Genomic DNA, 576716 nt, shown 5'->3' with positions numbered 1-576716 from the left:
ATTTTGGAGCAAGAAGGGGACAGACTGAAATTGCAGGGTTTTGAGAAATTAAAAGATAAAGTGTGAGACTGGCTTCATTATTATCAGATAATGGAGGCTTACAATTTGGATAAGATAGTTGGCTTCCAGGTGGAAAAATCCAAATTGGAAACAGAACTGTTAGAACCCAAAACTAAGACTTTGTCAAAAATGTATAATTTGCTGTTGAAATGGAATACTCAGGATGAGACGGTTAAATCTGCAATGATTAAATGGGCACAAGACGTTGGACATAATATTATGTTTGCTGAGTGGGAACAGTTATGGACCACAGGTATGAAGTTTACGGCATGTAATGCCTTAAGAGAGAATATTATGAAAATGATTTACAGGTGGTACATGACACCAGTCAAGCTTGCAAAAATCTATCATTTGCCCGATAATAAATGCTGGAAATGTAAAGAAACTGAAGGTACATTCTTTCACCTTTGGTGGACGTGCCCAAAGATTAAGGCTTTCTGGGAGATGATCTATAATGAAATGAAAAAGGTATTTAAATATACCTTCCCGAAGAAACGAGAGGCCTTTCTCTTGGGCATAGTCGGCCAATTGGTGCCAAAGAAGGACAGAACGTTTTTTATGTATGCTACAACAGCAGCAAGAATACTTATTGCAAAGTATTGGAAGACGCAGGATTTACCCACTCTGGAAGAATGGCAGATGAAGATGATTGACTGTATGGGATTGGCAGAAATGACCGGCAGAATCCGTGACCAGGGAGAAGAGTTGGCGGAAGAAGACTGGAAGAAATTTAAGGACTATTTACAGAAATATTGTAAAATTAAAGAATGTTGAATGATGTTGGATTGAAATTAAGGGGTTTCCAGCTGTAATGTTTTGAGATAAGGATTTGCTGAGTAAATAATTTGAATTGGAATACAAGAAGGGGAGGTATGAGGAGGTCAGGGAAAAATGTCATTGAAAATTAAGGATTGAGAACTGTATGTGTTTTTTTTCTTTTTTCTTTTTTCTTTTTGTTTGTATAAAATTGGAAACTTAATAAATATCTTTATAAAAAAACAAAAAAACAAAACAGAGTTCGAGTATCACACTTGGCTCATGACCAAGGGTGTCCAAAAATAGCAAAAGCCAAACTTTTGGCTCAGAGTTGATCTGTGTCCCTCCAGATTTTGCTGGTCTCCAATGCCCATCCCCATCATGACCAATGGTCTGGGGTTATAGGATCTGGAGTCCAGAAACACCTGGAGGGCCTGAGCTTGAAATTAGGAGTGTCAGTTTTTCACTCTGGGCCTGTGACCTTCTGAACAAAGGGACAGTCTCTGCAACAGCGCTCCAGTTCTGAAACGAAAAATATGGCATGTCAAACAATAGCTTGGGATCACACATCCGCTCTGGAAGTCCTTTTTTTTTTTTAATATAATTTTTTATTGAAGAATTTTTTATAACAACAAAAACATAACAATACAATACAATAGACACAACAAACAATCAAACAAAAACAAAAAACAAGTACAATTTCAAATCTTATTTTCTTATACCTTACTTCTCCGACTTCCTCATGCCTCCCTTTTCTGTATTCCAATTTCTAATCATTTATTCAGCAAATCTTCCCTTATTTTAATTTAGTTTAATCTTACTTATTCTCCTTATCTTATCCATTACTAATAGTAACCATTTATTTTCTAATCCAACATGATTTTAACTTTCATTAATTTTGTAATATTTCTTTAAATAGTCCTTAAATTTTTTCCATTCTTCTTCCGCTGCTTCTCTTCCCTGATTTCGGATTCTGCTCGTCATCTCTGCCAGGCCCATGTAGTCAATCACCTTCATCTGCCATTCTTCCAGTGTGGGTAGATCTTGTGTCTTCCAGTACTTTGCAATGAGTATTCTTGCTGCTGTTGTAGCATACATAAAAAAAGTTATATCCGTCTTTAACACCCCTTGGCCGACAATACCCAAGAGAAAGGCCTCTGGTTTCTTAGGGAAGGTATATTTAAATACCTTTTTCAGTTCATTATAGATCATTTCCCAGAATGCCTTAATCTTCGGGCACGTCCACCAGAGGTGAAAGAATGTGCCTTCCTTTTCCTTACATTTCCAACATTTATTGTCAGGTAAATGGTAAATCTTTGCAAGCTTGACCGGGGTTATGTACCACCTATAGATCATCTTCATAATATTTTCTCTTAAGGCATTACATGCCGTAAATTTCATCCCGGTGGTCCACAACTTCTCCCAGTCAGCAAACATAATGTTATGACCAATGTCCTGAGCCCATTTAATCATACTTGATTTAACCGTTTCATCCTGTGTATTCCATTTCAGCAGCAAATTATACATTTTTGACAAATTTCTAGTGCTGGATTCTAACAGGTCAGTCTCCAATTTTGATTTTTCCACCTGGAAGCCAATTTTACTGTCCATTTTAAACACTTCATTTATTTGATGATAGTGCAGCCAATCTCTCACTTTCCCTTTTAATTTCTCAAAACTCTGCAATCTCAGTCTGTCCCCTTCCTTTTCCAGAATTTCCCAATATCTTGGCCATTTAGACTCCATATTTAACTTTTTAACTGCCTTAGCTTCCATTGGCGACAACCACCTTGGGGTTTTGTTTTCCAACAGATCTTTATATCTAGTCCAGACATTTAGTAGTGCTTTTCTGACAATATGGTTTTTAAAACCTTTATGTGCTTTAACCTTGTCATACCACAAATATGCATGCCACCCAAAGATATTATTAAAACCTTCTAAATCCAAGATATCTGTATTTTCAAGAAGTAGCCAATCTCTTAGCCAGCAGAAAGCTGCCGCTTCATAATAAAGTTTAAAGTCTGGCAGGGCAAACCCCCCTCTTTCTTTTGCATCAGTTAATATCTTAAATTTTATTCTGGGCTTTTTGCCCTGCCAGACAAATCTAGATATATCTTTTTGCCACCTCTTGAAACAATCCGTCTTATCCATTATTTGCAATGCTTGGAACAGAAACAACATTCTTGGCAATACATTCATTTTTATAACCGCAATTCGACCTAACAAGGAAAGCTTCAAATTTGACCAAATCTCCAAATCTTTTTTCACTTCTATCCAAGTTTTTTCATAATTATCTTTAAATAAATTCACATTCTTAGCTGTCATATTTATCCCCAAATATTTCACTTTTTTAACCACAGTCAACCCTGTCACATTCTGAAACCTTTCTTTTTCAAACGGTGTTAGATTTTTCTCCAATACCTTAGTCTTTGACTTATTCAATTTAAATCCTGCCACTTGACCAAACTCTTGAATTATTTCCAAAACTCTTTTCGTGCTAGCTTCTGGCTCTTGCAATGTAAGTACCAGGTCATCTGCAAATGCTCTCAATTTATATTGTTTATCTCCGACCTGAACCCCTTTAACCAACTGGTCCTTCCTAATCATATTTAGCAAAACCTCCAGGACCGATATAAAAAGTAGTGGGGAGATAGGGCACCCCTGGCGTGTCCCTTTTTCAATCTTGAACTCTTCTGTAACCACATTATTTACAATTAATTTTGCTTTCTGTTCAGAGTATATTGCACCTATACCATTTTCAAACCCTTGACCTACCCCCATCCCCCGGAGGTTCTTCAGCATAAAACTCCAAGATATATTGTCAAAGGCTTTCTCGGCATCCACGAATATCAAAACTACCTTAGTGTTTATATTCACTTCCAACTTTTCCAAAATGTCAATTATATTCCTTACATTGTCCGACAAGTGCCTTTTCGGGAGAAAGCCCGCTTGGTCCCCATGAATCTCCTCCATCAAAACTCTTTTCAATCTCTTTGCTAAAATATCAGCAAAGATTTTATAATCCACATTTAGTAGCGAGATGGGTCGGTAGTTCTTAAGTTGGGTCTTTTCAGTCTCTGTCTTTGGTATAAGTGTGATATAGGCCTCCCTCCACGTATCTGGTGCCCTTCTCCCCTCCATAATTTCATTACAGACCTCCTTCAAAGGTTGTAATAACCCTTCCTTCAAAACTTTGTAGTATTTGGAAGTCAGTCCGTCCGGTCCGGGAGATTTGCCCAACGTCATACTTTGGATGGCACCTTCTATTTCTTGTTCTGATATTTCCTGATTCAAAATTCTCTTACTTTCCTGAGAAATCTTTTTCAGCCCATTTTTCTCGAGGAATTGTTCTATGTCCATTTCTTTCTGCGGCCCTTGTGTATACAGTTGTCTAAAGTAGCTCTGAAAACAATTCCTAATCTCCGCTGGGTTAAATATATTCTTTCCATCCACTTCTAAATTTGTTACCGTGTTGAGTTTTTGTCTCTTCTTAATTTGCCAAGCCAATAGCTTGCCACATTTATCTGCGGATTCAAAAGTCTTTTGTCTCATTTGTTTAATTTTCCATTCTATTTCTTGATTCATCAGTTCCATAAACTGTGTTTGGTATAATTTAATTTCTCTTAGAATCTCTTGCGATTTTGGTTTCAATCTTAATTTCCTTTCCCCTTCTTTTATCTTTTCCAAAATTTTCTCTTTCCTCTCATTTTGACTTCTTTTCTTTAGTGCATTTTGTTGTATCAAAAATCCTCTCATCACGGCTTTACTTGCGTCCCATATTATTCTTTTTTCTACTTTAGTCCTCAAGTTGATTTCAAAATAGTCTTTCAAAGTTTTTTGGGCCTTCTTACAAATCTCCTCATCTCCAAATAAGGTGTCATTCATTCTCCATCTGAAGGAGCCAGTTGTTGTTTGCTTCATCACCATCTTTACTGCGTTATGGTCGGAGAAGGTTTTTGGGCAGATTTCCACTTTCTTTATATTCGATGCCATTCCGCTAGTAACCCAAATTTGGTCAATCCGTGTCCATGTCATTTTGGCTTCAGAAAAGAAGGTTCCCTCTCTTTCTAATGGGTGTTTTGTTCTCCAAATGTCAATCAAGTCCATATTGTCAGTCATTTCAAAAAAGGTTTTTGGTAGTCTTCCGTCTTTTGTAACTACCTGTCTTTGTGATTTGTCCATATTTGTCGAAACTACTCCATTCATGTCTCCCATCATAATTAAATTGTAATCCATATGGTCCATCAAAGCCTCATGCAACTTCTTAAAAAACTCAGCTTTCCCCTCATTTGGTGCATAGATTCCCACTATCAAAAACTTTTCTCCTTGAGATTGAATTTCAATTGCCAAGTATCTTCCTTGATCATCTTTAAAAATTAGTTTCGGCTGCAATCTTTCCTTTGCATAGATCACCACTCCTCTCTTTTTTACTCTATCTGAAGATATAAATTCTTGTCCCAATCTTTTATTTATCAATAATTTTCTATGTGCTCTTGTCACGTGCGTCTCTTGTAAACAAATCAAGTCCAATTGGTCTTTTTTTAAGGCATAAAATATATTTTTTCTTTTTCTGGGGATATTTAGGCCATTACAATTCCAGGTTAGAAGTTGCAGAGCCATGATGGGGCTATTTACTCTTTCCTCCTACAGCTCCTGATTGTTGTTCCTCTTTTGTCGGTGATTCCGTATCCGTGTCTAATGGTCCCTTGCTTGAAGGAAGTAGCCCTTGTCCCGGAAACACCTCCTTCTGTAGGTCTTCTTCGTGTTCTCCTAAGAACTTGTCTTTATCACTCACTGTCTTTATTCTTCTTTTCTTCCCCTTATATTTGAAAGACAAGCCTTGAGGAAACTCCCACCTGAATGGTATGTAGTTCCTTTTCAGCAGTATCACCAAGTCCTTATAAGGGCCTCTTGCGTCTAGAATATTTTTGGGAATATCTTTAAAAATCTCAATATGAAAGTCTTCAATCTGAAGGGTTCTTTGGTAATGCAAGTTCAGTATTTTATCTCTCTCCTCCTTTGATCTCAAAGTTATTAAGCAATCTCTGGCTCTGTTCTTCCTCTGCCTTGTTCCCAGTCTGAATGCGCTCTCTATCTTAAATTCTTCCTTGTCCAGCTCCTGCTTCCAAAAGTCAGAAAATTCTTTTGTCAAGTAGTCCACCAAGTTATCTCCTTCCTTTTCTGGCACAAGTCTGATCCTTAAGTTCCTCTCCTTCCGTTGCATATCCAGCATAGACAGTGCCAAATCATGCTCATCTAGTTTCTTAAACACCGGTGGAAACTTTTCCTCAGCAGCAGTTGCAATTTCTTTAGCATCCTCAGCTATCTGTCGTGTAGTAGATGATTCCTCCAATATTTTCCCGATTGCTTCTGCATTAGAGTTCACTTTATTTCCAAGGTCAGTTATACTTTTTGTATTTAAGTCAATTTTCCCCGAGATTTCTTCAATTTTCTTATTTGTTTCAGCAACTTGTACTTTAGTTTCTGCTCCTTGCTTTTTTAGTTCCTCCAAAGAATCATTTATTTTCCCCAGTGCTTTAGCAAGTGCTTCTTCTGAAAGCATAGTTTTCACTTTTGTCTTTGGGACAGCTGCAGTTCCAGAAGCTCCTGATACAGAAGCCCTTCTTTGCATAGAAAGATCAATTTTGTATTGTCTGCCAGATCTCAAAGTTGTTTCCTGTGTATCCTCTTTCTCTTTACCATCTGCCATAACAAAATCTTTCAGTCAAGGTCATTCCCACACTCTTATGCTGTCAGGCAAAAGTTCTAAAATTTTAAAGTCCACTTGTTGCTGAAACTATTCACAAATCCTCTAGAGGGCGCAGAGCAGATTTTTGCCTTCAAATCAGTCCCACACTTTACAAAAAAAGAGAAACAAAAGCCCTCCGAGTCTTCAAAGTTCCTTTCAAATAGTTTTTAAAAGATCCAAAGCAATAAAATCCTGCATAAGACTTTACAGTGCAACAAAGTAAGATGTTTCTAAGTTGAGAGTAACCAAAGTCAATAACTCAGTTACTTTTTTACCTTCATGTAGCAACAGTCCTTAGCCGGTTTTCTTTTCTCCAGCAGTCCGATCCCAGGTTTAAGAGCAGCGGTAAACAGTCCAAATTCTTTTTTAAACAGGCAGGAAGATACTGTAAGGTTTTCTTCCCCCCCCTCCTGCCTTCGGGGAGGGAGCTCTTTTTTCTTTGGTGGTGGATTCCTTAATTCCCACCAGTCTCCTTTCAAAGGTTACAGCTTAAATGTCTTTTGCTTTAATCTTACTGCAGAACGGAAAGCAGACTTCCTTTTTAGTGCTTGTCCGTCTCGGTGCCCAATTTCTTTAATTTTAGCGTCCAATTAGTCTTTAAAGTTTAATCCTACTCACGGAAAGTTGTTTCTTATTAGTCCAATTCTCAGGAAGAAATCAGCGCTCTCCGCTAATGGCGACGCGGCTTCACTTCGTAGGCTGGGTGAAAGCGACTCTCAGCACCGCTCCATACACCCTCAGCTGTTCCGTAGCCTTTAAAAAGGCTCCTTCACAGCGTCGGGGGGGCGCAAAGGTGCCCGCCGAGTCTCCGGTTCACAGGCTTCGCGCCTGTGATTTTTGAGGGTCCCCGCTCCGCCGTAGCTGCAGGACCCGAACCCACGAAGCAGATCTCCCTCGGGAGCTCCGGGAGAAATCCGCCATTAAGCGCTGGCACTGACCGGAAGTTCCCGCTCTGGAAGTCCTAAGGCCAGATGTGTGGGAGCTGTTTGGGCTTACTCACTGATCAGAGAAAGGAGTTCTGGGCACATCATTTTTTTAAAAAAGCATTCCCTTCTTTTCCTTTTTTAATTTATGCAAGTGGGTACTGAAACAAAACGTTGCAACTTGGCGAGTACTTATGCCCAAGGCCAGCCTAAGACATTTTGCTGCCTGAGGGAAAGGACAAAATGCACTGAGGTCAGCTGGGTTGTTAGAAAGGTAGCGGGCAAGGCACATGACAGCTCTCTTCTCCCACAGAAGCCGCCTAGTCAGGAGGAGGAGCTGAGGGGAATACTTTGCTGATAAATCTCATGGTAGTAATGTGCCCAGATAATTAACATTTTCAGTACAAGTATGAAATTGGTATTGTTTATACAGTTGAACAAAAATATATATTTCCTAATAACATCAACTCTGATTTGGACCTATTTATAGTATATCCTGAGATTTTACCAAGACACCTATATTTTGCATTATTCTCCAGACATGCCTGGAGTTGTTCAGTGACTATCCGTTCAATCACCTTGCCCAGGAATGGAAAGTTTGAGACTGGACAATAATTGGACATAATGGCCAGGTCCAAATATGTCTTTTTAATAAGCAGTTTAACAATCACTTCTTCAGGTGGTAGGTTTCACTCGTTCAAGTCTGTTCACATCCTCAGAGGCAACAGGTTGTAATGGATCCCATCCAACTTGACTAGACCCAGTGGCGTAGTGGGCTGTGGGGGCACAGGGGCAGTTGCCCCAGGCACAAAATTGTTAGAGGTGCACAATTTCAGCACCTGGTGCTGCCTCAATACAGCTCAATACAGCTGCACGCTTCCATCACTGGGGTCCGATGGGGTCCGATGACAACAGCTTGTCCATGCGATCAGGTAAGTGACCTCTCCAGACAATGGGATGGCTCTTCTTTTCTTATCTCTGTGGCTGTGATCCCCTGGGTGATGTGGATGCCATTAGGCAGTCGAATGCGCATGCATACTCCGTCTGTTTCCCTCCCTCCTACCCCCTCCTCCATGTGGCCCCAGGAAATGGCAAGCCATCCTATGTCTCCGACTAGGCAGAGCTCTGGCACCCTCCTACCTTGGTGGAGTCTACCTCTTTCCAAACCTGAGCAATTTTATCTGCAAAAAAACTCATTACAAGGAGTCATTTCAGGAGATCTTGGACTCTGTATCAGACCCTGATGGCAAAGATGGTTCTGTTAGACTATGAACCACCTGAAAGAGTCTCCTGGTACTGTTTTCACCAACAGATCACAGTGCCAGGTTTAGACCACAGTGCCACCCGCATCCCTCCTGCACATCCATACCCTGGGCCAAGTCTGGGGATGGGCTCTTGGTTTCTTTGGCCAACTAACTGCTCAGTAAGTGTCACCTTTGGGCACTTCCCTGCCCTGGGTGGGGGGGGTACACGTGTCCTCACGCTTGAGGGATTATGGCGGGAGATAGAGGGGGGAAGAGTCCTTTCCTTAAGAGCAAGAATGGTGTTGGAATGGAGGAAATTGGTGCTCCAACACTCCTCCTTAAGTCAAAGGCTTGAGACCTAATAATTCTCTTAAGTCTCGAAATTTAGGAGCATCCAAACATTTTGTATACAAATCCGCCGCATTACATTTTGTGTTACAGTGCTGTACCTTTAACACATTTCTTTCCAAAGCATTTTTCACATTTCCGTATCTTATAGCAATATGTTTACTCTTGCTCTTAAAGTTCTGTTGGTTAGCAAGCTGTTGTGCAGCCATGTTGTCACTTAGCACAGTGATTGGCATTTTAGAAGGTATTCCAAGCAAACCACTCTATTTGTGACACACATTCGCTTATGGCTGAGTACTCTGCTTCACAAGTACTTGTGGCAACAAATGTTTGTTTCTGGGATTTCCACTGAACCAGGGCATTTCCAATATATATGGCATAGCCAGTGGTAGACTTTCCATTTTCTCTGTCCCCCCAGCTGGCATCAGCGTATGCATACACTTGCTGATCATATCCTGTATCCAGCATCAGTTTGTAATCTTTTGTGCCTTTCAGATACCTTAGGATTCTTTTAAGTGCTACCCAATCTCTCTGAGCCGGGTCTGCACTTCTTTGGCTTAACATGTGCACTGCCAATGTTATGTCGGGTCTTGTCCAACAACTTAAATATAACAGAGAACCTAACAGAGAATGAAATGCTGTTGCATTCTCACATTTTTGTCCTTCTGGTTCATTTTTGTACTGGGTAGTTATGGGAATGTCTTCAGTAACTTTTCGAGTTTTCCCTTCTGACTCAGAGAGTAGACGCCCTCTTCATTTCTCTGAACCTCTACTCCTAAGTAATTCTGAATCTCTCCCAAATACTTTGGTTTGTATTTGTTACCTAGGCTGTTTATAAACCAAGACACTTGCTTTTGTGCAGTTGTTATTAGACAGATATCATCAACATACAAAAGTAAATAACAAACACTTCCTTGCACCATTGCTGAATATAAACAGGAATCAGCCAGGCTTTGTGTGAAACCCATCTTTTTCAAAGTTGTGTCTATGCATTCATGCCATAGACGTGCACTTTGGTGTAAACCGTATAGTGCCCTTTGCAGCTTTAACACCATGCTGTCTTTTTCCAGCTCATAACCTGGTATTTGCTGTAAATACACCTCAACGTCAATAGGAGCATTTAAATATGCTGAGGCAACATCAAAATGATTAACTTTTAACCCTCTCAGACTTGCCATTGCTAAAACTGATTTTACTGTTTCAGCCTTTGCTGTTGGGGCAAACACTTCATCATAATGTATCATTTTTCTTTGTGTAAAGCCCCTTGCAACCAGCCTGGCTTTCCTCTGACAACTACCATCATCCAGTTTTTTCACTTTAAAAACCCACTTACAGCTTATGGGCTTTTTACCTTCAGGCAATTCTGCAGGTACAAACACATTGTTGTTTAGCAGAGAGTTCTACTCTGTCTGCATTGCCTTTAACCACGCCTCTTTCTCTAGAGTAGGTAACTCTTACACTTCTTCAAAGTTTTCTGGCTCAGTTACACAAACCTGGTTTATGGTGGCTGGGAACCCATAACGGTCTGGAGGTTGACCTTTATTACTTCTTGTAGACCTCCTTGGTTCATTAATCTCACCCCCTGAGCTACCTTCAGGACTGCTTTTGGGGTGGATTGACTCTGTAGATCTACCTCCTCCTGTCCCTGTTGCACTTTCTTCTCTCCCCTGCTCCATGCTAGCAGCTGGAGAAAAATGCTCAACCTTTACCTCCTCCCTTTCAATTTCTCTGGGAGAGCTGCCAATTCTTAGCTTTGTTTCAACTGCCTTATCAGGTACGCTCGGCAGTAAAACTTTTCTGGCAGCAGGTTTGCATGTATCTTGGGCCAATTTCTTTGCTCATTAAAGCTGGCTGACCGACTATAACTCAAAAGATTTTTATCATCTTCAAACCTGTAGGCTTTCGTACCACTTTCATACCCAAGAAATAGCAACTGCTGTGCCCTTTTCCCACCTTTTCTTCGGTTCTTTACAGGTATGTCAACCCATGCCTTTGTCCCAAAGATTCTCAAATGTTGCAAACTGGGACTTTTGTTATAGAGAATTTTATAGGGTATGTCATCTAGTACCCTTGACCACAAGCAATTCCCAATATCATTCGCGGTCTTAATACTCTCAGCCCAGTACTTAATTGGAAGATTTGCATCTGCTAACAATGCTTTCATTTGTGTCTGCAAGACACCTCCCCTACGCTCTGCTACTCCGTTCTCCTGAGGCGTTGCCACATTGGTAAGCCTATGTTTAATCCCTTGGGAACGCAACCAGTTTCTTAGGGAGCTTGCCATAAACTCTCCTCCCCTGTCTGTCTGAACAGAGCACACCTTTTCGCCAAGTTGCCTTTCTACCCTTCTTACCCAGAACTTCAAAGTTTGGGCAATGTCAGACTTTTGCTTTAATGGATAGACCCAGCCAAATCTAGAATAGTCATCCACTAGGATCAAACAGTACTTGTTATGGGAGACACTTGGTGGAAAAGGACCAGTTACATCAGCATGAATCAACTCCAGTGGTTTTTTGGTTTCTCTCTGGCTTGCTCTTGCTACTGGGCAAGCCCTGCTTTTAACCTCCTTGCAGATATTACAGTCTAAGTAATTATCACAACTTTTAATGTTTTTCATCCCCCCCCCCACAACTCCAATGTTTTGTTCAGCACCTTAAAGCTAGCATGAGCCAGACGCCTGTGCAGGAGATGAATACACATATCATGGGTTGGGACATTTTGCACATTCGCAACTTTAGACTCACACTGCAGTACATACATATTAGTTCTAAGGTTAGCATTTGCCAACACTGCCCCATTTTTCTTTATCTGGCACTGATCTCCCACAAAGTTTACTTCAAAGCCTGCTTTTGCCAAGTCTGGAATACTCAGGAGATTGTTTTGCAAACTAGGCACACACAACACATTCCTGAATGTGTGTCCCAGCTGTGGGAACACAACCTCCCCCTCACAAACCACATTAGCTTTCTGGCCCATAGTAAGACTTACATGTTTTTTGTTTGAAGCCCTAGCATCAGTTAGCAATCCTTTTCTTTTACAAAAGGTTTGAGAAGCTCCACTGTCCAGAACCCACAGCTCTTCATTTTCTTGACCATCTGCAGACACCCAAGCAGTAGACTCTCTCTGCTGCCTCCTGTGCTTCTGCTGTTTTTGTTGTTTTCTCGGGCAGTCCCGCAGCAGATGTCCACTGGACTTGCAGCAAAAGCACCTTTTTACTTTGTTGACCACCAGCTGGTCTGCAGCAGCTCCTCCTGGCTGTTTCTCCGGCTCCCGACACCTCTGCTCTTCCCGGCTCTTGTTCCCTCTGGCATGCTCCAACAGCTGGGCTGAGGTCATCTTTCGCTCTGCACGCCTGTCCTCCTCTGCATACAACCATCCAGTAACGTATTCCAGAGTCAGCTTATCAGTCTCTACAGACTCGAGGGAATTGACCAGCATATCATAGCTGTCATCAAGGGAACTCAGGACTATAAAGACTTTGTCCTCTTCCCCCACAGGCCTTCCTCTTAAGGCTAGCTCCTGGAAACAGCCTGTTAGGAATTTTAGGTGGTTCACCAGGGAGTCCCCCAGTTTCTTCCGACACCGGTACAGTCTCCTGGTCAGTGTTATCAGTGAGCCAGCTGTCTATCGCACATGGACAGCCTTGAGCGCATTCCACGCCTCACTTGCTGTCACCTTATCAGCTACGTAGACTAGCTGGCTGTCGTCCACTCCAAGAATGATCGTACCCAAAGCTTTCTCATCCTTTTCTAGCTGGGCCTCTGCTAGTGCCAGCTTTTCATCGTTGTCCTCATCCTCCTCAGGGGGCTGCGGTGGAGTTTCCACCACCTTCCACAGGCCCTCACGCTTGAGGAAGTGTTGCATGCGGACTGACCAGGTGCTGTAGTTCGTGGCCGTCAGCTTCTCCAGCAACACGCCAGTCCAGGGATGGACTGCTCCATCCCTGCAGCTCACCTCCAGCACCCACGGCTAGATAACTGCCACCTGTACTCTTGCGCAGCGGGAGCGTGCTGGGCCCATAACCCTGTCACAAATTCCTCGCAGCGCTTTTTAGCGAAACGCTCAGAGTCCCAGGTTTCTTTTCAGTGCAGTCTTTTTAATGTGAGCTATATACAAGTATTTACAAAAACAGTCCATACAGAGTACCTGCTCCTTAAGGCAAACAAATACTCTCCACCACAGCACCACCACACCACAGCACAACCACGACAGTTACTGTTGAACAGGCTTTCCTTTTTAAAACAGGTGATAGCCAATCACATTAATCACACTCCTGCTGAGTCACTCTGACCCAGCACTTCACAGAGTATTGCATCATCCTGTTGAAGCCTGCAGACTTACTCAGTATCCTGCGAATCCCAACACCCTCTCCCACTCATATTCCCAAGCAGGGCCGGATCTCTGATGAGCCAGAGTGAGGCAGCTGCCTCAGGCGGCCGATGTTGAGGTGAGGGGATTGAGCTGGGAGTGGCCTGTGGCCTGTCCTGTACCCCTACGTTAGCTGACTGCTCTCAAGTGCAGGGAAAGCTCCTGTCCTTTCCAAAGTACTTGGAAGAAGATTCAACAGTCAATCCAATTGGCTTCGGTACAGGAAAGATTTTGGGGTGTTTTACTGCATATAAATCTCAAGGTTGAATTTGTCTGATTTCCTTTCAGAGCCATTCAAGTTGGTACTTTTCAGCACCTAGGGGTGTAGTGGCATCTGGACCATGGACCTCTCAGCTGGTGACTTGTGGGAGTCAGTCTGCAGCTCACCACACCTCAGCCAGTGGGATGTATCACCAGAGATTACAGAACCCCAGCCGAGTCTTCAGAGATGTCCTGCTCTCAGTGGAACAGCTTCTTCCAGAGCAGTGGTGGAGCAAGGTGGGGGTCATCCTGGGGGGGGACACATTCACTGTAGGCTTGGGAAGCTGGGGGTCGTGGGTGGGCGCTCCCGGCTGGAGGAGGCAGGCAGGGGAGAGGATGGGAAGGAGGCAGGTGAGCAAAGAACGGAGGGGGGCAGGAAGGGGAGAGGAAGGAAGCGGGATCGGTGGGTGCGCCTTTCATTCTGCCTGGAAGACCAGCGCCTACAGCTGGACTATCAAGTGGATTGAAAGGGTCACTTTGGGGGCAGCGCTGCAAATGCAGAAGGGATCTTGGCCGGTTTCTAAAAAGGGAAAGTGAGTTTCCCTCTGACAAACACTTTCTGCCTCCCCTCTGCAAAGCTCCACATGTTTCCGCCCCACCCTGTCCTCAGCCAACCCCCCACTTAGAAGCCACTCTTGGGTTACTGACTTCTGTGTGCTTGTGTATCTGTGTCTCCCGTGTGGGGTTCCTCTCTGCGTAAAGTCTTCAAGCTGTGCCTGTGTGGCTGTGTGTGCCTAAGAAATCTGCCCCATTGCCTTTCCCTCATCAAAATTTATCTTTCCCCCCACCTCCAGTCTCCGTTGTTGTGTGTCCTGGCTGAGAGGAAAAACAGAAGACGGGGGCCATCGGTCAGGGATAGTCTACTTGAGATTCCTGCATTGCCCCAGGGGGTTGGCTTGATGACCCTCAGGGGTCCCTTCCAACTCCACTCTTCTCTGGTGCAGGCTTGTGCAGAGTTTTAGGTACAAGTTGGGTGCAAGGGGTGCAGCCCAACTTATGCACCGCCGGCTCGGGAAGAAGTCCCACTGATCATGATGAGACTCGCAGACGAGTAGATTGCTGCTGTGCAGGCCTGCTGTTGAAATCAATGTTTTCCTTTTCAGAGCATGGTGAAATCCCCATGACTAAAACCTCCCCTTCCGTAGTTTCTGTCAGGAGTTCAGCCTACACTCGAGTAGCACCCTGGCAGAGACACGTGCCCGACTGGCATGTTCCCTCCCTCCTGGTCGATCGTTTGGGAGCTTCATAAGCTTTCTTCAGCCCGAACATCACAGCGACCGATGCCAAGTGACACCGGCACACTTAGGGACCCGCAGAGTTTGTGGATCATGCGTGACAGACCTCAGCAACTCAGCATTTTGGCTAATCTACTTTATTTACATATCAACACACACAGAGAGCACTGCAACATGGCTCCCTCTCTCTCTAGCATCAGACAGCAAAGAGAAAAAGAACAAAGGACAATAGTCCCACTTCACGGAACACAGGAACACAAACATCCTGTCGCCGTCACTTCCCACTCTGTGGAGTCAAAACATAGACAACAATCCCATGACTGCAATCATGGAGCTGGAATTCTCACAGTTTCAAGCACTCCTACAGGTTCCGCAGAATATCTGTACTGCATTGTTTAGTGTGGCAGCACCTGCCCTTTGGAACTCCCCGTCTCTTGCAACAAAGCACGTGCCTTTGCTAGACACTTTTCAGGCACCTGCTAAAAGCATTCTTGTTGAGGCAAGCATACCTAGAAGCTTAGGAAGTTGAAGTAATTTTCATCTCTTTTAATATTTTAGCTTTTGTATGTTTTAAAGTAGGATTGTTAATTTTTCTTGATTTGACTGCTGTGGTGGTTTTTTGTTTTGGTAAACCACTTTGCAGGCATTTTAAAATAAATTTTATTAAATAAAGAAGCAATAGTAAAGGTAAAGGGACCGATGACCATTTGGTCCAGTCGTGACCGACTCTGGGGTTGCGGCGCTCATCTCGCTTTACTGGCCGAGGGACCCGGTGTACAGCTTCCAGGTTATGTTGCTAGCTTGTCAAAACCGCTTCTGGCGAACCAGAAGAGCAGCGCACGGAAACGCCGTTTACCTTCCTGCCGGAGCAGTACCTATTTATCTACTTGCACTTTGACGTGCTTTCGAACAAAGAAGCAATACATAGAACTACTAATAGAAATATATAGGAAAATATATAGTCCCCCCCCCATTTTCTTTATTTTTCCTTCTCCTCCTGCTGCTGCTCCTCCTCCTCCTCGTGTTCCTCACCTGAAGGAAAAGCCAAAGAACCACCATTAACATTGGTGCCTGGTATGTGCAACCATATGCTGTATTTTTATTCTTTTTGGCAAGAAAATGGGCACACAAGGAGGCAGCAAACCTTTGTGCCCTTCAGAGGCACATGCGCAGTCTGCTACTGGTCTCTGGTCTCCTGCGCATGGGGTGTGGGTGTGGGGGGGGAGGCCACCCCTTCCACGCAGCGAAGGCGACCCTGGCATGGCTACCAGCTGCCCACAAAGGCGCACTGAACTGGGCTCCAGACTGTGGTGGGACTCCCCTAAGCCCCAGCCAACATGGCCAGCGCTCATCAGGGATGATGGGACTTGAAACCCATTGGGATGATTGGGACATGAAACCCATGTGAAGACAGGATTCTCAAAAATACCTCTGGCTTGCGGCTCTTGGAGTGTTGCTGGCAACGCCTGGAGTTTCTCTTCAAGCTCCCGGAGCTTCACACGCAATGCTTGAGTTTTCTTAAGTACTGTTTCAGCTCCATGCCACACCTCAGCCAAAAGAGCTGCTTTAACTCAGAAAAAGAAGGGAGCATCTGTGCATGCCATTCCGGTCAAGTTGCACCAAAGTGGGACTTGTTCATCTGAGCTCCACAGGCTGGTTTTTTTAATTGTTTGACTGGGGTTGTTTGTTGGTTTTTCTTTAATTTGGGGCAAGGCCTTTTTATGTGCCCTTTCAATCCCCAAGAGCCAGCACTGTAAATCAGTTTTAAGGGAGTCTTACAACCACAGCTGCCGCCACCCCCCACCCCCCAACATCATCAGCCGTTACACATACAGGCTTTTAAAACTTATTTAATATCTTTTTAAAAAAGTTAACCTTGTAATTCCTAAATTATTTTAAACACTTTGAAATACCGTATTTTTTGCCCCATAGGGCGCACCAGCCCATAAGCCACACCTAGTTTTTTGGGGGGGAAATAAAGAAAAAAAAATATTTTCCCCCCAGGCGCGAGGCTGGGGCGGGGGAAGTCCGAGCTTCCTCCGACCCCAGCCCCTGGAACAGGCTGCTCTGCGCAAGCCAGGGGAGGGCTCCCGCGGCTTGCGCAGAGCTACCCGAAGCCCCGGTGCGACTGCTCAGTGCGCCCTGGCTTCGGGGTGCAGGCAGATCTGAGCAAGCCGGGGGAGCCCGGCGGGAACTCCCGCAGGCTCCCAAGGCTTGCGGATAGCTTCCTGAAGCCTGGAGAGCGAGAGGGGTCGGGACACTTCCGGTTAGCGCCAGCGCTTAATGGCGGATTTCTCCCGGAGCTCCGGGAGAGATTTGCTTCGTGGGTTCGGGTCCTGCAGCCACGGCGGAGCGAGGACCCCCAAAAATCACAGGCGCGTAGCCTGTGAACTGGAGACTCGGCGGGCACCTTTGCGCCCCCCCGACGTTGTGAAATAGCCTTTTTAAAGGCTACGGATCAGCGGAGGGTGTATGGAGCGGTGCTGAGAGTCGCTTTCACCCAGCCTGCGAAGCGAAGCCGCGTCGCCATTAGCGGAGAGCGCTGACTTCTTCCGGTGAATTTGGACTAAAAAGAGCAACTTTCCGTGAGTAGGATTGAGCTTTAAAACATAATTGGACGATAAAACTAAAGAAATTGGGCACCGAGACGGATAAGCATCAAAAAGGAAGTCTGCTTTCCGTTCTGTAGCAAGATCAAAGCGAAAGGCATTTAAGCTGTAACTTTTTGACAGGAGAGTTTTGCGAACTAAGAAATCCACCACCAAGCAAAGAACTCCCTCCCCCGAAGGCAGGAGGGGGGGGGAAGAAGACTTTAAAGTGATTTCCTGCCTGTTTTAAAAGAAATTGAATTGTTTACCGCTGCTCCTTTACCTGGGGGTCGGACTGCCGGAGAAAAGGAACCGGCTAAGGACTGTCGCTACAATAAGGTTAAAAAGTAACTGTAATATCGACTTTGGCTACTCTCAACTTGAAACATCTTATTTTGTTGCACAGTAAGTTATCTGCAGGATACTATTGATTTGGATCTTTTACAAAGAAAGGGACTAGGAGGGCTTTTGTTTTTTGGAAGGTGTGGGAACAATTTGAAGTTAAAGAACTGACTTTACGCCCTCTAGAGGACTTGTGAATAGTTTCAGCAACAAGTGGAGCTTAAAACCTGAGAAATTTTTTTTTTCTGACAGCTTAAGAGTGTGGGAATGACCTTGAGTGAAAGACTTTGTTATGGCAGATGGTAAACAGAAAGAGGACTCACAAGAAACAACTTTGAGATCTGGTAGACAATACAAAGTCGATCTTTCTATGCAAAGAAGGGCCTCTATATCAGGGGCTTCTGGAACTGCAGCTGTCACAAAGGCAAAAGTGAAAATAATGTCTTCAGAAGAAGCATTTGCAAAGGCATTGGGGAAAATAAATGACTCTTTGGAGGAACTAAAGAAGCAAGGTGCTGAAACAAATAAGAAAATTGAGGAAATCTCTGGGAAAATTGATTTAAATACTAAAAGTATAACTGACCTTGGGAACAAAGTGAACTCCAATGCAGAAGCAATTGGGAAATTACTGGAAGATTCATCCACAACACGAAAGATAGCTGAGGAAGCTAAGGAAATTGCAACTGCTGCCGAGGAAAAATTTCCACCGGTGTACAGGAAATTAGATGAGTATGAGCTGGCACTCTCTATGCAGGATATGCAACGCAAGGAGAAAAATTTAAGGATCAGACTTGTGCCGGAAAAGGAAGGAGACAACTTGGTGGATTACTTGACAAAAGAATTTTCTGACTTTTGGAAGCAGGAGCTGAATAAGGAAGAATTCAAGATAGAGAGTGCATTTAGGCTGGGAATAAGGCAGAGGAAGAACAGACCCAGAGACTGCTTGATAACTTTAAGATCAAAGGAGGAGAGAGACAAAATATTGAACCTGCACTATCAAACAACCCTTCGAATTGAAGATTTCCACATTGAGATTTTTAAAGACATTCCCAAAAGTATTTTGGATGCAAGAGGTCCTTACAAGGACTTGGTGACACTGCTGAAAAGGAACTACATACTATTCAGGTGGGAGTTTCCCCAAGGCTTGTCTTTTAAATACAAGGGGAAGAAAAGAAGAATAAAGACAGTGAGTGATAAAGACAAGTTCTTGGGAGAACACGAAGAAGACCTACAGAAAGAGACGTTTCCAGGACAAGGACACCCTTCAAGCAAGGGACCACTAGATACGGACACAGAACCACCGACAAAAGACGAACAACAACTGGGAGCTGTAGGAGGAAGCAAATAACCCCATCATGGCCTTGCAACTTTTAACCTGGAATTGTAACGGTTTGAATAATCCCAGAAAAAGAAAAAATATATTTCACGCTTTAAAGAAAGACCAATTGGACTTGATTTGTTTACAGGAGACTCATGTGACAAGAGCATATAGAAAATTATTAATAAATAAGAGATTGGGACAAGAATTTATATCTTCAGACAGAGTAAAAAAGAGAGGAGTGGTGATCTATGCAAAGGAAAATTTGCAACCGAAACAAATTTTTAAAGATGACCAAGGAAGATATTTGGCAATTGAAATTCAATTTCAAGGAGAAAAATTTTTGATTGTGGGAATATATGCACCAAATGAAGGGAAAGCAGAATTTTTTAAGAAGTTGCATGAGATTTTGATGGACTATATGGATTACAATTTAATCATGATGGGCGACATGAATGGAGTAGTTTCAACAAATATGGACAAAGCACAAAGACAGGTAGTCACAAAAGACGGAAGACTACCAAAAACTTTTTTTGAAATGACTGACAATATGGACTTGATTGACATTTGGAGAACAAAACACCCATTAGAAAGAGAGGGAACCTTCTTTTCTGAAGCCAAAATGACATGGACACGGATTGACCAAATTTGGGTGACTAGCAGTATGGCGTCGAATATAAGGAAAGTGGAAATCTGCCCAAAAACTTTCTCCGACCATAACGCAGTAAAGATGGTAATGAAGCAAACAACAACTGGTTCCTTCAGATGGAGAATGAATGACACCTTATTTAGAGACGAGGAGATTTGCAAGAAGGCCCAAAAAACTTTGAAAGATTATTTCGAAATCAACTTAAGGACTAAAGTAGAAAAAAGAATAGTATGGGACGCAAGTAAAGCCGTGATGAGAGGGTTTTTGATACAACAAAATTCATTAAAGAAAAGAAAGCAAAATGAGAGGAAAGAGAAAATCTTGGAAAAGATAAAAGAAGGGGAAAGGAAACTAAGACTGAAGCCAAAATCGCAAGAGATTTTAAGAGAAATTAAATTGTATCAAACACAATATATGGAACTGATGAATCAAGAAATAGAATGGAAAATTAAACAAATGAGACAAAAGACTTTTGAATCTGCAGATAAATGTGGCAAGTTATTGGCTTGGCAAATAAAGAAGAGACAAAAACTCAACACGGTAACAAACTTAGAAGTGGAAGGAAAGAACATATGTAACCCAGTGGAAATTAGGAACTGTTTTCAGAGCTACTTTAGACAACTGTACACACAAGAAAGAAATGGACATACAACAATGCCTCGAGAAAAATGGGCTGAAAAAGATTTCGCAGGAAAGTAAGACTATTTTGAACCAGGAGATATCAGCACAGGAAATAGAAGATGCCATTCAAAGTATGACGTTGGGCAAATCACCTGGACCGGATGGACTGACTTCCAAATATTACAAAGTTTTGAAGGAAGGGTTCATACAACCTTTGAAGGAAGTCTGCAACGAGATCATGGAGGGGAGGAAGGCACCCGATACGTGGAGGGAGGCCTACATTACACTTATACCAAAGACAGAGACTGAAAAGACCCAACTTAAGAACTACCGACCCATCTCGTTACTAAATGTGGATTACAAAATCTTTGCTGACATTTTAGCAAAGAGATTGAAAAGAGTTTTGATGGAGGAGATTCATGGGGACCAAGCGGGCTTTCTCCCGAAAAGGCATTTGTCGGATAACGTAAGGAATATAATTGACATTTTGGAGAAGTTGGAAGTGAATATAAACACTAAGGCTGTTTTGATATTTGTGGACGCTGAGAAAGCCTTTGACAATATATCTTGGAGTTTCATGTTGAAGAACCTCCGGGGGATGGGGGTAGGCCAAGGGTTTGAAAATGGTATAGGTGCAATATACTCTGAACAGAAGGCAAAACTAATTGTAAACAATGTGGTTACAGAAGAGTTCAAGATTGAAAAAGGGACACGTCAGGGGTGTCCTATCTCCCCACTACTTTTTATATCGGTCCTGGAGGTTTTGCTTAATATGATTAGGAGGGACCAGTTGGTTAAAGGGATCCAGGTCGGAGCTAAACAATACAAATTGAGAGCATTTGCAGATGACCTAGTACTTACATTACAAGAGCCAGAAGCTAGTACGAAAAGAGTTTTGGAAATAATTCAAGAGTTTGGTCAAATGGCAGGATTTAAATTGAATAAGTTAAAGACTAAGGTATTGGAGAAAAATTTAACACAGGTTGAAAAAGAAAGGTTTCAGAATGAGACGGGGTTGACTGTGGTTAAAAAAGTGAAATACTTGGGTATAAATATGACAGCTAAGAATGTGAACTTATTTAAAGATAATTATGAAAAAACTTGGACAGAAGTGAAAAAAGATTTGGAGATTTGGTCAAACTTGAAGCTTTCCTTGTTAGGCCGAATTGCAGTTATAAAAATGAATGTATTGCCAAGAATGCTGTTTTTGTTCCAAGCATTACAAATAATGGATAAAATGGACTGTTTCAAGAAGTGGCAGAAAGATATATCTAAATTTGTCTGGCAGGGCAAGAAGCCCAGAATTAAATTTAAGATATTAACGGATTCAAAGGAAAGAGGGGGGTTTGCCCTGCCAGACTTTAAACTGTACTATGAAGCGGCAGCTTTCTGCTGGCTAAAAGATTGGCTGCTTCTTGAAAACACAGACATTTTGGATTTGGAAGGTTTTAACAATATTTTTGGATGGCATGCATATTTGTGGTATGACAAGGTTAAAGCACATAAAAGTTTTAAAAACCATATTGTCAGAAAAGCACTATTAAATGTCTGGGTCAGATATAAAGATTTGCTGGAAAACAAAACCCCAAGGTGGTTGTCGCCAATGGAAGCTAAGACAGTTAAAAAGTTAAATATGGAGTCGAAGTGGCCAAGATATTGGGAAATTCTGGAAAAGGAAGGGGACAAACTGAGATTGCAGAGTTTTGAGAAATTAAAAGAGAAGGTGAGAGATTGGTTGCACTATCACCAAATAAATGAAGTGTTTAAATTGGACAGTAAAATTGGCTTCCAGGTGGAAAAATCAAAATTGGAGACTGAATTGCTAGAATCCAGTACTAAGAATCTGTCAAAAATGTACAATTTGCTGCTGAAATGGAATACACAAGATGAAACGGTTAAATCAACTATGATTAAATGGGCTCAGGACATTGGTCATAATATTTTGTTTGCTGACTGGGAAAAGTTGTGGACCACCGGGATGAAATTCACGGCATGTAATGCCTTAAGAGAAAACATTATGAAAATGATTTATAGGTGGTACATAACCCCAGTCAAGCTTGCAAAGATTTACCATTTGCCTGATAATAAATGTTGGAAATGTAAAGAAAAGGAAGGTACATTTTTTCACCTTTGGTGGACGTGCCCGAAGATTAAGGCATTCTGGGAAATGAAGCCACTCTCCTGGCTTCAGCGAAAGCCTGCATTCGCCCCATAGGACACACACACATTTCCCCTTCATTTTTGGAGGGGAAAAAGTGAGTCCTATAGGGCGAAAAATACGGTACTTTCTAAAATTCTGCTTTTTAACATTTATGTAAATGATGTAATAAAGGAACCCAAATGGCCAGATATTTCCCTGTTTCAGTTTTATCCCATAATGTATCCATTTTGCTACATGCCAACGATACGGTGTTGTTAGCACAAACGCAAGTGGCTATGAGGCGATTACTAAAGAACTTTGGGAGACTGTGTCGTAACAAAGATTTGAATACAAATTATTCCAAGACAAAAGCCGTAGTATTGGGGGCACAGCCCAGGAAGCAGAAATGGCTCCTAAATGGACAAGCCATTGAACAAGCCAGGCATTTCAACTACAGTGGTACCTCTGGTTGCGAACGGGATCCGTTCCGGAGCCCCGTTTGCATCATGAGCAGAACGCAACCCGCGTCTGCGCGTGCGCGGGTCGCGATTTGCCGCTTCTGCGCATGCGCGTGACGTCATTTTGAGCGTCTGCACATGCGCGAGCAGCGAAACCTGGAAGTAACCCGTTCCGTTACTTCCGGGTCGCCGCAGGACGCAACCTGAAAAGACATAACCTGAACTGAGCATAACAAGAGGTATGACTGTATTTGAGGATTTGCTTCTCTGATAGGAGTACTGGGTCTCATCAGATGACAGCCTCGGCCTTGAAGGCATCAAGATCTGCACAAGCAATTTTTAGCTTTACCAGAACTGAAGGCGGCAATGGGATTGCCCCTGCTCTAAGAAGATATACAGTGGTACCTCGGAAGTCAAACGGAATCCATGCCAGAAGTCCGTTTGACTTCCAAAACATTTGGAAACCAAGGCGTGGCTTCCGATTGGCTGCAGGAGCTTCCTGCACTCAATCCAAAGTCGCGGAAGCCCCGTTGGACATTTGGGCTCCAAAGAACATTCACAAACCGGAACACTCATGTCAGGGGCTCAGGAGCAGAAGCACAGGGGAGAGAGGAAATGGAGAGCGAAGGGGAAGAATCTGAGGGCAGCGTAGGGGAGTATGACAGTGACCCGAGAGATTCCATGAGCTTCTCCAGCGAATCAGAAGATTCCCAGAAGGGGGCGCCGATGGTCAGGGCAAGGGGGGTCCCAGGGGGGACGCACCAGAAACAAGGGACCAGCGGGGACTCCCAAAGCAGCAGCGGGGGATCAGGACCAGCTTCCCCACCAGAGCGTAGTGGGGGGGAAGAGTCACATGTGTCAGGACCAGCGTCTCCTCCAGCGGGGAGAGAAGATGAGTCAGGGCTGACCACGCCTCCATCGGAGAGTGGGGGAACGGAGGGGAGGTCAGTTACAGCTAGCCTCCCCGAAGGGGGAAGCAGTGACAGCAGCAGTGAAACGGTCAGGAGGAAGGTTGCCGGCTGGGCGCGCGCGCCAAGTTCAAATGTACAGGCGCGCGGGACAGCAGGAGACCCGGATTGGGAACCAGGTCCTAAAGCCCGCCGGAGGGAGGGGGAAGACTCAGGGGACTCAGCGTCAGAAGAGTCTAGGAAGGGCGAGACCCCGACGGACAGGCGGAACCAGAGGAGCAAAGAGCAAAGGAAGAGGTGGAGCAAGGCTAGAGTCTTAAACTGGTGTCTGGGGGGAGGAGATTCAGACGGAGCTTCAGCGGTCTAGAGTTTGAGACGTAGAGCTGCACGCTGCGGCTGTGAAAGTGAAACTGAACTTCAATAAAGACTTTCGTACTTAACAACGAAACGGCGTTGGTCCTTTGTGGGCTGGGACCTCGGGCAGCTCTGACAACTCACTTCTGGGTTTGTGGCATTCGGGAGCCAAAACATTCGAGTCGCAAGGCGTTTGGGATCCAAGGTACGACTGTATTGGTAAGGTGCCCCCACAGGTAACATGGGGGGGGGGGAGAATGATAGGAGGGGATCGGGAGAGACAGGGAAGCCCAGAGGGAACGCCCCACCTAGCCCAGCTCCGACCCCAAGCCAATATCACCAGCGGCTGGAGCAAAAGAGCAGAGGAACCGTGCACCGGGGACCAGCTGGGGGCTAGAAGAACGCGACGTGGACCCTCCCCTGCCAGTGCAGGGGGGCACAGCAAAAACCATGCTTTATGTTATTGAGTTTATTTTCAGTCCATTTATTATCAGTATTTTCAAACCCTATGAACCCAGGTAGGCGGCCTGAACCATTGGAGCCGCCTCAGCCCCGATCTAGGGACCCGACACCAAGCCCTGGGGGTCCCACAGGAGAATTAAAACTGCCCCTTTTTCTTGTCCCCCCCCCTCTCTCTCTCTCTCTTTCTCTCCCTCCTCCTTCTTCTTTAGTTATACACACAACCCTCCCTTTTTTATTAATACATTATTACTCATTATTCATCCATTTATATTCACTTCTTTTTTAAAAAAAGTTTTTTAATTTCTCATTAAAGAATTCTATATATATATCTACTTCTCCATCCCCACTCCCCACTTTTTCTATTTACTTATTACAATGGGTTCCCCCCCTTCTCTTTTCTGAACAAACAAACCAACCATTTTCAGTAGGATTTTTTGTGTTTTCTTTTTCTTTTTCTTTCTTTCTTCTTTTTTTCTCTATCTCTTTTCTCTTTTCCTTATCTTTTCTTTTCCATCTTGTCTTTTGTCTCACACTATAACTTGAATCACCACAGCGACTTTTGATTTTTAAATAGAATTCCATTAGCCTTTACATTTTTAACTTTGGACTCTTATCTGCAAACTCCCAACGCCACCTCCCCACCTTAACACTGGGAGGGCCATGTCCCTGGAATTTGAGAAGACAGGATTCTCAAAAATACCTCTTCCTTGCGGCTCCTGGAGTATTGCAGGCAATGGCTGGAGGTTTTCTACAAGCTCCTGGACCTTCATACGCAATGCTAGATCATCCTTAAGTACTGTTTCCGCCCCCGTCTTAGGGCTATTGGGCGCCTTCTTCAGTATTTCAACATCCTGGAGAGGACAGACACTTCCTGCTAGACATTTACTCCAGACATTTACAGAAAGCACAGAGGCACTGGTTGAAGAAGTTGGGAATGAGCAGACAGTGCTATTGCTGAGAAGGAGCTCCACCCCAGGGTGCTAAAGAGCTCTTTCCCTAGCCTGCAGGTGCCAGAAGGCCAAGCGCTGGTGTTGCAGTGGTGGTACTTCAGAGGCGTATGAGAAAAGGCTGCTCTGGATTCTGGCTATATAAATGGCCTTGCCTGAAGCTGTTATTATAGAAACCGGTGTTTCCATGCATGCTTGTTCAGGAACTCTGTGAACTAGACAGCCACTGTTTTAAACTGGCCCATTTTCTGGCAGGTTAAACAATTAAAGTTGACTTGATTAACTTCATCTGCCAACTACCCTTCTAAGCAACCAGAGCAATTACAAATAAAAGGCTCTCCAACCATGCACTATCCCTATCTGCAAGCAAGCTCTCCCACAAAGTGTTCTATGAGACACATGAGCCAAATAGCCGAGGAGACAGTTTTTTAGCTGCCTGTCATTCATACACTTTATACTGAAAGGATTTCAGGGGCAGATGCTCTTTTTCTGCATGGAGGGTGGGGGTTTCCAAAGGAGCACTATTCAGACCTGCATTCATGGCTTGTGAGTCGTAGCCGTGCGACAACTGCACCTCATGCTGATGTGTTGAAGGGCTGATGTTGCACTTCCAGGTAGAAGAGCTCGTTGGCATTATTTTAGGCTCTGTGACATGATGGGGGGGGGGGAGTTCTTATTTTTAGAGTATTTACCTGCAACCTGTTATGTGGGAATCTCAAGGTACTTGACAACTAGCTCCGAAAATAGGCAAACATTGAAATGCAGCAGAATAAACAGGCCTACAGTAAAAAAATATCCTTCAAAGCCCATATTGGCTGGCAGCAGCATCCCCCCAAGTCCATGATGGATCAAGACTTTCCCCACATGGAGCAGAATTGCACCCATGTTGGCAAAGGCCTCTTTCTAGAAGGGGGAGGAGAGGCTGCCCCCACCCACTGCTCTCTTCTCCCAGGCATCTGAAGAGACAAACGGCTCCCCTTCTCTACCTGTGTGCCACAAGCCTGAATTGCAAGGCGGTTCCCACTTTGGGGCAACAGGGAACAAACATGCAGAGGACGAGTTCTGAGGCTCCCCCAACAAAGCCATTTCCCTGGGCCCACCTGCCAGCCTGCTGCTGGCTGGCTGGCTGCCCACCCACAGGAAAACGGCACAATTCTCCCCACCAACAGGACATAACAAGAAGATGGGGACTATAACATAGGACTTCCTAACTTGTGAGTTCCCCAGTTGAAAGGATGGCGGCTCAGGTGAGCCATTAAGCTCGAAGGAGGAAAAGGACCGACCCCGGGATGGGCTGTCTGCCTTCCTTTTGCCTTCCACCTCACGACATCCTTCCCCAGCCTGGTGCACTCCAGGTGTTCTGGGGCTCCATCTCTCACCAGGCCCAGGCGGTATGGCCAGGGGTCAGGGATGGGGGCAGTTGTCCAAAGCAGCTGGAGAGACTCAAGGAGGGCATTGCAGCCTCAAAGCCCTTTCCCTACCTCTCAAGCTGGACTTACCTGGCCTTGCCCCTGGCCGCCTTTAGCCAGGTCAGCTGTGCTCGGAGCTGGGACAGACCCCTCTGGAGACTTAGAGGTAGAGGAAACAGCCCGGGTCTCCTGGAGAGCACTCTCAAAGGAGATGCCCGCAAAGCAGATCACACTTTTCCTACTCCCAGACTGCAGGCTAGAGAACGTCGCTGCACGCTGGTGACCCGTTCCCTGGGTGGTGCACTGGGAAGAAGAAACCTCATCCAGAGATGGGAGGGAAGCACTTTGGCCAGTGCCATGGGGCCTTTCTTCGGCAAGCTGCTCGGGGACCTGCAATGGAGCACTGCCCAAGGAGGAGGACATGTGGGAGGCCTGCTGGGAAGGCTGCTGGGACCCCGACTCTTCCTGGCTAAGGGAAGCAGCTCTTCCAGGGGTATCTCTGGGAACAGAGGGCATCGAAGTGAGCTGGCAATGAGAAGGCTCAGCCAGGTGGCAGCCAGAGGTCTCTGGGGTCGCACCCAGGGATTCGCTGGGCAAACTTTTCTTCTCCATTCTGTGGAAACGAAGGCAAGTCTTCTGACCACTGTACCAGCTGGTTTCAAAGGCTATTTTTTATGAAAGCTTGAAAAACAAAGAAAACACAATATACAGAAATCAGTGTCAGATATCAAGCATTTTGAAAACATAAAAATGAAAAGAAACAGAAGACGAAAAGCTTTCTTCTTTGTTGCAAAGTAATTCCCAAGAATAAGCCCAGAGTAGGTAGGCCTTTTTACTCCTGGGGAAATCACCGGCAATTTCATGCCAAATGCAGCAGAGGGAAGGGGCACAGGAGCTGCTATGAAACAGACGATCCTCAAATCACAGCTGTTTGATACAGGGATGGAATCAATCCTTTTGCTTCAGTAAAAACCTCAAGGGTCGTAGGTTGTGGTTAAATGAACTGGATGGTGTTACAAAGGGTCTCAAAATGAAACACCGTTTTTCGATTTGAAAACTGTTGAATGATCTTTACCTATCCTGGGAACAGTACACCGCAGTGGTGGGCAGTTCCACAGACCCTCCTCCTCTGCTCAAAATGCATACAGACCCATATTTGCGCGGGGAAGATCCAGACAAAAGGAGTCTGTTTTCAAAGTACCCGCGGAGGGGTTTAGACGGCTCCATCCTCTTGCCTCCCCTGCCCCCCGATCACTGTTTCACTCCGGAAGGCATCTCAGACCTGGGTGGAGCAGCCACAAATGACAGGCAAAGAGACAAGGTCCTGCCCAGATTCAGGCTTCCTCATGATCGTGTGGAATCTGTACACATTTCTGTTGGCGCTTCCACTAGTGATTTATCTGTACAGGATCTGACTTCATTTCAGCCAACCACATCCTTCCTCTTCCCCCGACAGCATACTAGAGTTCATATGGCTTTCAAAGCATGCTTTCAGAACTTGTATGCTTAGCTTTAAACTCCACAAAATTAGACTATGGCTAGGATGCTATTTATCAAAGTCTGTGTCCATTAAAATATGGTCAGATACAAGTATGCTTTGTTGGGATACTGCCAGGGAGACAAAGTCCATCTTAGCCCCCAAGCTGGCTGCCGGACGATCCATCAACCTCCCGTAGACAGGCAATATCAGCAATAGCGACACGAAGCCTTAAGAATATCGATTGCCACATTCTTAGGCTGGTGCACACTCTATCAGCAGAATTCACACAGCAAAAGATGCACAGCAGGAGAGCATATTTACAGTTTATTCAGCGTTGGTCAGAACAAAGGAAGACATGACCGCCTGCTCCGGCTGCTCAGGCAACAAAGAAAGAAATGAAAGCAACGACACAACATAAACATCCTGTGAGACAGGAAATACGCAGACTCTGTGACTCACAGCCTGCTCCCTTTTAAGGTGGAACGGAAATATCCTAACATCCTCCCCCTTTCCGTGTAACCTGTAGTACCTGTGGTTCAACCCAATTGCAACCTTTGTACGTAAACCTTAAGTTGTTCTCTGTTAACAACTTTAGACAACAGATCAGCAGGAATTTCATTTCCTGGCATGTAGGACACCTGAATGAGTCCTTTCTGAATACACTCTCTTGCACGATGTAGCTTAATCTGCAAGTACTTGGTTCTTTGCTTGCAACTCTCCGAGTTCAGCAAAGCCAAACAAGATCTATTGTCTTGATACACTTGTATAGGACATTTCACAGAAACCCCAATGTCCTTAAACAGTTGCATCAACCATTCACAATCCATGAGTGAAAATGACAGAGCATTGAGTTCTGCTTCACAGGAACTTAGGCTCACTGTCGTCTGCTTTTTGCACAACCAGTCAAACAGGCAGTGGTTGTACATGTAGCATACTCCAGAAGTGCTTGTACCATACGTGGTGTCACTTCCAAAACGAGCATCTGCAAAGATTTCAATACCTCCAGTCTTCTGACTGGTGAACCTCAGCCTGTAGTGCAAAGTCCCTTTCAAATAGCGGGCTATGCGCTTCAGAGCTTTCCAATCCTGAACAGTAGGATTGTTAGCATGTCTGCTAAGCAGGTTAGTGCTTACAGCTATGTCAGGTCTTGAACATCTAGCAATGAAATTCAACTTCCCTAGAATACATCTGTACAGCGTAGTGTCAGAAAACGCTTCAGCAGTACTATCTACCTGGTAACCTGTCACCATCGGTGTGTCTGCTGGGTTTGCATCAACCAAATTCAACCTGGTTAATACATCAGCAATTTTCTGTGTTTGGTGTACCAGAAAATTACCTGCTTGGTCCCTCTCCACCTGCAGAGAAAGATAGTTGGATACCTCACCAAGATCCTTCATGTCAAAGTGCTCTTTCAGTTGAGCTAGGGTGCTTTGGTAAAAAGCCTGATTCTTCCAAAACATCAGAAGATCATCAACAAAACATAAACAATACAGTTTGTTTTGCCCCTCCTCCTTGACAAACACACACGGATCAGCTTTGCCCTGGTGAAAACCTAGAGAAAGCAACGTCTCAGTGAGTTTTGTGTTCCAACACCTGGCACTCTGCTTGAGACCATACAAGGATTTCCGCAGTTTACAGACCATTCCCTTCTGTATCTGCATCCCGTCAGGTGGAAGCATGTACAGCTCCTCCCCCAAAATCCCGTACAAAAAAGCTGTATTAATGTCATGATGGGAAACATGCAGTTTCTCCTCCGCAGCGATCTTGAGCATCAGCTGAATGCTCTCATATTTGACCGTGGGCGAGAAGGTCTTGTGGTAATCCTGTCCTGGTACCTGTGAAAAACCTCTGGCAACCAATCTGGCTTTGTGTCTGACAACCTTGCCATTCTGGTCTGTCTTGGCCTTGAAGACCCATTTGCTGCCAACCAGTCTCATCCCTGGGACTACCGGTACCAATTCCCAAGTTTGGTTCCTGTTCAAGGAATCAACTTCAGCCTTCATGGCATTTAGCCAAGGCTCAGCATCTTTAGAGGTTAACTCCTGAACCTCTTTGAAGCTTGAAGGTTCCCACACCTTCTCTGAGCTACTAAGAACAGCAGTTGCCGTCTTAGCAAACTCATCAGCAAATCTCTTCGGAGGTTTGCCTTTGGTCCACCTTTCAGACCTGCGAACCTGACGTGAGTCTTCTGGACTCATCTCCTCTTTCTTAGGAGAAAAATGACCAATGGTGAACAGTGGTTCTTCCAGTTCATTGTCAGACGCATCAGATGGTCTGACTGAGGCCTTTGCGCTCTTGTAGTCTGCTGTGTCGTCACTGTCACTGACACCAGCAGCAGTGCCGCCCACTGAACTGGAATCCGAACTCTGATCATCATCATCATCATCATCATCATCATCATCCTCAGTTTCCTCAGCTTTCTCAGCATGATCTGTTTTCTTCACATCACCTTCATCCTCCTCTGGGTAACTCTGGAAAATTCCCACATTTCCCCCCCACTTAGGATTGTACTCAACACTCCTTGTGAACTTTATGGATTTAGAGTTAGTCATCCATACCCTGTATGCACCTTTTTCGTACCCCATGAACAAACCATGTGCCCCACGCTCCCCAAGCTTGTTGCTCTGTGGGGTGTGTACCCACATGTCAGAACCAAAGATTCTCATGTGCTTGACATTTGGTTTCTTACCAAACATCTTCTCATAGGGAGTGCAACCAATAGGTGATGACAAACTCCTGTTAAAAGTGTAAACAAAATTCGAGAGAGCCTCCCCCCAGAACTTCTCAGGGAGGTTGGCATCATGCAACAAGGTTTTTAGTCCTTGCAGCAACGTTTGATTTGCTCGCTCCGCAAGCCCATTCATCCATGGCGATCTAGGCGTTGACAAGTCATGTTGGATTCCCTTCTCAGTCAGGAAAGCTTCAAACTGCTGAGAAGTGAACTCCCCGCCTCGATCAGTAAACAGACAGCCGATACGTTTACCGTGAGCATTCTCCAACCAAGCACAGAATGCCTTGAACCTAGGAAATGCTTGCGATTTCTGCTTGAGCATAAACACATGAATGTACCTGGAAAAAGAATCAATTAGAACCATGAAGTACCTTGCTCCTCCCAAAGAGGGCGCAAGAGGACCAACCAGGTCTGCGTGCACTAGCTGGTAGGGTTTGGAAGCCTGCCTGCTAGACTCCTTGCCTTTTGGAGCAACCTTCACCTTGTTCTCTGCACTAGATACACATTTCATGTGAAATTTACAGGGTTTGATGTTCAAACCTTCAACCAACCCAGGCATTTTTGCCAGCGCTTGCCAAGACATGTGACAAAATCTTCGATGTGCATCGTGAATACATCCTGCATGAAGAACCTTGTTAGTTTGTGCAACACAACAAGAATCAGCATCAGATATAACAGCATTGTCATCAAAAGTTATACAGAATAAGCCATCCATACAGAATAAGCCATCCATGCAAAATGTCCTCTTTGCCTTTCCTGATGACACAGACGCTCCTCTTGAAGGAAATCTCAAAACCACGCCCAGTCAGCTGTGGGACACTAAGCAAATTGTCCGCAGCTCCTGGAACAAAAAGTACATCTCTGGTGGTAGTATGCAGACTTGCAAGTTTCACAGTCCCAACTCCTGCAGCTTGCAAAGTCCTTCCATCAGCCAGGTGGATCTCACCATCTTGAGGTGTGAAGGAGATAAACAGATGGCGGTCCTTCGCAAGATGGCGGGTGCACCCTGAATCCACAACAAACCTGGCCTTTGGAGCAGGTTTTCCAGCAAGCAAAACCTTGTTTCCCACCGGCGTGGGCTTTTGCAGCTTGCCTTTAGCCTTTGGTGAAGCTGTGCCAGCAAACAAAACCTTGTTTTCCACTGGCGTGGGCTCTTCACCCTCCCTCTGCCTCTGGCCATCTGCAAGCATCTTGCTGTGTTTACATCTGGCCTTCCGGCCTCTGCAAAGGCTTTGACCTTGGTTCTCACGAGAAACAGAGCTCTCAGCTGCCGACTCCTTGGCTCCCCCTGGAGGCTGGAATGCTGCCTGGGATGACGTGACAGTCTGCTCCCCCTGCAGCTTGCAACCGGTGCCCTCAGCATCCCTGCATTCACTCGCATTCTGGGAAACAGCCAGGACCTCCGATGCAGTCAAACTCTGGGCTGGGATGATTGGCAGATGGGCAGCTTTCAAAGCATTCCACATCTCACGTGCAGTTGTATTCCGAGCTAGCGTTTTTATTTCCTCCAGAGAGACGGACAAGACTATTACGTCTATAAATAAATAAATAAATAAATAAATAAATTTTATTTATATCCCGCCCTCCCCAGCCGAAGCTGGGCTCAGGGCGGCTAACAACAATAAAACAATACAAAAGTACAACACAAACAACACTCTAAAATCATTCATTATAAAATTAATTAAATTCAAGCCACTGGCCACCATTGGGCCAGAGCTCCGTGAAGATTGCCGAGGGAGGGAGTCAGGCTGTGCCCTGGCCAAAGGCCTGGCAGAACAGCTCTGTCTTGCAGGCCCTGCGGAAAGATGTCAAGTCCCGCAGGGCCCTAGTCTCTTGTGACAGAGTGTTCCACCAGGTCGGAGCCACAGCCGAAAAAGCCCTGGCTCTAGTTGAGGCCAGCCTAACTTCTCTGTGGCCTGGGACCTTCAAGATGTTTTTATTTGAAGACCGTAAGTTTCTCTGTGGGGCATACCAGGAGAGGCGGTCCCGTAGGTACGAGGGTCCTAGGCTGTATAGGGCTTTAAAGGTTAAAACCAGCACCTTAAACCTGATCCTGTACTCCACCGGGAGCCAGTGCAGATGATATAGCACCGGATGAATGTGATCTCGCAGCGAAGACCCCGTAAGGAGTCTCGCTGCAGCATTCTGCACCCGTTGGAGTTTCTGGGTCAGTCTTAAGGGCAGCCCCACGTAGAGCGAGTTACAATAATCCAGTCTGGAGGTGACCGTCGCATGGATCACAGTGGCTAGGTCAGGGCGAGAGAGGTAAGGAGCCAACTGCTTAGCTTGGCGGAGATGGAAAAATGCCGCCTTTGTTATAGCTGCAATCTGCGCCTCCATGGAAAGGGAGGTGTCGAAGATTACACCCAAACTCTTAACGGACGGTGCTGGCACTAACTGCGCCCCCGCAAGAGATGGGAGTTGCCCCCCCAATCCCATATCGTCCCGTCCCAGCCACAGGACCTCTGTCTTCGAAGGATTTAGCTTCAACCGGCTCCCACGTAACCATCCAGCCACAGCTTCCAGACATCTGGTCAGTGTGTCTGGGGCCGAGTCAGGATGGCCGTCCATCAACAGATAGAGTTGGGTGTCATCGGCATACTGATGGCAACCCAGCCCAAAACTCCGGACAAGCTGGGCGAGGGGGCGCATAAAGATGTTGAAAAGCATTGGGGAGAGTATTGCACCCTGAGGTACTCCACACACCAAGGAGTGGCGCGATGACAATTCCCCCCCAAGCGCCACCCTCTGTCCCCGACTATGGCCCTCGAATTCTGGGCTCTCCATTTCTCTGTCAGAGGAACTGGAGTGGCTTCAGACACAGTATGCCAGACTCCAAACTGACGCAGCAAACTCTCACACCATTTTGCCCAGGTCTGATAATTGTGCCGATTTAACTTTGGGCACTCAGTGGCCTCAGAAGCTTGGAAATACTCCATTCCAGCTTTTTACTTTGGCCGTGAGCCTTTATGCCTTCAAAGACTACTGTATTCTACTGTAAGCCAATCAGGTTGTGGATTCACTTCTATCTGGAGCATGATTGGGTAGTTCCTGCCAACCAATCATACTGCTGCATTGTTCTAGGACCAATCAGACTGCTGCATTCTGAATCCTATTGTTCTAGGACCAATCAGACTGCTGCCTTTTGGATCCTATTGTTCTAGGACCAATCAGACTGCTGCAGTTTGGATCCTATTCAACTCAGTACATAACAGTAGTCATAATTTGATTGCATTTTACAAAGCACTTCAGGGCGGTTCAGACGCTTCCTTGGAGAAAGCTCCCCTGCCCACGAAATCTTCCTAACAGCCTTGTGAGGTGGGCTCGTTCCCATCTTTGTAGCGACTGGCTTTGGAAGCAGCTGGCAGTTTACTAAGATGCTGACTTTTGTTTGAGAATTTGTATTTTGCTGCCTATAAACCTTACTTTCTCTGCGTTCATTTTCTTGCTCTTACCGGCAGCGGGGGTGGGCAGGGGATTTACCTATTTCTATGGGGAATAGAAGTGGGACGCGGGTGGCGCTGTGGGTTAAACGCTGTGGCGTTGCTCGGTCCCTGCTCCTGCCAACCTAGCAGTTCGAAAGAACGTCCAAGTGCAAGTAGATCAATAGGTACTGCTCTGGTGGGAAGGTAAACGGTGTTTCCGTGCGCTGCTCTGGTTCGCCAGTAACGGCTTAGTCATGTTGGCCACATGACCCGGAAGCTGTATGCCGGCTCCCTCGGCGGCCAAGAAAGCGAGATGAGCGCCGCAACCCCAGAGTCGGCCACGACTGGACCTAATGGTCAGGGGTCCCTTTACCTTTTCCTATGGGGAAAAGAGAAATGTCATAAATTCATTTAGTGACGATGACAAAGCAGGTGCCACTTGAAAATAAGTATTAGCTTGGCAGGTTCAAACTTTATAGCTTTGTTTACTAAATGCAAGAAAAACAAGCAGGCTAAATTGTAGAGCTCATTAGTCCTGGGATGGAGAATCTTTCCTCAGCTCCCACAGGCGTGGCAATGGCTAGGAATGGATGGAGTTGTATTGTAGTTCAGCAACATTGGGGAGGGGCACAGCGTTCCCCACCCCTGCTCTTGGTCATTAGGACATTTGCGCCCTTCAACATTTCCCCCCAAGTGGTTAGCACGCTGTCCACCAGCCCAAAGAGTGCTGGATTGTCTGTGTGCTGCTTGTTCGCTTATGGTAGTCTGTTGTAACATACACAGAGCTACTCTCTCAACCGGAAAGGAGAGTAGAACACTTCAAAATGAATAAATTAATCAGCCACAGGTTTGCTTGATCTATAAGTGATACGTTGTGGTCTTAATATTGATCCCTTAATTGGTCTAGGGGTTTTCAATTCAGCTATGCAGTTGTTCCTCACAATATTGACTTGATAAAATGCTTATGACCCTGAGAGGTAGTGACTGGCCCATGGTCACTCAGTGAGCTTCATGGCCTGCTGTGGATTTGGACCCTGGGTCCAACACCCTTACCACCACCGCACAGTGACTGTTGGAGGAATTGGCAAAAGCCCTCCCAATGCAGGCCTTCAATACATGAGGGAAAACTGTCGCGCAGCGGTCAATTAATCAACGCAGGGTCTTCTTCATATACAGAATAAAAGTTTACTGAAGAAAATAAACTTGTTCAGAAACAGCATAGTCAAAGAGCATACACCGAGTGCTCCTAGCAGCCTTCTTCGTCTTCCCAGAGGCACAGCTCTTAGTTACTGATTAACTGGAGTCCTGGAGCCGCTCCGTCTGCAACAACACAACATACTGGTTGAGACACACACACACTCTACACACAGACTGAGGCCCACAGAGATGGCTGGTTACATTTATAGGGAACCCAAGATGAGTCCCGAGTCACAGTGACCCAGCATTTGACTGCTAACACTTAGGCTTGACAGATTTGTGTAGCCCTCGTAGGCCACGCTGCCTAGGCCTGGCCTGCTTCTGCTCTCAAGAACCTTTGTCTCCTGACGAAACCTCAGCCCTGTCCTTAAGCGCTTAGCCATCTTCTGGGTTCTTGGGACAGGAGCATGCAGCTAAAGTGTCCCATCCTTGCTGCTCCTCACCAGTTCAGAGTCAGGCAGGTCTTTGGCCAATTTGTGGCGATGCATCGACTTTGATGTGACCGAGAGAAGTGAAGCTACTGTGGAACCATTGCTCTGCCAAGTCCTCAAGGGGCGGTACAGAGTTCTCCTCCCTCCCACTTAGTCCCACAGCCACGCTGAGAGGCAGGGACTGGGCATTCAGTGAGCTTCACGCCTAGTGTGGATTTGGACCCTGGTCTGCCCAGTCTTCGTTCAACACTCTTGCCACTACCTGTCAGAGGAACTGGCAAAAAGCCACAGGAAAAGATTTTGCAAGGATACAACAGTCTCTCAATCTGTGCACTTTTGCCCATGCTAGACCCCAGCAATGCTTATGCAGCTGCAGTAAAAGAGCCAGGATGCTTCCTTGGATGTTTGAGCATGGGCCATACTGGAGATCTAACTCCTTTTTGTGTCTCTCCTCCTGCTGTAGGTCCGAGGGCGGCTTCCAAAGAAGCTACTGGGTAAGTTTGTTTTACTTAAAGTCTTTGGAAAAGAGGTGGACAATATTGACGCTGCTTCTGTGCAGTCGCTTTGACTGTGAGCCCGATCGAGATGCACAACAGTGCACTGCCGCCTTGGGCAAACGAGAAACTATGGAGGGATCATGCTACTTTTTGTTCTTTTCAAAGTTTGCACTTCAAGACTTTTATTTTTTTTAAAAATCCCCTTTGCAAATTCGAGAAGTTTCCCTATGTTGTGCCTCAGCATTTGACGCTGCTTCTGTGCAGCCTCACCAGTGCACTGTGCTCACTAGAAAGACTCCCTTAAAAATCCATTCTTTGCCAAACTCATTTTGGCACCAATGCTCTCCCTGATAACAACAACAACAACAACAACAACAACAACAATTTATTACTTATACCCCGCCCATCTGGCTGGGCTACCCCAGCCACTCTGGGCGGCTTCCAACAAAATATGAAAATACAGTAATCAAACAAACATTAAAAGCTTCCCTAAACAGGGCTGCCTTCAGATGTCTTCTAAAAGTCTGGTAGTTGTTGTTCTCTTGGACATCTGGTGGGAGGGTGTTCCACAGGGCAGGTGCCACCACTGAGAAGGCCCTCTGCCTGGTTCCCTGTAACTTGGCTTCTCGCAGCGAGGGAACCTCCAGAAGGCCACTGGAGATGGACCCAGGTGTCCGGGCAGAACAATGGGGGTGGAGACGCTCCTTCAGGTATACTGGACCGAGAACGTTTAGGGCTTTAAAGGTCAGCATCAACACTTTGAATTGTGCTCAGAAACATACTGGGAGCCAATGTAGGTCTTTCAAGACCGGAGTTATGTGGTCTCGGCGGCCGCTCCCAGTCACCAGTCTAGCTGCCGCGTTCTGGATTCATTGCAGTTTCCGAGTCACCTTCAAAGGTAGCCCCATGTAGAGCACGTGGCAGTAGTCCAAGCAGGAGATAACTAGAGCATGCACCACTCTGGCCAGACAGTCTGCAGGCAGGGAGGGTCTCATCCTGCGTACCAGATGGAGCTGGTAAACAGCTGCCCTGGACACAGAATTGACCTGCGCCTCCGTGGACAGCTGAAGGAGAAAAATAATCATTTCCTTAATAACAATTTAAATAGTGTATTTAACTAAAACAATAAATTTATAGCATATGTATCCATGTTTGTTAACTGATGTGGTTAAACGTGGGGGATTTTTGTTAAAAACCCCCCAAAAAACCTTAGACTGAGTTTTAGCACACATGAAAGACTTAAAACAAATACTTCTTTCCTGATGAATAGCCTTTGGACTATAATGTAACTTAAATAGAAAACTATCTTGGGAAAGATCTTTCCTCCAAAAGCATTTTATTTTAAAAATCCAATTTAAATAAAAACCAGATTTTTAATTATTCTTTTTTAAATCATTGATTTTTATCCACCCTGTTGGGTGTACACACTGAATGTGTCATACCTGGAAAATACCTCTTGCAAGAGCAGCCATAGGAGGTGCGTTCTAGTAGAGGCAACTCCAATGAATTTCATTTGAGATTTCCCATCGTCCTCAGCTTGGCTATGTGCCCTGGTTCTTCTTGAAGAAGAGACATTCATCATGAGTTCTTCCCTTCTCCTTATCAGACTCTTGTATAAAGAGGACTGTCAAGGTAGGGAAAGATGCTCCACCTCGTAATAATCCTAATTCTTTTAGCTAATCTCTTGGCTGAAAGATAGAAAACTAATCGTTGTGTGCCTGCTTCTTAGCCTAATCCTGTTTCTTCCCACACGAATGCAGTTCTATAGAGTAACACGAAAGACACCCTAACTCAGGCTTCCTCAACCTCGGCCCGTCCGATGTTTTGAGACTACAATTCCCATCCTCCCTGACCACTGGTCCTGCTGGCTAGGGATCAAGAGAGTTGTAGGCCAAAAACATCTGGAGGGCCGAGGTTGAGGAAGCCTGCCCTAACTCCTCAAGATGTTGAACTTGCTCCAGCTTCGGAGTGCCTGCTATAAAAGAGAGAACTCTAAGAAAGTCACGGTGCTCCAAAGCGTCACCAGTTGCATCAAGTTGCTTTAGAGAGAGCATTCATGATCATCCTTATCACATTACAGAATTGCTTGGCGACTAAGCAGGGAGCAGCACACGGAGATAAGGGGGGAAGCAAGTACTCTGCAGCCTGTGCCTCTCCCATCCCTGTGCATCATGAGTTCAACAAGTACAGAATGTAATGCAACCCAGCACAGCAACAGCAAGAGGGGCAGCCGCAACACCTCCGCAAGACCTCCTCATACTCTGGACAAGATGATGGTGGGAACTGCTTCTGAACCCTGTATCCCCTCCGCCTCCGCCTCCGCCTCCCTGCCACACAGCCTTAATGATAGAAGTATGGATGTGGAAGTAGTTGACCTCACTTGCGAAACTTCAGAACCTCTAGTTGTTGATCTTACGCAAGACGATTCTCTTGTGCTTGTTGGAGAGAGTGGGCAGCAGCCCGATAGAGAGTTCAGACCTCAACCATTGTCTGACAGCCTCGTATTTAGTGGTGGTGGTGGTGATGATAGCAGACACACACAGAGTGGTGCTCTTGCCACTAGAAAGCTCCCCAGAGAAGTGGGAAGGAGGGAATTTGCAAGATCCTCAGGCACTTTGAGTTGTGGAATTTGCATAGACAGCTTTGCAGAGATTGTGCAAAGCGGATGGCTTATAGTGTCAACAACATGTGGCCACATCTTCTGTAGTCAGTGCCTCAGCAATTTTCTTAGGTATGCTAACTTTTGCCCAATTTGTAGGAGGCATCTCACTCCAAAGGAGTATCATCCAATTTATATGTGAAGACATGGGTGTTCCTGAACACAGTCTAATGTGGCCTTCATAAACATGAGTGAACTCCAAAGAACACACCAAGTACAGTATATATGACTTCAATATGACAGTTAGCAATTTCACTTTTTCCCAGTTGGCCTCCTTATAGTCCAGTTGTACTGTTTCAGCTTCGTTTTGCTTTAAGGTTTTTGCAGCTCACATTTTTTGAGGTTTGTAGACGTTTGAAGAACAGCTTGGAGGATATGTCTGCTGCTGCCACATTGCTTTGTGCCGATATCTCATTTCTGTTCTAGTTCTGTTGCTGCTTTGAGAAAAGACTGATGTTGAGTGAACTCATCTATTCAAGACTAGGCTATTCATAGTCATCTATGATAATACAACCTGCAGCTTCTTTTTGCAATTTGCCTTGTAAAAAACCAAAGCCAACCACTCACAGGTGGAAGACTGTTCCACATCTACTTGTTTTCTAGTGGCAAACCCCTCTTTCTGTTGATGTAGCCCTAATAAAGACCAAGGTTTATACAACACTGTGGCTCATTTCTAACGTTGCATGCATGAATGGTTTATTACAAAGAACTCCTGGTGGTCCAAGTCTTCTCTTGAAGAGAATACAGCCATCATGTTAGATCTGAGCAGCTTTCCCTGTCCAGGCATATGCTTAAGGAGCAATTCATAGTGGAGTCCGTACCAAGGTTGCCACGTGGGGCAGAATCCAATGGAGATGAGCTAAGCCATTTATGTGAAACACTCCTCAAATGGCTGGAAGACGATAAAGTAATTCTCTGCTTTTCAGAAACGCTTTGCTGTGGGGAAGCTGCATCCATAGGGCCATGTTTCAAGCAGCAAGCATGTAAGACTTGAACCTCGCATGATGAAGTCAACTTGAGTTGCGGTGACTCCCTTTCTCAGCCCTGTCACGTAGTCATAGTGGAACTATGAATGGCTTGACCTGTTGAACTTTGGGATGCTGCTGTACTAATAGGTCTAATTGCTTTAAAACGTTTTATGTTGATAACTCTTAAATGAAAGACTTTCTCTTCAATGTATAAAAAATGCCTTCCAGTAGCACCTTAGAGACCAACTAAGTTTGTTCTTGGTATGAGCTCTTGTGTGCATGCACACTTCTTCAGATACATGAGCACACGAAAGCTCATACCAATAACTAACTTTGTTGGTCTCTAAGGTGCTACTGGAAGGCATTTTTTTATTTTGTTTCGACTACGGCAGACCAACACGGCGACCTACCTGTATCTTAAATGTATGCCAGCCAATCTTCCGTTGGTAGAAAACATGGGCTATCCAGCTAATCAGCAGCATCTCACCAGGCCTTAATCGGCAAGGTATATGGGCTGTGGTGAGTCTCATAATATTTTCCCCCATGTTTCTTTGTTATTCGATTTTAAGGAGTCTCGTAACATAGTGAAACCTCACCCGTGACAGCTTGGAGGGCCAGTGTTACGCTTCCAGTTCAGCACTGGATTGAACACCTTTTTCAAAAGGGAGGCTTCCTTAGTCTCCCCGCAGCCTGCTGCAGGGGCCTAGCTGCACACACCCCATATTAGACTTGCACATAGCCTGGCAATCATGTGGCATGGTTAGGACATCCACAGATGGCATTGTCTCCGTGAACATGGGCTGTGGGGATCAAATACTCTGTGCAAATGCGTCTGGTCTTACCAGAACCTATATGCATCCCCCAGCTTTCGAGGGGAGCTTAAGACAGAGTGCTCAACGGAAGGTCATTTCCATTCATCCCTACCATCAGACGCACAGACGCTCTTACTGAAGAACAAATGACACTTTGCCCAGGGAGGGACCTTGGTAATATGGTGCCCTCCTGGTGCCTTCCCAAAGCCAGGCAGGGGAGGGGTCAGGCTTGGGGAAGGATGCACAAGGCTCTGGTGGGGTCCTAGAGCCCTCTCATCTCATTCCCAAAGCTGGGAGAGCGCTAACTAGGCTTGGGGAAGGAGGCAGGAAGGCTCCCTTTTGGCCCCCACATCCTGTGCAGGGGAAGAGCTTCACTGCCCTAAATCCACCTCTGCTTTGCCTCGTGTTTCAGTCACCATGAAGGCATTTTACCCATTGGAGAAAGTTGCACAATGTATTTTGGAGGTCACTTCTTTGAGTCGTGATGGGAAAAACTGAATTCCTGTGCAGAATCCTTAATGCGCACCAAACTGGAGGGGTACTGCAAGCACTACTGTTGGACGATGCTGTATGGAACCTAACACTTCACCAATCTAGCCATTGCATAAAAGTTCTAGCAAAACTATGTGTTCGGGTGCCTCGACCCTTACACAGTTTCCTGAATCCTTGCAGTGATAGGTTTTTTTTGGGGGGGTGGGGGTGAGTTGTCTGGTGGCAGATGAAAAACGGCACCCAAGTTAACAAAATGCAGTAACCAAAACTACATCTGCATAATGGACTGTTCTTGACGGTAGGCAGCAATTGCCATGTGATACCATGACAAGGATAGGAGAATATTTAGCAAGTGAGTCAGAGCTTACAGTTGCCATATTCAGATGGGTTATTACATGCTCTTGTTTGACTTGAGACTGGACACCTCCCCCACAGGACACTACACTATTACTTTTGTGGTACATAAATAAAGCCATAGGCTATGCAAATAACAGGTGGAATAATTGGCAGAATTCTCTGCTAAGTTTTGTGACCTCTGCCATTTCTCAAGGACAGGGTTACAGACATCTGAATACAATTTACCTGCATTTAATAAGAAACGAGTTCTTAAAGGACTGTCAGTGTTTATTTGTGGTTTTCCTTTGGTGATGTAGATATAATTCATGTTTGTGAGGTGCCCCCTCCCTTTTTACGTGCTCCTGGCTCCTAGTCAAGTAACCAGTTCATGTTCTGTAATTCACACAGAAATCTTCAGCACCACAGGGCAGGTGTATCTGGTACTGAACACTTTTTGCCTGAACAGATTTCAGAAAAACACAACAGCTCTTGGTATTCAACGTTACCTGTTGAGTTACTCTACTCTGAATGCCCTTGCTTAGTTAATCGAGTCCACTTTTCTGCATCAACAAAACACACTTTGCATCTTAAACAAAACTCCCATCAGGATTCCAGTAGGAACCAGTTTGGAAAGGAGGGACCCAACCCCAGTGGGTCTATTTTTGCTTGCGCCAGAAGATGTTGCTGAACTCCCTTAATCATGGTGAGTGCAAGGGTGTTGTAATCTATGTATTCACACATCACCATCGACTTTCTGCTTGTGACCATTGCTTCATTTCTCCCCCTTTGCTCCTGGCACAAGCAGGATAAACAAACCTGGAAGCTTTGTTTCCCCCATTACATCTGGTCATGGTTTGTTGCTTCCTAACAAGCCACAGTCAGCAGGCCAGCCATAAGCAGGGACTTCAGATTGGCTGGCAATTGTTGCTTATTATGATAAGGCCACAGTCCCGGGTTCAGACGTGATGTGGTGCCAAGGCCTTGTGCTTTGCTTCTCCTGCTTGCTCCAATAGAGAACAGCATGAGGAGCAATTGGGCAGCATGTGCTACATAATGCATTATAAAATGACTCCTGATGGCCGCTGTATGTTTACAGCGTCTAGGAAGCTGCTTTGTATACAATCAATCACAGTCTTCACTTAGACTAATCTGCATAATAACAAATCACCATTTCGCAGGGAATGCATGTTTTAATGCTCCCTAATGGCAAACTCCTTGCTTGTAGAAATATCTTTTTAAATCCTATCCAAATGGCATGTCCTTGTCTCAGCTCCTGAATTACCATTACCGAAATGTAGATCTAGGAAATTTCCACTTCCTGCCTACCTTGGGAAAGATTGTGCGCCTATTTATGACCTTTAGGTCATCAGTGTTAGGATATTTCCGTTCCACCTTAAAAGGGAGCAGGCTTTGTGAGTCACAGAGTCTGCGTATTTCCTGTCTCACAGGATGTTTCTGTTGTGTTGTTGCTTTCGTTTCCTTCTTCTTGCCTGAACATACCGATGCAGGCGGTCATGGTTTCTTTGTTCTGACCAACGCTGAATAAACTGTAAATATGCTGTCCTGCTGTGCACCTCTCGCTGTGTGAATTCTGCTGACAGAGTGTGCACCAGCCTAAGAATGTGGAATAATGTTTTCTGAGGCTTCGTGTCGCTATTTGCTGATACTGCGTGACTGCGGGAGATCGATGGAACGTCCGGCAGCCGGCTTGGGGGCCATGATGGACCTTGTCTCCCTGGCAGTATCCCAACAATCAGCCCTCCCATCTTGACTCATGGTGATAAAGGATACTCTATGGTGGTTCCACTCTCTCCGCCCAGTGAGGGTATTTAAGGACAAAACAAGGAGGCAATTTGTTCTTTGCATAGAGTCAAAGCTAATGCGGACAAGGGAAAGCAAGCTTAACACTAGAAATACTAACTGCCCGAAGGAAGAAAAGAATTCTGTAAGCCTAGATTTACAAGACCTGAAGAAGAGGCTCATGAGTATAAAGACTGAGATTTCTACCCAAAATATAAGGACAGTAGAGCCTAGAGCACAATATTTAAAGAGGTCCAACAGCTCCTTATCCCATAGAAAGACATCAGTGCAACTCCCTGTTTCCTTTTCAAGCGACACCGAAGTAGATGAGGAATTTGGCGCCTCCGACATTTCTATGGCAACAACACCTAAAGAACTCTACGTTGCTGACAATCTGGAGAAATCCAGTACCCAATCTACATCTGGACCTTTGCCTAATGTTCCAAAAATTTATCAGAATGATCAACCTTCTCTACTGTACTCCTGGCGAGACAGGATGGACAGATCTTCCAAACTCGAAGCTGGCTCTTTGTTGGCCAGTGACCCACATTTTATAGCACATGCCTCATTAATACTCCCACAGCCACAGATAGAACCAACAGTCCTCCAATCAATCCAGGAGGGAGAGGGGGATTGACAGTTAACGAAACACCGTGGGACCGCCCTCCCCGCTTGGGGTGCAGTTGGTTGGGTTTTATCTTCTAGGGATACTTACCCTATCAAACCTTCACCTCTTCCCCTTACCATTTTGACCCAGGAGTCCTGGCCCAGGGATGACTTGTCAGTGAGGGGATGTTACCCCTCTATTGGGGAGGCTAGTATGGGGTCTGGGCTTCCCACTATTGAAGGGCTAGGGAGGAAGGGCGGTGGGGCTAGATATCACTATCAGCGAAGGGTTTTGAGATGCAGTGATGCTCAAACCCCTTCCAATCTACGCCCCATCCCAAGGGACGAGGGTAGGGCGAGCAGGGATTACCCACCTCCGTCATTGGTGTTGTGCAATGCCAGGTCCATAGGCAACAAAACCGCCACCATGTGTGACTTTTTTGTCTCGCAGGGGATTGACCTGGCTTGCGTGACGGAGACCTGGGTATGGGAAGGCGAAGTAGTCTCCCTACATGAGATAACACCCCCAGGCTTCTCTGTCCTCCATCAATCGCGGACTGTGGGTCGGGGGGAGGAGTAGCATTGTTAATCCCGGAGGATTGCTCTTTCAGAACTCTGCCATCACCGGCAATCTCCGGCATTGAATGTGTTGGTCTCGTGTGGGGCACCAAGGAGAGCTTGGCTGTCTGGCTGGTGTACCGACCACCCAGCGCACCGGCAGCCACCCTGTCAGACCTGCCGGAGGTGGCGGCGGGCTGGGCCTTGGCGTTCCCAAGCCTATTGGTTTTGGGCGACTTCACTGTCCATGCCAATGCCGCCCCCTCCTCACAGGCTCTGGACCTAGTGACTTCCATGGCAACACTAGGGCTCTCCCAGTTTGCTTTGGGCCCCACTCATCAAGCAGGCCACAGTGGTCCTATGGCTGGGTTGGGATGGCATGGGGATGAGGGACCAACTCCCTTCTCTTGTGGGGGCCCAATTAGTGCCATTGCCTTCTTTTAAGAGTTTGGGTGTAATCCCTGACGCCTCCCTTTCCATGGAGGCGCAGGTTACAGCAACAGCCAAGGCGACATTTTTCCACCTTCGCCGCATCAAGCAGTTGGTCCCTTACCTTTCCTGCCCTGACCTGGCCACAGTGATCCATGCGACGGTCACCTCCAGGCTTGACTACTGTAATTCGCTCTATGCGGGGCTGCCCTTGAAGTTGTCCCAGAAACTCCAGCGGGTGCAGAATGCTGCAGCGAGGCTCCTCACGGGGTCTCTGCCATGGGAGCATATTCACCCAGTGCTTTTCTAGCTGCACTGGCTCCCGGTGGAGTACAGGGTCAGATTTAAGGTGCTGGTTTTGACCTTTAAAGCCCTTCACGGCTTAAGTCCTACAGGACCGCCTCTCCCGGTATGCTCCACGGAGGACCTTAAGGTCCATAAATAGGAACACCCTAGTGGTCCCGGGCCCTAAGGAAGTTAGATTAGCTTCAACCAGAGCCAGGGCCTTTTCAACACTGGCTCCGGCTTGGTGGAACGCTCTGTCTCATGAGACCAGGGCCCTGTGGGATCTGATTTCTTTCCGCAGGGCCTGTAAGACAGAGTTGTTCCGCCTGGCCTTTGGCTTGGAGCCAATTTGATTCCCTCCCCCTCTTTCTTTTTCCTTTCTCCTCCTGTGATAAGGCTGCATTTTAATGTTTCAGTATTTTAATGCTGTATTTTAATCTTGTTTTTAAGTTGTATTCATTCAACTTGTTTTAATTATTGCTTGTTAGCCGCCCTAAGCCTGACCTTGGCTTGGGAGGGCGGGGTATAAATAAAAAATTTATTATTATTATTATTATTATTATTATTATTATTATTATTATCTGGGCACAGATATCCTTGTAATCCTGGTTTCGGCGCTCAAAGTCTTCCACGTGGGCAGCAAGGTGGGAATTGACCATGCAGAAGCTGGTATTGTTGCAGACAAGCCTCACGGCCACACACCCCTTGTTACCCTGCAGGGGCGGAGCAAAGATGGCTGTTAGTGAGCAAGCAGGAAAGAGGGGGGAACTGGTTGGCAGATAGACAGACAGAAAGATCGACGTCGGGAATTCCGCTGTCAGGGTCTACTCCCCATCTTCCCCATGATGCCTGTGCCCACTGTCTCCCTCATCGCTTCCTTGATGCGGCTGAGCTGGTCCTTCCTGACAAAGATGAGCAACATCATTCCGACTAGACGCACCAGCTGCACCTAGAAGATGCAAGGTACTGGGATGTCTACCAGCTCTGTTCATTGCTTGCTGTCCTGGGCCGGCTGGATGCAGATAGGAGTGGCAGGGGGCCCCAACTGGGGATCCCCCAAGGGAAGAAGGCTCAGAGCCAGGGAACTGGTGGGGGGACGACGAGGCTGAGTCGTCCGAGGGGGAAAAGAGGGAGCAGACTGTGAGCAAGAGGAGGTGTTGGAAACTGAAGAGGCAGGAGGGCAGGGAGATTCTGTGGCAAACAGCAGCCCAGAATCCGAGGCAGAAGTGGAGGCTGGAGGCGGGGGTCAAGAGGCAGAGATCAGGCAGGCTGCTGAAGAAGCCAGGGGGTCTCCCCATCCTGCTGCGATCAGCTCCCCTCCCTGCTGGTCTCCCAGAAGACAGAGAAATTAAGAGGAGGGAGCAAAGACAGGCAAGGTGTCAGAGTCTCAGGTTGCTTGGGAAGGACCAGGGGGAGGAGGAGACTTCAGAGAGTGGTGGGAGGGTAGCAACCTTCAGCCTTCACAACTACCTCACTGGGGCAAGACCTGTTGGGAAAGGTTTCTGTCAGGGAACTGACATCAGAGATTAGCGGAGAGGGAAGCCGCTCCAATGATGCAGGGGAGGGAACTAGCAAGGAGAGAGAGAGAGCTTCCGCTGGGGAAGGAAACCATGGTGACACCAGGAAGAAAGGGGAGGCTGAAAGTACTTCGGAGGGAAGGCTCCGAGACTCTTCCAGTGAGATCAGTGGGGAGAGCGCAGGACCTCCGCTTGGCACGCCTACTCTGCGCAGAAGGCTTCCGCGCAGAGAAGCTAGGCGGAGACTGGCTGTCAAGGAATTTTTATGTTGGAAGAAGTTCAGGAAACGCCCACTGACGGATTCTGCCAGTGATTGAGACAGTCGCGTTGTAAGGGGCTGTCAAACTAGGGAAAGGTTTAGCTATACAACCCGCTTGGAGCAGTTTGGAGTTTTACGCATAAGCAACCCCAATTCCCACTACAGCAATCCGTCAGTCCCCTAAGTTGCTTGTGCGCAGAGAAGCAGGGGCAGCATCATGAGTCAAACTGGAGGAGCCGGCGCCGGAGAGGGGGGCAGAGGAGGACCAACTCTGGAGGAGAGAAACAGAGAGTTGGAGCAGCAACTGGCCCTACTAGCGGCGCGGCTGGATGAAAGGCGGACTCAGGATGCCCAGGGGAAGCCCACCCCCATCGCAAGGAAGGTACCGGGACTAGTGCAGAAGTTTGGGGGCAATCCCAGAGACTATAATGCATTTAAGACAGAAGTGCAGTATGCGCTGGACCTGCAGTACGAGGACTTTGTAGACGATGCAGGGAGGGTAGCTTTTGTGGTAGGGCATCTGGAAGGGCGCGCCGGAGATTGGATCCGACCCTTGATGGCGTCGGAGAATGCTGCCTTGAAGGATTTGAGATTTTTTTTTAGCGCCATGGACCATATGTTCTCGAGTGATGTGGAGCAGAGCGTGACCCGCAAAGAACTGATGGGGTGCAAACAAGGGAACCAATCAGTGAGAGAGTACTGGTCGCGATTTGCGATGCTGATCCATAGACTTGGGTGGGAACTGGGTTCTGCACCAGTGCAAATGTTATTTGAGGAAGGCTTATCCCCTTGGGTAAAAGATGAACTCTCCCGCGCGCCCCGTCCGGAATCGATGGACCAGCTGACCAAAATGGCGCTTGCTGTGGGAGTACGCCAAGAGGCGCACGCTCTAGAAAGGCGGGAAGGGAGAGCAGAGCGTTGGTATGACAACCGCATTCCGGACGTGCCTGAGCAATCCGCGCCACCCGCGGAACCAATGGAGATTGGAGGAGCGCGCACGCGGGGTTTCAAACTCCAGCGAGGTTCGCAAGAAGGAGGGGAAAACGGCTAAGAAGTGCTTTCTCTGCCAGCAGCCGGGACATTTTGCCAGAGTCTGTCCTCAGAAAAAGGCGTGGCAAGGAATGGTGGGGGCAGTTGGGGGGGAGGAGGAAAGAAATAAAGAGCAGGGAAACGGGAATGCTTGGCTGCCGGAGAGCGGGCACAGCAGCCAGGCGAGCAACCAGTAAAGGTGCCCAAACCAGACCCTCCCCGAGCGGCCATAGCCATAGAGGTGATACTAGAACTCCCTAACGGACACCCAATTAAGGTGAAGGCGTTGCTGGATTCAGGCAGCTCTTGCAACTTTTTTAGCAGGGATTTTGCACTAGAACACCAGCTCCAAGTAGTGCCTCTAGAACACCCCTTGCAAGTAACGACCATTGATGGGAGAGAACTCCTGGGGGGGGGGAGTGACCCACCAGACCCCCCCCCCTCATGAAAATAAGGGTCGCCAGACACACTGAGACAATTGCCTTTCACGTAGCCACACTAGCAGGACCACCAATCATACTGGGAATGAGTTGGCTGGCACTGCACGATCCAGTGGTGGGATGGCACCAGCGGACAGTCACCTTTGGGTCTGCTCACTGTGTAGAGCACTGCCATGGGGGGGAGACCCGGAGGATGGCAGTAGCAAGGGTGGCAGGGATGGCGGTAGGAGAAAAGGGGAGAATACCATCTCAGTACTCAGACCTGGAAGAAGTCTTCAGTGAGAAGGAGGCTGATAGACTACCCCCTCACAGGCCCTTTGACTGTCAGATCAACCTACTCCCAGGGGCTCAGCTGCCCGTGGGTAAGCTGTACGCCATGTCGGACAGGGAGATGCAGGAGTTGCGGAAGTTTATTGACAAGAACCTGAAGAGGGGTTTCATACGAGAATCAAGGGCGGTGGGGCGCAGTCCAGTGTTCTTTGTGGACAAGAAAGACTCTAAAGAGCCCAGATTGGTCGTAGATTACCGGACTTTGAACCTGGTGTCGGAACCAGTGACATTCCCAATGCCCAGAATTGACGACATTTTGGCCAGGGTAAGGAAAGGGAAGGTCTTTACCAAGTTGGACCTTCGGGGGGCGTACAATTTGATAAGGATGAGGGAGGGGGATGAATGGAAAACCACCATGTTCACCCCTCTGGGGGCCTTTGAGTACTTAGTTATGCCCTTCGGATTACAATCAGGCTCAAGCACATTTCAAGCTTTCATGCACCACGTGCTGGGGTCCCTGCTGTACAAGAATTGTGTGGCTTTCTTGGACGACGTGCTAATCTACTCAGAGAACAAAGAGCAGCATGTAAAGGACATCAGGGAAGTGCTGAAAAGGCTGCAGGAGCACCAGCTGTGGGTCAAACTGGAGAAATGCCAATTCCACGCCCGAGAGGTGGAGTTCCTGGGTTACAGGTTGTCGGACAAAGGCTTAGCCATGGACCCAGGCAAGGTGCAAGCGGTGCTAGAATGGGGGACTCCCAAGAACCGGAAGGACGTGCAGAGGTTCCTGGGGTTTGGAAACTTCTATAGGAAGTTCATCAAGAACTTCGCCCACTTAACGGCACCCATAACCGATTGCCTCAGCAGCAAGAAGAAGTTTGAATGGATGGAAGAGGCTCAGCAGTCCTTTGAAAAGCTAAAGAGGGCGTTCGCTTCGGAAGAGCAACTCTTACACGTGGATCTGCAGAAGCCGATGAGGCTGGAGACAGACGCGTCAGACAGAGCGGTGGGAGCCGTATTGCTCCAGCCGGGAAATCGGGGAGAGTGAAAGCCGTGCGCCTTTTTCTCAAGGAAGCTGAACAAGTCAGAACAGAACTACACGGTGTATGACAGGGAACTGCTGGCAATTCATGAGGCTTTTCGCCGCTGGAGACATTTTCTAATAGGTGCACAGCACAAAATCCAGGTGTGCACGGATCATAAGAACCTGGAATATTGGAGGACTGCGCGAGCCCTGAACCAAAGACAGGTGCGATGGGCACAGGAGTTTTCCAAGTTTTTTTTTGAGATTAGGTACGTGCCGGGGAAGGAAAACGTCAGAGCAGACGCTCTCTCTCGCAAACCGGAGTACTTGGAAGGAGAGGAAGTGTCGGAAGTACGTCATGTCATACCCGAGGACCGATGGGTGTGTGGGGGAGTGTTGGTAGGGAGGCAAGAACTAGCCGGTTTAACGAGGGATGACCAGTACGCCCAAACCAAAATCAGGGAGATTCGAGATGCCAAAAATCAGGGGGGTTTTGAGGTTAAGGAGAGGGCTTTGTACTATAAGGGTGCGTTGTACATACCGGAAGGGGACTTGAGGAGAAGAATACTCAAACAACTGCATGACAACCCCACGGCGGGACATTTCGGTCAACACAAGACCATGTTGCTTGTCACCAGGCAGTTCTGGTGGCCAAGGGTGAGGGAGGATGTGCGGGAATACGTACGGGGGTGCGAGTGCTGCCAGCGAGCTAAAGGGGAGAGGGCAGCACCCGCGGGGTTACTGGAACCCTTACCCACAATAGAAAGACCATGGGAAGGGGTATCAATTGATTTTATGACTGATTTACCCAAGTCCAGGGGGAAAACAGCAGTCATGGTGGTAGTTGACTTGATGACTAAAATGTGCCATTTTATTGCTTGCTCGCATGCAGTGACTGCAGAGGAAACAGCTAGGCTGTTTGTAGATCACGTCTTCAGGTTGCATGGCGCCCCCTTGAGGGTTTTGTCCGACAGAGGCCGGCAATTTACTTCCAGATTCTGGAGGAAGCTCATGAGACTGCTGGAAGTTGAGGTTAGCTTCTCGACGGCCAGACACCCAGAGACCAACGGACAAGCAGAAAGAGCTAATAGCATACTTCAACAGTATCTACGCTGCTACGTCAACGAAAGGGAGAACGATTGGGTGGACAAACTAGCGCTGGCTGAATTTGCATACAATAACGCGGAACATGTGTCCACGGGGATGAGTCCATTCATGGCCAATTACGGGTGTCATCCCAGGGCCTTCCCAGGGGAGGAGGGGGGAAGGTGGAGTGTACCGGCGGCCGAACAATTTGTGGAAGAAATGGAGGCTTTACACCAACAACTTAAGGTTAACCTGGAGAGGGCGAAGGAAGCGTACAAGAGGCAGGCAGACAAGCACCGCAGAGAAGGGGAAACTATAAGAGTGGGGGACCAGGTGTGGTTGTCTACCCAAGGTTACCGTTCAAAGGGGGGTGTAAGAAACTACGGCCAAGGCGATTGGGACCTTTCGAGGTAACACAACAGGTTAATCCTGTGACCTTTAGACTCCAATTGCCCACCAACATGAAACTGCACCCGGTGTTCCACCGGTCCTTACTCTCACCGTACAGGGAAGGGAGGGAATTTCTGGGACAAGAAAGAGAAACACCCAGGCATCCCCGGGTGGAGGAAAGGGAACTCAGTGGTCATGCAGCTGAAATTCTCGATTCAAGGTGGAGAGGGAGGAGGGTGGAATATTTGGTGGTGTGGGAGGGGGAGCCCGAATCGGAGAACACTTAGGTTCCTGCAGAAGAGATCAGGGATGAGTATCTGCAGGAGGAGTTTCATCGCAGGTTCCCAAGGAAGCCCAAGCCATTAGGGAGGTTCTGGGAGGAGCAATTTGGCAACACGGAGGATGAAGAAGAGTTTGTGGGATTTCCCGCCTCCGAAGAGGAGGAAGGGGAGAGATCCGAGGAAGAGGAATCCGACTGGGGAGATTGGGCAGAGGAAAGAGAGAGCAGCAGGTGGAGAGCGGTGTTGGAATCATCTGAGGAGGAGGATAGCTCCTTCTGGGGTTTTCCCGCTTCACCGTCCCCGGGATGGACGGGGGAGGGGGGGCCTGGGAGGGAGGTGGATGTCAGGGAACTGACATCAGAGATTAGCGGAGAGGGAAGTCGCTCCAATGATGCAGGGGAGGGAACTAGCAAGGAGAGAGGGAGAGCTTCCGCTGGGGAAGGAAACCAAGGTGACACCAGGAAGAAAGGGGAGGCTGAAAGTACTTCGGAGGGAAGGCTCCGAGACTCTTCCAGTGAGATCAGTGGGGAGAGCGCAGGACCTCCGCTTGGCACGCCTACTCTGCGCAGAAGGCTTCCGCGCAGAGAAGCTAGGCGGAGACTGGCTGTCAAGGAATTTTTATGTTGGAAGAAGTTCAGGAAACGCCCACTGACGGATTCTGCCAGTGATTGAGACAGTCGCGTTGTAAGGGGCTGTCAAACTAGGGAAAGGTTTAGCTATACAACCCGCTTGGAGCAGTTTGGAGTTTTACGCATAAGCAACCCCAATTCCCACTACAGTTTCTGTGATCACTAGGCCTGCACGGTTTGGGTTTCTTTGAATAAAGAATGTTGGCTTCTTTTGAATAAAACACCACTGACACCAGGTGTTTTTTCTTGCTGACCTCCTCCTCCTCCTCCTCCTCCTCCTCACTCCAGCTCCTGACAGCTGTCTGGCTGCTGAAGAAATGGGTGGGGTTGGACTTACTTTCTTGTACATGGATTTGGAACGCAAAGCCTTTTCCACAGCTGTCAGCCACTCTTGCTCCTTTGTCGAGGGCAAGTAGAAGAAAGCCTCTGCGCTCAGGTCCAGCTCCTGGAACCTAATGCCAAAGTGCCAAAGAGAAGGATGTGGAACTGCAGGAATAGGACTCCAATCGGAACAGACGTGCTGGTTAAATATGCAAAGACAACAGGAGTGTGCAAGGGCAGGCAAGATCAGGACCAAGAACAAACAAGTAATACCAGCCACTTCTTCCTCAGCTTAGCTATCCGGGGCCCCAAAGGAGCTTTGCTAATGAAAGAAAAAAAGCTTTTTCCTTGTATTTTTTAAGATGTGTCAGCCAGCCTGATATCTAAGCACTATCCCAGTAGCCACAGGCAACCAGAAATTCTTTGAAGGCAAGTGAGTTGGTTGATCTCTCCATTCTTCCTTCACCTGGCAACCTGGTTTCCAGGCTGGCTTTCCGGGAGCAGAAAACCACCTCTCAGATCTGCTGTGCCAAGCTTGTTTGCTAGAAGATTACCCCGTAACACCCTTGTCCTCTTTGCAAGCCTCCTAAATGGCTAGCCTTCTGTGTTTCCATGCTGGCCATGAAGGAATGGGCATTCCCCACTCTGAAAACAGCACAGAAATACAGCCTGTCTAGTAAAGGGGTAAAAAGAGCAAGCTAAACAGCCTCTGTAAAACAGTAGCATCTGAAGCTGCTAAAAACAAATGGCCACTGAGTACTACTAACGGTACGAGGAAATAACCAAAGCAAAAACTTTGTTTGAAGTAGTAAGCTTAACCTTAAAAGGATGACCCACACCAAGTGTTGGGGGGGGGGTCACACCTCCCTGTCCTCCAGCACAGCTTTTAGGAGGAGTTCCAAAGGTTTTGCTTCAGTTTTGGATTAACTGCATCTTGTCACAATGTCTGAAGCTGCACAAACCGCTTCATTTGAACCATGGCTCATTGAAACAAGCCAACTTCCAATCGTGGGTTTACAAAGCTGGTAAAATTAACCACCATAGGATCTGGACACACCAAACTGTGGTTAATTTAAAATCCAAGTAAAAGGTAAAGGTAAAGGTACCCCTGCCCGTACGGGCCAGTCTTGACAGACTCTGGGGTTGTGCGCTCATCTCACTCTATAGGCTGGGAGCCAGCGCTGTCCGCAGACACTTCCGGGTCACGTGGCCAGCGTGACAAGCTGCATCTGGCGAGCCAGCGCAGCACACGGAAACGCCGTTTACCTTCCCGCTAGTAAGCGGTCCCTATTTATCTACTTGCACCCGGGGGTGCTTTTGAACTGCTGGGTTGGCAGGTGCTGGGACCGAGCAGCGGGAGCGCACCCCACCGCGGGGATTCGAACCGCCGACCTGACGATCGGCAAGTCCTAGGCGCTGAGGTTTTACCCACAGCGCCACCCGCATCCCTAAAATCCAAGTGGAAGCTTCCCAATAGGCTTGGGGTGGGGGAGAGGTGTGCAAAGCTGGAGGAGAGGCTGCCGTCCTGCTCATAATATGAGGCCACGGTTCAGTATGTGGCACCAAGGAAAATTGCCCACCACAACTAATACTTTCAATTACCCACCCATGTGGCCTGAGTGAACAGGACAGACTTTGCCTGGCACCCAACAATAAAGCTGTCATGTAGATGTCGCTTTCTCCAGCCCCAACTCTGATACAGGTTCCACTGGTCTTTGCACTTTTGCATGATCTGACCTGAAATTCTGGGTGTTGACATATTCCTTCTCTCTCTTGGCGAAGACGTGCTGGATGAGTCCCTCTCTCTGTCCGGACTGCGTATGTGTGGAAGGCACAAAGAGCTTGCGCATAGTGTGGGTCATTGGGGTTGCTTCTTGCTCATGCTCTCCTTGTCACGGATACGCCTCAGGGAGATGTGAACAGAACTCAAGTAGTCCTTAAAAGCAAGGAGGTGGGAGGGCACAGTACACCTCTAAGGCAACTTACAGCCTGCTTGGTGGCAGCGGTGGGGGTGGAGGCTCCCGGCGGGCACTCATTTGCTGATTCTGCAGGTTTCTTTCCTTCTCCATGAAGTTATCCTCGAATCCCAGAATTCCGGAGAGAGGAAAAGACTTCTGAGGTTAGAGAGGCTTCAGAACCGTTTGGGGAAGTTTCGGGAAAGGAACTTAGAAAATACTTAACTGCAGGAAAATGTTCCTGCCTCCCCACAGCACCACATTTGCCGGACAATTGCCTCTCAGCTTATGCATGCTTAGGAAGGATTGTGGAGGCAACAGGTCCTCCCCTCAAGGCCTTTTCCTCTAAAGGAGGTAGACTGGTCTTCTCCAATCCTCTGGCCACTGCTGAGTTTTCCAAACTCGCTGGCATATTGCGTGTAGCACCTTAACAGCATCATCTTTAATAAAATTTAATAGCTCAGCTGGAATAACATCACTTCCACTGGCCTTGTTATTAGCAGTGCTTTCTAAGGCCCATTTGACTTCGCTCTCCAGGATGTCAGGCTCAAGGTCAGCAACCACACTACCTGGGGTGTATGAGACATCCATATCTTTCTGGTATACCATATTTTTCGCTCTATAAGACGCACCAGACCACAAGACGCACCTAGTTTTTGGAGGAGGAAAATAAGAAAAAAAATATTCTGAATCTCAGAAGCCAGAACAGCAAGAGGGATCACTGCGCAGTGAAAGCAGCAATCCCTCTTGCTGTTCTGGCTTCTGGGATAGCTGCGCAGCCTGCATTCGCTCCATAAGACGCACACACATTTCCCCTTACTTTTTAGGAGGGAAAAAGTGAGTCTTATAGAGCAAAAAATACGGTAATTCCTCTGTGTATTCTTGCCATCTCTTCTTGACGTCTTCTGCTTCTGTTAGGTCCTTTCCACCTTTGTCCTTTATTATGGTACTCTTTGTATGAAATGTTCCTTTCATAGCTCCAGTTTTCTTGAACAGATCTCTGGTTCTTCCCATTCTGTTGTTTTCCTCTATTTCTTTGCATTCTTCGTTTAAGAAGGCCCTCTTGTCTCTCCTTGCTATTTTTTGGAAATCTGCATTCAATTTCCTGTATCTTTCACTATCTCCCTCGCATTTTGCTTGCCTTCTCCAAGTCCACCTTTCCTTTTGAAGCAAAATGTCCTTGAAATGGGGGAGAAATGCCCTGCATGAAGTCTTGGGTTTGCAATTTGGGGAGAGGGAAGACTGTCTGCGGCACTGGGGAGCGGGCAGGCTGGTGAGGCCCCCTAGATCTAGAGGCCCTAGGCTTCTGCCTACTTAGCCTATACATAAATCCGGCCCTGCCTATGTCACAGTGAGCACAGGCCCATCGATCACGTGCAAGGCATTCTGCGTGTTGGGAAGGAGCCTCCTGTTCTGGGCCAGGGGGAAGAGTGACACCAGCAGAAGACTGGGTGGTGGGGTCGAAGCTGATCCCGGGGAGCACGTGAGGAGTCAAGGCTTCCCGCATGAAGGCCTCGCTTCCCCTAGAGGTCCCTGCCTCCTGGTCTGTGTTCGCTTTCTTCTTCAGGTACAGCGCCAGCATGTTCTGGATGGTGCACCTGCTTTCGGGGGAGAGCTTGTCGAACTGGTCCACACTAGAAGAATAGCCATGAGACGGGTGAGACTCCTGCAAGGCGTCCCCAAAGTCAGGGGAACATAAGCGCATTTGAAGAGCCTTGCTGGGTCAGGCCAAGGCCCATTCAGTCCGACATCCTGTTGGCATAGTGGTTCCTTCCAGATGCCCGTTTTTGTCGATTCATGATTGTTTCTATTCATGACAGTAGGAGGGCAGTTATATGCAAGACTGTATTCAGTACTGTTCGTGCCTGCAAAGCTTTCGGGACAGACATACTCCGACCCTTCCAACCAGTGCCCCCTAACTTCCAGCTGAAACCAGGTACCTTTTTCATACCACAAATGTTCTTCAGTGGTGAACCATGGCATCTCAAATTCCATGGGAGCCTTGTACGATGCCAAAATTCAGTGCCCCCACGCCTTTCAACGTCTATTCAACATCATAGTTGTGGTGTCCCCTGTGGGGCCCGCAAGGCTTCATGCCAGTGTGACCAAACCAGTTGCACTCCGCTAAATCCATCTAAGTGTAATTGTGGTGGGGATTTGTCCCACTTAAGTTGCACTTTATAGCTCAAGAGGGCACCTCTGGCTGATAATAATATAGTAGCACAGGGGACGCACCACAGAACAACTTGCAAAGCAAAATGACATGTAGTTGGTCCACCACAATTGCAAGATTATTGCATCCTTCAGGAATGGTGTGTCCAGCTCCATCTGAGTCATCATCCAGGCACGCTGTGGAGCTGCATGGATGAGAGATGGGCATCTTCGGCCAGTCAGGGGTGAAGAGCTGGCAAGATCCCCTGTACTGAGCAGAAAAGCAAACTCTTTGGCCTCCGAGATCTCTCCCAACTCTCAGCAGCCCTCACTGTGAGCCATACTAGAGGAATTTTGTCCTGCTTTTGCTGAGCTACAACACAGGAGCGCACCCCCAGCTGGCCATGATGTGGTAACCCTGGCGAAGCATTGCAGAGCAACTGAGAAAGCAGAATGATGTTTGCGTGGACAGTCCATTAGAAAGCTGCACTATTATTGCATCGATAGGACATTGCTGATGGGATACTGCCAGGGAGATAAAGTCCATCTGAGCCCCCAAGCTCCTTGCTGGACGATCCATCGACCTCCCGTAGTCATGCAGTATCAGCAATTTAGCGACACGAAGCCTCAAGAAAAGATAGCCACATTCTTGGACTTGTGCACACTCTATCAGCAGAATTCACACAGCAAAAGTTGCACAGCAGGACAGCATATTTACAGTTTATATTGCGTAGGTCAGAACAAAATAAGACATGACCGTCTGCTCCGACTGCTCAGGCAAAACAGCAGAAAACGAAAGGAACAGACAACATAAACATCCTGTGAGACAGGAAATCACGCAGGCTGTGACACAAACATCCTGCTCCCTTTTAAGGTGGAACGGAAATATCCTAACATCCTCCCCCTTTCCGTGTAACCTGTAGTACCTGTGGTTCAACCCAATTGCAACCTTTGTACATAAACCTTAAGTTGTTCTCTGTTAACAACCTTAGACAACAGATCAGCAGGAATTTCATTTCCTGGCATGTAGGACACCTGAATGAGTCCTTTCTGAATACACTCTCTTGCACGATGTAGCTTAATCTGCAAGTACTTGGTTCTTTGCTTGCAACTCTCCGAGTTCAGCAAAGCCAAACAAGATCTATTGTCTTGATACACTTGTATAGGACATTTCACAGAAACCCCAATGTCCTTAAACAGTTGCATCAACCATTCACAATCCATGAGTGAAAATGACAGAGCATTGAGTTCTGCTTCACAGGAACTTAGGCTAACTGTCGTCTGCTTTTTGCACAACCAAACAGGCAGTGGTTGTACATGTAGCATACTCCAGAAGTGCTTGTACCATCCGTGGTGTCACTTCCAAAACTTGCATCTGCAAAGATTTCAAGACCTCCAGTCTTCTGACTGGTGAACCTCAGCCTGTAGTGCATAGTCCCTTTCAAATAGCGGGCTATGCGCTTCAGAGCTTTCCAATCCTGAACAGTAGGATTGTTAGCATGTCTGCTAAGCAGGTTAGTGCTTACAGCAATGTCAGGTCTTGAACATCTAGCAATGAAATTCAACTTGCCTAGAATGCATCTGTATAGCGTTGTGTCAGAAAACGCTTCAGCAGTACTGTCTACCTGGTAACCTGTCACCATCGGTGTGTCTGCTGGGTTTGCATCAACCAAATTCAACCTGGTTAAGACATCAGCAATTTTCTGTGTTTGGTGTACCAGAAAATTACCTGCTTGGTCTCTCTCCACCTGCAGAGAAAGGTAGTTGGATACCTCACCAAGATCCTTCATGTCAAAGTGCTCCTTCAGCTGAGCTAGGGTGCTTTGGTAAAAAGCCTGATTCTTCCAAAACATCAGAAGATCATCAACAAAACATAAACAATACAGTTTGTTTTGCCCCTCCTCCTTGACAAACACACACGGATCAGCTTTGCCCTGGTGAAAACCTAGAGAAAGCAACGTTTCAGTGAGTTTTGTGTTCCAACACCTGGCACTCTGCTTGAGACCATACAAGGATTTCCGCAGTTTACAGACCATTCCCTTCTGTATCTGCATCCCGTCAGGTGGAAGCATGTACAGCTCCTCCCCCAAAATCCCGTACAAAAAAGCTGTATTTATGTCATGATGGGAAACATGCAGTTTCTCCTCTGCAGCGATCTTGAGCATCAGCCGAATGCTCTCATATTTGACCGTGGGTGAGTAGGTCTCGTGGTAATCCTGTCCTGGTACCTGTGAAAAACCTCTGGCAACCAATCTGGCTTTGTGTCTGAGAACCTTGCCATTCTGGTCTGTCTTGGCCTTGAAGACCCATTTGCTGCCAACCAGTCTCATTCCTGGGACTACCGGTACCAGCTCCCAAGTTTGGTTCCTGTTCAAGGAATCAACTTCAGCCTTCATGGCATTAAGCCAAGGCTCAGCATCTTTAGAGGTTAACTCCTGAACCTCTTTGAAGCTTGAAGGTTCCCACACCTTCTCTGAGCTACTAAGAACGGCAGTTGCTGTCTTAGCAAACTCATCAGGAAATCTCTTCAGAGGTTTGCCTTTGGTCGCCCTTTCAGACCTGCGAACCAGACACAAGTCTTCTGGACTCATCTCCTCCTTCTTAGGAGAATAGTGACCAATGGTGAACAGTGGTTCTTCCAGTTCATTGTCAGACTCATCAGACGGTCTGACTGAGGCCTTTGCGCTCTTGTAGTCTGCTGTGTCATCACTGTCACTTGCACCAGCAGCAGTGCCGCCCACTGAACTGGAATCCGAACTCTGATCATCATCATCATCATCATCCTCAGTTTCCTCAGCTTTCTCAGCATGATCTGTTTTCTTCACATCACCTTCATCCTCCTCTGGGTAACTCTGGAAAATTCCCACATTTTCCCCCCACTTTGGATTGTACTCAACACTCCTTGTGAACTTAATGGATTTAGAGTTAGTCATCCATACCCTGTATGCACCTTTTTCGTACCCCATGAACAAACCATGTGCCCCACGCTTCCCAAGCTTGTTGCTTTGTGGGGTGTGTACCCACATGTCAGAACCAAAGATTCTCAAGTGCTTGGTGTTAGGTTTCTTACCAAACATCTTCTCATAGGGAGTGCAGCCAATAGGTGATGACAGTCTGTGATTAAAAGTGTAAACAAAATTCGAGAGAGCCTCCCCCCAAAACTTCTCAGGGAGGTTGGCATCATGCAACAAGGTTTTTATCCCTTGCAGCAACGTTTGATTTGCTCTCTCCGCAAGCCCATTCATCCATGGCGATCTAGGCGTTGACAAGTCATGCTGGATTCCCTTCTCAGTCAGGAAAGCTTCAAACTGCTGAGAAGTGAACTCCCCGCCTCGATCAGTAAACAGACAACCAATACGTTTACCGTGAGCATTCTCCAACCAAGCACAGAATGCCTTAAACTTAGGAAATGCTTGCGATTTCTGCTTGAGCATAAACACATGAATGTACCTGGAAAAAGAATCAATTAGAACCATGAAGTACCTTGCTCCTCCCAAAGAGGGCGCAAGAGGACCTACCAGGTCTGCGTGCACTAGCTGGTAGGGTTTGGAAGCCTGCCTGCTAGACTCCTTGCCTTTTGGAGCAACCTTCACCTTGTTCTCTGCATAAGATACACATTTCATGTGAAATTTACAGGGTTTGATGTCCAAACCTTCAACCAACCCAGGCATCTTGGCTAGCGCTTGCCAAGACAAGTGACAAAATCTTCTATGTGCATCATGAATGCATCCTGCATGAAGAACCTTGTTAGTTTGTGCAACACAACAAGTATCAGCATTAGACATAGCAGCATTGTCATCATAAGTTAGACAGAACAAACCATCCATCAACTTTGCATGTCACATGTCCTCTTTGCCTTTTCTGATGACACAGACAGTCCTCTTGAAGGAAACCTCAAAACCACGCCCAGTCAGCTGTGGGACACTAATCAAATTGTCCGCAGCTCCTGGAACAAAAAGTACATTTCTGATGGTAGTGTGCAGACTTGCAAGTCCCAACTCCTGCAATTTGCAAAGTCCTTCCATCAGCCAGGTGGATCTCTCCATCTTGAGGTGTGAAGGAGATAAACAGATGGCGGTCTTTGGTGAGATGGCGCGTGCACCCTGAATCCACAACAAACCTGGCCTTTTCCTTCGAAGCAGATTTGCTGGCAAACAAAACCTTGTTTTCCACCAGCGTGGGCTTTTGCAGCTTGCCTTTAGCCTTTGGTGAAGCTATGCCAGCAAACATAGCCTTGTTTTCCTCTGGCGTGGGCTTTTGCAACTTGCCCCCCCGCTCCTGGCCATCTGCAGGCTTTATCCTTTGTTTACATCTGGCCTTCCGGCCTCTGCTTAGGCTCTGACCTTGGTTCTCACAAGAAACAGAGCTCTCAGCTGCAGACTCCTTGGCTCCCCCTGGAGGCTGGAATGCTGCCTGGGATGACGTGGCAGTCTGCTCCCCCTGCAGCTTGCAACCGGTGCCCTCAGCATCCCTGCATTCACTCGCATTCTGGGAAACAGCCAGGACCTCCGATGCATTCAAACACTGGGCTGGGATTATTGGCAGGTGGGCCTTTTTCAAAGCATCCCACATGTCACGTGCCGTGAGATTTCCAGCAAGCGTCTTTATTTCCTCCAGAGAGACGGATAAGACTATTAAATCAATGGCCTTCGAATTCTGGCCCTCCCATTTCTCTGTCCGAGGAACTGGAGTGGCTTCAGAGACAGTATGCCAGACTCGAAACTGACGCAGCAAACTCTCACACCATTCTGCCCAGGTCTGATAATTGTGCCGATTTAACTTTAGTGGACACGGAGCAGCTTCAGAGGATTGTAAGAGATCCATCTCAGCTATTTGCTTCAGCCGTGAGCCTTTATGCCTTCAAAAACGTCTTATCTCGGCAGCCCATAAATCACGATGCCCCTGGCTCGGCTCCCAGGCCAATTAGTTTTGCCGGACTTCAAAGACTTCTTCCGCGGCAAACAGAAAAGCCTCTGCTTTCGCTTTTCCAACATACCTTTCAGCAGTCTGTCGCTGTCTTACTCTCCTGCAAGTGCCATGAATCTGGGCCCGAAACCTGTTGTTGGGATACTGCCAGGGAGATAAAGTCCATCTGAGCCCCCAAGCTCCTTGCCGGACGATCCATTGACCTCCCGTAGTCATGCAGTATCAGCAATTTAGCGACACGAAGCCTCAAGAAAAGATAGCCACATTCTTGGACTTGTGCACACTCTATCAGCAGAATTCACACAGCAAAAGTTGCACAGCAGGACAGCATATTTACAGTTTATATTGCGTAGGTCAGAACAAAATAAGACATGACCGTCTGCTCCGACTGCTCAGGCAAAACAGCAGAAAACGAAAGGAACAGACAACATAAACATCCTGTGAGACAGGAAATCACGCAGGCTGTGACACAAACATCCTGCTCCCTTTTAAGGTGGAACGGAAATATCCTAACAATTGCAGAATACGGCCCCCCTCCAGACAAAAACATCCGTCTGGAGGCACAGTAGCTTTCATTTCGGAGGTTGTGGTTTTACAGCTTCTTATTTATTTATTTATTTATTCAAAATTATTTATTTATTTCATAAAACTTATACACTACCAGATGGTAAGAAACATCAAAGCCGTTTACAGAAAGATAAAACCATAAAATCAGGAAAAACCTACAGTACATTAAACGCTGAAGAAGTGAATACCAGAATAGATTGGAACTCAATCCCAAGGTAAGGGGAAGAGACATGGCTAAGATGGCAGGACAGCTTACTCTATGATGTTAACCCCTTCATGCACTAATTAGACTGAAGCATGTTGGTTATATGAGACTGGTTATCCCACACATGCTCTCACGCAACCCATGCCCTCCAACTGAAAACCCATTTCCTGGACAATATCAACATTGTGTTTTGTGCCTGTGAACTGCACAGTGAATATTTTTATTAGAAAAGAAAACAGCCCGGTGTTTCAGCTTCTCAGAGTTCTTTTATTCAGTGTGCTGCTACAGCTTGTCACACCCAAATCCTCCAAAGGAATCTGCCAAAGTGCTTTTCCAGGCAAAAGGGGGCAGAGGGAGAGAAACCAAGAACCTCAAATTCACTAGACCAGGGATGGGGAATTCGGTGGCCCTCTAGATGTTGTTGGATTCCATCACCCCTGACCGTCGGCCATGCTGGCTGAGGCAGAAGGCCATTGGATCTGGCAATATCTGGGAGCCCACAAGATTCCTAGCCTCCGCCCTACACAAACAACCAGGCACTCAGCTGTGCGGCACACCTCTTACCGGAGGGAGGGTCACTCCAGAGGCAGCTGTGGCATGAGGGTGCTGGATCATGCCTTTGTGGGCACATCTGAGGATTAAAGAGGAGCCCCTAGGAAGCGTGCTTGGAGATCTTCCTTACCAGGTGGCTCTCTGGCAAAAGCACAACAGTACTAACGGCCATATGGAACCACACCTCAAAGCTGGATCAGACTTCCCAGATCCTGTTTCCACAGTCATTCCACAGTCAGAGTTACTGTTGGGTTCCCACGGGAATGGGAGACTGGATGTGACGTACACTGGTTTCCTGTTTTTCAGTGTTCTCTCGGTTTCTTTGTGTCGAGAGGAGTTGCTTCTCTGCTCTCACAGAGGCAGGATGTATGTTTGTATGCTCTCAGCCTAGAGTGTAAATAAACTTTAGCATGTAGCACATTTACCTGCTTATCCTTTCGTTGCTGGACTACACTCTGCTTGGGCTCAAGATAAGAGGAGCCTTAAGCCTTACTTGCACTTAAGGGTGCTTCGAACTGCTAGGTGGGCAGGAGCTGGGACCGAAAGACGGGATCTCACCCCGCCGTGGGGATTCGAACTGCCAACCATGCGATCGGCAAGCCCTGGGCACTGAGGTGAGGAACAAAACATGGGAGCTAGTTCCAGTAGTTCCAGGAATGAAACTGCTTGGAAGCAAATGGGTCTTCAAAGTGAAGACAGATCAAAATGGCAAGATAGTCAGACACAAAGCCAGATTGGTAGCCAGAGGTTTTTCACAGGTACCAGGTGAAGACTATCACGAGACCTACTCACCCACCGTGAGGTATGAGAGCATTAGGCTTATGCTCAAGCTTGCTGCAGAGGAGAATCTTCACATTTCTCACCACGATGTGAATACAGCATTTTTGTACGGATCTCTAGGTGAATCACTTTTTATGCTTCCACCTGATGGCGTACAGGTAAAACAGGGATTTGTTTGTTCTCTCAAGAAATCCCTTTATGGTCTCAAACAGAGTGCATGGTGCTGGCACACAAAACTCACTGAAGTATTGTTTTCTCTAGGTTTTCAGCAAGGGAAAGCTGATCCATGTGTATTTGTCAAAAAGGAAGGGCAAAAGAAGCTGTATTGCTTGTTTTATGTTGATGGTATTTTTTTTTTTTTTTGGAAGGATGTCACAATGTACAATGACGCCCTAGCTCAACTGAAAGAGCACTTTGACATGAAAGATCTTGGTGAGGTAAACAACTACCTATCTCTGGAAATAGAGAGAGATCAAGATGGTAACATTCTAGTACACCAGTCACGGAAAATCGCTGATGTGTTAAGCAAACTAAACCTGATGGATGCTAACCCTGTAGACACACCGATGACAACAGGTTATCAGGTAGATGACACTGAAGAAGCATTTTCTGACACTACACTGTACAGAAGTGTTCTAGGCAAACTGAACTTCATTGCCAGATGTTCAAGACCTGACATTGCTGTTAGCTGTAATTTGCTAAGCAGACAAGTCAACAATCTTACTGTTAAGGATTGGAAAGCTCTGAAACGCATAGCACGCTATTTGAAAGGCACTATGCATTACAGACTGAGATTTAATAATCAGAAGTCTGGTGGTCTTGAGATATTTGCAGATGCAAGGTTTGGAAGTGACACTACAGACAGGAAAAGTACGTCTGGAGTTTGCTACATGTACAATCAGGGTCTTTTTGATTGGTCATGCAAGAAGCAAACAACAGTTAGCTTAAGTACCTGTGAAGCTGAACTGAATGCGCTGTCTTATTCACTTAAGGATTGTGAATGGTTGCTACAATTGTGCAAAGACATGAAAATTCCTGTCAAATGTCCAATCCAGGTTTATCAAGACAACAAAGCATGTTTGGCTTTGCTGAATTCTGAAGGTTGTAAGCAAAGCACGAAGCATTTGCAATTGAAACTGCAACATGCTAGGGAATGTGTTCAGAAGGGACTCGTAACAGTGTCCTATATGCCAGGTAATGAAATTCCTGCTGATGTATTGTCCAAGATTGTATCAAGGGATCAACACTGTACCTATGTGAAGAAGTTGGGTTTGTACTGATATTGTACAAACATGCTGCTCAGTGATGTTCACAGAAAGGGGAAGGATGTTGGTTTCTATTTCCCTCACTGAGCAGCAACTGCTTGTAACAGGACATTGTTTACATTCCACAGTCAGAGTTACTGTTGGGTTCCCACGGGAATGGGAGACTGGACGGGAAAGCAGACAGGGAGGTCAACAGGAGACCAAGCTGGGTGCCTGGGAGAGTTGCCAGTTTCTCCTGATAAAGGCTTGATTTCCGACATCTGGTAGCACGGAGCCGATGGCATCGATCCATGAAAGCAGCAAATGAGGTTGATGAATCGTAATTCATCCTCTGCAAGGAGATAAAGGAAGAATGTGGTAGCGTGCGGATGGAGGCTACAATGGACGGCTGAGCGGCCGCAGCCACGGGAAGGAGCGCGAGCCTGCCCTTTGGGGGAGTCTCGAGCAACACGGAGGTCTAGAGGGGTCACGAAGGCTCCGTGAACCTCGTAACCCCAGGAGGATTATCCTGAGGGTCAAGGTACCCAGCGACGCTGCTCAAGCTCCCCTGTATTGTCGGCGTTTAGCAGGGTTTGAGCTGCAGCACGAAGGGGATGTAACAGACTCCGTGTTGTGAAGCCTCAGGCTCCGTGTGAAAGCGGTGAACCTCCGACAACAGTCATAAAACTGGGAAAAAGCAAACCAACTAAGCTGATAGAAAGATTAACTAAAGAACCCAGCGTAAAAGGATTACAAGAGGTAAAAGGCGAAGGAATCCACTACCGGCGGTAAGAGAAAATGGAGTACAACGTAAGGCTGGGAGAGAGGGAAAAATAAAAAAAGCTGCCGCTAAGTGGTTGTAGAAGAGAGACCTCAGATACAAAGTATAAGGACTCTGAGGCAAAGTAACAAATGAAAATATCTTAAGGGACTAGAAAGAAGTGAAAGGAATTTTCTGTTCAACTTGGCGAGATAGCAGCGCTAACGAGCTAACGACCGGGAGGAGATTGCAGGGGTGGTTTCTTGGCAATTAACCCCTTTGCATGCCGTTTGTGAACATGGTCTGAGTCAAGCAGCATACGCTTAGAGATTTTTATTACTTACACCTCTTTATTACTTACACCTCTTTGTTATTCACACCTCTCATATTGGAACAAAGGATAGAAACTGCTATTTTACTCGGGCCAGTTAAAAGAGTGAAAAACAGATCGGCAGCAGGAGGAGGGAAGACGCGGAGAGGCAGCGCCCTTCCAGTGACGTTTGGGAGGAAAAAGAGATTTGTTTGTCTGGAGAAAGCAGCAAGCTTCCGTACCAACACCTCATTTCTTGTTCTTCTCCCCGACATAAAGAGTTATAACCTAATATTCTGGCTGGAGAAGAGGGGGTTTACTTTCTAGATTAATTCACTGCTACAGCGGAAAGAGACTGAGAACTTTTGGAAAGGTGGAAAGCGTAATCAGGACGGTGGGTCAGGTCTTTTTGCTATATATAAAAGTTTCTCCCCTCAGGAGACGTCTTAATTTGGTCCTGCCCCACACCCATATGCCTTCATATGGTCCTGCCCCACACCATATGCCTGCCCCACACCATATGCCTTCGGGACTTCCGGTCAGCGCCAGCGTTTAATGGCGGATTTCTCCCGGAGCTCCCGAGAGAGATCTGCTTCGTGGGTTCGGGTCCGGCTGCTACGGCGGAGCGGGGACCCTTAAAAATCACAGGCGCGTAGCCTGTGAACCGGAGACTCGGCGGGCACCTTTGCGCCCCCCCGACGCTGTGAAGGAGCCTTTTTAAAGGCTACGGAACAGCGGAGGGTGTGTGGAGCGGTGCTGAGAGTCGCTTTCACGCAGCCTGCGAAGTGAAGCCGCGTCGCCATTAGCGGAGAGCGCTGATTTCTTCCTGAGAATTGGACTAATAAGAGACAACTTTCCGTGAGTAGGACTAAACTTTAAAGATTAATTGGACGCTAAAATTAAAGAAATTGGGCACCGAGACGGACAAGCACTAAAAAGGAAGTCTGCTTTCCGTTCTGTAGCAAGATCAAAGCAAAAGGCATTCAAGCTGTAACTTTTGAAAGGAGATTCGTGAGAATTAAGGAATCCACCACCAAAGCAAAGAGAGCTCCCTCCCCGAAGGCAGGAGGGGGGGGAAGAAAAATTTTACAGTATCTTCCTGCCTGTTTAAAAAAGAATTTGGACTGTTTACCGCTGCTCTTAAACCTGGGATCGGACTGCCGGAGAAAAGAAAACCGGCTAAGGACTGTTGTTATATGAAGGTAAAAAAAAAGTAACTGAGATATTGACTTTGGTTACTCTCAACTTAGAAACATTTTACTTTGTTGCACTGTAAAGTTACACACAGGACACTATTGTTTTGGATCTTTTAAAAATACTTGAAAGGGACGTTGAAGACTTGGAGGGCTTTTGTTTTGTTTTCTCTCCTTATGGAAAGTGTGGGACTGTTTTGAAGGCAAAGAATTTGTTCTGCGCCCTCTAGAGGATTTGTGAATAGTTTCAGCAACAAGTGGACTTTAAAACTTGAGAACTTTTGCTTGACAGCTTAGGAGTGTGGGAATGACCTTGAGTGAAAGATTTTGTTATGGCAGATGGTAAAGAGAAAGAGGACTCACAAGAAACAACTTTGAGATCTGGCAGACAATACAAAGTTGATCTTTCTATGCAAAGAAGGGCTTCTGTATCAGGAGCGTCTGGAATTGCAGCTGTCCCAAAGACAAAAGTGAAAACTATGTCTTCAGAAGAAGCACTTGCTAAAGTATTGGGGAAAATAAATGACTCTTTGGAGGAACTAAAAAAGCAAGGAGCAGAAACTAAAGTACAAGTTGCTGAAACAAATAAGAAAATTGAAGAAATCTCTGGGAAAATTGATTTAAATACAAAAAGTATAACTGATCTTGGAAATAAAGTGAATTCCAATGCAGAAGCAATTGGGAAATTATTGGAGGAATCATCTACTACACGACAGATAGCTGAGGAAGCTAAAGAAATTGCAACGGCCGCTGAGGAAAAGTTTCCACCGGTGTTTAAGAAACTAGATGAGCATGATTTGGCACTTTCTATGCAGGATATGCAACGGAAGGAGAGGAACTTAAGGATCAGACTTGTGCCGGAAAAGGAAGGAGATAACTTGGTGGACTTTTTGACAAAAGAATTTTCTGACTTTTGGAAGCAGGAACTGGACAAGGAAGAATTTAAGATAGAGAGCGCATTCAGACTGGGAACAAGGCAGAGGAAGAACAGACCCAGAGACTGTTTAATAACTTTGAGATCAAAGGAGGAGAGAGACAAAATATTGAACCTGCACTACCAAACAACCCTTCAAATTGAAGACTTTCATATTGAGATTTTTAAAGATATTCCCAAAAATATTTTAGATGCAAGAGGCCTTTACAAGGACTTGGTGATACTGCTGAAAAGGAACTACATACCATTCAGGTGGGAGTTTCCTCAAGGCTTGTCTTTTAAATACAAGGGGAAGAAAAGAAGAATAAAGACAGTGAGTGATAAAGACAAGTTTTTAGGAGAACACGAAGAAGACCTACAGAAGGAGGTGTTTCCGGGACAAGGGCATCCTTCAAGCAAGGGACCACTAGACACGGATACGGAATCACCGACAAAAGAGGAACAACAATTAGGAGCTGTAGGAGGAAAGAGTAAATAGCCCCATCATGGCTCTGCAACTTCTAACTTGGAATTGTAATGGACTAAATATCCCCAGAAAAAGGAAAAATATATTTCATGCGTTAAGGAAAGACCAACTGGACTTGATTTGTTTACAAGAGACGCACGTGACAAGAGCACATAGAAAATTATTGATAAATAAAAGATTGGGACAAGAATTTATATCTTCAGATAGAGTAAAAAAGAGAGGAGTGGTGATCTATGCAAAGGAAAGATTGCAACCGAAACTAATTTTTAAAGATGACCAAGGAAGATACTTGGCAACTGAAATTCAATCTCAAGGAGAAAAGTTTTTGATAGTGGGAATCTATGCACCAAATGAGGGGAAAGCTGAGTTTTTTAAGAAGTTGCATGAGACTTTGATGTACTACATGGATTACAACTTAATTATGATGGGAGATATGAATGGAGTAGTTTCAACAAATATGGACAAATCACAAAGACAGGTAGTCACAAAAGACGGAAGACTACCAAAAACCTTTTTTGAAATGACTGACAATATGGACTTGATTGACATTTGGAGAACAAAACACCCATTAGAAAGAGAGGGAACCTTCTTTTCTGAAGCCAAAATGACATGGACAAGGATTGACCAAATCTGGGTGACTAGCGGTTTGGCATCGAATATAAGGAAAGTGGAAATCTGCCCAAAAACTTTCTCCGACCATAACGCAGTAAAGATGGTGATGAAGCAAACAACAACTGGTTCCTTCAGATGGAGAATGAATGACACCTTATTTGGAGATGAGGAGATTTGCAAGAAGGCCCAAAAAACTTTGAAAGACTATTTTGAATTCAACTTGAGGACTAAAGTAGAAAAAAGAATAATATGGGACGCAAGTAAAGCCGTGATGAGAGGATTTTTGATACAACAAAATACACTAAAGAAAAGAAGCCAAAATGAGAGGAAAGAGAAAATCTTGGAAAAGATAAAAGAAGGGGAAAGGAAACTAAGATCGAAACCAAAATCGCAAGAGATTTTAAGAGAAATTAAATTATACCAAACACAGTTTATGGAATTGATGAATCAAGAAGTAGAATGGAAAATTAAACAAATGAGACAAAAGACTTTTGAATCTGCAGACAAATGTGGCAAGTTACTGGCTTGGCAAATAAAGAAGAGACAAAAACTCAACACGGTAACAAACTTAGAAGTAGATGGAAAGAACATATTTAACCCAGTGGAGATTAGGAACTGTTTTCAGAGCTACTTTAGACAATTGTATACACAAGGGCCGCAGAAAGAAATGGATATACAACAATTCCTCGAGAAAAATGGGCTGAAAAAGATCTCTCAGGAAAGTAAGATAATTTTGAATCAGGAAATATCAGCACAAGAAATAGAAGGTGCCATTCAAAGTATGACGTTGGGCAAATCCCCCGGACCGGACGGGCTGACTTCCAAATATTACAAAGTTTTGAAGGAAGGGTTATTACAACCCCTGAAGGAAGTCTGCAATGAGATTATGGAGGGGAGAAGGGCACCCGACACGTGGAGGGAGGCTTACATCACACTTATACCAAAGACAGAGACTGAAAAGACCCAACTCAAGAACTACCGACCCATCTCGCTACTAAATGTGGATTATAAAATCTTTGCTGATATTTTAGCAAAGAGACTGAAAAGAGTTTTGATGGAGGAGATTCATGGGGACCAAGCGGGCTTTCTCCCGAAAAGGCACTTGTCGGACAACGTAAGGAATATAATTGACATTTTGGAAAAGTTGGAAGTGAATATGAACACTAAGGCAGTTTTGATATTTGTGGATGCCGAGAAAGCCTTTGACAATATATCTTGGAGTTTTATGATGAAGAACCTCCGGGGGATGGGGGTAGGCCAAGGGTTTGAAAATGGTATAGGTGCAATATATTCTGAACAGAAAGCAAAATTAATTGTAAATAATGTGGTTACAGAAGAGTTCAAGATTGAAAAAGGGACACGTCAGGGGTGCCCTATCTCCCCACTACTTTTTATATCGGTCCTGGAGGTTTTGCTAAATATGATTAGGAAGGACCAGTTGGTCAAAGGGGTTCAGGTCGGAGCTAAACAATATAAATTGAGAGCATTTGCAGATGACCTGGTACTTACATTACAAGAGCCAGAAGCTAGCACAAAAAGAGTTTTGGAAATAATTCAAGAGTTTGGTCAAGTGGCAGGATTTAAATTGAATAAGTTAAAGACTAAGGTATTGGAGAAAAATCTAACACAGTTTGAAAAAGAAAGGTTTCAGAATGTGACAGGGTTGACTGTGGTTAAAAAAGTGAAATATTTGGGGATAAATATGACAGCTAAGAATGTGAATTTATTTAAAGATAACTATGAAAAAACTTGGATAGAAGTGAAAAAAGATTTGGAGATTTGGTCAAATTTGAAGCTTTCCTTGTTAGGTCGAATTGCAGTTATAAAAATGAATGTATTGCCAAGGATGTTGTTTCTGTTCCAAGCATTGCAAATAATGGACAAGACGGATTGTTTCAAGAAGTGGCAAAAAGATATATCTAAATTTGTCTGGCAGGGCAAGAAGCCCAGAATAAAGTTTAAGATATTAACGGATGCAAAGGAAAGAGGGGGATTTGCCCTGCCAGACTTTAAACTGTACTATGAAGCGGCAGCTTTCTGCTGGCTAAGAGATTGGCTACTTCTTGAAAATACAGATATCTTGGACTTAGAAGGTTTTAATAATATCTTTGGGTGGCATGCATATTTGTGGTATGACAAGGTTAAAGCACATAAAGGTTTCAAAAACCATATTGTCAGAAAAGCATTACTAAATGTCTGGACTAGATATAAAGATTTGTTGGAAAACAAAACCCCAAGGTGGCTGTCGCCAATGGAAGCTAAGGCAGTTAAAAAGTTAAATATGGAGTCTAAATGGCCAAGATATTGGGAAATTTTGGAAAAGGAAGGGGACAGGCTGAGATTGCAGAGTTTTGAGAAACTAAAAGGGAAAGTGAGAGATTGGTTGCACTATCATCAAATAAATGAAGTGTATAAAATGGACAGTAAAATTGGCTTCCAGGTGGAAAAATCAAAATTGGAGACTGAACTGTTAGAATCCAGCACTAGAAATTTGTCAAAAATGTACAACTTGCTGCTGAAATGGAATACACAGGAGGAAACGGTTAAATCAAGTATGATTAAATGGGCTCAGGACATTGGTCATAACATTATGTTTGCTGACTGGGAGAAGTTGTGGACCACCGGGATGAAATTTACGGCATGTAATGCCTTAAGAGAAAATATTTTGAAAATGATCTATAGGTGGTACATAACCCCAGTCAAGCTTGCAAAGATTTACCATTTGCCTGACAATAAATGTTGGAAATGTAAGGAAAAGGAAGGTACATTCTTTCACCTCTGGTGGACGTGCCCGAAGATTAAGGCATTCTGGGAAATGATTTATAATGAACTGAAAAAGGTATTTAAATATACCTTCACTAAGAAACCAGAGGCCTTTCTCTTGGGTATTGTCGGCCAAGGGGTGTTAAAGACGGACATAACTTTTTTTATGTATGCTACAACAGCAGCAAGAATACTCATTGCGAAGTACTGGAAGACACAAGAGCTACCCACTCTGGAAGAATGGCAGATGAAGGTGATTGACTATATGGGTCTGGCAGAAATGACGAGCAGAATTCGAAACCAGGGAAGAGAAGCAGCGGAAGAAGAATGGAAAAAATTTAAGGACTATTTAAAGAAATATTATAAAATTAATGAAAGTTAGAATGATGTTGGACTAGAAAATAAATGGTTACTATTAGTAATGGTTAAGATAAGGAGAATAAGGAAGACTAAACTAAATTAAAATAAGGGAAGATTTGCTGAATAATTGATTAGAAACTGGAATACAGAAAAGGGAGGCACGAGGAAGTCGGAGAAGAAAGGTATAAGAAATTAAGATCTGAAATTGTACTTGTTTTTGTTTTTGTTTGTGTATTTGTTGTGTTTGTTGTACTGTATTGTTATGTTTTTGTGGCTATAAAAAATTCTTTAATAAAAATCATTTAAAAAAAAAAAGAGACTGAGAACTTTTGGAAAGGTGGAAAGCGTAATCAGGACGGTGGGTCAGGTCTTTTTGCTATATATAAAAGTTTCTCCCCTCAGGAGACGTCTTAATTTGGTCCTGCCCCACACCCATATGCCTGCTTTTGGATTAAGACTCACCCCACACTCTGCTTAAGTTCCAGGGGACTATTGGTCGCTGGGAATCAAGCCAATGGTCTCAGCAATTTTGGCGGTTACTTTTGTGTCTCTTATATAACCCTTCTATGAACTTTGCAAGTTCTTTTTTTTGCTCTGTGCCACTTGTTGATATTTTGGCCACCCTCTTCCTCTCCCCATTGTTTGATTACTTTCTTTATCTTGATCGCTTTTCCCTATCCTCCCAATAGGTTTCTTCTTTTTCTTTGGTACGGTACCTCCTTATTCTTAGCCCCCCCCCCCAAGGCGGATAATCAGTAACTTAGGAGAACAGTTGTCGTGTGGCGTGGGGAGAGAGACAACTGGCCGTGAGACCCTACGGAAGATAATAGATCTAGGACTTGGAAAGTCTACAAGGCGCCACCGTGTGAGAGCGGAGGGGACTACTTCGGAAGGAATCTACGGGAAGAACAGAGAAAGCCAGCAGGGGGTTTCAGTGACTGCCAGGGGAGGGAGAGTTTTCAATATGAAAAAGGGGGTGGGAACACCATCAGAAAGGAGGCCATCTAGACAAGAAGATGGGAAGGAGGGGAGGGAAATCAAGGACTATGACAGTTTAATGGTTGAGATAAGGAAAGAATTTAAGCATAATGAGCAATATATTGAAAGAAAACTACTGGAAGTACAAGATACATTGGACAAAAGATTGGAGGGGGTGGTGGGAGAATTAACAGGAAAAGTTAAAGATCTATCGGTAAGAGCCAAGGTGCTTGAGGACTCAATGAAAAGGGTGCAAAAAGACACGAAGGATAATAAGAGGGATTTGGACAGGATTAAAGTAGAAGTTAAGGAGATAGGTAAAGTACAGGAAGAATTGTTGGATAGTATGGCAATGACCCAGATGAGACAGAATCAAGCAAACCTGAAATTTAGAGGGTTCCCAGAGGAGACAAATGAGAACATAAGATTTAAAATGGTGAAAGAGCTGGCAAGCTGGTTAGATAGAAAGGAAGAAGAGATAAGCTGCTCGTTGGCAAATATTTTTCGGATAAAAACAAAATCAGCTAAAGCCAGGGGGAAAAGATTGCCAGGAGATGTATTAGTTATGTTCAATTCGATGGATATGAGAAACGAAATACTGAAACAGAATTATAACAAAAGGTTATATATTGGAGGAAATCCAATTATCATATACAAAGAGATTCCTTCAAGATTTCTTCGAAGGAGGGATGCCTACAAAAAATTAACTAACCAACTGAAGAAAAATGGGATCCTATATAGATGGGAATTTCCGGAAGGAATTTCATTCTATTTGAAGGAAAAAAGATTCAAACTGTCCAACCCTTCAGAATTAGAAAAATTTGCAAGAAGATATGAGAAAGAACTCGGAAAGATGGTGGGGGGGGGGAGGAGGAGGGTGAACGATCGGGGAGTGGGGACGGAGGCGGAGAGACTGGAGAAGGAGAGAGGGAGACAAATTCAGGACAAGAGAGGGAAGGAGAAGAGATAGACGATAAAAAACAGTAGATTTAATTTAGACTTGTTATCTTATTATTTGCATATAAGTGATGGCTCTAAAAGTTCTGACCTGGAACGTGAACGGACTCAACAATAAAAATAAAAGGAACCAGATTGCGCATATTTTACTAAAAAAGAACCTCGACTTAATCTGCCTACAAGAGACTCACGTAATAAGAAAGCATAAGAGAATTTTAAGCAATAAGAGATTAGGATTGGATTTTGTGGCTTCAGATAGAGTTAAGAAACGAGGAGTGGTTCTATATATAAAGGAAAAACTTGATCCAAAATTACTGTATAAAGATGAACAAGGGAGAATGATTGTAGTACAGATTATGTTTCAAGGAGTAAAGATTATTGTCGTCGGACTATACGCACCTAATGACAGAAAAGCAGTCTTTTTCTCTGAATTAGGTATTAAGTTAACAGAGTGGATGGATCAAAAAATGATAGTGATGGGTGACTTTAATGGGGTGGTGTCACCAAATCTGGATAGATCAACAAGAAAACAAGAGATTAAGGAAGGCAAGCTACCACGGACTTTTTTTGATTTGGTTGATAATATGGGACTAATTGACGCCTGGAGATTCAAAAACCCTACTGTAAAACAATATACTTTTTTCTCAAATCCTAACCAGAGTTGGGGGAGAATAGATGGTATTTGGATCACTAAGGAATTGATACAGAACTTAATCAAATCTGAAATTCTCCCACAGACTATATCTGATCATAACCCAGTATATTTAGAGTTAACGGGTAAAGAGGCTAGAGTACTTAGATGGAGAATGAACGAATCTCTATTTAATGATCAAAAGATAGTGATTAAGGCAAAAGAAACAATTGAAGAGTACTTCAAGTGGAATTTAAATAAAGGGACAGCTTTAGAAACGGTTTGGGACGCAGGGAAAGCCGTCATGAGGGGCTTTCTAATTCAGAAAAACAGCCATCAAAGAAAAGAAAAAGAGAAAAAGAAGGAGGAGATTTTAGTACAGTTAATGGAGAATGAAAGACAATTAACTATTAAGCCAGGTGATGAGACTATAAAACAAAATATAAAGTTATTACAAGCCCAATTTTCTATGATAGTAAACCAGGAGATTGAGTGGAAAGTTAAAATGTTGAAACAGAAGAGTTTTGAATCCGCTAATAAAATAGGGAAATATTTGGCCTGGCAACTAAGAGAAAGGAAAAAACAAAATATGATCTGTAGGATAAGGGATGGAGATAAGATAGTGGAAGACCCAAATGAAATAAAAAGGTTGTTTCAGAAATACTATAAGGATTTATATAAAAGAGGTAAGGAGACAGGCTATGATATAGAACGCTATCTGAAAGAACATCATTTACAACAGATATCAGCCGAAGAAAAAGAATTATTAAATCAGCTGATTACAGAGGAGGAGGTAAGGAAGGCAATATCAAAGATGAAAATCGGTAAAGCGCCGGGGCCAGATGGTCTGTCAGCCAAATATTATAAAGTATTAAGTGATCAAATAAGCCCAACCCTATGTGAAGTGATGAACAATACTTTAAAAGAAGGGAAGACCCCGAATACCTGGAAGGAAGCCTATATTACATTAATTCCTAAAAAAGATGTGGATGCCTTAGAGGTGAAAAACTATAGGCCGATTTCATTATTAAATAACGACTATAAACTGTTTGCGGATGTAATGGCAGAAAGATTTAAAAAAGTATTAAATAACAGAATCCATAAAGATCAAACGGGCTTCCTTCCAGGGAGACAATTGAAGGACAACGTAAGAAATGTGATAGATATCATTGAATATTTGGAAACTAGAATAGACAAACAAGCCGCTTTGATTTTCATTGATGCCGAAAAGGCCTTTGATAACGTTTCTTGGTGCTTCCTGACAGAAAATCTAAAAACGATGGGGCTGGGTGAAAGGTTTAGAAAAGGTATGGAAGCTATCTATAATGACCAAAAAGCTAAGCTAATAATAAATAACTCAACATCAGAATTTTTTGACATATCTAAAGGGACTAGACAAGGCTGTCGTAATTCAAGCGAGCAGAGCCTCCAGCTCTTAGGAATTTGGCCACCCTCCAGGTGCCCGGCTTGAATCCTTGTGACCTCCCCTGCCAGCGACTCCCGGCAAGATCAAAGGAGGTCTCTTCGGCGATCCTTTTCAAACGTGAAAAGAACACACCACTCCTCCCCCAGGGAGGGGGAATGAGACAGACAGAAATATATCTACATGTCTTTATTTCTGTCTTTCAGCAGTACAGAGAAAACATGTCTGTACACTCTGCTTCCCAACTGCAGAGAGAGAATAAACTCCACCCATGTACTTCCAGTACAGGGTCATGTGCTGCTCTGAGGTAACATCCGGCTCTCAGAGCACTTTACAGACTGTGCCTGGTTCCCACGGTACAATCCAATAACAGCCACATCCTGTTTACCATTCCAGCCACCTGGTGCTTGCTTCTGCATTGCTCCTTTTTCGTAACATCCTCCCCCAAAAGAATCAATGCGTGTTGCAGCAAGCAAGGCATGATCCAGAGAAGAAAACAAACAGTTGTTATACACATAACACTCCCCTGTTGTTTCAGTTCCACCCTTGGAACTCCCCGCCACTGGTTTCCCCAGTGTACCTCTCTGGTTGTCTGGTTTCCAAGGAATGAGTGCATCTGCATTACCTTGGCTAGCAACTCTCTGTTGTGTCTTTGTCTCTGACTTAGACACAGCTCCAACCTGTCCTCGGTTGTTTACAACAGCAACACATGCAACAGCTAAGTTAGCAAACTCTTTTGAGTACCTCTTGGGTGGTTGACCCTTTGTAACTCTCTCAGACCTACGTATGAGGTGCTGATCCTCTCTGCTCACTGGTCCAGTCTCAGGACTCTTTGGAGAACTAGTTCCAATGGTAAACAGTGGTTCATCCTTCAGTTGTGAAGGCCTATCTATTGTGTGAGACTTCCTCTCAATGACTGTGACAACTGAGCTCTCCGAGCTATCTGTGTCATCACTTTCAGTACAGCTGAAATCAGTGAAATCATCATCATCTGAATCGTCCTCAGTGGGAAATGTGTGTACTATCACTCTCTCTTGTTCAGGAGCACTCTCTAGAAATTTTGTGAGAATCACCTGACCAGATTCAGACAAAATTACTCTGTAGAGACCCTTTTCATACCCCACAAAAATGCCTCTGGCATTCTTTACTCCACCTGGAGCTTCTGTTCTCACATGAGACCCAAAAACCTTGAAATGGGCAACAGAAGGTTTTCTGTGGAACAGTTTCTCAAAAGGAGAACTTCCCAACTCTTTTGAAACCTCTCTCATCTTCGTATAACAATACGACATCAGAGACTCGGCCCAGAACTCATGTGGCAGATGTGAACTTAGCAATTGCGCTTCCATTCCCTTTTGCAATTCTCTGTTCACCCGTACACAGACACCCCTGTTCCACGCTTCCGCTGAAACAGAAATCTTGTGTCTGATCCCCTTCTTCTGCAGGAACCTTTGGAAATCCTGTAAAAGAAAAATCTGCTTCTCATCTGTGAATAGACAATCAATGTTAGCATCATGCATACTCTTAACTTTGTCACAAAACTCCTGAAACCTCTCCAAGGCTTCCTGTGGCTTTCTCAGCACATAAACCCAGACATAGTTAGAGAAATGATCCACACACACAAGATAATATCTTGCATTGCCTCTAGATGGTTCTAGAGGACCAATCACATCAGCATACACCCGCTGAAATGCTCTGTTGACTCCGGTCTTCTTCTTGCTCACACCTGCAAGAGAAACTAGGTTAGACACAGATGAATTACATTCCATGTAATCACTTTGTGCAAAAGTCAACAAATAAAGTCCATCCTTCTCCCTGGCTGAAAGAAATAACTCTCCATCTTTGTAGATCTCGCAGCTCTCAGCATCGTAGGACAGTTTCAGTCCTTTCTTTGCAATCTGCGAAACACTCAGCAGATTGAACTTCAATTCAGGAACCAAGTAAACATTGTTTATTGTCAAGTCCAGACTCTTAAGATAGACAGTCCCTACGCCGGCCGCTTCTAGCTCCTGACCATTGGCCTGTGTCACAGTGAAGCTTTGCTTCTTAAACATAGAAAAGAGTTCTCTGTGTGGGGACATATGAACCGTCGCTGCAGTGTCGATAATAAACGCGTTCCCAACATCTGGCGTGGTTCCTTTCGCCATCAAAGCCTTTGCAGGTTCCACCATAGGCTTGGTATGACCTTTGCCTGACGCCTCAGGCTTTGCTGAGCGGCCCTTCGCTCCTTTTGGCTGACGTGGCTTCTTGCAGTTCCGCTGAAGATGCCCAGCCTGTCCACAATTGTAACACTGGACAACGTTCAAAGCTACAGCCTCCTTTCCAGTAGCCTCATCGGTGGGGGAATTAGAACTCTGTTCCTCCCTCCCCTTGTCCTTTTCTTCCAGTGCAGCATGCCAGCTGTGTTCATCTAGAACCACGGCACTCAGGGGCACTCCCCCCTTCTTGGCATCCATGCTGAATCCAAGGGTCAGCTCTACACTCAATCTCAAGCCAGCTTTCGCTTTTCAAGCCAGTAAACTCCAAAAGTCTCTCATCTTGTTTACTGCTTTCACTGGCAGGCAAACTCTTTGGGCTGTTTTTTCAAAACCCTTGCACAGCTGCGCAGATACACTTTCGATTTCCCAGGCTCTTTTTAGGCCACTCAGTAACTGGCAGACGTTGCCTAGCAACCTGCTCAGGACGGAACTCCTTATCTCACCACAGGAATTCCTGGTATGCAAGCTTGCTCTTTCAGAGCTGTTTTTCTTAAAATGCAGCTCTTTTCATGTGAACCAGAAAATAAGCCTTTCTGCGTTCACTTTTCTCTCCCCCAAAATGCAGCATACCTTTTCTTGGGGCTCCGTTGCCTTGGAATACACTCCTCTCGGTGTCCAGCTGTCTGTTTCAGCTTCTGGCTGCAGGCAGACGCTTTTCTTTATCTCCTTAGGTGCAGAGGATGGCAACGATTCATCGACCTCTCACCTCTCATGCAGATTCTCATAGATCAGATAACCATCGTAATGCTACCAGTTGTCGTAATTCAAGCGAGCAGAGCCTCCAGCTCTTAGGAATTTGGCCACCCTCCAGGTGCCCGGCTTGAATCCTTGTGACCTCCCCTGCCAGCGACTCCCGGCAAGATCAAAGGAGGTCTCTTCGGCGATCCTTTTCAAACGTGAAAAGAACACACCACTCCTCCCCCAGGGAGGGGGAATGAGACAGACAGAAATATATCTACATGTCTTTATTTCTGTCTTTCAGCAGTACAGAGAAAACATGTCTGTACACTCTGCTTCCCAACTGCAGAGAGAGAATAAACTCCACCCATGTACTTCCAGTACAGGGTCATGTGCTGCTCTGAGGTAACATCCGGCTCTCAGAGCACTTTACAGACTGTGCCTGGTTCCCACGGTACAATCCAATAACAGCCACATCCTGTTTACCATTCCAGCCACCTGGTGCTTGCTTCTGCATTGCTCCTTTTTCGTAACAAAGGCTGCCCCCTGTCTCCTCTGTTATTTATAATAGTACTTGAAGTACTTACTAAGAGACTGAGAGAGGCAGTGGAAGTGAAAGGGATTAAGGTAGGGACTAAAGAACATAAGATAAAAGCTTTCGCGGATGATATTGTATTAACTCTAGAAGACCCAAAAAATAGTATGAAAGAAGCCTTGCAAAAATTTGAAGAGTTTGGAGCGGTGTCAGGCCTCAAGATTAATAAAAATAAGACTAAAATGTTGACTAAAAATCTAACTAAGGAAGATATTGTAGAACTAGAACAAAAGATGGGAATTATGACAGCAAAGAAAGTGAAATATCTTGGAGTGTGGATATCAGCGAAAAATATTAACCTATATAAGGATAATTATGAAGTCACTTGGAAGAATATTAAGAAAGATCTTGAAATCTGGGAGAGATTGAGGTTATCTTTTCTGGGGAGGATAGCAGTTATCAAAATGAACGTTCTCCCCAGAATGTTATTTTTGTTCCAAACCATTCCGGTACTAAAAGGTCTAAAGCAGTGTAAAGAGTGGCAAAGAGCCTTAGCGAGATACATCTGGCAAGGCAAAAGACCACGAATAAAAATGAAAATATTGGTGGACAAAAAAGAAAGAGGGGGATTCTCTCTACCGGATCTAAGTTTATATTATGAAGCGGCGTGTTTATTGTGGCTGAAGGATTGGATAAGATTGGAAAATAGGGACATCTTGGACTTGGAAGGTTTCGATAACAGGTACGGGTGGCACTCGTACCGGTGGTACGAAAAGGTGAAAGTTCATAGAGGCTTTCTAAATCATATTTTTAGGGGACCACTATTCCAAGTATGGGAAAGAAATAAAAATATATTGGAAAGGAAGACACCTTGGTGGATTTCACCAATAGAGGTGTTAACTATAAAAAAAATAAACATGGAAGGGAAGAATGCCACCTATGAAGAACTAACTTGGAAGACAGATCAAGGGATTAAACTTAGACCATATGAAGAGATCAAAAATTTATTTACAGGGTGGTTGCAATACCACCAAGTAAATGATCTGCTAAAAGAAGACAAAAAGAAAGTAGGATTTGAAGATAAAAAAATCTAAATTTAATGTAGAAGTTATAGAAGGTAAGAACAAAACACTGTCAAGGATGTATGATATTTTGCTGGAGTGGTATACAAAAGATGAGGAGGTGAAGGAGGCTATGACTAAGTGGGCGATAGATATTGGATATAACATCGACTTTGAGAGGTGGTTGGAACTATGGAACAAGAATATGAGATTTACGGCATGCACGGCACTAAAGGAAAACCTGTGGAAAATGATCTACAGGTGGTATCACACACCAGTGAAATTAGCGAAGATTTATAAGTTGAAGGATAAAAGATGCTGGAAATGTAGAGAGGTAGAAGGTGACCTCTACCATATGTGGTGGTCGTGTTGCAAAGTGAGAGGCTTTTGGGAATTGGTTTATAATGAACTTAAAAAAATCTTGAAATATACATTTCCCAAAAAGCCAGAAGCTTTTTTGTTAGGAATGGTCGGTAAAGAAATTAAAAAAGAAGACAAGATCTTGTTTCTATATGCTACGACAGCTGCAAGAATTATGTTAGCACAAAATTGGAAATTAGAAGTAATACCCAACATAAGTGATTGGCAGGTTAAAATGATAAATTATGCTGAGCTTGACAGAATATCAGGAAGAGTAAGGGACCAAGACGAACAGAAATTTCATGACAATTGGAAGAAATATTTAATGTATATGGAATCTAAATCTCAGGTGACACTGGCGGGGTTGAAATAACTCTAACAGCGGGAAAGGCCTATGTAAAAGAGTTAAAAAGTACGCGACTATATAATTTATTCGATACTTACCAAAGGAGTGGAGGGAAGTCCAAGGCTCAGTTGAGACTAACTCAGTTATGTATTTTATTTATGATTTGTGAAGTGGATATAATTTGTATAAGGTATGTGGTGGATTTTTTGTTTATGTTTTTCCTGGATATATGTGCAAATATGAATAAAAAATTTATAATTAAAAAAAACAATGGACGGCTGAGCACCGGAGGAGGCGTTTTTGCTGATAAAACGAGCAACGGATTCACTCAAGGTATGGTGATTTTATGGCTGTGAGAGTGAATGCGAATTGAAGCATTCTTCAGTTCACTGAGTGTCTGCTTTTGGATGAAAACAGCACGGAGAAACAGCCTGCATATTTCGCATTCCTGGGACTGATAAGGTTTGTTGCTCAAGCCTGGAATGTCCAGTTGCTAAGCAACGAAACGTCAGTGAAGTGGAAAGTTACTAGCCAACACGGAAGTGAGGCTGGCACTGTGAGAGGCTGGAAAAACACTGGGAAAACAGCGTTTGTTTTGTCTGCTATCTCACTGCTCTTGGAGGGACTTTCAAAACAGCCTGCGTTTAGCGGCCAAGTGCAAGGCAGTGAACAGCCAATAGACTTGGATTTTACAGGCTCGAGAGTGAGAGCTGAGGCTTGGATTCAAAATGGATACCAAGAAGGGGGAAGGCTTACCTTACCCACCTCCACTGACTAATGACAATTATTCCTCCTGGTCTGTAAAGATGAAAGCCCTGCTTCAGAATCAGAGGATTTTTGGGGTGATTGATAACCCCATCCCTGCTGCACCAGTGCCAGGTTGGAATTCACAGAATGTGAGAGCCAGGATGGCCATAATTCTGTGTATCTCAGATGATCACCTCTTGCATATTCAGGATTTGGAATATGCACGTGAGATTTGGCAAACACTGCGTAGAATACATCAAAGAGATGCTGGTTCTTCAGCGTTGCTGCATTTTGAAAAGCTGACCAATCTAAGACTAGCGCCTGATGGAGATGTACAAGCGCATCTGACAGAGATGAAATTTTTACACCAGCAGATGGCGCAACACAATTTCCCTCTTCAGGAAGAGATATTCTGCTTCATGATTATTAACAGCCTTAATCGGACTTATAAAACAGTTGCAAGTCAACTGGGTTCTGTACCTGCCAGAGATCTTATGGTGGAAAGAATTTGTTCAGTGGTTCTCAATGAGAGAGATCGCCTTCCTGCAATAGATGTAAAAGACAGGGGGAGAGAAGCTCGGAGTTCTGACACCCCCACTGCTACTGCAAGTGAAGAACAGGCTGTTGCTTTGAACGTTGTCCATTGTTTCAATTGGGGACAGACTGGGCATCTTCAGCGGAATTGTAAGAAGCCATGTCAACAGAAAGGAGCTAAGGGGAGCTCCACAAAGCCTGAGGTGTCAGGCAAAAGTCGTACCAAGTCCCAGATGAAACCTGCAAAAGCATTGCTGTCAACAAAAGCCGAATTTTCAACGGAGAACGCTTTTGTTCTTGACACGGGTTGCACACAACACATGACGTCGCGCCGAGGACTGTTTTCAACGTTTAAGAAGCAAAGCTTCATTGTGAAACAGGCCAATGGCCAGGAGCTGGAAGCGACCGGTTTGGAACTGTGTATCATGAGAGTCTGAACTTGACTATTAACAATGTGTATTTGGTTCCTGATTTAAAGTTCAATCTGCTGAGTGTTTCGCAGATCACAAAGAAAGGACTGATTTTGTCCTATGATAGAGAAAGCTGCAAAATCTTCAAAGATGGAGAGCTGTATCTTTCTGCCAGAGAGAAAGATGGACTGTATTTGTTGACTTTTGATCAAAGTGATTGCATAAATTGTAATGCATCTGAGTCTAACATGATTTCTCTTGCAGGCGTGACGAAGGACGTCCAGAAGGTGACGAGAGTAACTAGTGCTTTTCAGCGAGTGTATGCTGATGTGATTGGTCCTCTAGTACCATCTAGAGGCAATGCAAGATATTATCTTGTGTGTGCGGATTATTTCTCTCTTTATGTGTGGATATACATATTGCACAAACCACAAGAAGCCTTAGAAAGGTTTAAAGAGTTTTGTGACAAGGTTAAGAATATTCATGATGCTAACATTGATTGTCTTTTCACAGATGAAAAGCCAGTTTTTCTTTTACAGGATTTTCAGGATTTCCTGGATAAGCAAGGCATAAGGCACAAGACTGCTGTTTCTGCAGGAGCATGGAACAAAAGTGTCTGTGTGCAAGTGAACAAAGAATTGCAAAATGGGATGAAGGCGCAATTGCTGAGTTCACATTTGCCACATGAGTATTGGGCTGAATCTTTATTGTGTTTTTGTTACACTTGGATGAGAAAGGTTTCAAAAGATTTGGGAAGTTCTCCTTTTGAAAAGCTATTTCATAGAAAACCTTCTGTTGCCCATTTTAAGGTTTTTGGGTCTCATGTGAAATCTGATGCTCCAGGTGGAGTAAAGAATGCCAAAGGCATTTTTGTAGGTTATGAAAAGGGTCTCTACAAAGTAATTTTGTCTGAATCTGGTCAGGTGATTCTCACAAAATTTCTAGAGAGTGCTTCTGAACAGGAGAGAGTAATTGTTCACACATTTCCCACTGAGTACAATTCAGATGATGATGATGATTTTACTACTTACAGTGGTACTGAGAGTAACAGTGATAGCTCAAAGAGCTCAGTTGACACAGTCATTGAGAGGAAATCTCACACAATGGCTAGACCTTCACAGGTGAAGGATGAACCACTGTTTACTATTGGAATTGGTTCTCCAAAGAGTCCTGAGACTGAACCAGTGAGCAGAGAGGATCAGCACCTCATACGTAGGTCTGAGAGAGTTACAAAGGGCGTACCACCCAAGAGGTATTCAAAAGAGTTTGCTAACTCAGCTGTTGCATGTGTTACTATTGTTGACAACTCAAGACAGGTTGAAGCTGTGTCTAAGTCAGAGACAAAAACACAACAGGGAGTTGCTAAGCGTAACACTACATTTCCTAGCCAAGGTAATGCAGATGCACTCATTCCTTGGAAGTCAGACAACCAGAGAGGTACACTGGGGAAACCAGTGGCAGGTAGTTCCAAGGGTGGAACTGAAACAACAGGGGAGTGGAGACTTCCGGGTTAGCGCCAGCGATAATGGCGGATTCCCTCTGATCTCTGAGGGACCAGCTCCGTGGGATCGGGTCTGACCGCTGCGGCGAAGCGGGGACCCATTTTAAAATCACAGGCGGGTGAAGCCTGTGAGCGTGGGACTCAGCGGGCACCCTTAGCAACCCCCCCCCCCCAAATTGCGAAGGGACCCTGTTTATGGGCTCCGGAGCAAAGCGGGGAGAGTGGCGCGGTGCTGTGAGCGACGACTGCTTCTTCCGCGGAGCGAAGCCGCACAGCCGTTATCGGAGAGCGCTGACTTTTTCCTGGGCAATTTGGCTGCAAGAAACAACTACCTGTGAGTAGGATTAAATTGTATTATAAAGGAAAGGAAATTAGCAAATTCGGCACCGAAACGGGGGAAGTATAAACAGGAAGTCTGCTTCCCGTTTCTTGTATACAGAACAAAGCAAAGAGACTGTGAGCTAGAACTTTGAAAGTAACTTTTAAAAGGGTCAAAATCCGAACGTCAGACAGAAGATTTCCCCTCCGGATTGCAGGAAAGGAGGGGAAAAGATTTGAACTTTATTTTCCTGTAAAGAAAGCGGGGAAAGGAATTGGAAATCCACTGCTTAGATCCTGGGAATGGACTGCCTTGAAAATGAATGCCGCATTGTGAAAGGCACGCAATAAACTGCTTTTGACAGCTAACTCTGCAAAAAAAAAAAAAGATACAGTGTTTCTGGCTGACTTCTCCTGGTTTTAGAGTAACCTTAAAATAGTTGGAATTGATACAGTCGTCTTTTTTGATGAACTGGGGGACTTAAAAAAGTTATTTTTTAAAGTTACAAGTTTGGCTGCAACTGTGTCCCCCTAGAGGAAGTAGGACATTGTTACAAAAATAATTGAGCCAGGGAATTTTCCACTTCATAGCAAAGCCCAGCTGTGGGAGCGACCTTGGATTTATCTGGAGTGGTATGGCAGACGGGAAGGAAAAGTTAGATTCGACTCAAGAGAAAATATTGAGGTCTGGCAGAATTCGCACAGACATTGGGCCACAAAGAAGAGCATCAGCATCTGGGGCCTCTGGACCATCAGGGGCTGTACCAGCACAAGCGAAATCAAAAGGAATGTCGTCTGAAGAGGTTTTAGCTTTGGCATTAGGGGAAATTAATGAATCGTTGGAAAATTTAACCAGGCAAGTAGCTGAAACAAATATACAGGTGGCTGAAACAAATAAACAAGTAGCTGAGGCATTGGCAAAAATTGACCAGAATACTACAAGCATAAATAACTTGGGACAGTAGGTGAATACCAATACACAGGCTATTGAGAAATTGCTTCAAGAATCTACTCAGATTCGAAAGACTGCTGAGGAAGCAAAGGAGATAGCAACTGCCACTGAAGAGAAGATACCACCGATACACAGACGACTGGACGACTATGGCTTGATGCTTTCCATGGTTGAATTGAAGGAGAAACAAACCAATTTGAGGATCAGAGCTGTACCTGAACTTGAGAAGGAGAATTTGGCTGACTTTCTTACTAAGGAATTTATAGACTTTTGGCAACTAGATTCGGGAAAGGAAGAATTCAAGATAGTAAGCGCATATAGGCTTGGAAGAGGAGGAAAGAAGAATAAAGTGAGAGACTGCCTTATTACTTTTCGAACTAAAGAGGAGAGAGATAAAATTTTGAATTTGCACTACCAAAAGACCTTGGAAATTTATCAGTCAAGTGTTGAGATTTTTAAGGATATCCCAAAACATCTTTTGGACCTCAGGTCTAACTACGGAGAGCTGGTCGCTTTGTTGAGAAGTAACAGAATCCTTTTTAGGTGGGAGTTCCCTCAAGGCTTGTCCTTTAAATACAAAGGAAGGAAGATAAAAATAAGATCACTGGACGACAAAGATAGATTTCTGAGAGACCATGGAGAAGACTTGCAGAAAGAAGCGGAAATAGGGAAAGAGCCAAGAGCACGGGAAAGTGGAATATTAGACATAGCAAACTTATCTTTTGGATTACCTGGTTCAGAGAAAGTGACGCCACCGACAGATCAAGAACAGATACTTGGCGCTGTTGGAGGAAAATCAAGTAACTACACTATGGCTCTGCAACTATTAAGCTGGAATTGTAATGGTCTAAATTCCCCGCATAAAAGGAAAAATGTTTTTCATTTATTGAAAAAGGAACAATTGGACTTGATTTGCCTACAGGAAACACATGTGATTAGGTTACATAGAAAAGTACTGATTAATAAAAGATTGGGGAAAGAGTTTATTTCATCTGATAAAGTAAAAAAAAGAGGAGTAGTGATTTATGCAAAGGAGAGATTATCACCGAAATTTATTTTTAAAGACGACCAAGGAAGATATGTGGCAATTGAAATCCAAATTCAAGGAGAAAAATTCTTGATAGTGGGAATTTATGCACCAAATGAGGGGAAATCCGAATTCTTTAAAAAGTTGCATGAGACTTTAATGGACTACATGGACTATAATTTGATCCTGATGGGAAACATGAATGGAGTAGTATCAACAAACATGGACAAGGCACAAAGACAGGTGGTCACCAAGGATGGTAGACTACCGAATACCTTTTTTGAGATGACAGACAATTTGGATTTAGTTGATATTTGGAGAGTAAAGAATCCCCTGGCTAGAGAGGGAACTTTCTTCTCTGAAGCCAAAATGACATGGACCAGAATCGATCAAATATGGGTAACTAGTGGAATGGCTCCAAAGATAAAGAAGGCGGAAATCTGTCCAAGAACTTGCTCTGACCATAATCCCGTGAAGATGGAGATGAAACTGACTTCCACTGGTTCTTTTAGATGGAGGATGAATGACACCTTATTTAGAGATGAAAACGTGATTAAGAAGGCCCAAAAAACTATGAGAGACTATTTTGAGATAAATATGAACACTAATGTTGAAAAAAGAGTAATCTGGGACGCAAGCAAAGCCGTTATGAGAGGGTTCTTGATACAACAGAATGCAATTAAGAAGAGAAGTCAAAATGAGAAGAAAGACAAAATTTTGGAAAAAATAAAAGAAAGTGAGAAGAAATTGAGAACAAAACCAAAGTCGCAAGAGATCTTGAGAGAAATAAAGTTATACCAAGTACAATATATGAAAATGATGAATCAGGAAATAGAATGGAAGATAAAACAAATGAGACAAAAGACATTTGAATCAGCTAATAAATGTGGGAAGTTGCTAGCTTGGCAAATGAAAAAAAGACAAAAATTAAATATTATTACAAATTTAGAAGTGGAAGGAAGGAACATACAGAACCCAACTGAGATTAAAAAATGTTTCCAGAGGTACTTCAAACAATTATATACACAAGGGCCACAGAAAGAAGTTTATATAGATCGATTTTTGAAGACAAATGGATTACAAAAAATCTCTCAAGAAAGTAAATTAATGTTGAACTGTAAAATATCTGAACAGGAAATAGAAGATGCCATTCAGAACATGCAATTGGGCAAATCTCCAGGACCAGATGGTTTGACTTCAAGATATTACAGAACTTTAAAAGAATGATTAGTACAACCTTTAAAAGAAGTCTGTAATGAAATACTGGAAGGGGAAAAGGTACCAGAATCGTGGAAAGAAACATATATTACACTTATACCGAAAACAGAAACTGAAAAAACTCAGCTTAAGAACTACCGCCCCATATCACTACTCAATGTGGATTACAAAATTTTTGCAGATATTTTGGCCAAGAGATTAAAAAAAGTGTTGATGGAAGAGATTCATAAAGACCAAGCAGGCTTTCTTCCGAGTAGACATTTGTCTGATAATTTGAGGAATATAATTAACATTTTGGAAAAGTTAGAAGTGAATATTAACACTAAAGCAGTCTTAATATTTGTGGACGCGGAGAAAGCCTTTGACAACATTTCTTGGAGTTTTATGAAGAAAAATCTACAGGGGATGGGGGTGGGAGAAGGATTTGGAAACGGTATAAGTGCAATTTACTCTGAACAAAAGGCCAAGCTAATTGTTAACAATGAGGTGACAGAGGAATTTAAGATAGAGAAAGGGACACAACAAGGTTGCCCAATTTCCCCATTGCTTTTTATATCAGTCCTGGAGGTTTTGCTGAATATGATTAGAAGGGACCAGTTGGTTAAAGGTATACGAGTCGGAGCTAAACAGTATAAATTGAGAGCATTTGCAGACGATTTAGTACTGACATTACAGGAGCCAGAATCTAGTACTAAAAGAGTTTTGGTACTGATTCAAGATTTTGGTCAGGTTGCTGGATTTAAATTGAACAAACTAAAAACAAAGGTTTTGGGGAAAAATTTAACAGAGAATGAAAGAGAGAGGTTTCAGAATGAGACAAGTTTAACAGTGGTTAAGAAAGTGAAATACCTGGGGATTAATATGACTGCCAAAAATGTGAATTTATTTAAAGATAATTATGAAAAATGTTGGGTGGAAGTGAAAAAAGACTTGGAAATTTGGTCAAATTTGAAGCTTTCACTGCTAGGCCGTATTGCTGCGATAAAGATGAATGTATTGCCAAGAATGTTATTTTTGTTTCAAACATTGCAAATTTTGGACAAAATGGATTGTTTCAAGAAGTGGCAGAGAGATATTTCTAGATTTGTCTGGCAGGGCAAGAAGCCCAGAATAAAATTTAAAATTTTAACGGATGCAAAGGAAAGAGGTGGATTTGCCCTGCCAGACCTTAAACTGTATTATGAATCAGCAGCTTTTTGCTGGTTGAAAGAATGGCTACTCCTTGAGAACACAGACATTTTGGATTTGGAAGGCTTTAACAATGTATTTGGTTGGCATGCATATCTGTGGTATGATAAGGTCAAAGCACATAAAGCATTTAAAAATCATATTGTCAGGAAAGCACTATTTAATGTCTGGATAAGATATAAAGATTTACTTGAAAATAAAACCCCAAGGTGGCTGTCACCGATGGAAACGAAGGCTCAGAAAAAGCTCAATATGGAGGCCAAATGGCCGAAATATTGGGAAATTTTGGAACAAGCAGGAGACAAATTGAAATTGCAGAGTTATGAAAAACTAAAGAATAAAGTGCGAGATTGGCTTCATTATTATCAAATAATGGAGGCATATAAGCAGGACAAAAAAATTGGATTCCAGGTAGAAAAATCAAAATTAGAAACAGAACTGTTAGAACCCAAAACTAAGATTTTGTCAAGGATGTATAACTTGCTGTTGAAATGGAATACACAGGATGAAACGGTGAAATCTGCTATGATTAAGTGGGCACAAGATGTTGGACATAATATTATGTTTGCTAACTGGGAACAGTTATGGACCACAGGTATGAAGTTTACGGCATGCAATGGCCTAAGAGAGAATATTATGAAAATGATATACAGGTGGTACATGACCCCAGTCAAGCTGGCAAAAATTTATCATTTGCCCGATAACAAATGTTGGAAATGTAAAGAAACAGAAGGTACATTCTTTCACCTTTGGTGGACGTGCCCAAGGATTAAGGCTTTCTGGGAGATGATATATAATGAAATGAAAAAGGTATTTAAATATACCTTCCTGAAGAAACCAGAGGCCTTTCTCCTGGGCATTGTCGGCCAATTGGTGCCAAAGAAGGATAGAACTTTCTTTATGTATGCTACGACATTCCCCTCAAAAGAGGAAAAGTGTTTTTCATATTTTAAGAAAAGAACAATTGGACTTGATTTCTTTACAGGAAACACATGTAATGAGGTCACACAGGAAGTTGCTTATTAATAAGAGATTGGGACAAGAATTTATTTCATCTGACAAGGTTAAAAAAAGAGGAGTTGTGATATATGCAAAGGAGAAACTTTTCCCGAAACAAATTTTTAAAGATGAACAAGGAAGATATTTGGCTATTGAAATTCAACTTCAAGGAGAAAAATTTCTGATTGTAGGGGTGTATGCACCGAATGAGGGGAAATCTGAATTTTTTAAGAAGTTGCATGAGGTTCTCTTGGACTATATGGATTATAATATAATTTTAATGGGAGATATGAATGGAGTTGTTTCTACAAATATGGACAAGGCACAAAGACAAGTAATCACCAAAGACGGGAGATTACCAAAGGCTTTTTTTGAACTGACTGACAATATGGACCTGATTGACATTTGGAGAACTAAGAACCCCCTAGAGAGAGAGGGAACTTTTTTCTCTGAAGCAAAAATGACCTGGACTAGAATAGATCAAATTTGGATTACTAGAGGAATGGCACCAAAGATAAAGAAGGTAGAAATCTGCCCAAAAACCTGCTCCGACCACAACGCTGTAAAGATGGAGATGAAGCAAATAACACCCGGTTCCTTCAGATGGAGGATGAATGACACCTTATTTAGAGATGAAGAAGTACTCAAAAAGGCCCAAAAAACTTTGAGAGATTATTTTGAAGTAAATTTAACTACTAATGTTGAAAAAAGAGTAATTTGGGATGCCAGTAAAGCCGTGATGAGAGGGTTTCTGATTCAACAGAATGCAATAAAGAAGAGAAGTTGAAACGAGAAAAAGGACAAAATTCTGGAGAAAATAAAAGAAGGAGAGAAAAAACTGAGAGCAAAGCCAAAGTCACAGGAGATTCTGAAAGAAATAAAGCTACTTCAGGTACAATACATGGAATTGATGAACCAGGAAATAGAATGGAAAATTAAACAAATGAGACAGAAGACATTTGAATCAGCAAATAAATGTGGGAAACTATTAGCATGGCAACTGAAAAAAAGACAAAAACTAAATACAATTACAAATCTGGAAGTGGAAGGAAAAGATATACATAATCCAATTGAGATTAGAAACTGCTTCCAGAAGTATTTTAAACAACTATATGCACAAGGGCCACAGAACGAAATGGACATAGACCGACTTTTAAAGACAAATGGATTACAAAAAATTTCACAAGAAAGTAAACTTATGCTGAACTGTAAGATAACCGACCAGGAGATAGAAGGTGCCATTCTAAGTATGCAAGTGGGCAAGTCTCCAGGACCGGATGGGTTGTCTTCCTGCTACTACAGACTTTTGAAAGAGTGGCTATTGCAACCATTGAAGGAAGTTTGTAATGAAATTTTGGAGGGGAAAAGGGCACCTGAATCGTGGAAAGAGGCCTACATTACACTAATACCAAAAACAGAGACTGAAAAGACTCAACTTAGGAACTACCGTCCCATATCCCTATTAAATGTGGATTACAAAATCTTTGCTGACATTTTAGCTAAGAGATTGAAAAAAGTACTGATTGAGGAGATTCATAAGGACCAGGCGGGCTTTCTCCCGGGTAGACATCTGTCGGACAATCTAAGGAATATAATTGACATTTTGGAGAAGTTAGAAGTGAACATAAACACTAAGGCAGTTTTGATATTTGTGGACGCGGAGAAAGCCTTTGACAACATTTCTTGGAGCTTTATGAAAAAGAACCTACAGGGTATGGGGGTAGGCCATGGTTTTGAGAATGGTATTGGTGCAATATATTCAGAACAAACGGCTAAACTAATTGTAAATAATGTGGTTATAGAACAGTTCAAGATAGAAAAAGGGACACGACAGGGATGCCCAATTTCCCCCCTGCTTTTTATTTCGGTCCTGGAGGTTTTGCTGAACATGATTAGAAGGGACCGGATGGTTAAAGGTATACAGGTCGGAGCCAAACAGTTTAAATTAAGAGCGTTTGCAGATGATCTAGTTTTGACACTACAGGAGCCAGAATCTAGTACTAAAAGAGTTTTAGAATTAATTCAAGAATTTGGTCAGGTTGCAGGATTCAAATTGAATAAGTTAAAAACCAAAGTTCTTGAGAAAAACTTAACACCGATAGAGAGAGAAAAGTTCCAGAATGAAACAGGCCTGACTGTGGTTAAGAAAGTGAAATATTTGGGGATTAATATGACAGCTAAAAATGGGAATTTGTTTAAAGACAATTATGAAAAATGTTGGGCTGAAGTGAAAAAAGATTTAGAAATTTGGTCGAATTTGAAGCTTTCCTTGTTGGGTCGAATTGCAGCTATAAAGATGAATGTATTGCCTAAAATGTTGTTTTTGTTTCAAACTTTGCAAATTTTGGACAAAATGGATTGTTTCAAGAAGTGGCAGAAAGACATTTCTAAATTTGTCTGGCAGGGCAAGAAGCCTAGAATAAAATTTAAGATATTAACTGATGCAAAGGAAAGAGGTGGATTTGCCCTGCCAGACTTCAAACTCTACTATGAATCAGCAGCATTTTGCTGGTTGAAAGATTGGCTGCTTCTTGAGAACACAGACATTTTGGATCTTGAAGGTTTTAACAATGCTTTTGGGTGGCATGCATATTTGTGGTACGACAAGGTGAAAGCACACAAAGCTTTTAAAAATCATATTGTCAGGAGAGCACTGTTTAATGTTTGGACTAGATATAAAGATCTATTGGAAAATAAAACTCCAAGGTGGTTGTCACCAATGGAGGCTAAGGCTCAGAGAAAACTTAACATGGAGGCCAAATGGCCAAAATACTGGGAAATTTTGGAACAAGAAGGGGACAGACTGAAATTGCAGAGTTTTGAGAAATTGAAAGATAAAGTGCGGGATTGGCTTCATTATTATCAGATAATGGAGGTTTACAATTTGGATAAGAAAGTTGGTTTCCAGGTGGAAAAATCTAAATTGGAAACAGAATTGCTAGAATCCAAAACTAAGACTTTGTCAAAAATGTATAACTTGCTGCTGAAATGGGATACTCAGGATGAGACGGTGAAATCTGCTATGATTAAATGGGCACAAGACGTTGGACATAATATCATGTTTGCTGACTGGGAACAGTTGTGGACCACCGGGATTAAATTCACGGCATGTAATGCCTTTAGAGAGAATATTATGAAAATGATATACAGGTGGTACATGACCCCAGTCAAGCTTGCAAAAATCTATCATTTGCCCGACAACAAATGTTGGAAATGTAAGGAAAATGAAGGTACATTCTTTCACCTTTGGTGGACGTGTCCCAGGATTAAGGCTTTCTGGGAAATGATATATAACGAATTGAAAAAGGTATTTAAATATACCTTCTTGAAGAAACCAGAGGCCTTTCTCTTGGGCATGGCTGGCCAAGTGGTGCCAAAGAAGGACAGAACTTTCTTTATGTATGCTACAACAGCAGCAAGGATACTCATCGCAAAGTATTGGAAGACACAAGATCTACCCACCCGGGAAGAATGGCAGATGAAGGTGATGGACTACATGGAACTGGCAGAAATGACTGGCAGAATCCGAGACCAGGGAGAAGAGTCGGTGGAAGAAGATTGGAAGAAATTTAAAGACTATTTACAGAAATACTGCAAAATTAATGAAGGTTAGAATGATGTTGGATTGAAGTTAAGTGGTTTCTAGCTGTAATGATATAAAGGAACATAGATGGGGGGAAAAAAGGGTTTGAAAAATAAGGTAATGTTATAAGCTGTAATGCTTTAAATGAAGGATTTGCTGAACAAATAACCTTAATTGGGATACAAGGAGGAGAAGTATGAGGAGGTCTGAGAAATTTGTTATTTAAAAGTATGATTTATGAACTTTATGTCTTTTTTAATGTTTTTGTTTGTTCTGTTTTTGTTTGTTTGTTTAAAAAATTGGAAAATCTAATAAATATTCTTTATGTATGCTACGACAGCAGCAAGAATACTTATCGCAAAGTATTGGAAGACTCAAGATCTACCCACCCTGGAAGAATGGCAGATGAAGGTGATGGACTACATGGAATTTGGCAGAAATGACCGGCAGAATCCGAGACCAGGGAGAAGAGTCGGTGGAAGAAGATTGGAAGAAATTTAAAGACTATTTACAGAAATATTGCAAAATTAATGAATGTTAGAATGATGTTGGATGAAAAGTTATGTGGTTTTTAGCAATAATGCTATAAGGAGTATGAAAAAATTGGACTATTAATAGACAAAAATCTAATGTTACATTATTTTAAGATTAAAGATTAGGATAAGTAAAGAGGGGAAGGATTTGCTGAACTAACAAATTAAACTGGAATACAAAAAGGGAGGTTTGAGGAGGTCCGGGAATCAAGCAAATGAAAGAATGTGATGGAAAGATGGAATTGTTTTTTATTTGTATGTTTTCTTTTTTCTTTTTTCATTTTGTAAAACCCTAATAAATATCTTTTTTTAAAAAAAAGAAACAACAGGGGAGTGTTATATGTATAACAACTGTTTGTTTTCTTCCCTGGATCAAGCTATGTTCGCAGCGCACATTGAATCATATGGGGGAGTATGTTACGATATGGAAGCAATGCAGCTGCAAACTGCTAGCTTGAAAGCAAAACATAATGGGAATGTTGGGACTGTCCGTGGGAAATAGAGGGACAGTCAATTCACAGTGCGAAGCACCGGAATTAGCTCAGAGTGTAATATGAGCTCTTCCTTTTGCTCTTGTACAGGAAGTGTTTGCCTCTGTACTGCTGGAGTTTGAAGAGAGCAGTCATGTTTTTTGTAACGCTGCAAAGACAGAAATAAAGGCATGAAAATACGTTTTCTGTCTATCTCTTTCCCCTGCCGGGGGGGGGGGCAGGAAAGAGGGGTGTGTTCTTCTCACGCTGAGAAGGATCGCCTATCACGACCGCTGCCTGGATCTTGCCGGGGAAGCAGACAGGTAGGTCAACAGGAGACCAAGCCGGGTGCCTGGAGAGTTGCCAGTTTCTCCTGATAAAGGCTTGATTTCCGACAGTGAAGGCCGCTTCCTGCAAGGCCCTTTCCACCTGGCCTGGGGGGCAGGGCCCAGACACCAGCTCTACTAAAGAGGCTCCTGGTGAGACCAGAGGGACATTGCTCGGCCTGACAAGAAACCCAAACTATTGGATTCTTTTGCCCCATCTTTTTGTGCCTGCTAAACAGCCGTGTCATGCTTATGATCATATTTTATTCTCTTGGGAATTCTGCTGTTTTAACTGTGCATTTTATATTTGAATTTACTTAGCAATGTTGGTTTTTTTGGCGGGGGAATGCTTAAGTTTTTTACTTTGTTTTTGTTAACTTTGTGTTAAATATGTATTCTGTAGTTGACTTCCTTTGTAATGTTTTATTTTGAAATCTTTAATATTTCAGTTTTTTGTTAACTATGTTGTTTTAACTGTATACTCTATATTTGACATTCTTCAGATTGTTTTATTTATGTTTTAATATGCTGTAAACTGCTTTGAATTTTTTCTTGAAAATATAAAGCGCTATAGAAATGAAATTAATAACAACAACAACAACAACAACAACAACAACAACAATGTTCATTGAAATGTTGTGTCCAAAGACTGCAGCTGATGGAGAGATCACCCCTCCCTCAATTTTCTATCAGATTATTTAGATTTGGTAAATAATTCTTATTGCTATTCTTATTGTATTGATTATTATAATTGATTTATGTAGTTCTGACGGTTTAGCTGCCTTGAGCATGAAAATAGAAAGGCAGGATACAAACCTAATCTAATAAAGAGCCCTCCTCCTCCTCCTCCTGAGCCTGGGGCAGGACCGTAGCCTGAGAGAGATGGGGTTGCACAGTTCCCCGATTCTTTTGGAGGAATTCCACACCACACATTTAAAGCTCTTACACCACTTGAAAGAGTCCAGGCTTTCCCTCAAGAATCCTGGGAACTGTAGTTTGCCAAGGGTGCTGAGAGATGTTAGATCTGTAGCAAACAGAGGTTCCCAGGATGTGTTGGGTGAATCTGTGACTCTTAGTGCAATGCTTCTTGAAATGTGTGGTTGTGACCATTGTCCTCATAACAGCACTGGGGTTCGGATTGCAGTGTGTGTGTGTGTGTGTGTGTGTGTTGCAGAATGGTTTAATTAGCTCATTCTCCTCCTAGCACATCGTCTTCATTCAACTCTGGCTGTTGAATGAATGCTTTCTTATAACCATTCTTATGTTTAAGTGGGCTTTGGCCTCCTTCCAGACAGCAGCTTGAAAGGGAAGCAGAGGAAAGCTCAAATGATGACAGAAGGCAGGGGCATCCAACAACCCAGAGTTTTGGTTTGGATGTGACACTTTGAGACTTCCCCAAAGCCCCAATTTCACTCGGCCCCATTTCACTCTGGTCCATCTGAGTATCTCCTTTCCACCCATGCCTCCCCTCCCCCCCAAATATTCACAATTAAGAAATCAGAAAACAACCCCCACCTCTCTTTCGACAGAACTAGGTGGAATGATCAGGCATAGCAACTCCTGCAGAGAGGATAAAACCAAAATGTTTCCAAGGGACACATTTATCAAACAAGATATCTGCCCATAGCTCAGTCAGTAGAGTGTGAGACTCTGCATCTCAGGGTCGTGGGTTTGAGCCCCACGTTGGGCAAAATATTCCTGCATTGCAGGGGGTGGACTAGATGACTCTTGTGGTCCCTTCCAACTCTACAATTCCATGATATCCTGTGAGGAGTAGTCAACTGAGTTTAACTCAGAAGAGATGCGTCAAAATCAAGACAGCCACGTAATTTGTGCCCATCAATTTAAATAGGTCTGCTGTGGAAAGGACTTATGTTGACTACAACCCTGATGTTTTCTGATTATTTTATAGAGCGTTTCCCTCAATACCAAAAAATGGAGGCAGAGACAATTTACTGAATTTCAAAACCACCGAAGCTTTATTGAATGAACGAATCAATTTATTACAGTCACAAACCAGAATATGGACTTATACAGAGATAGAGAACATGTAGAAGAAGAAGAAGAAGAGTTTGGATTTGATATCCCGCTTTATCACTACCCTAAGGAGTCTCAAAGCGGCTAACATTCTCCTTTCCCTCCCTCCCCCAACAAACACTCTGTGAGGTGAGTGGGGCTGAGAGACTTCAGAGAAGTGTGACTGGCCCAAGGTCACCCAGCAGCTGCATGTGGAGGAGCGGAGACGCGAACCCGGTTCCCCAGATTACGAGACTACCGCTCTTAACCACTACACCACACTGGCTCTCATATATATGTAGGTTAAAATCAAAATCTATAAGCTAGAACGCAGTAAAGAATACAGGTGTGAAACTATTAAAATGTGTAGTTTAAGACCTTCCTGGCGTGGTGCACCCAGCGTCGGGTCAGGGAAAGCGCTCTGCTGCAGTAAGAGCACTCCCAATCACGGTTACGGGATAAAAAGACGGGGAAGCGAGGGTGGCGCAAACCCTGAAGAGGTCTGAGAGGAGGTTCCAGACTGAAGAAAACAGATCCAAGCAGCGCATAAAGGGGTTTTCTGCCGTCCCAGCACAAAAAGTGGAGGGAGGTGGAAGAACTTCAGCGCAGAAAGATCGCACACCCGACCGTGAGAAGCCCCTGAGACCCGAATGAGAAAGCACCAGGCTGCTCCAAACTAAAACTGTAAAAACAAGAGTACTCCTGAAGGAACAAGGTAATAACGCTGGCTTAAATTAAAATAAAAGGAGTACAGACTAACTTAATATTATAAAGGACAGTAAAGCTAATGGAGAGAGGAGCTTCAGCGTTCTGAGACTTATCAAGTTGTGGAAAATAAGCCTTGTAAAGAGGCAGAAAATAAAAACTGAGACATACTGAGTACCTGCTTCTACAGGGGGACGCTCTGTTGAGAGAGACAAGGAGCTGAAATAGCAAGCAGCAGCAGCGGTGACAACAAAGCAGCGGCCATTAAGAAGGAGATCAGCGTAAAACAAAGGGGTGAGTGAAAAAGGAAAAGGAGGGGGAGGAACGTGGAGGATACAGTGGAAAAAGAGAAGGAATAGAAAAGATTTGAAGACCAGGCAGCGGTGGGAAGATAAAGATTAAGATAAAGAAGTGAAAGGGAAGAGGAAGAGATTTACAAAGGGAGAGAAAGAAGGAGGAAAAGACTGGAATAGGGAAGAAAGCAGCTGGCGAAAATGGCGCTGGGGGGGGGGAAAGAGTGAGTCATCGCCCTCAGAAGGGAAAAAAGCCGGAAGAAGAATAGTGGCGGAAACAGTCACTGCAACAAAGAGAGGCTAGAGAAACAAAACAAGAAGGACCACCTCACAAGTAAATTGGAAAATTGCGCCACCTAGTGGCGGAAAATAAAATTACTCCCATAATTTAAAAAACGCTGCTAAGACACAGTCTTGAAGTACAACCATAAAGAAAATTAGCTATACACGAAAGGACATTTGAAATACCAAGTTCAGCTTCTAGAAAATAAGTTCTTAAGATGGATGTTAAGTACTGCGAAGGAATTTTTCTCTGATAATTGCCAAAGTAATTAAAAATATTTAACTAATTTTTTATTAAAACTTGGATTTTTTTTTTTACTTATATATATATATATATATATTAAACATTTGAGATGAACTGATAACAACATAGGGTAAAACCACCGGAATCTTAACTGACTTTCAATCCCAACAGGTAAAAGGACCAAATTATAGACTATAAACAGAGCATTTTCAAAGTTTAGGAATATATATATTCTTGGTTTGAAATAAAGATATCTAGATCAGAACCAAAAGGAAGAAGACAAATATGGGTTCTAAAAAATACCAAACTATACTGACATCTGGGTCAGGACTACAAGTGAGAAGACAATCAACAGCTGAAACAGACCCCAATGCTGACATAAAAGACCTTATAATGGGGATGGAAAAGAGCCTGAATGATACGCTGGACATACTAGCTGGCAACATCCAACAAAACTCAAAGCTAATAATAGACCTAACAACACAAATAAGTGACCTCTCACTTAAAAATAAAGAACTGGATAAATCTGTACAAGAACTTAAGAGTAAATCTACCAAACAAGAGGAAATGACGAAGAAATTGCAAATGGAAAATAAGGACATTAAAAAAATCACAAGACTCAGCGAAGGAAGAAATAAATGACCTAAAGAGAGCCCATGAAGTGCTGCTAGATGATATATCATTGATGGAGATGCGTCAGAAGGAGATGGTCCTCCGCTTCCGAGGCGTCCCACAAACTCATGATCAACAAATTCAAGAGAAACTATCACAGGAGATTGCAAACTGGTTGGGAGTAGAGGTAGAAGAGATGCTATTGGATATTGATAAAATTTTCACGATCAAATCAGAAACTCCCCAATAACCACAACAGAGCTTCATCAAGCGATAATTAAGATGAAACTGGGAAAATCCCCAGGCCCAGATGGTCTTACCACAATACATTACAAAAAATTAGAGGAACCACTATTATCACCTATGAAGACACTCTTAAATAGAATATTAGAAGACGGGAAGATTCCCAACACCTGGAAACAGGCGCACATAGTAGTAATCCCAAAACAAGGACGAAATAAAGAGTTTATAACCAATTATAGACCAATATCATTACTAAATAATGATTACAAGATATATGCACAAATATTGGCAACAAGATAAAAGACAGTTTTGCAGGATTGTATAAATAAAGAGCAGGCAGGGTTCTTGCCGGGCAGGAAAATGAGTGACAATATAAGAACAGTGATTGATATGATCGAGTATTTAGACATGAAACCAAGTAAGAAGGTAGCCTTTGTTTTTGTGGACGCGGAAAAGGCGTTTGACAAAGTATCATGGAAATTTCTAAAAATATTATTAGACCAGATGGACATGGGCGACCAAATTACAAGAGGGTTAAAAGCAATTTATGAACAACAAGAAGCAAATATAATAATAAATAATGACACGGCTGATTATTTTAAAATACAGAAGGGCACCAGACAAGGGTGCCCACTTTCACCTTTATTATTCATTTTGGTTTTGGAAATATTAAATCAAGAAATCAGATTGGATCAAGAAATAAATGGAATATCCCTAGGAGAGAAAATATACAAAATAAGGGCATTTGCAGATGATTTAGTTTTAATGGTGGAAAATCCAAAGGAAAGCATAGCAAAGGCTCTAGAAAAAATGGGAAACTTTGGAAGGGTATCAGGTTTTGCTTTGAATAAAGAAAAAATGAAACTAATGGTAAAAAACATGGGAGATCAAGAGAAAAAGGAACTGGTAGAAAAATTTGGATTACAAATTGTAAAAAAAGTGAAATATTTAGGTATACAAATAACAACGAAAAATATAAATTTGTTTGAAGATAATTATAAAAAATTTGGGAAGAAACAAAAAGAGAAATGGAAACTTGGACAAGATTGAAATTAACACTCTGGGGTAGAATTTCGGCTATTAAAATGAATATCTTACCAAAACTTCTGTTCCTTTTTCAAATGATTCCCATAATAGGTAAAGATGATTGTTTTAAAAAATGGAAAACAGACCTAACAAAGTTTATATGGCAAGGCAAAAAGCCACGGATCAAACATAAATTATTAACCGACATAAAAGAGTGGGGAGGTTTTGGACTCCCAGACCTGAGACTATATTACGATGCAGCATGCTTTACTTGGATCAAGGATTGGATCAAATTGGATAACAGTGACATTTTGGATTTGGAGGGATGGAACAACAGATATGGTTGGCATGTTACGAAAAAGGAGCAATGCAGCAGCGCGCTCCAGGTGGCTGGAAAGCCAAACAGGATGTTGATGTTTTGGGACTGTTCCGTGGGAACAAAGGAACAGTCTATTCACACCACTGAGCACCGGATGTTAGCTCAGAGTGTCATCTGACCTGTACTGGAAGTACATGGGAGGAGTCATTCTCTCTCTGCTGTTGGTGTTAAGAGAGTGCAGACACGTTTTCTCTGTACTGCTGGAAGGACAGAAATAAAGGCATGTAAATACATTTCTGTCTGTCTCTCTCCCCTCCCTGGGGTGGCAGGGGAGGAGTGGTGCGTTCTTCTCACGTAAGAGGAGGATCGCCGATTGAGATCTCGCCTGATCTTGCCGGGAGTCGCAGACGGGGAGGTCAACAAGGAACTCAAGCCGGGTGCCTGGAGAGTGGCATATTCCTCTGACTAAGGCTTGATTCCGACAACTGGTAGCAGTAGCCAATGGTTTTCAAGATCCATGGGAATCACCATGAGAGGTAGATGGATCGTTGCCATCCTCTGCACCAAAGAAGATAAGATAACGTCTGTGTGCAGCCAGAAGCTGAACAGACGGCTGGACACCGAGAGGGGGTGTTTTCCAGGCAACGGAGCCCCAAAAGGTATGCTGAATTTTGGGCTAAAAGTGTGAACGCAGATTGATTCATTTTCTGGTTCACGGGAGCTGCGTTTGGAAAAACAGCTCTGAAAGCAAAGGCTTGCATACCAGGAATTCTTGTGGTTGATAAGATTTCCTGCTCGAAGAATGGTATGCACAGTTGCTAGGCAACGACCGTCAGTAGGCTTGGAAAGTTACTGACAAATGGGGCTGGCTCAGTTAGAGCCTGGGAAAGCGAAAGTTGTTTTGGCTTTGAGACAGCTTGCAGTTTGCCTGCCAGAGTAGGCAGTAAACAGCCCAGAAGAGACCTTTGGATTTTACAGGCTCGAGAGTAAGAGCAGAGACTTGGATTCAGAATGGATGCCAAGAAGGGGGGAGGTTTACCTTATCCACCTCCCCTGAGTGCCGTGGTTCTGGATGAACACGACCGGCTTGCTGCACTGGAAGAAAAGGACAGGGGGAGGGAGGAACGGAGTTCTAATTCCCCCACCGATGTTGCTACTGGAGAGAATGCTGTAGCTTTGAACGTTGTCCGATGTTACAATTGTGGACAGGCTGGGCATCTTCAGCGGAACAGTAAGAAGCCACGCCAGCCAAAAGGAGCAAAGGGCCGCTCAGCAAAGCCTGAGGCATCAGGCATGAGTCATACCAGGTCTTCGGTGAAACCTGCAAAGGCTTTGATGGCGAAAGGAACCACGCCAGATGTTAGGAACTCGTTTGTAATTGACACGGGCTGTACCGTTCATATGTCCCCACACAGAGGACTCTTTTCAACGTTTAAGAAGCAAAGCTTCGCTGTGAAACAGGCCAACGGTCAGGAGCTGGAAGCGACCGGGATAGGGACTGTGTATCTTGAGAGTCTGAACTTGACTATAAACAATGTTTACTTGGTTCCTGAATTGAAGTTCAATCTGCTGAGTGTTTCGCAGATTGCAAAGAAAGGACTGAAACTGTCCTATGATGCTGAGAGCTGCAAGATCTTCAAAGATGGAGAGTTGTATCTTTCTGCCAGAGAGAAAGATGGACTGTATTTGTTAACTTATGACCAAAGCGATTACATGGAATGTAATTCATCTGAGTCTAACTTGATTTCTCTCGCAGGTGTGACCAAAAAGGACACCGAGAAGATGGCCAGGGTCGACAGAGCGTTTCAGCGGGTGTATGCTGATGTGATAGGTCCTCTAGCACCATCTAGAGGCGATGCAAGATTTTATCTTGTGTGTGTGGATCATTTCTCTAATTTTGTCTGGATTTATGTGTTAAAGAGGCCACAGGAAGCCTTAGAAAGGTTTCAGGAGTTTTGTGACAAGGTTACAAATATGCATGATGCTAACATTGGTTGTCTTTTCACAGATAGGAAGCAAATTTTTCTTTTACAGGATTTTCAGGAGTTCCTGCAGAAGAAAGGGATAAGACACAAGGTTGCTGTTTCAGCGGAAGCGTGGAACAGGGGTGTCTGTGTACGGGTGAACAAAGAATTGCAAAGGGGGATGAATGCGCAATTGCTTAGTTCACATCTGTCACATGAGTACTGGGCGGAGTCGCTAATGTCGTATTGTCATACGTGAATGAGAAAGGTTTCAAAAGAGTTGGGAAGTTCTCCTTTTGAGAAACTGTTCCATAGGAAACCTTCTGTTGCCCATTTCAAGGTTTTTGGGTCTCATGTGAGGACAGAAGCTCCAGGTGGAGTAAAGAATGCCAGAGGCATTTTTGTGGGATATGAAAAGGGTCTCTACAGAGTAATTTTGTCTGAATCTGGTCAGGTGATTCTCACAAAATTTCTAGAGAGTGCTCCTGAACAGGAGAGAGTGATAGTACACACATTTCCCACAGAGGACAATTCAGATGATGATGATGATTTTACAGATTACAGTGGTACTGAGAGTGACAGTGATAGCTCGAAGAGCTCAGTTGTCACAGTCATTGAGAGGAAATCTCACACAATGGATAGACCTTCACAGGTGAAGGATGAACCACTGTTTACTATTGGAACTGGTTCTCCAAAGAGTCCTGAGACTGAACCAGTGAGCAGAGAGGATCAGCACCTCATACGAAGGTCTGAGAGAGTTACAAAGGGTGAACCACCCAAGAGGTACTCAAAAGAGTTTGCTAACTTAGCTGTTGCATGTGTTGCTGTTGTACACAACCGAGGACAGGTTGGAGCTGTGTCTAAGTCAGAGACAAAGACACAACAGAGAGTTGCTAGCCAAGGTAATGCAGATGCACTCATTCCTTGGAAGCCAGACAACCAGAGAGGTACACTGGGAAAACCAGTGGCGAGGAGTTCCAAGGGTGGAACTGTAACAACAGGGGAGTGTTATGTGTATAACAACTGTTTGTTTTCTTCTCTGTATCACGCTTTGCTTGCCGCAACACGCATTGATTCTTTTGGGGGAGGATGTTACGAAAAAGGAGCAATGCAGCAGCGCGCTCCAGGTGGCTGGAAAGCCAAACAGGATGTTGATGTTTTGGGACTGTTCCGTGGGAACAAAGGAACAGTCTATTCACACCACTGAGCACCGGATGTTAGCTCAGAGTGTCATCTGACCTGTACTGGAAGTACATGGGAGGAGTCATTCTCTCTCTGCTGTTGGTGTTAAGAGAGTGCAGACACGTTTTCTCTGTACTGCTGGAAGGACAGAAATAAAGGCATGTAAATACATTTCTGTCTGTCTCTCTCCCCTCCCTGGGGTGGCAGGGGAGGAGTGGTGTGTTCTTCTCACGTAAGAGGAGGATCGCCGATTGAGATCTCGCCTGATCTTGCCGGGAGTCGCAGACGGGGAGGTCAACAAGGAACTCAAGCCGGGTGCCTGGAGAGTGGCATATTCCTCTGACTAAGGCTTGATTCCGACATGGCATGCCTATCTAATTTATAACAAAGTGGCAGTCCATAAAGAATTTCTAAGCCATGTAATTAGAAATGCATTATACAAGGTCTGGGTGAGACATAGAAGGTTGTTAGAACCAAAAACCCCATGGTGGGTCTCACCACTAGAAGTAATATCGGTTAAAAAGAAAAATACTATAGGAAGAATGGCAACATACCAGCAGCTCCTAAAGGAAGAACAGGGCCAATTAAAACTAAGACCATACGATGAGGTGACCCAATACTGTACCACATGGTTACAATATCACCAAATTGCACAAATATTCAACCAGGATAAAATAATAGGATTTGAAAAAGAAGAATCAAAATTACAAAAAGTATTATTACAAAACTCAAAAAAATATATATCCAAAATGTATAATTTATTATTAGAATGGGAATTAAAGGATGAAGAAGTAAAAGAAGTTACGATTAAATGGGCATGTGATATAGGATATGTAATTCGGCTGGACCAATGGGAGAAATTATGGAAATATGATATTAAATTCACGGCATGTTATACAATAAGAGAAAATGTTATGAAAATGGTGTACCAATGGTACTTAACTCCGGTAAAATTGGCTAAAATTTACAAATTAAAATCGAATACTTGTTGGAGATGTAAAAAAGAAATAGGAACAATGTTTCACATGTGGTGGGAATGCCGACCTATTAAACAATTCTGGAATGAAATCTATGAAGAACTTAAAAAGATGTTTAAAATATCTTTCAGAAAAAAACCAGAGGCATTCCTTTTAGGTTTAATTACAAATGATATCCCCGAAAATCAAAGGAAAGTATTCCTTTATGCAACAACAGCTGCCAGGATGCTTATAGCTAAAAACTGGAAAGGCAGAAAAATTCCATCAGTGAAAGATTGGCAAATTAAATTTTGTGAATACATAAATCTGGCAAGACTCACAGCTTACATAAGGGGACAATCGGACCAGAAATTATTAAAAGAATGGGGTTGTGCTAAATAGTATATGAAAAACATTGTTCTGGAGTTAGTATATTGGTATGTAATGAATGATGCTTTACAGGGTTAAAGAAAAAGAAAAATGGTGTAAAAAAAAAAAAAGTACCAAGGTGGAAGTAATCTAATTAGACACAACAATACAGTAAGAGTAAATTTTTTGAGGTCTTAGAACAAAGAAAGGAAGTCAATTTGTGTTTATGTACGTAATGATATGTTTTTTTTTCTGTAGATGTGTGCTTTTTCGTTTTTGTTTAGTTTTGTTTCCTTTGCTTTTTTTTTCCTTTTCTGTTTTTTTCCCTATATGTTCCGGGGATTTTTGTTTGTATAGTATTATTTTGGATTCAATGTTTATAATTTTTGTTATGATTCTGCATTGAAAATTAAAAAATTATAAAATTAAAAAAAAAATTAAAAGCAATAAAAAAGTAATATTGCATAGGAAAGAATTCTAAAACAACAGCAAGGATCACAATTAGCAACAACACACAATGAAACAGCAAGCAAAAATTGCCACTCCATCATCGCTGAGCCTTGAAACTTGTGTCTTATCCCCATAATCGAAACTGACATCAAGTCTTATGTCATCTGGAAGAGAATGAAGGAGAAGAGAGATGAATTTCTGCCACATTTACCGATTCACCAAATTGACCTGGCCCCCATTCCACCCTATTTACAAGGAGGCTTTATGGATCCTGTCTTTGGTGGCAACGACTCCTTCCAAGCCTGCAGTTTGGCCATCTTTGTGCTGTGACAGGATTTCACAGCCACATGACCCAGGAGGTCTGCATCAAGCAAGGATGCTGCAGCTACTGAGTGGGCTCTCCTTAGTCGCCTGAACCTAGAAGAGAAGGAGAGGGGCAGACCTTGTTGTTGTTGTCGTTGTTATACCGCCCTATACCCACAGGTCTCAGTTACAACCAGTGCTTTTTTTATGGGGGGATGCAGGGGTACGCACACCCCAAAACATTTTGTGAATCTTTGCACTTTTGTCCATTTACTGTACTGCATTTATTTCCCCCGATTTGAGCTATAAAATGGTGATTTTCTTGAGTCAAAATGAGAGTACCCCAAACATTTGTTTTAATAGAAAAAAGCACTGGTTACAACATAAAAATCGCAATATAAAAACACAAAATGCATAATAAAGGTGAAAAACAACCCAGTAAAGCCCCCTCCCCAACACATTTCAAAACCTGAGACAGAAGCCTACAACCAAAATGGGGTGTGTGTGTGTGTAAGAGAAGACAGGGAGTCTTTGCAGCATAGCCATAACACAAATACGGGTAGCCTAACAGTTGCAGGCAGAGCCGTGTCATTTCACACACTACTTCGGCTGCGGGACATCGTATCAACAAGGAGAGGAGCATTTGGTGTTGTTGCATCTCCTCGGGTATTTGTTGATTTGTCGCCACGAGGGGTTGTAGTTGTGGAGGTATAGTTTGAGGAGGTTTCTGGTTATTTGTACCCTAGGTGCCCACTCACACACAACAACAAATCTCCCTGCAGCCAACCAAAGACCACCAACCACACCCTAGGTCACCCCCCAACCTCTCTCACCACCAAGGAAATGCAACAAGGGAATAGTAAGTGAACCCACACAAGTGATGCTGACACAAAACCCCACACATACAGGGGAAACTCGGGAAATTAGAATATCATGGAAAAGTTCATTTATTTCAGTAATTCAACTTAAAAGGTGAAACGTCTACTTCTCAGAGGTCAGTCTCTATTCTCTATTTGCAATCCTTGTTTTGCTGATTTCATTTCATATTCTAATTTTCTGAGATTGTTAATTTGGGGTTTTCATCAGCTGTACGCCATAATATCACAATCATAACAAATAAAGGCTTGACATATCTCGCTTTGCATGTCATGAGTCTATCTCATATATTAGTTTCACCTTTTAAGTTGAATTACTTGAATAAATGAACTTTTCCACGATATTCTAATTTCCCGAGTTTCCCCTGTACACTAAGTAGAAGAGAAGCATTGCCACCCGACCCCACCCTCCCCCTCTTTCCCCCTCTGTTCTTCCTAACCCAACACTGCATGCAACACTAATGTCTCACAACAAATGAAACTGATCTGTAGAAAACACAACTTGACAAAAGAGACAAGGTTTTTTGTAGACTAAGAAATCTTTAATCGTTTGTGTCAGGGGCTCAGGAGCAGAAGCACAGGGGAGAGAGGAAATGGAGAGCGAAGGGGAAGAATCTGAGGGCAGCGTAGGGGAGTATGACAGTGACCTGAGAGATTCCATGAGCTTCTCCAGCGAATCAGAAGATTCCCAGAAGGGGGCGCCGATGGTCAGGGCAAGGGGGGTCCCAGGGGGGACGCACCAGAAACAAGGGGCCAGCGGGGACTCCCAAAGCAGCAGCGGGAGATCAGGACCAGCTTCCCCACCAGAGCGTAGTGGGGGGGAAGAGTCCCATGTGTCAGGACCAGCGTCTCCTCCAGCGGGGAGAGAAGATGAATCAGGGCTGACCACGCCTCTATCGGAGAGTGGGGGAATGGAGGGGAGGTCAGTTCCAGCTAGCCTCCCCGAAGGGGGAAGCAGTGACAGGAGCAGTGTAACGGTCAGGAGGAAGGTTGCCGGCTGGGCGCGCGCGCCAAGTTTGAATGTACAGGCGCGCGGGACAGCAGAAAACCCGGATTGGGAACCAGGTCCTAAAGCCCGCCGGAGGGAGGGGGAAGACTCAGGGGACTCAGCGTCAGAAGAGTCTAGGAAGGGCGAGACCTCGACGGACAGGCGGAACCAGAGGAGGAAAGAGCAAAGGAAGAGGTGGAGCAAGGCTAGAGTCTTAAACTGGTGTCTGGGGGGAGGAGATTCAGACGGAGCTTCAGCGGTCTAGAGTTTGAGACGTAGAGCTGCACGCTGCGGCTGTGAAAGCGAAACTGAACTTCAATAAAGACTTTCGTACATAACAACGAACCGGCGTTGGTCCTTTGTGAGCTGGGACCTCGGGCAGCTCTGACAGTTTGTTTGTTTGTTTGTTTGTTTGTTTGTTTGTTTGTTTGTTTATTTAAGCACCAACAAGGAAAGGAGCAGGAAGGAGTTATCCAAGATGATCGTGGCCTAGGAGAGAAAGCGGATGGAGGGAGAGCTTTGAATCAACTCATTTGAGAATGCTGGTGGGAACTTCTTCACATCATGTTTACTCCGTTTCTGAAATTTGCAGGCAGCCGATGCTACAAGGAGAAGTAGCCTGCAGGGCTGGGAAGCAGATTACACCAATTGTTGGAGGAGAACAACAGCATCTCTTACTATTACTCAGCATAGCAATATAGAGCTTCCAGGAACACTCTACCTCTGAAGCCCACAGCTAGAGGAGAAGCAGCAGGAGTGGGCTTGTGAGTTTGGACTAGACGGGCTTTTCCTCTGATCCAGCAAAGCCACTTCCGCCTACAAAGGAGGTGGAGTTGCGGGCGACTGAGGGAATCCCCGGCCGCGTCAGCCCCTGGACAGCCAATCGGCTGGCTCAGGGGGCGTGACCAGCCCTATTTATCGCTGGCACAGCCGGGGATCTCCCTCTTTTGCCGCACTTGGTTTTTCGCTTACCTCGTAGCAAATCGTCACAACTTTCTGGGTATTGGCGGTTAGGCATTGGTATTGGTATTGTTCTGTAGTTGGAAGAGGGGAGGAAGCGCCATCACCTGCCTCGCATATTGAAGGGTAGTCCGATAAAGGATTCCGGGGGGCGTGGCCCTGTCCGAAGCCTATGGAGGTGAGGGCCTAAGGCACGCCCCTGAGCGGTGACCCCCGGATGGGGTGGGGGGTTCTGAGTTGATGTGCATTAGCAGGACTCCCCCTACTGGTGGTTAACCCTTCCCAGACTTCAAGCGGACAGGCTGAAGCCGGATAGTCGGTTAGGACCAATGCCTAAGCCAATACCGCTCATCACCTGTAACCACTCAAGTTGTGGCCATATTTAGCCCATTAACCTGAAATAATTGTGTCATGTGTCTTTATTTCCTCTTTGGGGGGGGGGGGACTCGCCACGCAATAGGGCTTTTTGTTTTTTTATGCACCCACAGACCCCAAACGGCTCTCCACAGGAACACAGTGTTGCATCTCATGTACGGGGGGGGGGGATTCCAACACTCGCCCCACCCCCAGCAAAGCAAAGATAAGGGAAGCATTTCCAGCATTTAAAAGAGCCCTCAGCATAATGCTGTTAGGACAGCAGCCCTGCCTGGAGAGGGAAGGGGGCTGCTAGGAAGGTCGTCAAAGCATCAAGGCATAGATGAGCCGAAGAATGCAATGAAAACTCTCTTAGAGCCAGAGTGACTGACAGGAAGACTGACAGAACCCCTGTCTGTTGCAGTTGATGGCTGAAGAGTTGAGAAAGGGAGAAGGGTAGAGAGAGGGGGGTGTATAGTGGCTAGAATTCTGGACTAGGAGGACCTGGGAGATGCAAGTGCAAATCCCCACTCAGTCATGAAGTGCACTGTTTGATGTTGGGTCCAGTCACTCTCATCCTAGCCTGCCTGACAGGTTTGTTGTGAGGGGGGAAATGGGGGGAAAGGCAAGCCATCAATGCCACCTTGAAGTGCTTGGATGAAAAGTGGGCTATGAATGTAATAAAAAGCATCCCCAAATAATGATCATGGAAGGTACCCTGGGGATCATCTAGTCCAACCCCCTGCAATGCAGGAATATGCAGCTGTGCCTTATGGGAATTGGACCTGCAACCTTGGTGCTATTTGCAACTCCCTCTAACCAGCTGAGCTGCAATGAGATTTGAGGGAGAATGGGAAGGCGGGTGGGAAGAGAAGTTAAGCTGTTCAGGAAGGGGTTGAATTCCATGGGGATGCTGGCCGTGTGGGGGACCCCAAGCCCTCGCCCCAGAAGATTACAAAAAAAGAAGCAGACGAAATCCTACTTACAGATTCACGATGCTGGCCATCTCTTCAGGTGAAATCCCCTCCTGTTTAAACTCAACTGCTTTAAAATGCTCACACAACACTAACTCTGAACTGAGGCATCAGATCAAGATCTGTATTTTAAAATGAGCTTAAAAAATATATTTGCAGATGCTTGTGTGTTTTTAATGCCAGGCAGAAGACCAGCTGTCTTAAAGGCTTTTGGCAGATGTTTATCCTCCTGGACAAGGGCCCCCTGATTTATTGCAGGAGACGAGTACCTCAGGGTTGTAAAAGGAAATTACAGGCTAGGAGCAAAAGGTCACACTGAACATACAAATTACAGAATACAATCAAGCTGCAATTAAGAGTTGGTAAATAGTAAGAATTATTATGCCTCCCATTAGAGACTTGAGCCACATTTTCCTAAGGCTAAAAGGGCAAGAGCTAATGGAAATAGGGAAAGGGGGGCTTCTCTCTGAAGAAAGTGTTTTTAAGTTTCTTCTTACTTTGAAAAGGGTCCTTTCTTCTAAAAATCTATATATGTTATGTATGAAATATATTGGCTTAAATGTAATTATGCAAAGGATTTAGAAAGTACGAAATGTTAGATTCTTATTTTTAAAATGAAATTAAAAAAAAACCATGCACCATCTGCTTTAGCCATCTGTTTTGCAGGGAATAGGGCAAGAGGGGCCAAAGGTTATCTGGTAATTAAGGTGCCTGGTCGAGGCAAATGTAAGATATATGGCTACTTGTCTGCCATTTATGGATAGAAGGAAATATAGCTCTTTGTCTCCCATAAAAGGTAATAGGAAATGGGTGTATCTTTTATGATTGGTTCTAGCAAACAGCCAATAGGAATTTCAACCAGGCTGATTGGACAGAGGCAGCCAAAGGAGGAGCAAGGGGGCTGGGCTGAGGGAATATAAGTGCTGGCCATCAGGGCTGGAGTGGGCAGAGCTTTGGTAACCATATACCACTGTGTCTCTCATTTATTTGTCTGACAAATAAATTATTATTTTAATTTCTCTATTGCTGCGTTGAATATTTCATTCCAGCTAAGCGTTAACCACAAGCAGGGTGCTACAGAACCTTGCCTCTAACCCTGTTGCTACTCCTCTCTGTCTAAAATATACAGGAAAATATGTGCACAAAATATACAAATGGAAATGAAATGATAAAGTGAAAGCATTTGCTGAAATACAGTAGAGAACTCACGCCTCCCGAGTTGAGGGAGGCCTTGCTTTGCATGCAGGAGATCCCAGGTTCAGTCCAGGATCTCCACCAGACAGGGCTGGGACTGCCCCCTGTTTGAAAACCCTGCAGCGCTGCTGCCAGTCAGTGTAGGCAGTGCTAGGCTAGATTGACTCTGTCAAGTGCAACTTCCTATGACTGCTCCTCTTATACGATTTCTCGAAACACAAGCAAGCTACCTTATCAATGAGTTGTGAGAGTTCATTCATGACTTTTAACAAACAGCAGAAACCCTTTTATTGTTTCTATGTGAGTACAGAAATCCTGAATATGAAAGGAAGGAAACTTCCTGCCTCTGCAATAAAGGCAGCTGCACTGCTAGGTGAGCTGTCCCGATGCCAACTGAAGCAGACCCTCCAAAGATTCAAAGGTGAAAAGGGAATTTTGAGCATCTGAGCACAACTGGGCCGTCTTCTGCGTTAACGTGAAGTGCAAGAAGTGGCAGGGGTAGGCAACCGAAGGCCCGGGGGCCGGATGCGGCCCAATCGTCTTCTCAATCCGGCCCACGGACAGTCCGGGAATCAATGTGTTTTTCCATGAGCAGAATGTGTCCTTTCATTTAAAATGCATCCCTGGGTTCTTGGTGGGGCATAGGAATTTCTTCATTTTCTCTCTCCAAAATATAGTCCAGCCCCCCACATGCTGTGAGGGACGGTGGACCAGCCCACGACTGAAAAAGGTTGCTGAGCCCTGGCCTTGAGCCTCCTCAGGACTGGCGCAGGGGCCGCGCATTTCAGGGTGCCAGCCAAGGCCCCTGCCCCAGTACTGATTGCTGATTCTACTGAGTCCATCAGTATATTGTTGTGAAGTGACCTGGCATTTTGAATGAAGTGCAATCTAGGCTTGTCTTACATCTTTCACAACAACAGCAACACCACAGTAAATTGCACAGAAGAATTCCATGTTGCCTGTGGGAGCGGCTGGGTAGACCTCTTTGCAGCTGCATGATCCATGCATTTGATCTATAAGCAACTGGTCAATCTTCAGAATAGGCTCTGGCTTCGTGTAGGAGATCGAATGCATCCTTCTATTTCTCAGCCCTGTATTCCACCCCCACCCCCCTCCTCCTATACTGGGACGGTGCCGACTACTCATCTCTACAGAGTGAAATGTTTATGAGTCCTGCAGATCTAGTCTCAGACGTCAAACCTCTACCCCAAAGACGGGGGAGCCTGTGACCTTCTAGAGCATACCTTTCTTTGGAGTGCTATATGCTGAAGTGAAGAAATGTTTTGTCTGAAACCCTTGAGAGCTTCTGTGGGCCGCCCTAGAGAACACTGGGCTAGAGGGATCATGGGGATGACTTGCTCCACAACAGCAGATGGCATGCAGAAATTTAAACTGTAGCAAAGGGAGGTAAACTGTCTAGCTAGCTAGCTAGCTAGCTAGCTATGTCTTGCTGAAAGTGCATGCACTCCTCTTAGCCAAAGCCCCCATAACTGCAAGCGTGGAGCCACACAAGCAGGCCTGATCTCGACACTGTCTTGGGGGAAACTCCCGATGCTGGAAAATCCATGTGCTCAATTTCTGCACATTGAGACAGGAGCCAAAGAAAGCACACGCAGAGTAGGGGGGCTCATCCACAAGGTTTGCTCCGATGTGAAAGCTAAAGAGCAGCCTTTCACAGAGAAAGGAGCAGAGTAAGGCGGAAACTACTGGGACCCGTGCTTTCCAGGCACGCTGATGGGAGGGATGAGTCCAGCATTGCATTGTTGGGTCGTATTTCCAGTGACAACTATTTAGGACAGAGGTTTACAGAAAATTGATCTCAAACCTCTGCTTGTAAGAGGCTATGGGCATTTGAAGAAGCCCATCATAATCTTTACATGAAATGTATCTTTAGGACACCGGTGGCGTCATGTCCCCATTTGTTGCCTTAGTTTCTCCATCAATGCACCACCCACAATTGGCCATCATAGTGGCATCCGGTGTTTTCCAGGCCAGTGAATGTCAGCAACCCCTTCTTCTAAAGCTGCTCCCCCAGTTTCATCCAAAATAGAAAGAAATGCCATTTGGTAGCCCACTGAGAAGCTTTGGGAAGTAATGAAATACATTTCTGAAAGTTATTTATGGATGCACAAGGTCACCACATCTTTGCTTAAGGTGAATGGAAAGGAACATTTCCCCAGGCGGCACACCACTGTCCCCGAATCTCGTCCGCTGCTTGGTCATTTCAACAGATTGTGTGTCTTAGTAAGATTTTGTACATTTCAGAAAGCTTTCCCTTGCCTACAAAGGAAGTGCATGATTTTTCAAAAACTTATTAATGCCCCGTGCTTTTACTTCTGGTGTGGTAAAAAACTGCAGAATCTGGCTATCATTTAAAGCAGTGTAAGACGCTGGTTTACGTTTCCCCTCACATTTGGTGAGTAGGTAGGGATATGCAGTTTTGTGTTTTGTTTTTTGAAGAGTTCCTAAGGAGTCCTGCTGCTTCCGATTTTTATTTTGGGGGTTGTTGTTGTTTTTGTTTACAAAAAGGTAATCCAGTTGTAACCTTTTTCTAGGTACAATTCTGTACATTCTGGTACTACCTGTTCACTCATAGTCCCTCCAAATCCCTTTGTTTCTTTTAGCAATGTGTCCTTGTGTATCTGCATAAGCTTTTCAAAGCCTGCTACCTTTGCTTACAGAATTTCCCCTTAGGGGTGCTTTTAATATGTCCCGTAATACATGTGGATAATAGGAATCGCCTTCGTTAATTTCAAAAGCCATTTTATTTCTTCCATGATTTTCCTCTGTTGTTATTTTGTAAAAGCAAGTGGGGTTTAGTCACCAGAGAGGTGGATTCTGTGGTTTTGCTCAATAGGTCATGGTCATTTTAGGAGCCATAGGGCCTGAGATGATTCCAGCTCTAATTTACGTGTAAGATTAGGAGTCCAAGAATGTGGAATCAGTACTGCAGAAGGTCAGTTCTGACATACTTCCCCCCTAAATAGTGGGTGAAGTCCTTTTGGAAAGGACTCAAAGGTTTCAAAGTGTGATGGGATGATGAGCTGCTTGTGCGTGAAATTCCTAGTCCCTCAGAGTTTGGCTCAGTCCACAAACCTCTGTCTGTAACGGAGCTCCTTAAGCATGGCTCCGTCAGTCGCTGGTAGAATCCGACAGTGGGCGTTTACGGAATTTCTTCCAGCATAAAAGCTCCTTAACGGAAACGCGCCTTCTGGACTCTCGGCGCGACAGTTTCCGGCGAGGAGTGGGTGTCCCTATAGGAGGTCCTGAAACCTCCCCACTGTTTTCGCTGGAAGTGTCTCTGAGCCCTCCCTCCGACTCACTTTCCCTTGGAGCTCCTTCTCTCCCCCTGCTGGTTCCCTCCTCAGCTGATAAGTCTCTCCCAACCTCTGTGAGCCCTATCACCTCCTGTTCTTCCGATGGCAGTTCCCTGACACAAAGTGTCAAGTTTTGCTGTACTGAAGGACTGTCCATATCTAATCTATTAGAACATTGAACCCTCCTCCCCACTCCAGGAATTTTGCTATCCAAAGTGGGTTTGAATTTGGATAATAAAAGTTTCCAGTCGAGTAGATTTATATATTTTAGTGAAGGTAAGCAACTTAAAATGACCACAGACCCAGTAAAACTCATTACAAAGAGAAGAGAAACAACATTTAAAAGCAGATACAAATAATGAGGCATTATTCTTTTCTCAAGAAGCCAGCAAAATTTCATTTTTCCTGTTTTATTCTAAGCATGCTTTTTATTCAAGTTTTTAACAAACAACAAGGTGGTAAGCTGCTGACTATAGGCAGACCATCATTTCTCAAGGGCCATTCCAAATGTGTACAATTGATGGCTCCAAAGTAAGCTGCACCCTGTGAGTCCAGAGGGCAACTGGTGCCATTGTCCCTGTGAGCATTTTGTAAGAAAGGGCACCAAGATTTCGCCAAGCTGTCTGCCTTGATGAGACTTGCAGTGAGGATCCCTTTGATAAGCCATCGGCAATGCATAAAGGAGGGCAGGTGGCTTGGTGAGCAGGGAAAGTCTTTCAAAGATTTGGACCAGCGATGTGCCTTTGCTTCGGGCAAAGGGTGATGGTGGATGGATCATAGCTACCTAACTCAGCACTGTCTGTACTGATTGGCAGTGGCTCTACAAGCTTCCAGGCAGGTGATGTTTTCAGTTTCACCTGGAGAGGCTGGAGACTGTTCTTTTTTTTTTTTATTTATTAGAGTTTTCAGATTACAAAATAGAAAAAGAAAAAAGAAAAAATACAAAATAAAAATAGTTAAAAACAATCAATCTTTTCATCACATTATTTTTCATTTACTTGTTTCCCGGACCTCCTCATACCTCCCTTTTTTGTATTTCAATTCAATTTATTAGCTCAGCAGTTTCTTTCCTTCTTTATTCTACCCTGATCTTTAATCTTAAGTTGTTATAACATTAAATTTTTACTTATAAAAAACCATTTTTTCATATTCTTTTATACCATTACAGCTAGAAACCACTTAATTTCAATCCAACATCATTCTAGCATTCATTAATTTTACAGTATCTCTGTAAATAGTCTTTAAATTTCTTCCAGGCTTCTTCCACCAACTCTTCTCCCTGGTCTCGGATTCTGCCAGTCATTTCCGCCAATTCCATGTAGTCCATCACCTTCATCTGCCATTCTTCAAGAGTGGGTATGTCTTGTGTCTTCCAATACTTTGCAATAAGTATTCTTGCTGCTGTTGTAGCATACATAAAGAAAGTTCTATCCTTCTTTAACACCGATTGGCCGACTATGCCCAGGAGAAAGGCCTCTGGTTTCTTCAAGAAGGTATATTTAAATGCCTTTTTCAATTCATTATATATCATCTCCCAGAAAGCCTTAATCCTTGGGCACGTCCACCAAAGGTGAAAGAATGTACTTTCAGTTTCTTTACATTTCCAACATTTATTATCGGGAAAATGATAGATTTCTGCAAGCTTGACTGGGGTCATGTACCACCTGTATATCATTTTCAAAATATTCTCTCTTAGGGCATTGCATGCCGTAAACTTCATACCTGTGGTCCATAACTGTTCCCAGTCAGCAAACATAATATTGTGTCCCACATCTTGTGCCCATTTAATCATAACAGATTTCACCGTTTCATCCTGAGTATTCCATTTCAACAGCAAGTTATACATCCTTGACAAAATCTTAGCTTTGGGTTCTAACAGTTCTGTTTCTAATTTTGATTTTTCCACCTGGAAGCCAGTTTTCTTGTCCAAATTATATGCCTCCATTATCTGATAGTAATGAAGCCAATCTTGCACTTTGCTCTTTAGTTTCTCAAAACTCTGCAGTTTTAGTCTATCTCCATCTTGTTCCAAAATTTCCCAATATTTCGGCCATTTAACCTCCATATTGAGCTTTTTCTGAACTTTCGCTTCCATCGCTGACAGCCACCTTGGGGTTTTATTTTCCAATAAATCCTTATATCTTGTCCAAACATTAAACAATGCTTTCCTAACAATATGGTTTTTAAATGCTTTATGCGCTTTGACCTTATCATACCACAGATATGCATGCCATCCAAATACATTGTTAAAACCTTCCAAATCCAAAATGTCTGTGTTTTCAAGAAGTAGCCATTCTTTCAACCAGCAAAAAGCTGCTGATTCATAGTAAAGTTTAAAGTCTGGCAGGGCAAATCCACCTCTTTCCTTTGCATCTGTTAATATTTTAAATTTTATTCTAGGCTTCTTGCCCTGCCAGACAAATCTTGAAATATCTCTCTGCCACTTCTTGAAACAATCCATTTTGTCCACAATTTGCAATGCCTGAAACGAAAACAACATTCTAGGCAATACATTCATTTTTATAGCAGCAATACGGCCCAGCAAAGAAAGCTTCAAATTTGACCATATTTCTAAATCTTTATTCACTTCAACCCAGCATTTTTCATAGTTGTCTTTAAATAAATTCCCATTTTTTGCTGTCATGTTGATCCCCAAGTATTTGACTTTCTTAACCACTGTTAAACCTGTCATATTCTGAAACCTCTCTCTCTCAATTGGTGTTAAATTTTTCTCTAAAACCTTGGTTTTTGACTTATTCAGTTTAAACCCTGCTACCTGACCAAATTCTGGAATCAGTTCTAAGACCCTTTTTGTACTAGATTCTGGCTCCTGTAACGTCAATACTAAATCATCTGCAAATGCTCTCAATTTGTACTGTTTAGCTCCGACCTGTATACCTTTAACCAACTGGTCCCTTCTAATCATATTCAGCAGAACCTCCAGGACCGATATAAAAAGCAATGGGGAGATTGGGCAACCTTGTCGTGTCCCTTTTTCTATCTTAAATTCTTCCGTCACCACATTATTTACAATTAATTTAGCCTTTTGTTCTGAATATATTGCACTTATACCGTTTTCAAAACCTTGGCCTACCCCCATACCCTGTAAGTTCTTTTTCATAAAAGTCCAAGAAATGTTGTCAAAAGCTTTCTCCGCATCCACAAATATTAAAACTGCCTTAGTGTTTATATTCACTTGTAGTTTCTCTAGAATGTTAATTATGTGTCAGGGAACTGACATCAGAGATTAGCGGAGAGGGAAGTCGCTCCAATGATGCAGGGGAGGGAACTAGCAAGGAGAGAGAGAGAGCTTCCGCTGGGGAAGGAAACCAAGGTGACACCAGGAAGAAAGGGGAGGCTGAGAGTACTTCGGAGGGAAGGCTCCGAGACTCTTCCAGTGAGATCAGTGGGGAGAGCGCAGGACCTCCGCTTGGCACGCCTACTCTGCGCAGAAGGCTTCCGAGCAGAGAAGCTAGGCGGAGACTGGCTGTCAAGGAATTTTTATGTTGGAAGAAGTTCAGGAAACGCCCACTGACGGATTCTGCCAGTGATTGAGACAGTCGCGTTGTAAGGGGCTGTCAAACTAGGGAAAGGTTTAGCTATACAACCCGCTTGGAGCAGTTTGGAGTTTTACGCATAAGCAACCCCAATTCCCACTACAGCAATCCGTCAGTCCCCTAAGTTGCTTGTGCGCAGAGAAGCAGGGGCAGCATCATGAGTCAAACTGGAGGAGTCGGCGCCGGAGAGGGGGGCAGAGGAGGACCAACTCTGGAGGAGAGAAACAGAGAGTTGGAGCAGCAACTGGCCCTACTAGTGGCGCGGCTGGATGAAAGGCGGACTCAGGATGCCCAGGGGAAGCCCACCCCCATCGCAAGGAAGGTACCGGGACTAGTGCAGAAGTTTGGGGGCAATCCCAGAGACTATAATGCATTTAAGACAGAAGTGCAGTATGCGCTGGACCTGCAGTACGAGGACTTTGTAGACGATGCAGGGAGGGTAGCTTTTGTGGTAGGGCATCTGGAAGGGCGCGCCGGAGATTGGATCCGACCCTTGATGGCGTCGGAGAATGCTGCCTTGAAGGATTTGAGATTTTTTTTTAGCGCCATGGACCATATGTTCTCGAGTGATGTGGAGCAGAGCGTGACCCGCAAAGAACTGATGGGGTGCAAACAAGGGAACCAATCAGTGAGAGAGTACTGGTCGCGATTTGCGATGCTGATCCATAGACTTGGGTGGGAACTGGGTTCTGCACCAGTGCAAATGTTATTTGAGGAAGGCTTATCCCCTTGGGTAAAAGATGAACTCTCCCGCGCGCCCCGTCCGGAATCGATGGACCAGCTGACCAAAATGGCGCTTGCTGTGGGAGTACGCCAAGAGGCGCGCGCTCTAGAAAGGCGGGAAGGGAGAGCAGAGCGTTGGTATGACAACCGCATTCCGGACGTGCCTGAGCAACCCGCGCTGCCCGTGGAACCAATGGAGATTGGAGGAGCGCGCGCGCGCGGGGTTTCAAACTCCAGCGAGGTTCGCAAGAAGGAGGGGAAAACGACTAAGAAGTGCTTTCTCTGCCAGCAGCTGGGACATTTTGCCAGAGTCTGCCCTCAGAAAAAGGCGTGGCAAGGAATGGTGGGGGCAGTTGGGGGGGAGGAGGAAAGAAATAAAGAGCAGGGAAACGGGAATGCTTGGCTGCCGGAGAGCGGGCACAGCAGCCAGGCGAGCAACCAGTAAAGGTGCCCAAACCAGACCCTCCTCGAGCGGCCATAGCCATAGAGGTGATACTAGAACTCCCTAACGGACACCCAATTAAGGTGAAGGCATTGCTGGATTCAGGCAGCTCTTGCAACTTTTTTAAGCAGGGATTTTGCACTAGAACACCAGCTCCAAGTAGTGCCTCTAGAACACCCCTTGCAAGTAACGACCATTGATGGGAGAGAACTCCTGGGGGGGGGGAGTGACCCACCAGACCCCCCCCCATGAAAATGAGGGTCGCCAGACACACTGAGACAATTGCCTTTCACGTAGCCACACTAGCAGGACCACCAATCATACTGGGAATGAGTTGGCTGGCACTGCACGATCCAGTGGTGGGATGGCACCAGCGGACAGTCACCTTTGGGTCTGCTCACTGCGTAGAGCACTGCCATGGGGGGGAGACCCAGAGGATGGCAGTAGCAAGGGTGGCAGGGATGGCGGTAGGAGAAAAGGGGAGAATACCATCTCAGTACGCAGACCTGGAAGAAGTCTTCAGTGAGAAGGAGGCTGATAGACTACCCCCTCACAGGCCCTTTGACTGTCAGATCAACCTACTCCCAGGGGCTCAGCTGCCCGTGGGTAAGCTGTACGCCATGTCGGACAGGGAGATGCAGGAGTTGCGGAAGTTTATTGACAAGAACCTGAAGAGGGGTTTCATACGAGAATCAAGGGCGGTGGGGGGCAGTCCAGTGTTCTTTGTGGACAAGAAAGACTCTAAAGAGCCCAGATTGGTCGTAGATTACCGGACTTTGAACCTGGTGTCGGAACCAGTGACATTCCCAATGCCCAGAATTGACGACATTTTGGCCAGGGTAAGGAAAGGGAAGGTCTTTACCAAGTTGGACCTTCGGGGGGCATACAATTTGATAAGGATGAGGGAGGGGGATGAATGGAAAACCACCATGTTCACCCCTCTGGGGGCCTTTGAGTACTTAGTTATGCCCTTCGGATTACAATCAGGCTCAAGCACATTTCAAGCCTTCATGCACCACGTGCTGGGGTCCCTGCTGTACAAGAATTGTGTGGCTTTCTTGGACGACGTGCTAATCTACTCGGAGAACAAAGAGCAGCATGTAAAGGACATCAGGGAAGTGCTGAAAAGGCTGCAGGAGCACCAGCTGTGGGTCAAACTGGAGAAATGCCAATTCCACGCCCGAGAGGTGGAGTTCCTGGGTTACAGGTTGTCGGACAAAGGCTTAGCCATGGACCCAGGCAAGGTGCAAGCGGTGCTAGAATGGGGGACTCCCAAGAACCGGAAGGACGTGCAGAGGTTCCTGGGGTTTGGAAACTTCTATAGGAAGTTCATCAAGAACTTCGCCCACTTAACGGCACCCATAACTGATTGCCTCAGCAGCAAGAAGAAGTTTGAATGGACGGAAGAGGCTCAGCAGTCCTTTGAAAAGCTAAAGAGGGCGTTCGCTTCGGAAGAGCAACTCTTACACGTGGATCTGCAGAAGCCGATGAGGCTGGAGACAGACGCGTCAGACAGAGCGGTGGGAGCCGTATTGCTCCAGCCGGGAAATCGGGGAGAGTGAAAGCCGTGCGCCTTTTTCTCAAGGAAGCTGAACAAGTCAGAACAGAACTACACGGTGTATGACAGGGAACTGCTGGCAATTCATGAGGCTTTTTGCCGCTGGAGACATTTTCTAATAGGTGCACAGCATAAAATCCAGGTGTGCACGGACCATAAGAACCTGGAATATTGGAGGACTGCGCGAGTCCTGAACCAAAGACAGGTGCGATGGGCACAGGAGTTTTCCAAGTTTTTTTTTGAGATTAGGTACGTGCCGGGGAAGGAAAACGTCAGAGCAGACGCTCTCTCTCGCAAACCGGAGTACTTGGAAGGAGAGGAAGTGTCGGAAGTACGTCATGTCATACCCGAGGACCGATGGGTGTGTGGGGGAGTGTTGGTAGGGAGACAAGAACTAGCCGGTTTAACGAGGGATGACCAGTACGCCCAAACCAAAATCAGGGAGATTCAAGATGCCGAAAATCAGGGGGGGGTTGAGGTTAAGGGGGGGCTTTGTACTATAAGGGTGCGTTGTACATACCGGAAGGGGACTTGAGGAGAAGAATACTCAAACAACTGCATGACAACCCCACGGCGGGACATTTCGGTCAACACAAGACCATGTTGCTTGTCACCAGGCAGTTCTGGTGGCCAAGGGTGAGGGAGGATGTGCGGGAATACGTACGGGGGTGCGAGTGCTGCCAGCGAGCTAAAGGGGAGAGGGCAGCACCCGCGGGGTTACTGGAACCCTTACCCACACCAGAAAGACCATGGGAAGGGGTATCAATTGATTTTATGACTGATTTACCCAAGTCCAGGGGGAAAACAGCAGTCATGGTGGTAGTTGACTTGATGACTAAAATGTGCCATTTTATTGCTTGCTCGCATGCAGTGACTGCAGAGGAAACAGCTAGGCTGTTTGTAGATCACGTCTTCAGGTTGCATGGCGCCCCCTTGAGGGTTTTGTCCGACAGAGGCCGGCAATTTACTTCCAGATTCTGGAGGAAGCTCATGAGACTGCTGGAAGTTGAGGTTAGCTTCTCGACGGCCAGACACCCAGAGACCAACGGACAAGCAGAAAGAGCTAATAGCATACTTCAACAGTATCTACGCTGCTACGTCAACGAAAGGGAGAACGATTGGGTGGACAAACTAGCGCTGGCTGAATTTGCATACAATAACGCGGAACATGTGTCCACTGGGATGAGTCCATTCATGGCCAATTACGGGTGTCATCCCAGGGCCTTCCCAGGGGAGGGGGAGGGAAGGTGGAGTGTACCGGCGGCCGAACAATTTGTGGAAGAAATGGAGGCTTTACACCAACAACTTAAGGTTAACCTGGAGAGGGCGAAGGAAGCGTACAAGAGGCAGGCAGACAAGCACCGCAGAGAAGGGGAAACTATAAGAGTGGGGGACCAGGTGTGGTTGTCTACCCAAGGTTACCGTTCAAAGGGGGGTGTAAGAAACTACGGCCAAGGTGATTGGGACCTTTCGAGGTAACACAACAGGTTAATCCTGTGACCTTTAGACTCAAATTGCCCACCAACATGAAACTGCACCCGGTGTTCCACCGGTCCTTACTCTCACCATACAGGGAAGGGAGGGAATTTCTGGGACAAGAAAGAGAAACACCCAGGCATCCCCGGGTGGAGGAAAGGGAACTCAGTGGTCATGCAGCTGAAATTCTCGATTCAAGGTGGAGAGGGAGGAGGGTGGAATATTTGGTGGCGTGGGAGGGGGAGCCCGAATCGGAGAACACTTGGGTTCCTGCAGAAGAGATCAGGGATGAGTATCTGCAGGAGGAGTTTCATCGCAGGTTCCCAAGGAAGCCCAAGCCATTAGGGAGGTTCTGGGAGGAGCAATTTGGCAACACGGAGGATGAAGAAGAGTTTGTGGGATTTCCCGCCTCCGAAGAGGAGGAAGGGGGGAGATCCGAGGAAGAGGAATCCGACTGGGGAGATTGGGCAGAGGAAAGAGAGAGCAGCAGGTGGAGAGCGGTGTTGGAATCATCTGAGGAGGAGGATAGCTCCTTCCGGGGTTTTCCCGCTTCACCGTCCCCGGGACAGACGGGGGAGGGGGAGGGGCCTGGGAGGGAGGTGGATGTCAGGGAACTGACATCAGAGATTAGCGGAGAGGGAAGTCGCTCCAATGATGCAGGGGAGGGAACTAGCAAGGAGAGAGAGAGATCTATTTATTTATTTATTTACGGCTATTAGCCCATAAAATATATACAAACATAAAAACACAGAGACATAAAGACCGATATATCCGACAACAGAAGGTGAACACCATGATGCAAGGGTGGGTCCTTGAGCAGAGCCAAATGACAGCTTGGGGCCAGGAGAGCTCCAAGGGACGGTTCACAGAAAAAGAAAAACTGAAGACGAGATCTGACATGCACTCTCATCATAACAGTCCGATTAGTTTTGATGTTTTTGTTGTTTTTTGGTGGTTTTTGTGTGTGAGATAACTGCATTCAGAAATCTCGCCACCTGCAGAGTTACAGAAGGATCTGTATCCTGCAAAAGCAGTGCGGCGTGTAACTCAACAGGCCTGCCAACCAAGCGCAGTAAAGCAGGACCCAGGAATTTAGTCCTGGCTATGCTATGTAGGGGACAGTTGAACATTATATGTGGAAGAGATTCAACAGTTTTCCCGTCACACACGCATAGCGGAGACACCAAACCCTTGGAAAATCTGTGGCTCAGCAGGTTCGATGGAAAGACATTGAACCTTGCACGAATAAATGCGAGTCGGTGTGGTACTGATGAAAGAGATGACATGTATGATGGAAGGCCAAGTGGTGGGGTTATTCCGTGATACCTGGGGGAGCAGACACCCCCACCACTGGCGAGGTTGTGTTGATTTTCAATGTCTGCTAATCTTTGCTCAATAAGGCTTTTGGCTGAGCGTAAGTTCATCTTTGAGGAGTCCGCTGGGGAAATTCCGATGCTCAGAAGTTTGGCTTGGATTTTTCCTACCCAGAGGCACTGAAAAAGATAATGGTCGGGAAGCCTATGCCAGCTGGACAGCCAATAGCCAAAGACTCGCTTCCAGATGACAGTCTCCAATGATGCAATCCTTAACTCCAGACGTATGGCTGCGTTGCTCACACACATGGGGAGTTTCAGAAGGCGACGGAGAAACTGATTCTGCAATGTCCCCAGCAATGTTAAATTGGACCCTGGGGCCCAAAGCGGGGCAGCATAACAGAGGGTGGAGACCACTTTTGCGTGGTATACCTTCAATGCAGAAGGGATGTGAGAGGCTCCGTCGGCCGCAAAAAATTGGAGTAGAGTATAAAGTATTGTTTTCCCTTTGTTTAGTAAATACTGTATCTGTGGCTTCCAGCTTAAATTGTAGTGAAAAAAGACTCCCAGGTATTTAAATTTGAAAACCTGTTCTAATTGGACTCCATCTAACTTCCAGCTGTAAGTTTTCCAAGACCTGGTGAAGACCAGGACTTTAGATTTCCCATAATTAATTGTCAAATGGTTGAGTTTGCAATAAGCCGCAAAAATCTTTAGAGCTCTGCATAAACCGACTCTAGAGTAGGAAAGGATCGCTGCATCGTCGGCATATAGGAGCAAAGGGCAGCGAAAATCAGCTAGGCGGGGGGCATGAATGTTGGCTTGAGACTCATTCAGAAAGAGCTTCATATTGCTAATAAACAAGTTGAAGAGGAGTGGGGCCAAAATGCAGCCTTGGCGCACACCTCTATTTATTGGGACCTCGTTGGATAGGTTTCCCGCCGGTGTGAGTCTCACTCTAGCCGACGACCCATGGTGTAATTGGGTTATAAGCCATAACAGCCTTCTATCTATGCCCCATCTCTCTAATTTCTTCCATAGGCAGTTTCTTGGGATACTGTCGAAGGCAGCCTTTAGGTCTATGAAAGCGACACATAGGCGCCCCCGACTCGGGGCAGAATATTTTCTGGCAAGATGATACATGATTACCATATGGTCCGAGGTCGAATAATTGTTCCTAAAGCCCGCTTGCTCATGGCCAATCAAATTTGAGTCGTTTGCCCAATGGGATAGCTTAGACAGCAAAAATTTTGCATAGATTTTCCCGATGATAGACAAAAGGCTGATGTTCCGATAGTTCTCCGGGTCAGCAGGGGGACCCTTTTTATGGACTGGCACGATCACGGCCTCCTTCCATGACCTGGGGATACGCCCCGTAGAATTAATTGCATCAAAGACTTTGACCAGAATTTCAGCCCACCACCTCGGTTGCGCAACAATAGCCTCAGCAGGGACTAGATCCGGCCCGGGGGCTTTGCCCGTTTTCAGATCAAATATCAAGTCCATTATCAGGTCTGGGTCGGTGGAGGGCCACAAAGGTAAATGGTCGGCTCGGAATTCCGTGGATGAGTTGGATTCCTCTGCCAAGGAGAAATATTTACTCAAGAATTGTTCCCATGTGGGCGCAGGGATAATCGTCAGTGGGTACTTCCTTCCTCTTTTGTTTATCAGAGCCCAAAATTCCTGTGGTCTGCGGGATCTTGAGGCCGCAATCAAGGCTCGCCAACGCTTTTGATACCACTCGCGTTTGGCCAGCTTTAAAGTCTGTTTGTATGCTCTTTTAGCTTGTAAATAGGAGGATGGTAGAGCCTGGGCATTAGAGTTTTTGTATTCATTATAGATGGAACGAAGAAGGGATCTTGCTTGTTTGCAAGAGGTGTTAAACCAAGGGGCCCCAGCACTGCAATGCGCCACTTTCGCCTTTTGAGGAGGTGATGTAAAAAAAGTGGTAAGGTTTGTTATAAGAAGGTTAAAAAGTTTCAAAACCGAATTGGAATCTTGTAAATCAGTAGTTATTTGAGGTAAATAGGCAGTAATTTCCCTATGGAAAAAAACCTGGTATTTTTGGGCCACAGCCTCCGACCATTTGATCCCTCTTATTTTGATCGATGATGAGGTTTCCAGAAGGACTGAGTGTTTATAGTCGTTCTGGCACCGGAACAATGTCAAAGTGGTCACTATTGGGAGGTGATCACTGAAATGTTGGTTTTCAACTTGGAAGGAAAGTACATTAATGGCCAAGTTTGCGGAGATCAAGAAGTAATCGATAACACTGTTAGATGCCAGTCCCAGGTGAGTGAACTCCCCCGGTATATCGGGGGGGAAGGTGCCGTTCAAAAATACTAGATTCAGGCGAATAGCCATTTGGTAAAGGGTCACTCCTGCTTTGTTTACTCTGTTGTCCTTTGAAGTTCTAATTCTGGCATGTCCCAAGTCAAAGTTGTCCAAACATGGGGGAGTCCACCATTTGGACTTGGTTAGTAGGTCCCAATTTGTGGCAATACGAGCATTAAAGTCTCCCCCAATTAAGGAGTATGAGTTAGGGCATTTGGTATGACATGACAGTAGGTGATTTTCAAATGATTCCCATCTCCAATCAAGATCAGGCGCTGAGCCTTCGGGGGGGAGATAAACATTAGTAATTAGTAATGAGGACTTCCCTTCTGCGATCAGTCCAGATAAAGCAAAAGGCGGGGAAGCCCGTACCAGAGTGAATTTGGCGCGAAGTTGGAGTGAGATCCCAATCAAAAGACCCCCTTTGGGGCGTCCACCTTTCAAAGAAGGGGAGGCCGGAAGTGTTAGAAGATCAAAGCCGTCTATGGTAATCTCTTCCTCATCCCATGTTTCTTGGAATAGAATGATATTAAATGAATTTATGTACTTCCTGAATTCGGGGTCTGATTTTTTGGTTCTCCAACCAGCAATGTTCCAGCTAAGTATTGATAATGTCGGGTCCTTGTGCTGTCCCGGTAATTGTCACTTTGAGTTGTTTAATGGGTTCTTGGAGGTAGAACGAGGGCCCATAAGGAAATCGGTAATTTTAGTTTGTGCGGATAAGGTCTTCTTCTGTGTTAATTGAATCGATGATTTGGTAACATTAACAGGCAGGAAGGGCTTTGCCGGGGAGGAAGAATTAGGCAAAGTTGGTGAGGACGGATGCTGTTCATTGAGGTGAGTAGTGACAAGTCTTTGATGGGCTATACTAGTAGATCCGTCAGAGTTGTCAGTCTTAACCAGGGTAGCACTAAGAGGTGATCCGGCCATCACTTGTAGTTGCTGCGCAGATGGAGAAGAATTATCACGCAGATGTATAGAAGGACGTGAACGTGGGGATGGTGCATGCATAGTCATTTCCTGGTGATCTTCAGGCAGGGTAGATTCTAGCTCAGGCATTGAGGCAAAGGAGTCATCAATTTCCATATTTTGATTGGGCGTAAGGTCTGAGACGGGAGTATTGAGTTTATCGGCTTCCTCCACGGTAGAATGGTGCTGTTGGTCAACAGGTGACTGCTGATTCAGATCAGTAGGGGGTAACAAGGTAGCAGGTTGAGAAATTATCAAGGCATTTGATGGAGACGCCATGTGGGACGTGGAGCGCCTGCTCTCCTCTCTCATCGGTATAGAGGGGTCCCCTTGCGATAGGAGTCTTTGTTTGAGTAGATCCAATCTATCGAGAATAGCCTGCTGTTCTTCTGAAGGGAGTTTTCCATAGGAGGAGATAAGATTTCTCTCTTCAGGGATATTCCAATCTCCGCTTGCAATTGGATCATTCCTCAACGTAACTAGATGGACACTTGGGGTCGCAGGTGGAACAGGGGGTACCCGGCTAGGTGTTTTTCCCGTTATTATAGGAACAGAAGAAGGAAACGAGCGTTCATTGCCGGTTAAGATGTTGGCAAAAAGAGGTTTAACACTCGTGTCCTTAAAGACTCTTGTTGTTACAATCTCCCAGGGTGCCAGCCGATCTTTTTGTCTTGCAAGAAGATGTGGGATCCTTGCAGACTGGAAGGAGAGCATAAATTTCCTTGGCCAGGGCGTGGCATTTAGGGGTGCTACAGATATAAGATCTATCTGGAAAAATGGAATATTTAACAAATCACGTAGGTACCCTTTAGCCATCCTCAGGTTATTCCACCTAAGACTGGGGGCGTCACGGGAAAAAATGGATAAACATATTTTATTAGGTTGAAAAATCAAGGATTGCTTATTCTTTTGAAGCAGTGGCAGCCTGCATCTTGGGCCCTTAAGGAGAGATTTCTGGTCAAGTTGTCTCTTTAAGGCACTTACAAGCTGCACAGGAGATTGATGCAAATTAGATAGCTCAGTTGAGGAAGGTAGATGAGCCAGAAGGGCCCGTGAAAGTTTATTCAATGACAAAGAAATCCCCTCCAATTCCTTGAAAATGAAGCTTAAAGTCCTGATTACCAGTTGTATTTGATCAGGTACTAATTCATGGGCAGTTTGCCCTAATGCTTCCCGTTTCAGTGACGGAGGTGTAATTAAGGTGTCAGGGAGGAGGGCTTCCCTATGGCTTCCATCCCCCGCTGGATCAGCTAGCTTTTCCAACTCTCCTTGATCATACAGAGGCCAGAAGCGGTTGTATGTTTCGACCGCAGAAACACTTACTTGCTCCGTTTTGCTGTTATTGTTAGTAGGTGGTGGGGGAGATTCAAGCTTTGACTGCTTTACTCTTGGAGGTGAGCAACCTTTCTCAGCAGATCTTGGTCGCTTGCCATGACCCATTTGTCGCTGTCTCACTAACTACGGAGGTTCAAAATAGAGGTAAACGGAGATAAAAGAGAACTTATCTTTTATGGACGTAACTCCTCTGCTACTCCTCCTCCACAGCTCAGCATAACCCAGTCTTCAAGGCGGCGTTACTAATCAGCAGTAGGCTTGTCCATTAAACTTTAATTAGTTTAATGTTAAGTGAACGTCCAGTGCGCTTCCAACGCCATAAATCATATCTCAGCAGAGAATTTCGTGCAGCGGTGAAGAAGGCAGGAGAGTCAGTACCTTTCAATGAAGAATCCTGGAGCAAGCACTTTGGAACTCAGGAAAAAACTTTATTTACAAAAGAAAAAACCCTGGCGATAAAGCACACATGCTCTTATCTCCGGCATAAAGAAAACTTTACTCTAAACCTAACTCATATCAGCCCACACGCCCAGGGGGAAGACACACGGGTGAACTGACTATTTATACAAACTAACTCACATTCTTGGATGCTTAATGACTTCCAGCTGCTCAGTGATTAGAGCGACTTGTTACCTCTTAACCCTTTAGTACCAACACCCCCTCTCGCTCGTAACACTGAGCTGTACCAACCTTAATTCAAATTTAAACCTGAACAGAAATATTTATGAGATTGCGGACTCAAAGCTTTTGTAAAACCGTCTGCGAGATTTTCTTTGCTTGGACAATACTTTAGTTCAATTAAACCTTGTTTTACACTTTGGCATACATTTTGATAACGGATATCCAAGTGTTTTGTGAGTGCCTTGAATTGACCTGATTTAGCTAGTTTAATACAAGGTTGATTGTCTTCCCACACTCTGATAGGTAGGGAACATTCTCCAAACAATTCTTGTACCAATTGCTTATAAAATTCCAGTTCTCTACATACATCTGATAATGCATTGAACTCAGATTCAGTTGAACTTAAAGCTATAAGTGATTGCTTTCTTGATCTCCAACCAATTAGTGCATTTCCAAATTTTATCGCCATTCCTGACACTGATTTTCTATCTGGTCCAGCATCTGCCCAACTGCTGTCGGCCCAACATTCAAGTTGTGTGCTGCCCTCTGCTGATAGTTTTAAGCGAAACCTTTTGGTAGTTTGGAGATACCTTAAAACTCTTTTTACTCCTTGCCAAGCATGCATTGATGGTTTTTCAGCTTGTCTACACAGCATGTTGACAGCATATGTTATATCGGGCCGAGTCCACTGTGCAATGTGGAGTAGACTGCCTATCGCTGACTGGTAAACCCCGGGATTACTGAACTCTGCCTGTTGCTCGGCTTGAGCATCCTTTGTGTAACTTAACTCCATTGGGGTTTTAACACCAGCACAGTTGTCCATTTTAAACCTTTCCAGCAACTGCTGGATTTTAGCTTCTTGGCTGAGCCAATAGTTCCCATTTTCATCTTGCTGAATTTTAACTCCTAGATAAACAGATACAGTGCCTAGTGATTTTATCTGAAACTTTTCTCCAAGCTTTGTGGCAAATTGTTGTGCAAGTTTATCGTCCTTTCCACTGTATAATAAATCGTCAACAAATATCAAAACTGCTTCTTGTTCACATCCCGAGCCCTTTAGATAAAGACACGCATCTGCTGCGCTCTTTCTGAACCCCATGCTCTCTAGAGCATCGTTTAAGCAGGAATTCCAATTACGGGCGGACTGTTTCAACCCATAAATGGATTTGTGTAGGCGCCAGACCTGGTTTGGCTTGTCTCCTTCAAAACCTGGTGGTGGTGTCATATAGACTTCCTCCTGTAAGTCTGCATTTAAATAAGCCACATTGACATCAAAATGAAACAGCTTGTTTCCCTTCTTAGCTGAAGAGGCTAAAAGCATTCTTAATGACTCCGGTCTTGAAGTAGGGGCATAGATTTGAGAATAGTGAACACCTTTGCGCTGCGAAAAACCTTTTGCAACTAGTCGGGCTTTATATTGCAACTCCTCAGTAGTTGTGGGCTTTAAACGATATACCCATCGACAACCTACAGCTTGTTGCCCTTTCGGAAGCTCTGTACTTGTAAACACACCGAGAGACTTCATTGAAGCCATCTCCTTTTCCATTGCTTCCTGCCACTTTACGGCTTCTGAGCTTGGAAGCTGTTGTACCTCTATATAGCTATCTGGCTCACACTGTGCCATATTTACGTATACACTTGTCACCTTAAACCGCTCTGGTGGTTTGCCCTTTGTGGCACGTTTTGATCTGCGCAATTGTTCCTCTTGTGCCCCCTCTGACCGTTGGCTGTCAGAATCTGTTTCAGACTTTATATCTGGGTGCGCCCCTAGGGATAAAGACCTCCGTTTAGATACCTCCCTTGGGCTTGGTGTTGCAGGCGACCTGCTTCGCTTTTGCTGTCTGCTAGGCCTACTGACTGGCGATGTTGGAACACTCCTAGATTCTGGCTTTTCTACCTTAGGAGAAGAACCTTGTGCCTGGTCAGAATCTGCATCTGAACCATGTGCACCATCCCCTTCTGGCTCACCACCCTCTGGATTTTCATTCTCAGCATAAATGCCTAAATCATCTCTCAAAATGTCAGGGTTAGCATGTAAGTGAGTCCATCCGGATTGCTCACAAAATTCAGCACTTCTACTGATGACCACTCTTGTAGTATCCCCATTTGGGTTCACAAACCTCCAAGATTTGGCGTGTGGTTCGTACCCACAAAAAATGAGTTTCCTAGCCCTTGGACTTCCCTTTTTCCTTAACGCTTTTGGGATAAGTACATAGGCTTGAGATCCAAACACCCGAAAGTAATTAACTTTGGGCTTCTTCCCGTATAAAGCAAAATATGGCGTAGTATCAATTACTGAATTATATACTCGGTTTAGAATATGAGTAGCCGTCTGCCAGGCTTCCGCCCAGTAACTTTGAGGGAGTTTAGAATCAAACAACATAGAGTTTGCCAACTCTTGCAGAACCCTGTTTTTACGTTCGGCCACGCCTCCTTCTTGGGGGGAATAAGGTGTAGACAGACGATGCTTAATTCCCTTTTTCTTAAAGAAATTCTGCAACACAGACCCGGTAAATTCTGACCCTCTGTCTGTCTGAAAAGCAAGTACTCTAGTACCGAATTCAAGTTCTACTGCATGAACCCAATTTTTAACAGTTTCTGCAGTATCTGCTTTTGTTTTGAGAGGAAAAGACCATGTGACTTTTGTTTTGTCATCCGAGAGACACAGTGCATACCTCGAACCTCCCATGCTAGCAACAGGCATTGGGCCACATAGGTCCATATGCACAAGTTGGAATACTTTGTCAGATTTCCTATCTGAACTGGGGTAGCTGCATCTATGAACCTTCACCCTTTTGCATGCAGTACAATCCAAATACTTAGTACATTTGTTCATTTTGCACCCTTCTGATAATTCAGGTTGCCTTTTAACATACTGAAAATTAATATGTCCCAAACGGCGGTGCCATAAATGAACACAAGAATTATGGGTAGGCGAGTTCACACAACCAGCATGAACCTGTTCAACTTCATCTGGACTTGTCTCAAAATAATATAACCCATTTCTGCATTCCACCTGCAAAAGAGATACGTTATTCTTTGAAATAGTGCAAACCCCATTTTCAAACACAGTTTTAAACCCATCTCTATCAAGTTCTGACACAGACAAAATACACCCCTTCATTCCCTTTAGCACATAGGCATCAATTTCTGTATGCAAACAATTCAAGAACACTGTGCCTACGGTCTTTAAGGAACGTTTAGTTGAATCTGCCATTGTCACAACTTTAGGGGTTTGCAAATGTCTGCAATTCTGCAAACGGACACTAGATGGCACCACCAGGTGGTGAGATGCACCACTGTCGATCAACCAGCGTAGATTGCTGCCTTGGCCACGCCCTTGCATCAACGCCATTGCTGAAGCCATGTGTTGTGTGCTGTGGGAGTAGCCACCACCACCTCCTCTTCTTCGACGTCCCCTGGAACTCCTTATCTGGTAACTAGGGGTAACGGCCTTGGTGCTGCCTTGACCAGGTTCACGTGTGCAGTTCCTGATTAAATGGGAAGAGGAACCACAGCGAAAACAGTGTCTAGCTGCAAAAGCATTTACTGTGTTCTCAAACTCAGCATCCCCACTCTTAGGCATAGCACAACTCCCCTTTGAAGACAAACCTCTTTCTCTTTGCCTTTTATCCTGTTCATCTGCATGGATCTTGGCCCCCGCAGTGTTTCTGGAATTTAGCCGCTGCAGAACCATCCGGACCTCATGCGTGTTCTTTAACTCAGAAACATAAGGCATTTGCTCAGGTCCCACTGCCAAAACTAATAGACCTTGGGCTTTCCTGTCGCGTTTCTGTGAAGCTGCTGCTGCTGCTTTGTCTTCTGCAGACGCGTCTGCAGCTGCCTGCAAAGGCGGTGCTTCAGTACAACTCCATAACTCTTTTGCTTGCAACCAAACCCTTACTCTAGCCTTCCAATCTTGCCAATTTTTCCCATTGAGTCGCGTAAATGGGACAGCAAAACTTTCCTGGGACTCTGCCATCCTCCCTGGGGCTTAGGAACGATACTCACACACCTGTAGACCGTCTCCCAGCTGCTGAGGTGGCTCCTTGAGGAATAAGACGTCTTCCAGCGAGTACAAACTGCGCAGTGCCTGTTTAAAACTTTTTCTAGGCACGTTGCAGGACTCAAGCTGCTTTGAAGGCTTTCGTTGTCGGCAACCGCTTCTGTCTTCGCTCCAGTCCTTTCATAAATCACTCTGAACTGCACTCCTTATCTCCTTCTTGACGTACAAACACCCATAACCTGTCCATTAAACTTTAATTAGTTTAATGTTAAGTGAACGTCCAGTGCGCTTCCAACGCCATAAATCATATCTCAGCAGAGAATTTCGTGCAGCGGTGAAGAAAGCAGGAGAGTCAGTACCTTTCAATGAAGAATCCTGGAGCAAGCACTTTGGAACTCAGGAAAAAACTTTATTTACAAAAGAAAAAACCCTGGCGATAAAGCACACATGCTTTTATCCCCGGCATAAAGAAAACTTTACTCTAAACCTAACTCATATCAGCCCACACGCCCAGGGGGAAGACACACGGGTGAACTGACTATTTATACAAACTAACTCACATTCTTGGATGCTTAATGACTTCCAGCTGCTCAGTGATTAGAGCGACTTGTTACCTCTTAACCCTTTAGTACCAACAAGGCTTTCTCAGCAGAAGGTTTGAATATCCTTGTTGATACGTATATTGGCCAACCATAGAAGTAAAACGATTAAAACTTCTAACAGAGGTAAAATAATTTAAAAGTCTAATAAAAACAGCTATAAAGACGGCTGTAAAAAGCTATAAAAGGCTATAAAAGTTTGTAAACCGGAGGGTTCACAAAGGAGAAGTTGTTACAGCCGCCATCTTGGGCTGGTTGCCAGAATATATTTCCGAGAGAGAGAGAGCTTCCGCTGGGGAAGGAAACCAAGGTGACACCAGGAAGAAAGGGGAGGCTGAGAGTACTTCGGAGGGAAGGCTCCGAGACTCTTCCAGTGAGATCAGTGGGGAGAGCGCAGGACCTCCGCTTGGCACGCCTACTCTGCGCAGAAGGCTTCCGCGCAGAGAAGCTAGGCGGAGACTGGCTGTCAAGGAATTTTTATGTTGGAAGAAGTTCAGGAAACGCCCACTGACGGATTCTGCCAGTGATTGAGACAGTCGCGTTGTAAGGGGCTGTCAAACTAGGGAAAGGTTTAGCTATACAACCCGCTTGGAGCAGTTTGGAGTTTTACGCATAAGCAACCCCAATTCCCACTACATTATGTTTCTCACATTGTCAGATAGATGTCTTCCTGGGAGAAAGCCTGCTTGGGAGAGGCTGGAGACTGTTCTGGGACCTGCATCACCAGCGAGCTCTGGTCCTCCCTTAAGGAGTTAGGCAGCTCAATGGTCTGACTCTGTGGAAGGCACCCTGCTATTCCCCTTTAAATTAGCCATTTCGACAGAAAACACGAGAACTGGAATTTTGCTCTTGAATGGATTTTTGGGTCGCCTGCATGCCAAGCACATACTTCTCCCACTGGGCCAGCGCCCTTCCTCAGTGACTGAGCTCTCATTGCACACAGCCATCCAGCAAGCAAAAAAATGTTCTTGTTAGAAGGGCAGAGTGGGGAGCAAGAGATTCAGGGGCCGGTTTTAGACCCACAGTGCTGGGGTTTATTCTGTTGCCTGCTTGACATTGTGCCTCCTTCCCCCCTACCTTTTATTCCTATGAAAGTTTCACAGTGTCGCTGCTTGGGATTCTGGATAATCTATGGTGTTTTTTTCAGGTTTTTTTTTTATTAATTTCCCCCCAAAAAATTAAGACAAACAAACAAACATACATCCTAATTGTAATTAAACCAATCTTGATAACATTGTTAAGTGACTTCCTGAAATCCCCCGGTTGAATTTCATTGTATTTTATTTTAACAGTTTTCCAAAATCATTCTTCTTAATAATAATAATAATAATAATAATAATAATAAAAAATTGATCACTTCACATCTTTCATTCTTTCTAATCTAGCTTTAAACATCTTAATTCCTATCCTTACATATTTAAATCCTAAGCCTATCTCAAATTTGCAAGCTTTTCCAGTTAGGTTATCTTGACATATTTAGCTCAATAATCTTTGAATTTTGTCCATTCTTCCTGGTACTCCTCCTCCTTCTGGTCGCGGACTCTTCCCGTCAGGTGGGCTAGCCCCGGGATTCTGGATAATCTATGTGACTAGATGCTTGTAATGTATGCCAGGCAATCCGGCACAATTGGGTAGGGTTGCCATCCGCCGGGATTTGGCCGTTGGAAACAAGTGTCCATGCGGGAAACGCTTGAATGTCCAGGAAAATCCAATGGTATAGCAATTCTGCACGTGGGGAGTAGGGACGCAAGCGCAAATCAGAATAAAACAAAGGCTGGGAAAGTTCAAACAGAAACCCACGAACCCACCCACCCACCCACCCACACTATTCCTCAAGATTTTTGTTTAAGACACAGGATCATAGAATTGTGGAGTTGGAAGGGACACCGAGGATCATCTAGTTCCGTTATTCCAAGATGGCGGCGCGTGCAGACGCTGCGACTGAGAGCTCCCGGGAGGGGAGTCAGGGTTTGTTAGGACGAATTATTTATAGTCTGTGCTGGTCCAGGGGGGAGGTTACCGTGGGGCGAGGTCCAAGACCTGAGTCGAGGGTCGGCAGACAGTCCTCCACAGGCGAAGCGGGGTCCACAGCGAGGAGCCGGGCAAGGACAGGAACTCTGGGGGAACCGGACTGGGTGCTGGCCGAAACAGCTCTTCAACGACGTTGCTCCTGCAACCTGGGACTAGGCTGACTGGCCTTTATCTTCTCTGAGGCCAGGGGCGGTCCTGGCCCCCAGGAGACCTGCCTCTCCTGGCCTTAAGGCGAGCACTCCTCCTGGGAGAAACCAGTTCCCTCCGCCTCTCTGCCCTGAGCCTCTGCAGTTCAGGAGAGGCTGAAGGGTTACTGGACCCAGGGGGAGAATCAGCAGTAGGCACTGAGTCCTCAACCACCTCCGGAGCCAGAGTGGATTCACCTGGTGCCTGCTCCTGAGGATCCGGCACAGGTGCAGGTGCTTCAGAATCAAGGCCCTGCCCCAGTTCAGCTGGCCCTGGAGGCGAGGACTCCTGTGCAGGCTGGGACTCCTCTGGTTCAGCCTCTGAATTGGATTCCCAGGCCATCACATAGTCAATATGAAATGCTGTTGTACAGAGACAGAAGTAGCAGCAGATACAGATGTAGAAACTGTGCTGTGTGGGAGCAGCTACGGGCGTGCGAGATTTCAGAAACCGTAAATTATCGGGGTTGGAGGAGGAGGAGGAGAAGAAGAGAGCGGAAGCAGAAGAGAGGCTGTAGAGGACAAGGTCAAATGAAAGAGAGAATAAAGATAAGGAAGATAAGGAAACAATGATGCAAACTACTTATTCCAAGTATCTTTTACGCTAATGTGAGATCATTGGCAAATAAACTTGGCGAATGGAGGCTTCGTGTAGGAGTGGAGGAAGACATCCGGGATTGTTGTGTGCTGATACTCACAGAGAAATTGTTAAATTCAGCTATTCCAGACACAGCTGTTGAATTACAAGGTTTTGCAACGTACCGGTGGGACAGGACACAGGATTCTGGCAAGAAACAAGGTGTGTGTGTGTGTATTTTTGTAAATCAAAACTGGTGCACGGACTCTGTCAAGTTGGATACCTACTGCTCTCCGGATGTGGAATTTCTGACAATTAAATGCAGACCTTTCTATCTTCCCCGGGAATTTACAACAGTGGTGTTAACAGCGGTGTACATAGCACCAACTGCAAATGCATGCAGGGCCATGAGCAGTTTGCATGAAAACACCAATGCTAAATTGAGCAGATACCCGGAGGCTGTGCACATTATTGCGGGGGACTTCAATCACACAGATGTGAGGGCAGTACTCCCCAAATTCCATCAGCACATTGAGTGTGCAACAAGGGGAGAAAATACTCTTGACAAGGTGTATACGAACATTAGACGGGCATATGAGGTCAAGACCTTGGCTCACCTCGGTGGTTCAGATCATGTGTCCCTGCTTCTGACACCAGTATACACACCCCTCAGGAAACAAGGCCAGATACAAACACGGATGGTTACGGTGTGGCCTGAGGGAGCCTCTCAACAACTGCAGGACAGTTTCCAAGAGACCGACTGGAATATCTTCGGCCATCAAGATCTAGAAACTTATACATCAACGGTCCTGGATTATATTAGATTCTGCACAGCAAATGTCACCAGGGAAAAGTATGTTAAGTTGTATCCGAATAGGAAGCCCTGGATGACAGGAGAGGTTAGGAGATTATTGAAGGCCAGAAATTCTGCTTTTAGAACTGGGGACCGGGTATTGTATGGCATAGAAAGAGCGAACTTGAAGAGAGGTATCAGGAAAGCAAAAGCGGAGTACAGAGGAAAAATTGAGGACCATCTGAGAAATCATGATACTAGACAAATGTGGCAGGGAGTCCAACATCTGACTGGTTATAAATCAAGGAATTCATCAGTGGTAGAGAGTACTGCTTCCTTGGTGGGAGAGTTGAATACCTTCTTTGCCCGATTTGAGGTGACACCAACAGTGACTCCAACAGGGATGCCAGAGCTATTGGCGTCACTACCTACAGGAAATGCTGCCAGGGTGGAAGAGGGAGAAGTGAGACGAATATTAAAGAAGGTAAACACGACTTCCGGGGTGGCGCCATCGGCAATGGCAGACTCCTTCTGATCCGGAGGGACCGGCTCTACGGAAATCGGGTCGTTTCGCTACGGCGAAGCAGGGGCCCTTTAAAAAATCACAGGCGGGTGAAGCCTGTGACCGTGGGACTCGGCGGGCACCTTTTGCGCCCCCTCAATTTGTAAAGGAGCCCAATTACGGGCTCCGGAGCAAAGCGGGGAAAGCGGCGCGGTGCTGAGAGTCAACTGCTTCTTCCATAGAGCGAAGCCGCATAGCCATTACCGGAGAGCGCTACCTTTTTCTTGTGACAATTTGGCTACAAAACAACTACCCGTGAGTAGGTTAAATTTGGAAATAAAGGAGAACAAGGACTTAATTTGGTACTGAAGCGGGGAGGCATAAACAGGAAGTCTGCCTTCCGCTTTTTGTAAATAGAGCAAAGCAACGAACATGTAAGCTAAAACCTTGAAAGACGTTTGGAAAGGACTAACGTCAAACAAGCGATCTCCCCCCCCCCCCCTGGCTGCAGAAGAGGAGGGGGGAAGGTTTGAACTGTATTTTCCTGCAAAAAAAGAGAGGAAAGGAAGCTAAAATCCACCGCTTAAAACCTGGGAACGGGCTGCCAATGGACAATAGGAATGCCGTACTGTGAAAAGCGCTGCTGGTAAACAGAGTACTTTTTGACAGCTAACTCTGCAAGAGAGATACAGTGTTTCTGGCTGGCTTCTCCTGGTTTTAAAGTAACTGGAAATTAAATGAAATTGAAACTGTCGTCTATTTTGTGAATTGGGGGATTAAAAAAGGTTATTTTTTTTAAGGCAACAAGTTCTGACTGCTACTGTGTCCCCCTAGAGGAAGTTTGAAATTGTTACAATAATAGCTGGGCTAGGGGAATTTTCCACTTTAAAACAAACTCTGGCCGTGGGATTGACCTTGGGCTTTAACTAGAGTGTTATGGCAGATGGAAAAGAAAAGATAGAGTTGCTTCAAGAAAAAACAATGAAGTCTGGTACATCTTTCCGCACAGACACTGGGTTGCAGCGAAGAGCATCGACATCTGGCCCCTCTGTACCATCAGGGGCTGCACCTGTACAATCTAAACCAAAAGGAATGGCATCTGAAGATGTTCTAGCTTTGGCACTAGGTAAAATTAATGAATCTTTGGAAAATCTAAGTAAACAAGTAGCTGAAACAAATAAACAAGTAGCTGAAGCATCAATTAAAATTGATCAAAACACTACAAGTATTAATAATTTGGGACAGAAGGTGAACACTAATACAGAAACTATCGAGAAACTGCTACAGGAATCTACTTTGACCCGAAAGACAGCTGAAGAAGCAAAGGAAATAGCAGCTGCTGCTGAAGAGAAGATACCACCGATTTATAGGCAACTTGAGGACCACAGGTCGATGTTGTCTATGATTGAATTGAAGGAGAAACAAACGAATTTGAGGATCAGGGCTGTACCTGAACTTGAGAAAGACAATTTGATTGACTTTCTTATGCAAGAATTTGCAGACTTTTGGAAACCAGATTTGGAGAAGGAAGAATTTAAGATAGTGAGTGCATTTAGGCTTCGAAGAGGGGGGAAGAAGAACAAGGTGAGAGACTGTCTGATTACCCTCCGAACAAAAGAGGAGAGAGACAAAATCTTGAGTCTGCATTTCAAGAAGACCTTGGAAATACATCAGTCAAGTGTGGAGATATTTAAGGATATTCCGAAACATCTTTTGGATCTTAGGTCCAACTACGGAGATTTGGACGCCCTGTTGAGAAGTAACAGAATTGTTTTTAGGTGGGAATTTCCCCAAGGCCTATTTTTTAGCTTCAAAGGAAGAAAGATAAAAATAAGATCAGTGGACGACAAAGAAAGATTTTTGAAAGATCACGGAGAAGATTTGCAGAAAGAATCTGGAGAAGAGCTAAGAGCACTGGAAAGAGGAATACTAGACATAGCAAAATTACCTTTTGGACTGCACAGCTCAGAGAAAGTGATACCACCGACAGAACAAGAACAAACACTTGGTGCAGTTGGAGGAAAAGCAAAGTAACTACATCATGGCTCTGCAACTATTAAGTTGGAATACTAATGATCTTAACTCCCCCCAGAAAAGGAAAAGAATTTTTCATTTATTAAAAAAGGAACAATTGGACTTGATTTGTCTACAGGAAACACATGTGATAAGGCTACATAGAAAAGTGTTGATTAATAAAAGACTGGGTCAGGAGTTTATTTCATCGGATAAAGTTAAAAAAAGAGGAGTAGTGATTTATGCAAAGGAGAGTTTATCACCGAAATTTATCTTTAAAGATGACCAAGTAAGATTTGTGGCAATTGAAATTCAAATACAAGGAGAGAAATTTCTGATAGTAGGAGTTTATGCACCAAATGAGGGGAAATCTGAATTCTTTAAAAAGCTGCATGAGACCTTAATGGACTATTTGGACTATAATCTGATTTTGATGGGGGATATGAACGGAGTGGTATCTACAAATATGGACAAGGCACAAAGACAGGCAGTCACTAAGGATGGTAGACTACCGAAAACATTTTTTGAGATGACAGACAACTTGGACTTAGTTGATATCTGGAGAACAAAGAATCCCTTGGGTAGAGAGGGAACTTTCTTTTCTGAAGCCAAAATGACATGGACAAGAATTGACCAAATATGGGTAACTAGAGGAATGGCACCAAAGACAAGAAAAGTGGAAATTTGTCCAAAAACCTGCTCCAACCATAATGCTGTGAAGATGGAGATGAAACTAACACCAACTGGCTCTTTCAGATGGAGGATGAATGACACCTTATTTAGAGACGAAGAAGTGACTAAAAAGGCCCAAAAAACCCTGAGAGATTATTTCGAGATAAACATGAATACTAATGTTGAAAAAAGAGTAATCTGGGACGCAAGCAAAGCGGTTATGAGAGGGTTCTTGATACAACAGAATGCAATAAAGAAGAGAATCCAAAATGAGAAGAAAGATAAAATTCTGGAGAAAATAAAGGAAAGTGAGAAGAAATTGAGAGCAAAACCAAAGTCGCAAGAGATCTTGAGAGAAATAAAGTTATATCAAGTACAATATATGAAAATGATGAATCAGGAAATAGAATGGAAAATTAAACAAATGAGACAAAAGACATTTGAGTCAGCTAACAAATGAGGGAAATTGTTGGCCTGGCAAATGAAAAAAAGACAAAAACTAAACACTATCATAAATTTAGTAGTGGAAGGAAAGAACATACAGAACCCAGCCGAGATTAGAAACTGTTTCCAGAGGTACTTTAAACAACTATATACACAAGGGCCACAGAAAGAAATTGATATAGATCGATTTTTGAAGATAAATGGATTACAAAAAATCTCTCAAGAAAACAAATTAATGTTGAATTATAAAATAACTGAACAGGAGGTAGAAGGTGCCATTCAGAATATGCAATTGGGCAAATCTCCAGGACCAGATGGACTGACTTCTAGATATTACAGATCTTTAAAAGAATGGTTAGTACAACCTTTAAAGGAAGTCTGTAATGAAATATTGGAAGGGAAAAGGGCACCAGAGTCGTGGAAGGAAGCGTATATTACACTTATACCGAAAACAGAGACTGAAAAGACGCAGCTCAAGAACTACCGCCCCATATCACTGCTGAATGTGGATTACAAAATTTTTGCAGATATTTTGGCCAAAAGACTAAAAAAAGTGCCAGTGGAGGAGATTCATAAAGACCAAGCAGGCTTTCTCCCGGGTAGACACTTGTCTGATAATTTGAGAAATATAATCAATATTTTAGAAAAACTACAAGTGAATATTAATACCAAGGCAGTTTTGATATTTGTGGACGCGGAGAAAGCTTTTGACAATATTTCTTGGAGTTTTATGAAGAAGAACCTACAGGGGATGGGGGTAAGTCAAGGTTTTGGAAATGGTATAAGTGCAATTTACTCTGAACAAAAGGCAAAATTAATTGTTAACAATGTGGTGACGGAGGAATTTAAGATAGAAAAAGGGACACGACAAGGTTGCCCAATCTCCCCATTGCTTTTTATATCGGTCCTGGAGGTTCTGTTGAATATGATTAGAAGGGACCAGTTGGTTAAAGGTATACAAGTCGGAGCTAAACAGTATAAACTGAGAGCATTTGCAGATGACTTAGTATTGACATTACAGGAGCCAGAATCTAGTACTAAAAGAGTTTTAGAACTGATTCAAGAATTTGGTCAGGTTGCAGGATTTAAACTGAATAAGTTAAAAACAAAGGTTTTAGAGAAAAATTTAGCAGCGATTGAGAGAGAGAGGTTTCAGAACGAGACAGGTTTAACAGTGGTTAAGAAAGTGAAATACCTGGGGATTAACATGACAGCTAAAAATGGGAACTTATTTAAAGACAATTATGAAAAATGCTGGATGGAAGTGAAAGAAGATTTAGAAATTTGGTCAAATTTGAAGCTTTCACTGCTAGGCCGCATTGCTGCGATAAAAATGAATGTATTGCCTAGAATGTTATTTCTGTTTCAAACATTGCAAATTTTGGATAAAATGGATTGTTTCAAGAAGTGGCAGAGAGATATTTCTAGATTTGTCTAGCAGGGCAAGAAGCCTAGAATAAATTTTTTTGGACAAAATGGATTGTTTCAAGAAGTGGCAGAAAGATATTTCTAGATTTGTCTGGCAGGGCAAGAAGCCCAGAATAAAATTTAAAATATTACCGGATGCAAAGGAAAGAGGTGGATTTGCCCTGCCAGACCTTAAACTTTACTATGAATCAGCAGCCTTCTGCTGGTTGAAAGAATGGCTACTACTTGAAAACACAGACATTTTGGATTTGGAAGGTTTTAATAATGTATTTGGTTGGCATGCATATCTGTGGTATGACAAGGTCAAAGCACATAAAGCATTTAAAAATCATATTGTTAGGAAAGCATTGTTTAATGTTTGGATAAGATATAAGGATTTGCTTGAAAATAAAACCCCAAGGTGGCTGTCACCAATGGAAGCGAAAGCTCAGAAAAAGCTCAATATGGAGGCCAAATGGCAGAAATATTGGGAAATTTTGGAACAAGAGGGAGATAAATTGAAATTGCAGAGTTATGAAAAACTAAAAAATAAAGTGTGAGATTGGCTTCATTATTATCAAATAATGGAGGCATACAATTTGGACAAGAAAATTGGATTCCAGGTGGAAAAATCAAAATTGGAAACAGAACTGTTAGATCCCAAAACTAAGACTTTGTCAAGGATGTATAACTTGCTGTTGAAATGGAATACTCAGGATGAAACGGTGAAATCTGCTATGATTAAATGGGCACAAGATGTTGGACATAACATTATGATGGCTGACTGGGAACAGTTATGGACCACAGGTATGAAGTTTACGGCATGTAATGCCTTAAGAGAGAATATTATGAAAATGATATACAGGTGGTACATGACACCAGTCAAGCTTGCAAAAATCTATCATTTGCCCGATAATAAATGTTGGAAATGTAAAGAAACTGAAGGTACATTCTTTCACCTTTGGTGGACGTGCCCAAGGATTAAGGCTTTCTGGGAGATGATATATAATGAAATGAAAAAGGTATTTAAATATACCTTCCTGAAGAAACCAGAGGCCTATCTCCTGGGCATGGTCGGCCAATTGGTGCCAAAGAAGGACAGAACTTTATTTTTGTACGCCACAACAGCAGCAAGAATACTTATTGCAAAGTATTGGAAGACACAAGATCTACCCACCCGGGAAGAATGGCAGATGAAGGTGATGGACTACATGGAACTGGCAGAAATGACTGGCAGAATCCGAGACCAGGGAGAAGAGTCGGTGGAAGAAGATTGGAAGAAATTTAAAGACTATTTACAGAAATACTGCAAAATTAATGAAGGTTAGAATGATGTTGGATTGAAGTTAAGTGGTTTTCAGCAGTAATGTTATAAAGATGTGCAAAAATGGATTGTTAACAGGGGATAATCTAAAGTTATAATATATTAAGATTAAAGATTAGGATAAAAACAAAGAGGGAAAGGATTTGCTGAACCAACTAATTGAACTGGAATACAAAAAAGGGAGGTGTGAGGACGTCTGGGGAAGAAGCAAATGAAAGATAAGATACGGAAAGATTGAATTGTTTTTAACTGTTTTTACTTTGTATTTTTTCTTTTTCTTTTTTCTTTTTGTAACACTTTGAAACTTTAATAAATATCTTTTTTTAAAAAGTAATAAAGTAAACACGAGGAAGGCTATGGGCCCGGATGGGGTGGCTGGCAGGGTGCTAAGAGATTGTTCGGACCAACTGGCAGGAATCTTTACAAAGATTTTTAACCAGTCTCTGGCCTAAGCCACTGTTCCACCCTGTCTGAAATCCGCTACCATTATACCCCTGCCAAAAACATCAAAGATAGACAGTCTGAATGATTTTCGCCCTGTGGCGCTGACACCCATTATAATGAAATGTTTCGAAAAACTGGTGAGGAAGCGCATCTTATCTTGTCTGCCAGTGGGACTTGACCCTTGCCAGTTTGCGTACAAGGCAAAGAGATCCACAGAGGATGCTGTGGCAATGGCTTTACATGCTGTCCTGACTCATTTGGAGAAGCAAGGGAACTATGCGAGACTGTTATTTGTAGACTTTAGTTCTGCCTTTAATACTATTCTTCCGCATAGATTGGTGCCCAAATTATTAGACCTGGGACTTCCACCATGTTTGTGCAGGTGGATATTAGACTTTCTATCAAACCGCTCCCAACGGGTCAGGTTGGGTTCCCACGTCTCTGCGGATCTCATCACGAATACGGGGACGCCGCAGGGGTGCGTGTTGAGCCCGCTTTTATACATGCTCTATACAACTGACTGTGCCCCCAAATACCCCAGTAATAAGATCATTAAGTTCGCAGATGATACAACGGTGGTTGGTTTAATTACGGCTGGAGAGGGGGAGATGGCCTATAGGAAGGAAGTTGAGCAGTTGGGGGAGTGGTGCAGGAAAAACAACTTACTGCTTAACTTAAAGAAAACAAAAGAGATCATTGTGGACTTTAGGAAATGTAAATTGAATATTCAGCCACTTATTATTGAGGGGAAGTGCATGGAACAGGTCTCAGTGTTTCGATTTCTGGGAATGGAGTTGAGAGATGACCTAATCTGGGGAGAGAACAGCAAAGACCTGGTGAAGAGAGCACAGCAGAGGTTATATTTTCTGAGAATCCTCCGGAAAAAACAATCTCTCAAAGGACCTGTTGATGGCATTCTACCATTGCACTGTGGAGAGCGTACTAACTTATGGTCTGTGCGTGTGGTTTGGGAGCTGCACGGCCAGGGAAAAAACAATGCTATCCAGGGTTGTAAAGACTGCAGAGAGAATTATTGGGTGCACTCTTCCCACCTTAGATCAAATCTATGCTGCCAGGTGCCATAAGAAAGCGGCAGAGATAGCACATGATAGTACGCACCCCGGAAATGATCTCTTTCAGCTTCTGCCTTCTGGAAGAAGGTATAGGGTTATAAAGGCCAGGACTAGCCGCCTGAAAAACAGTTTCTACGCTAATGCAATTCTGGTTCTAAACGCAGCATAAGGGGTCTCTGTAGTATAGTGTATTTTAAAATGGCATTTTAGATTTTTAGGGGGGTTTGAATGTTTTATGTAGTTTTTATGTAGTTTTATGTAGTTTTATGGAATTTTGTGGTAGTTTTATGTAGTTTTCAATTTCATTGTTCCGCAAGGGACAATGACAATAAAGATATCATATATCGTATATATCGTATATCGTATATCGTTATTCCCAATCAGGGGTCCGTGGCCCCATCCCTTGCCTCCCTCCAACTAATTTTCTCTCATTTTTGCATGGCAATAGCATACATTTTATGGGCGGTGTTGTTGTTTTTAGTATACCTAAAATCCTTTGCTTATTACCCCACATTTTGTTCAAAAAAATTGCTTTGCAGAGGTACCTACCATAGAGTTATCAAATTTATCAAAAGTAGGGGGTCTACAGCTTGGCTTTTGAAAAATAAGGGGTCCTCAGTAATCAGCTAATTAGGAACCACTGATCTAGTTCCATCCCCTACAATGCAGGAATAATGCAGTTGGCCTATACAGGGATCAAACTTATGACCTTGGCATTATCAGCACCCCGCTCTGAACATCTGTGTCACCTTCAGAGTTGTTGTTGTGGGAGCTGTAGTTCACCAAAGTAAATATTGAAAGGATCCTCTTTTCACATCCAGGACAGACCATGCCAAACATCTACCTTATGCACAAAATTGACTCCCCAAGCTCTTCTTGTGTTTTAAGACGCTGGGGTGTGGGGAGCCGGAAATTCCACTGGGCTGGCAGAAGCCCCTTTTGTGACTCAATTGGGGTCTTCAACCCCAATTTTAGTTTGGAAAACTCCTCCCTTTTCCTTTAACACACTCCCCTCCCCCCACTTTCCTTCATTCCACTCTTTTTCATATCGAAATCAATTTCTAATGTCCACTGCCAGGACCAGCTGAGGATGTTTTTGCTTGAGGCAGAAACACCCTGAGCCCTGCCTCTGCTTCTCCATTAGGAAAGGAGACTGGAGAGGAGCAGGTTGTGTTGGCAAAACCCAGTATGAGGAAGGAAAGCAATTTAGAAACACCTTGGGGAAGCAATGTAGCCCTCTTTCTGCACCTGCAAGCCTTGTTGTGAAGAGCGAAGTCAGATTCCATGGTATCTGCACGAACTGATGCCCCACAGCCTCTCCCTCATGTGTGCTGCAAGGGCCCAAGGCGGCTACATTTGGAAAGCCTGGCTGAGCTTCAGAGCAGTGGAGAAACCAGCAAAGGCAAGTGTGGCTCCCCTCCAAACACCAGAACAATCTCTGCACAACGGATATTTTATTTTGAAACAACCATTTCCCAATAAATTAAGAGTGTGTGTGCACGAAGTACAGGAATCCAGGACAGAAAAGCAGAAAGACAAAGTGAAACCGACCACCTGTCTCCTTGATCCTTGCCCATCCTGGCTGATAAAAGCGAGCCGGGAAGGGCTGGGCGATGGGCTCTGCGGGGTGGTGAATGCTTCCCTCTATGAGGGAGCCTTCCCAGACCCGCTGAAAGAGGCGGTCATTAAACCGCTTCTTAAAAAAAATCTTTAGACCCAGCCACTTTGGCCAACTATCACCCAGTCTCAAATTTACCATTCTTGGGCAAGGTGATTGAGCGGGTGGTTGCCAGACAACTCCAAGCACGCCTGGAGGATGCGGACCATTTGGATCCCTTCCAATCGGGATTCAGGCCTCACCATGGGACTGAAATTGCCTTGGTCGCGCTGGTTGATGATCTCCGGCGGGCTAGGGACAAAGGTGAGACCTGTTTCCTAGTTCTGCTGGATCTCTCAGCGGCCTTTGACACCATCGACCATAACATCCTTCTGGACCATCTAGAGGGGCTGGGAGCTGGGGGCACTGTTATACGGTGGTTCCGCTCCTTTCTCCTGGGCCGTGTCCAGAAAGTGGTGGTGGGGGATGAGTGTTCAGACCCCTGGGCTCTCACTTGTGGGGTGCCTCAGGGTTCCGTCCTCTCCCCCATGCTTTTTAATATCTATATGAAGCCGCTGGGAGAGATCATCAGGGGGTTTGGGCTGGGTGTTCATCAGTATGCAGATGACACCCAGCTCTACCTCTCCTTTAAATCAGAACCAGTGAAGGCGGTGAAGGTCCTGTGTGAGTGCCTGGAGGCTGTTGGAGGATGGATGGCGGCTAACAGATTGAGGTTGAATCCTGACAAGACAGAAGTACTGTTTTTGGGGGACAGGGGGCGGGCGGGTGTGGGGGATTCCCTGGTCCTGAATGGGGTAACTGTGCCCCTGAAGGACCAGGTGCACAGCCTGGGAGTCATTTTGGACTCACAGCTGTCCATGGAGGCACAGGTTAATTCTGTGTCCAGGGCAGCTGTCTACCAGCTCCACCTGGTACGCAGGCTAAGACCCTACCTGCCCGTGGACTGTCTTGCCAGAGTGGTGCATGCTCTAGTTATCTCCCGCTTGGACTACTGCAACACGCTCTATGTGGGGCTACCTTTGAAGGTGACCCGGAAACTGCAATTAATCCAGAATGCGGCAGCTAAACTGGTGACTGGGAGGGGCCACCGGGACCACATAACACCGGTTCTGAGAGATCTGCATTGGCTCCCAGTACGTTTCTGAGCACAATTCAAAGTGTTGGTGCTGACCTTTAAAGCCCTAAACGGCCTCGGTCCAGTATACCTGAAGCAGCGTCTCCACCCCATCGTTCAGCCCGGACACTGAGATCCAGCGCCGAGGGCCTTCTGGCGGTTCCCTCATTGCGAGAAGTAAGGTTACAGGGAACCAGGCAGAGGGCCTTCTCGGTAGTGGCGCCTGCCCTGTGGAACGCCCTCCCAGCAGATGTCAAAGCAATAAACAACTATTTTACTTTTAAAAGTCATCTGAAGGCAGCCCTTCAGTTTTTAATGTTTGATGCTGTACTGTTTTTAATATTCAGTTGGAAGCTGCCCAGAGTGGCTGGGGAAACCCAGACAGATGGGCGGGGTATAAATAATAAATTATTAATTATTATTATTATTATTATTATTATTATTATTATTATTATTATTATTATTATGTTGCAGAACTTGGGGTCGGGTGGGGAGCCCAACCCAACCCAGCTGTACCCACTGCCTCAGCTCCCCGCCTGCTGCCCAGCCTGCGCCCCCTCCTCCTCCCTGGTCCCTTTAGGCAGTGCTTAGTGTTGAAGAATGAAGAATGAACACCCTAGAACTCTACTTGGCAGAATGGGGACAGATAGCTGAACTATAGAGAGCAGGCTAAGGCGTACGTGGCTGCCCTGCCCCTTCTTGATGAGCATCAAGGCTGGGGGGACAGAGAAAGAGGTCCTGCAATCCCAGGCCAGGCCAGGAAAGGAATCCTTATGCCTGGTACCCACCAAGAGTAGCACATGCTCAGCTGCAGCAGAAGGGGAGAGCGTGGACTACTGCGCAGGGACTGAGAGCAGCAGTGGTGGTAGTAGGATGGGCAGGGGAATGACTGTCCTCCAACAGGGTCCCTCCCCAAGCACCCTGAACCTGCTGCCAATGCCCTGGAACCATGTGGAAAGCCAAGTGTGCAACCGTGTCAGGAGTCAAGAGGAAAAGGTGGAAAGGGCGAAGCACAGGGAAGGGAGCTGGCACATGGCAAGATGGCACAAGGGGAAGGGCAGGCACCAGAGAACAGAGGCTGGGCCTTGCCTCTTCCCTCCCAACTTCGTCTCCAGTCACGCTTGGCACCTTTCGTAGTCATCCGCCCCCAGCAGGAAGCCCAGGAGGAAGCCGATGGCACTTGGCAGAATGTTGGGCAGAGGCCGTAGCAGGAGGCTGGCAAAGAGGGTGGCTGCAGGGAAGCAGAAACATTTGCATGAGAGGAGGCGGGAGCAGGAGGAAGGCCAGCTCCCAGCCAGGACAGGCAGGCCTTACCTAGCATGTTGCCACTGACGTTGTTGCTCTCAGAGTATTTCAGCAGCGCCCGCAGGAAAGCCACCACGAAGAGGTGTAGCACCCTGCTTGTGGTTAACGCTTAGCTGGAATGAAATATTCAACGCAGCAATAGAGAAATTAAAATAATAATTTATTTGTCAGACAAATAAATGAGAAACACAGTGGTATATGGTTACCAAAGCTCTGCCCACTCCAGCCCTGATGGCCAGCACTTATATTTCCTCAGCCCAGCCCCCTTGCTCCTCCTTTGGCTGCCTCTGTCCAATCAGCCTGGTTGAAATTCCTATTGGCTGTTTGCTAGAACCAATCATAAAAGATACACCCATTTCCTATTACCTTTTATGGGAGACAAAGAGCTATATTTCCTTCTATCCATAAATGGCAGACAAGTAGCCATATATCTTACATTTGCCTCGACCAGGCACCTTAATTACCAGATAACCTTTGGCCCCTGTTGCCCTATTCACTGCAAAACAGATGGTTAAAGCAGATGGTGCATGGTTTTTAATTTTTATCTTAAAGAGATCTTGGGTTCACCTTCTCACAAACCATCTATGAAATAAGAATCTAACATAAGAATCTAACATTTCTTACTTTCTAAATCCTTTGCATAATTACATTTAAGCCAATATATTTCATACATTAACATATATAGATTTTTAGAAGGAAAGGAACTTAGTAAAAACAATTTAAAGCAACCCCTTAAATTTACACCTCCCCTTTCAAACCAGCTGCTGTTTCTAAAAGCAACTTCTTCAATTTACCCTTTAACCTTAGGAAAATGTGGCTCAAGTCTCTAATGGGAGGCACAATAATTCTTACTATTTACCAACTTAATTAGTGCTTTTGCAGCTTGATTGTATTCTGTAATTTGTATGGTCAGTGTGACCTTTTGATCCCAGCCTGTAATTTCCTTTTACAACCCTGAGGTACTCGTCTCCTGCAATAAATCAGTGGGACCCTTGAAAAGGAAGATAAACAGCTGCCAGAGTACTCAGCTGTTTTCTGCCTGGCATGAGAGATACAAACATTTGCAAATATATTTTTTTAAGCTCATTTTAAAATGCAGGCCTTGATCTGATGCCTCAGCGGAACACGTTCTGGTGCGACCGCGGCAACTGGCAGATCACCTGCAAGACAGGGAGGGGCAGAGCTTTGCTAGAGGAGGGACATGGATCACTAGCACGGTGTGCTTGTTATGTTTGCAGGTTTAGACCTGGCATAAAAAAAAAGAATGTTTAAAATGGTAACCGGACTAGAACTCTGCTGGGAACTTTGGGGAACAATACAACTGTAGAGTCGGAAGGGACCACGAGAGTTAACTAATCGAACCCCCTGCAATGCCTAAGGTGGGGCTCGAACTCAGGACACTGAGATGAAGAGTCTTATGCTCTACCAACTGAGATATCTTGGGGGAAGGGCCATAGCTCTGCAGTAAACCACCTGCTTTTCATGCAGAAAGTCTCAGGTTCCACCCCAGCATCTCCCAGGAGGGTAGGGAACATCCCTTGTCTGAAATCCTGGAGAGCCACTGCTTGTCAATTTCGACAATACTGAGCTAGATGGCCCAGTATATGGCCGCTTCCTGGGTTGGAAATTCAAGCGAGGTTCACTGAAACAGGTGGGCTATTGTTACAAGTCCTGGTCAGAAAGCAAAAAGGCAACATGTGCGCACCCCACCCCACTCCACAACCGAGAGGGATGGTTATCAAAGGAGACATCAGCAACCTCTGCAGTTAACAAGGCTTCCCAGACCAGACTAGCCCTCCTGCCAGTGTGCCGGTTTACTGGCTTTCAGGGATGTTTTAGTGGATTTCCTGTTACTCGCGGCAACATTTGGACTAGATGACTTTGGAAATCCCTTCTGATTCTATGCTTCTGTACACACCGCAGACCAGCCAGGAAGAGATGGGGCTCTGGGGCTGACCTGGCGACAGAGGTGGCTGTCATGTGAGCACTCATGGCAGCGCTGATACAGTTCATAGCAAAGGACTGGTTCTGGCACTGCCTCCAGGAAGATGAGCAGAGCTTCGGCCACCGAGTGGTCACTGCCAGCTATTGACAGCCTGGCAAGGAAAGTGTTCTGTCCTGTTACCTGCACCCTGCCTCCTTCCCAGGCTGGTCCAAAGCAAGAAGCTTGGTCCTTATACATCTGGGCCCACCTTGCAAGTGTGGGAATGTTCAGGGGTGCAGGAGAGGATATATTGTGGGATTATATCCTAATCCAACTTGTGCTAACAAGTTCCCAAAATATCAGCAGAGTTTATAGACATTCCCCTTTAAGTTCGCAACGGTAACATGTGCTCAGGTTCGCTAGAACCTCCATAATAATTACTCTGGTAATTTCCCCTTTGTTCCCTCTTAAAATACAAGACACGACACAGTCTTTATAAAAGTATAAAAGAGTTTACTCACGTTCTGTTCACAATATGATCCCAGAAGGCAGACAGGCTTAAAAAGGTTACATACATTCAGAATCTATCTTATAGGAAGATAGTCCTTTCCTCCTCTCTTGGCTGAAAGCCAAGAGGGCATTCTTAGATGTTGCTTCATCGAAGGAAGATGGCAGAGAGAGAGAGGGATGGCTGCCTGCCCTGTGCTTTTATCATTACCTGCACAGGTGAGGCCACACCCACCTCTGGTCACATGCGGAGGAAGTCTGTCCCAGGAAGTTTACCTGCTTGCTGGACAGACACCCCTCCCCATGTTTAAACATATACAATCTAGGAATGTTGTTATTGACTGCTCCTGTGTTTTACATCCCACATACCCCTTCTCAGGCAATACAACATACACAAAACAAAAACAACTTTATTCAACCACCCAGAGTCCCAAGGAAATGTCCTTCTGCAGACATGGTTTCAATCCAAACAGCAAATACTCGTGGTCAACTCCAAAAGTGCGGTCAACAAACCCTGCTTGCCAAAGAACAATTGAACGCACCCTTGAAGCTCCTTTGCAGCCATGTCTTTACCTGTCTCCACACCTGACACCATGTATGATGCTAGATGTGGGGCCTGCGGGCCTGTCAAGATTCCCCACCTCTGCTCTATCTAGCCAGGCTGATGTTTTCAAATGGGGGTTAAAGCTGTGAAGCTGTTTGGATGCATGACTGGACTTGACTGTGGGCATTTCATTGTGCTGTGTCCCAGAGCCTTAAGGATGGGCTGGCCTAGGAACCTAAGCCACCAGGTATATAAAAGTGAGGTCCACTCCAGCCAAGAGCGAAAGAAAACCACCAAGCAGCCCTGCTCCCCAACAATGCCCCCCAAAGAGGATACGGATCGTCTCGGGAATGCTGGTGTCCAGCCACTCAGTTATCTCCTGCAGCTCGTCCTGCGTGCCCGGGGTCTGGAAGAGGTCCTCCTGAAGCAGAGTATCACCCATGCGTTCGGAAGTGATGAGGTACATCCTGGATAGCATGAAGAACAATCCAGCCCTGGGGTGCATAATGTGAGGTCGAGGAATGCCACAATGGAGAGAAGCCCATCACCAAGAGAGCTGGCACAAGGGCTGAGAATTGTATCCCGCCTGCTTTCCACAGTAGCATTCCTACTACCCTTCTCCTGATTTGGGGCAATGGGAGAGTGAAATCATTCCCCGCTTCTTCTAGTGGCGAGTCTCAGAGAGCCGCTTTGCTAGGGAGAGACAGACAATGGTTGGGAACACTTGGGTTCTTCTGAGCCGCTCTAAGGAAGACCGTATGCTGGATGTCCCACCCGCTGCCGCTCCACCAAGGTGCCACTATACTCACAGCAGGAGCTTGTAAGAGCGAGTCGGTAGCTAAGATATAAATCAATTGTGGCGTTTGGAACCTGCACACCCCAAAACTGGTACTGGATTCCAGCCCACACCCATCCTTTCAATGGTACCGTCCCCCTCAGCTCACCTGGTGGCAGGCATTCTTGAAGAGGTGGTCCACCAAAAGCCAGATCTCCTTGGCCGCTCAGTGGAGTCATCACCATCCTGGGGTACGATATCCAGAAACTGCTTCTCCTGGAGGTCCAGTGACAAGCGGGGCTGGCATGAGAGCCTGACAGAATGTGTGCCTGTATGCATTCTTTCCTTGCTCCAGCTGGGTGGACAAGTCTTGCCCTCTGAGGCCACAACTAGGGCTGGGCGATAGCTGGCTTTCAACACGGTGATATATCACTAGCTAAACATTGCAATACACCAATATATCACGATGTCTGAAATAAGATGGAGCTATGTAGAGGCATTGGCTGGCTTCACAGTCCCCCCCCCCCATGGTGTTTTTTGCATAGTACACACACACATCATGATTCGCAATATATTGCCAGGTCAGAAATTATGAAACCAGTCTCACTATCTAGACTTCAAGCTGATTTGAAAATATATCGCCCGGCCCTAGCCACAGCAAGCATCTCAAGTGGGAAAACAGAAAACAAATTGCTCGCACCCCAAATCCAAGCTCCCCCTCCCCCTATTAATATGCAGCTCGTAATCCTCCCACTCCGGATGTGCAGTTCACCCAAAAGCTTACTGAATATGCAGCTGCGGACATGAGGTTTGGCTAACATTTTATTTGAATTGCTGGAACCTGCCCTGGGACCTTAGGGTGAAGGGCAGGAAATAAGTAACAAAAACAGCAACAGAACATGGATGGGTCTTCATAGGTTGATGGGCTGCAGCCCCAGCCAGCATGATGAGATGATGGGGTCACATGTTCACCACCCCTTGTCTAGAGCACATTGCAGAGGCAGTGGTAGAAACTGAGCAACAGCTGGAGCCCCAGCCCACGACTTTGTCTGGGCAATGCAGCACACAGCAGCTGCTGAACCATGCCTCCGGCCTCCTTCCCATCTTCCTCTCCAGAAATGTTCAGGGTGGTTAGTGTTAGGATATTTCCGTTCCACCTTAAAAGGGAGCAGGCTTTGTGAGTCACAGAGTCTGCGTATTTCCTGTTCCCAGGATGTTTGTGTTTTCAGTTGCTTTCGTTTCCTTCTTGTTGCCTGAGCATACCGATGCAGGCGGTCATGGTTTTCTTTGTTCTGACCAACGCTGAATAAACTGTAAATATGCTCTCCTGCTGTGCATCTTTTGCTGTGTGAATTCTGCTGATAGAGTGTGCACCAGCCTAAGAATGTGGCAATCTATTTCTGAGGCTTCGTGTCGCTAATTGCTGATACTGCCTGTCTACGGGAGATCGATGGATCGTCCGGCAGCCGGCTTGGGGGCTCAGATGGACTTTGTCTCCCTGGCAGTATCCCAACAACAGGTTTCAGGCCCAGATTCACGGCACTTACAGGAGAGTAAGACTGTGACAGACTGCTGAGGTATGTGTGGAAAAGCAAAAGCAAAATAAGGCTTTTCTGTTTGCCGGCAAGAGTCTCTGATGTCCGGCTGGTCTAATTGGCCTGGGAGCCGAGCCAAAGGCATCGTGATTAATGAGCTGCCGAGATAAGACGTCTTTGAAGGCATAAAAGACTCACGGCTCAATTAAAAAGCTGGAATGGAGTTTTTCCAAGCTTCTGAGGCCACTGAGTGCCCAAAGTTAAATCGGCACAATTATCAAACCTGGGCAAAATGGTGTGAGAGTTTGCTGCGTCAGTTTGGAGTGTGGCATACTGTGTCTGAAGCCTCTCCAGATCCTCTGACAGAGAAATGGGAGGCCCAGAATTCGAGGGCCATTGACGTAATAGTCTTATCCGTCTCTCTGGAGGAAATAAAAACGCTTGCTGGCAACGTGACGGCACGTAAGATGTGGAATGCTTTGAAAAAGCCCATCTGCCAGTCATCCCAGCCCAGAGTTTGCCTGCATCGGAGGTCCTGGCTGTTTCCCAGAATGCGAGTGAATGCAGGGATGCTGAGGGCACCGGTTGCAAGCTGCAGGGGGAGCAGACTGTCACATCATCCCAGGCAGCATTCCAGCCTCCAGGGGGAGCAAAGGAGTCGGCAGCTGAGAGCTCTGTTTCTCGTGGGAACCAAGGTCATCGCCTTTGCAGAGGCCGGAAGGCCAGAGGTAAACAGAGCAAGATGTCTGCAGATGGCCCGAAGCAGAGGGAGGGTGAAGAGCCCACGCCAGTGGAAAAAAAGGCTTTGTTTGCTGGCACAGCTTCACCAAAGGCTAAAGGCATGTCTGATGGCCAGGAGCAGGGGGGTGGAAAGCCCAAGCCAGGGAAAAACAAGGCTTTGTTTGCTGGCACAGCTTCACCAAAGGCTAAAGGCACGTCTGATGGCCAGGAGCAGGGGGGTGGAAAGCCCAAGCCAGGGAAAAACAAGGTTTTGTTTGCTGGCACAGCTTCACCAAAGGCTAAAGGCAAGTCTGATGGCCAGGAGCAGGGGGGCAAGCTTCAAAAGCCCACGCCAGTGGAAAACAAGGTTTTGTTTGCTGGCACAGCTTCACCAAAGGCTAAAGGCAAGTCTGATGGCCAGGAGCAGGGGGGCAAGCTGCAAAAGCCCACGCCAGTGGAAAACAAGGTTTTGTTTGCTGGCACAGCTTCTCCAAAGGCCAAGGCCAGGTTTGTTATGGACTCTGGTGCCAGTCGCCATATTTCAAAAGACCGGCACCTGTTTATCTCCTTCACACCTCAAGATGGTGAGATCCACCTGGCTGATGGAAGTACGTTGCAAATTGCAGGAGTTGGGACTGTGAAACTTGCAAGTCTGCACACTACCATCAGAGATGTACTTTTTGTTCCAGGAGCTGCGGACAATTTGCTTAGTGTCCCACTGCTGACTGGGCGTGGCTTTGAGATATCCTTCAAGAGGAGCGTTTGTGTCATCAGGAAAGGCAAAGACGACATTTTGCATGCAAAGTTTATGGATGGCTTATTCTGTATAACTTATGATGACAATGCTGTTGCTGTCTCAAATGTTGATTCTTGTTGTGTTGCACAAACTAACAAGGTTCTTCATGCAGGATGTATTCACGATGCACATCGAAGATTTTGTCACATGTCTTGGCAAGCGCTGGCCAAGATGCCTGGGTTGGTTGAAGGTTTGAACATCAAACCCTGTAAATTTCACATGAAATGTGTATCTTGTGCAGAGAACAAGGTGAAGGTTGCTCCAAAAGGCAAGGAGTCTAGCAGGCAGGCTTCCAAACCCTACCAGCTAGTGCACGCAGACCTGGTTGGTCCTCTTGCGCCCTCTTTGGGAGGAGCAAGGTACTTCATGGTTCTAATTGATTCTTTTTCCAGGTACATTCATGTGTTTATGCTTGAACAGAAATCGCAAGCATTTCCTAGGTTCAAGGCATTCTGTGCTTGGTTGGAGAATGCTCAGGGTAAACGTATCGGCTGTCTGTTTACTGATCGGGGCGGGGAGTTCACTTCTCAGCAGTTTGAAGCTTTCCTGACTGAGAAGGGAATCCAGCATGACTTGTCAACGCCTAGATCGCCATGGATGAATGGGCTTGCGGAGCAAATCAAACGTTGCTGCAAGGACTGAAAACCTTCTTGCATGATGCCAATCTCCCTGACAAGTTTTGGGGGGAGGCTCTGTCAAATTTTGTTTACACTTTTAAGCGCAGATTGTCATCACCTATTGGTTGCACTCCCTATGAGAAGATGTTTGGTAAGAAACCTAACGTCAAGCACATGAGAATCTTTGGTTCTGACATGTGGGCACACACCCCACAAAGCAACAAGCTTGGGAAGCGTGGGGCACATGGTTTGTTCATGGGGTATGAAAAAGGTGCATACAGAGTATGGATGACTGACTCTAAATCCATAAAGTTCACAAGGAGTGTTGAGTACAATCCTAAGTGGGGGGAAAATGTGGGAATTTTCCAGAGTTACCCAGAGGAAGATGTAGGTGATGTGAAAAAAGCAGATCATGCTGAGGAAGCTGAGGAAGCTGAGGATGATGATGATGATGATGATCAGAGTTCGGATTCCAGTTCAGTGGGCAGCGCTGCTGCTGGTGTCAGTGACAGTGATGACACAGCAGACTACAAGAGCGCAAAGGCCTCAGTCAGACCATCTGATGCGTCTGACAATGAACTGGAAGAACCACTGTTCACCATTGGTCATTTTTCTCCTAAGAAAGAGGAGATGAGTCCAGAAGACTTGCGTCTTGTACGCAGATCTGAGAGAGCCACGAAGGGCAGACCTCCTAAGAGATTTGCTGATGAGTTTGCTAAGATGGCAACTGCTGTTCTTAGTAGCTCAGAGAAGATGTGGGAACCTTCAAGCTTCAAAGAGGTTCAGGAGTTAACCTCTAAAGATGCTGAGCCTTGGCTAAATGCCATGAAGGCTGAAGTTGATTCCTTGAATAGGAACCAAACTTGGGAACTGGTACCGGTAGTCCCAGGGATGAGACTGGTTGGCAGCAAATGGGTCTTCAAGGCCAAGACAGACCAGAATGGCAAGGTTGTCAGACACAAAGCCAGATTGGTTGCCAGAGGTTTTTCACAGGTACCAGGACAGGATTACCACGAGACCTACTCACCCACGGTCAAATATGAGAGCATTCGGCTGATGCTCAAGATAGCTGCAGAGGAGAAACTGCATGTTTCCCATCATGACATAAATACAGCTTTTTTGTACGGGATTTTGGGGGAGGAGCTGTACATGCTTCCACCTGACGGGATGCAGATACAGAAGGGAATGGTCTGTAAACCGCGGAAATCCTTATATGGTCTCAAGCAGAGCGCCAGGTGTTGGAACACAAAACTCACTGAGACGTTGCTTTCTCTAGGTTTTCACCAGGGCAAAGCTGATCCGTGTGTATTTGTCAAGGAGGAGGGGCAAAACAAACTGTTTTGTTTATGTTTTGTTGATGATCTTCTGATGTTTTGGAAGAATCAGGCTTTTTACCAAAGCACCCTAGCTCAGCTGAAGGAGCACTTTGACATGAAGGATCTTGTTGATGTATCCAACTATCTTTCTCTGCAGGTGGAGAGGGACCAAGCAGGTAATTTTCTGGTACACCAGACACAGAAAATTGCTGATGTATTAACCAGGTTGAATTTGGTTGATGCAAACCCAGCAGACACTGTTGGGATACTGCCAGGGAGATAATGTCCATCTGAGCCCCCAAGCTCCTTGCCGGACGATCCATCGACCTCCCGTAGTCACGCAGTACCAGCAATTTAGCGACACTAAGCCTCAGGCTTAGTGCACACTCTAACAGCAGAATTCACACAGCAAAAAGTTGCACAGCATGAGAGCAGAACATGCATATTTACAGTTTTATTCAGCGTTGGTTAGAACAAAGAAAACATGACCGTCTGCTCTGACTGCTTATGCAAAACAGCAGAAAACGAAAGGAACTTACAACATAAACATCCTGTGAGACAGTAAACGCGCAGGCTGTTATACAAACATCCTGCTCCCTTTTAAGGTGGAACGGAAATATCCTAACATCCTCCCCCTTTCCGTGTAACCTGTAGTACCTGTGGTTCAACCCAATTGCAACCTTTGTGCGTAAACCTTAAGTTGTTCTCTGTTAACAACCTTAGACAACAGATCAGCAGGAATTTCATTTCCTGGCATGTAGGACACCTGAATGAGTCCTTTCTGAATACACTCTCTTGCACGATGTAGCTTAATCTGCAAGTACTTGGTCCTTTGCTTGCAACTCTCCGAGTTCAGCAAAGCCAAACAAGATCTATTGTCTTGATACACTTGTATAGGACATTTCACAGAAACCCCAATGTCCTTAAACAGTTGCATCAACCATTCACAATCCATGAGTGAAAATGACAGAGCATTGAGTTCTGCTTCACAGGAACTTAGGCTAACTGTCGTATGCTTTTTGCACAACCAGTCAAACAGGCAGTGGTTGTACATGTAGCATACTCCAGAAGTGCTTGTACCATCCGTGGTGTCACTTCCAAAACTTGCATCTGCAAAGATTTCAAGACCTCCAGTCTTCTGACTGGTGAACCTCAGCCTGTAGTGCATAGTCCCTTTCAAATACCGGGCTATGCACTTCAGAGCTTTCCAATCCTGAACAGTAGGATTGTTCGCATGTCTGCTAAGCAGGTTAGTGCTTACAGCAATGTCAGGTCTCGAACATCTAGCAATGAAATTCAACTTGCCTAGAATGCATCTGTACAGCGTTGTGTCAGAAAACGCTTCAGCAGTACTGTCTACCTGGTAACCTGTCACCATCGGTGTGTCTGCTGGGTTTGCATCAACCAAATTCAACCTGGTTAATACATCAGCAATTTTCTGTGTTTGGTGTACCAGAAAATTACCTGCTTGGTCCCTCTCCACCTGCAGAGAAAGATAGTTGGATACCTCACCAAGATCCTTCATGTCAAAGTGCTCCTTCAGCTGAGCTAGGGTGCTTTGGTAAAAAGCCTGATTCTTCCAAAACATCAGAAGATCATCAACAAAACATAAACAATACAGTTTGTTTTGCCCCTCCTCCTTGACAAACACACACGGATCAGCTTTGCCCTGGTGAAAACCTAGAGAAAGCAATGTTTCAGTGAGTTTTGTGTTCCAACACCTGGCACTCTGCTTGAGACCATATAAGGATTTCCGCAGTTTACAGACCATTCCCTTCTGTATCTGCATCCCGTCAGGTGGAAGCATGTACAGCTCCTCCCCCAAAATCCCGTACAAAAAAGCTGTATTTATGTCATGATGGGAAACATGCAGTTTCTCCTCCGCAGCGATCTTGAGCATCAGCCGAATGCTCTCATATTTGACCGTGGGTGAGTAGGTCTCGTGGTAATCCTGCCCTGGTACCTGTGAAAAACCTCTGGCAACCAATCTGGCTTTGTGTCTGACAACCTTGCCATTCTGGTCTGTCTTTGCCTTGAAGACCCATTTGCTGCCAACCAGTCTCATTCCTGGGACTACCGGTACCAGCTCCCAAGTTTGGTTCCTGTTCAAGGAATCAACTTCAGCCTTCATGGCATTAAGCCAAGGCTCAGCATCTTTAGAGGTTAACTCCTGGACCTCTTTGAAGCTTGAAGGTTCCCACACCTTCTCTGAGCTACTAAGAACAGCAGTTGCCGTCTTAGCAAACTCATCAGCAAATCTCTTCGGAGGTTTGCCTTTGATCGCCCTTTCAGACCTGCGAACCAGACGCAAGTCTTCTGGACTCATCTCCTCCTTCTTAGGAGAAAAATGACCAATGGTGAACAGTGGTTCCTCCAGTTCATTGTCAGACTCATCAGATGGTCTGACTGAGGCCTTTGCGCTCTTGTAGTCTGCTGTGTCATCACTGTCACTGACAGCAGCAGCAGCGCCGCCCACTGAACTGGAATCCGAACTCTGATCATCATCATCATCATCATCATCCTCAGTTTCCTCAGCTTTCTCAGCATGATCTGCTTTCTTCACATCACCCCCATCCTCCTCTGGGTAACTCTGGAAAATTCCCACATTTCCCCCCCACTTAGGATTGTACTCAACACTCCTTGTGAACTTTATGGATTTAGAGTTAGTCATCCATACCCTGTATGCACCTTTTTCGTACCCCATGAACAAACCATGTGCCCCACGCTTCCCAAGCTTGTTGCTTTGTGGGGTGTGTACCCACATGTCAGAACCAAAGATTCTCAAGTGCTTGGTGTTAGGTTTCTTACCAAACATCTTCTCATAGGGAGTGCAGCCAATAGGTGATGACAGTCTCCTGTTAAAAGAATAAACAAAATTCGCCAAAGCCTCCCCCCAGAACTTCTCAGGGAGATTGGCATCATGCAACAAGGTTTTTATCCCTTGCAGCAACGTTTGATTTGCTCTCTCCGCAAGCCCATTCATCCATGGCGATCTAGGCATTGACAAGTCATGCTGGATTCCCTTCTCAGTCAGGAAAGCTTCAAACTGCTGAGAAGTGAATTCCCCGCCTCGATCAGTAAACAGACAACCAATACGTTTACCGTGAGCATTCTCCAACCAAGCACAGAATGCCTTGAACTTAGGAAATGCTTGCGATTTCTGCTCGAGCATAAACACATGAATGTACCTGGAAAAAGAATCAATTAGAACCATGAAGTACCTTGCTCCTCCCAAAGAGGGCGCTAGAGGACCTACCAGGTCTGCGTGAACTAGCTGGTAGGGTTTGGAAGCCTGCCTGCTAGACACCTTGCCTTTTGGAGCAACCTTCACCTTGTTCTCTGCACAAGATACACATTTCATGTGAAATTTACAAGGTTTGATGTCCAAACCTTCAACCAACTCAGGCATCTTGGCTAGCGCTTGCCAAGAGAGGTGACAAAATCTTCTATGTGCATCGTGAATGCATCCTGCATGAAGAACCTTGTTAGTTTGTGCAACACAACAAGAATCAACATTTGACACAGCAACATCATCATAAGTTAGACAGAACAAACCATCCATCAACTTTGCATGTCACATGTCCTCTTTGCCTTTTCTGATGACACAGACAGTCCTCTTGAAGGAAACCTCAAAACCACGCCCATTCAGCTGTGGTACACTAATCAAATTGTCCGCAGCTCCTGGAACAAAAAGTACATCTCTGATGGTAGTATGCAGACTTGCAAGTTTCACAGTCCCAACACCTGTAGCTTGCAAAGTCCTTCCATCAGCCAGGTGGACCTCTCCATCTTGAGGTGTGAAGGAGATAAACAGATGGCGGTCTTTGGTGAGATGGCGCGTGCAACCTGAGTCAATAACAAACCTGGCCTTGGCCTTGTTTCCCACCAGCGTGGGCTTTTGCAGCTTGCCTTTAGCCTTTGGTGAAGCTGTGCCAGCAAACATAGCCTTGTTTTCCACTGGCGAGGGCTTTTGCAACTTGCCCCCCTGCTCCTGGCCATCAGATGTGCCTTTAGCCTTTGGTGGAGCTGTGCCAGCAAACATAGCCTTGTTTTCCACTGGCGAGGGCTTTTGCAACTTGCCCCCCTGCTCCTGGCCATCAGACGTGCCTTTAGCCTTTGGTGGAGCTGTGCCAGCAAACATAGCCTTGTTTTCCACTGGCGCGGGCTTTTGCAACTTGCCCCCCCGCTCCTGGCCATCTGCAGGCTTTTTCATTTGTTTACATCTGGCCTTCCGGCCTCTGCATAGGCTCTGACCTTGGTTCTCACGAGAAACAGAGCTCTCAGCTGCCGACTCCTTGGCTCCCCCTGGAGGCTGGAATGCTGCCTGGGATGACGTGGCAGTCTTCTCCCCCTGCAGCTTGCAATCGGTGCCCTCAGCATCCCTGCATTCACTAGCATTCTGGGAAACAGCCAGGACCTCCGATGCATTCAAACCCTGGGCTGGGGTGATTGGCAGGTGGGCCTTTTTCAAAGCATCCCACATGTCACGTGCCGTGAGATTTCCAGCAAGCGTCTTTATTTCCTCCAGAGAGACGGATAAGACTATAATATCAACGGCCCTCAAATTCTGGCCCTGCCATTTCTCTGTCCGAGGAACTGGAGTGGCTTGAGAGACAGTATGCCAGACTCCAAACTGACGCAGCAAACTCTCACACCATTTTGCCCAGGTCTGATAATTGTGCCGATTTAACTTTGGGCACTCAGTGGCCTCCGAAGCTTGGAAAAACTCCATTCCAGCTTTTTACGTGAGCCGTTATGCTTTCAAAAACATCTTATCTCGGCAGCCCATAAATCACGATGCCTCTGGCTCGGCTCCCAGGCCAATTAGTCTTTGCCGGACATCAAAGACGTATTCCGCGGCATCCAGAAAAGCCTCTGCTTTCACTTTCCCAGCACATACCTTTCAGCAGTCTGTCGCTGTCTTACTCTCCTGCAAGTGCCGTGAATCTGGGCCCGAAACCTATTGTTGGGATACTGCCAGGGAGATAATGTCCATCTGAGCCCCCAAGCTCCTTGCCGGACGATCCATCGACCTCCCGTAGTCACGCAGTACCAGCAATTTAGCGACACTAAGCCTCAGGCTTAGTGCACACTCTAACAGCAGAATTCACACAGCAAAAAGTTGCGCAGCATGAGAGCAGAACATGCATATTTACAGTTTTATTCAGCGTTGGTCAGAACAAAGAAAACATGACCGTCTGCTCTGACTGCTTAGGCAAAACAGCAGAAAACGAAAGGAACTTACAACATAAACATCCTGTGAGACAGGAAACGCGCAGGCTGTTATACAAACATCCTGCTCCCTTTTAAGGTGGAACGGAAATATCCTAACACCTGTACACCAGACACAGAAAATTGCTGATGTATTAACCAGGTTGAATTTGGTTGATGCAAACCCAGCAGACACACCGATGGTGACAGGTTACCAGGTAGATAGTACTGCTGAAGCGTTTTCTGACACTACGCTGTACAGATGCATTTTAGGCAAGTTGAATTTTATTGCTAGATGTTCAAGACCTGACATAGCTGTAAGCACTAACCTGCTTAGCAGACATGCCAACAATCCTACTGTTCAGGATTGGAAAGCTCTGAAGCGCATAGCCCGGTATTTGAAAGGGACTATGCACTACAGACTGAGATTCACCAGTCAGAAGACTGGAGGTCTTGAAATCTTTGCAGATGCTAGTTTTGGAAGTGACACCACGGATGGTACAAGCGCTTCTGGAGTATGCTACATGTACAACCACTGTCTGTTTGACTGGTTGTGCAAGAAGCAGACGACAGTGAGCCTAAGTTCCTGTGAAGCAGAACTCAATGCTCTGTCATTTTCACTCATGGATTGTGAATGGTTGATGCAACTGTTTAAGGACATCGGGGTTTCTGTGAAATGTCCTATACACGTGTATCAAGACAATAGATCTTGTTTGGCTTTGCTGAACTCGGAGAGTTGCAAGCAAAGGACCAAGTACTTGCAGATTAAGCTACATCGTGCAAGAGAGTGTATTCAGAAAGGACTCATTCAGGTGTCCTACATGCCAGGAAATGAAATTCCTGCTGATCTGTTGTCTAAGGTTGTTAACAGAGAACAACGTAAGGTTTATGTACAAAGGTTGCAATTGGGTTGAACCACAGGTACTACAGGTTACACGGAAAGGGGGAGGATGTGAGGATATTTCCGTTCCACCTTAAAAGGGAGCAGGATGTTTGTGTCACAGCCTGCGTATTTCCTGTCTCACAGGATGTTTCTGTTGTCAGTAGCTTTCGTTTCTTCTGCTTGCCTGAACATACCGAGCAGGCGGTCATGGATTTCTTTGTTCTGACCAACGCTGAATAAACTGTAAATATGCTCTCCTGCTGTGCATCTTTTGCTGTGTGAATTCTGCTGATAGAGTGTGCACAAGTCCAAGAATGTGGCTATCTTTTCTTGAGGCTTCGTGCCGCTGATTGCTGATATTGCCTGACTATGGGAGGTCGATGGATCGTCCGGCAGCCGGCTTGGGGGCTCAGATGGACTTTATCTCCCTGGCAGTATCCCAACAGTCAATTCACAGTGCGAAGCACCGGAATTAGCTCAGAGTGTAATATGAGCTCTTCCTATTGTTCCTGTACAGGAAGTACAGGAAGTGTTGGTCTCTCGACTGCTGGAGCTTGAAGAGAGCAGTCATGTTTTTTGTAACGCTGCAAAGACAGAAATAAAGGCATGTAAATATGTTTCTGTCTATCTCTTTCCCCTGCCGGGGGGGGGGCAAGAAAGAGGGGGTGTGTTCTTCTCAGCCTATCGCGACCTTAACCTGGATCTTGCTGGGGAATGCAGACAGGGAGGTCAACAGGAGATCAAGCCGGGTGCCTGGAGAGTTGCCAGTTACTACTGATATAGGCTTGAATTCCGACATCTGGTAGCACGGAGCCGATGGCATCGATCCATGAAAGCAGCAAAAGAGGTTGATGGATCGTAATTCATCCTCTGCAAGGAGATAAAGGAAGTTGTGGTAGCGGGCGGATGGAAGCTACAAAGGACGGCTGAGCACCGGAGGAGGTGTTTTTGCTGATAAGCTGCGAGCAACAGAACCCCTAAGGTATGCTGATTTATGGGCTAAAAGAGTGAACACAGATTGATTTTTTCTCTGGTTCACAGAAGCTGTTTTTTGGATAAAGAAACAGCACTGAGAGAGAGCCACATTCTTCGAATTCCTTAGGACTGATAAGCTTTGCTATAGCCGGTCAGCCAAGTCCAGTTGCTAAGCAACGAGACGTCAGTCTTTTCAGCTACTTCGGAGCTAGTAATCTTGAAAAGAAAGTGGAAAATTACAAACCGGAAGTGAGGCTGGGACTGTGAGAGGCTGGAAAAACACTGGTGTTTTGTCTGTTATCTCACTGCTCTTGGAGGGACTTTCAGGACAGCCTGCATTTAGCTGCCAGGTGCAAGGCAGTAAACAACCAGCTATTGGATATTACCAGCGCGTGACTGAGAGCTGAGGCTTGGATTCAAGATGGCCTTATTCAGTCAGAAGCTGAGTGGACAAAACTGGGAACAGTGGAGTTTTGCAATGGAATATTTACTGGTGGGAGAGGACTTCCGGTCGACGCCAGCGATTAATGGCGGGTTCCCTCTGAGCTCCGGAGGGAACCGGCCCCGTGGAGCGTGGGTCTGGCCGCTGCGGCGAAGCGGAGACCCGAAGAAATCGCAGGCGGTGAAGCCTGTGAACGCGGAGGCTCGGTGGGCTCCATTTGCGCCCCCCCGACTGCAAGGGAGCCTTTTTAAAGGCTTCTGAACGGAGCGGGGGTGAGTGGCGCGGAGCTGAGAGTCTCGTACCATCGTACCGTCTTCACGGGGCGAAGCCGCAAGCCATTGTCGGAGAGCGTCGATTCCTTTCTGGAAATTTGGACTGAAACCAACTACCCGTGAGTAGGGGTAAGAAGACAAATTTATACAAATTTTTAAACAATTTGGCACTGAAAAGGGGAAGTACCAACAGGAAGTCTGCTTCTCCCGATTTGTAGACAGGACAAAGCAAAGAGAATATAAAGTAGAAACTTTGAAAGACGGACTGAAAGACTCTAATTCAACACTAAAGAAAAAGGATCCCCCTCCGCTTAGCAGGGGCAGAGGGGAGAAATTTTACAATTATTTCTCCTGCAAAGACAACGAGAGGCATTTCCATCGGCCGCCTCTAAAACCTGGAACGGACTGCTTTTGACAGCTGTCAAAGTGCTAAGTGTTAAGAACGTTGATACTCTGTGAAGGGAATAATTGCTTATAAAGAGATTTTGGACAGAAAAAGCTATTTTTGGTGGAAAGTATGCTTGGTTAAAGAACAAAGAGGAGCTACTAGGACTATATTTGTTACTATTGAAATTGAAATTGAAACTGTGTCCCCCTAGAGGAGATTTGTTGCAATAAGCTTTGTGCTACAAAATAACAGAGCCTGGAAAATTCCCTTTCAAAACAAAGTAACCAAGCGTGAGACTGACCTTGGATTGTTGTATGGGAGTGATATGGCAGATGAGAAGGGAAAAATAGAACAAACGGAAGAAAAAAAGCTTAGATCTGGGAAACAATATAAAACCGACATTACACAGCAGAGAAGGGCCTCAACATCTGGTCCAGCGGGTTCATCAGGAGTTACAGTTCCACAGCAAAGACCAAAAGTTATGTCATCTCAAGATCCAATCGCCCAGGCATTAAGTAAAATTAATACATCATTGGAATTCCTAGCTAAACAAGTTGCAGAGACAAATAAGCAAGTAGCGGAGGCCTCAGCAAAAATTGACTTGAATACTACAAGCATAAATGAATTGGGGAAGAAGGTGAATTCAAATACACAATCTATTGAGAAACTTATAGAGGAATCGGCCTCCACCAGGAAATTAGCCGAAGAAGCAAAAGAAATTGCAACTGCTACCCAGGAGAGGTTTCCACCGGTATATAAGAAACTTGAGGACCATGACTTGACCCTGTCTATGTGGGAACTTCAAGGGAAAGAGAAGAATTTGAGACTTCGGGCGGTACCAGAAGAGGAACAAGACAACTTGGCGGATTTTCTTATGAAAGAATTTACTGAATTTTGGCAAAAGGACTTGGGAAAGGAAGAAATTAAAATAGTGAGTGCTTTTAGGATTGGTAGGAAACAAAGAAAGAATAAAGCAAGGGACTGCCTGATCTCGTTAAGATCAAAAGAAGAAAGAGATAAAATTCTTAATTTACAGTATCAAAGACGTTTGGAAATTGGAGACTCTTTCGTGGAAATTTTTAGGGATATCCCTAAACTCATTTTGGATGTCAGGGCCCATTATAGAGATCTGGTGGACCTACTGAAAGGAAATAGAATTCCTTTTAGATGGGAATTTCCTCAAGGCCTATCCTTTAAACTTAAAGGAAGGAAAATAAGAATAAGGACTGTGGAGGATAAAGACAAATTTCTTAATGAACAAGGCGAGAACCTGCAGAAGGGAGTGATTGGAGAGGACCCAACTGACTCACAAGGAACTTTGGATGTAGCAAATTTGTCATATGGACTTGCTGAACCAGGGAAAGACACACTACCGGCTGAGGAAGAAGAGCAACTTGGGGCAGTAGGAGGGAAGAACAAATAATTTACCATGGCTCTGCAACTTCTAAGCTGGAATTGTAATGGGATCAATTCCCCTCGAAAGAGGAAAAGTGTTTTCCATATATTAAAGAAAGAACAATTGGATTTGATTTGTCTACAGGAAACACATGTAATGAGGTCACACAGGAAGCTGCTCATCAATAAGAGATTGGGACAAGAATTTATTTCATCGGACAAGGTTAAAAAAAGAGGAGTTGTGATATATGCAAAGGAGAAACTTTCACCGAAACAAATTTTTAAAGATGAACAAGGAAGATATTTGGCTATTGAAATTCAACTTCAAGGAGAAAAATTCCTGATTGTAGGGGTGTACGCACCGAATGAGGGGAAATTGAATTTTTTAAGAAGTTGCATGAGGTTCTTTTGGACTATATGGATTATAATATAATCTTAATGGGAGATATGAATGGAGTTGTTTCTACAAATATGGACAAGGCACAAAGACAAGTAATCACCAAAGATGGGAGATTACCAAAGACCTTTTTTGAACTGACTGACAATATGGACCTGATTGACATTTGGAGAACTAAGAACCCTCTAGAGAGAGAGGGAACTTTTTTCTCTGAAGCAAAAATGACCTGGACTAGAATTGACCTGTCAGGGAACTGCCATCGGAGAAACAGGAGGTGAAAGGGCTCACAGAGGCTGAGAGAGACTTATCAGCTGAGGAGGGAACCAGCAGGGGGAGAGGAGGAGCTCCAAGGGAAAGTGAGTCGGAGGGAGGGCTCAGAGACACTTCCAGCGAAAATAGTGGGGAGGTTTCAGGACCTCCCATAGGGACACCCACTCCTCGCCGGAAACTGTCACGCCGAGAGTCCAGAAGACGCGTTTCCGTTAAGGAACTTTTATGCTGGAAGAAGTTCCGTAAACGCCCACTGTCCGATTCTACAAGCGACTGACGGAGCCATGCTTAAGGAGCTCCGTCACAGACAGAGGTTTGTGGACTTAGCCAAACTCTGAGGGACTAGGACTTTATGCACAAGCAGCTCATCATCCCATCACAGCAATCAGACAGTCCCTGAAAGCAGCTTGTGCAGAGAGGCATCATGAGCAACCCAGCCGGAACCGGAGGAGCAGGAGGAGCTGGAGAGGGTCCAAGCCTGGAAGAAAGGTACCGGGTGTTGGAGGTCCAGCTAGCGCTGCAAACGGCGAGGCTAGAGGAAAGGAGGGCGCAGGATGCAGAAAAGGCAAAAGGCGCCCCACTAGCAAGAAAGATGCCAGGATTGGTGCAGAAGTTTGGGGGGGACCCCAGGAACTATCAAGCCTTTAGGACAGAGATGCAGTATGCTCTCGATCTGCAGTTTGACGACTTTCCCGACGAGGAATCGCGAGTGGCGTTTGTGGTTGGCCATCTCGAAGGGGGGGCGAGAGACTGGGTTAGACCCCTGATGGCAGGGAACAGTGAAATGCTGAAGGACACGAGGAAGTTTTTTCGCGCCATGGATTTGATGTTTTCCAGCGAGATTGAGCAGGGAGTGGTGCGCAGACAGTTGATGGCTTGTAAACAGGGGAGCCGATCGGTTCGTGAGTACTGGACTGAGTTTACCATGCTGATACATAAATTGGGGTGGGACCTATCGGCGGAACCCATTCAAATGCTTTTCGAAGAGGGGCTTTCTTCGGCGGTGAAAGACGAACTTTCCCGGGCGCCCAGGGCGGAGTCTATGGACCAGCTGACCAAATCAGTGCTGACCATTGGAGCGCGCCAGGAGGCGAGAGCCTTGGAGAAGCGGGAAGGGAAAGGAGAGCGTTGGAGGGATTTCCGCATTCCAGAGATTCCGGAGCCAAATTTCCCGCCAGGAAAGCCGATGGAAATTGGAACAGCGCGCGCGCGCGCGCAGTTTCAAATCCCAGTGAAGGGCGGAAGAAGGAGGGGAAGAGCACCAAGAAATGTTATCTCTGCCAGCAGCCAGGTCACTTTGCCAGAGTCTGCCTGCAAAGAAAGGAATGGCAAGGGATGGCGGGAGCTGTTGGGGGAAAGGAGGAGGGAGTCCAGGAGCAAGTAAAAGCCAACGCCTGGCTGCCACCGTCAGGGCACAGCAGCCAGGCCAAGGAGCAGTAAAAGTGCCCACGCCGGAACCTCCAAGACCAGCCCTAGTGATAGAGGTGTTGCTAGAGCTGGCAAACGGACACCCACTAAAGACAAAGGCGCTATTGGACTCAGGCAGCTCCTGTAATTTTATGAGTAAGGAGTTTGCAGCTGAACACCAGATACAGATACTCCCTTTAAGTAACCCCCTGCAGGTGACCACGATCGATGGGAGGGAGCTGTTGGGAGGAGAAGTTAGCCTACAGACCGTCCCAATGGTTATGAGGGTTGCCAGGCACACCGAAAGGATAGCGTTCAATGTGGCCACCTTGGAGGGGCTCCCATTATTTTGGGAATGAGCTGGCTAGTGTTGCATGATCCGCTAGTGGGCTGGCATCAGAGAGTGGTCTCCTTTGGGTCAGCACATTGCCTGGAACACTGCAAAGAGGGAAAGGCGCCGGAAGGGGCAAAAGCCTTTCTAGCAGGGACGGAAGTAACGGACAAAGGGAAGGTGCCCAAACAATACGCTGACCTGAGCAAGGTCTTCAGCGAAAGGGAAGCAGATAACCTACCACCGCATAGAGCCTTTGACTGCCAAATCAATCTAGTCCCTGGGGCCCAGCTCCCAGTGGGCAAGCTGTACGCCATGTCAGACAGGGAAATGCAGGAGTTAAGGGAGTTTATTGATAAAAACCTGAAGAGAGGCTTCATCAGAGAGTCCAGAGCGGTGGGGGGCAGCCCAGTGTTTTTTGTGGACAAAAAAAACACGGATAAACCGAGACTTGTAGTGGACTTTAGGGCCCTAAATGCAGTGTCAGAACCAGTGGCTTTCCCCATGCCCAGAATTGATGACATTTTGACCAGGGTGAGGAAGGGAAAGATATTCACTAAACTGGACCTGAGAGGGGCATACAACCTGATACGGATAAGGAAAGGGGATGAATGGAAAACCACCATGTTCACCCCTTTGGGGGCTTTTGAATATTTAGTTATGCCCTTCGGATTACAATCAGGCTCAGCATGTTTTCAATCGTTCATGAACCACGTCCTGGGACCTCTGCTCTACAAGAATTGCGTGGCCTTCCTAGATGACGTGTTAATATATTCAGAGAATGAGGAGCAGCATGTAAAGGATGTCAGGGAAGTGCTGAGCCAACTGCAAGCAAACCAGCTGTGGGTGAAATTGGAGAAGTGTCAGTTTCACACCAAGGAGGTGGAATTCCTGGGGTACCGCTTGTCGGACAAGGGATTAGCCATGGATCCAGGCAAGGTCCAGGCGGTGCTGGAATGGAAGACACCGAAAACAAAAAAGGATGTGCAAAGATTCTTAGGGTTTGGGAACTTTTACCGTAAGTTCATCAAGAACTTTGCCCACTTAACGGCTCCCATCACGGACTGTCTCAGCAGCAAGAAGAAATTTGTTTGGACGGCGGAGGCGGAGCAAGCATTTGAGGAATTGAAAAGGGCATTCGCTTCGGAAGAACAGCTCCTGCATGTGGATTTACAAAAACCAATGAGAGTGGAAACTGATGCATCAGACCGGGCGGTGGGGGCGGTGCTTCTTCAGCCGGGGAAGAATAAGTCGGAGTGGAGACCGTGTGCCTTCTTCTCGCGTAAGCTAAACAAATCCGAGAGGAACTACACCGTATATGACCGAGAACTACTCGCCATTCACGAAGCGTTCCGGAGATGGAGACACTTACTAATTGGTGCACAACATAAGGTGCAAGTGTGTACGGACCACAAGAATTTGGAGTATTGGAGAACGGCACGAGTGCTCAACCAACGACAAGTGAGGTGGGCCCAGGAGTTCTCCAAATTCCATTTTGAAATTTGCTATGTGCCAGGTCCAGAAAACGTCAGAGCGGACGCTCTCTCACGCAAACCTGAATATTTGGAGGGGGAGGGAGCACCTGAAGAGAGACATATCATCCCAGAGGACCGCTGGGTGTGTGGATCGGCCTGGGTGGGGCAAAGGGAACTGGTAGAGGGAACGGTGAATGATGAATACGCCCAGAATAAGCTCAGAGGTTTAAGGAGAGAGGGAGAAGACCCCGGAGGTTTTGAAGAAAGAAACGGGGTATTGTATTACAAAGGGGCACTATATATACCCGAAGGGGAATTGAGGGGGAGAGTACTCAAACAGCTGCACGACAACCCCACAGCGGGGCATTTTGGGCAACACAAGACCATGTGGTTGGTGACCAGGGAATTTTGGTGGCCCAAGGTGAGGGAGGATGTACGGGAGTATGTAAGAGGGTGTGACCAATGCCAGAGAGCCAAAGGAGAAAGGCGGGCGCCGGCGGGGTTATTAGAACCGTTACCCACACCAGAACGACCGTGGGAAGCGGTATCGATAGATTTTATGACTGATCTGCCGAAATCCCAGGGGAAAACCGCCATACTGGTCGTAGTAGACCTGTTAACTAAGATGTGCCACTTTGTAGCTTGCTCACATGCAGTCACGGCGGAAGAGACAGCGAAATTGTTTGTAGAACATATTTTTAGGCTGCATGGCGCCCCCTTGAGGGTGGTCTCCAACAGAGGGAAACAGTTCACGTCCAGGTTCTGGAGGAAACTGCACGTAGAGGTCAATTTTTCGACTGCCAGGCACCCTGAGACCAATGGGCAGGCGGAGAGAGCAAACGGTATCCTCCAACAATACCTGAGGTGTTATGTCAATGACAGAGAGAACGATTGGGTCGAAAAGTTGGCGCTAGCGGAATTTGCCTACAATAATGCGGAGAATGTGTCCACCGGGATGAGCCCCTTTTTGGCTAATTATGGGTGCCACCCCAGGGCGTTTCCAGGGGGAGGAGGGGAGAGATGGAGTGTCCCGGCCGCCGAACATTTTGTAGAAGAAATGGAAGCGATCCATCGTCAACTCCAACTCAACTTAGAAAGGGCCAGAGAAGAATATAAGAGGCAGGCAGACAAGAGCAGAAGGGAAGGTGAAACCATTAGGGTGGGGAGTCAGGTGTGGCTGTCAACCCAAGGGTTGCCGTTCAAGGGGGGTTGCAAGAAATTGAGACCCAAAAGATTGGGACCATTTGAGGTCATTCAACAGGTCAACCCAGTGGCTTTCAGACTCCGGTTACCGAACCACATGAAACTGCACCCAGTATTCCACAGGTCATTACTGTCACCGTATAGGGGGGAAGGTGAAGGGGTCTCCACACGGGGGCCAGTCTTAGAAGAAAGGGAAAGCAGCAACCATATGGCAGAAATCATCGACTCCAGGTGGAAGGGTAATCAGGTGGAGTATTTGGTCGCGTGGGAAGGGGAACCGGAGTCGGAAAACACCTGGGTGACGGCAGAGGAGGTCAGTGACGAGATCTTGATCGAAACGTTCCACCAAAGGTTCCCCAGGAAACCTCAGTCAGTAGCGAGGTTCCGGAGGGAGTACTTTGGCACCACCGACGAGGAGGAGGAACTGGAAGGATTCAGGGAATCGGAGTTGGAAGAAGGAATAGACTCCGATGAGGAGGAGTACTTAGAAACCGGAAACAGCAACCGGTGGAGGGAAGTGTTCGAAACTTCGGAAGATGAGGGAGGTTCTTTCAGGGGTTTTGCTCCCTCGCCTCCCGCAGAGGAGGGGAGGGGAGGTGGTGAAGGGGGCCCTGGAGGGGAGGTGGATGTCAGGGAACTGCCATCGGAGAAACAGGAGGTGAAAGGGCTCACAGAGGCTGAGAGAGACTTATCAGCTGAGGAGGGAACCAGCAGGGGGAGAGGAGGAGCTCCAAGGGAAAGTGAGTCGGAGGGAGGGCTCAGAGACACTTCCAGCGAAAATAGCGGGGAGGTTTCAGGACCTCCCATAGGGACACCCACTCCTCGCCGGAAACTGTCACGCCGAGAGTCCAGAAGACGCGTTTCCGTTAAGGAACTTTTATGCTGGAAGAAGTTCCGTAAACACCCACTGTCTGATTCTACGAGCGACTGACAGAGCCATGCTTAAGGAGCTCCGTCACAGACAGAGGTTTGTGGACTTAGCCAAACTCTGAGGGACTAGGACTTTATGCACAAGCAGCTCATCATCCCATCACATGACCAAATTTGAATTACTAGAGGAATGGCACCGAAGATAAAAAAGGTAGAAATCTGCCCCAAAACTTGCTCCGACCATAATGCAGTAAAGATGGAGATGAAACAAATGACACCCGGCTCCTTTAGATGGAGGATGAATGACACCTTATTCAGAGATGAAGAAGTATACAAAAAGGCCCAAAAAACTTTGAGAGACTATTTTGAAGTGAATCTGGCCACTAATGTTGAAAAAAGAGTAATATGGGATGCTAGTAAAGCCGTGATGAGAGGGTTTCTGATTCAACAGAATGCAATAAAGAAGAGAAGTCGAAATGAGAAAAAGGATAAAATTCTGGAGAAAATAAAAGAAGGAGAGAAGAAACTGAGAGCAAAGCCAAAGTCACAGGAGATTTTGAAAGAAATAAAGCTACTTCAAGTACAATATATGGAATTGATGAACCAGGAAATAGAATGGAAAATTAAACAAATGAGACAGAAGACATTTGAATCAGCAAACAAATGTGGGAAATTACTGGCATGGCAACTGAAAAAAAGTCAAAAACTAAATACAATTACAAATCTGGAAGTGGAAGGGAAAGACATACATAATCCAAATCCAAATCTCCCCTCTGCTTTTTATCTCGGTCCTGGAGGTTTTGCTGAACATGATTAGAAGGGACCGGATGGTTAAAGGTATACAGGTCGGAGCCAAACAGTTTAAATTAAGAGCGTTTGCAGATGATCTAGTTTTGACATTACAGGAGCCAGAATCTAGTACTAAAAGAGTTTTAGAACTAATTCAAGAATTTGGTCAGGTGGCAGGATTTAAATTGAATAACTTAAAAACCAAAGTTCTTGAGAAAAATTTAACACCGATAGAGAGAGAAAAGTTCCAAAATGAAACAGGCCTGACTGTGGTTAAGAAAGTGAAATATTTGGGGATTAATATGACAGCTAAAATGGGAATTTGTTCAAAGACAATTATGAAAAATGTTGGGCTGAAGTGAAAAAAGATTTAGAAATTTGGTCAAATTTGAAGCTTTCCTTGTTGGGTCGAATAGCAGCTATAAAGATGAATGTATTGCCTAAAATGTTGTTTTTGTTTCAAACTTTGCAAATTTTGGACAAAATGGATTGTTTCAAGAAGTGGCAGAAAGACATTTCTAAATTTGTCTGGCAGGGCAAGAAGCCTAGAATAAAATTTAAGATATTAACTGATGCAAAGGAAAGAGGTGGATTTGCCCTGCCAGACCTGAAACTTTACTATGAATCAGCAGCATTCTGCTGGTTGAAAGACTGGCTGCTTCTTGAAAACACAGACATTTTGGATCTTGAAGGTTTTAACAATGTTTTTGGGTGGCATGCATATTTGTGGTACGACAAGGTGAAAGCACACAAAGCTTTTAAAAATCATATTGTCAGGAGAGCATTGTTTAATGTTTGGACTAGATATAAAGATCTATTGGAAAATAAAACTCCAAGGTGGTTGTCACCAATGGAGGCTAAGGCTCAGAGAAAACTTAACATGGAGGCTAAATGGCCAAAATATTGGGAAATTTTGGAACTAGAAGGGGACAGATGGAAACTGCAGAGTTTTGAGAAATTGAAAGACAAAGTGCGAGATTGGCTTCATTATTACCAAATAAGGGAGGTTTATAATTTGGACAAGAAAGTTGGTTTCCAGGTGGAAAAATCTAAATTGGAAACAGAATTGCTAGAATCCAAAACTAAGACCTTGTCAAAAATGTATAACTTGCTGCTGAAATGGAATACTCAGGATGAAACGGTTAAATCTGTAATGATTAAATGGGCACAAGACGTTGGACATAATATTATGTTTGCTGACTGGGAACAGTTGTGGACCACCGGGATTAAATTTACGGCATGCAATGCCTTAAGAGAGAATATTATGAAAATGATATACAGGTGGTACATGACCCCAGTCAAGCTTGCAAAAATCTTTCATTTGCCCGACAATAAATGTTGGAAATGTAAGGAAAATGTAGGTACATTCTTTCACCTTTGGTGGACGTGTCCCAGGATTAAGGCGTTCTGGGAAATGATATATAATGAATTGAAAAAGGTATTTAAATATACCTTCTTGAAGAAACCAGAGGCCTTTCTCTTGGGCATGGTCGGCCAAGTGGTGCCAAAGAAGGACAGAACTTTTTTTATGTATGCTAAAACAGCAGCAAGGATACTCATCGCAAAGTATTGGAAGACGCAAGATCTACCCACTCTGGAAGAATGGCAGATGAAATTGATCGATTGTATGGGACTGGCAGAATTGACGAGCAGAATCCGTGACCAGGGAGAAGAGTCGGCTGAAGAAGATTGGAAAAAATTCAAGGACTATTTACAGAAATATTGTAAAATTTAAGAAAGTTAGATGGTGTTGGATTGAAATTGAGAGGTTTCTAGCTGAAATGATATATAAGAACATAGATGGGGGGAAAAGGGGTTTGAAAAATAAGGTAATGTCACAAGCTGTAATGCTTTAAATGAAGAATTTGCTGAACAAATAATCTTAATTGGGATACAAGAAGGAGAAGTATGAGGAGGTCTGAGAAATTTGTTATTTAAAAGTATGGTTTATGAATTTTATGCTTTTGTTTAATGTTTCTGTTTGTTTTGTTTGTTTGTTTTGTTTAAAAAATTGGAAAACTTAATAAATACTCTTTAAAAAAAAAAGGAATATTTACTGGTGGGAGAGCAACTTTGGCACTTAGTGCAATCCCCACTGCCTGATGCTGGACATGCACAGGGGAGGAAGGCTGAAGTTCAAAATGAGCTTAAGCAGCGTTTGATCAGAATTCTGGCTGAGAATGTGGAAGCTGATCTTGAGCCTATTCTGTTGGATGCTGTGGAGCCACAGGTCGCTTGGCAATCCCTCCGAAAAGCTTGTGGAGCTGGGATGGGAAGCAAGGGCCAAGAGTCAACTGCACCACCAGAGAGAGAGAGCCAAGAAAGCGATAGCCAGATTCTTGAAAGCTCATCGAAAGCTGAGAAGAGCTTTGACCCCAAAAGGGGGAGTGAAGGAACTGTTGCTGTTGCTGTTCCTGTTCTTGCTGCAACGGATGTTGCTGACAGGGGGAGTGAGGCTTGGAGTTGTAGCGCCCCCACTGCTATTGCTAGAGAAGAGCAAGCTGAAGCTCTGAACGTTGTTTGTTGTTGCAATTGTGGACAGACTGGGCATCTTCAGCAGAACTGTAAGACGCCACGTCAACAGAAAGGAGCTAAGGGGAGCTCAGCAAAGCCTGAGGCGTCAGGCAAAAGTTGTACTAAGTCCCAGGTGAAACTAGAAGGTTTCAATAATGTATTTGGGTGGCATGCATATTTGTGGTATGATAAGATCAAAGCACATAAAGCATTTAAAAACCATATTGTCAGGAAGGCATTGTTTAATGTCTGGATAAGATATAAGGACCTACTTGAAAATAAAACCCCAAGGTGGTTGTCACCGATGGAAGCGAAGGCTCAGAAAAAGCTCAATATGGAGGCCAAATGGCCGAAATATTGGGAAATTCTGGAACAAGAGGGAGATAAATTGAAGTTGCAGAGCTTTGAGAAACTATAAAACAAAGTGCGAAATTGGCTTCATTATTATCAAATAATGGAGGCATACAATGTGGATAAGAAAATTGGCTTCCAGGTGGAAAAATCAAAACTGGAAACAGAACTGTTAGATCCCAAAACTAAGACTTTGTCAAAGATGTATAACTTGCTGTTGAAATGGAATACTCAGGATGAAACGGTGAAATCTGCTATGATTAAATGGGCACAAGATGTTGGACATAACATTATGATGGCTGACTGGGAACAGTTATGGACCACAGGTATGAAGTTCACGGCATGTAATGCCTTAAGAGAGAATATTATGAAAATGATATACAGGTGGTACATGACACCAGTCAAGCTTGCAAAAATCTATCATTTGCCTGATAATAAATGCTGGAAATGTAAAGAAACTGAAGGTACATTCTTTCACCTTTGGTGGACGTGCCCAAGGATTAAGGCTTTCTGGGAGATGATCTATAACGAAATGAAAAAGGTATTTAAATATACCTTTCTGAAGAAACCAGAGGCCTTTCTCCTGGGCATGGTTGGCCAATTGGTGCCAAAGAAGGATAGAACTTTCTTTATGTATGCTACAACAGCAGCAAGAATACTTATTGCAAAGTATTGGAAGACACAAGATCTACCCACCCTGGAAGAATGGCAGATGAAGGTGATGGACTATATGGAACTGGTGGAAATGACTGGCAGAATCCGAGACCAGGGAGAAGAGTCGGTGGAAGAAGATTGGAAGAAATTTAAAGACTATCTACAGACTATTTGCAAAATTAATGAATGTTAGAATGATGTTGGAATGAAGTTAAGTGGTTTTAGCAGCAATGTTATAAAGGAGTATGTAAAAATGGATTGTTAACAGATGAGAATCTAAAGTTATAATATATTAAGATAAAGGATTAAGATAAAAACAAAGAGGGAAAGGATTTGCTGAAATAACTAACTGAACCGGAATACAAAAAAGGGAGGTGTGAGGAGGTCAGGGAAATAAGTAAATGAAAGATAAGACATGGAAAGATTGATTTGTTTTTAATTGTTTTTACTTTTCTGTATTTTGTATTTTGTATTTTCTTTTTTTTCTTTTTTCTCTTTTTCCTATTTTTGTAATCTTTTCTGAAACTTTAATAAATATCATTTTTTTAAAAAGAAAGAAAGCGATAGCCAGATTCTTGAAAGCTCATCGAAAGCTGAGAAGAGCTTTGACCCCAAAAGGGGGAGTGAAGGAACTGTTGCTGTTGCTGTTCCTGTTCTTGCTGCAACGGATGTTGCTGACAGGGGGAGTGAGGCTCGGAGTTGTAGCGCCCCCACTGCTATTGCAAGAGAAGAGCAAGCTGAAGCTCTGAACGTTGTTTGTTGTTGCAATTGTGGCCAGCCTGGGCATCTTCAGCAGAACTGTAAGACGCCACGTCAACAGAAAGGAGCTAAGGGGAGCTCAGCAAAGCCTGAGGCGTCAGGCAAAAGTCGTACTAAGTCCCAGGTGGAACCAGCTATGGCTTTGATGTCACTAAAAGCCACACCTGAAGTGGAAAACGCTTTTGTTTTGGACACGGGCTGCACGCAACACATGATGTCGCGCCGAGAACTGTTTTCTACGTTTAAGAAGCAAAGCTTCGCTGTGAAACAGGCCAATGGCCAGGAGCTGGAAGCGACCGGGTTTGGAACTGTGTATCTTGAAAGTCTGAACTTGACTATTAACAATGTATATTTGGTTCCTGATTTAAAGTTCAATCTGCTGAGTGTTTCGCAGATTGCAAAGAAAGGACTGACATTGTCCTATGATAGAGAAAGCTGCAAAATCTTCAAAGATGGAGAGCTGTATCTTTCTGCCAGAGAGAAAGATGGACTGTATTTGTTGACTTTTGATCAAAGTGATTGCATAAATTGTAATGCATCTGAGTCTAACATGATTTCTCTTGCAGGTGTGACGAAGGACGTCCAGAAGATGACGAAAGTAACCAAAGCTTTTCAGCGAGTGTATGCTGATGTGATTGGTCCTCTAGCACCATCTAGAGGCAATGCAAGATATTATATTGTGTGTGTGGATTATTTCTCTCATTATGTGTGGATATACATATTGCACAAACCACAAGAAGCCTTAGAAAGGTTTAAAGAGTTTTGTGACAAGGTTAAGAATGTTCATGATGCTAACATTGATTGTCTTTTCACAGATGAAAAGCCAGTTTTTCTTTTGCAGGGTTTTCAGGATTTCCTGGATAAGAAAGGGATAAGGCACAAGACTGCTGTTTCAGCAGGTGCATGGAACAAAAGTGTCTGTGTGCAAGTAAACAAAGAATTACAAAAGGGCATGAAGGCACAATTGCTGAGTTCACATTTGCCACATGAGTATTGGGCTGAATCTTTATTGTGTTATTGTTACTCTTGGTTAAGAAAGGTTTCAAAAGGTTTAGGAAGTTCTCCTTTTGAAAAGCTATTCCACAGAAAACCTTCTGTAGCCCATTTTAAGGTTTTTGGGTCTCATGTCTTGACTGAAGCTCCAGGTGGAGTAAAGAATGCAAAAGGCATTTTTGTGGGTTATGAAAAGGGTCTCTACAGAGTAATTTAGTCTGAATCTGGTCAGGTGATTCTCACAAAATTTCTAGAGAGTGCTCCTGAACAGGAGAAAGTAATTGTTCACACATTTCCCACTGAGAACAATTCAGATGATGATGATGATTTTACTGATTACAGTGGTACTGAGAGTGACAGTGATAGCTCAAAGAGCTCAGTTGACACTGTCATTGAGAGGAAATCTCACATAATAGAGAGACCTTCACAAGTGGAGGATGAACCACTGTTTACTATTGGAACTGTTTCTCCAAAGAGTCCTGAGACTGAACCAGTGATCAGAGAGGATCAGCACCTCATACGCAGGTCTGAGAGAGTTACAAAGGGTGTACCACCCAAGAAATATTTAAAAGAGTTTGCTAACTCAGCTGTTGCATATGTTACTATTGTTGAGAACTCAAGACAGGTTAAAGGTGTGTCCAAGTCAGAGACAAAGACACAACAGGGAGTTGCTAAGTGTAACACTACATTCCCTAGCCAAGGTAATGCAGATGCACTCATTCCTTGGAAGTCAGACAGGTACACTGGGGAAACCAGTGGCGGGTAGTTCCAAGGGTGGAACTGAAACAACAGGGGATAATAACTGTTGATGAATGAATAATAACTGTTTGTTTTCTTCTCTGGATCAAGCTTTGTTCGCAGCTCACATTGATTCATATGGGGGAGTATGTTACGATATGGATGCAATGCAGCTGCCAACTGCTAGCTTGAAAACAAAACATGATGGGAATATTGGGACTGTCCGTGGGAAACAGAGGGACAGTCAATTTACAGTGCGAAGCACCGGAATTAGCTCAGAGTGTAATATGAGCTCTTCCTATTGTTCCTGTACTGGAAGTACATAAGTGTTGGTCTCTCGACTGCTGGAGCTTGAAGAGAGCAGTCATGTTTTTTGTAACGCTGCAAAGACAGAAATAAAGGCATGTAAATACGTTTCTGTCTATCTCTTTCCCCTGCTGGGGGGGGGGCAAGAAACAGGGTGTGTGTTTTTCTCATGCTGAGAAGAATCGCCTATCGCGACCTTAACCTGGATCTTGCTGGGGAATGCAGACAGGGAGGTCAACAGGAGATCAAGCCGGGTGCCTGGAGAGTTGCCAGTTACTACTGATATAGGCTTGAATTCCGACACTCTGGGGGTTGGCTGGCCGGGCTCTGACGTGGCCGGGATCCCATAGGCAACGGGGGACAGAGTCCCCCGCCCCTGGTGGGGAGTGGGTGGCCACGTGGTCCACCGCAACTCCTCCCCACTGGGAAGTGGAGCGGATTTCCCAAGACATATCCTGTATTTGCATGTTACCCCAACACATTCCTCCTATGTTAATCATGTATAACCCTCCTCTTTTCTGATGGAGTGGTGATGTTTAGCGAACTGTCTGCTGGGATAAGATAGGAACTTTTAAAAGTCCTTGTCACCTCGTTCTCGGGGTTCAATTCCTTGTTGAACCTGTTGCGCAATAAACTTTGGTCTCCGCTATTTGCTCCGGTTGGTGGCTGGACTCCTTCTTTGTTCCGCAGGGACCCACGGGCTCTGAGCAGCCTCCCACCTGGATTTTTCCGTAAGAACAGAAACTCGACTAACCCTCTTGAGAGAAGAAAGGTGGCTTTTGCTCCCACTGCAATGTTGTAATCTAAATAAGCACATCTTCCTACAAGTGAGTAGTAGGGATGCGGGTGGCGCTGTGGGTAAAACCCAGCGCCTAGGACTTGCCGATCATCAGGTCGGCAGTTCGAATCCCCGCGGCGGGGTGCGCTCCCGTTGCTCTGTCCCTGCACCTGCCAACCTAGCAGTTCGAAAGCACCCCTAAGTGCAAGTAGATAAATAGGGACCGCTTACTAGCGGGAAGGTAAATGGCGTTTCCGTGTGCTGCGCTGGCTCACCAGATGCAGCTTGTCACGCTGGCCACGTGACCCGGAAGTGTCTTCAGACAACGCTGGCCCCCAGCCTCTTAAGTGAGATGGGCGCACAACCCTAGAGTCGGACACGACTGGCCCGTACGGGCAGGGGTACCTTTTATCTGGGGGGAAATAAAGTGGTATGCTGAGAGACATGGTTACGGTGGAGAGCAAATCTGTGTTCCACAATCCGAACATCCCGAGAGAAACCAGATGGCAGCTTTTGTTTTACTGTATCCACAGAACTCAATGAAAGCCTGTGGGATGTAAACACAGGAGCAGTCAATGACAACATTCCTAGAGTGTACATGTTAGAACATGGGGAGGGATGTCTGTCCAGCAAGCAGGTAAACTTCCTGGGGACGGACTTCCTCCGCATGTGACCAGAGGTGGGTGTGGCCTCACCTGTGCAGGTAAATGATAAAAGCACAGGGCAGGCAGGCATCTCTCTCTCTTGCCTCTTGCCTCTCTCATCTTCATCTTTCGAAGAAGCAGGATGCCCTCTTGGCTCTCAGCCAAGAGAGGAGGATAGGACTATCTTCCTATAAGATAGATTCTAAATGTATTTTACCTTTTTAAGCCTGTCTGCCTTCTGGGATCATATTGTGAACAGAACGTGAGTAAACTCTTTTATACTTTTATAAAGACTGTGTCGTGTCTTGTATTTAAGAGGGATCAAAAGGGGGAAATTACCAGAGTAATTATTATAGAGGTTCTAGCGAACCTGTGCAAACGTTACCGTTGCGAACTTAAAAGGGGGGATGTTATAAACTCTGCTGATATTTTGGGAACTTGTTAGCACAAGTTGGACTAGGATATAATCTCACAATATATTCTCTCCTGCATCCCTGAACATTCCCACAAAGCCAACCAATGGTTTTGCAGTTGCTTTCCATGGACATTTTGCAACCAAGCACAGAATTCCTTCAACCTCGGAAACACTTCTGATTTCTGCTTGAGCATGAACACATGAATGTACCTGGAAAAAGCATCAATCAATACCATGAAGTACTTTGCTCCACCTAGAGAGGTTGCAAGTGGACCAACAAGGTCTGCGTGGACCATCTGGTAGGCTTTAGATGCCCACCTGCCAGAAACCTTGCCCTATTGAACTGTGTGTCATCATGATGGCCTTGGCCGGTTGTGAGTTGTGAAGGCCGCTTCCTGCAAGGCCCTTTCCACCTGGCCTGGGGGGCAGGGCCCAGACACCAGCTCTACTAAAGAGGCTCCTGGTGAGACCAGAGGGACATCGCTCGGCCTGACAAGAAACCCAAACTATTGGATTCTTTTGCCCCATCTTTTTGTGCCTGCTAAACAGCCGTGTCATGCTTATGATCATATTTTATTCTCTTGGGAATTCTGCTGTTTTAAATGTGCATTTTATATTTGAATTTACTTAGCAATGTTGGGTTTTTTTTGGGGGGGATGCTTAAGTTTTTTGTTTTGTTTTTGTTAACTTTGTGTTAAATATGTATTCTGTAGTTGACTTCCTTTGTAATGTTTTATGCTGAAATCTTTAATATTTCAGTTTTTGGTTAACTATGTTGCTTTAACTGTATACTCTATATTTGACATTCTTCAGATTGTTTTATTTATGTTTTAATATGTTGTAAACTGCTTTGAGATTTTTCTTGAAAATATAAAGCGCTATAGAAATGAAATAAATAATAATAATAATAACAATAACAATAATGTTCATTGAAATGTTGTGTCTAAAGACTGCAGCCGATGGAGAGATCACCCCTCCCTCAATTTTCTATCAGATCATTTAGATTTGGTAAATAATTCTTATTGCTATTCTTATTGTATTGATTATTATAATTGATTTATGTAGTTCTGACGGTTTAGCTGCCTTGAGCATGAAAATAGAAAGGCAGGATACAAACCTAATCTAATAAAGAGCCCTCCTCCTCCTCCTCCTGAGCCTGGGGCAGGACCGTAGCCTGAGAGAGAGAGGGTTGCACAGTTCCCCGATTCTTTTGGAGGAATTCCACACCACACATTTAAAGCTCTTACACCACTTGAAAGAGTCCAGGCTTTCCCTCAAGAATCCTGGGAACTGTAGTTTGCCAAGGGTGCTGAGAGATATTAGATCTGTAGCAAACAGAGGTTCCCAGGATGTGTTGGGTGAATCTGTGACTCTTAGTGCAATGCTTCTTGAAATGTGTGGTTGTGACCATTGTCCTCATAACAGCACTGGGGTTCGGATTGCAGTGTGTGTGTGTGTGTTGCAGAATGGTTTAATTAGCTCATTCTCCTCCTAGCACATCGTCTTCATTCAACTCTGGCTGCTGAATGAATGCTTTCTTATAATCATTCTTATGTTTAAGTGGGCTTTGGCCTCCTTCCAGACAGCAGCTTGAAAGGGAAGCAGAGGAAAGCTCAAATGATGACAGAAGGCAGGGGCATCCAACAACCCAGAGTTTTGGTTTGGATGTGACACTTTGAGAATTCCCCAAGCCATCCCGAAGCCCCCATTTCACTCTGGTCCATCTGAGTATCTCCTTTCCACCCATGCCTCCCCTCCCCCCCAAATATTCACAATTAAGAAATCAGAAAACAACCCCCACCTCTCTTTCGACAGAACTAGGTGGAATGATCAGGCATAGCAACTCCTGCAGAGAGGATAAAACCAAAATGTTTCCAAGGGACACATTTATCAAACAAGATATCTGCCCATAGCTCAGTCAGTAGAGTGTGAGACTCTGCATCTCAGGGTCGTGGGTTTGAGCCCCACGTTGGGCAAAATATTCCTGCATTGCAGGGGGTGGACTAGATGACTCTTGTGGTCCCTTCCAACTCTACAATTCCATGATATCCTGTGAGGAGTAGTCAACTGAGTTTAACTCAGAAGAGATGCGTCAAAATCAACACAGCCACGTAATTTGTGCCCATCAATTTAAATAGGTCTGCTGTGGAAAGGACTGATGTTGACTACAACCCTGATGTTTTCTGATTATTTTATAGAGCGTTTCCCTCAATACCAAAAAATGGAGGCAGAGACAATTTACTGAATTTCAAAACCACCGAAGCTTTATTGAATGAACGAATCAATTTATTACAGTCACAAACCAGAATATGGACTTATACAGAGATAGAGAACATGTAGAAGAAGAAGAAGAAGAGTTTGGATTTGATATCCCGCTTTATCACTACCCTAAGGAGTCTCAAAGCAGCTAACATTCTCCTCCCCCCCCCCCAACAAACACTCTGTGAGGTGAGTGGGGCTGAGAGACTTCAGAGAAGTGTGACTGGCCCAAGGTCACCCAGCAGCTGCATGTGGAGGAGCGGAGACGCGAACCCGGTTCCCCAGATTACGAGACTACCGCTCTTAACCACTACACCACACTGGCTCTCATATATATGTAGGTTAAAATCAAAATCTATAAGCTAGAACACAGTAAAGAATACAGATGTGAAACTACTAAAATGTGTAGTTTAAGACCTTAACGGCTAATTTAAAATATGCATGTCAATGCTTTATTATAATTAAGGCAGGTAAAGTAATTATTACTCTTAATATTATTCATTGCTATGAGGCTTCTTGAAGCAATTCAGAATACAATCAACATTAGCAGAACACTTTCCTTTACAAGGACAACTTAAAAAGCAACAATTTAAAAGCAATAAAAAAGTAATATTGCATAGGAAAGAATTCTAAAACAACAGCAATGATCACAATTAGCAACAACACACAATGAAACAGCAAGCAAAAATTGCCACTCTATCATCGCTGAGCCTTGAAACTTGTGTCTTATCCCCATAATCGAAACTGACATCAAGTCTTATGTCATCTGGAAGAGAATGAAGGAGAAGAGAGATGAATTTCTGCCACATTTACTGATTCACCAAATTGACCTGGCCCCCATTCCACCCTATTTACAAGGAGGCTTTATGGATCCTGTCTTTGGTGGCAATGACTCCTTCCAAGCCTGCAGTTTGGCCATCTTTGTGCTGTGACAGGATTTCACAGCCACATGACCCAGGAGGTCTGCATCAAGCAAGGATGCTGCAGCTACTGAGTGGGCTCTCCTTAGTCTGGAAAGTGCGTCCCATGTTCCCAGGCTGTGGGTGTTACCTTCTTTGGGGCAGAAGTGAGCCAGCTCCAGAGGGACGAGAGCATGCTGTAGAGAAAAGAAAAAACCGTACTGGATCAGATGACTGATCTGATCCTAAACCCTCCCCCCCCCCCCAAAAAAAATAATGGGTGCAAGAGAACATGGAAGCAGACCCAAGCCAGGGAAGACTTGCTTCCATCATGGGATGAGTGAGTTCTATTGCCTGGCCCCAAGGTGGAAGTGTAAGATCAAGGAAGAGGGCAGGAAATGTCTCCAGCCTTGTCCGGCATCCCAGGGACACACATTGTGTTGTGCGCCTGATACCAGACTGTGATTCCTCCTGTGGGAATCCTTTCACAAGCCACTCTGGGAGCCTCTTGGGGCTGTGAAGGTGCCAAAGGTGAGAGACTTACCTTCAGGGAACTGAGCCTTCTTGCACAGGACATCAGCCAGCTAATGCCACTGGCTGCCAGTTGCCTCTCCGCTGCAATCGCACTTGTTGTGTAACCTCTCAGTTCCTGTGGGAGGAAAGGGGACCTCAGAATCAGGAGGCTGGTCTGGGGGAAAGAGGCAGACCACTGTGAAGCCCTTTACACTCTCAGAGAGAGATCCGTTTCTGTTCTAAAATGGCAATGTCCTCCAGCCCCAAATTGTAGCTCTACATCCAAGGCCCTCCTTTGGCCGTCTGGGCAAGTGGGCCTTTGCTGGCTGGTCCATGTGGCCAGCTTGCCTTACAAGAGGGGAAGGGCCCAAGAGGTGCACTGCTAGGTGGCAGCTTCTCCATGAAAGCTTTCTAGGTCAAACAGCCACTGAGGCCATCAAGATACTGACATTCATCAGCAAGTTCAGGGTCTTAGTGCTTGGGGCCTCCCAGAGGAGGCCTCCCAGCATCAGAGTATAACGTTCCTCTAACTCCTGCAGGCAATGGCAATGAGGGAGAGGATGCGCCAAGCAGGGGAAAGAGAGATCAGATGTTGAGCAATGGGAGCAATGCTTAAAGCGTGTGAAGAATTAACAACAACTACAGAAGTCAAATTTCAAGGCTAACAACTTACCTGCTTGTCGGGCTCAGTTTTGACCTCAATGACCGCTGCAAAGGCTGCATGCACAATCAGGCTGTGGAGCTTCAGTGGTAATTTGGGCTTCATGAGGCTGGAGAGAAGGAGGGAAACCTTTTTAGACTCTGTCTCCTTGGAGTCTTCCTCATATTGGGGGCGGGCGTGGGGAGCATCAAATACATGTCATTCTCTTGAACTTCTAGTGAATGCATGTGTTAGCTTAAACCACTTTTGACAATCAAGCAGTGTATAGATTTTACAGGGTAAAAATGAATAAAGGTAAAATTAAAATAAACACACAAGGGCACTGTTTATGTGGCAGTCTACCTGGCACTTGGTTGCAAGCCTCTAGGTCTTAGTTAATCCCACCCCTAAAAGCTGAGCCATTTCGCAGTCATCTCTAGACAATATAGCTTCTATTTTCTCTCTCTCATCTCCACTCATCCTGTAAATAGTTGCTGCATGAATAAAGCTTTTTGAACGCAAGAAACCCAAGAAATTGTAAGCAATTCTTCCAATCTAATTCACTGCAGTGGCAAGGTCTGGTAACACCTTTCCACATTCTGCTCCCCTCCCCCCCCCCCCGCCAGCTCCTCGTCAAGCTCAAAAAACCCGGTATACCTCAGTTGGTAAAGGGCTTCCAGCGCCATAGCAAGGGCCAATTCAGGCTGCGTAAAGCACGCAATCCGTCCCATGAGATCCTGATAGAGAACAGAGGGCGGAGGGGGGAAACGTCAGTTCCCTACGGACATCAGGTGGATTCCTCCAACCCCAAACTCAGTGCAGGAATTGGCAATTTCATGCCAAATGCCTGCACAACCCTTCTCTTGGCCAGACCCCACCAGGCCTTCCTTCTGCCCAGCATCCCCCCAATCCCATCCCCAGCTCTCCTGCCCCTCTCACCCCTGGATACCTCATGCAACCTCTCACTCACCGCAATTGCCTTGACGGCCATCTTTTTGGAGTACCTCAACCTGTCCTATTCTCTCGCACGGGCCTCCGAGCAAGTGGCCAGCACGCAGCAGAGGAACATCTCATCCTTCTCCAGTTGCTGAAATGGCAAGAGTCAGGCTGTCAGTTCATGGCAGGAGGGCTTCTCTGCATCTGAGACCGCCAAAATGGGGGTACAAACAGCACTGGTGGATGGGGGGTGGGGGGTGAGGGATTTCGTATGTACTGTGCTGTTTTCTCAAATACTAACCACAGGCGATGCCCAGACCCTGCCAGTCTCTGAACCATCTGCAACAAGAGAAGAAGGAAAGGACATGGGGGCAGGTTAGTTCATTTCTACTTATTTTCCACAGTTGAGGATTAGAGCATTAAGGCCACCCCTCCTTACGCTCCAAAATGAAAAGGAAGCATTTGCTCACGTGGACCCACAGCAACCCTGGACTTCTTGGGGACTTTGCGGGTCCCCTTCTTCTTGCGGGCTGCCATGTCCCTCAGTCGCCTGAACCTAGAAGAGAAGGAGAGGGGCAGACCTTGTTGTTGTTGTTGTTGTTGTTGTTGTTGTTGTTGTTGTTGTTATACCGCCCTATACCCACAGGTCTCAGTTACAACCAGTGCTTTTTTCTGGGGGGATGCAGGGGTACGCACACCCCAAAACATTTTGTGAATCTTTGCACTTTTGTCCATTTACTGTACTGCATTTATTTTCCCCGATTTGAGCTATAAAATGGTGATTTTCTTGAGTCAAAATGAGAGTACCCCAAACATTTTTTTAATAGAAAAAAGCACTGGTTACAACATAAAAATCGCAATATAAAAACACAAAATGCATAATAAAGGTGAAAAACAACCCAGTAAAGCCCCCTCCCCAACACATTTCAAAACCTGAGACAGAAGCCTACAACCAAAATGGGGTGTGTGTGTGTGTAAGAGAAGACAGGGAGTCTTTGCAGCATAGCCATAACACAAATACGGGTAGCCTAACAGTTGCAGGCAGAGCCGTGTCATTTCACACACTACTTCGGCTGCGGGACATCGTATCAACAAGGAGAGGAGCATTTGGTGTTGTTGCATCTCCTCGGGTATTTGTTGATTTGTCGCCACGAGGGGTTGTAGTTGTGGAGGTATAGTTTGAGGAGGTTTCTGGTTATTTGTACCCTAGGTGCCCACTCACACACAACAACAAATCTCCCTGCAGCCAACCAAAGACCACCAACCACACCCTAGGTCACCCCCCAACCTCTCTCACCACCAAGGAAATGCAACAAGGGAATAGTAAGTGAACCCACACAAGTGTTGCTGACACAAAACCCCACACATACAGGGAAAACTCGGGAAATTAGAATATTGTGGAAAAGTTCATTTATTTCAGTAATTCAACTTAAAAGGTGAAACTAATATATGAGATAGACTCATGACATACAAAGCGAGATATGTCAAGCCTTTATTTGTTATAATTGTGATGAATATGGGGTACAGCTGATAAAAAACCCAAATTAACAATCCCAGAAAATTAGAATATTGTGAAAAGGTGCAGTAGCTATTCAATCCATAACACCTGCAATGGGTTCAGTAGGAAGCACAATCATGGGGAAGGCTGCTGACCTGACAGTTGTGCAGAAAGCCATCATTGAGACCCTCCATAAGGAGGGAAAGCCTCAAAGGGTAATTGCAGAAGAAGTTGGATGTTCCCAAAGTGCTGTATCAAAGCACATTAATGGAAAGTTATGCGGAAGGGGAAAGTGTGGAAGAAAAAGGTGCACAAGCAGCAGGGATGACCACAGCCTGGACAGGATTGTCAGGAAAAGACCATTCAAACGTGTTGGGGACTTTCACTAGGAGTGGACTGAGGCTGGAGTTAGTGCATCAAGAGCCACCACACACAGAAGGAACCTGGAGCTGGGCTTCAAATGTCATATTCCTCTTGTCAAGCCGCTCCTGAACAAGAAACAACGTCAGAAGCATCTTGCCTGGGCTAAAGGAAAAAAAAAAAAAGAACTGGTCCGTTGCTCAGTGGTCCCAAGTCCTCTTTTCTGATGAGAGCAACTTTTGCATCTCATTTGGAAAGCAAGGACCCAAGTCTGGAGGAAGAATGGGGAGGCACACAATGCCAGATGCTGGAAGTTCAGTGTGAAGTGTTGATTTGGGGAGCCATGCCATCAGCTGCTGTTGGTCCACTTTGCTTCATTAAGTCCAGGGTCAACGCAGCAGTCTACCAGGAGATTTTGGAGCACTTCATGCTTCCTTCTGCAGACAAGCTTTATGGGGATGCTGATTTCATTTTCCAGCAGGACTTGGCACCTGCCCACACTGCCAAAAGTACCAAAACCTGGTTCAATGCCCATGGGAATACTGTGCTTGATTGGCCAGAAGACTCGCCTGTCCTGAACCCCATAGAGAATCTATGGGGCATTGCCAAGAGAAAGATGAGAGACATGAGACCGAGCAATGCAGAAGAGCTGAAGGCTGCTGTTGAAGCATCCTGGTCTTCCATAACACCTCAGCAGTGCCACAGGCTGATAGCATCCATGCCACGCCACATTGAGGCAGTAATTGATGCAAAAAGGGCCCAAACCAAGTAGTGAGTACATATGCATGCTTCTACTTCTCAGAGGTCAAATATTGCTCTATTTGCAATCCTTGTTTTGCTGATTTCATTTCATATTCTAATTTTCTGAGATTGTTAATTTGGGGTTTTCATCAGCTGTACGCCATAATATCACAATCATAACAAAGGCTTGACATATCTCGCTTTGCATGTCATGAGTCTATCTCATATATTAGTTTCACCTTTTAAGTTGAATTACTTGAATAAATGAACTTTTCCACGATATTCTACTTTCCCGAGTTTCCCCTGTACACTAAGTAGAAGAGAAGCATTGCCACCCGACCCCACCCTCCCCCTCTTTCCCCCTCTGTTCTTCCTAACCCAACACTGCATGCAACACTAATGTCTCACAACAAATGAAACTGATCTGTAGAAAACACAACTTGACAAAAGAGACAAGGCACGGTTTTTTTGTAAACTAAGAAATCTTTAATCATTTGTTTATTTATTTATTATTTAAAAACACCAACAAGGAAAGGAGCAGGAAGGAGTTATCCAAGATGATCGTGGCCTAGGAGAGAAAGCAGATGGAGGGAGAGCTTTGAATCAACTCATTTGAGAAAGCTGGTGGGAACTTCTTCACATCATGTTTACTCCGTTTCTGAAATTTGCAGGCAGCCGATGCTACAAGGAGAAGTAGCCTGCAGGGCTGGGAAGCAGATTACACCAATTGTTGGAGGAGAACAACAGCATCTCTTACTATTACTCAGCATAGCAATATAGAGCTTCCAGGAACACTCTACCTCTGAAGCCCACAGCTAGAGGAGAAGCAGCAGGAGTGGGCTTGTGAGTTTGGACTAGACGGGCTTTTCCTCTGATCCAGCAAAGCCACTTCCGCCTACAAAGGAGGTGGAGTTGCGGGAGACTGAGGGAATCCCCGGCCGCGTCAGCCCCTGGACAGCCAATCGCTGGCTCAGGGAGCGTGACCAGCCCTATTTATCGCTGACGTGGCCGGGGATCTCCCTCTTTTGCCGGACTTGGTTTTTCGCCTGGGGGGGGGGGGTTGCGAGTTGATGTGCATCGGCAGGACTCCCCCTACTGGTGGTTAACCCTTCCCGGACTTCAAGCGGACGGGCTGAAGCCGGATAGTCGGTTAGGACCAATGCCTAAGCCAATACCACTCATCACCTGTAACCAATAAAGTTGTGGCCATATTTAGCCCATTAACCTGAAATGATTGTGTCATGTGTTTTTATTTCCACTTTGGGGGGGGCGGGAACAAAAAGAGGGCTCTTTTTGTTTTTTTATGCACCCACAGACCCCAAACGGCTCTCCACAGGAACACAGTGGTGCATCTCATGTACGGGGGGGGGGGGGATTCCAACACTCGCCCCACCCCCAGCAAAGCAAAGATAAGGGAAGCATTTCCAGCATTTAAAAGAGCCCTCAGCATAATGCTGTTAGGACAGCAGCCCTGCCTGGAGAGGGAAGGGGGCTGCTAGGAAGGTCGTCAAAGCATCAAGGCATAGATGAGCCGAAGAATGCAATGAAAACTCTCTTAGAGCCAGAGTGACTGACAGGAAGACTGACAGAACCCCTGTCTGTTGCAGTTGATGGCTGAAGAGTTGAGAAAGGGAGAAGGGTAGAGAGAGGGGGGTGTATAGTGGCTAGAATTCTGGACTAGGAGGACCTGGGAGATGCAAGTGCAAATCCCCACTCAGTCATGAAGTGCACTGTTTGATGTTGGGTCCAGTCACTCTCATCCTAGCCTGCCTGACAGGTTTGTTGTGAGGGGGGAAATGGGGGGAAAGGCAAGCCATCAATGCCACCTTGAACTGCTTGGATGAAAAGTGGGCTATGAATGTAATAAAAAGCATCCCCAAATAATGATCATGGAAGGTACCCTGGGGATCATCTAGTCCAACCCCCTGCAATGCAGGAATATGCAGCTGTGCCTTATGGGAATTGGACCTGCAGCCTTGGTGCTATTTGCAACTCCCTCTAACCAGCTGAGCTGCAATGAGATTTGAGGGAGAATGGGAAGGCGGGTGGGAAGAGAAGTTAAGCTGTTCAGGAAGGGGTTGAATTCCATGGGGATGCTGGCCGTGTGGGGGACCCCAAGCCCTCGCCCCAGAAGATTACAAAAAAGAAGCAGACGAAATCCTACTTACAGATTCACGATGCTGGCCATCTCTTCAGGTGAAATCCCCTCCTGTTTATTTTTATTTTTTTAATAAGATATTTATTAAGATTTTCAAAATATTACAGAATGAAAAAAGCAAACCCTTAAAGAAAATAATAATAAAAGAACAAACCCCTTCCCACTGTGTAAAAAAGAAGAAAAAAGAAAAAATTCAAAATAAAAAGAGACACAAAAATGACAATAATACAACAATCCCAAACCCTTAAAAAAAAAGACAAAAAAGAAGACATTTAAAAACAAATTCATTATTTTCAGATCCTTAACTGTCATTACCTTCTTTCTTAGACCTCCTCCTCCTCCCTTCCTTTGTATCCTAGTTATAAATTATCTCAACAAATCCTTTCCATTACATTACCCCAAGTTGTTTTAGTCTTATCTTTCTATAATAGAATAAACCTTAAAATTTAAAAAGCTAAAATCTAGACCTTACTAACTTCTTATAATCGTAATATTCTTTCATAATTCTTTAAACATCTTTACTAAAACCGAGTAATTTCTTCCAACATTTTCCTAACATTCATCAACTTTGTAAAGCATACTGAAAAAAAACAAAAAAAACAAGATACAAACAAATCCAATCTTTATCCAACGTCCCTCTCTCCTGGTTCCGGGTTTTGTCAGTCCTTGTTCCCATCAGCCTAGCCCATTAACCTGGTAACCTGATGTCCGAGGCCCTCAAGTCACTTCCATGGCCCTTCCGCGGCTCTTCTTCATATTTGTAACTGTGCTTTCCCTTATCTCCTGCTCGTAATAACTCCAGCCTAGCTACGTCTCTTGCTCGTGGTAGCTCCAACTTGACAATGTTTTTAACCCTTCTCGACAGATCAGATCCTTTTCCGTATTCCTCGCTGCATTCCATGTAGTATTTTAAAGCATGTTTCGAGGGCCTTCCAAAGTTAGGAGCCCCCACAGTCCCAAACATTTCACAGCCCATTGCCATATTTAAAAAGTCCAGACATCCCAACATAGGGGGGTCAATCCAGCCCCCCATTTCCAAACCACGCCGAACTTTCCCTTTCCAGCTCTGGCTTTTCCCAAGTTCATTTGTCCAGTCCACAATATCATACTCCTCTTGAGTCTGTTCTGTCAAAACACACTCCTGGTTTAGTGCCTCAAACTCCTGTTCTGTCAAGACACACTCCTGGTTTGAATCCTGGGTAGGCTCCACATATTTTCTCACTGTCTGGTCCAAATGTCCCACTGCCTGATCAAGATTTCTAGTCAAGGTCACCATACAGTTCACCTTTTCATGTAATTCTTCCAGTAGAGCATTTGTTTTGTAGAAAGCAGACACCAAGGCTTCTGAGTACATTGTCCTGCAAGGTCAAATACTTGTTCCCACGGTTACTCTGTAGCAGCTGCCAGTTCCCTGGAGTTGGTTACAATTTCACAAACTCCCCCTAGGGGGAAGACTTGTTTTTATTCTTGCTACAGAATTTCCTTTTTAAAAATACTTTGTCTTTATCTATTCCTTTAAAATACGAAAGGGAACAGTGGAATCGCAAAGTTTCTCTTCTTTTAGCTATCTGTCAAAAAACAATTGTTTTTGGTCAATGAGCTTCCCACGTCAGTCCTGACATCCCTCTCCAGGATCAGGACGGAGGAAAATTTCTTCCCTTTAAAGTCACTTCAAACAGTCCAAAAAAAGAAATTCACAAGTTAAAATGTTGAAATCCAATCTTTTAAAAACGATTTTCTGAGCTCTAGTTTAAATTGCCTTTGCTTTATTCTGTTTACAAAAGAACGGAAGAGTGACTTCCTGTTTAGCTCTTCCCGTTCTGTGCCAAATTCAAATAAAATTTTTTTAAAAGTCCGATTCTGTCCCGCTCTCAAATCTTTGTTCAATATCCAGTTGTCCAATTTCTTAGTACTCACGGGTGCTTATTTTAGAGTCCAAATTGTCCCAGGATAAAGGCAGCGCTCTCCGGCAACAGCTATGCGGCTTTGCTCCTCGGAAGTAGCGATTGACTCACAGCACCGCGCCGCTTCCCCCTCCTCACTTCGGAGCCCGTTGGTGGGTTCCTTAGCGGATTGGGGGGGGCGCTAAAGGTGCCCGCCGAGTCCCACGGTCACAGGCTTCATCCGCCTGTGATTTTGAAAGGGTCCCCGCTTCGCCGTAGCGGAGAAGACCCGTTTTCCGAGGAGCCAGTCCCTCCAGTTCAGAGGGATTCCGCCATTGCTGGTGGCGCCACCCCGGAAGTCCCCGAAATCCCCTCCTGTTTAAACTCAACTGCTTTAAAATGCTCACACAACACTAACTCTGAACCTTGCCTCTAACCCTATTGCTACTCCTCTCTGTCTAAAATATACAGGAAAATATGTGCACAAAATATACAAATGAAAATGAAATGATAAAGTGAAAGCAAAGCAAAGTCTACACCTATCTCCCCTGTTGGTCCCTCGCTTGCTTGCTTGCTTCTCCGTCCCAGTTCAGCCAACTCCTCCCAACTATCCCACGACAGGGATGTGTAGCTGCTGTCTTTTCTACAAGCAGCACGAGATGTCACAAAGATGGGCAGGACACTGTTTCCTTGACAACCCACCCAGCTTGACCCTGAACTAATCTCCCCGCTCTTTCGTTGCCATGTTTTCTCCCTAACCTTGGGACACCTGCTGTTTGCAGCTTTACGAATCACTTTTTATCACAAACCGGTTCATACATTTTCTGGCAACGTTTCTCAAGAGAGGCCACCCAAGCATTTGTTGAAATACAGTAGAGAACTCACGCCTCCCGAGTTGAGGGAGGCCTTGCTTTGCATGCAGGAGATCCCAGGTTCAGTCCAGGATCTCCACCAGACAGGGCTGGGACTGCCCCCTGTTTGAAAACCCTGCAGCGCTGCTGCCAGTCAGTGTAGGCAGTGCTAGGCTAGATTGACTCTGTCAAGTGCAACTTCCTATGACTGCTCCTCTTATACGATTTCTCGAAACACAAGCAAGCTACCTTATCAATGAGTTGTGAGAGTTCATTCATGACTTTTAACAAACAGCAGAAACCCTTTTATTGTTTCTATGTGAGTACAGAAATCCTGAATATGAAAGGAAGGAAACTTCCTGCCTCTGCAATAAAGGCAGCTGCACTGCTAGGTGAGCTGTCCCGATGCCAACTGAAGCAGACCCTCCAAAGATTCAAAGGTGAAAAGGGAATTTTGAGCATCTGAGCACAACTGGGCCGTCTTCTGCGTTAACGTGAAGTGCAAGAAGTGGCAGGGGTAGGCAACCGAAGGCCCGGGGGCCGGATGCGGCCCAATCGTCTTCTCAATCCGGCCCACGGACAGTCCGGGAATCAATGTGTTTTTCCATGAGCAGAATGTGTCCTTTCATTTAAAATGCATCCCTGGGTTCTTGGTGGGGCATAGGAATTTGTTCATTTTCTCTCTCCAAAATATAGTCCGGCCCCCCACATGCTGTGAGGGACGGTGGACCAGCCCACGGCTGAAAAAGGTTGCTGAGCCCTGGCCTTGAGCCTCCTCAGGACTGGCGCAGGGGCCGCGCATTTCAGGGTGCCAGCCAAGGCCCCTGCCCCAGTACTGATTGCTGATTCTACTGAGTCCATCAGTATATTGTTGTGAAGTGACCTGGCATTTTGAATGAAGTGCAATATAGGCAACACAGTAAATTGCACAGAAGAATTCCATGTTGCCTGTGGGAGCGGCTGGGTAGACCTCTTTGCAGCTGCATGATCCATGCATTTGATCTATAAGCAACTGGTCAATCCTCATAATTGGCTCTGGCTTCGTGTAGGAGATTGAACGCATCCTTCTATTTCTCAGCCCTGTATTCCACCCCCCACCCCCCTCCTCCTATACTGGGACGGTGCCGACTACTCATCTCTACAGAGTGAAATGTTTATGAGTCCTGCAGATCTAGTCTCAGACGTCAAACCTCTACCCCAAAGACGGGGGAGCCTGTGACCTTCTAGAGCATACCTTTCTTTGGAGTGCTATATGCTGAAGTGAAGAAATGTTTTGTCTGAAACCCTTGAGAGCTTCTGTGGGCCGCCCTAGAGAACACTGGGCTAGAGGGATCATGGGGATGACTTGCTCCACAACAGCAGATGGCATGCAGAAATTTAAACTGTAGCAAAGGGAGGTAAACTGTCTAGCTAGCTAGCTAGCTAGCTATGTCTTGCTGAAAGTGCATGCACTCCTCTTAGCCAAAGCCCCCATAACTGCAAGCGTGGAGCCACACAAGCAGGCCTGATCTCGACACTGTCTTGGGGGAAACTCCCGATGCTGGAAAATCCATGTGCTCAATTTCTGCACATTGAGACAGGAGCCAAAGAAAGCACACGCAGAGTAGGGGGGCTCATCCACAAGGTTTGCTCCGATGTGAAAGCTAAAGAGCAGCCTTTCACAGAGAAAGGAGCAGAGTAAGGCGGAAACTACTGGGACCCGTGCTTTCCAGGCACGCTGATGGGAGGGATGAGTCCAGCATTGCATTGTTGGGTCGTATTTCCAGTGACAACTATTTAGGACAGAGGTTTACAGAAAATTGATCTCAAACCTCTGCTTGTAAGAGGCTATGGGCATTTGAAGAAGCCCATCATAATCTTTACATGAAATGTATCTTTAGGACACCGGTGGCGTCATGTCCCCATTTGTTGCCTTAGTTTCTCCATCAATGCACTACCCACAATTTGCCATCATAGTGGCATCCGGTGTTTTCCAGGCCAGTGAATGTCAGCAACCCCTTCTTCTAAAGCTGCTTCCCCAGTTTCATCCAAAATAGAAAGAAATGCCATTTGGTAGCCCATTGAGAAGCTTTGGGAAGTAATGAAATACATTTCTGAAAGTTATTTATGGATGCACAAGGTCACCACATCTTTGCTTAAGGTGAATGGAAAGGAACATTTCCCCAGGCGGCACATCACTGTCCCCGAATCTCGTCCGCTGCTTGGTCATTTCAACAGATTGTGTGTCTTAGTAAGATTTTGTACATTTCAGGAGGACTTCCGGGGTGGCGCCATCGGCAATGGCGGACTCCCTCTGAACTGGAGGGACAAGCTCTGCGCGAAACGGGTCCTTTCCGCTACGGCGAAGTGGGGACCCTTTAAAAAATCACAGGCGGATGAAGCCTGTGACCATGGGACTCGGCGGGCACCCTTAGTGCCCCCCCAACCTGCAAAGGAACCCACTAACGGGCTCCGAAGTGAAGAGGGGGAAGTGGCGCGGTGCTGAGAGTCAACTGCTCTTTCCGTGGAGCGAAGCCGCATAGCCGTTGCTGGAGAGCGCTGCCTTCTTTTTGGGACAATTTGGATTTTAAAAATAATCACCGTGAGTACCTAAACTTTGAAAAATTGGACTATAAATAAGGAACTGGGAAAAGAAAGGAATCGGACTTAAAAATTTATTATAATTTGGTACTGAAACGGAAAGGTCTAAACAGGAAGTCAGCCTTCCGTTTCCTTGTAGACTGAACAAAGCAAAGACAAAGTAAACTAAAGCTTTGAAAATTACTATTAAATGAGTGGATTTCATCATCTAAAATAGCTGAACCCCCCCTTCGGTTGCAGGAGGAGAAGGGGGAGCTTTCTTTGGACTGTTTTAACCTGCAGAAGTAAGTTTAAAGCAAAGTAATTTTCCACCGTCCTGACCCGGGAGCGGGGTGTCAGGACTGATGTTTGAAGCTCATTGACCAGAAACAGAAGTCGTTTGACAGATAGTTAAAAGAAGAGAAACATTGTGATTCCACTGTTTTCCTTCGCATTTTAAAATAACAACGATTGACAAAGTATCTAAAAGAAAAAAGGGGAGAAAAAAAAAAGAAACTCTGGGGTTGGATCTGTAACAGAAGTTTTCCCCCTAGAGGGAGACTGTGAAACTGCAACTAATTCTAGGGAATTTCCAGCCGCTACAGTATAACCCGTGGGAACTGACTGGTGACCTTGAAGGACAATGCATTCAGAAATGTTGTTGTGCGTTTTTTACAAAACAAATGCTCTGTTGGAAGAATTACATGAAGGAATGAATTTGATGACTGACTTGGTTGGAAATCTTAAGCAGACAGCAGGAAATTTTTACAGGCAGTAGGAAAAGGTATGGAGCCTACCCAGGAACCAAACCAGGAGTGTGCCTTGACAGAACAGATGAAAGAAGAGGATTCTGCTGAACTTGGGGAGTCAGAAATGGAGCCAGAGATGGAGGTTGCGGCCCTGCAGGAACATGAATCTTTGGATTTGGCAACTGATCTTCGAAAAAATCAGACCCGGAAAGATAATGTTTGGACTGGACTGGAAATGGGGGGTTGGATTGACCCCCCTGAGCAAGGTTATATCGACTTTCCGAGTCTGGCAATGGGCTGTGAGAGGTTTGGAGATATGGGGGCTCTAAAGATTGGAGGGATTCTGAAATATGCTTTTAAGTACTACATGGAGCTCAGTCTGGACTGTGGAAAAGGGACTGATTGGTTGAAAAGGGGCAAAAGCATTATTAAATTGGAGATCACACGAGTGAAAAGAAAAGATGAAGAAAAATCGTGGAAGGGACATGGAAGAGACTTGAGAGCCTCGGATATAAGATTACCAGGTTAATGTGCTGGTTTGACGGGATAAATGGACTGACAAACCCAGGACCAGGAGGAAGGGACGCTGGATGAAGATTTTTTCTTTTTTTTATTTTGTTACTAGGACTGTTTTATATATTTGATGAATGTTAGAAGGATGTTTGAAATGAAATTGCTTGGCTTTAGTATAAAAGCTTTAAAGGACTAGGAAAGAATATAATGGTTATGAGAAGTTATTAAAAATAAGATTAGGTTTTGAATTAAAAGGCTTTTTATAAGATAATGAGGAAAATAGAGTAAGGTAATGTAATGAAAGATTAGAATAAATAAAGTGGGGAAGGATTTGCTGAATCAACAAATTGAGTTGGAATACAGGAAAGGGAGGGGTGAGGAAGTCCGGGAAATAAGCAAATGAAAGTTAAGTAAAGGAAGATGGAATTGTTTTTAACTATTTTTGTTTTTTTATTTATTTTTATTAAAGGATTTTTTTTAACAACAAAAACATAACAATACAATACAATAAACACAACAAAAAAACAAATAAAAAAACAAGTATAATTTCAAATCTTATTTTCTTGTACCTTACTTCTCCGACTTCCTCATGCCTCCCTTTTCTGTATTCCAATTTCTAATCATTTATTCAGCAAATCTTCCCTTATTTTAATTTAGTTTAATCTTACTTATTCTCCTTATCTTATCCATTACTAATAGTAACCATTTATTTTCTAATCCAACATCATTTTAACTTTCATTAATTTTATAATATTTCTTTAAGTAGTCCTTAAATTTTTTCCATTCTTCTTCCGCTGCTTCTCTTCCCTGGTTTCGGATTCTGCTCGTCATCTCCGCCAAGCCCATGTAGTCAATCACCTTCATCTGCCATTCTTCCAGAGTGGGTAGATCTTGTGTCTTCCAGTACTTTGCAATGAGTATTCTTGCTGCTGTTGTAGCATACATAAAAAAGGTTATATCCGTCTTTAACACCCCTTGGCCGACAATACCCAAGAGAAAGGCCTCTGGTTTCTTAGGGAAGGTATATTTTAATACCTTTTTCAGTTCATTATAGATCATTTCCCAGAATGCCTTAATCTTCGGGCACGTCCACCAGAGGTGAAAGAATGTGCCTTCCTTTTCCTTACATTTCCAACATTTATTGTCAGGCAAATGGTAAATCTTTGCAAGCTTGACTGGGGTTATGTACCACCTATAGATCATCTTCATAATATTTTCTCTTAAGGCATTACATGCCGTAAATTTCATCCCGGTGGTCCACAACTTCTCCCAGTCAGCAAACATAATGTTATGACCAATGTCCTGAGCCCATTTAATCATACTTGATTTAACCGTTTCATCCTGTGTATTCCATTTCAGCAGCAAATTATACATTTTTGACAAATTTCTAGTGCTGGATTCTAACAGTTCAGTCTCCAATTTTGATTTTTCCACCTGGAAGCCAATTTTACTGTCCATTTTAAACACTTCATTTATTTGATGATAGTGCAGCCAATCTCTCACTTTCCCTTTTAGTTTCTCAAAACTCTGCAATCTCAGTCTGTCCCCTTCCTTTTCCAGAATTTCCCAATATCTTGGCCATTTAGACTCCATATTTAACTTTTTAACTGCCTTAGCTTCCATTGGCGACAACCACCTTGGGGTTTTGTTTTCCAACAGATCTTTATATCTAGTCCAGACATTTAGTAGTGCTTTTCTGACAATATGGTATTTAAAACCTTTGTGTGCTTTAACCTTGTCATACCACAAATATGCATGCCACCCAAAGATATTATTAAAACCTTCTAAATCCAAGATATCTGTATTTTCAAGAAGTAGCCAATCTCTTAGCCAGCAGAAAGCTGCCGCTTCATAATAAAGTTTAAAGTCTGGCAGGGCAAATCCCCCCCTTTCCTTTGCATCCGTTAGTATCTTAAATTTTATTCTGGGCTTCTTGCCCTGCCAGACAAATTTAGATATATCTTTTTGCCACTTCTTGAAACAATCCGTCTTATCCATTATTTGCAATGCTTGGAACAAAAACAACATTCTTGGCAATACATTCATTTTTATAACCGCAATTCGACCTAACAAGGAAAGCTTCAAATTTGACCAAATCTCCAAATCTTTTTTCACTTCTATCCAAGTTTTTTCATAGTTATCTTTAAATAAGTTCACATTCTTAGCTGTCATATTTATCCCCAAATATTTCACTTTTTTAACCACAGTCAACCCTGTCACATTCTGAAACCTTTCTTTTTCAAACAGTGTTAGATTTTTCTCCAATACCTTAGTCTTTGACTTATTCAATTTAAATCCTGCCACTTGACCAAACTCTTGAATTATTTCCAAAACTCTTTTCGTGCTAGCTTCTGGCTCTTGTAATGTAAGTACCAGGTCATCTGCAAATGCTCTCAATTTATATTGTTTAGCTCCGACCTGAACCCCTTTAACCAACTGGTCCTTCCTAATCATATTTAGCAAAACCTCCAGGACCGATATAAAAAGTAGTGGGGAGATAGGGCACCCCTGACGTATCCCTTTTTCAATCTTGAACTCTTCTGTAACCACATTATTTACAATTAATTTTGCTTTCTGTTCAGAATATATTGCACCTATACCATTTTCAAACCCTTGACCTACCCCCATCCCCCGGAGGTTCTTCAGCATAAAACTCCAAGATATATTGTCAAAGGCTTTCTCGGCATCCACAAATATCAAAACTGCCTTAGTGTTTATATTCACTTCCAACTTTTCCAAAATGTCAATTATATTCCTTACATTATCCGACAAGTGCCTTTTCGGGAGAAAGCCCGCTTGGTCCCCATGAATCTCCTCCATCAAAACTCTTTTCAATCTCTTTGCTAAAATGTCAGCAAAGATTTTATAATCCACATTTAGTAGCGAGATGGGTCGGTAGTTCTTAAGTTGGGTCTTTTCAGTCTCTGTCTTTGGTATAAGTGTGATGTAGGCCTCCCTCCACGTATCTGGTGCCCTTCTCCCCTCCATAATTTCATTACAGACTTCCCTCAAAGGTTGTAATAACCCTTCCTTCAAAACTTTGTAGTATTTGGAAGTCAGTCCGTCCGGTCCGGGAGATTTGCCCAACGTCATACTTTGGATGGCACCTTCTATTTCTTGTTCTGATATTTCCTGATTCAAAATTCTCTTACTTTCCTGAGAAATCTTTTTCAGCCCATTTTTCTCGAGGAATTGTTCTATGTCCATTTCTTTCTGCGGCCCTTGTGTATACAGTTGTCTAAAGTAGCTCTGAAAACAATTCCTAATCTCCGCTGGGTTAAATATATTCTTTCCATCCACTTCTAAATTTGTTACCGTGTTGAGTTTTTGTCTCTTCTTTATTTGCCAAGCCAATAGCTTGCCACATTTATCTGCGGATTCAAAAGTCTTTTGTCTCATTTGTTTAATTTTCCATTCTATTTCTTGATTCATCAGTTCCATAAACTGTGTTTGATATAATTTAATTTCTCTTAGAATCTCTTGCGATTTTGGTTTCAATCTTAATTTCCTTTCCCCTTCTTTTATCTTTTCCAAAATTTTCTCTTTCTTCTCATTTTGACTTCTTTTCTTTAACGCATTTTGTTGTATCAAAAATCCTCTCATCACGGCTTTACTTGCGTCCCATATTATTCTTTTTTCTACTTTAGTCCTCAAGTTGATTTCAAAATAGTCTTTCAAAGTTTTTTGGGCCTTCTTGCAAATCTCCTCATCACCAAATAAGGTGTCATTCATTCTCCATCTGAAGGAACCAGTTGTTGTTTGCTTCATCACCATCTTTACTGCGTTATGGTCGGAGAAGGTTTTTGGGCAGATTTCCACTTTCTTTATATTCGATGCCATTCCGCTAGTAACCCAAATTTGGTCGATCCTAGTCCATGTCATTTTGGCTTCAGAAAAGAAGGTTCCCTCTCTTTCTAATGGGTGTTTTGTTCTCCAAATGTCAATCAAGTCCATATTGTCAGTCATTTCAAAAAAGGTTTTTGGTAGTCTTCCGTCTTTTGTAACTACCTGTCTTTGTGATTTGTCCATATTTGTCGAAACTACTCCATTCATGTCTCCCATCATAATTAAATTGTAATCCATATAGTCCACCAAAGTCTCATGCAACTTCTTGAAAAACTCAGCTTTCCCCTCATTTGGTGCGTAAATTCCCACTATCAAAAACTTTTCTCCTTGAGATTGGATTTCAATTGCCAAATATCTTCCTTGATCATCTTTAAAGATTAGTTTCGGCTGCAATCTTTCCTTTGCATAAATCACCACTCCTCTCTTTTTTACTCTATCTGAAGATATAAATTCTTGTCCCAATCTTTTATTTATAAGTAATTTTCTATGTGCTCTAGTCACGTGCGTCTCTTGTAAACAAATCAAGTCCAATTGGTCTTTTTTTAAAGCATGAAATATATTTTTTCTTCTTCTGGGGATATTTAGACCATTACAGTTCCAGGTTAGAAGTTGCAGAGCCATGATGGTGCTATTTACTCTTTCCTCCTACAGCTCCTGATCGTTGTTCCTCTTCTGTCGGTGGTTCCGTACCCGTGTCTAATAGTCCCTTGCTTGAAGGATGTAGCCCTTGTCCCGGAAACACTTCCTTCTGTAGGTCTTCTTCGTGTTCTCCTAAGAACTTGTCTTTATCACTCACTGTCTTTATTCTTCTTTTCTTCCCCTTATATTTAAAAGACAAGCCTTGAGGAAATTCCCACCTGAATGGTATGTAGTTCCTTTTCAGCAGTATCACCAAGTCCTTATAAAGGCCTCTTGCGTCTAGAATATGTTTGGGAATGTCTTTAAAAATCTCAATATGAAAATCTTCAATCTGAAGGGTTCTTTGGTAATGCAAGTTCAGTATTTTATCTCTCTCCTCCTTTGATCTCAAAGTTATTAAACAATCTCTCGCTCTGTTCTTCCTCTGCCTTGTTCCCAGTCTGAATGCACTCTCTATCTTAAATTCTTCCTTGTCCAGCTCCTGCTTCCAAAAGTCAGAAAATTCTTTTGTCAGAAAGTCCACCAAGTTGTCTCCTTCCTTTTCCGGCACAAGTCTGATCCTTAAGTTCCTCTCCTTCCGTTGCATCTCCAGCATAGACAGTGCCAAATCATGCTCATCTAGTTTCTTGAACACCGGTGGGAACTTTCCCTCAGCAGCAGTTGCAATTTCTTTAGCATCCTCAGCTATCTGTCGTGTAGTAGATGATTCCTCCAGTATTTTTCCGATTGCTTCTGCATTAGAGTTCACTTTATTTCCAAGGTCAGTTATACTTTTTGTATTTAAATCAATTTTCCCCGAGATTTCTTCGATTTTCTTATTTGTTTCAGCAACTTGTACTTTAGTTTCTGCTCCTTGCTTTTTTAGTTCCTCCAAAGAGTCATTTATTTTCCCCAGTGCTTTAGCAAGTGCTTCTTCTGAAAGCATAGTTTTCACTTTTGTCTTTGGGACAGCTGCAGTTCCAGAAGCTCCGGATACAGAAGCCCTTCTTTGCTTAGAAAAATCAATTTTGTATTGTCTGCCAGATCTCAAAGTTGTTTCCTGTGTATCCTCTTTCTCTTTACCATCTGCCATAACAAAATCTTTCAGTCAAGGTCATTCCCACACTCTTATGCTGTCAGACAAAAGTTCGAAAATTTTGAAGTCCACTTGTTGCTGAAACTATTCACAAATCCTCTAGAGGGCGCAAAGCGGATTCTTGCCTTCAAACCAGTCCCACACTCTACTAAAAAAAGAAAAACAAAAGCCCTCCGAGTCTTCAAAGTCCCTTTCAAATAGTTTTTAAAAGATCCAAAGCAATAGTATCCTGCATAAGACTTTACAGTGCAACAAAGTAGGATGTTTCTAAGTTGAGAGTAACCAAAGTCAATAACTCAGTTACTTTTTTACCTTCATGTAACAACAGTCCTTAGCCGGTTTTCTTTTCTCCGGCAGTCCGATCCCAGGTTTAAGAGCAGCGGTAAACAGTCCAAATTCTTTTTTTTAAAAAAGGCAGGAAGATACTGTAGGGTTTTCTTCCCCCCCTCTCCTGCCTTCGGGGGAGGGAGTTCTTTTTTCTTTAACGGTAGATTCCTTAATTCCCACCAGTCTCCTTTCAAGGGTTACAGCTTAAATGTCTTTTGCTTTAATCTTACTGCAGAACGGAAAGCAGACTTCCTTTTTAGTGCTTGTCCGTCTCGGTGCCCAATTTCTTTAATTTTAGCGTCCAATTAATCTTTAAAGTTTGATCCTACTCACGGAAATTTGTTTCTTATTAGTCCAATTCTCAGGAAGAAATCAGCGCTCTCCGCTAATGGCGACGCGGCTTCACTTCGTAGGCTGGGTGAAAGCGACTCTCAGCACCGCTCCACACACCCTCAGCTGTTCCGTAGCCTTTAAAAAGGCTCCTTCACAGCGTCGGGGGGGCGCAAAGGTGCCCGCCGAGTCTCCGGTTCACAGGCTTCGCGCCTGTGATTTTTAAGGGTCCCCGCTCCGCCGTAGCTGCAGGACCCGAACCCACGAAGCAGATCTCCCTCGGGAACTCCGGGAGAAATCCGCCATTAAGCGCTGGCGCTAACCGGAAGTTTTTAACTATTTTTGATTTGTATTTTTCTTTTTTTCTTTTTGCATTTTGTAATATTCTGAAAATCTTAATAAATATCTATAATTAAAAAAAGATTTTGTACATTTCAGAAAGCTTTCCCTTGCCTACAAATGAAGTGCATGATTTTTCAAAAACTTATTAATGCCCCGTGCTTTTACTTCTGGTGTGGTGAAAAATTGCAGAATCTGGCTATCATTTAAAGCAGTGTAAGATGCTGGTTTACGTTTCCCCTCACATTTGGTGACTAGGTAGGGATATGCAGTTTTGTGTTTTGTTTTTTGAAGAGTTCCTGAGGAGTCCTGCTGCTTCCGAGTTTTATTTTGGGGGTTGTTGTTTTTGTTTACAAAAAGGTAATCCAGTTGTAACTTTTTTCTAGGTACAATTCTGTACATTCTGGTACTACCTGTTCACTCCAAATCCCTTTGTTTCTTTTAGCAATGTGTCCTTGTGTATCTGCTACCTTTGCTTACAGAATTTCCCCTTAGGGGCTCTTTGAACATGTCCCGTAATACATGTGGATAAAAGGAATCGCCTTTGTTAATTTCAAAAGCCATTTTATTTCTTCCATGATTTTCCTCTGTTGTTAATTTATTTTGTAAAAGCAAGTGGGGTTTAGTCACCAGAGAGGTGGATTCTGAGGTTTTGCTCAATAGGTCATGGTCATTTCAAGAGCCATAGGGCCTGAGATGGTTCCAGCTCTAATTTACGTGTAAGATTAGGAGTCCAAGAATGTGGAATCAGTACTGCAGAAGGTCAGTTCTGACATAAAGGTAAAGGTAAAGGTACCCCTGCCCGTACGGGCCAGTCTTGACAGACTCTAGGGTTGTGCGCCCATCTCACTCAAGAGGCCGGGGGCCAGCGCTGTCCGGAGACACTTCCGGGTCACGTGGCCAGCATGACATCGCTGCTCTGGCAAGCCAGAGCCGCACACGGAAACGCCGTTTACCTTCCCGCTAGTAAGCGGTCCCTATTTATCTACTTGCACCCGGGGGTGCTTTCGAACTGCTAGGTTGGCAGGCGCTGGGACCGAGCAGTGGGAGCGCACCCCGCCGCGGGGATTCGAACCGCCGACCTTTCGATCGGCAAGCCCTAGGCGCTGAGGCTTTTACCCATAGCGCCACCCGCGTCCCCGCGTTCTGACATACTTCCCCCCTAAATAGTGGGTGAAGTCCTTTTGGAAAGGACTCAAAGGTTTCAAAGTGTCAAGTTTTGCTGTACTGAAGGACTGTCCATATCTAATCTATTAGAACATTGAACCCTCCTCCCCACTCCAGGAATTTTGCTATCCAAAGTGGGTTTGAATTTGGATAATAAAAGTTTCCAGTCGAGTAGATTTATATATTTTAGTGAAGGTAAGCAACTTAAAATGACCACAGACCCAGTAAAACCCATTACAAAGAGAAGAGAAACAACATTTAAAAGCAGATACAAATAATGAGGCATTATTCTTTTCTCAAGAAGCCAGCAAAATTTCATTTTTCCTGTTTTATTCTAAGCATGCTTTTTATTCAAGTTTTTAACAAACAACAAGGTGGTAAGCTGCTGACTATAGGCAGACCATCATTTCTCAAGGGCCATTCCAAATGTGTACAATTGATGGCTCCAAAGTAAGCTGCACCCTGTGAGTCCAGAGGGCAACTGGTGCCATTGTCCCTGTGAGCATTTTGTAAGAAAGGGCACCAAGATTTCGCCAAGCTGTCTGCCTTGATGAGACTTGCAGTGAGGATCCCTTTGATAAGCCATCGGCAATGCATAAAGGAGGGCAGGTGGCTTGGTGAGCAGGGAAAGTCTTTCAAAGATTTGGACCAGCGATGTGCCTTTGCTTCGGGCAAAGGGTGATGGTGGATGGATCATAGCTACCTAACTCAGCACTGTCTGTACTGATTGGCAGTGGCTCTACAAGCTTCCAGGCAGGTGATGTTTTCAGTTTCACCTGGAGAGGCTGGAGACTGTTCTGGGACCTGCATCACCAGCGAGCTCTGGTCCTCCCTTAAGGAGTTAGGCGGCTCAATGGTCTGACTCTGTGGAAGGCACCCTGCTATTCCCCTTTAAATTAGCCATTTCGACAGAAAACACGAGAACTGGATTTTTGGGTCGCCTGCATGCCAAGCACATACTTCTCCCACTGGGCCAGCGCCCTTCCTCAGTGACTGAGCTCTCGTTGCACACAGCCATCCAGCAAGCAAAAAAATGTTCTTGTTAGAAGGGCAGAGTGGGGAGCAAGAGATTCAGGGGCCGGTTTTAGACCCACAGTGCTGGGGTTTATTCTGTTGCCTGCTTGACATTGTGCCTCCTTCCCCCCTACCTTTTATTCCTATGAAAGTTTCACAGTGTCGCTGCTTGGGATTCTGGATAATCTATGGTGTTTTTCTTTTCAGTTTTTCTTAATTAATTTTCCAAAATTTTTTAAGACAAACAAACAAACAAACAAACAAACAAACAAACATCCTAATTGTAATTAAACCAATCTTGATAACATTGTTAAGTGACTTCCTCAAATCCCCCTGGTTGAATTTCATTGTATTTCATTTTAACAGTTTTCCAAAATCAATCTTCTCAAAAAAACAAACAAAAAAAAACTTGATCACATCTTTCATTCTTTCTAATCTAGCTTGAAACATCTTAATTCCTATCCTTACATATTTAAATCCTAAGCCTATCTCATATTTGCAAGCTTTTCCAGTTAGGTTATCTTGACATATTTAGCTAGATACTCTTTGAATTTTGTCCATTCTTCCTGGTACTCCTCCTCCTTCTGGTCGCGGACTCTTCCCGTCAGGTGGGCTAGCCCCGGGATTCTGGAGAATCTATGTGACTAGATGCTTGTAATGTATGCCAGGCAATCTGGCACAAGTGGGTAGGGTTGCCATCCGCCGGGATTTGGCCGTTGGAAACAAGTGTCCATGTGGGAAACGCTTGAATGTCCAGGAAAATCCAAAGGTATAGCAATTCTACACGTGGGGAGTAGGGACGCAAGCGCAAATCAGAATAAAGCAAAGGCTGGGAAAGTTCAAACAGAAACACACACACACTATTCCTCAAGATTTGTGTTTAAGACACAGGATCATAGAATTGTGGAGTTGGAAGGGACACCGAGGACCATCTAGTTCCGCTTTTCCCAATCAGGGGTCCGTGGCCCCATCCCTTGCCTCCCTCCAACTAATTTTCTCTCATTTTGGCATGGCAATAGCATACATTTTATGGGCGGTCTTGTTGTTTTTAGTATACCTAATATCCTTTGCTTATTACCCCACATTTTGAACCCGCAGCCCTGAGATTAAGAGTGTCACGCTCTACCAACTGAGCCACCCCACTGTAATTATCCCACACCTCCCCTCTTGACGAAGCTGCCTGCAAAGCTGATCTGCCGAGGAAATGTCCTTCTGCAGGCATGGTTTCAATCCAAACAGCAAATACTCGTGGTCAACTCCAAAAGTGCAGTCAACAAACCCTGCTTGCCAAAGAAGAATTGAACGCACCCTTGAAGCTCCTTTGCAGCCATGTCTTTACCTGTCTCCACACCTGACACCACGTATGATGCTAGATGTGGGGCCTGCGGGCCTGTCAAGATTCCCCACCTCTGCTCTATCTAGCCAGGCTGATGTTTTCAAATGGGGGTTAAAGCTGTGAAGCTGTTTGGATGCATGACTGGACTTGACTGTGGGCATTTCATTGTGCTGTGTCCCAGAGCCTTAAGGATGGGCTGGCCTAGGAACCTAAGCCACCAGGTATATAAAAGTCAGGTCCACTCCAGCCAAGAGCGAAAGAAAACCACCAAGCAGCCCTGCTCTCCAACAAAGTGCCCCAAAGAGGATACGGATCGTCTCGGGAATGCTGGTGTCCAGCCACTCAGTTATCTCCTGCAGCTCGTCCTGCGTGCCCGGGGTCTGGAAGAGGTCCTCCTGAAGCAGAGTATCACCCATGCGGTCGGAAGGGATGAGGTACATCCTGGATAGCATGCAGAACAATCCAGCCCTGGGGTGCATAATGTGAGGGCAAGGAATGCCACAATGGAGAGAAGCCCATCACCAAGAGAGCTGGCACAAGGGCTGAGAATTGTATCCCGCCTGCTTTCCACAGTAGCATTCCTACTACCCTTCTCCTGATTTGGGGCAATGGGAGAGTGAAATCATTCCCCGCTTCTTCTAGTGGCGAGTCTCAGAGAGCCGCTTTGCTAGGGAGAGACAGACAATGGTTGGGAACACTTGGGTTCTTCTGAGCCGCTCTAAGGAAGACCGTATGCTGGATGTCCCACCCGCTGCCGCTCCACCAAGGTCCCACTATACTCACAGCAGGAGCTTGTAAGAGCGAGTCGGTAGCTAAGATATAAATCAATTGTGGCGTTTGGAACCTGCACACCCCAAAACTGGTACTGGATTCCAGCCCACACCCATCCTTTCAATGGTACCGTCCCCCTCAGCTCACCTGGTGGCAGGCATTCTTGAAGAGGTGGTCCACCAAAAGCCAGATCTCCTTGGCCGCTCAGTGGAGTCATCACCATCCTGGGGTACGATATCCAGAAACTGCTTCTCCTGGAGGTCCAGTGACAAGCGGGGCTGGCATGAGAGCCTGACAGAATGTGTGCCTGTATGCATTCTTTCCTTGCTCCAGCTGGGTGGACAAGTCTTGCCCTCTGAGGCCACAACTAGGGCTGGGCGATAGCTGGCTTTCAACACGGTGATATATCACTAGCTAAACATTGCAATACACCAATATATCGCGATGTCTGAAATAAGATGGAGCTATGTAGAGGCATTGGCTGGCTTCACGGTTTCCCCCGCATTGTGATTTTTGCTGCCCCCTGCAGGAGGGCAGGGGAAAGCTGAACCGGCAGAGTCCACAGGGGCTGCAGGAATCTAGAGAAGCATTGTCTGGCTTCACAGTTTCCCCCCCATGGTGTTTTTTGCATAGTACACACACACATCATGATTCGCAATATATTGCCAGGTCAGAAATTATGAAACCAGTCTCACTATCTCGTCTTCAAGCTGAGTTGAAAATATATCGCCCGGCCCTAGCCACAGCAAGCATCTCAAGTGGGGAAACAAAAAACAAATTGCTTGCACCCCAAATCCAAGCTCCCCCTCCCCCTATTAATATGCAGCTCGTAATCCTCCCACTGCGGATGTGCAGTTCACCCAAAAGCTTACTGAATATGCAGCTGTGGACATGGGGTTTGGCTAGAGAGCCAGTGTGGTGTAGTGGTTAAGAGCAATAGACTCATAATCTGGGGAACCGGGTTCGTGTCTCCGCTCCTCCACATGCACCTGCTGGGTGACCTTGGGCCAGTCACACTTCTCTGAAGTCGCTCAGCCCCACTCGCCTCACAGAGTGTTTGTTGGGGAGGAAGGTAAAGGAGAATGTTAGCCGCTTTGAGACTCCTTCGGGTAGTGATAAAGCGGGATATCAAATCCAAACTTCTCTTCTTCTAACATTTTATTTAAATTGCTGGAACCTGCCCTGGGACCTTAGGGTGAAGGGCAGGAAATAAGTAATAAAAACAGCAACAGAACATGGATGGGTCTTCATAGGTTGATGGGCTGCAGCCCCAGCCAGCATGATGAGATGATGGGGTCACATGTTCATCACCCCTTGTCTAGAGCACGATGCAGAGGCAGTGGTAGAAACTGAGCGACAGCTGGAGCCCCAGCCCACGACTTTGTCTGGGCAATGCAGCACACAGCAGCTGGTGAACCATGCCTCCGGCCTCCTTCCCATCTTCCTCTCCAGAAATGTTCAGGGTGGTTAGTTCTATCTCAAGCTACCACATTCAAGAGAAAGAGAAAGAGAGGAGGGGGGAGCAAGAGAGCTTTAGGAGCACAGCAGTGGCAAGCAGCCCATCACTAAAAGGAGTTGGCAAGGATGGAGAATTTGATCCCCTCATCCCCAGGGCAGCTGTTGATTAGGAACCAGTTCATCCCCCCTCTCCCCCCCGCCAATACTCCCCACCCCTGGAGAGAGAGAGAGAGAGAGAGAGCGCATTGGTGTGGGGAATGACACATACTGTATCAGAGTCTTAGTGCAAGAGTAGCTGGTGCATGCTAAAGAACACAGGAGCCTTGCTGGGTTAGATCAGCATTTTGTTCCCACAATGGCCAACTGGTAATCAAAAGCATGTGGTTTGTGATAATAGTGGCAAGAAGTAGCCCTGACCGGTAGCCACTGATAAACATATCCTCCATGGTTCTAAATGTCTACAGCTGTCCAAATTGACAGTCACCACTGTCTCCTTGTGGCTATGATAATACACCCAAGTAGATCTGATTTTGAGAGGAGTGACATTTCCCTGAGCCACCCCAAAGCAGCCACTACCGCTTCCCAAATGCCAGTGCTCAGGTGGTAAGAGTAAGCCAGAGTGGCATAGCCTGTGCACCAGGCATTTTTGCCAGCACTTGCCAAGACATGTGACAAAATCTTCGATGTGCATCGTGAATACATCCTGCATGAAGAACCTTGTTAGTTTGTGCAACACAACAAGAATCAACATCAGATACATTAACAGCACTGTCATCATAAGTTATACAGAATAAGCCATCCATAAACTTTGCATGCAAAATGTCGTCTTTGCCTTTCCTGATGACACAAACGCTCCTCTTGAAGGATATCTCAAAGCCACGCCCAGTCAGCAGTGGGACACTAAGCAAATTGTCCGCAGCTCCTGGAACAAAAAGTACATCTCTGATGGTAGTATGCAGACTTGCAAGTTTCACAGTCCCAACTCCTGCAGTTTGCAAAGTCCTTCCATCAGCCAGGTGGATCTCACCATCTTGAGGTGTGAAGGAGATAAACAGATGGCGGTCCTTCGCAAGATGGCGGGTGCACCCTGAATCCACAACAAAACTGGCCTTGGCCTTGTTTCCCACCGGCGTGGGCTTTTGCAGCTTGCCTTTAGCCTTCGGTGAAGCTGTGCCAGCAAACAAAACCTTGTTTTCCACTGGCGTGGGCTTTTGCAACTTGCCCCCCTGCTCCTGGCCATCAGACGTACCTTTAGCCTTTGGTGAAGCTGTGCCAGCAAACAAAACCTTGTTTTCCACTGGCGTGGGCTTTTGCAACCTGCCCCCCTGCTCCTGGCCATCAGACGTGCCTTTAGCCTTTGGTGAAGCTGTGCCAGCAAACAAAGCCTTGTTTTTCCCTGGCTTGGGCTTTCCACCCCCCTTCTGCTTCGGGCCATCTGCAGGCTTTTTGCTCTGTTTACATCTGGCCTTCCGGCCTCTGCAAAGGCTTTGACCTTGGTTCTCACGAGAAACAGAGCTCTCAGCTGCCGACTCCTTGGCTCCCCCTGGAGGCTGGAATGCTGCCTGGGATGACGTGACAGTCTGCTCCCCCTGCAGCTTGCAACCGGTGCCCTCAGCATCCCTGCATTCACTTGCATTCTGGGAAACGGCCAGGACCTCCGATGCATTCAAACTCTGGGCTGGGATGATTGGCAGATGGGCAGCTTTCAAAGCATTCCACATCTCACGTGCAGTCGTATTTCGAGCTAGCGTGTTTAATTCCTCCAGAGAGACGGACAAGACTATTACGTCTATGGCCCTCGAATTCTGGGCACTCCATTTCTCTGTCCGAGGAACTGGAGTGGCTTCAGACACAGTATGCCAGACTCCAAACTGACGCAGCAAACTCTCACACCATTTTGCCCAGGTCTGATAATTGTGCCGATTTAACTTTGGGCACTCAGCAGCTTCTGAGGATTGTAAAAGATCCATCTCAGCTATTCACTTCAGCCGTGAGCCCTTATTTGCCTTCAAAGACCTCTTATCTCGGCAGCTCATAAACCACGATGCCTCTGGCTCGGCTCCCAGGCCAATTAGACCAGCCGGACATCAAAGGCTCTTGCCGGCATTCAGAAAAGCCTCTGCTTTCGCTTTTCCAACACATACCTTTCAGCAGTCTGTCGCAGTCTTACTCTCCTGTAAGTGCCGTGAATCTGGGCCCATAACCTGTTGTTGGGATACTGCCAGGGAGATAAAGTCCATCTGAGCCCCCAAGCTCCTGCCGGACGATCCATCAATCTCCCATAGACAGGCAATATCAGCAATCAGCGACACGAAGCCTCAAGAAAACATTGCCACATTCTTGGACTGGTGCACACTCTATCAGCAGAATTCACACAGCAAAAGATGCACAGAGGAGAGCATATTTACAGTTTATTTAGCGTTGGTCAGAACAAAGAAAACATGACCGCCTGCTCCGGTCTGATCAGGCAAGAAGAAAGCGAAAGCAACTCACAACATAAACACCCTGTGAACAGGAAATACGCAGGCTGTGACACAAACATCCTGCTCCCTTTTAAGGTGGAACGGAAATATCCTAACACCACCCACGTGGGGTTGTGGGTGGAGAAGATGGTGGCCACCTGGCGGTGGCATTTGTCGGGGTCGTCCCGTAGGGAGGGCATCTTGTCGGACCAGTTCATTAAATCCGAAGTAAGGAAGGGTTGGTGAGTAAAAACCATGCGGGGTGGGTCTCCTGCCCTGACTGGGGGTATAGGTAATGCCCTTAGAGGAAAAGCGCCCTCTATTTCTCCGTTCTGCAGATTATCCCTATTCCAAGTTCTGCTGGAGACGGGTCCCTTTCTTCCTCCGTTTAGAAGTTGCCTGTTGAGTAGGGGTCCTAGATCCAAGTCTACTTGGTCTTCTCCTATGTTGGACGCACTTGGGGAAGGGTTGGGCGGCGATGTAGTTGATGTGCTTTGGGAAGGGGCAGCGGCGAGTGGATTTGCTACGTCTTCCCTGGGTCCCGCGCCCCCCCCCACCGGCTCCTGTTCTGTCTCCTTCCCCGGATACTGGCGGTTGGGGGGCTCGTGGCTCGGGATAGTGGAAAGGAATGAGGGTCCTATCCAATTGTTCCTCCTGGGCTCTAATCTCATCATATGGGGGAGGTCCGGTTGTTTTTAAAACAGCCATTTGCCGAACAATTTGGGCTTGCTGCCGTTGAAACAATTCACGGGCTTCAACGAAGGCATTAAGATAGTACAGTTGTTGGGGCTTCTCATCAGCCAGATAAGATTTAAGTGCTTGCATCTTCACGAGATTAAAGGAACCGTGAGGTGGCCATTGCGAGGCCGGCTCTAGGTGGTGGGTAAAAGCGACCCACGAAATGTTACAAAGGTCCCTCAGTTTGGACTTTGAGAGTCCTTTCCTCCCTCTCAACTCTTTCCAGTTTAGGAGAACAAATTGAAGAGGGGTATCAGAGTCCTCCCTTGGGCGGAAAGGCTTCGTGGAAGCCTTGTCGCCTGGAGGAGTCCAGTCTGAATGCTTGGAAGCGTGGGCTCCCATTCTCTCCTATGTTATTATTGGGCTTTTTCGTTAACGAAGTACGCTAAAGACAGAAAGAGTGGACACACACACACAAGGGAGGAGGGGCAATGGAAAAGAAAGAGGGGACAGGAAAAAAATATCCTTTCAGTACTCGAAGTATCCTTGACTAACACAATTCCTGCTTATCTGTAAACCACAAATTACTTTCAGGAAATCTCAGACATGAACCTAAAACAAACCACGGGTCTCTCTGCCCGGAAAATCAAACCACGGGTCCCTCTGCCCGGAAAATCAAACCACGGGTCCCTCTGCCCGGAAAATCAAACCACGGGTCCCTCTGCCCGGAAAATCAAACCACAGATCCAGAATTCCTTTACCTCAGCGCTGTTTACAAAACTAACCCTAGTGTGGGGCCCCAATTTGTGAACCTCCCACTCTACCCTCCACAACAGCCTCCTGCCTAGCCTTTAGACTAAGTTTGGGCTCCCTACTGGACGCCTGCGCAGTGCAGTGCCAGATCGGGGTCCGAGAAAACAAAGTTTTGAAAGGAAGCAAATGACCTTGCGTTCTCACGTACACGGGTCATCCCCAACAAGGGTCACCGAGCAGGAGGGGCGGCTTCATTTGCATAAACAGGGGAGGGAGAGAGAGAGAGAGAGAGAGAGAGAGAGAGATTTGTAGGGACGCCTCCGGACGACTCCGAGGGAGGGCGTCAGAGAAATAATAAGGACCGCGTTTTCCCCGGCCACACTCTGAAAGGGAAAACGGGGGAGAAAAGGAGAGAGGGACATTCGTAGGGACGCCTCCAGATGACTCCGAGGGAGGGCGTCAGAGAAATAATAAGCACCGCGTTTTCCCTGGCCACACTCCGAAAGGGAAAACGGGGGAGAAAAGGAGAGAGTTTAGGACGTTCCTGGTCGACTCCGAGGGGTAACGTCGGAAATAGAAGGAAGAAAAGTCTGGCTGTCGTGGGAACGTTACTTTTCCACCCCCTCCCAATGTATTTTCTTCAAACCATACTCACGTTCGTAGATGTCCCTCGCGGATCCCAGGATCCTTTCCCTTTAGCGGGCTTGACCTTGCCTTTGCTTCCCCTGGTTGAGCTTTTGGTGACGATTGATTACCGCCCGCAAAGAGGAGGCAGGGAGAGGAAAAAGCATCCCCGGGCTAAGGTTGCCCAGTGGCGCCCGATCCCCTCTATCTCCCTCCTCACCTTTATAGGAGAACCAAGTGTCCCTTCGTGGTCACCAAAACTGTTGCCGGAAAATCCGAGGGCTCCCTTGGACAAAATCAAGACACCAACCAGAGCAAATATGAAGCAAATCAGCAGCCTGTAGGCTTGGTCTTTATTGAAGAAAAGACTGTCGCGACAGGACTCCCACCGCCCACGAGGTGAAGCAAGATGGAAGCCCCGAACAAAAGGAGACCCCAACTTTTATTAGCTCCTAATCCCCTAAGCTACACCCCTAGAAACACATCATATTTACATCATGACTACATTAAAAACAGGAGGAGTCAGGGGAGGGGTTGCGCAGGTAATCTGAGCATCCTGACACCTGGCCGGAGCCCCCTCTCTCCCTCCCCATGAGTCATTTCATGAAAACAAAGGGAAAGGTGCTGTTTCCTGCCCCCTGAGGGGAATCCGGTCATGGTCCCTTTGTCATAGTCTGTGTCGAATACACTAGTGTGTGCAGTCCATTGTGTCCTTGATAGTCTTCTGTCTGAGCCCATCAAGATGGCTATCAAGGTTGCTGTGTCAACTGGGAAGGGCTGCAGAGTACGTGCCTGCTCGGTCAAGGGATTATGGCTGACTGGTATCAGGCCACCCCCCTTTGATAGTCCTTGTAATATGGAGGAGAATAAAAGTGGTCTGGTGAAAATCCGATATGAAGTTCAAAGCACTTTCACCTTTCCGGAAACGGGTTGCAACAATTTGATTAAATCAGTCACGGTCAATTGAACTCGGAAACTTTGTATTTGAGAGCTGTCAAAGGTAGAGAAATGGGCGCCTGCTGCCTGCAGTACCTGCGTGGTGGCCACAAGGGGCGCTGTTCAGTAATGCTGATTGGCTGAAGCGGCAGCCGACTGACCTGGAGTTCAGGCGGCCGGTCTACCCATAATAAGGATAGGGCGAGGTAGAGTGTTACGGTCGACTAAGGGAAAATATGTGAGAAAATAAAAGGCTTCCGTGCGGAGCTGTCAAGCTGGCACTTCCTTATTTACGGAAGGCTTTTAGGGGATGCCCCTCTAGAAGGGACATCTCCAGGCTTGGGGGGGGGGTGAGAGGTGTGTGTGTGGTGCTTGTGCATTACGATGTAATGAAGGGGGGGGGTCTCCTGCTACACATTAAACGCTGGAAAAGTGAATACCAGAATAGATCAGAACTCACTCCCAAGGTAAGGGGAAGAGACATGGCTAAGATGGCAGGACTGCTTACTCTATGGTGTTAACCCCTTCATGCACTAATTAGACTGAAGCATGTTGGTTATATGAGACTGGTTATCCCGCACAACATGCTCTCACGCAACCCATGCCCTCCAACTGAAAACCCATTTCCTGGACAATATCAACATTGTGTTTTGTGCCTGTGAACTGCACAGTGAATATTTTTATTAGAAAAGAAAACAGCCTGGTGTTTCAGCTTCTCAAAGTTGTTTTATTCAGTGCGCTGCTACAGCTTGTCACACCCAAATCCTCCCAAGGAATCTGCCAAAGTGCTTTTCCAGGCAAAAGGGGGCAGAGGGAGAGAAACCAAGAACCTTAAATTCACTAGACCAGGGATGGGGAATTGTGTGGCCCTCTAGATGTTGTTGGATTCCATCACCCCTGACCGTCGGCCATGCTGGCTGAGGCAGAAGGCCATTGGATCTGGCAATATCTGGGAGCCCACAAGATTCCCAGCCTCCGCCCTACACAAACAACCAGGCACTCAGCTGTGAGGCATGCCTCTTACCGGAGGGAGGGTCATTCCAGGGGCAGCTGTGGCATGAGGGTGCTGGATCATGCCTTTGTGGGCACATCTGAGGATTAAAGAGGACCCCCTAGGAAGCGTGCTTGGAGATATTCCTTACCACGTGGCTCTCTGGCAAAAGCACAACAGTACTAACGGCCATATGGAACCACACCTCAAAGCTGGATCAGACTTCCCAGATCCTGTACCCTACATCAGGAGGAAGACTGGGGCAGAGGGGCCTAGAGTGAGAGTCAGAGCTGCTCTTAGGGCTGCATGTCTGAAGCATGGGCAGAAATCTTTGGGTGTGAGGTTGCATGGGGCTGTCTCTTTGTGTTTTGCTGGTGCCAAGCCGCCAGCCAGCCAGAGGCAGGCAACCAACTGGCTTCAGGGGCAAGCTCCTTTGCAAAGCCAGTCTGACTTCACCAAATGCAATGGCAGAGTGACCATTTGGCCCGTGTTCTGCTTCGCTGTGAAATGGCGTGTGTTCCTCAACCCAGAGAACCTCTTTTTCAACGTCAAGCTGGTCTAAGGAAGAAAAGCATAAGAGTTAGTCTTGAATCCCCCCACACATGTGCTTGGAGATGCCTGCACACCGCACATGTAAAGCACATCTCCTCCCACCCACACCCAAAAAGTCCTGGAAACAATGGTTTGTTAAGGGTGCTGGGAATCGTAGCACTGTGAAAGGAAAACTAAGGTTCTTAGGATTCTTTGGAGGGGTGGAATGTTGAATACACAGTGGCCACATGGACGGATGGACACACCCACACACCCCAGCATAGCTTCAACTTTTAGCACAAAAAGTCTTCAGCCAGATGTCATGCAACCCTTGGGCAGGGGCAACTTATCATTTTATTGATTTTCCATAACAAACAATTAAAAAGGCGGACAATCTTGCAATGCACTGTTGCCATTTAAACTGCTGGTGTGACGTAGGAACCCGAACAAAGAAAAGGAACAAGCTACGAAAAATGAAACATCTCACCTGGGCACGGTTTCTGAGAGAGCAACAGCAGAAGACCCAGACTCTGGCAAGATGAGTATTTGCCCAGTGGATTCTGGCCGGTCCATGAGGGCAGACAGGCGATGGCTGCGGTGGCCGCCAGCCCCTTCCCACTCCATCTCAGATACAGAACGCATTTGCTCTGCCACTCCTTGGCTCTGGCGCCACCTACTGTTGGCCTCCTTGCGTTCCACCCTCCCAGTCCCAATGAGCACCATCCACCCCTGGTCCAGAGGTGCAGAGCAGTAGTTAGGTGATCTTGCGCCACGTCAGAACCGTCCAGATTGCGCCCCCAGCCACGGACAAGTTTGCTCTTCTTTCCTCCGCTCCTCCACCCCCCCACCTATTCAATTCACTCTGGAACTACAAGTATTGAAAAGTAAAATGTTAGAGGTTTCCCCCCACCCCATAGCAATATAATTGGATTCAGCTAGCTGGTCAGTCTACTTTCGGTATCACTCCTGGCTCCTTGTTAAATTAATACTGCATCAGAAAGTTCCCAAGCAGATATCCCAAGTTGTTTGGCATTTCTCCAGTTGTTAATGAGATGTCTCTTCTAGTCCAGGGGAGTCTTTTGATCTTCTTCCAGGAAACCAAGAGTCAAAAACCTTGATTTTCCTTTTTTCCCTTTTCCCAGTCATTTCCACATAGTCATTATTAGAGTTATTAAAACCTTATTATATCAACAAATACAAAATTTTTAGCCTCCCTTGCTTTCCTCGTGACTTTCAGCTTAAACACAAACTGTTCTGGAGTGAGAAAAATCCATCACACTCAAAAAGCCCAGCTGGAGGGACCTGGAAATGTGCGGGGAAGAGCAATTTTGTAGTGGCTTTGTTGCCTAGGAGCACCAAGTTCACTAACTGGCTGATTCAGAGTGAATCCCATTCAAAAAGAGTGCAACGGTGTGTGTTTCAGCCAGCCATCCGGCTGCTGCAACTATTCCCTGGGTGCCACCACACTGTCCTGTCTGTGTGTTTGGAAGGGAATGGGAGCTATGCTCCCCCCGGAGACACTCCACTCCTTCTTCCTTAGCTGTGCTGCTCAACAATTGAGGCAACCTTCACAGTTCTGGGATGCCGAGGAAGCGAACCAATAGTCACGTTCATCTGTACTGGCTCAGTATGACCTATTCTGACAGATGCTGCCTTTCATATTCACACTCAACGCCCAAGAGCCTTTCTGCTCCAGAGATCTGGGGCTGAACCCGGGATCTGCACGCCAAGGCTGGAGTAAGAAAGAGCCCTTGCCAGCTGGCCACGTTGGGCGCCTGCCTGGAGAGTGGAAGCCGGGGGTTTGAGGGACATCGTGCTGCTCCTGGCAACCCCCACCCAACCCGACGTCCTCCTCCGCCTGAATCCCGCTTCCCCTGGGACGCACTTCCCATCCTGGAGCGGCTGGGGTGAGAGCGCTCCCCACCCCCCTTTCCATTTATTTTTTTTAAATGATATTTATTGAAAGTTTAAGATTACAGAAAAAAGTAAAAAAAAGAGAGAAAAAAAATTAAACAATACAAATCAATACATATAAAAAAAGAACAAAGCACACAATATATCAAAACAAAAACAAAAAAATTAAAAACACAATCCAATATTTCTATATCTTTATCTTTCATTAACTAGTTTCATCGACCTCCTCACACCTCCCTTTTTTGTATTCTAGTTATTAATTATTTCAGCAAATCCTTTCCATCTTTCACTGTTTTCTGTCATTTAATTGTCTTAATTTATTTTAACCCTAAAACTTATTTGTACATAACTCCTTATAACATTTCTACTAAAGCCGTATAGTTTCATTCCAACATTTTTCTAACACTCATTAATTTTACAATATTTCTCTAAATAATTTTTTAAACTTTCTTCCAATCTTCATCCACTGTCTCTTCTCCCTGGTCTCGGGTTCTGTCAGTCCTTTCTATCCATTCCATATAGTCCATCAACCTGGTGATCTTCTGTCCGAGGCTCTTAACTCTTTTCCATGTCCCTTCTGCAGATCTTCTTCATATTCATACCTGCACTTTACTTTGTCTTCTGCTGATCTTGTTCTTAATTTCCTTCCTTTAGCACTGAGGAGTAGATCTCGGGGAGACTCCAACCTAACAATGTCTTTATCCCTTCTCAACAGGTCAGCCCATTCTCCATAGTCAGAACTAAAATCCAAAGGATATTTCAAAGCATGTTTCAAAATCCCTCCAAAGTTAAAGGCCCCCACCACTCCAATCTCCCCTTGGCGCAAAACCAGATCCCAAAAGCCAGAACATCCCTGCATAAGGGGATCTATCCAACTTTCCTTCTCCAATCCAAGCGGGACTCCATCTCTCCAAATCTGGCTTTCTCCAGATTCGGTCATCAAAAACAACAGCTTATGTTCATACAAGGCCAAGGCTCTCTCCACTTGTATTACTTGAGGTTCAACAACAACCTCCTCCTTTGTCTTCTCCACAGCTTGCCATGTCAAAACAGATTCCTGGGTCGGTTCCTGAGTAGTTTCTGTATAAGTATTCACTTTTTGTCCCAAATCAGTCATTTTTTGTCCAAAATTGTCAATTTTAGTAATCATCACATCCGTCTTCTCATGAAGCTGTTCCAAGCACTTGTCTTGCAAAAAGCAATCACTAAGGCTTCTTCTGTCCACATTCTTGTCCAAGGTCAATGTCTAATTCTCACGGTCTTTAATCTCTGCAGCTGAAGAATTCCCTAGCTCCACTCCTGCAACAGTTTCAAAAGCTCCCTCTAGGGGAAACAATTTCTATTTGTATCCGTCCTTTTAAAAGCAGATCCAGCAACAAAGTTAATTTCGATTTTCAGATATTTTGCTCCTTTTAAGTGTAAAAGGAAACATTGGAATCAATATGTTTCTCTTAGTTAACTATCTGTCAACATACGTTTTATTCACAGTCAATGAACTTTCCCAAAACGTCGGTCTTCCTGGCAGCCCATTCCCAGATTCAAAACGGTGGTAATTTATCTTTCTTCACTCTCTCTCCTGCAGGCTTAAACGATCTAAAATTCCCCCCCTCTTCTCCTGCTTCCAAGGGGGGTTTAGTACTTTTAGCCGATGGAGATTTAATCCTTTACGAAAGACTTTCCAGACTTTAGCTTGCAATATCTTTGCTTCAATCTATTTACAAAAGCGGAAGGCGGACTTCCTGTTTGGAACCTTCCCGCTTCGGTGCCAAATTAAGATGTTTAATAATCCAATTTTCTGTTCTACTCACGGGTAATTGTTTAAAGTCCAATTGTCCACAGCAAAAAGTCAGCACTCTCCGGCAACAGCAATGCGGCTTCACTCCGTGAAAAGAGCAGTCAATTCAAAGCACCGCGCCGCTCACCCCATGTCGCTCCGGATCCCCGAAACCGGGTTTCCTCGCGAGTGGGGGAGGCGCAAAAGGTGCCAGTCGAATCCCACGTCCACAGGCTTCTCCCGCCTGTGGTTTTTAATGTGTCTCCGCCTCGCCGTGGCGGTCCAGACCCTGATTTCCACGAAGCGGATTCCACCCGATCAGAGGAAATCCGCCATTGCCAGAGGCGCTAACCCGGAGGCGCTAACCTCCCTTTCCAGAGGCGCTAACCCCTCTTTCCAGACCCCACTCTCCTCGTTCTTCTTCATGCCTCGGGTGTTTTCCTGAGTGTATCTTCAGAACAACCCTCTGTGAGGGAGGCTAAGCTGGCCGAAGGACTGGCCCAAGGTAGCTCAGCCAAGTTGCCAAGGCCAGCATTTAAGACCGCACACCCTTTCCCCTCAGATGAGAAAGCCGGGATGAGTCATGCTACTAGCCTGTGGCCTTGATGGGCTTTGTGGCAGCCCAGCCCAGCTGCTATAGTCCACCTCTGAACCGAGGAAGTGCAACTGGAGAGACAGAGCCCAGCACTTTTCTCACGGGACAGAAGCGCACGACTTCCCCCTCCCACTTGCCGCCCGCCCCAGTCTTTCTCCGGTGGCTCAGTTTAGTGCGCCAAGCGGCTCATCCCAGGTGCGAATTTGGGTAGCGCTGCTTGCAGAAGGAGAAGCGGCTGGCTCTAGCGGAAACTCCCATTCTTCTTCTCAGGTAGGACTTCCAGGATCCAGACAAACGTTTTACCAAAAAGTATGGCTTGACTACTGATTTCCCATTTAAAGGATGGCAAAAAGACCTAAGTTTGGCGGACAGGTGAAAAAACCCACGAATTACATTTAAAGTTCTGTGAGATGCAAAGGAAAGCATGCGTTTTAAACTTGCATTTTACAACTTTTTGCTTGGTGCGGTTAACGGAATGGGGATATGGAGAAAGAAGAGACTTGGAATCAGAAGGTTAGGATTTAAGGTAAGGTTACCAGATTTTTTTCAAAGAATCCGGGGACACTTTTTCAAAAGAGAAACAAATGTTATTTTTTAAAAATCATTTTTTAAAAAAATAAGAAGTAATACCTTCTCTTCTGGGTCTCCTCTGTCGCGTGGCCTTCCTCTGGACCCCAGCCTGATCTCTTGGAGTGCTATCTGCCGTGGAGTAGGCTCGAGTCAGGCCTGGGCTCGGCCCCGTGTCCTTGCCCTCCTGGTGCTCTCCTACCTCTTTTCCTCAGCGGCCGCAAGGTTGGGGCTCCCCTCTTTTTTCTCCTTCCTCTTTCTCTCTCTTCCTTCTCCTTCTCCTTTCCTCCTTCTCCTTGGGTTGGCTCCGGGGTTTTTACTGCCCCTGGAGCGCCGCTGGGCAGTCGTCCATGTGGCCGGGTGCTCTCGCTCCCGCCTCGATTTGGGTCCTGGGGGGGGGGGTGTCAGCGGTTCCCCCAGTTGACGTGCCGGGCAACCCTGGTTCCCCCTCAGCAGTGGCAGCGCAGGCGGCAGTCTCAGCAGCCCGGAGCCAGCCTGGTAGTGCACTTGGCTCTGGCTGGCTTCAGGAGCTGCTCATTGCCCTGGCACCCTCCATTTTTCCTCACCGGAAGTCCCCATATGATGTGTCTTGTGCCATTGAACCAATCACGCAACATTCCTTCCCTACTAGTAAATCTACAAATCTACAATCTGTTGGAGACAGATTTTTAAATCCGGGGACTGTCCCCGGGAGACGGGGACATCTGGTAATCATTCCGTAATAGGGCTTCTCCTGCCTTTGCCAGTATGTGGAGAAGTTCAGAAGCACTTGTACGTCTGGCCATATGGGATTGTGAGTGGAGAAGGTGGCGCAGTCTGGATGAGTCCCTCTGTCGTGCTCTTTGGTCACTGTGACCGAGCACCATTTTGGGCCGATCAGGATCTATGGGGAAGGGGATCCACCCAGAAGTTGTGGAGGGAACGGGAAGAGAAGCTGGGTCAAGAGACTGGCTCATGTCAGAAGGAGGCCTGACTGCATCCTTGGCGAAGCCCAGGGCAGGGCAGGAAGGCAGCATTGCCCAGCGGGAAGGCATTCGGAGGCAAATCATCAGCAAGGAGCAGAAAATCCCCTCCCCTTCCCTCAAGAAGACTGAAGAATCTCTAGTTGGCCTTCAGGTGAGTTCAGCATCCCAGGTCTCTGGGGTGTTCCTGTCCATTACAAAGCTGACTCGAGGCTCCGTCAACTGAGCCCCTACACTCCTTGCGTACATGAAAGGGGCACAGAAAGGATGGGAGGCAGCCTTTTCCTGGAGCCGTCTTACCTGCAGCAGTTCACTCGCTGGCTGCTGACCCTTTTCCTCCATCACCTGGATGATCCTCTCAAGAGAGGAGAGTTTCCTGCAGAGTCTGGCCAGCTGCTCATCCCTTCTCCCTGCAATCTCCTTCTCCACCTCTTCCACATGATTCAGCAGACGCTTTTCTTCTTCTTCTTCTTCCAGGAACTGGCGCAGTTGTCTCAACTTCTCCACAGTCTTCAGCCTCTCCGGTTCTGAGGAGGTCGGAGGGAGGAAGATGGTCAGCCTTCAAAACATCAGTAAGAGAATTAGGATTTGAATTGAACTGCTTCCACCCTCTCAGCTCACAATAATTATTAAATTATTATACGTGTTAGAAACAGAATTTGAAGGGTCAGTCTTTTCTGGCATTGCCAAATAAAGCTACTGACCCATTTCTAAGTCCTAAAATCCACAATTTCTCTGAATACCTGAAAAACCCAGTGGTGCAGGACCCCCCCCCCCCCCGGAAAAAGAACCCATAAACAACACCCCAACCCTCTTTTATTAAGTGTAAAAGAAAAATCCCTTGTTTTAATTTTACAATCTCCCGATTTCCACTTTAAGAACTCTCAATAGATTAACCATTTCTCTTTATCCATCACCCTTTTGTCTATAAAAAGTGTCTTCTGGTGAAACAGAGTCTTTGTGTATAAACTAACTTTATATCTATTTTCAGATTCTTAATACGCCACACACATCTAATACAGTGGTTCTCAAGGTGCACATTTACTCTGACTTGATCTACCACAAATATCCAAGCCATCTAACCCTGAAATCCTAACTTTATAATTCCAAGTCTCTTCTTTCTCAATATTCCCATTCCGTTAAGCGCACCAAGCAACAAGCTTTAAAATGCAAGTTTAAAACGCAAGCTTTCCTTTGCATCTTGCAGAACTTTAAATGTAATTCGTGTTTATTTTCACCTGTCCTCCAAACAGTAGTCAAGCCATACTTTTTGGTAAAACGTTCGTCTGGATCCCGGAAGTCCTACCTGAGAAGAACAATGGGAGTGTCCGCTAGCGCCAGCCACTTCTCCTTCTGCAAGCAGCGCCACCCGAATTCCCACCTGGGATGAGCCGCTAAACTGAGCCGCTGGAGAAAGACTGGGGCGGGCGGCAAGTGGGCTTCTGTCCCTTGAAAAAAGTGCTGATCCTCCCCGGAGGCAGCCTGCTTGCAGAGAAGGGGGCTGGGCTGCCTCAAAGCCCATCAAGGCCACAGGCTGCTAGCATGACTCATCCCGGCTTTATCATCTGAGGGGAAAGGGTGCGTGTTCTTAAATGCTGGCCTTGGCAACTCTCCTTAGCAACCTTGGGTCAGCTTAGCCTCCCTCACAGAGGGTTGTTTTGAAGATACACTCAGGAAAACATCCGAGGCATGAAGAAGAAGAACGAGGAGAGTGGGGTCTGGAAAGGGGGGTGGGGAGCGCTCCCACCCCAGCCGCTCCAGGATGGGAAGTGCGTCCCGGGGGAAGCGGGATTCAGGCGGAGGAGGACGTCGGGTTGGGTGGGGGTTGCCAGGAGCAGCACGATGTCCCTCCAACTCCCGGCTTCCACTCTCCAGGCAGGCGCCCAACGTGGCCAGCTGGCAAGGGCTCTTTCTTACTCCAGCCTTGGCGTGCAGATCCCGGGTTCAGCCCCAGATCTCTGGAGCGGAAGGGCTCTTGGGCGTTGAGTGTGAATATGAAAGGCAGCATCTGTCAGAATAGGTCATACTGAGCCAGTACAGATGAACGTGACTATTGGTTCGCTTCCTCTGCTATCTGCCTTTTCGGGCACCTCAGAGGTGGCAGAGAGAGGCAGGGGAGAGACTCCGGCCTCTACAGAAGGCTGCACCCCTTTCCTCCATGTCCCCACCCCAACTCTTAGGACCAGAAGCAAGAGACAGCTTTGCTGAGCACGCGCCCCTTCCCAGGGAGATGCAACTCTGCACTACTGTTCCCTGAATTGCTCGGGAAGCAGCCATACTCCAGGCTCTTATTGTCACAGCCCTGCAGGATCAGACCAAGGCCCATCTAGTCCAGCTCTCAGCAGCCCAGCAGATGTCCAAGGGAAGCCCCAAGCAGACTCCAAATGCAGCCCCACTCTCCCCACTGGGCACGCCCGCAACTGGTATGCAGAGGTAGACTGCCTCTGCGGCTGGAGGTGCAACATGGTCTAACCCTCCATGAATCTGACGAATCCTCTCTTAAAGCCATCCCCCTCAGTGCCTCTGGAAGGAGGAAATTTCAGTGTCACTAGGCACTCTGTGTCTGGCCTGAATCTGCCATCATTCCGCTTTCTTAAAGAGATCCAGGTTCTGATATTATGAGGGAGAAAACATCGCTCTGCACCTTTCCCACATCATGCATACTTCTATGATGTCCCCACTTTCCCCCCTCTCGCAAAGCCCCAAAGCCTCCTACATTGTAAGCCTTCCTTACAGGGGAATCATCAGAACCACCTGTGCTGCAGAGCTTCTGGCTGAAAGGCGACTCATGGAGATTTGCAATGACTGCTGCAATGCACCCCTAATGATTCAGATTGTATCATTATAGCCTTATTGTGTTTATTTGTTGTTGATATATTAAATTTGTATAATCTTAGAAGCGGTGTGGCTGTGAGTACCATGAAGGGAGCCTGCACTTTGTGATTTGCCAGGGCACTACTGCAGGTTAGGAAGGAGGAGAGTTTCCTGCAGAGTCTGGCCAGCTGCTCATCCCTTCTCCCTGCAATCTCCTTCTCCACCTCTTCCACGTGATTCAGCAGACGCTTTTCTTCTTCTTCTTCCAGGAACTGGCGCAGTTGTCTCAACTTCTCCACAGTCTTCAGCCTCTCCGGTTCTGAGGAGGTCTGAGTGAGGAAGATGGTCAGCCTTCAAAACATCAGCAAGAGAATTAGGATTTGAATTGAACTGCTTCCACCCTCTCAGCTCACAAGTCCTCAGGCTTCTCCTTGACTGCTTTTCACATAATAAACAACAATGGGAAATAAACTCCATTTAGCTGCATTCAAAGGCGAACTTACCAAATTCGCAATTCTTGGAAAAATATGGAGACCAAAACAGCAATCTTTTGAAATTCACACCTCTGAATTTCTCAAGGTTGACCCAGCCAGGTAATGTTCACAAAAAATGTATTTATGAGGGCAAAGCACGTATCAAAATATTTATACGAGAAGGTAGCCACCCTAGCATTTGATTCATTTTCAGAATAATAAATAAATAACAAACCAATATGGAAAAAGGAGAAATGGGGAGAAGTTGAAATGGGCAGAGTTCCCCATCCCTCCTCAGTCTGGACTTGCTTCTTGAAGTGCTTGTTCCCTCACTAGTAACAATAGGGACACTTCCAAGGAGGTCTTTGCTTTCCTTGTCCAGGTCTGCTTGATAGGCCAGAATTTCCCCTCTCTCTTTCCTCCGAATCCCCAGGTGGCGACAAAGAGAGGAGATGAATATTCTACTGGCTTCTTGGGTCCAGTGGCCTTGCTATAATAGGAAAGTAATTGACTGGAGGAAAGAAAAGTACAGAGGTTTTCAACCTTTTTGGGTCCACGGCTCCCTGGACCAACTCCCTTCTTTCTGCGGCACCCCTGTGGGGCTCAGGAGACCAGTTAGGTCCCCCCTTGCTTGCCTCTTCTCCCCCTTTCTCCAACAGCCTCCCTGGCGGAGTGCTCTCTCAGCCTCCTCTCCTCTCCCCTCTCCTTAGGAGTCCTCCTCTTGGTCTCTGAGCTGCCCCTGCTGCCCCCCAGGGGCCTGGGACTTGCCTGTCCATTCCCAACAGCAAGGGCCCCTCGCCAGTTGGCTTGCTTCCTCTGAGGCCACCTCAGCTCCTGGCAGCCCACACCCCCTGGCCAGCCCCAGAGGCACCATTCTCTGGGGGAGAACAGCTGGGCAAGCCTTGGGGAGGCAGAGATGGCATCCAAGGAGGGAGGGAGGGAAGGAAAGAGGGACAGAGGCCAGTGTCTCCCGCAGCACCCCAGCTGCCACAGCACACTGCTTGAAAACCACTGCAGAACTGGGATGGGAAAGGTTTCTAGTCCAACTAACTGGTCTGGAGAAGAGGAAAGGCAGCCATGCTTGCTCCTTTGTCTTCTCCGAGGAGACTTCCAGCCTGACTTCTCATCTTGAGGCCCCAGCGAGAAGTGGGAAGAGGAGGAGGAGGAGGAGGAGCAAGCATCCCCAGAAGAAGTGTGCTCCCCACCAGTAGATGCTTCCACCCCCCACTCCTAAATCTGCTTCCAACAGATACTTGGGGGGGGGGGCATCCTGCACCATCTGGTCAATTCTTGGTGCTAGGAGAATTAGAAGGTCTAAGATATAAACACATACATAAATACTTGAAATATACTCAGAGTCGCGAAGTGATTTCATGCTCTTTATTCAGCTCATAGTGGTGAGGAGGAATGAAAGAAAGTCCCCTCAAAGTATCTGCTTTATATACATTATTTACACAATGGGCTGCACATGATTGGCTAATTCCGGAATTCTACTGTAAGCCAATCAGGTTGTGGATTCACTTCTATCTGGAGCATAATTGGGTAGTTCCTGCCAACCAATCATACTGCTGCATTGTTCTAGGACCAATCAGACTGCTGCATTCTGAATCCTATTGTTCTAGGACCAATCAGACTGCTGCCTTTTGGATCCTATTGTTCTAGGACCAATCAGACTGCTGCAGTTTGGATCCTATTCAACTCAGTACATAACACCCCTCCCCTCTAAGTTCCAGTCCTGCCCGGGAGGTCGCATTCATAGTCCTCGAGGTACGCTGGTGGCCTACGTGTGCGTTGCGGCCTGGGGTGTTCCCTGGTCCGGGGTTCAGGTTCTGGCTCGTGTTCCAAGGATGCTGGCTGTGATGGGGCTATTTGGTCTGGCGCAATCGGCTCGCTCAGTCGTGGTTCTGGTTCCGGTGTCCTTTCGGCCTCGCAGGTCCTCTCTGTATTTACTGATTCTGCCTCTCCTGCTGGCCCCTCGTGCTCTATGGGCCTCACTGCCCCTCTGTTCCCTTGGGACTCCTCTGACCTTTCCTCCTCCTGGTTTTCTCCCGGGAATCGTCGCCGTATCTGGTCGCAGTGGCGGCGCCAGCATTGCCCCCCATCTGTTAGCACCTCGTACGACACGGGGCCAGTGACCCTGGTGACTGTGGCGGGTACCCATGCTGGGCCTGCCCCAAAATTCTTTGCGTACACTGGGTCCTGGGCCTCGAAGGTCCGCGGGTTCCTGCCTTCCCCCACCACTACCTCATCCTGAGCTCTATCGGGGTGCGGTCCAATCTGATTGCAAGGCACCGACTCATTAGTAGTTCAGCAGGGCTCCGGCCAGTTGTTGAGCTGGGGGTGCTGTGCTGTGCTAGAAGGAATGTGGCAAGGCGGTACTCCCAATCCCCTTGCGTCATGCGGCGAAGGGTGTCCTTGGTGGTCCGCACCATGCGTTCTGCTTGGCCATTGGTGGCAGGATGGAATGGCGCCGAACGGATGTGGCGGATGGCGTTCTGCGCTGTGAAGGTTTGGAATTCTCCTGACGTAAATGCAGTCCCGTTGTCTGAGACGAGAGTGTCAGGGAGCCCGTGGGTTGCAAACAGCCTGCGTAGTACCCGGATGGCTGCGGACGTAGAAGTGGACGGTACCAGTGCGACTTCCAGCCATTTGGTGTAGGAGTCCACCACTATGAAGAATGTTTTTCCCTGAAAGGGGCCAGCGAAGTCCACATGCAGGCGTGACCATGGTGCTTGGGCGGACTCCCAGGACTGGACTGGGGCCCTTGGGGGATCTGGGCGGGATTCTTGGCAGGCCTGGCAGTGTTTGACCCAGGCCTCTATCTCTCCGTCGATCCCCGGCCACCACACATAACTCCTGGCAAGGGCCTTCATTCTTACTACCCCTGGGTGTGTCTCGTGTAGGGCTGTGAGGACCCTTTTGCGGAGGGGCTGGGGAACAACGACCCTGCTTCCCCATAACAGGCACCCCTTGTGGGCCGACAGTTCATGTTTGCGGGTTGTGTAGCCGGCGAATTCTGGCCCGGGGCTGCTGCTGGGCCATCCCCTCCACACCCAGTCCAGGACCCGGGAGATGACCCTATCTTTCTTGGAATGGTGTGCAACTTCTTGTGCCTGAATGGGGCGGTCGGGAAGCAGCTCCAGGCTCATAACCTCTTGTGCAGGTGCTGGGTCGGGGCCTGTTTCCGGTAGTGGTAGCCTGCTGAGGGCGTCCGCATGGCCCATCGCCTTCCCCGGACGGTGAATCAGTGCATACTGGTAGCTGGCAAGGAAAATTGACCACCTGAGGACGCGAGGAGACAGCACTTGGGGGGTCTGCTTTTCAGGGGCAAATAAGCCAAGCAACGGCTTGTGGTCAGTCACCACGGTGAAGGGCCGCCCGTACAAGAAATCATGGAATTTTTTTACTCCCTTCACGATTGCCAGACCCTCCTTGTCGATTTGCGAGTAGTTCTGCTCGGTTGCGTTGAGTGTCTGGGAAAAGTATGCCACTGGTACCTCTCTTCCATCCGGGAGTTGGTGTCCCAGGACAGCGCCAATTCCATAGGGCGAGGCATCGCATGCTAGCACCACCGGCAGCCTCTCGTCGAAGTGTGCCAAGACCGAGTTTGAGACAAGCAAGTCCTTGACTGCCTGGAATGCGGCCTCCTGGCGCTGGCCCCACACCCAAGGGGCCCGCTTGTCCAGGAGTCTGTGTAGGGGCTCTGCTACCGCCGCCTTGTGGGGAAGGAAGGAATGGTAAAAGTTCAATAGTCCCAAGAAGGCCTGAAGTTCAGTCTTGTTCTTGGGCGCTGGGGCATCACAAATGGCCCGTAGCTTGTCCCCAGTCGGGTGGACCCCTTCTGCGTCCACCATAAATCCCAGAAAGTCCACCTGAGGCACTCCTAGTAGACATTTTTCCCGCTTCACCTTGAGACCCGCCGTCTGGAAACGGTGCAGAACGGTGCGGAGGCGGTCCTCAAACTCCTCTGGTGTGGGCCCGGCAATCAACACATCATCGAAGAAGGGGGTGACGCCAGGAATCCCTTTAAGTAGAGAGTCCATTAGATTCTGGAATATGCCTGGTGCCACGCTGACACCGAATTGCAGCCGCTTTACCCTGAATGCTCCTCTGTGCGTCACAATCGTCTGTGCCTCTGCTGTGGCCTCATCTACTGGCAGCTGTTGATATGCTTGGGTCAAGTCCAGCTTGCCAAAAATTTTCGACCCAGCCAGGGTGGCAAGAACATGGCTGACCACTGGCACTGGGTATGCATGGGCCGTGAGGGCCTTGTTTATGGTACATTTGTAGTCTGCGCAGATGCGGACTGAACCATTAGGCTTGACGGGCGTGACGATTGGGGTTTCCCAGGGGGCATTAGGCACCGGCTCCAGCACTCCTTGCTCCACGAGCCGGTCCAATTCCTCGTCTATACGGGGTTTCAGGGCGAACGGGACCCGACGGGCCTTGAGCCTGACCGGTCGTACTGCGGGGTCAAGCTGTAGAGCAATGGGGGGGCCCGTATACTGTCCCAATTTCCCATCGAAAACCCCCGGAAATTCCTTGCATATGGCGTCCACGTCCACTTGTAAGCTAGTGTGGTTCACCCCGGTGACGGCTAGCCCCAGTGGTCCAAACCATGCCAATCCCAGTAAGCTAATGTAGGGGCCCTTGACCACAAGCAAGTCCAGTTGCCGCGTCCGCCCTCGGTATTGCACCCTGAAGGTCCCCACCCCCATTGTGGGGACCTTACGTTTTTGGAAGTCCCGGAGGGTGAATGGGGCCGGCCTGAGTTTGGGACCCCCAGTAGGACACAGTTTCCTTAAGGTCCTTGCCGCTTTGCGTAGAAGGCATTTCGACGAGCCACCACTGAGGGCTGCGGCGAAAAGTGCCCCTTCAGCTGTTCCATTATTGTTTTGTATGGAACAGTAGCGGCGTCTTCAGGCGCAAGGAGAGCCCGGGCGATTTCAAACGTCTCCTCTCCGCAGACGCTGAAGAATATCGCCCTCTTCTTGGCGCCTTCTTCGTCGGTGACCCCTTTGGCTTCTAGGAGGAAGGTGAAACGGGAGGCGTACGCTTCCCAGTCTCCAGATGCTGGGTTGAATGGCGAGAAGCTGTTGTCGGTTGCCATTCTGAGTTCCTTGTGTCCCGGAGCTGAAGCCTGGATACACGGTGCGAGGCAGCGGTGCGGCAGGTGGCGGTGCTGCGGTGCTGTGTGTGGCAGTCAGCTCAGCGGGATCCCACCTTCGTCGCCAGTGAAATATACTCAGAGTCGCAAAGTGATTTCATGCTCTTTATTCAGCTCATAGTGGTGAGGAGGAATGAAAGAAAGTCCCCTCAAAGTATCTGCTTTATATACATTATTTACACAATGGGCTGCACATGATTGGCTAATTCCGGAATTCTACTGTAAGCCAATCAGGTTGTGGATTCACTTCTATCTGGAGCATGATTGGGTAGTTCCTGCCAACCAATCATACTGCTGCATTGTTCTAGGACCAATCAGACTGCTGCATTCTGAATCCTATTGTTCTAGGACCAATCAGACTGCTGCCTTTTGGATCCTATTGTTCTAGGACCAATCAGACTGCTGCAGTTTGGATCCTATTCAACTCAGTACATAACAATACTGTAAGTAGTTCTCATCACAAAAGAATATGCAGGTAAACCCATGAACAGCGAGGTTTCCTGCCAGACAGGAGTCTGTTGTAGGCCGCCCCTTCTGTGATGTATGTATGATGTATGGAGGGGTGGTCTTGGGCTCTAGGGTGGGCAATTTCAAATGTCTATATAAGGACTTGGTTCGGGGTCTCCTCCTCCCTCCTGCGTGGGGGGGGGGGTGAGCACCCTGTTGCAACAGGTAATAAAGATCTGGCTTACTAGCTGCTTTGCTTCTCAATATTCTCTGGTTGGCCTCTGTTATTTTCTCCTACCAAAGGACTCTATATGGGCTCTGAGGTACCCTGGAAGGGAAAAGGAGCCGTTTTTTCCTTATAACACTGGCCCCCAGTCCCCACCCCGTTGCAGCTGACCCCTTGCTGCTCTCTGCTTGGCAGGGTATTGAGGAGGCATCCTGCTAGCCAAAGGAGACATGTGCAATTCACATTTGTAGTGTTCTAAATAGGTACAAAGCAACCTTGCTGGGGGATGTGGATGAGGTTAACCCTTTCTCTCCCTGCCATGGTCCCATGAAGCTGCTGTATTTCAAGGGAAGATCCCTTGGCCCCCCTGGCAGAGAGAAAGACTTTGACTCCCTCCTCCCAGCCATCCCAGCAGCCCTCAGGCTTCCCCTTGGCTGCTTCTAAGGTAATAAACAACCACCAATTAATACCATGCCTACTTTGGATCTGAGAGTTAAGAAGATAACCTGCCAAGAAGAATACACAGCTATTTCTCCCCCTCAAGGTACCTTGTATTCCTCGACAGCCTCTTCCAGAGGAATCACCTCGTGGTGTTGGTGCTTCTTGGATCTGCCCCAAACCACACAGATGGGGGCTTCATCCTCCTTGCAAAAGAGTTTCAGGGGCTCCTGGTGCTTCTCACAGACTCCTCCTTTCCCTCTGGAAGACTGAGAGTCTTGGCTACTTTGACAAAGGTAGCCAATTGCCGATTGCGGACGAGGCTCCTTCTCTGGACTCCAACTCGGCCTTGAGGACAGGAAGCCAGCCTCCTTTTTGCCCCGCTCCACTGGATCAGGCCGGACCGGCAGAAGTTGTGCCCACACTCTGGGATGGTCCCTGTGTCGTAAGAGAGTCAGGGTCAGAGAGGGGAATGAAGGAGAAGGACCCTACCAATATCAAATAGATCGTATTCTGCCTTCACACCCTACAAGAAGGTCAACGGTGCCTTGGGGAATGGATCCTTTTTCGCTGTATCGAATTGTATCCTTTTTGCTGCATCTTTCTCATTGACTTTAAGAATGGATCTGAATGTAGTTTTTGACTCAAATGTATTTTTCCTCAAAATGCTGTACTTTTCTAAATGTATCCGAATGGGTTTTTGTATTTCCCCCCAAACTCATCGCCTAGAGAATGTTCCTTAAATGTAACAATCACTTGTTCCAAATGTATTTGATTCAAATGTATTCGAGTGTATACTTTTATGGGGAAACGTAGCTAGGAAAATGTGGAGATATATATATATATTGCTTATAGTGCCTTTGAACGGTCAACGTTCCACCCTCTATCCTTTCACGAGCTGCCAAAAACACTCTCCACACGACACTGCCATCTACTGGGTCTACAAATGATACCATGAATACACACAAATACAAGCTCTAAAATAAATTAGTTTTATTTTCCCATAAGTATGCAAACATAAGACTATCACACCCGAATTGCTAGCTATGCAGAACAGGATTCCCCCCCTCCCTCCATCGGATAGCTGCCTGCGCGGCTGTCTTTGAGGGGGGTGGAGGGAGGAACGGGCGGGATCGACATCCGATAGCTGCCTGCCTGCCTGCCTGAACATGCCGTGCCCCCGGGGGGCGCTGCGACCGGCGCCCATTGGGAAGGAACAAGACAGGAAAAGGAAGGAAATGGGAGAGGTATTTTTAAGGCCCCACTTTTCACATGGTGTCCTGTTGTGTGGTCGGAAAGTACTCTTTATTGTTTGATTTGGGTTAATGTCAGAATAAAAGCGAGTTCCTTCAAAATAACACATTCCTTTTTATCTTACCAATTTCTCATATTGTAAGAAGCGGAAGAAGAAACAATAGAGAGCATTCATATTTTCCTTCTGATCAATGAAGTCAAACGTTACAATTATCCATTTTAGAATGAGCACCTATAGGGGGAAGACAGATCTCAGTAAGCCAAAGCAAGGCCAAGACAACAAACCCCTTCTGGAATATGGTCAGCGTGTACAACATCTAGCCGAATCATCACCAGGATAACTAAGTCAGACTGGGGAAAATATCATTCTTCAGAACCAAGACATCATTACCATGCTTTCCAAGTTACCTGAAAGTCACTAGAACACTTGCGAGCGCAGAGCCAAGACACAGCTGAAAGAAGAGCAAAAGACGGAGTTTGGCCTCATTAGGTCCCCCTACCATGAACTCCTTAGGTGGGCCACCCTGCGTCCGCCTCGGCATCGCGCCTCGCTATTCTGCAACTCGAGATAACACTGAACTGCTCTGCAGGGTTGTTGTAAGGATTGCAAGTCAAGGCATCCAAAGTGCCTTTGAACATTGAAAAGCCCCTAGTCAATGCTTTGAACTACTGTCGCTTTAAAAAGGAAACTCTGATTAGTAAGAGTTGGGGGAATTAAAAATTGGTTTGTCCTGGGGGCGCTGAAGCTGTGTTCTGGCTTGAAACCCCAGTGAGACCACTGGGCCATCTAGTTCTGTATGGTCTGCCACAGCCAGCAGCTGCTCTCCAGGATTTCAGAGCTCAGTTTCCCATGAATGGGTTGAAACTGCCGCTTTTTGCATCATGTGCCTCTCCCAGTGGGCCACCCAGAGCCATTTCCTGTATAGCGTTCTACATCCCATGTAGTCCTGCTTCTTCCAGCTCAATTCAGTTCATTCCGCAACTGTGCAAGTTAGGCCGCATCTGCTTTATGCATTCAAAGCACCATCATGCCCCTTGACATTCTAACAGTTGCATCTTTGTATTCAATCCCTTCAGCATCTTGGACAGCAGTCTCTCAAGGCTCAGCCACAGGTACCTGGTGCCCCATGCTTCCTGGGCCCAGGTCCGTGCTTTAAAGGCACTGTGTCCGAGTGTTTTGCTGTCCCAGGGCTTTCTAATTGTGACTCATTTTCAGCATCCCTTTACAGAGCAGCTTTATTTATTTCATGTCTTTAAGGAGTCCTCTGTGCGTGGCAAAGGCTTGTTGCTGGGACAATAGGATGCTGCCTTATACTGAGTCCCACTATGGCTCTATCTAGCTCAGTCTTGTCCACAATGGATGGCAAAAACTCTCCAGGGTTTCAGACAGAGGACATTCTAGCTGGAGATACAACAGATTGAACCGGAGAGCTTCTGCATGTAAGCAGCTGTTTTACCACTAAGCTATGGCCCTTCTCCCATTGCTTCTGCCCTGAATGAACTGCAAGCCTGTCCTCCAGTCCTCCCAAAACTCTCTTTTGTGGCTACACTCTGCAGGAGGTCATTGGTTGCAGAAGTTGAGCTGTCTGCACAAGTGACTGAATCCGTGAGAAGGCTGATCTGTAATGAAATGCTGACTTTCAGGCATCTCTTGAAGACCTTTTTTATGCCAACAGCTCTGTGCTATCATTTAAACATTTCTTGAGCACCCAGACATTTGAATTCTTTGGACTGATTTTAATGTCCGCCCTCCACCCGCTTTTGTACATTGCCGTATTTTATGACATGCCCTAGCTTTTGAGGAGCCTTTCGCTCAAACCAGTTAGACATGACATGAATTAGTTGTTTTATCCACCCGGCATGTATGGAACAGACCCTGACAAATCAACTGACAAGGCATAATTAATCCCCCAGTTGAACTGAACAGGGAGCAGCAGCTGGGGTAGAACATGCAAACAAGAAATTATTAGTTCAAGGTACAGAAGCCCCAGAATACCCCAGCCACATGGAGTTAAGAATAGCAATTCCAGATTAAAGGGCTTGCATCTGAGACATTTGTTCCTTCCTTTTTCCAAGACAGGTGATGTTCCTACGAATACATTGGAAATTTTGAAAGGACCGTGGGCATTTTCCCTCCGCAGCTGAAGATCCAGAGCTATCTGAAGAGGGGAAAATACCAGATCTTGCTCAGCTGGAGATGTCTTATTTCCTTTGAAGTTATAAACTGATGAGAATTTTAGGCTGCCGGGGGTGGGGCAAAATCTGAGGATGGGAAAAATGATATCACTGGCAGTCACATGGGAGGCTGCTGAAAATGCACATGGAGAAACAATGGGTCCTTGAACTGAGGGGACTGTCTGACCTGCAGGAGGAAGCCAGTTGTTGAAAGGGAACATGGATCTGAGAAGGAGCTTAGAGGGAGATTTCAACATCCAGCTGGAGCCATCAATGGCAGTTCGTCACTAGTTTGGAGTTGGGGACTCTTTTTCAGTCTTAAGGGCCATATTCTCCTCTGGGAAACCTTCCAGGGGCCGTGTGTCTGTGGTGGAAGGGGCCACAGGTGAAAGTGGGTGGAGTGATGAATGTAAACTTTGGTTTCCTAAGGAAGGCTGGTTTCTACACACATTCAACTCTCCACTCTCTGTCCTTCATGACTCAAGGGTGCGAGGGGAGGGGTAGTACCTCTGGTGGGGGGCACATTGTGCTCCTTCTGGGGTAGTTTGTCCACTTTTGGTCACTACAGCTCTCACCTGCGGCTCTTAGAAACTGTCAGCCTGCAGCAGCAGCCACACCCCAGGAATGGCTTCAACTGGCGGGCTAACCAGGTGAGGGGAGTTGATGGGTCTCAAACCCTCAGTGAGTTAGGGGCTTCCCCTGCATGCAAAGCTAGTGTTGGGTACTGGCTAGAGGAGGAGGAATGGCAGGAGGCTACAGCCAGGGAACCCCCCAGGGAAGCATCAAAGTGGGAAGGCCCCAAGCCAGGAGACTGCTGGTGGGATGCAGGAGACAGGTCAGAAGAAGAAGAAGAAGAAGGGGGAGCAGATGGGTTGGAGGCTAAACAAGCAACAGGTTTAAGGGAGACTGAGGCAGCTGAGGAGGAGGAGGAGGAGGAGGAGGTGGAGGCTGAGGCTGCAACAGATCCCCTGCCATGTCCACTGTTCCCTTCACCCCTCCTCCTCTGTCCCCAGGAACAAGGGAGGCATTACATGTAGCAGAACAAAAGGCACAGAGAGCCCCTCCACGACTGTTGGGAAGTCAGCCGACTGGGGAGGAGCCTTAGGCTAGGGATGCCATATTTCTAAAAGAAGAAACCAAGACACCCCGAAAGCTGAGGAGCTATTTTTAGGAAGACCCCCCAAATTGTTGAGCTTCTTAAAGGAAGACCCAGAAGCTGTTGATGTCTGATAGCCCTACCTTAGGAGGAGGCTAAGATCCTCCGTTCTGGCAACTGGGGCTAGTCCTGCCTGTGGAGTTTCTCTCTCGGGTTTTGTCTCTCTGAAGAAAGAGTCCACCTTACTGCTCATCTCTGAGTTTTGATGCTGAACTGCAGCTGAATCAGCCCTGACAGCCAGGCTCCGGACAATTGAGCAGATGAGACCACGCGGGGGTCCAACAGTCAAGAAGGTGGTTTCTGCCCGTGCTGTAGAGGGAAGTGACGAGCAGTGGGGCTCATCCACCTGGGAAGGTAGCTCATTTAAGAGAAGGAAGTCCCTGATCCTAAACCTTCTTGATCCATTTAGCCCAGTATTGCCCTCTTCCAGCCTGAGTGGCAGGAGCTCTCCAAGGGCTTGGGCAGAGAGAGGCTCCTACCTACATTGAGCTTCTAACTGCAGGTGCTAGGGACTGCACCTGGGACCTTCTGCATGCAATGCAGGTGCTGACACACTGAGGCTATGGCGCCTCCACAAAACCTTCAGGTATGGGCAGGAGGCACTACTCGGCATCCTTATATCCCACCCTTCCTCCCAAAGGAGTCCAGGGCAGCAAAGACACAACAGTTAAACAACCAAAACATCCAAAAACAGTTCCTACACAGAAGCAGACTAAGAAAAATCTCTCCTTAGAAGGCTTCTTGAAAGAGGAAGAGGAAGTAGGCATTGAAAAGATAGCAGAGAAGGGACCCCCGATAAGATGGTACCTGCAGGAAGCCGTCATCTGCAGAGCAGAGCCATCCATTGGGTATATAAGGGGTGATATGGTTCTTCAGGTGCCTTAGCCTCAACCAATACCTCGAACTATCAATCAACCTCCTCAGTCTCCTATATGCTTCTGATGAAATAGGCTATGCCTGCATAAGTTTTTGTTATGTTGTCCTAAAATACCACTACTCTTTTGTCTCTTCCTTCTGAAGGATCCCGGTGAACAAGCAAAAAGCCCTTGAAAACACACACACACACACACACACACACACACACACACACACAAGAGGACAATACAAGACAGGGCTGTGCAGCACAAACCATCCCAAAATAAGCCTCCATTCCCCATCAATCAATATTGGGCTAAAAGCTATAGAACACAAAGCTAAATGCACCTAAAAACTGGTTTTGAAATAGCCTTGGTCTTGCCTAGTCCCTCAGCCTTGTGAGTTTGGGAGCTAGTCTGCAAGGGTGAAAATCTAATGGAGGATTCCATTGTTGAATTAACCAAGCAAGGGTCATAGTTGCCACCTATGTACCTTGTGGTTGCTCTGTGCCAGAGGGCAAATGAGGGTGGGCCTCCTCCCTCGCCTGGCTGGGAATGAGAAAGGAAAAGGTCAGAGTTGTGTGAGAGAGAAGTCACAGAGAGAGAGCCATGCCTGATTTCTTCTTGATTCGAAGGCTGTAACTGGAAGAAGCAAGACCTTCTGGGGCATTAATGCTGTGAGCCTCTCCATCTTCGGTTCAGGTTGTATATGTGTGTGAATAAACCATATATCATAAAGACACCACAGTCTCCACTGAGCCTCATTCCAAGGAAACTTGCTCTAACAACCTCACTAATGCAGCCCCTTCAGTCCTTTATTCTAGTTCCCCTTTCCATGCCGTACCATACAAGGCGTTGCCAGTATTATTATTTTTTAAAAGATATTTATTAGAGTTTTACAAAATGAAAAAAGAAAAGAGAAAACATACAAATAAAAAACAATTCCATCTTTCCATCACATTCTTTCATTTGCTTGATTCCTGGACCTCCTCAAACCTCCCTTTTTGTATTCCAGTTTAATTTGTTAGTTCAGCAAATCCTTCCCCTCTTTACTTATCCTAATCTTTAATCTTAAAATAATATAACAATCAGATTTTTGTCTATTAATAGTCCAATTTTTTCATCCTCTTTATAGCATTATAGCTAAAAACCACATAATTTTTCATCCAACCTCATTCTAACATTCATTAATTTTGCAATATTTCTGTAAATAGTCTTTAAATTTCTTCCAATCTTCTTCCACCGACTCTTCTCCCTGGTCTCGGATTCTGCCGGTCATTTCTGCCAATTCCATGTAGTCCATCACCTTCATCTGCCATTCTTCCAGGGTGGGTAAATCTTGAGTCTTCCAATACTTTGCGATAAGTATTCTTGCTGCTGTTGTAGCGTACATAAAGAAAGTTCTATCCTTCTTTAACACCGATTGGCCGACTATGCCCAGGAGAAAGGCCTCTGGTTTCTTCAGGAAGGTATATTTAAATACCTTTTTCATTTCATTATATATCATCTCCCAGAAAACCTTAATCCTTGGGCACGTCCACCAAAGGTGAAAGAATGTACCTTCTGTTTCTTTACATTTCCAACATTTATTATCGGGCAAATGATAGATTTTTGCTAGCTTGACTGGGGTCATGTACCACCTGTATATCATTTTCATAATATTCTCTCTTAAGGCATTACATGCCGTAAACTTCATACCTGTGGTCCATAACTGTTCCCAGTCAGCAAACATAATATTGTGTCCAACATCTTGTGCCCACTTAATCATAGCAGATTTCACCGTTTCATCCTGTGTATTCCATTTCAACAGCAAGTTATACATCCTTGACAAAATCTTAGTTTTGGGCTCTAACAGTTCTGTTTCCAATTTTGATTTTTCCACCTGGAATCCATTTTTTTTTGTCCTGATTATATGCCTCCATTATTTGATAATAATGAAGCCAATCTCGCACCTTATTCTTTAGTTTTTCATAACTCTGCAATTTCAATTTGTCTCCTGCTTGTTCCAAAATTTCCCAATATTTCGGCCATTTGGCCTCCATATTGAGCTTTTTCTGAGCCTTCACTTCCATCGGTGACAGCCACCTTGGGGTTTTATTTCAAATAGATCTTTATATCTTATCCAGACATTAAATAGCGCTTTCCTGACAATATGATTTTTAAATGCTTTATGTGCTTTGACCTTATCATACCACAGATATGCATGCCAACCAAATACATTGTTAAAGCCTTCCAAATCCAAAATGTCTGTGTTCTCAAGAAGTAGCCATTCTTTCAACCAGCAGAAAGCTGCTGATTCATAATACAGTTTAAGGTCTGGCAGGGCAAATCCACCTCTTTCCTTTGCATCCGTTAAAATTTTAAATTTTATTCTGGGCTTCTTGCCCTGCCAGACAAATCTGGAAATATCTCTCTGCCACTTCTTGAAACAATCCATTCTGTCCAAAATTTGCAATGTTTGAAACAAGAATAACATTCTTGGCAATACATTCATCTTTATCGCAGCAATACGGTCTAGCAGTGAAAGCTTCAAATTTGACCAAATTTCCAAGTCTTTTTTCACTTCCGCCCAAGATTTTTCATAATTATCTTTAAATAAATTCCCATTTTTGGCAGTCATATTAATCCCCAGGTATTTCACTTTCTTAACCACTGTTAAACCTGTCTCATTCTGAAACCTCTCTCTTTCATTCTCAGTTAAATTTTCCCCCAAAACCTTTGTTTTTAGTTTGTTCAATTTAAATCCAGCAACCAGACCAAAATCTTGAATCAGTTCCAGAACTCTTTTAGTACTAGATTCTGGCTCCTGTAATGTCAGTACTAAATCGTCTGCAAATGCTCTCAATTTGTACTGTTTAGCTCCGACTTGTATACCTTTAACCAACTGGTCCCTTCTAATCATATTCAGCAAAACCTCCAGGACTGATATAAAAAGCAATGGGGAAATTGGGCAACCTTGTCGTGTCCCTTTCTCAATCCTAAATTCCTCTGTCACCTCATTGTTAACAATTAGCTTGGCCTTTTGTTCAGAGTAAATTGCACTTATACCGTTTCCAAATCCTTCTCCCACCCCCATCCCCTGTAGATTTTTCTTCATAAAACTCCAAGAAATGTTGTCAAAGGCTTTCTCCGCGTCCACAAATATTAAGACTGCTTTAGTGTTAATATTTGCTTCTAACTTTTCCAAAATGTTAATTATATTCCTCAAATTATCAGACAAATGTCTACTCGGAAGAAAGCCAGCTTGGTCTTTATGAATCTCTTCCATCAACACTTTTTTTAATCTCTTGGCCAAAATATCTGCAAAAATTTTGTAATCCACATTGAGTAATGATATGGGGCGATAGTTCTTAAGTTGGGTTTTTTTCAGTTTCTGTTTTCGGTATAAGTGTAATATATGTTTCTTTCCACGATTCTGGTACCTTTTTCCCTTCCAGTATTTCATTACAGACTTCTTTTAAAGGTTGTACTAACCATTCTTTTAAAGTTCTGTAATATCTTGAAGTCAACCCATCTGGTCCTGGAGATTTGCCCAATTGCATGTTCTGAATGGCATCTTCTATTTCCTGTTCAGATATTTTACAGTTCAACATTAATTTACTTTCTTGAGAGATTTTTTGTAATCCATTTGTCTTCAAAAATCGATCTATATCAGCTTCTTTCTGTGGCCCTTGTGTATATACTTATTTGAAATACCTCTGGAAACATTTTTTAATCTCAGTTGGGTTCTGTATGCTTCTTCCGGCTTTGCCAGTATTTTCAGAGTCATCTTCCACCACAATTTAGGGTTGCCATATGTCTGGGGAAACCCGGACATGTCCTCTTTTGGGGGACCAACATGCCTATCTGGGAGATTTTTTACATTTTAAAGGAAATGTCCAGGTTGAGGGGGAGTTGTTGGGGTCTCGGGCTCAGGTGGCTCGGGAGTGGGCTGCTCTGCCCGTCATGGCCCCTGCCAGCCCGAGCTGGGGAAAGGGGCATGGCAGTGGCGACCCCGCACACCTCTTTTCCCAGCTCGGGCTGGCAGTGCCTCAGGCTGTCCTCTTTTTTTGCTCTTGTACCCTTGTTTTCAAACAGCTTAGTTCTTGAACGTTTTAGCTCCCAGAACTGATTCCATTCAACTTCCAAGGTACGACTGTAATCAAAATAAAAACAACAACCACCCAGTAACCCACAATTGGATGGCCGGCCCCATTGGGTTCTGGAATTATGGAGGGATGAAAAACTTACCGCATTCCACTTTCTCTACACTATGCGTGTACCCCTGACCGTGTCCTCCCTTACTCATTTCCCCCCTAAACTAGAAAGCCCCAAATGTTTTAGCTTCAAATCTGGGAGTTGCTCCAGCCCCTTGATAATTTTGGTTGCCCTCTGCTGAACATTCCTGCCCCCCCCAAGCTCTGCCTTCAACTACAAACGTGGCAGACAATGCCTTCCCTGCAGTTGCACTGCCAAAAAAGTGCAGTTTTACTTTGAAGGACAGGAAATTCTCCTGCAGGCCATCTGTGCTAAAGAGAGGGTGCAGATATAACTCTCCTTCCTTTGGACCACCCAATTTGCATACAAATAAGACAAGATTAAAAGTGTTGAGTTTTCCCCACCCCATGGAAAAGGAGCAAATGAAAAATCCTCTCCTGAGCTGTGGCTGCTACTTCCTGAGCATGAGAGATGAAAAGGGCCTGTATGGATTTGGCAAAGTCAGCGTTCAGAGTTCGAGAATCACACTTGGCTCATGACCAAGGGTGTCCAAAAATAGCAAAAGCCAAACTTTTGGCTCAGAGTTGAAATGCGGACGTTCCTCTTCTCTATGGCCTGCTGGTCAGCGGATGCCTTGACCAAGACCTGGTTGTCTATCTTTAGACCTTTCGCCTACACCTGCTGTTCTGGGCTATGAAACAACAGCAGCAATTCAGCCCTTGGCTCACTGCAAATCATGTGTGCAAACACAGAACCTGGCTTTGGGCTGCTTTGCCTCTGACTTACTTTGCAACATCCTCTCCCTCCAGAGGAATCTTGCTTTGAACAAAAGTAACCCACAGTGGAATGGGACGCGGGTGGTGCTGTGGGTAAAACCTCAGCGCCTAGGACTTGCTGATCGCATGGTCGGCGGTTCGAATCCCCATGGCGGGGTGAGCTCCCGTCGTTCGGTCCCAGCTCCTGCCCACCTAGCAGTTCGAAAGCACCCTTAAGTGCAAGTAGATAAATAGGTACCGCTTTATAGTGGGAAGGTAAATGGCATTCCGTGTGCTGCTCTGGTGCCGGGTCGCCAGAGCAGCTTTGTCACGCTGGCCACGTGACCCGGAAGTGTCTGCGGACAGCGCTGGCTCCCGGCCTCTAGAGTGAGATGAGCGCACAACCCTAGAGTCTGTCAAGACTGGCCCGCACGGGCAGGGGTACCTTTACCTTTACCTTTTTAACCCACAGTGGAGGATCAACTTCACTTTATAAGCCCTGCCCCCCCCTACTCCACCCCACATATGGGGAAAATAATACTGTTATAACTGACCTCTCCTGAGGATCCCTTGCTGTTATTCTGTGAGGTCCAAAGCTTTTCGTGACTCCACCAAGCCCCAAACAATGTGGTCCTTAAAAAAATATATGCCTGCACCCGCTTTTACACTTCAGTGGCACTTACTTTGACATGTTGAGCATGAATCAGTGTGGCCCTCAGCCTGAAATGGGATCAGCTATCGCTGGTCTGCCCCTTAACTCAGAAGTTGCTGGATCCACATTTCAAAGCCTGCCTTAAAACAGTAAAGCATATTTTTCTACAGCTGAGGTGGGGAATCTGTGTCCCTCCAGATTTTGCTGGTCTCCAATGCCCATCCCCATCATGACCAATGGTCTGGGGTTATAGGATCTGGAGTCCAGAAACACCTGGAGGGCCTGAGCTTGAAATTAGGAGTGTCAGTTTTTCACTCTGGGCCTGTGACCTTCTGAACAAAGGGACAGTCTCTGCAACAGCGCTCCAGCTCTGAAACGAAAAATATGGCATGTCAAACAATAGCTTGGGATCACACATCCGCTCTGGAAGTCCTAAGGCCAGATGTGTGGGAGCTGCTTGGGCTTACTCACTGATCAGAGAAAGGAGTTCTGGGCACATCATTTTTTTAAAAAAGCATTCCCTTCTTTTCCTTTTTTAATTTATGCAAGTGGGTTCTGAAACAAAACGTTGCAACTTGGCGAGTACTTATGCCCAAGGCCAGCCTAAGACATTTTGCTGCCTGAGGTCAGCTGGATTGTTAGAAAGGTAGCGGGCAAGGCACGTGACAGCTCTCTTCTCCCACAGAAGCCGCCTAGTCAGGAGGAGGAGCTGAGGGGAATACTTTGCTGATTAATCTCATGGTAGTAATGTGCCCAGATAATTAACATTTTCAGTACAAGTATGAAATTGGTATTGTTTATACAGTTGAACAAAAATATATATTTCCTAATAACATCAACTCTGATTTGGACCTGTTTATAGTATATCCTGAGATTTTACCAAGACATCTATATTTTGCATTATTCTCTTTTTTTTAAAAAAAGTTTTATTAGGGTTTTTAGATTACAAAATAGAAAAAGAAAAAAGAAAAAATACAAAATAAAAATAGTTAAAAACAATCAATCCTTTCATCACATTATTCTTCATTTACTTATTTCCCGGAACTCCTCGTACCTCCCTTTTTTGTATTCCAGTTCAATTTATTAGCTCAGCAGTTTCTTTCCCTCTTTATTCCACCCAGATCTTTAATCTTAAATTATTATAACATTAAATTTTTACTTATAAAAAAACCATTTTTCATATTCTTATTATACCATTAGCTAGAAACCACTTAATTTCAATCCAGCATCATTCTAACATTCATTAATTTTACAGTATCTCTGTAAATAGTCTTTAAATTTCTTCCAATCTTCTTCCACTGACTCTTCTCCCTGGTCTCGGATTCTGCCATTATTTTTGCATTATTCTCCAGACATGCCTGGAGTTGTTCAGTGACCATCCGTTCAATCACCTTGCCCAGGAATGGAAAGTTTGAGACTGGACAGTAATTGGACATAATGGCCAGGTCCAAATATGTATTTTTAATAAGCAGTTGAACAATCACTTCTTCAGGTGGTAGGTGTCACTCGTTCAAGTCTGTCCACATCCTCAGAGGCAACAGGTTGTAATGGATCTGTCAGGGCTGCCCTAGGTCCCAGCTCACAAAGGACCAACGCTGCTTCGTTGTTAAGTATAAAAGTCTTTATTGAAGTTCAGTTTCACTTCCAGAGCCGCAGCGCGCAGCCCCACGTCTAAAGTGTCAGACCACTGATGCTCCGTCTGAGTCTCCTCCCCCCTGACACCAATTTAAGATCCTAGCCTTGCTCCACCTTCTCCGCTGCTCCTTCCTCCTCTGGGTCCGCCTGCCCGCCGGGGTTCCGCCCTTTCTAGCCTCTTCTCCCGCTGATTCCCCTGAGCCTTCTCCCTCCCTCCGGCGGGCTTTAGGAGCTGGTTCCCCATCCGGGTCTCCTGCTGTTCCGCGCGCCTGCACATTTGAACTTGGCGCGCGCGCCCAGCCAGCAGCTTTCCTCCTGACCGTTTCACTGCTGCTGCCACTGCTTCCCCCTTCGGGGGGGCTAGCTGCAACTGACCTCCCTTCCGTTCCCCCACTCTCCGATGGAGGCGTGGTCAGCCCTGACTCCCTCTCTGGAGGAGACGCTGGCCCTGACACATGTGACTCCTCCCCCCCACTATGCTCTGGTGGGGAAACTGGTCCCGATCCTCCACTGCTGCTTTGGGGTTCCCCTCTGGCTCCTTGTTTCTGGTGCGTCCCCCCTGGGACCCCCCTTGCCCTGACCATCGGCGCCCCCTTCTGGGAATCTTCTGATTCTCTGGAGAAGCTCATGGAATCTCTCGGGCCACTGTCATACTCCCCTACGCTGCCCTCAGATTCTTCCCCTTCGCTCTCCCAATCCTCTCTCCCCAGTGCTCCTGCTCCTGATTCCCTGACATCCATCCCCCCCTCGAAGCCCCCCCTTCCCCCCTCCCCCTCTTCGGGTGTGGGTTCCGGGTGCTCCAGTCCTGTGGGTGTGAGTGCGGGATACCATTCTTCCCCCCTGGTGTGTAGCCGGTCCACTGGATCCGGCCCAACCGCAACGGGCTCGTCGACGTCGATTTCCTCTGCTTCCATCTCTCTGCTGATGTGCTCGAATCCAGGATCCTCCCCCAACACGTCCATGTCCTCCCCTCCCCCGGGTACCTCTGGTGAGACTGCTTGCAAAGGTCCCCGCAGCAGCTCCCTGCACCACCCCACCTCCGGTTGAGTGTCCCACCAATAGGAGCGGTCAGTGGCAAACCCCGAGAGAGACCCCTCCGAGGAGCTAGTGTCCGGCGTCATCTCTTCAGCTGATGAAAAACCCTGGAACGTACTGGCTGACAGTGTGGGTGTGAAGAGCCAGTCGTCGAAAAACTCTGCCGGCATAGGTCTGTGTGGGAAGAGTGCATGGAACTCGTCTTTAAGATAGTGCTCCTCCACGGCATAGCACGGTACCCACCTGTTGGCACTGGCTGGGGTACCTTCCCTGGCGAGGAGGTATTCCACCCCCTCTTCCCCCCACCTCGAGTCCAAAATCTCTGTGACCTCGTTGAGTGGCGTCGCCCTCCGTGACCCCTCCCTCTTCGGAGATTCACTAAGTGTGTCTGGCGCGTTCCCTGTCGCCTGAAACCTGTGGGGTTCCCTGTAGGGTGTGAGCACTGACCTATGAAAGACTGGGTGCATTCTGGAGCCCTCCGGGAGTGTCAACCGGAAGGCCACTGGATTGATTTGTGCCGCGACCTGGTAAGGTCCCAGCTGCTTGTGCTTGAGCTTCCTCTTAGCTAGCGTCCTGGCCGGCACTGCCTGGGCTGCTAACCAGACCCAGTCCCCCACCTGGATGTCCTCCCCGACCCTCCTGTGCTTGTCTGCCTGCATTTTGTAGGCGTGTTTCGCCAGTTCCAATTGCCTTCGGAGTTGCTCGTGGACCTCCTGTAACTCTGCTGCTAAGTGCTCTGCTCCCCTTGGCTCCCCCTCCCCCTTCGTCTCTAACCCCGGGAAAGTTCTGGGATGCCGCCCATTATTGGCGAAGAACGGTGTCACTCCCGTAGACCCGTGCTTCGTGTTGTTGTAGGCAAACTCGGCCAGCGGTAGGTAGTCCACCCAGGTCGAGGGTTGTTGATTGGCGTAGCATCGCAGGTACTGCTGCATGATGGCGTTGACCCTCTCCGCTTGTCCGTTGGTCTGCGGGTGTCGTGCCGACGCTAAGTTGATCTTGACGTTCAGGATGCCCAGCAACTTCTGCCAGAAGCTCGAGACGAATTGGCGACCCCGGTCGGACAGGATGGACCGCGGCAAGCCGTGAGCTTTGAACACGTGGTCTATGAACAGCTTGGCGGTCTGTTCCGCTGTGGCCACCTTCGCGCACGGAATAAAGTGCGCCATCTTGGTGAACATGTCTACGACCACGAGCACCGCTGTTTTGCCTCGCGAGCTGGGCAGATCTGTGACAAAGTCCAGGGCCACTCTCTCCCACGGTTCGAGCGGCGTCTGTAGGGGTTCTAGTAGACCCGCCGGCTTCCTGTGTACTGGCTTGGCCCTTTGGCAGGTGTCACACCTGGAGACGTAATCCGCGACTTCTCCCCTCACCTTGGGCCACCAAAAGTCTCTGGTTACTAATTCCGCCGTTTTGTCCTTGCCGAAGTGCCCAGCGCTGGGCGCGTCGTGTAGCTGCTGCAAGACTTTCGCGCGGAGGTCGTCTCCGGGCACGTAGAGAGCCCCTTTGCGGATGAGCAGTCCGTCTCGTATCTGGAACTCGTCGTCCTTCGCTGTGCCTTTTCGCACCTCCTCCATCTTGGATTGTGCGAACGAATCCGTCTGCAGCGCTCGACGCACCGCGTCCAGGTCCACGGCAGCTGAAGCGCACGCCCACGCTTTCGGTGCGAAAATGTGCTTGGCCGCCACCGGCGCCGCTTCCTCGAGATACTGCGGCTTCCTGGATAGTGCATCCGCCATGACGTTGTTGTCTCCCGGGATGTATTCTATCCGGAAATCGAAATCCGCAAAGAACTCCGCCCAGCGGATGTGTCTCTGGTTCAGGAACCGCGCCGTGCGCCAGTACTCCAGGTTCTTATGGTCCGTGCGGACTTGCACTGTGTGTCTGGCTCCAACGAGGAAGTGCCGCCACGCCTTGAAAGCTGCATGAATGGCCAGCAACTCCCTGTCCCAGATGGTGTAGTTCTGTTCCGCCTTGCTGAGTTTCCTGGAGTAGAATGCGCACGGCCTCCATTCCCCTTGCGGATCTGACTGCAACAGGACGGCCCCCACCGCTCTGTCTGAGGCGTCCGTCTCAACCCTCATTGGTCTGCTGGGGTTTACATGTAGCAGCTGTTCTTCGGACGCGAAGAGACGCTTGAGTCTCCGAAAGGACTGCTCCGCCTGGTCCGTCCAGGTGAACTTCTTCTTCTTGGAGCTGAGGGTGTCCGTGATGGCCGCCGTCTCCTTCGCGAACCCTTTGATGAACTTGCGATAAAAGTTGGCGAAGCCGACGAACTTCTGGACCTCCTTCCGATTGCGCGGGCTCTTCCAGTCCAACACCGCGCGGACCTTGGCGCTGTCCATGGCGAGTCCCTTGTCAGACAGCTTGTAGCCCAGAAAATCCACCTCCGTCATGTCGAACTGGCACTTCTCTAATTTGGCGTAAAGTCTGTGCTCCCGTAGCCTCTGCAGGACCTCCTTGACGTCCCTCTCGTGAGCCTCCTGCGATTCCGAGAAGATCAGGATGTCGTCCAGGAAGCAGACGCACTTCTTGTAGAGGAGTCCCGCTAACACGTGATGCATGAAAGCTTGGAAGGTATGGGAGCCATTTTGCAGACCAAAAGGCATTACGCGATATTCATAGGTGCCTAAAGGTGTAAACATGGCTGTCTTCCACTCATCGCCCTCCCGCATGCGTATAAGGTTGTACGCCCCTCGTAGATCCAACTTGGTGAAGATCCGTCCCTTCCTCACCGTCGCGAGCAGGTCGTCGATCTTGGGCATGGGGAATGCTGCGGGCTTTGTTTTGGAATTTATGGTCCTATAATCAACTATGAGTCTCCGTTGGGGTGTGTCCTTCTTCTTCACGAAAAACACGGGACTGCCCCCCACTGCTTTAGATTCTTGGATGAACCCCCGCTGCAAGTTGTGATCTATGAACTCCCTGAGTTCCTGCAGTTCATCTTCAGACATGGAATACAGTTTCCCAGTCGGCAGCGTCGCTCCCGGCAGGAGGTCAATCTTGCAGTCGTAAGGCCTGTGGGGAGGCAGCTTATCCGCTTCCCTCTCGCAGAAGACCTCCAAAAACTCCTTGTACTTGTTGGGTACCGCTTGCACCATGCCTAGGTGTAGCTGCGGTTCATCCTCTTGCCCCTCCTCCTCCTGGCGGGTCTGGATGCAGTGTTCTGCGCAGTAGGAGGAGCAGAAGGTCAACTGCCGCTGGTACCATGCCAATGCCGGGCTGTGCCTATCCAGCCAACTCATACCCAACACTATGGGCGTGTCCGACAGGTGGGTGACGTTGAAGCTGATGACTTCGCGGTGGTTTCCAATTTGCATCACCATCGGTGGTGTTTGCTGTACCACCTCTCCTCCCAGTAGCTTCCTGCCATCGACCGTGACGACGTTTAGGGGCATCGTGGCTGGCATGAGTGCTATGCGATGTTGCTTGATAAAGTCCACTCCAATAAAGTCTGCGTTGCTCCCAGAGTCAATGGTTATTGGTACTTGCATGGTGTGCCCATTGGGCAACTGGAGCGATGCGGTGAGTTGCACCACTGGTTTGGGTGGGAGGGGGTCTGTGGGCTGTAAAATCTCTGGGGACTGCTTCACTGACTTGCCTGGTTGGGCCCCAGTGGCTCTGTTTCCAACCAGGCTTCTTCTTCCCCCTGCAGCTGTTTCGGCTGCTCACCTGTTCCCTTTACTGTTGCTGAGGCTGCAGTGTGCTTCTGGAGCCTCTGGGGACACTCTTTGGCCATGTGCTGTGCACTGTCGCAGATGTAACACTTCCTGGTCCCTCTAGGAGCCTTCCCCTTGACTGCTCCCGGTGTTTGGGCTCTGCTGGCAGTCTGAGCCCTGGCCCCACCAATCTCCATCGGCTCTTCTCCCCTTCCCAAAGGAGGCATGGACAGCGCCCGCCCCGCCTCTCTGGGAAAGAAAGGGGTTGTCCTGGCTGGGGTGCTTGCCTTACGTCCTTCCTCCCTGCTCCAAGGGCGTCCTTCCAGGCGCACACCAATTGCCAACGCTCTTTGGGCAACTTCTTGGGTACTTTGGGGTCGTTCCCCTCTTGCCAGCTCATCTTTCACCTCTCCACTTAGCCCCTCCCAGAACAGGTCTCTGACAGCAATAGAGTCCTTCTCCCAGCCCAGCACGTTCAGTAAGGCAAAAAAGCGCGAGTGATATTGCCTCACCGTCGCTTTCCCTTGCTGTAGTCCATGCATTTCCCTCCGAGCAATATCTACATCTACCGTAGATTTAAAGCAAGCGTCCATAGCTTTGATAAATGCATCGGAATCTTTGAGGGCGGGGTCTTTTTCGCGCCACAAATTCCGCAGCCACGCTTTTGCTTCCCCATGCAAATGAGTGATTATGAAGCCCACCTTCTCTTCCTCATCTCTAAAGTCTTTCCGAAGCAAATTGAGCGCGTAAACCACGTCAGCTCTGAAGTTAGGGTATTGCTGCAGGTTCCCATCAAAGTGGGCTACTAGGCTGCCCCCCCTCTTCCCGAGGCCAACTCCCTCCGGTTTGGGTCCTGGCAGCCCCTCTTTGCCCCAACGGTCCCACCTGGCCTGCAGATCCCGGCAGAGCGCTACTGCTTCTTCTTCTCTTTTCCTGGATGCAGCTACTTCTGCGTAAAGCGTCGTGACTGCTTCTTGCAGTTCTTTCACCTGGCTCTCTGTAGTCATCTTTGCCTATCTTCGTGAGCTCGCAAAACACCAAGTCTTGCCCCTCGCTGCACCAACTCACGCTGCGAGGTTTTTATTGGAGACGGAGCATACTGTCAGGGCTGCCCTAGGTCCCAGCTCACAAAGGACCAACGCTGCTTCGTTGTTAAGTATAAAAGTCTTTATTGAAGTTCAGTTTCACTTCCAGAGCCGCAGCGCGCAGCCCCACGTCTAAAGTGTCAGACCACTGATGCTCCGTCTGAGTCTCCTCCCCCCTGACACCAATTTAAGATCCTAGCCTTGCTCCACCTTCTCCGCTGCTCCTTCCTCCTCTGGGTCCGCCTGCCCGCCGGGGTTCCGCCCTTTCTAGCCTCTTCTCCCGCTGATTCCCCTGAGCCTTCTCCCTCCCTCCGGCGGGCTTTAGGAGCTGGTTCCCCATCCGGGTCTCCTGCTGTTCCGCGCGCCTGCACATTTGAACTTGGCGCGCGCGCCCAGCCAGCAGCTTTCCTCCTGACCGTTTCACTGCTGCTGCCTCTGCTTCCCCCTTCGGGGGGGCTAGCTGCAACTGACCTCCCTTCCGTTCCCCCACTCTCCGATGGAGGCGTGGTCAGCCCTGACTCCCTCTCTGGAGGAGACGCTGGCCCTGACACATGTGACTCCTCCCCCCCACTATGCTCTGGTGGGGAAACTGGTCCCGATCCTCCACTGCTGCTTTGGGGTTCCCCTCTGGCTCCTTGTTTCTGGTGCGTCCCCCCTGGGACCCCCCCTTGCCCTGACCATCGGCGCCCCCTTCTGGGAATCTTCTGATTCGCTGGAGAAGCTCATGGAATCTCTCGGGCCACTGTCATACTCCCCTACGCTGCCCTCAGATTCTTCCCCTTCGCTCTCCCAATCCTCTCTCCCCAGTGCTCCTGCTCCTGATTCCCTGACAGGATCGCATCCAACTTGACTAGACCCAGTGGCGTAATGGACTGCGGGGGCACAGGGGCAGTCGCCCCAGGCACAAAATTGTTAGTGCTGCCTCAATACAGCTGCACGCTTCCATCACTGGGGTCCGATGACAACGGCTTGTCCATGCGATCAGGTAAGTGACCTCTCCAGACAATGGGGTGGCTCTTCTTTTCTTATCTCTGTGGCTGTGATCCCCTGGGTGATGTGGATGCCATTAGGCAGTCGAATGCGCATGCATACTCCGTCTGTTTCCCTCCCTCCTACCCCCTCCTCCACGTGGCCCCGGGAACTGGCAAGCCATCCTATGTCTCTGACTAGGCAGAGCTCTGGCACCCTCCTACCTTGGTGGAGTCTACCTCTTTCCAAACCTGAGCAATTTTATCTGCAAAAAAACTCATGACAGGAGTCATTACAGGAGATCTGGGACTCTGTATCAGACCCTGATGGCAAAGGTGGTTCTGTTAGACTATGAACCACCTGAAAGAGTCTCCTGGTACTGTTTCCACCAACAGATCCAGCTACAATGGTCCTCCTCACCGTCGCTATCGCCACTTGGTAGGCTCGGCGTTGAGCTCTAACCCGTGTTTGGTCTCATTTGAAGTGGGTTTTTCACCACCAGCACTTTAGCTGTCTCAGGAATTGTTTCATCACCCTCAGCCCCAGGGGTAGAACCACAGGGTCATCCAAGTGCCATGCCATTGGAGAGGGTGCTTTTTAAGGTTTGTGGAGCAGCACCCTCTTATTCCCCACCACCAAATGTGCTTTCCATGTGTTTGGCCGCCGTCTGTCGGGTCTCCCCAGATGAATTTGCTATTAGAAGGAGGCATGTGAAGCCATAATCCTGGAAAGAGATTCTGGAGAGAAGCACTCGACCCAATTTTAGCCTTTGATTCTGTGAGAGGCGCCCAGTGCTTGGTCTTACTAGCTGCAGCTCAACTTTAACTATGTTTACAGCAGAGGAGCAAGTCCTGGAGGGCTGGCTTCCTATTCTGCCTCTATGGGTGAGTTGGCATTGAGGAGGAAAATTCCGGGGTGTGAGGCTACTCAACAGCCCAGCTCGTCGGGCAGAGCCCGCGGGTACTTGCGGTCAGAAATGAAGGAGATTCCAGCCACAAATTGGAGCAAAACAGTGGTCAGTAGACCAAGAACTTTTTTTGTTGCGCAACAGGTTCCCACAGGAGTAAGAACCCCGAACATGGGGCGACATTGACTTTTAAAACTTCCCACATTGCGTACAGACCCAATCGCCTTCTCAATCGCTGGTCCAGGAATCAGCGTGTTTTAACATGAGTAGAATGTATCCTCTTACTCAAAATGCATCTCTGGGTTATTTGTGGGGCATAGGAATCTGGGCTGGGACAAACTTCCTTTACATGTGACTAAAGGTGGGTGTGGCCTCACCTGTGCAGGTAAGGACAAAAGCACAGGGCAGGGCAGCCATCTCTCTCTCTCTTTCACCACATGCATCGAAGAAGCAACATCTGCTTAGCCAAAGATGCCCTCTTGGCCTCCAGCCAAGAGAGGACAAAGGGACTGTCTTCTTATGGAATAGTTTTCAAGTGTATGTTACTTTTCTAAGCTAAGTCTGCCTTCTGGGATCCGATTGTGAACAGAATGTGAGTTAACTCGTTTTATACTTTTATGGAAGACTGTGTCGTGTCTTATCTTTTATGAGGGAAAAAGGGGAAAATACCAGAACAGTTATTATAGAGGCTTTAGCGAGCCTGAGCAAACGCATCCGCTGCCAATTTTAGAAGAGGGGAATGTTACTCTGCTAAATTGTGGAACTTGTTAAGACCAGTTGCATAAGGATATAATCAGACAATATATCCTCTCCTGCATCCCTGAACACTCCCACAGGTCTGAGGGACGGTGGACAGGCCATAGGCAAACATGTCCAGACTTCTCACTCAGTACAAGCTTAACACAGGCAAACATGTCCAGGCACCTCTTAAGTAAAGCTAAAGGTAAAGGGAGCCCTGACCATTAGGTCCAGTCGTGACCGACTCGGGGTTGCAGCGCTCATCTCGCTTTATTGGCCGAGGGAGCCGGCGTGCAGCTTCCGGGTCATGTGGCCAGCAGGACTAAGCCACTTCTGGCGAACCAGAGCTGCGCACGGAAACGCCGTTTACCTTCCCGCCGGAGCGGCACCTATTGATCTACTTGCACTTGGACGTGCTTTCGAACTGCTAGGTTGGCAGGAGCAGGGACCGAGCAGCGGGAGCTCAGCCCGTCGCGGGGATTCGAACTGCCGACCTTCTGATCGGCAAGCCCTAGGCTCTGTGGTTTAGACCGCAGCGCCACCCGCGTCCATCTTGCACATCCATACCCTGGTGCAAGTCTGGGGATGGGCTCTTGGTTTCTTTGGCCAACTTAACTGCTCAGTAATTGTCACCTTTGGGCACTTCCCTGGGTGGGGGGGGGCGGGGTGTACACGTGTCCTCACGCTTGAGGGATTATGGCGGGAGATAGAGGGGGGAAGAGTCCTTTCCTTAAGGGAAAGAATGGCGTTGGAATGGAGGAAATTGATGCAGGGGTTTGATTTTCGAGGATTTTCTGAAATGAGGGGCTTTTCCTAAGCTGGCAGTCCATAAGGGAAGTGGCTTGACAGATTTCTTGCAACAAAGGATCACTTTTGGCAATAGAAACCAGTTAATGGGCTTTTGATGGACTGAGTCCATTGTTCTCTCAGCCGGCGGCCACTCAGGAGCTCAGTCAAGCTGGCGAAGCTCCGCTGCTCCGCAGAACGGAAACAGGCAGCGGTAAGATTCTGTCCACTAGAGGCCGCTATCCGCTAAGCGCTATTGGCTAGCTGTCCAAATCCGATGCTTTTGATTGGGCTATACGCAGCTGTATGTAAATGCAGAGTTCATGCCCAAGTCCCCGTTCATATTGATACGGTTTCATATCAGAAAGAGGGAAGCAAGGTCTTTCATTAATAAAAAAAGATGTGGTGCTTGGTGCGACAGGGGAAGGAAAGGGCTTTCTCGAGCTCATTGTCTCGCGCCCTAGGTATGTGGAGGGGTTTCTGGGGAAGGCAAGATCCCTAGCGAATTTCCCCCTCGGAAATTCCGTATAGCATATTCTTAAAAAAGAAGAAAAGGGAAAAAGGAGGGGGGAGAGAGAGAGAAAAGACTGAAAGGGAAGAAAGGTTTCCTCTGTTCCCCTCCACTCTTCCAAAAGAATTCCGAGCTGAGGTGCAGAGCTCTTTCCTCCCTTGTGACCTCCCCACCCTCCTCCTCCTCCCTTCCACATAACTGGCTGTGTCACTTTGCCTGCCAATCATGCCTCCCTTTGAACTGAAGCAGATTTCCATCCCTGTTTGTGCCAGTTCTGGAGTCTAAAAGCCGAGGACCTAAATCAGCCAAAGGAAAATGACACCCTTCCTACCCACGCAAAAATGCAACTTTCATTGGTCTGTTTGCTACTGGACGTGGGTTTGTTTATTTCTTTTGGTTTAAGAAGCAATAGCTCATTTGCTTGCTAGTGTGGGAGTCTGCAATTCTTGGTGTTCCAGGGCTTTTTGCAAGTTGGAGTTGCCTCCAGTCCAGCCTGGATGTAAGACCAGTCCTTCTGGATTAGACCAATGGATGATCTAGTCCAGCACCTTGTTCCCCATAGTTGCCCAGCAGAGGCTTACAACAAGCCCATAAGCAGGACCTGAGTGCAATGGCCCTCTCCCACTCATATTCCCAAGCAGGGCCGGACCTCTGATGAGCCAGAGTGAGGCAGCTGCCTCAGGCGGCCGATGCTGAGGTGAGGGGATTGAGCTGGGAGTGGCCTGTGGCCTGTCCTGTACCCCTACGTTAGCTGACTGCTCTCAAGTGCAGGGAAAGCTCCTGTCCTTTCCAAAGTACTTGGAAGAAGATTCAACAGTCAATCCAATTGGCTTCGGTACAGGAAAGATTTTGGGGTGTTTTACTGCATAGAAATCTCAAGGTTGAATTTGTCTGATTTCCTTTCAGAGCCATTCAAGTTGGTACTTTTCAGCACCTAGGGGTGTAGTGGCATCTGGACCATGGACCTCTCAGCTGGTGACTTGTGGGAGTCAGTCTGCAGCTCACCACACCTCAGCCAGTGGGATGTATCACCAGAGATTACAGAACCCCAGCCGAGTCTTCAGAGATGTCCTGCTCTCAGCAGAGCAGCTTCTTCCAGAGCAGTGGCGGAGCAGGGTGGGGGCGGTCCGCACCTGCGGGGGGGGGGGACACATTCACTGTAGGCTTGGGAGCTGGGGGTCGTGGGTGGGCGCTCCCGGCTGGAGGAGGCAGGCAGGGGAGAGGACGGGAAGGAGGCAGGTGAGCAAAGAACGGAGGGGGGCAGGAAGGGGAGAGGAAGGAAGCGGGATCGGTGGGTGCGCCTTTCATTCTGCCTGGAAGACCAGCGCCTACAGCTGGACTATCAAGTGGATTGAAAGGGTCACATCGGGGGCAGCGCTGCCAATGCAGAAGGGATCTTGGCCGGTTTCTAAACAGGGAAAGTGAGTTTCCCTCTGACAAACGCTTTCTGCCTCCCCTCTGCAAAGCTCCACATGTTTCCGCCCCACCCTGTCCTCAGCCAACCCCCCACTTAGAAGCCACTCTTGGGTTACTGACTTCTGTGTGCTTGTGTATCTGTGTCTCCCGTGTGGGGTTCCTCTCTGCGTAAAGTCTTCAAGCTGTGCCTGTGTGCGCCTGACAAATCGGCCCCATTGCCTTTCCCTCCTCAAAATTTATCTTTCCCCCCACCTCCAGTCTCCGTTGTTGTGGGTCCTGGCTGAGGGGGGGGGGCCATCGGTCAGGGATAGTCTACTTGAGATTCCTGCATTGCCCCAGGGGGTTGGCTTGATGACCCTCAGGGGTCCCTTCCAACTCCACTCTTCTCTGGTGCAGGCTTGTGCAGAGTTTTAGGTACAAGTTGGGTGCAAGGGGTGCAGCCCATCTTATGCACCGCTGGCTCGGGAAGAAGTCCCACTGATCATGATGAGACTTGCAGGCGAGTAGATTGCTGCTGTGCAGGCCTGCTGTTGAAATCAATGTTTTCCTTTTCAGAGCATGGTGAAATCCCCATGACTAAAACCTCCCCTTCCGTAGTTTCTGTCAGGAGTTCAGCCTACACTCGAGTAGCACCCTGGCAGAGACACGTGCCCGACTGGCTCCCTCCTGGTCGATCGTTTGGGAGCTTCATAAGCTTGCTTCAGCCCGAACATCACAGCGACCGATGCCAAGCGACACCGGCACACTTAGGGATCCGCCGAGTTTGTGCATCATGCGTGACAGACCTCAGCAACTCAGCATTTTGGCTAATCTACTTTATTTACATATCAACACACACACGGAGCACTGCAACATGGCTCCCTCTCTCTCTAGCATCAGACAGCAAAGAGAAAAAGAACAAAGGACAATAGTCCCACTTCACGGAACACAGGAACACAAACATCCTGTCGCCGTCACTTCCCACTCTGTGGAGTCAAAACATAGACAACAATCCCATGACTGCAATCATGGAGCTGGAATTCTAACACTTTCAAGCGCTACCACAGGTTCCGCAGAATATCTGTACTGTATGGTTTAGTGTGGCAGCATCTGCCCTTTGGAACTCCCCGCCTCTTGCAACAAAGCACGTGCCTTTGCTAGACTCTTTTCAGGCACCTGCTAAAAGCATTCTTGTTTAGGCAAGCATACCTAGAAGCTTAGGAAGTTGAAGTAATTTTCATCTCTTTTAATATTTTAGCTTTTGTATGTTTTAAAGTAGGATTGTTAATTTTTCTTGATTTTACTGCTGTGGTGGTTTTTTGGTTTTTTGTTTTGGTAAACCACTTTGCAGGCTTTTTAAAATAAATTCTATTAAATAAAGAAGCAATACATAGAACTAAGAATAGAAATATATAGGAAAATATATATCCCCCCCCCATTTTCTTTATTTTTCCTTCTCCTCCTGCTGCTGCTGCTGCTCCTCCTCCTCGTGTTCCTCACCTGAAGGAAAAGCCAAAGAACCACCATTAACATTGGTGCCTGGTATGTGCAATCATATGCTGTATTTTTATTCTTTTTGGCAAGAAAATGGGCACACAAGGAGGCAGCAAACCTTTGTGCCCTTCCGAGGCACATGCGCAGTCTGCTACTGGTCTCTGGTCTCCTGCGCATGGGGTGGGGGTGGGGGGGAGGCCACCCCTTCCACGCAGCGAAGGCGACCCTGGCATGGCTACCAGCTGCCCACAAAGGCGCACTGAACTGGGCTCCAGACTGTGGTGGGACTCCCCTAAGCCCCAGCCAACATGGCCAGCGCTCATCAGGGATGATGGGACTTGAAACCCATTGGGAGGGAGGGCCATGTGAAGACAGAATTCTCAAAAATACCTCTGGCTTGCGGCTCCTGGAGTGTTGCTGGCAACGCCTGGAGTTTCTCTTCAAGCTCCTGGAGCTTCACACGGAATACTTGAGCTTCCTTAAATACTGTTTCAGCTCCATGCCACACCTCAGCCAAAAGAGCTGCTATCACTGAGAAAAAGAAGGGAGCATCTGTGCATGTCTTTCTGGTCAAGTTGCACCGAAGTGGGACTTGTTCATCTGAGCTCCACAGGCTGGTTTTTCTAATTGTTTGACTGGGGTTCTTTGTTGGTTTTTCTTTAATTTGGGGCAAGGCCTTTTTATGTGCCCTTTCAATCCCCAAGAGCCAGCACTGTAAATCAGTTTTAAGGGAGTCTTACAACCACAGCTGCCGCCACCCCCCACCCCCCAACATCCTGGATCACCGTGGATCCCTTCAGCTGCCATCAAGCTCCCAGGTGTGGATCTGTTGTCCTGACCTGATTTTTAAATAGAATTCCATTAGCCTTTACCTTTTAAACTTTTGACTCTTATCTGCAAACTCGCAGCCCCACCTCCCCACCTTAACACTGGGAGGGCCATGTCCCCAGAATTTGTGAAGACAGGATTCTCAAAAATACCTCTGGTTTGCGGCTCCTGGAGTGTTGCTGACAACGCCTGGAGTTTCTCTTCAAGCTCCCAGAGCTTCACAAGGAATGTTTGAGTTTCCTTAAATACTGTTTCAGCTCCATGCCACACCCCAGCCAAAAGAGCTGCTATCACTGAAAAAAAGAAGGGAGCATCTGTGCATGTCATTCCGGTCAAGTTGCACCAAAGTGGGACTTGTTCATCTGAGCTCCACAAGCTGGTTCTTTTAATTGTTTGACTGGGGTTGTTTGTTGGTTTTTCTTTAATTTGGGGCAAGGCCTTTTTATGTGCCCTTTCAGTCCCCAAGAGCCAGCACTGTAAATCAGTTTTAAGGGAGTCTTACAACCACAGCTGCCGCCACCCCCCACCCCCCAACATCATCAGCAGTTACACATACAGGCTTTTAAAACTTATTTAATATCTTTTTAAAAAAGTTAATCTTGTAATTCCTAAATCATTTTAAACACTTTGAAATACTTTTTTAAATTCTGCTTTTTAACATTTATGTAAACGATGTAATAAAGGAACCCAAATGGCCAGATATTTCCCTGTTTCAGTTTTATCCCATAATGTATCCATTTTGCTACATGCCAACGATACGGTGTTGTTAGCACAAACGCAAGTGGCTATGAGGCGATTACTAAAGAACTTTGGGAGACTGTGTCGTAACAAAGATTTGAATACAAATTATTCCAAGACAAAAGCCGTAGTATTGGGGGCACAGCCCAGGAAGCAGAAATGGCTCCTAAATGGACAAGCCATTGAACAAGCCAGGCATTTCAACTACAGTGGTACCTCTGGTTGCGACCGGGATCCGTTCCGGAGCCCCGTTCGCATCATGAGCAGAACGCAACCCGCGTCTGTGCGTGTGTGGGTCGCGATTTGCCGCTTCTGCGCATGCGCGTGACGTCATTCTGAGCGTCTGCACATGCGCGAGCAGTGAAACCTGGAGGCAACCCGCTCCGTTACTTCCGGGTCGCCGCGGGACGCAATTCTCAAAAATACCTCTTGCTTGCGGCTCCTGGAGTATTGCAGGCAATGGCTGGAGGTTTTCTACAAGCTTCCGGACCTTCATATCCAATGCTTGATCATCCTTAAGTACTGTTTCTGCCCCCGTCTTAGGGCTATTGGGCGCCTTCTTCAGTATTTCAACATCCTGGAGAGGACAGACACTTCCTGCTAGACATTTACTCCAGACATTTACAGAAGGCACAGAGGCACTGGTTGAAGAAGTTGGGAATGAGCAGACAGTGCTATTGCTGAGAAGGAGCTCCACCCCAGGGTGCCAAAGAGCTCTTTCCCTAGCCTGCAGGTGCCAGAAGGCCAAGGGCTGGTGTTGCAGTGGTGGTACTTCAGCGGCGTATGAGAAAAGGCTGCTCTGGATTCTGGGTATATAAATGGCCTTGCCTGAAGCTTTGGATTGTGTTCTGCATTAGCAGAGAGGCTCTACTTAGTTGCAAATGAAGCACATTTCAGTTATTATAGAAACCGGTGTTTCCATGCATGCTTGTTCAGGAACTCTGTGAGCTAGACAGCCGCTGTTTCAAACTGGCCCTTTTTCCGGCAGGTTAAACGATTAAAGTTGACTTGATTCACTTCATCCGCCAACTACCCTTCTAAGCAACCAGAGCAATTACAAATAAAAGGCTCTCCAACCGTGCACTATCCCTATCTGCAAGCAAGCTCTCCCACAAAGGGGGGGGGACAGGGGATCCCCTCTGCTGTGCTTTGCCTCACAGCCCCAAAGACAAGCCGTCCAGCTGGAGATAAGGGGTGAGGGGTGTACGCCACAGGAACGGCCAAGAACGCTGTTTTTTGCTCAGCAATGAGGCGTTAAAGCAGACATACCTTCCTCTGGGTCTGCTCTCTCGGGTCGGGCTCTCCCTCTCCTCAGCGGCAGCCGCTGGAGCAAGGTTGGATCACCCCCCCCCAGCCAGCGGATTGGCTGGCTGGAACTTGCTGGAATGTCCCCGGATTTAATTAATGTCCCCGGATGTAGTTGGGACCTCCGATGCTGCTTGCTGCCATGGCGTCAGCCATGTTGCAGCGCAGGAAGTCCCCAGGCATAAATCCGGGGACATTAATTAAATCCAGGGACATTCCGGGGACAAATTTCTGCCGGGGACAGATTGCTGAATCCGGGGACTCTCCCTGGCAACCGGGGACGCCTGGTAAGCCTCCTTCTGGCCTTACCTGAGCAGCAAGCGCAGCTTGTCCTGGATCACCATGGATCCCTTCAGCTGCCATCAAGCTCCCAGGTGTGGATCTCTTGTCCTGACCTGATTTTTAAATAGAATTCCATTAGCCTTTACCTTTTAAACTTTTGACTCTTATCTGCAAACTCGCAGCCCCACCTCCCCACCTTAACACTGGGAGGGCCATGTCCCCGGAATTTGTGAAGACGGGATTCTCAAAAATACCTCTGGCTTGCGGCTCCTGGAGTGTTGCTGGCAACGCCTGGAGTTTCTCTTCAAGCTCCTGGAGATTCACACTGAATGCTTGTGTTTCCTGAAATACTGTTTCAGCTGCATGCCACACCTCAGCCAAAAGAGCTGCTATCACTCAAAAAAAGTTTTATTTTTTTTTATTTCTCATTAACGAATTATATATATATCTACTGTTCCATCCCCACTCCCCCCTTTTTCTATTTACTTATTACAATGTTTTTTTCTTTTCCTTCTCTTTTCTAAACAAACAAACAAACAAACAAACAAACTATTTTCAGTAGGATTTTTTGTGTTTTCTTTTTCTTTCTTTCTTCTTTTTCTCTCTATCTCTTTTCTCTCTTCCGTATCTTTTCTTTTCCATCTTGTCTTTTGTCTCACACTATAACTTGAACCACCACAGCGACTTTTGATTTTTAAATAGAATTCCATTAGCCTTTATATTTTTAAGTTTTGACTCTTATCTGCAAACTCCCAACCCCACCTCCCCACCTTAACACTGGGAGGACCATGTCCCCGGAATTTGTGAAGACAGAATTCTCAAAAATACCTCTTCCTTGTGGATCCTGGAGTATTGCTGGCAACAGCTGGAGTTTTTCTTCAAGCTCCTGGACCTTCATACGCAATGCTTGATCACCCTTAAGTACTGTTTCCGCCCCCGTCTTAGGGCTATTGGGCGCCTTCTTCAGTATTTCAACATCCTGGAGAGGACAGACACTTCCTGCTAGACATTTACTCCAGACATTTACAGAAGGCACAGAGGCACTGGTTGAAGAAGTTGGGAATGAGCAGACAGTGCTATTGCTGAGAAGGAGCTCCACCCCAGGGTGCTAAAGAGCTCTTTCCCTAGCCTGCAGGTGCCAGAAGGCCAAGCGCTGGTGTTGCAGTGGTGGTACTTCAGAGGCGTATGAGAAAAGGCTGCTCTGGATTCTGGGTATATAAATGGCCTTGCCTGAAGCTGTGGATTGTGCTCTGCATTAGCAGAGAGGCTCTACTTAGTTGCAAATGAAGCACATTTCAGTTATTATAGAAACCGGTGTTTCCATGCATGCTTGTTCAGGAACTCTGTGAACTAGACAGCCGCTGTTTTAAACTGGCCCTTTTTCTGGCAGGTTAAACGATTAACACTGACTTGATTAACTTCATCCGCCAACTACCCTTCTAAGCAACCAGAGCAATTACAAATAAAAGGCTCTTCAACCGTGCGCTAACCCTATCTGCAAGCAAGCTCTCCCACAAAGTGGGGGGTGGACAGGGGATCCCCTCTGCTGTGCTTTGCCTCACAGCCGCAAAGACAAGCCGTCTAGCTGGAGAAAAGGGGGGAGGGGTGTACGCCACAGGAACGGCCAAGAACGCTGTTTTTTGCTCAGCAATGAGGCGTTAAAGCAGACATACCTTCCTCTGGGTCTGCTCTCTCGGGTCGGGCTCTCCCTCTCCTCAGCGGCGGCGGCTGCAGCAAGGTCGGAGCACCCCCCCCCCAGCCAGCGGATTGGCTGGCTGGAACTGGCTGGAATGTCCCCGGATTTAGTTAATGTGATCGGATGTAGTCGGGACCTCCGATGCTGCTTGTTGTCATGGCGTCATCCGTGTTGCAGCGCAGGAATTCCCCAGGCGTAATTCCGGGGACATTAATTAAATGCGGGGACATTCCAGGGACAAATTTCTTCCGGGGACAAATTGCTGAATCCAGGGACTGTCCCTGGCAACCGGGGACGCCTGGTAAGCCTCCTTCTGGCCTTACCTGAGCAGCAAGCGCAGCTTGTCCTGGATCACCATGGATCCCTTCAGCTGCCATCAAGCTCCCAGGTGTGGATCTCTTGTCCTGACCTGATTTTTAAATAGAATTCCATTAGCCTTTACATTTTTAACTTTTGACTCTTATCTGCAAACTCGCAGCCCCACCTGCCCACCTTAACACTGGGAGGGCCATGTCCCCGGAATTTGTGAAGACAGGATTCTCAAAAATACCTCTGGCTTGCGGCTCCTGGAGTGTTGCAGGCAACGCCTGGAGTTTCTCTTCAAGCTCCTGGACCTTCATAGGCAATGCTTGATCATCCTTAAGTACTGTTTCCGCCCCCGTCTTCGGGCTATTGGGCGCCTTCTTCAGTATTTCAACATCCTGGAGAGGACAGACACTTCCTGCTAGACATTTACTCCAGACATTTACAGAAGGCACAGAGGCACTGGTTGAAGAAGTTGGGAATGAGCAGACAGTGCTATTGCTGAGAAGGAGCTCCACCCCAGGGTGCTAAAGAGCTCTTTCCCTAGCCTGCAGGTGCCAGAAGGACAAGCGCTGGTGTTGCAGTGGTGGTACTTCAGAGGAGTATGAGAAAAGGCTGCTCTGGATTCTGGGTATATGAATGGCCTTGCCTGAAGCTTTGGATTGTGCTCTGCATTAGCAGAGAGGCTCTACTTAGTTGCAAATGAAGCACATTTCAGTTATTGTCAGCGCTGCCCAAGGTCCCAGCTCACACAAGACCAACGCTGCTTCTTGCTCAAGTTAAAAAGTCTTTATTGAAGTTCAGTCTCATTTCCACACGCGCAGCGCGCAACGCTACATCTATCCATCAGACCGTAGAAGTCCCATCTGAATCTCCTCCCCCCTGACACCAGCTTAAGATTCTAGCCTTACTCCACCTCTTCCTCTGTTCCTTCTTTCTCTGGGTCCTTCTGCTAGTCCGAGTCTCAGCCCTCCGAGATTCTTCTGACGCTGATTCTCCCGACTCCTCCCCCCCCCTCTTTCGGGCTTTAGGACCTGGCTCCCAATCCGGGTTTTCTGCTGTCCCGCGCTCCTCCACATTTGAACTTGGCGCGCGCAGCCTCCCACTTTCCTTCTGACCGTTACACTTGTGTCACTGCTCCCCCTTTCGGGGAGGCTAGCTGGACCTGGCCTTCCCTCCGTCTCCCCACTCCCCGATGGAGGAGAAGCTGGTCCTGACTCACGTGACTCTTCCCCCCCACTGTGCTCTGGTGGGGGAACTGGCCCTACTCCTCCGCTACTCCTTTGGGACTCCCCTCTGGTTCCTTGTTTATGGATCGTCCCCCCTGGGATTCGCCTCGCCCTTACCATAGGCGCCCCCTCCTGGGAATCTTCTGATTCGCTGGAGAAGCTCATGGAATCTCTCGGTCCACTGTCATATTCCCCTACGCTCCCCTCTGATTCCTCTCCTCCGCTCTCTATTTGCTCTCTCCCCTGCTCTTCTGCTCCTGAGCCTCTGACATCCATCCCCCCCTCGAAGCCCCCCCTTCCCCCCTCCCCCTCTTCGGGTGTGGGTTCCAGGTGCTCCAGCGCTGGGGGTGTGAGTGCTGGCTTCCGTTCTCTCCCCCTGGTGTGCAACCGGCCAGCGGGATCAGGCCCCCCCACGATGGGTTCGTCGACGCCGACTTCCTCTGCTTCCATTTCTCTGCTGTCGTGCTCAAAACCAAGATCCTCCCCCCACACGTCCATGTCCACTTCTCCACCCGGTCCCTCGGGTGAGGCTGTGTGCAAGGGCCCCCTCAGCAGTTCCCTGCTCCACCCCACTTCTGGTTGAGTGTCCCACCAATAGGAGCGGTCCGTGGCAAACCCCGAGAGCGACCCCTCCGGGGAGCTCATCCCCGGCGTCGGCTCCTCATCTGAGGAGAAACCTTGGAACGTGCTGGCTGACAGTGTGGGTGTGAAAAGCCAGTCGTCGAAATACTCCGCCGGCATGGGTCTGTGTGGGAAGATCGAATGGAACTCGTCTTTGAGATAGTGCTCCTCCACGGCGTAGCACGGCACCCACTCGTTGGCGCTGGCCGGAGTACCCTCCCTGGCGAGGAGATATTCAACTCCCTCTTCCCCCCATCTGGAGTCCAAAATCTCTGTGACCTCGTTGAGTGGCGTCGCCCTCTGTGGTCCCTCCCCTGTTGGCGATGGGCTACGTGGAGCTGGTGCGGTCCCTGGCGCCTGAAACCTGTGGGGCGCCTTGTAAGGCGTGAGCACTGACCTGTGAAAGACTGGGTGCATTCTGGAGCCCTCCGGGAGTGTCAACCGGTAGGCCACTGGATTGATTTGTGCCGCGACCTGGTAAGGTCCCAGCTGCTTGTGTCCTAGCTTCCTCTTAGCTAGCGTTCTGGCCGGCACTGCCTGAGCTGCTAACCAGACCCAGTCCCCTACCTGTATGTCTTCCCCAACCCTCCTGTGCCTGTCTGCCTGCATCTTGTAGGCGTGTTTCGCGAGTTCCAAGTGCCTTCGGAGTTGCTCATGGACCTCCTGTAACTCTGCGGCTAAGTGCTCTGCCCCCCGTGGCTCCCCCTCTGCCTCGGTCTCCAACCCCGGGAAGGTTCTGGGGTGGCGCCCATTGTTGGCGAAGAACGGTGTCACCCCTGTAGACCCGTGCTTCGTGTTGTTGTAGGCAAACTCGGCTAGCGGTAGGTAGTCCACCCAGGTCGAGGGCTGTTGATTGGCGTAGCATCGCAGGTACTGCTGCATGATGGCGTTGACCCTCTCCGCTTGTCCGTTGGTCTGCGGGTGTCGTGCCGACGCTAAGTTGATCTTGACGTTCAGGATGCCCAGCAGCTTCTGCCAAAAGTTCGAGATGAATTGGCGGCCCCGGTCGGACAGGATGGACCGCGGCAGGCCGTGAGCTTTGAAAACGTGGTCTATGAACAGCTTGGCGGTCTGTTCCGCTGTGGCCACCTTCGCGCACGGAATGAAATGCGCCATCTTGGTGAAGAGGTCTACGACCACGAGTACCGCTGTTTTGCCGCGCGAACTGGGCAGATCTGTAACAAAGTCCAGGGCCACTTTCTCCCATGGTTCGAGCGGCGTCTGCAGCGGTTCCAGCAGACCCGCCGGCTTCCTGTGTACTGGCTTGGCCCTTTGGCAGGTGTCACACCTGGAAACGTAATCCGCAACTTCTCCCCGCACCTTGGGCCACCAAAAGTCCCTGGTGACTAATTCCGCCGTCTTGTCCGTGCCGAAGTGCCCAGTGCTGGGCGCGTCGTGCAGCTGCTGCAAGACTCTCGCGCGAAGGTCGTCTCCCGGTACGTAGAGAGCCCCTTTGCGGAGGAGTAGTCCGTCGCGTATCTGGAACTCGTCGTCCCTCGCTGTGCCGTTTCGCACCTCCTCCATCTTGGATTGCGCAAACGAATCCGCCTGTAGCGCGCGACGGACTGCGTCCAGGTCCACTGCGGCTGAAGCGCACGCCCACACCTCTGGTGCGAAAATGTGTTTGGCCGCTGCCGGTGCTGCTTCCTCGAGATACTGCGGCTTCCTGGATAGCGCATCCGCCATGACGTTGTTGTCTCCCGGGATGTATTCTATCCGGAAATCGAAATCTGCAAAGAACTCCGCCCAGCGGATGTGTCTCTGGTTCAGGAACTTCGCCGTGCGCCAGTACTCCAGGTTCTTGTGGTCCGTGCGAACCTGCACTGTGTGTCTGGCTCCGACGAGGAAGTGCCGCCACGCCTTGAAGGCTGCATGAATGGCCAGCAACTCCCTGTCCCAGATGGTGTAGTTCTGCTCCGACGTGCTGAGCTTCCTGGAGTAGAATGCGCACGGTCTCCAGTCCCCTTGCGGATCTTGCTGCAACAGGACTGCCCCCACCGCTCTGTCCGAGGCGTCCGTTTCAACCCTCATCGGTTTGCTGGGGTTTACGTGTAGCAGCTGTTCTTCGGACGCGAAGAGACGCTTGAGCCTCCGAAAGGACTGCTCCGCCTGGTCCGTCCAGGTGAACTTCTTCTTCTTGGAGCTGAGGGTGTCCGTGATGGCCGCCATCTCCTTCGCGAACCCCTTGATGAACTTGCGATAAAAGTTGGCGAAACCGACGAACTTCTGGACCTCCTTCCGGTTGCGCGGGCTCTTCCAGTCCAACACTGAGCGGACCTTGGCGCTGTCCATGGCAAGTCCCTTGTCGGACAGCTTGTAGCCCAGGAAATCCACCTCTGTCGTGTCGAACTGGCACTTCTCCAGTTTGGCGTAAAGTCTGTACTCCCGTAGTCTCTGCAGGACCTCCTTGACGTCCTCCTCGTGCGCCTCCTGCGAGTCCGAAAAGATCAGGATATCATCTAAGAAGCAGACGCACTTCTTGTAGAGGAGTCCCGCTAGCACGTGGTGCATGAAAGCTTGGAAACAATGGGAGCCATTTTGGAGACCAAACGGCATGACTCTGTATTCATAGGTTCCTAAAGGCGTAAACATGGCTGTCTTCCACTCGTCGCCCTCCCGCATGCGTATAAGGTTGTAGGCCCCTCGTAGATCCAACTTGGTGAAGATCCGTCCCTTCCTCACCGTCGCGAGCAGGTCGTCAATTTTGGGCATGGGGAATGCTGTGGGCTTTGTCCTTGAATTGATGATTCTATAATCCACTATGAGCCTCCGTTCGGGCGTGTCTCTCTTCTTCACGAAAAACACGGGACTGCCCCCCACTGCTTTGGATTCCCGGATGAATCCCCGCTTCAAATTGCGATCTATGAACTCCCTGAGTTCTTGCATTTCGTCTTCAGACATGGAGTACAGTCTCCCAGTCGGCAGCGTCGCCCCTGGCAGGAGGTCAATCTTGCAGTCGTAGGGTCTGTGGGGAGGCAGCTTGTCTGCTTCCTTCTCGCAGAAGACTTCCAAAAAGGCCTTGTACTTGTTGGGCACCGCTTGCACCATGCCTAGGTGTAGCTGCGGTGCATCCTCTTGCCCCTCCTCTTCCTGGCAGGTCTGGATGCAATGCGCTGCGCAGTAGGAAGAGCAGAAGGTCAATTGCCGCTGGTACCACGCTAATGCCGGGCTGTGCCTATCCAGCCAACTCATGCCCAACACTATGGGCGTGTCCGACAGGTGGGTGACGTTGAAACTGATGACTTCACGGTGGTTCCCAATTTGCATCACCAGAGGCGGTGTCTGCTGTACCACCTCTCCTCCCAGTATCTTCCTGCCATCTACCGTGACAACATTTAGGGGCGTCGTGGCTGGCAGGAGTGCTATGCGATGCTGCTTGACGAAGTCCAACCCTACAAAGTCTGCGTTGCTACCAGAGTCAATGGTAATAGGGACCTCCAGGGTGAGCCCATCGGGCAGCTGGAGCGATGCAGTGAGTTGCACCACTGGTTTGGGTGGGAGGGGGTCTGTGGGCTGCAAAATCTCTGGGGACTGCTTCACTGACTCGCCTGGTTGAGCCCCAGTGCCTCCATCTCGAACCAGGCGTCGCCGTTTCCCTGCTGCTCTACTCCCTGCTGAATTGCTCCTTTAACAGTTGCTGAGGCTGCAGTGTGCTTCTGGAGCCTCTGGGGACACTCTTTGGCCATGTGCAGTGCACTGTCGCAGATGTAACACTTCCTGCTCCCTCTAGGAGCCTTCGCCTTGACTGCTCCTGGTGTTTGGGCTCTGCTTGCTGTCTGAGCCCTTGCACCTCCGATTTCCATTGGCTCCTCTCCCCTCATCAGAGGAGGCGTGGACTGAGCGCGCTCTGTCTCTCTGGGTAGGAAGGGAGTCGTTCTAACTGACGTGTTTGCTCTTCGCCCCTCCTCCCTGCTCCACGGGCGTTCTTCCAGGCGCACCCCAATTGCGAGCGCCCTTTGGACTACTTCTGTTGTATTTTGGGGTCTCTCCCCCCTCACCAGCTCATCTTTCACGGCTCCATTCAGCCCCTCCCAGAACAGATCCCTGACGGCAGCTGAGTCCTTCTGCCAGCCCAGCACATTTACTAACCCAAAAAAGCGGGAATGATACTGGCGCACCGTCGCTTTTCCTTGCCGCAATCCATGCATTTCCCTTCTAGCGACATCCACATCCACCGTTGATTTAAAGCAAGCGTCCATGGCTTCAATAAAGGTGTTTGAATCTTTGAGGGCAGGGTCATTTTCGCGTAACAAGGTTCGCAGCCACGACTTAGCTTCCCCATGCAGATGAGTGATTATGAAACCCACTTTCTCCTCCTCATCTCTAAAATCTTTCCGAAGCAAATTGAGCGCGAAAACTACTTCTGCCCTGAAGTTAGGGTACTGCTGCAGGTTCCCGTCAAAATGGGTCACAAGGCTCGCCCCCCTTTTCCCGAGGCCAACTCCCTCCGGCTTGGCTCCCAGCTGCCCCTCCTTTCCCCATCTGTCCCACCTGGCTTGCAGATCCTGGCAGAGCGCAGCTGTTTCTCCTTCCTTTTTCTTAGACGCAGCCAATTCTGCGTAGAGCGTTAAGACCGCTTCCTGCAATTGCTTGACTTGTTCCTCTGTAGTCATCTTTGCCTATCTTCGTGAGCTTGCAGAGTTTTTTTTTTTTTTTTCAGAAGGGATGGGACTTACTGTCAGCGCTGCCCAAGGTCCCAGCTCACACAAGACCAACGCTGCTTCTTGCTCAAGTTAAAAAGTCTTTATTGAAGTTCAGTCTCATTTCCACACGCGCAGCGCGCAACGCTACATCTATCCATCAGACCGTAGAAGTCCCATCTGAATCTCCTCCCCCCTGACACCAGCTTAAGATTCTAGCCTTACTCCACCTCTTCCTCTGTTCCTTCTTTCTCTGGGTCCTTCTGCTAGTCCGAGTCTCAGCCCTCCGAGATTCTTCTGACGCTGATTCTCCCGACTCCTCCCCCCCCTCTTTCGGGCTTTAGGACCTGGCTCCCAATCCGGGTTTTCTGCTGTCCCGCGCTCCTCCACATTTGAACTTGGCGCGCGCGCGCAGCCTCCCACTTTCCTTCTGACCGTTACACTTGTGTCACTGCTCCCCCTTTCGGGGAGGCTAGCTGGACCTGGCCTTCCCTCCGTCTCCCCACTCCCCGATGGAGGAGAAGCTGGTCCTGACTCACGTGACTCTTCCCCCCCACTGTGCTCTGGTGGGGGAACTGGCCCTACTCCTCCGCTACTCCTTTGGGACTCCCCTCTGGTTCCTTGTTTATGGATCGTCCCCCCTGGGATTCGCCTCGCCCTTACCATAGGCGCCCCCTCCTGGGAATCTTCTGATTCGCTGGAGAAGCTCATGGAATCTCTCGGTCCACTGTCATATTCCCCTACGCTCCCCTCTGATTCCTCTCCTCCGCTCTCTATTTGCTCTCTCCCCTGCTCTTCTACTCCTGAGCCTCTGACAGTTATTATAGAAACTGGTGTTTCCATGCATGCTTGTTCAGGAACTCTGTGAACTAGACAGCCGCTGTTTTAAACTGGCCCTTTTTCTGGCAGGTTAAACGATTAACGCTGACTTGATTAACTTCATCCGCCAACTACCCTTCTAAGCAACCAGAGCAATTACAAATAAAAGGCTCTCCAACCGTGCGCTATCCCTATCTGCTAGCAAGCTCTCCCACAAAGTGGGGGGTGGACAGGGGATCCCCTCTGCTGTGCTTTGCCTCACAGCCGCAAAGACAAGCCGTCTAGCTGGAGAAAAGGGGGGAGGGGTGTACGCCAAAGGAACGGCCAAGAACGCTGTTTTTTGCTCAGCAATGAGGTGTTAAAGCAGACATACCTTCCTCTGGGTCTGCTCTCTCGGGTCGGGCTCTCCCTCTCCTCAGCGGCGGCGGCTGCAGCAAGGTCAGGGCACACCCCAGCCAGCAGATTGGCTGGCTGGAACTGGCTGGAATGTCCCCGGATTTAGTTAATGTGATCGGATGTAGTCGGGACCTCCGATGCTGCTTGCTGCCATGGCGTCAGCCGTGTTGCAGCGCAGGAAGTCCCCAGGCGTAATTCCGGGGACATTAATTAAATGCGGGGACATTCCGGGGACAAATTTCTTCCGGGGACAGATTGCTGAATCCGGGGACTGTCCCTGGCAACCGGGGACGCCTGGTAAGCCTCCTTCTGGCCTTACCTGAGCAGCAAGCGCAGCTTGTCCTGGATCACCATGGATCCCTTCAGCTGCCATCAAGCTCCAAGGTGTGGATCTCTTGTCCTGACCTGATTTTTAAATAGAATTCCATTAGCCTTTACATTTTTAACTTTTGACTCTTATCTGCAAACTCGCAGCCCCACCTCCCCACCTTAACACTGGGAGGGCCATGTCCCCGGAATTTGTGAAGACGGGATTCTCAAAAATACCTCTTCCTTGCGGCTCCTGGAGTGTTGCTGGCAACAGCTGGAGTTTCTCTTCAAGCTCCTGGACCTTCATAGGCAATGCTTGGTCATCCTTAAGTACTGTTTCTGCCCCTGTCTTAGGGCTATTGGGCGCCTTCTTCAGTATTTCAACATCCTGGAGAGGACAGACACTTCCTGCTAGACATTTACTCCAGACAATTACAGAAGGCACAGAGGCACTGGTTGAAGAAGTTGGGAATGAGCAGACAGTGCTATTGCTGAGAAGGAGCTCCACCCCAGGGTGCCAAAGAGCTCTTTCCCTAGCCTGCAGGTGCCAGAAGGCCAAGGGCTGGTGTTGCAGTGGTGGTACTTCAGAGGAGTATGAGAAAAGGCTGCTCTGGATTCTGGGTATATAAATGGCCTTGCCTGAAGCTGTGGATTGTGCTCTGCATTAGCAGAGAGGCTCTACTTAGTTGCAAATGAAGCACATTTCAGTTATTATAGAAACCGGTGTTTCCATGCATGCTTGTTCAGGAACTCTGTGAACTAGACAGCCACTGTTTTAAACTGGCCCTTTTTCTGGCAGGTTAAACGATTAACGCTGACTTGATTAACTTCATCCGCCAACTACCCTTCTAAGCAACCAGAGCAATTACAAATAAAAGGCTCTCCAACCGTGCGCTAACCCTATCTGCAAGCAAGCTCTCCCACAAAGTGGGGGGTGGACAGGGGATCCCCTCTGCTGTGCTTTGCCTCACAGCCGCAAAGACAAGCCGTCTAGCTGGAGAAAAGGGGGGAGGGGTGTACGCCACAGGAACGGCCAAGAACGCTGTTTTTTGCTCAGCAATGAGGCGTTAAAGCAGACAGACCTTCCTCTGGGTCTGCTCTCTCGGGTCGGGCTCTCCCTCTCCTCAGCGGCGGCGGCTGCAGCAAGGTCGGAGCACCCCCCCCCCCAGCCAGCGGATTGGCTGGCTGGAACTTGCTGGAATGTCCCTGGATTTAGTTAATGTGATCGGATGTAGTCGGGACCTCCGATGCTGCTTGCTGCCTTGGCCTCAATCGTGTTGCAGCGCAGGAAGTCCCCAGGCGCAATTCCGGGGACATTCCGGGGACAAATTTCTTCCGGGGACAGATTGCTGAATCCGGGGACTGTCCCTGGCAACCGGGGACGCCTGGTAAGCCTCCTTCTGGCCTTACCTGAGCAGCAAGCGCAGCTTGTCCTGGATCACCGTGGATCCCTTCAGCTGCCATCAAGCTCCCAGGTGTGGATCTGTTGTCCTGTCCTGATTTTTAAATAGAATTCCATTAGCCTTTACCTTTTAAACTTTTGACTCTTATCTGCAAACTCGCAGCCCCACCTCCCCACCTTAACACTGGGAGGGCCATGTCCCCGGAATTTGTGAAGACAGGATTCTCAAAAATACCTCTGGCTTGCGGCTCCTGGAGTGTTCCTGGCAATGGCTGGAGTTTCTCTTCAAGCTCCTGGACCTTCATAGACAATGATTGAGTTTCCTTAAATACGGTTTCAGCTGCATGCCACACGTCAGCCAAAAGAGCTGCTATAACTCAAAAAAAGTTTTATTTTTTTTTATTTCTCATTAACGAATTATATATATATCTACTGTTCCATCCCCACTCCCCCCTTTTTCTATTTACTTATTACAATGTTTTTTTTCTTTTCCTTCTCTTTTCTAAACAAACAAACAAACTATTTTCAGTAGGATTTTTTGTGTTTTCTTTTTCTTTCTTTCTTCTTTTTCTCTCTATCTCTTTTCTCTCTTCCTTATCTTTTCTTTTCCATCTTGTCTTTTGTCTCACACTATAACTTGAACCACCACAGCGACTTTTGATTTTTAAATAGAATTCCATTAGCCTTTACATTTTTAACTTTTGACTCTTATCTGCAAACTCCCAACCCCACCTCCCCACCTTAACACTGGGAGAGCCATGTCCCCGGAATTTGTGAAGACAGGATTCTCAAAAATACCTCTTCCTTGTGGATCCTGGAGTATTGCTGGCAACAGCTGGAGTTTTTCTTCAAGCTCCTGGACCTTCGTACGCAATGCTTGATCATCCTTAAGTACTGTTTCCGCCCCTGTCTTAGGGCTATTGGGCGCCTTCTTCAGTATTTCAACATCCTGGAGAGGACAGACAGTTCCTGCTAGACATTTACTCCAGACATTTACAGAAGGCACAGAGGCACTGGTTGAAGAAGTTGGGAATGAGTAGACAGCGCTATTGCTGAGAAGGAGCTCCACCCCAGGGTGCTAAAGAGCTCTTTCCCTAGCCTGCAGGTGCCAGAAGGCCAAGCGCTGGTGTTGCAGTGGTGGTACTTCAGAGGAGTATGAGAAAAGGCTGCTCTGGATTCTGGGTATATAAATGGTCTTGCCTGAAGCTGTGGATTGTGCTCTGCATTAGCAGAGAGGCTCTACTTAGTTGCAAATGAAGCACATTTCAGTTATTATAGAAACCGGTGTTTCCATGCATGCTTGTTCAGGAACTCTGTGAACTAGACAGCCACTGTTTTAAACTGGCCCTTTTTCTGGCAGGTTAAACGATTAAAGTTGACTTGATTCACTTCATCCGCCAACTACCCTTCTAAGCAACCAGAGCAATTACAAATAAAAGGCTCTCCAACCGTGCGCTATCCCTTTCTGCAAGCAAGCTCTCCCACAAAGTGGGGGGGCAGGGGATCCCCTCTGCTATGCTTTGCCTCAATGCCCCAAAGACAAGCCGTCCAGCTGGAGAAAAGGGGGGAGGGGTGTACGCCACAGGAACGGTCAAGAACGCTGCTTTTTGCTCAGCAATGAGGCGTTAAAGCTCTCTCGGGTCGGGCTCTCCCTCTCCTCAGCGGCAGAGGCTGCAGCAAGGTTGGATCCCCCCCCCCCCAGCCAGCGGATTGGCTGGCTGGAACTGGCTGGAATGTCCCCGGATTTAATTAATGTCCCCGGATGTAGTCGGGACCTCCGATGCTGCTTGTTGTCATGGCGTCAGCCGTGTTGCAGCGCAGGAAGTCCCCAGGCGCAATTCCGGGGACATTCCGGGGACAAATTTCTGCCGGGGACAGATTGCTGAATCCGGGGACTGTCCCTGGCAACCGGGGACGCCTGGTAAGCCTCCTTCTGGCCTTACCTGAGCAGCAAGCGCAGCTTGTCCTGGATCACCGTGGATCCCTTCAGTTGCCGTCAAGCTGCCAGGTGTGGATCTCTTGTCCTGCCCTGAATACAAAAGAAGTCATTTTACATCTCCATTCCAACACGAAACGAAAGCCCAGAGCCTGGCTTCATGCTCCCCCTCATCTGGAATATGGTCACTTCCAGCCCCCTCCCAGCCCAAGGATCTCCTTGTAGAGGACTGCTTGTATGACAGAGAGGTTTTCTGTGGAGTGCTGCCTCCCTCTGCTGGTGCAAGCTGTTTCTCCAGCAGAAAAATGCTTCCTGGTAGACTGGAAGTGGCCACCCCTCTTTCCCGAACCCATTCCATATGCATCCCGACCCCAACTATCAGGATTTGCCATCTGGCCTGACTCTACAGTGCTGCTGATGCACAAGATAGGCAATAGCCTGCCACTCACTAACCTAACTGCAGCCTTGCAGGAAAAGAATATAAGAGCAGCCAGAGATTTTGTAGTCCAGCCTATTCACATAAGCAGACCAGTCCCCTGCAGCGCACACCCTCCTACTCAAAACCAAGTCAGCTCACCGCCATAAACTGGGCCTCTTTCTCCTGCTTCACTTCTGAGATATTTCAGGGCAGGCTGGATTGAAGTCGGCTCACATTCCTGGCAAGGCTGTTTTCGTCCACGGAGTTTGTTCTATGAGACACATGAGCCAAATGGCCGAGGAGACAGTTTTTTAGCTGCCTGTCATTCATACACTTTATACTGAAAGGATTTCAGGGGCAGATGCTCTTTTCCTGCATGGAGGGTGGGGGTTTCCAAAGGGGCACTATTCAGACCTGCATTCATGGCTTATGAGTCGTAGCCGTGCGACAACTGCACCTCATGCTGATGTGTTGAAGGGCTGATGTTGCACTTCCAGGTAGAAGAGCTCGTTGGCATTATTTTAGGCTCTGTGTCAATTGACTTTGTGACATGATGGGGGGGGGAGTTCTTATTTTTAGAGTATTTACCTGCAACCTATTATGTGGGAATCTCAAGGTACTTGACAACTAGGTCCGGAAATAGGCAAACATTGAAATGCAGCAGAATAAACAGGCCTACAGTCCAAAAATATCCTTCAAAGCCCATATTGGCTGGCAGCAGCATCCCCCCAAGTCCATGATGGATAAAGACTTTCCCCACATGGAGCAGAATTGCACCCATGTTGGCAAAGGCCTCTTTCTAGAAGGGGGAGCAGAGGCTGCCCCCACCCACTGCTCTCTTCTCCCAGGCATCTGAAGAGACAAACGGCTCCCCTTCTCTACCTGTGTGCCACAAGCCTGAATTGCAAGGCGGTTCCCACTTTGGGGCAACAGGGAACAAACATGCAGAGGACGAGTTCTGAGGCTCCCCCAACAAAGCCATTTCCCTGGGCCCACCTGCCAGCCTGCTGCTGGCTGGCTGCCCACCCACAGGAAAACGGCACAATTCTCCCCACCAACAGGACATAACAAGAAGATGGGGACTATAACATAGGACTTCCTAACTTGTGAGTTCTGATGAGCCGCTGCTGCTTCCCCAGTTTAAAGGATGGCGGCTCAGGTGAGCCATTAAGCTAGAAGCTGCCTTTCGGAAATGCCTTCCTTTTGCCTTCCACCTCACGACATCCTTCCCCAGCCTGGTGCACTCCAGGTGTTCTGGGGCTCCATCTCTCACCAGGCCCAGGCGGTATGGCCAGGGGTCAGGGATGGGGGCAGTTGTCCAAAGCAGCTGGAGAGACTCAAGGAGGGCATTGCAGCCTCAAAGCCCTTTCCCTACCTCTCAATCTGGACTTACCTGGCCTTTCCCCTGGCCGCCTTTAGCCAGGTCAGCTGTGCTCGGAGCTGGGACAGACAACCCTGGAGACTTAGAGGCAGAGGAAACAGCCTGGGTCCCCGCAAAGGTGATCACACTTTTCCTACTCCCAGACTGCAGGCTAGAGAACGTCGCTGCAAGCTGGTGACCCGTTCCCTGGGAAGAAGAAAACTCATCCAGAGATGGGAGGGAAGCACTTTGGCCAGTGCCATGGGGCCTTTCTTCGGCAAGCTGCTCGGGGACCTGCAATGGAGCACTGCCCAAGGAGGAGGAAATGTGGAAGGCCTGCTGGGAAGGCTGCTGGGACCCCGACTCTTCCTGGCTAAGGGAAGCAGCTCTTCCAGGGGTATCTCTGGGAACAGAGGGCATCGAAGTGAGCTGGCAATGAGAAGGCTCAGCCAGGTGGCAGCCGGAGGTCTCTGGGGTCGCACCCAGGGATTCGCTGGGCAAACTTTTCTTCTCCATTCTGTGGACACGAAGGCAAGTCTTCTGACCACTGTACCAGCTGGTTTCAAAGGCTATTTTTTATGAAAGCTTGAAAAACAAAGAAAACACAATATACAGAAATCAGTGTCAGATATCAAGCATTTTGAAAACATAAAAATGAAAAGAAACAGAAGACGAAAAGCTTTCTTCTTTGTTGCAAAGTAGTTCCCAAGAATAAGCCCAGAGTAGGTAGGCCTTTTTACTCCTGGGGAAATCACCGGCAATTTCATGCCAAATGCAGCAGAGGGAAGGGGCACAGGAGCTGCTATGAAACAGACGATCCTCAAATCACAGCTGTTTGATGCAGGGATGGAATCAATCCTTTTGCTTCAGTAAAAACCTCAAGGGTCGTAGGTTGTGGTTAAATGAAGTGGATGGTGTACAAAGGATCTCAAAATGAAACACCGTTTTTCAATTTGAAAACTGTTGAATGATCTTTACCTATCCTGGGAACAGTACATGAAGAACTACATGAAGATGATGTACAGATGGTATACAACACCAGTGCAGTTAGGGAAAATGTACAAAACTAGTTCAAATATATGTTGGAAGTGTAAGGAAAAGGAGGGAACATTTTATCATATGTGGTGGGAGTGTAAGGTAATTAAAACATTTTGGGAAATGATATACAATGAATTGAAGAAAATGTCCCATTTAACATTTCTTACAAAACCTGAGGCATTTTTGTTGGGGATTGTAGGGAAAGATCTGCCAAAAAAGTTGAAAAACATCTTCATGTATGCGACAACGGCCGCGAGACTTCTGGTTGCACAAGGATGTAAGACTGAAGAAACCCCAGCTAAAGAATCGTGGCAAGAAAAGTTGATGGACTATGCAGAACTGGCAAAATTGACATATAAGCTACGGAACAAGGATAACTGTGACTTTAAGGATGAATGGGAACCTTTCACAAAGTCTCTGAAGACACAACAAAGCAAATTGGACTCCTTGGCAGGTTTTGAATACACATCCACAATTTTTTTTTACTGATAATAATCAGCTAAACAGTTTGAGGATCTATACAACTTTGTAACATGCAGAAAATAGCAATATTAGAGAAACCAAAGACTGGAACTGAGGGAAGTCAGGAGGTGGGGTGGGGGTGGGGTTCTGGGGGGGAGGGGGGAGGGAGGAAAAATGGGGGGGATAAGGATATGTTTTTGGATAATATGTCTTGTTATAACTTTGATTTTTTTTTTTAAATATCCTGGGAACAGTACACCGCAGTGGTGGGCAGTTCCACAGACCCTCCTCCTCTGCTCAAAATGCATACAGACCCATCTTTGCACGGGGAAGATCCAGACAAAAGGAGTCTGTTTTCAAACTACCCGCCGAGGGGTTTAGACGGCTCCATCCTCTTGCCTCCCCCGCCCCCCCGATCACTGTTTCACTCCGGAAGGCATCTCAGACCTGCGTGGAGCAGCCACAAATGACAGGCAAAGAGACAAGGTCCTGCCCAGATTCAGGCTTCCTCATGATCGTGTGGAATCTGTACACGTTTCTGTTGGCACTTCCACTTGTGATTTATCTGTACAGGATCGGACTTCATTTCAGCCAACCACATCCTTCCTCTTCCCCCGACAGCATACTAGAGTTCATATGGCTTTCAAAGCATGCTTTCAGAACTTGTATGCTTAGCTTTAAACTCCACCAAATTAGCCTATGGCTAGGATGCTATTTATCAAAGTCTGTGTCCATTAAAATATGGTCAGATACAAGTATGCTTTCCCCCTTGTTATACAATTATTATTTTTAAAATTGCATTCAACCATTTACTATTTAAACAGCTTATACCCCACTTGACTATAATCAACTCTGAAGTGACACACGAGAAATACATTGCAGAAAAAGTTAACATTGATGACATCAGACTTCCGTTAAAAAGACGTGCTGGAATAAAAAATGGATTCGGTAGGTGCTGGGTGCTCTGCCTGATGCTCTCAACTGACAAGATGTAGGTGTGGCTGAATCAAATGGGAACAGTGACCACAGTGCTATCAGACTCAACATACACAGTATGTAAGCGGACAATTGCTAAGGAAATCCAGAACAGTCACATTTGACTTCAAAAGAGGAGACTTCCTCAAAATGAGGGATTGGGTAAAAAGGCAGTTGAAGGGGGAAAGTCAAGGATGGTGAGCCCTTCTGTGCTCCAGAGGGCCTGGGTGGCCTCATTCCCCTCTTGTTCTGAGCACTGCAGAGGGAGGCAAACATGTCCTTCCTGGGGGCTGGTCCCTCCCCGCCCTGTTCCTGGAGGGCAGCAGGAGGAGGGGGCTGCTGCTGCAGCTGCCTCCTTTGGGGGCATGGCTCACCTTGCCTGCTCCTGCCCTCCTCCAACACAGACAACCTTACCTGCCTCAGCCATCCATGGGGGCTTGAGAGTGTGTGAGCAGACTTTGTCATGGGAGGAGGCAGGCCTTGCAGAGGAGGAATGCTGGGGGCAGGCATTCAAACTCAGCCCTGAAGCTCACTGGGTGACCCTGGGCCAGGCACTCACGCTCAGCCTAACCTACCTCAAAGGGTTGTTGTGAGGATAAAATGGGGGGGGGGGAGAACTCTGCACACCAACTTGACCTCCTTGCAGGAAATGGGGGCTATCAATGTAATTGTGTCATTTGTACCCCACCCACCTCACTGGGTTTCCCCAGCCTCTCTGGGCAGCTTCCAACACATATTACAACAACAAACATTCAAAGCCTCCCTATAAAGGGCTGCCTTCCAGAGGTTTGATAGTTGCTCATCTCCTTGTCACCTGTAGGGAGGGCGTTCCACAGAGAGGCTGCCACCACCCAGAAGGCCCTCCCTCTGCCTGGTTCCCTGCAACCTCGCTTCTCGCGGGGAGGGAACCACCAGAAGACCCTCGGAGGAGGACCTCCGGGCTGAAGGATGGGGGTGGAGATGCTCCTTCAGGTATACTGCGCTGAGCTTCCTGACCTAACATTTGCCTCGCTTAACATCATTAATTAGGAAGTGAAGTTTTCCTCTTCCATTCAAGCAGTACAGGAAGTAAGAACGTTGAAAAAGGAGTACTACTTCTAGAATTCCCAACTCCTGACATAAAACAGCACAAAGGTTGCCTTTTCTTGACCATTGATCACCTGTGCAAAGTGCCTACGCCACCCCCTATTGTGCTTCAATACAGCCCCATCGGTCAGGCCGGACACTGCCTTCTGGTGGTTCCCTCATTGCGAGAAGCGAAGTGACAGGGAACCAGGCAGATGGCTTCTCGGTAGTGGCGCCCGCCCTGTGGAACGCCCTCCCACCAGATGCCAAAGAAATAAACAACTATATGACATTTAGAAGACATCTGAAGGCAGCCCTGTTAAGGGAATCCTTTAATGACTGATGTTTTAATGTATTTTTAATCTTTTGCTGGAAGCCGCCCAGAGTGGCTAGGGAAACCCAGCCAGATGGGCCGGGTAGAAATAATTTAAAAATATAATTATTAAATTATTATACATGTTAGAAACAGAATTTGAAGGGTCAGTCTTTTCTGGCATTGCCAAATAAAGCTACTGACCCATTTCTCAGTCCTAAAATCCACAATTTCTCTGAATACCTGAAAAACCCAGTGGTGCAGGACCCCCTCCCCCGGAAAAAGAACCCATAAACAACACCCCAACCCTCTTTTATTAAGTGTAAAAGAAAAACCCCTTGTTTTAATTTTACAATCTCCCGATTTCCACTTTAAGAACTCTCAATAGATTAACCATTTCTCTTTATCCATCACCCTTTTGTCTATAAAAAGTGTCTTCTGGTGAAACAGAGTCTTTGTGTATAAACTAACTTTATATCTATTTTCAGATTCTTAATACGCCACACACATCTAATACAGTGGTTCTCAAGGTGCACATTTACTCTGACTTGATCTACCACAAATATCCAAGCCATCTAACCCTGAAATCCTAACTTTATAATTCCAAGTCTCTTCTTTCTCAATATTCCCATTCCGTTAAGCGCACCAAGCAACAAGCTTTAAAATGCAAGTTTAAAACGCAAGCTTTCCTTTGCATCTTGCAGAACTTTAAATGTAATTCGTGTTTATTTTCACCTGTCCTCCAAACAGTAGTCAAGCCATACTTTTTGGTAAAACGTTCGTCTGGATCCCGGAAGTCCTACCTGAGAAGAACAATGGGAGTGTCCGCTAGCGCCAGCCACTTCTCCTTCTGCAAGCAGCGCCACCCGAATTCCCACCTGGGATGAGCCGCTAAACTGAGCCGCTGGAGAAAGACTGGGGCGGGCGGCAAGTGGGCTTCTGTCCCTTGAAAAAAGTGCTGATCCTCCCCGGAGGCAGCCTGCTTGCAGAGAAGGGGGCTGGGCTGCCTCAAAGCCCATCAAGGCCACAGGCTGCTAGCATGACTCATCCCGGCTTTATCATCTGAGGGGAAAGGGTGCGTGTTCTTAAATGCTGGCCTTGGCAACTCTCCTTAGCAACCTTGGGTCAGCTTAGCCTCCCTCACAGAGGGTTGTTTTGAAGATACACTCAGGAAAACATCCGAGGCATGAAGAAGAAGAACGAGGAGAGTGGGGTCTGGAAAGGGGGGTGGGGAGCGCTCCGACCCCAGCCGCTCCAGGATGGGAAGTGCGTCCCGGGGGAAGCGGGATTCAGGCGGAGGAGGACGTCGGGTTGGGTGGGGGTTGCCAGGAGCAGCACGATGTCCCTCCAACTCCCGGCTTCCACTCTCCAGGCAGGCGCCCAACGTGGCCAGCTGGCAAGGGCTCTTTCTTACTCCAGCCTTGGCGTGCAGATCCCGGGTTCAGCCCCAGATCTCTGGAGCGGAAGGGCTCTTGGGCGTTGAGTGTGAATATGAAAGGCAGCATCTGTCAGAATAGGTCATACTGAGCCAGTACAGATGAACGTGACTATTGGTTCGCTTCCTCTGCTATCTGCCTTTTCGGGCACCTCAGAGGTGGCAGAGAGAGGCAGGGGAGAGACTCCGGCCTCTACAGAAGGCTGCACCCCTTTCCTCCATGTCCCCACCCCAACTCTTAGGACCAGAAGCAAGAGACAGCTTTGCTGAGCACGTGCCCCTTCCCAGGGAGATGCAACTCTGCACTACTGTTCCCTGAACTGCTCCCGAAGCAGCCATACTCCAGGCTCTTATTGTCACAGCCCTGCAGGATCAGACCAAGGCCCATCTAGTCCAGCTCTCAGCAGCCCAGCAGATGTCCAAGGGAAGCCCCAAGCAGACTCCAAATGCAGCCCCACTCTCCCCACTGGGCACGCCCGCAACTGGTATGCAGAGGTAGACTGCCTCTGCGGCTGGAGGTGCAACATGGTCTAACCCTCCATGAATCTGACGAATCCTCTCTTAAAGCCATCCCCCTCAGTGCCTCTGGAAGGAGGAAATTTCAGTGTCACTAGGCACTCTGTGTCTGGCCTGAATCTGCCATCATTCCGCTTTCTTAAAGAGATCCAGGTTCTGATATTATGAGGGAGAAAACATCGCTCTGCACCTTTCCCACATCATGCATACTTCTATGATGTCCCCACTTTCCCCCCTCTCGCAAAGCCCCAAAGCCTCCTACATTGTAAGCCTTCCTTACAGGGGAATCATCAGAACCACCTGTGCTGCAGAGCTTCTGGCTGAAAGGCGACTCATGGAGATTTGCAATGACTGCTGCAATGCACCCCTAATGATTCAGATTGTATCATTATAGCCTTATTGTGTTTATTTGTTGTTGATATATTAAATTTGTATAATCTTAGAAGCGGTGTGGCTGTGAGTACCATGAAGGGAGCCTGCACTTTGTGATTTGCCAGGGCACTACTGCAGGTTAGGAAGGAGGAGAGTTTCCTGCAGAGTCTGGCCAGCTGCTCATCCCTTCTCCCTGCAATCTCCTTCTCCACCTCTTCCACGTGATTCAGCAGACGCTTTTCTTCTTCTTCTTCCAGGAACTGGCGCAGTTGTCTCAACTTCTCCACAGTCTTCAGCCTCTCCGGTTCTGAGGAGGTCGGAGGGAGGAAGATGGTCAGCCTTCAAAACATCAGCAAGAGAATTAGGATTTGAATTGAACTGCTTCCACCCTCTCAGCTCACAAGTCCTCAGGCTTCTCCTTGACTGCTTTTCACATAATAAACAACAATGGGAAATAAACTCCATTTAGCTGCATTCAAAGGCGAACTTACCTAATTCGCAATTCTTGGAAAAATATGGAGACCAAAACAGCAATCTTTTGAAATTCACACCTCTGAATTTCTCAAGGTTGACCCAGCCAGGTAATGTTCACAAAAAATGTATTTATGAGGGTAAAGCACGTATCAAAATATTTATACAAGAAGGTAGCCACCCTAGCATTTGATTCATTTTCAGAATAATAAATAAATAACAAACCAATATGGAAAAAGGAGAAATGGGGAGAAGTTGAAATGGGCAGAGTTCCCCATCCCTCCTCAGTCCGGACTTGCTTCTTGAAGTGCTTGTTCCCTCACTAGTAACAATAGGGACACTTCCAAGGAGGTCTTTGCTTTCCTTGTCCAGGTCTGCTTGATAGGCCAGAATTTCCCCTCTCTCTTTCCTCCGAATCCCCAGGTGGCGACAAAGAGAGGAGATGAATATTCTACTGGCTTCTTGGGTCCAGTGGCCTTGCTATAATAGCAAAGTAATTGACTGGAGGAAAGAAAAGTACAGAGGTTTTCAACCTTTTTGGGTCCACGGCTCCCTGGACCAACTCCCTTCTTTCTGCGGCACCCCTGTGGGGCTCAGGAGACCAGTTAGGTCCCCCCTTGCTTGCCTCTTCTCCCCCTTTCTCCAACAGCCTCCCTGGCGGAGTGCTCTCTCAGCCTCCTCTCCTCTCCCCTCTCCTTAGGAGTCCTCCTCTTGGTCTCTGAGCTGCCCCTGCTGCCCCCCAGGGGCCTGGGACTTGCCTGTCCATTCCCAACAGCAAGGGCCCCTCGCCAGTTGGCTTGCTTCCTCTGAGGCCACCTCAGCTCCTGGCAGCCCACACCCCCTGGCCAGCCCCAGAGGCACCATTCTCTGGGGGAGAACAGCTGGGCAAGCCTTGGGGAGGCAGAGATGGCATCCAAGGAGGGAGGGAGGGAAGGAAAGAGGGACAGAGGCCAGTGTCTCCCGCAGCACCCCAGCTGCCACAGCACACTGCTTGAAAACCACTGCAGAACTGGGATGGGAAAGGTTTCTAGTCCAACTAACTGGTCTGGAGAAGAGGAAAGGCAGCCATGCTTGCTCCTTTGTCTTCTCCGAGGAGACTTCCAGCCTGACTTCTCATCTTGAGGCCCCAGGGAGAAGTGGGAAGAGGAGGAGGAGGAGGAGGAGCAAGCATCGCCAGAAGAAGTGTGCTCCCCACCAGTAGTTGCTTCCACCCCCCACTCCTAAATCTGCTTCCAACAGATACTTGGGGGGGGCATCCTGCACCATCTGGTCAATTCTTGGTGCTAGGAGAATTAGAAGGTCTAAGATATAAACACATACATAAATACTGTAAGTAGTTCTCATCACAAAAGAATATGCAGGTAAACCCATGAACAGCCAGGTAAACCCATCAAGAGGTTTCCTGCCAGACAGGAGTCTGTTGTAGGCCGCCCCTTCTGTGATGTATGTATGATGTATGGAGGGGTGGTCTTGGGCTCCAGGGTGGGCAATTTCAAATGTCTATATAAGGACTTGGTTCGGGGTCTCCTCCTCCCTCCTGCGTGGGGGGGGGTGAGCACCCTGTTGCAACAGGTAATAAAGATCTGGCTTACTAGCTGCTTTGCTTCTCAATATTCTCTGGTTGGCCTCTGTTATTTTCTCCTACCAAAGGACTCTATATGGGCTCTGAGGTACCCCAGAAGGGGAAAGGAGCCCCCAGTCCCCACCCCCTTGCAGCTGACCCCTTGCTGCTCTCTGCTTGGCAGGGTATTGAGGAGGCATCCTGCTAGCCAAAGGAGACATGTGCAATTCACATTTGTAGTGTTCTAAATAGGTACAAAGCAACCTTGCTGGGGGATGTGGATGAGGTTAACCCTTTCTCTCCCTGCCATGCTCCCATGAAGCTGCTGTATTTCAAGGGAAGATCCCTTGGCCCCCCTGGCAGAGAGAAAGACTTTGACTCCCTCCTCCCAGCCACCCCAGCAGCCCTCAGGCCTCCCCTTGGCTGCTTCTAAGGTAATAAACAACCACCAGTGAATACCATGCCTACTTTGGATCTGAGAATTAAGAAGATCACCTGCCAAAAAGAATACACAGCTATTTCTCCCCCTCAAGGTACCTTGTATTCCTCGACAGCCTCTTCCAGAGGAATCACCTCGTGGTGTTGGTGCTTCTTGGATCTGCCCCAAACCACACAGATGGGGGCTTCATCCTCCTTGCAAAAGAGTTTCAGGGGCTCCTGGTGCTTCTCACAGACTCCTCCTTTCCCTCTGGAAGACTGAGAGTCTTGGCTACTTCGACAAAGGTAGCCAATTGCCGATTGCGGACGAGGCTCCTTCTCTGGACTCCAACTCGGCCTTGAGGACAGGAAGCCAGCCTCCTTTTTGCCCCACTCCACTGGATCAGGCCGGACCGGCAGAAGTTGTGCCCACACTCTGGGATGGTCCCTGTGTCGTAAGAGAGTCAGGGTCAGAGAGGGGAATGAAGGAGAAGGACCCTACCAATATCAAATAGATCGTATTCTGCCTTCACACCCTACAAGAAGGTCAACGGTGCCTTGGGGAATGGATCCTTTTTCGCTGTATCGAATTGTATCCTTTTTGCTGCATCTTTCTCATTGACTTTAAGAATGGATCTGAATGTAGTTTTTGACTCAAATGTATTTTTCCTCAAAATGCTGTACTTTTCTAAATGTATCCGAATGGGTTTTTGTATTTCCCCCCAAACTCATCGCCTAGAGAATGTTCCTTAAATGTAACAATCACTTGTTCCAAATGTATTTGATTCAAATGTATTCGAGTGTATACTTTTATGGGGAAACGTAGCTAGGAAAATGTGGAGATATATATATATATTGCTTATAGTGCCTTTGAACGGTCAACGTTCCACCCTCTATCCTTTCACGAGCTGCCAAAAACACTCTCCACACGACACTGCCATCTACTGGGTCTACAAATGATACCATGAATACACACAAATACAAGCTCTAAAATAAATTAGTTTTATTTTCCCATAAGTATGCAAACATAAGACTATCACACCCGAATTGCTAGCTATGCAGAACAGGATTCCCCCCCTCCCTCCATCGGATAGCTGCCTGCGCGGCTGTCTTTGAGGGGGGTGGAGGGAGGAACGGGCGGGATCGACATCCGATAGCTGCCTGCCTGCCTGCCTGAACATGCCGTGCCCCCGGGGGGCGCTGCGACCGGTGCCCATTGGGAAGGAACAAGACAGGAAAAGGAAGGAAATGGGAGAGGTATTTTTAAGGCCCCACTTTTCACATGGTGTCCTGTTGTGTGGTCGGAAAGTACTCTTTATTGTTTGATTTGGGTTAATGTCAGAATAAAAGCGAGTTCCTTCAAAATAACACATTCCTTTTTATCTTACCAATTTCTCATATTGTAAGAAGCGGAAGAAGAAACCATCAAGAGCATTCATATTTTCCTTCTGATCAATGAAGTCAAACGTTACAATTATCCATTTTAGAATGAGCACCTATAGGGAGAAGACAGATCTCAGTAAGCCAAAGCAAGGCCAAGACAACAAACCCCTTCTGGAATATGGTCAGCGTGTACAACATCTAGCCGAATCATCACCAGGATAACTAAGTCAGACTGGGGGAAATATCATTCTTCAGAACCAAGACATCATTACCATGCTTTCCAAGTTACCTGAAAGTCACTAGAACACTTGCGAGCGCAGAGCCAAGACACAGCTGAAAGAAGAGCAAAAGACGGAGTTTGGCCTCATTAGGTCCCCCTACCATGAACTCCTTAGGTGGGCCACCCTGCGTCCGCCTCGGCATCGCGCCTCGCTATTCTGCAACTCGAGATAACACTGAACTGCTCTGCAGGGTTGTTGTAAGGATTGCAAGTCAAGGCATCCAAAGTGCCTTTGAACATTGAAAAGCCCCTAGTCAATGCTTTGAACTACTGTCGCTTTAAAAAGGAAACTCTGATTAGTAAGAGTTGGGGGAATTAAAAATTGGTTTGTCCTGGGGGCGCTGAAGCTGTGTTCTGGCTTGAAACCCCAGTGAGACCACTGGGCCATCTAGTTCTGTATGGTCTGCCACAGCCAGCAGCTGCTCTCCAGGATTTCAGAGCTCAGTTTCCCATGAATGGGTTGAAACTGCCGCTTTTTGCATCATGTGCCTCTCCCAGTGGGCCACCCAGAGCCATTTCCTGTATAGCGTTCTACATCCCATGTAGTCCTGCTTCTTCCAGCTCAATTCAGTTCATTCCGCAACTGTGCAAGTTAGGCCGCATCTGCTTTATGCATTCAAAGCACCATCATGCCCCTTGACATTCTAACAGTTGCGTCTTTGTATTCAATCCCTTCAGCATCTTGGACAGCAGTCTCTCAAGGCTCAGCCACAGGTACCTGGTGCCCCATGCTTCCTGGGCCCAGGTCCGTGCTTTAAAGGCACTGTGTCCGAGTGTTTTGCTGTCCCAGGGCTTTCTAATTGTGACTCATTTTCAGCATCCCTTTCCAGGGCAGCTTTATTTTTTTCATGTCTTTAAGGAGTCCTCTGTGCGTGGCAAAGGCTTGTTGCTGGGACAAGAGGAGGCTGCCTTATACTGAGTCCCACTATGGCTCTATCTAGCTCAGTCTTGTCCACAATGGATGGCAAAAACTCTCCAGGGTTTCAGACAGAGGACATTCTAGCTGGAGATACAACAGATTGAACCGGAGAGCTTCTGCATGTAAGCAGCTGCTTTACCACTAAGCTATGGCCCTTCTCCCATTGCTTCTGCCCTGAATGAACTGCAAGCCTGTCCTCCAGTCCTCCCAAAACTCTCTTTTGTGGCTACACTCTGCAGGAGGTCATTGGTTGCAGAAGTTGAGCTGTCTGCACAAGTGACTGAATCCGTGAGAAGGCTGATCTGGAATGAAATGCTGACTTTCAGGCATCTCTTGAAGACCTTTTTTATGCCAACAGCTCTGTGCTATCATTTAAACATTTCTTGAGCACCCAGACATTTGAATTCTTTGGACTGATTTTAATGTCCGCCCTCCACCCGCTTTTGTACATTGCCGTATTTTATGACATGCCCTAGCTTTTGAGAAGCCTTTCTCTCAAACCAGTTAGACATGACATGAATTAGTCGTTTTATCCACCCGGCATGTATGGAACAGACCCTGACGAATCAAATGACAAGGCATAATTAATCCCCCAGCTGAACTGAACAGGGAGCAGCAGCTGGGGTAGAACATGCAAACAAGAAATTATTAGTTATTATTAGTCGGAAAGTACTCTTTATTGTTTGATTTGGGTTAATGTCAGAATAAAAGCGAGTTCCTTCAAAATAACACATTCCTTTTTATCTTACCAATTTCTCATATTGTAAGAAGAGGAAGAAGAAACCATAGAGAGCATTCATATTTTCCTTCTGATCAATGAAGTCAAACGTTACAATTATCCATTTTAGAATGAGCACCTATAGGGAGAAGACAGATCTCAGTAAGCCAAAGCAAGGCCAAGGCAACCAACCCCTTCTGGAATATGGTCAGCGTGTACAACATCTAGCCGAATCATCACCAGGATAACTAAGTCAGACTGGGGGAAATATCATTCTTCAGAACCAAGACATCATTACCATGCTTTCCAAGTTACCTGAAAGTCACTAGAACACTTGCGAGCACAGAGCCAAGACACAGCTGAAATAAGAGAATCCTACAAACTTCTGGGTTTGTAGATGGTTGTAAAGTTTGCAGAAAGGTTTCTAGTTCACTAGTTGGAAACAGCTTCCAGGCTAGGCAGGACCAAGGTTGCTTTGTAACTGTTCCTGTCTGCCTGCTTGCCATCGTGCATATTTGTAAACCATTTCCGCCAAAATATATACATCTGCAATAGTAACTTCTGGAAGCAGACCCTGCGAGAGTGCACACTCCATGAAGTCCATATGAAGAGTGTTCCGGAATGGAGGGGGGGCATATGAACGAAGTCTTACTCCTGAGTAAGAGACATAGAGCCCGAGGCGATGACCTCAAGGGAACCCTGTCACACTAGGACTCCCCTCGCCCCGTCACAACGTTGCACCAAGCACCGCACAAAAGTCCAAAACCCCGAGAAGAAAGTGCCATTTCTGACCCCGTATCCCGATGCTATACACGATCGATGTATTTGATGAATGAACAATGTATTTGCATGAGGATGCGCTCTAGCCAATCAGATGGCGTTGAATGTAGCCCTTCAGCCAATCGCAGCAATGCCATGGCTCTGCAGAGGCAGCTCAGCTCCAGCTGTTTTGCACGCTCCACTGAGCGCTGACAAGGTGATGACAGCTCCCGCTGCGAGAACAATGGACTGAGTCAATTGAAACCTCGTTACCCTGTTAATCCAATCAAAACTAGATGTTGTTTAGTTGTTTAGTCGTGTCCGACTCTGCGTGACCCCCTGGACCAGAGCACGCCAGGCCCTCCTGTCTTCCGCTGCCTCCCGCAGTTTGGCCAAACTCATGCTGGTAGCTTCGAGAACACTGTCCCACCATCTCGTCCTCTGTCGTCCCCTTCTCCTTTTTTTTTTTTTTAAAGATATTTATTAAAGTTTCCAATTTTTATACAAACCAAAAAACAAACAAAGAAATTAAAAAAACCATATAGTTCATAGAACATACTTTTCAATAACAAATTTCTCTGACCTCCTCATACCTCCCCTTCTTGTATTCCATTTCAGATTATTTGTTCAGCAAATCCTTAACTTAAAGCATTACAGCTTATCATATCACCTTATTTTCTATCCAAACCCTTTTTTTCCATCCATGTTCCTTTATATCATTACAGCTAGAAACCACTCAATTTCAATCCAACATCATTCAGCATTCCTTAATTTTACAATATTTCTGTAAATAGTCCTTAAATTTTTTCCAGTCTTCTTCTGCCGACTCTTCTCCCTGGTCACGGATTCTGCTCGTCATTTCTGCCAATCCCATACAGTCAATCAGTTTCATCTGCCATTCTTCCAGAGTGGGTAGATCTTGCGTCTTCCAATACTTTGCGATAAGTATTCTTGCTGTTGTTGTAGCATACATAAAAAAAATTCTGTCCTTCTTTGGCACCACTTGGCCGGCCATGCCCAAGAGAAAGGCCTCTGGTTTCTTCAAGAAGGTATATTTAAATACCTTTTTCAATTCATTATATATCATTTCCCAGAAAGCCATAATCCTGGGACACGTCCACCAAAGGTGAAAGAATGTACCTTCATTTTCCTTACATTTCCAACATTTATTGTCGGGCAAATGGTAGATTTTTGCAAGCTTGACTGGGGTCATGTACCACCTGTATATCATTTTCATAATATTCTCTCTTAAGGCATTACATGCCGTAAATTTAATCCCGGTGGTCCACAACTGTTCCCAGTCAGCAAACATAATGTTATATCCAACGTCTTGTGCCCATTTAATCATTACAGATTTCACCATCTCATCTTGCGTATTCCATTTCAGCAGCAAGTTATACATTTTTGACAAAGTCTTAGTTTTGGATTCTAACAATTCTGTCTCCAATTTAGATTTTTCCACCTGGAAACCAACTTTCTTGTCCAAATTGTAAACCTCCCTTATCTGGTAACAATGAAGCCAATCTCGCACTTTATCTTTCAGTTTCTCAAAACTCTGCAATTTCAGTCTGTCCCCTTCTTGTTCCAAAATTTCCCAGTATTTTGGCCATTTGGCCTCCATATTAAGTTTTCTCTGAGCCTTAGCCTCCATTGGTGACAACCACCTTGGAGTTTTATTTTCCAATAAATCCTTATATCTAATCCAGACATTAAACAATGCTCTCCTGACAATATGTGTCAGCGCTGCCCAAGGTCCCAGCTCACACAAGACCAACGCTGCTTCTTCCTCAAGTTAAAAAGTCTTTATTGAAGTTCAGTTTCATTTCCAGATGCGCAGCGCGCAACGCTACGTCTATGCCTTAGACCGTAGAAGTCCCATCTGAATCTCCTCCCCCCTGACACCAGCTTAAGATTCTAGCCTTACTCCACCTCTTCCTCTGTTCCTTCTTTCTCTGGGTCCTCCTGCTAGTCGGAGTCTTAGCCCTCCTCGATTCCTCTGACGCTGAGTCCCCTGACTCTTCTCCCCCCCTCCTTCGGGCTTTAGGACCTGGCTCCCAATCCGGGTTTTCTGCTGTCCCGCGCTCCTCCACATTTGAACTTGGCGCGCGCGCGCAGCCTCCCACCTTCCTTCTGACCGTTACACTTGTGTCACTGCTCCCTCTTTCGGGGAGGCTAGCTGGACCTGGCCTTCCCTCCGTTTCCCCACTTCCCGATGGGGGCGTGGTCACCCCTGACTCATCTTCTCTCCCCGCTGGAGGAGAAGCTGGTCCTGACTCATGTGACTCTTCCCCCCCACTGTGCTCTGGTGGGGGAACTGGTCCTGATCCTCCGCTACTCCCTTGGGACTCCCCTCTGGTCCTTTGTTTATGGAGCGTCCCCCCTGGGACTCCCCTCGCCCTTACCATAGGCGCCCCCTCCTGGGAATCTTCTGATTCGCTGGAGAAGCTCATGGAATCTCTCGGGTCACTGTCATATTCCCCTACGCTCCCCTCTGATTCCTCTCCTCCGCTCTCTATTTGCTCTCTCCCTTGCTCTTCTGCTCCTGAGCCTCTGACAATATGGTTTTTGAAAGCTTTGTGTGCTTTAACCTTGTCGTACCACAAATATGCATGCCACCCAAATACATTGTTAAAACCTTCTAGATCCAAAATGTCTGTGTTCTCAAGAAGCAGCCAGTCTTTCAGCCAGCAGAATGCTGCTGATTCGTAATAAAGTTTGAAGTCTGGCAGGGCAAATCCACCTCTTTCCTTTACATCAGTTAATATCTTGAATTTTATTCTAGGCTTCTTGCCCTGCCAGACAAATTTAGAAATGTCTTTCTGCCACTTCTTGAAGCAGTCCATCTTGTCCAAAATTTGCAATGTTTGAAACAAAAACAGCATTCTAGGCAATACATTCATCTTTATAGCTGCAATTCGACCCAACAAGGAAAGCTTCAAATTTGACCAAATTTCTAAATCTTTTTTCACTTCAGCCCAACATTTTTCATAATTATATTTAAATAAATTCCCATTTTTAGCTAACCCTTCCAAGATTTCATTGCAGACTTCCTTCAATGGTTGTAATATCCACTCTTTCAAAGATCTGTAATAGCTGGAAGTCAACCCATCCGGTCCTGGAGACTTGCCTACTTGCATATTTTGAATGGCACCTTCTATCTCCTGGTCATATATTTTACAGTTCAACATAAGTTTGCTTTCTTGTGAAATTTTTTGTAATCCATTTATCTTCAAAAATCGGTCTATGTCCATTTCGTTCTGTGGCCCTTGTGCATATAATTGTTTGAAATATTTCTGGAAGCAGTTTCTAATCTCAATTGGGTTGTGTATATCTTTTCCTTCTACTTCCAGATTTGTAATTGTATTTAGTTTTTGTCCTTTTTTCAGTTGCCAAGCTAGTAGTTTCCCACATTTGTTCACTGATTCAAATGTCTTCTGTCTCATTTGTTTAATTTTCCATTCTATTTCCTGGTTCATCAATTCCATATATTGTACCTGAAGTAACTTTATTTCTTTCAAAATCTCCTGTGACTTTGGCTTTACTCTCAGTTTTTTCTCTCCTTCTTTTATTTTCTCCAGAATTTTATCCTTTTTCTCATTTTGACTTCTCTTCTTTATTGCATTCTGTTGAATCAGGAACCCTCTCATCACGGCTTTACTGGCATCCCAGATTACTCTTTTTTCCACATTAGTAGTCATGTTTATTTCAAAATAATCTCTCAAAGCTTTTTGGGCCTTTTCATACACTTCTTCATCTCTAAGTAAAGTGTCATTCATCCTCCATCTAAAGGAGCCGGGTGTCGTTTGCTTCATCTCCAACTTTACTGCATTATGGTCTAAGCAAGTTTTAGGGCAGATTTCCACTTTTTTTATCTTTGGAGCCATTCCTCTAGTGATCCAAATTTGGTCAATTCTAGTCCAGGTCATTTTAGCTTCAGAAAAGAAAGTTCCCTCTCTCCCTAGGGGGTTTGTCATCCCCTTCTCCTTGCGCCCTCCATCTTTCCCAACATCAGGGTCTTTTCCAGGGAGTCTTCTCTTCTCATGAGGTGGCCAAAGTCTTGGAGTCTCAGCTTCAGAATCTGTCCTTCCAGTGAGCACTCAGGGCTGATTTCCTTCAGCATGGAGAGGTTTGATCTTCTTGCAGTCCATGGGACTCTCAAGAGTCTCCTCCAGCACCAGAATTCAAAAGCATCCATTCTTCGGCGATCAGCCTTCTTTATGGTCCAGCTAGATACAATGTAGCAATGTCAGGCCAGGCCACTTCCGAAAAGAACAGTCTGTATTAAAAAAAGCCTAAAAACACTTGGAAATTCATAGAAAACCACTGGTTTCACCGATTCTCTTCAATCCACCGCCAGTCTGCGTCGTTGGCCAAGGACTTGGGAACCCCTCGGTCCTCGCCAGAATTCCCCAAGCGGGAGGTCACCTACTCACAGGAAGGTACTTTACACGTAGGTGACAATCGCTGGGCAAAAGCTCTCCTCCGGACTTACCCAGGCGGCAGACTATGCAAACCAAAGTTCTATTGTCCTCTTGCAGTAGGTGCTTAGAATGTACTTGGGTGTCGAGACCCCGCAGCCACCCCCTCGTTGGAAATGACTCACACAAGGACACGGATATTAGGTTTATGTTACTGGGCAAATTTTGGCCACAACTTTATTGAAATTAAAGAATGTGAGCGGTATTGGCTTAGGAATTGATTGGACCTGACTATATCTGACTCCTGCCCATTGTGCAGGAAGTCCCAGTAAGGGTAAGCCACCGGTAGGGGGAGCCCTGTCGATGCGAACCAACTCAAGCTCCCCCTGGTGCTCCTGTCGGGGTCGTGTCAAGGCCTTAGCCCCCCAGCCGGGCTTCAGACTAGATCAACACCCCGGATTCCTTTAACGGAATACCCTTAAGCATGGAGGGGGCAGGTGGCGACCACACCTCCCCTCCTCCACACAAGGTGAAACAATGCCTAACCACAACCCTAACAAAGTTGTGACGATTGCTACGAGGTAGGCGAAAACCAAGTGTCCAGTGCCAATTTGCCAAGTGGAAAAATTCCTACCAGGCCCCTCGGACAACCAAGGCGTCCAACCAAAGTCCATAGCAAGGCCATTGCCTAACCTGCAAAATAGGGAGGGAGGGCGGGTGATTGAGGAAGCGAGCCAAAGAGGAAGTTCTCTGTGTTACGATATGGATGCAATGCAGCTGCCAACTGCTAGCTTGAAGACAAAACATGATGGGAATGTTGGGACTGTCCGTGGGAAACATGTTAGGATATTTCCATTCCACCTTAAAAGGGAGCAGGATGTTTGTGTCACAGCCTGCGTATTTCCTGTCTCACAGGATGTTTCTGTTGTCAGTAGCTTTCTTCCAGCATAAAAGCTCCTTAATGGAAACGCGCCTTCTGGACTCTCGGCGTGACAGTTTCCGGCGAGGAGTGGGTGTCCCTATAGGAGGTCCTGAAACCTCCCCACTGTTTTCGCTGGAAGTGTCTCTGAGCCATCCCTCCGACTCACTTTCCCTTGGAGCTCCTTCTCTCCCCCTGCTGGTTCCCTCCTCAGCTGATAAGTCTCTCCCAACCTCTGTGAGCCCTTTCACCTCCTGTTCTTCCGATGGCAGTTCCCTGACACAAGTGTATCAAGACAATAGATCTTGTTTGGCTTTGCTGAACTCGGAGAGTTGCAAGCAAAGAACCAAGTACTTGCAGATTAAGCTACATCGTGCAAGAGAGTGTATTCAGAAAGGACTCATTCAGGTGTCCTACATGCCAGGAAATGAAATTCCTGCTGATCTGTTGTCTAAGGTTGTTAACAGAGAACAACGTAAGGTTTATGTACAAAGGTTGCAATTGGGTTGAACCACAGGTACTACAGGTTACACGGAAAGGGGGAGGATGTGAGGATATTTCCGTTCCACCTTAAAAGGGAGCAGGATGTTTGTGTCACAGCCTGCGTATTTCCTGTCTCACAGGATGTTTCTGTTGTCAGTAGCTTTCGTTTCTTCTGCTTGCCTGAACATACCGAGCAGGCGGTCATGGATTTCTTTGTTCTGACCAACGCTGAATAAACTGTAAATATGCTCTCCTGCTGTGCATCTTTTGCTGTGTGAATTCTGCTGATAGAGTGTGCACAAGTCCAAGAATGTGGCTATCTTTTCTTGAGGCTTCGTGCCGCTGATTGCTGATATTGCCTGACTACGGGAGGTCGATGGATCGTCCGGCAGCCGGCTTGGGGGCTCAGATGGACTTTATCTCCCTGGCAGTATCCCAACAGTCAATTCACAGTGCGAAGCACCGGAATTAGCTCAGAGTGTAATATGAGCTCTTCCTATTGTTCCTGTACAGGAAGTACAGGAAGTGTTGGTCTCTCGACTGCTGGAGCTTGAAGAGAGCAGTCATGTTTTTTGTAACGCTGCAAAGACAGAAATAAAGGCATGTAAATATGTTTCTGTCTATCTCTTTCCCCTGCCGGGGGGGGCAAGAAAGAGGGGGTGTGTTCTTCTCAGCCTATCGCGACCTTAACCTGGATCTTGCTGGGGAATGCAGACAGGGAGGTCAACAGGAGATCAAGCCGGGTGCCTGGAGAGTTGCCAGTTACTACTGATATAGGCTTGAATTCCGACATCTGGTAGCACGGAGCCGATGGCATCGATCCATGAAAGCAGCAAAAGAGGTTGATGGATCGTAATTCATCCTCTGCAAGGAGATAAAGGAAGTTGTGGTAGCGGGCGGATGGAAGCTACAAAGGACGGCTGAGCACCGGAGGAGGTGTTTTTGCTGATAAGCTGCGAGCAACAGAACCCCTAAGGTATGCTGATTTATGGGCTAAAAGAGTGAACACAGATTGATTTTTTCTCTGGTTCACAGAAGCTGTTTTTTGGATAAAGAAACAGCACTGAGAGAGAGCCACATTCTTCGAATTCCTTAGGACTGATAAGCTTTGCTATAGCCGGTCAGCCAAGTCCAGTTGCTAAGCAACGAGACGTCAGTCTTTTCAGCTACTTCGGAGCTAGTAATCTTGAAAAGAAAGTGGAAAATTACAAACCGGAAGTGAGGCTGGGACTGTGAGAGGCTGGAAAAACACTGGTGTTTTGTCTGTTATCTCACTGCTCTTGGAGGGACTTTCAGGACAGCCTGCATTTAGCTGCCAGGTGCAAGGCAGTAAACAACCAGCTATTGGATATTACCAGCGCGTGACTGAGAGCTGAGGCTTGGATTCAAGATGGCCTTATTCAGTCAGAAGCTGAGTGGACAAAACTGGGAACAGTGGAGTTTTGCAATGGAATATTTACTGGTGGGAGAGGACTTCCGGTCGACGCCAGCGATTAATGGCGGGTTCCCTCTGAGCTCCGGAGGGAACCGGCCCCGTGGAGCGTGGGTCTGGCCGCTGCGGCGAAGCGGAGACCCGAAGAAATCGCAGGCGGTGAAGCCTGTGAACGCGGAGGCTCGGTGGGCTCCATTTGCGCCCCCCCCGACTGCAAGGGAGCCTTTTTAAAGGCTTCTGAACGGAGCGGGGGTGAGTGGCGCGGAGCTGAGAGTCTCGTACCATCGTACCGTCTTCACGGGGCGAAGCCGCAAGCCATTGTCGGAGAGCGTCGATTCCTTTCTGGAAATTTGGACTGAAACCAACTACCCGTGAGTAGGGGTAAGAAGACAAATTTATACAAATTTTTAAACAATTTGGCACTGAAAAGGGGAAGTACCAACAGGAAGTCTGCTTCTCCCGATTTGTAGACAGGACAAAGCAAAGAGAATATAAAGTAGAAACTTTGAAAGACGGACTGAAAGACTCTAATTCAACACTAAAGAAAAAGGATCCCCCTCCGCTTAGCAGGGGCAGAGGGGAGAAATTTTACAATTATTTCTCCTGCAAAGACAACGAGAGGCATTTCCATCGGCCGCCTCTAAAACCTGGAACGGACTGCTTTTGACAGCTGTCAAAGTGCTAAGTGTTAAGAACGTTGATACTCTGTGAAGGGAATAATTGCTTATAAAGAGATTTTGGACAGAAAAAGCTATTTTTGGTGGAAAGTATGCTTGGTTAAAGAACAAAGAGGAGCTACTAGGACTATATTTGTTACTATTGAAATTGAAATTGAAACTGTGTCCCCCTAGAGGAGATTTGTTGCAATAAGCTTTGTGCTACAAAATAACAGAGCCTGGAAAATTCCCTTTCAAAACAAAGTAACCAAGCGTGAGACTGACCTTGGATTGTTGTATGGGAGTGATATGGCAGATGAGAAGGGAAAAATAGAACAAACGGAAGAAAAAAAGCTTAGATCTGGGAAACAATATAAAACCGACATTACACAGCAGAGAAGGGCCTCAACATCTGGTCCAGCGGGTTCATCAGGAGTTACAGTTCCACAGCAAAGACCAAAAGTTATGTCATCTCAAGATCCAATCGCCCAGGCATTAAGTAAAATTAATACATCATTGGAATTCCTAGCTAAACAAGTTGCAGAGACAAATAAGCAAGTAGCGGAGGCCTCAGCAAAAATTGACTTGAATACTACAAGCATAAATGAATTGGGGAAGAAGGTGAATTCAAATACACAATCTATTGAGAAACTTATAGAGGAATCGGCCTCCACCAGGAAATTAGCCGAAGAAGCAAAAGAAATTGCAACTGCTACCCAGGAGAGGTTTCCACCGGTATATAAGAAACTTGAGGACCATGACTTGACCCTGTCTATGTGGGAACTTCAAGGGAAAGAGAAGAATTTGAGACTTCGGGCGGTACCAGAAGAGGAACAAGACAACTTGGCGGATTTTCTTATGAAAGAATTTACTGAATTTTGGCAAAAGGACTTGGGAAAGGAAGAAATTAAAATAGTGAGTGCTTTTAGGATTGGTAGGAAACAAAGAAAGAATAAAGCAAGGGACTGCCTGATCTCGTTAAGATCAAAAGAAGAAAGAGATAAAATTCTTAATTTACAGTATCAAAGACGTTTGGAAATTGGAGACTCTTTCGTGGAAATTTTTAGGGATATCCCTAAACTCATTTTGGATGTCAGGGCCCATTATAGAGATCTGGTGGACCTACTGAAAGGAAATAGAATTCCTTTTAGATGGGAATTTCCTCAAGGCCTATCCTTTAAACTTAAAGGAAGGAAAATAAGAATAAGGACTGTGGAGGATAAAGACAAATTTCTTAATGAACAAGGCGAGAACCTGCAGAAGGGAGTGATTGGAGAGGACCCAACTGACTCACAAGGAACTTTGGATGTAGCAAATTTGTCATATGGACTTGCTGAACCAGGGAAAGACACACTACCGGCTGAGGAAGAAGAGCAACTTGGGGCAGTAGGAGGGAAGAACAAATAATTTACCATGGCTCTGCAACTTCTAAGCTGGAATTGTAATGGGATCAATTCCCCTCGAAAGAGGAAAAGTGTTTTCCATATATTAAAGAAAGAACAATTGGATTTGATTTGTCTACAGGAAACACATGTAATGAGGTCACACAGGAAGCTGCTCATCAATAAGAGATTGGGACAAGAATTTATTTCATCGGACAAGGTTAAAAAAAGAGGAGTTGTGATATATGCAAAGGAGAAACTTTCACCGAAACAAATTTTTAAAGATGAACAAGGAAGATATTTGGCTATTGAAATTCAACTTCAAGGAGAAAAATTCCTGATTGTAGGGGTGTACGCACCGAATGAGGGGAAATTGAATTTTTTAAGAAGTTGCATGAGGTTCTTTTGGACTATATGGATTATAATATAATCTTAATGGGAGATATGAATGGAGTTGTTTCTACAAATATGGACAAGGCACAAAGACAAGTAATCACCAAAGATGGGAGATTACCAAAGACCTTTTTTGAACTGACTGACAATATGGACCTGATTGACATTTGGAGAACTAAGAACCCTCTAGAGAGAGAGGGAACTTTTTTCTCTGAAGCAAAAATGACCTGGACTAGAATTGACCTGTCAGGGAACTGCCATCGGAGAAACAGGAGGTGAAAGGGCTCACAGAGGCTGAGAGAGACTTATCAGCTGAGGAGGGAACCAGCAGGGGGAGAGGAGGAGCTCCAAGGGAAAGTGAGTCGGAGGGAGGGCTCAGAGACACTTCCAGCGAAAATAGTGGGGAGGTTTCAGGACCTCCCATAGGGACACCCACTCCTCGCCGGAAACTGTCACGCCAAGAGTCCAGAAGACGCGTTTCCGTTAAGGAACTTTTATGCTGGAAGAAGTTCCGTAAACGCCCACTGTCCGATTCTACAAGCGACTGACGGAGCCATGCTTAAGGAGCTCCGTCACAGACAGAGGTTTGTGGACTTAGCCAAACTCTGAGGGACTAGGACTTTATGCACAAGCAGCTCATCATCCCATCACAGCAATCAGACAGTCCCTGAAAGCAGCTTGTGCAGAGAGGCATCATGAGCAACCCAGCCGGAACCGGAGGAGCAGGAGGAGCTGGAGAGGGTCCAAGCCTGGAAGAAAGGTACCGGGTGTTGGAGGTCCAGCTAGCGCTGCAAACGGCGAGGCTAGAGGAAAGGAGGGCGCAGGATGCAGAAAAGGCAAAAGGCGCCCCACTAGCAAGAAAGATGCCAGGATTGGTGCAGAAGTTTGGGGGGGACCCCAGGAACTATCAAGCCTTTAGGACAGAGATGCAGTATGCTCTCGATCTGCAGTTTGACGACTTTCCCGACGAGGAATCGCGAGTGGCGTTTGTGGTTGGCCATCTCGAAGGGGGGGCGAGAGACTGGGTTAGACCCCTGATGGCAGGGAACAGTGAAATGCTGAAGGACACGAGGAAGTTTTTTCGCGCCATGGATTTGATGTTTTCCAGCGAGATTGAGCAGGGAGTGGTGCGCAGACAGTTGATGGCTTGTAAACAGGGGAGCCGATCGGTTCGTGAGTACTGGACTGAGTTTACCATGCTGATACATAAATTGGGGTGGGACCTATCGGCGGAACCCATTCAAATGCTTTTCGAAGAGGGGCTTTCTTCGGCGGTGAAAGACGAACTTTCCCGGGCGCCCAGGGCGGAGTCTATGGACCAGCTGACCAAATCAGTGCTGACCATTGGAGCGCGCCAGGAGGCGAGAGCCTTGGAGAAGCGGGAAGGGAAAGGAGAGCGTTGGAGGGATTTCCGCATTCCAGAGATTCCGGAGCCAAATTTCCCGCCAGGAAAGCCGATGGAAATTGGAACAGCGCGCGCGCGCGCAGTTTCAAATCCCAGTGAAGGGCGGAAGAAGGAGGGGAAGAGCACCAAGAAATGTTATCTCTGCCAGCAGCCAGGTCACTTTGCCAGAGTCTGCCTGCAAAGAAAGGAATGGCAAGGGATGGCGGGAGCTGTTGGGGGAAAGGAGGAGGGAGTCCAGGAGCAAGTAAAAGCCAACGCCTGGCTGCCACCGTCAGGGCACAGCAGCCAGGCCAAGGAGCAGTAAAAGTGCCCACGCCGGAACCTCCAAGACCAGCCCTAGTGATAGAGGTGTTGCTAGAGCTGGCAAACGGACACCCACTAAAGACAAAGGCGCTATTGGACTCAGGCAGCTCCTGTAATTTTATGAGTAAGGAGTTTGCAGCTGAACACCAGATACAGATACTCCCTTTAAGTAACCCCCTGCAGGTGACCACGATCGATGGGAGGGAGCTGTTGGGAGGAGAAGTTAGCCTACAGACCGTCCCAATGGTTATGAGGGTTGCCAGGCACACCGAAAGGATAGCGTTCAATGTGGCCACCTTGGAGGGGCTCCCATTATTTTGGGAATGAGCTGGCTAGTGTTGCATGATCCGCTAGTGGGCTGGCATCAGAGAGTGGTCTCCTTTGGGTCAGCACATTGCCTGGAACACTGCAAAGAGGGAAAGGCGCCGGAAGGGGCAAAAGCCTTTCTAGCAGGGACGGAAGTAACGGACAAAGGGAAGGTGCCCAAACAATACGCTGACCTGAGCAAGGTCTTCAGCGAAAGGGAAGCAGATAACCTACCACCGCATAGAGCCTTTGACTGCCAAATCAATCTAGTCCCTGGGGCCCAGCTCCCAGTGGGCAAGCTGTACGCCATGTCAGACAGGGAAATGCAGGAGTTAAGGGAGTTTATTGATAAAAACCTGAAGAGAGGCTTCATCAGAGAGTCCAGAGCGGTGGGGGGCAGCCCAGTGTTTTTTGTGGACAAAAAAAACACGGATAAACCGAGACTTGTAGTGGACTTTAGGGCCCTAAATGCAGTGTCAGAACCAGTGGCTTTCCCCATGCCCAGAATTGATGACATTTTGACCAGGGTGAGGAAGGGAAAGATATTCACTAAACTGGACCTGAGAGGGGCATACAACCTGATACGGATAAGGAAAGGGGATGAATGGAAAACCACCATGTTCACCCCTTTGGGGGCTTTTGAATATTTAGTTATGCCCTTCGGATTACAATCAGGCTCAGCATGTTTTCAATCGTTCATGAACCACGTCCTGGGACCTCTGCTCTACAAGAATTGCGTGGCCTTCCTAGATGACGTGTTAATATATTCAGAGAATGAGGAGCAGCATGTAAAGGATGTCAGGGAAGTGCTGAGCCAACTGCAAGCAAACCAGCTGTGGGTGAAATTGGAGAAGTGTCAGTTTCACACCAAGGAGGTGGAATTCCTGGGGTACCGCTTGTCAGACAAGGGATTAGCCATGGATCCAGGCAAGGTCCAGGCGGTGCTGGAATGGAAGACACCGAAAACAAAAAAGGATGTGCAAAGATTCTTAGGGTTTGGGAACTTTTACCGTAAGTTCATCAAGAACTTTGCCCACTTAACGGCTCCCATCACGGACTGTCTCAGCAGCAAGAAGAAATTTGTTTGGACGGCGGAGGCGGAGCAAGCATTTGAGGAATTGAAAAGGGCATTCGCTTCGGAAGAACAGCTCCTGCATGTGGATTTACAAAAACCAATGAGAGTGGAAACTGATGCATCAGACCGGGCGGTGGGGGCGGTGCTTCTTCAGCCGGGGAAGAATAAGTCGGAGTGGAGACCGTGTGCCTTCTTCTCGCGTAAGCTAAACAAATCCGAGAGGAACTACACCGTATATGACCGAGAACTACTCGCCATTCACGAAGCGTTCCGGAGATGGAGACACTTACTAATTGGTGCACAACATAAGGTGCAAGTGTGTACGGACCACAAGAATTTGGAGTATTGGAGAACGGCACGAGTGCTCAACCAACGACAAGTGAGGTGGGCCCAGGAGTTCTCCAAATTCCATTTTGAAATTTGCTATGTGCCAGGTCCAGAAAACGTCAGAGCGGACGCTCTCTCACGCAAACCTGAATATTTGGAGGGGGAGGGAGCACCTGAAGAGAGACATATCATCCCAGAGGACCGCTGGGTGTGTGGGTCGGCCTGGGTGGGGCAAAGGGAACTGGTAGAGGGAACGGTGAATGATGAATACGCCCAGAATAAGCTCAGAGGTTTAAGGAGAGAGGGAGAAGACCCCGGAGGTTTTGAAGAAAGAAACGGGGTATTGTATTACAAAGGGGCACTATATATACCCGAAGGGGAATTGAGGGGGAGAGTACTCAAACAGCTGCACGACAACCCCACAGCGGGGCATTTTGGGCAACACAAGACCATGTGGTTGGTGACCAGGGAATTTTGGTGGCCCAAGGTGAGGGAGGATGTACGGGAGTATGTAAGAGGGTGTGACCAATGCCAGAGAGCCAAAGGAGAAAGGCGGGCGCCGGCGGGGTTATTAGAACCGTTACCCACACCAGAACGACCGTGGGAGGCGGTATCGATAGATTTTATGACTGATCTGCCGAAATCCCAGGGGAAAACCGCCATACTGGTCGTAGTAGACCTGTTAACTAAGATGTGCCACTTTGTAGCTTGCTCACATGCAGTCACGGCGGAAGAGACAGCGAAATTGTTTGTAGAACATATTTTTAGGCTGCATGGCGCCCCCTTGAGGGTGGTCTCCAACAGAGGGAAACAGTTCACGTCCAGGTTCTGGAGGAAACTGCACGTAGAGGTCAATTTTTCGACTGCCAGGCACCCTGAGACCAATGGGCAGGCGGAGAGAGCAAACGGTATCCTCCAACAATACCTGAGGTGTTATGTCAATGACAGAGAGAACGATTGGGTCGAAAAGTTGGCGCTAGCGGAATTTGCCTACAATAATGCGGAGAATGTGTCCACCGGGATGAGCCCCTTTTTGGCTAATTATGGGTGCCACCCCAGGGCGTTTCCAGGGGGAGGAGGGGAGAGACGGAGTGTCCCGGCCGCCGAACATTTTGTAGAAGAAATGGAAGCGATCCATCGTCAACTCCAACTCAACTTAGAAAGGGCCAGAGAAGAATATAAGAGGCAGGCAGACAAGAGCAGAAGGGAAGGTGAAACCATTAGGGTGGGGAGTCAGGTGTGGCTGTCAACCCAAGGGTTGCCGTTCAAGGGGGGTTGCAAGAAATTGAGACCCAAAAGATTGGGACCATTTGAGGTCATTCAACAGGTCAACCCAGTGGCTTTCAGACTCCGGTTACCAAACCACATGAAACTGCACCCAGTATTCCACAGGTCATTACTGTCACCGTATAGGGGGGAAGGTGAAGGGGTCTCCACACGGGGGCCAGTCTTAGAAGAAAGGGAAAGCAGCAACCATGTGGCAGAAATCATCGACTCCAGGTGGAAGGGTAATCAGGTGGAGTATTTGGTCGCGTGGGAAGGGGAACCGGAGTCGGAAAACACCTGGGTGACGGCAGAGGAGGTCAGTGACGAGATCTTGATCGAAACGTTCCACCAAAGGTTCCCCAGGAAACCTCAGTCAGTAGCGAGGTTCCGGAGGGAGTACTTTGGCACCACCGACGAGGAGGAGGAACTGGAAGGATTCAGGGAATCGGAGTTGGAAGAAGGAATAGACTCCGATGAGGAGGAGTACTTAGAAACCGGAAACAGCAACCGGTGGAGGGAAGTGTTCGAAACTTCGGAAGATGAGGGAGGTTCTTTCAGGGGTTTTGCTCCCTCGCCTCCCGCAGAGGAGGGGAGGGGAGGTGGTGAAGGGGGCCCTGGAGGGGAGGTGGATGTCAGGGAACTGCCATCGGAGAAACAGGAGGTGAAAGGGCTCACAGAGGCTGAGAGAGACTTATCAGCTGAGGAGGGAACCAGCAGGGGGAGAGGAGGAGCTCCAAGGGAAAGTGAGTCGGAGGGAGGGCTCAGAGACACTTCCAGCGAAAATAGCGGGGAGGTTTCAGGACCTCCCATAGGGACACCCACTCCTCGCCGGAAACTGTCACGCCGAGAGTCCAGAAGACGCGTTTCCGTTAAGGAACTTTTATGCTGGAAGAAGTTCCGTAAACACCCACTGTCTGATTCTACGAGCGACTGACAGAGCCATGCTTAAGGAGCTCCGTCACAGACAGAGGTTTGTGGACTTAGCCAAACTCTGAGGGACTAGGACTTTATGCACAAGCAGCTCATCATCCCATCACATGACCAAATTTGAATTACTAGAGGAATGGCACCGAAGATAAAAAAGGTAGAAATCTGCCCCAAAACTTGCTCCGACCATAATGCAGTAAAGATGGAGATGAAACAAATGACACCCGGCTCCTTTAGATGGAGGATGAATGACACCTTATTCAGAGATGAAGAAGTATACAAAAAGGCCCAAAAAACTTTGAGAGACTATTTTGAAGTGAATCTGGCCACTAATGTTGAAAAAAGAGTAATATGGGATGCTAGTAAAGCCGTGATGAGAGGGTTTCTGATTCAACAGAATGCAATAAAGAAGAGAAGTCGAAATGAGAAAAAGGATAAAATTCTGGAGAAAATAAAAGAAGGAGAGAAGAAACTGAGAGCAAAGCCAAAGTCACAGGAGATTTTGAAAGAAATAAAGCTACTTCAAGTACAATATATGGAATTGATGAACCAGGAAATAGAATGGAAAATTAAACAAATGAGACAGAAGACATTTGAATCAGCAAACAAATGTGGGAAATTACTGGCATGGCAACTGAAAAAAAGTCAAAAACTAAATACAATTACAAATCTGGAAGTGGAAGGGAAAGACATACATAATCCAAATCCAAATCTCCCCTCTGCTTTTTATCTCGGTCCTGGAGGTTTTGCTGAACATGATTAGAAGGGACCGGATGGTTAAAGGTATACAGGTCGGAGCCAAACAGTTTAAATTAAGAGCGTTTGCAGATGATCTAGTTTTGACATTACAGGAGCCAGAATCTAGTACTAAAAGAGTTTTAGAACTAATTCAAGAATTTGGTCAGGTGGCAGGATTTAAATTGAATAACTTAAAAACCAAAGTTCTTGAGAAAAATTTAACACCGATAGAGAGAGAAAAGTTCCAAAATGAAACAGGCCTGACTGTGGTTAAGAAAGTGAAATATTTGGGGATTAATATGACAGCTAAAATGGGAATTTGTTCAAAGACAATTATGAAAAATGTTGGGCTGAAGTGAAAAAAGATTTAGAAATTTGGTCAAATTTGAAGCTTTCCTTGTTGGGTCGAATAGCAGCTATAAAGATGAATGTATTGCCTAAAATGTTGTTTTTGTTTCAAACTTTGCAAATTTTGGACAAAATGGATTGTTTCAAGAAGTGGCAGAAAGACATTTCTAAATTTGTCTGGCAGGGCAAGAAGCCTAGAATAAAATTTAAGATATTAACTGATGCAAAGGAAAGAGGTGGATTTGCCCTGCCAGACCTGAAACTTTACTATGAATCAGCAGCATTCTGCTGGTTGAAAGACTGGCTGCTTCTTGAAAACACAGACATTTTGGATCTTGAAGGTTTTAACAATGTTTTTGGGTGGCATGCATATTTGTGGTACGACAAGGTGAAAGCACACAAAGCTTTTAAAAATCATATTGTCAGGAGAGCATTGTTTAATGTTTGGACTAGATATAAAGATCTATTGGAAAATAAAACTCCAAGGTGGTTGTCACCAATGGAGGCTAAGGCTCAGAGAAAACTTAACATGGAGGCTAAATGGCCAAAATATTGGGAAATTTTGGAACTAGAAGGGGACAGATGGAAACTGCAGAGTTTTGAGAAATTGAAAGACAAAGTGCGAGATTGGCTTCATTATTACCAAATAAGGGAGGTTTATAATTTGGACAAGAAAGTTGGTTTCCAGGTGGAAAAATCTAAATTGGAAACAGAATTGCTAGAATCCAAAACTAAGACCTTGTCAAAAATGTATAACTTGCTGCTGAAATGGAATACTCAGGATGAAACGGTTAAATCTGTAATGATTAAATGGGCACAAGACGTTGGACATAATATTATGTTTGCTGACTGGGAACAGTTGTGGACCACCGGGATTAAATTTACGGCATGCAATGCCTTAAGAGAGAATATTATGAAAATGATATACAGGTGGTACATGACCCCAGTCAAGCTTGCAAAAATCTTTCATTTGCCCGACAATAAATGTTGGAAATGTAAGGAAAATGTAGGTACATTCTTTCACCTTTGGTGGACGTGTCCCAGGATTAAGGCGTTCTGGGAAATGATATATAATGAATTGAAAAAGGTATTTAAATATACCTTCTTGAAGAAACCAGAGGCCTTTCTCTTGGGCATGGTCGGCCAAGTGGTGCCAAAGAAGGACAGAACTTTTTTTATGTATGCTAAAACAGCAGCAAGGATACTCATCGCAAAGTATTGGAAGACGCAAGATCTACCCACTCTGGAAGAATGGCAGATGAAATTGATCGATTGTATGGGACTGGCAGAATTGACGAGCAGAATCCGTGACCAGGGAGAAGAGTCGGCTGAAGAAGATTGGAAAAAATTCAAGGACTATTTACAGAAATATTGTAAAATTTAAGAAAGTTAGATGGTGTTGGATTGAAATTGAGAGGTTTCTAGCTGAAATGATATATAAGAACATAGATGGGGGGAAAAGGGGTTTGAAAAATAAGGTAATGTCACAAGCTGTAATGCTTTAAATGAAGAATTTGCTGAACAAATAATCTTAATTGGGATACAAGAAGGAGAAGTATGAGGAGGTCTGAGAAATTTGTTATTTAAAAGTATGGTTTATGAATTTTATGCTTTTGTTTAATGTTTCTGTTTGTTTTGTTTGTTTGTTTTGTTTAAAAAATTGGAAAACTTAATAAATACTCTTTAAAAAAAAAAGGAATATTTACTGGTGGGAGAGCAACTTTGGCACTTAGTGCAATCCCCACTGCCTGATGCTGGACATGCACAGGGGAGGAAGGCTGAAGTTCAAAATGAGCTTAAGCAGCGTTTGATCAGAATTCTGGCTGAGAATGTGGAAGCTGATCTTGAGCCTATTCTGTTGGATGCTGTGGAGCCACAGGTCGCTTGGCAATCCCTCCGAAAAGCTTGTGGAGCTGGGATGGGAAGCAAGGGCCAAGAGTCAACTGCACCACCAGAGAGAGAGAGCCAAGAAAGCGATAGCCAGATTCTTGAAAGCTCATCGAAAGCTGAGAAGAGCTTTGACCCCAAAAGGGGGAGTGAAGGAACTGTTGCTGTTGCTGTTCCTGTTCTTGCTGCAACGGATGTTGCTGACAGGGGGAGTGAGGCTTGGAGTTGTAGCGCCCCCACTGCTATTGCTAGAGAAGAGCAAGCTGAAGCTCTGAACGTTGTTTGTTGTTGCAATTGTGGACAGACTGGGCATCTTCAGCAGAACTGTAAGACGCCACGTCAACAGAAAGGAGCTAAGGGGAGCTCAGCAAAGCCTGAGGCGTCAGGCAAAAGTTGTACTAAGTCCCAGGTGAAACTAGAAGGTTTCAATAATGTATTTGGGTGGCATGCATATTTGTGGTATGATAAGATCAAAGCACATAAAGCATTTAAAAACCATATTGTCAGGAAGGCATTGTTTAATGTCTGGATAAGATATAAGGACCTACTTGAAAATAAAACCCCAAGGTGGTTGTCACCGATGGAAGCGAAGGCTCAGAAAAAGCTCAATATGGAGGCCAAATGGCCGAAATATTGGGAAATTCTGGAACAAGAGGGAGATAAATTGAAGTTGCAGAGCTTTGAGAAACTATAAAACAAAGTGCGAAATTGGCTTCATTATTATCAAATAATGGAGGCATACAATGTGGATAAGAAAATTGGCTTCCAGGTGGAAAAATCAAAACTGGAAACAGAACTGTTAGATCCCAAAACTAAGACTTTGTCAAAGATGTATAACTTGCTGTTGAAATGGAATACTCAGGATGAAACGGTGAAATCTGCTATGATTAAATGGGCACAAGATGTTGGACATAACATTATGATGGCTGACTGGGAACAGTTATGGACCACAGGTATGAAGTTCACGGCATGTAATGCCTTAAGAGAGAATATTATGAAAATGATATACAGGTGGTACATGACACCAGTCAAGCTTGCAAAAATCTATCATTTGCCTGATAATAAATGCTGGAAATGTAAAGAAACTGAAGGTACATTCTTTCACCTTTGGTGGACGTGCCCAAGGATTAAGGCTTTCTGGGAGATGATCTATAACGAAATGAAAAAGGTATTTAAATATACCTTTCTGAAGAAACCAGAGGCCTTTCTCCTGGGCATGGTTGGCCAATTGGTGCCAAAGAAGGATAGAACTTTCTTTATGTATGCTACAACAGCAGCAAGAATACTTATTGCAAAGTATTGGAAGACACAAGATCTACCCACCCTGGAAGAATGGCAGATGAAGGTGATGGACTATATGGAACTGGTGGAAATGACTGGCAGAATCCGAGACCAGGGAGAAGAGTCGGTGGAAGAAGATTGGAAGAAATTTAAAGACTATCTACAGACTATTTGCAAAATTAATGAATGTTAGAATGATGTTGGAATGAAGTTAAGTGGTTTTAGCAGCAATGTTATAAAGGAGTATGTAAAAATGGATTGTTAACAGATGAGAATCTAAAGTTATAATATATTAAGATAAAGGATTAAGATAAAAACAAAGAGGGAAAGGATTTGCTGAAATAACTAACTGAACCGGAATACAAAAAAGGGAGGTGTGAGGAGGTCAGGGAAATAAGTAAATGAAAGATAAGACATGGAAAGATTGATTTGTTTTTAATTGTTTTTACTTTTCTGTATTTTGTATTTTGTATTTTCTTTTTTTTCTTTTTTCTCTTTTTCCTATTTTTGTAATCTTTTCTGAAACTTTAATAAATATCATTTTTTTAAAAAGAAAGAAAGCGATAGCCAGATTCTTGAAAGCTCATCGAAAGCTGAGAAGAGCTTTGACCCCAAAAGGGGGAGTGAAGGAACTGTTGCTGTTGCTGTTCCTGTTCTTGCTGCAACGGATGTTGCTGACAGGGGGAGTGAGGCTCGGAGTTGTAGCGCCCCCACTGCTATTGCAAGAGAAGAGCAAGCTGAAGCTCTGAACGTTGTTTGTTGTTGCAATTGTGGCCAGCCTGGGCATCTTCAGCAGAACTGTAAGACGCCACGTCAACAGAAAGGAGCTAAGGGGAGCTCAGCAAAGCCTGAGGCGTCAGGCAAAAGTCGTACTAAGTCCCAGGTGGAACCAGCTATGGCTTTGATGTCACTAAAAGCCACACCTGAAGTGGAAAACGCTTTTGTTTTGGACACGGGCTGCACGCAACACATGATGTCGCGCCGAGAACTGTTTTCTACGTTTAAGAAGCAAAGCTTCGCTGTGAAACAGGCCAATGGCCAGGAGCTGGAAGCGACCGGGTTTGGAACTGTGTATCTTGAAAGTCTGAACTTGACTATTAACAATGTATATTTGGTTCCTGATTTAAAGTTCAATCTGCTGAGTGTTTCGCAGATTGCAAAGAAAGGACTGACATTGTCCTATGATAGAGAAAGCTGCAAAATCTTCAAAGATGGAGAGCTGTATCTTTCTGCCAGAGAGAAAGATGGACTGTATTTGTTGACTTTTGATCAAAGTGATTGCATAAATTGTAATGCATCTGAGTCTAACATGATTTCTCTTGCAGGTGTGACGAAGGACGTCCAGAAGATGACGAAAGTAACCAAAGCTTTTCAGCGAGTGTATGCTGATGTGATTGGTCCTCTAGCACCATCTAGAGGCAATGCAAGATATTATATTGTGTGTGTGGATTATTTCTCTCATTATGTGTGGATATACATATTGCACAAACCACAAGAAGCCTTAGAAAGGTTTAAAGAGTTTTGTGACAAGGTTAAGAATGTTCATGATGCTAACATTGATTGTCTTTTCACAGATGAAAAGCCAGTTTTTCTTTTGCAGGGTTTTCAGGATTTCCTGGATAAGAAAGGGATAAGGCACAAGACTGCTGTTTCAGCAGGTGCATGGAACAAAAGTGTCTGTGTGCAAGTAAACAAAGAATTACAAAAGGGCATGAAGGCACAATTGCTGAGTTCACATTTGCCACATGAGTATTGGGCTGAATCTTTATTGTGTTATTGTTACTCTTGGTTAAGAAAGGTTTCAAAAGGTTTAGGAAGTTCTCCTTTTGAAAAGCTATTCCACAGAAAACCTTCTGTAGCCCATTTTAAGGTTTTTGGGTCTCATGTCTTGACTGAAGCTCCAGGTGGAGTAAAGAATGCAAAAGGCATTTTTGTGGGTTATGAAAAGGGTCTCTACAGAGTAATTTAGTCTGAATCTGGTCAGGTGATTCTCACAAAATTTCTAGAGAGTGCTCCTGAACAGGAGAAAGTAATTGTTCACACATTTCCCACTGAGAACAATTCAGATGATGATGATGATTTTACTGATTACAGTGGTACTGAGAGTGACAGTGATAGCTCAAAGAGCTCAGTTGACACTGTCATTGAGAGGAAATCTCACATAATAGAGAGACCTTCACAAGTGGAGGATGAACCACTGTTTACTATTGGAACTGTTTCTCCAAAGAGTCCTGAGACTGAACCAGTGATCAGAGAGGATCAGCACCTCATACGCAGGTCTGAGAGAGTTACAAAGGGTGTACCACCCAAGAAATATTTAAAAGAGTTTGCTAACTCAGCTGTTGCATATGTTACTATTGTTGAGAACTCAAGACAGGTTAAAGGTGTGTCCAAGTCAGAGACAAAGACACAACAGGGAGTTGCTAAGTGTAACACTACATTCCCTAGCCAAGGTAATGCAGATGCACTCATTCCTTGGAAGTCAGACAGGTACACTGGGGAAACCAGTGGCGGGTAGTTCCAAGGGTGGAACTGAAACAACAGGGGATAATAACTGTTGATGAATGAATAATAACTGTTTGTTTTCTTCTCTGGATCAAGCTTTGTTCGCAGCTCACATTGATTCATATGGGGGAGTATGTTACGATATGGATGCAATGCAGCTGCCAACTGCTAGCTTGAAAACAAAACATGATGGGAATATTGGGACTGTCCGTGGGAAACAGAGGGACAGTCAATTTACAGTGCGAAGCACCGGAATTAGCTCAGAGTGTAATATGAGCTCTTCCTATTGTTCCTGTACTGGAAGTACATAAGTGTTGGTCTCTCGACTGCTGGAGCTTGAAGAGAGCAGTCATGTTTTTTGTAACGCTGCAAAGACAGAAATAAAGGCATGTAAATACGTTTCTGTCTATCTCTTTCCCCTGCTGGGGGGGGGGGCAAGAAACAGGGTGTGTGTTTTTCTCATGCTGAGAAGAATCGCCTATCGCGACCTTAACCTGGATCTTGCTGGGGAATGCAGACAGGGAGGTCAACAGGAGATCAAGCCGGGTGCCTGGAGAGTTGCCAGTTACTACTGATATAGGCTTGAATTCCGACACTCTGGGGGTTGGCTGGCCGGGCTCTGACGTGGCCGGGATCCCATAGGCAACGGGGGACAGAGTCCCCCGCCCCTGGTGGGGAGTGGGTGGCCACGTGGTCCACCGCAACTCCTCCCCACTGGGAAGTGGAGCGGATTTCCCAAGACATATCCTGTATTTGCATGTTACCCCAACACATTCCTCCTATGTTAATCATGTATAACCCTCCTCTTTTCTGATGGAGTGGTGATGTTTAGCGAACTGTCTGCTGGGATAAGATAGGAACTTTTAAAAGTCCTTGTCACCTCGTTCTCGGGGTTCAATTCCTTGTTGAACCTGTTGCGCAATAAACTTTGGTCTCCGCTATTTGCTCCGGTTGGTGGCTGGACTCCTTCTTTGTTCCGCAGGGACCCACGGGCTCTGAGCAGCCTCCCACCTGGATTTTTCCGTAAGAACAGAAACTCGACTAACCCTCTTGAGAGAAGAAAGGTGGCTTTTGCTCCCACTGCAATGTTGTAATCTAAATAAGCACATCTTCCTACAAGTGAGTAGTAGGGATGCGGGTGGCGCTGTGGGTAAAACCCAGCGCCTAGGACTTGCCGATCATCAGGTCGGCAGTTCGAATCCCCGCGGCGGGGTGCGCTCCCGTTGCTCTGTCCCTGCACCTGCCAACCTAGCAGTTCGAAAGCACCCCTAAGTGCAAGTAGATAAATAGGGACCGCTTACTAGCGGGAAGGTAAATGGCGTTTCCGTGTGCTGCGCTGGCTCACCAGATGCAGCTTGTCACGCTGGCCACGTGACCCGGAAGTGTCTTCAGACAACGCTGGCCCCCAGCCTCTTAAGTGAGATGGGCGCACAACCCTAGAGTCGGACACGACTGGCCCGTACGGGCAGGGGTACCTTTTATCTGGGGGGAAATAAAGTGGTATGCTGAGAGACATGGTTACGGTGGAGAGCAAATCTGTGTTCCACAATCCGAACATCCCGAGAGAAACCAGATGGCAGCTTTTGTTTTACTGTATCCACAGAACTCAATGAAAGCCTGTGGGATGTAAACACAGGAGCAGTCAATGACAACATTCCTAGAGTGTACATGTTAGAACATGGGGAGGGATGTCTGTCCAGCAAGCAGGTAAACTTCCTGGGGACGGACTTCCTCCGCATGTGACCAGAGGTGGGTGTGGCCTCACCTGTGCAGGTAAATGATAAAAGCACAGGGCAGGCAGCCATCTCTCTCTCTTGCCTCTTGCCTCTCTCATCTTCATCTTTCGAAGAAGCAGGATGCCCTCTTGGCTCTCAGCCAAGAGAGGAGGATAGGACTATCTTCCTATAAGATAGATTCTAAATGTATTTTACCTTTTTAAGCCTGTCTGCCTTCTGGGATCATATTGTGAACAGAACGTGAGTAAACTCTTTTATACTTTTATAAAGACTGTGTCGTGTCTTGTATTTAAGAGGGATCAAAAGGGGGAAATTACCAGAGTAATTATTATAGAGGTTCTAGCGAACCTGTGCAAACGTTACCGTTGCGAACTTAAAAGGGGGGATGTTATAAACTCTGCTGATATTTTGGGAACTTGTTAGCACAAGTTGGACTAGGATATAATCTCACAATATATTCTCTCCTGCATCCCTGAACATTCCCACAAAGCCAACCAATGGTTTTGCAGTTGCTTTCCATGGACATTTTGCAACCAAGCACAGAATTCCTTCAACCTCGGAAACACTTCTGATTTCTGCTTGAGCATGAACACATGAATGTACCTGGAAAAAGCATCAATCAATACCATGAAGTACTTTGCTCCACCTAGAGAGGTTGCAAGTGGACCAACAAGGTCTGCGTGGACCATCTGGTAGGCTTTAGATGCCCACCTGCCAGAAACCTTGCCCTATTGAACTGTGTGTCATCATGATGGCCTTGGCCGGTTGTGAGTTGTGAAGGCCGCTTCCTGCAAGGCCCTTTCCACCTGGCCTGGGGGGCAGGGCCCAGACACCAGCTCTACTAAAGAGGCTCCTGGTGAGACCAGAGGGACATCGCTCGGCCTGACAAGAAACCCAAACTATTGGATTCTTTTGCCCCATCTTTTTGTGCCTGCTAAACAGCCGTGTCATGCTTATGATCATATTTTATTCTCTTGGGAATTCTGCTGTTTTAAATGTGCATTTTATATTTGAATTTACTTAGCAATGTTGGGTTTTTTTTGGGGGGGATGCTTAAGTTTTTTGTTTTGTTTTTGTTAACTTTGTGTTAAATATGTATTCTGTAGTTGACTTCCTTTGTAATGTTTTATGCTGAAATCTTTAATATTTCAGTTTTTGGTTAACTATGTTGCTTTAACTGTATACTCTATATTTGACATTCTTCAGATTGTTTTATTTATGTTTTAATATGTTGTAAACTGCTTTGAGATTTTTCTTGAAAATATAAAGCGCTATAGAAATGAAATAAATAATAATAATAATAACAATAACAATAATGTTCATTGAAATGTTGTGTCTAAAGACTGCAGCCGATGGAGAGATCACCCCTCCCTCAATTTTCTATCAGATCATTTAGATTTGGTAAATAATTCTTATTGCTATTCTTATTGTATTGATTATTATAATTGATTTATGTAGTTCTGACGGTTTAGCTGCCTTGAGCATGAAAATAGAAAGGCAGGATACAAACCTAATCTAATAAAGAGCCCTCCTCCTCCTCCTCCTGAGCCTGGGGCAGGACCGTAGCCTGAGAGAGAGAGGGTTGCACAGTTCCCCGATTCTTTTGGAGGAATTCCACACCACACATTTAAAGCTCTTACACCACTTGAAAGAGTCCAGGCTTTCCCTCAAGAATCCTGGGAACTGTAGTTTGCCAAGGGTGCTGAGAGATATTAGATCTGTAGCAAACAGAGGTTCCCAGGATGTGTTGGGTGAATCTGTGACTCTTAGTGCAATGCTTCTTGAAATGTGTGGTTGTGACCATTGTCCTCATAACAGCACTGGGGTTCGGATTGCAGTGTGTGTGTGTGTGTTGCAGAATGGTTTAATTAGCTCATTCTCCTCCTAGCACATCGTCTTCATTCAACTCTGGCTGCTGAATGAATGCTTTCTTATAATCATTCTTATGTTTAAGTGGGCTTTGGCCTCCTTCCAGACAGCAGCTTGAAAGGGAAGCAGAGGAAAGCTCAAATGATGACAGAAGGCAGGGGCATCCAACAACCCAGAGTTTTGGTTTGGATGTGACACTTTGAGAATTCCCCAAGCCATCCCGAAGCCCCCATTTCACTCTGGTCCATCTGAGTATCTCCTTTCCACCCATGCCTCCCCTCCCCCCCAAATATTCACAATTAAGAAATCAGAAAACAACCCCCACCTCTCTTTCGACAGAACTAGGTGGAATGATCAGGCATAGCAACTCCTGCAGAGAGGATAAAACCAAAATGTTTCCAAGGGACACATTTATCAAACAAGATATCTGCCCCTAGCTCAGTCAGTAGAGTGTGAGACTCTGCATCTCAGGGTCGTGAGTTCAAGCCCCACGTTGGGCAAAATATTCCTGCATTGCAGGGGGTGGACTAGATGACTCTTGTGGTCCCTTCCAACTCTACAATTCCATGATATCCTGTGAGGAGTAGTCAACTGAGTTTAACTCAGAAGAGATGCGTCAAAATCAACACAGCCACGTAATTTGTGCCCATCAATTTAAATAGGTCTGCTGTGGAAAGGACTGATGTTGACTACAACCCTGATGTTTTCTGATTATTTTATAGAGCGTTTCCCTCAATACCAAAAAATGGAGGCAGAGACAATTTACTGAATTTCAAAACCACCGAAGCTTTATTGAATGAACGAATCAATTTATTACAGTCACAAACCAGAATATGGACTTATACAGAGATAGAGAACATGTAGAAGAAGAAGAAGAAGAAGAGTTTGGATTTGATATCCCGCTTTATCACTACCCTAAGGAGTCTCAAAGCAGCTAACATTCTCCTCCCCCCCCCCAACAAACACTCTGTGAGGTGAGTGGGGCTGAGAGACTTCAGAGAAGTGTGACTGGCCCAAGGTCACCCAGCAGCTGCATGTGGAGGAGCGGAGACGCGAACCCGGTTCCCCAGATTACGAGACTACCGCTCTTAACCACTACACCACACTGGCTCTCATATATATGTAGGTTAAAATCAAAATCTATAAGCTAGAACACAGTAAAGAATACAGATGTGAAACTACTAAAATGTGTAGTTTAAGACCTTAACGGCTAATTTAAAATATGCATGTCAATGCTTTATTATAATTAAGGCAGGTAAAGTAATTATTACTCTTAATATTATTCATTGCTATGAGGCTTCTTGAAGCAATTCAGAATACAATCAACATTAGCAGAACACTTTCCTTTACAAGGACAACTTAAAAAGCAACAATTTAAAAGCAATAAAAAAGTAATATTGCATAGGAAAGAATTCTAAAACAACAGCAATGATCACAATTAGCAACAACACACAATGAAACAGCAAGCAAAAATTGCCACTCTATCATCGCTGAGCCTTGAAACTTGTGTCTTATCCCCATAATCGAAACTGACATCAAGTCTTATGTCATCTGGAAGAGAATGAAGGAGAAGAGAGATGAATTTCTGCCACATTTACTGATTCACCAAATTGACCTGGCCCCCATTCCACCCTATTTACAAGGAGGCTTTATGGATCCTGTCTTTGGTGGCAACGACTCCTTCCAAGCCTGCAGTTTGGCCATCTTTGTGCTGTGACAGGATTTCACAGCCACATGACCCAGGAGGTCTGCATCAAGCAAGGATGCTGCAGCTACTGAGTGGGCTCTCCTTAGTCTGGAAAGTGCGTCCCATGTTCCCAGGCTGTGGGTGTTACCTTCTTTGGGGCAGAAGTGAGCCAGCTCCAGAGGGACGAGAGCATGCTGTAGAGAAAAGAAAAAACCGTACTGGATCAGATGACTGATCTGATCCTAAACCCTCCCCCCCCCCCAAAAAAAAAAAATAATGGGTGCAAGAGAACATGGAAGCAGACCCAAGCCAGGGAAGACTTGCTTCCATCATGGGATGAGTGAGTTCTATTGCCTGGCCCCAAGGTGGAAGTGTAAGATCAAGGAAGAGGGCAGGAAATGTCTCCAGCCTTGTCCGGCATCCCAGGGACACACATTGTGTTGTGCGCCTGATACCAGACTGTGATTCCTCCTGTGGGAATCCTTTCACAAGCCACTCTGGGAGCCTCTTGGGGCTGTGAAGGTGCCAAAGGTGAGAGACTTACCTTCAGGGAACTGAGCCTTCTTGCACAGGACATCAGCCAGCTAATGCCACTGGCTGCCAGTTGCCTCTCCGCTGCAATCGCACTTGTTGTGTAACCTCTCAGTTCCTGTGGGAGGAAAGGGGACCTCAGAATCAGGAGGCTGGTCTGGGGGAAAGAGGCAGACCACTGTGAAGCCCTTTACACTCTCAGAGAGAGATCCGTTTCTGTTCTAAAATGGCAATGTCCTCCAGCCCCAAATTGTAGCTCTACATCCAAGGCCCTCCTTTGGCCGTCTGGGCAAGTGGGCCTTTGCTGGCTGGTCCATGTGGCCAGCTTGCCTTACAAGAGGGGAAGGGCCCAAGAGGTGCACTGCTAGGTGGCAGCTTCTCCATGAAAGCTTTCTAGGTCAAACAGCCACTGAGGCCATCAAGATACTGACATTCATCAGCAAGTTCAGGGTCTTAGTGCTTGGGGCCTCCCAGAGGAGGCCTCCCAGCATCAGAGTATAACGTTCCTCTAACTCCTGCAGGCAATGGCAATGAGGGAGAGGATGCGCCAAGCAGGGGAAAGAGAGATCAGATGTTGAGCAATGGGAGCAATGCTTAAAGCGTGTGAAGAATTAACAACAACTACAGAAGTCAAATTTCAAGGCTAACAACTTACCTGCTTGTCGGGCTCAGTTTTGACCTCAATGACCGCTGCAAAGGCTGCATGCACAATCAGGCTGTGGAGCTTCAGTGGTAATTTGGGCTTCATGAGGCTGGAGAGAAGGAGGGAAACCTTTTTAGACTCTGTCTCCTTGGAGTCTTCCTCATATTGGGGGCGGGCGTGGGGAGCATCAAATACATGTCATTCTCTTGAACTTCTAGTGAATGCATGTGTTAGCTTAAACCACTTTTGACAATCAAGCAGTGTATAGATTTTACAGGGTAAAAATGAATAAAGGTAAAATTAAAATAAACACACAAGGGCACTGTTTATGTGGCAGTCTACCTGGCACTTGGTTGCAAGCCTCTAGGTCTTAGTTAATCCCACCCCTAAAAGCTGAGCCATTTCGCAGTCATCTCTAGACAATATAGCTTCTATTTTCTCTCTCTCATCTCCACTCATCCTGTAAATAGTTGCTGCATGAATAAAGCTTTTTGAACGCAAGAAACCCAAGAAATTGTAAGCAATTCTTCCAATCTAATTCACTGCAGTGGCAAGGTCTGGTAACACCTTTCCACATTCTGCTCCCCCCCCCCCCCGCCAGCTCCTCGTCAAGCTCAAAAAACCCGGTATACCTCAGTTGGTAAAGGGCTTCCAGCGCCATAGCAAGGGCCAATTCAGGCTGCGTAAAGCACGCAATCCGTCCCATGAGATCCTGATAGAGAACAGAGGGCGGAGGGGGGAAACGTCAGTTCCCTACGGACATCAGGTGGATTCCTCCAACCCCAAACTCAGTGCAGGAATTGGCAATTTCATGCCAAATGCCTGCACAACCCTTCTCTTGGCCAGACCCCACCAGGCCTTCCTTCTGCCCAGCATCCCCCCAATCCCATCCCCAGCTCTCCTGCCCCTCTCACCCCTGGATACCTCATGCAACCTCTCACTCACCGCAATTGCCTTGACGGCCATCTTTTTGGAGTACCTCAACCTGTCCTATTCTCTCGCACGGGCCTCCGAGCAAGTGGCCAGCACGCAGCAGAGGAACATCTCATCCTTCTCCAGTTGCTGAAATGGCAAGAGTCAGGCTGTCAGTTCATGGCAGGAGGGCTTCTCTGCATCTGAGACCGCCAAAATGGGGGTACAAACAGCACTGGTGGATGGGGGGTGGGGGGTGAGGGATTTCGTATGTACTGTGCTGTTTTCTCAAATACTAACCACAGGCGATGCCCAGACCCTGCCAGTCTCTGAACCATCTGCAACAAGAGAAGAAGGAAAGGACATGGGGGCAGGTTAGTTCATTTCTACTTATTTTCCACAGTTGAGGATTAGAGCATTAAGGCCACCCCTCCTTACGCTCCAAAATGAAAAGGAAGCATTTGCTCACGTGGACCCACAGCAACCCTGGACTTCTTGGGGACTTTGCGGGTCCCCTTCTTCTTGCGGGCTGCCATGTCCCTCAGTCGCCTGAACCTAGAAGAGAAGGAGAGGGGCAGACCTTGTTGTTGTTGTTGTTGTTGTTGTTGTTGTTGTTGTTATACCGCCCTATACCCACAGGTCTCAGTTACAACCAGTGCTTTTTTCTGGGGGGATGCAGGGGTACGCACACCCCAAAACATTTTGTGAATCTTTGCACTTTTGTCCATTTACTGTACTGCATTTATTTTCCCCGATTTGAGCTATAAAATGGTGATTTTCTTGAGTCAAAATGAGAGTACCCCAAACATTTTTTTAATAGAAAAAAGCACTGGTTACAACATAAAAATCGCAATATAAAAACACAAAATGCATAATAAAGGTGAAAAACAACCCAGTAAAGCCCCCTCCCCAACACATTTCAAAACCTGAGACAGAAGCCTACAACCAAAATGGGGTGTGTGTGTGTGTAAGAGAAGACAGGGAGTCTTTGCAGCATAGCCATAACACAAATACGGGTAGCCTAACAGTTGCAGGCAGAGCCGTGTCATTTCACACACTACTTCGGCTGCGGGACATCGTATCAACAAGGAGAGGAGCATTTGGTGTTGTTGCATCTCCTCGGGTATTTGTTGATTTGTCGCCACGAGGGGTTGTAGTTGTGGAGGTATAGTTTGAGGAGGTTTCTGGTTATTTGTACCCTAGGTGCCCACTCACACACAACAACAAATCTCACTGCAGCCAACCAAAGACCACCAACCACACCCTAGGTCACCCCCCAACCTCTCTCACCACCAAGGAAATGCAACAAGGGAATAGTAAGTGAACCCACACAAGTGTTGCTGACACAAAACCCCACACATACAGGGAAAACTCGGGAAATTAGAATATTGTGGAAAAGTTCATTTATTTCAGTAATTCAACTTAAAAGGTGAAACTAATATATGAGATAGACTCATGACATACAAAGCGAGATATGTCAAGCCTTTATTTGTTATAATTGTGATGAATATGGGGTACAGCTGATAAAAAACCCAAATTAACAATCCCAGAAAATTAGAATATTGTGAAAAGGTGCAGTAGCTATTCAATCCATAACACCTGCAATGGGTTCAGTAGGAAGCACAATCATGGGGAAGGCTGCTGACCTGACAGTTGTGCAGAAAGCCATCATTGAGACCCTCCATAAGGAGGGAAAGCCTCAAAGGGTAATTGCAGAAGAAGTTGGATGTTCCCAAAGTGCTGTATCAAAGCACATTAATGGAAAGTTATGCGGAAGGGGAAAGTGTGGAAGAAAAAGGTGCACAAGCAGCAGGGATGACCACAGCCTGGACAGGATTGTCAGGAAAAGACCATTCAAACGTGTTGGGGACTTTCACTAGGAGTGGACTGAGGCTGGAGTTAGTGCATCAAGAGCCACCACACACAGAAGGAACCTGGAGCTGGGCTTCAAATGTCATATTCCTCTTGTCAAGCCGCTCCTGAACAAGAAACAACGTCAGAAGCATCTTGCCTGGGCTAAAGGAAAAAAAAAAAAAAAGAACTGGTCCGTTGCTCAGTGGTCCCAAGTCCTCTTTTCTGATGAGAGCAACTTTTGCATCTCATTTGGAAAGCAAGGACCCAAGTCTGGAGGAAGAATGGGGAGGCACACAATGCCAGATGCTGGAAGTTCAGTGTGAAGTGTTGATTTGGGGAGCCATGCCATCAGCTGCTGTTGGTCCACTTTGCTTCATTAAGTCCAGGGTCAACGCAGCAGTCTACCAGGAGATTTTGGAGCACTTCATGCTTCCTTCTGCAGACAAGCTTTATGGGGATGCTGATTTCATTTTCCAGCAGGACTTGGCACCTGCCCACACTGCCAAAAGTACCAAAACCTGGTTCGATGCCCATGGGAATACTGTGCTTGATTGGCCAGAAGACTCGCCTGTCCTGAACCCCATAGAGAATCTATGGGGCATTGCCAAGAGAAAGATGAGAGACATGAGACCGAGCAATGCAGAAGAGCTGAAGGCTGCTGTTGAAGCATCCTGGTCTTCCATAACACCTCAGCAGTGCCACAGGCTGATAGCATCCATGCCACGCCACATTGAGGCAGTAATTGATGCAAAAAGGGCCCAAACCAAGTAGTGAGTACATATGCATGCTTCTACTTCTCAGAGGTCAAATATTGCTCTATTTGCAATCCTTGTTTTGCTGATTTCATTTCATATTCTAATTTTCTGAGATTGTTAATTTGGGGTTTTCATCAGCTGTACGCCATAATATCACAATCATAACAAAGGCTTGACATATCTCGCTTTGCATGTCATGAGTCTATCTCATATATTAGTTTCACCTTTTAAGTTGAATTACTTGAATAAATGAACTTTTCCACGATATTCTACTTTCCCGAGTTTCCCCTGTACACTAAGTAGAAGAGAAGCATTGCCACCCGACCCCACCCTCCCCCTCTTTCCCCCTCTGTTCTTCCTAACCCAACACTGCATGCAACACTAATGTCTCACAACAAATGAAACTGATCTGTAGAAAACACAACTTGACAAAAGAGACAAGGCACGGTTTTTTTGTAAACTAAGAAATCTTTAATCATTTGTTTATTTATTTATTATTTAAAAACACCAACAAGGAAAGGAGCAGGAAGGAGTTATCCAAGATGATCGTGGCCTAGGAGAGAAAGCAGATGGAGGGAGAGCTTTGAATCAACTCATTTGAGAAAGCTGGTGGGAACTTCTTCACATCATGTTTACTCCGTTTCTGAAATTTGCAGGCAGCCGATGCTACAAGGAGAAGTAGCCTGCAGGGCTGGGAAGCAGATTACACCAATTGTTGGAGGAGAACAACAGCATCTCTTACTATTACTCAGCATAGCAATATAGAGCTTCCAGGAACACTCTACCTCTGAAGCCCACAGCTAGAGGAGAAGCAGCAGGAGTGGGCTTGTGAGTTTGGACTAGACGGGCTTTTCCTCTGATCCAGCAAAGCCACTTCCGCCTACAAAGGAGGTGGAGTTGCGGGAGACTGAGGGAATCCCCGGCCGCGTCAGCCCCTGGACAGCCAATCGCTGGCTCAGGGAGCGTGACCAGCCCTATTTATCGCTGACGTGGCCGGGGATCTCCCTCTTTTGCCGGACTTGGTTTTTCGCCTGGGGGGGGGGGCGTTGCGAGTTGATGTGCATCGGCAGGACTCCCCCTACTGGTGGTTAACCCTTCCCGGACTTCAAGCGGACGGGCTGAAGCCGGATAGTCGGTTAGGACCAATGCCTAAGCCAATACCACTCATCACCTGTAACCAATAAAGTTGTGGCCATATTTAGCCCATTAACCTGAAATGATTGTGTCATGTGTTTTTATTTCCACTTTGGGGGGGGGGCGGGAACAAAAAGAGGGCTCTTTTTGTTTTTTTATGCACCCACAGACCCCAAACGGCTCTCCACAGGAACACAGTGGTGCATCTCATGTACGGGGGGGGGGGGGATTCCAACACTCGCCCCACCCCCAGCAAAGCAAAGATAAGGGAAGCATTTCCAGCATTTAAAAGAGCCCTCAGCATAATGCTGTTAGGACAGCAGCCCTGCCTGGAGAGGGAAGGGGGCTGCTAGGAAGGTCGTCAAAGCATCAAGGCATAGATGAGCCGAAGAATGCAATGAAAACTCTCTTAGAGCCAGAGTGACTGACAGGAAGACTGACAGAACCCCTGTCTGTTGCAGTTGATGGCTGAAGAGTTGAGAAAGGGAGAAGGGTAGAGAGAGGGGGGTGTATAGTGGCTAGAATTCTGGACTAGGAGGACCTGGGAGATGCAAGTGCAAATCCCCACTCAGTCATGAAGTGCACTGTTTGATGTTGGGTCCAGTCACTCTCATCCTAGCCTGCCTGACAGGTTTGTTGTGAGGGGGGAAATGGGGGGAAAGGCAAGCCATCAATGCCACCTTGAACTGCTTGGATGAAAAGTGGGCTATGAATGTAATAAAAAGCATCCCCAAATAATGATCATGGAAGGTACCCTGGGGATCATCTAGTCCAACCCCCTGCAATGCAGGAATATGCAGCTGTGCCTTATGGGAATTGGACCTGCAGCCTTGGTGCTATTTGCAACTCCCTCTAACCAGCTGAGCTGCAATGAGATTTGAGGGAGAATGGGAAGGCGGGTGGGAAGAGAAGTTAAGCTGTTCAGGAAGGGGTTGAATTCCATGGGGATGCTGGCCGTGTGGGGGACCCCAAGCCCTCGCCCCAGAAGATTACAAAAAAGAAGCAGACGAAATCCTACTTACAGATTCACGATGCTGGCCATCTCTTCAGGTGAAATCCCCTCCTGTTTATTTTTATTTTTTTAATAAGATATTTATTAAGATTTTCAAAATATTACAGAATGAAAAAAGCAAACCCTTAAAGAAAATAATAATAAAAGAACAAACCCCTTCCCACTGTGTAAAAAAGAAGAAAAAAGAAAAAATTCAAAATAAAAAGAGACACAAAAATGACAATAATACAACAATCCCAAACCCTTAAAAAAAAAGACAAAAAAGAAGACATTTAAAAACAAATTCATTATTTTCAGATCCTTAACTGTCATTACCTTCTTTCTTAGACCTCCTCCTCCTCCCTTCCTTTGTATCCTAGTTATAAATTATCTCAACAAATCCTTTCCATTACATTACCCCAAGTTGTTTTAGTCTTATCTTTCTATAATAGAATAAACCTTAAAATTTAAAAAGCTAAAATCTAGACCTTACTAACTTCTTATAATCGTAATATTCTTTCATAATTCTTTAAACATCTTTACTAAAACCGAGTAATTTCTTCCAACATTTTCCTAACATTCATCAACTTTGTAAAGCATACTGAAAAAAAACAAAAAAAACAAGATACAAACAAATCCAATCTTTATCCAACGTCCCTCTCTCCTGGTTCCGGGTTTTGTCAGTCCTTGTTCCCATCAGCCTAGCCCATTAACCTGGTAACCTGATGTCCGAGGCCCTCAAGTCACTTCCATGGCCCTTCCGCGGCTCTTCTTCATATTTGTAACTGTGCTTTCCCTTATCTCCTGCTCGTAATAACTCCAGCCTAGCTACGTCTCTTGCTCGTGGTAGCTCCAACTTGACAATGTTTTTAACCCTTCTCGACAGATCAGATCCTTTTCCGTATTCCTCGCTGCATTCCATGTAGTATTTTAAAGCATGTTTCGAGGGCCTTCCAAAGTTAGGAGCCCCCACAGTCCCAAACATTTCACAGCCCATTGCCATATTTTAAAAGTCCAGACATCCCAACATAGGGGGGTCAATCCAGCCCCCCATTTCCAAACCACGCCGAACTTTCCCTTTCCAGCTCTGGCTTTTCCCAAGTTCATTTGTCCAGTCCACAATATCATACTCCTCTTGAGTCTGTTCTGTCAAAACACACTCCTGGTTTAGTGCCTCAAACTCCTGTTCTGTCAAGACACACTCCTGGTTTGAATCCTGGGTAGGCTCCACATATTTTCTCACTGTCTGGTCCAAATGTCCCACTGCCTGATCAAGATTTCTAGTCAAGGTCACCATACAGTTCACCTTTTCATGTAATTCTTCCAGTAGAGCATTTGTTTTGTAGAAAGCAGACACCAAGGCTTCTGAGTACATTGTCCTGCAAGGTCAAATACTTGTTCCCACGGTTACTCTGTAGCAGCTGCCAGTTCCCTGGAGTTGGTTACAATTTCACAAACTCCCCCTAGGGGGAAGACTTGTTTTTATTCTTGCTACAGAATTTCCTTTTTAAAAATACTTTGTCTTTATCTATTCCTTTAAAATACGAAAGGGAACAGTGGAATCGCAAAGTTTCTCTTCTTTTAGCTATCTGTCAAAAAACAATTGTTTTTGGTCAATGAGCTTCCCACGTCAGTCCTGACATCCCTCTCCAGGATCAGGACGGAGGAAAATTTCTTCCCTTTAAGGTCACTTCAAACAGTCCAAAAAAAGAAATTCACAAGTTAAAATGTTGAAATCCAATCTTTTAAAAACGATTTTCTGAGCTCTAGTTTAAATTGCCTTTGCTTTATTCTGTTTACAAAAGAACGGAAGAGTGACTTCCTGTTTAGCTCTTCCCGTTCTGTGCCAAATTCAAATAAAATTTTTTTAAAAGTCCGATTCTGTCCCGCTCTCAAATCTTTGTTCAATATCCAGTTGTCCAATTTCTTAGTACTCACGGGTGCTTATTTTAGAGTCCAAATTGTCCCAGGATAAAGGCAGTGCTCTCCGGCAACAGCTATGCGGCTTTGCTCCTCGGAAGTAGCGATTGACTCACAGCACCGCGCCGCTTCCCCCTCCTCACTTCGGAGCCCGTTGGTGGGTTCCTTAGCGGATTGGGGGGGGCGCTAAAGGTGCCCGCCGAGTCCCACGGTCACAGGCTTCATCCGCCTGTGATTTTGAAAGGGTCCCCGCTTCGCCGTAGCGGAGAAGACCCGTTTTCCGAGGAGCCAGTCCCTCCAGTTCAGAGGGATTCCGCCATTGCTGGTGGCGCCACCCCGGAAGTCCCCGAAATCACCTCCTGTTTAAACTCAACTGCTTTAAAATGCTCACACAACACTAACTCTGAACCTTGCCTCTAACCCTATTGCTACTCCTCTCTGTCTAAAATATACAGGAAAATATGTGCACAAAATATACAAATGAAAATGAAATGATAAAGTGAAAGCAAAGCAAAGTCTACACCTATCTCCCCTGTTGGTCCCTCGCTTGCTTGCTTGCTTCTCCGTCCCAGTTCAGCCAACTCCTCCCAACTATCCCACGACGGGGATGTGTAGCTGCTGTCTTTTCTACAAGCAGCACGAGATGTCACAAAGATGGGCAGGACACTGTTTCCTTGACAACCCACCCAGCTTGACCCTGAACTAATCTCCCCGCTCTTTCGTTGCCATGTTTTCTCCCTAACCTTGGGACACCTGCTGTTTGCAGCTTTACGAATCACTTTTTATCACAAACCGGTTCATACATTTTCTGGCAACGTTTCTCAAGAGAGGCCACCCAAGCATTTGTTGAAATACAGTAGAGAACTCACGCCTCCCGAGTTGAGGGAGGCCTTGCTTTGCATGCAGGAGATCCCAGGTTCAGTCCAGGATCTCCACCAGACAGGGCTGGGACTGCCCCCTGTTTGAAAACCCTGCAGCGCTGCTGCCAGTCAGTGTAGGCAGTGCTAGGCTAGATTGACTCTGTCAAGTGCAACTTCCTATGACTGCTCCTCTTATACGATTTCTCGAAACACAAGCAAGCTACCTTATCAATGAGTTGTGAGAGTTCATTCATGACTTTTAACAAACAGCAGAAACCCTTTTATTGTTTCTATGTGAGTACAGAAATCCTGAATATGAAAGGAAGGAAACTTCCTGCCTCTGCAATAAAGGCAGCTGCACTGCTAGGTGAGCTGTCCCGATGCCAACTGAAACAGACCCTCCAAAGATTCAAAGGTGAAAAGGGAATTTTGAGCATCTGAGCACAACTGGGCCGTCTTCTGCGTTAACGTGAAGTGCAAGAAGTGGCAGGGGTAGGCAACCGAAGGCCCGGGGGCCGGATGCGGCCCAATCGTCTTCTCAATCCGGCCCACGGACAGTCCGGGAATCAATGTGTTTTTCCATGAGCAGAATGTGTCCTTTCATTTAAAATGCATCCCTGGGTTCTTGGTGGGGCATAGGAATTTGTTCATTTTCTCTCTCCAAAATATAGTCCGGCCCCCCACATGCTGTGAGGGACGGTGGACCAGCCCACGACTGAAAAAGGTTGCTGAGCCCTGGCCTTGAGCCTCCTCAGGACTGGCGCAGGGGCCGCGCATTTCAGGGTGCCAGCCAAGGCCCCTGCCCCAGTACTGATTGCTGATTCTACTGAGTCCATCAGTATATTGTTGTGAAGTGACCTGGCATTTTGAATGAAGTGCAATATAGGCAACACAGTAAATTGCACAGAAGAATTCCATGTTGCCTGTGGGAGCGGCTGGGTAGACCTCTTTGCAGCTGCATGATCCATGCATTTGATCTATAAGCAACTGGTCAATCCTCATAATTGGCTCTGGCTTCGTGTAGGAGATTGAACGCATCCTTCTATTTCTCAGCCCTGTATTCCACCCCCCACCCCCCTCCTCCTATACTGGGACGGTGCCGACTACTCATCTCTACAGAGTGAAATGTTTATGAGTCCTGCAGATCTAGTCTCAGACGTCAAACCTCTACCCCAAAGACGGGGGAGCCTGTGACCTTCTAGAGCATACATTTCTTTTGACTACATTTCTTTTGAGCTTCTGTGGGCCGCCCTAGAGAACACTGGGCTAGAGGGATCATGGGGATGACTTGTTCCACAACAGCAGATGGCATGCAGAAATTTAAACTGTAGCAAAGGGAGGTAAACTGTCTAGCTAGCTAGCTATGTCTTGCTGAAAGTGCATGCACTCCTCTTAGCCAAAGCCCCCATAACTGCAAGCGTGGAGCCACACAAACAGGCCTGATCTCGACACTGTCTTGGGGGAAACTCCCGATGCTGGAAAATCCATGTGCTCAATTTCTGCACATTGAGACAGGAGCCAAAGAAAGCACACGCAGAGTAGGGGGGCTCATCCACAAGGTTTGCTCCGATGTGAAAGCTAAAGAGCAGCCTTTCACAGAGAAAGGAGCAGAGTAAGGCGGAAACTACTGGGACCCGTGCTTTCCAGGCACGCTGATGGGAGGGATGAGTCCAGCATTGCATTGTTGGGTCGTATTTCCAGTGACAACTATTTAGGACAGAGGTTTACAGAAAATTGATCTCAAACCTCTGCTTGTAAGAGGCTATGGGCATTTGAAGAAGCCCATCATAATCTTTACATGAAATGTATCTTTAGAACACCGGTGGCGTCATGTCCCCATTTGTTGCCTTAGTTTCTCCATCAATGCACCACCCACAATTTGCCATCATATTGGCATCAGGTGTTTTCCAGGCCAGTGAATGTCAGCAACCCCTTCTTCTAAAGCTGCTTCCCCAGTTTCATCCAAAATAGAAAGAAATGCCATTTGGTAGCCCATTGAGAAGCTTTGGGAAGTAATGAAATACATTTCTGAAAGTTATTTATGGATGCACAAGGTCACCACATCTTTGCTTAAGGTGAATGGAAAGGAACATTTCCCCAGGCGGCACATCACTGTCCCCGAATCTCGTCCGCTGCTTGGTCATTTCAACAGACTGTGTGTCTTAGTAAGATTTTGTACATTTCAGGCGGACTTCCGGGGTGGCGCCATCGGCAATGGCGGACTCCCTCTGAACTGGAGGGACAAGCTCTGCGCGAAACGGGTCCTTTCCGCTACGGCGAAGTGGGGACCCTTTAAAAAATCACAGGCGGATGAAGCCTGTGACCATGGGACTCGGCGGGCACCCTTAGCGCCCCCCCAACCTGCAAAGGAACCCACTAACGGGCTCCGAAGTGAAGAGGGGGAAGTGGCGCGGTGCTGAGAGTCAACTGCTCTTTCCGTGGAGCGAAGCCGCATAGCCGTTGCCGGAGAGCGCTGCCTTCTTTTTGGGACAATTTGGATTTTAAAAATAATCACCGTGAGTACCTAAACTTTGAAAAATTGGACTATAAATAAGGAACTGGGAAAAGAAAGGAATCGGACTTAAAAATTTATTATAATTTGGTACTGAAACGGAAAGGTCTAAACAGGAAGTCAGCCTTCCGTTTCCTTGTAGACTGAACAAAGCAAAGACAAAGTAAACTAAAGCTTTGAAAATTACTATTAAATGAGTGGATTTCATCATCTAAAATAGCTGAACCCCCCCTTCGGTTGCAGGAGGAGAAGGGGGAGCTTTCTTTGGACTGTTTTAACCTGCAGAAGTAAGTTTAAAGCAAAGTAATTTTCCACCGTCCTGACCCGGGAGCGGGGTGTCAGGACTGATGTTTGAAGCTCATTGACCAGAAACAGAAGTCGTTTGACAGATAGTTAAAAGAAGAGAAACATTGTGATTCCACTGTTTTCCTTCGCATTTTAAAATAACAACGATTGACAAAGTATCTAAAAGAAAAAAGGGGAGAAAAAAAAAAGAAACTCTGGGGTTGGATCTGTAACAGAAGTTTTCCCCCTAGAGGGAGACTGTGAAACTGCAACTAATTCTAGGGAATTTCCAGCCGCTACAGTATAACCCGTGGGAACTGACTGGTGACCTTGAAGGACAATGCATTCAGAAATGTTGTTGTGCGTTTTTTACAAAACAAATGCTCTGTTGGAAGAATTACATGAAGGAATGAATTTGATGACTGACTTGGTTGGAAATCTTAAGCAGACAGCAGGAAATTTTTACAGGCAGTAGGAAAAGGTATGGAGCCTACCCAGGAACCAAACCAGGAGTGTGCCTTGACAGAACAGATGAAAGAAGAGGATTCTGCTGAACTTGGGGAGTCAGAAATGGAGCCAGAGATGGAGGTTGCGGCCCTGCAGGAACATGAATCTTTGGATTTGGCAACTGATCTTCGAAAAAAATCAGACCTGGAAAGATAATGTTTGGACTGGACTGGAAATGGGGGGTTGGATTGACCCCCCTGAGCAAGGTTATATCGACTTTCCGAGTCTGGCAATGGGCTGTGAGAGGTTTGGAGATATGGGGGCTCTAAAGATTGGAGGGATTCTGAAATATGCTTTTAAGTACTACATGGAGCTCAGTCTGGACTGTGGAAAAGGGACTGATTGGTTGAAAAGGGGCAAAAGCATTATTAAATTGGAGATCACACGAGTGAAAAGAAAAGATGAAGAAAAATCGTGGAAGGGACATGGAAGAGACTTGAGAGCCTCGGATATAAGATTACCAGGTTAATGTGCTGGTTTGATGGGATAAATGGACTGACAAACCCAGGACCAGGAGGAAGGGACGCTGGATGAAGATTTTTTCTTTTTTTTATTTTGTTACTAGGACTGTTTTATATATTTGATGAATGTTAGAAGGATGTTTGAAATGAAATTGCTTGGCTTTAGTATAAAAGCTTTAAAGGACTAGGAAAGAATATAATGGTTATGAGAAGTTATTAAAAATAAGATTAGGTTTTGAATTAAAAGGCTTTTTATAAGATAATGAGGAAAATAGAGTAAGGTAATGTAATTGTCAGGGAACTGCCATCTGAGACGCAGGAGGTGAAAGGGCTCACGGAGGGTGAGAGAGACCATTCAGCTGGGGAGGGAACCAGCAGGGGGAGAAGTGGAGTTCCAAGGGAAAGTGAGTCGGAGGGAGGGCTCAGAGACACTTCAAGCGAGAACAGTGGGGAGGTTTCAGGACCTCCTATAGGGACACCCACTCCTCGCCGGAAACTGTCACGCCGAGAGTCCAGAAGACGCGTTTCCGTTAAGGAGCTTTTATGCTGGAAGAAGTTCCGTAAACGCCCACTGTCCGATTCAACGAGCGACTGATGGAGCCATGCTTAAGGAGCTCCGTCACAGACAGAGGTTTGTGGACTTAGCCAAACTCTGAGGGACTAGGATTTTACGCACAAGCAGCTCACCATCCCATCACAGCAATCGGACAGTCCCTGAAAGCAGCTTGTGCAGAGAGGCATCATGAGCAACCCAGCCGGAGCCGGGGGAGCAGGAGGAGCTGGAGAGGGTCCAAGCCTGGAAGAAAGGTACAGGGTGTTGGAAGTCCAGCTAGCACTGCAAACGGCGAGGCTAGAGGAAAGGAGGGCGCAGGATGCAGAAAAGGCAAAAGGCGCTACACTAGCAAGAAAGATGCCAGGATTGGTGCAGAAGTTTGGGGGGGACCCCAGGAACTACCAAGCCTTTAGGACAGAGATGCAGTATGCTCTCGAACTGCAGTTTAACGACTTTCCCGACGAGGCATCGCGAGTGGCGTTTGTGATTGGCCATCTCGAAGGGGGGGCGAGAGACTGGGTTAGACCCCTGATGGCAGGGAACAGTGAAATGCTGAAGGACACGAGGAAGTTTTTTCGCGCCATGGATTTGATGTTTTCCAGCGAGATTGAACAGGGACTGGTGCGCAGACAATTGATGGCTTGCAAACAGGGTAGCCGATCGGTTCGTGAGTACTGGACTGAGTTTACAATGTTGATACATAAATTGGGGTGGGACCTATCGGCGGAACCCATTCAAATGCTCTTTGAAGAGGGGCTTTCTTCGGAGGTGAAATACGAACTTTCCCGGGCGCCCAGGGCGGAGTCTATGGACCAGCTGACCAAATCAGCGCTGACCATTGGAGCGCGCCAGGAGGCAAGAGCCTTGGAGAAGCGGGAGGGGAAAGGAGAGCGTTGGAGGGATTTCCGCATTCCAGAGATTCCAAAGCCAAGTTTCCCGCCAGGAGAGCCGATGGAAGTTGGAACAGCGCGCGCGCGCGCAGTTTCAAATCCCAGTGAAGGGAGGAAGAAGGAGGGAAAGAGCGCCAAGAAATGTTATCTCTGCCAGCAGCCAGGTCACTTTGCCAGAGTCTGCCCGCAAAGAAAGGAATGGCAAGGGATGGCGGGAGCTGTTGGGGGGAAGGAGGAGGGAGTCCAGGAGCCAGTAAAAGCCAACGCCTGGCTGCCACCGTCAGGGCACTGCAGCCAGGCCAAGGAGCAGTAAAAGTGCCCACTCCGGAACCTCCAAGACCAGCCCTAGTAATAGAGGTGTTGCTAGAGCTGGCAAACGGATACCCACTAAAGACAAAGGCGCTGTTGGACTCAGGCAGCTCCTGTAATTTTATGAGTAAGGAGTTTGCAGCTGAACACCAGATACAGATACTCCCTTTAAGCAACCCCCTGCAGGTGACCACGATCAATGGGAGGGAGCTGTTGGGAGGAGAAGTTAGCCTACAGACCGTCCCAATGGTTATGAGGGTGGCCAGGCACACCGAAAGGATAGCGTTCAATGTGGCCACCCTGGGAGGGGCTCCCGTCATTTTGGGAATGAGCTGGCTAGCGTTGCATGACCCGCTAGTGGGCTGGCATCAGAGAGTGGTCTCCTTTGGGTCAGCACATTGCCTGGAACACTGCAGAGAAGGAAAGGTGCCAGAAGGGGCAAAAGCCTTTCTAGCAGGGACGGAAGTGGCGGACAAAGGGAAGGTGCCCAAACAATACGCTGACCTGAGCAAGGTCTTCAGCGAAAGGGAAGCAGATAAACTACCACCGCATAGAGACTTTGACTGCCAAATTAACCTGGTCCCTGGGGCCCAGCTCCCCGTGGGCAAGCTGTACGCCATGTCAGACAGGGAAATGCAGGAGTTAAGGGAGTTTATTGATAAAAACCTGAAGAGGGGCTTCATCAGAGAGTCCAGAGCGGTGGGGGGGGAGCCCAGTGTTTTTTGTGGACAAAAAAAAACACGGATAAACCCAGGCTTGTAGTGGACTACCGGCGGCTAAATGCCGTGTCAGAACCAGTGACTTTCCCCATGCCCAGGATTGATGACATTTTAACCAGGGTGAGGAAGGGAAAGATATTCACGAAACTGGACCTGAGAGGGGCATACAACCTGATACGAATAAGGAAAGGGGATGAATGGAAAACCACCATGTTCACCCCTTTGGGGGCTTTTGAATATTTAGTTATGCCATTCGGATTGCAATCAGGCTCCGCCTGTTTTCAATCGCTCATGAACCATGTCCTGGGACCTTTGCTCTACAAGAATTGCGTGGCCTTCCTCGATGACGTGCTGATATATTCAGAGAATGAGGAGCAGCATGTAAAGGATGTCAGGGAAGTGCTGAGCCAGCTGCAAGCAAACCAGCTGTGGGTGAAATTGGAGAAGTGTCAGTTTCACACCAAGGAGGTGGAATTCCTGGGGTACCGCTTATCAGACAAGGGATTAGCCATGGATCCAGGCAAGGTCCAGGCGGTGCTGGAATGGAAGACACCGAAAACGAAAAAGGATGTGCAAAGGTTCTTAGGGTTTGGGAACTTTTACCGTAAATTCATCAAGAACTTTGCCCACTTAACGGCTCCCATCACGGACTGTCTAAGCAGCAAGAAGAAATTCGTTTGGACGGCGGAGGCGGAGCAAGCATTTGAGGAATTGAAAAGGGCATTCGCTTCGGAAGAACAGCTCCTGCATGTGGATTTACAAAAACCCATGAGAGTGGAAACTGATGCCTCAGACCGGGCGGTGGGGGCGGTGCTGCTTCAGCCAGGGAGCAATAAGTCGGAATGGAGACCGTGTGCCTTCTTTTCGCGTAAGCTGAACAAATCCGAGAGGAACTACACCGTATATGACCGAGAACTACTCGCCATTCACGAAGCGTTCCGGAGATGGAGACATTTACTAATTGGCGCACAGCATAAGGTGCAAGTGTGTACGGACCACAAGAATTTGGAGTATTGGAGAACGGCACGAGTGCTCAACCAACGACAAGTGAGGTGGGCCCAGGAGTTCTCCAAATTCCATTTTGAAATCTGCTATGTGCCAGGTCCAGAAAACATCAGAGCGGACGCTCTCTCACGCAAACCTGAATATTTGGAGGGGGAGGGAGCGCCTGAAGAGAGACATATTATCCCAGAGGACCACTGGGTGTGTGGGGCGGCCTGGGTGGGGCAAAGAGAACTGGTAGAGGGAACGGTAAATGATGAATACGCCCAGGATAAGCTCAGAGGTTTAAGGAGAGAGGGAGAAGACCCCGGAGGTTTTGAAGAAAGAAATGGGGCATTGTATTACAAAGGGGCACTATATATACCCGAAGGGGAATTGAGGGGGAGAGTACTCAAACAGCTGCACGACAACCCCACAGCGGGGCATTTTGGGCAACACAAGACCATGTGGTTGGTGACCAGGGAGTTTTGGTGGCCCAAGGTGAGGGAGGATGTACGGGAGTATGTGAGAAGGTGTGACCAATGCCAGAGAGCCAAAGGAGAAAGGCGGGCGCCAGCGGGGTTATTAGAACCGTTACCCACACCAGAACGACCGTGGGAGGCGGTATCGATAGATTTTATGACTGATCTGCCTAAATCCCAGGGGAAAACCGCCATACTAGTCGTAGTAGACCTGTTAACTAAGATGGGTCACTTTGTAGCTTGCTCACATGCAGTCACGGCGGAAGAGACAGCGAAATTGTTTGTAGAACATATTTTTAGGCTGCATGGCGCCCCCTTGAGGGTGGTCTCCGACAGAGGGAAACAGTTCACGTCCAGATTCTGGAGGAAACTTATGAGCTTGTTGCACGTAGAGGTCAACTTTTCGACTGCCAGGCACCCTGAGACCAATGGGCAGGCGGAGAGGGCAAACGGTATCCTCCAACAATACCTGAGGTGTTATGTCAATGACAGAGAGAACGATTGGGTCGAAAAGTTGGCGCTAGCGGAATTTGCTTACAATAATGCAGAGAATGTGTCCACCGGGATGAGCCCCTTTTTGGCTAATTATGGGTGCCACCCCAGGGCGTTTCCAGGGGGAGGAGGGGAGAGATGGAGTGTCCCGGCCGCTGAACATTTTGTAGAAGAAATGGAAGCGATCCATCGCCAACTCCAACTCAACTTAGAAAGGGCCAAAGAAGAATATAAGAGGCAGGCAGACAAGAGCAGAAGGGAAGGTGAAACCATTAGGGTGGGGAGTCAGGTCTGGCTATCAACCCAAGGGTTGCCGTTCAAGGGGGGTTGCAAGAAATTGAGACCCAAAAGATTGGGACCATTTGAGGTCATCCAACAGGTCAACCCAGTGGCTTTCAGACTCCGGTTACCGAACCACATGAAACTGCACCCAGTATTCCACAGGTCATTACTGTCACCATATAGGGGGGAAGGTGAAGGGGTATCCACACGGGGGCCAGCCATAGAAGAAAGGGAAAGCAGCAACCATGTGGCGGAAATCATCGACTCCAGGTGGAAGGGTAATCAGGTGGAGTATTTGGTCGCGTGGGAAGGGGAACCGGAGTCGGAAAACACCTGGGTGACGGCAGAGGAGGTCCGTGACGAGATCTTGATCGAAACGTTCCACCAAAGGTTCCCCAGGAAACCTCAGCCAGTAGCGAGGTTCCGGAGGGAGTACTTTGGCACCACCGACGATGAGGAGGAACTGGAAGGATTCAGGGAATCGGAGTTGGAAGAAGGAACAGACTCCGATGAGGAGGAGTACTTGGAAACCGGAAACAGCAACAGGTGGAGGGAAGTGTTCGAAACTTCGGAAGATGAGGGAGGTTCCTTCAGGGGTTTTGCTCCCTCGCCTCCCGCAGAGGAGGGGAGGGAAGGGGGTGAAGGGGGCCCTGGAGGGGAGGTGGATGTCAGGGAACTGCCATCTGAGACGCAGGAGGTGAAAGGGCTCACGGAGGGTGAGAGAGACCATTCAGCTGGGGAGGGAACCAGCAGGGGGAGAAGTGGAGTTCCAAGGGAAAGTGAGTCGGAGGGAGGGCTCAGAGACACTTCAAGCGAGAACAGTGGGGAGGTTTCAGGACCTCCTATAGGGACACCCACTCCTCGCCGGAAACTGTCACGCCGAGAGTCCAGAAGACGCGTTTCCGTTAAGGAGCTTTTATGCTGGAAGAAGTTCCGTAAACGCCCACTGTCCGATTCAACGAGCGACTGATGGAGCCATGCTTAAGGAGCTCCGTCACAGACAGAGGTTTGTGGACTTAGCCAAACTCTGAGGGACTAGGATTTTACGCACAAGCAGCTCACCATCCCATCACAGTAATGAAAGATTAGAATAAATAAAGTGGGGAAGGATTTGCTGAATCAACAAATTGAGTTGGAATACAGGAAAGGGAGGGGTGAGGAAGTCCGGGAAATAAGCAAATGAAAGTTAAGTAAAGGAAGATGGAATTGTTTTTAACTATTTTTGATTTGTATTTTTCTTTTTTTCTTTTTGCATTTTGTAATATTCTGAAAATCTTAATAAATATCTATAATTAAAAAAAGATTTTGTACATTTCAGAAAGCTTTCCCTTGCCTACAAATGAAGTGCATGATTTTTCAAAAACTTATTAATGCCCCGTGCTTTTACTTCTGGTGTGGTAAAAAATTGCAGAATCTGGCTATCATTTAAAGCAGTGTAAGACGCTGGTTTACGTTTCCCCTCACATTTGGTGACTAGGTAGGGATATGCAGTTTTGTGTTTTGTTTTTTGAAGAGTTCCTAAGGAGTCCTGCTGCTTCCGAGTTTTATTTTGGGGGTTGTTGTTTTTGTTTACAAAAAGGTAATCCAGTTGTAACTTTTTTCTAGGTACAATTCTGTACATTCTGGTACTACCTGTTCACTCCAAATCCCCTTGTTTCTTTTAGCAATGTGTCCTTGTGTATCTGCTACCTTTGCTTACAGAATTTCCCCTTAGGGGCTCTTTGAACATGTCCCGTAATACATGTGGATAAAAGGAATCGCCTTTGTTAATTTCAAAAGCCATTTTATTTCTTCCATGATTTTCCTCTGTTGTTAATTTATTTTGTAAAAGCAAGTGGGGTTTAGTCACCAGAGAGGTGGATTCTGTGGTTTTGCTCAATAGGTCATGGTCATTTCAAGAGCCATAGGGCCTGAGATGGTTCCAGCTCTAATTTACGTGTAAGATTAGGAGTCCAAGAATGTGGAATCAGTACTGCAGAAGGTCAGTTCTGACATAAAGGTAAAGGTAAAGGTACCCCTGCCCGTACGGGCCAGTCTTGACAGACTCTAGGGTTGTGCGCCCATCTCACTCAAGAGGCCGGGGGCCAGCGCTGTCCGGAGACACTTCCGGGTCACGTGGCCAGCGTGACATCGCTGCTCTGGCAAGCCAGAGCCGCACACGGAAACGCCGTTTACCTTCCCGCTAGTAAGCGGTCCCTATTTATCTACTTGCACCCGGGGGTGCTTTCGAACTGCTAGGTTGGCAGGCGCTGGGACCGAGCAGTGGGAGCGCACCCCGCCGCGGGGATTCGAACCGCCGACCTTTCGATCGGCAAGCCCTAGGCGCTGAGGCTTTTACCCATAGCGCCACCCGCGTCCCCGCGTTCTGACATACTTCCCCCCTAAATAGTGGGTGAAGTCCTTTTGGAAAGGACTCAAAGGTTTCAAAGTGCCAAGTTTTGCTGTACTGAAGGACTGTCCATATCTAATCTATTAGAACATTGAACCCTCCTCCCCACTCCAGGAATTTTGCTATCCAAAGTGGGTTTGAATTTGGATAATAAAAGTTTCCAGTCGAGTAGATTTATATATTTTAGTGAAGGTAAGCAACTTAAAATGACCACAGACCCAGTAAAACCCATTACAAAGAGAAGAGAAACAACATTTAAAAGCAGATACAAATAATGAGGCATTATTCTTTTCTCAAGAAGCCAGCAAAATTTCATTTTTCCTGTTTTATTCTAAGCATGCTTTTTATTCAAGTTTTTAACAAACAACAAGGTGGTAAGCTGCTGACTATAGGCAGACCATCATTTCTCAAGGGCCATTCCAAATGTGTACAATTGATGGCTCCAAAGTAAGCTGCACCCTGTGAGTCCAGAGGGCAACTGGTGCCATTGTCCCTGTGAGCATTTTGTAAGAAAGGGCACCAAGATTTCGCCAAGCTGTCTGCCTTGATGAGACTTGCAGTGAGGATCCCTTTGATAAGCCATCGGCAATGCATAAAGGAGGGCAGGTGGCTTGGTGAGCAGGGAAAGTCTTTCAAAGATTTGGACCAGCGATGTGCCTTTGCTTCGGGCAAAGGGTGATGGTGGATGGATCATAGCTACCTAACTCAGCACTGTCTGTACTGATTGGCAGTGGCTCTACAAGCTTCCAGGCAGGTGATGTTTTCAGTTTCACCTGGAGAGGCTGGAGACTGTTCTGGGACCTGCATCACCAGCGAGCTCTGGTCCTCCCTTAAGGAGTTAGGCGGCTCAATGGTCTGACTCTGTGGAAGGCACCCTGCTATTCCCCTTTAAATTAGCCATTTCGACAGAAAACACGAGAACTGGATTTTTGGGTCGCCTGCATGCCAAGCACATACTTCTCCCACTGGGCCAGCGCCCTTCCTCAGTGACTGAGCTCTCGTTGCACACAGCCATCCAGCAAGCAAAAAAATGTTCTTGTTAGAAGGGCAGAGTGGGGAGCAAGAGATTCAGGGGCCGGTTTTAGACCCACAGTGCTGGGGTTTATTCTGTTGCCTGCTTGACATTGTGCCTCCTTCCCCCCTACCTTTTATTCCTATGAAAGTTTCACAGTGTCGCTGCTTGGGATTCTGGATAATCTATGGTGTTTTTCTTTTCAGTTTTTCTTAATTAATTTTCCAAATTTTTTTAAGACAAACAAACAAACAAACAAACAAACAAACATCCTAATTGTAATTAAACCAATCTTGATAACATTGTTAAGTGACTTCCTCAAATCCCCCTGGTTGAATTTCATTGTATTTCATTTTAACAGTTTTCCAAAATCAATCTTCTCAAAAAAAACAAAACAAAAAAAAACTTGATCACATCTTTCATTCTTTCTAATCTAGCTTGAAACATCTTAATTCCTATCCTTACATATTTAAATCCTAAGCCTATCTCATATTTGCAAGCTTTTCCAGTTAGGTTATCTTGACATATTTAGCTAGATACTCTTTGAATTTTGTCCATTCTTCCTGGTACTCCTCCTTCTGGTCGCGGACTCTTCCCGTCAGGTGGGCTAGCCCCGGGATTCTGGAGAATCTATGTGACTAGATGCTTGTAATGTATGCCAGGCAATCTGGCACAAGTGGGTAGGGTTGCCATCCGCCGGGATTTGGCCGTTGGAAACCAGGGTCCATGCGGGAAACGCTTGAATGTCCAGGAAAATCCAAAGGTATAGCAATTCTGCACGTGGGGAGTAGGGACGCAAGCGCAAATCAGAATAAAGCAAAGGCTGGGAAAGTTCAAACAGAAACACACACACACTATTCCTCAAGATTTGTGTTTAAGACACAGGATCATAGAATTGTGGAGTTGGAAGGGACACCGAGGACCATCTAGTTCCGTTATTCCCAATCAGGGGTCCGTGGCCCCATCCCTTGCCTCCCTCCAACTAATTTTCTCTCATTTTGGCATGGCAATAGCATACATTTTATGGGCGGTCTTGTTGTTTTTAGTATACCTAATATCCTTTGCTTATTACCCCACATTTTGAACCCGCAGCCCTGAGATTAAGAGTGTCACGCTCTACCAACTGAGCCACCCCACTGTAATTATCCCACACCTCCCCTCTTGACGAAGCTGCCTGCAAAGCTGATCTGCCGAGGAAATGTCCTTCTGCAGGCATGGTTTCAATCCAAACAGCAAATACTCGTGGTCAACTCCAAAAGTGCAGTCAACAAACCCTGCTTGCCAAAGAAGAATTGAACGCACCCTTGAAGCTCCTTTGCAGCCATGTCTTTACCTGTCTCCACACCTGACACCACGTATGATGCTAGATGTGGGGCCTGCGGGCCTGTCAAGATTCCCCACCTCTGCTCTATCTAGCCAGGCTGATGTTTTCAAATGGGGGTTAAAGCTGTGAAGCTGTTTGGATGCATGACTGGACTTGACTGTGGGCATTTCATTGTGCTGTGTCCCAGAGCCTTAAGGATGGGCTGGCCTAGGAACCTAAGCCACCAGGTATATAAAAGTCAGGTCCACTCCAGCCAAGAGCGAAAGAAAAGCACCAAGCAGCCCTGCTCCCCAACAATGCCCCCCAAAGAGGATACGGATCGTCTCGGGAATGCTGGTGTCCAGCCACTCAGTTATCTCCTGCAGCTCGTCCTGCGTGCCCGGGGTCTGGAAGAGGTCCTCCTGAAGCAGAGTATCACCCATGCGGTCGGAAGGGATGAGGTACATCCTGGATAGCATGAAGAACAATCCAGCCCTGGGGTGCATAATGTGAGGTCGAGGAATGCCACAATGGAGAGAAGCCCCTCACCAAGAGAGCTGGCACAAGGGCTGAGAATTGTATCCCGCCTGCTTTCCACAGTAGCATTCCTACTACCCTTCTCCTGATTTGGGGCAATCGGAGAGTGAAATCATTCCCCGCTTCTTCTAGTGGCGAGTCTCAGAGAGCCGCTTTGCTAGGGAGAGACAGACAATGGTTGGGAACACTTGGGTTCTTCTGAGCCGCTCTAAGGAAGACCGTATGCTGGATGTCCCACCCGCTGCCGCTCCACCAAGGTGCCACTATACTCACAGCAGGAGCTTGTAAGAGCGAGTCGGTAGCTAAGATATAAATCAATTGTGGCGTTTGGAACCTGCACACCCCAAAACTGGTACTGGATTCCAGCCCACACCCATCCTTTCAATGGTACCGTCCCCCTCAGCTCACCTGGTGGCAGGCATTCTTGAAGAGGTGGTCCACCAAAAGCCGCTCAGTGGAGTCATCACCATCCTGGGGTACGATATCCAGAAACTGCTTCTCCTGGAGGTCCAGTGACAAGCGGGGCTGGCATGAGAGCCTGACAGAATGTGTGCCTGTATGCATTCTTTCCTTGCTCCAGCTGGGTGGACAAGTCTTGCCCTCTGAGGCCACAACTAGGGCTGGGCGATAGCTGGCTTTCAACACGGTGATATATCACTAGCTAAACATTGCAATACACCAATATATCGCGATGTCTGAAATAAGATGGAGCTATGTAGAGGCATTGGCTGGCTTCACGGTTTCCCCCGCATTGTGATTTTTGCTGCCCCCTGCAGGAGGGCAGGGGAAAGCTGAACCGGCAGAGTCCACAGGGGCTGCAGGAATCTCGAGAAGCATTGTCTGGCTTCACAGTTTCCCCCCACATGGTGTTTTTTGCATAGTACACACACACATCATGATTCGCAATATATTGCCAGGTCAGAAATTATGAAACCAGTCTCACTATCTCGTCTTCAAGCTGATTTGAAAATATATCGCCTGGCCCTAGCCACAGCAAGCATCTCAAGGGGGAAAACAAAAAACAAATTGCTCACACCCCAAATCCAAGCTCCCTCTCCCCCTATTAATATGCAGCTCGTAATCCTCCCACTCCGGATGTGCAGTTCATCCAAAAGCTTACTGAATATGCAGCTGTGGACATGAGGATTGGCTAACATTTTATTTAAATTGTTGGAACCTGCCCTGGGACCTTAGGGTGAAGGGCAGGAAATAAGTAAGAAAAACAGCAACAGAACATGGATGGGTCTTCATAGGTTGATGGGCTGCAGCCCCAGCCAGCATAATGAGATGATGGGGTCACATGTTCACCACCCCTTGTCTAGAGCACGTTGCAGAGGCAGTGGTAGAAACTGAGCAACAGCTGGAGCCCCAGCCCACGACTTTGTATGGGCAATGCAGCACACAGCAGCTGCTGAACCATGCCTCCGGCCTCCTTCCCATCTTCCTCTCCAGAAATGTTCAGTGTGGTTAGTTCTATCTCAAGCTACCACATTCAAGAGAAAGAGAAAGAGAGGAGGGGGGAGCAAGAGAGCTTTAGGAGCACAGCAGTGGCAAGCAGCCCATCACTAAAAGGAGTTGGCAAGGACTGAGAATTTGATCCCCTCATCCCCAGGGCAGCTGTTGATTAGGACCCAGTTCATTCCCCCCCCCCCCCGCCAATACTCCCCGTCCCTGGAGAGAGAGAGAGAGAGAGAGAGAGAGAGAGAGAGAGAGAGAGAGAGAGAATTTGATCCCCTCATCCCCAGGGCAGCTGTTGATTAGGACCCAGTTCATCCCCCCTCCCCCGCCAATACTCCCCGCCCCTGGAGAGAGAGAGAGAGAGAGAGAGAGAGAGAGAGAGAGAATTTGATCCCCTCATCCCCAGGGCAGCTGTTGATTAGGACCCAGTTCATCCCCCCTCCCCCCCCCCACCAATACTCTCTGCCCCTGGAGAGAGAGAGAGAGAGAGAGAGAGAGAGAGAGAGAGAGAGAGAGAGATTCTTGGTGTGGGGAATGACACATACTGTATCAGAGTCTTAGTGCAAGAGTAGCTGGTGCATGCTAAAGAACACAGGAGCCTTGCTGGGTTAGATCAGCATTTTGTTCCCACAATGGCCAACCACATGCCCTTGGGAGTCCATAGGGACACGGGGACAAGAGCACTCTGTCCATCATGTTCCCCAGAAACTGGTAATCAAAAGCATGTGGTTTGTGATAATAGTGGCAAGAAATAGCCCTGATAAACATATCCTCCATGATTCTAAATGTCTACAGCTGTCCAAATTGACAGTCACCACTGTCTCCTTGTGGCTATGATAACACACCCAAGTAGATCTGATTTTGAGAGGAGTGACATTTCCCTGAGCCACCCCAAAGCAGCCACTACCGCTTCCCAAATGCCAGTGCTCAGGTGGTAAGAGTAAGCCAGAGTGGCATAGCCTGTGCAGCAGTGGCTGAGCACAGAGACAAGGAGAAAACTGGCTCTTGGGGCCAGAGGGGGCTGGCGCCTGCATCATGAGACTGGGCTTTCTGCCTCCCGTGCTGCCAATCGCAAGCGGACCCAGAGTCAAGCAGCGCAAAATCAGTTACAAGCAGTGATGGCAAATTCTGGTTTCATCTCCGTTCTCCTCTGCCGAGTTCTACAAGGGCCACGTTGAGACTAGGGAAGAGACCAAAGCAGAGAGCTAGAGCCACCACCTGGACTGGATTTGAGTCAGAAGGCAGGCAGGTGCGGGTTGCCTGAGAGGAAAGTCAGGTTGGTGGGGTAGTGCCTGGTTTGCCCTAAGGGACCAGCTGCCACTGCATGGAGCAGCTGCTGATCGCTGACAAGGGCAACTCCATTTACGTGCCTTCGAGGCACATGCACACTGCCGCAAAGCTGGAAGGGGCACTTGAAGGGGCAAAAATGTCCCCCCCCCCAAGAGCACCAAAGCGGCAAAGCGGCATGGAAACAGCATCTCGACTCCCTCCCAGGAGCTTTGGCACCGACCTCTCAGGCCTGCGGAGAGTTGGAGCAAGGAGTTTTGCAGGGAGGCTGCTGGTTTTCAAAAGGCCTTTCAAAAGGGTTTCCGGAAGTTTAGAGGGTGTTTGCAGGCTTTTCCAATGCTGTCCCCAATATACGCAATTTCATTTAAATGCACGGTACCTCGGAACGCAACCCCCGTGTAAACGGGGCGTTGCCTGTACCTGATTTGAGCCCGCTACAAGAACATCTAGAGGATAGCAAACCAGCTGTTACCTTTTCTAGGAAGCTGTCTTCTCCCTGAGATCAGAGGAGGAAGGCAAGAGCAAAAGACAACCCAGGGTGTTAATGGCACAGGCCCTGAGAAGAGAAAGAAACAGCCCGTTGGCTGAACCGTATCTGGGCAGATGGCAGGGAAATGCACACGGTTCAGTGGCCCTGCGAAAGGGCAGGTGGGAGGACCAGAACCTGGGATGACTCAGTCAAGGCAAACAAAGGGCATGAACGGCACACAGGAAGCGGATGCACAGCTACAGAAGCTGAATGCAGCGGAGGACCCCCAGCCCCCACATTTCTGAGTGGAAGAGCAGCGGTTTTTCAAGCAGGCAAGCAGAGTGGGAAGGGTAGACATCCAGCACATGAACCTGCCAGGTAAATCAACCCCTTTCCCTACCAGGTCAATAAGTCTGGTGACGGGAACTTCGCCAAGCGGCTGCCTCATCCAGCACAAGGCTTCCAAGGAGGTCCCGAAGCAGCTTGGTAGGTATCTCCCACTGATGGTGAGGAAATAGTCCTTGCCACGGTCAAGGTGAAGGACAAAGGTGTTGACTGTTTGCAGTATGGTAACGCTGCAGAGAGCTTGCTGGGGAGATCATGCATTAAAAAGAAAGGACTCAAAAATAACTTAAACAAGGTTTTAATAAGAAAAACAAAAACTCCTTTTACACTAAGTACATTAACAACCAAACCAGACCCAACCACCAACCCATCCCCCAGGGTAATGGGAGAGCTAGGTGCTGCTCCTTATATACTACACCCAAATGCTGACACACCTTAATCAAATACAACTCAGCAGCACCTGCTATGCTTCACAGCTGTAAAGCTGGGTCTCGTTATCTTACTCTGGCCCTTGCTCTGGCCCCTTAAAGACATACACATCGGGTGCAACAATGATGAACCTTTACATTTAAATAAACCATTCAACATTTCCCCTGCGGTTCATCATTGTGGAACAAAAACATAAAGCATATTTTGTACATGTCTTTCATGTGTAACCTTTGGAAGTGCTTTAGTAAAAATGTCCGCAATTTGATTGTCACCTGGAACATATTCAAATACAATCATTTCGTCAGCAATTAGTTTCTTTACAAACTGTAAACGTAACCTTAAGACTCTAGTGCGCTGCGTATTGGTCTCTGAACACAGGATAGCAAGTCCGCTCTGGGAATCAAGGTAAACTTTTACTGGTAATGTTACTTGCATCTGTAGGTCTGCAAATACTTGCAGATACCATTCTACATCACGAGTGGCCTGAACGCATGCACATAATTCACTCTCTGTTGTGGAGAGACAAATAATGGTTTGTGTCTGGGACTTCCATTCAAATGGACAACCGTTATAACAAAGCACCATACCAGACACACCCCTGCAATTATTTTGTTCCACTGCATGAGATGCATCGCAGAAAATTTCAAAACCTTTGTCAATACATGTTGTAAACTGCAACCTATAATGTTTGGTATGTTTAAGATACATTACCACTCTCTTAAGAGCAGAGAAACATTGTGTAGTAGGCTTTTCCACAAATTTTGCCAGAAAGTGAAAAGCATAAGTTATATCTGGTCTTGAGATTCTTTGAATGAAATTTAGCTTGCCTATAGCAGAACGATACAAAGTTTTGTTAGGAAATGGCTTATCTTCACCTGTAAAGGTGAAACCACACACCATAGGCGTTTCCTTGCCATTTGCATTTTCTAAACATAGCATTTCAACAAGATCATCAATTTTTGCAGTTTGATGAACCAGAAAAGATCCATTTTTGCCTTTCTCAATTTGCATGGATAAGTAATTTTTAGCTATGCCTAATTCCACCACATCAAATTTCTTCTGTAACTGTGATACTACCAGTTCATATTCCTGTTTAGTTTTTGTAGAAATTAACACGTCATCTACATACACACATATTTTTGTTACAGAGTTTGCCCTTTCCTTTATAAACACACAGTTGTCTGCCTTTCCTTGTGAAAAACCAATATCCAGCAATTCTTTTGCTAAAGTATGGTGCCAATTCCTTCCACTTTGGTGCAGACCATAAAGGGATTTATTTAATTTGCATACCAAACCTTCAGCGGCGTCTATGCCTTCAGGAACACGCATAAAAATTTGTTCTTTTAAATCTGCAAACAAATATGCAGTTTTTATATCTAGGTGATAAACAGAATGTCCACGTTGTGATGCATCTTTTAACAAAAGCTTAACTGTTTCATATTTTACGCTTGGTGAATAACACAAATCATAATCTTCGCCTGGAATTTGTTGAAAACCCCTAGCAACTAGTCTTGCTTTGTACCTTACAACTTCATTTTTGTCATTCATTTTAATTCTATAAACCCATTTTGAATCAATAAGTCTCATATCTGGGGTTTGTGGTACAAGAGACCAAGTGTTATGCTCTTTTAAAGAAGCTATCTCAGAGTTCATAGCTTTATACCAATTTGCAGCTTGTTGCTTAGGTAATTTCTGAACATCATTGTAGCTTTTTGGCTCAAAAACTGCCTTACTGGCATACACAGTATTAAAATGTTCATCTGCAAAACGTTGTGGCTTCTGTCTCTTTCTATCTGAACGTCTCAGTCCGGAAGGAGAGTCAGACTCCTCAGACTTAATGGGACTAAGTGAACCACTAGTTTCAGATTGTAAATCATTGTCAGATTGAAGAGATGCCTGTAGGCTAAGCTCACGGTCAGAAAACTCAAGAGAATCTAACCTCCCCTTGGGTGCCTGTGACTTTAAATCATCAAACAAATCAGATTCAACAGACTTTTTGTCTTTTTCCATTAATTCAGAAGCACCATTTCCTGCTGCTGCTGCTTCTTCCTCTTCTTCCTCAGTATTATCTATACCATCAGTATCTTGGAAGACAGCAACTCCATTCCAATTTACAGTTTGTATCATGCTTCTGGTAATATGAAATTTGCCAGTTGCTGGTATGTAAATTCTGTACGCCCCCTGCTGGTAGCCCATTAATTTTCCCTGGACACTACGTTCACCCAATTTCTGCTTAGCGGGATAATGCATAATTACATCTGAACCCCAAATGCGTAGGTATTTCAGATTAGGGCGTTTTTTAAACAGCTTCTCATAGGGGGTGACATCTAAACCAGAATGATAACTGCGATTTCTAACATAACAAAACGCATTAAGCGCTTCAGCCCAAAAGTCTTTGGGCAGATTAGCATCGTGCAGATACGTTTTAACCCCTGCCTGTAGGTCACGCTGCACAACTTCAACAAGCCCATTTTGCCAGGGACTTCGGGGGCAAGATAACTCATGAGTAGTCCCCTGCGCTTCCAGGAATTTCTCAAAATCCTCAGAAACAAATTCCCCGCCCCGGTCAGAAAACAGGTTCTTAATTGATTTGTTAAAGTGCGTTTTTACCCAGTTGCAAAAAACTTTGTACTTCTCAAATGCTTGGGACTTCTCAGCTATTGCATAAGTCCAACAATATCTACTATACTGGTCTATCAGAGTAAGCCAGTACTTAGAACCTCCTAATGATGGTGGGAGTGGCCCAACTAAATCACAGTGTACACGCTCAAATGGCTCAGTTACTTTCCTATCTGAGCACCTACCCTTGCGTGCAACCTTAATCTTATTCTTGCAACAGGATAGACATTGCATAAAGAATTTACATGGTTTTAAGTTGAGGCCATCAACAATATTCTTTGTCTTAATTACATCAGCAAAATTCAGGTGTCCCAGAATTCTGTGTGCCTCATGGACACACCCGGAATGATGCCTTACATTCCTCAACCCCTGGCTTGACTGTGCTGCTCTGCAATTTATAGGCAATTGTGAGTAGGTGCGGAAATACAGTCTATATAAACCATCAGATTCCCGGGCATACAATAGACGTTTGTTCCCATCGAAAAACTCACACATTGACTTTAAGAAATGCACAGTTATGCCTTGACGAGCAAAGCACCTTACTGATAATAAATTGTCCACTGACGGGCAGTAAATGCAGTTCGCTATTGTAATGTTTAAAGAGTCAAGTTTAACAGTACCCCTGCCAAGCGACTGCAAGACTTGTGAATTGGCTAAATGTACATTACCAATTTCCTCTTCGAAAGAAATAAACAAGCTTCGATCATTGCAAACGTGCTGAGATGCTCCTGAGTCCACAACAAAAGACTTCCACTTGGCACGTTTAAGTCTTTTACGATCTGTTGTCCTAGCATGGAAAACTCGCGGCTCGTTTCTGTCTCTACTATACGATGTCGGCTGCTGGGCTGACGACCGTGACTGACGAACAGAAACAGGCTTGGGAGTACTTTGCTTTCTTTTGGATCTGCAGTCCTTTGCAAAATGTCCTTGCTTATTGCAGAACCAACAACGCTTTGCAGCTTTAAATGCAGTCGTATCACCACAAGTTTGCATATGGCGTTCCTCATTACTTCTGGAAATAGGAGTGCTTATGGCACAAGCCTCCCTTCTATCCAACTCGCCCATTAATCTTGCCGTTACCCCTTCCACAGTTAATTGTGCTGGTGGAACAGCAGATATCTGGCTAGCTATACCATCGAAGTCCTCATTAAGGGAACAAAGAATGATAAAAACATACTGAATATCAGGTATGTCCATGTCCCTTCGAATTAATTCGCCGCGTATTGCCTCCAGACGTCTCAAGTGTGCTGCCAAATCACCACCAGGCTGCAACTTCGTCTGGTACAACTGCTTGAAAAACATCAATGCAGATGCTGACTCTTTTCTAACATGCACTGCTGCAAGACTGTCCCACATTTCTTTGGCAGTTTTCTTATTTCTTATATAGACTACTTGCTGGTCACTGACTGCCAAATTAATTATCGCCCTGGCTTTTGCATCTCCTTTTGACCAAGCATTAGTCACAGGGTCAGGAGGGTCATCAGTTACATAGGTCCATACTTCTCTAGAGGTCAAAAGCGCCTCCACCCGAAAAGACCATAAACTATAGTTCTCATCTGTTAGCTGTGGGAAGACCAGAGCCTTCTCAGCTTCAGGAACCCGGTCAACCATTCTGGAACTCTTCCAGACCCACAGAACTACGCTAACAGGAGAAGGAGTTTTCAAACCTTTCTCAGAGTCCAAAAATATGCAGTCATCCACTCAGCAGCTGGGCCCATAACCAAAGATGTTGACTGTTTGCAGTATGGTAACGCTGCAGAGAGCTTGCTGGGGAGATCATGCATTAAAAAGAAAGGACTCAAAAATAACTTAAACAAGGTTTTAATAAGAAAAACAAAAACTCCTTTTACACTAAGTACATTAACAACCAAACCAGACCCAACCACCAACCCATCCCCCAGGGTAATGGGAGAGCTAGGTGCTGCTCCTTATATACTACACCCAAATGCTGACACACCTTAATCAAATACAACTCAGCAGCACCTGCTATGCTTCACAGCTGTAAAGCTGGGTCTCGTTATCTTACTCTGGCCCTTGCTCTGGCCCCTTAAAGACATACACATAGCCTCAATCTTCTCTTCCTTGCTGACGTACACCTCCAGGGAAATGTCCCCCGTCTCACCTAAAACGGGAGGAGGTCAGGTAGATACACTCTTCGGCACAGCCAAGTTGGCTTGTCTGTAAATTAAAAGTGAAGACAGTGCCATATTGTCTGTGAGTTCAAAAAAAGTCTTTGGTAGTCTGCCATCTTTAGTCACATTTTGATTTTGTGACTTATCCATGTGTGTGGAGACAACCCCATTCATATCTCCCATCAGAATGATGTTATTATAGTCCATATGGTCCAGCATTGTCTCATGCAGCTTCCCATAAAATTCAGATTTCCCCTCATTTGGTGCATAAATTCCAATTATCAAAAATTTTTCTCCTTGTGATTGTATTTCGATCGCCAAAATTCTTCCTTGTTCATCTTTGAACACAAATTTTGGTGCTAGGCTCTCCTTTGCATATATCACGACTCCCCTTTTCTTTTCTTTAGCTGATGAAATAAATTCTTGGCCTAGTCGCTTGTTTATTAGCACTCTTCTGTGGAGCCTAGTCACATGGGTTTCCTGGAGACAAATGACGTCTAGTTGTTCTTTCCTCAAAATGTGAAAAATCCTTTTCCTTTTTTCAGGGGAATTTGCCCCATGGATATTCCAACTAAAAAGCTGCAGAGACATCCTGGATCAGCTTGTTAGCCGATGGGGTTGTCTCCCTTCTCGTCTATGTCTGGAGGTGGATCTTTTGTACCAGGCGTGGGGGGTGGCCAGGTACCTGCTGTCCCTTTTCGAAGGTCCTCCCCGTGATCGTTTAGGAATTTTTCTTGCTCTTCTGCTGTTCTGATTCTCACCTTCTTCCCTTTCAAATTAAAAGATAATCCTTGGGGGAATTCCCACCTGTAAGGGATTGTGTTGTTTCTTAATAATCTTGCCAGATCCTTGTATGTAGTTCTTAAGTCCAACAATTGTTTTGGTATGTCTCTGAAGATTTCTGCTGTCTTTCCCTGTATCACCAATGGGTTTTTAAAATGTAGGCCAAGTATGTTGTCTTTTTCTTGCTTGTATCTCAATATGATCAAGCAATCCCTTGGTTTATCTTTCTTGGCCACTCTTCCCAATCTAAAAGCGGTGACGATTTTGAAGTCTTTCTCTTCTGCCAAACCCCAGAACTTGGATATTTCTGCAGTCAAAAAGCCAGCCAAATCTTCCTTTTCTAGTTCTGGAATATTTCTAATCCTAAGATTACTTTCCCGGTTTTTCAGCTCCGCCATAGACAGATAGGCCTGTTGTTCAGTGACCTGTCTACTCAGTGGTCTTACTTCCCCTCTTAATTCCTCAATCCTTTTTTTGTTTTGGTCTGCTTTCGTGTTTGCGTCCTCAGCTAATTTTCGGTTCTCTGATATAGTCTTTTCAAAATTTCCTATCGCCTGTGTGTTTTGAGCAACTTGGTCTGTCAACTTATTAATCGTTGCTGTAACCTGGTCAAATTTAGCCGCTTGTTCATCAGCTTTCTTATTTAATGCTGCCAGTTGATCCAATATTTCTTTAGAAATAGGGTCTAATCCTCCTGCAGCCATATCCTCCAAAACTGGCTGTTTAAATTGTCCTTCTTGCAGACCTGTCACAATTGGAACAGATGATCTACGTGGCTGCACAGGCAAAGTTGATTGCAATAGTTCAGTTTGTTTTGCTTTCTTGGCAGCCCTTGTTTTTCCTGCCACACTCATTCCACAACTGTCTAGGTTTCAAGGTCAAATTGTAAATCCCATGGGAAAAGCAATCATCCAGGCAAAAAGATTTCCAAAACAACCAGCAGTTCTCAGAGGTTTATATTTCCACAATCCAGCAGGGGGAGCTCCCCAAAAGTTTCCACCATTTAATTCCCAAATATGGTAAAATCCAAAATAAGGGGGGGAAACCCTCTAAATTCACTTTAAACTGCAGATGATAAAGGTTCTTTGCGAAGGTGTGAACAACAGTTCCTTTTTTGTAACTGCAAAGTAGCCCAATGTAACTTTATGTCTCTATACACAGTTGCCACAGTCTGATGTTACTTTGTATCCAGGCAGCCCGTGAGCTGGGGCTTATAACTTTATAATCCACAAAATATAGAGAGGTATAGCACAGTCTCACAATCAAATCCAAACTTGCAGGGTAAGTTCCAACTTCTTTTAAACTCCTTTCAACGCTTCCGCTTTAAAAAAACTTTGCTCAGTACTTTAAACAGGGACGGAAGACTGACTTCCTTTTTAGCGTCTCCCGCTTTCAGCCGAAATTCACCAATTTGATGTCCAAATAAAGCCTCAAATTTCTTACTCACGAGTTTGTTGTTTCCAATCAAATGTTCAAAGAAGAAAGGTCAGCGCTCATCAGCAGCAGCCGCGCGGCTTCGCTTCCGCGGAAAGAGCGATGGATTCACAGCACCGCTACCCCCTCCACGTTCCGGAGCCCCTTACGGGGTCCCTTCTGCGTATCCGAGGTCGCTCCTGGTGCCCGCCGAACCCCACGGCCACGGGCTCACTCTACCCGTGGTTTTCCTAAACGGGTCGTCGCTGTGCCGCAGCGCACGACCCTTTTCCGCGGAGCCCCTCTTCAACAACTGAAGAGGACCGCCATTGCTGTTTCGCGCCGCCTCCGGAAGTCTGTTGATTGATATCTGGAGGACAAAGAACCCCCTAGGTAGAGAGGGAACATTCTTTTCTGAGGCCCACCTATCCTGGACAAGAATCGACCAAATCTGGATATCTAGAGGACTGGCACCCAAGACCAAAAAAGTAGAGATCTGCCCTAAAACTTGCTCCGACCATAACCCCTTGAAAATGGACTTGAGACTTACACCAGCTGGATCCTTCAGATGGAGAATGAATGATGCATTGTTTAGAGACCAGGAGATAGTGAAGAAGGCCCAAAAGACGATGAAAGACTACTTTGAACTAAATTTGAACACTTCGGTGGAAAAAAAAACAATCTGGGACGCAAGCAAAGCTGTTATGAGAGGGTTTCTGATACAGCAGAATTCTATTAAGAAAAAACTCTGGAACGGTAAAAAGGACAAGATCTTGGAAAGGATAAAAGACGGAGAGAAAAAGTTGAGACTAAATCCAAAATCAAAAGAAGTTTTGAGAGAAATAAAATTCCATCAAGCACAATATGCAAAACTGATAAATCAAGAAGTTGAATGGAAAATCAAACAGATGAAACAAAGATCATTTGAATCGGCAAATAAATGTGGGAAGCTGCTATCATGGCAGCTGAAAAAGAGACAAAAACTGAACTTTGTTACCAATCTAGAGGTTGAAGGAGAATGTATTCAGAAACCAGAGGAAATTAGAAAGTGTTTCCAGAGATATTTTAAAAAATTGTTTTCCCAAGGACCCCAAGTGGAGACTGAAATAAATAAATTTTTAAAAAGCTATGGCCTACAAAAACTAACACAAGACAAACAAACTGACCTGAATTATAAAATAACCCAACAGGAAATCGAAAATGCCATTCAGAACATGCAACTAGGCAAATCCCCGGGCCCAGATGGACTTACCTCCAAATACTATAAGATATTGAAGGAATACCTGACTCAGCCATTGATGGAGGTATGTAATCAAATTATGGAAGGGAAGGGGGCACCAGAATCGTGGAAAGAGGCATTCATCACTTTGATACCAAAATTGGAATCTGAAAAGACTCAACTTAAGAACTACCGTCCCATCTCACTCCTAAACGTGGATTACAAGATTTTTGCTGACATTTTGGCAAATAGATTGAAAAAAGTCTTAAATGGAGTTATTCATAAAGACCAAGCAGGCTTTCTCCCTGGCAGGCATTTGTCAGATAATACTAGGAACATTGTTGACGTTCTGGAACTTCTACAGACAAATTTGAATACAAAAGCAGTTTTGATATTTATAGACGCGGAGAAGGCCTTTGACAATATATCTTGGAAATTTATGAAGAAGAATTTGGAAGGGATGGGAGTGGGAAGGGCGTTCCAAAATGGCATAGATGCAATATATTCAGAACAAAAGGCTAAATTGATAGTAAACAATGTGGTGACAGAAGAGTTTAAAATTGAAAAAGGAACACGACAGGGGTGCCCCCTATCACCCTTGCTATTTATTTCTGTCCTTGAGGTTTTGCTAAATTTGATCAGGAAGGATCAGCAGGTGGAAGGAATACAGGTCGGAGGAAAACAATATAAACTGAAGGCCTTTGCAGATGACTTGGTTTTGACATTACAGGAGCCGGTGTCCAGCACAAAAAGAGTATTGGAATTAATTTCTGAGTTTGGTCGGGTGGCGGGATTCAAGTTAAACAAACAAAAAACTAAGGTTTTGGCAAAAAACTTGACACCTTTAGAAATAGATGGGTTTCAGAAGGAAACAGAACTAAACGTTGTTAATAAAGTGAAATACCTGGGGGTCAACTTGACTGGGAAAAATTTGAATCTGTTTAAAGATAATTATGAAAAATGTTGGTCTGAAATTAAAAAGGATCTAGAAATCTGGTCAAGATTGAAACTTTCCTTGTTGGGAAGAATTGTAGCAGTAAAGATGAATGTATTGCCAAAAATGCTGTTTCTGTTCCAGACCCTACAGATCGTGGACAGAGTGGAATGTTTTGGAAAGTGGCAGAGGGACATTATGAAGTTTGTCTGGCAGGGCAAAAAGCCCCGAATAAAATTTAAAATATTAACAGATGCAAAGGAAAGAGGGGGTTTTGCCCTGCCGGACTTAAGGTTGTATTATGAAGCTGCATCCCTCTGCTGGCTGAAAGATTGGTTTTTGCTAGAAAACACTGATGTCCTAGATCTGGAAGGGTTCAACAATGCTTTTGGGTGGCATGCATATTTGTGGTACGACAAGGTAAAGTCTCATAAGTTGTTTAAAAACCATATTGTAAGGAAATCTCTGTTTTCTGTCTGGACTAAATACAAGGACTTATTTGAAAACAAGACTCCGAGGTGGTTATCACCGATGGAGGCTAAAGCCACAAAAATACTTAATATGGGGGGTGGCTGGGCAAAATACTGTGAAATAATAGAAAGAGTGGGTGACACTTGGAGGTTGCAGAGCTTTGAAAAATTGAAAGGGAAGGTGCGAGACTGGTTTCACTATGCCCAAATTTTAGAGATCTTTAAAAAAGATAAAAAAATTGGTTTCCAGGTGGAAAAATCAAAATTAGAACTAGAATTACTTGAACCTAAGACGAAAGTGCTTTCAAGAATGTACAACTTGCTGCTTAAATGGAATACTCAAGATGAGACAGTCAAATCAGCCATGATAAAATGGGCACAAGATATTGGATACAACATTATGTTTGAGGACTGGGAAAGGTTATGGACCACCGGTATGAAATTTACGGCATGTAGTGCCTTAAAGGAAAATATTATGAAAATGATGTACAGGTGGTACATGACCCCAGTCAAACTTGCAAAGATATACCATTTGTCTGATAATAAATGTTGGAAATGTAAGGAGGCTGAAGGAACTTTTTACCACCTCTGGTGGACATGCCCGAGGGTGAAGGCCTTCTGGGAAATGATTTATAACGAGTTGAAAAAGGTATTTAAGTATACCTTTCAGAAGAAACCAGAGGCCTTCCTCTTGGGCATTGTGGGCCAGAGGATACCTAAGAAAGACAGAACCTTCTTTCTATATGCAACGACTGCAGCAAGAATTCTCATAGCTAAATACTGGAAGGCACAGGAGCTACCCACACTGGAAGAATGGCACACACAACTGATGGACTATATGCAACTAGCCGAAATGACTGGCAGAATCCGAGACCTGGGAGAAGAGGCTGCGGAAGAGGATTGGAAAAAATTTAAGGACTATTTACAAAAACATTATAAGATATATGAATGTTAAAAATTTGCTAAGGTTTGAGGTAAATATGCTTCAGTATTGAAATTCGGAGTTGATAGAAACAAAGTTAATGATTGAGAAAAGTTTTAATTTCAGAGTGAATAATTAGATGAAAATACAAAAACACAGGAAACAAGGTATTAATTTGCTGTTTATATTTATTATAAAGAATGCAGGGATGGAGGAGATGGGGAAGTCCAGTGGATGATGAAAAAAAAAAAAAAAGACTTCGAAAAATGAATTTTTTCTTGTTTAATTTCTTTTTCTTTCTGTAAAACCGCTTTTGTTGTGTTATTGATGATGGATTTAGATTCTGGAAAAAAGCAATAAAAAAATTTATAAAAAAAAAATAAAAGTGAAGACAGTGAAGAATTGAACAGAAGGACGCAATAGGAGCCTGCTGGATCAGGCCAATGGCCCATCTAGTACAGCATCCTGTTCTCACAGGTGTATGGGGGAAACCTTAACTTCAAGAATTAGGAAAAGAAGCGACTCAGTTCCCACCCCCACCCCACTTTCCTCTCTAGTCCTCCAAAGCAGCAGCTGCACAGAAGATGGTGACAGGATACTGGGGGGTGAGAGAAAGTGATCCTAACAAAAGAATATAAAAAGGGAAAGCACTTATTTGTCTCCTAAAGGATTTTTGCGCCTCCAATGTAACTTTCTTTTTTAGTTTACATTTCATTGAGTTTTTAAAAGTTTGGCTAGTTCTATATGTTCCCCAAGATATTTTTGTGCCTCCACAACATAAAAATACGCATTGTTTTAAAAAAGTAATTTTTGGACAGACTGCTCTCACTGGTTCCCTGCGATGCCAAAAGGTGTTTTGGGACCCTCCAGCATTGTTTGGCTTCAATTCATTTGTGTGTGTGTGTTTGTTTAAAGCTGGTCACACACAATTTTACACTTTGGGCTCAGCTGCTTTGACGTGTGGCCCTTGGAGGCTTGGGCATGGGGCAATGCAGCCCACAAATGTTAAGCCTCCCCTGCTCTACCAAACTCCCAAGGTTTGATGGAGGAGGGTTGGGAAGAGGAGGAGAAAAGGAAGGCCTTCCCTAGATGACCCTTGGGGTCCCTTTCCAACTCTACAGTTCTCTAATTCCAGAGAGAGACGCGCTGGGCTCCAAGTATCCCTCGCAGGGCTCAGCGCAAAGCCATGGCTTCCAATACTGGCTGTCACTGAGCTTGGGGTTAAAGGAGAAGTGGAGGGTGACCTGCCCGTTGTTTGTGATCTGGAACTTCTCCTTCTGCAGCTGCCGGAACTTCACATTCTCAAGCGGAAACTGCAGAGCAAAAGGGGGGTGGGGAGGAAAGAGAGTGCTTGCCTTCAGCAGAGGCAAGGAAACGTGCTCCAGGGGGAAGTTTGTCCTTGGCCCCGGGCTCTCATTTAGGGGACTGCACATGCAACAGGTCCACATGGGGCTCTCCAGATCTTGCTGCACTTGCCACTGGCCATGTTGGCTGGGGATGATGGGAGTTGTAGTCCAGCATCTGGAGGGCACCACGCTGGCTACCCCTGGAGTCTTTGCCTGCGAGGAGGAGGAAGAGGCTGCCGCTCAGTGGAAGGGCATCTGCCTTGCATGCAAAGGTCCCAGGTTCTATCCCCAGCATCTCCAGGTAGGGCTGGGAGAGATCCCCCGGAAATCAAGACTGAGCTAGATGGGCCAAGGGCTTCTTTCCCCCTGGACTTTTTGCAGCAAACCCTCTTTAAGGGGTTGGAGAGGATCCTATTCGTCTTTACCTCCCTCCAGGGAGGGAAGGAGGTGCCACATAGCAGGCAACTAAAAACCCTGAATAGACGATAGCCCTGGGCAGGGCAGGGGTTACCCCTGTGAGGAAGAGGGAGCTCCTTTTCAATTCCATGTGGCTTCGGTAGCTGAGCTGATTCACGCTGCCTCCTCTCCAGAGGATTGGCTCACACCATGCTGGCACACGGCACTTCCCACTGCAAGGAGACAGTTGGACTGGCTGAGGCAACACACAAGGCTCACGCAGTCAAACTTTGGCTCCACACACGGCCTGTGATCTTGACCACGGTCCGGAGCTGGAGATGATGGGGCTTGGGAGTCCAACTTCTGAAGGGGCGGACCTTGCAGGTGTGCAGGCATGTTGCCTCATGGAGAGAGTTGTCAGGAAATCAAAAGCTGCCTTCGACCAGGTCAGAATGAATTTCTGACCTCCCCCAGTTTGGATTCCTACATTGCAGGGGGTTGGACTAGATGACCCTCGTGATCCCTTCCAACCCCACAATTCATTAATTAAGTCTACTCTGGCTGGCAGCAGCTCTCTGTGGCCCAATCCTTTTTCAGGTGGAGGTGCCATAGAGTTTCAACTTGAGACTCTGCATACAAAGCATATGGCACACCACCAAATGATGATCCTTCTCCAAAGCAAGGGGCCCCGTTATTCTTGTTCAGACACTATTTTTTCAGTGATCCAAAAGACCCTTTCTGGCACCTGAAATGCTGCCCAAAGGAGCCTGCCGTTTTCCGGCTTCGTCACTGCATGTTCCGCCTGTCCTTTTGATTTCCCCATTACCACAGCAAGAGCAATGAAACTAGCAGGCCTAGGTGGCTTCTGACAGTTGTCAAGAACCACAAGAATATGCCAAATCCTGGATGGTGAGGCTCAATGGCTACTAGCCATAATGGCCACCGAACATACTCCACCAAGAGAAGCAGTATGGCTTGGAGGAGGGGAGCGTGCTGTTGCATCTCATTGGCCAATGTGAGAACAGGATGCTGGGCCAGATGGACCAATGGCCTGATCCAGCAGGGCTGCTCTCATGTTCTTATGCCCTGGCAGACTCATCTTGAGAGAGCACCAAGTCTCATTCCCAGACTTCCTTGACACAAACAGGATTCTCTGCTTATACACGCCATGAAACAGAGGATGCTGGTTATCAGGACAAATGTGGGGGAAAGGCTGCTTGTGGAAAAGGAGCCAAAACATTTCCAGAGACTTTGAGCAGGGACGGCTTGAGGAAGACAAGATATCACAGCCTTGCATTTCACAACTCGCCTAGCAGCCTTTGGCAACCCGGAATTCCATGCAAGCAAAGTGAGCAGGTGAAGGAGAGCTGGATCTCTCTCTTCCTCCGTGGCTTGGTGTCCATTCTGGCTGCAGAGGAAAGGAAGTCCGCCCAGCCCTCAACTCTAGCCCTCCTCCAACAGCTTGCTTAGCAGAAAGCCATTTGTTACTTGTCGGATTTCAAGCCAGCAGAGCCAGTCCCAGCTCTTAGGAATTTGGCCACCCTCCAGGTGCCCGGCTTGAATCCTTGTTGACCTCCCCTGCCAGCGTCTGCCGGCAAGATCAAGGGAGGTCTCTTCGGCGATCCTTTTCAAACGTGAAAAGAACACACCACTTCTCCCCCTCCCATCTCCGGGGGGGGGGGAATGAGACAGACAGAAATATATCTACATGTCTTTATTCCTGTCTTTCACCAGTACAGAGAAAACACGTCTGTACCCTCTGATTCCCAGCTGCAGAGAGAGAATAACTCCTCCCATGTACTTCCAGTACAGGGTCATGTGCCACTCTGAGCTAACATCCGGTGCTCAGTACATTGTCTCTTGTTCCCACGGTACATTCCAATAACATCAGTTTCCTGTTTACCATTCCAGCCATCTGGAGCTAGCTTCTGCATTGCTCCTTTTTCGTAACATCCTCCCCCAAAAGAATCAATGCGTGTTGCGGCAAGCAAAGCGTGATCCAGAGAAGAAAACAAACAGTTGTTATACACATAACACTCCCCTGTTGTTTCAGTTCCACCCTTGGAACTCCCCGCCACTGGTTTCCCCAGTGTACCTCTCTGGTTGTCTGGTTTCCAAGGAATGAGTGCATCTGCATTACCTTGGCTAACAACTCTCTGTTGTGTCTTTGTCTCTGACTTAGACACAGCTCCAACCTGTCCTCGGTTGTTTACAACAGCAACACATGCAACAGCTAAGTTAGCAAACTCTTTTGAGTACCTCTTGGGTGGTTGACCCTTTGTAACTCTCTCAGACCTACGTATGAGGTGCTGATCCTCTCTGCTCACTGGTCCAGTCTCAGGACTCTTTGGAGAACCAGTTCCAATGGTAAACAGTGGTTCATCCTTCAGTTGTGAAGGCCTATCCATTGTGTGAGACTTCCTCTCAATGACTGTGACAACTGAGCTCTCCGAGCTATCAGTGTCATCACTTTCAGTACCACTGTAATCAGTAAAATCATCATCATCTGAATCGTCCTCAGTGGGAAATGTGTGTACTATCACTCTCTCCTGTTCAGGAGCACTCTCTAGAAATTTTGTGAGAATCACCTGACCAGATTCAGACAAAATTACTCTGTAGAGACCCTTTTCATACCCCACAAAAATGCCTCTGGCATTCTTTACTCCACCTGGAGCTTCTGTTCTCACATGAGACCCAAAAACCTTGAAATGGGCAACAGAAGGTTTTCTGTGGAACAGCTTCTCAAAAGGAGAACTTCCCAACTCTTTTGAAACCTTTCTCACTTTCGTATAACAGAACGACATTAGAGACTCGGCCCAGTACTCATGTGGCAGATGTGAACTAAGCAATTGCGCTTCCATCCCCTTTTGCAATTCTTTGTTCACCCGTACACAGACACCCTTGTTCCACGCTTCCGCTGAAACAGCAATCTTGTGTCTGATTCCCTTCTTCTGCAGGAACCTCTGGAAATCCTGTAAAAGAAAAATCTGCTTCTCATCTGTGAATAGACAATCAATGTTAGCATCATGCATACTCTTAACTTTGTCACAAAACTCCTGAAACCTGTCCAAGGCTTCCTGTGGCTTTCTCAACATATAAACCCAGACATAGTTAGAGAAATGATCCACACACACAAGATAAAATCTTGCATTGCCTCTAGATGGTTCTAGAGGACCAATCACATCAGCATACACCCGCTGAAATGCTCTGTTGACTCCGGTCTTCTTCTTGCTCACACCTGCAAGAGAAACTAAGTTAGACACAGATGAATTACATTCCATGTAATCACTTTGTGCAAAAGTCAACAAATATAGTCCATCTTTCTGTTTGGCAGAAAGATATAACTCTCCATCTTTGTAGATCTCGCAGCTCTCAGCATCGTAGGACAATCTCAGTCCTTTCTTTGCAATCTGCGAAACACTCAGCAGATTGAACTTCAATTCAGGAACCAAGTAAACATTGTTTATTGTCAAGTTCAGACTCTTAAGATAGACAGTCCCCACGCCGGCCACTTCCAGCTCCTGACCGTTGGCCTGTTTCACAGCGAAGCTTTGCTTCTTAAACGATGAAAAGAGTTCTCTGTGTGGGGACATATGGACCGTGGCTCCCGTGTCAATAACAAACGAGTTCCCAACATCTGGCGTTGTTCCTTTCGCCATCAAAGCTTTTCCAGGTTTCACCGAAGTCTTGGTGTGACCTTTGCCTGACGCCTCAGGCTTTGCTGAGCGGCCCTTCGCTCCTTTTGGCTGACGTGGCTTCTTGCAGTTCCGCTGAAGATGCCCAGCCTGTCCACAATTGTAACATCAGACAGCGTTCAAAGCTAGAGCTTTCTCTCCAGTAGCTTCATCTGCGGGGGAATTAGAACTCCGTTCCTCCCTCCCCCTGTCCTTTTCTTCCAGTGCAGCAAGTCTGTCATGTTCATTCAACACGACGGCAGACACCCTTTCCGTGGTCAAATCTTGAGCCGGGAGGGAACCAAGCTGACTGGCAACCGTTTTGTAAGTCCGATTTAGGCTGTTGATCATCATGAAGCAAAACACTTCCTCCTGCAGACGGAAATTGCGTTCCACCATCTGCTGGCGCAGATATTTCATCTCCGTCAGGTGCGCTTGAACATCTCCATCAGGCGCAAGCCTCAGATTGGTCAGCTTCTCAAAATACAGCAACGCTGAAGAACCAGCATCCCTCTGATGTGTTCTACGCAGCATTTCCCAAATTTCCTGTGCATACTCCAAACCCTGAATATGCACCAATTGGTCATCTGACACACACAGAATTATAGCCATTCTGGCTTTCAGATTCTGTGACTCCCAACCTCGGGTTGGTGCTGCTGGGATGGGGTTCTCAATCACGTCAAAGACCCTCTGATTCTGCAGCAGGGCCTTCATCTTTATAGACCAAGATGAATAATTGTCATTAGTCAGGGGAGGGGGATAGGGCAACCCTCCCGCCTTCTTGGAATCCATGCTGAATTCAAGTCTGTACTTTCTCTTTCAAGCCAGTAAACTCCAAAAGTCTTTAGGCTTGTTTACTGCTTTCACTGGCAGGCAAACCTTTGGGCTTATTTCAAAACCCTTGCACAGCTGCGCAGATACCAAAACAATTCGACTTCCCAGGCTCTTTTTAGCCATTCAGTAACTGTACAATTGCTGGCAGACGTTGCCTAGCAACCTGCTCAAGACGGGAATCCTTATCTCACCACAGGAATTCCTGGTATGCAAGCCTTTCTTTCAGAGCTGTTTTTCTCAAACGCAGCTCTCTCATGAACAGAAAATCAAACCTTTCTGTTCACTCTCAATAGCCCGAAATACAGCATACCTTTGAGCAGACACTCCTCTCGGTGTCCAGCTGTCTGTTCTGTTCAGCTTCTGGCTGCAGGCAGACGCATTTCTTTATCTCCTTAGGTGCAGAGGATGGCAACGATTCATCGACCTCTCACCTCTCATGCAGATTCTCATGGATCTTTCAGCCATCGGCAATGCTACCAGATGTCGGATTTCAAGCCAGCAGAGCCAGTCCCAGCTCTTAGGAATTTGGCCACCCTCCAGGTGCCCGGCTTGAATCCTTGTTGACCTCCCCTGCCAGCGTCTGCCGGCAAGATCAAGGGAGGTCTCTTCGGCGATCCTTTTCAAACGTGAAAAGAACACACCACTTCTCCCCCTCCCATCTCCAGGGGGGGGGGAATGAGACAGACAGAAATATATCTACATGTCTTTATTCCTGTCTTTCAGCAGTACAGAGAAAACACGTCTGTACCCTCTGATTCCCAGCTGCAGAGAGAGAATAACTCCTCCCATGTACTTCCAGTACAGGGTCATGTGCCACTCTGAGCTAACATCCGGTGCTCAGTACATTGTCTCTTGTTCCCACGGTACATTCCAATAACATCAGTTTCCTGTTTACCATTCCAGCCATCTGGAGCTAGCTTCTGCATTGCTCCTTTTTCGTAACTAGCCTGCTGAGGAGGATGGAAAGGCAGGACACTACTAGCATCTCAGCAGACTAGGAAAAACAAACAAGCCTTGCAGAAGAATGATTGAGAGGACTTACTTACAAAGGCTCAACTATCAAGCAGGATCTGATTTAGAGTCGAATTTGTACGTTGGGATGAACTTGATCTCTCCCTCTGTGAAATCAGCAAAAGCTGTCTTTTGGGTACGCTGAATGTTTAGCTAAAGCCAAAAAGTAATCGCTAATCAGCAGAGAAGCAAAAGACCCCCTGTTGCCTGACAATGGAGTCTATTAACAGCCACTGTTGTGCTGGAAGACCAAGGTGAAGTACTAGTAGGTTAAAGGTAAAGGTAAAGGGACCCCTGGTTGGACAGTGTTCTCGAAGCTACAAACATGAGTCTGACCAAACTGCGGGAGGCAGTGGAAGACAGGAGTGCCTGGCGTGCTCTGGTCCATGGGGTCACGAAGAGGCGGACACAACTAAATGACTAAACAACAACAACAAAGGGACCCCTGACCATTAGGTCTAGTTGTGACCGACTCTGGGGTTGCGGCGCTCATCTCGCTTTATTGGCCAAGGGAGCCGGCGTACAGCTTCCGGGTCATGTGGCCAGCAGGACTAAGCCGCTTCTGGTGAACCAGAGCAGCACACAGAAACGGCGTTTACCTTCCCGCCGGAGCGGTACCTATTGATCTACTTGCACTTGGACGTGCTTTCGAACTGCTAGGTTGGCAGGAGCAGGGACCGAGCAACAGGAGCTCACCCCGTCGCGGGGATTCGAACCGCCGACCTTCTGATCGTCAAGCCCTAGGCTCTGTGGTTTAACCCACAGCGCCACCCGCGTCCCTACTAGTAGGTTAGCCAGGTGTAAAAAAAGGGGTATACCTGCTGAAATCCTATCTTATACACATTTATTAAAGGTACAGGATGCTTGTGCATTTTTGCCCCATGTCATCTTAAATTACTTTGCTGCATCACACGGCAGGAAAATCCTCTAACTCAGGAGCAGCAGACACGTGGCCCTCACAATGCTGCAGAACTACAATTCCCATCATCCCTGATTACTGGCCATGATGGCTGGAGCCAACAGGAACTGCAGCTCGGTAACATCTGGCAGACCACAGGTTAGCCATACCTACAATAGACAATGTTATATGTACCAATAATCCATACAAACTGTTAACAACCACCAGAATACACCCCCGACACTAGGAGCAACTGCAAAACCATCCTTTTGCATCCTACGTTGGCTCCCAGGACGTTTCTGAGCACAATTCTCAGTGTTGGCGCCAACCTTTAAAGCCCTAAATGGCCTCAGCCCTGAAAGAGTGCCTCCATCCCCATTGTTCAGCCCAGGCATCAGGGTCCAGCACCGAGGGCCTTCTGGCGGTTTCCTCACTGTGAGAAGCGAAGTTACAGGGAACCAGGCAGAGGGCCTTCTGAGTAGTGGCACCTGCCCTGTGGGACACCCTCCCGTCAGATGTCAAGGAGATAAGTAACTATACAGCCTTTAGGGAAGTTTTTAATGTTTTATGATGGTTTTGCATATGTTGGAAGTCTGAGGCTGCCCCCCCTTCCCTTCCTTGCAGCATCCTCCTCAAAGGGCTAAGGCATGACTACGCTCACAGAGTTGAAATCCACCGTAAGGTGCAGCAATCAGGCCTCTGTTTCAACACAAAATACCAATGATCCTTATGCCAAGTGGGAGAAAGGTCGTCAACATGATGAACACACAAACCTTGGAGAGAAAAATTTAAAACAAAAAGCACCAGCAATTTAATTTGATTTAATGGAAGTATCTGCTGATAAGAACATGTGAGCAATGCAGATTTTCCAGACAGATGCAAAACCTAGAGCAGGAAACCTTAGACCTTTAGATATTGCTGGACAGCAGCTATGCTGGGGCTGATGGGAGTCCAACAACATCTGGAGCGTGTGCTGAGCTAGGAAAGCCCTCTAACTGGGAAACTGCAGAGCAGTCCTACTTATTCCAAGGCAACCCTCCAACTTAATTGGGACTTGCTTCTAATTCAGGTTGCACAAACCTGCAACCTTAAAAAGCATTTGTAGAAGTCGCAGTCATCCTATGTTATAGCTACACTTTGCTCCTAACTGTCTGAAAGTGGTTTCTCTAGCCTAGGCTGGGGTATCCCAGACAAAGGAAATAAACAGGGCAATATCCTAAACCACCACATATAACACAAAGATGTCTCTCACCTGGTCGTAGGTCAGAAGTCTCTGAAGCTCATTTTTAGTGATCAGATGACAATGCTGGAAAAAAGCAAAGAAACCACAGCTACAGGCTAGCTCACGGGGTCGGGGGGTGGGGGGCAACCTGCTGCCACTTCCTGCAATATGTAGTAAGACTGATAACTAGGATTGGGCAGTATGATCATATTAGGCTAGTGCTCTGTGAACTAGACTGGCTCTTGAACTGCTTCCAGGCCCAATTCAGAGCATCCCATTTGGCCTTTCAAGTGTTTCAAGGTTTGGGAAAAGGGTACCAGAAGAAGGCCCACTTATGTTTGCACTGCCTCTCCACTGACTAGAATCCCTTTCCCAGGGAACTCCTGCTCTTTCAAGCATGGCAGGGCCTTTTCAGTCATGGCACCCTACCTTTCAGAATTATCTCCCAAAGAGGTTCACCTGGCCCCTGCTTTGATGTCCTTTCAGCAAAGACTTTTAGAATTTCCCCTGGTTCTTTAATTCATGGGCAGGGCGCTTGTGGCCCTCCAAACCCTGCTGTAGTACACAGGAACATAGGAAGCTACCTTATATTGAGGCAGACCATTGACCCATCAAGCTCAGGACTGACTACATGGACTGGCAGCAGCTTTCAGGCAGAGATCATGCCCAGCCCGATCTGCACACACTGGTGACTGAGCCGGGAACCTTCTCCATGCAAAATGGCCGCTTTGCTTTCACGTTACTGCCCTTAACAAACTGCAACTCCTACCCCGATCACTGGAGAAGTTGCCCACATTTGCTATAATCTAATCTAATACATCTCTGCCACTCAGTTTATGTTGCTCTCTACTGGCTGCTCTAGTAGAAACCTTAGTGGTGCAGCTGCAGCAGCAGGGATCGCCGACACTGCACCCTCCTGGTGTTGCTGAAGTGGAACTCTCATGAGCCCCAGCCAGCAAGGCCAATTCTTAGTGATTATGGGAATTTTGGTCTATCAACATTTGGAGAGCACTATGCTGCCTGCCATAAAGAAGGCTGATCACCAAAGAATTGATGCTTTTGAATTCTGGTGCCGGAGGAGACTCTTGAGAGTCCCAAGGAGCACACCCCCAGGTGGCCATGATATGGTAACCCTGGCGAAGCATTGCAGAGCAACTGAGAAAGCAGAATGATGTTTGCGTGGACAGTCCATTAGAAAGCTGCACTATTATTGCATCGATAGCACATTGCAGAATACGGCCCCCCTCCAGGCAAAAACATCCGTCTGGAGGCACAGTAGCTTTCATTTCGGAGGTTGTGGTTTTACAGCTTCCTATTTGTTTGTTTGTTTGTTTGTTTGTTTGTTTGAAATTATTTATTTATTTCATAAAACTTATACACTACCAGATGGTAAGAAACATCAAAGCCGTTTACAGAAAGATAAAACCATAAAATCAGGAAAAACCTACAGTACATTAAACGCTGGAAAAGTGAATACCAGAATAGATCAGAACTCACTCCCAAGGTAAGGGGAAGAGACATGGCTAAGATGGCAGGACAGCTTACTCTATGGTGTTAACCCCTTCATGCACTAATTAGATTGAAGCATGTTGGTTATATGAGACTGGTTATCCCGCACAACATGCTCTCACGCAACCCATGCCCTCCAACTGAAAACCCATTTCCTGGACAATATCAACATTGTGTTTTGTGCCTATGAACTGCACAGTGAATATTTTTATTAGAAAAGAAAACAGCCTGGTGTTTCAGCTTCTCAGAGTTGTTTTATTCAGTGCGCTGCTACAGCTTGTCACACCCAAATCCTCCCAAGGAATCTGCCAAAGTGCTTTTCCAGGCAAAAGGGGGCAGAGGGAGAGAAACCAAGAACCTCAAATTCACTAGACCAGGGATGGGGAATTGTGTGGCCCTCTAGATGTTGTTGGATTCCATCACCCCTGACCGTCGGCCATGCTGGCTGAGGCAGAAGGCCATTGGATCTGGCAATATCTGGGAGCCCACAAGATTCCCAGCCTCCGCCCTACACAAACAACCAGGCACTCAGCTGTGAGGCATGCCTCTTACCGGAGGGAGGGTCATTCCAGGGGCAGCTGTGGCATGAGGGTGCTGGATCATGCCTTTGTGGGCACATTTGAGGATTAAAGAGGACCCCCTAGGAAGCATACTTGGAGATCTTCCTTACCAGGTGGCTCTCTAGCAAAAACACAACAGTACTAACGGCCATATGGAACCACACCTCAAAGCTGGATCAGACTTCCCAGATCCTGTACCCTACATCAGGAGGAAGACTGGGGCAGAGGGGCCTAGAGTGAGAGTCAGAGCTGCTCTTAGGGCTGCATGTCTGAAGCATGGGCAGAAATCTTTGGGTGTGAGGTTGCATGGGGCTGTCTCTTTGTGTTTTGCTGATGCCAAGCCGCCAGCCAGCCAGAGGCAGGCAACCAACTGGCTTCAGGGGCAAGCTCCTTTGCAAAGCCAGTCTAACTTCACCAAATCCAATGACAGAGTGACCATTCGGCCCATGTTCTGCTTCGCTGTGAAATGGCGTGTGTTCCTCAACCCAGAGAACCTCAGAGAATGCTGACGTTCCTCTTCTCTATGGCCTGCTGGTCAGCGGATGCCTTGACCAAGACCTGGTTGTCTATCTTTAGACCTTTCGCCTACACCTGCTGTTCTGGGCTATGAAACAACAGCAGCAATTCAGCCCTTGGCTCACTGCAAATCATGTGTGCAAACACAGAACCTGGCTTTGGGCTGCTTTGCCTCTGACTTACTTTGCAACATCCTCTCCCTCCAGAGGAATCTTGCTTTGAACAAAAGTAACCCACAGTGGAGGATCAACTTCACTTTACTTGACTAGACCCAGTGGCGTAGTGGGCTGCGGGGCACAGGGGCAGTCGCCCCAGGCACAAAATTGTTAGTGCTGCCTCAATACAGCTGCACGCTTCCATCACTGGGGTCCGATGACAACGGCTTGTCCATGCGATCAGGTAAGTGACCTCTCCAGACAATGGGGTGGCTCTTCTTTTCTTATCTCTGTGGCTGTGATCCCCTGGGTGATGTGGATGCCATTAGGCAGTCGAATGTGCATGCATACTCCGTCTGTTTCCCTCCCTCCTACCCCCTCCTCCACGTGGCCCCGGGAACTGGCAAGCCATACTATGTCTCTGACTAGGCAGAGCTCTGGCACCCTCCTACCTTGGTGGAGTCCACCTCTTTTTATCTGCAGAAAAACTCATGACAGGAGTCATTACAGGAGATCTGGGACTCTGTATCAGACCCTGATGGCAAAGGTGGTTCTGTTAGACTATGAACCACCTGAAAGAGTCTCCTGGCACTGTTTCCACCAACAGATCCAGCTACAATGGTCCTCCTCACCGTCGCTATCGCCACTTGGTAGGCTCGGCGTTGAGCTCTAACCCGTGTTTGGTCTCATTTGAAGTGGGTTTTTCACCACCAGCACTTTAGCTGTCTCAGGAATTGTTTCATCACCCTCAGCCCCAGGGGTAGAACCACAGGGTCATCCAAGTGCCATGCCATTGGAGAGGGTGCTTTTTAAGGTTTGTGGAGCAGCACCCTCTTATTCCCCACCACCAAATGTGCTTTCCATGTGTTTGGCCGCCGTCTGTCGGGTCTCCCCAGATGAATTTGCTATTAGAAGGAGGCATGTGAAGCCATAATCCTGGAAAGAGATTCTGGAGAGAAGCACTCGACCCAATTTTAGCGTTTGATTCTGTGAGAGGCGCCCAGTGCTTGGTCTTACTAGCTGCAGCTCAACTTTAACTATGTTTACAGCAGAGGAGCAAGTCCTGGAGGGCTGGCTTCCTATTCTGCCTCTATGGGTGAGTTGGCATTGATGAGGAAAATTCCGGGGTGTGAGGCTACTATATTTTTTCAAAATATAGTCCGGCCCACCACATGCTCTTGTGGGATGTGAAACACAAGAGCAGTCAAGTACAACATTCCTAGAGTGCACATGTTTACACATGGGGAGATATGTTTGTCCAGCCAGCAGGTAAACTTCCTGTTTCCTTCTGGGCTGGGACAAACTTCCTCTACATGTGACTAAAGGTGGGTGTGGCCTCACCTGTGCAGGTAACGACAAAAGCACAGGGCAGGGCAGCCATCTCTCTCTTTCTTTCACCACATGCATCGAAGAAGCAACATCTGCTTAGCCAAAGACGCCCTCTTGGCCTCCAGCCAGCCTCCAGAGGACAAAGAGGGCATGTTCCACAGGGGGGGATGCACTGGGACAACCGATCTCAGTGATCACGGGTAGGAGGAGGAGTTATGCTAAGACCAGACCATGTCATTACAGAGGAGGCAGGTTTAGTCGTTGTCTGAGGACTATCCCTGCCTCCGGGTCTGGTCCTGACCGAATGGATACTAGAATCAGCAAGGGATACCCACACGACCTGAAAGTGTTGCTGTGCAATGCCAGGTCAATGATTCATAAGACCACTGCCATCCATGACTTGATCATGGATGGAGGACTTGACCTGGCATGTGTAACAGAGACTTGGTTGGATGAAGCAGATGGGCCTGTCCTTGCCGCTGCTTGTCCACCAGGTTTCTCTTATGCACAGCAACCCAGGTCATGTGGGCGGTGAGGGGGGGGTTGCAGTGATTTTTAGGAAGTCATTAGTTTGCACCAGGCGTCCTATTGGGAAGACCCAGTTTTCTGAGTGCATGTTCTGGAAGTTGGGCAATAGGGGCAGTACAGGATTCCTTTTGGTGTACCGACCTCCCCGCTGCACCAAGGATTCCCTGTCCGAGCTGCTTCAGGTCGTGGCGGATGTTCTCCTGGAGACACCTATCTTGGTTGTCCTAGGGGATTTTAACATCCATGCCGACACAACCTTACAAGGGGCCGCTCGGGACTTCGTGGAAAGCACGGCCTCCATGGGGCTGTCCCTGAATAAGTCTGGCCCAACCCATAGCCGCGGACATGCCTTGGACCTGGTGTTTACCTCTATGGATGTTGGTGATCTGACACTAAGTAAAAGCGAAATGAAAGAAGTGCCATGGTCAGATCACTTCCTGGTGCAATTGGACTTCTCTGCGACCCATCCCCTCTGCAGGGAGGTGGGACCGATTCGGATGGTCCGCCCCCGCCACTTAATGGATCCAAATGGTTTCCAGAGAGTGGTAGGGGATGCTTTATCCCATGTTGATGGCCTTTCAGCCGATTCCCTGGTGGCCCGCTGGAATGTGGAGTTAACCAGGGCTATTGACTGTTTGGCTCCGAAGCGCCCTCTCCGATTGCATGGAGCCCGGAGAGCCCCGTGGTTTTCCACGGATCTGAGGGCAATGAAACAATCGTTGAGACGGCTAGAGCGCCGGTGGCGGATAACTCACTCCGAATCTGACCGGACACTGGTTAGAGCTCAACGTCGAGCCTACCAAGTGGCGATAGCGACGGCGAAGAAGACTTTCTTCGCCGCCTCTATTGCATCTGCAGAAAACAGCAGCAGGAGACTTTTTCAGGTGGTTCACAATTTAGCGGAACCACCTGCGACATCGGGGCCCAGTACGGGCCACATGATCTCCTGCAATGATTTTGCAAAGTTTTTTGCAGATAAAATCGCTCAGATTCGGGAAGAAGAAGAAGTAGACTCCACCGTGGGAGCAGGGCCAGGGCGGGAGAGTGCTAGAGTCCTGTCTAGTCAAGTTGTGTGGGATCAATTCCAATCTGTTACCTCCGAGGATGTGGACAGGCTGCTTGGACGAGTGAAGCCAACCACCTGTCTCCTGGATCCTTGCCCATCCTCGCTTATAAAAGCTAGCCGGGAAGGACTGGGCGATGGGCTTCATGGGGTGGTGAATGCTTCCCTCCGTGAGGGAGCCTTCCCAAACCCGCTGAAAGAGGCGGTTATTAAACCGCTTCTTAAAAAACCATCTTTAGATGCGGCCACGATTGCCAATTATCGCCCAGTCTCAAATCTTCCATTCTTGGGCAAGGTGATTGAGCGAGTGGTTGCTAAACAACTCCAGGCACGCCTGGAAGAAGCGGACCATTTGGATCCCTTCCAGTCGGGATTCAGGCCTCATCATGGGACTGAAACTGCCTTGGTCGCACTGGTTGATGATCTCCGGCGGGCTAGGGACAAAGGTAAGAGCTGTTTACTAGTTCTGCTGGATCTCTCAGCGGCGTTTGATACCAGCGACCATAACATCCTTCTGGACCGTCTTGAGGGGCTGGGAGCTGGGGGCACTGTAATACAGTGGTTCCGCTCCTTCCTCCTGGGCCGTGTTCAGAAAGTGGTGGTGGGGGATGAGTGTTCAGACCCCTGGGCTCTCACTTGTGGGGTGCCTCAGGGTTCTGTACTCTCCCCCATGCTTTTCAACATTTACATGCAGCCACTGGGAGAGATCATCAGGAGGTTTGGGCTGGGTGTTCATCAGTATGCGGATGATACCCAGCTCTACCTCTCTTTTAAATCAGAACCAGTGAAGGCGGTGAAGGTCCTGTGTGAGTGTCTGGAAGCGGTTGGAGGATGGATGGCGGCTAACAGATTGAGGTTGAATCCTGACAAGACAGAAGTACTGTTTTTGGCGGACAGGAGGCGGGCAGGTGTGAAGGATTCGCTGGTCCTGAATGGGGTAACTGTTAGGATATTTCCGTTCCACCTTAAAAGGGAGCAGGATGTTTGTTTCACAGCCTGCGTATTTCCTGTCTCACAGGATGTTTATGTTGTCAGTTGCTTTCGTTTTCCTTGTTGTTTGCCTGCGCAGACCGAAGCAGACGGTCATGGTTTCTTTGTTCTGACCAATGCTGAATAAACTGTAAATATGCTCTGCTGCTGTGCATCTTTTGCTGTGTGAATTCTGCTGATAGAGTGTGCACCAGTCCAAGAATGTGGCAATCTAAATTCTTGAGGCTTCGTGTCGTTGATTGCTGATATTGCCTGTCTATGGGAGATCGATGGATCGTCCGGCAGGAGCTTGGGGGCTCAGATGGACTTTATCTCCCTGGCAGTATCCCAACAACAGGTTTCGGGCCCAGATTCACGGCACTTACAGGAGAGTAAGACAGCGACAGACTGCTGAAAGGTATGTGTTGGAAAAGCGAAAGCAGAGGCTTTTCTGAATGCCGGCAAGAGCCTTTGATGTCCGGCTGGTCTAATTGGCCTGGGAGCCGAGCCAGAGGCATCGTGATTAATGGGCTGCTGAGATAAGACGTCTTTGAAGGCATAAAGGCTCACGTAAAAAGCTGGAATGGAGTCTTTCCAAGCTTCTGAGGCCACTGAGTGCCCTAAGTTAAATCGGCACAATTATCAGCCCTGGGCAAAATGGTGTGAGAGTTTGCTGCGTCAGTTTGGAGTCTGGCATACTGTGTCTGAAGCCACTCCAGTTCCTCGGACAGAGAAATGGAGTGCCCAGAATTCGAGGGCCATAGACGTAATAGTCTTGTCCGTCTCTCTGGAGGAATTAAACACGCTAGCTCGAAATACGACTGCACGTGAGATGTGGAATGCTTTGAAAGCTGCCCATCTGCCAATCATCCCAGCCCAGAGTTTGAAAGCATCGGAGGTCCTGGCTGTTTCCCAGAATGTGAGTGAATGCAGGGATGCTGAGGGCACCGGTTGCAAGCTGCAGGGGGAGCAGACTGTCACGTCATCCCAGGCAGCATTCCAGCCTCCAGGGGGAGCCAAGGAGTCGGCAGCTGAGAGCTCTGTTTCTCGTGAGAACCAAGGTCAAAGCCTTTGCAGAGGCCGGAAGGCCAGATGTAAACAGAGCAAGATGCTTGCAGATGGCCAGAGGCAGAGGGAGGGTGAAGAGCCCAAGCCAGGGAAAAACAAGGCTTTGTTTGCTGGCACAGCTTCACCAAAGGCTAAAGGCACGTCTGATGGCCAGGAGCAGGGGGGTGGAAAGCCCAAGCCAGGGAAAAACAAGGCTTTGTTTGCTGGCACAGCTTCACCAAAGGCTAAAGGCAAGCTGCAAAAGCCCACGCCGGTGGGAAACAAGGTTTTGCTTGCTGGAAAACCTGCTCCAAAGGCCAAATTTATTGTGGATTCAGGGTGCACCCGCCATCTTGCGAAGGACCGCCATCTGTTTATCTCCTTCACACCTCAAGATGGAGAGATCCACCTGGCTGATGGAAGGACTTTGCAAATTGCAGGAGTTGGGACTGTGAAACTTGCAAGTCTGCAAACTACCATCAGAGATGTACTTTTTGTTCCAGGAGCTGCGGACAATTTGCTTAGTGTCCCACAGCTGACTGGGCGTGGTTTTGAGGTTTCCTTCAAGAGGACCGTCTGTGTCATCAGGAAAGGCAAAGAGGACATTTTGCATGCAAAGTTTATGAATGGATTATTCTGTATAACTTACGATGGCAGTGCTGTTGCTATGTCTAATGCTGATTCTTGTTGTGTTGCACAAACTAACAAGGTTCTTCATGCAGGATGTATTCACGATGCACATCGAAGATTTTGTCACTTGTCTTGGCAGGCGCTGGCCAAGATGCCTGGGTTGGTTGAAGGTTTGAACATCAAACCCTGTAAGTTTCACATGAAATGTGTATCTTGTGCAGAGAACAAGGTGAAGGTTGCTCCAAAAGGCAAGGAGTCTAGCAGGCAGGCTTCCAAACCCTACCAGCTAGTGTACGCAGACCTGGTTGGTCCTCTTGCGCCCTCTTTGGGAGGAGCAAGGTACTTCATGGTTCTAATTGATTCTTTTTCCAGGTACATTCATGTGTTTATGCTCGAGCAGAAATCGCAAGCATTTCCTAGGTTCAAGGCATTCTGTGCTTGGTTGGAGAATGCTCACGGTAAACATATCGGCTGTCTGTTTACTGATTGAGGCGGGGAGTTCACTTCTCAGCAGTTTGAAGCTTTCCTGACTGAGAAGGGAATCCAGCATGACTTGTCAACGCCTAGATCGCCATGGATGAATGGGCTTGCGGAGCGAGCAAATCAAACGTTGCTGCAAGGAATGAAAACCTTGTTGCACGATGCCAACCTCCCTGAGACGTTTTGGGGGGACGCTCTCTTGAATTTTGTTTATTCTTTTAACAGGAGACTGTCATCACCTATTGGCCGCACTCCCTACGAGAAGATGTTTGGTAAGAAACCATGCGTCAAGCACATGAGAATCTTTGGTTCTGACATGTGGGTACACACCCCACAAAGCAACAAGCATGGGAAGTGTGGGGCACATGGTTTGTTCATGGGGTACGAAAAAGGTGCATACAGGGTATGGATGACTAACTCTAAATCCATTAAGTTCACAAGGAGTGTTGAGTACAATCCTAAGTGGGGGGAAAATGTGGGAATTTTCCAGAGTTACCCAGAGGAGGATGAAGGTGATGTGAAGAAAGCAGATCATGCTGAGAAAGCTGAGGAAGCTGAGGATGAGGATGATGATGGTGATGATGATGATGATCAGAGTTCGGATTCCAGTTCAGTGGGCGGCGCTGCTGCTGCTGTCAGTGACAGTGACGACACAGCAGACTACAAGAGCGCAAAGGCCTCATTCAGACCATCTGATGCGTCTGACAATGAACTGGAAGAACCACTGTTCACCATTGGTCACTTTTCTCCTAAGAAGGAGGAGATGAGTCCAGAAGACTTGCGTCTGGTTCGCAGGTCTGAAAGGGCGACCAAAGGCAAACCTCCGAAGAGATTTGCTGATGAGTTTGCTAAGACGGCAACTGCTGTTCTTAGTAGCTCAGAGAAGGTGTGGGAACCTTCAAGCTTCAAAGAGGTTCAGGAGTTAACCTCTAAAGATGCTGAGCCTTGGCTAAATGCCATGAAGGCTGAAGTTGATTCCTTGAACAGGAACCAAACTTGGGAACTGGTACCAGTAGTCCCAGGAATGAGACTGGTTGGCAGCAAATGGGTCTTCAAGGCCAAGACAGACCAGAATGGCAAGGTTGTCAGACACAAAGCCAGATTGGTTGCCAGAGGTTTTTCACAGGTACCAGGGCAGGATTACCACGAGACCTACTCGCCCACCGTCAAATATGAGAGCGTTCGGCTGATGCTCAAGATCGCTGCGGAGGAGAAACTGCATGTTTCCCATCATGACATTAATACAGCTTTTTTGTACGGGATTTTGGGGGAGGAGCTGTATATGCTTCCACCTGACGGGATGCAGATACAAAAGGGAATGGTCTGTAAACTGCGGAAATCCTTATATGGTCTCAAGCAGAGTGCCAGGTGTTGGAACACAAAACTCACTGAGACGTTGCTTTCTCTAGGTTTTCACCAGGGCAAAGCTGATCCGTGTGTGTTTGTCAAGGAGGAGGGGCAAAACAAACTGTATCGTTTATGTTTTGTTGATGATCTTCTGATGTTTTGGAAGAATCAGGCTTTTTACCAAAGCACCCTAGCTCAACTTTGACATGAAGGATCTTGGTGAGGTATCCAACTATCTTTCTCTGCAGGTGGAGAGGGACCAAGCAGGTAATTTTCTGGTACACCAAACACAGAAAATTGCTGATGTATTAACCAGGTTGAATTTGGTTGATGCAAACCCAGCAGACACACCGATGGTGACAGGTTACCAGGTAGATAGTACTGCTGAAGCGTTTTCTGACACTACGCTGTACAGATGCATTCTAGGCAAGTTGAATTTCATTGCTAGATGTTCAAGATCTGACATTGCTGTAAGCACTAACCTGCTTAGCAGACATGCTAACAATCCTACTGTTCAGGATTGGAAAGCTCTGAAGTGCATAGCCCGCTATTTGAAAGGGACTATGCACTACAGGCTGAGGTTCACCAGTCAGAAGACTGGAGGTCTTGAAATCTTTGCAGATGCGAGTTTTGGAAGTGACACCACGGATGGTACAAGCACTTCTGGAGTATGCTACATGTACAACCACTGCCTGTTTGACTTGTTGTGCAAAAAGCAGGCGACAGTTAGCCTAAGTTCCTGTGAAGCAGAACTCAATGCTCTGTCATTTTCACTCATGGATTGTGAATGGTTGATGCAACTGTTTAAGGACATTGGGATTTCTGTGAAATGTCCTATACAAGTGTATCAAGACAATAGATCTTGTTTGGCTTTGCTGAACTCGGAGAGTTGCAAGCAAAGAACCAAGTACTTGCAGATTAAGCTACATCGTGCAAGAGAGTGTATTCAGAAAGGACTCATTCAGGTGTCCTACATGCCAGGAAATGAAATTCCTGCTGATCTGTTGTCTAAGGTTGTTAACAGAGAACAACTTAAGGTTTACATACAAAGGTTGCAATTGGGTTGAACCACAGGTACTACAGGTTACACGGAAAGGGAGCAGGATGTTTGTTTCACAGCCTGTGTATTTCCTGTCTCACAGGATGTTTATATTGTCAGTTGCTTTTGTTTTCCTTGTTGTTTGCCTGTGCAGACCGAAGCAGACGGTCATGGTTTCTTTGTTCTGACCAACGCTGAATAAACTGTAAATATGCTCTCCTGCTGTGCATCTTTTGCTGTGTGAATTCTGCTAATAGAGTGTGCACCAGTCCAAGAATGTGGCAATCTAAATTCTTGAGGCTTCGTGTCGCTGATTGCTGATATTGCCTGTCTACGGGAGATCGAGGGATCGTCCGGCAGGAGCTTGGGGGCTCAGATGGACTTTATCTCCCTGGCAGTATCCCAACAGGTGCGCAGCCTGGGAGTCATTTTGGACTCACAGCTGTCCATGGAGGCACAGGTTAAATCTGTATCCAGGGCAGCTGTTTACCAGCTCCATCTGGTACATAGGCTGAGACCCTATCTGCCTGCAGACTGTCTCGCCAGAGTGGTACATGCTCTGGTTATCTCCCGCTTGGACTACTGCAATGTGCTCTACGTGGGGCTACCTTTGAAGGTGACCCGGAAACTACAACTAATCCAGAATGCGGCAGCTAGACTGGTGACTGGGAGTGGCCGCCGAGACCATATAACACCGGTCTTGAAAGACCTACATTGGCTCCCAGTACGTTTCCGAGCACAATTCAAAGTGTTGGTGCTGACCTTTAAAGCCCTAAACGGCCTCGGTCCAGTATATCTGAAGGAGCGTCTCCTCCCCCATCGTTCTGCCCGGACACTGAGGTCCAGCTCCAAGGGCCTTCTGGCGGTTCCCTCACAGCGAGAGGCCAAGTTACAGGGAACCAGGCAGAGGGCCTTTTCGGTAGTGGCGCCCGCCCTGTGGAACGCCCTCCCATCAGATGTCAAAGCGATAAACATCTACCTGACATTCAGAAGACATCTGAAGGCAGCCCTGTTCAGGGAAGTTTTTAATATGTGACATTTTAGTGTATTTTTCATCTTTGTTGGAAGCCGCCCAGAGTGGCTGGGGAAACCCAGCCAGATGGGTGGGGTACAAATAATAAATTATTATTATTATTATTATTATTATTATTATTATTATTATTGAATAGTTTTCAAGTGTATGTTACTTTTCTAAGCTAAGTCTGCCTTCTGGGATCCGATTGTGAACAGAATGTGAGCAAACTCTTTTTATACTTTTATAGAAGACTGTGTCATGTCTTATCTTTTATGAGGGAATAAGGGGGAAATACCGGAACAGTTATTATAGAGGCTTTAGCGAGCCTGAGCAAACGCATCCGCTGCCAATTTTAGAAGAGGGGAACGTTACTCTGCTAAATTGTGGAACTTGTTAAGACCAGTTGGATAAGGATATAATCAGACAATATATCCTCTCCTGCATCCCTGAACATTCCCACAGGCCATAGGCAACCATGTCCAGACTTCTCACTCAGTACAAGCTTAACACAGGCAAACATGTCCAGGCACCTCTTAAGTAAAGCTAAAGGTAAAGGGAGCCCTGACCATTAGGTCCAGTCGTGACCAACTCGGGGTTGCAGCGCTCATCTCACCTTATTGGCCGCTGAGGGAGCCTCCATAAAGCTTCCGGGTCATGTGGCCAGCATGACTAAGCCGCTTCTGGCGAACCAGAGCTGCGCACGGAAACGCCGTTTACCTTCCCGCCGGAGCGGCACCTATTGATCTACTTGCACTTGGACGTGCTTTCGAACTGCTAGGTTGGCAGGAGCAGGGACCGAGCAACGGGAGCTCAGCCCGTCGCGGGGATTCGAACTGCCGACCTTCTGATCGGCAAGCCCTAGGCTCTCTGGTTTAGACCGCAGCGCCACCCTGCACATCCATACCCTGGTGCAAGTCTGGGGATGGGCTCTTGGTTTCTTTGGCCAACTTAACTGCTCAGTAATTGTCACCTTTGGGCACTTCCCTGGGTGGGGGGCGGGCGGGGTGTACACGTGTCCTCACGCTTGAGGGATTATGGCGGGAGATAGAGGGGAAAAGAGTCCTTTCCTTAAGGGCAAGAATGGCGTTGGAATGGAGGAAATTGATGCAGGGGGTGGATTTTCTGAAGTGAGGGGCTTTTCCTAAGCCGGCAGTCCATAAGGGAAGTGGCTTGACAGATTTATTGCAACAAAGGATCACTTTTGGCAATAGAAACCAGTTAATGGGCTTTTGATGGACTGAGTCCATTGTTCTCTCAGCCGGCGGCCACTCAGGAGCTCAGTCAAGCTGGCGAAGCTCCGCTGCTCCGCAGAACGGAAACAGGCAGCGGTAAGATTCTGTCCACTAGAGGCCGCTATCCGCTAAGCGCTATTGGCTAGCTGTCCAAATCCGATGCTTTTGATTGGGCTATACGCAGCAGTATGTAAATACAGAGTTCATCCCCAAGTCCCCGTTCATATTGATACGCTTTCATACCAGAAAGAGGGAAGCAGGGTCTTTCATTAATAAAAAAAGATGTGGTGCTTGGTGCGACAGGGGAAGGAAAGGGCTTTCTCGAGCTCATTGTCTCGCGCCCTAGGTATGTGGAGGGGTTTCTGGGGAAGGCAAGATCCCTAGCGAATTTCCCCCTCGGAAATTCCGTATAGCATATTCTTAAAAAAAGGGGGGGGGGGAAGAAAAGGAAAACGGAGGGGGGGGGGAGAAAAGACTGAAAGACTGAAAGGGAAGAAAGGTTTCCTCTGTTCCCCTCCACTCTTCCAAAACAATTCCGAGCTGAGGTGCAGAGCTCTTTCCTCCCTTGTGACCTCCCCACCCTCCTCCTCCTCCCTTCCACATAACTGGCTGTGTCACCTTGCCTGCCAATCATACCTCCCTTTGAACAGAAGCAGATTTCCATCCCTGTTTGTGCCAGTTCTGGAGTCTAAAAGCCGAGGACCTAAATCATCCAAAAGAAAATGACACCCTTCCTACCCACGCAAAAATGCAACTTTCATTGGTCTATTTGCTACTGGACGTGGGTTTGTTTTTTTCTTTTGGTTTAAGAAGCGAAGCAATAGCTCATTTTCTTGCGAGTGTAGGAGTCTGCAATTCTTGGTGTTCCAGGGCTTTTTGCAAGTTGGAGTTGCCTCCAGTCCAGCCCGGATGTAAGAACAGTCCTTCTGGATTAGACCAATGGATGATCTAGTCCAGCACCTTGTTCCCCATAGTTGCCCAGCAGAGGCTCACAACAAGCCCATAAGCAGGACCTGAGTGCAATGGCCCTCTCCCACTCATATTCCCAAGCAGGGCCGGACCTCTGATGAGCCAGAGTGAGGCAGCTGCCTCAGGCGGCCGATGCTGAGGTGAGGGGATTGAGCTGGGAGTGGCCTGTGGCCTGGCCTGTACCCCTACGTTAGCTGACTGCTCTCAAGTGCAGGGAAAGCTCCTGTCCTTTCCAAAGTACTTGGAAGAAGATTCAACAGTCAATCCTCTCAGCTGGTGACTTGTGGGAGTCAGTCTGCAGCTCACCACACCTCAGCCAGTGGGATGTATCACCAGAGATTACAGAACCCCAGCCGAGTCTTCAGAGATGTCCTGCTCTCAGTGGAACAGCTTCTTCCAGAGCAGTGGCGGAGCAAGGTGGGGGTCATCCTGGGGGGGGGGGACACATTCACTGTAGGCTTGGGAGCTGGGGGTCGTGGGTGGCCTTTCCTTCATCAAAATTTATCTTTCCCCCCCACCTCCAGTCTCCGTTGTTGTGGGTCCTGGCTGAGAGGAAAAACAGAAGACGGGGGGCCATCGGTCAGGGATAGTCTACTTGAGATTCCTGCATTGCCCCAGGGGGTTGGCTTGATGACCCTCAGGGGTCCCTTCCAACTCCACTCTTCTCTGGTGCAGGCTTGTGCAGAGTTTTAGGTACAAGTTGGGTGCAAGGGGTGCAGCCCATCTTATGCACCGCTGGCTCGGGAAGAAGTCCCACGGATCACGATGAGACTCGCAGGCGAGTAGATTGCTGCTGTGCAGGCCTGCTGTTTAAGTAAATGTTTTCCTTTTCAGAGCATGGTGAAATCCCCATGACTAAAACCTCCCCTTCCGTAGTTTCTGTCAGGAGTTCAGCCTACACTCGAGTAGCACCCTGGCAGAGACACATGCCCGACTGGCAGGTTCCCTCCCTCCTGGTCGATCGTTTGGGAGCTTCATAAGCTGTCTTCAGCCCGAACATCACAGCGACCGATGCCAAGCGACACCGGCACACTTAGGGATCCGCAGAGTTTGTGCTTCATGCGTGACAGACCTCAGCAACTCAGCATTTTGGCTAATCGACTTTATTTACATGTAAACACACACACGGAGCACTGCAACATGGCTCCCTCTCTCTCTAGCATCAGACAGCAAAGAGAAAAAGAACAAAGGACAATAGTCCCACTTCACGGAACACAGGAACACAAACATCCTGTCGCCGTCACTTCCCACTCTGTGGAGTCAAAACATAGACAACAATCCCATGACTGCAATCATGGAGCTGGAATTCTCACAGTTTCAAGCGCTACCACAGGTTCCGCAGAATATCTGTACTGCATGGTTTAGTGTGGCAGCACCTGCCCTTTGGAACTCCCCGCCTCTTGCAACAAAGCACGTGCCTTTGCTAGACGCTTTTCAGGCACCTGCTAAAAGCATTCTTGTTGAGGCAAGCATACCTAGAAGCTTAGGAAGTTGAAGTAATTTTCATCTCTTTTAATATTTTAGCTTTTGTATGTTTTAAAGTAGGATTGTTAATTTTTCTTGATTTTACTGCTGTGGTGGTTTTTTGTTTTTTTGTTTTGGTAAACCACTTTGCAGGCTTTTTAAAATAAATTCTATTAAATAAAGAAGCAATACATAGAACTAAGAATAGAAATATATAGGAAAATATATATCCCCCCCCCATTTTCTTTATTTTTCCTTCTCCTCCTGCTGCTGCTGCTGCTCCTCCTCCTCGTGTTCCTCACCTGAAGGAAAAGCCAAAGAACCACCATTAACATTGGTGCCTGGTATGTGCAACCATATGCTGTATTTTTACTCTTTTTGGCAAGAAAATGGGCACACAAGGAGGCAGCAAACCTTTGTGCCCTTCCGAGGCACATGCACAGTCTGCTACTGGTCTCTGGTCTCCTGCGCATGGGGTGGGGGTGGGGGGGAGGCCACCCCTTCCACGCAGCGAAGGCGACCCTGGCATGGCTACCAGCTGCCCACAAAGGCGCACTGAACTGGGCTCCAGACTGTGGTGGGACTCCCCTAAGCCCCAGCCAACATGGCCAGCGCTCATCAGGGATGATGGGACTTGAAACCCATTGGGAGGGAGGGCCATGTGAAGACAGAATTCTCAAAAATACCTCTGGCTTGCGGCTCCTGGAGTGTTGCTGGCAACGCCTGGAGTTTCTCTTCAAGCTCCTGGAGCTTCACACGGAATACTTGAGCTTCCTTAAATACTGTTTCAGCTGCATGCCACACCTCAGCCAAAATCACCGCTTTAACTCAGAAAAAGAAGGGAGCATCTGTGCATGTCTTTCTGGTCAAGTTGCACCGAAGTGGGACTTGTTCATCTGAGCTCCACAGGCTGGTTTTTCTAATTGTTTGACTGGGGTTCTTTGTTGGTTTTTCTTTAATTTGGGGCAAGGCCTTTTTATGTGCCCTTTCAATCCCCAAGAGCCAGCACTGTAAATCAGTTTTAAGGGAGTCTTACAACCACAGCTGCCGCCACCCCCCACCCCCCAACATCATCAGCAGTTACACATACAGGCTTTTAAAACTTATTTAATATCTTTTTAAAAAAGTTAACCTTGTAATTCCTAAATCATTTTAAACACTTTGAAATACTTTCTAAAATTTTGCTTTTTAACATTTATGTAAATGATGTAATAAAGGAACCCAAATGGCCAGATATTTCCCTGTTTCAGTTTTATCCCATAATGTATCCATTTTGCTACATGCCAACGATACGGTGTTGTTAGCACAAACGCAAGTGGGTATGAGGCGATTACTAAAGAACTTTGGGAGACTGTGTCGTAACAAAGATTTGAATACAAATTATTCCAAGACAAAAGCCGTAGTATTGGGGGCACAGCCCAGGAAGCAGAAATGGCTCCTAAATGGACAAGCCATTGAACAAGCCAGGCATTTCAACTACAGTGGTACCTCTGGTTGCGAATGGGATCTGTTCCGGAGCCCCGTTCGCAGCATGAGCAGAACGCAACTTGCGCCTGCGCGTGTGTGGGTTGCGATTTGCCGCTTCTGCGCATGCGCGGTACGTCATTCTGAGTGTCTGCACATGCGCGAGCAGCGAAACCTGGAAGTAACCCGTTCCGTTACTTCCGGGTCGCCGCAGGACGCAACCTGAAAAGACGTAACCTGAACCGAGCGGAACAAGAGGTATGACTGTATTTGAGGATTTGCTTCTCTGATAGGAGTACTGGGTCTCATCAGATGACAGCCTCGGCCTTGAAGGCATCAAGATCTGCACAAACAATTCTTAGCTTTACCAGAACTGAAGGCGGCAATGGGATTGCCCCTGCTCCGAGAAGATATACAGTGGTACCTCGGAAGTCAAACGGAATCCATTCCAGAAGTCCGTTTGACTTCCAAAACATTCGGAAACCAAGGCGCGGCTTCCGATTGGCTGCAGGAGCTTCCTGCACTCAATCCAAAGCCGCGGAAGCCCCGTCGGACATTTGGGCTCCAAAGAACATTCACAAACCGGAACACTCACTTCCGGGTTTGTGGCCTTCGGGAGCCAAAACATTCGAGTCGCAAGGCGTTTGGGATCCAAGGTACGACTGTATTGGTAAGGCGCCCCCACAGGTAACATGGGGGGGGGGAATGATAGGAGGGGATCGGGAGAGACAGGGAAGCCCGGAGGGAACGCCCCACCTAGCCCAGCTCCGACTCCAAGCCAATATCACCAGCGCCTGGAGCAAAAGAGCAGGGGAACCGTGCACCGGGGACCGGCTGGGGGCTAGAAGAACGCGGTGTGGACCCTCCCCTGCCAGTGCAGGGGGGCACAGCAAAAACCATGCTTTATGTTATTGAGTTTATTTTCAGTCCATTTCTTATCAGTATTTTAAAACCCTATGAACCCAGGTAGGCGGCCTGAACCATTGGAGCCCACTTCCTGGAACCGCCGCCTCAGCCCTGATCTAGGGACCCGACACCAAGCCCTGGGGGTCCCACAGGAGAATTAAAACTGCCCCTTTTTCTTGTTCCCTTCTCTCTCTCTCTCTCTCTCTCTCTCTCTTTCTCTCCCTCCTTCTTTAGTTATACACACAACCCTCCCTTTTTTATTAATACATTATTACTCATTATTCATCCATTCATATTCACTTCTTACTCATTTACTCATTTTCATTATTATTACTCATTTTTCTCTTTTTTAAATTTTTTTTTTTAATTTCTCATTAAAGAATTCTATATATATATCTACTTTTCCATCTCCACTCCCCCCTTTTTCTATTTAATTATTACAATGTTTTTTCTTTCTTTTCCTTCTCTTTTCTGAACAAACAAACTATTTTCAGTAGGATTTTTTCTGTTTTCTTTTTCTTTCTTTCTTCTTTTTCTCTCTATCTCTTTTCTCTCTTCCTTATCTTTTCTTTTCCATCTTGTCTTTTGTCTCACACTACAACTTGAACCACCACAGCGACTTTTGATTTTTAAATAGAATTCCATTAGCCTTTACATTTTTAACTTTTGACTCTTATCTGCAAACTCCCAACCCCACCTCCCCACCTTAACACTGGGAGGGCCATGTCCCCGGAATTTGTGAAGACAGGATTCTCAAAAATACCTCTTGCTTGCGGCTCCTGGAGTATTGCAGGGAATGGCTGGAGGTTTTCTACAAGCTCCTGGACCTTCATATCCAATGCTTGATCATCCTTAAGTACTGTTTCCGCCCCCGTCTTAGGGCTATTGGGCGCCTTCTTCAGTATTTCAACATCCTGGAGAGGACAGACACTTCCTGCTAGACATTTACTCCAGACATTTACAGAAGGCACAGAGGCACTGGTTGAAGAAGTTGGGAATGAGCAGACAGTGCTATTGCTGAGAAGGAGCTCCACCCCAGGGTGCTAAAGAGCTCTTTCCCTAGCCTGCAGGTGCCAGAAGGCCAAGCGCTGGTGTTGCAGTGGTGGTACTTCAGAGGCGTATGAGAAAAGGCTGCTCTGGATTCTGGGTATATAAATGGCCTTGCCTGAAGCTGTGGATTGTGCTCTGCATTAGCAGAGAGGCTCTACTTAGTTGCAAATAAAGCACATTTCAGGTATTATAGAAACCGGTGTTTCCATGCATGCTTGTTCAGGAACTCTGTGAACCAGACAGCCGCTGTTTCAAACTGGCCCTATTTCTGGCAGGTTAAACAATTAAAGTTGACTTGGTTAACTTCATCCACCAACTACCCTTCTAAGCAACCATAGCAATTACAAATAAAAGGCTCTCCAACCGTGCACTATCCCTATCTGCAAACAAGCTCTCCCACAAAGTGGGGGGGACAGGGGATCCCCTCTGCTGTGCTTTGCCTCAACGCCCCAAAGACAAGCCGTCCAGCTGGAGAAAAGGGGGGAGGGGTGTACGCCAAAGGAACGGCCAAGAACGCTGTTTTTTGCTCAGCAAGGAGACGTTAAAGCAGACATACCTTCCTCTGGGTCTGCTCTCTCGGATCGGGCTTTCCCTCTCCTCAGCGGCGGCGGCTGCAGCAAGGTCGGAGCACCCCCCCAGCCAGTTTATTGGCTGGCTGGAATGTCCCCGGATTTAATTAATGTCCCCAGATGTAGTCGGGACCTCCGATGCTGCTTGCTGCCATGGCGTCAGCCATGTTGCAGCGCAGGAAGTCCCCAGGCATAAATCCAGGGACATTCCGGGGACAAATTTCTGCCGGGGACAGATTGCTGAATCCGGGGACTCTCCCTGGCAACCGGGGACGCCTGGTAAGCCTCCTTCTGGCCTTACCTGAGCAGCAAGTGCAGCTTGTCCTGGATCACCGTGGATCCCTTCAGCTGCCATCAAGCTCCCAGGTGTGGATCTCTTGTCCTGACCTGATTTTTAAATAGAATTCCATTAGCCTTTACATTTTTAACTTTTGACTCTTATCTGCAAACTCGCAGCCCCACTTCCCCACCTTAACACTGGGAGGGCCATGTCCCCGGAATTTGTGAAGACGGGATTCTCAAAAATACCTCTGGCCTGCGGCTCCTGGAGTGTTGCTGGCAACGCCTGGAGTTTCTCTTCAAGCTCCCAGAGCTTCACAAGGAATGTTTGAGTTTCCTTAAATACTGTTTCAGCTCCTTGCCACACCCCAGCCAAAAGAGCTGCTATCACTGAGAAAAAGAAGGGAGCATCTGTGCATGTCATTCCGGTCAAGTTGCACCAAAGTGGGACTTGTTCATCTGAGCTCCACAAGCTGGTTCTTTTAATTGTTTGACTGGGGTTGTTTGTTGGTTTTTCTTTAATTTGGGGCAAGGCCTTTTTATGTGCCCTTTCAATCCCCAAGAGCCAGCACTGTAAATCAGTTTTAAGGGAGTCTTACAACCACAGCTGCCGCCACCCCCCACCCCCCAACATCATCAGCAGTTACACATACAGGCTTTTAAAACTTATTTAATATCTTTTTAAAAAAGTTAACCTTGTAATTCCTAAATCATTTTAAACACTTTGAAATACTTTCTAAAATTCTGCTTTTTAATATTTATGTAAATGATGTAATAAAGGAACCCAAATGGCCAGATATTTCCCTGTTTCAGTTTTATCCCATAATGTATCCATTTTGCTACATGCCAACGATACGGTGTTGTTAGCACAAACGCAAGTGGCTATGAGGCGATTACTAAAGAACTTTGGGAGACTGTGTCGTAACAAAGATTTGAATACAAATTATTCCAAGACAAAAGCCGTAGTATTGGGGGCACAGCCCAGGAAGCAGAAATGGCTCCTAAATGGACAAGCCATTGAACAAGCCAGGCATTTCAACTACAGTGGTACCTCTGGTTGCGAACGGGATCTGTTCCGGAGCCCCGTTCACATCATGAGCAGAACGCAACCCGCGTCTGCACGTGTGTGAGTCGCGATTTGCCACTTCTGCGCATGCGCGGTACGTCATTCTGAGCGTCTGCACATGCGCGAGTAGCGAAACCTGGAAGTAACCCGTTCCGTTACTTCCGGGTCGCCGCGGGACGCAATTTTCAAAAATACCTCTTGCTTGCGGCTCCTGGAGTATTGCAGGGAATGGCTGGAGGTTTTCTACAAGCTCCTGGACCTTCATATCCAATGCTTGATCATCCTTAAGTACTGTTTCCGCCCCCGTCTTAGGGCTATTGGGCGCCTTCTTCAGTATTTCAACATCCTGGAGAGGACAGACACTTCCTGCTAGACATTTACTCCAGACATTTACAGAAGGCACAGAGGCACTGGTTGAAGAAGTTGGGAATGAGCAGACAGTGCTATTGCTGAGAAGGAGCTCCACCCCAGGGTGCTAAAGAGCTCTTTCCCTAGCCTGCAGGTGCCAGAAGGCCAAGCGCTGGTGTTCCAGTGGTGGTACTTCAGAGGAGTATGAGAAAAGGCTGCTCTGGATTCTGGGTATATAAATGGCCTTGCCTGAAGCTGTGGATTGTGCTCTGCATTAGCAGAGAGGCTCTACTTAGTTGCAAATGAAGCACATTTCAATTATTATAGAAACCGGTGTTTCCATGCATGCTTGTTCAGGAACTCTGTGAACTAGACAGCCGCTGTTTTAAACTGGCCCTTTTTCTGGCAGGTTAAACGATTAAAGTTGACTTGATTCACTTCATCCGCCAACTACCCTTCTAAGCAACCAGAGCAATTACAAATAAAAGGCTCTCCAACCGTGCGCTATCCCTATCTGCAAGCAAGCTCTCCCACAAAGGGGGGGGGGACAGGGGATCCCCTCTGCTGTGCTTTGCCTCAACGCCCCAAATACAAGCCGTCCAGCTGGAGAAAAGGGGGGAGGGGTGTACGCCAAAGGAACGGCCAAGAACGCTGTTTTTTGCTCAGCAAGGAGACGTTAAAGCAGACATACCTTCCTCTGGGTCTGCTCTCTCGGATCGGGCTTTCCCTCTCCTCAGCGGCGGCGGCTGCAGCAAGGTCGGAGCACCCCCCCAGCCAGTTTATTGGCTGGCTGGAATGTCCCCGGATTTAATTAATGTCCCCAGATGTAGTCGGGACCTCCGATGCTGCTTGCTGCCATGGCGTCAGCCATGTTGCAGCGCAGGAAGTCCCCAGGCATAAATCCAGGGACATTCCGGGGACAAATTTCTGCCGGGGACAGATTGCTGAATCCGGGGACTCTCCCTGGCAACCGGGGACGCCTGGTAAGCCTCCTTCTGGCCTTACCTGAGCAGCAAGTGCAGCTTGTCCTGGATCACCGTGGATCCCTTCAGCTGCCATCAAGCTCCCAGGTGTGGATCTCTTGTCCTGACCTGATTTTTAAATAGAATTCCATTAGCCTTTACATTTTTAACTTTTGACTCTTATCTGCAAACTCGCAGCCCCACTTCCCCACCTTAACACTGGGAGGGCCATGTCCCCGGAATTTGTGAAGACGGGATTCTCAAAAATACCTCTGGCCTGCGGCTCCTGGAGTGTTGCTGGCAACGCCTGGAGTTTCTCTTCAAGCTCCCAGAGCTTCACAAGGAATGTTTGAGTTTCCTTAAATACTGTTTCAGCTCCTTGCCACACCCCAGCCAAAAGAGCTGCTATCACTGAGAAAAAGAAGGGAGCATCTGTGCATGTCATTCCGGTCAAGTTGCACCAAAGTGGGACTTGTTCATCTGAGCTCCACAAGCTGGTTCTTTTAATTGTTTGACTGGGGTTGTTTGTTGGTTTTTCTTTAATTTGGGGCAAGGCCTTTTTATGTGCCCTTTCAATCCCCAAGAGCCAGCACTGTAAATCAGTTTTAAGGGAGTCTTACAACCACAGCTGCCGCCACCCCCCACCCCCCAACATCATCAGCAGTTACACATACAGGCTTTTAAAACTTATTTAATATCTTTTTAAAAAAGTTAACCTTGTAATTCCTAAATCATTTTAAACACTTTGAAATACTTTCTAAAATTCTGCTTTTTAATATTTATGTAAATGATGTAATAAAGGAACCCAAATGGCCAGATATTTCCCTGTTTCAGTTTTATCCCATAATGTATCCATTTTGCTACATGCCAACGATACGGTGTTGTTAGCACAAACGCAAGTGGCTATGAGGCGATTACTAAAGAACTTTGGGAGACTGTGTCGTAACAAAGATTTGAATACAAATTATTCCAAGACAAAAGCCGTAGTATTGGGGGCACAGCCCAGGAAGCAGAAATGGCTCCTAAATGGACAAGCCATTGAACAAGCCAGGCATTTCAACTACAGTGGTACCTCTGGTTGCGAACGGGATCTGTTCCGGAGCCCCGTTCACATCATGAGCAGAACGCAACCCGCGTCTGCACGTGTGTGAGTCGCGATTTGCCACTTCTGCGCATGCGCGGTACGTCATTCTGAGCGTCTGCACATGCGCGAGTAGCGAAACCTGGAAGTAACCCGTTCCGTTACTTCCGGGTCGCCGCGGGACGCAATTTTCAAAAATACCTCTTGCTTGCGGCTCCTGGAGTATTGCAGGGAATGGCTGGAGGTTTTCTACAAGCTCCTGGACCTTCATATCCAATGCTTGATCATCCTTAAGTACTGTTTCCGCCCCCGTCTTAGGGCTATTGGGCGCCTTCTTCAGTATTTCAACATCCTGGAGAGGACAGACACTTCCTGCTAGACATTTACTCCAGACATTTACAGAAGGCACAGAGGCACTGGTTGAAGAAGTTGGGAATGAGCAGACAGTGCTATTGCTGAGAAGGAGCTCCACCCCAGGGTGCTAAAGAGCTCTTTCCCTAGCCTGCAGGTGCCAGAAGGCCAAGCGCTGGTGTTCCAGTGGTGGTACTTCAGAGGAGTATGAGAAAAGGCTGCTCTGGATTCTGGGTATATAAATGGCCTTGCCTGAAGCTGTGGATTGTGCTCTGCATTAGCAGAGAGGCTCTACTTAGTTGCAAATGAAGCACATTTCAATTATTATAGAAACCGGTGTTTCCATGCATGCTTGTTCAGGAACTATGCGAACTAGACAGCCGCTGTTTTAAACTGGCCCTTTTTCTGGCAGGTTAAACGATTAAAGTTGACTTGATTCACTTCATCCGCCAACTACCCTTCTAAGCAACCAGAGCAATTACAAATAAAAGGCTCTCCAACCGTGCGCTATCCCTATCTGCAAGCAAGCTCTCCCACAAAGTGGGGGGGGGACAGGGGATCCCCTCTGCTGTGCTTTGCCTCAACGCCCCAAAGACAAGCCGTCCAGCCGGAGAAAAGGGGGGAGGGGTGTACGCCACAGGAACGGCCAAGAACGCTGCTTTTTGCTCAGCAATGAGGCGTTAAAGCAGACAGACCTTCCTCTGGGTCTCTTCTCTCTCGGGTCGGGCTCTCCCTCTCCTCAGCGGCAGAGGCTGCAGCAAGGTTGGATCCCCCCCCCCCCAGCCAGCGGATTGGCTGGCTGGAACTGGCTGGAATGTCCCCGGATTTAATTAATGTCCCCGGATGTAGTCGGGACCTCCGATGCTGCTTGTTGTCATGGCGTCAGCCGTGTTGCAGCGCAGGAAGTCCCCAGGCGCAATTCCGGGGACATTCCGGGGACAAATTTCTGCCGGGGACAGATTGCTGAATCCGGGGACTGTCCCTGGCAACCGGGGACGCCTGGTAAGCCTCCTTCTGGCCTTACCTGAGCAGCAAGCGCAGCTTGTCCTGGATCACCGTGGATCCCTTCAGTTGCCGTCAAGCTGCCAGGTGTGGATCTCTTGTCCTGCCCTGAATACAAAAGAAGTCATTTTACATCTCCATTCCAACACGAAACGAAAGCCCAGAGCCTGGCTTCATGCTCCCCCTCATCTGGAATATGGTCACTTCCAGCCCCCTCCCAGCCCAAGGATCTCCTTGTAGAGGACTGCTTGTATGACAGAGAGGTTTTCTGTGGAGTGCTGCCTCCCTCTGCTGGTGCAAGCTGTTTCTCCAGCAGAAAAATGCTTCCTGGTAGACTGGAAGTGGCCACCCCTCTTTCCCGAACCCATTCCATATGCATCCCGACCCCAACTATCAGGATTTGCCATCTGGCCTGACTCTACAGTGCTGCTGATGCACAAGATAGGCAATAGCCTGCCACTCACTAACCTAACTGCAGCCTTGCAGGAAAAGAATATAAGAGCAGCCAGAGATTTTGTAGTCCAGCCTATTCACATAAGCAGACCAGTCCCCTGCAGCGCACACCCTCCTACTCAAAACCAAGTCAGCTCACCGCCATAAACTGGGCCTCTTTCTCCTGCTTCACTTCTGAGATATTTCAGGGCAGGCTGGATTGAAGTCGGCTCACATTCCTGGCAAGGCTGTTTTCGTCCACGGAGTTTGTTCTATGAGACACATGAGCCAAATGGCCGAGGAGACAGTTTTTTAGCTGCCTGTCATTCATACACTTTATACTGAAAGGATTTCAGGGGCAGATGCTCTTTTCCTGCATGGAGGGTGGGGGTTTCCAAAGGGGCACTATTCAGACCTGCATTCATGGCTTGTGAGTCCTAGCCGTGCGACAACTGCACCTCATGCTGATGTGTTGAAGGGCTGATGTTGCACTTCCAGGTAGAAGAGCTCGTTGGCATTATTTTAGGCTCTGTGTCAATTGACTTTGTGACATGATGGGGGGGGGAGTTCTTATTTTTAGAGTATTTACCTGCAACCTATTATGTGGGAATCTCAAGGTACTTGACAACTAGCTCTGAAAATAGGCAAACATTGAAATGCAGCAGAATAAACAGGCCTACAGTCCAAAAATATCCTTCAAAGCCCATATTGGCTGGCAGCAGCATCCCCCCAAGTCCATGATGGATAAAGACTTTCCCCACATGGAGCAGAATTGCACCCATGTTGGCAAAGGCCTCTTTCTAGAAGGGGGAGCAGAGGCTGCCCCCACCCACTGCTCTCTTCTCCCAGGCATCTGAAGAGACAAACGGCTCCCCTTCTCTACCTGTGTGCCACAAGCCTGAATTGCAAGGCGGTTCCCACTTTGGGGCAACAGGGAACAAACATGCAGAGGACGAGTTCTGAGGCTCCCCCAACAAAGCCATTTCCCTGGGCCCACCTGCCAGCCTGCTGCTGGCTGGCTGGCTGCCCACCCACAGGAAAACGGCACGATTCTCCCCACCAACAGGACATAACAAGAAGATGGGGACTATAACATAGGACTTCCTAACTTGTGAGTTCCCCAGTTTAAAGGATGGCGGCTCAGGTGAGCCATTAAGCTCGAAGGAGGAAAAGGACCGACCCCGGGATGGGCTGTCTGCCTTCCTTTTGCCTTCCACCTCACGACATCCTTCCCCAGCCTGGTGCACTCCAGGTGTTCTGGGGCTCCATCTCTCACCAGGCCCAGGCGGTATGGCCAGGGGTCAGGGATGGGGGCAGTTGTCCAAACCAGCTGGAGAGACTCAAGGAGGGCATTGCAGCCTCAAAGCCCTTTCCCTACCTCTCAATCTGGACTTACCTGGCCTTGCCCCTGGCCGCCTTTAGCCAGGTCAGCTGTGCTCGGAGCTGGGACAGACAACCCTGGAGACTTAGAGGCAGAGGAAACAGCATGGGTCCCCGCAAAGGTGATCACACTTTTCCTACTCCCAGACTGCAGGCTAGAGAACGTCGCTGCAAGCTGGTGACCCGTTCCCTGGGAAGAAGAAAACTCATCCAGAGATGGGAGGGAAGCACTTTGGCCAGTGCCATGGGGCCTTTCTTCGGCAAGCTGCTCGGGGACCTGCAATGGAGCACTGCCCAAGGAGGAGGAAATGTGGAAGGCCTGCTGGGAAGGCTGCTGGGACCCCGACTCTTCCTGGCTAAGGGAAGCAGCTCTTCCAGGGGTATCTCTGGGAACAGAGGGCATCGAAGTGAGCTGGCAATGAGAAGGCTCAGCCAGGTGGCAGCCGGAGGTCTCTGGGGTCGCACCCAGGGATTCGCTGGGCAAACTTTTCTTCTCCATTCTGTGGACACGAAGGCAAGTCTTCTGACCACTGTACCAGCTGGTTTCAAAGGCTATTTTTTATGAAAGCTTGAAAAACAAAGAAAACACAATATACAGAAATCAGTGTCAGATATCAAGCATTTTGAAAACATAAAAATGAAAAGAAACAGAAGATGAAAAGCTTTCTTCTTTGTTGCAAAGTAGTTCCCAAGAATAAGCCCAGAGTAGGTAGGCCTTTTTACTCCTGGGGAAATCACCGGCAATTTCATGCCAAATGCAGCAGAGGGAAGGGGCACAGGAGCTGCTATGAAACAGACGATCCTCAAATCACAGCTGTTTGATACAGGGATGGAATCAATCCTTTTGCTTCAGTAAAAACCTCAAGGGTCGTAGGTTGTGGTTAAATGAAGTGGATGGTGTACAAAGGATCTCAAAATGAAACACCGTTTTTCAATTTGAAAACTGTTGAATGATCTTTACCTATCCTGGGAACAGTACATGAAGAACTACATGAAGATGATGTACAGATGGTATACAACACCAGTGCAGTTAGGGAAAATGTACAAAACTAGTTCAAATATATGTTGGAAATGTAAGGAAAGGGAGGGAACATTTTATCATATGTGGTGGGAGTGTAAGGTAATTAAAACATTTTGGGAAATGATATACAATGAATTGAAGAAAATGTCCCATTTAACATTTCTTACAAAACCTGAGGCATTTTTGTTGGGGATTGTAGGGAAAGATCTGCCAAAAAAGTTGAAAAACATCTTCATGTATGCGACAACGGCCGCGAGACTTCTGGTTGCACAAGGATGTAAGACTGAAGAAACCCCAGCTAAAGAATCGTGGCAAGAAAAGTTGATGGACTATGCAGAACTGGCAAAATTGACATATAAGCTACGGAACAAGGATAACTGTGACTTTAAGGATGAATGCGAACCTTTCACAAAGTCTCTGAAGACACAACAAAGCAAATTGGACTCCTTGGCAGGTTTTGAATACACATCCACAATTTTTTTTTACTGATAATAATCAGCTAAACAGTTTGAGGATCTATACAACTTTGTAACATGCAGAAAATAGCAATATTAGAGAAACCAAAGACTGGAACTGAGGGAAGTCAGGAGGTGGGGTGGGGGTGGGGTTCTGGGGGGGAGGGGGGAGGGAGGAAAAATGGGGGGGATAAGGATATGTTTTTGGATAATATGTCTTGTTATAACTTTGATTTTTTTTTTAAAATATCCTGGGAACAGTACACCGCAGTGGTGGGCAGTTCCACAGACCCTCCTCCTCTGCTCAAAATGCATACAGACCCATCTTTGCACGGGGAAGATCCAGACAAAAGGAGTCTGTTTTCAAACTACCCGCCGAGGGGTTTAGACGGCTCCATCCTCTTGCCTCCCCCGCCCCCCGATCACTGTTTCACTCCGGAAGGCATCTCAGACCTGCGTGGAGCAGCCACAAATGACAGGCAAAGAGACAAGGTCCTGCCCAGATTCAGGCTTCCTCATGATCGTGTGGAATCTGTACACGTTTCTGTTGGCGCTTCCACTTGTGATTTATCTGTACAGGATCGGACTTCATTTCAGCCAACCACATCCTTCCTCTTCCCCCGACAGCATACTAGAGTTCATATGGCTTTCAAAGCATGCTTTCAGAACTTGTATGCTTAGCTTTAAACTCCACCAAATTAGCCTATGGCTAGGATGCTATTTATCAAAGTCTGTGTCCATTAAAATATGGTCAGATACAAGTATGCTTTCCCCCTTGTTATACAATTATTATTTTTAAAATTGCATTCAACCATTTACTATTTAAACAGCTTATACCCCACTTGACTATAATCAACTCTGAAGTGACACACGAGAAATACATTGCAGAAAAAGTTAACATTGATGACATCAGACTTCCGTTAAAAAGACCTGCTGGAATAAAAAATGGATTCGGTAGGTGCTGGGTGCTCTGCCTGATGCTCTCAACTGACAAGATGTAGGTGTGGCTGAATCAAATGGGAACAGTGACCACAGTGCTATCAGACTCAACATACACAGTATGTAAGCGGACAATTGCTAAGGAAATCCAGAACAGTCACATTTGACTTCAAAAGAGGAGACTTCCTCAAAATGAGGGATTGGGTAAAAAGGCAGTTGAAGGGGGAAAGTCAAGGATGGTGAGCCCTTCTGTGCTCCAGAGGGCCTGGGTGGCCTCATTCCCCTCTTGTTCTGAGCACTGCAGAGGGAGGCAAACATGTCCTTCCTGGGGGCTGGTCCCTCCCCGCCCTGTTCCTGGAGGGCAGCAGGAGGAGGGGGCTGCTGCTGCGGCTGCCTCCTTTGGGGGCATGGCTCACCTTGCCTGCTCCTGCCCTCCTCCAACACAGACAACCTTACCTGCCTCAGCCATCCATGGGGGCTTGAGAGTGTGTGAGCAGACTTTGTCATGGGAGGAGGCAGGCCTTGCAGAGGAGGAATGCTGGGGCCAGGCATTCAAACTCAGCCCTGAAGCTCACTGGGTGACCCTGGGCCAGGCACTCACGCTCAGCCTAACCTACCTCAAAGGGTCGTTGTGAGGATAAAATGGGGGGGGGGAGAACTCTGCACACCAACTTGACCTCCTTGCAGGAAATGGGGGCTATCAATGTAATTGTGTCATTTGTACCCCACCCACCTCACTGGGTTTCCCCAGCCTCTCTGGGCGGCTTCCAACACATATTACAACAACAAACATTCAAAGCCTCCCTATAAAGGGCTGCCTTCCAGAGGTTTGATAGTTGCTCATCTCCTTGTCACCTGTAGGGAGGGCGTTCCACAGAGAGGCTGCCACCACCCAGAAGGCCCTCCCTCTGCCTGGTTCCCTGCAACCTCGCTTCTCGCGGGGAGGGAACCACCAGAAGACCCTCGGAGGAGGACCTCCGGGCTGAAGGATGGGGGTGGAGATGCTCCTTCAGGTATACTGCGCTGAGCTTCCTGACCTAACATTTGCCTCGCTTAACATCATTAATTAGGAAGTGAAGTTTTCCTCTTCCATTCAAGCAGTACAGGAAGTAAGAACGTGCAAAAAGGAGTGCTACTTCTAGAATTCCCAACTCCTGACATAAAACAGCACAAAGGTTGCCTTTTCTTGACCATCGATCACCTGTGCAAAGTCCCTTCGCCACCCCCTATTGTGCTTCAATACAGCCCCATCGGTCAGGCCGGACACTGAGGTCCAGCGCTGAGGGCCTTCTGGTGGTTCCCTCATTGCGAGAAGCGAAGTGACAGGGAACCAGGCAGAGGGCTTCTCGGTAGTGGCGCCCGCCCTGTGGAACGCCCTCCCACCAGATGCCAAAGAAATAAACAACTAGATGACATTTAGAAGACATCTGAAGACAGCCCTGTTTAGGGAAGCTTTTAATGACTGATGTTTTAATGTATTTTTAATCTTTTGCTGGAAGCCGCCCAGAGTGGCTAGGGAAACCCAGCCAGATGGGCCGGATAGAAATAATTAAGAAATATAATTATTAAATTATTATACGTGTTAGAAACAGAATTTGAAGGGTCAGTCTTTTCTGGCATTGCCAAATAAAGCTACTGACCCATTTCTAAGTCCTAAAATCCACAATTTCTCTGAATACCTGAAAAACCCAGTGGTGCAGGACCCCCCCCCCCCGGGAAAAGAACCCATAAACAACACCCCAACCCTCTTTTATTAAGTGTAAAAGAAAAACCCCTTGTTTTAATTTTACAATCTCCCGATTTCCACTTTAAGAACTCTCAATAGATTAACCATTTCTCTTTATCCGTCACCCTTTTGTCTCTAAAAAGTGTCTTCTGGTGAAACAGAGTCTTTGCGTATAAACTAACTTTATATCTATTTTCAGATTCTTAATACGCCACGCACGTCTAATACAGTGGTTCTCAAGGTGCACATTTACTCTGACTTGATCTACCACAAATATCCAAGCCATCTAACCCTGAAATCCTAACTTTATAATTCCAAGTCTCTTCTGTCTCAATATTCCCATTCCGTTAACCGCACCAAGCAACAAGCTTTAAAATGCAAGTTTAAAATGCAAGCTTTCCTTTGCATCTTGCAGAACTTTAAATGTAATTCGTGTTTATTTTCACCTGTCCTCCAAACTTAGGTCGTTTTGCCTTCCTTTAAATGGGAAAACAGCAGTCATGCCATACTTTTTGGTAAAACGTTCGTCTGGATCCCGGAAGTCCTACCTGAGAAGAACAATGGGAGTGTCCGCTAGCGCCAGCCACTTCTCCTTCTTCAAGCAGCGCTACCCGAATTCCCACCTGGGATGACCCGCTAAACTGAGCCGCTGGAGAAAGACTGGGCCTGGCGGCACGTGGGAGGGGAAAGTCGTGCGCTTCTGTCCCTTGAGAAAAGTGCTGATTCTCCCCGGAGGCAGCCTGCTTGCAGAGAAGGGGGCTGGGCTGCCTCAAAGCCCATCAAGGCCACAGGCTGCTAGCATGACTCATCCCGGCTTTATCATCTGAGGGGAAAGAGTGCGTGTTCTTAAATGCTGGCCTTGGCAACTCTGCTTAGCAACCTTGGGTCAGCTTAGCCTCCCTCACAGAGGGTTGTTTTGAAGATACACTCAGGAAAACACCTGAGGCATGAAGAAGAAGCACAAGGAGAGTCTGGAAAGGGGGGTGGGGAGCGCTCCCACCCCAGCCGCTCCAGGATGGGAAGTGCATCCCGGGGGAAGCGGGATTCAGGCGGAGGAGGACGTCGGGTTGGGTGGGGGTTGCCAGGAGCAGCACGATGTCCCTCCAACCCCCGGCTTCCACTCTCCAGGCAGGCGCCCAACGTGGCCAGCTGGCAAGGGCTCTTTCTTACTCCAGCCTTGGCGTGCAGATCCCGGGTTCAGCCCCAGATCTCTGGAGCAGAAAGGCTCTTGGGCGTGAATATGAAAGGCAGCATCTGTCAGAATAGGTCATACTGAGGCAATACAGATGAACGTGACTATTGGTTCGCTTCCTCTGCTATCTGCCTTTTCGGGCACCTCAGAGGTGGCAGAGAGAGGCAGGGGAGAGACTCTGGCCTCTACAGAAGGCTGCACCCCTTTCCTCCATGTCCCCACCCCAACTCTTAGGACCAGAAGCAAGAGACAGCTTTGCTGAGCACGTGCCCCTTCCCAGGGAGATGCAACTCTGCACTAAAGGTAAAGGTACCCCTGCCCGTACGGGCCAGTCTTGACAGACTCTGGGGTTGTGCGCCCATCTCACTCAAGAGGCTGACACTTCCGGGTCACGTGGCCAGCGTGACAAGCTGCATCTGGCGAGCCAGCGCAGCACATGGAACGCCGTTTACCTTCCCGCTGGTAAGCGGTCCCTATTTATCTACTTGCACCCGGGGGTGCTTTCGAACTGCTAGGTTGGCAGGCTCTGGGACCGAGCAGCGGGAGCACACCCCGCCGCGGGGATTCGAACTGCTGACCTTTCGATCGGCAAGCCATAGGCGCTGAGGCTTTTACCCACAGCGCCACCCGCGTCCCTCTGCAACTCTGCACTACTGTTCCCTGAATTGCTCGCAAAGCAGCCATACTCCAGGCTCTTATTGTCACAGCCCTGCAGGATCAGACCAAGGCCCATCTAGTCCAGCTCTCAGCAGCCCAGCAGATGTCCAAGGGAAGCCCCAAGCAGACTCCAAATGCAGCCCCACTCTCCCCACTGGGGACACCCGCAACTGGTATGCAGAGGTAGACTGCCTCTGCGGCTGAAGGTGCATTGCAGCAGTCATTGCAAATCTCCATGAGTCGCCTTTCAGCCAGAAGCTCTGCAGCACAGGTGGTTCTGATGATTCCCCTGTAAGGAAGGCTTACAATGTAGGAGGCTTTGGGGCTTTGCGAGAGGGGGGAAACTGGGGACATCATAGAAGTATGCATGATGTGGGAAAGGTGCAGAGCCATGATTTCTCCCTCATAATATCAGAACCTGGATCTGGGGCTGAACCCGGGATCTGCACGCCAAGGCTGGAGTGCCAGCTGGCCACGTTGGGCGCCTGCCTGGAGAGTGGAAGCCGGGGGTTCGAGGGACATCGTGCTGCTCCTGGCAGCCCCCACCCAACCCGACGTCCTCCTCCGCCTGAATCCCGCTTCCCCCAGACGCACTTCCCATCCTGGAGCGGCTGGGGTGGGAGCGCTCCCCACCCCCCTTTCCAGACCCCACTCTCCTCGTTCTTCTTCTTCATGCCTCGGGTATTTTCCTGAGTGTATCTTCAGAACAACCCTCTGTGAGGGAGGCTAAGCTGGCCCAAGGACTGGCCCAAGAACTGGCCCAAGGTAGCTCAGCCAAGTTGCCAAGGCCAGCATTTAAGACCACACACCCTTTCCCCTCAGATGAGAAAGCCGGGATGAGTCATGCTAGCAGCCGGTGGCCTTGATGGGCTTTGTGGCAGCCCAGCCCAGCTGCTATAGTCCACCTCTGAACCGAGGAAGCGCAACTGGAGAGACAGAGCGCAGCACTTTTCTCACAGGACAGAAGCGCACGACTTCCCCCTCCCACTTGCCGCCCGCCCCAGTCTTTCTCCGGCGGCTCAGTTTAGAGCGCCAAGCGGATCATCCCAGGTGGGAATTCGGGTAGCGCTGCTTGAAGAAGGAGAAGCGGCTGGCGCTAGCGGACACTCCCATTGTTCTTCTCAGGTAGGACTTCTGGGATCCAGACGAACGTTTTACCAAAAAGTATGGCTTGACTACTGATTTCCCATTTAAAGGATGGCAAAAAGACCTAAGTTTGGAGGACAGGTGAAAAAACCCACGAATTACATTTAAAGTTCTGCGAGATGCAATGGAAAGCTTGCGTTTTAAACTTGCATTTTACAGCTTGTTGCTTGGTGCGGTTAACGGAATGGGGATATTGAGAAAGAAGAGACTTGGAATTAGAAGGTTAGGATTTAAGGTAAGGTTACCAGATTTTTTTCAAAGAATCCGGGGACACTTTTTCAAAAAGTGACACTTATTTAAAAAAAATTAGAAGTAATACCTTCTCTTCTGGGTCTCCTCTGTCGCGTGGCCTTCCTCTGGGCCCCAGCCTGATCTCTTGGAGTGCTATCTGCCCTGGAGTAGGCTTGGGTCAGGCCTGGGCTCGGCCCCGTGTCCTTGCCCTCCTGGTGCTCTCCTACCTCTCTTCCTCAGTGGCCGCAAGGTCGGGGCTCCCCTCTTTTTTCTCCTTCCTCTTTCTCTCTCTTCCTTCTCCTTCTCCCTGGCTTGGCTCCAGGGTTTTTACTGGCCCTGGAGCGCCGCTGGGCAGTCGGCCACATGGCCGGGCGCTCTCGCTCCCGCCTCGATTTGGGTCCTGGGGGTGTGTGTGTGTCAGCAGTTCCCCCAGTTGACGCGCCGGGCATCCCTGGTTCCCCCTCGGCAGTGGCAGCGCAGGCGGCAGTCTCAGCAGCCCGGAGCCAGCCTGGTAGTGCACTTGGCTCTGGCTGGCTTCAGGAGCTGCTCATTGGCGTGGCACCCGCCACTTTGCCTCGCCGGAAGTCCCCATATGATGTGTCTTGTGCCGTTGAACCAATCACGCAACATTGCTTCCCTACTAATAAATCTACAACACTTAAAATATAAATCTGAGGGCCTTATATGAAATCCGGGGACATTCCGGGGACGGATTTTGTTGGGGACAGATTTGTAAATCCGGGGACTGTCCCCGGGAGACGGGGACACCTGGCAATCATTCCGTCATAGGGCTTCTCCTGCCTTTGCCAGTATGTCAGCCTTCTCAGCCTTCAGAAGCACTGAAGCCATATGGGATTGTGAGTGGAGAAGGTGGCGCGGTCTGGATGAGTCCCTCTGTCGTGCTCTTTGGTCACTGTGACCGAGCACCATTTTGGGCCGATCAGGATCTATGGGGAAGGGGATCCACCCAGAAGTTGTGGAGGGAACGGGAAGAGAAGCTGGGTCAAGAGACTGGCTCATGTCAGAAGGAGGCCTGACTGCATCCTTGGCGAAGCCCAGGGCAGGGCAGGAAGGCAGCATTGCCCAGCGGGAAGGCATTCGGAGGCAAATCATCAGCAAGGAGCAGAAAATCCCCTCCCCTTCCCTCAAGAAGACTGAAGAATCTCTAGTCGGCCTTCAGGTGAGTTCAGCATCCCAGGTCTCTGGGGTGTTCCTGTCCATTACAAAGCTGACTCGAGGCTCCGTCAACTGAGCCCCTACACTCCTTGCGTACATGAAAGGGGCACAGAAAGGATGGGAGGCAGCCTTTCCCTGGAGCCGTCTTACCTGCAGCAGTTCACTCGCTGGCTGCTGACCCTTTTCCTCCGTCACCTGGATGATCCTCTCAAGAGAGGAGAGTTTCCTGCAGAGTCTGGCCAGCTGCTCATCCCTTCTCCCTGCAATCTCCTTCTCCACCTCTTCCACATGATTCAGCAGACGCTTTTCTTCTTCTTCTTCTTCTTCCAGGAACTGGCGCAGTTGTCTCAACTTCTCCACAGTCTTCAGCCTCTCCGGTTCTGAGGAGGTCGGAGGGAGGAAGATGGTCAGCCTTCAAAACATCAGCAAGAGAATTAGGATTTGAATTGAACTGCTTCCACCCTCTCAGCTCACAAGTCCTCAGGCTTCTCCTTGACTGCTTTTCACATAATAAACAACAATGGGAAATAAACTCCATTTAGCTGCATTCAAAGGCGAACTTACCTAATTCGCAATTCTTGGAAAAATATGGAGACCAAAACAGCAATCTTTTGAAATTCACACCTCTGAATTTCTCAAGGTTGACCGAGCCAGGTAATGTTCACAAAAAATGTATTTATGAGGGTAAAGCACGTATCAACATATTTATACGAGAAGGTAGCCACCCTAGCATTTGATTCATTTTCAGAATAATAAATAAATAACAAACCAATATGGAAAAAGGAGAAATGAGAGAAGTTGAAATGGGCAGATTTCCCCATCCCTCCTGAGTCCGGACTTGCTTCTTGAAGTGCTTGTTCCCTCACTAGTAACAATAGGGACACTTCCAAGGAGGTCTTTGCTTTCCTTGTCCAGGTCTGCTTGATAGGCCAGAAAGAGAGGAGATGAATATTCTACTGGCTTCTTGGGTCCAGTGGCCTTGCTATAATAGGAAAGTAATTGACTGGAGGAAAGAAAAGTACAGAGGTTTTCAGCCTTTTGGGGTCCATGGCTCCCTGGACCAACTCCCTTCTTTCTGCGGCACCCCTGTGGGGCTCAGGAGACCAGTTAGGTCCCCCCTTGCTTGCCTCCCCTCCCCCTTTCTCCAACAGCCTCCCTTGCGGAGTGCTCTCTCAGCCTCCTCTCCTCTCCCCTCTCCTTAGGAGTCCTCCTCTTGGTCTCTGAGCTGCCCCCGCTGCCCCCCAGGGGCCTGGGACTTGCCTGTCCATTCCCAACAGCAAGGGCCCCTCGCCAGTTGGCTTGCTTCCTCTGAGGCCGCCTCAGCTCCTGGCAGCCCACACCCCCTGGCCAGCCCCAGAGGCACCATTCTCTGGGGGAGAACAGCTGGGCAAGCCTTGGGGAGGCAGAGATGGCATCCGAGGAGGGAGGGAGGGAAGGAAAGAGGGACAGTGGCCAGTGTCTCCCGCGGCACCCCTGAACATCATTCAAGGCACCCCAGCTGCCACAGCACACTGCTTGAAAACCACTGCAGAACTGGGATGGGAAAGGTTTCTAGTCCAACTAACTGGTCTGGAGAAGAGGAAAGGCAGCCATGCTTGCTCCTTTGTCTTCTCCGAGGAGACTTCCAGCCTGACTTCTCATCTTGAGGCCCCAGGGAGAAGTGGGAAGAGGAGGAGGAGGAGGAGGAGGAGCAAGCATCGCCAGAAGAAGTGTGCTCCCCACCAGTAGTTGCTTCCACCCCCCACTCCTAAATCTGCTTCCAACAGATACTTGGGGGGGGGGCATCCTGCACCATCTGGTCAATTCTTGGTGCTAGGAGAATTAGAAGGTCTAAGATATAAACACATACATAAATACCGTAAGTAGTTCTCATCACAAAAGAATATGCAGGTAAACCCATGAACAGCCAGGTAAACCCATCAAGAGGTTTCCTGCCAGACAGGAGTCTGTTGTAGGCCGCCCCTTCTGTGATGTATGTATGATGTATGGAGGGGTGGTCTTGGGCTCTAGGGTGGGCAATTTCAAATGTCTATATAAGGACTTGGTTCGGGGTCTCCTCCTCCCTCCTGCGTGGGGGGGGGTGAGCACCCTGTTGCAAGAGGTAATAAAGATCTGGCTTACTAGCTGCTTTGCTTCTCAATATTCTCTGGTTGGCCTCTGTTATTTTCTCCTACCAAAGGACTCTATATGGGCTCTGAGGTACCCCAGAAGGGGAAAGGAGCCGTTTTTTCCTTATAACACTGGCCCCCAGTCCCCACCCCGTTGCAGCTGACCCCTTGCTGCTCTCTGCTTGGCAGGGTATTGAGGAGGCATCCTGCTAGCCAAAGGAGACATGTGCAATTCACATTTGTAGTGTTCTAAATAGGTACAAAGCAACCTTGCTGGGGGATGTGGATGAGGTTAACCCTTTCTCTCCCTGCCATGCTCCCATGAAGCTGCTGTATTTCAAGGGAAGATCCCTTGGCCCCCCTGGCAGAGAGAAAGACTTTGACTCCCTCCTCCCAGCCATCCCAGCAGCCCTCAGGCCTCCCCTTGGCTGCTTCTAAGGTAATAAACAACCACCAATTAATACCATGCCTACTTTGGATCTGAGAATTAAGAAGATAACCTGCCAAGAAGAATACACAGCTATTTCTCCCCCTCAAGGTACCTTGTATTCCTCGACAGCCTCTTCCAGAGGAATCACCTCGTGGTGTTGGTGCTTCTTGGATCTGCCCCAAACCACACAGATGGGGGCTTCATCCTCCTTGCAAAAGAGTTTCAGGGGCTCAAGGTGCTTCTCACAGACTCCTCCTTTCCCTCTGGAAGACTGAGAGTCTTGGCTACTTCGACAAAGGTAGCCAATTGCCGATTGCGGACGAGGCTCCTTCTCTGGACTCCAACTCGGCCTTGAGGACAGGAAGCCAGCCTCCTTTTTGCCCCGCTCCACTGGATCAGGCCGGACCGGCAGAAGTTGTGCCCACACTCTGGGATGGTCCCTGTGTCGTAAGAGAGTCAGGGTCAGAGAGGGGGATGAAGGAGAAAGACCCTACCAATATCAAATAGATCCTATTCTGCCTTCACACCCTACAAGGTCAACGGTGCCTTGGGGAATGTATCCTTTTTCGCTGTATCAAATTGTATCCTTTTTGCTGTATCTTTCTCATTGATTTTAAGAATGGATCTGAATGTAGTTTTCGACTCAAATGTATTTTCCCTCAAAATGCTGTACTTTTCTAAATGTATCCAAATGTATCCGAATGGGTTTTTGTATTTCCCCCCAAACTCATCGCCTAGAGAATGTTCCTTAAATGTAACAATCACTTGTTCCAAATGTATTTGATTCAAATGTATTCGAGCGTATACTTTTATGGGGAAACGTAGCTAGGAAAATGTGGAGATATATATATATATATATATATATATTGCTTATAGTGCCTTTGAACGGTCAACGTTCCACCCTCTATCCTTTCACCAGCTGCCAAAAACACTCTCCACACCACATTGCCATCTACTGGGTCTACGAATGATACCATGAATACACACAAATACAAGCTCTAAAAGTATTGGAAGACACAAGATCTACCCACCCTGGAAGAATGGCAGATGAAGGTGATGGACTACATGGAACTGGCAGAAATGACCGGCAGAATCCGAGACCAGGGAGAAGAGTCAGTGGAAGAAGATTGGAAGAAATTTAAAGACTACCTACAGAAATATTGTAAAATTAATGAATGTTAAAATGATGTTGGATGAAAAGTTATGTGGTTCTTAGCTATAATGCTATAAGGAGTATGAAAAAAAATGGGCTATTAACAGACAAAAATTTAATGTTATATTATTTTAAGATTAAAGATTAGGATAATCAAAGAAGGGAAGGATTTGCTGAACTAACAAATTGAACTGGAATACAAAAAGGGAGGTGTGAGGAAGTCCGGGAAATAAGCAAACGAAAGAAAGTGATGGAATGATGGAATTGTTTTTTTTATCTATTTTTACTTTGCATTTTTCTTTTTTCTTTTTTCATTTTGTAAAATTCTAATCAATATCTTTAAAAAACAACAACAACAAGCTCTAAAATAAATTAGTTTTATTTTCCCATAAGTATGCAAACATAAGACTATCACACCCAAATTGCTAGCTATGCAGAACAGGATTCCCCCCCTCCCTCCATCGGATAGCTGCCTGCGCGGCTGTCTTTGAGGGGGGTGGAGGGAGGAACGGGCGGGATCGACATCGGATAGCTTCCTGCCTGCCTGCCTGCCTGAACATGCCGTGCCCCCGGGGGGCGCTGCGACCGGCGCCCATTGGGAAGGAACAAGACAGGAAAAGGAAGGAAATGGGAGAGGTATTTTTAAGGCCCCACTTTTCACATGGTGTCCTGTTGTGTGGTCGGAAAGTACTCTTTATTGTTTGATTTGGGTTAATGTCAGAATAAAAGCCAGTTCCTTCAAAATAACACATTCCTTTTTATCTTACCAATTTCTCATATTGTAAGAAGCGGAAGAAGAAACCATCGAGAGCATTCATATTTTCCTTCTGATCAATGAAGTCAAACGTTACAATTATCCATTTTAGAATGAGCACCTATAGGGAGAAGACAGATCTCAGTAAGCCAAAGCAAGGCCAAGGCAACCAACCCCTTCTGGAATATGGTCAGCGTGTACAACATCTAGCCGAATCATCACCAGGATAAATACCGTAAGTCAGGCTGGGGGAAATATCATTCTTCAGAACCAAGACATCATTACCATGCTTTCCAAGTTACCTGAAAGTCACTAGAACACTTGCGAGCGCAGAGCCAAGACACAGCTGAAAGAAGAGCAAAAGACGGAGTTTGGCCTCATTAGGTCCCCCTACCATGAACTCCTTAGGTGGGCCACCCTGCGTCCGCCTCGGCATCGCGCCTCGCTATTCTGCAACTCGAGATAACACTGAACTGCTCTGCAGGGTTGTTGTAAGGGTTGCAAGTCAAGGCATCCAAAGTGCCTTTGAACATTGAAAAGCCCCTAGTCAATGCTTTGAACTACTGTCGCTTTAAAAAGGAAACTCTGATTAGTAAGAGTTGGGGGAATTAAAAATTGGTTTGTTCTGGGGGCGCTGAAGCTGTGTTCTGGCTTGAAACCCCAGTGAGACCACTGGGCCATCTAGTTCTGTATGGTCTGCCACAGCCAGCAGCTGTTCTCCAGGATTTCAGAGCTCTCTTTCCCATGAATGGGTTGAAACTGCCGCTTTTTGCATCATGTGCCTCTCCCAGTGGGCCACCCAGAGCCATTTCCTGTATAGTGTTCTAGATCCCATGTAGTCCTGCTTCTTCCAGCTCAATTCATTTTTATTTTTTTAAAATGATATTTATTACTTTTCAAACAATTTCAACACAACATTACACAAAAAAAGAAAGAAGAAAAAGGGGGGGGGAACAATACAAAAACACCACATACAAAGCAAAACAAAAACAAACAAAAACAATTTAAAATCACCTCAAACATTTTCAACATCCCATCTTTCATTCGCTTATTTCCATCGACCTCCTCACACCTCCCTTTTTGTATTCCACTTCTATTTATTATTTCAGCAATTCCTTTCCATCTTCCTCTGTTTTCTATCCTATAATTATCTTAACACATTCTTACCTTATTTTTTCCTTTAATTTTCTATTAATCTATTTATACTTAATTCCTTATAACATTTCTGCTAAAGCCATATAACTTCATTCCAACATTCTTCTAACATTCATTAATTTTACCATATTTCTGTAAATAGTCTTTAAACTTTTTCCAGTCTTCTTCCCCCGACTCTTCTCCCTGGTCTCGGATCTTGCCAGTCATTTCCGCCAATTCCATATAGTCCATCAACTTCATCTGCCATTTATCTAGCACTTTAGTGCTTTCAAGAAGCAACCATTCTCTCTGCCAGCAAAAAGCAGATGGTTCACAACAAAGTTTAGGGGTCTGGCAGGGCAAGTCCACCTCCTTCTTTAGCATCCGTCAATATCTTAAATTTTACTCTTGGCTTCCTGCCCTGCCAAACAAATCTAGAGATGTCCCTCTGCCACCTCCTGATACAATCCATCCCATCCAAAACTTGCAATGTTTGAAACAAAAGCAACATCCCTGACAACACAGCAACCCTCATTCCCCCCACAGCAACTCGGCCCAACAATGACAACTTCAGATTTAACCATATTTCCAAATCCTCCTTCCCTTCAATCCAACATCCTTCACAATTGTCCTTGAATAAATTCACATTTCTGGCGGTCATACTAACCCCCAAAAACCTCTCTTTCTCAACCGATATTAGTCCTGTCTCCTCCTGAACCTCTGTCAAGCTTTCCTTTTCCTCAGGTAGGGCTCTGATCCTCAAATTCATCTGTTTCTCTTTAAGTTCAATCATAACAAATGTCAGCTTATGTTCCTCAAGTTGTCCTTGTATGGAAGGGATTCTCTCTCTCTCCAATTGAGTTGCTTCAAATTCAGCAGCAAGGGTTCTCTCCTTGGCTTCATCCGCAGTTTGCCGTATCAAAGTAGATTCCCGTATCAATTTCTGGATGGTTTCTGTATTGGTATTCACCTTTTGTCCCAGATTATTTAAACTTTCTGCCATTAAGTCTATTTTAAAATTTGCAGCATCCACTTTCACATTCATCACATCTGTTTTCTTGTGAAGCTGTTCCAGCGAATTATTTATTTTCACCAATACGGCCACTAATGCCTCTTCTGTCGACATTTCGTCTATTTTTTCCTTTCCTTTTGCCATAACACTTAAGAGACTCAAGGTCAATCCCAGAGTCTCACACTTCTTTATCTGCAGCTGGAAATTCCCCTAGTCCTGCCCCTATGGAGCAACCAATTTCAAAAGCTTCCACTAGGGGAAACAGTTTCCATTTGTATTAGTCAGTACTGTCCTCTTTTAGACAATGTTCCAATAATCCAAAGTTAGTTTGAGTTTTCAGTTACTTTAACTCCTCTTTAAAAGCAACCGGAGACAGTAGAAACAATGTATTCTCTCATTTCGCTACCTGTCAATGAACGTTCTAAATGCTGTCAATGAACATTCCAAAACGTCAGTCCTACTAGCAGCCCGTTTCCAGGGTCAGAGCGGTGGTATTTTAACTTTTTTCACTCTCTCCTGCAGGCATACTCAGTCCACAACTCCCCCCCCCTCTTCTCCTGCCTCCAAGGGGGGTTTTATGCTCTTTGCCAATGGAAGTTTAATCTTTTACGAAAGGCTTTCCAAGGCTTTAGCTTGCAGCCTCCTTGCCTCAGTCTATTTACAAATAGGGAAGGCAGACTTCCTGTTTTGAACCTCCCTGTTTCGATGCCAAATTTAACGTTTAAAGTCCGATTCTCCCGTTTCAGCTCTACTCACGGGTAATTACTTTGAAGTCAAATTGTCCACAGGAAAAAGTCAGCGCTCTCCGGCAACAGCTATGCGGCTTCGCTCCGTGGAAGAAGCAGACGATTCGAAGCACCGCGCCGCTCACCCCACGTCGCTCCGGGTCCCCGAAACCGGGTTCCCCCGTGAGTAGGGGAGGCGCAAAAGGTGCCCGCCGAATCCCACGTTCACAGGCTTCTCCCGCCTGTGATTTTTACGTGTCTCCGCCTTCGCCGCGGCGGTACAGACCCAAATTCCCACGGGGCAAGTTCCTCCCGATCAGAGGAACTCCGCCATTGCCGGAGGCACCAACCCGGAAGTCTCTTCTAGCTCAATTAAGTTCATTCTGCAACTGTGCAAGTTAGGCCGCATCTGCTTTATACATTCAAAGCACCATCATGCCCCTTGACATGCTAACAGTTGCATCTTTGTATTCAATCCGTTCAGCACCTTGGACAGCAGTCGCTCAAGGCTCAGCCACAGGTACCTGGTGCCCCATGCTTCCTAGGCCCAGGTCCGTGCTTTAAAGGCACTGTGTCCGAGTGTTTTGTTGTCCCAGGGCTTTCTAATTTTCAGCATCCCTTTCCAGGGCAGCTTTATTTATTTCATGTCTGAAAGGAGTCCTCTGTGCGTGGCAAATAATAATAATAATAATAATTTATTATTTATACCCCGCCCATCTGGCTGGGTTTCCCCAGCCACTCTGGGCGGCTTCCAACCGAATATTAAAAACAGTACAGCATCAAACATTAAAAACTTCCCTAAAGAGGGCTGCCTTCAGATGACTTTTAAAAGTAAAATAGTTGTTTATTGCTTTGACATCTGCTGGGAGGGCGTTCCACAGGGCAGGCGCCACTACCGAGAAGGCCCTCTGCCTGGTTCCCTGTAACCTTACTTCTCGCAATGAGGGAACCACCAGAAGGCCCTCGGCGCTGGATCTCAGTGTCCGGGCTGAACGATGGGGGTGTAGACGCTCCTTCAGGTATACAGGACCGAGGCCGTTTAGGGCTTTAAAGGTCAGCACCAACACAAAGGCTTGTTGCTGGGACAATAGGAGGCTGCCTTATACTGAGTCCCACTATGGCTCTATCTAGCTCAGTCTTGTCCACAATGGATGGCAAAAACTCTCCAGGGTTTCAGACAGAGGACATTCTAGCTGGAGATACAACAGATTGAACCGGAGAGCTTCTGCATGTAAGCAGCTGCTTTACCACTAAGCTATGGCCCTTCTCCCATTGCTTCTGCCCTGAATGAACTGCAAGCCTGTCCTCCAGTCCTCCCAAAACTCTCTTTGGTGGCTACACTCTGCAGGAGGTCATTGGTTGCAGAAGTTGAGCTGTCTGCACAAGTGACTGAATCCGTGAGAAGGCTGATCTGTAATGAAATGCTGACTTTCAGGCATCTCTTGAAGACCTTTTTTATGCCAACAGCTCTGTGCTATCATTTAAACATTTCTTGAGCGCCCAGACATTTGAATTCTTTGGACTGATTTTAATGTCCACCCTCCACCCGCTTTTGTACATTGCCGTATTTTATGACATGCCCTAGCTTTTGAGAAGCCTTTCTCTCAAACCAGTTAGACATGACATGAATTAGTCGTTTTATCCACCCGGCATGTATGGAACAGACCCTGACAAATCAACTGACAAGGCATAATTAATCCCCCAGTTGAACTAAACAGGGAGCAGCAGCTGGGGTAGAACATGCAAACAAGAAATTATTAGTTCAAGGTACTTAAATACTTCAAATGTATTTAAGGCCCCACTTTTCACATGTTGTCCTGTTGTGTGGTCGGAAAGTACTCTTTATTGTTTGATTTGGGTTAATGTCAGAATAAAAGCGAGTTCCTTCAAAATAACACATTCCTTTTTATCTTACCAATTTCTCATATTGTAAGAAGAGGAAGAAGAAACCATAGAGAGCATTCATATTTTCCTTCTGATCAATGAAGTCAAATGTTACAATTATCCATTTTAGAATGAGCACCTATCGGGAGAAGACAGATCTCAGTAAGCCAAAGCAAGGCCAAGACAACAAACCCCTTCTGGAATATGGTCAGCATGTACAACATCTAGCTGAATCATCACCAGGATAACTAAGTCAGGCTGGGGGAAATATCATTCTTCAGAACCAAGACATCATTACCATGCTTTCCAAGTTACCTGAAAGTCACTAGAACACTTGCGAGCACAGAGCCAAGACACAGCTGAAATAAGAGAATCCTACAAACTTCTGGGTTTGTAGATGGTTGTAAAGTTTGCAGAAAGGTTTCTAGTTCACTAGTTGGAAACAGCTTCCAGGCTAGGCAGGACCAAGGTTGCTTTGTAACTGTTCCTGTCTGCCTGCTTGCCATCGTGCATATTTGTAAACCATTTCCGCCAAAATATATACATCTGCAATAGTAACTTCTGGAAGCAGACCCTGCGAGAGTGCACACTCCATGAAGTCCATATGAAGAGTGTTACGGAATGGAGGGGGGGCATATGAACGAAGTCTTACTCCCGAGTAAGAGACATAGAGCCCGAGGCGATGACCTCAAGGGAACCCTGTCACACTAGGACTCCCCTCGCCCCATCACAACGTTGCACCAAGCACCACACAAAAGTCCAAAACCCCGAGAAGAAAGCGCCATTTCTGACCCCGTATCCCGATGCTATACACGATCGATGTATTTGATGAATGAACAATGTATTTGCATGAGGATGCGCTCTAGCCAATCAGATGGCGTTGAATGTAGCCCTTCAGCCAATCGCAGCAATGCCATGGCTCTGCAGAGGCAGCTCAGCTCCAGCTGTTTTGCACGCTCCACTGAGCGCTGACAAGGTGATGACAGCTCCCGCTGCGAGAACAACGGACTGAGTCAATCGAAACCTCGTTACCCTGTTAATCCAATCAAAACTAGATGTTGTTTAGTCGTTTAGTCGTGTTCGACTCTGCGTGACCCCCTGGACCAGAGCACGCCAGGCCCTCCTGTCTTCCGCTGCCTCCCGCAGTTTGCCCAAACTCATGCTGGTAGCTTCGAGAACACTGTCCCACCATCTCGTCCTCTGTCGTCCCCTTCTCCTTGCGCCCTCCATCTTTCCCAACATCAGGGTCTTTTCCAGGGAGTCTTCTCTTCTCATGAGGTGGCCAAAGTCTTGGAGTCTCAGCTTCAGAATCTGTCCTTCCAGTGAGCACTCAGGGCTGATTTCCTTCAGCATGGAGAGGTTTGATCTTCTTGCAGTCCATGGGACTCTCAAGAGTCTACTCCAGCACCAGAATTCAAAAGCATCCATTCTTCGGCGATCAGCCTTCTTTATGGTCCAGCTAGATACAATGTAGCAACGTCAGGCCAGGCCACTTCCGAAAAGAACCGTCTGTATTAAAAAAGCCTAAAAACACTTGGAAATTCATAGAAAACCACTGGTTTCACCGATTCTCTTCAATCCACCGCCAGTCTGCGTCGTTGGCCAAGGACTTGGGAACCCCTCAGTCCCTGCCAGAATTCCCCAAGCGGGAGGTCACCTACTCACAGGAAGGTACTTTACCCGTAGGTGACAATCGCTGGGCAAAAGCTCTCCTCCGGACTTACCCAGGCGGCAGACTATGCAAACCAAAGTTCTATTGTCCTCTTGCAGTAGGTGCTTAGAATGTACTTGGGTGTCGAGACCCCGCAGCCACCCCCTCGTTGGAAATGACTCACACAAGGACACGGATATTAGGTTTATGTTACTGGGCAAATTTTGGCCACAACTTTATTGAAATTAAAGAATGTGAGCGGTATTGGCTTAGGCATTGATTGGACCTGACTATATCTGACTCCTGCCCATTGTGCAGGAAGTCCCAGTAAGGGTAAGCCACCGGTAGGGGGAGCCCTGTCGATGCGAACCAACTCAAGCTCCCCCTGGTGCTCCTTTCGGGGTTGTGTCAAGGCCTTAGCCCCCCAGCCGGGCTTCAGACTAGATCAACACCCCGGATTCCTTTAACGGAATACCCTTAAGCATGGAGGGGCAGGTGGCGACCACACCTCCCCTCCTCCACACAAGGTGAAACAATGCCTAACCACAACCCTAACAAAGTTGTGACGATTGCTACGAGGTAGGCGAAAACCAAGTGTCCAGTGCCAATTTGCCAAGTGGAAAAATTCCTACCAGGCCCCTCGGACAACCAAGGCGTCCAACCAAAGTCCATAGCAAGGCCATTGCCTAACCTGCAAAATAGGGAGGGAGGGCGGGTGATTGAGGAAGCGAGCCAAAGAGGAAGTTCTCTGTGTTACGATATGGATGCAATGCAGCTGCCAACTGCTAGCTTGAAGACAAAACATGATGGGAATGTTGGGACTGTCCGTGGGAAACAGAGGGACAGTCAATTCACAGTGCGAAGCACCGGAATTAGCTCAGAGTGTAATATGAGCTCTTCCTATTGTTCCTGTACAGGAAGTGTTGGTCTCTCGACTGCTGGAGCTTGAAGAGAGCAGTCATGTTTTTTGTAACGCTGCAAAGACAGAAATAAAGGCATGTAAATATGTTTCTGTCTATCTCTTTCCCCTGCCGGGGGGGCAAGAAAGAGGGGGGGTGTTCTTCTCAGCCTATCGCGACCTTAACCTGGATCTTGCTGGGGAATGCAGACAGGGAGGTCAACAGGAGATCAAGCCGGGTGCCTGGAGAGTTGCCAGTTACTACTGATATAGGCTTGAATTCCGACATCTGGTAGCACGGAGCCGATGGCATCGATCCATGAAAGCAGCAAAAGAGGTTGATGGATCGTAATTCATCCTCTGCAAGGAGATAAAGGAAGTTGTGGTAGCGGGCGAATGGAAGCTACAAAGGACGGCTGAGCACCGGAGGAGGTGTTTTTGCTGATAAGCTGCGAGCAACGGAACCCCTAAGGTATGCTGATTTATGGGCTAAATGAGTGAACACAGATTGATTTTTTCTCTGGTTCACAGAAGCTGTTTTTTGGATAAAGAAATAGCACTGAGAGAGAGCCACATTCTTCGAATTCCTTAGGACTGATTAGCTTTGCTATAGCCGGTCAGCCAAGTCCAGTTGCTAAGCAACGAGACGTCAGTCTTTTCAGCTACTTCGGAGCTAGTAAGCTTGAAAAGAAAGTGGAAAATTACAAACCGGAAGTGAGGCTGGGACTGTGAGAGGCTGGAAAACACTGGTGTTTTGTCTGTTATCTCACTGCTCTTGGAGGGACTTTCAAGACAGCCTACATTTATCTGCCAGGTGCAAGGCAGTAAACAACCAGCTATTGGATATTACCAGCGCTTGACTGAGAGCTGAGGCTTGGATTCAAGATGGCCTTATTCAGTCAGAAGCTGAGTGGGCAAAACTGGGAACAGTGGAGTTTTGCAATGGAATATTTACTGGTGGGAGAGCAACTTTGGCACTTAGTGTAATCCCCACTGCCTGATGCTGGACATGCACAGGGGAGGAAGGCTGAAGTTCAAAATGAGCTTAAGCAGCGTTTGATCAGAATTCTGGCTGAGAATGTGGAAGCTGATCTTGAGCCTATTCTGTTGGATGCTGTGGAGCCACAGGTCGCTTGGCAATCCCTCCAAAAAGCTTGTGGAGCTGGGATGGGAAGCAAGGGCCAAGAGTCAACTGCACCACCAGAGAGAGAGAGCCAAGAAAGCGATAGCCAGATTCTTGAAAGCTCATCGAAAGCTGAGAAGAGCTTTGACCCCAAAAGGGGGAGTGAAGGAACTGTTGCTGTTGCTGTTCCTGTTCCTGTTCTTGCTGCAACGGATGTTGCTGACAGGGGGAGTGAGGCTCGGAGTTGTAGCGCCCCCACTGCTATTGCAAGAGAAGAGCAAGCTGAAGCTCTGAACGTTGTTTGTTGTTGCAATTGTGGCCAGCCTGGGCATCTTCAGCAGAACTGTAAGACGCCACGTCAACAGAAAGGAGCTAAGGGGAGCTCAGCAAAGCCTGAGGCGTCAGGCAAAAGTCGTACTAAGTCCCAGGTGGAACCAGCTATGGCTTTGATGTCACTAAAAGCCACACCTGAAGTGGAAAACGCTTTTGTTTTGGACACGGGCTGCACGCAACACATGATGTCGCGCCGAGAACTGTTTTCTACGTTTAAGAAGCAAAGCTTCGCTGTGAAACAGGCCAATGGCCAGGAGCTGGAAGCGACCGGGTTTGGAACTGTGTATCTTGAAAGTCTGAACTTGACTATTAACAATGTATATTTGGTTCCTGATTTAAAGTTCAATCTGCTGAGTGTTTCGCAGATCGCAAAGAAAGGACTGACATTGTCCTATGATAGAGAAAGCTGCAAAATCTTCAAAGATGGAGAGCTGTATCTTTCTGCCAGAGAGAAAGATGGACTGTATTTGTTGACTTTTGATCAACGTGATTGCATAAATTGTAATGCATCTGAGTCTAACATGATTTCTCTTGCAGGTGTGACGAAGGACGTCCAGAAGATGACGAAAGTAACCAAAGCTTTTCAGCGAGTGTATGCTGATGTGATTGGTCCTCTAGCACCATCTAGAGGCAATGCAAGATATTATATTGGTGGGTGGATTATTTCTCTCATTATGTGTGGATATACATATTGCACAAACCACAAGAAGCCTTAGAAAGGTTTAAAGAGTTTTGTGACAAGGTTAAGAATGTTCATGATGCTAACATTGATTGTCTTTTCACAGATGAAAAGCCAGTTTTTCTTTTGCAGGGTTTTCAGGATTTCCTGGATAAGAAAGGGATAAGGCACAAGACTGCTGTTTCAGCAGGTGCATGGAACAAAAGTGTCTGTGTGCAAGTAAACAAAGAATTACAAAAGGGCATGAAGGCACAATTGCTGAGTTCACATTTGCCACATGAGTATTGGGCTGAATCTTTATTGTGTTATTGTTACTCTTGGTTAAGAAAGCTTTCAAAAGGTTTAGGAAGTTCTCCTTTTGAAAAGCTATTCCACAGAAAACCTTCTGTAGCCCATTTTAAGGTTTTTGGGTCTCATGTCTTGACTGAAGCTCCAGGTGGAGTAAAGAATGCAAAAGGCATTTTTGTGGGTTATGAAAAGGGTCTCTACAGAGTAATTTAGTCTGAATCTGGTCAGGTGATTCTCACAAAATTTCTAGAGAGTGCTCCTGAACAGGAGAAAGTAATTGTTCACACATTTCCCACTGAGAACAATTCAGATGATGATGATGATTTTACTGATTACAGTGGTACTGAGAGTGACAGTGATAGCTCAAAGAGCTCAGTTGACACTGTCATTGAGAGGAAATCTCACATAATAGAGAGACCTTCACAAGTGGAGGATAAACCACTGTTTACTATTGGAACTGGTTCTCCAAAGAGTCCTGAGACTGAACCAGTGATCAGAGAGGATCAGCACCTCATACGCAGGTCTGAGAGAGTTACAAAGGGTGTACCACCCAAGAAATATTTAAAAGAGTTTGCTAACTCAGCTGTTGCATGTGTTACTATTGTTGAGAACTCAAGACAGGTTAAAGGTGTGTCCAAGTCAGAGACAAAGACACAATAGGGAGTTGCTAAGCGTAACACTACATTCCCTAGCCAAGGTAATGCAGATGCACTCATTCCTTGGAAGTCAGAGAGGTACACTGGGGAAACCAGTGGCGGGTAGTTCCAAGGGTGGAACTGAAACAACAGGAGATTGTTATATGTATAACAACTGTTTGTTTTCTTCTCTGAATCAAGCTTTGTTCGCAGCTCACATTGATTCAATCAATAGATTTTATTGCATTAGCCGTGTGGCCATAGCATGATATACATAGAAATAACAACATAAAATGGGGGTGGGGAGGTAAAGGTAGATATCGTCCTGGGCAAATACTTACAGGGAAAAAAGAAAAAAAAAAGAAAAGAGATAACAGAAGCGACAAGGGATTTAAAACATCGATTGACCGATAATACAAAAACAAAAAGACAAAAAAACTGCTGAGGGTGGAGGAGGATCGTTGAAGGGGTCCTTCAGCTCCTCGGATTTGTCCTAGCTCCATTGACCTTGTACAATAATGCTACTTGGAACTTCGTTCGATTGTGCAGCGTATCGACTGCAGCTGTGGTGATAAAAAAGAAGTTAGTGCCGCTTTCCTCTTCATCACACTGAGCAGGAAGTTAGCTGTCATCTCGGTAATCCAACAATCAGAATCCTGCAAAAAAAGGGACACTATCCAGGGCTGGATTGGGAGATGAAGCTTGTTCATGAGAGGAGTTAAAAACCGAGATCTTTCTTCTGTCCAGTTGGGACAGAAGAGCATTACATGTTCCATAGTCTCCAGAGCCGTGTCATTACAGGTGCATGTTCTGTTTGCGATGGGGACTCTTTCCTACAGAACTGCTGTAGGAAAACAGTTGAGACGGGCACAGGTAAAGGCCCTTCACTTGGCCTCCGAAGAAATTGTGAAGCAGTATAGAGGGATCCCTTCAGGGGGAGGAATAGCTAGGGCTAGGCCTGAACACGGCCCTCTTGCATCGGCAGCTGTATTAGAGAAGTCAAGTTGCTGTAGCTTCTTTTTAATTGAAGGTAGGGCCGCCGGACTGATACACTCTAATTTAAGAACAGTTTTGCAATTCAGATTGAAAAGAGAGCGGAGTTTGAGGTTAATTGTAGTTTTCCAAGGGGAAAGTTTTCCAAGTTAATGCATTTATTGCCTATTGTAAGGCGGAAGCTCTTAATATTAATTATAAAAAATCGAAAGTCCTTCACTTCACTCGTTCCCGCAAACTCAAGCTGGAGCCGCTTAAGATCACAGGTGGCTACTTAGAAAAGGTAAAAGCCTTTAAATATCTAGGCTTAATATTCACTTATAATCTCTCCTGGACCACCCATCTACAATCTGCCTTTCTCGCCGCAACCACGACCTCCAATGCCATTGTCCGATTTTACCACCAGAAGGGCGGCAAACACCTCCCAGCAGCAATTCAAATATTCAATGCCAAAGTTGTTCCTAAATTATTATATGGCTGTGAAGTATGGACTACAGCAATATCAGGTAACTTGGATCGCCCACTTCATATGTTTCTGAGATCTCTTTCCGGTGTCCCGAGATGCGTCTCAGGTGCAGCCCTACGACTTGAGTTCGCCCAGCCCTCAATTGTAAAACGAGCATGGAGTCGAGCCATTTACTATAGCTCCCATCTACTAGCATCGGATGCTCGAATTAGAGGTGGTTTTTCCAATCTGATCCTAAGAGATATTCATAATTCCCCTTGGAAAACCACATTGATTCATATTGGGGAGTATGTTACGATATGGATGCAATGCAGCTGCCAACTGCTAGCTTGAAAACAAAACATGATGGGAATATTGGGACTGTCCGTGGGAAACAGAGGGACAGTCAATTTACAGTGCGAAGCACCGGAATTAGCTCAGAGTGTAATATGAGCTCTTCCTATTGTTCCTGTACTGGAAGTACATAAGTGTTGGTCTCTCGACTGCTGGAGCTTGAAGAGAGCAGTCATGTTTTTTGTAACGCTGCAAAGACAGAAATAAAGGCATGTAAATACGTTTCTGTCTATCTCTTTCCCCTGCTGGGGGGGGGGGGCAAGAAACAGGGTGTGTGTTTTTCTCATGCTGAGAAGAATCGCCTATCGCGACCTTAACCTGGATCTTGCTGGGGAATGCAGACAGGGAGGTCAACAGGAGATCAAGCCGGGTGCCTGGAGAGTTGCCAGTTACTACTGATATAGGCTTGAATTCCGACACTCTGGGGGTTGGCTGGCCGGGCTCTGACGTGGCCGGGATCCCATAGGCAACGGGGGACAGAGTCCCCCGCCCCTGGTGGGGAGTGGGTGGCCACGTGGTCCACCGCAACTCCTCCCCACTGGGAAGTGGAGCGGATTTCCCAAGACATATCCTGTATTTGCATGTTACCCCAACACATTCCTCCTATGTTAATCATGTATAACCCTCCTCTTTTCTGATGGAGTGGTGATGTTTAGCGAACTGTCTGCTGGGATAAGATAGGAACTTTTAAAAGTCCTTGTCACCTCGTTCTCGGGGTTCAATTCCTTGTTGAACCTGTTGCGCAATAAACTTTGGTCTCCGCTATTTGCTCCGGTTGGTGGCTGGACTCCTTCTTTGTTCCGCAGGGACCCACGGGCTCTGAGCAGCCTCCCACCTGGATTTTTCCGTAAGAACAGAAACTCGACTAACCCTCTTGAGAGAAGAAAGGTGGCTTTTGCTCCCACTGCAATGTTGTAATCTAAATAAGCACATCTTCCTACAAGTGAGTAGTAGGGATGCGGGTGGCGCTGTGGGTAAAACCCAGCGCCTAGGACTTGCCGATCATCAGGTCGGCAGTTCGAATCCCCACGGCGGGGTGCGCTCCCGTTGCTCTGTCCCTGCACCTGCCAACCTAGCAGTTCGAAAGCACCCCTAAGTGCAAGTAGATAAATAGGGACCGCTTACTAGCGGGAAGGTAAATGGCGTTTCCGTGTGCTGCGCTGGCTCACCAGATGCAGCTTGTCACGCTGGCCACGTGACCCGGAAGTGTCTTCAGACAACGCTGGCCCCCGGCCTCTTAAGTGAGATGGGCACACAACCCTAGAGTCGGACACGACTGGCCCGTACGGGCAGGGGTACCTTTTATCTGGGGGGAAATAAAGTGGTATGCTGAGAGACATGGTTACGGTGGAGAGCAAATCTGTGTTCCACAATCCGAACATCCCGAGAGAAACCAGATGGCAGCTTTTTTTTACTGTATCCACAGAACTCAATGAAAGTCTGTGGGATGTAAACACAGGAGCAGTCAATGACAACATTCTTAGAGTGTACATGTTAGAACATGGGGAGGGATGTCTGTCCAGCAAGCAGGTAAACTTCCTGGGGACGGACTTCCTCCGCATGTGACCAGAGGTGGGTGTGGCCTCACCTGTGCAGGTAAATGATAAAAGCACAGGGCAGGCAGGCATCTCTCTCTCTTGCCTCTTGCCTCTCTCATCTTCATCTTTCGAAGAAGCAGGATGCCCTCTTGGCTCTCAGCCAAGAGAGGAGGATAGGACTATCTTCCTATAAGATAGATTCTAAATGTATTTTACCTTTTTAAGCCTGTCTGCCTTCTGGGATCATATTGTGAACAGAACGTGAGTAAACTCTTTTATACTTTTATAAAGACTGTGTCGTGTCTTGTATTTAAGAGGGATCAAAAGGGGGAAATTACCAGAGTAATTATTATAGAGGTTCTAGCGAACCTGTGCAAACGTTACCGTTGCGAACTTAAAAGGGGGGATGTTATAAACTCTGCTGATATTTTGGGAACTTGTTAGCACAAGTTGGACTAGGATATAATCTCACAATATATTCTCTCCTGCATTCCTGAACATTCCCACAAAGCCAACCAATGGTTTTGCAGTTGTTTTCCATGGACATTTTGCAACCAAGCACAGAATTCCTTCAACCTCGGAAACGCTTCTGATTTCTGCTTGAGCATGAACACATGAATGTACCTGGAAAAAGCATCAATCAATACCATGAAGTACTTTACTCCACCTAGAGAGGTTGCAAGTGGACCAACAAGGTCTGCGTGGACCATCTGGTAGGCTTTAGATGCCCACCTGCCAGAAACCTTGCCCTATTGAACTGTGTGTCATCATGATGGCCTTGGCCGGTTGTGAGTTGTGAAGGCCGCTTCCTGCAAGGCCCTTTCCACCTGGCCTGGGGGGCAGGGCCCAGACACCAGCTCTACTAAAGAGGCTCCTGGTGAGACCAGAGGGACATCGCTCGGCCTGACAAGAAACCCAAACTATTGGATTCTTTTGCCCCATCTTTTTGTGCCTGCTAAACAGCCGTGTCATGCTTATGATCATATTTTATTCTCTTGGGAATTCTGCTGTTTTAAATGTGCATTTTATATTTGAATTTACTTAGCAATGTTGGTTTTTTTGGGGGGGGATGCTTAAGTTTTTTGTTTTTGTTTTGTTAACTTTGTGTTAAATATGTATTCTGTAGTTGACTTCCTTTGTAATGTTTTATGCTGAAATCTTTAATATTTCAGTTTTTGGTTAACTATGTTGCTTTAACTGTATACTCTATATTTGACATTCTTCAGATTGTTTTATTTATGTTTTAATATGTTGTAAACTGCTTTGAGATTTTTCTTGAAAATATAAAGCGCTATAGAAATGAAATAAATAATAATAATAATAACAATAACAATAATGTTCATTGAAATGTTGTGTCTAAAGACTGCAGCCGATGGAGAGATCACCCCTCCCTCAATTTTCTATCAGATTATTTCGATTTGGTAAATAATTCTTATTGCTATTCTTATTGTATTGATTATTATAATTGATTTATGTAGTTCTGACGGTTTAGCTGCCTTGAGCATGAAAATAGAAAGGCAGGATACAAACCTAATCTAATAAAGAGCCCCCCTCCTCCTCCTGAGCCTGGGGCAGGACTGTAGCCTGAGAGAGAGAGGGTTGCACAGTTCCCCGATTCTTTTGGAGGAATTCCACACCACACATTTAAAGCTCTTACACCACTTGAAAGAGTCCAGGCTTTCCCTCAAGAATCCTGGGAACTGTAGTTTGCCAAGGGTGCTGAGAGATATTAGATCTGTAGCAAACAGAGGTTCCCAGGATGTGTTGGGTGAATCTGTGACTCTTAGTGCAATGCTTCTTGAAATGTGTGGTTGTGACCATTGTCCTCATAACAGCACTGGGGTTCGGATTGCAGTGTGTGTGTGTGTGTGTGTTGCACAATGGTTTAATTAGCTCATTCTCCTCCTAGCACATCGTCTTCATTCAACTCTGGCTGCTGAATGAATGCTTTCTTATAACCATTCTTATGTTTAAGTGGGCTTTGGCCTCCTTCCAGACAGCAGCTTGAAAGGGAAGCAGAGGAAAACTCAAATGATGACAGAAGACAGGGGCATCCAACAACCCAGAGTTTTGGTTTGGATGTGACACTTTGAGAATTCCCCAAGCCATCCCGAAGCCCCCATTTCACTCTGGTCCATCTGAGTATCTCCTTTCCACCCATGCCTCCCCTCCCCCCCAAATATTCACAATTAAGAAATCAGAAAACAACCCCCACCTCTCTTTCGACAGAACTAGGTGGAATGATCAGGCATAGCAACTCCTGCAGAGAGGATAAAACCAAAATGTTTCCAAGGGACACATTTATCAAACAAGATATCTGCCCCTAGCTCAGTCAGTAGAGTGTGAGACTCTGCATCTCAGGGTCGTGAGTTCAAGCCCCACGTTGGGCAAAATATTCCTGCATTGCAGGGGGTGGACTAGATGACTCTTGTGGTCCCTTCCAACTCTACAATTCCATGATATCCTGTGAGGAGTAGTCAACTGAGTTTTACTCAGAAGAGATGCGTCAAAATCAAGACAGCCACGTAATTTGTGCCCATCAATTTAAATAGGTCTGCTGTGGAAAGGACTGATGTTGACTACAACCCTGATGTTTTCTGATTATTTTATAGAGCGTTTCCCTCAATACCAAAAAATGGAGGCAGAGACAATTTACTGAATTTCAAAACCACCGAAGCTTTATTGAATGAACGAATCAATTTATTACAGTCACAAACCAGAATATGGACTTATACAGAGATAGAGAACATGTAGAAGAAGAAGAAGAAGAGTTTGGATTTGATATCCCGCTTTATCACTACCCTAAGGAGTCTCAAAGCGGCTAACATTCTCCTCCCCCCCCCCAACAAACACTCTGTGAGGTGAGTGGGGCTGAGAGACTTCAGAGAAGTGTGACTGGCCCAAGGTCACCCAGCAGCTGCATGTGGAGGAGCGGAGACGCGAACCCGGTTCCCCAGATTACGAGACTACCGCTCTTAACCACTACACCACACTGGCTCTCATATATATGTAGGTTAAAATCAAAATCTATAAGCTAGAACACAGTAAAGAATACAGATGTGAAACTACTAAAATGTGTAGTTTAAGACCTTAACGGCTAATTTAAAATATGCATGTCAATGCTTTATTATAATTAAGGCAGGTAAAGTAATTATTACTCTTAATATTATTCATTGCTATGAGGCTTCTTGAAGCAATTCAGAATACAATCAACATTAGCAGAACACTTTCCTTTACAAGGACAACTTAAAAAGCAACAATTTAAAAGCAATAAAAAAGTAATATTGCATAGGAAAGAATTCTAAAACAACAGCAATGATCACAATTAGCAACAACACACAGTGAAACAGCAAGCAAAAATTGCCACTCTATCATCGCTGAGCCTTGAAACTTGTGTCTTATCCCCATAATCGAAACTGACATCAAGTCTTATGTCATCTGGAAGAGAATGAAGGAGAAGAGAGATGAATTTCTGCCACATTTACTGATTCACCAAATTGACCTGGCCCCCATTCCACCCTATTTACAAGGAGGCTTTATGGATCCTGTCTTTGGTGGCAACGACTCCTTCCAAGCCTGCAGTTTGGCCATCTTTGTGCTGTGACAGGATTTCACAGCCACATGACCCAGGAGGTCTGCATCAAGCAAGGATGCTGCAGCTACTGAGTGGGCTCTCCTTAGTCTGGAAAGTGCGTCCCATGTTCCCAGGCTGTGGGTGTTACCTTCTTTGGGGCAGAAGTGAGCCAGCTCCAGAGGGACGAGAGCATGCTGTAGAGAAAAGAAAAAACCGTACTGGATCAGATGACTGATCTGATCCTAAACCCTCCCCCCCCCCCAAAAAAAAAAATAATGGGTGCAAGAGAACATGGAAGCAGACCCAAGCCAGGGAAGACTTGCTTCCATCATGGGATGAGTGAGTTCTATTGCCTGGCCCCAAGGTGGAAGTGTAAGATCAAGGAAGAGGGCAGGAAATGTCTCCAGCCTTGTCCGGCATCCCAGGGACACACATTGTGTTGTGCGCCTGATACCAGACTGTGATTCCTCCTGTGGGAATCCTTTCACAAGCCACTCTGGGAGCCTCTTGGGGCTGTGAAGGTGCCAAAGGTGAGAGACTTACCTTCAGGGAACTGAGCCTTCTTGCACAGGACATCAGCCAGCTAATGCCACTGGCTGCCAGTTGCCTCTCCGCTGCAATCGCACTTGTTGTGTAACCTCTCAGTTCCTGTGGGAGGAAAGGGGACCTCAGAATCAGGAGGCTGGTCTGGGGGAAAGAGGCAGACCACTGTGAAGCCCTTTACACTCTCAGAGAGAGATCCGTTTCTGTTCTAAAATGGCAATGTCCTCCAGCCCCAAATTGTAGCTCTACATCCAAGGCCCTCCTTTGGCCGTCTGGGCAAGTGGGCCTTTGCTGGCTGGTCCATGTGGCCAGCTTGCCTTACAAGAGGGGAAGGGCCCAAGAGGTGCACTGCTAGGTGGCAGCTTCTCCATGAAAGCTTTCTAGGTCAAACAGCCACTGAGGCCATCAAGATACTGACATTCATCAGCAAGTTCAGGGTCTTAGTGCTTGGGGCCTCCCAGAGGAGGCCTCCCAGCATCAGAGTATAACGTTCCTCTAACTCCTGCAGGCAATGGCAATGAGGGAGAGGATGCGCCAAGCAGGGGAAAGAGAGATCAGATGTTGAGCAATGGGAGCAATGCTTAAAGCGTGTGAAGAATTAACAACAACTACAGAAGTCAAATTTCAAGGCTAACAACTTACCTGCTTGTCGGGCTCAGTTTTGACCTCAATGACCGCTGCAAAGGCTGCATGCACAATCAGGCTGTGGAGCTTCAGTGGTAATTTGGGCTTCATGAGGCTGGAGAGAAGGAGGGAAACCTTTTTAGACTCTGTCTCCTTGGAGTCTTCCTCATATTGGGGGCGGGCGTGGGGAGCATCAAATACATGTCATTCTCTTGAACTTCTAGTGAATGCATGTGTTAGCTTAAACCACTTTTGACAATCAAGCAGTGTATAGATTTTACAGGGTAAAAATGAATAAAGGTAAAATTAAAATAAACACACAAGGGCACTGTTTATGTGGCAGTCTACCTGGCACTTGGTTGCAAGCCTCTAGGTCTTAGTTAATCCCACCCCTAAAAGCTGAGCCATTTCGCAGTCATCTCTAGACAATATAGCTTCTATTTTCTCTCTCTCATCTCCACTCATCCTGTAAATAGTTGCTGCATGAATAAAGCTTTTTGAACGCAAGAAACCCAAGAAATTGTAAGCAATTCTTCCAATCTAATTCACTGCAGTGGCAAGGTCTGGTAACACCTTTCCACATTCTGCTCCCCCCCCCCCGCCAGCTCCTCGTCAAGCTCAAAAAACCCGGTATACCTCAGTTGGTAAAGGGCTTCCAGCGCCATAGCAAGGGCCAATTCAGGCTGCGTAAAGCACGCAATCCGTCCCATGAGATCCTGATAGAGAACAGAGGGCGGAGGGGGGAAACGTCAGTTCCCTACGGACATCAGGTGGATTCCTCCAACCCCAAACTCAGTGCAGGAATTGGCAATTTCATGCCAAATGCCTGCACAACCCTTCTCTTGGCCAGACCCCACCAGGCCTTCCTTCTGCCCAGCATCCCCCCAATCCCATCCCCAGCTCTCCTGCCCCTCTCACCCCTGGATACCTCATGCAACCTCTCACTCACCGCAATTGCCTTGACGGCCATCTTTTTGGAGTACCTCAACCTGTCCTATTCTCTCGCACGGGCCTCCGAGCAAGTGGCCAGCACGCAGCAGAGGAACATCTCATCCTTCTCCAGTTGCTGAAATGGCAAGAGTCAGGCTGTCAGTTCATGGCAGGAGGGCTTCTCTGCATCTGAGACCGCCAAAATGGGGGTACAAACAGCACTGGTGGATGGGGGGTGGGGGGTGAGGGATTTCGTATGTACTGTGCTGTTTTCTCAAATACTAACCACAGGCGATGCCCAGACCCTGCCAGTCTCTGAACCATCTGCAACAAGAGAAGAAGGAAAGGACATGGGGGCAGGTTAGTTCATTTCTACTTATTTTCCACAGTTGAGGATTAGAGCATTAAGGCCACCCCTCCTTACGCTCCAAAATGAAAAGGAAGCATTTGCTCACGTGGACCCACAGCAACCCTGGACTTCTTGGGGACTTTGCGGGTCCCCTTCTTCTTGCGGGCTGCCATGTCCCTCAGTCGCCTGAACCTAGAAGAGAAGGAGAGGGGCAGACCTTGTTGTTGTTGTCGTTGTTATACCGCCCTATACCCACAGGTCTCAGTTACAACCAGTGCTTTTTTCTGGGGGGATGCAGGGGTACGCACACCCCAAAACATTTTGTGAATCTTTGCACTTTTGTCCATTTACTGTACTGCATTTATTTTCCCCGATTTGAGCTATAAAATGGTGATTTTCTTGAGTCAAAATGAGAGTACCCCAAACATTTTTTTAATAGAAAAAAGCACTGGTTACAACATAAAAATCGCAATATAAAAACACAAAATGCATAATAAAGGTGAAAAACAACCCAGTAAAGCCCCCTCCCCAACACATTTCAAAACCTGAGACAGAAGCCTACAACCAAAATGGGGTGTGTGTGTGTGTAAGAGAAGACAGGGAGTCTTTGCAGCATAGCCATAACACAAATACGGGTAGCCTAACAGTTGCAGGCAGAGCCGTGTCATTTCACACACTACTTCGGCTGCGGGACATCGTATCAACAAGGAGAGGAGCATTTGGTGTTGTTGCATCTCCTCGGGTATTTGTTGATTTGTCGCCACGAGGGGTTGTAGTTGTGGAGGTATAGTTTGAGGAGGTTTCTGGTTATTTGTACCCTAGGTGCCCACTCACACACAACAACAAATCTCCCTGCAGCCAACCAAAGACCACCAACCACACCCTAGGTCACCCCCCAACCTCTCTCACCACCAAGGAAATGCAACAAGGGAATAGTAAGTGAACCCACACAAGTGTTGCTGACACAAAACCCCACACATACAGGGAAAACTCGGGAAATTAGAATATTGTGGAAAAGTTCATTTATTTCAGTAATTCAACTTAAAAGGTGAAACTAATATATGAGATAGACTCATGACATACAAAGCGAGATATGTCAAGCCTTTATTTGTTATAATTGTGATGAATATGGGGTACAGCTGATAAAAAACCCAAATTAACAATCCCAGAAAATTAGAATATTGTGAAAAGGTGCAGTAGCTATTCAATCCATAACACCTGCAATGGGTTCAGTAGGAAGCACAATCATGGGGAAGGCTGCTGACCTGACAGTTGTGCAGAAAGCCATCATTGAGACCCTCCATAAGGAGGGAAAGCCTCAAAGGGTAATTGCAGAAGAAGTTGGATGTTCCCAAAGTGCTGTATCAAAGCACATTAATGGAAAGTTATGCGGAAGGGGAAAGTGTGGAAGAAAAAGGTGCACAAGCAGCAGGGATGACCACAGCCTGGACAGGATTGTCAGGAAAAGACCATTCAAACGTGTTGGGGACTTTCACTAGGAGTGGACTGAGGCTGGAGTTAGTGCATCAAGAGCCACCACACACAGAAGGAACCTGGAGCTGGGCTTCAAATGTCATATTCCTCTTGTCAAGCCGCTCCTGAACAAGAAACAACGTCAGAAGCATCTTGCCTGGGCTAAAGGAAAAAAAAAAAAAAAGAACTGGTCCGTTGCTCAGTGGTCCCAAGTCCTCTTTTCTGATGAGAGCAACTTTTGCATCTCATTTGGAAAGCAAGGACCCAAGTCTGGAGGAAGAATGGGGAGGCACACAATGCCAGATGCTGGAAGTTCAGTGTGAAGTGTTGATTTGGGGAGCCATGCCATCAGCTGCTGTTGGTCCACTTTGCTTCATTAAGTCCAGGGTCAACGCAGCAGTCTACCAGGAGATTTTGGAGCACTTCATGCTTCCTTCTGCAGACAAGCTTTATGGGGATGCTGATTTCATTTTCCAGCAGGACTTGGCACCTGCCCACACTGCCAAAAGTACCAAAACCTGGTTCAATGCCCATGGGAATACTGTGCTTGATTGGCCAGAAGACTCGCCTGTCCTGAACCCCATAGAGAATCTATGGGGCATTGCCAAGAGAAAGATGAGAGACATGAGACCGAGCAATGCAGAAGAGCTGAAGGCTGCTGTTGAAGCATCCTGGTCTTCCATAACACCTCAGCAGTGCCACAGGCTGATAGCATCCATGCCACGCCACATTGAGGCAGTAATTGATGCAAAAAGGGCCCAAACCAAGTAGTGAGTACATATGCATGCTTCTACTTCTCAGAGGTCAAATATTGCTCTATTTGCAATCCTTGTTTTGCTGATTTCATTTCATATTCTAATTTTCTGAGATTGTTAATTTGGGGTTTTCATCAGCTGTACGCCATAATATCACAATCATAACAAAGGCTTGACATATCTCGCTTTGCATGTCATGAGTCTATCTCATATATTAGTTTCACCTTTTAAGTTGAATTACTTGAATAAACGAACTTTTCCACGATATTCTACTTTCCCGAGTTTCCCCTGTACACTAAGTAGAAGAGAAGCATTGCCACCCGACCCCACCCTCCCCCTCTTTCCCCCTCTGTTCTTCCTAACCCAACACTGCATGCAACACTAATGTCTCACAACAAATGAAACTGATCTGTAGAAAACACAACTTGACAAAAGAGACAAGGCACGGTTTTTTTGTAAACTAAGAAATCTTTAATCATTTGTTTATTTGTTTATTTATTATTTAAAAACACCAACAAGGAAAGGAGCAGGAAGGAGTTATCCAAGATGATCGTGGCCTAGGAGAGAAAGCAGATGGAGGGAGAGCTTTGAATCAACTCATTTGAGAAAGCTGGTGGGAACTTCTTCACATCATGTTTACTCCGTTTCTGAAATTTGCAGGCAGCCGATGCTACAAGGAGAAGTAGCCTGCAGGGCTGGGAAGCAGATTACACCAATTGTTGGAGGAGAACAACAGCATCTCTTACTATTACTCAGCATAGCAATATAGAGCTTCCAGGAACACTCTACCTCTGAAGCCCACAGCTAGAGGAGAAGCAGCAGGAGTGGGCTTGTGAGTTTGGACTAGACGGGCTTTTCCTCTGATCCAGCAAAGCCACTTCCGCCTACAAAGGAGGTGGAGTTGCGGGAGACTGAGGGAATCCCCGGCCGCGTCAGCCCCTGGACAGCCAATCGCTGGCTCAGGGAGCGTGACCAGCCCTATTTATCGCTGACGTGGCCGGGGATCTCCCTCTTTTGCCGGACTTGGTTTTTCGCCTGGGGGGGGGCGTTGCGAGTTGATGTGCATCGGCAGGACTCCCCCTACTGGTGGTTAACCCTTCCCGGACTTCAAGCGGACGGGCTGAAGCCGGATAGTCGGTTAGGACCAATGCCTAAGCCAATACCACTCATCACCTGTAACCACTCAAGTTGTGGCCATATTTAGCCCATTAACCTGAAATGATTGTGTCATGTGTTTTTATTTCCACTTTGGGGGGGGGCGGGAACAAAAAGAGGGCTCTTTTTGTTTTTTTATGCACCCACAGACCCCAAACGGCTCTCCACAGGAACACAGTGGTGCATCTCATGTATGGGGGGGGGATTCCAACACTCGCCCCACCCCCAGCAAAGCAAAGATAAGGGAAGCATTTCCAGCATTTAAAAGAGCCCTCAGCATAATGCTGTTAGGACAGCAGCCCTGCCTGGAGAGGGAAGGGGGCTGCTAGGAAGGTCGTCAAAGCATCAAGGCATAGATGAGCCGAAGAATGCAATGAAAACTCTCTTAGAGCCAGAGTGACTGACAGGAAGACTGACAGAACCCCTGTCTGTTGCAGTTGATGGCTGAAGAGTTGAGAAAGGGAGAAGGGTAGAGAGAGGGGGGTGTATAGTGGCTAGAATTCTGGACTAGGAGGACCTGGGAGATCCGAGTGCAAATCCCCACTCAGTCATGAAGTGCACTGTTTGATGTTGGGTCCAGTCACTCTCATCCTAGCCTGCCTGACAGGTTTGTTGTGAGGGGGGAAACGGGGGGAAAGGCAAGCCATCAATGCCACCTTGAAGTGCTTGGATGAAAAGTGGGCTATGAATGTAATAAAAAGCATCCCCAAATAATGATCATGGAAGGTACCCTGGGGATCATCTAGTCCAACCCCCTGCAATGCAGGAATATGCAGCTGTACCTTATGGGAATCGGACCTGCAACCTTGGTGCTATCTGCAGCTCCCTCTAACCAGCTGAGCTGCAATGAGATTTGAGGGAGAATGGGAAGGCGGGTGGGAAGAGAAGTTAAGCTGTTCAGGAAGGGGTTGAATTCCATGGGGATGCTGGCCGTGTGGGGGACCCCAAGCCCTCGCCCCAGAAGATTACAAAAAAGAATCAGACGAAATCCTACTTACAGATTCACGATGCTGGCCATCTCTTCAGGTGAAATCCCCTCCTGTTTATTTTTATTTTTTTAATAAGATATTTATTAAGATTTTCAAAATATTACAGAATGAAAAAAGCAAACCCTTAAAGAAAATAATAATAAAAGAACAAACCCCTTCCCACTGTGTAAAAAAGAAGAAAAAAGAAAAAATTCAAAATAAAAAGAGACACAAAAATGACAATAATACAACAATCCCAAACCCTTAAAAAAAAAGACAAAAAAGAAGACATTTAAAAACAAATTCATTATTTTCAGATCCTTAACTGTCATTACCGTCTTTCTTAGACCTCCTCCTCCTCCCTTCCTTTGTATCCTAGTTATAAATTATCTCAACAAATCCTTTCCATTACATTACCCCAAGTTGTTTTAGTCTTATCTTTCTATAATAGAATAAACCTTAAAATTTAAAAAGCTAAAATCTAGACCTTACTAACTTCTTATAATCGTAATAAAGGTAAAGGTAAAGGTACCCCTGCCCGTACGGGCCAGTCTTGACAGACTCTGGGGTTGTGCGCCCATCTCACTCAAGAGGCCAGGGGCCAGCGCTGTCCGCAGACACTTCCGGGTCACGTGGCCAGCGTGACATCGCTGCTCTGGCGAGCCAGAGCCGCACACGGAAACGCCGTTTACCTTCCCGCTGGTAAGCGGTCCCTATTTATCTACTTGCACCCGGGGGTGCTTTCGAACTGCTAGGTTGGCAGGCGCTGGGACCGAGCAGCGGGAGCGCACCCCGCCGCGGGGATTCGAACCGCCGACCTTTCGATCGGCAAGCCCTAGGCGCTGAGGCTTTTACCCCCAGCGCCACCCGCGTCCCTTCTATAATCGTAATATTCTTTCATAATTCTTTAAACATCTTTACTAAAACCGAGTAATTTCTTCCAACATTTTTCTAACATTCATCAACTTTGTAAAGCATACTGAAAAAAAAACAAAAAAAAAAACAAGATACAAACAAATCCAATCTTTATCCAACGTCCCTCTCTCCTGGTTCCGGGTTTTGTCAGTCCTTGTTCCCATCAGCCTAGCCCATTAACCTGGTAACCTTATGTCCAAGGCCCTCAAGTCACTTCCATGGCCCTTCCGCGGCTCTTCTTCATATTTGTAACTGTGCTTTCCCTTATCTCCTGCTCGTAATAACTCCAGCCTAGCTACGTCTCTTGCTCGTGGTAGCTCCAACTTGACAATGTTTTTAACCCTTCTCGACAGATCAGATCCTTTTCCGTATTCCTCGCTGCATTCCATGTAGTATTTTAAAGCATGTTTCGAGGGCCTTCCAAAGTTAGGAGCCCCCACAGTCCCAAACATTTCACAGCCCATTGCCATATTTAAAAAGTCCAGACATCCCAACATAGGGGGGTCAATCCAGCCCCCCATTTCCAAACCACGCCGAACTTTCCCTTTCCAGCTCTGGCTTTTCCCAAGTTCATTTGTCCAGTCCACAATATCATACTCCTCTTGAGTCTGTTCTGTCAAAACACACTCCTGGTTTAGTGCCTCAAACTCCTGTTCTGTCAAGACACACTCCTGGTTTGAATCCTGGGTAGGCTCCACATATTTTCTCACTGTCTGGTCCAAATGTCCCACTGCCTGATCAAGATTTCTAGTCAAGGTCACCATACAGTTCACCTTTTCATGTAATTCTTCCAGTAGAGCATTTGTTTTGTAGAAAGCAGACACCAAGGCTTCTGAGTACATTGTCCTGCAAGGTCAAATACTTGTTCCCACGGTTACTCTGTAGCAGCTGCCAGTTCCCTGGAGTTGGTTACAATTTCACAAACTCCCCCTAGGGGGAAGACTTGTTTTTATTCTTGCTACAGAATTTCCTTTTTAAAAATACTTTGTCTTTATCTATTCCTTTAAAATACGAAAGGGAACAGTGGAATCGCAAAGTTTCTCTTCTTTTAGCTATCTGTCAAAAAACAATTGTTTTTGGTCAATGAGCTTCCCACGTCAGTCCTGACATCCCTCTCCAGGATCAGGACGGAGGAAAATTTCTTCCCTTTAAAGTCACTTCAAACAGTCCAAAAAAAGAAATTCACAAGTTAAAATGTTGAAATCCAATCTTTTAAAAACGATTTTCTGAGCTCTAGTTTAAATTGCCTTTGCTTTATTCTGTTTACAAAAGAACGGAAGAGTGACTTCCTGTTTAGCTCTTCCCGTTCTGTGCCAAATTCAAATAAAATTTTTTTAAAAGTCCGATTCTGTCCCGCTCTCAAATCTTTGTTCAATATCCAGTTGTCCAATTTCTTAGTACTCACGGGTGCTTATTTTAGAGTCCAAATTGTCCCAGGATAAAGGCAGCGCTCTCCGGCAACAGCTATGCGGCTTTGCTCCTCGGAAGTAGCGATTGACTCACAGCACCGCGCCGCTTCCCCCTCCTCACTTCGGAGCCCGTTGGTGGGTTCCTTAGCGGATTGGGGGGGGCGCTAAAGGTGCCCGCCGAGTCCCACGGTCACAGGCTTCATCCGCCTGTGATTTTGAAAGGGTCCCCGCTTCGCCGTAGCGGAGAAGACCCGTTTTCCGAGGAGCCAGTCCCTCCAGTTCAGAGGGATTCCGCCATTGCTGGTGGCGCCACCCCGGAAGTCCCCGAAATCCCCTCCTGTTTAAACTCAACTGCTTTAAAATGCTCACACAACACTAACTCTGAACCTTGCCTCTAACCCTATTGCTACTCCTCTCTGTCTAAAATATACAGGAAAATATGTGCACAAAATATACAAATGAAAATGAAATGATAAAGTGAAAGCAAAGCAAAGTCTACACCTATCTCCCCTGTTGGTCCCTCGCTTGCTTGCTTGCTTCTCCGTCCCAGTTCAGCCAACTCCTCCCAACTATCCCACGACAGGGATGTGTAGCTGCTGTCTTTTCTACAAGCAGCACGAGATGTCACAAAGATGGGCAGGACACTGTTTCCTTGACAACCCACCCAGCTTGACCCTGAACTAATCTCCCCGCTCTTTCGTTGCCATGTTTTCTCCCTAACCTTGGGACACCTGCTGTTTGCAGCTTTACGAATCACTTTTTATCACAAACCGGTTCATACATTTTCTGGCAACGTTTCTCAAGAGAGGCCACCCAAGCATTTGTTGAAATACAGTAGAGAACTCACGCCTCCCGAGTTGAGGGAGGCCTTGCTTTGCATGCAGGAGATCCCAGGTTCAGTCCAGGATCTCCACCAGACAGGGCTGGGACTGCCCCCTGTTTGAAAACCCTGCAGCGCTGCTGCCAGTCAGTGTAGGCAGTGCTAGGCTAGATTGACTCTGTCAAGTGCAACTTCCTATGACTGCTCCTCTTATACGATTTCTCGAAACACAAGCAAGCTACCTTATCAATGAGTTGTGAGAGTTCATTCATGACTTTTAACAAACAGCAGAAACCCTTTTATTGTTTCTATGTGAGTACAGAAATCCTGAATATGAAAGGAAGGAAACTTCCTGCCTCTGCAATAAAGGCAGCTGCACTGCTAGGTGAGCTGTCCCGATGCCAACTGAAGCAGACCCTCCAAAGATTCAAAGGTGAAAAGGGAATTTTGAGCATCTGAGCACAACTGGGCCGTCTTCTGCGTTAACGTGAAGTGCAAGAAGTGGCAGGGGTAGGCAACCGAAGGCCCGGGGGCCGGATGCGGCCCAATCGTCTTCTCAATCCGGCCCACGGACAGTCCGGGAATCAATGTGTTTTTCCATGAGCAGAATGTGTCCTTTCATTTAAAATGCATCCCTGGGTTCTTGGTGGGGCATAGGAATTTGTTCATTTTCTCTCTCCAAAATATAGTCCGGCCCCCCACATGCTGTGAGGGACGGTGGACCAGCCCACGGCTGAAAAAGGTTGCTGAGCCCTGGCCTTGAGCCTCCTCAGGACTGGCGCAGGGGCCGCGCATTTCAGGGTGCCAGCCAAGGCCCCTGCCCCAGTACTGATTGCTGATTCTACTGAGTCCATCAGTATATTGTTGTGAAGTGACCTGGCATTTTGAATGAAGTGCAATATAGGCAACACAGTAAATTGCACAGAAGAATTCCATGTTGCCTGTGGGAGCGGCTGGGTAGACCTCTTTGCAGCTGCATGATCCATGCATTTGATCTATAAGCAACTGGTCAATCCTCATAATTGGCTCTGGCTTCGTGTAGGAGATTGAACGCATCCTTCTATTTCTCAGCCCTGTATTCCACCCCCCACCCCCCTCCTCCTATACTGGGACGGTGCCGACTACTCATCTCTACAGAGTGAAATGTTTATGAGTCCTGCAGATCTAGTCTCAGACGTCAAACCTCTACCCCAAAGACGGGGGAGCCTGTGACCTTCTAGAGCATACCTTTCTTTGGAGTGCTATATGCTGAAGTGAAGAAATGTTTTGTCTGAAACCCTTGAGAGCTTCTGTGGGCCGCCCTAGAGAACACTGGGCTAGAGGGATCATGGGGATGACTTGCTCCACAACAGCAGATGGCATGCAGAAATTTAAACTGTAGCAAAGGGAGGTAAACTGTCTAGCTAGCTAGCTAGCTAGCTATGTCTTGCTGAAAGTGCATGCACTCCTCTTAGCCAAAGCCCCCATAACTGCAAGCGTGGAGCCACACAAGCAGGCCTGATCTCGACACTGTCTTGGGGGAAACTCCCGATGCTGGAAAATCCATGTGCTCAATTTCTGCACATTGAGACAGGAGCCAAAGAAAGCACACGCAGAGTAGGGGGGCTCATCCACAAGGTTTGCTCCGATGTGAAAGCTAAAGAGCAGCCTTTCACAGAGAAAGGAGCAGAGTAAGGCGGAAACTACTGGGACCCGTGCTTTCCAGGCACGCTGATGGGAGGGATGAGTCCAGCATTGCATTGTTGGGTCGTATTTCCAGTGACAACTATTTAGGACAGAGGTTTACAGAAAATTGATCTCAAACCTCTGCTTGTAAGAGGCTATGGGCATTTGAAGAAGCCCATCATAATCTTTACATGAAATGTATCTTTAGGACACCGGTGGCGTCATGTCCCCATTTGTTGCCTTAGTTTCTCCATCAATGCACTACCCACAATTTGCCATCATAGTGGCATCCGGTGTTTTCCAGGCCAGTGAATGTCAGCAACCCCTTCTTCTAAAGCTGCTTCCCCAGTTTCATCCAAAATAGAAAGAAATGCCATTTGGTAGCCCATTGAGAAGCTTTGGGAAGTAATGAAATACATTTCTGAAAGTTATTTATGGATGCACAAGGTCACCACATCTTTGCTTAAGGTGAATGGAAAGGAACATTTCCCCAGGCGGCACATCACTGTCCCCGAATCTCGTCCGCTGCTTGGTCATTTCAACAGATTGTGTGTCTTAGTAAGATTTTGTACATTTCAGGAGGACTTCCGGGGTGGCGCCATCGGCAATGGCGGACTCCCTCTGAACTGGAGGGACAAGCTCTGCGCGAAACGGGTCCTTTCCGCTACGGCGAAGTGGGGACCCTTTAAAAAATCACAGGCGGATGAAGCCTGTGACCATGGGACTCGGCGGGCACCCTTAGCGCCCCCCCAACCTGCAAAGGAACCCACTAACGGGCTCCGAAGTGAAGAGGGGGAAGTGGCGCGGTGCTGAGAGTCAACTGCTCTTTCCGTGGAGCGAAGCCGCATAGCCGTTGCTGGAGAGCGCTGCCTTCTTTTTGGGACAATTTGGATTTTAAAAATAATCACCGTGAGTACCTAAACTTTGAAAAATTGGACTATAAATAAGGAACTGGGAAAAGAAAGGAATCGGACTTAAAAATTTATTATAATTTGGTACTGAAACGGAAAGGTCTAAACAGGAAGTCAGCCTTCCGTTTCCTTGTAGACTGAACAAAGCAAAGACAAAGTAAACTAAAGCTTTGAAAATTACTATTAAATGAGTGGATTTCATCATCTAAAATAGCTGAACCCCCCCTTCGGTTGCAGGAGGAGAAGGGGGAGCTTTCTTTGGACTGTTTTAACCTGCAGAAGTAAGTTTAAAGCAAAGTAATTTTCCACCGTCCTGACCCGGGAGCGGGGTGTCAGGACTGATGTTTGAAGCTCATTGACCAGAAACAGAAGTCGTTTGACAGATAGTTAAAAGAAGAGAAACATTGTGATTCCACTGTTTTCCTTCGCATTTTAAAATAACAACGATTGACAAAGTATCTAAAAGAAAAAAGGGGAGAAAAAAAAAAGAAACTCTGGGGTTGGATCTGTAACAGAAGTTTTCCCCCTAGAGGGAGACTGTGAAACTGCAACTAATTCTAGGGAATTTCCAGCCGCTACAGTATAACCCGTGGGAACTGACTGGTGACCTTGAAGGACAATGCATTCAGAAATGTTGTTGTGCGTTTTTTACAAAACAAATGCTCTGTTGGAAGAATTACATGAAGGAATGAATTTGATGACTGACTTGGTTGGAAATCTTAAGCAGACAGCAGGAAATTTTTACAGGCAGTAGGAAAAGGTATGGAGCCTACCCAGGAACCAAACCAGGAGTGTGCCTTGACAGAACAGATGAAAGAAGAGGATTCTGCTGAACTTGGGGAGTCAGAAATGGAGCCAGAGATGGAGGTTGCGGCCCTGCAGGAACATGAATCTTTGGATTTGGCAACTGATCTTCGAAAAAATCAGACCCGGAAAGATAATGTTTGGACTGGACTGGAAATGGGGGGTTGGATTGACCCCCCTGAGCAAGGTTATATCGACTTTCCGAGTCTGGCAATGGGCTGTGAGAGGTTTGGAGATATGGGGGCTCTAAAGATTGGAGGGATTCTGAAATATGCTTTTAAGTACTACATGGAGCTCAGTCTGGACTGTGGAAAAGGGACTGATTGGTTGAAAAGGGGCAAAAGCATTATTAAATTGGAGATCACACGAGTGAAAAGAAAAGATGAAGAAAAATCGTGGAAGGGACATGGAAGAGACTTGAGAGCCTCGGATATAAGATTACCAGGTTAATGTGCTGGTTTGACGGGATAAATGGACTGACAAACCCAGGACCAGGAGGAAGGGACGCTGGATGAAGATTTTTTCTTTTTTTTATTTTGTTACTAGGACTGTTTTATATATTTGATGAATGTTAGAAGGATGTTTGAAATGAAATTGCTTGGCTTTAGTATAAAAGCTTTAAAGGACTAGGAAAGAATATAATGGTTATGAGAAGTTATTAAAAATAAGATTAGGTTTTGAATTAAAAGGCTTTTTATAAGATAATGAGGAAAATAGAGTAAGGTAATGTAATGAAAGATTAGAATAAATAAAGTGGGGAAGGATTTGCTGAATCAACAAATTGAGTTGGAATACAGGAAAGGGAGGGGTGAGGAAGTCCGGGAAATAAGCAAATGAAAGTTAAGTAAAGGAAGATGGAATTGTTTTTAACTATTTTTGTTTTTTTATTTATTTTTATTAAAGGATTTTTTTTAACAACAAAAACATAACAATACAATACAATAAACACAACAAAAAAACAAATAAAAAAACAAGTATAATTTCAAATCTTATTTTCTTGTACCTTACTTCTCCGACTTCCTCATGCCTCCCTTTTCTGTATTCCAATTTCTAATCATTTATTCAGCAAATCTTCCCTTATTTTAATTTAGTTTAATCTTACTTATTCTCCTTATCTTATCCATTACTAATAGTAACCATTTATTTTCTAATCCAACATCATTTTAACTTTCATTAATTTTATAATATTTCTTTAAGTAGTCCTTAAATTTTTTCCATTCTTCTTCCGCTGCTTCTCTTCCCTGGTTTCGGATTCTGCTCGTCATCTCCGCCAAGCCCATGTAGTCAATCACCTTCATCTGCCATTCTTCCAGAGTGGGTAGATCTTGTGTCTTCCAGTACTTTGCAATGAGTATTCTTGCTGCTGTTGTAGCATACATAAAAAAGGTTATATCCGTCTTTAACACCCCTTGGCCGACAATACCCAAGAGAAAGGCCTCTGGTTTCTTAGGGAAGGTATATTTTAATACCTTTTTCAGTTCATTATAGATCATTTCCCAGAATGCCTTAATCTTCGGGCACGTCCACCAGAGGTGAAAGAATGTGCCTTCCTTTTCCTTACATTTCCAACATTTATTGTCAGGCAAATGGTAAATCTTTGCAAGCTTGACTGGGGTTATGTACCACCTATAGATCATCTTCATAATATTTTCTCTTAAGGCATTACATGCCGTAAATTTCATCCCGGTGGTCCACAACTTCTCCCAGTCAGCAAACATAATGTTATGACCAATGTCCTGAGCCCATTTAATCATACTTGATTTAACCGTTTCATCCTGTGTATTCCATTTCAGCAGCAAATTATACATTTTTGACAAATTTCTAGTGCTGGATTCTAACAGTTCAGTCTCCAATTTTGATTTTTCCACCTGGAAGCCAATTTTACTGTCCATTTTAAACACTTCATTTATTTGATGATAGTGCAGCCAATCTCTCACTTTCCCTTTTAGTTTCTCAAAACTCTGCAATCTCAGTCTGTCCCCTTCCTTTTCCAGAATTTCCCAATATCTTGGCCATTTAGACTCCATATTTAACTTTTTAACTGCCTTAGCTTCCATTGGCGACAACCACCTTGGGGTTTTGTTTTCCAACAGATCTTTATATCTAGTCCAGACATTTAGTAGTGCTTTTCTGACAATATGGTATTTAAAACCTTTGTGTGCTTTAACCTTGTCATACCACAAATATGCATGCCACCCAAAGATATTATTAAAACCTTCTAAATCCAAGATATCTGTATTTTCAAGAAGTAGCCAATCTCTTAGCCAGCAGAAAGCTGCCGCTTCATAATAAAGTTTAAAGTCTGGCAGGGCAAATCCCCCCCTTTCCTTTGCATCCGTTAGTATCTTAAATTTTATTCTGGGCTTCTTGCCCTGCCAGACAAATTTAGATATATCTTTTTGCCACTTCTTGAAACAATCCGTCTTATCCATTATTTGCAATGCTTGGAACAAAAACAACATTCTTGGCAATACATTCATTTTTATAACCGCAATTCGACCTAACAAGGAAAGCTTCAAATTTGACCAAATCTCCAGATCTTTTTTCACTTCTATCCAAGTTTTTTCATAGTTATCTTTAAATAAGTTCACATTCTTAGCTGTCATATTTATCCCCAAATATTTCACTTTTTTAACCACAGTCAACCCTGTCACATTCTGAAACCTTTCTTTTTCAAACAGTGTTAGATTTTTCTCCAATACCTTAGTCTTTGACTTATTCAATTTAAATCCTGCCACTTGACCAAACTCTTGAATTATTTCCAAAACTCTTTTCGTGCTAGCTTCTGGCTCTTGTAATGTAAGTACCAGGTCATCTGCAAATGCTCTCAATTTATATTGTTTAGCTCCGACCTGAACCCCTTTAACCAACTGGTCCTTCCTAATCATATTTAGCAAAACCTCCAGGACCGATATAAAAAGTAGTGGGGAGATAGGGCACCCCTGACGTGTCCCTTTTTCAATCTTGAACTCTTCTGTAACCACATTATTTACAATTAATTTTGCTTTCTGTTCAGAATATATTGCACCTATACCATTTTCAAACCCTTGACCTACCCCCATCCCCCGGAGGTTCTTCAGCATAAAACTCCAAGATATATTGTCAAAGGCTTTCTCGGCATCCACAAATATCAAAACTGCCTTAGTGTTTATATTCACTTCCAACTTTTCCAAAATGTCAATTATATTCCTTACATTATCCGACAAGTGCCTTTTCGGGAGAAAGCCCGCTTGGTCCCCATGAATCTCCTCCATCAAAACTCTTTTCAATCTCTTTGCTAAAATGTCAGCAAAGATTTTATAATCCACATTTAGTAGCGAGATGGGTCGGTAGTTCTTAAGTTGGGTCTTTTCAGTCTCTGTCTTTGGTATAAGTGTGATGTAGGCCTCCCTCCACGTATCTGGTGCCCTTCTCCCCTCCATAATTTCATTACAGACTTCCCTCAAAGGTTGTAATAACCCTTCCTTCAAAACTTTGTAGTATTTGGAAGTCAGTCCGTCCGGTCCGGGAGATTTGCCCAACGTCATACTTTGGATGGCACCTTCTATTTCTTGTTCTGATATTTCCTGATTCAAAATTCTCTTACTTTCCTGAGAAATCTTTTTCAGCCCATTTTTCTCGAGGAATTGTTCTATGTCCATTTCTTTCTGCGGCCCTTGTGTATACAGTTGTCTAAAGTAGCTCTGAAAACAATTCCTAATCTCCGCTGGGTTAAATATATTCTTTCCATCCACTTCTAAATTTGTTACCGTGTTGAGTTTTTGTCTCTTCTTTATTTGCCAAGCCAATAGCTTGCCACATTTATCTGCGGATTCAAAAGTCTTTTGTCTCATTTGTTTAATTTTCCATTCTATTTCTTGATTCATCAGTTCCATAAACTGTGTTTGATATAATTTAATTTCTCTTAGAATCTCTTGCGATTTTGGTTTCAATCTTAATTTCCTTTCCCCTTCTTTTATCTTTTCCAAAATTTTCTCTTTCTTCTCATTTTGACTTCTTTTCTTTAACGCATTTTGTTGTATCAAAAATCCTCTCATCACGGCTTTACTTGCGTCCCATATTATTCTTTTTTCTACTTTAGTCCTCAAGTTGATTTCAAAATAGTCTTTCAAAGTTTTTTGGGCCTTCTTGCAAATCTCCTCATCACCAAATAAGGTGTCATTCATTCTCCATCTGAAGGAACCAGTTGTTGTTTGCTTCATCACCATCTTTACTGCGTTATGGTCGGAGAAGGTTTTTGGGCAGATTTCCACTTTCTTTATATTCGATGCCATTCCGCTAGTAACCCAAATTTGGTCGATCCTAGTCCATGTCATTTTGGCTTCAGAAAAGAAGGTTCCCTCTCTTTCTAATGGGTGTTTTGTTCTCCAAATGTCAATCAAGTCCATATTGTCAGTCATTTCAAAAAAGGTTTTTGGTAGTCTTCCGTCTTTTGTAACTACCTGTCTTTGTGATTTGTCCATATTTGTCGAAACTACTCCATTCATGTCTCCCATCATAATTAAATTGTAATCCATATAGTCCACCAAAGTCTCATGCAACTTCTTGAAAAACTCAGCTTTCCCCTCATTTGGTGCGTAAATTCCCACTATCAAAAACTTTTCTCCTTGAGATTGGATTTCAATTGCCAAATATCTTCCTTGATCATCTTTAAAGATTAGTTTCGGCTGCAATCTTTCCTTTGCATAAATCACCACTCCTCTCTTTTTTACTCTATCTGAAGATATAAATTCTTGTCCCAATCTTTTATTTATAAGTAATTTTCTATGTGCTCTAGTCACGTGCGTCTCTTGTAAACAAATCAAGTCCAATTGGTCTTTTTTTAAAGCATGAAATATATTTTTTCTTCTTCTGGGGATATTTAGACCATTACAGTTCCAGGTTAGAAGTTGCAGAGCCATGATGGTGCTATTTACTCTTTCCTCCTACAGCTCCTGATCGTTGTTCCTCTTCTGTCGGTGGTTCCGTACCCGTGTCTAATAGTCCCTTGCTTGAAGGATGTAGCCCTTGTCCCGGAAACACTTCCTTCTGTAGGTCTTCTTCGTGTTCTCCTAAGAACTTGTCTTTATCACTCACTGTCTTTATTCTTCTTTTCTTCCCCTTATATTTAAAAGACAAGCCTTGAGGAAATTCCCACCTGAATGGTATGTAGTTCCTTTTCAGCAGTATCACCAAGTCCTTATAAAGGCCTCTTGCGTCTAGAATATGTTTGGGAATGTCTTTAAAAATCTCAATATGAAAATCTTCAATCTGAAGGGTTCTTTGGTAATGCAAGTTCAGTATTTTATCTCTCTCCTCCTTTGATCTCAAAGTTATTAAACAATCTCTCGCTCTGTTCTTCCTCTGCCTTGTTCCCAGTCTGAATGCACTCTCTATCTTAAATTCTTCCTTGTCCAGCTCCTGCTTCCAAAAGTCAGAAAATTCTTTTGTCAGAAAGTCCACCAAGTTGTCTCCTTCCTTTTCCGGCACAAGTCTGATCCTTAAGTTCCTCTCCTTCCGTTGCATCTCCAGCATAGACAGTGCCAAATCATGCTCATCTAGTTTCTTGAACACCGGTGGGAACTTTCCCTCAGCAGCAGTTGCAATTTCTTTAGCATCCTCAGCTATCTGTCGTGTAGTAGATGATTCCTCCAGTATTTTTCCGATTGCTTCTGCATTAGAGTTCACTTTATTTCCAAGGTCAGTTATACTTTTTGTATTTAAATCAATTTTCCCCGAGATTTCTTCGATTTTCTTATTTGTTTCAGCAACTTGTACTTTAGTTTCTGCTCCTTGCTTTTTTAGTTCCTCCAAAGAGTCATTTATTTTCCCCAGTGCTTTAGCAAGTGCTTCTTCTGAAAGCATAGTTTTCACTTTTGTCTTTGGGACAGCTGCAGTTCCAGAAGCTCCGGATACAGAAGCCCTTCTTTGCTTAGAAAAATCAATTTTGTATTGTCTGCCAGATCTCAAAGTTGTTTCCTGTGTATCCTCTTTCTCTTTACCATCTGCCATAACAAAATCTTTCAGTCAAGGTCATTCCCACACTCTTATGCTGTCAGACAAAAGTTCGAAAATTTTGAAGTCCACTTGTTGCTGAAACTATTCACAAATCCTCTAGAGGGCGCAAAGCGGATTCTTGCCTTCAAACCAGTCCCACACTCTACTAAAAAAAGAAAAACAAAAGCCCTCCGAGTCTTCAAAGTCCCTTTCAAATAGTTTTTAAAAGATCCAAAGCAATAGTATCCTGCATAAGACTTTACAGTGCAACAAAGTAGGATGTTTCTAAGTTGAGAGTAACCAAAGTCAATAACTCAGTTACTTTTTTACCTTCATGTAACAACAGTCCTTAGCCGGTTTTCTTTTCTCCGGCAGTCCGATCCCAGGTTTAAGAGCAGCGGTAAACAGTCCAAATTCTTTTTTTTAAAAAAGGCAGGAAGATACTGTAGGGTTTTCTTCCCCCCCTCTCCTGCCTTCGGGGGAGGGAGTTCTTTTTTCTTTAACGGTAGATTCCTTAATTCCCACCAGTCTCCTTTCAAGGGTTACAGCTTAAATGTCTTTTGCTTTAATCTTACTGCAGAACGGAAAGCAGACTTCCTTTTTAGTGCTTGTCCGTCTCGGTGCCCAATTTCTTTAATTTTAGCGTCCAATTAATCTTTAAAGTTTGATCCTACTCACGGAAATTTGTTTCTTATTAGTCCAATTCTCAGGAAGAAATCAGCGCTCTCCGCTAATGGCGACGCGGCTTCACTTCGTAGGCTGGGTGAAAGCGACTCTCAGCACCGCTCCACACACCCTCAGCTGTTCCGTAGCCTTTAAAAAGGCTCCTTCACAGCGTCGGGGGGGCGCAAAGGTGCCCGCCGAGTCTCCGGTTCACAGGCTTCGCGCCTGTGATTTTTAAGGGTCCCCGCTCCGCCGTAGCTGCAGGACCCGAACCCACGAAGCAGATCTCCCTCGGGAACTCCGGGAGAAATCCGCCATTAAGCGCTGGCGCTAACCGGAAGTTTTTAACTATTTTTGATTTGTATTTTTCTTTTTTTCTTTTTGCATTTTGTAATATTCTGAAAATCTTAATAAATATCTATAATTAAAAAAAGATTTTGTACATTTCAGAAAGCTTTCCCTTGCCTACAAATGAAGTGCATGATTTTTCAAAAACTTATTAATGCCCCGTGCTTTTACTTCTGGTGTGGTGAAAAATTGCAGAATCTGGCTATCATTTAAAGCAGTGTAAGATGCTGGTTTACGTTTCCCCTCACATTTGGTGACTAGGTAGGGATATGCAGTTTTGTGTTTTGTTTTTTGAAGAGTTCCTGAGGAGTCCTGCTGCTTCCGAGTTTTATTTTGGGGGTTGTTGTTTTTGTTTACAAAAAGGTAATCCAGTTGTAACTTTTTTCTAGGTACAATTCTGTACATTCTGGTACTACCTGTTCACTCCAAATCCCTTTGTTTCTTTTAGCAATGTGTCCTTGTGTATCTGCTACCTTTGCTTACAGAATTTCCCCTTAGGGGCTCTTTGAACATGTCCCATAATACATGTGGATAAAAGGAATCGCCTTTGTTAATTTCAAAAGCCATTTTATTTCTTCCATGATTTTCCTCTGTTGTTAATTTATTTTGTAAAAGCAAGTGGGGTTTAGTCACCAGAGAGGTGGATTCTGAGGTTTTGCTCAATAGGTCATGGTCATTTCAAGAGCCATAGGGCCTGAGATGGTTCCAGCTCTAATTTACGTGTAAGATTAGGAGTCCAAGAATGTGGAATCAGTACTGCAGAAGGTCAGTTCTGACATAAAGGTAAAGGTAAAGGTACCCCTGCCCGTACGGGCCAGTCTTGACAGACTCTAGGGTTGTGCGCCCATCTCACTCAAGAGGCCGGGGGCCAGCGCTGTCCGGAGACACTTCCGGGTCACGTGGCCAGCATGACATCGCTGCTCTGGCAAGCCAGAGCCGCACACGGAAACGCCGTTTACCTTCCCGCTAGTAAGCGGTCCCTATTTATCTACTTGCACCCGGGGGTGCTTTCGAACTGCTAGGTTGGCAGGCGCTGGGACCGAGCAGTGGGAGCGCACCCCGCCGCGGGGATTCGAACCGCCGACCTTTCGATCGGCAAGCCCTAGGCGCTGAGGCTTTTACCCATAGCACCACCCGCGTCCCCGCGTTCTGACATACTTCCCCCCTAAATAGTGGGTGAAGTCCTTTTGGAAAGGACTCAAAGGTTTCAAAGTGTCAAGTTTTGCTGTACTGAAGGACTGTCCATATCTAATCTATTAGAACATTGAACCCTCCTCCCCACTCCAGGAATTTTGCTATCCAAAGTGGGTTTGAATTTGGATAATAAAAGTTTCCAGTCGAGTAGATTTATATATTTTAGTGAAGGTAAGCAACTTAAAATGACCACAGACCCAGTAAAACTCATTACAAAGAGAAGAGAAACAACATTTAAAAGCAGATACAAATAATGAGGCATTATTCTTTTCTCAAGAAGCCAGCAAAATTTCATTTTTCCTGTTTTATTCTAAGCATGCTTTTTATTCAAGTTTTTAACAAACAACAAGGTGGTAAGCTGCTGACTATAGGCAGACCATCATTTCTCAAGGGCCATTCCAAATGTGTACAATTGATGGCTCCAAAGTAAGCTGCACCCTGTGAGTCCAGAGGGCAACTGGTGCCATTGTCCCTGTGAGCATTTTGTAAGAAAGGGCACCAAGATTTCGCCAAGCTGTCTGCCTTGATGAGACTTGCAGTGAGGATCCCTTTGATAAGCCATCGGCAATGCATAAAGGAGGGCAGGTGGCTTGGTGAGCAGGGAAAGTCTTTCAAAGATTTGGACCAGCGATGTGCCTTTGCTTCGGGCAAAGGGTGATGGTGGATGGATCATAGCTACCTAACTCAGCACTGTCTGTACTGATTGGCAGTGGCTCTACAAGCTTCCAGGCAGGTGATGTTTTCAGTTTCACCTGGAGAGGCTGGAGACTGTTCTGGGACCTGCATCACCAGCGAGCTCTGGTCCTCCCTTAAGGAGTTAGGCGGCTCAATGGTCTGACTCTGTGGAAGGCACCCTGCTATTCCCCTTTAAATTAGCCATTTCGACAGAAAACACGAGAACTGGATTTTTGGGTCGCCTGCATGCCAAGCACATACTTCTCCCACTGGGCCAGCGCCCTTCCTCAGTGACTGAGCTCTCGTTGCACACAGCCATCCAGCAAGCAAAAAAATGTTCTTGTTAGAAGGGCAGAGTGGGGAGCAAGAGATTCAGGGGCCGGTTTTAGACCCACAGTGCTGGGGTTTATTCTGTTGCCTGCTTGACATTGTGCCTCCTTCCCCCCTACCTTTTATTCCTATGAAAGTTTCACAGTGTCGCTGCTTGGGATTCTGGATAATCTATGGTGTTTTTCTTTTCAGTTTTTCTTAATTAATTTTCCAAAATTTTTTAAGACAAACAAACAAACAAACAAACAAACAAACAAACATCCTAATTGTAATTAAACCAATCTTGATAACATTGTTAAGTGACTTCCTCAAATCCCCCTGGTTGAATTTCATTGTATTTCATTTTAACAGTTTTCCAAAATCAATCTTCTCAAAAAAACAAACAAAAAAAAACTTGATCACATCTTTCATTCTTTCTAATCTAGCTTGAAACATCTTAATTCCTATCCTTACATATTTAAATCCTAAGCCTATCTCATATTTGCAAGCTTTTCCAGTTAGGTTATCTTGACATATTTAGCTAGATACTCTTTGAATTTTGTCCATTCTTCCTGGTACTCCTCCTCCTTCTGGTCGCGGACTCTTCCCGTCAGGTGGGCTAGCCCCGGGATTCTGGAGAATCTATGTGACTAGATGCTTGTAATGTATGCCAGGCAATCTGGCACAAGTGGGTAGGGTTGCCATCCGCCGGGATTTGGCCGTTGGAAACAAGTGTCCATGTGGGAAACGCTTGAATGTCCAGGAAAATCCAAAGGTATAGCAATTCTACACGTGGGGAGTAGGGACGCAAGCGCAAATCAGAATAAAGCAAAGGCTGGGAAAGTTCAAACAGAAACACACACACACTATTCCTCAAGATTTGTGTTTAAGACACAGGATCATAGAATTGTGGAGTTGGAAGGGACACCGAGGACCATCTAGTTCCGCTTTTCCCAATCAGGGGTCCGTGGCCCCATCCCTTGCCTCCCTCCAACTAATTTTCTCTCATTTTGGCATGGCAATAGCATACATTTTATGGGCGGTCTTGTTGTTTTTAGTATACCTAATATCCTTTGCTTATTACCCCACATTTTGAACCCGCAGCCCTGAGATTAAGAGTGTCACGCTCTACCAACTGAGCCACCCCACTGTAATTATCCCACACCTCCCCTCTTGACGAAGCTGCCTGCAAAGCTGATCTGCCGAGGAAATGTCCTTCTGCAGGCATGGTTTCAATCCAAACAGCAAATACTCGTGGTCAACTCCAAAAGTGCAGTCAACAAACCCTGCTTGCCAAAGAAGAATTGAACGCACCCTTGAAGCTCCTTTGCAGCCATGTCTTTACCTGTCTCCACACCTGACACCACGTATGATGCTAGATGTGGGGCCTGCGGGCCTGTCAAGATTCCCCACCTCTGCTCTATCTAGCCAGGCTGATGTTTTCAAATGGGGGTTAAAGCTGTGAAGCTGTTTGGATGCATGACTGGACTTGACTGTGGGCATTTCATTGTGCTGTGTCCCAGAGCCTTAAGGATGGGCTGGCCTAGGAACCTAAGCCACCAGGTATATAAAAGTCAGGTCCACTCCAGCCAAGAGCGAAAGAAAACCACCAAGCAGCCCTGCTCTCCAACAAAGTGCCCCAAAGAGGATACGGATCGTCTCAGGAATGCTGGTGTCCAGCCACTCAGTTATCTCCTGCAGCTCGTCCTGCGTGCCCGGGGTCTGGAAGAGGTCCTCCTGAAGCAGAGTATCACCCATGCGGTCGGAAGGGATGAGGTACTTCCTGGATAGCATGCAGAACAATCCAGCCCTGGGGTGCATAATGTGAGGGCAAGGAATGCCACAATGGAGAGAAGCCCATCACCAAGAGAGCTGGCACAAGGGCTGAGAATTGTATCCCGCCTGCTTTCCACAGTAGCATTCCTACTACCCTTCTCCTGATTTGGGGCAATGGGAGAGTGAAATCATTCCCCGCTTCTTCTAGTGGCGAGTCTCAGAGAGCCGCTTTGCTAGGGAGAGACAGACAATGGTTGGGAACACTTGGGTTCTTCTGAGCCGCTCTAAGGAAGACCGTATGCTGGATGTCCCACCCGCTGCCGCTCCACCAAGGTCCCACTATACTCACAGCAGGAGCTTGTAAGAGCGAGTCGGTAGCTAAGATATAAATCAATTGTGGCGTTTGGAACCTGCACACCCCAAAACTGGTACTGGATTCCAGCCCACACCCATCCTTTCAATGGTACCGTCCCCCTCAGCTCACCTGGTGGCAGGCATTCTTGAAGAGGTGGTCCACCAAAAGCCAGATCTCCTTGGCCGCTCAGTGGAGTCATCACCATCCTGGGGTACGATATCCAGAAACTGCTTCTCCTGGAGGTCCAGTGACAAGCGGGGCTGGCATGAGAGCCTGACAGAATGTGTGCCTGTATGCATTCTTTCCTTGCTCCAGCTGGGTGGACAAGTCTTGCCCTCTGAGGCCACAACTAGGGCTGGGCGATAGCTGGCTTTCAACACGGTGATATATCACTAGCTAAACATTGCAATACACCAATATATCGCGATGTCTGAAATAAGATGGAGCTATGTAGAGGCATTGGCTGGCTTCACGGTTTCCCCCGCATTGTGATTTTTGCTGCCCCCTGCAGGAGGGCAGGGGAAAGCTGAACCGGCAGAGTCCACAGGGGCTGCAGGAATCTAGAGAAGCATTGTCTGGCTTCACAGTTTCCCCCCACATGGTGTTTTTTGCATAGTACACACACACATCATGATTCGCAATATATTGCCAGGTCAGAAATTATGAAACCAGTCTCACTATCTCGTCTTCAAGCTGAGTTGAAAATATATCGCCCGGCCCTAGCCACAGCAAGCATCTCAAGTGGGGAAACAAAAAACAAATTGCTTGCACCCCAAATCCAAGCTCCCCCTCCCCCTATTAATATGCAGCTCGTAATCCTCCCACTGCGGATGTGCAGTTCACCCAAAAGCTTACTGAATATGCAGCTGTGGACATGGGGTTTGGCTAGAGAGCCAGTGTGGTGTAGTGGTTAAGAGCAATAGACTCATAATCTGGGGAACCGGGTTCGTGTCTCCGCTCCTCCACATGCACCTGCTGGGTGACCTTGGGCCAGTCACACTTCTCTGAAGTCGCTCAGCCCCACTCGCCTCACAGAGTGTTTGTTGGGGAGGAAGGTAAAGGAGAATGTTAGCCGCTTTGAGACTCCTTCGGGTAGTGATAAAGCGGGATATCAAATCCAAACTTCTCTTCTTCTAACATTTTATTTAAATTGCTGGAACCTGCCCTGGGACCTTAGGGTGAAGGGCAGGAAATAAGTAATAAAAACAGCAACAGAACATGGATGGGTCTTCATAGGTTGATGGGCTGCAGCCCCAGCCAGCATGATGAGATGATGGGGTCACATGTTCATCACCCCTTGTCTAGAGCACGATGCAGAGGCAGTGGTAGAAACTGAGCAACAGCTGGAGCCCCAGCCCACGACTTTGTCTGGGCAATGCAGCACACAGCAGCTGGTGAACCATGCCTCCGGCCTCCTTCCCATCTTCCTCTCCAGAAATGTTCAGGGTGGTTAGTTCTATCTCAAGCTACCACATTCAAGAGAAAGAGAAAGAGAGGAGGGGGGAGCAAGAGAGCTTTAGGAGCACAGCAGTGGCAAGCAGCCCATCACTAAAAGGAGTTGGCAAGGATGGAGAATTTGATCCCCTCATCCCCAGGGCAGCTGTTGATTAGGAACCAGTTCATCCCCCCTCTCCCCCCCGCCAATACTCCCCACCCCTGGAGAGAGAGAGAGAGAGAGAGAGAGCGCATTGGTGTGGGGAATGACACATACTGTATCAGAGTCTTAGTGCAAGAGTAGCTGGTGCATGCTAAAGAACACAGGAGCCTTGCTGGGTTAGATCAGCATTTTGTTCCCACAATGGCCAACTGGTAATCAAAAGCATGTGGTTTGTGATAATAGTGGCAAGAAGTAGCCCTGACCGGTAGCCACTGATAAACATATCCTCCATGGTTCTAAATGTCTACAGCTGTCCAAATTGACAGTCACCACTGTCTCCTTGTGGCTATGATAATACACCCAAGTAGATCTGATTTTGAGAGGAGTGACATTTCCCTGAGCCACCCCAAAGCAGCCACTACCGCTTCCCAAATGCCAGTGCTCAGGTGGTAAGAGTAAGCCAGAGTGGCATAGCCTGTGCAGCAGTGGCTGAGCACAGAGACAAGGAGAAAACTGGCTCTTGGGGCCAGAGGGGGCTGGCGCCTGCATCATGAGACTGGGCTTTCTGCCTCCCGTGCTGCCAATCGCAAGCGGACCCAGAGTCAAGCAGCGCAAAATCAGTTACAAGCAGTGATGGCAAATTCTGGTTTCGTCTCCGTTCTCCTCTGCCGAGTTCTACAAGGGCCACGTTGAGACTAGGGAAGAGACCAAAGCAGAGAGCTAGAGCCACCACCTGGACTGGATTTGAGTCAGAAGGCAGGCAGGTGCGGGTTGCCTGAGAGGAAAGTCAGGTTGGTGGGGTAGTGCCTGGTTTGCCCTAAGGGACCAGCTGCCACTGCATGGAGCAGCTGCTGATCGTTGACAAGGGCAACTCCATTTACGTGCCTTCGAGGCACATGCACACTGCCGCAAAGCTGGAAGGGGCACTTGAAGGGGCAAAAATGTCCCCCCCAAGAGCACCAAAGCGGCAAAGCGGCATGGAAACAGCATCTCGACTCCCTCCCAGGAGCTTTGGCACCGACCTCTCAGGCCTGCGGAGAGTTGGAGAAAGGAGTTTTGCAGGGAGGCTGCTGGTTTTCAAAAGGCCTTTCAAAAGGGTTTCCGGAAGTTTAGAGGGTGTTTGCAGGCTTTTCCAATGCTGTCCCCAATATACGCAATTTCATTTAAACGCACGGTACCTCGGAACGCAACCCCCGTGTAAACGGGGCGTTGCCTGTACCTGATTTGAGCCCGCTACAAGAACATCTAGAGGATAGCAAACCAGCTGTTACCTTTTCTAGGAAGCTGTCTTCTCCCTGAGATCAGAGGAGGAAGGCAAGAGCAAAAGACAACCCAGGGTGTTAATGGCACAGGCCCTGAGAAGAGAAAGAAACAGCCCGTTGGCTGAACCGTATCTGGGCAGATGGCAGGGAAATGCACACGGTTCAGTGGCCCTGCGAAAGGGCAGGTGGGAGGACCAGAACCTGGGATGACTCAGTCAAGGCAAACAAAGGGCATGAACGGCACACAGGAAGCGGATGCACAGCTACAGAAGCTGAATGCAGCGGAGGACCCCCAGCCCCCACATTTCTGAGTGGAAGAGCAGCGGTTTTTCAAGCAGGCAAGCAGAGTGGGAAGGGTAGACATCCAGCACATGAACCTGCCAGGTAAATCAACCCCTTTCCCTACCAGGTCAATAAGTCTGGTGACGGGAACTTCGCCAAGCGGCTGCCTCATCCAGCACAAGGCTTCCAAGGAGGTCCCGAAGCAGCTTGGTAGCTATCTCCCACTGATGGTGAGGAAATAGTCCTTGCCACGGTCAAGGTGAAGGACAAAGGTAGCCTCAATCTTCTCTTCCTTGCTGACGTACACATCCAGGGAAATGTCCCCCGTCTCACCTAAAACGGGAGGAGGTCAGGTAGATACACTCTTTGGCACAGCCAAGTTGGCTTGTCTGTAAATTAAAAGTGAAGACAGTGAAGAATTGAACAGAAGGACACCATGCGAGCCTGCTGGATCAGGCCAATGGCCCATCTAGTACAGCATCCTGTTCTCACAGGTGTATGGGGGAAACCTTAACTTCAAGAATTAGGAAAAGAAGCGACTCAGTTCCCACCCCCACCCCACTTTCCTCTCTAGTCCTCCAAAGCAGCAGCTGCACAGAAGATGGTGACAGGATACTGGGGGGTGAGAGAAAGTGATCCTAACAAAAGAATATAAAAAGGGAAAGGATTTTTGCGCCCCCAATGTAACTTTCTTTTTTAGTTTACATTTCATTGAGTTTTTAAAAGTTTGGCTAGTTCTATATGATCCCCAAGATATTTTTGTGCCTCCACAACATAAAAATACGCTTCTTTTTTTTAAAAAAGTAATTTTTGGACGGACTGCTCTCACTGGTTCCCTGCGATGCCAAAAGGTGTTTTGGGACCCTCCAGCATTGTTTGGCTTCAATTCATTTGTGTGTGTGTGTGTTTGTTTAAAGCTGGTCACACACACTTTTACACTTTGGGCTCAGCTGCTTTGACGTGTGGCCCTTGGAGGCTTGAGCATGGGGCAATGCAGCCCACAAATGTTAAGCCTCCCCTGCTCTACCAAACTCCCAAGGTTTGAGGGAGGAGGGTTGGGAAGAGGAGGAGAAAAGGAAGGCCTTCCCTAGATGACCCTTGGGGTCCCTTTCCAACTCTACAGTTCTCTGATTCCAGAGAGAGACGCGCTGGGCTCCAAGTATCCCTCGCAGGGCTCAGTGCGAAGCCATGGCTTCCAATACTGGCTGTCACTGAGCTTGGGGATAAAGGAGAAGTGGAGGGTGACCTGACCGTTGTTTGTGATCTGGAACTTCTCCTTCTGCAGCTGCCAGAACTTCACATTCTCAAGCGGAAACTGCAGAGCAAAAGGGGGGGGGGAGGAAAGAGAGTGCTTGCCTTCAGCAGAGGCAAGGAAACGTGCTCCAGGGGGAAGTTTGTCCTTGGCCCCGGGCTCTCATTTAGGGGACTGCACATGCAACAGGTCCACGTGGGGCTCTCCAGATCTTGCTGCACTTGCCACTGGCCATGTTGGCTGGGGATGATGGGAGTTGTAGTCCAGCATCTGGAGGGCACCACGCTGGCTACCCCTGGAGTCTTTGCCTGCGAGGAGGAGGAAGAGGCTGCCGCTCAGTGGAAGGGCATCTGCCTTGCATGCAAAGGTCCCAGGTTCTATCCCCAGCATCTCCAGGTAGGGCTGGGAGAGATCCCCCGGAAATCAGGACTTCCGGGGTGGCGCCATCGGTAATGGCGGATTCCCTCTGACTTGGAGGGGACCGGCTCTGCGGAAATCGAGTCTGCACCGCTACTGCGCAGCGGGGACCCTTCAAAAATCACAGGCGGGTGAAGCCTGTGACCGTGGGACTCGGCGGGCACCTTTTGCGCCCCCCCCCAATTGGCGAAGGAGTCCGGTTAAGGGCTCCGGAGCGGAGCGGGGAAGTGGCGCGGTGCTGTGAGTCGTCTGCTTCTTCCGTGGAGTGAAGCCGCGTAGCCGTTGCCGGAGAGCGCTGCCTTCTTCTTGGAATAATTTGGCTGTAAAACAACGAACCGTGAGTAGGCTAATTTCAGAACTAAAGGAACTTTAAAAATTATTTGGTACTGAAGCGGAGAAGCATAAACAGGAAGTCTTCCTTCCGTTCTTGTAAATGGAGTAAAGCAATGAACTTGTAAGCGGAAACCTCAAAGGACGTTGGTAAAGGATTATAATCCGAACATCAAATAAGCGATTTCCCCCCCCTTGATTGCAAGGGAGGAGGGGGGGGAAAGGATCTGAACTGTATTTCCCTGCAAAAAGAGAGAGGAAGAGGAGCTAAAATCCACTGCTCAAAACCCTGGAACGGGCTCCCAGTGAACAGTGAAAATGCCGTATTGAGAAACGCGCTGTTGCTGAAAGTATCTTTTCTTTTGACAGTTAACTCTGCGTCTGAGATACAAGTAAGACACAATATTACTGACTGGCTTCTCCTGATTTCAAAGTATCAGGAAACAATTGAGATAGAAACTGTTGTCCTTTTGTGACTGGGGGGCGAAAGGGAAAAGTTAGTTACTTTAAGACATTTTTGACTGTTACTGCTACTGTGTCCCCCTAGAGGAACTTTGAAATTATCACAACAGCAGCTGGGCCAAGGGAATTTTCCATTTCAAAACAAACTCTGACTCTGAGCGTGTGACTGACCTTGACTTTTATCTCGAGGGTTATGGCAGATGGGAAAGACAAGATAGACTTGGTACAAGCAACAAGGTCTGGCAGAGTATTTCGTACAGACGGTGGGCTGCAAAGAAGAGCTTTGACATCTGGTCCTGCTGGTTTACCAACAGCAACTCCATTGGCACAATCTAAACCTAAAGGTATGGCAGCTGACGATGCCCTGGCCCAGGCACTTGGTAAAATTAATGAATCTTTGGAAAGAATAAGCAAACAAGTAGCCGAGGCATCGGGCAAAATTGACCAAAACACTACAAGTATTAATCAAAACACTACAAGCATTAATAATTTGGGACAGAAGGTAAATACCAATACAGAAACTATTCAGAAATTACTACAGGAATCCACTTAGACACGAAAGACAGCTGAAGAGGCAAAAGAAATTGCAACTGCTACAGCCGCCGTTGTAGAAGAGAAGATACCACCGTTACACAAACAACTTGAAGACCACAGATCAATATTGTCTATGATTGAGTTGAAGGAGAAGCAAGCAAATTTAAGGGTCAGGGCGGTACCTGAATTGGAGAAAGATAATTTGATTGAATTTCTTACACAGGAATTTGCAGACTTTTGGAATCCAGATTTGGAGAAGGATAGTTTCAAGATAGTGAGTGCTTTTAGACTTGGAAAAGGAGGGAGGAAGAACAGGGTGAGAGACTGTTTGATCACCCTTCGAACAAAAGAGGAGAGAGACAAAATCTTGAGTCTGCACTTCCAGAAGACCTTGGAAATACATCAGTCAAAAGTGGAGATATTTAAGGATATTCCGAAACACCTTTTGGACCTTAGGTCCAATTATAGAGTTTTAGCTGCCCTGTTGAGAAGTAACGGAATCTTTTTCAGGTGGGAATTCCCCCAAGGCCTGTCCTTTGGCTACAAAGGGAAGAAGATAAAAATAAGATCAGAGGACGACAAAGACAAATTTTGGAGAGATCACGGAGAAGACCTGCAGAAGAAAGTTGCAGGAGAGTTAAGAGCACTTGTAAGTGAAACTTTAGATACACCAGATTTACCTCCTGAATTAAAAGACCGCCTGAAGAAGGTGATACCACCAACAGAGCAGGAACAGGCACTGGGTGCAGTTGGAGGAGAAGCATAGTAACTACATCATGGCTCTGCAACTACTAAGTTGGAATTGTAATGGTTTGAATTCCCCTCAGGAAAGGAGATCTGTGTTTCATTTATTAAAAAAGGAACAATTGGACTTGATTTGTCTACAAGAAACACATATAACAAGGCTACACAGGAAACTATTGATTAATAAAAGACTTGGTCAGGAGTTTATTTCATCGGACAAGGTCAAAAAAGAGGGGTAGTGATTTATGCAAAGGAGAGATTACTACTGAAATTTATCTTTAAAGACGACCAAGGAAGATTTGTGGCAATTGAAATTCAAACACAGGGAGAAAAAATTTTGATAGTAGGTGTCTACGCACCAAATGAGGGGAAATCTGATTTTTTTAAGAAGTTGCATGAGATCCTGATGGATTATTTGGATTACAATGTGATTTTGATGGGAGACATGAATGGAGTGGTATCTACACATATGGACAAGGCACAAAGACAGGTAGTCACTAAGGATGATAGACTACCGAAAACTTTCTTTGAGATGACAGACAACTTGGATTTAGTTGATATTTGGAGAAGAAAGAGCCCCTTGGCCAAAGAGGGAACCTTCTTGTGATGGCCTGGGATTCCGATTCTGAGAGTGAACCGGAGGAGTCCCAGCCGGCACAGGAGTCCCCGCCTCCAGGGCCAGCTGAACTGGGGCAGGGCCTTGATTCTGAGGAGCCTGCACCTGTGCCGGATCCTCAGGAGCAGGCACCAGGTGAATCCATTCTGGCCCCAGAGGTGGTTGAGGACTCAGTGCCTACAGGTGAGTCTTCCCCTGGGCCCAGTAACCCTTCAGCCTCTCCTGAACTGCAGAGGCTTAGGGCAGAGAGGCGAAGGGAACTGGTTTCTCCCAGGAGGGGTGCTCGCCTTAAGGCCAGGAGAGGCGGGGCTCCTGGGGGCCGGGACCGCCCCTGGCCTCAGAGAAGATAAAGGCCAGTCAGCCCGGTCCCAGGTTGCGGGAGCAACGTCATCATTGAAGAGCTGTTTCGGCCAGCATCCAGTCCTGTTTCTCCAGTGTTCCTGTTCCCCGCCCGGCTTCCTGCTTCTGACCTTCCAGCGTTCCTGTTCCCCGCCCGGCTTCCTGCTTCTGATCTTCGAGCGTCCCCGTCCCCGCCCGGCTCCCTGCTTCGGACCTCGCCTCGCACCTTGTGAACTATTTCCAGGCTAGTGACTCAGGACTGAACTTTTGACTACGGTAACAGTAACCTTCCCCCCGGGACCAGCACACTTCTTTTCTGAAGCCAAAATGACATGGACTAGAATTGACCAAATATGGGTAACTAGAGGAATGGCACCAAAGACAAGAAAAGTGGAAATCTGCCCAAAAACCTGCTCCGACCATAATGCTGTCAAGATGGAAATGAAATTAACACCAACAGGTTCCTTTAGATGGAGGATGAATGACACCTTATTTAGAGATGAAGAAGTGTTTAAGAAGGCCCAAAAAACCTTGAGAGACTATTTTGAGATAAATATGAGCACCAATGTGGAAAAAAGAGTAATCTGGGACGCTAGTAAAGCTGTTATGAGAGGGTTCTTGATACAACAGAATGCAATAAAAAAGAGAATCCAGAATGAGAAGAAGGATAACATTTTGGAGAAAATAAAGGAAAGTGAAAAAAAATTGAGAGCAAAACCCAAGTCGCAAGAGATTTTGAGAGAAATAAAGTTATATCAAGTGCAATTTATGAAAATGATGAATCAAGAGATTGAATGGAAAATTAAACAAATGAGACAAAAGACATTTGTGTCAGCTAATAAATGTGGGAAACTGTTGGCTTGGCAAATGAAAAAAAGACAAAAATTAAATACAGTTACAAATTTAGAAGTGGAAGGAAGGAACATACAGAACCCAGCTGAGATTAGAAATTGCTTCCAGAGGTACTTTAAACAACTATATACACAAGGGCCACAGAAAGAAACTGACGTAGACTGATTTTTGAAAACAAATGGACTACAAAAAATCTCTCAAGAAAATAAATTAATGTTGAACTATAAAATAACTGAACAGGAGATAGAAGGTGCCATTCAGAATATGCAATTGGGTAAATCCCCAGGACCGGATGGACTGACTTCTAGATACTACAGATCTTTAAAAGAATGGCTAGTACAACCTTTGAAAGAGGTCTGTAACGAAATAATGGAGGGGGAAAGGGCACCAGAGTCGTGGAAAGAAGCATATATCACACTTGTACTGAAAATAGAGACTGAAAAGACGCAGCTTAAGAACTACCGACCCATATCACTGCTTAATGTGGATTACAACATTTTTGCAGATATCTTGGCTAAAAGACTAAAAAGAGTTACAGAAAGGTAGCCGTGTTGGTCTGCCATAGTCAAAACAAAATTTTTTTTCCCTTCCAGTAGCACCTTAAAGACCAACTAAGTTACCATTACTGGCCCCAACAACATCACGCATACCATCTCGGGACTATTTAATTGCTCATCGTCTAACATTGTATATGCCATCAAATGCCAACAGTGTCCTTCAGCTCTCTATATTGGACAAACAGGCCAAACCTTACGCCAAAGAATAAACGGACATAAATCGGACATCAAGAATCACAAGACAGAGAAACCAGTAGGAGAACACTTCAATCTCCCAGGGCATTCTATACAAGATCTCAAAGTAGCTGTTTTACTACAAAGGAATTTCAGAAATAGACTGGAAAGAGAAGCTGCTGAATTGCAACTCATTACCAAACTTAAAACCATGGAGAGACCTGGTCTGAACAAAGACATTGGATTCTTATCTCATTATACATGACAAAGCCATTTTTCACCTTCTCATCCCTTGCTTTTTCCTGTAAGACCTATTGCAGTCGTTAAGAGTCGTCAACAGGCTCATCACAGCTATCTGCCAATCACCCATTCCCACCACCCTTCTGAGTAATACCCCTCCCCACCTTCTCACTATATAGAGGGATCTGGCAACTTCTGTTTCAGTGTATCTGAAGAAGTGTGCATGCACACGAAAGCTCATACCAAGAACTAACTTAGTTGGTCTTTAAGGTGCTACTGGAAGGAAAAATTTTTTTTGTTTTGACTAAAAAGAGTGTTAGTGGAAGAGATACATAAAGACCAAGCAGGCTTCCTCCCAGGAAGACATTTATCTGACAATGTGAGAAACATAATTAATATTCTAGAAAAACTACAAGTGAATATAAACACTAAGGCAGTTTTAATATTTGTGGACGCGGAGAAAGCTTTTGACAACACTTCTTGGACTTTTATGAAAAAGAACTTACAGGGTATGGGGGTAGGCCAAGGTTTTGAAAACGGTATAAGTGCAATATATTCAGAGCAAAAGGCTAAATTAATTGTAAATAACGTGGTGACGGAAGAATTTAAGATAGAAAAAGGGACATGACAAGGTTGCCCAATATCCCCACTGCTTTTTATATCGGTCCTGGAGGTTTTGCTGAATATGATTAGAAGGGACCAGTTGGTTAAAGGTATACAGGTCGGAGCCAAACAGTACAAATTGAGAGCATTTGCAGATGACTTAGTATTGACGTTACAGGAGCCAGAATCTAGTACTAAAAGGGTTTTAGAATTGATTCAAGAATTTGGTCAGGTTGCAGGGTTTAAACTGAATAAGTCAAAAACCAAGGTTTTAGAGAAAAATTTAACACCAATTGAGAGAGAGAGGTTTCAGAATGTGACAGGTTTAACAGTGGTTAAGAAAGTCAAATACTTGGGGATCAACATGACAGCAAAAAATGGGAATTTATTTAAAGACAACTATGAAAAATGCTGGGTTGAAGTGAAAAAAGATTTAGAAATATGGTCAAATTTGAAGCTTTCACTGCTGGGCCGTATTGCTGCGATAAAAATGAATGTATTGCCTAGAATGTTGTTTCTGTTTCAGGCATTGCAAATTGTGGACAAAATGGACTGTTTCAAGAAGTGGCAGAGAGATATTTCTAGATTTGTCTGGCAGGGCAAGAAGCCTAGAATAAAATTTAAAATATTAACAGATGCAAAGGAAAGAGGTGGATTTGCCCTGCCAGACTTTAAACTTTACTATGAATCAGCAGCTTTTTGCTGGTTGAAAGAATGGCTACTTCTTGAAAACACAGATATTTTGGATTTGGAAGGTTTTAATAACGTATTGGGATGGCATGCATATCTGTGGTATGACAAGGTCAAAGCGCATAAAGCATTTAAAAACCATATTGTTAGAAAAGCATTGTTTAATGTTTGGATAAGATATAAGGACTTATTGGAAAATAAAACCCCAAGGTGGCTGTCACCGATGGAAGCGAAAGCTCAGAAAAAGCTCAATATGGAGATTAAATGGCCGAAATATTGGGAAATTTTGGAACAAGAGTGAGACAGACTGAAATTGCAGAGTTTTGAGAAACTAAAGAACAAAGTGCGAGACTGGCTTCATTATTATCAGATAATGGAGGCATATAATATTGGACAAGAAAATTGGCTTCCAGGTGGAAAAATCAAAATTAGAAACTGTTAGAACCCAAAACTAAGATTTTGTCAAAGATGTATAACTTGCTGTTGAAATGGAATACTCAGGATGAAATGGTTAAATCGGCTATGATTAAATGGGCACAAGATGTTGGACATAACATAATGATGGCTGACTGGGAACAGTTATGGACCACAGGTATGAAATTTATGGCATGCAATGCCCTAAGAGAGAATATTATGAAAATGATATACAGGTGGTACGTGACCCCACTCAAGCTTGCAAAAATCTATCACCTGCCCGATAATAAATGTTGGAAATGTAAAGAAACTGAAGGTACATTCTTTCACCTTTGGTGGACGTGCCCAAGGATTAAGGCTTTCTGGGAGACGATATATAATGAATTGAAAAAGGTATTTAAATATACCTTCCTGAAGAAACCAGAGGCCTTTCTCCTGGGCATAGTCGGCCAATCGGTGTTAAAGAAGGATAGAACTTTCTTTATGTACGCTACAACAGCAGCAAGAATACTTATTGCAAAGTACTGGAAGACACAAGACATACCCACTCTGGAAGAATGGCAGATGAAGGTGATGGACTACATGGAATTGGCGGAAATGACTGGCAGAATCCGAGACCAGGGAGAAGAGTTGGTGGAAGAAGACTGGAAGAAATTTAAAGACTACCTACAGAAATATTGCAAAATTAATGAATGTTAGAATGATGGTGGATTGAAATTAAGTGGTTTCTAGCTGTAATGGTTTAAAAGAATATGAAAAAATTGTTTTTTAAAAGTAAAAATTTAATGTTATAACAATTTAAGATTAAAGATCAGGGTAAAATAAAGAGGGAAAGAAACTGCTGAACTAATAAATTGAACTGGAATACAAAAAAGGGAGGTATGAGGAGGTCCGGGAAACAAGTAAATGAAAGATAAGTGATGAAAGTTTGATTGTTTTTAACTGTTTTTATTTTGTATTTTTCCTTTTTCCTTTTGTAATATTGTAAAAACCCTAATAAAAATTTATAAAAAAAAGAAAGAGATCCCCTGGAAATCAAGAATGAGCTAGATGGGCCAAGGGCTTCTTTCCCCCCTGGTCTTTTTGCAGCAAACCCTCTTTAAGGGGTTGGAGAGGATCCTATTCGTCTTTACCTCCCTCCAGGGAGGGAAGGAATTTGTTCTCCATCCTGTCCATCAACTGAACAATACCCTCCACAACCTTCACCTATGGGGGGGGGGGCAGAGCACATTTGTTGGGGCTATGGACTAAAGGGGGGGCATGAGTTAAGAGCAGAAAGGCCTGACGCACCCCCCTGTTCCCAGCCTTGAAAGAGGCAAGCACTGTAACTCTGAGAGCTTCCCCAGGATGGCAGCGGCTGTGACTTCCAGAGCCAATGGGCTGAAGCCAAATGCTCCAAGCCAAGTACCACAGAAGCTCCATTGGATGAATGGAGCCAACGGTTAAGGTATACAGTTCAGCCCATGTGGTCTGCCATGCCTGCAGGAGCAGCGTGTACTCAGAAGAGTGGGGAATGGAAGCCTAGGGATTTAACAGAGCCAAAACCTGCCCACTCCTTGCACCGGAAGTCCTTGGCCAAGGAGGAGCTCTGTGGAAAGGGGCCTGGTTGTTGGTCAGGGCCTGCCCAGATTCGAGGAGGTGCCACATGGCAGGCAACTAAAAACCCTGAATAGACGATAGCCCTGGCCAGGGCAGGGGTTACCCCTGTGAGGAAGAGGGAGCTCCTTTTCAATTCCATGTGGCTTCGGTAGCTGAGCTGATTCACGCTGCCTCCTCTCCAGAGGATTGGCTCACACCATGCTGGCACACGGCACTTCCCACTGCAAGGAGACAGTTGGACTGGCTGAGGCAACACACAAGGCTCACGCAGTCAAACTTTGGCTCCACACACGGCCTGTGATCTTGACCACGGTCCGGAGCTGGAGATGATGGGGCTTGGGAGTCCAACTTCTGAAGGGGCGGACCTTGCAGGTGTGCAGGCATGTTGCCTCATGGAGAGAGTTGTCAGGAAATCAAAAGCTGCCTTCGACCAGGTCAGAATGAATTTCTGACCTCCCCCAGTTTGGATTCCTACATTGCAGGGGGTTGGACTAGATGACCCTCGTGATCCCTTCCAACCCCACAATTCATTAATTAAGTCTACTCTGGCTGGCAGCAGCTCTCTGTGGCCCAATCCTTTTTCAGGTGGAGGTGCCATAGAGTTTCAACTTGAGACTCTGCATACAAAGCATATGGCACACCACCAAATGATGATCCTTCCCCAAAGCAAGGGGCCCCGTTATTCTTGTTCAGACACTATTTTTTCAGTGATCCAAAAGACCCTTTCTGGCACCTGAAATGCTGCCCAAAGGAAAAGGAGCCTGCCGTTTTCCGGCTTCGTCACTACATGTTCCGCCTGTCCTTTTGATTTCCCCATTACCACAGCAAGAGCAATGAAACTAGCAGGCCTAGGTGGCTTCTGACAGTTGTCAAGAACCACAAGAATATGCCAAATCCTGGATGGTGAGGCTCAATGGCTACTAGCCATAATGGCCACCGAACATACTCCACCAAGAGAAGCAGTATGGCTTGGAGGAGGGGAGCGTGCTGTTGCATCTCATTGGCCAATGTGAGAACAGGATGCTGGGCCAGATGGACCAATGGCCTGATCCAGCAGGGCTGCTCTCATGTTCTTATGCCCTGGCAGACTCATCTTGAGAGAGCACCAAGTCTCATTCCCAGACTTCCTTGACACAAACAGGATTCTCTGCTTATACACGCCATGAAACAGAGGATGCTGGTTATCAGGACAAATGTGGGGGAAAGGCTGCTTGTGGAAAAGGAGCCAAAACATTTCCAGAGACTTTGAGCAGGGACGGCTTGAGGAAGACAAGATATCACAGCCTTGCATTTCACAACTCGCCTAGCAGCCTTTGGCAACCCGGAATTCCATGCAAGCAAAGTGAGCAGGTGAAGGAGAGCTGGATCTCTCTCTTCCTCCGTGGCTTGGTGTCCGTTCTGGCTGCAGAGGAAAGGAAGTCCGCCCAGCCCTCAACTCTAGCCCTCCTCCAACAGCTTGCTTAGCAGAAAGCCATTTGTTACTAGCCTGCTGAGGAGGATGGAAAGGCAGGACACTACTAGCATCTCAGCAGACTAGGAAAAACAAACAAGCCTTGCAGAAGAATGATTGAGAGGACTTACTTACAAAGGCTCAACTATCAAGCAGGATCTGTTTTAGAGTCGAATTTGTAGGTCGGGATGAACTTGATCTCTCCCTCTGTGAAATCAGCAAAAGCTGTCTTTTGGGTACGCTGAATGTTTAGCTAAAGCCAAAAAGAAACCGCTTATCAGCAGAGAAGCAAAAGACCCCCTGTTGCCTGACAATGGAGTCTGTTAACAGCCACTGTTGTGCTGGAAGACCAAGGTGAAGTACTAGTAGGTTAAAGGTAAAGGGACCCCTGGTTGGACAGTGTTCTCGAAGCTACAAACATGAGTCTGACCAAACTGCGGGAGGCAGTGGAAGACAGGAGGGCCTGGCGTGCTCTGGTCCATGGGGTCACGAAGAGGCGGACACGACTAAACGACTAAACAACAACAACAACAAAGGGACCCCTGACCATTAGGTCCAGTTGTGACCGACTCTGGGGTTGCGGCGCTCATCTCGCTTTATTGGCCAAGGGAGCAGGACTAAGCCGCTTCTGGCGAACCAGAACAGCACACAGAAACGGCGTTTACCTTCCCGCCGGAGCGGTACCTATTGATCTACTTGCACTTGGACGTGCTTTCGAACTGCTAGGTTGGCAGGAGCAGGGACCGAGCAAGGGAAGCTCACCCCGTCGCGGGGATTCGAACCGCCGACCTTCTGATCGTCAAGCCCTAGCCTCTGTGGTTTAACCCAGAGCGCCACCCGCGTCTCTACTAGTAGGTTAGCCAAGTGCAAAAAAAGGGGTATACCTGCTGAAATCCTATCTTATACACACTTATTAAAGGTACAGGATGCTTGTGCATTTTTGCCCCATGTCATCTTAAATTACTTTGCTGCATCACACGACAGGAAAATCCTTCCATTGCATCCGCTAGCTCTCGCCCGGCACAACATTTTAGAATAATTAGGTCGATAATGTCCTTAGGAGGACAACCAAATTTAAGCACAAATTCGACCCACAGCTGTGAGGCATTCGCGAGCTTTTTTGCGGAGAAAGTCCTGTTGCTCCGCCATGACCTCCCTGCCAATTTAGATACAGTGACTGAACTGGAGGCCCCTCGACTGTCTTCGGGTCCAGTGTTGGACCATTTCAATCGGCTACTCCCTGCTGATGTGGATAGATTCCTCCAAGCTGGTAGGCCCACCACCTGCCTCCTCGATCCGTGCCCGTCTTGGCTGATTAGGGCGTGTCCAGATGTTGCACGGACCCCCCTGGTTGAAATTATCAATTTGTCCCTTGGCATGAGGACATCCCCAGGGGACCCGAAGGAAGCAGTGGTATGTCTGCTCTTAAAGAAAAACTTCACTAGATCCTTTAGACCTATCCAATTACCGGCCAGTTTCAAATCTTCCATATCTGGGTAAGGTAATTGAGAGAGCGGTTGCTGATCAGCTTGGTAGGTTTCTGGAGGAAACATCGGCTTTAGGTCCATTTCAGTCCGGGTTCCGTCCTGGTTTCGGGACCGAGACGGCTCTGGTTGCCCTAACAGATGATCTACGTAGACAACTGGATCGAGGCGGGTCAGGACTGCTGCTTCTTTTAGATTTGTCAGCAGCCTTTGACATGGTCAATCATGATCTTCTGGACCACCGCCTTGCCGACGTGGGGATACAGGGCATAGCCCGTAAATGGCTGTGCTTTTTTATCTATGGTCGGGGACAGAGGGTGGCGCTAGGGAGGGAGATGTTGTCGTGCCACTCCTTGGTGTGTGGAGTGCCGCAGGGCGCAAACCTCTCCCCAATGCTTTTTAACATCTTTATGCGCCCCCTTGCCCAGATTGTCCGAAGCTTTGGGCTGGGCTGTCACCAATATGCTGATGACACTTAGCTCTACCTGCTGATGGATGGCCGCACCGACTCGGCCCCGGACACACTGAGCAGATGCTTGGAAGCTGTGGCTGGATGGTTTCGTGGGAGCTGATTGAAACTAAATCCTTCGAAGACAGAGGTCCTATGGCTGGGTTGGGATGGCATGGGGATGAGGGACCAACTCCCTTCTCTTGCGGGGGCCCAATTAGTGCCATTGCCTTCTATTAAGAGTTTGGGTATAATCCTTGATGCCTCCCTTTCCATGGAGGCGCAGGTTACAGCAACAGCCAAGGCGACATTTTTCCACCTTCGCCGCATCAAGCAGTTGGTCCCTTACCTTTCCCGCCCCGACCTGGCCACAGTGATCCATGCGACGGTCACCTCCAGGCTTGACTACTGTAATTCGCTCTATGTGGGGCTGCCCTTGAAACTCCAGCGGGTGCAGAATGCTGCAGCGAGGCTCCTCACGGGGTCTCTGCCATGGGAGCATATTCACCCAGTGCTTTTCCAGCTGCACTGGCTCCCGGTGGAGTACAGGGTCAGATTTAAGGTGCTGGTTTTGACCTTTAAAGCCCTTCACGGCTTAAGACCTACAGGACCGCCTCTCCCAGTATGCCCCACGCTGGACCTTAAGGTCCATAAATAGCAACACCCTAGTGGTCCCGGGCCCTAAGGAAGTTAGATTAGCTTCAACCAGAGCCAGGGCCTTTTCAACACTGGCTCCGGCTTGGTGGAACGCTCTGTCTCATGAGACCAGGGCCCTGCGGGATCTGATTTCTTTCCGCAGGGCCTGTAAGACAGAGTTGTTCCGCCTGGCCTTTGGCTTGGAGCCAATTTGATTCCCTCCCCCTCTTTCTTTTTCCTTTCTCCTCCTGTGATGAGGCTGCATTTTAATGTTTCAATATTTTAATGCTGTATTTTAATTCAACTTGTTTTAATTATTGCTTGTTAGCTGCCCTAAGCCTGGCCTTGGCTGGGGAGGGTGGGGAATAAATAAAAATTATTATTATTATTATTGTTGTTGTTGTTGTTGTTGTTTAGTCGTTTAGTCGTGTCCGACTCTTCGTGACCCCATGGACCAGAGAACGCCAGGCACCCCTGTCCTCCACTACCTCCCGCAGTTTGGTCAAACTCATGCTGGTAACCTCGAAAACACTATCCAACCATCTCATCCTCTGTCGCCCCCTTCTCCTTGTGCCCTCCATCTTTCCCAGCATCAGTGTCTTCTCCAGGGAGTCTTCTCTTCTCATGAGGTGGCCAAAGTACTGGAGCCTCAGCTTCACGATCTGTCCTTCCAGTGAGCACTCAGGGCTGATTTCATTAAGAATGGATGCGTTTGATCTTCTTGCAGTCCATGGGACTCTCAAGAGTCTTCTCCAGCACCATAATTCAAAAGCATCAATTCTTCGGCGATCAGCCTTCTTTATGGTCCAGCTCTCACTTCCATACATCACTACTGGGAAAACCATGGCTTTAACTATACGGACCTTTATTGGTAAGGTGACGTCTCTACTTCTCAAGATGCTGTCTAGGCCTGTCATTGCCCTTCTCCCAAGAAGCAGGCGTCTTTTAATTTCGTGGCTGCTGTCACCATCTGCAGTGATCATGGAGCCCAAGAAAGTAAAATCTCTCACTGCCTCCATTTCTTCCCCTTCTATTTGCCAGGAGGTGATGGGACCAGTGGCCATGATCTTCGTTTTTTTGATGTTGAGCCTCAGACCATATTTTGCGCTCTCCTCTTTCACCCTCATTAAAAGGTTCTTTAATTCCTCCTCACTTTCTGCCATCAAGGTTGTGTCATCTGCATATCTGAGGTTGTTGATATTTCTTCCGGCAATCTTAATTCCAGCTTGGGATTCATCCAGCCCAGCCTTTCGCATGATGTATTCTGCATATAAGTTAAATAAGCAGGGAGATAAAATACAGCCTTGTCGTACGCCTTTCCCAATTTTGAACCAATCAGTTGTTCCATATCCAGTTCTAACTGTAGCTTCTTGTCCCACATAGAGATTTCTCAGAAGACAGATGAGGTGATCAGGCACTCCCATTTCTTTAAGAACTTGCCATAGTTTGCTGTGGTCGACACAGTCAAAGGCTTTTGCATAGTCAATGAAGCAGAAGTAGATGTCTTTCTGGAACTCTCTAGCTTTCTCCATAATCCAGCGCATGTTTGCAATTTGGTCTCTGGTTCCTCTGCCTCTTCTAAATCCAGCTTGCACTTCTGGGAGTTCTCGATCCACGTACTGTTTGAGCCTTCCTTGTAGAATTTTAAGCATAACCTTGCTAGCGTGTGAAATGAGTGCAATTGTGCGGTAGTTGGAGCATTCTTTGGCACTGCCCTTCTTTGGGATTGGGATGTAGACTGATCTTCTCCAATCTTCTGGCCACTGCTGAGTTTTCCAAATTTGCTGGCATATTGAGTGTAGCACCTTAACAGCATCATCTTTTAAAATTTTAAATAGTTCAGCTGGAATACCATCACTTCCAATGGCCTTGTTATTTGCAGTGCTTTCTAAGGCCCATTTGACTTCACTTTCCAGGATGTCTGGCTCAAGGTCAGCAACCACACTACCTGGGGTGTACGAGACATCCATATCTTTCTGGTATAATTCCTCTGTGTATTCTTGCCACCTCTTCTTGATGTCTTCTGCTTCTGTTAGGTCCTTACCACTGTTGTCCTTTATTATGGTAATCTTTGTACGAAATGTTCCTTTCATATCTCCAATTTTCTTGAACAGATCTCTGGTTCTTCCCATTCTGTTGTTTTCCTCTATTTGTTTGCATTGCTCGTTTAAGAAGGCCTTCTTGTCTCTCCTTGCTATTCTTTGGAAATCTGCATTCAATTTCCTGTATCTTTCACTATCTCCCTCGCATTTTGCTTGCCTTCTCTCCTCCGCTATTTGTAAGGCCTCGTTGGACAGCCACTTTGCTTTCTTGCATTTCCTTTTCATGGGGATGGTTTTCGTTGCTGCCTCCTGTACAATGTTACGAGCCTCCATCCATAGTTCTTCAGGCACTCTGTCCACCAAATCTAAATCCTTAAACCTGTTCATCACTTCCACTGTGTATTCATAAGGGATCTGACTTAGATTGTATCTTACCGGCCCAGTGGTTTTTCCTACTTTCTTCAATTTAAGCTTGAATTTTGCTATAAGAAGCTGATGATCTGAGCCACAGTCAGCTCCAGGTCTTGTTTTTGCTGACTGTATAGAGCTTCTCCATCTTTGGCTGCAGAGAATATAATCAATCTGATTTCGATACTGCCCATCTGGTGATGTCCATGTGTAGAGTCGTCTCTTGTGTTGTTGGAAAAGCGTGTTTGTGATGACCAGCTTGTTCTCTTGACAGAACTCTATTAGCCTTTGCCCTGCTTCGTTTTGATCTCCAAGGCCAAACTTGCCAGTTGTTCCTTTTATCTCTTGCCTCCCTACTTTAGCATTCCAATCCCCTATAATGAGAAGAACATCCTTCTTTGGTGTCACTTCTATAAGGTGTTGTAAGTCTTCATAGAATTGGTCAATTTCAGTTTCTTCAGCACCAGTAGTTGGTGCATAAACTTGGATTACTGTGATGTTAAAAGGTCTGCCTTGGATTCGTATCGAGATCATTCTATCATTTTTGAGATTGCATCCCAGTACAGCTTTCGCCACTCTTTTGTTGACTATGAGGGCCACTCCATTTCTTTTACGGGTTTCTTGCCCACAGTAGTAGATGTGATGGTCATCCGAACTAAATTCGCCCATTCCCGTCCATTTTAGTTCACTGATGCCCAGGATGTCAATATTTATTCTTGCCATCTCATTTTTGACCACCTCCAACTTACCTAGGTTCATGGTTCTTACATTCCAGGTTCCTATGCAATATTTTTCTTTACAGCATTGGACTTTCCTTTCGCTTCCAGGCATATCCGCAACTGAGCGTCCTTTCGGCTTTGGCCCAGCCGCTTCATCAGCTCTGGATCTACTTGTACTTGCCCTCCGCTCTTCCCCAGTAGCATGTTGGACGCCTTCCGACCTGAGGGGCTCATCTTCCAGCGTCATAACTTTTATATGCCTGTTGTCTTTGTCCATGGAGTTTTCTTGGCAAGGATACTGGAGTGGCTTGCCGGTTCCTCCTCCAGGTGGATCACGTTTGGTCAAAACTCTCCACTATGACCTGTTCATCTTGTGTGCCCTGCTCGGCGTAGTTCATAGCTTCTCTGAGTTCTTCAAGCCCCTTCGCCACGGCAAGGCAGTGATCCATGAAGGGGCATTATTATTATTATTATTATTATTATTATTATTATTATTATTATTATTATTATTATTATTATCTGGGCACAGGTATCCTTGTAATCCTGGTTTCGGCGCCCGAAGTCTTCCACGTGGGCAGCAAGGTGGGAATTGACCATGCAGAAGCTGGTATTGTTGCAGACAAGCCTCACGGCCACACACCCCTTGTTACCCTGCAGGGGCGGAGCAAAGATGGCTGTTAGTGAGCAAGCAGGAAAGAGGGGGGAACTGGTTGGCAGAGATTAGAAAAACAGATAGACAGAAAGATCGACGTCGGGAATTCCGCTGTCAGGGTCTACTCCCCATCTTCCCCATGATGCCTGTGCCCACTGTCTCCCTCATCGCTTCCTTGATGCGGCTGAGCTGGTCCTTCCTGACAAAGATGAGCAACATCATTCCGACTAGACGCACCAGCTGCACCTAGAAGATGCAAGGTACTGGGATGTCTACCAGCTCTGTTCATTGCTTGCTGTCCTGGGCCGGCTGGATGCAGATAGGAGTGGCAGGGGGCCCCAACTGGGGATCCCCCAAGGGAAGAAGGCTCAGAGCCAGGGACTGGTGGGGGGTCGTCCGAGGGAGAAGAGGGAGCAGACTGTGAGCAAGAGGAGGTGTTGGAAACTGGAGAGGCAGGGGGGCAGGGAGATTCTGTGGCAAACAGCAGCCCAGAATCCGAGGCAGAAGTGGAGGCTGGAGGCGGGGGTCAAGAGGCAGAGATCAGGCAGGCTGCTGCAGAAGCCAGGGGGTCTCCCCATCCTGCTGCGATCAGCTCCCCTCCCTGCTGGTCTCCCAGAAGACAGAGAAATTAAGAGGAGGGAGCAAAGACAGGCAAGGTGTCAGAGTCTCAGGTTGCTTGGGAAGGACCAGGGGGAGGAGGAGACTTCAGAGAGTGGTGGGAGGGTAGCAACCTTCAGCCTTCACAACTACCTCACTGGGGAAGACCTGTTGGGAAAGGTTTCTGTGATCACGAGGCCTGCACGGTTTGGGTTTCTTTGAATAAAGAATGTTGGCTTCTTTTGAATAAAACACCACTGACACCAGGTGTTTTTTCTTGCTGACCTCCTCCTCCTCCTCCTCCTCCTCACTCCAGCTCCTGACAGCTGTCTGGCTGCTGAAGAAATGGGTGGGGTTGGACTTACTTTCTTGTACTTGGATTTGGAACGCAAAGCCTTTTCCACAGCTGTCAGCCACTCTTGCTCCTTTGTCGAGGGCAAGTAGAAGAAAGCCTCTGCGCTCAGGTCCAGCTCCTGGAACCGAATGCCCAAGTGCCAAAGAGAAGGATGTGGAACTGCAGGAATAGGACTCCAATCGGAACAGACGTGCTGGTTAAATATGCAAAGACAACAGGAGTGTGCAAGGGCAGGCAAGATCAGGACCAAGAACAAACAAGTGATGTTAGGATATTTCCGTTCCACCTTAAAAGGGAGCAGGATGTTTGTATAACAGCCTGCGTAAGTTCCTGTCTCACAGGATGTTTATGTTGTAAGTTCGTTTCGTTTTTGCCTGTCTTGTCTGAGCAGTCGGAGCAGACGGTCATGCCTTCTTTGTTCTGACCAACGCCAAATAAAACTGTAAATATGCATGTTCTGCTCTCACGCTGTGCAACTTCCTGCTGTGTGAATTCTGCTGTCAGAGTGTGCACTAAGCCTGAGGCTTAGTGTCGCTGAATTGCTGATATTGCCTGACTACGGGAGGTCGATGGATCGTCCGGCACCGAGCTTGGGGGCTTCAGATGGATTCTATCTCCCTGGCAGTATCCCAACAACAGGTTTCGGGCCCAGATTCACGGCACTTGCAGGAGAGTAAGACTGCGACAGACTGCTGAGGTATGTGTGGGAAAAGCGAAAGCAGAGGCTTTTCTGTTGCCGCGGCAGCCTCTTTGATGTCCGGCTGGCCTAATTGGCCTGGGAGCCGAGCCAAGCAGGCCTCAAGATTTATGAGGAGCCAAGATAAGGAGTCTCTGAAGTGAAGAAGACTCACGGCTGACGTTAAGAGGTGGAATGGAGTTTTTCCAAGCCTCTGAAGCTGCTGAGTGTCCAAAGTTAAATCGGGACAATTATCAGAGCTGGGCAAAATGGTGTGAGAGTTTGCTGCGTCAGTTTGGAGTCTGGCATACTGTCTCTGAAGCCACTCCAGATCCTCAGACAGAGAAATGGCAGGCTCAGAATTCGAGAGCCATAGACGTAATAGTCTTGTCCGTCTCTCTGGAGGAAATTGCTACGCTAGCTGGCAACACGACTGCACGTCAGATGTGGAATGCTTTGAAGATAGCCCATCTGCCAGTCATCCTAGCCCAGAGTTTGACTGCATCGGAGGTCCTGGCTGTTTCCCAGAATGAGAGTGAATGCAGAGATGCCGAGGGCACCGGTTGCAAGCTGCAGGGGGAGCTGACTGTGATGTCATCCCAGGCAGCATTCCAGCCTCCAGAGGGAGCCAAGGAGTCGGCAGCTGAGAGCTCTGTTTCTCGTGAGAACCAAGGTCAGAGCCTTTGCAGAGGCCGGAAGACCAGATGTAAACAGAGCAAGATGCAGGGGGGCAAGTTGCAAAAGCCCTCGCCAGTGGAAAACAAGGCTATGTTTGCTGGCACAGCTCCACCAAAGGCTAAAGGCACGTCTGATGGCCAGGAGCAGGTGGGCAAGTTGCAAAAGCCCTCGCCAGTGGAAAACAAGGCTATGTTTGCTGGCACAGCTTCACCAAAGGCTAAAGGCAAGCTGCAAAAGCCCACGCTGGTGGAAAACAAGGTTTTGTTTGCCAGCAAATCTGCTTCGAAGGGGAAGGCCAGGTTTATTGTTGACTCTGCGGCCACGCGCCATCTCAGCAAAGACCGCCATCTGTTTATCTCCTTCACACCTCAAGATGGAGAGGTCCAGCTGGCTGATGGAAGGACTTTGCAAGCTACAGGAGTTGGAACTGTGAAACTTGAAAGTCTGCATACTACCATTAGTAATGTTCTTTTTGTTCCAGGAGCTGTGGACAATTTGATTAGTGTACCACAGCTGACTGGGCGTGGTTTTGAGGTTTCCTTCAAGAGGACTATCTGTGTCATCAGAAAAGGCAAAGAGGACATGTGGCATGCAAAGTTGATGGATGGTTTGTTCTGTCTAACTTATGATGACAATGGTGTTGCTATGTCTAATGCTGATACTTGTTGTGTTGCACAAACTAACAAGGTTCTTCATGCAGCATGCATTCATGATGCACATCGCAGATTTTGTCACCTCTCTTGGCAATCGCTAGCCAAGATGCCTGAGTTGGTTGAAGGTTTGGACATCAAACCTTGTAAATTTCACATGAAATGTGTATCTTGTGCAGAGAACAAGGTGAAGGTGGCTCCAAAAGGCAAGGAGTCTAGCAGGCGGGCTTCCAAACCCTACCAGCTAGTTCATGCAGACCTGGTGGGTCCTCTAGCGCCCTCTTTGGGAGGAGCAAGGTACTTCATGGTTCTAATTGATTCTTTTTCCAGGTACATTCATGTGTTTATGCTCGAGCAGAAATCGCAAGCATTTCCTAAGTTCAAGGCATTCTGTGCTTGGTTGGAGAATGCTCATGGTAAACGTATTGGTTGTCTGTTTACTGATCGAGGCGGGGAATTCACTTCTCAGCAGTTTGAAGCTTTCCTGACTGAGAAGGGAATCCAGCATGATTTGTCAACGCCTAGATCGCCATGGATGAATGGGCTTGCGGAGAGAGCAAATCAAACGTTGCTGCAAGGGATAAAAACCTTGTTGCATGATGCCAATCTCCCTGAGAACTTTTGGGGGGAGGCTCTGGCGAATTTTGTTTATTCTTTTAACAGGAGACTGTCATCACCTATTGGCTGCACTCCCTATGAGAAGATGTTTGGTAAGAAACCTAATGTCAAGCACTTGAGAATCTTTGGTTCTGACATGTGGGTACACACCCCACAAAGCAACAAGCTTGGGAAGCGTGGGGCACATGGTTTGTTCATGGGGTACGAAAAAGGTGCATACAGAGTATGGATGACTAACTCTAAATCCATAAAGTTCACAAGGAGTGTTGAGTACAATCCTAAGTGGGGGGGAAATGTGGGAATTTTCCAGAGTTACCCAGAGGAGGATGAAGGTGATGTGAAGAAACCAGATCATGCTGAGAAAGCTGAGGAAACTGAGGATGATGATGATGATGATGATGATGATGATCAGAGTTCGAATTCCAGTTCAGTGGGCGGCGCTGCTGCTGCTGTCAGTGACAGTGATGACACAGCAGACTACAAGAGCACAAAGGCCTCAGTCAGACCATCTGATGAGTCTGACAATGAACTGGAAGAACCACTGTTCACCATTGGTCACTATTCTCCTAAGAAGGAGGAGATGAGTCCAGAAGACTTGCGTCTGGTTCGCAGGTCTGAAAGGGCGACCAAAGGCAAACCTCCAAAGAGATTTGCTGATGAGTTTGCTAAGATGGCAACTGCTGTTCTTAGTAGCTCAGAGAAGGTGTGGGAACCTTCAAGCTTCAAAGAGGTCCAGGAGTTAACCTCTAAAGATGCTGAGCCTTGGCTTAATGCCATGAAGGCTGAAGTTGATTCCTTGAACAGGAACCAGACTTGGGAGCTGGTACCGGTAGTCCCAGGGATGAGACTGGTTGGCAGCAAATGGGTCTTCAAGGCCAAGACAGACCAGAATGGCAAGGTTGTCAGACACAAAGCCAGATTGGTTGCCAGAGGTTTTTCACAGGTACCAGGGCAGGATTACCACGAGACCTACTCACCCACGGTCAAATATGAGAGCATTCGGCTGATGCTCAAGATCGCTGCGGAGGAGAAACTGCATGTTTCCCATCATGACATTAATACAGCTTTTTTGTACGGGATTCTGGGGGAGGAGCTGTACATGCTTCCACCTGACGGGATGCAGATACAGAAGGGAATGGTCTGTAAACTGCGGAAATCCTTGTATGGTCTCAAGCAGAGTGCCAGGTGTTGGAACACAAAACTCACTGAAACGTTGCTTTCTCTAGGTTTTCACCAGGGCAAAGCTGATCCGTGTGTGTTTGTCAAGGAGGAGGGGCAAAACAAACTGTATTGTTTATGTTTTGTTGATGATCTTCTGATGTTTTGGAAGAATCAGGCTTTCTACCAAAGCACCCTAGCTCAGCTGAAGGAGCACTTTGACATGAAGGATCTTGGTGAGGTATCCAACTATCTTTCTCTGCAGGTGGAGAGGGACCAAGCAGGTAATTTTCTGGTACACCAAACACAGAAAATTGCTGATGTATTAACCAGGTTGAATTTGGTTGATGCAAACCCAGCAGACACACCGATGGTGACAGGTTACCAGGTAGACAGTACTGCTGAAGCGTTTTCTGACACAACGCTGTACAGATGCATTCTAGGCAAGTTGAATTTCATTGCTAGATGTTCAAGACCTGACATTGCTGTAAGCACTAACCTGCTTAGCAGACATGCTAACAATCCTACTGTTCAGGATTGGAAAGCTCTGAAGCGCATAGCCCGGTATTTGAAAGGGACTATGCACTACAGGCTGAGGTTCACCAGTCAGAAGACTGGAGGTCTTGAAATCTTTGCAGATGCAAGTTTTGGAAGTGACACCACGGATGGTACAAGCACTTCTGGAGTATGCTACATGTACAACCACTGCCTGTTTGACTGGTTGTGCAAAAAGCAAACGACAGTTAGCCTAAGTTCCTGTGAAGCAGAACTCAATGCTCTGTCATTTTCACTCATGGATTGTGAATGGTTGATGCAACTGTTTAAGGACATTGGGGTTTCTGTGAAATGTCCTATACATGTGTATCAAGACAATAGATCTTGTTTGGCTTTGCTGAACTCAGAGAGTTGCAAGCAAAGGACCAAGTACTTGCAGATTAAGCTACATCGTGCAAGAGAGTGTATTCAGAAAGGACTCATTCAGGTGTCCTACATGCCAGGAAATGAAATTCCTGCTGATCTGTTGTCTAAGGTTGTTAACAGAGAACAACTGAAGGTTTACGCACAAAGGTTGCAATTGGGTTGAACCACAGGTACTACAGGTTACACGGAAAGGGGGAGGATGTTAGGATATTTCCGTTCCACCTTAAAAGGGAGCAGGATGTTTGTATAACAGCCTGCGTAAGTTCCTGTCTCACAGGATGTTTATGTTGTAAGTTCGTTTCGTTTTTGCCTGTCTTGTCTGAGCAGTCGGAGCAGACGGTCATGCCTTCTTTGTTCTGACCAACGCCAAATAAAACTGTAAATATGCATGTTCTGCTCTCACGCTGTGCAACTTCCTGCTGTGTGAATTCTGCTGTCAGAGTGTGCACTAAGCCTGAGGCTTAGTGTCGCTGAATTGCTGATATTGCCTGACTACGGGAGGTCGATGGATCGTCCGGCACCGAGCTTGGGGGCTTCAGATGGATTCTATCTCCCTGGCAGTATCCCAACAAGTAATACCAGCCACTTCTTCCTCAGCTTAGCTATTCGGGGCCCCAAAGGAGCTTTGCTAATGAAAGAAAAAAAGCTTTTTCCTTGTATTTTTTAAGATGTGTCAGCCAGCCTGATATCTAAGCACTATCCCAGTAGCCACAGGCAACCAGAAATTCTTTGAAGGCAAGTGAGTTGGTTGATCTCTCCATTCTTCCTTCACCTGGCAACCTGGTTTCCAGGCTGGCTTTCCGGGAGCAGAAAACCACCTCTCAGATCTGCTGTGCCAAGCTTGTTTGCTAGAAGATTACCCCGTAACACCCTTGTCCTCTTTGCAAGCCTCCTAAATGGCTAGCCTTCTGTGTTTCCATGCTGGCCATGAAGGAAGGGGCATTCCCCACTCTGAAAACAGCACAGAAATACAGCCTGTCTAGTAAAGGGGTAAAAAGAGCAAGCTAAACAGCCTCTGTAAAACAGTAGCATCTGAAGCTGCTAACCACATACTGATAAACATATCATAAAAGGAGATAGTTTTGGATTAACTGCATCTTGTCTCAATGTCTGAAGGTGCACAATCCGCTTCATTTGAACCATGGCTCATTGAAACAAGCCAACCTCCAATCGTGGGTTTACAAAGCTGGTAAAATGAACCACCATAGGATCTGGACACACCAAACTGTGGTTAATTTAAAATCCAAGTGGAAGCTTCCCAATAGGCTTGGGGTGGGGGAGAGGTGTGCAAAGCTGGAGGAGAGGCTGCCGTCCTGCTCATAATATGAAGCCACGGTTCAGTATGTGGCACCAAGGAAAATTGCCCACCAGAACTAATACTTTCCATTACCCACCCATGTGGCCTGAGTGAACAGGACAGACTTTGCCTGGCACCCAACAATAAAGCTGTCATGTAGATGTCGCTTTCTCCAGCCCCAACTCTGATACAGGTTCCACTGGTCTTTGCACTTTTGCATGATCTGACCTGAATTCTGGGTGTTGACACATTCCTTCTCTCTCTTGGCGAGGACGTGCTGGATGAGTCCCTCTCTCTGTCCGGACTGCGTATGTGTGGAAGGCACAAAGAGCTTGCGCATAGTGTGGGTCATTGGGGTTGCTTCTTGCTCATGCTCTGCTTGTCACGGATACGCCTCAGGGAGATGAGAACAGAACTCAAGTAGTCCTTAAAAGCAAGGAGGCGGGAGGGCACAGTACACCTCTAAGGCAACTTACAGCCTGCTTGGTGGCAGCGGTGGGGGTGGAGGCTCCCGGCGGGCACTCATTTGCTGATTCTACAGGTTTCTTTCCTTCTCCATGAAGTTATCCTCGAATCCCAGAATTCCGGAGAGAGGAAAAGACTTCTGAGGTTAGAGAGGCTTCAGAACCGTTTGGGGAAGTTTCGGGAAAGGAACTTAGAAAATACTTAACTGCAGGAAAATGTTCCTGCCTCCCCACAGCACCACATTTGCCGGACAATTGCCTCTCAGCTTATGCATGTTTAGGAAGGATTGTGGAGGAAACAGGTCCTCCCCTCAAGGCCTTTTCCTCTAAAGGAGGTAGACTGGTCTTCTCCAATCCTCTGGCCACTGCTGAGTTTTCCAAACTCGCTGGCATATTGCGTGTAGCACCTTAACAGCATCATCTTTAGCAAACTTTAATAGTTCAGCTGGAATATCATCACTTCCACTGGCCGTGTTATTAGCAGTGCTTTCTAAGGCCCATTTGACTTTGCCCTCCAGGATGTCAGGCTCAAGGTCAGCAACCACACTACCTGGGGTGTATGAGACATCCATATCTTTCTGGTATAATCCCTCTGTGTATTCTTGCCACCTCTTCTTGACGTCTTCTGCTTCTGTTAGGTTCTTTCTGTTGGGATACTGCCAGGGAGATAAAGTCCATCTGAGCCCCCAAGCTCGGTGCCGGACGATCCATCAACCTCCCGTAGTCAGGCAATATCAGCAATTCAGCGACACTAAGCCTCAGGCTTAGTGCACACTATAACAGCAGAATTCACACAGCAAAAGTTGCACAAGCATGAGAGCAGGACATGCATATTTACAGTTTTATTCAGCGTTGGTCAGAACAAAGAAGGCATGACCGTCTGCTCCGACTGCTCAGGCAAAACAGCCAAAAACGAAACGAACTTACAACATAAACATCCTGTGAGACAGGAACTTACGCAGGCTGTTATACAAACATCCTGCTCCCTTTTAAGGTGGAACGGAAATATCCTAACATCCTCCCCCTTTCCGTGTAACCTGTAGTACCTGTGGTTCAACCCAATTGCAACCTTTGTGCGTAAACCTTCAGTTGTTCTCTGTTAACAACCTTAGACAACAGATCAGCAGGAATTTCATTTCCTGGCATGTAGGACACCTGAATAAGTCCTTTCTGAATACACTCTCTTGCACGATGTAGCTTAATCTGCAAGTACTTGGTTCTTTGCTTGCAACTCTCTGAGTTCAGCAAAGCCAAACAAGATCTATTGTCTTGATACACTTGTATAGGACATTTCACAGAAACCCCAATGTCCTTAAACAGTTGCATCAACCATTCACAATCCATGAGTGAAAATGACAGAGCATTGAGTTCTGCTTCACAGGAACTTAGGCTAACTGTGGTCTGCTTTTTGCACAACCAGTCAAACAGGCAGTGGTTGTACATGTAGCATACTCCAGAAGTACTTGTACCATCCGTGGTGTCACTTCCAAAACTCGCATCTGCAAAGATTTCAAGACCTCCAGTCTTCTGACTGGTGAACCTCAGCCTGTAGTGCATAGTCCCTTTCAAATACCGGGCTATGCGCTTCAGAGCTTTCCAATCCTGAACAGTAGGATTGTTAGCATGTCTGCTCAGCAGGTTAGTGCTTACAGCAATGTCAGGTCTCGAACATCTAGAAATGAAATTCAACTTGCCTAGAATGCATCTGTACAGCGTTGTGTCAGAAAACGCTTCAGCAGTACTATCTACCTGGTAACCTGTCACCATCGGTGTGTCTGCTGGGTTTGCATCAACCAAATTCAACCTGGTTAATACATCAGTAATTTTCTGTGTTTGGTGTACCAGAAAATTACCTGCTTGGTCCCTCTCCACCTGCAGAGAAAGATAGTTGGATACCTCACCAAGATCCTTCATGTCAAAGTGCTCCTTCAGCTGAGCTAGGGTGCTTTGGTAGAAAGCCTGATTCTTCCAAAACATCAGAAGATCATCAACAAAACATAAACAATACAGTTTGTTTTGCCCCTCCTCCTTGACAAACACACACGGATCAGCTTTGCCCTGGTGGAAACCTAGAGAAAGCAACGTTTCAGTGAGTTTTGTGTTCCAACACCTGGCACTCTGCTTGAGACCATATAAGGATTTCTGCAGTTTACAGACCATTCCCTTCTGTATCTGCATCCCGTCAGGTGGAAGCATGTACAGCTGCTCGTTCAAAATCCCGTACAAAAAAGCTGTATTAATGTCATGATGGGAAACATGCAGTTTCTCCTCCGCAGCGATCTTGAGCATCAGCCGAATGCTCTCATATTTGACCGTGGGTGAGTAGGTCTCGTGGTAATCCTGCCCTGGTACCTGTGAAAAACCTCTGGCAACCAATCTGGCTTTGTGTCTGACAACCTTGCCATTCTGGTCTGTCTTGGCCTTGAAGACCCATTTGCTGCCAACCAGTCTCATCCCTGGGACTACCGGTACCAGCTCCCAAGTCTGGTTCCTGTTCAAGGAATCAACTTCAGCCTTCATGGCATTAAGCCAAGGCTCAGCATCTTTAGAGGTTAACTCCTGGACCTCTTTGAAGCTTGAAGGTTCCCACACCTTCTCTGAGCTACTAAGAACAGCAGTTGCCGTCTTAGCAAACTCATCAGCAAATCTCTTCGGAGGTTTGCCTTTGGTCGCCCTTTCAGACCTGCGAACCAGACGCAAGTCTTCTGGACTCATCTCCTCCTTCTTAGGAGAAAAACGACCAATGGTGAACAGTGGTTCTTCCAGTTCATTGTCAGACTCATCAGATGGTCTGACTGAGGCCTTTGCGCTCTTGTAGTCTGCTGTGTCATCACTGTCACTGACAGCAGCAGCAGCGCCGCCCACTGAACTGGAATCCGAACTCTGATCATCATCATCATCATCATCCTCAGTTTCTTCAGCTTTCTCAGCATGATCTGCTTTCTTCACATCACCTTCTTCTTCCTCTGGGTAACTCTGGAAAATTCCCACATTTTCCCCCCACTTAGGATTGTACTCAACACTCCTTGTGAACTTTATGGATTTAGAGTTAGTCATCCATACCCTGTATGCACCTTTTTCGTACCCCATGAACAAACCATGTGCCCCACGCTTCCCAAGCTTGTTGCTTTGTGGGGTGTGCACCCACATGTCAGAACCAAAGATTTTCAAGTGTTTGGTGTTAGGTTTCCTCCCAAACATCTTCTCATAGGGAGTGCAACCAATAGGTGATGACAGTCTGCGATTAAAAGTGTAAACAAAATTCGCCAAAGCCTCCCCCCAAAACTTCTCAGGGAGATTGGCATCATGCAACAAGGTTTTTATCCCTTGCAGCAACGTTTGATTTGCTCTCTCCGCAAGCCCATTCATCCATGGCGATCTAGGCGTTGACAAGTCATGCTGGATTCCCTTCTCAGTCAGGAAAGCTTCAAACTGCTGAGAAGTGAACTCCCCGCCTCGATCAGTAAACAGACAACCAATATGTTTACCATGAGCATTCTCCAACCAAGCACAGAATGCCTTGAACTTAGGAAATGCTTGCGATTTCTGCTCGAGCATAAACACATGAATGTACCTGGAAAAAGAATCAATTAGAACCATGAAGTACCTTGCTCTTCCCAAAGAGGGCGCTAGAGGACCTACCAGGTCTGCGTGAACTAGCTGGTAGGGTTTGGAAGCCTGCCTGCTAGACTCCTTGCCTTTTGGAGCAACCTTCACCTTGTTCTCTGCACAAGATACACATTTCATGTGAAATTTACAAGGTTTGACGTCCAAACCTTCAACCAACTCAGGCATCTTGGCTAGCGCTTGCCAAGAGAGGTGACAAAATCTTCGATGTGCATCATGAATGCATCCTGCATGAAGAACCTTGTTAGTTTGTGCAACACAACAAGTATCAGCATTAGACATAGCAACACCATTGTCATCATAAGTTAGACAGAACAAACCATCCATCAACTTTGCATGCCACATGTCCTCTTTGCCTTTTCTGATGACACAGACAGTCCTCTTGAAGGAAACCTCAAAACCATGCCCAGTCAGCTGTGGTACACTAATCAAATTGTCCACAGCTCCTGGAACAAAAAGTACATTACTAATGGTAGTATGCAGACTTTCAAGCTTCACAGTCCCAACTCCTGTAGCTTGCAAAGTCCTTCCATCAGCCAGCTGGACCTCTCCATCTTGAGGTGTGAAGGAGATAAACAGATGGCGGTCTTTGGTGAGATGGTGCGTGGCCGCAGAGTCAATAACAAACCTGGCCTTGGCCTTGTTTCCCACCGGCGTGGGCTTTTGCAGCTTGCCTTTAGCCTTTGGTGAAGCTGTGCCAGCAAACATAGCCTTGTTTTCCACTGGCGAGGGCTTTTGCAACTTGCCCCCCTGCTCCTGGCCATCAGACGTGCCTTTAGCCTTTGGTGGAGCTGTGCCAGCAAACATAGCCTTGTTTTCCACTGGCGTGGGCATTTGCAACTTGCCCCCCCGCTCCTGGCCACCTGCAAGCATCTTGCTCTGTTTACATCTGGTCTTCCGGCCTCTGCAAAGGCTCTGACCTTGGTTCTCACGAGAAACAGAGCTCTCAGCTGCCGACTCCTTGGCTCCCCCTGGAGGCTGGAATGCTGCCTGGGATGACGTTATAGTCTGCTCCCCCTGCAGCTTGCAACCGGTGCCCTCAGCATCCCTGCATTCACTAGCATTCTGGGAAACAGCCAGGACCTCCGATGCATTCAAACACTGGGCTGGGATTATTGGCTGGTGGGCCTTTTTCAAAGCATCCCACATGTCACGTGCCGTGAGATTTCCAGCAAGCGTCTTTATTTCCTCCAGAGAGACGGATAAGACAATAATATCCACGGCCTTCAAATTCTGGCTCTGCCATTTCTCTGTCCGAGGAACTGGAGTGGCTTGAGAGACAGTATGCCAGACTCCAAACTGACGCAGCAAACTCTCACACCATTTTGCCCAGGTCTGATAGTTGTGCTGATTTAACTTAGGGCACTCAGTGGCCTCAGAAGCTTGGAAAAACTCCATTCCAGCTTTTTACGTGAGCCGTGAGCCTTTATTGCCTTCTAAGACTTCTTATCTCGGCAGCTCATAAATCACGATGCCTCTGGCTCGGCTCCCAGGCCAATTAGCTTTGCCGGACATCAAAGGCTCTTGCCGGCATTCAGAAAAGCCTCTGCTTTCACTTTCCCAGCACATACCTCTCAGCAGTCTGTCGCTGTCTTACTCTTCTGCAAGTGCCGTGAATCTGGGCCCGAAACCTGTTGTTGGGATACTGCCAGGGAGATAAAGTCCATCTGAGCCCCCAAGCTCGGTGCCGGACGATCCATCAACCTCCCGTAGTCAGGCAATATCAGCAATTCAGCGACACTAAGCCTCAGGCTTAGTGCACACTATAACAGCAGAATTCACACAGCAAAAGTTGCACAAGCATGAGAGCAGGACATGCATATTTACAGTTTTATTCAGCGTTGGTCAGAACAAAGAAGGCATGACCGTCTGCTCCGACTGCTCAGGCAAAACAGGCAAAAACGAAACGAACTTACAACATAAACATCCTGTGAGACAGGAACTTACGCAGGCTGTTATACAAACATCCTGCTTCCTTTTAAGGTGGAACGGAAATATCCTAACACTTTCCACCTTTGTCCTTTATTATGGTACTCTTTGTATGAAATGTTCCTTTCATAGCTCCAGTTTTCTTGAACAGATCTCTGGTTCTTCCCATTCTGTTGTTTTTCTCTATTTCTTTGCATTGCTTGTGTAAGAAGGCCCTCTTGTCTCTCCTTGCTATTTTTTGGAAATCTGCATTCAATTTCCTGTATCTTTCACTATCTCCCTCGCATTTTGCTTGCCTTCTCCAAGTCCACCTTTCCTTTTGAAGCAAAATGTCCTTGAAATGGGGGAGAAATGCCCTGCATGAAGTCTTGGGTTTGCAATTTGGGGAGAGGGGAGACTGTTTGCGGCGCTGGGGAGCGGGCAGGCTGGCGAGGCCCCCTAGATCTAGAGGCCCTAGGCTTCTGCCTACTTAGCCTATACATAAATCCGGCCCTGCCTATGTCACAGTGAGCACAGGCCCATCGATCACGTGCAAGGCATTCTGCGTGTTGGGAAGGAGCCTCCTGTTCTGGGCCAGGGGGAAGAGTGACACCAGCAGAAGACTGGGTGGTGGGGTCGAAGCTGATCCCGTGGAGCACGTGAGGAGTCAAGGCTTCCCGCATGAAGGCCTCGCTTCCCCTAGAAGCCCCTGCCTCCTGGTCTGTGTTCGCTTTCTTCTTCAGGTACAGCGCCAGCATGTTCTGGATGGTGCACCTGCTTTCGGGGAGAGATTGTAGAGCCATGAGATGGGTGAGACTCCTGCAAGGCGTCCCCAAAGTCAGGGGAACATAAGCGGATTTGAAGAGCCTTGCTGGGTCAGGCCAAGGCCCATTCAGTCCGACATCCTGTTGGCATGTAGTTGGTCCACCACAATTGCAATATTATTGCATCCTTCAGGAATGGTGTGTCCAGCTCCATCTGAGTCATCATCCAGGCACGCTGTGGAGCTGCATGGATGAGAGATGGGCATCTTCGGCCAGTCAGGGGTGAAGAGCTGGCAAGATCCCCTGTACTGAGCAGAAAAGCAAACTCTTTGGCCTCCGAGATCTCTCCCAACTCTCAGCAGCCCTCACTGTGAGCCATACTAGAGGAATTTTGTCCTGCTTTTGCTGAGCTACAACACAGGAGCGCACCCCTAGGGGGCCATGATGTGGTAACCCTGGCGAAGCATTGCAGAGCAACTGAGAAAGCAGAATGATGTTTGCGTGGACAGTCCATTAGAAAGCTGCACTATTATTGCATCGATAGCACATTGCAGAATACGGCCCCCCTCCAGGCAAAAACATCCGTCTGGAGGCACAGTAGCTTTCATTTCAGAGGTTGTGGTTTTACAGCTTCCTATTTATTTATTTGTTTATTTATTTGTTTGAAATTATTTATTTATTTCATAAAATTTATACACTACCAGATGGTAAGAAACATCAAAGCCGTTTACAGAAAGATAAAACCATAAAATCAGGGAAAACCTACAGTACATTAAACGCTGAAAAAGTGAATACCAGAATAGATCAGAACTCACTCCCAAGGTAAGGGGAAGAGACATGGCTAAGATGGCAGGACAGCTTACTCTATGGTGTTAACCCCTTCATGCACTAATTAGACTGAAGCATGTTGGTTATATGAGACTGGTTATCCCGCACAACATGCTCTCACACAACCGATGCCCTCCAACTGAAAACCCATTTCCTGGACAATATCAACATTGTGTTTTGTGCCTGTGAACTGCACAGTGAATACTTTTATTAGAAAAGAAAACAGCCCGGTGTTTCAGCTTCTCAGAGTTGTTTTATTCAGTGCGCTGCTACAGCTTGTCACACCCAAATCCTCCCAAGGAATCTGCCAAAGTGCTTTTCCAGGCAAAAGGGGGCAGAGGGAGAGAAACCAAGAACCTCAAATTCACTAGACCAGGGATGGGGAATTGTGTGGCCCTCTAGATGTTGTTGGATTCCATCACCCCTGACCGTCGGCCATGCTGGCTGAGGCAGAAGGCCATTGGATCTGGCAATATCTGGGAGCCCACAAGATTCCCAGCCTCCGCCCTACACAAACAACCAGGCACTCAGCTGTGAGGCACGCCTCTTACCGGAGGGAGGGTCACTCCAGAGGCAGCTGTGGCATGAGGGTGCTGGATCATGCCTTTGTGGGCACACCTGAGGATTAAAGAGGACCTCCTAGGAAGCATGCTTGGAGATCTTCCTTACCACGTGGCTCTCTGGCAAAAGCACAACAGTACTAACGGACATATGGAACCACACCTCAAAGCTGGATCAGACTTCCCAGATCCTGTAGCCTACATCAGGAGGAAGACTGGGGCAGAGGGGCCTAGAGTGGGAGTCAGAGCTGCTCTTAGGGCTGCATGTCTGAAGCATGGGCAGAAATCTTTGGGTGTGAGGTTGCATGGGGCTGTCTCTTTGTGTTTTGGTGATGCCAAGCCGCCAGCCAGCCAGAGGCAGGCAACCAACTGGCTTCAGGGGCAAGCTCCTTTGCAAAGCCAGTCTGACTTCACCAAATGCAATGGCAGAGTGACTATTCAGCCCATGTTCTGCTTCGCTGTGAAATGGCGTGTGTTCCTCAACCCAGAGAACCTCTTTTTCAACGTCAAGCTGGTCTAAGGAAGAAAAGCATAAGAATTAGTCTTGAATCCCCCCCCCCACATGTGCTGGGAGATGCCTGCACACCGCACATGTAAAGCACATCTCCTCCCACATTCGGAATATCTTCCTGACAGTAAGAGCTGTTCGACAGTGGAATTTGCTGCCAAGGAGTGTGGTGGAGTCTCCTTCTTTGGAGGTCTTTAAGCAGAGGCTTGACAACCATATGTCAGGAGTGCTCTGATGGTGTTTCCTGCTTGGCAGGGGGTTGGACTCGATGGCCCTTGTGGTCTATTCCAACTCTATGATTCTATGATTCACCCACACCCAAAAAGTCCTGGGAACAATGGTTTGTTAAGGGTGCTGGGAATCGTAGCACTGTGAAAGGAAAACTAAGGTTCTTAGGATATTTGGAGGGGGTGGAATGTTGAATACACAGTGGCCACATGGACGGACACACACACACACACACACACACACACACACACACACACACACCAGCATAGCTTCAACTTTTAGCACAAAAAGTCTTCAGCCAGATGTCATGCAACCCTTTGGCAGGGGCAACTTATCATTTTATTGGTTTTCCATAACAAACAATTAAAAAGGCGGACAATCTTGCAAAGGAGTGTTGCCATTTAAACTGCTGGTGTGATGTAGGAACCCGAACAAAGAAAAGGAACAAGCTACGAAAAATGAAACATCCCACCTGGGCACGGTTTCTGAGAGAGCAACAGCAGACGACCCAGACTCTGGCAAGATGAGCATTTGCCCAGTGGATTCCGGCCGGTCCATGAGGGCAGACAGGGGATGGCTGTGGTGGCCGCCAGCCCCTTCCCACTCCATCTCAGATACAGAACGCATTGGCTCTGCCACTCCTTGGCTCTGGCGCCACCTACTGTTGGCCTCCTTGCCTTCCACCCTCCCAGTCCCAATGAGCAGCATCCACCCCTGGTCCAGAGGCGCAGAGCAGTACTTAGGTGATCTTGCGCCCCGGCAGAACCGTCCAGATTGCGCCCCCAGCCACGGACAAGTTAGCTCTTCTTTCCTCCGCTCCTCCACCCCCCCACCTATTCAATTCACCCTGGAAGTACAAGTATCGAAAAGTACAATGTTAGAGGTTTCCCCCCACCCCATAGCAATATAATTGGATTCAGCTAGCTGGTCAGTCTACTTTCGGTTTCACTCCTGGCTCCTTGTTAAATTAATACTGCATCAGAAAGCTCCCAAGCAGATATCCAAAGTTCTTTGGCATTTCTCCACTTGTTAATGAGATGTCTCTTCTAGTCCAGGGGAGTGTTTTGATCTTCTTCCAGGAAACCAAGAGTCAAAAACCTTGATTTTCCTTTTTTCCCTTTTCCCAGTCATTTCCACATAGTCATTATTAGAGTTATTAAAACCTTATTATATCAACAAATGCAAAATTTTTAGCCTCCCTTGCTTTCCTGGTGACTTTCAGCTTAAACACAAACTGCTCTGGAGTGAGAAAAACCCATCACACTCAAAAAGCCCAGCTGGAGGGACCTGGAAGTGTGCGAGGAAGAGCAATTTTGTAGTGGCTTTGTTGCACAGGAGCACCAAGTTCACTAACTGGCTGATTCAGAGTGAATCCCATTCAAAAAGAGTGCAATGGTGTGTGTTTCAGCCAGCCATCCGGCTGCTGCAACTATTCCCTGGGTGCCACCACACTGTCCTGTCTGTGTGTTTGGAAGGGAATGGGAGCTATGCTCCCCTCGGAGACACTCCACTTTTTCTTGCTTAGTTGTGCTGCTCAACATTTGAGGCAACCTGCACAGTTCTGGGATGCTGAGGAAGCGAACCAATAGTCACGTTCATCTGTACTGGCTCAGTATGACCTATTCTGACAGATGCTGCCTTTCATATTCACGCCCAAGAGCCTTTCCGCTCCAGAGATCTGGGGCTGAACCCGGGATCTGCACGCCAAGGCTGGAGTAAGAAAAAGCCCTTGCCAGCTGGCCACGTTGGGCGCCTGCCTGGAGAGTGGAAGCCGGGGGTTGGAGGGACATCGTGCTGCTCCTGGCAACCCCCACCCAACCCGACGTCCTCCTCTGCCTGAATCCCGCTTCCCCCGGGACGCACTTCCCATCCTGGAGTGGCTGGGGTGGGAGGCTAAGCTGGCCCAAGAACTGGCCCAAGGTAGCTCAGCCAAGTTGCCAAGGCCAGCATTTAAGACCGCACACCCTTTCCCCTCAGATGAGAAAGCCGGGATGAGTCATGCTAGCAGCCTGTGGCCTTGATGGGCTTTGAGGCAGCCCAGCCCAGCTGCTATAGTCCACCTCTGAACCGAGGAAGCGCAACTGGAGAGACAGAGCCCAGCACTTTTCTGACGGGACAGAAGCGCACAACTTCCCCCTCCCACTTGCCGCCTGCCCCAGTCTTTCTCCGGCGGCTCAGTTTAGTGCGCCAAGCGGCTCATCCCAGGTGGGAATTCGGGTGGCGCTGCTTGCAGAAGGAGAAGCGGCTGGCGCTAGCGGACACTCCCATTGTTCTTCTCAGGTAGGACTTCTGGGATCCAGACGAACGTTTTACCAAAAAGTATGGCTTGACTACTGATTTCCCATTTAAAGGATGGCAAAAAGACCTAAGTTTGGAGGACAGGTGAAAAAACCCACGAATTACATTTAAAGTTCTGCGAGATGCAAAGGAAAGCTTGAGTTTTAAACTTGCATTTGACAGCTTGTTGCTTGGTGTGGTTAACAGAATGGGGATATTGAGAAAGAAGAGACTTGGAATCAGAAGGTTAGGATTTAAGGTAAGGTTACCAGATTTTTTTCAAAGAATCTGGGGATACTTTTTTTTTTCAAAAGAGAAAAAAATGTTATTTTTTTTAAATCATGTTTTTTTTAAAAAATAAGAAGTAATACCTTCTCTTCTGGTTCTCCTCTGTCGCGTGGCCTTCCTCTGGGCCCCAGCCTGATCTCTTGGAGTGCTATCTGCCCTGGAGTAGGCTTGGGTCAGGCCTGGGCTCGGCCCCGTGTCCTTGCCCTCCTGGTGCTCTCCTACCTCTCTTCCTCAGTGGCCGCAAGGTCGGGGCTCCCCTCTTTTTTCTCCTTCCTCTTTCTCTCTCTTCCTTCTCCTTCTCCCTGGCTTGGCTCCGGGGTTTTTACTGGCCCTGGAGCGCCGCTGGGCAGTCGGCCACATGGCCGGGCGCTCTCGCTCCCGCCTCGATTTGGGTCCTGGGGGTGTGTGTGTGTCAGCGGTTCCCCCAGTTGACGCGCCGGGCATCCCTGGTTCCCCCTCGGCAGTGGCAGCGCAGGCGGCAGTCTCAGCAGCCCGGAGCCAGCCTGGTAGTGCACTTGGCTCTGGCTGGCTTCAGGAGCTGCTCATTGGCGTGGCACCCGCCACTTTGCCTCGCCGGAAGTCCCCATATGATGTGTCTTGTGCCGTTGAACCAATCACGCAACATTGCTTCCCTACTAATAAATCTACAACACTTAAAATATAAATCTGAGGGCCTTATATGAAATCCGGGGACATTCCGGGGACGGATTTTGTTGGGGACAGATTTGTAAATCCGGGGACTGTCCCCGGGAGACGGGGACACCTGGCAATCATTCCGTCATAGGGCTTCTCCTGCCTTTGCCAGTATGTCAGCCTTCTCAGCCTTCAGAAGCACTGAAGCCATATGGGATTGTGAGTGGAGAAGGTGGCGCGGTCTGGATGAGTCCCTCTGTCGTGCTCTTTGGTCACTGTGACCGAGCACCATTTTGGGCCGATCAGGATCTATGGGGAAGGGGATCCACCCAGAAGTTGTGGAGGGAACGGGAAGAGAAGCTGGGTCAAGAGACTGGCTCATGTCAGAAGGAGGCCTGACTGCATCCTTGGCGAAGCCCAGGGCAGGGCAGGAAGGCAGCATTGCCCAGCGGGAAGGCATTCGGAGGCAAATCATCAGCAAGGAGCAGAAAATCCCCTCCCCTTCCCTCAAGAAGACTGAAGAATCTCTAGTCGGCCTTCAGGTGAGTTCAGCATCCCAGGTCTCTGGGGTGTTCCTGTCCATTACAAAGCTGACTCGAGGCTCCGTCAACTGAGCCCCTACACTCCTTGCGTACATGAAAGGGGCACAGAAAGGATGGGAGGCAGCCTTTTCCTGGAGCCGTCTTACCTGCAGCAGTTCACTCGCTGGCTGCTGACCCTTTTCCTCCGTCACCTGGATGATCCTCTCAAGAGAGGAGAGTTTCCTGCAGAGTCTGGCCAGCTGCTCATCCCTTCTCCCTGCAATCTCCTTCTCCACCTCTTCCACATGATTCAGCAGACGCTTTTCTTCTTCTTCTTCTTCTTCCAGGAACTGGCGCAGTTGTCTCAACTTCTCCACAGTCTTCAGCCTCTCCGGTTCTGAGGAGGTCGGAGGGAGGAAGATGGTCAGCCTTCAAAACATCAGCAAGAGAATTAGGATTTGAATTGATCTGCTTCCACCCTCTCAGCTCACAAGTCCTCAGGCTTCTCCTTGACTGCTTTTCACATAATAAACAACAATGGGAAATAAACTCCATTTAGCTGCATTCAAAGGCGAACTTACCTAATTCGCAATTCTTGGAAAAATATGGAGACCAAAACAGCAATCTTTTGAAATTCACACCTCTGAATTTCTCAAGGTTGACCCAGCCAGGTAATGTTCACAAAAAATGTATTTATGAGGGCAAAGCACGTATCAAACTATTTATACGAGAAGGTAGCCACCCTAGCATTTGATTCATTTTCAGAATAATAAATAAATAACAAACCGATATGGGAAAAGGAGAAATGGGGAGAAGTTGAAATGGGCAGATTTCCCCATCCCTCCTCAGTCCGGACTTGCTTCTTGAAGTGCTTGTTCCCTCACTAGTAACAAGAGTGACACTTCCAAGGAGGTCTTTGCTTTCCTTGTCCAGGTCTGCTTGATAGGCCAGAATTTCCCCTCTCTCTTTCCTCCGAATCTCCAGGCAGCGACAAAGAGAGGAGATGAATATTCTACTGGCTTCTTGGGTCCAGTGGCCTTGCTATAATAGCAAAGTAATTGACTGGAGGAAAGAAAAGTATAGAACACATACATAAATACCGTAAGTAGTTCTCATCACAAAAGAATATGCAGGTCAACCCATGAACAGCCAGGTAAACCCATCAAGAGGTTTCCTGCCAGACAGGAGTCTGTTGTAGGCCGCCCCTTCTGTGATGGATGTATGATGTATGGAGGGGTGGTCTTGGGCTCCAGGGTGGGCAATTTCAAATGTCTTCAAATAAGGACTTGGTTCGGGGTCTCCTCCTCCCTCCTGCGTGCGTGGGGGGGGGTGAGCACCCTGTTGCAAGAGGTAATAAAGACCTGGCTTACTAGCTGCTTTGCTTCTCAATATTCTCTGGTTGGCCTCTGTTATTTTCTCCTACCAAAGGACTCTATATGGGCTCTGAGGTACCCCAGAAGGGGAAAGGAGCCCCCAGTCCCCACCCCCTTGCAGCTGACCCCTTGCTGCTCTCTGCTTGGCAGGGTATTGAGGAGGCATCCTGCTAGCCAAAGGAGACATGTGCAATTCACATTTGTAGTGTTCTAAATAGGTACAGAGCAACCTTGCTGGGGGATGTGGATGAGGTTAACCCTTTCTCTCCCTGCCATGCTCCCATGAAGCTGCTGTATTTCAAGGGAAGATCCCTTGGCCCCCCTGGCAGAGAGAAAGACTTTGACTCCCTCCTCCCAGCCACCCCAGCAGCCCTCAGGCCTCCCCTTGGCTGCTTCTAAGGTAATAAACAACCACCAGTGAATACCATGCCTACTTTGGATCTGAGAATTAAGAAGATCACCTGCCAAGAAGAATACACAGCTATTTCTCCCCCTCAAGGTACCTTGTATTCCTCGACAGCCTCTTCCAGAGGAATCACCTCGTGGTGTTGGTGCTTCTTGGATCTGCCCCAAACCACACAGATGGGGGCTTCATCCTCCTTGCAAAAGAGTTTCAGGGGCTCCTGGTGCTTCTCACAGACTCCTCCTTTCCCTCTGGAAGACTGAGAGTCTTGGCTACTTCGACAAAGGTAGCCAATTGCCGATTGCGGACGAGGCTCCTTCTCTGGACTCCAACTCGGCCTTGAGGACAGGAAGCCAGCCTCCTTTTTGCCCCGCTCCACTGGATCAGGCCGGACCGGCAGAAGTTGTGCCCACACTCTGGGATGGTCCCTGTGTCGTAAGAGAGTCAGGGTCAGAGAGGGGAATGAAGGAGAAGGACCCTACCAATATCAAATAGATCGTATTCTGCCTTCACACCCTACAAGAAGGTCAACGGTGCCTTGGGGAATGGATCCTTTTTCGCTGTATCGAATTGTATCCTTTTTGCTGTATCTTCCTCATTGACTTTAAGAATGGATCTGAATGTATTTTTCGACTCAAATGAATTTTTCCTCAAAATGCTGTACTTTTCTAAATGTATCCAAATGTATCCGAATGGGTTTTTGTATTTCCCCCCAATCTCATCGCCTAGAGAATGTTCCTTAAATGTATTTGATACAAATGTATTCGAGTGTATACTTTTATGGGAAAACGTAGCTAGGACAATGTGGAGATATATATATATATATATATCTTGCTTATAGTGCCTTTGAATGGTCAACGTTCCACCCTCTATCCTTTCAGGAGCTGCCAAAAACACTCTCCACACCACACTGCCATCTACTGGGTCTACAAATGATACCATGAATACACACAAATACAAGCTCTAAAATAAATTAGTTTTATTTTCCCATAAGTATGCAAACATAAGACTATCACACCCAAATTGCTAGCTATGCAGAACAGGATTCCCCCCCTCCCTCCATCGGATAGCTGCCTGCGCGGCTGTCTTTGAGGGGGGTGGAGGGAGGAACGGGCGGGATCGACATCGGATAGCTGCCTGCCTGCCTGCCTGCCTGAACATGCCGTGCCCCCGGGGGGCGCTGCGACCGGCGCCCATTGGGAAGGAACAAGACAGGAAAAGGAAGGAAATGGGAGAGGTATTTTTAAGGCCCCACTTTTCACATGGTGTCCTGTTGTGTGGTCGGAAAGTACTCTTTATTGTTTGATTTGGGTTAATGTCAGAATAAAAGCCAGTTCCTTCAAAATAACACATTCCTTTTTATCTTACCAATTTCTCATATTGTAAGAAGCGGAAGAAGAAACCATCGAGAACATTCATATTTTCCTTCTGATCAATGAAGTCAAACGTTACAATTATCCATTTTAGAATGAGCACCTATAGGGAGAAGACAGATCTCAGTAAGCCAAAGCAAGGCCAAGGCAACCAACCCCTTCTGGAATATGGTCAGCGTGTACAACATCTAGCCGAATCATCACCAGGATAACTAAGTCAGACTGGGGGAAATATCATTCTTCAGAACCAAGACATCATTACCATGCTTTCCAAGTTACCTGAAAGTCACGAGAACACTTGCGAGCACAGAGCCAAGAGACAGCTGAAAGAAGAGAATCCTACAAACTTCGGGCTTTGTAGATGGTTGTAAAGATTGCTGAAAGGTTTCTTGTTCACTAGTTGGAAACAGCTTCCAGGCTAGGCAGGACCAAGGTTGCTTTGTAACTGTTCCTGTCTGCCTGCTTGCCATCGTGCATATTTGTAGACCATTTTTGCCAAAATATATACATCTGCAATAGTAGTTTCTGGAAGCAGACCCTGCAGTAGTGCACACTCCTTGAAGTCCATATGAATAGTGTTACGGAATGGGGGGGGGGCATATGAACGAAGTCTTACTCCTGAGTAAGAGACGTAGAGCCCGAGGCGATGACCTCAAGGGAACCCTGCCACACTAGGGCTCCCCTCGCCCCGTCACAACGTTGCACCAAGCACCGCAAAAAAGTCCAAAACCCCGAAAAGAAAGCGCCATTTCTGACCCCGTATCCCGATGCTATACACGATCGATGTATAGGGCTTGTAGGGCAGCAGCTGAAGAAGGAACAAAAAGGGTTTTCTTGTGTGAGTTTCTTGTGGCTGATTAGCTGCTCTCCCTGTGCAAAGGTCAGAGGGGGCAGGGCTTCTGTTGAGGTAGGTGATTAGCTGTGGGAGGAGCTTATCAGAGCTTGCAGTTTGATCCATCTTTTAGATTTAGGGGAGCTAGTCTCAAACGTTTGTTGGGGGAGACCTAGGTTTTTTTGGGGGGGTTATTTGTCCTGTCTTCACGCTTTTTATGATGGAGGACCGCTGTAGTCACCCCCAACGACACGTTCTCAAGATGGAGGGTGAGGGAACAGCTGCAGTCGCCTGTGGTTCCTGCGCAATGTTTGCCATCTTGCCAAAGGTTGCAGGCAGCTTTACCTGCAGCAATTGCATGTTGATTGCCCTCTTAAAAGACAAAGTCCAGCAACTGGAGGAACGTGTAGCTATGCTCCAAAGAATTAGAGAGCTGGAGCTCTTCTTGGAAGCAACAGAGCACACTGTCTCCACCAAGGAGGAGACAGGGGACTCCCCTGAGAAGGAGGCTAGTTCACCAACACAGGAGCCAGATATATGGAGAAACGTGACTCAAAGAAGTAGGAGGCCCAGGGTTCGCTCTGATTGTTTAGAAATACACAATCGCTTTGAGGTCCTTTCCCCTAGCATGGAAGACGAAGAGCAGACTCCATTTGAGGATCTCTCCCTCATTACAGTCGATCAGGTATATGAAGACGAGCAGCAAAGGCAGTCCTCAGGGAATGTCCAGGCGACCTTGGAACAGACAGCTCATGGAAGAACCCCGACCAGACCTAAGAGGAGGCGTGTAGTGGTGATAGGGGATTCCCTACTGAGGGGAACAGAAGCAGTGATCTGTGGGCCTGACAAGATGTCTCGGGAAGTGTGCTGTCTCCCCGGGGCTAAGATCCAAGATGTAACTGAACGACTGCAAGGAATCATAAAACCCACTGACAAATACCCCTTCCGCTTGGTTCATGTGGGAACCAATGACACTGCAAGCAATAGCCTCCAGAAGATCAAAAGAGACTACGAGGCTCTGGGCAGGAAATTGAAGCAATTAAATGCACAAATTGTCATCTCATCTGTCCTCCCAGTTGAACGACGTGGCCCAGGGAGAGAGGGGAAAATAGTGGAAGTGAACAACTGGCTTCGCAAATGGTGTAAACAGGAACGGTTTGGATTCTTAGATCACGGAATGCAGTTTCTTGAAGATGGACTTCTGGCAAGCGATGGGCTGCACCTCACAACCGTTGGGAGGAATGTTTTTGCAAAAAATCTCAGAAACCTCATCAGGAGGGCTTTAAACTGACTAATGTGGGGGAGGGAGACAGTGCTCCTGAAGGTAGGAGTCTATCAATTGATGAAGATGATCATCCAAATGTCATAGACCACATGGAGCAAACAGCACGCAGAGGAAAAAATCCTTAAATAAGAGACACGGGGGAATGATTAATGGACTTCAATGTCTGTACACTAATGCGCAAAGCATGGGAAATAAACAAGATGAGCTTGAGCTCTTGGTACAGCAAACTAAATATGGCATAATAGGAATCCCTGAAACCTGGTGGGATAAGTCCCATGATTGGAATGTAATAATGGAGGGATACAATCTATTTCAGAGAAACAGACCAGACAAGAAAGGAGGAGGAGTGGCGTTATATGTCAGGGATGTGTATACCTGTGAAGAGATCCAAGATTTAGAACCTCAAAGCCAAAGTGAGAGCATTTGGGTCAAAATTAAGGGAGAGAAGAATAACAGTGACCTCATTGTGGGAGTTTACTATAGATCCCCAAGCCAAACGGAGGACATAGATGATGCCTTCCTGGAACAGATGGCCAAGCATGCAAAAGGAAGGGAGATAGTAGTAATGGGGGACTTCAATTACCCGGATATTTGTTGGATGTCAAACTCAGCCAAGAGCATAAGGTCAAACAGATTCCTCACTGGCCTTGCAGAAAACTTCATTGTCCAGAAAGTGGGAGAAGCAACAAGAGGAACAGCCATTTTAGATCTGGTCCTAACCAATGTTGATGACCTGGTTAGTGGGGTAGAAGTGGAAGGATCATTAGGCGCGAGTGATCATGCTCTTCTGAAGTTTACTATACAGCAGAAAGGAGCAGCCAAGCATACTAGGACTCAATTTCTCGACTTTAAGAAAGCCGACTTCATAAAACTTAGGGAAGTGCTGGGTGAGATCCCATGGACAGTGATACTAAAAGGAAAGGGAGTTCATGATGGCTGGGAGTTTGTTAAGAGGGAGATAGTAAAAGCACAACTTCAGGCAATACCAATGAGATGGAAACATGGAAGGTGCCTAAAGAAGCCAGGGTGGCTATCTAAAGAACTTTTAACTGAGTTAAGATTAAAAAAGGATGTGTACAAAAAATGGAAAAGGGGGGAAACCACCAAAGAGGAATTCAAACAAATAGCCAGCACGTGTAGACACAAAGTCAGAAAAGCTAAAGCACAGAATGAACTCAGGCTTGCTAGAGAGGTTAAAAGCAACAAAAAAGGCTTTTATGGGTATGTTCGTAGCAAATGGAAGAACAAAGAAACAGTGGGGTCACTCAGAGGAGAAGATGGTGAAATGCAAACAGGGGACACAGAAAGGGCTGAACTCCTCAATGCCTTCTTTGCCTCAGTCTTCTCCGATAAAGAAAACAATGCCCGACCTGAAGAATTTGGAGCAAAGGATTCAGCAGAGGAAACACAGCCCAGAATAACTAAGGAGATAGTACAAGAATACTTGGCTAGTCTAGATGTATTCAAGTCTCCAGGGCCAGATGAACTGCATCCAAGAGTATTAAGAGAACTGGCAGATGTGATTTCAGAACCACTGGCAGTCATCTTTGAGAATTCCTGGAGAACAGGCGAAGTCCCGGCAGACTGGAGGAGGGCAAATGTTGTCCCTATTTTCAAAAAGGGGAAAAGAGAGGACCCAAATAATTACCGCCCAGTCAGTCTGACATCAATACCAGGGAAGATTCTGGAGCAGATCATTAAGCAAACAGTCTGTGAGCACCTAGAAAGGAATGCTGTGATCACCAATAGTCAGCATGGATTTCTGAAAAATAAGTCATGTCAGACTAACCTGATCTCGTTTTTTGACAGAATTACAAGCCTGGTAGATGAAGGGAACGCAGTGGATGTAGCCTACCTTGATTTCAGCAAGGCATTTGACAAGGTGCCCCATGATATTCTTGTAAAGAAGCTGGTAAAATGCGGTCTTGACTATGCTACCACTCAGTGGATTTGTAACTGGCTGACTGACCGAACCCAAAGGGTGCTCATCAATGGTTCCTCTTCATCCTGGAGAAGAGTGACTAGTGGGGTGCCACAGGGTTCTGTCTTGGGCCCGGTCTTATTCAACATCTTTATCAACGACTTGGATGATGGACTCAAGGGCATCCTGATCAAATTTGCAGATGACACCAAACTGGGAGGGGTGGCTAACACCCCAGAGGACAGGATCACACTTCAAAATGACCTTGACAGATTAGAGAACTGGGCCAAAACAAACAAGATGAACTTTCACAGGGAGAAATGTAAAGTATTGCACTTGGGCAAAAAAAATGAGAGGCACAAATACAAGATGGGTGACACCTGGCTTGAGAGCAGTACATGTGAAAAGGATCTAGGAGTCTTGGTTGACCACAAACTTGACATGAGCCAACAGTGTGATGCGGCAGCTAAAAAAGCCAATGCAATTCTGGGCTGCATCAATAGGAGTATAGCATCTAGATCAAGGGAAGTAATAGTGCCACTGTATTCTGCTCTGGTCAGACCTCACCTGGAGTACTGTGTCCAGTTCTGGGCACCACAGTTCAAGAAGGACACTGACAAACTGGAACGTGTCCAGAGGAGGGCAACCAAAATGGTCAAAGGCCTGGAAACGATGCCTTATGAGGAACGGCTAAGGGAGCTGGGCATGTTTAGCCTGGAGAAGAGGAGGTTAAGGGGTGATATGATAGCCATGTTCAAATATATAAAAGGATGTCACATAGAGGAGGGAGAAAAGTTGTTTTCTGCTGCTCCAGAGAAGCGGACACGGAGCAATGGATCCAAACTACAAGAAAGATTCCACCTAAACATTAGGAAGAACTTCCTGACAGTAAGAGCTGTTCGACAGTGGAATTTGCTGCCAAGGAGTGTGGCGGAGTCTCCTTCTTTGGAGGTCTTTAAGCAAGGGCTTGACAACCATATGTCAGGAGTGCTCTGATGGTGTTTCCTGCTTGGCAGGGGGTTGGACTCGATGGCCCTTGTGGGCTCTTCCAACTCTATGATTCTATGATTCTATGATGTATTTTATGAATGAACAATGTATTTGCATGAGGATGCGCTCTAGCCAATCAGGTGGCGTTGAATGTAGCCCTTCAGCCAATCGCAGCAATGCCATGGCTCTGCAGAGGCAGCTCAGCTCCAGCTGTTTTGCACGCTCCACTGAGCGCTGACAAGGTGATGACAGCTCCCGCTGCAAGAACAACCCCCTGGACCAGAGCACGCCAGGCCCTCCTGTCTTCCTTCCACTGCCTCCCACAGTTTGGTCAAACTCATGCTGGTAGCTTCGAGAACACTGTCCCACCATCTCGTCCTCTGTCATCCCCTTCTCCTAGTGCCCTCCATCTTTCCCAGCATCAGGGTCTTCTCCAGGGAGTCTTCTCTTCTCATGAGGTGGCCAAAATATTGGAGCCTCAGCTTCAGGATCTGTCCTTCCAGTGAGCACTCAGGGCTGATTTCCTTCAGAATGGATAAGTTTGATCTTCTTGCAGTCCATGGGACTCTCAAGAGTCTCCTCCAGCACCAGAATTCAAAAGCATCCTTTCTTCGGCGATCAGCCTTCTTTATGGTCCTGCTAGATATAATGTAGCAATGTCAGGCCAGGCCACTTCCGCAAAGAACCGTCTGTATTAAAAAAGGCTAAAAACACTTGGAAATTCATAGAAAACCACTGGTTTCACCGATTCTCTTCATTCCACCACCAGTCTGCTTCGTTGGCCAAGGACTTGGGAACCCCTCGGTCCCTGCCAGAATTCCCCAAGCGGGAGGTCACCTACTCACAGGAAGGTACTTTTCCCGTAGGTGACAATCGCTGGGCAAAAGCTCTCCTCCGGACTTACCCAGACGGCAGACTATGCAAACCAAAGTTCTATTGTCCTCTTGCAGTAGGTGCTTAGAATGTACTTGGGTGTCGAGACCCCGCAGCCACCCCCTCATTGGAAATGACTCACACAAGGACACGGATATTAGGTTTATGTTACTGGGCAAATTTTGGCCACAACTTTATTGAAATTAAAGAATGTGAGCGGTATTGGCCAAGGCATTGATTGGACCTGACTATATCTGACTCCTGCCCATTGTGCAGGAAGTCCCAGTAAGGGTAAGCCACTGGTAGGGGGAGCCCTGTCGATGCGAACCAACTCAAGCTCCCCCTGGTGTTCCCGTCGGGGTCATGTCAAGGCCTTAGCCCCCCAGCTGGGCTTCAGACTAGATCAACACCCCCGGATTCCTTTAACGGAATACCCTTAAGCATGGAGGGGCAGGTGGTGGCCACACCTCCCCTCCCCCACACAAGGTCAAACAATGCCTAACCGCAACCCTAACAAAGTTGTGACGATTGCTACGAGGTAGGCGAAAACCAAGTGGCCAGTGCCAATTTGCCAAGTGGAAAAATTCCTACCAGGCCCCTCGGACAACCAAGGCGACCAACCGTAGTCCATAGCAAGGCCATTGCCTAACCTGCAAAATAGGGAGGGAGGGCGGGTGATTGAGGAAGCGAGCCAAAGAGGAAGTTCTCTGGGGGTCGGCCGGCCGGGCTCTGACGTGGCCGGGATCCCATAGGCAACGGGGGACAGAGTCCCCCGCCCCTGGTGGGGAGTGGGTGGCCACGTGGTCCACCGCAACTCCTCCCCACTGGGAAGTGGAGCGGATTTCCCAAGACATATCCTGTATTTGCATGTTACCCCAACACATTCCTCCTATGTTAACCATGTATAACCCTCCCCTTTTCTGATGGAGTGGTGATGTTTAGCGAACTGTCTGCTGGGATAAGATAGGAACTTTTAAAAGTCCTTGTCACCCCGTTCTCGGGGTTCAATTCCTCTCTGAACCTGTTGCGCAATCAACTTTGGTCTCCGCTATTTGCTCCGGTTGGTGGCTGGACTCCTTCTTTGTTCCGCAGGGACCCACGGGCTCTGAGCAGCCTCCCACCTGGATTTTTCCGTAACAACAGAAACTCGACTAACCCTCTTGAGAGAAGAAAGGTGGCTTTTGCTCCCACTGCAATGTTGTCATCTAAAGAAGCACATCTTCCTACAAGTGAATAGTAGCCACCTATCTGGGGGGAAATAAAGTGGTATGCTGAGAGACATGGTTACGGTGGAGAGCAAATCTGTGTTCCACAATCCGAACATCCCGAGAGAAACCAGATGGCAGCTTTTTTTTACTGTGTCCACAGAACTCAATGAGAGCCAACCAATGGTTTGGGTCAGGTGAAGTAGAAGCATGTTGAAATCTGCAGATGGCACAAAGTTCAGCGGCAGTAAATCCTTAAACAGCTGAAGAGAAGGGGATAAACCTCAACTGAGCATCCAAGTATTAACATCCTGACAGTAAGGACCTTACCCAACCCTAGTCACATGTAAACCCCATTCTAAAGTATGGCTTGATGAGCTAAAAGGTGAAGAGGAGTACCCATTCAGAAGCACATCATATTGGAAACAATGCAGTTCAGTACTAACACTCCGATATGCACCAGCTTGATTCCCAGTTCGTGACCCAGCAAGAGACAAACGTACTGGAGCTGATTTACATGCATTCTCCTTCTCTGCTAGATTGGGGCATAAGCACTGAGCCCTATCTTTCTTCTTACCTTTATTCAAACGGGTCAAGGCTTCTTCAATGGAAAGTCGGTCATCTTCTGTCTCTTCTGCTTTGTTTACTACCACTAGCCAGCAAAGCTTGTTCTGGCACCTTAGAAGTCTCGTGTCTCTTCATTATTTTCTTATTCCAGGAAAGAAACACAAGACAAGGTCAGCTTTTTCCCCCTTTTCTTTTGCTAGTATTTTCCGGTAATTAAGTTTGGTGCAGAAAAGGAATGGAGAGCTTTGTTGTTGTTGTTGTTTAGTCGTGTCCGCCTCTGCGTGATCCCCTGGACCAGAGCACGCCAGGCCCTCCTGTCTTCCACTGCCTCCCGCAGTTTGGTCAATTAATGGCGGGTCCCCTCTGAGCTCCGGAGGGAACCGGCCCCGTGGAGCGTGGGTCTGGCCGCTGCGGCGAAGCGGAGACCCGAAGAAATCGCAGGCGGTGAAGCCTGCGAACGCGGAGGCTCGGTGGGCTCCATTTGCGCCCCCCCTCCTGAACGGAGCGGGGGTGAGTGGCGCGGAGCTGAGAGTCGCACACCATCGTACCGACTTCACGGGGCGAAGCCGCAAGCCATTGTCGGAGAGCGTCGATGCCTTTCTGGAAATTCGGACTGAAAACAACTACCCGTGAGTAGGGGGAAGAAGATAAATTTATACAATTTTTTTAAACAATTTGGCACTGAAAAGGGGAAGTACCAACAGGAAGTCTGCTTCTCCCGATTTGTAGACAAGACAAAGCAAAGAGAATATAAAGTAGAAACCTTGAAAGTCGTACTGGAAGACTTTAATTCAGCACTAAAGAAAAAGGATTCCCCTCTGCTTAGCAGGGGCAGAGGGGAGAAATTTGATCACTATCTCTCCTGCAAAGACAATGAGAGGCATTTCCATCGGCTGCCTCTAAAACCTGGAACGGACTGCTTTTGACAGCTGTCAAAAGTGCTAAGTGTTAAGAACGTTGATACTCTGTGAAGGGAATAATTGCTTATAAAGAGATTTTGGACAGAAAAAGCTATTTTTGGTGGAAAGTGTGCTTGCCTAAAGAACAAAGAGGAGTTATTAGGACTATATTTGTTACCACTGAAATTGAAATTGAAACTGTGTCCCCCTAGAGGAGATTTGTTGCAATAAGCTTTGTGCTACAGAATAACAGAGCCTGGAAATCCCCTTTCAAAACAAAGTAACTAAGCGTGAGACTGACCTTGGACTGTTGTATGGGAGTGATATGGCAGATGAGAAGGGAAAAATAGAACAAACGGAAGAAAAAAAGCTTAGATCTGGGAAACAATATCAGCAGAGAAGGGCCTCAACATCTGGTCCAGCGGGAAATTAGGAATTGTTTTCAGAACTACTTTAGACAATTGTATACACAAGGGCCGCAGAATGAAACAGATATACAACAATTCCTCGAGAAAAATGGGCTGAAAAAGATTTCGCAGGAAAGTAAGACAATTTTGAATCAGGAGATATCAATACAGGAAATAGAAGATGCCATTCAAAACATGACGTTGGGCAAATCACCTGGACCAGATGGACTGACTTCCAAATATTACAAAGTTTTGAAGGAAGGACTTATACAACCTTTGAAGGAAGTCTGTAATGAGATCATGAAGGGGAAAAGGGCACCCGATACGTGGAGAGAGGCCTACATTACACTTATACCAAAGACAGAGACTGAAAAGACCCAACTTAAGAACTACCGACCCATCTCCCTACTAAATGTGGATTACAAAATCTTTGCTGATGTTTTAGCAAAGAGACTGAAAAGAGTTTTGATGGAGGAGATTCATGGGGACCAAGCGGGCTTTCTCCCGAAAAGGCATTTGTCGGACAATGTAAGGAATATAATTGACATTTTGGAGAAGTTGGAAGTGAATATAAACACTAAGGCTGTTTTGATATTTGTGGATGCCGAGAAAGCCTTTGACAACATTTCTTGGAGTTTTATGTTGAAGAACCTCCGGGGGATGGGGGTAGGCCAAGGGTTTGAAAATGGTATAGGTGCAATATATTCTGAACAGAAAGCAAAATTAATTGTAAATAATGTTGTAACAGAAGAGTTTAAGATTGAAAAAGGGACACGACAGGGGTGCCCTATTTCCCCATTACTTTTTATATCGGTCCTGGAGGTTTTGCTAAATATGATTAGGAAGGACCAGTTGGTTAAAGGGGTTCAGGTCGGAGCTAAACAATATAAATTGAGAGCATTTGCAGATGACCTGGTGCTTACATTACAGGAGCCAGAAGCTAGCACGAAAAGAGTTTTGGAAATAATCCAAGAGTTTGGTCAATTGGCAGGATTTAAATTGAATAAGTTAAAGACTAAGGTATTGGAGAAAAATCTAACACAGATTGAAAAAGAAAGGTTTCAGAATGAGACGGGGTTGACTGTGGCTAAAAAAGTGAAATATTTGGGTGTGAATATGACAGCTAAGAATGTGAATTTATTTAAAGACAATTATGAAAAAACTTGGACAGAAGTGAAAAAAGATCTAGAAATATGGTCAAACTTGAAACTTTCCTTGTTAGGTCGAATTGCAGTTATAAAAATGAATGTTTTGCCAAGAATGTTGTTTTTGTTTCAAACATTACAAATAATGGATAAAATGGACTGTTTCAAGAAGTGGCAGAAAGATATATCTAAATTTGTCTGGCAGGGCAAGAAGCCCAGAATAAAATTTAAGATATTAACGGATTCAAAGGAAAGAGGGGGGTTTGCCCTGCCAGACTTTAAATTGTACTATGAAGCGGCAGCTTTCTGCTGGCTAAAAGAATGGCTGCTTCTTGAAAACACAGACATTTTGGATTTGGAAGGATTTAACAATATTTTTGGGTGGCATGCATATTTGTGGTATGACAAGGTTAAAGCGCATAAAAGTTTCAAAAACCATATTGTCAGAAAAGCACTGCTGAATGTCTGGGTTAAATATAAGGACTTGTTGGAAAATAAGACTCCAAGATGGTTATCACCAATGGAAGCTAAGGCAGTTAAAAAGCTAAATATGGAGTCGAAATGGCCAAGATATTGGGAAATCTTGGAAAAGGAAGGGGACAAACTGAGATTGCAGAGTTTTGAAAAATTAAAAGGGAAGGTGAGAGATTGGTTACATTATCACCAAATAAATGAAGTGTTTAAACTAGACAGAAAAATAGGCTTCCAGGTGGAAAAATCAAAATTAGAGACTGAACTGTTAGAATCCAGTACTAAGAACTTGTCAAAAATGTATGACCTGCTGCTGAAATGGAATACACAAGATGAAATGGTAAAATCAAGTATGATTAAATGGGCTCAGGACATTGGTCATAACATCATGTTTGCTGATTGGGAAAAGTTGTGGACCACCGGGTTGAAATTTACGGCGTGTAACGCCTTAAGAGAAAATATAATGAAAATGATTTATAGGTGGTACATAACCCCAGTCAAGCTTGCAAAGATCTATCACTTGCCTGATAATAAATGTTGGAAATGTAAAGAAAAGGAAGGTACATTCTTTCACCTCTGGTGGACGTGCCCGAAGATTAAGGCATTCTGGGAAATGATTTATAACGAACTGAAAAAGGTATTTAAATATACTTTCCCCAAGAAACCAGAGGCCTTTCTCTTGGGTATTGTCGGCCAGGGGGTGTTAAAGACAGATACAACTTTTTTTATGTATGCTACATCAGCAGCTAGAATACTTATTGCAAAGTACTGGAAGACACAGGATCTACCCACACTGGAAGAATGGCAGATGAAGGTGATGGACTATATGAGCTTGGCAGAGATGACGAGCAGAATCCGAGACCAGGGAAGAGAAGCGGCGGAAGAAGAATGGAAAAAGTTCAAGGACTATTTAAAGAAATATTATAAAATTGGAGACAGTTAGAATGATGTTGGATTAAAACAAGTGGTTACTATCAGTAATGGTTATGACAAAGAGAATAAGGGTGATTAGCATAAATTTATAATAAAATAAGGCAAGATTTCGCTGAATAACTGTAAGATTTTGGAATACAGAAACGGGAAGTAAGAGGAGGTCGAGGAAGTAAGGTTTAGAAATTGGGTTATGAAATGGTACTTGTTTTATGTTTTATTATTGTTGAATGTTTGTTCATGTATGTTTTGTTTCTGTTATATAAAAAATTGTTCAATAAAAATATTATTAAAAAAAAAAACATCTGGTCCAGCGGGTTCGGCAGGAGTTATAGTTCCACAACAAAAACCAAAAGTTATGTCATCTCAAGATCCAATCGCCCAGGCATTAAGTAAAATTAATACATCATTGGAATTCCTAGCTAAACAAGTTGCAGAGACAAATAAGCAAGTAGCGGAGGCCTCAGCAAAAATTGATTTGAATACTACAAGTATAAATGAATTGGGGAAGAAGGTGAATTCAAATACACAATCTATTGAGAAACTTATAGAGGAATCGACCTCCACAAGGAAATTAGCCGAAGAAGCAAAAGAAATTGCAACTGCCAATCAGGAGAGGTTTCCACCGGTATATAAGAAGCTTGAGGACCATGACTTGACCCTATCTATGTGGGAACTTCAAGGGAAAGAGAAGAATTTGAAACTTCGGGCGGTACCAGAAGAGGAACAAGATAATTTGGTGGACTTTCTTATGAAAGAATTTACTGAATTTTGGCAAAAGGATTTGGGAAAGGAAGAAATTAAAATAGTGAGTGCTTTCAGGATTGGTAGGAAGCAAAGAAAGAATAAAGCAAGGGACTGCCTGATCTCGTTAAGATCAAAAGAAGAAAGAGATAAAATTCTTAATTTACAGTATCAAAGACGTTTGGAAATTGGAGATTCTTTCGTGGAAATTTTTAGGGATATCCCTAAACTCATCTTGGATGTCAGGGCCCACTACAGAGATTTGGTGGACCTATTGAAAGGAAACAGAATTCCTTTTAGATGGGAATTTCCTCAAGGCCTATCCTTTAAATTTAAAGGAAGGAAAATAAAAATAAGGACTGTGGAGGATAAAGACAAATTTCTTAATGAACAAGGCGAGAACCTGCAGAAGGGAGTGATTGGAGAGGACCCAACTGACTCACAAGGAACTTTGGATGTAGCAAATTTATCATATGGACTTGCTGAACCAGGGAAAGACACACCACCGACTGAGGAAGAAGAGCAACTCGGGGCAGTAGGAGGGAAGAACAAATAATTTACCATGGCTCTGCAACTTCTAAGCTGGAATTGTAATGGGATCAATTCCCCTCGAAAGAGGAAAAGTGTTTTTCATATATTAAAGAAAGAACAACTGGATTTGATTTGTCTACAGGAAACACATGTAATGAGGTCACACAGGAAGTTGCTCATCAATAAGAGATTGGGACAAGAATTTATTTCATCGGATAAGGTTAAAAAAAGAGGAGTTGTGATATATGCAAAGGAGAAACTTTCACCGAAACAAATTTTTAAAGATGAACAAGGAAGATATTTGGCTATTGAAATTCAACTTCAAGGAGAAAAATTCCTGATTGTAGGGGTGTATGCTCCGAATGAGGGGAAATCTGAATTCTTTAAGAAGTTGCATGAGGTTCTTCTGGACTATTTGGACTATAATATAATCTTAATGGGAGATATGAATGGAGTTGTCTCCACAAATATGGACAAGGCACAAAGACAAGTAATCACCAAAGATGGGAGATTACCAAAGAACTTTTTTGAACTGACTGACAATATGGACTTGATTGACATTTGGGGAACTAAGAACCCTCTAGAGAGAGAGGGAACTTTTTTCTCTGAAGCAAAAATGACCTGGACTAGAATTGACCAAATTTGGATTACTAGAGGAATGGCACCGAAGATAAAAAAGGTAGAAATCTGCCCCAAAACTTGCTCCGACCATAATGCAGTAAAGATGGAGATGAAACAAATGACACCCGGCTCCTTTAGATGGAGGATGAATGACACCTTATTTAGAGATGAAGAAGTATACAAAAAGGCCCAAAAAACTTTGAGAGATTATTTTGAAGTGAATTTGGCCACTAATGTTGAAAAAAGAGTAATATGGGATGCCAGTAAAGCCGTGATGAGAGGGTTTCTGATTCAACAGAATGCAATAAAGAAGAGAAGTTGAAATGAGAAAAAAGACAAAATTCTGGAGAAAATAAAAGAAGGAGAGAAGAAACTGAGAGCAAAGCCAAAGTCACAGGAGATTTTGAAAGAAATAAAGCTACTTCAAGTACAATATATGGAATTGATGAACCAGGAAATAGAATGGAAAATTAAACAAATGAGACAGAAGACATTTGAATCAGCAAACAAATGTGGGAAATTACTGGCATGGCAACTGAAAAAAAGACAAAAATTAAATACAATTACAAATCTGGAAGTGGAAGGGAAAGACATACATAATCCAAATGAGATCAGAAATTGCTTCCAGAGATATTTCAAACAACTTTTTGCACAAGGGCCACAGAACGAAATGGATATAGACCGATTTTTGAAGACGAATGGATTACAAAAAATTTCACAAGAAAGTAAATTTATCCTGAACTGTGAGATAACTGACCAGGAGATAGAAGGTGCCATTCTAAATATGAAAGCGGGCAAGTCTCCAGGACCGGATGGATTGTCTTCCTCCTACTATAGACTGTTGAAAGAGTGGCTAATGCAACCATTGAAGGAAGTTTGTAATGAAATTATGGAGGGGAAAAGGGCACCAGAATCGTGGAAAGAGGCCTACATTACACTAATACCAAAAACAGAGACTGAAAAGACTCAACTTAGGAACTACCGTCCCATATCCCTATTAAATGTGGATTACAAAATCTTTGCTGACATTTTAGCTAAGAGATTGAAAAAAGTATTGATTGAGGAGATTCATAAAGACCAGGCGGGCTTTCTTCCGGGTAGACATCTTTCGGATAACCTAAGGAATATAATTGACATTTTGGAGAAGTTGGAAGTGAATATAAACACTAAGGCTGTTTTGATATTTGTGGACGCGGAGAAAGCCTTTGATAACATTTCTTGGAGCTTTATGAAGAAGAACCTACAGGGTATGGGGGTAGGCCATGGTTTTGAGAATGGTATTGGTGCAATATATTCAGAACAAACAGCTAAACTAATTGTAAATAATGTGGTTACAGAACAGTTTAAGATAGAAAAAGGGACACGACAGGGATGCCCAATCTCCCCTCTGCTTTTTATTTCGGTCCTGGAGGTCTTGCTGAACATGATTAGAAGGGACCGGATGGTTAAAGGTATACAGGTCGGAGCCAAACAGTTTAAATTAAGAGCGTTTGCAGATGATTTAGTCTTGACACTACAGGAGCCAGAATCTAGTACTAAAAGAGTTTTAGAACTAATTCAAGAATTTGGTCAGGTGGCAGGATTTAAACTGAACAAGTTAAAAACCAAAGTACTTGAGAAAAATTTAACACCGATAGAGAGAGAAAAGTTCCAAAATGAAACAGGCCTGACTGTGGTTAAGAAAGTGAAATATTTGGGGATTAATATGACAGCTAAAAATGGGAATTTGTTCAAAGATAATTATGAAAAATGTTGGGCTGAAGTGAAAAAAGATTTAGAAATTTGGTCAAATTTGAAGCTTTCCTTGTTGGGTCGAATTGCAGCTATAAAGATGAATGTATTGCCTAAGATGTTGTTTTTGTTTCAAACTTTGCAAATTTTGGACAAAATGGATTGTTTCAAGAAGTGGCAGAAAGACATTTCTAAATTTGTCCGGCAGGGCAAGAAGCCTAGAATAAAATTTAAGATATTAACTGATGCAAAGGAAAGAGGTGGATTTGCCCTGCCAGACCTGAAACTTTATTATGAATCAGCAGCATTTTGCTGGTTGAAAGACTGGCTGCTTCTTGAGAACACAGACATTTTGGATCTTGAAGGTTTCAACAATGTTTTTGGGTGGCATGCATATTTGTGGTACGACAAGGTGAAAGCACACAAAGCTTTTAAAAATCATATTGTCAGGAGAGCACTGTTTAATGTTTGGACTAGATATAAAGATTTATTGGAAAATAAAACTCCAAGGTGGTTGTCACCAATGGAGGCTAAGGCTCAGAGAAAACTTAACATGGAGGCTAAATGGCCAAAATATTGGGAAATCTTGGAACTAGAAGGGGACAGATTGAAATTGCAGAGTTTTGAGAAATTGAAAGATAAAGTGCGAGATTGGCTTCATTATTACCAAATAATGGAGGTTTATAATTTGGACAAGAAAGTTGGTTTCCAGGTGGAAAAATCTAAATTGGAAACAGAATTGCTAGAATCCAAAACTAAGACCTTGTCAAAAATGTATAACTTGCTGCTGAAATGGAATACTCAGGATGAGACGGTTAAATCTGTAATGATTAAATGGGCACAAGACGTTGGACATAATATTATGTTTGCTGACTGGGAACAGTTGTGGACCACCGGGATTAAATTCACGGCATGCAATGCCTTAAGAGAGAATATTATGAAAATGATATATAGGTGGTACATGACCCCAGTCAAGCTTGCAAAAATCTATCATTTGCCCGATAATAAATGTTGGAAATGTAAAGAGACTGAAGGTACATTCTTTCACCTTTGGTGGACGTGCCCAAAGATTAAGGCTTTCTGGGAAATGATATATAATGAACTGAAAAAGGTATTTAAATATACCTTCTTGAAGAAACCAGAGGCCTTTCTCTTGGGCATGGTCGGCCAAGTGGTGCCAAAGAAGGACAGAACTTTTTTAATGTATGCTACAACAGCAGCAAGGATACTCATCGCAAAGTATTGGAAGACGCAAGATCTACCCACTCTGGAAGAATGGCAGATGAAAATGATCGACTGTATGGGACTGGCAGAATTGACGAGCAGAATCCGTGACCAGGGAGAAGAGTCGGCTGAAGAAGATTGGAAAAAATTTAAGGACTATTTACAGAAACATTGTAAAATTTAAGAAAGTTAGATGGTGTTGGATTGAAACTGAGAGGTTTCTAGCTGCAATAATATATAAGAACATAGATGGGGAAAAGAAAGGGTTTGAAAAATAAGGTAATGTTATAAGCTGTAATGCTTTAAATGAAGGATTTGCTGAACAAATAATCTTAATTGGGATACAAGAAGGAGAAGTATGAGGAGGTCTGAGAAATTTGTTATTTAAAAGTATGGTTTATGAATTTTATGTCTGTGTTTAATGTTTCTGTTTGTTTTGTTTGTTTGTTTGTTTAAAAAATTGGAAAATTTAATAAATATTCTTTTTTAAAAAAAAAAAAACTCATGTTGGTAGCTTCGAGAACACTGTCCCACCATCTCGTCCTCTGTCATCCCCTTCTCCTAGTGCCCTCCATCTTTCCCAGCATCAGGGTCTTTTATAATTCCTCATAGTAATCCCATCTGATCACTACATCTCTGGATATTTGCACTCCTCCATAGGCTGAGCCTGTGACCTGGCTCAGGAACTAAGTCTTTGTCATTACAAAAGACTGGCCAGGCTCCCCAGGGTACCCAATCAAGTGAGCACTAACAGGTAACCTGCCAGACAGGAGGTGAACAACGCACTCAGATGTCTGTTGTAGACCGCCCTTTCTGTGATGTAGGTATGATGTATCTGGGGGGTGGTCTTGAGCTACACCCCTTTCTGTGATGTAGGTATGATGTATCTGGGGGGTGGTCTTGAGCTACACCCCTTTCTGTGATGTAGGTATGATGTATCTGGGGGTGGTCTTGGACTCCAGGGCGGGCAATTTAAAATGTCTCTATAAGGGCAGGCACATCTTTGTTCGCACTCCTCTTCCTTCTCCTCCCTCCTTCTGTGTGTGTGTGGGGGGGAGCACCCTGTTGCAACAGTTCAAAAAAGATCTAGCTGCTTACTAGCTGCTTTGCTTCTCAATCTTCTCTGCTTGGCCTCTGTTCTTTTCTCCGACTGATGGAGAACCTACAAAGGACTCTAGAAGGGCTCTTGTGTTCCCCATAAGGGAATAAGGGCAGATTTTTGTTTATTACAATACGCAGGACCGGGCTGCAGAAGACGGAGTTTGGCCTCATTAGGTCCCCCTACCATGAACTCCTTAGGTGGGCCACCCTGCGTCCGCCTCGGCATCGCGCCTCGCTATTCTGCAACTCGAGATAACACTGAACTGCTCTGCAGGGTTGTTGTAAGGGTTGCAAGTCAAGGCATCCAAAGTGCCTTTGAACATTGAAAAGCCCCTAGTCAATGCTTTGAACTACTGTCGCTTTAAAAAGGAAACTCTGATTAGTAAGAGTTGGGGGAATTAAAAATTGGTTTGTCCTGGGGGCGCTGAAGCTGTGTTCTGGCTTGAAACCCCAGTGAGACCACTGGGCCATCTAGTTCTGTATGGTCTGCCACAGCCAGCAGCTGCTCTCCAGGATTTCAGAGCTCAGTTTCTCATGAATGCATCATGTGGCTCTCCCAGTGGGCCACCCAGAGCCATTCCCTGTATAGCGTTCTACATCCCATGTAGTCCTGCTTCTTCCAGCTCAATTCAGTTCATTCTGCAACTGTGCAAGTTAGGCCGCATCTGCTTTATGCATTCAAAGCACCATCATGCCCCTTGACATGCTAACAGTTGCATCTTTGTATTCAATCCCTTCAGCACCTTGGACAGCAGTCTCTCAAGGCTCAGCCACAGGTACCTGGTGCCCCATGCTTCCTAGGCCCAGGTCCGTGCTTTAAAGGCACTGTGTCCGAGTGTTTTGTTGTCCCAGGGCTTTCTAATTGTGACTCATTTTCAGCATCCCTTCCCAGGGCAGCTTTATTTATTTCATGTCTTTAAGGAGTCCTCTGTGCGTGGCAAAGGCTTGTTGCTGGGACAAGAGGAGGCTGCCTTATACTGAGTCCCACTATGGCTCTATCTAGCTCAGTCTTGTCCACAATGGATGGCAAAAACTCTCCAGGGTTTCAGACAGAGGACATTCTAGCTGGAGATACAACAGATTGAACCGGAGAGCTTCTGCATGTAAGCAGCTGCTTTACCACTAAGCTATGGCCCTTCTCCCATTGCTTCTGCCCTGAATGAACTGCAAGCCTGTCCTCCAGTCCTCCCAAAACTCTCTTTTGTGGCTACACTCTGCAGGAGGTCATTGGTTGCAGAAGTTGAGCTGTCTGCAAAAGTGACTGAATCCGTGAGAAGGCTGATCTGGAATGAAACGCTGACTTTCAGGCATCTCTTGAAGACCTTTTTTATGCCAACAGCTCTGTGCTACCATTTAAACATTTCTTGAGCACCCAGACATTTGAATTCTTTGGACTGATTTTAATGTCCACCCTCCACCCGCTTTTGTACATTGCCGTATTTTATGACATGCCCTAGCTTCTGAGAAGCCTTTCGCCCAAACCAGTTAGACATGACATGAATTAGTCGTTTTATCCACCCGGCATGTATGGAACAGACCCTGACGAATCAAATGACAAGGCATAATTAATCCCTCAGCTGAACTGAACAGGGAGCAGCAGCTGGGGTAGAACATGCAAACAAGAAATTATTAGTTCAAGGTACAGAAGCCCCAGAACACCCCAGCCACATGGAGTTAAGAATAGCAATTCCAGATTAAAGGGCTTGCATCTGAGACATTTGTTCCTTCCTTTTTTCCAAGACAGGTGATGTTCTTACGAATACATGGGAAATTTTGAAAGGACCGTGGGCATTTCCCCTCCGCAGCTGAAGATCCAGAGCTATCTGAAGAGGGGAGAATAATAATAATAATAATAATAATAATAATAATAATAATAATAATAAAATCTTTATTTATTGTCATTGCCCCCTCTCAGGGACAACGAAATTACTTGACTGCTCCATAAAAAACACTAATTAAAACAATACAGTATAGTACAGCAAGGAAGATTAGATGACTTTCAAAGTCCAGGCTTCCCATTCAGGGCCGAGATCGCTCTGGAGAAGAAGCTGTTCTTAAGACGGCTCGTTCTTGTCTTCATCGTCCTGTATCTCCGTCCCGACGGCAGGAGCTCGAAGAGACAGTGACCAGGATGCGATGGATCTTTTACTATGTCCAGTGCCTTCCTATGGCACCTTGTGGCTGCCTTAACAACTCTGCACAACCCCATCCTGTCCTGGGTAGTACAGCTTCCGTACCACACACATAAGCCATAAGTGAGCACGCTCTCAATGGCACAGTGATAGAAGACAAAGATCAGACCAGAGGCAAACACCAGCCGGCTCCCTATCTCCGCGGAAATTCGACATCATTAGGTTTAAACCGACTCAATCCTCACTCACAAATCAAGCAAAAGCAGTTCCTTCCTTTAAAGACGCATCCAATCCATCCCAGAGCCTTAAAATTGTCTCCTGGAATGTTAACGGCTGGGAGACAAAGCAAATGGATCCTGAGGCAATAAACTTCATCTCTTCTTTTGACAATGTGTGCCTTCAAGAGACCTGGTCCCAACAAAGTATCGCTCTCCCTAATTATTGCTCCTTTAGCTCCTGTGCTCGTAAACTAACCAACAGGGGCCGCCCCCAAGTTGGCCTCGCCTGTCTTATTTCAACCAACTTATCCCTCACTATTTGCGAGGAAATTAAATCGTCCCCTTACTTTCTCACTATAAAGATCCATCTTCCAAAGACCAAAAGCCCATGGTTGATAACTACAGTATATCTGCCCCCGGTAATCAATGATTTCGACCGCAATGAAAGGTGGTCTGAACTTTCGTCTTGGCTCCATGATCTTCAAACAACTAACCCAGGACTTCCCCAAATCCTCTTAGGCGACTTTAATGCAAGAATAGGTCCCAACGACGATGATATATTATCTCTCGCAGCACTCTTGGACAATCCCCTGCAGCCCCCCTGGGGAAACAGATGCTCTCTTGATCCTATAACAAATGCGTCGGGGAGGCTGATGGCCCAATTGGCCATGGAAAACGATCTTTGCATCGCGAATGGTAACATCACTCCCGTGTCCTCACAGCAGTTAACGTGCATCACTTCCCGGGGAACCAGTGTTGTCGACTACATTTTATTGACGCCGGAGCTATTTTCAATTTCTACAAAAATGGAAGTGGCTGAATATTTTGGTGGTGACCACCTTCCATTGACTCTATTGTTAAACCTAATAGAGCCATTTTCAGCCCCCTCAAACTATAGTTCCACGGCACAAAGCCACCCTGTATACAAAACAAAGAAATGGACAAGCCTCAGTTCCTCTCTTGCCCTGGACATACAAAAATCATTTGATATGTCTGCTGTTCCTTCTGACCCAATTCTGCCCGCTGACCAATATCGGAAATTAATTGATGCTTTCTCAACAACTTACACAACCACCACCTCGCCTACCCACCAACGCCTCTTTTCTGAATCACCTTGGTTTGACAAGGAATGTAAAGCCCTAAGAAGGCGAATTAGGAAAATGGTCAGAATCATCAAATTTTCCAACGACCCCCAAACCCGTGCAAAGCTCATAGATATTAAAAGGACATACAGAAACATGATTCATTGTAAGAAACAGCAGCACATCCTTGAGGCTTGGTCCACTCTTCGTTCGGCTGTAGAGAGGCATGACTCCCGCTCCTTCTGGCGCTTAGTTAGACCTTCGGCACCACTCAATTCAGCTACCCAGATTTCAGCTGATGAATGGATTGCCTATTATTCAACCAGTTTCGCTTCTCCAAATCATCTTACAGATCTCCTTCACCCCCCGTCGGACTTCTGTTCCTGTTCTCTTAGTCCCACTTCTTCAATAAACTTCACCCCAACTCGCATCTTCAACACCATAATGTCCATGCGAAGGAATAAGGCCCCCGGCCCAGACATGGTCCCGTTGGACCTTTTCCTGACAGATCCTCTTTGGTGGAGCGAACAGCTGACTCCTGTATTCACCGCTATCTCCTCCGCCCTAGACATCCCCGACTCCTGGAGAGAACCTATAATAGTTCTGATCTTCAAAGGCGGCCAGCCAAACATCCCTAGGAACTATCGCCCCATCAGTTTATTATCTATTCCGGGAAAAATATTTGCCGCTGTATTACTGGAAGAACTTCTTTCATGGGTCCAAGAGAGGAACATTCTACCGCTAGAACAGATTGGCTTCCGAAAGTCAGCATCAACCATGGACCACTGTCTAACTCTTTATCACCTTGCCAGTAAATACACTGCACCAAGGCAAGGCCACCTATTTGTCGCTTTCATGGACCTGGAGGCCGCCTTTGATTCCATTCCTAGGCAGAGATTATGGTCCAAACTTGCCCATCTGGGAATTGATCCGCACCTCCTCTCCCTAATTATTTCCCTTTATTCAAACACCACAGCTTGCGTCCGAAGTGGTCCCAACGGCTCCCTTACCACTCCATTCCCAACGGCCAAGGGCGTCCGACAAGGTTGTCTCTTGGCCCCTCTACTGTTTAATCTTTATCTTCATGATGCAATTCCCCCTTTGAAGCTAGCAACTAAGTATCCTCCCCACCTAGCAGGCCACCCCGTTGCTTCCCTTTTCTATGCAGATGATGCCGTCATCTTATCCAGAACAGCTGCGGACCTGGCAAATGCAGTTAATGCATTTATCGCCTATTGTAAGGCGGAAGCTCTTAATATTAATTATAAAAAATCGAAAGTCCTTCATTTCACTCGTTCCCGCAAACTCAAGCTGGAGCCGCTTAAGATCACAGGTGGCTACTTAGAAAAGGTAAAAGCCTTTAAATATCTAGGCTTAATATTCACTTTTAATCTCTCCTGGACCACCCATCTACAATCTGCCTTTTTCGCCGCAACCACGACCTCCAATGCCATTGTCCGATTTTACCACCAGAAGGGCGGCAAACACCTTCCAGCAGCAATTCAAATATTTAATGCCAAAGTTGTTCCTAAATTATTATATGGCTGTGAAGTATGGACTACAGCAATATCAGGTAACTTGGATTGCCCACTTCATATGTTCCTGAGATCTCTTTCCGGTGTCCCGAGATGCGTCTCAGGTGCAGCCCTACGACTTGAGTTCGCCCAGCCCTCAATTGTAAAACGAGCATGGAGTCGAGCCATTTACTATAGCTCCCATCTACTAGCATCGGATGCTCGAATTAGAGGTGGTTTTTCCAATCTGATCCTAAGAGATATTCATAATTCCCCTTGGAAAACTACAATTAACCTCAAACTCCGCTCTCTTTTCAATCTGAATTGCAAAACTGTTCTTAAATTAGAGTGTATCAGTCCGGCGGCCCTACCTTCAATTAAAAAGAAGCTACAGCAACTTGACTTCTCTAACACAGCTGCCGATGCAAGAGGGCCGTGTTCAGGCCTAGCCCTAGCTATTCCTCCCCCTGAAGGAATCCCTCTATACTGCTTCACAATTTCTTCGGAGGCTAAGCGAAGGGCCTTTACCTGTGCCCGTCTCAACTGTTTTCCTACAGCAGTTCTGTCGGGTCGTTATTCCAGAGTCCCCATTGCAAACAGAACATGCACCTGTAATGACACGGCTCTGGAGACTATGGAACATGTAATGCTCTTCTGTCCCAACTGGACAGATGAAAGATCTCGGTTTTTAACTCCTCTCATGAACAAGCTTCATCTCCCAATCCAGCCCTGGATAGTGTCCCTTTTTTTGCAGGATTCTGACTGTTGGATTACCGAGATGGCAGCTAACTTCTTGCTCAGTGTGATGAAGAGGAAAGCGGCACTAACTTCTTTTTTAACACCACAGCTGCAGTCGATACGCTGCACAATCGAACGAAGTTCCAAGTAGTTTTATTGTACAAGGACAATGGAGCTAGGACAAATCTGAGGAGCTGAAGGACCCCTTTAACGATCCTCCTCCACCCTCAGCAGTTTTTTGTCTTTTTGTTTTTTGTACTATCGGTCACTCGATGTTTTAAATCCCCTGTTGCTTCTGTTATCTCTTCCCCCCCCCCTTTAAGTATTTGCCCAGGACGATATCTACCTTTACCTCCCCACCCCCATTTTATGTTGTTATTTCTATGTATATCATGCTATGGCCACACGGCTAATGCAATAAAATCTATTGATTGATAGAAGGCAAGCAGCAGTTTCTGCGGAAGATGGTTTTTCCTTAGAATTCTCAAAAAGTACAGTCTCTGCTGCGCCTTCTTCACAAGCCCCCTTGTGTTGACACTCCAGGACAGATCCTCTTGTAATTCAATGCCCAAAAATCTGAACGTTGTTACCCTCTCCACACAGACCCCATCAATCAAAAGTGGCTGGATATTGCTCTTCGGTCTCCTGAAGTCCACCACAAGCTCCTTTGTCTTCCTTGTATTTATGAGCAAGTTGTTAGCTCTGCACCACTTGCTCAGCTGGAGATGTCTTATTTCCTTTGAAGATATAAGCTGATGAGAATTTTAGGCTGCCGGGGGTGGGGCAAAATCTGAGGATGGGAAAAATGATATCACTGGCAGTCACATGGGAGGCTGCCGAAAATGCACATGGAGAAACAATGGGTCCTTGAACTGAGGGGACTGTCTGCCCTGCAGGAGGAAGCCAGTTGTTGAAAGGGAACATGGATCTGAGAAGGAGCTTAGAGGGAGATTTCAACATCCAGCTGGAGCCATCAATGGCAGTTTGTCACTAGTTTGGAGTTGGGGACTCTTTTTCAGTCTTAAGGGCCATATTCTCCTCTGGGAAGCCTTCCAGGGGCCGTGCGCCTGTGGTGGAAGGGGCCACAGGTGAAAGTGGGTGGAGTGATGAATGTAAACTTTGGTTTCCTAAGGGAGGCTGGTTTCTACACACATTCAACTCTCCACTCTCTGTCCTTCATGACTCAAGGGTGCGAGGGGAGGGGTAGTACCTCTCGTGGGGGGCACGTTGTGCTCCTTCTCGGGTAGTTTGTCCACCTTTGGTCACTACAGCTCTCACCTGCGGCTCTTAGAAGCTGTCAGCCTGCAGCAGCAGCCACACCCCAGGAATGGCTTCAACTGGTGGGCTAACCAGGTGAGGGGTGTTGATAGGTCTCAAACCCTCAGTGAGGTAGGGGCTTCCCCTGTACACAAAGCTAGTGTTGGGTACTGGCTAGAGGAGGAGGAATGGCGGGAGGCTACAGCCAGGGAACCCCCCCCCCCGGGAAGCATCAAAGTGGGAATGCCCCAAGCCAGGAGACTGCTGGTGGGATGCAGGAGACAGGTCAGAAGAAGAAGAAGAAGGGGGAGCAGATGGCTTGGAGGCTAAACAAGCAACAGGTTTAAGGGAGACTGAGGCAGCTGAGGAGGAGGAGGAGAAGGAGGTGGAGGCTGAGGCTGCAACAGATCCCCTGCCACGTCCACTGTTCCCTTCTCCCCTCCTCCTCTGTCCCCAGGAACAAGGGAGGCATTACATGGAGCAGAACAAAAGGCACAGAGAGCCCCTCCACGACTGTTGGGAAGTCAGCTGACTGGGGAGGAGCCTTAGGCTAGGGATGCCATATTTCTAAAAGTAGAAACCAAGACACCCCGAAAGCTGTGGAGCTATTTTTAGGAAGACCCCCAAATTGTTGAGCTTCTTAAAGGAAGACCCAGAAGCTGTTGATGTCTGATAGCCCTGCCTTAGGAGGAGGCTAAGATCCTCCGTTCTGGCCTGTGGAGTTTCTCTGTCGGGTTTTGTCTCTCTGAAGAAAGAGTCCACCTTACTGCTCATCTCTGAGTTTTGATGCTGAACTGCAGCTGAATCAGCCCTGACAGCCAGGCTCCGGACAATTGAGCAGATGAGACCACGCGGGGGTCCAACAGTCAAGAAGGTGGTTTCTGCCCGTGCTGTAGAGGGAAGTGACGAGCAGTGGGGCTCATCCACCTGGGAAGGTAGCTCATTTAAGAGAAGGAAGTCCCTGATCCTAAACCTTCTTGATCCATTTAGCCCAGTATTGCCCTCTTCCAGCCTGAGTGGCAGGAGCTCTCCAAGGGCTTGGGCAGAGAGAGGCTCCTACCTACATTGAGCTTCTAACTGCAGGTGCTAGGGACTGCACCTGGGACCTTCTGCATGCAATGCAGGTGCTGACACACTGAGGCTATGGCGCCTCCACAAAACCTTCAGGTATGGGCAGGAGGCACTACTCGGCATCCTTATATCCCACCCTTCCTCCCAAAGGAGTCCAGGGCAGCAAAGACACAACAGTTAAACAACCAAAACATCCAAAAACAGTTCCTACACAGAAGCAGACTAAGAAAAATCTCTCCTTAGAAGGCTTCTTGAAAGAGGAAGAGGAAGTAGGCATTGACAAGATAGCAGAGAAGGGACCCCCGATAAGACGGTGTGGGAATGTTCAGGGGTGCAGGAGAGGATATATTGACTAATTATATCCTTATCCAACTTGTGCTAACAAGTTCCCAAAATATCAGCAGAGTTTATAACATTCTGGTAATTTCCCCTTTTGTTCCCTCTTAAAATACAAGACACAACACAGTCTTTATAAAAGTATAAAAGAGTTTACTCACGTTCTGTTCACAATATGATCCCAGAAGGCAGACAGGCTTAAAAAGGTTACATACATTCAGAATCTATCTTATAGCAAGATAGTCCTTTCCTCCTCTCTTGGCTGAGAGCCAAGAGGGCATCCTGCTTCTTCGAAAGATGGAGATGAAAGAGAGAGAGAGAATGGCTGCCTGCCCTGTGCTTTTATCATTTACCTGCACAGGTGAGGCCACATCCACCTCTGGTCACATGCGGAGGAAGTCCTTCCCAGGAAGTTTACCTGCTTGCTGGACAGACATCTCTCCCCATGTTCTAACATGTACACTCTAGGAATGTTGTCATTGACTGCTCCAGTGTTTTACATCCCACATACCCCTTCTCAGGCAATACAACATATACAAAACATAAACAACTTTATTCAACCACCCAGAGTCCCAGCTTGACACGTAGATCCTGGAAACTCTCTCTTGGTAGGGGTTTCGTCAGGATGTCAGCAGTCATCTCTTGGGTGCTGCAGTAGGATAGTTCCACAAGTCCATCCTGGATCATCTGGCGTATGTAGTGGTATCTAACCCCAATGTGTTTTGTTCTGGCCAGGAACTTCTCACTCTGCGTCAGCTTCAGGCAACTTTGATTGTCCTCTAGCAAGCTGACAGGCCCTTTTCTCACCAACCCAAAGTCCTTTATGAGTTGATCAAGCCGGGCGATCTCTCTGCAGGCTTCTGTTGCTGCAACGTATTCTGATTCTGTGGAAGATAATGCTACACAGCTCTGTTTATAACTGCCCCATGCGACAGGTCCATCCCCAAACATAAAAACATGACCACTTGCTGATTTATAATCAGCATTATCCCCAGCCCAATCTGTTGATTTGCATGCCCCCTCCACAGAGGCTGGCCCCTCTCACTGTCCTCGGAGCTTGCTTACCGGTAACCTCCTCTGGCTGACTTCCTGGACAGACCAGGGAGATATTGATAGGCGACATTTTCCCAAGAGTGGGTAAAAATGCACACCCCCTCCTCCTGCTTCTTCCCTAGCAGGGAAAAGGAGACAGACAGAAACGTCTATTTACATTATTTTATTTCTGTCTACAGCACTAGAGAAAAACACGACCTTTCAGTTCAGTTCTTCTAGCAAGTCTGACAAACTTCCTGTACATGCGCACACGGAAGGTTTCAAATTACACTCTTCACAGAGACTTTTCCAGCCTGTGAACTTCCTGGGAAATTCTTCTTTCCCACAGATAGGCGCATCATGTGATGTCAACAATCTGGCTGTCTGCAGCTGTGATGTTTCCATATACTGACACAATCTGCATCAGTATACCCAACCAACTTAGGGTCTCTGACGGCTGGTAACCTTAATTTACAATTCATGGTACCCTTCAAATATCGCACCACCCTCTTTACACCTGCCCAATCATGCTCAGTGGGAGAATTCACTTTTCTGCTAAGAATCCCCACAGCATTAGCTAAGTCAGGTCTACATGTGGTAACTAAATACAAAAGTTTACCAATCGCCAACCTGTAGTCATTGTTGTCTGGCAACTGCTTCGAATCCTGCTGATTCTTCAGGAAGTCAGTAGCCATCGGTGTAGCAACTGGATGTGCGTCTTGCATCTGCAAGTGCTCAATTAGCTCGTGGATCTTCTGTCTTTGGCTGAGAAGAAATGAGCCATCCTCTTCTCTTTCCACCTGGATCCCGAGGTAGTACTGGACATCTCCTAGCTCCTTGACCTCCACCTCTTTGCTAAGGTGCTTTACTATCTGTGTATAGTCTTTCTCACTTGCTGTGGCAATAATCAGGTCATCAACAAAAGCTAGGATATATGAGAATTGTCCATTATTTGACTTACTGTACAAGCACTTGTCAGCATCGCCTTGCTTGTACCCAAGTTACGTCAGCATTTTATGCAACTTCTGGTTCCAGGCTCTAGCAGCCTGTTTAAGTCCATAAAGTCCTTTCTAGAGTTTGCACACTAAATGTGCCTCATGTGGTTTTACAAAACCTTTAGGCTCTTTCATATAAATTTCCTCAGAAATCTGCCCATGTAGAAAAGCGGTAGCAATGTCTATGTGTTTCACTCTCATTTTCTTGGAGGCTGCAATGCTCGAAAGCATTCTTACGCTGCTGTACCTCACGGTTGGTGCAAAAACTTCATCATAGTCTTCACCAAAACGCTGTGAAAATCCCTGTGCTACAAGTCTAGCTTTGCAGCGCTGCACTTCTCCTTCTGACCCCTTCTTAACCTTGAAAACCCATTTACTGCCAATGGCCTTCTTACCGGGAGGCAGCTCAGTGAGTGTCCAGGTCTTGTTTTGATGCAGTGCATCCATCTCCTCCTGTGCGGCCTTCCTCCAGAGACTGGCTTCAGCAGCTGGAAACTCCTGTATCTCTTCCCAAGTGGAAGGTTCCTGTGTAAACGCCGACCCTGCAAAGTAGGACAACCGTAATGGTGGGAGACCTCTGTTGGTTCTGGACGAGCGCCTGACCTCTGGTTCTGTGACCGCATCAGCTTCCTCATCCTCCTCCAACGCAGGCATGTCCCCATCTGAGTCCTCCTCTTCGTCTCTGGTGCCACCAGGGGTCTGGTCCTCTGCGTCTTCTGGTGCGTCGCCTGTAGGGGGCGCTGTAACACTCGAAGGCAGATTATTACTTTGTGGGGTCTCAAAAGGGAAATATACAAACTCTTGAGTCCTTTCTGACTCATCGGAAGAATCCACAACAGTGTTCGTAGTGTCTACTTTTCCATATTCATCAACATAAACTGCATGGTGTGCATCTGTCTTACCAGTTTGTAAGTCCATAATTCTGTATCCTTTGCCTCCAGAGGCGTATCCCACCAGGATACCTGCTTTTGTCCTGGAGTCAAGTTTGTGTCTGTGTTCCTTGGGCACGTGGAAGTAACACGGACTTCCAAGCACACGTATGTGCGACAGATTGGGAGCTTTCCCATGCCAAAGTTCAAATGGTGTGCACTCTGCCCCTTTTGTTGGCAGTCTATTCTGCAAATAGACCGACGTGTATACTCCTTCGGCCCACAGCTTCTGTGGCAAGCATGCATCCTTTAGCATGCACCTTGTCATGTCCATAATGAACCCAAACTTTCTCTCAGCTATGGCATTCTGCTGTGGTGTGTAAGGAATTGTGGTTACGTGTGCAATTCCTTCCTTGGCCAGACTGCTCCAGTGTTTTACATCCCACAGATGGTACCTGCAGGAAGCTGTCATCTGTAGAGCAGAGCCATCAATTGGGTATATAAGGGGTGATATGATTTTTCAGGTGCCTTAGCCTCAACCAATACCTCAAACTATCAATCAACCTCCTCAGTCTCCTTTATGCTTCTGATGAAATAGGCTATGCCTGCATAAGTTATTGTTATGTTGTCCTAAAATGCCACTACTCTTTTGTCTCTTCCTTCTGAAGGATCCTGGTGAACAAGCAAAAAGCCCTTGAAACACATACACACTCACGAGTACAAGACAAGACAGGGCTGTGCACCACAAACCATCCCAAAATAAGCCCCCATTCCCCATCAATCAATATTGGGCTAAAAGCTATAGAACACAAAGCTAAATGCACCTAAAAACTGGTTTTGAAATAGCCTTGGTCTTGCCTAGTCCCTCAGCCTTGTGAGTTTAGGAGCTAGTCTGCAAGGGTGAAAATCTAATGGAGGATTCCATTGTTGAATTAACCAAGCAAGGGTCATAGTTGCCACCTATGTACCTTGTGGTTACTCTGTGCCAGAGGGCAAATGAGGGTGGGCCTCCTCCCTCGCCTGGCTGGGAATGAGAAAGGAAAAGGTCAGAGTTGTGTGAGAGAGAAGTCACAGAGAGAGAGCCATGCCTGATTTCTTCTTGATTCGAAGGCTGTAACTGGAAGAAGCAAGACCTTCTGGGGCATTAATGCTGTGAGCCTCTCCATCTTCGGCTCAGGTTGTATATGTGTGTGAATAAACCATCTATCATAAAGACACCACAGTCTCCGCTGAGCCTCATTCCAAGGAAACTTGCTCTAACAACCTCACTAATGCAGCCCCTTCAGTCCTTTATTCTAGTTCCCCTTTCCATGCCGTACCATACAAGGCGTTGCCAGTATTTTCAGGGTCATCTTCCACCACAATTTAGGGTTGCCATATGTCTGGGGAAACCCGGACATGTCCTCTTTTGGGGGACCAACATGCTTATCTGGGCGATTTTTTACATTTTAAAGGAAATGTCCAGGTTGAGGGGGAGTTGTTGGGGTCTCGGGCTCAGGTGGCTCGGGAGTGGCCCCTGCCAGCCCGAGCTGGGGAAAGGGGCATGGCAGTGGCGACCCCGCACACCTCTTTTCCCAGCTCGGGCTGGCAGTGCCTCAGGCTGTCCTCTTTTTTTGCTCTTGTACCTTCGTTTTCAAACAGCTTAGTTCTTGAACGTTTGGGCTCCCGGAACTGATTCCATTCAACTTCCAAGGTACGACTGTAATCAAAATCAAAACAACAACCACCCAGTAACCCACAACTGGATGGCCGGCCCCATTGGGTTCTGGAATTATGGAGGGATGAAAAACTGACCGCATTCCACATTCTGGGACTCTGTATCAGACCCTGATGGCAAAGGTGGTTCTGTTAGACTATGAACCACCTGAAAGAGTCTCCTGGTACTGTTTCCACCAACAGATCCAGCTACAATGGTCCTCCTCACCGTCGCTATCGCCACTTGGTAGGCTCGGCGTTGAGCTCTAACCCGTGTTTGGTCTCATTTGAAGTGGGTTTTTCACCACCAGCACTTTAGCTGTCTCAGGAATTGTTTCATCACCCTCAGCCCCAGGGGTAGAACCACAGGGTCATCCAAGTGCCATGCCATTGGAGAGGGTGCTTTTTAAGGTTTGTGGAGCAGCACCCTCTTATTCCCCACCACCAAATGTGCTTTCCATGTGTTTGGCCGCCGTCTGTCGGGTCTCCCCAGATGAATTTGCTATTAGAAGGAGGCATGTGAAGCCATAATCCTGGAAAGAGATTCTAGAGAGAAGCACTCGACCCAATTTTAGCCTTTGATTCTGTGAGAGGCGCCCAGTGCTTGGTCTTACTAGCTGCAGCTCAACTTTAACTATGTTTACAGCAGAGGAGCAAGTCCTGGAGGGCTGGCTTCCTATTCTGCCTCTATGGGTGAGTTGGCATTGAGGAGGAAAATTCCGGGGTGTGAGGCTACTCAACAGCCCAGCTCGTCGGGCAGAGCCCGCGGGTACTTGCGGTCAGAAATGAAGGAGATTCCAGCCACAAATTGGAGCAAAACAGCGGTCAGTAGACCAAGATCTTTTTTTGTTGCGCAACAGGTTCCCACAGGAGTAAGAACCCCGAACATGGGGTGACATTGACTTTTAAAACTTCCCACATTGCGTACAGACCCAATCGCCTTCTCAATCGCTGGTCCAGGAATCAGCGTGTTTTAACATGAGTAGAATGTATCCTCTTACTCAAAATGCATCTCTGGGTTATTTGTGGGGCATAGGAATCTGGGCTGGGACAAACTTCCTTTACATGTGACTAAAGGTGGGTGTGGCCTCACCTGTGCAGGTAAGGACAAAAGCACAGGGCAGGGCAGCCATCTCTCTCTCTCTTTCACCACATGCATCGAAGAAGCAACATCTGCTTAGCCAAAGATGCCCTCTTGGCCTCCAGCCAAGAGAGGACAAAGGGACTGTCTTCTTATGGAATAGTTTTCAAGTGTATGTTACTTTTCTAAGCTAAGTCTGCCTTCTGGGATCCGATTGTGAACAGAATGTGAGCAAACTCTTTTTATACTTTTATAGAAGACTGTGTCATGTCTTATCTTTTATGAGGGAATAAGGGGGAAATACCAGAACAGTTATTATAGAGGCTTTAGCGAGCCTGAGCAAACGCATCCACTGCAAATTTTAGAAGAGGGGAATGTTACTCTGCTAAATTGTGGAACTTGTTAACACAAGTTGGATAAGGATATAATCAGACAATATATGCTCTCCTGCATCCCTGAACATTCCCACAGGTCTGAGGGACGGTGGACAGGCCATAGGCAAACATGTCCAGACTTCTCACTCAGTACAAGCTTAACACAGGCAAACATGTCCAGGCACCTCTTAAGTAAAGCTAAAGGGAGCCCTGACCATTAGGTCCAGTCGTGACCGACTCGGGGTTGCAGCACTCATCTTGCTTTATTGGCTGAGGGAGCCAGCGTGCAGCTTCCGAGTCATAGAATCATAGAATCATAGAGTTGGAATAGACCACAAGGGCCATCGAGCCCAACCCCCTGCCAAGCAGGAAACACCATCAGAGCACTCCTGACATATGGTTGTCAAGCCTTTGCTTAAAGACCTCCAAAGAAGGAGACTCCACCACACTCCTTGGCAGCAAATTCCACTGTCGAACAGCTCTTACTGTCAGGAAGTTCTTCCTAATGTTTAGGTGGAATCTTCTTTCTTGTAGTTTGGATCCATTGCTCCGTGTCCGCTTCTCTGGAGCAGCAGAAAACAACCTTTCTCCCTCCTCTATGTGACATCCTTTTATATATTTGAACATGGCTATCATATCACCCCTTAACCTCCTCTTCTCCAGGCTAAACATGCCCAGCTCCCTTAGCCGTTCCTCATAAGGCATCGTTTCCAGGCCTTTGACCATTTTGGTTGCCCTCCTCTGGACACGTTCCAGTTTGTCAGTGTCCTTCTTGAACTGTGGTGCCCAGAACTGGACACAGTGCTCCAGGTGAGGTCTGACCAGAGCAGAATACAGTGGCACTATTACTTCCCTTGATCTAGATGCTATACTCCTATTGATGCAGCCCAGAATTGCATTGGCTTTTTTAGCTGCCGCGTCACACTGTTGGCTCATGTCAAGTTTGTGGTCAACCAAGACTCCTAGATCCTTTTCACATGTACTGCTCTCAAGCCAGGTGTCACCCATCTTGTATTTGTGCCTCTCATTTTTTTTTGCCCAAGTGCAATACTTTACATTTCTCCCTGTGAAAGTTCATCTTGTTTGTTTTGGCCCAGTTCTCTAATCTGTCAAGGTCGTTTTGAAGTGTGATCCTGTCCTCTGGGGTGTTAGCCACCCCTCCCAGTTTGGTGTCATCTGCAAATTTGATCAGGATGCCCTTGAGTCCATCATCCAAGTCGTTGATAAAGATGTTGAATAAGACCGGGCCCAAGACAGAACCCTGTGGCACCCCACTAGTCACTCTTCTCCAGGATGAAGAGGAACCATTGATGAGCACCCTTTGGGTTCGGTCAGTCAGCCAGTTACAAATCCACTGAGTGGTAGCATAGTCAAGACCGCATTTTACCAGCTTCTTTACAAGAATATCATGGGGCACCTTGTCAAATGCCTTGCTGAAATCAAGGTAGGCTACATCCACTGCGTTCCCTTCATCTACCAGGCTTGTAATTCTGTCAAAAAACGAGATCAGGTTAGTCTGACATGACTTATTTTTCAGAAATCCATGCTGACTATTGGTGATCACAGCATTCCTTTCTAGGTGCTCACAGACTGTTTGCTTAATGATCTGCTCCAGAATCTTCCCTGGTATTGATGTCAGACTGACTGGGCGGTAATTATTTGGGTCCTCTCTTTTCCCCTTTTTGAAAATAGGGACAACATTTGCCCTCCTCCAGTCTGCCGGGACTTCGCCTGTTCTCCAGGAATTCTCAAAGATGACTGCCAGTGGTTCTGAAATCACATCTGCCAGTTCTCTTAATACTCTTGGATGCAGTTCATCTGGCCCTGGAGACTTGAATACATCTAGACTAGCCAAGTATTCTTGTACTATCTCCTTAGTTATTCTGGGCTGTGTTTCCTCTGCTGAATCCTTTGCTCCAAATTCTTCAGGTCGGGCATTGTTTTCTTTATCGGAGAAGACTGAGGCAAAGAAGGCATTGAGGAGTTCAGCCCTTTCTGTGTCCCCTGTTTGCATTTCACCATCTTCTCCTCTGAGTGACCCCACTGTTTCTTTGTTCTTCCATTTGCTACGAACATACCCATAAAAGCCTTTTTTGTTGCTTTTAACCTCTCTAGCAAGCCTGAGTTCATTCTGTGCTTTAGCTTTTCTGACTTTGTGTCTACACGTGCTGGCTATTTGTTTGAATTCCTCTTTGGTGGTTTCCCCCCTTTTCCATTTTTTGTACACATCCTTTTTTAATCTTAACTCAGTTAAAAGTTCTTTAGATAGCCACCCTGGCTTCTTTAGGCACCTTCCATGTTTCCGTCTCATTGGTATTGCCTGAAGTTGTGCTTTTACTATCTCCCTCTTAACAAACTCCCAGCCATCATGAACTCCCTTTCCTTTTAGTATCACTGTCCATGGGATCTCACCCAGCACTTCCCTAAGTTTTATGAAGTCGGCTTTCTTAAAGTCGAGAAATTGAGTCCTAGTATGCTTGGCTGCTCCTTTCCGCTGTATAGTAAACTTCAGAAGAGCATGATCACTCGCGCCTAATGATCCTTCCACTTCTACCCCACTAACCAGGTCATCAACATTGGTTAGGACCAGATCTAAAATGGCTGTTCCTCTTGTTGCTTCTCCCACTTTCTGGACAATGAAGTTTTCTGCAAGGCCAGTGAGGAATCTGTTTGACCTTATGCTCTTGGCTGAGTTTGACATCCAACAAATATCCGGGTAATTGAAGTCCCCCATTACTACTATCTCCCTTCCTTTTGCATGCTTGGCCATCTGTTCCAGGAAGGCATCATCTATGTCCTCCGTTTGGCTTGGGGATCTATAGTAAACTCCCACAATGAGGTCACTGTTATTCTTCTCTCCCTTAATTTTGACCCAAATGCTCTCACTTTGGCTTTGAGGTTCTAAATCTTGGATCTCTTCACAGGTATACACTGTTAGGATATTTCCGTTCCACCTTAAAAGGGAGCAGGATGTTTGTATAACAGCCTGCGTAAGTTCCTGGCTCACAGGATGTTTATGTTGTAAGTTCGTTTCGTTTTTCCTGTTTTGCCTGAGCAGTCGGAGCAGACGGTCATGCTTTTCTTTGTTCTGACCAACGCCTAATAAACTGTAAATATGCATGTTCTGCTCTCATGCTGTGCAACTTCTGTTGTGTGAATTCTGCTGATAGAGTGTGCACAAGTCCAAGAATGTGGCTATCTTTTCTTGAGGCTTCGTGTCGCTACAATTGCTAGATACTGCGTGACTAAGGGAGGTCGATGGATCGTCCGGCACCGAGCTTGGGGCTCAGATGGACTCTATCTCCCTGGCAGTATCCCAACAACAGGTTATGGGCCCAGATTCACGGCACTTGCAGGAGAGTAAGACTGCGACAGACTGCTGAGGTATGTGTGGGAAAAGCGAAAGCAGAGGCTTTTCGTTGCCGCGGCAAGAGCTTTTGATGTCCGGCTGGCCTAATTGGCCTGGGAGCCGAGCCAAGGAGGCATCGTGATTTATGGGTGCCAAGATAAGGAGTCTCTGAAGTGAAGAAGACTCACGGCTGACGTTAAGAGCTGGAATGGAGTTTTTCCAAGCCTCTGAAGCTGCTGAGTGTCCAAAGTTAAATCGGGACAATTATCAGAGCTGGGCAAAATGGTGTGAGAGTTTGCTGCGTCAGTTTGGAGTCTGGCATACTGTCTCTGAAGCCACTCCAGATCCTCAGACAGAGAAATGGCAGGCTCAGAATTCGAGAGCCATAGACGTAATAGTCTTGTCCGTCTCTCTGGAGGAAATTGCTACGCTAGCTGGCAACACGACTGCACGTCAGATGTGGAATGCTTTGAAGATAGCCCATCTGCCAGTCATCCCAGCCCAGAGTTTGACTGCGTCGGAGGTCCTGGCTGTTTCCCAGAATGAGAGTGAATGCAGAGATGCCGAGGGCACCGGTTGCAAGCTGCAGGGGGAGCTGACTGTGATGTCATCCCAGGCAGCATTCCAGCCTCCAGGGGGAGCCAAGGAGTCGGCAGCTGAGAGCTCTGTTTCCCATGGGAGCCAAGGTCAACTTTGCAGAGGCCGGAAGGCCAGAAGTAAACAGAGACGAAAGCCTGCAGATGGCCCGAAGCAGAAGGGGGGTGAAAAGCCCTCGCCAGTGGAAAACAAGGCGTTGTTTGCTGGCACAGCTTCACCAAAGGCTAAAGGCAAGTCTGATGGCCAGGAGCAGGGGGGCAAGCAGCAAAAGCCCACGCCAGTGGAAAACAAGGTTTTGTTTGCTGGCACAGCTTCACCAAAGGCTAAAGGCAAGTCTGATGGCCAGGAGCAGGGGGGCAAGCAGCAAAAGCCCACGCCAGTGGAAAACAAGGTTTTGTTTGCTGGCACTGCTTCACCAAAGGCAAAAGCCAAAGCCAGGTTTATTGTGGATTCAGGCTGCACGCGCCATATCACCAAAGACCGCCATCTGTTCATCTCCTTCACACCTCAAGATGGAGAGATCCACCTGGCTGATGGAAGGACTTTGCAAGCTGCAGGAGTTGGGACTGTGAAGCTTGAAAGTCTGCATACTACCATTAGTAATGTACTTTTTGTTCCAGGAGCTGCGGACAATTTGCTTAGTGTCCCACAGCTAAATCGGCGTGGTTTTGAAATTACCTTCAAGAGGACTGTCTGTGTCATCAGAAAAGGCAAAGAGGACTTTTTGCATGCAAAGTTGTTGGATGGTTTGTTCTGTCTAACTTATGATGATGTTGCTGTGTCTAATGCTGATACTTGTTGTGTTGCACAAAGTAACAAGGTTCTTCATGCAGGGTGCATTCACGATGCACATCGCAGATTTTGTCACCTCTCTTGGCAAGCGCTAACCAAGATGCCTGGGTTGGTTGAAGGTTTGGACATCAAACCTTGCAAATTTCACATGAAATGTGTCTCTTGTGCAGAGAACAAGGTGAAGGTTGCTCCAAAAGGCAAGGAGTCTAGCAGGCAGGCTTCCAAACCCTACCAGCTAGTTCACGCAGACCTGGTAGGTCCTCTAGCGCCCTCTTTGGGAAGAGCAAGGTACTTCATGGTTCTAATTGATTCTTTTTCCAGGTACATTCATGTGTTTATGCTCGAGCAGAAATCGCAAGCATTTCCTAAGTTCAAGGCATTCTGTGCTTGGTTGGAGAATGCTCACGGTAAACGTATTGGTTGTCTGTTTACTGATCGGGGCGGGGAGTTCACTTCTCAGCAGTTTGAAGCTTTCCTGACTGAGAAGGGAATCCAGCATGACTTGTCAACGCCTAGGTCGCCATGGATGAATGGGCTTGCGGAGAGAGCAAATCAAACGTTGCTGCAAGGCATAAAAACCTTGTTGCATGATGCCAATCTCCCTGAGAAGTTTTGGGGGGAGGCTCTGGCGAATTTTGTTTACACTTTTAATCGCAGACTGTCATCACCTATAGGCTGCACTCCCTATGAGAAGATGTTTGGTAAGAAACCTAACACCAAACACTTGAAAATCTTTGGTTCTGACATGTGGGTACACACCCCACAAAGCAACAAGCTTGGGAAGCGTGGGGCACATGGTTTGTTCATGGGGTACGAAAAAGGTGCATACAGAGTATGGATGACTAACTCTAAATCCATAAAGTTCACAAGGAGTGTTGAGTACAATCCTAAGTGGGGGGAAAATGTGGGAATTTTCCAGAGTTACCCAGAGGAGGATGAAGGTGATGTGAAGAAAACAGATCATGCTGAGAAAGCTGAGGAAACTGAGGATGATGATGATGATGATGATGATGGTGATGATGATCAGAGTTCGGATTCCAGTTCAGTGGGCGGCGCTGCTGCTGCTGTCAGTGACAGTGATGACACAGCAGACTACAAGAGCGCAAAAGCCTCAGTCAGACCATCTGATGAGTCTGACAATGAACTGGAAGAACCACTGTTCACCATTGGTCACTTTTCTCCTAAGAAGGAGGAGATGAGTCAAGAGGACTTGCGTCTGGTTCGCAGGTCTGAAAGGGCGACCAAAGGCAAACCTCCAAAGAGATTTGCTGATGAGTTTGCTAAGATGGCAACTGCTGTTCTTAGTAGCTCGGAGAAGGTGTGGGAACCTTCAAGCTTCAAAGAGGTTCAGGAGTTAACCTCTAAAGATGCTGAGCCTTGGCTTAATGCCATGAAGGCTGAAGTTGATTCCTTGAACAGGAACCAGACTTGGGAGCTGGTACCGGTAGTCCAAGGAATGAGACTGGTTGGCAGCAAATGGGTCTTCAAGGCCAAGACAGACCAGAATGGCAAGGTTGTCAGACACAAAGCCAGATTGGTTGCCAGAGGTTTTTCACAGGTACCAGGGCAGGATTACCACGAGACCTACTCACCCACGGTCAAATATGAGAGCATTCGGCTGATGCTCAAGATCGCTGCGGAGGAGAAAATGCATGTTTCCCATCATGACATTAATACAGCTTTTTTGTACGGGATTCTGGGGGAGGAGCTGTACATGCTTCCACCTGACGGGATGCAGATACAGAAGGGAATGGTCTGTAAACTGCGGAAATCCTTGTATGGTCTCAAGCAGAGTGCCAGGTGTTGGAACACAAAACTCACTGAAACGTTGCTTTCTCTAGGTTTTCACCAGGGCAAAGCAGATCCATGTGTGTTTGTCAAGGAGGAGGGGCAAAACAAACTGTATTGTTTATGTTTTGTTGATGATCTTCTGATGTTTTGGAAGAATCAGGCTTTCTACCAAAGCACCCTAGCTCAGCTGAAGGAGCACTTTGACATGAAGGATCTTGGTGAGGTATCCAACTATCTTTCTCTGCAGGTGGAGAGGGACCAAGCAGGTAATTTTCTGGTACACCAAACACAGAAAATTACTGATGTATTAACCAGGTTGAATTTGGTTGATGCAAACCCAGCAGACACACCGATGGTGACAGGTTACCAGGTAGATAGCACTGCTGAAGCGTTTTCTGACACAACGCTGTACAGATGCATTCTAGGCAAGTTGAATTTCATTGCTAGATGTTCAAGACCAGACATTGCTGTAAGCACTAACCTGCTTAGCAGACATGCTAACAATCCTACTGTTCAGGATTGGAAAGCTCTGAAGCGCATGGCCCGGTATTTGAAAGGGACTATGCACTACAGGCTGAGGTTCACCAGTCAGAAGACTGGAGGTCTTGAAATCTTCGCAGATGCAAGTTTTGGAAGTGACACCACGGATGGTACAAGCACTTCTGGAGTATGCTACATGTACAACCACTGCCTGTTTGACTGGTTGTGCAAAAAGCAGACAACAGTTAGCCTAAGTTCCTGTGAAGCAGAACTCAATGCTCTGTCATTTTCACTCATGGATTGTGAATGGTTGATGCAACTGTTTAAGGACATTGGGGTTTCTGTAAAATGTCCTATACAAGTGTATCAAGACAATAGATCTTGTTTGGCTTTGCTGAACTCGGAGAGTTGCAAGCAAAGGACCAAGTACTTGCAGATTAAACTACATCGTGCAAGAGAGTGTATTCAGAAAGGGCTCATTCAGGTGTCCTACATGCCAGGAAATGAAATTCCTGCTGATCTGTTGTCTAAGGTTGTTAACAGAGAACAACTGAAGGTTTACGCACAAAGGTTGCAATTGGGTTGAACCACAGGTACTACTGGTTACACGGAAAGGGGGAGGATGTTAGGATATTTCCGTTCCACCTTAAAAGGGAGCAGGATGTTTGTATAACAGCCTGCGTAAGTTCCTGGCTCACAGGATGTTTATGTTGTAAGTTCGTTTCGTTTTTCCTGTTTTGCCTGAGCAGTCGGAGCAGACGGTCATGCTTTTCTTTGTTCTGACCAACGCCTAATAAACTGTAAATATGCATGTTCTGCTCTCATGCTGTGCAACTTCTGTTGTGTGAATTCTGCTGATAGAGTGTGCACAAGTCCAAGAATGTGGCTATCTTTTCTTGAGGCTTCGTGTCGCTACAATTGCTAGATACTGCGTGACTAAGGGAGGTCGATGGATCGTCCGGCACCGAGCTTGGGGCTCAGATGGACTCTATCTCCCTGGCAGTATCCCTGACATATAACGCCACTCCTCCTCCTTTCTTGTCTGGTCTGTTTCTCTGAAATAGATTGTATCCCTCCATTATTACATTCCAATCATGGGACTTATCCCACCAGGTTTCAGGGATTCCTATTATGCCATATTTAGTTTGCTGTACCAAGAGCTCAAGCTCATCTTGTTTATTTCCCATGCTTTGCGCATTAGTGTACAGACATTGAAGTCCATTAATCATTCCCCCGTGTCTCTTATTTAAGGATTTTTTCCTCTGCGTGCTGTTTGCTCCATGTGGTCTATGACATTTGGATGATCATCTTCATCAATTGATAGACTCCTACCTTCAGGAGCACTGTCTCCCTCCCCCACATTAGTCAGTTTAAAGCCCTCCTGATGAGGTTTCTGAGATTTTTTGCAAAAACATTCCTCCCAACCGTTGTGAGGTGCAGCCCATCGCTTGCCAGAAGTCCATCTTCAAGAAACTGCATTCCGTGATCTAAGAATCCAAACCGTTCCTGTTTACACCATTTGCGAAGCCAGTTGTTCACTTCCACTATTTCCCCCTCTCTCCCTGGGCCACGTCGTTCAACTGGGAGGACAGATGAGATGACAATTTGTGCATTTAATTGCTTCAATTTCCTGCCCAGAGCCTCGTAGTCTCTTTTGATCTTCTGGAGGCTATTGCTTGCAGTGTCATTGGTTCCCACATGAACCAAGCGGAAGGGGTATTTGTCAGTGGGTTTTATGATTCCTTGCAGTCGTTCAGTTACATCTTGGATCTTAGCCCCGGGGAGACAGCACACTTCCCGAGACATCTTGTCAGGCCCACAGATCACTGCTTCTGTTCCCCTCAGTAGGGAATCCCCTATCACCACTACACGCCTCCTCTTAGGTCTGGTCGGGGTTCTTCCGTGAGCTGTCTGTTCCAAGGTCGCCTGGACATTCCCTGAGGACTGCCTTTGCTGCTCGTCTTCATATACCTGATCAACTGTAATGAGGGAGAGATCCTCAAATGGAGTCTGCTCTTCGTCTTCCATGCTAGGGGAAAGGACCTCAAAGCGATTGCGTATTTCTAAACAATCAGAGCGAACCCTGGGCCTCCTACTTCTTTGAGTCACGTTTCTCCATATATCTGGCTCCTGTGTTGGTGAACTAGCCTCCTTCTCAGGGGAGTCCCCTGTCTCCTCCTTGGTGGAGACAGTGTGCTCTGTTGCTTCCAAGAAGAGCTCCAGCTCTCTAATTCTTTGGAGCATAGCTACACGTTCCTCCAGTTGCTGGACTTTGTCTTTTAAGAGGGCAATCAACATGCAATTGCTGCAGGTAAAGCTGCCTGCAACCTTTGGCAAGATGGCAAACATTGCGCAGGAACCACAGGCGACTGCAGCTGTTCCCTCACCCTCCATCTTGAGAACGTGTCGTTGGGGGTGACTACAGCGGTCCTCCATCATAAAAAGCGTGAAGACAGGACAAATAACCCCCCCAAAAAAACCTAGGTCTCCCCCAACAAACGTTTGAGACTAGCTCCCCTAAATCTAAAAGATGGATCAAACTGCAAGCTCTGATAAGCTCCTCCCACAGCTAATCACCTACCTCAACAGAAGCCCTGCCCCCTCTGACCTTTGCACAGGGAGAGCAGCTAATCAGCCACAAGAAACTCACACAAGAAAACCCTTTTTGTTCCTTCTTCAGCTGCTGCCCTACAAGCCCTATACATCGATCGTGTATAGCATTGGGATACGGGGTCAGAAATGGCGCTTTCTTCTCGGGGTTTTGGACTTTTTTGCGGTGCTTGGTGCAACGTTGTGACGGGGCGAGGGGAGCCCTAGTGTGGCAGGGTTCCCTTGAGGTCATCGCCTCGGGCTCTACGTCTCTTACTCAGGAGTAAGACTTCGTTCATATGCCCCCCCCCCATTCCGTAACACTATTCATATGGACTTCAAGGAGTGTGCACTACTGCAGGGTCTGCTTCCAGAAACTACTATTGCAGATGTATATATTTTGGCAAAAATGGTCTACAAATATGCACGATGGCAAGCAGGCAGACAGGAACAGTTACAAAGCAACCTTGGTCCTGCCTAGCCTGGAAGCTGTTTCCAACTAGTGAACAAGAAACCTTTCAGCAATCTTTACAACCATCTACAAAGCCCGAAGTTTGTAGGATTCTCTTCTTTCAGCTGTCTCTTGGCTCTGTGCTCGCAAGTGTTCTCGTGACTTTCAGGTAACTTGGAAAGCATGGTAATGATGTCTTGGTTCTGAAGAATGATATTTCCCCCAGCCTGACTTACGGTATTTATCCTGGTGATGATTCGGCTAGATGTTGTACACGCTGACCATATTCCAGAAGGGGTTGGTTGCCTTGGCCTTGCTTTGGCTTACTGAGATCTGTCTTCTCCCTATAGGTGCTCATTCTAAAATGGATAATTGTAACGTTTGACTTCATTGATCAGAAGGAAAATATGAATGCTCTCGATGGTTTCTTCTTCCGCTTCTTACAATATGAGAAATTGGTAAGATAAAAAGGAATGTGTTATTTTGAAGGAACTGGCTTTTATTCTGACATTAACCCAAATCAAACAATAAAGAGTACTTTCCGACCACACAACAGGACACCATGTGAAAAGTGGGGCCTTAAAAATACCTCTCCCATTTCCTTCCTTTTCCTGTCTTGTTCCTTCCCAATGGGCGCCGGTCGCAGCGCCCCCCGGGGGCACGGCATGTTCAGGCAGGCAGGCAGGCAGGCAGCTATCCGATGTCGATCCCGCCCGTTCCTCCCTCCACCCCCCTCAAAGACAGCCGCGCAGGCAGCTATCCGATGGAGGGAGGGGGGGAATCCTGTTCTGCATAGCTAGCAATTTGGGTGTGATAGTCTTATGTTTGCATACTCATGGGAAAATAAAACTAATTTATTTTAGAGCTTGTATTTGTGTGTATTCATGGTATCATTTGTAGACCCAGTAGATGGCAGTGTGGTGTGGAGAGTGTTTTTGGCAGCTCCTGAAAGGATAGAGGGTGGAACGTTGACCATTCAAAGGCACTATAAGCAAGATATATATATATATATCTCTCCACATTGTCCTAGCTACGTTTTCCCATAAAAGTATACACTCGAATACATTTGTATCAAATACATTTAAGGAACATTCTCTAGGCGATGAGATTGGGGGAAAATACAAAAACCCATTCGGATACATTTGGATACATTTAGAAAAGTACAGCATTTTGAGGAAAAATTCATTTGAGTCGAAAAATACATTCAGATCCATTGTTAAAGTCAATGAGGCAGATACAGCAAAAAGGATACAATTCGATACAGCGAAAAAGGATCCATTCCCCAAGGCACCGTTGACCTTCTTGTAGGGTGTGAAGGCAGAATACGATCTATTTGATATTGGTAGGGTCCTTCTCCTTCATTCCCCTCTCTGACCCTGACTCTCTTACGACACAGGGACCATCCCAGAGTGTGGGCACAACTTCTGCCGGTCCGGCCTGATCCAGTGGAGCGGGGCAAAAAGGAGGCTGGCTTCCTGTCCTCAAGGCCGAGTTGGAGTCCAGAGAAGGAGCCTCGTCCGCAATCGGCAAGGGCTGAACTCCTCAATGCCTTCTTTGCCTCAGTCTTCTCCGATAAAGAAAACAATGCCCGACCTGAAGAATTTGGAGCAAAGGATTCAGCAGAGGAAACACAGCCCAGAATAACTAAGGAGATAGTACAAGAATACTTGGCTAGTCTAGATGTATTCAAGTCTCCAGGGCCAGATGAACTGCATCCAAGAGTATTAAGAGAACTGGCAGATGTGATTTCAGAACCACTGGCAGTCATCTTTGAGAATTCCTGGAGAACAGGCGAAGTCCCGGCAGACTGGAGGAGGGCAAATGTTGTCCCTATTTTCAAAAAGGGGAAAAGAGAGGACCCAAATAATTACCGCCCAGTCAGTCTGACATCAATACCAGGGAAGATTCTGGAGCAGATCATTAAGCAAACAGTCTGTGAGCACCTAGAAAGGAATGCTGTGATCACCAATAGTCAGCATGGATTTCTGAAAAATAAGTCATGTCAGACTAACCTGATCTCGTTTTTTGACAGAATTACAAGCCTGGTAGATGAAGGGAACGCAGTGGATGTAGCCTACCTTGATTTCAGCAAGGCATTTGACAAGGTGCCCCATGATATTCTTGTAAAGAAGCTGGTAAAATGCGGTCTTGACTATGCTACCACTCAGTGGATTTGTAACTGGCTGACTGACCGAACCCAAAGGGTGCTCATCAATGGTTCCTCTTCATCCTGGAGAAGAGTGACTAGTGGGGTGCCACAGGGTTCTGTCTTGGGCCCGGTCTTATTCAACATCTTTATCAACGACTTGGATGATGGACTCAAGGGCATCCTGATCAAATTTGCAGATGACACCAAACTGGGAGGGGTGGCTAACACCCCAGAGGACAGGATCACACTTCAAAACGACCTTGACAGATTAGAGAACTGGGCCAAAACAAACAAGATGAACTTTCACAGGGAGAAATGTAAAGTATTGCACTTGGGCAAAAAAAAATGAGAGGCACAAATACAAGATGGGTGACACCTGGCTTGAGAGCAGTACATGTGAAAAGGATCTAGGAGTCTTGGTTGACCACAAACTTGACATGAGCCAACAGTGTGACGCGGCAGCTAAAAAAGCCAATGCAATTCTGGGCTGCATCAATAGGAGTATAGCATCTAGATCAAGGGAAGTAATAGTGCCACTGTATTCTGCTCTGGTCAGACCTCACCTGGAGCACTGTGTCCAGTTCTGGGCACCACAGTTCAAGAAGGACACTGACAAACTGGAACGTGTCCAGAGGAGGGCAACCAAAATGGTCAAAGGCCTGGAAACGATGCCTTATGAGGAACGGCTAAGGGAGCTGGGCATGTTTAGCCTGGAGAAGAGGAGGTTAAGGGGTGATATGATAGCCATGTTCAAATATATAAAAGGATGTCACATAGAGGAGGGAGAAAGGTTGTTTTCTGCTGCTCCAGAGAAGCGGACACGGAGCAATGGATCCAAACTACAAGAAAGAAGATTCCACCTAAACATTAGGAAGAACTTCCTGACAGTAAGAGCTGTTCGACAGTGGAATTTGCTGCCAAGGAGTGTGGTGGAGTCTCCTTCTTTGGAGGTCTTTAAGCAAAGGCTTGACAACCATATGTCAGGAGTGCTCTGATGGTGTTTCCTGCTTGGCAGGGGGTTGGGCTCGATGGCCCTTGTGGTCTCTTCCAACTCTATGATTCTATGATTTTCGATCCAAGCAGTGGATATCATCGGCTCACTAGGTCCGGCAAGGGTTGCACAGCGCTGAAGCATCTTAAAAAAAGATCCCGGTGAGTTCGATCCCTTTTTTATCTTATTTTAGAAACATGGGCAGCTCTTTGTCTACTCCCCAACAGAAATTTTTAAAAGACTTAAAATTTCTCCTCTCCTCCAACAAATTGGAAGTTCCAGAGGGTGATTTGATACAGCTCATTCTGTCCATTGATGAACATTGTCCTTGGTTTCCTGCGGATGGGACATGGGAATTAAAACATTGGGATAAGATCGGGACACATTTTCATGGGCACCCTAGCATAGGTGTTTGGATTTTAAATGCATGGTGCAAGGTTCGTTACGCCATGGGCTCTTTATCACCAAAAAATATCTCCATGGCTGCATTGCCAACATCACCTCCGGCTTCTTTAATTCAGCCTGCTGTGCTGCCATCTGTTCCAATACTCGCTTTGCCAGCAGCCTCAGACCCCAAACCTCTGGACTACAGTTCCTCACCAGAGGACCCAATCCTGCAAAAATACCATGGTCTGGCTGGAAATGACCCTACTCTCTCAGCGGCAGAACCAGCTACCCCTTTTCAATGTGCAGTTCTTGCCTGTTCCTTAATTCAGGATACTATGGCATTCCCTGTTATTGTGCCCCCTGCTGGTGCCCCGGCAGGCACCCAAGCCCAACACCAACCTTTTGACTTTAAGATCTTGAAAGAGCTACAATTGTCAGTAAGGACAAATGGACTTCAAGCCCCATTTACACAGGCTCTTTTGGAAGCCACATTAGCCCAGCTGTTGGTTCCAGATGACATCAAGCTTTTGGCACGTACAGTTTTACCCCCATCAGCTGGTGTATTGTTTGCCTATGAATGGGAAATCGCCTGCCGTGCTTATGCTCCAGCCTTATTACAACAAGCAAGAGGGAATAATCCTAACCTTACTCTTGCAGACGTCATAGATGCCATGATGGGGCGTGGCCCCTTCACTCAGGCTTCAGTGCAAGCCACACTGCTGCAGATCTTATTGAGGGATACTGCTCTTGCTGCTAAACAAGCAATGAGAAAAATCCCAGAACCCACCAGTATTCAATCAAGGTGGGGTTCAATCAGACAAGAACCTAGAGAATCATATTCTTCCTTTATGGACAGGCTGATTACAGCAGTGAGTAGACAAATTGAAAATCCTGAAGCCAAACAAATAATTATCAAACAATTGGCCTTTGAAAATGCAAATGAGGAATGTAAGGTTGCGTTGCGCCCGATAATACACAATCCTACCACAGACACAGCAGCCAGGCTTCGCATTTGTCAGTCTGTAGGTACAGCAGCTCATCTGCTGGCAGCAGCACTAAATGAAAACCAGCCTGTAGCCACCAATACAACGTTTCCAGTATGGCAAACCAGGATCACCGATACCTCAGTGTGGGTAGAACAGTGGCCTCCACCAAAAGAAAAATCCGCAGCAATGGCACCATCTTGTTTTTGAACAGCTTATTTCTGAACAATTGACTTTCGGCCACATTAAACCATCTTCATCCCACTGGCTCCAGCAGACAGGGAACGGTTTGCTTTTACATTGCCAGTATATAACAATTTGCAGCCCACCCAGCGATATCAGTGGGTTGTCCTGCCTCACAGCATGCGGAACTCCCCTACACTTTGTCAACATTTTGTGGATGAAGCATTGAAACCTTTCCGCATGCACCACCTAGAGGTGCTGCACACGAGCTGCATCTGGCAGTTTTTGCCTTCCTAACCATCTGCCTTGCCATCCTTTGCTGCACCGTTATACAAGGAAGAGAAGCAGACTACCCAGTCCAGTTGAAACCACCATATTTCACCTTATCGGCTGGCAAGCAGCTGTCACCTGAATCCTACTCTGGCTGGCAGTATCCACGGCTCAGCCACTCTCGAACTAGAAGAACAGCGTTGTTGAATAAGACTTTTAGGGGAGAAAATTATCATAAGATATGGAGGAATAATATTTTTGTACAAGATATGATTAAGTTTACCAGTTTATTGCATGCTTCTAAATGTTGGTTATGTATGCACATGCCGCCCTTTGCCAGTCATTCGGGCATAATGCTTCATGGTGTGCCTGTCAATGGATCTTTTCAATTTACTAATATTATATCCCCTAAGCAAACTTTTTGGCCTCCAGTACAATTGACCCTCCATGAGCCTGCCCCCATTTGTTTTCAAATTAAAGAGGGGAAAGAATCATGGGGCATATATCCAAACTGTCAATATACATTGAAATTCATGTTTAATAGCTCTTGTTCTCTTACAGGAACATACAGTGACCAATCTCAGTGCTATAGGAGTGACACCAGTGCATGGCTAATAAACTAGAAAGGAAGCCTACCATGCAGTTTGGAATCAGAATTCTTATATTCTTGGCTTCCGGATGGAAGTTGGCTTCGACATTTATTGATTTTAGTGATCATTATAGTAGTTATTTGCATGATCTTGTGTTGCTGTATACAATGTCTTCCTTCTTTAATTTCTATGTGTACTGCATGGTTCTCCAGTCCGCGGCCCGCTTCCGGTCTCACAAGAGTCGCTTATCGCGCTCGACATAACTGTATTGGTACTGATATATATGGCTCTGATTAAAAATATAAAGAAAGAGGGCATGTGGGAGCCAGGAAGTCATGGCAAATAGCGCCACCTGGTGCCTCGCTGACCTCAGTGACCTGCATGTCTGTGCCTTGCAGTGTATAAAGTGCATTACCATATATGGTGATGGGTGGGTAAAAGCCATGACCGGATGTAGGTAACGTGAGACATTGGCAAACAGCCATGCTGGAGGAGAGAACAAAGGATAATAAAAGTGACCGGAGAGGGGGGAGAAGAAGTCAGAAGGAGCTGCCCTCCGTCCATGAAAATATTGCTGGCTCTCTGTGTCTTTATTTTATGCTAAACAAGCGCCATATGTGACGGCTGGCTTCGTCAACCCTTCCTACCCACACAAAAATGCAACTTTCATTGGTCTGTTTGCTACTGGACGTGGTCGCCAAGCTTGGCAAAAGGGGTTTGTTTTTTTCTTTTGTTTTAAGAAGTGAAGCAATAGCTCATTTGCTTGCGAGTGTGGGAGTCTGCAATTCTTGGTGTTCCAGGGCTTTTTGCAAGCTGGAGTTGCCTCCAGTCCACCCCGGATGTAAGAACAGTCCTTCTGGATTAGACCAATGGATGATCTAGTCCAGCACCTTGTTCCCCATAGTTGCCCAGCAGAGGCTCACAACAAGCCCATAAGCAGGACCTGAGTGCAATGGCCCTCTCCCACTCATATTCCCAAGCAGGACCGGACCTCTGATGAGCCAGAGTGAGGCAGCTGCCTCAGGCGGCCGATGCTGAGGTGAGGGGATTGAGCTGGGAGTGGCCTGTGGCCTGGCCTGTACCCCTACGTTAGCTGACTGCTCTCAAGTGCAGGGAAAGCTCCTGTCCTTTCCAAAGTACTTGGAAGAAGATTCAACAGTCAATCCAATTGGCTTCGGTACAGGAAAGATTTTGGGGTGTTTTACTGCATAGAAATCTCAAGGTTGAATTTGTCTGATTTCCTTTCAGAGCCATTCAAGTTGGTACTTTTCAGCACCTAGGGGTGTAGTGGCATCTGGACCATGGACCTCTCAGCTGGTGACTTGTGGGAGTCAGTCTGCAGCTCACCACACCTCAGCCAGTGGGATGTATCACCAGAGATTACAGAACCCCAGCCGAGTCTTCAGAGGGTTGGCACCATCGGTAATGGCGGATTCCCTCTGACTCTGAGGGACCAGCTCTGCGGGAATCGGGTCTGTACCGCTGCGGCGAAGCGGGGACCCCTCAAAATCACAGGCGGGTGAAGCCTGTGAGCGTGGGACTCGGCGGGCACCTTTCGCGCCCCCCCAACTTGCAAAGGAACCCAACTACGGGCTCCGGAGCGAAGCGGGGCGAGTGGCGCGGTGCTGTGAGTCGACTGCTTCTTCCGCAGAGCGAAGCCGCACAGCCGTTACCGGAGAGCGCTGACTTTTTCCTGTGACAATTCGGCTATAAAAGCAACTACCCGTGAGTAGGATAAAATTGGAAATAAAAGAAGAAAAAAAGGCTTGATTCGGTACCGAAGCGGGGAGGTATAAACAGGAAGTCCGCCTTCCGTTTCTTGTAAATAGATCAAAGCAAAGAGACTGTAAGCTAAAACCTTGAAAGACGCTTCTAAAGGACTATAATCCTAACGTCAAACAAGCGATTCCCCCCCCCCCCCTGGTTGCAGGAGAGGAGGGGGAAAAGGTTTGAACTGTATTTCCCTGCAAAAAAGAGAGGAAAGGAAGCTAAAATCCATCGCTTAAAACCTGGGAACGGATTGCCAATGGACAATAGGAATGCCGTACTGTGAAAAGCGCTGCTGGTAAATAGAGTACTTTTTGACAGCTAACTCTGCAAGAGAGATACAGTGTTTCTGGCTGGCTTCTCCTGGTTTTAAAGTAACTGGGAATTAAGTGAAATTGAAACTGTCGTCTATTTTCTGAAGTGGGGGATTAAAAAAAGTTATTTTCTCTAAGGTTACAAGTTATGACTGCTACTGTGTCCCCCTAGAGGAAGTTTGAAACTGTTACAATAACAATTGGGCCAGGGGAATTTTCCACTTTAAAACAAACTCTGGCCGTGGGACTGACCTTGGGTTTTAACTAGAGTGTTATGGCAGATGGAAAAGAAAAGATAGAGTTGCCTCAAGAAAAAACAACGAGGTCTGGTAGATCTTTCCGCTCAGACACAGGGTTGCAGCGAAGAGCATCGACATCTGGCCCCTCTGTACCATCAGGGGCTGCACCTGTACAATCTAAACCAAAAGGAATGGCATCTGAAGATGTTTTAGCTTTGGCACTAGCTAGAATTAATGAATCTTTGGAAAATTTAAGTAAACAAGTGGCTGAAACAAATAAACAAGTAGCTGAAGCATCAGTTAAAATTGACCAAAACACTACAAGTATCAATAATTTGGGACAGAAGGTGAACACTAATACAGAAACTATTGAGAAACTGCTACAGGAATCTACTTTGACCCGAACGACAGCTGAAGAAGCAAAGGAGATAGCAGCTGCTACAGAAGAGAAGATACCACCGATATATAAGCAACTTGAGGACCACAGGTCGATGTTCTCTATGATTGAATTGAAGGAGAAACAAACGAATTTGAGGATCAGGGCTGTACCTGAACTTGAGAAAGACAATTTGATTGACTTTCCTATGCAGGAATTTGCAGACTTTTGGAAACCAGATTTGGAGAAGGAAGAATTCAAGATAGTGAGTGCATTTAGGCTTGGAAGAGGGGGGAAGAAGAACAAAGTGAGAGACTGTTTGATTACCCTCCGAACAAAAGAGGAGAGAGACAAAATCTTGAGTCTCCATTTCAAGAAGACCTTGGAAATACATCAGTCAAGAGTGGAGATATTTAAAGACATTCCGAAACATCTTTTGGAACTAAGGTCCAACTACGGAGATTTGGTCGCCCTGTTGAGAAGTAACAGAATTGTTTTTAGGTGGGATTTTCCCCAAGGCCTATCTTTTAGTTTCAAAGGAAGGAAGATAAAGATAAGATCAGTGGATGACAAAGACAGATTTTTGAAAGATCACGGAGAAGACCTGCAGAAAGAATCTGGAGAAGAGCTAAGAGCACTGGAAAGAGGAATACTAGACATAGAAAAAATATCTTTTGGACTGCATAGTTCAGAGAAAGCGACACCACCGACAGAACAAGAACAAACACTTGGTGCAGTTGGAGGAAAAGCAAAGTAACCACATCATGGCTCTGCAACTATTAAGTTGGAATTGTAATGGTCTTAACTCCCCCCAGAAAAGGAAAAGAATTTTTCATTTATTAAAAAAGGAACAATTGGACTTGATTTGTCTACAGGAAACACATGTGATAAGGTTACATAGAAAAATATTGATTAATAAAAGACTTGGTCAGGAGTTTATCTCATCGGATAAAGTTAAAAAAAGAGGAGTAGTGATTTATGCAAAGGAGAGTTTATCACCGAAATTTATCTTTAAAGATGACCAAGGAAGATTTGTGGCAATTGAGATTCAAATACAAGGAGAGAAATTTTTGATAGTAGGAGTTTATGCACCTAATGAGGGGAAATCTGAATTCTTTAAAAAGTTGCATGAGATCTTGATGGACTATTTGGACTATAATCTGATTTTGATGGGGGATATGAACGGAGTGGTATCTACAAATATGGACAAGGCACAAAGACAGGTAGTCACCAAGGATGGTAGATTACCAAAAACATTCTTTGAGATGACAGACAATTTGGACTTAGTTGATATCTGGAGAACAAAGAATCCCTTGGGAAGAGAGGGAACCTTCTTTTCTGAAGCCAAAATGACATGGACAAGAATTGACCAAATATGGGTAACTAGAGGAATGGCACCAAAGACAAGGAAAGTGGAAATTTGTCCAAGAACCTGCTCCGACCATAATGCTGTGAAGATGGAGATGAAACTAACACCAACTGGCTCTTTTAGATGGAGGATGAATGACACCTTATTTAGAGATGAAGAAGTGACTAAGAAAGCCCAAAAAACCCTGAGAGATTATTTTGAGATAAACATGAATACTAATGTTGAAAAAAGAGTAATCTGGGACGCAAGCAAAGCGGTTATGAGAGGGTTCTTGATACGACAGAATGCAATAAAGAAGAGAAGCCAAAATGAGAAGAAAGAAGAAGAAGAAGAGGAAGAGTTTGGATTTGATATCCCGCCTTTCACTCCCTTTAAGGAGTCTCAAAGCGGCTAACATTCTCCTTTCCCTTCCTCCCCCACAACAAACACTCTGTGAGGTGAGTGGGGCTGAGAGACTTCAAAGAAGTGTGACTGGCCCAAGGTCACCCAGCAGCTGCATGTGGAGGAGCGGAGATGCGAACCCGGTTCCCCAGATTACGAGACTACCGCTCTTAACCACTACACCACCCTGACAAAATTTTGGAGAAAATAAAGGAAAGTGAGAAGAAATTGAGAGCAAAACCAAAGTCGCAAGAGATTTTGAGAGAAATAAAGTTATATCAAGTACAATATATGAAAATGATGAATCAGGAAATAGAATGGAAAATTAAACAAATGAGACAAAAGACATTTGAGTCAGCTAACAAATGTGGGAAATTGTTGGCCTGGCAAATGAAAAAAAGATAAAAATTAAACACTATTATAAATTTAGAAGTGGAAGGAAAGAACATACAGAACCCAGCTGAGATTAGAAACTGTTTCCAGAGGTACTTTAAACAATTATATACAAAAGGGCCACAGAAAGAAATGGATATAGATCGATTTTTGAAGATAAATGGATTACAAAAAATCTCCCAAGAAAGTAAATTAACGTTGAATTATAAAATAACTGAACAGGAGGTAGAAGGCGCCATTCAGAATATGCAATTAGGCAAATCTCCAGGACCAGATGGACTGACTTCTAGATATTACAGAACTTTGAAAGAATGGTTAGTACAACCTTTAAAGGAAGTCTGTAATGAAATATTGGAAGGGAAAAGGGCACCAGAGTCGTGGAAGGAAGCGTATATCACACTTATACCGAAACCAGAGACTGAAAAGACTCAGCTTAAGAACTACCGCCCCATACCACTGCTTAATGTGGATTATAAAATTTTTGCAGATATTTTGGCCAAAAGATTGAAAAAAGTGCTGGTGGAGGAGATTCATAAAGACCAAGCAGGCTTTCTCCCGGGTAGACACTTGTCTAACAATTTGAGAAACATAATTAATATTTTAGAAAAACTGCAAGTGAATATTAATACCAAGGCAGTTTTGATATTTGTGGACGCGGAGAAAGCTTTTGACAATATTTCTTGGAGTTTTATGAAGAAGAACTTACAGGAGATGGGGGTAGGTGAAGGTTTTGGAAATGGTATAAGTGCAATTTATTCTTTCACTGCTAGGCCGTATTGCTGCGATAAAAATGAATGTATTGCCTAGAATGTTATTTTTGTTTCAAACATTGCAAACTTTGGATAAAATGGATTGTTTCAAGAAGTGGCAGAGAGACATTTCTAGATTTGTCTGGCAGGGCAAGAAGCCTAGAATAAAATTTAAAATACTAACGGATGCAAAGGAAAGAGGTGGATTTGCCCTGCCACACCTTAAACTTTATTATGAATCAGCAGCTTTCTGCTGGTTGAAAGAATGGCTGCTTCTTGAAAACACAGACATCTTGGATTTAGAAGGTTTTAATAATGTATTTGGATGGCATGCATATTTATGGTATGAAAAGGTCAAAGAACATAAACCATTTAAAAACCATATTGTCAGGAAAGCATTGTTTAATGTCTGGATAAGATATAAGGACTTACTTGAAAATAAAACCCCAAGGTGGTTGTCACCGATGGAAGCGAAGGCTCAGAAAAAACTCAATATGGAGGCCAAATGGCTGAAATATTGGGAAATTTTGGAACAAGAGGGAGATAAACTAAAATTGCAGAGTTTTGAAAAACTAAAAAACAAAGTGCGAGATTGGCTTCATTATTATCAAATAATGGAGGCATATAATTTGGACAAGAAAATTGGATTCCAGGTGGAAAAATCAAAATTGGAAACAGAACTGTTAGATCCCAAAACTAAGACTTTGTCAAGGATGTATAACTTGCTGTTGAAATGGAATACTCAGGATGAAACGGTGAAATCTGCTATGATTAAATGGGCACAAGATGTTGGACATAACATTATGATGGCTGACTGGGAACAGTTATGGACCACAGGTATGAAGTTTACGGCATGTAATGCCTTAAGAGAGAATATTATGAAAATGATATACAGGTGGTACATGACCCCAGTCAAGCTTGCAAAAATCTATCATTTGCCCAATAATAAATGCTGGAAATGTAAAGAAACTGAAGGTACATTCTTTCACCTTTGGTGGACGTGCCCAAGGATTAAGGCTTTCTGGGAGATGATATATAATGAAATGAAGAAGGTATTTAAATATACCTTCCTGAAGAAACCAGAGGCCTTTCTCCTGGGCATGGTCGGCCAATTGGTGCCAAAGAAGGATAGAACTTTCTTTATGTATGCCACAACAGCAGCAAGAATACTTATCGCAAAGTATTGGAAGACACAAGATCTACCCACCCGGGAAGAATGGCAGATGAAGGTGATGGACTATATGGAACTGGCGGAAATGACCGGCAGAATCCGAGACCAGGGAGAAGAGTCGGTGGAAGAAGATTGGAAGAAATTTAAAGACTATTTACAGAAATATTGTAAAATTAATGAATGTTAGAATGATGTTGGATTTAAGTTAAGTGGTTTTCAGCAGTAATGTTATAAAGATGTGCAAAAATGGTTTGTTAACAGGTGATAGTCTAAAGTTATAATATATTAAGATTAAAGATTAGGATAAAAACAAAGAGGGAAAGGATTTGCTGAACCAACTAATTGAACTGGATACAAAAAAGGGAGGTTCGAGGAGGTCTGGGGAACAAGCAAATGAAAGATAAGATATGGAAAGATTGAATTGTTTTTAACTGTTTTTACTTTGTATTTTTTTATCTTTTTCTTTTTTCTTTTTGTAACTTTCTGAAAACTTTAATAAAAATCTTTTTTTTTTTTTACAAAAAACCAGAGATGTCCTGCTCTCAGCAGAGCAGCTTCTTCCAGAGCAGTGGCGGAGCAGGGTGGGGGCGGTCCGCACCTGCGGGGGGGGGGGACACATTCACTGTAGGCTTGGGAGCTGGGGGTCGTGGGTGGGCGCTCCCGGCTGGAGGAGGCAGGCAGGGGAGAGGACGGGAAGGAGGCAGGTGAGCAAAGAACGGAGGGGGGCAGGAAGGGGAGAGGAAGGAAGCGGGATCGGTGGGTGCGCCTTTCATTCTGCCTGGAAGACCAGCGCCTACAGCTGGACTATCAAGTGGATTGAAAGGGTCACATCGGGGGCAGCGCTGCCAATGCAGAAGGGATCTTGGCCGGTTTCTAAACAGGGAAAGTGAGTTTCCCTCTGACAAACGCTTTCTGCCTCCCCTCTGCAAAGCTCCACATGTTTCCGCCCCACCCTGTCCTCAGCCAACCCCCCACTTAGAAGCCACTCTTGGGTTACTGACTTCTGTGTGCTTGTGTATCTGTGTCTCCCGTGTGGGGTTCCTCTCTGCGTAAAGTCTTCAAGCTGTGCCTGTGTGCGCCTGACAAATCGGCCCCATTGCCTTTCCCTCCTCAAAATGTATCTTTCCCCCCACCTCCAGTCTCCGTTGTTGTGGGTCCTGGCTGAGGGGGGGGGGGGCATCGGTCAGGGATAGTCTACTTGAGATTCCTGCATTGCCCCAGGGGGTTGGCTTGATGACCCTCAGGGGTCCCTTCCAACTCCACTCTTCTCTGGTGCAGGCTTGTGCAGAGTTTTAGGTACAAGTTGGGTGCAAGGACTCGCCAAGGCTGACTCCAGTAGCAAGTGAGAAGGCAGAAGTAACAATTCAGTCCCTGGATAACCAACTATTTAACAAACCTGATGCTGCGGAAGTTGAGGCCTCTACCTATGAAGGCAATAAAACACTTAGCAAATCGAACAGCGGGGAGGAGGAAGTGTTCAGTAGAGATGATACCCCCCTTCAGACCTGGCAAGCCTCCAGTCAAGATTGGAATTTGATCCTAAATCCCCAAAAATTGGTACTCACGAACTTCCCGAAGCCTAAGGGCTTCCTTACAGGGAAACAGCGAATAATGAACTTTGTATCTAGCCTAAATGACATACTGCCAGGAATGGTTAATTCTAATGATATCATCTCGGTGGAATATCTACATTATGATGGTCACTCAGTGAGAGCACTGACCACTTTTAGGGATCAGAACCTGGCCAAGTTTATTTTTAGGTCAAGACCTGCCTTTTTAAAAGCACGGATAACAATACTTAGGTTCTTTGAAAATAAGGCTCCTTTGAGCCCCCTTTTGAGAACTAAGCAGGCAAATCTTAGAAAGGGGAAACAACTCTCAAAATTCTGGCCTGACAAACAGAATCCGCAATGCCTTGTGAGCAAAGGTGAGGATTTCTTTACTATAGAAGAAAATATCCTAATTGACCAATTCTGGATGTTCCCACCATTAATACAAACTGACATCTTGGGAAGACTAGACAAGCTAAGAGATAAGCTGGCCGAGAGAGCTTCTGGCAACGAGGTTATTAAGGGGGACCAAAAAAAGACCACAACACGTAACCTTCAGATCAAAGCGGAGATTAACTTTCCACCAAGAGAGAATGTGCCACCCTTCAAGGAGAGCACTACATCACCCCCTCGAAGGAGAAATATCCCTAAGGTGACCCCACCAGACGTATGGGACAAAATGAGATACCTAGATGAAACAGAATTGGGCCAAAATCAGGCCGCAACAGAATATCCACAGAAGGAATTTATGCATAATAAAGATCCGGTGTTCACAAACGTGAGCACTTTGCATCCACCTATTGAAATCATAGAGCGGCTGGATAGCCCGCCATACAAAGTCGATAGGCGACCGATACATAAAGCGATAAACCCTAAAAGTACATTAGCTAATAATTGACAAAGACTCGACTGTGACAAAGCCAATCTTAAATTTTTATCATGGAACATTGCTGGTTGGCTCAACAAGGCGACTGACCAATCATTTGTCAATTTTATTCAAGATCATGATATAGTCTTCCTGCAAGAGACATGGCTAACAGGGGATTTAGATGTAAATGGTTTTGCCTCATTTTCACTCGCAGGTTCACCAAGCAACAAAGGGGGACGAGTTAAGGGTGGGCTAGGCATTCTAATATCCACAAGGCTGAGAGCATCTTTCGTCGAGCTGGAGCCTCTGAGCAGTGTGGCCATGGCATTATTAATGAAATGCAGATATTGCACACTTCTATTGATTAATATATATGCCCCTCCCCAAAGAGGCAAGCAGCTTATCAAAAATATCTGGCATAGACTAGAATCATATGTCGATGAGCTAATGAATCAAACTCCTGCAGCGGCAGTGCTGCTGGCTGGGGATTTAAATGCCAGAATTGGCCAATCAGACGAAGCGTTATATGCTCATTTCCATGACGTACCTCCCATTTCTGAAGAAGCCCTTTCTATTCCCCCAAGGCTCTCAAAAGACAAGGGCTGCAACTACGCAGGCCTATGCCTCCTACGTTTTTCCAACAATCTGGACCTGACTGTATTAAATGGTCGTGTCGACAGAGAACCCAGTGGGGAATTTACATTTATATCCAACATGGGAGCCTCCACTATCGATTACGTCCTGGTGTCATCTAACCTTTTGAGCAGAGCACGGGAATGTAAAGTGGTGGAGAGGGTTGACAGCGACCATCTACCGCTCTGTTTAATACTGGATGTAAGAAAAGATCTATTCTGCTCTGATAAACTTGTAGCTCCATGTTTCGAAAACATGGAGCTAAGATATTCACGTATTAAATGGTCCAGCAAATTGAGTGATGAAATATCGGAAAGACTTCACTCAGATACTTTTCTTGCTAAAAAGGAGAACCTCGTTAATTCCCCAACTCCTGAGGCTAGATTAGACATGTTCCGGGAACTGATTTCGTCTCTACAACCTTATCTGACCAACAAAAAACGCCATGGCAATCTCTACACTCTAATAAATCCAAACCTTGGTTTGACCAAGAATGCATGGCTATGAAACGCCTCCTGCTGGACAAGTACAGGAACTATAGATCAGCGAACTTATCTTCGCTTCCATTAGACTGGTTTGAGTTAAAACGCAGTTATAAAGCTTTGATTAACAGGAAAAAGCTCCAGTCACAAAGGGAGGAATGGCAGTGCCTAGTGGAGGCCTCCCGAAGGAAAGATTCTGCCACGTTTTGGAAAACAATCGCAAAGGGCTGGAGAGACTCCCCGATCGAAGTCGAATACTCTATACCCGCTGGAGCATGGGAGGCCTATTTCCTCTCATTATATTCATCAAATCAACTGGTCCCAGTTCTGCTTCCTGCTTCAAGTGAATTTGGCAAGGAATGGCCCCCTGTAACCACAGAAGAAATTACTGGCCTTATTCAATCTCTTAAATCAGGGAAAGCCCCGGGTGCTGACAATATCCCACCAGAAATTCTTAAGGCAAATGTTGAATGGTGGGCCCCTGTGCTAGCCGCCTTGTTCACTAGTATAAATCAAACGGCTATTATCCCCGAGGACTGGGGTTTAGCCATCATCATTCCAATATTCAAGAAAGGAAGCAGAACTGAGCCAGCTAACTACAGACCAATCAGTCTATTAAGTATTATTAGTAAACTATACGCTGCTCATTTATGTGATAAATTAGTGGAGTGGATGGAAAGAGAGCATATTCTATCAGAAGCACAAGCAGGTTTTAGAGCAAAGCGTTCAACTATAGACCAGGCCCTTATCCTTCAACACCTGGCAGACAAATACTCTAGAAAAGGGGGGTCTTTATATGCAGCTTTTGTGGATTTTAAATCGGCTTTTGATCTAATACCAAGGGACAGACTCTGGGAAAAGCTTGGCGCTACAAACATAGATAAACGCTTATTACGCCTTATCCGTGGTCTATATGAAAACACCAGGGTGAGGGTAAGATGCGATCGGTCAGGCCATCTAACTAAAGAAATTCAAACGCACTATGGGGTTAAACAAGGATGTGTCCTCGCGCCAACGCTATTTAATTTTTATATCAACTCTCTAGCAGTAACTATGGCGAAAGAAAATGCCCACCCTCCCAATCTGGCAGGTATGCCCCTCCCAGTGCTTCTGTATGCGGACGACGCAGTCCTACTCTCCTTTTCCTGCGTTGGCTTGAGGAAGCTTTTGAGATCACTTGCTGACTATTGCCAAGCGGAACAACTATCAATAAATTACAGCAAATCTAAAATTATGGTGTTTTCAAAGAAAAGAAGGAAACACATATGGAGAATTAATGGTCAACCTATTGACCAGGTAGCAACTTTCAAATACCTGGGAATAACTTTTCAGGAAAGGGTCTCGTGGCACCAACAGATGAAAAACGCCATTGCCAATGCAGGAAGGGCCAATAAAGCCCTTACAAGATTTTTTCACGGGAAAGGGGGTAAATACGTTCCGGCGGCCTCCCAGGTTTTTGCTGCAAAAATACTCCCACAACTCACTTATGGATCCCAGGTTTGCAGTTTTAAAAATTTTGCGCCTATGGAGGCATTTCAAACAAAATTCTATCGGTGTTTATTGGGGATCCCCCCCTGTGTATCTAATATAGCTGTCCGCTTAGAAGTTGGACAACCACCCGTTAACGCGCGGTTGTGGATTCTAAAGATACACTACTGGTTAAAACTTATTTTTTTCCCGGCCGGTTTGGCTCCTTTAACACTCTTAGACACCTTTCATTCTACCTGGAAAGCTTCCCTGTTTGAAAAGATAAGAAGCTTGGGATTCTCCCCGCAGATCTTGATAGCGGCAGGATATGAGAGAGCCAGAAGTCAAGTGCTTCAACGCATTAGGGACATAGAGCTGCAATGTCATATGGGCAAAATGGAGAAACATGCCACAATTAGAGACTTTGGGAGAGGGTTCTCACCCGCAAATTATCTGGCTGATTTACAAATACCTAAGTACAGACACTCCTTTACCCTGGCCAGATTTAACGTTCTGCCCTCTGCCCTGCTGCTAGGCAGATATGAGGGCAAACCATATGAGTCACGTGTTTGCCCATGTGGCTCATCGGAAGTGGAAACAAATCTGCATGTATTGCTGCACTGTAGTTACTACGAGGATTTACGCCTGACCTTTATTGCCCCAGTTCTACAAAAGCTTAAAAATGAACCAGAACTCCAACGTATGAGAGCCTTGGTAGAAGATAAGGTTCCTGAAATTACGATCAATGTTGCCAAATTCTGTGTAGCCGCTATTAGGCGCAGGAAACAAGAGCTTTCCAATGCCAATATGCAGGCGAAGGCAAATACTTAATTTTATTTATGCTGTCTAATTTTAAATTGCTGTTATGGCCTAATCTGTATTGAAATTGTCCTTTGTTTTTTCCGGTGTTATGCTTTGCTGACTAGCTGTACGAGTTAATCTGGTCTGTGACCGTTTTTAATAAATTTGAATTTGGGTGCAAGGGGTGCAGCCCATCTTATGCACCGCTGGCTCGGGAAGAAGTCCCACGGATCATGATGAGACTCGCAGGCGAGTAGATTGCTGCTGTGCAGGCCTGCTGTTGAAATCAATGTTTTCCTTTTCAGAGCATGGTGAAATCCCCATGACTAAAACCTCCCCTTCCGTAGTTTCTGTCAGGAGTTCAGCCTACACTCGAGTAGCACCCTGGCAGAGACACGTGCCCGACTGGCTCCCTCCTGGTCGATCGTTTGGGAGCTTCATAAGCTTGCTTCAGCCCAAACATCACAGCGACCGATGCCAAGCGACACCGGCACACTTAGGGATCCGCAGAGTTTGTGCATCATGCGTGACAGACCTCAGCAACTCAGCATTTTGGCTAATCGACTTGATTTACATATCAACACACACACGGAGCACTGCAACATGGCTCCCTCTCTCACGAGCATCAGGCAGCAAAGAGAAAAAGAACAAAGGACAATCGTCCCACTCCACTCTGTGGAGTCAAAACATAGACAACAATCCCATGACTGCAATCATGGAGCTGGAATTCTCACAGTTTCAAGCGCTACCACAGGTTCCGCAGAATATCTGTACTGCATGGTTTAGTGTGGCAGCACCTGCCCTTTGGAACTCCCCGCCTCTTGCAACAAAGCACGTGCCTTTGCTAGACGCTTTTCAGGCACCTGCTAAAAGCATTCTTGTTGAGGCAAGCATACCTAGAAGCTTAGGAAGTTGAAGTAATTTTCATCTCTTTTAATATTTTAGCTTTTGTATGTCTTAAAGTAGGATTGTTGATTTTTCTTGATTTGACTGCTGTGGTGGTTTTTTGGTTTTTTGTTTTGGTAAACCACTTTGCAGGCTTTTAAAAATAAATTTTATTAAATAAAGAAGCAATACATTGAACTAATAATAGAAATATATAGGGAAATATATACCCCCCCCATTTTCTTTATTTTTCCTTCTCCTCCTCCTGCTGCTGCTCCTCCTCCTCCTCCTCGTGTTCCTCACCTGAAAGAAAAGCCAAAGAACCACCATTAACATTGGTGCCTGGTATGTGCAACCATATGCTGTATTTTTACTCTTTTTGGCAAGAAAATGGGCACACAAGGAGGCAGCAAACCTTTGTGCCCTTCCGAGGCACATGCTGGCCATGTCTGCTACTGGCCTCTGGTCTCCTGCGCATGGGGTGGGGGTGGGGGGGAGGCCACCCCTTCCACGCAGCGAAGGCGACCCTGGCATGGCTACCAGCTGCCCACAAAGGCGCACTGAACTGGGCTCCAGACTGTGGTGGGACTCCCCTAAGCCCCAGCCAACATGGATGATGGGACTTGAAACCCATTGGGAGGGAGGGCCATGTGAAGACAGGATTCTCAAAAATACCTCTGGCTTGCGGCTCCTGGAGTGTTGCTGGCAACGCCTGGAGTTTCTCTTCAAGCTCCCGGAGCTTCACACAGAATACTTGAGCTTCCTTAAATACTGTTTCAGCTGCATGCCACACCTCAGCCAAAATCACTGCTTTAACTCAGAAAAAGAAGGGAGCATCTGTGCATGTCATTCCGGTCAAGTTGCACCAAAGTGGGACTTGTTCATCTGAGCTCCACAGGCCGGTTTTTCTAATTGTTTGACTGGGGTTGTATGTTGGTTTTTCTTTAATTTGGGGCAAGGCCTTTTTATGTGCCCTTTCAATCCCCAAGAGCCAGCACTGTAAATCAGTTTTAAGGGAGTCTTACAACCACAGCTGCTGCCACCCCCCACCCCCCAACATCATCAGCCGTTACACATACAGGCTTTTAAAACTTATTTAATATCTTTTAAAAAAAAGTTAACCTTGTAATTCCTAAATCATTTTAAACACTTTGAAATACTTTTTTAAATTCTGCTTTTTAACATTTATGTAAACGATGTAATAAAGGAACCCAAATGGCCAGATATTTCCCTGTTTCAGTTTTATCCCATAATGTATCCATTTTGCTACATGCCAACGATACGGTGTTGTTAGCACAAACGCAAGTGGCTATGAGGCGATTACTAAAGAACTTTGGGAGACTGTGTCGTAACAAAGATTTGAATACAAATTATTCCAAGACAAAAGCCGTAGTATTGGGGGCACAGCCCAGGAAGCAGAAATGGCTCCTAAATGGACAAGCCATTGAACAAGCCAGGTATTTCAACTACAGTGGTACTTCTGGTTGGTTGCGAACGGGATCCGTTCCGGAGCCCCGTTCGCAGCATGAGCAGAACGCAACCTGCGCCTGCGCGTGTGTGGGTCGCGATTTGCCGCTTCTGCGCATGCACGTGACGTCATTCTGAGCGTATGCACATGCGCAAGCAGCGAAACCTGGAAGTAACCCGTTCCATTACTTCCGGGTCACCGCGGGACGCAATTCTCAAAAATACCTCTTCCTTGCGGCTCCTGGAGTATTGCAGGCAATGGCTGGAGGTTTTCTACAAGCTCCTGGACCTTCATACCCAGTGCTTGATCATCCTTAAGTACTGTTTCCGCCCCCATCTTAGGGCTATTGGGCGCCTTCTTCAGTATTTCAACATCCTGGAGAGGACAGACACTTCCTGCTAGACATTTACTCCAGACATTTACAGAAGGCACAGAGGCACTGGTTGAAGAAGTTGGGAATGAGCAGACAGTGCTATTGCTGAGAAGGAGCTCCACCCCAGGGTGCTAAAGAGCTCTTTCCCTAGCCTGCAGGTGCCAGAAGGCCAAGCGCTGGTGTTGCAGTGGTGGTACTTCAGAGGCGTATGAGAAAAGGCTGCTCTGGATTCTGGGTATATAAATGGCCTTGCCTGAAGCTGTGGATTGTGCTCTGCATTAGCAGAGAGGCTCTACTTAGTTGCAAATGAAGCACATTTCAGTTATTATAGAAACCGGTGTTTCCATGCATGCTTGTTAAGGAACTCTGTGAACTAGACAGCCACTGTTTTAAACTGGCCCTTTTTCTGGCAGGTTAAACGATTAAAGTTGACTTGATTCACTTCATCTCCCAACTACCCTTCTAAGCAACCAGAGCAATTACAAATAAAATGCTCTCCAACCATGCGCTATCCCTATCTGCAAGCAAGCTCTCCCACAAAGTGGGGGGGGGACAGGGGATCCCCTCTGCTGTGCTTTGCCTCACAGTCCCAAAGACAAGCCGTCCAGCTGGAGATAAGGGGGGAGGGGTGTACGCCACAGGAACGGCCAAGAACGCTGTTTTTTGCTCAGCAAGGAGGCGTTAAAGCAGACAGACCTTCCTCTGGGTGTGCTCTCTCGGGTCGGGCTCTCCCTCTCCTCAGCGGCAGCGGCTGCAGCAAGGTTGGATCCCCCCCCCCAGCCAGTGGATTGGCTGGCTGGAATGTCCCCGGATTTAATTAATGTCCCCGGATGTAGTCGGGAGCTCCGATGCTGCTTGCTGCCTTGGCCTCAGCCATGTTGCAGCGCAGGAAGTCCCCAGGCGTAAATCCGGGGACATTCCGGGGACAAATTTCTGCCGGGGACAGATTGCTGAATCCGGGGACTCTCCCTGGCAACCGGGGACGCCTGGTAAGCCTCCTTCTGGCCTTACCTGAGCAGCAAGCGCAGCTTGTCCTGGATCACCGTGGATCCCTTCAGCTGCCATCAAGCTCCCAGGTGTGGATCTCTTGTCCTGACCTGATTTTTAAATAGAATTCCATTAGCCTTTACCTTTTAAACTTTTGACTCTTATCTGCAAACTCGCAGCCCCACCTCCCCACCTTAACACTGGGAGGGCCATGTCCCCGGAATTTGTGAAGACGGGATTCTCAAAAATACCTCTGGCTTGCGGCTCCTGGAGTGTTGCTGGCAACGCCTGGAGTTTCTCTTCAAGCTCCTGGACCTTCATAGGCAATGCTTGAGTTTCCTTAAGCACTGTTTCAGCTGCATGCCACACCTCAGCCAAAAGAGCTGCTATCACTCAAAAAAAGTTTTAAAAGTTTTTTTAAAAATTTCTCATTAAAGAATTATATATATCTATATCTACTATTCCATCCCCACTCCCCCCCTTTTTCTATTTACTTATTACAATGGTTTTTTTCTTTTCCTTTTCTTTTCTGAACAAACAAAGAAATTATTTTCAGTAGGATTTTTTGTGTTTTCTTTTTCTTTCTTTCTCCTTTTTCTCTCTATCTCTTTTCTCTCTTCCTTGTCTTTTCTTTTCCATGTTGTCTTTTGTCTCACACTACAACTTGAACCACCACAGCGACTTTTGATTTTTAAATAGAATTCCATTAGCCTTTACATTTTTAACTTTTGACTCTGATCTGCAAACTCCCAACCCCACCTCCCCACCTTAACACTGGGAGAGCCATGTCCCCGGAATTTGTGAAGACGGGATTCTCAAAAATACCTCTTCCTTGCGGATCCTGGAGTATTTTTGGCAACAGCTGGAGTTTTTCTTCAAGCTCCTGGACCTTCATACGCAATGCTTGATCATCCTTACGTACTGTTTCCACCCCTGTCTTAGGGCTATTGGGCGCCTTCTTCAGTATTTCAACATCCTGGAGAGGACAGAGACTTCCTGCTAGACATTTACTCCAGACATTTACAGAAGGCACAGAGACACTGGTTGAAGAAGTTGGGAATGAGCAGACAGTGCTATTGCTGAGAAGGAGCTCCACCCCAGGGTGCTAAAGAGCTCTTTCCCTAGCCTGCAGGTGCCAGAAGGCCAAGCGCTGGTGTTGCAGTGGTGGTACTTCAGAGGCGTATGAGAAAAGGCTGCTCTGGATTCTGGGTATATAAATGGCCTTGCCTGAAGCTGTGGATTGTGCTCTGCATTAGCAGAGAGGCTCTACTTAGTTGCAAATGAAGCACATTTCAGTTATTATAGAAACCGGTGTTTCCATGCATGCTTCTTCAGGAACTATGCGAACTAGACAGCCACTGTTTTAAACTGGCCCTTTTTCTGGCAGGTTAAACGATTAAAGTTGACTTGATTCACTTCATCCGCCAACTACCCTTCTAAGCAACCAGAGCAATTACAAATAAAAGGCTCTCCAACCATGCGCTATCCCTATCTGCAAGCAAGCTCTCCCACAAAGTGGGGGGGGGGACAGGGGATCCCCTCTGCTGTGCTTTGCCTCAACGCCCCAAAGACAAGCCATCCAGCTGGAGATAAGGGGGGAGGGGTGTACGCCACAGGAACGGCCAAGAACGCTGTTTTTTGCTCAGCAAGGAGGCGTTAAAGCAGACAGACCTTCCTCTGGGTGTGCTCTCTCGGGTCGGGCTCTCCCTCTCCTCAGCGGCAGCGGCTGCAGCAAGGTTGGATCCCCCCCCCCCCAGCCAGTGGATTGGCTGGCTGGAATGTCCCCGGATTTAATTAATGTGCCCGGATGTAGTCGGGAGCTCCGATGCTGCTTGCTGCCTTGGCCTCAGCCATGTTGCAGCGCAGGAAGTCCCCAGGCGTAAATCCGGGGACATTCCGGGGACAAATTTCTGCCGGGGACAGATTGCTGAATCCGGGGACTCTCCCTGGCAACCGGGGACGCCTGGTAAGCCTCCTTCTGGCCTTACCTGAGCAGCAAGCGCAGCTTGTCCTGGATCACCGTGGATCCCTTCAGCTGCCGTCAAGCTCCCAGGTGTGGATCTCTTGTCCTGACCTGATTTTTAAATAGAATTCCATTAGCCTTTACCTTTTAAACTTTTGACTCTTATCTGCAAACTCGCAGCCCCACCTCCCCACCTTAACACTGGGAGGGCCATGTCCCCGGAATTTGTGAAGACGGGATTCTCAAAAATACCTCTGGCTTGCGGCTCCTGGAGTGTTGCTGGCAACGCCTGGAGTTTCTCTTCAAGCTCCTGGACCTTCATAGGCAATGCTTGAGTTTCCTTAAGCACTGTTTCAGCTGCATGCCACACCTCAGCCAAAAGAGCTGCTATCACTCAAAAAAAGTTTTAAAAGTTTTTTTAAAAATTTCTCATTAAAGAATTATATATATCTATATCTACTATTCCATCCCCACTCCCCCCCTTTTTCTATTTACTTATTACAATGGTTTTTTTCTTTTCCTTTTCTTTTCTGAACAAACAAAGAAATTATTTTCAGTAGGATTTTTTGTGTTTTCTTTTTCTTTCTTTCTCCTTTTTCTCTCTATCTCTTTTCTCTCTTCCTTGTCTTTTCTTTTCCATGTTGTCTTTTGTCTCACACTACAACTTGAACCACCACAGCGACTTTTGATTTTTAAATAGAATTCCATTAGCCTTTACATTTTTAACTTTTGACTCTGATCTGCAAACTCCCAACCCCACCTCCCCACCTTAACACTGGGAGAGCCATGTCCCCGGAATTTGTGAAGACGGGATTCTCAAAAATACCTCTTCCTTGCGGATCCTGGAGTATTTTTGGCAACAGCTGGAGTTTTTCTTCAAGCTCCTGGACCTTCATACGCAATGCTTGATCATCCTTACGTACTGTTTCCACCCCTGTCTTAGGGCTATTGGGCGCCTTCTTCAGTATTTCAACATCCTGGAGAGGACAGAGACTTCCTGCTAGACATTTACTCCAGACATTTACAGAAGGCACAGAGACACTGGTTGAAGAAGTTGGGAATGAGCAGACAGTGCTATTGCTGAGAAGGAGCTCCACCCCAGGGTGCTAAAGAGCTCTTTCCCTAGCCTGCAGGTGCCAGAAGGCCAAGCGCTGGTGTTGCAGTGGTGGTACTTCAGAGGCGTATGAGAAAAGGCTGCTCTGGATTCTGGGTATATAAATGGCCTTGCCTGAAGCTGTGGATTGTGCTCTGCATTAACAGAGAGGCTCTACTTAGTTGCAAATGAAGCACATTTCAGTTATTATAGAAACCGGTGTTTCCATGCATGCTTCTTCAGGAACTATGCGAACTAGACAGCCACTGTTTTAAACTGGCCCTTTTTCTGGCAGGTTAAACGATTAAAGTTGACTTGATTCACTTCATCCGCCAACTACCCTTCTAAGCAACCAGAGCAATTACAAATAAAAGGCTCTCCAACCATGCACTATCCCTATCTGCAAGCAAGCTCTCCCACAAAGTGGGGGGGGGACAGGGGATCCCCTCTGCTGTGCTTTGCCTCAACGCCCCAAAGACAAGCCATCCAGCTGGAGATAAGGGGGGAGGGGTGTACGCCACAGGAACGGCCAGGAACGCTGTTTTTTGCTCAGCAATGAGGCGTTAAAGCAGACAGACCTTCCTCTGGGTGTGCTCTCTCGGGTCGGGCTCTCCCTCTCCTCAGCGGCGGCGGCTGCAGCAAGGTTGGATCCCCCCCCCCAGCCAGCGGATTGGCTGGCTGGAACTGGCTGGAGTGTCCCCGGATTTAATTAATGTCCCCGGATGTAGTCGGGAGCTCCGATGCTGCTTGCTGCCTTGGCCTCAGCCATGTTGCAGCGCAGGAAGTCCCCAGGCGTAAATCCGGGGACATTCCGGGGACAAATTTCTGCCGGGGACAGATTGCTGAATCCGGGGACTCTCCCTGGCAACCGGGGACGCCTGGTAAGCCTCCTTCTGGCCTTACCTGAGCAGCAAGTGCAGCTTGTCCTGGATCACCGTGGATCCCTTCAGCTGCCATCAAGCTCCCAGGTGTGGATCTCTTGTCCTGACCTGATTTTTAAATAGAATTCCATTAGCCTTTACCTTTTAAACTTTTGACTCTTATCTGCAAACTCGCAGCCCCACCTCCCCACCTTAACACTGGGAGGGCCATGTCCCCGGAATTTGTGAAGACGGGATTCTCAAAAATACCTCTGGCTTGCGGCTCCTGGAGTGTTGCTGGCAATGCCTGGAGTTTCTCTTCAAGCTCCCAGAGCTTCACAAGGAATGTTTGAGTTTCCTTAAATACTGTTTCAGCTCCTTGCCACACCCCAGCCAAAAGAGCTGCTATCACTGAGAAAAAGAAGGGAGCATCTGTGCATGTCATTCCGGTCAAGTTGCACCAAAGTGGGACTTGTTCTTCTGAGCTCCACAGGCTGGTTTTTCTAATTGTTTGACTGGGGTTGTTTGTTGGTTTTTCTTTAATTTGGGGCAAGGCCTTTTTATGTGCCCTTTCAATCCCCAAGAGCCAGCACTGTAAATCAGTTTTAAGGGAGTCTTACAACCACAGCTGCCGCCACCCCCCACCCCCCAACATCATCAGCAGTTACACATACAGGCTTTTAAAACTTATTTAATATCTTTTTTAAAAAGTTAACCTTGTAATTCCTAAATCATTTTAAACACTTTGAAATACTTTTTAAAATTCTGCTTTTTAACATTTATGTAAACGATGTAATAAAGGAACCCAAATGGCCAGATATTTCCCTGTTTCAGTTTTATCCCATAATGTATCCATTTTGCTACATGCCAACGATACGGTGTTGTTAGCACAAACGCAAGTGGCTATGAGGCGATTACTAAAGAACTTTGGGAGACTGTGTCGTAACAAAGATTTGAATACAAATTATTCCAAGACAAAAGCCGTAGTATTGGGGGCACAGCCCAGGAAGCAGAAATGGCTCCTAAATGGACAAGCCATTGAACAAGCCAGGCATTTCAACTACAGTGGTACTTCTGGTTGCGAACGGGATCCGTTCCGGAGCCCCGTTCGCAGCATGAGCAGAACGCAACCTGCGCCTGCGCGTGTGTGGGTTGCGATTTGCCACTTCTGCGCATGCGCGTGACGTCATTCTGAGCGTATGCACATGCGCAAGCAGTGAAACCTGGAAGTAACCCGTTCCATTACTTCCGGGTCACCGCGGGACGCAATTCTCAAAAATACCTCTTGCTTGCGGCTCCTGGAGTATTGCAGGCAATGGCTGGAGGTTTTCTACAAGCTCCTGGACCTTCATACCCAGTGCTTGATCATCCTTAAGTACTGTTTCCGCCCCCGTCTTAGGGCTATTGGGCGCCTTCTTCAGTATTTCAACATCCTGGAGAGGACAGACAGTTCCTGCTAGGCATTTACTCCAGACATTTACAGAAGGCACAGAGGCACTGGTTGAAGAAGTTGGGAATGAGCAGACAGTGCTATTGCTGAGAAGGAGCTCCACCCCAGGGTGCTAAAGAGCTCTTTCCCTAGCCTGCAGGTGCCAGAAGGCCAAGCGCTGGTGTTGCAGTGGTGGTACTTCAGAGGCGTATGAGAAAAGGCTGCTCTGGATTCTGGGTATATAAATGGCCTTGCCTGAAGCTGTGGATTGTGCTCTGCATTAGCAGAGAGGCTCTACTTAGTTGCAAATGAAGCACATTTCAGTTATGATAGAAACCGGTGTTTCCATGCATGCTTCTTCAGGAACTATGCGAACTAGACAGCCACTGTTTTAAACTGGCCCTTTTTCTGGCAGGTTAAACGATTAAAGTTGACTTGATTCACTTCATCTCCCAACTACCCTTCTAAGCAACCAGAGCAATTACAAATAAAAGGCTCTCCAACCGTGCGCTATCCCTATCTGCAAGCAAGCTCTCCCACAAAGTGGGGGGGGGGACAGGGGATCCCCTCTGCTGTGCTTTGCCTCACAGCCCCAAAGACAAGCCGTCCAGCTGGAGAAAAGGGGGGAGGGGTGTACGCCACAGGAACGGCCAAGAACGCTGTTTTTTGCTCAGCAATGAGGCGTTAAAGCAGACAGACCTTCCTCTGGGTCTCTTCTCTCTCGGGTCGGGCTCTCCCTCTCCTCAGCGGCAGAGGCTGCAGCAAGGTTGGATCCCCCCCCCCCAGCCAGCGGATTGGCTGGCTGGAACTGGCTGGAATGTCCCCGGATTTAATTAATGTCCCCGGATGTAGTCGGGACCTCCGATGCTGCTTGTTGTCATGGCGTCAGCCGTGTTGCAGCGCAGGAAGTCCCCAGGCGCAATTCCGGGGACATTCCGGGGACAAATTTCTGCCGGGGACAGATTGCTGAATCCGGGGACTGTCCCTGGCAACCGGGGACGCCTGGTAAGCCTCCTTCTGGCCTTACCTGAGCAGCAAGCGCAGCTTGTCCTGGATCACCGTGGATCCCTTCAGTTGCCGTCAAGCTGCCAGGTGTGGATCTCTTGTCCTGCCCTGAATACAAAAGAAGTCATTTTACATCTCCATTCCAACACGAAACGAAAGCCCAGAGCCTGGCTTCATGCTCCCCCTCATCTGGAATATGGTCACTTCCAGCCCCCTCCCAGCCCAAGGATCTCCTTGTAGAGGACTGCTTGTATGACAGAGAGGTTTTCTGTGGAGTGCTGCCTCCCTCTGCTGGTGCAAGCTGTTTCTCCAGCAGAAAAATGCTTCCTGGTAGACTGGAAGTGGCCACCCCTCTTTCCCGAACCCATTCCATATGCATCCCGACCCCAACTATCAGGATTTGCCATCTGGCCTGACTCTACAGTGCTGCTGATGCACAAGATAGGCAATAGCCTGCCACTCACTAACCTAACTGCAGCCTTGCAGGAAAAGAATATAAGAGCAGCCAGAGATTTTGTAGTCCAGCCTATTCACATAAGCAGACCAGTCCCCTGCAGCGCACACCCTCCTACTCAAAACCAAGTCAGCTCACCGCCATAAACTGGGCCTCTTTCTCCTGCTTCACTTCTGAGATATTTCAGGGCAGGCTGGATTGAAGTCGGCTCACATTCCTGGCAAGGCTGTTTTCGTCCACGGAGTTTGTTCTATGAGACACATGAGCCAAATGGCCGAGGAGACAGTTTTTTAGCTGCCTGTCATTCATACACTTTATACTGAAAGGATTTCAGGGGCAGATGCTCTTTTCCTGCATGGAGGGTGGGGGTTTCCAAAGGGGCACTATTCAGACCTGCATTCATGGCTTGTGAGTCCTAGCCGTGCGACAACTGCACCTCATGCTGATGTGTTGAAGGGCTGATGTTGCACTTCCAGGTAGAAGAGCTCGTTGGCATTATTTTAGGCTCTGTGTCAATTGACTTTGTGACATGATGGGGGGGGGGAGTTCTTATTTTTAGAGTATTTACCTGCAACCTCTTATGTGGGAATCTCAAGGTACTTGACAACTAGCTCCGAAAATAGGCAAACATTGAAATGCAGCAGAATAAACAGGCCTACAGTCCAAAAATATCCTTCAAAGCCCATATTGGCTGGCAGCAGCATCCCCCCAAGTCCATGATGGATCAAGACTTTCCCCACATGGAGCAGAATTGCACCCATGTTGGCAAAGGCCTCTTTCTAGAAGGGGGAGGAGAGGCTGCCCCCACCCACTGCTCTCTTCTCCCAGGCATCTGAAGAGACAAACGGCTCCCCTTCTCTACCTGTGTGCCACAAGCCTGAATTGCAAGGCGGTTCCCACTTTGGGGCAACAGGGAACAAACATGCAGAGGACGAGTTCTGAGGCTCCCCCAACAAAGCCATTTCCCTGGGCCCACCTGCCAGCCTGCTGCTGGCTGGCTGGCTGCCCACCCACAGGAAAACGGCACGATTCTCCCCACCAACAGGACATAACAAGAAGATGGGGACTATAACATAGGACTTCCTAACTTGTGGCTTCCCCAGTTGAAAGGATGGCGGCTCAGGTGAGCCATTAAGCTCGAAGGAGGAAAAGGACCGACCCCGGGATGGGCTGTCTGCCTTCCTTTTGCCTTCCACCTCACGACATCCTTCCCCAGCCTGGTGCACTCCAGGTGTTCTGGGGCTCCATCTCTCACCAGGCCCAGGCGGTATGGCCAGGGGTCAGGGATGGGGGCAGTTGTCCAAAGCAGCTGGAGAGACTCAAGGAGGGCATTGCAGCCTCAAAGCCCTTTCCCTACCTCTCAAGCTGGACTTACCTGGCCTTGCCCCTGGCCGCCTTTAGCCAGGTCAGCTGTGCTCGGAGCTGGGACAGACCCCTCTGGAGACTTAGAGGTAGAGGAAACAGCCCGGGTCTCCTGGAGAGCACTCTCAAAGGAGATGCCCGCAAAGCAGATCACACTTTTCCTACTCCCAGACTGCAGGCTAGAGAACGTCGCTGCACGCTGGTGACCCGTTCCCTGGGAAGAAGAAACCTCATCCAGAGATGGGAGGGAAGCACTTTGGCCAGTGCCATGGGGCCTTTCTTCGGCAAGCTGCTCGGGGACCTGCAATGGAGCACTGCCCAAGGAGGAGGACATGTGGGAGGCCTGCTGGGAAGGCTGCTGGGACCCCGACTCTTCCTGGCTAAGGGAAGCAGCTCTTCCAGGGGTATCTCTGGGAACAGAGGGCATCGAAGTGAGCTGGCAATGAGAAGGCTCAGCCAGGTGGCAGCCGGAGGTCTCTGGGGTCGCACCCAGGGATTCGCTGGGCAAACTTCTCTTCTCCATTCTGTGGACACGAAGGCAAGTCTTCTGACCACTGTACCAGCTGGTTTCAAAGGCTATTTTTTATGAAAGCTTGAAAAACAAAGAAAACACAATATACAGAAATCAGTGTCAGATATCAAGCATTTTGAAAACATAAAAATGAAAAGAAACAGAAGACGAAAAGCTTTCTTCTTTGTTGCAAAGTAGTTCCCAAGAATAAGCCCAGAGTAGGTAGGCCTTTTTACTCCTGGGGAAATCACCGGCAATTTCATGCCAAATGCAGCAGAGGAAAGGGGCACAGGAGCTGCTATGAAACAGACGATCCTCAAATCACAGCTGTTTGATGCAGGGATGGAATCAATCCTTTTGCTTCAGTAAAAACCTCAAGGGTCGTAGGTTGTGGTTAAATGAAGTGGATGGTGTTACAAAGGGTCTCAAAATGAAACACCGTTTTTCAATTTGAAAACTGTTGAATGATCTTTACCTATCCTGGGAACAGTACATGAAGAACTACATGAAGATGATGTACAGATGGTATACAACACCAGTGCAGTTAGGGAAAATGTAGAAAACTAGTTCAAATATATGTTGGAAGTGTAAGGAAAAGGAGGGAACATTTTATCATATGTGGTGGGAGTGTAAGGTAATTAAAACATTTTGGGAAATGATATACAATGAATTGAAGAAAATGTCCCATTTAACATTTGTTTAAAAACCCGAGGCATTTTTGTTGGGGATTGTAGGGAAAGATCTGCCAAAAAAGTTGAAAAACATCTTCATGTATGCGACAACGGCCGCGAGAGTTCTGGTTGCGCAAGGATGGAAGACTGAAGAAACCCCAACTAAAGAATCATGGCAAGAAAAATTGATGAGAAGAACCTACAGGGGATGGGGGTAGGCCAAGGTTTTGAAAATGGTATAGGTGCAATATACTCTGAACAAAAGGCTAAACTAATTGTAAATAATGTGGTGACGGAAGAATTTAAGACAGAAAAAGGGACACGACAGGGGTGCCCAATCTCCCCACTGCTTTTTATATCGGTCCTGGAGGTTTTGCTGAATATGATTAGAAGGGACCGGCTGGTTAAAGGTATACAGGTCGGAGCCAAACAGTACAAACTGAGAGCATTTGCAGATGACTTAGTATTGACGTTACAGGAGCCAGAATCTAGTACTAAAAGGGTTTTAGAATTAATTCAAGAATTTGGTCAAGTGGCAGGATTTAAACTGAACAAGCTAAAAACCAAGGTTTTAGAGAAAAAATTAACACCGATTGAAAGAGAGAGGTTTCAGAATGAGACAGGTTTGACTGTGGTTAAGAAAGTGAAATACTTGGGGATTAATATGACAGCCAAAAATGGGAACTTATTTAAAGATAATTATGAAAAATGCTGGACGGAAGTGAAAAAAGATTTAGAAATTTGGTCAAATTTGAAGCTTTCATTGTTGGGTCGTATTGCTGTGATAAAAATGAATGTATTGCCCAGAATGTTGTTTTTGTTTCAGACATTGCAAATTGTGGATAAGATGGATTGTTTCAAGAAGTGGCAGAGAGATATTTCTAGATTTGTCTGGCAGGGCAAGAAGCCCAGAATAAAATTTAAGATATTAACTGATGCAAAGGAAAGAGGTGGATTTGCTCTGCCAGACTTTAAACTTTACTATGAATCAGCAGCCTTTTGCTGGTTGAAAGAATGGCTACGTCTTCAAAATACAGACATTTTGGATTTAGAAGGTTTTAAAAATGTATTTGGATGGCATGCATATTTATGGTATGACAAGGTTAAAGTACACAAAGCATTCAAAAACCATATTGTCAGGAAAGCATTGTTTAATGTTTGGATAAGATACAAGGACTTACTGGAAAATAAAACTCCAAGGTGGTTGTCACCGATGGAGGCAAAGGCCCAGAAAAAGCTCAATATGGAGGACAAATGGCCGAAATATTGGGAAATTTTGGAACAAGAAGGAGACAAATTGAAATTGCAGAGTTTTGAGAAATTCAAAAACAAAGTGCGAGATTGGCTTCATTATTATCAGATAATGGAGGCATATAATTTGGATAAGAAAACTGGTTTCCAGGTGGAAAAATCAAAATTAGAAACAGAACTGTTAGAACCCAAACCTAAGAATTTGTCAAGAATGTATAACTTGCTGTTGAAATGGAATACTCAGGATGAAACGGTGAAATCTGCTATGATTAAATGGGCGCAAGATGTTGGACATAATATCATGTTTGCTGACTGGGAACAGTTATGGACCACAGGTATGAAGTTTACGGCATGTAATGCCTTAAGAGAGAATATTATGAAAATGATATACAGGTGGTACATGACCCCAGTCAAGCTTGCAAAAATCTACCATTTGCCCGATAATAAATGTTGGAAATGTAAAGAAACTGAAGGTACGTTCTTTCACCTTTGGTGGACGTGCCCAAGGATTAAGGCTTTCTGGGAAATGATATATAATGAACTGAAAAAGGTATTTAAATATACCTTCCTGAAGAAACCAGAGGCCTTTCTTCTGGGCATCGTCAGCCAATTGGTGTCAAAGAAGGACAGAACTTTTTTTATGTACGCTACAACAGCAGCAAGAATACTCATTGCAAAGTATTGGAAGACACAAGATCTACCCACCCTGGAAGAATGGCAGATGAAGGTGATGGACTATATGGAATTGGCAGAAATGACTGGCAGAATCCGAGACCAGGGAGAAGAGTCGGTGGAAGAAGATTGGAAGAAATTTAAAGACTATTTACAGAAATATTGTAAAATTGATGAATGATAGAATGATGTTGGATAGCAATTAAGGGGTTTCCAGCTGTAATGCTCTAAGAGATATGAAAAAAGGGTTATAAATGGGTTAAAATTTAATGGTAAGGATTTGCTGAACCAATAAATTGAAGCGGAATACAAAAAAGGGAGGTATGAGGAGGTCCGGGAAGTAAGTTAAAGGAAAATAAGTAACAGAAAATATGTGTGTTTTTAACTGTTTTTATTTTGTATTTTTCTATTTTCTTTTTCATTTTTACTGTATTATTCTAAAAAAGCTTAATAAATATTTCTTTTTAAAAAAAAGAAAGAAAAGTTGATGGACTATGCAGAAGTGGCAAAATTGACATATAAGCTACAGGACAAGGATAACTATGACTTTAAGGATGAATGGGAACCTTTCACAAAGTCTCTGAAGATGCAACAAAGCAAATTGGACTCCTTGGCAGGTTTTGAATAAACATCCACAATTTTTTTTTTTACTGATAATAATCAGCTATACAGTTTGAGGATCTAGACAACTTTGTAACATGCAGAAAATAGCAATATTAGAGAAACCAAAGACTGGAACTGAGGGACGTTGGGAGGTGGGGTGGGGGGGTGGGTTCTGGGGGGGAGGGGGAAGGGGAGGGAGGAAAAATGGGGGGGGGGTAAGGATATGTTTTTGGATAATATGTCTTGTTATAACTTTGAATAATTTTTTTAAAAAAAAATATTCTGGGAACAGTACACCGCAGTGGTGGGCAGTTCCACAGACCCTCCTCCTGTGCTCAAAATGCATACAGACCCATCTTTGCACGGGGAAGATCCAGACAAAAGGAGTCTGTTTTCAAACTACCCGCGGAGGGGTTTAGACGGCTCCATCCTCTTGCCTCCCCCGCCCCCCCCCATCACTGTTTCACTCCGGAAGGCGTCTCAGACCTGGGTGGAGCAGCCACAAATGACAGGCAAAGAGACAAGGTCCTGCCCAGATTCAGGCTTCCTCATGATCGTGTGGAATCTGTACACGTTTCTGTTGGCGCTTCCACTCGTGATTTATCTGTACAGGATCGGACTTCATTTCAGCCAACCACATCCTTCCTCTTCCCCCGACAGCATACTAGAGTTCATATGGCTTTCAAAGCATGCTTTCAGAACTTGTATGCTTAGCTTTAAACTCCACCAAATTAGCCCATGGCTAGGATGCTATTTATCAAAGTCTGTGTCCCTTAAGGTATGGTCAGATACAAGTAGTCTTTCCCCCTTGTTATACAATTATTATTTTTAAAATTGCATTCAAGCATTTACTATTTCAACAGCTTATACCCCACTTGACTATAATCATCTCTGAAGTGACACACGAGAAATACATTGCAGAAAAAGTTAACATTGATGACATCAGACTTCCGTTAAAAAGACCTGCTGGAATAAAAAAAGGATTCGGTAGGCGCTGGGTGCTCTGCCTGATGCTCTCAACTGACAAGATGTAGGTGTGGTTGAATCAAATGGGAACAGTGACCACAGTGCTATCAAATTCAACATACACAGTATGGAAGTGGACAATTGCTAAGGAAACCCAGAACAGTCACATTTGACTTCAAAAGAGGTCAAGGTCAAGGTCAAGGTACCCCTGCCCGTACGGGCCAGTCTTGACAGACTCTGGGGTTGTGCGCCCATCTCACTCAAGAGGCCGGGGGCCAGCGCTGTCCGGAGACACTTCCGGGTCACGTGGCCAGCGTGACAAAGCTGCATCTGGCGAGCCAGCGCAGCACACGGAAACGCCGTTTACCTTCCCGCCAGTAAGCGGTCCCTATTTATCTACTTGCACCCGGGGGTGCTTTCGAACTGCTAGGTTGGCAGGCGCGGGGATTCGAACCGCCGACCTTTCGATCGGCAAGCCCTAGGCGCTGAGGCTTTTACCCACAGCGCCACCCGCGTCCCTACTTCAAAAGAGGAGACTTCCTCAAAATGAGGGATTGGGTAAAAAGGCAGTTGAAGGGGGAAAGTCAAGGATGGTGAGCCCTTCTGTGCTCCAGAGGGCCTGGGTGGCCTCATTCCCCTCTTGTTCTGAGCACTGCAGAGGGAGGCAAACATGTCCTTCCTGGGGGCTGGTCCCTCCCCGCCCTGTTCCTGGAGGGCAGCAGGAGGAGGGGGCTGCTGCTGCAGCTGCCTCCTTTGGGGGCATGGCTCACCTTGCCTGCTCCTGCCCTCCTCCAACACAGACAACCTTACCTGCCTCAGCCATCCATGGGGGCTTGAGAGTGTGTGAGCAGACTTTGCCATGGGAGGAGGCAGGCCTTGCAGAGGAGGAATGCTGGGGGCAGGCATTCAAACTCAGCCCTGAAGCTCACTGGGTGACCCTGGGCCAGGCACTCACGCTCAGCCTAACCTACCTCAAAGGGTCGTTGTGAGGATAAAATGGGGGGGGGAGAACTCTGCACACCAACTTGACCTCCTTGCAGGAAATGGGGGCTATCAATGTAATTGTGTCTTTTGTACCCCACCCACCTCACTGGGTTTCCCCAGCCTCTCTGGGCGGCTTCCAACACATATTACAACAACAAACATTCAAAGCCTCCCTATAAAGGGCTGCCTTCCAGAGGTTTGATAGTTGCTCATCTCCTTGTCACCTGTAGGGAGGGCGTTCCACAGAGAGGCTGCCACCACCCAGAAGGCCCTCCCTCTGCCTGGTTCCCTGCAACCTCGCTTCTCGCGGGGAGGGAACCACCAGAAGACCCTCGGAGGAGGACCTCCGGGCTGAAGGATGGGGGTGGAGATGCTCCTTCAGGTATACTGCGCTGAGCTTCCTGACCTAACATTTGCCTCGCTTAACATCATTAATTAGGAAGTGAAGTTTTCCTCTTCCATTCAAGCAGTACAGGAAGTAAGAACGTGCAAAAAGGAGTGCTACTTCTAGAATTCCCAACTCCTGACATAAAACAGCACAAAGGTTGCCTTTTCTTGACCATCGATCACCTGCGCAAAGTCCCTACGCCACCCCCTCTTGTGCTTCAATACAGCCCCATCGGTCAGGCCGGACACTGCCTTCTGGTGGTTCCCTCATTGCGAGAAGCGAAGTGACAGGGAACCAGGCAGATGGCTTCTCGGTAGTGGCGCCCACCCTGTGGAACGCCCTCCCACGAGATGCCAAAGAAATAAACAACTGTTTAGGGAAGCTTTTAATGACTGATGTTTTAATGTCTTTTTAATCTTTTGCTGGAAGCCGCCCAGAGTGGCTAGGGAAACCCAGCCAGATGGGCCGGGTAGAAATAATTTAAAAATATAATTATTAAATTATTATACGCGTTAGAAACAGCATTTGAAGGGGCAGTCTTTTCTGGCATTGCCAAATGAAGCTGCTGACCCATTTCTAAGTCCTAAAATCCACAATTTCTCTGAATACTTGAAAAACCCAGTGGTGCAGGACCTCCTAGCATGGCATCTGCTGGGGAACATTTCCTAGCACTTGGCTGGGAGCTGCTGCAGCGCTATGGTCAAGAAAGGCTTTCTGTATATCGGTAAGTCCCAACAGTTGAAGAGGAACCTTCAAAAACAATGAATGTATTTGTATCTCAGATGTTTTAAGCTATTTCACATGTCCACCAAGCACGAGAAAATGTCCCTTCATCTTCTTGACATTTCCAACAAACATTTGGCATGTTTTCATGTATTCTAAATAACTTCTCGGGAGTTAGATACCAACAATACTTCAATATATATATATATTTAAAAGTTTATTTTAAGTCGTAACTCCATTATTATTTTAACTCTTTAGTCCACATATGTTACCACTATTCCAACTGTACAATATAACCAAAAAAAGAGAAAATCTTGCCCCTTTAATCATGCACTTTTTAATCTGTTCCTCTTCCATTTAGGATTTCAACAAAAGTTTGTACATTTTTGATATCACATGATGTGCACAATTGTATCTCAAAACCCGTCTTCCACTCTTCCATACCCCAAGTCTTCATTTCCAACTAGAATCTCTCAATCAATCAATCAATCATTTATTTGTATGTATGTTGCCTTTCCAAATTTCAAACCATGTGCAAGGCAGCTTACAAAAAAAAAAAACAACCATTACATATGTGCAAACATAACAAAACTAGTCGTAAACAATGAACAAAATATCAAAAAGTACACAACGAAATTGAAAAAAAATCCACATAAATAATAAGATTCCACGTAAATCATATAATCCAAGCTAAAGAAAAAAAAATAACATCAGCAACAGCAAACCCCCCCCCCGGAAAAAGAACCCATAAACAACACCCCAACCCTCTTTTATTAAGTGTAAAAGAGAAACCCCTTGTTTAAATTTTACAATCTCCCCGTTTCCACTTTAAGAACTCTCAGTAGATTAACCATTTCTCTTTATCCGTCACCCTTTTGTCTATAAAAAGTGTCTTCTGGTGAAACCCAAAATAGAGTCTTTGTGAATAAACTAACTTTATATCTATTTTCAGATTCTTAATACACCACACACATCTAATACAGTAGTTCTCAAGGTGCGCATTTACTCTGACTTGATCTACCACAAATATCCAAGCCATCTAACCCTGAAATCCTAACCTTCTAATTCCAAGTCTCTTCTTTCTCAATATCCCCATTCCGTTAACCGCACCAAGCAACAAGCTGTCAAATGCAAGTTTAAAACGCAAGCTTTCCTTTGCATCTCGCAGAACTTTACATGTAATTCGTGGTTTTTTTCACCTGTCCTCCAAACTTCGGTCTTTTTCCCATCCTTTAAATGGGAAATCAGTAGTCGAGCCATACTTTTTGGTAAAACGTTCGTCTGGATCCCGGAAGTCCTACCTGAGAAGAACAATGGGAGTGTCCGCTAGCGCCAGCCGCTTCTCCTTCTGCAAGCAGCGCCACCCGAATTCCCACCTGGGATGAGCCGCTAAACTGAGCCGCAGGAGAAAGACTGGGGCGAGCAGCAAGTGGGAGGGGGAAGTCATGCGCTTCTGTCCCGTCAGAAAAGTGCTGGTCCTCCCCGGAGGCAGCCTGCTTGCAGACAAGGGGGCTAGGCTGCCTCAAAGCCCATCAAGGCCACAGGCTGCTAGCATGACTCATGCCGGCTTTCTCATCTGAGGGGAAAGGGTGCGTGGTCTGAAATGCTGGCCTTGGCAACTTGGCTGAGCTACCTTGGGCCAGTCCTTGGGCAGCTTAGCCTCCCTCACAGAGGGTTGTTCTGCAGATACACTCAGGAAAACACCCGAGGCATGAAGAAGAAGGAGGAGGAGGAGAGTCTGGAAAGGGGGGTGGGGAGCGCTCCCACCCCAGCCGCTCCAGGATGGGAAGTGCGCCCCAGGGGAAGCGGGATTCAGGCGGAGGAGGACGTCGGGTTGGGTGGGGGTTGCCAGGAGCAGCACGGTGTCCCTCCAACCCCTGGCTTCCACTCTCCAGGCAGGCGCCCAACGTGGCCAGCTGGCAAGGGCTCTTTCTTACTCCAGCCTTGGCGTGCAGATCCCGGGTTCAGCCCCAGATCTCTGGAGCGGAAAGGCTCTTGGGCGTGAATATGAAAGGCAGCATCTGTCAGAATAGGTCATACTGAGGCAGTACAGATGAACGTGACTATTGGTTCGCTTCCTCTGCTATCTGCCTTTTCGGGCACCTCAGAGGTGGCAGAGAGAGGCAGGGGAGAGACTCCGGCCTCTACAGAAGGCTGCACCCCTTTCCTCCATGTCCCCACCCCAACTCTTAGGACCAGAAGCAAGAGACAGCTTTGCTGAGCACGTGCCCCTTCCCAGGGAGATGCAACTCTGCACTACTGTTCCCTGAACTGCTCCCGAAGCAGCCATACTCCAGGCTCTTATTGTCACAGCCCTGCAGGATCAGACCAAGGCCCATCTAGTCCAGCTCTCAGCAGCCCAGCAGATGTCCAAGGGAAGCCCCAAGCAGACTCCAAATGCAGCCCCCACTCTCCCCACTGGGCACGCTCGCAACTGGTATGCAGAGGTAGACTGCCTCTGCGGCTGGAGGTGCAACATGGTCTAACCCTCCATGAATCTGACGAATCCTCTCTTAAAGCCATCCCCCTCAGTGCCTCTGGAAGGAGGAAATTTCAGTGTCACTAGGCACTCTGTGTCTGGCCTGAATCTGCCATCATTCCGCTTTCTTAAAGAGATCCAGGTTCTGATATTATGAGGGAGAAAACATCGCTCTGCACCTTTCCCACATCATGCATACTTCTATGATGTCCCCACTTTCCCCCCTCTCGCAAAGCCCCAAAGCCTCCTACATTGTAAGCCTTCCTTACAGGGGAATCATCAGAACCACCTGTGCTGCAGAGCTTCTGGCTGAAAGGCGACTCATGGAGATTTGCAATGACTGCTGCAATGCACCCCTAATGATTCAGATTGTATCATTATAGCGTCATTGTGTTGATTTGTTATTGATATATTAAAGGGGCCTGGGACTTGCCTGTCCATTCCCAACAGCAAGGGCCCCTCGCCAGTTGGCTTGCTTCCTCTGAGGCCGCCTCAGCTCCTGGCAGCCCACACCCCCTGGCCAGCCCCAGAGGCACCATTCTCTGGGGGGAACAGCTGGGCAAGCCTTGGGGAGGCAGAGATGGCATCCGAGGAGGGAGGGAGGGAGGGAAGGAAAGAGGGACAGAGGCCAGTGTCTCCCGCGGCACCCCAGCTGCCACAGCACACTGCTTGAAAACCACTGCAGAACTGGGATGGGAAAGGTTTCTAGTCCAACTAACTGGTTTGGAGAAGAGGAAAGGCAGCCATGCTTGCTCCTTTGTCTTCTCCGAGGAGACTTCCAGCCTGACTTCTCATCTTGAGGCCCCAGGGAGAAGTGGGAAGAGGAGGAGGAGGAGGAGGAGCAAGCATCCCCAGAAGAAGTGTGCTCCCCACCAGTAGGTGCTTCCACCCCCCACTCCTAAATCTGCTCCCAACAGATACTTGGGGGGGGGGCATCCTGCACCATCTGGTCAATTCTTGGTGCTAGGAGAATTAGGAGGTCTAAGAGATAAACACATACATAAATACCGTAAGTAGTTCTCATCACAAAAGAATATGCAGGTCAACCCATCAAGAGGTTTCCTGCCAGACAGGAGTCTGTTGTAGGCCGCCCCTTCTGTGATGGATGTATCGTTTTTCGCTGTATCGAATCGTATCCTTTTGGCTGTATCTTTCTCATTGACTTTAAGAATGGATCTGAATGTATTTTTCCTCAAAATGCTGTACTTTTCTAAATGTATCCAAATGTATCCGAATGGGTTTTTGTATTTCCCCCCAATCTCATCGCCTAGAGAATGTTCCTTAAATGTAACAATCACTTGTTCCAAATGTATTTGATTCAAATGTATTTAAGGCCCCACTTTTCACATGGTGTCCTGTTGTGTGGTCGGAAAGTACTCTTTATTGTTTGATTTGGGTTAATGTCAGAATAAAAGCGAGTTCCTTCAAAATTACACATTCCTTTTTCTCTTACCAATTTCTCATATTGTAAGAAGCGGAAGAAGAAACCACAGAGAGCATTCATATTTTCCTTCTGATCAATGAAGTCAAACGTTACAATTATCCATTTTAGAATGAGCACCTATAGGGAGAAGACAGATCTCAGTAAGCCAAAGCAAGGCCAAGGCAACCAACCCCTTCTGGAATATGGTCAGCGTGTACAACATCTAGCCGAATCATCACCAGGATAACTAAGTCAGACTGGGGGAAATATCATTCTTCAGAACCAAGACATCATCACCATGCTTTCCAAGTTACCTGAAAGTCACGAGAACACTTGCGAGCGCAGAGCCAAGAGACAGCGGAAAGAAGAGAACCCTCTGTGAGTACGGAAATGGGAATCAGAGTCTTCAGTAGCCTAGTGCTGATCACTGTGCCTGCAAGACCTTGAAAGACACTGCTTAACATTCTGAACATCTTCACTCTTGATAATTTCTCACAAGCTCGAAGCAGCCCCGGTTCTTGTTAAGGGAGAAGGCAGGGCAATGCAGCTCCCTTGACATACTTTGCTGCCAAGGGGAAAGAGAAGAAGCCAAAACATGTTTTCTTTACCAAGCTCGGCACTGAGTGCGATGTTCAGCAAGTTCTGAATTTCTTCTGGTGCCAAGCCTCTCTCTTGCGCAATCTTTTCCACAGTCTCCAAAGGACTCTGCAAAGCTCCCTGCTTCCGTGAGGCACTATCTTGAATTAGGAAAAAGGCCAAGTGTGATTCAAATCCATTCGAAAAACCATCCTCATGCATGATGGCCTGTCCAATGGCTTGCTTTACCATCAATTGGCAAGGGAGCCCCATTGAGATGCCATGGCATTTGGAAAACTCTGGAATGCTGAACTTGCCTTTTGCTTTCTTGCTCCTTCGTTCAGCGGGTAGGGAGGTGTAGGTCGGGGCAAGTCGAAAGCTTCCTTGAAATTCCTCAGCCCCAGCCAGCATTGCCAATGGGCAGGACTTGTAGTTCAGCAACGTCTGGAGGGCCAGAGGTTACCCTCACCTGTTTTATCGGTTAGTGTGCTAAGATCTGGGCACAAGCCCAATTCAGCTGACGGCACTTAACAAGGGCTTGCTTTACACAAAACATGAGAGCTAATACACTATTCTGCTCCAATATACAAAACAGCCCCTTCTCTAGAGAAAGCTCAAGAAAATACAAACTTCGGGGTTTGTAGATGGTTGTAAAGGTTTCCATTTCACTAGTTGGAAACAGCTTCCAGGCTAGGCAGGACCAAGGTTGCTTTGTAACTGTTCCTGTCTGCCTGCTTGCCATCGTGCATATTTGTAAACCATTTCTGCCAAAATATATACATCTGCAATAGTAGTTTCTGGAAGCAGACCCTGCGAGAGTGCACACTCCATGAAGTCCATATGAAGAGTGTTACGCATATGAACGTGTGGGATGTAAACACAGGAGCAGTCAATGACAACATTCCTAGAGTGTACATGTTAGAACATGGGGAGGGATGTCTGTCTAGCAAGCAGGTAAACTTCCTGGGGACAGACTTCCTCCGCATGTGACCAGAGGTGGGTGTGGCCTCACCTGTGCAGGTAAATGACAAAAGCACAGGGCAGGCAGCCATCTCTCTCTCTCTGCCATCTCTCTCTGCCATCTTCCTTCCATGAGGAAACATCTAAGGATGCTCTCTTGGCTCCCAGCCAAGAGAGGAGATAAGGACTATCTTGCTACAAGATAGATTCTAAATGTATTTTACCTTTTTAAGCCTGTCTGCCTTCTGGGATCATATTGTGAACAGAACGTGAGTAAACTCTTTTATACTTTTATAAAGACTGTGTTGTGTCTTGTATTTTAAGAGGGAACAAAGGGGAAATTACCAGAGTAATTATTATAGAGGTTCTAGCGAACCTGTGCACACGTTACCGTTGCAAACTTAAAGGGGAATGTTATAAACTCTGCTGATATTTTGGGAACTTGTTAGCACAAGTTGGATTAGGATATAATCTCACAATATATCCTCTCCTGCGCCCCAGAACATTCCCACAGAACGAAGTCTTACTCCTGAGTAAGAGACGTAGAGCCCGAGGCGATGACCTCAAGGGAACCCTGTCACACTAGGACTCCCCTCGCCCCATCACAACGTTGCACCAAGCACCACACAAAAGTCCAAAACCCCGAGAAGAAAGCGCCATTTCTGACCCCGTATCCCGATGCTATACACGATCGATGTATTTGATGAATGAACAATGTATTTGCATGAGGATGCGCTCTAGCCAATCAGATGGCGTTGAATGTAGCCCTTCAGCCAATCGCAGCAATGCCATGTCTCTGCAGAGGCAGCTCAGCTCCAGCTGTTTTGCATGCTCCACTGAGCGCTGACAAGGTGATGACAGCTCCCGCTGCGAGAACAACGGACTGAGTCAATCGAAACCTCATTACCCTGTTAATCCAATCAAAACTAGATGTTGTTTAGTCGTTTAGTCGTGTCCGACTCTGCGTGACCCCCTGGACCAGAGCACGCCAGGCCCTCCAGTCTTCCACTGCCTCCCGCAGTTTGGTCAAACTCATGCTGGTAGCTTCGAGAACACGGTCCCACCATCTCGTCCTCTGTCGTCCCCTTCTCTTTGTGCCCTCCATCTTTCCCAGCATCAGGGTCTTCTCCAGGGAGTCTTCTCTTCTCCTGAGGTGGCCAAAGTCTTGGAGCCTCAGCTTCAGGATCTGTCCTTCCAGTGAGCACTCAGGGCTGATTTCCTTCAGCATGGAGAGGTTTGATCTTCTTGCAGTCCATGGGACTCTCAAGAGTCTCCTCCAGCAGCAGAATTCAAAAGCATCAATTCTTCGGCGAATGTGAGCGGTATTGGCCAAGGCATTGATTGGACCTGACTATATCTGACTCCTGCCCATTGTGCAGGAAGTCCCAGTAAGGGTAAGCCACTGGTAGGGGGAGCCCTGTCGATGCGAACCAACTCAAGCTCCCCCTGGTGTTCCCGTCGGGGTCATGTCAAGGCCTTAGCCCCCCAGCCGGGCTTCAGACTAGATCAACACCCCCGGATTCCTTTAACGGAATACCCTTAAGCATGGAGGGGCAGGTGGTGGCCACACCTCCCCTCCCCCACACAAGGTCAAACAATGCCTAACCGCAACCCTAACAAAGTTGTGACGATTGCTACGAGGTAGGCGAAAACCAAGTGGCCAGTGCCAATTTGCCAAGTGGAAAAATTCCTACCAGGCCCCTCGGACAACCAAGGCGACCAACCGTAGTCCATAGCAAGGCCATTGCCTAACCTGCAAAATAGGGAGGGAGGGCGGGTGATTGAGGAAGCGAGCCAAAGAGGAAGTTCTCTGGGGGTCGGCCGGCTGGGCTCTGACGTGGCCGGGATCCCAAGTGAATAGTAGCCACCTATCTGGGGGGAAATAAAGTGGTATGCTGAGAGACATGGTTACGGTGGAGAGCAAATCTGTGTTCCACAATCCGAACATCCCGAGAGAAACCAGATGGCAGCTTTTTTTTACTGTGTCCGCAGAACTCAATGAAAGCCAACCAATGGTTTTGCAGTTGCTTTCCATGGACATTTTGCAACCAAGCACAGAATTCCTTGAACCTCGGAAACACTTCTGATTTCTGCTTGAGCATGAACACATGAATGTACCTGGAAAAAGCATCAATCAATACCATGAAGTACTTTGCTCCGCCTAGAGAGGTTGCAAGTGGACCAACAAGGTCTGCGTGGACCATCTGGTAGGCTTTAGATGCCCACCTGCCAGAAACCTTGCCCTATTGAACTGTGTGTCATCATGATGGCCTTGGCCGGTTGTGAGTTGTGAAGGCCGCTTCCTGCAAGGCCCTTTCCACCTGGCCTGGGGGGCAGGGCCCAGACACCAGCTCTACTAAAGAGGCTCCT

At 46.5% G+C, this 576716-nt stretch overlaps 1 protein-coding gene and 1 pseudogene across 1 annotated transcript; one reads left to right on the top strand and one right to left on the bottom strand.

Annotated features, from left to right (window-relative positions):
- Window positions 1–38999: 38999 nt before the first annotated feature.
- Window positions 39000–39854, top strand: LOC128406076 (E3 ubiquitin-protein ligase RNF4-like). Its single transcript, XM_053373127.1, has one exon. It carries the CDS (start codon window positions 39073–39075, stop codon window positions 39700–39702), a length of 630 nt encoding a protein of 209 aa, XP_053229102.1. The 5' UTR covers window positions 39000–39072; the 3' UTR covers window positions 39703–39854.
- Window positions 39855–149771: 109917 nt separating this feature from the next.
- LOC128406107 (inositol polyphosphate 5-phosphatase OCRL-like) lies at window positions 149772–483968 on the bottom strand (annotated as a pseudogene).
- Window positions 483969–576716: the final 92748 nt, after the last annotated feature.

The sequence above is a fragment of the Podarcis raffonei genome, chromosome W, assembly GCF_027172205.1.
Source record: "Podarcis raffonei isolate rPodRaf1 chromosome W, rPodRaf1.pri, whole genome shotgun sequence".
NCBI lineage: Eukaryota > Metazoa > Chordata > Lepidosauria > Squamata > Lacertidae > Podarcis > Podarcis raffonei.
This window is presented reverse-complemented; position numbering and strand designations above follow the sequence as displayed.

What these genes read in the sequence shown, in the direction of transcription:
- LOC128406076 (XM_053373127.1), top strand. Translation starts at nt 39,073, where the DNA reads ATGAGTTCAACAAGTACAGAATGTAATGCAACCCAGCACAGCAACAGC.